Here is a 576716-nt window from a genome sequence, read left to right on the forward strand (position 1 = left end):
GAATCTGGAGACTGCCAGAGATTAGATGGCAGTTGCCTTCTAGATCTAGCCACAGGAAAAAAAATTAAAGAGACCTATGACTGTGAGGCAGCTTCTCATCAGGGAGAAGGCAGTGTCTTTTTAACCACTTTGAAGACCAACAGCAGAGACATCTTGTGCCAGTTGTAGTGGTTAGAGAGTTCCAAACACCTCAGCCTCCAGGAAAAGGCAGTGTCCAGGCAGAGGCTGCAGGCTCAAGGGCAGGGATTCTCCCACCCACTCAAGGAACCTACTGGGCATGCCAACCACAGCTTGCCTTGGAAGGAGGACTTGAATGCTACCAAAGACTGCTTGACAGGCCTGCAAGGCAGGACTACTTTTGTGAGAATTTGAAGACCAAAAAAGCTACTCAACTCATTTTATAATACCATTAAAACCTTGATCTCAAAACTGGACAAGAGAATATAAGTAAAGAATAATATAGACCAATCTCTAAAGCCCACACAAAAAAAGCCCCAGCTTAAAAATATCAATATAAAGTGTTCCTTAATGGAGTTTCACTGCAATCAAATGTGTTTTGGTGACTATACCATGTAATGCCCTTTTTCATTGGGAAGCAGCTGGGATTACAGGCATAAGCCACCATGCCTGGCTAACATCCCTAATATTAAATAACATATATTAGGATTGAAAAGGACAACATAATTACAGATACAGTAGAGACATACATCAAAAGGTCATATCTAAAAAATAGAAAATTATGATCAAATAAATAATTTTCTAGAAAAATATAAACAAAATTGACTTCAGGAGAAATAAAACTAAACAACAACAATAATAATTGTAGTTATTATTATTATTTTTTGAGACAGACTTTCTCTCTTTGTTGCCTGGGCTGGTGTACAATGGTGCAATCTTGTCTCACTGCAACCTCTGTCTCCTGTTCAAGCGATTCTCCTGCTCAGCCTCCTGAGTAGCTGGGATTATAGGCATGCGCCACCATGCCCGGCTAATTTTATATTTTTAGTAGAGATGGGGTTTCACAATGTTGGTAAGGCTGGTCTCAAACTCCTGACCCTCAGGTGATCTGCCTGCCCCGGTCTCCCAAAATGCCGGGATTACAGGCATGAGCCACGGCACCTGGCCCTTTTATTATTTTGAGACAGAGTCTCACTCTGTTGCCCAGGCTGGAGTGCAGTGGCACAGTCTCTGCTTACTTCAATCTCTGCCTTCTGGCTTCAAGTGATTCTCCTTGCCTTAGCCTCCCGAGTAGCTGGGATTACAGGTGCCCACTACCATGACCAGCCAATTTTTTTTTTTTTTTTTTTGAGATGGAGTCTTGCTCTGTCACCCAGGCTGGAGTGAAATGGCACAATCCTGGCTCACTGCAACCTCCGCCTCCTGGGTTCAAGCAATTGTCATGCTTGTAATCCTGAGTAACTGGGATTACAGATACCTGCCACCATGCCTGGCTAGTTTTTGTACTTTTAGCAGAGATGGGGTTTCACCATGTTGGCCAGACTGGTCTTGAACTCCCAACCTCGGGTAATCCACCTGCCTTGGCCTCCTTAAGTGCAGGGATTACAGGTGTGAGCCACTGTGCCCAGCCAAGCAGCTAATTTAAAAAAAAAAATTTTTTTCATAGAGGTAGAGTTTCACCATGTTGGCCAGGCTGGTCTCAAACTCCTGACCTCAAGTAATCTGCTTGCCTCAGCTTCCCGAAGTGCTGGGATTACAGGCATAAACTACTGTGCCTGGCCCTAAATAATAATTATTCTAAAAATTAAAAATGGTAGTCAAAAATACCACGACATCTTCAAGCCTAGTTTCATCAAACCTTCAATGAACAGATAATTTCAGTTTTATACTTACTGTTTTGGAGAACAGAAAAAGCTACTCAACTCATTTTATAATACCTTTCTTGATCTCAAAACTGGACAAGAGTATATAAGGAAAGAATAATATAGACCAATCTCTAAAACCTACACAATAAAAGCCCTAATCATAAAGATCAATATAAAGGGTTCCTTACTGGAGTTTTACTGCAATCAAATGTGTTTTGGTGACTGTACCATGTAATACCCCTTTTCATTGGGAAGCAGCCTCCCTCAATGATATCTAATCCAAATCCATAATCTTACAATTCTTTTAGGTTTTCTTTTCTTTTTTTTTTTTTGAGATGGAGTTTCAGTCTTTTGCCCAGGCTGGAGTGCAATGGTGCAATCTCGGATTACTACAACCTCCACCTTCCAGTTTCAAGCTATTCTCCTGCTTCAGCCTCCTGAGTAGCTAGGATTACAGGCATGCGCCACTATGCCCGGCTAAATTTTGCATTTTTAGTAGAGACGGGGTTTCACCAGGTTGGCCAGGTTGGTCTCGAACTCCTGACCTCATGATCCACCTGCCTCGGCCTCCCAAAGTGCTGGGTATCAGGTGTGAGCCACCGCACCCAGCAGTTCTTTTAGTTTTTAAAGCAGTCTCATTTCAATTATTATTGATGTCTTCATTTTGAAACTTCAAGTAATATTTGGTTCAAAGCGTTCCTCCTCTCACCAGAGCAGGCTGGACTTGTGGCTCTGGTGACCTGGAATTGGGAATGGGGGTGTGGGATGTAGGGCATAGGTCTTCTTGTCACATCCCATTCTGTATTCCCAGTTATTACTTGTGGTACTCAGAATTCCAAGAATGACTCCCAATGACCTTGCCCATGGATGAGCCCTTCCCTTTTAAGTGTGGGAATATGTGAATATGTGAATATTACTCCCATGGTTCTGTTACGTTACATGGCAAAAGGGAGATGATCTGGGTTGGCCTCAACAAATCAATGAGCCCTTAAAGTCAGAGTTTTTTCTGGCTAGTAGCAGGAGAGTAAGTCAGAGGTTCAAAGCACAAGGGTGATTGTACACCCTGTTGCTGGTGCTGGCTTGAAGATGGAGGGGAATATGTGCCAAGGAATTCAGGAAGGCTTTAGGAGCTGAGAGCGGTCCTCACTGCCAGCAAGAAAAAGGGGACTACCATCCTACAACCACAAGGAACTGAATTTGGCCAACAGTTTGAATGACCTAGAAAGCAGGTTCTTCCCTAGATCCTCTAGCTAAGAGCACAAGCTGGCCCACACCTTGATTTAGGCTTTATGAGACCTGGAACAGAGGGTGAGCCTACCTGGATTTCTGATATATGTACTGTGAGCTAATAATTTGTGTTGCTTTAAGCTACTGCATTTGTGGTAATTTGTTACACAGCAATAGAAAACCACCCATGACTTCTGCCATCCCAATACCAGTTAGGGTGGCAAGGAGGAAGAAGAGGAAAATTACATTTCTTTACATAATTGCCCTTCAAAATTTGTTGCCCTTTTATTAGCAGGACATAACCATGGTTCATTATATGAACAACCTCAACTAGATGATGGGAACCATTTCTGTCCCTTTCTGTTGGTTGTCCCAGTTTCTCTGATTATTACCAATTGGCCATCAGTTCCCTCCATCTGGCAGGTGTCCAAATGATATTTCTTCAAAAAGACCTGTGGCATGCTCCTGGTAGGAAGTTGAGTAGGGGTATATGAATGAAGCTCAACTTTTTTCTCCCTAGTCCAGCACGTTCTACCAATAGATATCCTATGTCTTTTGCTTCCAGGGTTCTATTACCCAGGTAGTGGCCATCTTAGGAGTTACCAGCAGAACTGCTTATACTCCTTCCATTTTCTCCAGGAAACACTTAATCTGGGGGAAACTCCAGTAACCTTTCCACCCCAAAGAGTGGGGGATGCTGCTCAACCTCAACTACCTTTCTTCAGCCAGCTGAGCGGCTTTGCAACTTTCAGACACGATATAATCACAGATCTCAGATTTAGGTCAGCTGGGAGCTTGTAAACTCTTCATTCCACTAAAAGATGACTTCTGTTGTTCCTGGTCCTTTCTTAAAACTCTTAATGGTAGCCGACATAGTGGCGCACACCTACAATTCCAGCACTTTAGGAGGCCGAGGTGGGTGGATCACCTGAGGTCAGAAGTTTGAAACCAGCCTGACTAACATGGTGAAACCCCGTCTCTATTAAATACAAACAAATTAGCCAGTCATGGTGGTGCAAGCCTGTAATCCAAGTTACTTAGGAGGCTGAGACAGGAGAATCGCTTGTACCTGGGAGGCAGAGGTTGCAGTGAGCCAAGATCGTGCCATTGCACTCCAGCCTGGGCAACAAGAGCAAAACTTAGTATCAAAAAAAAAAAAAAAAAAAAAAAAAGGCTGGGCGCAGTGGCTCATGCCTGTAATCCCAGCACTTTGGGAGGCTGAGGTGAGCAGATCACGAGGTCAGGAGCTCCAGACCATCCTGGCCAGCATGGTGAAACCCCGTCTCTACTAAAATACAAAAAATTAGGCAGGATTGGTGGCCTGTGCCTGTAGTCCCAGCTACTCAGGAGGCTGAGGCAGGGGAATCGCTTGAACCTGGGAGGTGGAGGTTGCAGTGAGCTGAGATCTTACTACTGCACTCCAGCCTGGAGGCAGAGTAAGACTCCCTCTCAAAACAAACAAACAAAAACTCTCAATGGTGAAAGTTATCAAACCAGTTCAGCCTGTATTGCACCTGTGGGAACCAGAGTCTCAGGCCAAGAATTGGGCCTTATTTGAACTTAGCTTTAGATAACTGAATGTTCTTAACAGGGCAATATTTCTACTAAAATCTCTGAAATATTTGTTATCTTCTAAGAGCAGAAACTCAATTATACCCCCATATTATCATGTAATACTTTTCCTGTTACAAATTCAATTCACAAATGTCCAAAAAAAAAAAAAGAGAGATCCATTGTAACTAAGTAGAATTGTATCTGAGTAAAACAAGGAAGGTCAATATTAGAAAATCTATCAATATAATCTTACCATATAGGCAGATTAAAGGAGAAAAGCCACATGATCATTTCTAGATGCATAAAAAAGAAGTGTATAAAACTGAACACTCATTCATATTTTTTTAAACCTTAAAAAATCAGGAAAAGAAGGAAACTTTTTTTTTTTTTTAAGACAGAGTCTCACTCTGTCACCCAGACTGGAGTGCAATGGTGCGATCTTGGCTCACTGCAACCTCCGCCTCCCAGGTTCAAGCGATTCTCCTGCCTCAGCCTCCTGAGTAGCTGGGATTACAGGTGCGTGCCACCACGCCCAGCTAATTTTTGTATTTTTAGTAGAGACGGGGTTTCAACATCTTGGACGGACTGGTCTCAAACTCCTGACCTTGTGATCCACCCTCCTCGGCCTCCCAAAGTGCTGGGATTACAGGCGTGAGCCACCACGCCCGGCCAGAAGGAAACTTTTATGTAATAAAGAGCTTCTACTTATAATTTACAGCAAACATCACATTTTAAAAGCATTTTTACTAATGTCATGAATAAGATGAGGTTGCCCACTATCACTGCTACTATTTCATAAAGAAAGAATTATTCTAATTGAGAGGGGAGACCCCCTCGCCTGCTTCTATTTCACCTCCTCCCTCCCCACTTCCAGATGGGAAGGAGGGTGAAAAAGGAAAATAAAATACCAAAGAGCTGGGAAAATGACTCCCTTTTTAGTTCCCAGCATCTCTGCTATCTGTTAACCTTGAAAGAGCTGCAAATGAATGCTATCCCTGCTGGCTGGAGCCCAGCACTGGGTCATGCCCACACGTCTCCACGGACCAGGCTCCCTCCTGGAAACACCTCTGCCAACAAACAGCTTGTTGCTTTTGTCTTGTCTCTGTAAGCCGCCCACCCTGCCAGTTCCCGCTCACGCTGCCTATGAATTAGCAAATCAATGAAGCCAAAAGATTTTAAGGTTGGACGTCCAGCAAATGGACAATGATATAGTTCCGCCTCAGTTTCCCCTTTAGCGTTGTAAGCCTAAGACCTCCGGAAGCTTGGTGAATGAGGCTGTAGCCCCCCCACAGCTCCTGGCTGAATAAAAACCACTTCCTTCCTCAGTTCGGTATTCAAGAGGTTTGTTCCTCACCGCTCCTGCTACTTAATGGTTGTAAGAAAATGAAAAAGAAGTATAAGAAAAGAAGAGACAAGTTGGTGATTTTGCAAATAATATTATCTACACAGAAAATCCAAGAGCATCTACTGAAAAAGTAATAGTACTGTATAACAAAACAAAATGCAGCCTGTAATCCCAGCACTTTGGGAGGCTGAAGTGGGTGGACCACTTGAGGTCAGGAGTTTGAGACCAGCTTGACCAACATGGTGAAACCCCGTCTCTACTAAAAATACAAAAATTAGCCAGTCGTGGTGGCGGGCGCCTATAATCCCAGCTACGTGGGAGGCTCTAGGCAGGAGAATCCCTTGAACCGAGGAGGCAGACACTGCAGTGAGCTGAGATTGTGCCACTGCACTCCTGTCTGGATGACAGAGTGAGACTCCGTATCAAAAACAAACAAAAAAGCAGTATTGCTGGCTTTAAGATTAAAACACAAAAATGAGTAATTGTTTCATATATCAGCAATAACTGAATAGAAAATAAAATTTAAAAAGAAAGGCATAATTTAAAAACAGCAATGAAACTTATAAAACACCTCCGAAAAAAGCTAGCCAAACACACAAAGGTTTAAGGAGGAAATGATAAAGCATTATTAAAGAATGTTAAGAGAGACCTAAAAAAATGAAGTGATATATCATGTTCTTATCTGGGAAGAATACATACTGAAAAGAAGTCAAATTAGTCTGTCAATCCAATTCGCAATGCAAAGCAAAATCCCAAGAGGATTCTTTTTGTGACTTAGACAAATTGGTTCTAAAAGTAATATCCAAGAAGGGCCAAAATAATACTGAAAAAGATAAGGAGAGCTTTCCTTGTTACATATTAAAACTTACTATAAGGCTTACTATTCTATTGCCTAGCAAGTTCTTTCAGAGGTGTATGCAGCCTCCTGTCCTGGTTGTTTATGGATTCATATATTTACAGTGAATATATAAAACACAGATGCAGTGGACAGGCATCAAATTGATCATTATTAAGGGAAGGGAGGGGAATGGGATAAAGAATAACAGTGAAATTTCAATTTTCTAAGCAATGTTTCATTTAAAAAATATAGTGGCTCACACCTGTAATCCCAGCATTTTGGGAGGCCAAGGCAGGTGGATTGCTTGAGGTCGGGAGTTCCAGAGCAGCCTGGCCAACTTGGTAAAATCTCGCCTCTACTAAAAATTCTAAAAATTAGCCAGGCAAGGTGGCGCAATCTTGGCTCATTACAGGCGGGTCACCTGAGGTCAGGAGTTCAAGACCAGCCTGGCCAACATGGTGAAACCCTGTCTCTACTAAAAATGAAAAATTAGCCAGGTGTGGTGGTGCATGCCTGTAATCCCAGCTACTCGAGAGGCTGAGGCAGGAGAATCGCTTGATCCCAGGAGGCGGAGGTTGTAAGGTTGCAGTGAGCCGAGATCACATCACTGCACTCCAGCCTGGGTGACGGAGTGAAAATCTGTCTCCAAAAAAATAAAAAAATAAAAAAATTGATACAGAAATGAAAAATGTGAATTCTGGGTAGTGGTTTCTTTTTTTTTTTTCCAGAGCAGAAGAACTTGAGGTGGTTTCTTTTGTTGAATTATTAACTGCTCTGTGAATCTGCATGTTTCAGTCTAATTAAACAAAAGTTGATTAATTTTCAAAATAAAAACAAAAAGTCTTTATATTCACTATTTGCTGCTGGGATTTTGCCTTTTATTTTCCAAGACAGAGTCTTGCTCTGTCGCTCAGGCTCGAGTGCAGTGGCACCATCTCAGCTCACTGCAACATCCACTTCCAGGTTCAAGTGATTCTCCTGTCTTAGCCTTCCAATTAGCTGAGATTACAGGCTTGTGCCACCACACCCGGCTAATTTTTATATTTTTAGCAGGAACAGGGTTTCACATGCTGGTCTCGAACTCCTGACCTTCAGTGATCTGCCCATCTCAGCCTTCCAAAGCACTGGGATTACAGGTGTGAACCACTGCACCCGGCCTGGATTTTGCTTTAACACTATTCAGTTCCAGATGTTTGGAAAGACATATGGAATCTGAACTACTCTGTAATTTTAGATAGTCTCATAAATATTGTGAAACTCAGCATTCTAAACATGGTTTCTGAGCTAAATGTTTAGTTTTCACCATGCTTTAAAGATGAGTTGTGGCCAGGTATGGTGGCTCATGCCTATAATCCCAGCACTTTGGGAGGCTGACGTGGGCGGATCACTTGAGGCCACGAGTTTGAGACCAGCCTGGCCAACATGGAAAAACCCCATCTCTACTAAAAATACAAAAATTAGCCAGGTGTGGTGGCACAAGCCTGTAATCCCAGTTACTCAGGAGGCTGAGGCTGGATAATTGCTTGAACCTGGGAGGTGGAGGCTGCAGTGAGCCAAGATCATGCCACTGCACTGCAACCTGGGTGACAAAGACATGGCAGACGACCAGGAGGCATTGACGAGGCAGTCACACCGTCTCTTCTTGCCAGCATTTATCTTCACTGTTTGAAGCCTTGTGACCCATCAGGACCCAGAGTCTGTCTGGTCACATTACTAGGCTGCCTGCTGTCTTTGGGTTGGGAGATCCCGGTTGGCCTGAAGGGAAGATCAGAGGAATGCCTGTCGAAGATGGGTTTCTCCTGCTCCTCCTCGCCCAACACTGCCCAGGATCCTGGTCTCGGCCTCCTGCCCTGCCAGGGATTTGACTGAAAGGGTGGACCTGCTGGCAGAGTTGGGGCTGCCGACCACAACGTTGCTGGTGGGCTTCTTGAGGATGAGGACCTGTGGAGGGGGTCCCGCAGGAAAACTGCAGTCCTGAATCATAATGGGCACTTTGGGAAGAGATCTGGCTTTCCTGCTGTCTTTCTGTGTGATCTTCAGTTTTTTTTTCAGAGGTCTATTTCCCTGCTGTCTGCTGCCTCTTCCCAGCTCTCAGCGACCTCCTCATATTCCATCTCACTTGCTGCTTTCCAGATCGCTTGCTTTCTTATTCTGCATTTTCTTTGACTTTTGCAGTATTCAATATTATCACTTGATTCTGATTTTTTTAGACATCACTATATGGCCCTTGGCTTTCTGGTCATTCCTCTAATTCTTTTGCTGTTTCAAGCTCTGTTCCAAGCCTAAGCTTTTTACCACTGAATTCTGTTCTGTGACGCATCACCTAAAACTAACTCAACTTTTCATTCCCCCCCAGACTTTTTTGATCAGCAGTATTTTCAACTTCTTGTGGGAAGTAGAAAACTTCCTTTTTAAAGTTTCCTTTCTTGTTAAAGAATAAGTGTGCTAATAACTTTAAGCCCTATCCTATGTAGCTGTTAGACGTGCCATGCTTACAGGCACGTAGTACATTCTATGTCCTTGTACTTTAACCAAGATATCTGTGCTGGACGTGCTCACAGGCATGTCCCAGCTCTCCACTGCTTTTACCTGTTTAAAAAAGTTTTAAGTCGTTAGTCAATCGGGTTTTAGTTTAGAGGTCTGGCTCCAGCCAACGGGGGTCAGACACAGCATTAAGGATGACCCCAAATGCCTAGGGGATAAATTTGTCTTCCTTTGTTCATTGCACTCTTGTGGCACAATGGCTAGCAAGGGTACACTTACTGCCGTCCAGGAAGTAAAACATTTGTTGCTTTAAGATCCTTTGCTAATTTTTCTTTGTGGGACCAAGCATCTATTTCCAACAACACTGAATCATCATGCTGTGGCAGTGCTGGTACACATAGTTTTGAATACCAGGTTCTTGAGTGAATCCTTTTTGCTTCTCTCTCTCCCCCACTCCCGCTTCTTCTCCCTTCTGCCTTCATTTCTGCTCCTTCTTTTCCGGTTACATTAGAAAAGATCTAATCTTATCAGTTCTGCCTTTTGTTTCTGCTCTAATAATTTTGTCAAGGTAATTTTTTCAAAGCACAAGGCCAATGAGAAGGGGGACATTTGGTCCAGAAGGCAGCTGGCCTGACTATTCTGAGTTTGAATCAGTTCTTGGTGGTCCTGTTAAAATACAGTTTGAAGCAAATCACCTGTTTTTATACTCCTAATGTCTACTCTGTTCAAAGCCCAGATTTCCTTGCTTGGCATTTAAGGAGACTCCAAGTTCTTAAAACTTGTTCTTGACTTTAATGCAAGTCAAACTTATTTATTGTATCTCAAACAGTCATCTTATATTTTCTTTTCTGCATTTTGTGATCGTTTTCTTGTGCCTGGAATACTCTCTGCTTTTATTTGTCTCACCATCTTTCAGTGATCTTCTCTGAGGCCTTTGTGAACTGTCCCCAGCATTCACTAAGCAATCCATTCTGTCTCTGAAATTTTATAGCACAAACCCATTCATTCACTTGATATTTAACAAATACCAACTTCTAGCACTTATCTTTTCATGCTTACATTTTTCTCACCGCTTGAGATTTTCCTTCATCCAGTGTCAAGCACTGAGTCTCACAATCAGAAACCCCACTGCATTTGATCTGGTAAAGACAACATCTTTTTAAAAGACACATACTAAATCCTTTAAGTTAATCATATTGGCAATGAACTTAAATCAACTGAGTGACCACTATGTTTAAGGAAGATTCCTTTTTAGTAGGCTGGGGAACGGGAGAAGGGAAGGATGTAACTTTATAAAAAAAGGTCCTTATTCACAAGGAGCTAATCGCTTACTGGGCAGAGAAGAAAGGTGTTCCTTCTTTGCAATGGCTGTGTTTTTGGGTTTAGCTGACTCAATTCTTTATGTCCTCAATTTATGAGACAAAATCAAACATTTTTTGCCACACCTCTGTGGGCAAGTAGGTGAGTCAGAATGAGTGTATAATATATAAATATGTATTTTAATGGCCGGGCACGGTGGCTCACGCCTGTAATCCTAGCACTTTGGGAGGCCGAGGTGGGTGGACCACCTGAGGTCAGGAGTTCAAGACCAGTCTGGCCACCATGGTGAAACCTAATCTTAAAAAAAAAATTTTTTTTTTAAATATGTATTTTAATGGTAATAAAGGTGTAGATTAACAAACCCAAACTTTTTTTTTTTTTTGAGAGTCTCGCTCTGTCACCCAGGCCGGAGTGCAGAGGCACGATCTCGGCTCACTGCAGCCTCCACCTCCCGGGTTCACGCGATTCTCCTGCTTCAGCCTCTTGAGTAGCTGGGACTACAGGCTCGCGCCACCCACGCCCGGCTAATTTTTGTATTTTTAGTAGAGACGGGGTTTCACCATGTTGGCCAGGCTGGTCTCGAACTCCTTACCTCAGGTGATTCCCCCGCCTTGGTTTCCCAAAGTGATGGAATTACAAGCATGAGTCACCAAGCCCGGCCAAACCCAAACAATCTAAAAGCGCAGAGTAACCGCTCCCCTCCCCACCAAGGGTAACCAGCATCTTTGTTCTCCAACCAGAACAGCTGTATGCACTGGTGTATAAGCCTGCCTTAAGTGTTTTTTTTTAATCTTTTTTAAAAAACAGTCCTTAAAATAACTTGTGTACAACTCCAGCGGCTGGCGGAGTGGGCTTAATATATTAAACGGTCGTTAATTTTGGTTTCTTTTTGGTTAACAGCGACGCAGAGATCCACATTTGTCGCAGTTTCCACCGCGGGCGGGATGTGTAAACACAAGAAATACAAAAAGAGCGCAACGGCTAAAGGAGTGTCCCAGCACGGGGCGCCAAACCAGGCGGGAACCGCGTAGGGCCGAGTCCTACCCGCCTGGGTCGCGGCCAAGACCCCCGCCCCGCCTCAAAGACCGCCGCGCCCGGCGCGGTAGAGGGGGCGATTTTCCCCGCTCCACCTTCCCGGAGGCGGTGCGGCCGAGCCCAGGACCCAATTGGAAGAGGCGGGGCCGGGCGCGTGCACGCGCACAAATGCCCGGATGCCCCGCGACGCGCGGCGAGCTTTCCTCGGGCGGTAGGGGGCGCGCATCGAGTCACCCCGGTGAGCTTGGCTGCTTGTGGGGCCTGTGCGGCCCTGTGCGTTGGCAAGATGGAGCAAGAAGCCGAGCCCGAGGGGCGGCCCCGACCCCTCTGACCGAGATCCTGTTGCTTTCATCGCCAGGACACCCGTCCCTCCTAGGACTAAGTGCGTTGGAGCGCCCAGTGCCTGGGCAGCGAGAGTGGAATGGTCCCCGAGGCCCAGGGAGTCGTGCTTCCGCGCGCCCCGTGAAGGAAACTGGGGACCCTCGGGGGACCCTCGAGGAACCCCTGACTCTAACCGCGAAAACCCCGGATGGTGTGAAGCAGGTACCGGCCCGGCAGCGAGCGGTCACTTCTGGGTCTGGGCTGTGACGGTTTTCCCTCCATTGCTGGTTCCCAGCCTCTTCCCTATCTCAGCCTTTGTGCGATTCATGGCGGGGGGCTCGGGGCTCGGGGCTCGGGGCACGTGGCTTTGCGGAGGTTTTGTTGGACCGAGGCGAGGCTGTAGCCGCCGGGGAGGAGGGCGGGGTTTCGGCCAGCTATCGCGGCGGGGGGCGGGTTCGGGGGGGGGGGGGTCTCCACGAGAGTCCGGGGTAAAGGTCACATGGGCGGGGGACTGCAGGGCCACCTCAGCGCGGGGGTCCGGATGATCGCAGGTGCCTGTCCGCTCCCCGGTGTGAACGCGGCGCGGAGTCTGGGCGGGATTGGGCCGGTTCCGTGGGCAGGTTGACTCAGCTTTTCCTCTTGAGCTGGTCAAGTTCAGACACGTTCCGAAACTGCAGTAAAGGGAGCTAAGCCCTGACTTGTCTCCAGCTGGGGCTATTTAAACCATGGATTTTCCCAGCTGTGTTCAGTGGCTATTGGAGGGTGGACCTGTGGGCACGGACGCACACTACTTTTTCTCTACCGATCCAGGTAAGCACCGACTTCCTTGTAGCTTTAGTTTTAACAAAGGCGTTTATGTCCTTTATACATGATGTATTTTTCACAGATGTTTCATGATTTCCAGTTTCCATCGTGTCTTTTTTTTCCTCCTTGTAGGCAAATGTGCAATACCAACATGTCTGTACCTACTGATGGTGCTGTAACCACCTCACAGATTCCAGCTTCGGAACAAGAGACTCTGGTTGGTATTTTTGTCTGGTGTAACTTTAAGAATAATTTATGAGGTGATCAACTAAATTTCATATACCTCAATTGTAGCATGGCTCTGTAAATGAAATTGTATGTGCATAGCTTAAAGTGTGCTACCTCAGACATAACTGCGTGGAGTTAAAAAGTGTTAACAATTGGTCAGTATTTTATTAGCACTTTGCCACATGGGCTTTAAAAATTAGTTCCATTACATTCTTAAGTGTGGTTGCTGAAGTTGTATTTGTTATGTGATCCATTTTTTTCCTTTTTGACTTCCCAGTAAATTTTTAAAAAATGATTTCTAAAAGTCACAAAAATTATTCATGCTTGTTGTAAAGATTTTAGTCATTAGAGAAATTTTAAAGTAAAACCTGAAAATCCAGCCTTTTTGCTTCATTTTCCCTTTTAGATTTTTTCTATGTGCATACCACATATATTTACATTTGAATTTAAATCTGTTTTTGTCATATTTGTTGTACTAACAAGATAAAACTGTAGGTGTTCTATGACTTATATCCTTGTCCATAAATACAGTTTACATAATTCTTTTAAATGGCTGCATAGTATTCCATAGCATGAGTATACTATTTTAAAAATGCCTTTACTGATAGCTTTTTAAAAATTGCCTCCTGTTTTTGGGTATTACAGATAGTGTTGCTTTGTACATGAGTTCTGTGTGACTATTTCTATAAGGAAGATTTTATGGAATTACAGGCTGGGCAAGGTGACTCATGCTGTAATCCCAGCACTTTGGGAGGCCATGGTGGGCTCACCTGAGGTCAGAAGTTGAAGACTAGCCTGGCCAACATGGTGAAACCCCATCTCTACTAAAAATACAAAAATTAGTCGGGCACACTTGCCTGTAATCCCAGCTGCTGGGTAGGCTGAGGCAAAATTGCTTTAACCTGGGAGGTGGATATACCATCTGTATGAAAAGCTGAAAATATTTACAGTCTGGCTCTTTACAGGAAGAAATTGACCCTGATTTAGTTGGCAGGCTCCTTGAATACAGGTCATATGTCTTATTTGTAATTTTTTTTTTTTGGCAGTACCTATCACTGTCCAGTGCATAGTAAATGTTTGTCAAGCTGATATTTGAAATGCAGACCAACTAAGAGGCAGCATGATATAGTAGGAAGAAAATGCTGAGTTGTAGTAGTCTCACTGTCACCCAGACTCTGGAGTACAGTGGTGTGATCTCAGCTCACTGCAACCTCCACCTCCTGGGTTCAAGTGATTCTCCTGCCTCAGCCTCCCAAGTAGCTGGGACTATAGGCGCATGCCACTGCCATGCCCGGCTAATTTTTTTTTTTTTTTTTTTTTTTTTTGAGACAGAGTTTCGCTCTTGTCACCCAGGCTGGAGTGCAATGGCGTGATCTTGGCTCATCGCAACCTCCGCCTCCTGGGTTCAGGCAATTCTCCTGCCTCAGCCTCCTGAGTAGCTGGGATTACAGGCACGCGCCACCATGCCCAGCTAATTTTTTGTATTTTTAGTAGAGACGGGGTTTCATCTTGTTAGCCAGGATGTTCTTGATCTCCTGATCTCGTGATCTGCCCACCTCATCCTCCCAAAGTGCTGGGATTACAGGGGTGAGGCACCGGCCTGATCTCTTCTTAATTACCCTTGTCAGCTTAGGTTGGTTAAGTTCCCTAGCCTTCAGGAACCTAATCTTTAGAAAGAGATGATTGGTAACAGGATCCACTCTAAAGATTTTCTCTTTTCTCTTGGATTCTCTAAGTTAGCTTGCAGTAAGCTCATTGGATCAGTACAGTAAGCTCATTTGATCTCAATAATTATTTATGGTTATTTGTAAGGCAGTAAGCAGGTGATATAAATAGCTGAAGGAAGAAATCTTTGCTGTCTTGATACTTGATGATTCCATGATATTTGCATAATAATTAGATTCTCCCCAGCATTTTTCCAAACCCCCTTTATTGAACTTGATGGATATGTTTGTTGCAGGGCCTATAGTTCTGGAATAATTTTGGAAGTATAATAGCAACTCTTTTGTCTTTATAGGTTAGACCAAAGCCATTGCTTTTGAAGTTACTAAAGTCTGTTGGTGCACAAAAAGACACTTATACTATGAAAGAGGTAAGCTGAATCAAGAGATAACTAGTATCTTTACTAGTTACATATAGCCATACTTAAAGCTTTCAAGACATGGGGAGAAATTTGCCATATAGAAGGATTTTTCATTAAGCAGCAACATTTAATTTTGTGGTCATTTGGACTATATTTTAAAGCTAAAAATTCTAATTATACTTGAGTTTCATTTCTCAGCTGGGAACTCAGAGATAAAAGGAAGCCCTATAAGGATATTTGACCATTTTATACTGTGAACCCTTTGGTAGACTGGTAAAAGTCTTCTCAGACTGGTAACTCCCTCTCAGAATCATGTTTTTAAATATATGAAATAAAACATAGGATTACAAAGGAAACATTAAAATACGGTTACCAAAATAGTAAACTAGTTTGTGATATATGTGCTTTTGTTATTAACACAATAAATACTAAGATTTAGAAGCAGATACAATAAATATAATTATTTTTTTGAGTCAGAGTCTCACTCTGTCACCCAAGCTGGAGTGCAGTGGCACGATTTGGCTCACTGCAACCTCTGCCTCCTAGATTCAAGCAATTCTCCTGCCTCACTCACCCAAGTAGCTGGGATTATAGGTGCCTGCCACCACACCGAGATAATTTTTTGTACTTTTAGTAGAGACGGGGTTTCACCATGTTGCCCAGGCTGGTCTTGAACTTCTAGCCTCAGGTGATCCACCCACCTTGGCTTCCCAAAATGCTAGGATTACAGACGTGAGCCACCATACCTGGCCAGTGAATATAATTTTGATATGGTCAGGAATATAAGTGATATTTTGAAATGTTTGTCATAAGCACAGTATGATATGAAAACACCTGTGATTTTAGTGATGAAATCTCAGGTATTAATACTGTTATGATTTGTTGCCTACATTTGTAATCTAAGGGAAAGCTAAATTTTCGTTAGAAGTTTGTGAAAATAAAGATAGAATTTTTTTTTCCCATCCAAAATAATGGACCCCCTGAATTCTATCCAAGGACTTTTTGGACATCCCTGGATCCCAGGTTAAGAAGTTCTGCACTAGAGATACATGAGTACAGTATACTGATCTTTCTGGGATAGAGATGAGCTGATTCATGACCATATGTTCTCTTGAATGGATACAGTATTTTAATGCATTCTCCAGCTTTAAATTTGTGCACAGAGCATGATTTTCAGTGAGAGATTGAGCCACCTTAGGCAAAATTTCAGTGTGATTGAAATATGCCTGTTCTCCATCTGTCCCACTTAGTTTATGGGACTCAGATTACTTGAAACATTAAAGTTTCTTTCTTACAATAGTATAGTGGGACAGGAAGAGCTTCCATATCCTTTTCCTCTCCAGCTACACTTTTATAAACTTCCTTAAGGGATGTCTGGTAGAAAAAATCTAGGTTCTCTTCCTTTTTCCTTTCCCACTGCCAGACAACAATCTGTCCAATCCACAGTCACATAGAAATATTCCTTAAAAGTTGATGCCTGCTTGGCCAGTTAAATCCAAAGACAGTGCTTGTAGGGAAGTGCCAGGTTAAATGATATTTTTAGGGCTAATTTGGGATTGACCTTATTATCATTGTATAATCAGTTAAGGAAACAAAAACATATGGATTTAGCAGTAGATGGAAATGAGAAAATTGGTCAAGGCCATCATAAAAACTTAGAATGCTATGCTAAACTATGTACTAGTATTGTTTATATTGACTGATGTAGTTCTGTTATAGGATCTTTGTTCTGGGGCACACGGGAAAGTAGTGAAAGCCAGTATGGGTAGTAAAAAGAGCATCGGACTAAGAGTCAGAAGACCTGGGGCCAGTTTCTTCATATCTTTTCTTTTTTTTTCTGGCAACAGTGTCTCACTCTGTTGCCTAGGCTAGAGTGCAGCGTCATGATCACTGCTCACTGCAACCTGGACCTCCTGGGCTCAGGTGATCCTCTCACCTCAGTGTCTAAAGTAGCTAGGAATACAGTCTTGTACCACCATGCCCGGCTAATTTTTGTATATTTATATATTTCATTTTTGTAGAGATGGGGTTTCACTATGTTGCCCAGGCTGGTTTCTAACTCTTGGGCTCAAGGCATCTGCCTACCTTGGTCTCCTAAAGTGCTAGATTTATGGGCGTGAGCCACTGTGCCCAGTCCAGTTTTTCACTTCTAATACAGCGATAACAATTCTATGTAATATCAGAATAAGATAATACTTGTAAAAGTACATTGTAATCTGTAAAATACCATATGTATTTAGGTGGTTGTTAATAGGTTTATATCTGGGATCTCTTAAAGATGTATTAGGTATAGATGTAATAGGCTATCTTAAAGATGTATTGCCAACTTGTCTTAATGTAGCACAGGGAATATAATTTAAATTTATTAATGGTTCAAAATGATTATTTTGATTATTATAATATAGAGTAAATTGATATCTTTAAGGGTTTATTTCTCACTGAATTCTCCTGTACTGCTTTGTAGCTGTCATTGATTGTTTTTTTGTCTTCCTCCTCTGGTGACCTCAGAGGCTACTGAGGTTTTTTTTTTTTTTTGAGATGGAGTTTTGCTCTTGTCCAGACTGGAGTGCAATGGTGTTATCTCAGCTCACTGCAACCTTTGCCTCCTGATTCAAGCCTGCCTCAGCCTCCAAGTAGCTGGGATTACAGGTGCCTGCCACCACATCTGGCTAAGTTTTGTATTTTTAGTAGAGATGGGGTTTTGCCATGTTGGTCAGGCTGGTGTCAAACTCCCGACCTTGTGATCCACCTGCCTCGGCCTCCCAGAGTGCTGAGATTACAGGCATGAGCCACCGCACCCCGCCGCTATTGAGGTTTATGGTGTTTGTGACTATTTACTAAGTGGCTCCAGGCCACTGGTGTATTTTAGTTGATTTTTGTTTCTGCAACTTTTTATAGCTATCAGTTTTTCATTTTGCTGCCCCTTCCCTTCCTAATATGTTAGTATCAATATCTGGGAAGAGTTAGCATCTACAAGGAAAAAGCCTCACATTTTAAGATTTAGTTAAGTAAAGAGAGAAGCAGTTATTTCTGCTTCCACCAAATTAAAAGGAAAAGGCTTAAAAGTAGCTTCCTTTTTTTTTTTTTTGAGACGGAGTCTCTTTCGCCTAGGTTGGAATGCAGTGGCGCAATCTCAGCTCTCTGCAGCCTCTGCCGGGTTCAAGCAATTCTCCTGCCTCAGCCTCCCAAGTAACTGGGACTATAGGCATGCGCTGCCATGCCCAGCTAATTTTTTGGTATTTTCAGTAGAGGTGGGGTTTCACCATGTTGAATAGTCAGGATAGTCTTGATCTCCTGACTTCATGATAACCTGCTTCAGCCACCCAAAGTGCTGAGATTACAGGCATGAGCCACCACGCCCAGCCAAAAGTAGCTTCTTTTAAGTACAGAATGATGGTTGTTCTACATAGTTGTGGATATGGTTGCTGGAAGGCTTAAATTTGAGCCTTAGATACTTTGGACATCATTTTCATTGTCACCTATCATTATGGCACTTAACCAGCAGAATTTAACTTATTCAGATGAATAGGATATTATTGACTGTATTTTAAACTAACATTTAGTTTTCTTTAATGCTCAGAAATCGTATTTCTATTTCAGGTTCTATTTTATCTTGGCCAGTATATTATGAATAAACGATTATATGATGAGAAGCAACAACATATTGTATATTGTTCAAATGATCTTCTAGGAGATTTGTTTGGTGTGCCAAGCTTCTCTGTGAAAGAACACAGGTAATTCTTCAATTTAGTCCATTGTAAAAAGCCAACTGGGCTAACATTTCAGTTCACCTCTACCCTCACTCCCTTTTGTCAGAGAAAAACTGTTAAAACATATAAAAAACATGCTGAAATGTAAATTCTTAGCTCTGTGGCATATTATTTGAGAACCTGAGCTCTGGCATCTTATAAATCTGTTTGAAATCTAGCCCAGTCATTTACTAAATTTGTGACTAGGTAAATTAATCTCTCTAAACCTGTTTCCCCGTTTATAAAATAGGGATAATTAAATACCTCATGTGGAGGTTATAGCTCTTTTTTTTGGAGATGGAGTCCTGCTCTTATTGTCAGGCTGGAGTGCAATGGCACGATCTCGGTTCACTGCAACCTCTGCCTTCTGTGTTCAAGCAATTCTGCTGCCTCAGCCTCCTGAGTAGCTGAGGGTTTCACATGTTAGCCAGGATGGTCTTGATCTCCTGACCTCATGATCTGCCTGCCCCAGCCTCCCAAAGTGTTGGGATTACAGATGTGAGCCACTGTGCCTGGCCAGTTATAGCTCTTAAGGAGAGACGTTGTATAAAAAAGCATAGTGTTTGTCAGATACAAAGCATTCATCTATTAGCTATAGCTATTATATATTATAAATTTTTATTCCAGTCACTTCCAGAAACCGTCTTTATACCACCAAGTGGTAAAGGCTTAAATTTAGCTTTAGTTATTTTGGAAATCATTTTCATTTTCACCTATCATTATGGCACTTAACCAGGAGAATTTAACCCAGGTAATACTTCTAGACTTAGGCCGGGCACGGTGGCTCATGCCTGTATCCCAGCACTTTGGGAGGCTGAGGCGAGTGGATCACCTGAGGTCGTGAGTTTGAGACCAGCCTGACCAACATGGAAAAACCCCATCTCTACTAAAAATACAAAATTAGCCAGGCATGGTGGCACGTGCCTGTATTCCCAGCTACTTGGGAGGCTCAGGCAGGAGAATGCTTGAATCCGGGAGGCGGAGGTTGTGGTGAGATGAGATCGTGCCACTGCACTCCAGCCTGGACAACAAGAGGGGAAACTCTGTCTCAAACGAAAAAATATATATATATATTTCTAGAATTCTTTTTTTTTTTTTTGAGAGGGAGTCTTGCTCTGTCACCCAGGCTGCAGTGCAGTGGCACAATCTCAGCTCACTGCAACCTCCACCTCCTGGGTTCCAGTGATTCTCCTGCCTTAGCCTCCCGAGTAGCTGGGATTACTGGTGCCCACCACCATGCCCAGGTAATTTTGTATTTTGGTAGAGGTGGGGTTTCACCATGTTGGTCAGGCTGGTTTCAAACTCCTGACCTCAAGTGATCCACCCACCTCCACCTGCCAAAATGCTGTGATTATAGGTGTGAGCAACTACGCCCGGCCTCTAGAATTATTCTTTTGGGAACTGAATATTTTTTCAGTCATTCTTACCTTACATTTGGAATTCTTTTTTTTTTTTTCCTTTTTTTGAGACAGAGTTTTGCTTTTGTTGCGCAGGCTGGAGTGCAGTGGCATGATCTCAGCTCACTGCAGCCTCCGCCTCTGGGTTCAAGTGATTCTCTTGCCACAACCTTCTGAGTAGCTGGGATTACAGGTGCCTGCCACCACACTTGGCTAATTTTTGTATTTTTAGTAGAGATGGGGTTTCAACCATGTTGGCCAGGCTGATCTCAAACTCCTGACCTTAGGTGATGTGCCTGCCTCGGCCTCCCAAAGTGCTGGGATTAAACGTGTGAGCCACCATGTCCGGCCTGCATTTGGAATTATCACATTTGGTTTAGCACAGGCAATCCATGTTGAGCCTTAGCATTCATTCCATGAATAAATGGAATGAATACTTCACCTGAAACAATTAACTCGCTTCTGCTAGTATTTAATGCTCAATAGTATAGCTGAAAAAATGACAATTATATGGGATTCTATTTTATTTTTTTATTAAAAAAAAACTTCCTCAGTTGAGCAGGGGATTTTATAGCTTTAAAACAACTTCATTATTATTAACATAGTATATATTTATTATTGAACATTAGGAAATGACAGAAAGCTAAGAAAAGTAGAGGAAAAAAAGGGATTAAAGTTTGTTACCAAAAGGTATTTTTACCAGTCATTTGTATATTACATGCAGTTGTGTGTTTTAACCTCCTTATGAATATGTTTAATTTCACCAGCTTAATTTAATGATATAAGCATTTTTTCATTGATGCATCACTTCTGTTTAATATCCATATATGTTGTCATTTATACTTGACCGTGGGATATATGATTTAATTTTATAAATTTAAAAAAAAATTACTGGTATATTGGTGTTTTTTTAACCTATTGTATATCGAATCTTTTTTTTTCTTTTTTTTTTTGAGACAGGGTCTTGCTCTATTGCCCAGGCTGCAACCTCTGCCTTCTGGGTTCAAGAGATTCTCTTGCCTCAGTTTCCTGAGTAGCTGGGATTACAGGCGCATGCTACCATGCCCAGCTAATTTTTTTTTTTAATCTTAGATTCATGATAAAACCAGCTAATATTTTGTATTTTTAGTAGAGATGGGGTTTCACCATGTTGGCCAGGCTGGTTTTGAACTCCTGACCTCAGGTAATCTGCCCGACATGGCGTCCAAAAGTGCTGGGATTACAAATGTGAGCCACTGTGCCCGGTCTGAATATTGAATCTTCTGATAATGTTTGGAAGTATAATTTCCTTGGACTTGAATTCTAAATGTTGAGAGACAAGAAATTGGCGAAATTACTGACTTGAAAAGGATATGAATGAGAAATATTTTGGGTTTAGTTTGCTGTACCCTTATTTCCAAGGGTGAAAAAAGATAGTTGGGATTCATATTTCTTCTTAACATTGAGTGAGGAACAATTTTTGTGACATTCTCTTAGATTCTTAGTTTAAAAACAAAAGAAAAAGAAAAATCCACTGTGACATCAATGAATACTGGGTAAACGAATTATCTTCCTGTTAGGACATAAACTTCATCAGGGCAGATACATTTTTGTTTCATTCTTTGTTTTCCCAGTGTCTGCTCCATAGTACCGGTGACTGGTACGTCGTAGGTGTTCAGTCTGTATTTATTGAATGAATGAGTACTACTTTATCTGTTAATAAGTTTTAAGATCAAGAAAGGAAGTTGAAGCTTGATGAAAGTCAAGATTATAATCAAATTCCTATTTAATGGATTTTGCATAACTAAAACTTTTTTTGGGCAGTTTTACTACTAAGCACAGAGCTAAAAACATTCCTGTTTGAAAATAAGTACGTTAGACTGGGCGTGGTGGCTTCCGCCTGTAATCCCAGCACTTTGGGAGGCTGAGGCAGGCGGATCACTTGAGGCCAGGAGTTTGAGACCAGCCTAGACAACTTGGTGAAACCCCGTCTCTACTAAAAATAAAAAAAAGGCCGGGCGCGGTGGCTCAAGCCTGTAATCCCAGCACTTTGGGAGGCCGAGGCGGGTGGATCACGAGGTCAAGAGATCGAGACCATCCTGGTCAACATGGTGAAACCCCGTCTCTACTAATACAAAAAATTAGCTGGGCACAGTGGCGCGTGCCTGTAATCCCAGCTACTCAGGAGGCTGAGGCAGGAGAATTGCCTGAACCCAGGAGGCGGAGGTTGCGGTGAGCCGAGATCGCGCCATTGCGCTCCAGCCTGGGTATCAAGAGCGAAACTCCGTCTCAAAAAAAAAAAAAAATTAGCTGGGCATGGTGGCAGGTGCCTGTAATCCCAGCTACTCAGGAGGCTGAGGCAGGAGAATCACTTGAACCTGAGAGGCGGAGGTTGCAGTGAGCGGAGATCGCACCATTGCATTCTAGCCTGGGAGACGAGCAAAACTCTTGTCTCAAAAAAGAACAAAAAGTACGTTAAACTGCTTCCTGCTTGCACACCCATTTTTTGGGGTCTTCTAGTAAAGTCCAAACAAGCACATTTCAGGAATTGGCAGTGTGAAATCTTTCAGCTGGAGAGACCTTAGTAATTATTAAAAGTAGCTGTACGTAATCATTGTGCTACTAATTACTGTGCTTTTAAGTGCCTGCAAGCTTGCCAATGATAAAATTGGTTTTGAATGTGTGCAGTAATTCATACTAAATATGTATGTGAAAGTCTGGTTAAATCCAGCTTAATACATTTTTCTTTTAAAATGTACATCTCCTGATTTTTTTTTTTCTGTCTACAAGGAAAATATATACCATGATCTACAGAAACTTGGTAGTAGTCAATCAGCAGGGTAAGTTAATTTTGAGCATCATGAATAAGTACTATAAAAACATTTTAAAGATATTTTTGTTTATGTGCATATATTTTATAATGGTGATTCTCTTTAAAAGTTGCTTTAAGTATTATAAAAATATGATAAATTTATCGGAAGTACTTATAAACTAAAACAACATTATACTGAGGTTCTAATGTAAAGTTAAATATCCTGTTATATCAATTTAAGCCTTGGGATATCAGAGTTAGGATTTGTATTGAAAGGTCTGTAATTTCAAAAGCTCCTGTTTAGGAGTGATCTACCTTGAAAATGTATTGAGGCCGGGCGCGGTGGCTCAAGCCTGTAATCCCAGCACTTTGGGAGGCCGAGGTGGGTGGATCACGAGGTCAAGAGATCGAGACCATCCTGGTCAACATGGTGAAACCCCGTCTCTACTAATACAAAAAATTAGCTGGGCATGGTGGCGCGTGCCTGTAATCCCAGCTACTCAGGAGGCTGAGGCAGGAGAATTGCCTGAACCCAGGAGGCGGAGGTTGCGGTGAGCCGAGATCGCGCCATTGCGCTCCAGCCTGGGTAATGAGCGAAACTCCGTCTCAAAAAAAAAAAAAAAAAAAAAAAAAAAGAAAATGTATTGAAAGGCTTTGAAAAATAATACAGTTACTTATGTAGGACCATGTGTAAGGATGACGGCTGGGTCTTTGGTTATAGACAAAATTTTGTTTACCAATTTGTGGAAGTAGAATTTTATGTCCCTGCTTCCAGTTCTTAAACTGGTTATTTTTGGGTCACATCTCTCTTTAATAAGCTGATAAATGCATTGGGTTCTTGTTCCAGAAAGATGAACATATATATATACATGGATATGTTAATAAATATTTCACAACCTACTTTCCATGAGAAAAGCCCTGATTTATGTGCTTGCTGATTTCCCTAGTATAATACTCTCGTTTTAAGGCTAAAAATGTAGAGTTGGAAAGAGATGTGCACAGTTTGCTTTTTTTTTTTTTTTCTTTTTTGAGATGGAGTTTCGCTCTTTCACCCAGGCTGGAGTGCAGTGGCATGGTCTCAGCTTACTGCAACCTCCGCCTCCTGAGTTCAAGCGATTTTGCTGCCTCAGCCTCCCGAGTGGCTGGGATTACAGGGGTGCACCACCATGCCCATCTAATTTTTGTATTTTTAATAGAGACAGGGTTTCACCATATTGACCAGGCTGGTCTTGAACTCCTGACCTCGTGATCTACTGCCTCGGCCTCCCAAAGTACTGGGATTACAGGCATGAGCCACCCTGCCCAGCTTCACAGCTGGTGGAGCAGTCTCTAATACACTCCAGCTGGTTGGAGCTGCCTCTAATACACTATACCCCTCCTAAAGCCCATTCTCGAACTACAGTTTAAATGCTTTTAGGCCAGGTGTGGTGGCTCATGTCTATAATTCCAGCACTTTGGGAGACTAAAGCAGGAGGATCGCTTGAGCCCAGGAGTTCAATACCAGCCTTGGGCAACATAGTAAAATCCTGCCTCTGCAAAAACTAGAAAAATCAGCCTGGTGTGGTGGTGCATGCCTGTAGTCCTAGCTACTCAGGAGGCTGAGGCAGAAGGATTGCTTGACCCTGGGAGGTCAGGGCTGCAGTGAGCTGTGATCATGCCACTCCAGTCTGGGTGACAGAGCAAGATCTCATCTCATCTCTTAAAAAAGACAAAAACAGAAAAACACCTGTCAGAAGCTTGTTTAGTTCCTAGAATGAATTGACTTCCTCTATTCCATATTCAGATTTTATTGTAAAATTGCTTTGTTATACTGGTGTGTTGTTTGTTTTTGAGACAGGTTGTCACTCTGTCACCCTGCTTGAAGGGCAGTGGTGTGATCTCGGCTCACTGCATCCTTCACCTCCAGGGCTCAAATGATCCTCTCCCTCAGACGCCCAAGTCGCTGGGACTACAGGTGTGCTCTACCACACCTGGCTAATTTTTCTGTGTGTTTGGTAGAGACGGTGTTTTGCTGTGTTGCCCAGGCTAGTTTCGACCTCCTGAGCTCAAGAGATATTCTTGCCTCGGCCTCCCAAATTGTGAGGACTACAGGCGTGAGCCACCATATCTGGCTGTTATACTCGCTTATACCTTTGTTACCTATGTCTTAATTCAGGTTTGCATTTTGCATCATACAGTATTGTGTTTTATTAATATGGTATTTAATAAATGTGTTGAATTGAATACTTACTCTTCCAAAGTTAGGATTTAAAGCCCAGAAAAGTATCTCCATTTTATCCCAGAACAAAAGTAGTTATTAGGCTGATGATCTGGCATTTTATTGTTTTAAAGCTCTTTATGAAATTGTATGATAGCTAAATATACAATTAATAGTATTTATATTACTATTTTGAGTTTTCTGAAGTATATATCCCTAGTGTATTCATTCCTTTGTTTGTTTAAATAAACTTCGGCACATTACTAGAAAAATTGTATTATTGAGATGGGAACTTATAAATTACTTATTTGCATTCTGAGTTTGATTTAGATATCAGTAGAATTAACTTCAGAACTCCTATTCCATGTTCTCAACTTAGTCACATCTAGTGCTTTTTTTTTTTTTTTTTTTGGCACCCAGGCTAGAGTGCAGTAGCGCAATCTCGGCTCACTGCAACCTCCACTTCCCAGGTTTAAGCGATTCTCGTACCTCAGCCTCCCAAGTAGCTAGGAATACAGGCACCTGCCACCACGCCCAGCTAATTTGTGTATTTTATAGTAGAGATGGGGTTTCACCATGTTGACCAGGCTGCTCTCGAACTCCTGACCTCAGATGATCCTCCCACCTCAGCCTCCCAGAGTGCTGGGATTGCAGGCATGAGCCACTATGCCCGGCTTTAGGTTTTCTTTTTATTACATGTTTTTTGCAGCATCTCTTTATACTAGTCCAACTTTTCTTTTTATTACATGTTTTTTGCAGCATCTCTTTATACTAGTCCAAAATTCCTGGATAATGTAATCTATTTTGTATAACTTAAGAAAATCAGTGTAATGCCTTACCCATAGTATAAAGAGAAAATTTATATATGATAATGCATAATTTCAAAATGTTAATGGCCCAGGCATGAGTTCGCTATTAAGATGAATATATTTCCAAGGGGATAGTAAAGTGTATTTGATGATTATTGTCTGTATATCCCAAATCTAAAACTTTGACTTTTGAGCTCTGAGTCTGTATATCCAACAACAAATGAAACTCGTGTGTCTGAATAACTCAGTTTGTTATCTTCCCATCCAATCTGTTTATCTTTCTAAAGTTTCTCTTTTAGTGAATGGTACCACTCATTTATTCACGCAAGGTAGAATCTTGGAATATATCTTAACTCCTTTCTTCCTTGCATTTTATATCGGATACCAGGTCTTGTTGGATTTTACCTATTTAATTTCTCCGGAATTTATCTTTTCCATGCCTTAGTTTAGGCTTTAATAGTTTTTAGTTTGTATTATTGCAGTTGTCTAATATTGGTTTTCCTGTCTCTGCTCTCTTTTTCTTTTATTTTGCCAGAGGATTTGTTACTCTTCTGCTTAAAATTACCATATAGGGGTTCATTATTGCCCTCTGGACATAATATTTTCTGTGAGCTAGGAATCAGTTTTATTTCTTGGATGAAAACCCTTTTTAATGGTGACTGACTGCAGCAGTTGCCTTAGGGAAGATTCTGAAGTATCTGCTGGAAGAATGCAGTGATGAGGGAATGATGGCATGAGTCCTGCTTTGGCTAGACGCACAGGATCCTTTACAATCTGAACCTGCCTACGTTCCAGTAATAATGAACTGGTTGTGGTTTCCTGCAACAGGAACTGTTAGTTTGCTTTTGGATACTTTTTCTCACTGCGTTTTCTTGGTCTGGAATGGCCTTTCCTAGCGCTATTTTCACATTATTCTACAAAATATTTCTGGATTCTTTGCTCCTCAAACCCTCCCTGTTCCTACGGAGTAATGTCTGTCTGTCTTTCTGCTAATTTATCTTATAATCTTTTAATGTCTTTAATTATATTTTACTCTTCTATATTAAAGTTGAATTATTTTATTTACATCTGCAACATTTAGTGTGAGGGTGACACCTGGGAAATACATGTTTAATGTTTATTGAAAGGTTAAATTGCATAAGGGTTTGTGTTAGACTGATAGCATTATCTACTGAATAGCCTTCCTCCTAGCATTATCTACTGAATAGCCTTCTCTCCTCCCCACCAACCCCAGTTTCTGATTCTTTGTTTTTCTTTTTCTCAGAATCTTCAGACTCAGGTACATCTGTGAGTGAGAGCAGATGTCGCTTTGAAGGTGGGAGTGATCAAAAGGTAATCTTTAAATAAATTTTTCTTTCAAGTATAATATTATTTGAAAATTAGAAAGGTTATTTACAACAAATGAGTTTTAACTTACTGGTTATGTTTAGTTTGATGTATTTTATTTTCTTGAATGCCTAGGACCCTGTGCAAGAGCTACAGGAAGAGAGACCTTCATCTTCACATTTGGTTTCTAGACCATCTACCTCATCTAGAAGGAGAGCAATTAGTGAGACAGGTATACATGAATATTTGTTTGACACATTCACACAGCGTTTGATGTTCTTTCTCTAATGAAATTAGTGCTTTTAGACTTAATTGTTCCTCTTTTTTGGTTGAGATGAATGAACTTCTGAGTTTTTTTCTTTACTTAGCAATATTTTTCTGGCTGACCACGACAGGCACAGTTTACTGTGTCCCACTGGAGTTTATAGTTAGCCAATTCTCTGTTAAGATAATGGGAGGCAGGCATATAAACTCTGTTTTCACCATTATTCTTAGTCAACTTAGCAGTTAAATTTTTAAATTGTTTTTAATAAATGATAATACATACCTATGAGTTTTAAACAAAAAGTAAATAGCATTTTCGAAATGAAGAGATAAATAGTTGAGAACAGGTAGAGGAGAATGTACCTGAGGAAGTCACAGTAAATAAAACTGTATGATTCAGATGAAAGAGAATGTCAGATCAGTGAAATAGAATAAATGAACCTAGACCAGAATCTTGTACATGTGGGCAGAAGACAGGAAGGGCAGAGGGGTCTAGGGCAGAGGTGGGACTAGAACAAATGGGTAGTTATTTGGAGAAAAGGTGGAATTACATCTGTACCTTATGCCAAAATGAATTTCAAATAAGTTTAAAAGATAAATGAAAAATAGAATACAACATATTTGAAAGACAGATAGTCACTTAAAATTTGACTATTAATATCTGAATTACATAAGTCTCTTCCCCAAATCAATAAGGAAAACGGCACGGTGGCTCACACCTGTAATCCCAGCACTTTGGGAGGCCAAGGCGGGTGGATCACGAGGTCAAGAGATCGAGACCATCCTGGTCAACATGGTGAAACCCCGTCTCTACTAAAAATACAAAAATTAGCTGGGCATGGTGGTGCGTACCTGTAATCCCAGCTACTCGGGAGGCTGAGGCAGGAGAATTGCCTGAACCCAGGAGGCGGAGATTGCGGTGAGCCGAGATCGCGCCATTGCACTCCAGCCTGGGTAACGAGCCAAACTCCATCTCAAAAAAAAAAAAAGAAAAAAAAAATTCAAGCTAAAAGGGCAGACATTTCACAAAAATTTCTCACAGTAAATAAAAATGACTAATAAATATGGAGAGAGGGTGAATTTTGGAGATTTTAGCTTTGTAGATAGGAAAAATGCAAAAAGAGTGTCCTTTTTGGTCTATCAAATTAGCAAAGATAAATTTTTACTCATCCTGTGTATTAGCACTGATACACTATTGGTCTGTAAATTGGTATAAGTTGGTATAAATTGATTAAATTTTTTGGATTATAAAATGGCTTAAATGGCCTGGTACAGTGGCTCACATCTGTAATCCCAGCACTTTGGAAGGCTGAGACAGCCGGTGGATCTCTTGAGGTTAGGAGTTTGAGACCAGCCTGGCCGGCGTGGCGAAACCCCGTCTCTACTGAAAACACAAAAATTAGCTGGGTGTGGTGGCCGGTGCCTGTAATCCCAGCTACTCAGGAGGCTGAGGCAGGAGAATCGCTTTAACCTGGGAGGTGGAGGTTTCAGGGAACCAAGATTGTGTCATTGTACTCCAGCCTGGGCGACAGAACAAGACTCCATCTCAAAAAACAAAAAAAGCTTAGAGTTCTTAACATTATCAGAGTAACTCCACTTCTAGGAATCTATCCTAAGGATGTAATACAAAATTCAAAGAGTTATATGTCGAGGTACTAATTACAGCATTGTTTATAATTGCTGCCTGGCCAAGATCACCTTTTTTTAAAATAGGGAATACAAACATGATTAAGAACTCACACACAGAACTTGTGATCTAGTTGGAGATAAAACATAAAAATCCTTATTGGGATGTAAGAGTATTTGGTGAATTCAGAGGAAGAGGAGATGACTTTAATTAGATAGGCTAAGAGAGGGAAATGGAATGAGCAAAGGTGTGAGAGTTTTACCTGTTTCAGGCATATGGATAGTATTTCATTTAATAGCATAACCCTATTAAATACTTACATATAAGGGTGCAGTGAAGACCTTTGCACATACATCCTTAACTTTTATGCTCTAGGATAGAGAAATTGCCTGCAGAATGTTGTGTGATGTAATATTCTTACTGTATAAAAAGTCCTTTCTCAAATCTTTGATACTACCTCATTTAAATTTTTGTCATTCTCATGGGTAAAGAAATGATATCATTTCACTTTGCATTTCCTTGATCCCTAGGAGATAGACTTTTTTTTCCCATTACTTAAGTACATGCATGACTCAAGGTTTTTCATATGTTTATTAGTCATTTGTATTTCCTCTGTGACTTGCTTTTTCCTGTTTCTTACTTAAAAAAACAATCTAGTCCATCTTGATTTGGTATGACTTTGTATAATATGGATGTTTTTTATTATATATGTTGCAGATATTAATCTTCGAATCTGCCCTATGCCTTTTAACTTTTGTTTATGGCATTTTATTTTGCCATGTAAATCTTGACATGTCTAATCTTGATAGTCTTTTTCTTGAGGGCTTTGCAGTTATTATGAAATACTTTCCCACCCAGTATTTTTTGAGATGGAGTCTTGCTATGTTGCCCAGGCTGGAGTGCAGTGGTGTGATCTCAGCTCACAGCAACCTCGACCTCCTGGGTTCAAGCGATTCTTCTGTCTTAGCCTCCCAAGTAGCTGGGACTACAGGAGTGCACCACCACTCCTGGCTAATTTTTGTATTTTTAGTAGAGATCAGGTTTCCAAATACTGGCCAGGTCTCAAACTCCTCACCTTGTGATCCGCCCACCTTGACGTCCCAAAGTGCTGGGATTACAGGCATGAGCCATCGTGCCCAGCAAGAATATTTTTTTATAAGTACTTGAATGGTTTTGTTCTTTATATTTAGTTCTTTAATCAACCTGTAATTCATTTTTATGTCTAGTATAAGTTAGAACTCTCATTTATATCCAACAGATTTGGCTAATATTCTGACCCATTCAGAGATAATTTATTATTTAAAATAAAGTGGACAGTTTTTACTGGTTTTGATTTCTGTTGAAAATACAGAGTACTGAAGAGCCCGTCTCAGTGGCTCACGCCTGTAATCGCAGCACTTTGAGAGGCTGAAGTGGGGAAATCACTTGAGGCCAGGAGTTGAGACCAGCCTGGCCAACAGGGAGAAACCCTGTCTCTACCAAAAATACAAAAATTATCCAGGCATGGTGGCGTGTGCCTGTAATCCCAGCTACTTGGAGGCTGAGTCACAAGAATCACTTGAACCTGGTAGGCGGAGGTTGCAATAAGCCAAGATTATACCACTGCACCCCAGTCTGGGTGGTAGAGAGTGACTATGTCACAAAAGAAAAAAATGTAGGGTACTGAAGAAATTGAAACATTAAGAATGCCTTATAAGTAAATTAAACACTTTGACTCTTTTGGGGAAAAAAAGATTGGCTCTTATATTTTAAAGTTCGGCTTTGACAGAAAAAAAAAAATCCTAGATTGGCTAATAGAAACTTTATTAGATGGATTAAATTGCAATGTATGGAGATAAAGTTCTGAAAGAAGAATAGAAAGTTTAAAAAATAGTGTTGTCAGCCTAGGCAACATGGTGAAACCCTGTCTCTACAAAAAATACAAAAATTAGTGAGGTGTGGTGGTACATTCCTGTGGTCCCAGCTACTTGGGAGGCTTGAGGTTGACGTGGAAGGATCACTTGAGCCTACGAGGCAGAAGTTGCAGTGAGTCAAGATTGTGCCATTGCACTGCAGCCTGGGTGACAGAGTAAGACCCTTTATCATAAAAAGTACGTAAACAAATAAATACATACAGATAGTGTTCTATTATAAGTCTTAGATTGAATAAAACTGTTAACTTTTGAAATTAATTTTATTGCAACTAAATTTCTTTACAAACAGGTACTCAAAACAGCTCAATTTTCTAAATTACAACACAGCAATTTGTTTTTTTTCCTTACATATCCAGAAGAAAATTCAGATGAATTATCTGGTGAACGACAAAGAAAACGCCACAAATCCGATAGTATTTCCCTTTCCTTCGATGAAAGCCTGGCTCTGTGTGTAATAAGGGAGATATGTTGTGAAAGAAGCAGTAGCAGTGAATCTACAGGGACGCCATCGAATCCGGTAATGTTCTCATTTTCGAGGACTCTAACTGTTTACAGTCTAGTCCTGGCAGTCCTAATAAGCATACCGATAGAATGTACATGTGTCTTATGAGACTGATGCAAAACACAGTGCTAAATTTTACTTTAAAATTACTATATTGATCTCTACCTTCAACCCCAGGTATTGTGAGAAATGTGGAAAATAGTGGAGTAACACTGGTATTGGTAAAATTAGTAGTAGTATTAGTCATTATCAGTATCACCCTGTATTAGAGAATATTTGTGAATGACCGGACCAATAGTACATTCAAATAAGTTGGAGTATAGAGGAGTTTGAGAAATTTGACGTTGTACTTTTTAAAAAATAAAGGAGCAAAGCCAAAAATTCAGTTCAGTTAAATATTTTTAGCATTTTTAAGGCAAATTTGACTGTTTAGAGTAAAAATATCTTTAATTACAGCCATTACCAAAAAACAGCATAGTCTGAGCTTAACATTTGCCAAATAGGTCTAGACATCAGGTAAGTTCTATTTACCAACACTGAAATACAGATTTTTTATTGCATGGATGACAGGAGAGTATTGGTACTTTCTGATGACTAATACAGAATTCCAAAATCTTAGTGAGCAGAATTTCTTAAGAGATGTCACTGAAACAAGTTCAGTAAAAAATTTTTTTGTTAACAAGAATGCTTGACAAGTGGAATATTTTCTTTTGTATGTCTTTAAACAAGCTTGTCCAACCCACACCCAGTGGGCCATATGGCAGAATAGCTTTGAATGTGGCCCAACACAAATTCATAAACTTTCTTAAAATGTTATTAGATTTCTTTTTTTACAATTTTTTTTCCTCACTCATGAGCTGTTGCTAGTGTATTTTACGTGTGGCCCAAGGCAATTCTTCTTCCAAGGTTGGATACCTTTTGGAAGCCAAAAGATTGGATACCTTCCTTGGTAATGTGGCAGTGTCTCATGGTCATTATTCTGAATATTGGTAATCATTGTGTAGGTCTCTAGAAGATGTAGGAGATGGAATCAATTGTGATAGTAATCCTAGTCTTTTACCTTGTACCTATTTTTGTTACTTCCTTTATTATCTTTCTATTTTTCTCTTCCAAAGAAGTGACTGTATGAACACACACCTGCCCTCTAGAGTTAGTACTGTATTTAACGGAGCTGTTACTCATGTGGACCGCTAGATGGCAGGATGAGCCCCTGCTCAGTCTGAGAGCAGGTTCTTCATTTGTAGATACTTAAGTTTGTACCAGATTCCATACAGTTGAGATGGTACTGGAGAGACAGTGGTAGTCAGAGTAGATACAGTTCTTGCCTTCAGGGTTAGATAGATCATCAGTGATAAAAATGAAAACATTTAATCAATCCAATGAAGAAAACAGGTTCTTGAGAGCAAGTATGTATGATCTGAAAATTAGATACAATTACAACTTGATGAGTATACAAACTACAAGTTAGGTTAAAAAGATAATTACATACTGTCTATCTGTCTATTTATTGAGTCTGTGTCACTCTATTATTTATTTATTTATTGAGATTGAGTCTCACTTTATTGCCCTGGCTGGAGTGCAGTGGTGCAGTCTTGGCTCACTGCAACTTCTGCCCCCCGGGTTCAAGTGATTTTCGTGTCTCACCCTCCCAAGTAGCTGGGATTACAGGCGCCCATTGCCGTGACCTGCTAATTTTTTATTTTTAGTAGAGACGAGGTTTCACTATGTTGGCCAGGCTGGTCTTGAACTCCTGACCTCAAGTGATCCGCCTGCCTTGGCCACCCAAAGTGTTGGGATTACAGACTTGAGCCACTGAGCCCAGCGCCCCATTTAATGTATAGTCTTTGTTTTTTTTTTGTTTTTTTTTTTTCATTTTATTTTTTGTTTTTGTTTTTATTTTTTTTCTTATTTTTTAATGTATAGTCTTTGTTAAAGTTATATCAGAATTCTAGCTGAATGATATTTAAATAGAGTCTTTGTTCTTGCTTTGTACCTGGACACTGCCTTGTGACTGATACAGCTTTGATGAGCGGAAGAACACCAGGTTTTCTGTTTTGAGTTGAATTAGATAAAACAACATGGACACGTGGAGTGGTTTTAAGGAGCAGAGAGTTTAATAGGCAAGAAGGAGAAGGCAGAAGAAAGAAGCTCCCCCTTACAGAGATGAAAGAGGAGACCTCGTATTCTGAGGATACCAGCCAGTTTTCTTGGGTGGCTGGAGGAGGCGGTGTCTGATTTGCATAGGGCTCAGGGGATTGGTTTAACCAGGCATGATATTTATATTTATGTAGCCCTCGAGAAAACTGGCCCTCCCACCCCAGTCCTTTAAGATGCAAATGTAGGGCGCCAATGCTGTTTTACATTCATAGGGAAATGTGTGTGGGCAAGGGAGCGTGTTGTTAGGCACAGGTCCTAGCAAGGGCAAGAGGCCAGGGCTTTTAGGCTAGTCAAGGTGCATTTTTGGAGCTGCGGAAAAATCTTCTAAGGACGCCTTTTCCTTTATTTCTTAATAAATAAAGGAAACCACATTATCAGAGTGGAGTAGAACAGTATTTCTTTTTTTCTTTTTGTTAGCCCTGTCCTGAATTCTCTTAAAAAAATCCTATCTGTTAAAAATCTCTCATTTTCCAGGCTAAGTCTCTAGTTGTGAAAGCTTTTAGTAGGGCCAGTTTTTTTTTTTTTCCTCTTAATTTTAATTTCCCTCATTTGAGAATGTGGTAGTCATCATCGGGTGTTATTCACCAGTTTGTGAAAGTGCATTCCTCTCCCATGTTTTCTTTCTTTGGGGTTTAAGAAATTGTGGGAAACTAAGACTGTTCTAGACTGTATACCACACAGTTTATATTATGATCTTTTGTCATAGCTAAGACTGGGGGTTTAAAATAACTTGCTTCTACAACTGTCATTATTGAAATTGAAACAATTCTAGGTATTTCTAACTACAAAAATCTAAGATCTGGCCGGGCACAGTGGCTCAAGCCTGTAATCCCAGCACTTTGGGATGCCGAGGCAGGCGGATCACGAGGTCAAGAGATTGAGACCATCCTGGCCAACCTGGTGAAACCCCGTCTCTACTAAAAAAAAAATACAAAAATTAGCTGGGCGTGGTGCCGCGCGCCTATAGTCCCAGCTACTTGGGAGGCTGAGACAGGAGAATTGCTTGAACCGGGGAGGCAGAGTTTGCAGTGAGCCGAGATTTGCGCCACTGCACTCCAGCCTGGTGCCTGGCGACAAAACAAGACTCTGTCTCAAAAAAAAGGGAAACAAAAATCTAAGATCTTTGCAGAGCAAGCCTATCAGATGCTTTTCAATTTTTTTTATTTTTATTTTTGAGACAGTCTCTCACTCTTGTTGCCCAGGCTGGAGTGCAGTGGCATGTTCATGGCTTACTGCAACCTCAACCTCCTGGGTTCAAGCAATCCTTCATCCTTAGCCTTGAGAGCTGGGACTGCAGGTGTGTACCACCACACCTGGCTAGTTTTTTTTTTTTTTACTTTATTATTATTATTTTTTCCAGAGATGAGGTCTCAGCCTGTTTTCCAGGCTGGTCTGAAATTGCTGGGCTTAAGTGATTCCCCTGCACTGGCTCCCAGAGTGTTGGGATGACAGGCATGAGCCGCCACTCCCAGCCTGATGCTTTTGAAACATATAGTATTTAATAGTTTCTGGGGCATTCTTTTGTGAACATTAGCCAAAACTTTTTAAAACCACTCCCAATTGCATTTTTTATAGTACTCTAGGACAGGAGTTGGCAAACATTCTGCAAAGAGCCAGGCAGTTAATTATTTGGGCTCTGCAGGGCCATGTTTTCTGTCACAGCTACTCAGCCCCACTCTTGTAATGCAGGAGCATCCATAGACAACAAGTAAACACGGGCATGGCTGTGCTCAAGCAAACTTTATTAATACAAATAGGTGGGTGATGGGCCATAGGTGCAGACCCCTTCCACGGAGCATGTTTTCTGAGACTTAATGTTTCTTGTGATCTACCCTCTGATTCTAAAATTAGCATACTAAGGACTTGAGTTGAAGTATTTGGTTTGTTGGGTTACTTTGTTGGAGATGTTAATTGTATCCTAACTTGGCTTGTGATTCTAAGGTGATTGTCAGCAGAGCCCTTGTTAGGAATTAGAGCTGAAGCTTGATGAATGTTGTTTTTACTACTCTTTCCTAACATGACTCTACAAAAGTCTTTTAACATCAGAGGCCATAAAATAATATACTTTATTTCTGTTTTTAGAACTGACATAGATATGGAAGTCATTTAATCTAAACTCCTTTTCTAGATGAAGTAGCTATAGCCTTTAGAAGTTAAATGATCTGTACTGGGCACAGTGGCTCATGGCTGTAATCCCAGCACTTTGGGAGGCTGAGGTGGCGATCACTGTGGAGGTCAGAAGTTGAAGACTAGCCCAGCCAACATGGTGAAACCCCATCTCCACTAAAAATATAAAAATTAGCCTGGTGTGGTGGTGGATGCCTGTAATCTCAGCTATTTGGGAGGCTGAGGCAGGAGAATCGCTTGAACCCCGGAGGTGAAGGTTGCAGTGAGCCTGGATTGCACCACTGCATTCCAGCTTGGGCAACAGAGTAAGATTGTCTCAAAAAAAAAAAAAAAAAAAAAAGTTAATTGATGTACCTAAGTGTTAAATTAGCTACATAGTGACAAGTGTAGAATAAGTCATGTCCTGACTGTCAGACTTTTTCCAGTTGTAGCCTTCTATTTAATGTATGCTCCTACTCTTAGCCACTGACAGCAAATATGGGCCTGAATATCTTATTAGATTCTTATGCTATTTGTCAAAGTCCTGAAACAAGGAATCAGATGAGCAGCTACAGATTTTTTTTTTAATTGTCTAAAGGCTCTTTAAAGGAAATTTCAAAGAAAAACATAAGTATCTGTGACTCGAGACATTTTTCTAAGAAAAAAAAACCCATAAATATCTTGTGTTGTGTCTTGTTACTTGCATTCTACCAATGTGGACATAAAGATGAGTAAGACAGGTCTTCGCTCAAAAATATATGTAATTCAGATGAGAAACATGCCTATAAAATTATGTTTTGCATAGTTTATGTGTGAGACTATATAATTCAGTATTCTACAAGTAGTAAGGTTGATTAAAGGTGGAAGAGGGCCGGGCGAGGTGGCTCATGCCTGTAATCCCAGCACTTTGGGAGGCCGAGGTGGGCAGATCAGGAGGTCAAGAGATTGAGACCATCCTGGTCAACATAGTGAAACGCTGTCTCTACTAAAAATACAAAAACTAGCTGGATGTCGTGGCACACGCCTATAGTCCCAGCTACTCGGGAGGCTGAGGCAGGAGAATTGCTTGAACTCGGGAGGCGGAGGTTGTAGTGAGCCGAGATCGTGACATTGCACTCCAGCCTGGGCAACAAGAGCAAAACTCTGTCTCAAAAAAAAAAAAAAAAAAAGAGGTGTAAGAGCCTTTTCAGTTATGATATTGACAAAGGCTTAGTCAAGGAAAGATGAATAGGATTTTGAAAGTGTGAAATTATTCTAGTGAGGGGGAAGGTGCGGAAGTTGAAATGCTGAGATTAGTTGAGGAAGCATCTAGATCTGGTGGGATTGTCCACATTTAGCAAGGGAGGAGAGATGTCTAGTTGAAGACAGATGATGTTAATATAGTCACACTATCTGTACCTTCAGTGCCAAGAGGCTTTGGTTTTTTTCCCTTTATGCAGTGGAGTTTTGCACAGGGAAAGTAATATAGAAATAACCTGGAAACCTTAGTCTAGTGTCAGTGTGCAGGATGGATCTGAGGAGGAAATGGAGGCGTAGGGATGAGTTAGGAAACTGTTACACAGGCCAAGAGGTGATGTTTATTAAGTTATATATTTTTTCTTATTTTAGGATCTGGATGCTGGTGTAAGTGAACATTCAAGTGATTGGTTGGATCAGGATTCAGTTTCAGATCAGTTTAGTGTAGAATTTGAAGTTGAATCTCTCGACTCAGAAGATTATAGCCTTAGTGAAGAAGGACAAGAACTCTCAGATGAAGATGATGAGGTAGTATTCCCCCCGCCCCAATTATGTTGGAAAATTATAAAATATTTTCTATGCTTATTGCCTTTGAGAATGAAATAATAATATATTCAGATTTCACTTGAAATCCTAGCCTCTTGATTTGTTCAGACTAACGTATTAGTTTGTGGACTTGAGGATTTCATAGTTCTTTATCACTTGAGTTATATTCTTATATTACTACTAATGCCAAGAAGTCAATAGGCCTCAATGAACATGCTTATTATAATGATCTGTTCACTTTTAAAAATATTTAATTCAATTACTGTTTTAATATTAGTTTGCTTTTTGTAAAAGTAAAACATGCATACAGTTAAAGTCAAATAGTACCCTCAGAGATCTGTTTCCCGGAAGTGGCTGCCTTCAGCATTTCTAGCCATGTTCCTGTTATTTAATATCTCCATATTATTTATTTATAAAATAAAACCACTGAGCTGAATGTTTTGCTTTATTCATCCTAAACATCCTTTGTATTGACTTTTCCCATTGTGGGTGAGGATTTCTCTCTCCTCCATTTTTTCCCCCTTTACAGTCGCTCACTCTATATTTGATGTCGTCTTGGACTTTCTCACATATTGTAGTATATGATATTTGTTTAGGACTTATTACTAGAAAGTCTTCCAGTAGAAGGAAAAGGGTAATGAATTGATGCTAACGAATTTGTTTTATTAGGTATATCGAGTTACTGTGTATCAGGCAGGGGAGAGTGATACAGATTCATTTGAAGAAGATCCTGAAATTTCCTTAGCTGTAAGTATATATCTACTTTTTTAAGAAATCAAAAAATTACATTAAGGTCTAGATGAGGAAAATATGTCTATCCTACTTTCTGAAATGAGCTGATTTTTATAAAGTTAAAATGTAAAGTCTGAATAAAGCATTTTGCTTTTATTTGTTGTGATGAAACTTGTAGCTATAATTTTTATTTTTAGGTGCTGGAATTTGAACTTTTTTTGTTGTTGTTCTTTTTGTTTTGTTTTGTTTTTTGTTTTTTTTTTTTGAAACAAGGTCTTACTTTGTCTCCCAGGCTGGAGTGTAGTGGTGCAATCTCGGTGTACTGCAGCCTCCACCTCCCAGGTTCAAGCGATTCTTGTGCCTCATCCTCCAGAGTAGCTGGGATTATAGGTGTGCACCATCACGCCCCACTAATTTTTGTATTTTTAGTAGAGACCGGGTTTCACCATGTTGGCCAGGCTGGTCTCATCCTGGCTGAGGCTTGAGAGTGGGCAGATCACTCTGAGAGATCACTTGAGAGCGGGCGGATCACTCTGAGAGATCACTTGAGAGCAGTCCACCCACCTTGGCCTCCTAAAATGTGGGATTATAGGCATGAGCCATTGCACTCAGCTGAATTTGTACTTTTTGATGTTATTTTGGAAAATTTCAATTATCTTCAGTATACTCATCACCCAACTTAACAATTACCAACATATTGCCAATCTGGTCAAATGTAAAGTTTTTTTTTAATTGAGATAGGGTCCCGCTCTGTCATTTAGGCTGGAGTGCAGTGATGTGATCATGGCTTACTGCAGCCTCCACCTTCCAGGCTCAAGTGATCGTCCCACCTCAACCTCCCGAGTAGGTGGGAGTATAGGTGCATGCCACCACACCCAGCTAATTTTTGTATTTTTTGTAGAGATGTCACCATGTTGTCCAGGATAGTCTTGAACTCCTGGGCTCCAGTGATCCACCTGCCTCAGTCTCCCAAAGTGCCAGAATTACAGGCATGAGCCACTACACCCAGCCAAAAGTAAACATTTTTATTATTAACTTTTATTATAGAATGTGGTAGGTTTTGCCATTTTTGTTCTAAATATTGCCTTTATTATAATTGAATAGGAAATATATTTTTTTGAGTTATAAACAGTTACTAATTATCCAAATGCAAAAAAGATGAAAATATGTTTCCAAAATTGTTATTGTATTAGAAAATAATTTAAATAACTAGTTGAATCATTTGATGTCAAGTTGCATAAAATATTTTGGACTTTTTATTTTTTTAAGTCTTTTTATTTATCTTAATCTATTTTAAGACCCATTAAAATTATTTTAGATATCGATCTTGCAATATATTAGACTTTTTGATGCCCTTTTACTCCCATATTGCAAGACCTTTTTCTTTGGTTTTATGAGCTGTGAAAACCCCCTTCTATAACTTGAAAAAACCAATGTTGAAGAATAAATAGTCTCTATCTTTATTGCTCCTCTCTTATGTCATTTGTGAGGCATGACTTATGAGGTTTTCACTTGTAAAATGTCCTCAGGCAAGAACCATGCTTCAGTTAAGGGAAGAAAATAGGTTATGTAAAAAAGCTGGGGATGTGGGAGAGCTTGTTATCCAAAGTGCATGGTGGAAAGGTTTGCGTAATAAAACTTAGAGAAAAGAAAGAAGCATTGAGTGGTTACAGAGATGAGAACACAGGAAAGGATAGACAAGTAAAGGGCATATGTTATGGTTAGTGACCGAGGTTGATAGGTTTTAGCGGCAATACTTGCTGTGAAAATGTTTTAGCATTTCTCTTGTGGATGGAGTTAGGGAATACTCAGTTGAACCATGGTTTTAGAGTACGTCTAAGGTAGTTCTAGTCACTGGTGGATTAGGAAGTCTTTCTCTAGGAGGCAGGTTTCATCCAGATTGATTGGATGGACTCTAGGAATAGCATCAAGCGTTCAGCCTTTAAGGGAGTGAGGATAGGCTGCATTACAAAGTCAAAGATCCCATATACTTGCTTCAACTAAAGGAAACAACTGTAATTGTATCCTGAAACAGATAACTTCATAGGTACATGATTAATATCACAGTGAATTCATTTTTATTTAGAATTTTTCAGTTTGATATGGGTGAAAAAAAATGGGTGTGCATACTCTCTAGGAGAGATTGTTACATATTGACTTTTAAAAATCTGTTTTGTATATAATTGAGACATATAACATGATGTTTTGACACACGTTAATAGTGAAATAGTCACTATGGTCAAGCAAATTAATATAATTTATTATCTTGAATAGTTACCGTTCTTGTGTGTATGGTAAAAATACCAAAAATCTACTCTCTTAGTAAATATCTAGTATACCAATATATTACTAACTATAGTCTTCATGCTGTACATGTTGACTATATTATATGAAACACTGAATATTGAACTGTGTGGTATATTTTACCTTAGACATAGCAAAATTGCTAGCATTCTTGTGACTAGTAGTTAAAGGGTTACAGAAACTGACTGTGTGTCTTATTTCATTGAAGGACTATTGGAAATGCACTTCATGCAATGAAATGAATCCCCCGCTTCCATCACATTGTAACAGATGTTGGGCCCTTCGTGAGAATTGGCTTCCTGAAGATAAAGGGAAAGATAAAGGGGAAATCTCTGAGAAAGCCAAACTGGAAAACTCAACACAAGCTGAAGAGGGCTTTGATGTTCCTGATTGTAAAAAAATTACAGTGAATGATTCCAGAGAGTTGTGTGATGAGGAAAATGATGATAAAATTACACAAGCCTCACAATCACAAGAAAGTGAGGACTATTCTCAGCCGTCAACTTCCAGTAGCGTTATTTATAGCAGCCAAGAAGATGCGAAAGAGTCTGAAAGGGAGGAAACACAAGACAAAGAAGAAAGTATGGAATCTAGTTTGCCCCTTAATGCCATTGAACCTTGTGTGATTTGTCAAGGTCGACCTAAAAATGGTTGCATTGTCCATGGCAAAACAGGACATCTTATGGCCTGCTTTACATGTGCAAAGAAGCTAAAGAAAAGGAATAAGCCCTGCCCAGTATGTAGACAACCAATTCAAATGATTGTGCTAACTTATTTCCCCTAGTTGCCCTGTGTATAAGAGAATCATATTTCTAACTAATTAACCCTAAGGATTCAGACAGCATGAAATTTTTTTACATATATCCAAGTGAGAAAATGCCTCAATGCATGTGGATTTCTTCTTTTTAGTATAATTGACCTACTTTGGTAGTGAAATAGTAAATACTTTGAAGAAAATTTCAATTCTGTGTCTATTTTATATTTGGGTTTTAACATAATTTGAATTGAATAGCTCATTCTTTACCACAAGCCCAAATTTTAAGTAATTTCTACTCTATCTTAAATGAGAATTATCTATTTTTTAAAATATATATGGCATTTAAATGTAACTTATTTAGTACCTTTCATGTAAAGGGAAATTGGTGGAAAGATTGGTTTTTTTTTTTTTTCTTTTTCTTTTTGAGACAGAGTCTCACTCGGTTGCCCAGGCTGGAGTGCAGTGGCACAGTCTTGCAGTCTTCACCTTCTCGGTTCAAGCAGTCTCCTGCCTCAGCCTCCAGAGCAGCTAGGATTACAGGCACAAACCACAACACCGTCTGATTTTTTTGTATTTTTAGTACAGATAGGATTTCACCATGTTGGCAGGGTGATCTTGAACTCCCAAACTCAAGTGGTCCACCCGCCTCAGTCTCCCAAAATGCTGGGATTATAGGTGTAAGGCACCATACCTGGCCTCAAATTTTAGGTATTATTAAACCTTCCGATCTTTAGTTTCTCTCTCCAAAATACTCTTTCTAGGTTAAAAAAAAAATTGGCTCTTATATTTGGTGCTATGTAAATAAAAATGTACTACTCTTTTTCTTTCTTTCTTTCTTTAAGAGTTCTTGTTTTTGCAATAGAGACAGGGTCTCCTTATGTTGTCCAGGCTGTTCTTGAACTCCTGGACTCAAGGGATCCTCCTGTCTTGGCCTCCGAAAGTGCTAGGTAGGATTATAGGCGTGAGCCACCCCACCCGGCTGTAAAAATGTACTTCTTATTCTCCAGCCTCCTGTATAAACTGTAGTAACGGATGCGGGTAATGATGCTACCAGTGAAAACAGCTACCATTTACCCATAAGACAAAACTTTTTAAAGCCTCCTGAGTAAAATGTGGAATTGTCTTGGGAGTCTAACCTAGTATATCAAGCCCTTTTTCACACAAAAAAATCTTTTCGGGATTTAGTGGAACCTGTTGTTTCCCCTAAGTTGAAAAACAGCTGTAGGACACTTCAGGTCTTCCTGGGCTGGGTTACTTGGTGCCCAGCCTAGGCTTCAGACTCTTGCTTAAGGCCAGTTTTGGAAACCCCTGAATTCAGAAAGATTAATTCAGAAATTTGATCAACAGAATTGTTAAACAACTAACTGGAAAGATTGCAAGTTTTTTCTGAATTATCCAGAAATTATGCGTCGTTTTCCTTCAAGAATGACAAGGTCAGAATGTGGAATTCCAAGATACCTCTTGACTTCCTCTCTAGCTCCATGTTTGGTCAGTGGAGGCCCATGCGAGCTCAGCATGCGTACTGAGAAGTGTGTCTTTTAGAGCCAATCTACCCTGGTCACATCACGGTGTTCATCTGCAGCTACTGCACGGTGTTCAGATTGTGTGAATCCAAATGTCATAAAAACTTTAGAAGTGCAATTCTCAAAAGGTTAGGTGAACTAAAGCATTCAGTAAAGCAACTGATAATAATGAGCTTACAGTGGATAATTCATTTGAATTTGAGAAATATAGAAATGAACCTGTCAAATACCAGCAAGAACTGAAGAATAAAATTACTGATGCAGCGAAGACAGATGCAAAGATCAAACAACTGCAGACTAAATTTATAATGAACAAATCGAAGAAAAATAAAGGACTACAGAAAGTTCAGGACATCAAGGAAGTCAGGCAGAACTCATCTTGACCCCTCTTGCAGGCAAAGGAAAGCAGCTGGAAGAAAAGATGATACAACAGTTACGGCAGGATGCAGGCATGGAAGAGGTTCCTAAAAATCTCGTCTGTAACCACCAATATATTTACATTTGAAAATCTCTTTTGGAGACTTAAAACCTCTAAATTATTGATTTTTTTTTTTTTTTTTTGATACTGAGTCTTGTTCTGTTGCCAGGTGCCAGTCTGGAGTGCAGTGGTGCGATCTCGGCTCACTGCAACCTCCGCCTTCTGGGTTCAAACAATTCTCCTGCCTCAGCCTCCCAAGTAGCTGGGACTACAGGCACCGTGTCCAGCTAATTTTCTTTGATTTTAGTAGAGACCATCTTGGCCAGGATGGTCTCGATCTCTTGACCTCGTGATCTGCCCGCCTTGACCTTCCAAATTTCTGAGATTACAGGCATGAGCCACTGCACCCAGCCTGATTTATTTTTTCTATAAGGGCACTGAAATGAAAGGTGATTAAAAAATCACCTACATTGCTATCTATAAAACATCAGATAATAGGCATATTAGATTGCATCTCATTGTTAACTCTTCACTGATAGATACATTTATGTAAATCATGAAAATTCTATTTGTAAATGCAGAATTCAAATGTGGACATAAAATGGTTATGCCGTTTGGTTAGCGATACTAGGCAACATTTATGTAATGACAAAATTCAAAAATTCAAAAATTTGTGGCTAGTGATAGACATAAAATTTTCTTAGCAGTAAAAATGCCCTTTATTGTTATAGAAGGGAGGATATAAGGAACCAACAGTTTGTATGAAAATAGCTCAAATAATATATTTTTGAGTTTAATATTTCTCGTTTTGGTTTATTAGCATTTTAGAACAAAATGGCCTTATATAATGAAGCCTAGTTTGCTGGACTGTTTTGACCTGGTTTAACTGTTCTGACAGATAGTTGGGAAGGAGAGCTGAATAACCTTTGCCTGAAATGACGCGATATAATTTCTGCTTTGGCAAATACTCAGTTCTAACTTGTGATTCCTGGTAGAACAAGCTTTATATTTCAAGTCTAGCAATGATCTAGAAGGAGATGTATCTCAGTGCCTTTTAAAATTTGTTGTGTGGTTTTCTTTTAAAAAGCCACACAATAATTTTGGAAAACAATATATGGGTAGAACATCTGTCTAGTATTTGTACATGAAACCACTTTTTTTTTTCTTTTGAGACACAGTCTTGCTCTGTTGCCAGGCGCCAGGCTAGAGTGCAGTGGCGCGATCTGAGCTTACTGCAACCTCTGCCTCCCGGGTTCAAGCAATTCTCCTGCCTCAGCCTCCCAAGTAGCTGGGACTACAGATGTGTGCCACCACGCCCAGCTAATTTTTATATTTTAGTAGAGATGGGGTTTCACTGTGTTGGCCAGGATGGTCTCGATCTCTTGACTTTGTGATCTGCCCGTCTCGGCCTCCCAAAGTGCTGGGATTACAGGCGTGAGCCACTGCACCCGGCCTACAAAACCACTTTTAATGGGTACAGAGATTAATTAGGAGGAATAAGTTCTGATGTCCTATTGCACAGTAGGGTGACTATAGTTAATTATTGAATGTTCTTGCTATAAATAAATGATAAGTGTTTGAGTTGATGGGTGTGCTAATTGCACAGATTTGATTGATACACATTGTACCTGAAACAGTACATGCGCCATAAATATTTACAATTATGTATCAGTTTAAAATTTTATAAAACATTTATAATGTAAAAATATCAAACTGTGTAGATTAACTTCTTGATTTATATTTAAATATGAATCTTAAGCAAAATAGTGAAAATAACTATCTGGTTTAGTGTTTTTCTCCCATATGTGATTTATAGATACTTATAATAAAATCAACTGAACTGTAAGCTTAGAATAGGCCACAAAGATAATTTTGCACAGCAGTTTTACTAATGGTACATTGTTACATTGTTGCTTAAAAAAAAGATACACCCACACATTGACTTATGAAACCAATGGCCAAAGGGATTAGTACTTTACCTTTGGAGTTCCTCAAAGCCTTATTTGAAGTTGAACCAAGTAGAATCTGTTTTTTTTTCCTGAGGAGTGTAGCATAAATGTGATTATAAACAAAGTACACATAAGATATATGTATGCAATGACTGTTATTTATACAGAATTTAAATCTGCAACAGCACGTTTATGGGTTATTAAAATTATCTAAATTCTTAGGTTCTGTATAGTACACATGTATTGATTTACAAATAAATGATTTATTAAGTGATTAAGAGTTGTTTTAAGAATGCCATTATTTGATCTTAATTTTTTAATGAGTTAAAATGGAAATTGTTTGAATATCATATGTTTGGGTAACAAAAGGCACAAGTCTGAATATGTTTCTGGAATGGCTATGCCTGCCCCCTTTAAAAATACAAATATCACTGCGCAGCTTGAGGCAGTTGGGAGTCTCCAGTGAGAGCAACTTGTCAGAATGATGTTCCAAGTTAGTAAGAGTAAGAAAGGATTTGTTCACCCTGTCTTTGCTTGGGTCACATGGCAACCTGGCCTAAGTGATCGTGAATGGTCTATATAGCATATAGCTGGGACAGGGAGGGGAGTTTGGGCTAGCCACCGTGCCACTTGTCAGCATGAAAAGCCAGGTTGTAATTGTGTTTACCTGTCTGCCTTGCCTTTGAAAGTTCCACCAAACTGGGAACCTCTTGATTGTGATACGCAAATGTAAATGCTCAGTAAGAATTTACTAAATGAAAGCATTGAGACCTGAGTCTTGAAAGCTGGCTTTGGCTGGGTGCGGTGGCTCATAATTCTAGCACTTTGGTTGGCCGAGGCAGGCAAATCACCTGAGGTCTGGAGTTTGAGACCAGCCTGACCAACATGGTGGAACCGCCTCTCTACTTAAAATACAAAAATTACCCGGGCATGGTGGCATGCACCTGTAATCCCAGCTACTCAGCAGGAGGCAGGAGAATCAATTGAACCAGGGAGGTGGAGGTTGCAGTGAGCCAAGATCACGCCACTGCTTGGGCGGCAGAGTGAGACTGTCTCAAAAACAACAAAAACCACACCAAAAACAATAACAAAAGCTGGCTTTGGCTGAGAGTGGTGGCTTACACCTGTAATCCCAGCACTTTGGGAGGCCGAGGCGGATGGATCACAAGGTCAGGAGATTGAGACCATTCTGCCTAACACAGTGAAACCCGTCTCTACTAAAAACACAAAAAATTAGCCGGGTGTGGTGGCAGATGCTTGTAGTCCCTACTATTCAGGAAGCTGAGGCAGGAGAATTGCTTGAACCTGGGAGGTAGAGGTTGCAGTGAACTAAGATTGCACCTCTGCACTCCAGTCTGGATGACAGCGAGACTCCTCCGTCTCAAAAAGAAAGCTAGCTTTGAAGCAGGAGCTTCTGGGCCCCTAAGCCAGAGGCGGGTAGCTTTTGCCATCATTAAGATTTTTTAAAATCCTCAATAAAGGTTTTATTGATTGAGATGGAGTCTTGCTTGGTGGCCCAAGCTGGAGTGCAGTGGCGTGATCTTTGCTCACTACAACCTCTACCTCCTGGGTTCAAGTGATTCTCCTGTCTCAGCCTCCCGAATAGCTGGGATTACAGGACCCCGTCATCACATCCGGCTAATTTTTGTTTTTCTAGAGTAGATGAGGTTTCAGCTGTTGGCCATGCTGGTCTCAAACTCCTGACCTCAAGTGATGTGCCCTCCTTGGCCTTCCAAAGTGCTGGGATTACAGGCATGAGCCACTGTGCCTGGGCTAATTAAGGGTTTTAAAGATAATTGGTGTGTAGGTCTAAGGCTTATGATGGTAACCAGAAGTTGTTAATGGCATTGTGAAAAGTTTGTAGTTGACCTTTATGGTTGGATGTTGCCTTACATTTTGATTTGATATTTACAAAAAAATATTTCTTCAGCTTAAAAATTGTTTAAAAGTTTGTGATCATATTGTCTATCATGTAGCCAGCTTTCAGTTATATATAATAGGGACTGTGACATTTACAAATAATACTTCGAGATAGATATCTGAGTACCAGCACATGAAAGGTGTTCAGAAGTAGCAAATTGTAAAATGAACTAACAAACAAATGAAAGGCAACAAAAAATAAAACCAGAGCCATAAAGCAAGCAGATGGGAGGCATGTTCAGTAACTTGCTCATAATGCATCTGAAATGATTGCTGTACTTAAATATTGTTAGAGTAATAGGATTTTGAATAAAAACCATAATTGATTGTCTTTAGGTGAGGAGTGGTACTGAAACATACTTGAATTCCTATTGCTTTCCTTTAAAGCTCTCATTTAAAGACTTAAAAAAAAAATCCATAGGATTTACCTGTCATCTGTTTCAATCCTACAATTCCACATCTCTGCTGTCTTCAGAACGCTACAACTTAGTTGTCCAGCCAACAGCTTAAAGCCAATTTATCAAAATAGCATCTTTCCTAATTCCAAGATTTTACTTTTGTTTGTTTTGTTTTGAGATGGGGTCTTGCTCTGTCACCCAGGCTGGAGTGCAGTGCTGCAAACACGACTCACTACAGTCTCAACCTCCTAGGCTCAAGCAATCCTCCCGCCTCAGCCTCCCAAGAGGCTGGGGACCACAGGTACAAGCCTCCATGCTCAGCTATTTTTTTTTTTTTTTCCTCTGACAGAGTCCTGCTCTTTGTCACCCAGGCTGGAGTGCAGTGGCGCAATCTCAGCTCACTGCAACCTCCGCCTCCCATGTTCAAGCGATTCTTCTGCCTCAGCCTCCTAAGTAGCTGAAATTACAGGAGCCTGCCACCACACCTGGCTAACTTCTTTTGTATTTTTAGTAGGGACAGGGTTTCACCATGTTGGCCAGGCTGGTCTCGAACTCCTCACCTTGTGATCCACCTGCCGTGGCTTCCCAAAGTACTGGGATTACAGGCATGAGCCACTGTGCCCGACCTAATTTTTGAATTTTTTGTAGAGACAGTTTCATCATGTTGCCCAGGCTGGTCTCAAACTCCTGGGGTCAAGTGGTCTGCCCGTCTTGGCTTCCCAAAGTGCTGAGATTACAGGTGAGAGCCACCACGCCAGGTCCAAAATTTTACCTTTTAAATTTATTCCATTATGTTCTAGGTGAATTTCATTTATTTTTCAGGGTTAAATTTTAGTGTGTCTATTTTTGGTTCACACCTTCCCAGCCCACCGTCCTGTATTGAGTAGGCCTTCCTTCAAGATCACAGTAATGTCTCCCTAAATGGATTTTACTACGTTTTGTTTCCCCATTTTTGATTCAGTTATAGTTTACAGATACCATCATGTTGCTTCCCTGATTTAAATATGGGGGGGAAACTTGCTTTTTGGGTTTTATCTCTGATGTTCTACTGGATTATTTTAGAGTTTTAGAACACTAAAACTCTAAAAAGCAAAATGTGTGTTTGCTTTTCACTTCTCAAACCATTTTGCTTCAACAAAGTTCATAAGCTTATTGCAGGAAGTTCAAAGTCACAGATCTGATATTTACTTGCCTAGTAGCCCTAGAGACATTAAATATACAGAGCCTATGATGGTGTCTGGCAATTAGCAAGCACTTGTAATGAATGGCAGTTTGATATTCTGTTGCATCCATTCTTGACCATAATCACCCCAAATCCATCTTAGGTAGCCTTGATTTAACCCCTACCCCCACCCCCTAGTCTGTTTGTTTGTTTGTTTGTTTGTTTGTTTTGCTGATACCAGGTCTCATTCTGTCCCCCAGGCTGTAGTACAGTGGCACAAACATGGCTCACTGCAGCCCGATTAGGTGGGAACACAGGCCTGTTGCCACCAGAACTGGCTAATACGTGTGTGCATGTATTGTATTGTATGTATGTAGGTATGTATGTATTTTTAGAGACAGGGTCTTGCTATGTTGCCCAGGCTGGCCTTGAACTCCTGGGCTCAAGCTATCCTCCTGCCTTGGTCTCCCAATATGCTGGGATTACAGGTGTGAGCTGCTGCATCTGGTGAATTAAGCCTTTTTTATAAACTCACAACTCAGGTATTCTGTTCATACCAATGTGTTCCTTTGTATCTTCTTCCCATAGCAAGTTGTAACATCATTTTGTATCTTTTTCTTTCAACTGTGAAATAAATGCATTGTTTATACAGTAGGCATTTAGTAAAGGACGTTGATTGGCAATGAAAGCAACTATGAAGTTTTTGTTGATTTAGAAGATGAAAAGACTTTATTTATAATTTTTACTGTACTTTAGGTTCAGGTACATGTGTAGATCATGCAGGATTGTTGCATAGGTACATACCTGGCAAGGTGGTTTTCTGCCTTCATCCCCCCATCACCTATATCTGCTATTTCTCCCCATGTTATCTCTCCCCACCCTGAAAAGACAATTTTAAAATAACATCCTGGGCCAGACTCAGTGACTCATGCCTGTAATCTCAACACTTTGGGAGGCCAAGGAAGGAGATCACTTGAGGCCAGAAGTTTGAGATCAGTCTGGGCAACATAATGACACCCTATATCCAAAAACTGTGGTGGCTTGCACCCACAGTCCTAGCTACTTGGGAGACTGAGGTGGGAGGATCTCTTCAGCCCAGGAATCCGATGTTACAACGAGCTATGATTGCGCCAGTACACTCTGCTTGGCAGAGGGAGACTTGTCTCTAAAAATTAAAATATAAAGAACACTATGTTCATTAAACATTTTTTTTTTGAGACGGAGTCTCGTTCTGTTGCCCAGGCTGGAGTTCAATGGTGTGATCTTGGCCCACTACACCCTCCACCTCCCGGGTTCAAGCGATTCTCCTGCTTCAGTCTCCCAAGTAGCTGTGATTTTTTGGTTAATTTTTGTTTTACCATGTTGTCCAGGCTGGTCTCGAACTCCTGACCTCATGTGATCTGCCGGCCTCGGCCTCCCAAAGTGCTGGGATTACAGGTGTTGAGCCACTGTGCCTGCCCTGATGACAATTTTCTAAAATCCCCCCTCCCAAATTATTGTCTGTGCAATAAATGGCAAAAAAAGAGAAACATTCTAAGAAAACAGTAGTCGTTAAGAGTTGATATGGTGTCAGAATTGTAACAATTCTTTCTTTTTTAAGAGAGAGTATTTCGCTGAAAAGGTTTTAGAAAAATATTGCTCCCTATAAACAAAATTTTCCACCTTTTCTCACATTTATTTATTTATTTATTTATTTAACAGGAGACATATGAGAAGACCAAATCTATTCAAAGTCAAGCATTTTTTGGCCGGGTGTGGTGGCTCATGTCTGTAATCCCAGCACTTTGGGAGGCTGAGGCGGGCAGATCACCTGAGGTAGGGAGTTCCAGACCAGCCTGACCAATATGGAGAAACCCCCTCTCTACTACTAAAAATACAAAACTAGCTGGGTATGATGGCACATGCCTGTAATCCCAGCTACTCGGGAGGCTGAGGCAGGACAATATCTTGAATCCGGGAGGCGAAGGTTGCGGTGAGCCGAGATCGCGCCATTGCACTCCAGCCGGGGCAACAAGAGCCGAAAAAAACAAAGTCAAGCATTTTTTTAACCACAAGGTGGAAGCATCACGTTGGGAAGACTGAAGGTGTCCACTAACAGTAGACTCTTTTGGGAGATGGAGTTTTGCTCTTTTGCCTACGCTACAGTGAAGCGGCGCGATCTCGGCTCACTGCAACCTCTGCCTGCCCCCCAACCCAGGATCAAGCTATTCTCCTGCCCCAGCCTCCCAACAGGTGCATGCCACCGTGCCCGGTTAAGTTTTGTATTTTTAGTAGAGACGGAGTTTCACCATGTTGGCCAAGTTGGTCTTGAACTCCTGACCTCAGGTGATCTGCCTGCTTCAGCCTTTCAAAGTGCTGGGATTACAGGTGTGAGCCACCGCACCTGGTCGATTTTCTTTTGTTGTTTTTTGAGACGGAGTCTCGCTCTGTCTCCAGGCTGGAGTGCAGTGGAGCAATCTTGGCTCAATGCAGCCTCCGCCCCCCGGTTCCGCCTCCCGGTTCCGCCTCCCGAAGTGATTCTTCCGCCTCAGCCTCCCGAGTAGCTGGGACTGCAAGCACGCACCACCAGGCCTGGCTGATTTTTGTATTTTTTAGTAGAGGAGGGGTTTCACTATGTTGGTTAGGCTGGTCTCGATTTCTTGACCTCGTGATCCGCCTGCCTCGGCCTCCCAAAGCGCTGGGATTACAGGCGTGAGCCACCGCTCCCGGCCTTTTTTTTTTTTTTTTGAGACAGTCTCTCACTGTCACCCAGGCTGGAGTGTAGTGGCGCTATCTCGGCTCACTGTAAACTCTGCCTCCCAAGTTCAAGTGATTCTCCTGCCTCAGCCTCCTGAGTAACTGGAATTACAGGTGTGCACACCACCACACTTGACTAATTTTTGTATTTTCAGTAGAGACGGGGTTTTGCCGTGTTGGCCAGGCTGGTCTCGAACTCCTGATCTCAGGTGATCCACTTCCCTCAGCCTCCCAAAGTGCTGGGATTACAGGTGTGAAGCACTACACTTGGCCAACGGTAGACTCTTAACAGCACTGAGAGAGCACTCCGAGAGAGCATGATGTGTATCCGGGTACTATCGATCAGATTTGTGATTTCAGGGTCTTTGCCGTCACTGGTTACAAGGTGGTGAATCAGATGGAGCAGCAGTTCCCGCCCAACAGTCTGTATGTGTAAAGAGAAAAGAGGACAATATTAGGTCAGAGACAATATGGAAAGCAGTCCCTACAGCACAAATTCCCCAACAGGGGTCTGCACGCGTGATATCTCAGACTCAAACCAGTTTGTAAGACCACTGTTTCTCAGGCATGCTTATGCTGTGACAAGTGGCAATCAGGTGGCAGTCAGTCATGGGGCGTGCTGAAAATGTTAGTAAGAGTTAAAGTACCTATTTGTAAATAGCTTACACATTACAAAAATGAATTAGAGTGGAATAAGTCTTCTTCTTTTTCCTTTTTCTTTTTTTGAGACAGTCTCACTCTGTCACCAAGGCTAGAGTTCAGTGGTTCAATCTTGGCTCATTGCAACCTCTGTCTCCTGGGTTCAAGTGATTCTCCTGCCTCAGCTTCCTGAGTAGCTGGGATTACAGGCATGTGCCACCATGCCCAGGTAATTTTTGTATTTTTAGTAGAAATGAGGTTTCACTATGTTGGTCATGCTGGTCTCGAATACTTTGTATTTTTAAAAAACTGGTTCACTTTTCACTTACCTTAAAATGAAACTTCATATCATTACCACTTTTTTAGATTTATATTTCTAATATACATTTAGTAAAAGCGTGACTATTAAAACGTTAAAAACCATCATATCCACCTAAAATTAGCTTACATATCAACAAGGACTGGGAAATTGAATGTCTGTGAGAGATCTTGCTTTCTAATCCCTGCCCAGGAGAGAGATTATTTTTCTTATTTAAAAATGAGTGTAAATTTCAGCCTTTCTGCTTAGACTACACGAGGTTCTTCCTGTCATTCTAGGTTCAAGGCATCTGCTTCAGAAGAGCCGATGTTGTTGAGGGTTAGCAAAGGAGAACTCGGGGCAGCAGGGGAGTAAATCAGGAGAGTGCTGAATCGACATTCACGTGCAGGAAAAGATTTCATGGAGCCTCAGAGGAATTTCCAGTCATGACTTTACTGTAGGACGTCAACACTGTGACAAAGGACAAGTGATCCTTGGATGACAACTCCTTACTTGATTCCCTCACTGGCACATAAGGAGACCACATTAAAAAAATTTGTTATCCTAACAAATACAGAATAATTAAAATTGGGAGTAAGAAAACTTGGGGCTGGGGGCAGTGGTTCACACCTGTAATCCCAGCACTTTGGGAGGCTGAGGCGGATGGATCACGAGATCAGGAGATTGAGACCATCCTGGCCAACATAGTGAAACCCTGTGTTTACTAAAATAGAAAAAAATTAGCCTGGTATGGTGGCGCACCTCTGTAGTCCCAGCTTCTCTGGAGGTTGAGGCAGGGGAATCGCTTGAACCCGGGAGGCGGAGGTTGCAGTGAGCTGAGATTTCGCCACTGCACTCCAGCCTGGGAACAGAGTGAGACTCCGTCTCAAAAATAAATAAATAAATAAATAAATAAATAAATAAACAAACAATCAATAATTATCCAGGCATGGTGATGCACACCTGTGGCCCCAGCTACTCAGGAGGCTGAGGTAGAGGATTGCTTGTGCTGCCCAGGAGATTGAGGCAAAAGTGAGCTGAGATTGCACCACTGCATTCCAGCATAGGTGACAGAGTGAGACCCTGTCTCAAAAAAATAAATAAATAAAAAAGAAAGAAAGCAGGAAAGAAAATTTGGGATATGTGAATTATAGATTCATAGGCAACCATAAAATTTAGAGTCGAATTATATTGAATTCTGACTTTAACTTTTTTTCTATTCATTTTTTTATCTTCCTCTTCCACTACCTTGATTTTTTTTTTTTTTTTTTTGAGACAGAGTCTCAATCTGTCGTCCAGACTGGATTGCAGTGGTACAGTGTCGGCTCACTGGACCCTCTGTCTTCCGGGTTCAGGCAATTCTCCTGCCTCAGCCTCCTGAGTAGCTGGGATTACAGGCACCCACCACCAAGCCCAGCTAATTTTTGTATGTTTAGTATAAATAAACACTCACATACAGATAGTGTTCTGCTGTAACTCTTAGTTGGACAGATTGAAAAAACCAGTGTTAACTTTTGAAACTAATTTTATTAAAACTAAGTTTCTGTACAAATATGTACTCAAAACAGTTCAATTTTCTAAATTACAGCACAGCAATTTGTTTTTTTTCCTTACATATCCAGAAGAAAATCCAGATGAATTATCTGGTGAACGACAAAGAAAACGCCACAAATCCGATAGTATTTCCCTTTCCTTCGATGAAAGCCTGGCTCTGTGTGTAATAAGGGAGATATGTTGTGAAAGAAGCAGTAGCAGTGAATCTACAGGGACGCCATCGAATCCGGTAATGTTCTCATTTTCGAGGACTCTAACTGTTTACAGTCTAGTCCTGGCAGTCCTAATAAGCATACCGATAGAATGTACATGGGTCTTATGAGATTGATGCAAAACACAGTGCTAAATTTTACTTTAAAATAAAACTACTATATTGATCTCTACCTTCAACCCCAGGTATTGTGAGAAATGTGGAAAATAGTGGAGTAACACTGGTATTGGTAAAATTAGTAGTAGTAGTCATTATCAATGTCACTCTATGTATTAGAGAATATTTGTGGACCACTGACCAATAAATTGGAGTATAGAGTTGTTTGAGAATTTTGAAGTTGTACTTTTTAAAAAATAAAGGAACAAAACAAAAAAAATAAGTTAAATATTTTAGCATTTTAAGGCAAATTTGTCTTGACTATTTAGAGTAAAACTATCTTTAATTACAGCCATCAGCAAAAACATCAGCATAGTCTGAGCTTACCATTTGCCAAATAGGTCTAGACATCAGGTAAGTTCTATTTACCAACACTGTGAAATACAGGCTTTTTACTGCATGGATGATGGGAGAGTATTGGTACTTTCTGATGACTAATACAGAATTCCAAAATATTAGGGAGCAGAATTTCTTAAGAGATGTCACTTGAAGAAGTTTGGTAAAAATAAAAAAAATTGTTAACAAGAATGCTTGACAAGTGGAATATTTTCTTTTGTATGTCTTTAAACAAGCTTGTCAACCCATGTCCCGTGGGCCATATGGCAGGATAGCTTTGAATGCGGCCCAACATAAATTCATAAAGTTTCTTAAAATATTATAAGATTTGTTTTTACAATTTTCTTTTTCCACTCTTCAGCTCTTGTTAGTGTTAGTGTATTTTACATGTGGCCCAAGACAATTATTCTTCTTCTAACGTGGCCCAGGGAAGCCAAAAGATTGGATACCTTTTTTTGTAATGTGGCAGTCTCATGGTCATTATTCTGGATATCAGTAATCACTGCATAGTTCTCTAGAAGATGTAGGAGATGGAACAAGTTGTGATAGTAATCCTAGTCTTTTACCTTTTACCTGTTCTTGTTACCTTCTGTATTATCTTTATATTTTTCTCTTCCAAAGGAGTGACTGTATGAAGCATACCTGCCCTCTAGAGTTAGTACTGTGTTTAACGGAGCTGTTACTCGCGTAGACCGCTAGATGGCAGGATGAGCTACTGCTCAGTCTGAGAGCAGGTTCTTCATTTGTGGATATTTAAAGTTTATACCAGATTCCATAGTTGAGATGACACTGGAGAGACAGTGGTAGTCAAAGTAGATACGGTTTTGCCTTCATGGGGAGACAGATCATCAATGATAAAAATGAAAACATTTAATAAATCCAATGAAAAACAGAGGTTCTTGAGAGCAAATATGTGTTATCTGAAAATTAGATCCAATTAAAACTTGATGAGTACACAAACTACAAGTTTGATTAATAAGATAATTACTATCCTCTCTCTCTCTCCATCTATTTATTTATTCATTGAGATTGTGTCTCATTTATTTATTTATTGAGATTGAGTCTTACTCTATCACCCAGGCTGGAGTGCAGTGGTGCAATCTTGGCTCACTGCAACTTCTGCCTCCCGAGTTCAAGCGATTTTTGCGTCTCAGCCTCCCGAGTAGCTGGGATTACAGGCGCCCACCGCCATACCCTGCTAATTTTTAAAAATTTTTAGTAGAGATGAGGTTTCACTATATTGGCCAGGCTGGTCTTGAACTCCTGACCTCAAGTAATCCATCCACCTTGGCCACCGGAAATGTTGGAATTACAGACTTGAGCCACTGAGCCCAGCCCCCCATTTAATGTATAGCCTTTGTTAAAGTTATATCAGAATTCTAGCTGAATGATATTTAGAGTCCTTGTTCCTGCTTTGTATCTGGGACAGTACCTTGTGACTGATACAGCTTTGATGAGAGGAGGAACACCAGGATTTTTGTTTTGGGTTCAATTAGATAAAACAACGTGGACACACGTGGAGTGGTTTTAAGGAGCGGAGAGTATAATAGGTAAGAAGTGAGAAGGCAGAAGGAAGAATCTCCTCCGTACAGAGACAGAGGGAGGGAGGCTCCAAAGCTGAAAGTGGGAGGAGACCTCGCACTCTGAGGATACCAGCCAGTTTTCCGTGGTGGCTGGAGGAGGCGGTGTCTGATTTGCATAGGGCTCAGGGGATTGGTTTGAGCAGGCATGTTATTTATGTAGCCCGCGAGAAAACTGGCCCTTCCACCCCAGTCCTTTAAGATGCAAATACAGGGCGCCAGTGCTGTTTTACACTCGTGGTGATATGTGGGGGAAGGCCATGCTGTTAGGCAGAGGTCGGGGCAAGGGCCAGAGGACAAGGTGGGAATCATCAAGTTGGGTGGACCCAGTTTTTAAGGGCTTGCATTCGCATCTTAAAGGTTGCCTGCACAGGTGTAAGAGCCAGGGCTTTTATGCTAGACAAGAAACATTTTTAGAGCTGCGAAAAATCTTCCGACGACCACTTTTTCTTTCTATTTGACTAAAATAATTTCTTAATAACTCCTACCACATTATCAAAGTGGAGTAGAACAGTATTTCTTTTTTTCTTTTTGTTAGCCCTGTTCTGCATTCTCTTAAAAAATCCTATCTATTAAATTTTCTCATTTTTCAGGCTAAGTCCCTAGTTGTCAAAGCTTTTGGTAGGACCAGGGTTTTTTTTTTCTTCTTAATTTTAATTTCTCTCATTTGAGAATGTTATAGTCATCACTGGGTGGCATCAATCACCGGTTTGTGAAAGCGCATTCCTCTCCCATCTTTTCTGTCTTTGGGGTTTAATAAATTGGGAAACTAAGACTGTTCTAGACTGTACGCCATGCAGTTTATATTATGATCTATTGTCATCTTTGCAACCTCAAATTCCATTTTTAGCTAAGACTGGAGGTTTTAAATAACTTGTTTCTACAATTCATTGTCACAATTGGAATTCAAACAATTTTAGGTATTTTTGACTACAAAAATCTAAGATCTTTGCAGAACAAGCCTATCTGATGCTTTTTAAATTTTTTTTTTTATTTTTGAGACAGTCTCTCAGTCTGTCGCCCAGGCTGCAGTGCAGTGGCATGATCATGGCTTACTGAAACCTCTACCTCCTGGGTTCAAGCAATCCATCCTCCTCAGCCTTGAGAGTTAGCTGGGACTACAGGTGTGCACCACCACACCTGGCTAATTTTTTTTTTTACTTTTTTTTTTTTCAGAGATGAGGTCACAGGCTTTTTCCAATGCTGGACTCAAACTGCCAGGCTTAAGTGATCCTCCTGCACTGGCTCCCAGAGTGTTGGGATGACAGGCATGAGCCACCACTCCCAGCCTGATGCTTTTGAAACATATAGTAAATAGTTTCTGGGGCATTCTTTTGTGAACATTAGCCAAAACTTTTTAAAACCACTCATAATTGCATTTTTTGTAGTACTCTAGGACAGGAGTTAGCAAGCTTTCTGCAAAGAGCCAGGCAGTTAATTATTTGGGCTCTGCAGGGCCATGTTTTCTGTCACAGCTACTCAGCCCCACTCTTGTAATGCAGGAGCATCCATAGACAACAAGTAAACACGGGCATGGCTGTGCTCAAGCAAACTTTATTAATACAAATAGGTGGGTGATGGGCCACAGGTGCAGACCTCTTCCACGGAGCATGTTTTCTGAGACTGAATGTTTCTTGTGATTTACCCCCTTATTCTAAAATTAGCGCACTAAGGACTTGAGTAGAAGTATTTGGTTTGTTGGGTTACTTTGTTGGAGATGTTAATTGTATCCTAACTTGGCTTGTGATTCTAAGGTGATTGTCAGCAGAGCCCTTGTTAGGAATTAGAGCTGAAGCTTGATGAATGTTGCCACTACTCTTTCCTAACATGACTCTACAAAAGTCTTTTGACATCAGAGGCCATAAAAGTATATACTTTGTTTCTGTTTTTAGAACTGAGGTACATATGGAAGTCATTTAATCTAAGCTCCTTTTCTAGATGAAGTAGCTATAGCCTTTAGAAGTTAAATGATCTGGGCTGGGCACAGTGGCTCATGGCTGTAATCCCAGCACTCTGGGAAGCCAAGGCGGATCACTAGAGGTCAGGAGTTCAGGACCAGCCAGGCCAACATGGTGAAACTCCATCTCCAATAAAAATATAAAAATTAGCCTGTAATCCCAGCTTCTTGGGTGGCTGAGGCAGGAGACTAGCTTGAACCCTGAAGGTGGAGGTTGCAGTGAGCCTGGATTGTGCCACTGTGTTCCAGCTTGGGCAATAGAGTAATTCTCTGTCTAAAAAAAAAAAAAAATTTAAATATGTGTGTAAGTGTTAAATTGGCAAGTGTAGAATAAGTCATGTCCTGACTGCCAGACTTTTTCCAGTTGTAGCCTTCTACTTCATATATGCTCCTACCCTTAGCCGCTATGGGCCTGAAGGCCTTATTAGGTTCTTGTACAATTTATTAAAGTCTTGAAATGAGGTATCAGATGAGCAGCTGCAGATGCTAAAAAGAATTGTCTAAAGGCTCTTTAAAAGGAAATCTCAATGTTTATTAAAAAACGTAAGTATCTATGACTTGAGACATTTTTCTAAGAAAAAAACCGTGTAAGTATCGTAAGTGTTGCATCTTGTTACTTGCATTCTACTAATGATCATATAAAGATGAATAAGACAGGTCTTAGCTCAAAAGTATATATAATTCAGATGAGAAACATGCCTGCAAAATTATGTTTTGCGTAATTTATGTGTGAGACTATGTAATTCAGTGTTATACAAGTAGTAAGGATAATTAAAGGTGGAAGAGCCTTTTCAGTTATGATATTGACAAAGGCTTAGTCAAAGAAGGATGAAGGGGATTTTGAAAGTGTGAAATTATTCTAGTGAGGGGAAAGGTGTGGAAGTTGAAATGCCAAGATTAGTTGAGGAAGCATCTAGATCTGGTAGGATTGTCCATATTTAGCAAGGGAGGAGAGATGTCTAGTTGAAGACAGATGAAGATGTTAATATAGTCACACTGTCTGTACCTTCAGTGCCAAGAGGCTTTGGTTTTTTTCCCTTTATGCAGTAGAGTTTTGCACAGGGAAAATATTGTAGAAATAACCTTGAAACCTTAATCTAGTGTCAGTGTGCAGGATGGATCTGAGGAGGAAATGGAGGCGTAGGGATGAGTTAGGAAACTGTTACACAGGCCAAGAGGTAATGTTTATTAAGTTATATATTTTTTCTTATTTTAGGATCTGGATGCTGGTGTAAGTGAACATTCAAGTGATTGGTTGGATCAGGATTCAGTTTCAGATCAGTTTAGTGTAGAATTTGAAGTTGAATCTCTCGACTCAGAAGATTATAGCCTTAGTGAAGAAGGACAAGAACTCTCAGATGATGATGAGGTAGTATTTCTTCCCCTCTCTAATTATGTTGGGAAATTATTAAATATTTTCCATGTTCATTGCCTTTGAGAATGAAATAATAATATATTCAGATTTCTTTTTTTTTTTTTTTTTTTTTTTTTTTTGAGACGGAGTTTCGCTCTTGATACCCAGGCTGGAGCGCAATGGCGCGATCTCGGCTCACCGCAATCTCCGCCTCCTGGGTTCAGGCAATTCTCCTGCCTCAGCCTCCTGAGTAGCTAGGATTACAGGCACGCGCCACCGTGCCCAGCTAATTTTTTGTATTAGTAGAGACGGGGTTTCACCATGTTGACCAGGATGGTCTCGATCTCTTGACCTCGTGATCCACCCGCCTCGGCCTCCCAAAGTGCTGGGATTACAGGCTTGAGCCACCGCGCCCGGCCACATATATTCAGATTTCACTTGAAATCCTAGCCTCTTGATTTGTTCAGACTAATGTATTAGTTTGTGGACTTGAGGATTTCATAGTTCTTTATCACTTGAGTTATATTCTTATGTTACTACTAATAACAAGAAGTCAATAGGCCTCAATGAACGTGCTTATTATAATGGTCTGTTCACTTTTAAAAATATTTAATTCAATTACTGTTTTAATATTAACTTGCTTTTTATAAAAGTAAAACATGCATACAGTTAAAGTCAAATAGTACCCTCAGAGATCTGTTTGCCGGAAGTGGCTGCCTTCAGCATTTCTAGCCATATTCCTGTTATTTAATATCTCCATATTATTTATTTATAAAATAAAACCACTGAGCTGAATGTTTTGCTTTATTCATCCTAAACATCCTTTGTATTGACTTTTCCCATTGTGGGTGAGGATTTCTCTCTCCTCCATTTTTTCCCCCTTTACAGTCACTTACTCTATTTGATGTCCTCTAGGACTTTCTCATATATTGAAGTAGATGATATTTGTTTAGGCTACAATTACTAGAAAGGCTTCTGGTTGAAGGAAAAAGGGTGATGAATTCATGCTAATGAATTTGTTTTGTTAGGTATATCGAGTTACTGTGTATCAGGCAGGGGAGAGTGATACAGATTCATTTGAAGAAGATCCTGAAATTTCCTTAGCTGTAAGTATATATCTACTTTTTTAAGAAATCAAAAAATTACATTAAGGTCAAGATGAGGAAAATATGTCTATCTTACTTTCTGAAATGAGCTGATTTTTATGAAGTTAAAATGTTTTTGTAAAGTCTGAATAATTTAAAGCATTTTTCTTTTCTTTGTTGTGATGAAACCTGTAGCTATAATTTTTATTTTTAGGTGTGGAATTCGAATTTTTTTTTTTCAAACAGGGTCTTGCTCTGTCTCCCAGGCTGGAGTGTAGTGGTGCAATCTTGGTGCACTGCAGCCTCCAGTTCCCAGGTTCAAGTGATTTTTGTGCCTGAGCCTCCCAAGTAGCTGGGATTATAGGTGTGCATCACCATGCCCAACTAATTTTTGTATTTTTAGTAGAGAAGGGGTTTCACCATGTTGGCCAGGCTGGCCTCAAACTCCTGGCTTCCCAGTGATCTGCCCACCTTGGCCTCCCAAAGTGCTGGGATTACAGGCATGAGCCACTGCACCCAGCTGAATTTGTGCTTTTTGATGTTGTTTTGGAAAATTTCAGTGTATCTTCAGTATACTCATTATGCAGCTTTAACTATTACCAACATTTTGCCAGTCTTGTAAAACATAAACTTTATATATATTTTTTAATTGAGATAGGGTCCCACTCTGTCATCTAGTCTGGAGTGCAGTGACGTGATCATGGCTCACTGCAGCCTCCACCTTCCAGGCTAAGTGATTCTCCCACCTCAATGTCCTGAGTAGGTGGGACTACAGGTGCATGCCATCACACCCGGTGAATATTTGTTTTTTTTTTGTAGCAATGTCACCATGTTGCCCAGGATGGTCTTGAACTCCTGGGCTCAAGTGATCCACCTGCCTCAGTCTCCCAAATTGCCAGAATTACAGGGGTGAGCCATCATGCCCTGCCAAATGTAAACATTTTTATTATTATAGAAGGTGGTAGCATTTACCTTTTTTCTTTTTTTTTGCAACAGAGTCTTGCTCTGTTGCCCAGGCTAGAGTGCAGTGGTGCTATCTTGGCTCATTGCAACCTCCGCCTCCCAGGTTCAAGTGATTCTCCTGCCTTAGCCTCCCAAGTAGCTGGGAATATAGGCACACACCACCATGCCCAGCTAATTTTTTTTTTTTTTTTTTTTGTATTTTTAGTAGCAATGGAGTTTCACCATGTTGGCCAGGATGGTCTTGACCTCTTGACCTGGTGATCTGCCCACCTCGGCCTCCCAAAGTGCTGGGATTACAGGCATGAGGCACCATGCCTGGCCCTGGGTTTGCCATTTTTGTTCTTAATATTGCCTTTATTATAATTGAATAGGAAATAAATTTTATTTTTTTCTGAGTTATAAACAGTTACTAATTATCCAAATGCAAAAAAGATGAAAGTATAAGTTTCCAAAATTTTTACTGTATTAGAAAATAAATTAAATAACTAGTTGAATCATTTGATGTCAAGTTGCCTAAAATATTTTGGATACTTTTTATTTTTTAAATCTATTTTAAGACACATTAAAATTATTTTAGATATTGATCTTGCAATGTATTAGACTTTTTGATGCCCTTTTACTCCCATATTGGAAGACCTTTTTCTTTGGTTTTATGAGCTGTGAAAACCCCCTTCTATAACTTGATAAAACCAATGTGGAAGAATCAATGGGCTCTATGATTATTGTTCCTGTCTTACATCATTTGTGAGGTAATCAATTACAGAAAGACCTCTTGCTTATGAGTTTTCACTTGTAACATGTCCTCAGGCAGGAACCACGCTTCCATTAAGGCAAGAAGATAGGTTATGTAAAAAGGCTGGGGATGTGGGAGAATTTGTTAGTGCATGGTGGAAAAGTTTGAAGGAAAAAACTTTGAGAAAAGAAAGAAGCATTGAGCAGTTACAGAGATGAGAACACAGGAAAGGATAGACAAGTAAAGGGCATATGTTATGGTTAGTGACCGAGGTTGATAGGTTTTAGCGGCAATACTTGCTGTGAAAATGTTTTAGCATTTCTTTTGTGGATGGAGTTAGGGAATACTCAGTTGAGCCATGGTTTTAGAGCATGTCTAAGGTAGTTCTAGTCACTGGTGGATTAGGAAGTCTTTCTCTAGGAGGCAGGTTTCATCCAGATTGATTGGATGGACTCTAGGAATAGCGTCAAGGGTTGAGCCTTTAAGGGAGTGAGGATAGGCTGCATTACAAAGTCAAAGATCCCATATACTTGCTTCAACTAAAGGAAACAACTGTAATTGTATCCTGAAACAGATAACTTCATAGGTACATGACTAATATCACAGTGAATACATCTTTATTTATTTATTTTTTGCATTTTAGGTTTTGGGGTACATGTGAAGAACATGCAAGAGTGTTGCATAGGTACACACATGGTAGTGTGATTTGCTACCTTCCTCCCCATCACTTACATCTGGCATTTCTCCCCATGCTATCTCTCCCTAAATCCCCACCCTCTGCTGTCCCTCCCCTATTTCCCCCTGACAGACCCCAGTGTGTGATGCCCCCCTCCCTGTGTCCATGTGTTCTCATTGTTGAACACCCGCCTATGAGTGAGAACATGCAGTGTTTGATTTTCTGTTCTTGTGTCAGTTTGCTGAGAATGATGGTTTCCAGACTCATCCATGTCCCTACAAAGGACACGACCTCATCGTGTTTTATGGCTGCATAATATTCCATGGTGTATATGTGCCACATTTTCCCTGTCCAGTCTATCATTGATGGGCATTTGGGTTGGTTCCAGGTCTTTGCTATTGTAAACTGTGCTGCAATGAACATTTGTGTGCATGTGTCCTTATAATAGAACAATTTATAATCCTTTGGATATATACCCAGTAATGGAATTGCTGGGTCAAATGGAATTTCTATTTCTAGGTCCTTTAGGAATCGCCACACTGTCTTCCACAATGGTTGAACTAATTTACACTCCCACCAACAGTGTAAAAGTGTTCCTATTTCTCCACATCCTCTCCAGCATGTGTTGTCTCCAGATTTTTTAATGATCGCCATTCTAACTGGCGTGAGATGGTATTTCATTGTGGTTTTTATTTGCATTTCTCTAATGACCAGTGATGATGAGCATTTTTTCATATGTTTGTTGGCCTCATGTATGTCTTCTTTTGTAAAGTGTCTGTTCATATCCTTCACCCACTTTTGAACAGGCTTGTTTTTTTCTTGTAAATCTGTTTTAGTTCTTTGTAGATTCTGGATATCAGCCCTTTGTCAGATGGGTAGATTGCAAAAAATTTTTCCCATTCTGTTGGTTGCCGATTCACTCTAATGACTGTTTCTTTTGCTGTGCAGAAGCTGTGGAGTTTGATTAGGTCCCATTTGTCTATTTAGGCTTTTGTTGCCAATGCTTTTGGTGTTTTGGTTGTGAAGTCCTTGCCTATGCCTATGTCCTGAATGGTTTTGCCTAGATTTTCTTCTAGGGTTGTTATGGTGTTAGGTCTTATGTTTAAGTCTTTAATCCATCTAGAGTTAATTTTAGTGTAAGGTGTCAGAAAGGGGTCCAGTTTCTGCTTTCTGCACATGGCTAGCCAGTTTTCCCAACACCATTTATTAAACAGGGAATCCTTTCCCCATTGCTTGTTTTTGTCAGGTTTGTCAAATATCAGATGGTTGTAGATGTGTGGTGTTGCCTCTGAGGCCTCTGTTCTGTTCCATTGGTCTAAATCTCTGTTTTGGTACCAGTACCATGCTGTTTTGATTACTGTAGCCTTGTAGTATAGTTTGAAGTTCGGTAGTGTGATGCCTCCAGCTTTGTTCTTTTTGCTTAGAATTGACTTGGCTATGCAGCCTCTCTTTTGGTTCCATGTGAAGTTTAAGGTAGTTTTTTCCAGTTCTGTGAAGAAGGTCATTGGTAGCTTGATGGGGATAGCGTTGAATTTGTAAATTACTTTGGGCAGTATGACCATTTTCACGATATTGATTCTTCCTAACCATAAGCATGGAATGTTTCTCTATCTGTTTGTGTCCTCTCATTTTGCTGAGCAGTGGTTTGTAGTTTTACTTGAAGAAGTCCTTTATGTTCCTTGTTGTATTCCTAGGTATTTTATTCTCTTTGTAGCAATTGTGAATGGCAGTTCGTTCTTGATTTGGCTCTCTTTAAGTCTGTTATTGGTGTATAGGAATGCTTGTGATTTTTGTACATTGATTTTGTATCCTGAGATTTTGCCGAAGTTGCTTATCAGTTTTAGGAGATTTTGGGCTGAGACGTTTGGGTCTTTTAAATATACAATCATGTCATCTGCAAATAGAGACAATTTGACTTCCTCCTTTCCTATTTGAATACCCTTTATTTCTTTTACTTGCCTGATTGCTCTGGCTAGAACTTCCAATACTATATTGAATAGGAGTGGTGAGAGAGGGCATCCTTGTCTAGTGCCAGATTTCAAAGGGAATGCTTCCATTTTTTGTCCATTCAGTATGATATTGGCTGTTAGTTTGTCATGAATAGCTTTTATTATTTTGAGATACGTTCCGTCAATACCTAGTTTATTGAGGGTTTTTAGCATAAAGGGCTGTTGAATTTTGTCAAAGGCCTTCTCTGCATCAATTTAGATAATCGTGGTTTTTACTTTGGTTCTGTTTATGTAGTGAATTACTTTTACAGACTTATGTATGTTGAACCAGCCTCGCATCCCTGGGATGAAACTTACTTGATCATGGTGGATAAGCTTTTTGATGTGCTGTTGCAATCGGTTTGCCAGTATTTTATTGAAGATTTTTACATCTATGTTCATCATGGATATTGGCCTGAAGTTTTCTTTTCTTGCTGAGTCTCTGCCGGGTTTTGGTATCAGGATGATGTTGGTCTCATAAAATGATTTGGGAAGGATTCCCTCTTTTTGGATTATTTGGAATAGTTTCAGAAGGAATGGTACCAGCTCCTCTTTGTATGTCTGGTAGAATTCGGCTGTGAACCCATCTGGATCTGGGCTTTTTTTGGGTGGTAGGCTCTTAATTGCTGTCTCAACTTCTGCCCTTGTTATTGGTCTATTCAGGGTTTCGACTTCTTCCTGGTTTAGGCTTGGGAGTATGCAAGTGTCCAGCAATTTATCCATTTCTTCCAGGTTTACTAGTTTATGTGCATAGAGTTGTTTGTAATAATCTCTGATGATGGTTTGTATTTCTGTGGAATCTGTGGTGACTTATCCCCGTTGTCATTTTTTATTACATCTATTTGATTCTTCTCCCTTTTCTTTTTTATTAATCTGGTGAGTTGTCTGTCTATTTTGTTGATCTTTTCGAAAAACCAGCTCCTGGATTTGATGTTTTGAAGGGTTTTTTTGTATCTCTATCTCCCTCAGTTGTGCTCTGATCTTAGTCATTTGTTGTCTTCTGCTAGATTTTGAGTTTTTTTGATCTTGCTCCTCTAGCTCCTTCAATTTTTACGATAGGGTGTTGATTTTAGATCTTTCCTTGCTTCTCATGTGGGCATTTATTGCTATATATTTTCCTCTAGACACTGCTTTAAATGTGCCCCAGAGATTCTGTCTTTGTTCTCTTTGGTTTCAAAAAACATCTTTATTTCTGCCATCATTTCATTGTTTATCCAGTCAACATTCAAGAGCCAGTTGTTCAGTTTCCATGAAGCTGTGCGGTTCTGAGTTAGTTTCTGAAATCTGAGTTCTAACTTGATTGCACTGTGGTCTGAGAGACTGTTGTGATTTCCATTCTTTTGCATTTGCTGAGGAGTGATTTACTTCCAATTATGTGGTCAATTTTAGAGTAGGTGTGATGTGGTGCTGAGAAGAATGTATGTTCTGTGGATTTGGTGTGGAGAGTTCTGTAAATGTCTATTAGGTTTGCTTGGTCCAGGCTTGAGTCCAAGTCCTGGATATCCTTGTTAATTTTCTGTCTTGTTGATCTGTCTAATATTGACAATGGGGTGTTAAAGTCTCCCACTATTATTGTATGGGAGTCTAAGTCTCTTTGTAAGTCATTAAGAACTTGCTTTATGTATCTGGGTGCTCCTGTATTGGGTGCGTATATATTTAGGATCGTTAGCTATTCTTGTTGCATTGATCCTTTTACCATTATGTAATGTCCTTCTTTGTCTCTTTTGATCTTTGTTGCTTTAAAGTCTATTTTATCAGAGATAAGAATTGCAACTCCTGCTTTTTTTTTGTTCTCCATTTGCTTGGTAAATCTTCCTCCACCCCTTTATTTTGAGCCTTTGTGTATCCTTGCATGTGAGATGGGTTTCCTGGATACAGCACACCGATGGGTTTGGCTTTTTATCCAATTTGCCAGTCTGTGTCTTTTGATTGGGGTGTTTAGCCCATTTACATTTAGGGTTAATATTGTTATGTGTGAATTTGATCCTGCCATTTTGATGCTAGCTGGCTGTTTTGCCTGTTAGTTGATGCAATTTCTTCATTGTGTCGATGCTCTTTACCATTTTGTATGTGTTTGGAGTGGCTGGTACTGGTTGATCCTTTCTATGTTTAGTGCTTCTTTCAGGAGCTCTTGTAAAGCAGGCCTGGTGGTAATGAAATCTCTGAGTACTTGCTTGTTAGTAAATAATTTTATTCTCCTTTGTTTATGAAGCTTAGTTTGGCTGGATATGAAATACTGGGTTGAAAGTTCTTTTCTTTAAGGATGTTGAATATTGGCCCCCACGCTCTTCTGGCTTGTAGGGTTTCTGCTGAGAGATCTTCTGTGAGTCTGATGGGCTTCCCTTTGTGGGTAACCCGACCTTTCTCTCTGGCTGCCCTTAGCATTTTCTCCTTCATCTCAACCCTGGTGAATGTGAAGATTATGTGCCTGGGGTTGCTCTTCTTCAGGAATATCTTTGTGGTGTTCTCTGTATTTCCTGGACTTGAATATTGGCCTACCTTGCTAGGTTGGGGAAGTTTTCCTGGATAATATCCTCAAGAGTATTTTCCAGCTTGGATTCACTCTCTCCATCACTTTCAGGTACACCTATCAAATGTAGATTAGGTCTTTTCACATAATCTCATATTTCTTGGAGGCTTTGTTCATTCCTTTTTACCCTTTTTTCTCTAATCTTGCCTTCTTGTTTTATTTCATTGAGTTGGTCTTCGACCTCCGATATCCCTTCTTCTGCTTGGTCACTTCGGCTCTTGAAACTTTTCTATGCTTCGCGAAGTTCTCATGTTGTGTTTTTCAGTTCCATCAATTCACTTATATTCCTCTCTAAGCCGTTTATTCTCATTAGCATTTTTGTCAAATCTTTTTTCAAGGATCTTAATTTCTTTGCATTGGGTTAGTACATGTTCTTTTAGCTCACAGAAGTTTCTTATTAACCACCTTCTGATGCCTGTTTCTGTCAATTCATCACACTCATTCTTCATCCAGCCTTGTTCTCTCGCTGGTGAGGAGTTGTGATCCCTTGTAGGAGGTGAGGCGTTCTGGTTTTGGGTGTTTTCATCCTTTTTGTGCTGGTTTCTTCCCATCTTTGTGGATTTATCCACTTGTCATCTTTGTAGTTGTTGACTTTCAGACTGGGTCTCTGAGTGGACATCCAGTTTGTTGATGAAGAAGTTATTTCTTTCTGTTTCTTAGTTTTCCTTCTAAGAGTCAGGCCCCTCTGCTGTAGGACTGCTGAGGTCCACTCCAGGCCCTGCTTGCCTGGGGATCACCTGTAGCAGCTGCAGAACAGTAAGGGTTGCTGCCAGTTTCTTCTTCTGCTGTCTTTGTCCCAGAAGGACACCCGCCAGATGTCAGTCTGAGCTTTCCTTTATGAGGTGACTCTTTGGATATATAGGGGGTCAGGGAGCTGCTTGAGGAGACAGTCTGTTGTTTATAGGTGCTCAAGTGCTGAGCTGTGAGCTCCGTTGTTCATTCAGAGCTGCTGGGTAGGTATGTTTAAGTCTGCTGCAGCAGAACTCATAAATGCCTTCTTTCCCCCCCCAGGTGCTCTGTCCCAGGGAGTTAGGGCTTTATTTATAAGTTTCTGTCATGCTGCTGCCTTTTTTCAGGGCTGCCCTGCCCAGCGAGGAGGCAGGCTAGTCACAGTCTGTCTGCAGAGGCTTTGCTGAGCTGCTGTGGGCTCTGTCCAGCTGCTGTGTGAACTTCCCTGCAGTCCTGTTTGTACGGGTATGGTTAGAACTGCCTCAGCAATGGCAGTCCACCTCTGTAATGGAGGACTCTCTCTGTAATGGTGTGCTGCCTTGGCAATGGCGGACTACCTCCATAGTAGTGTACTGTCTCAGTAATGGCAGAAGCCCCTCCGCCACAGAGCTGGACCATCCCTGGTTCAGCTGTGCTTGCTGTGAAACTCTCAATCCACAGCTATTCAGATTGCTCTTTTTTTATTGGGGTGGGACCAGCTGAGCCTGATCACCTGGCTTCCTGCCTCAGACCCCCCCTTTTTTTTTATTTGCATGGGTGACTCTGTCTCCCAGGTGTCACAGTCACCTCTTGAAAAGGCACCAGGATCTGTGTGATTTCCCATGTGGTGACCCACTGAGCTGGCTGAAACAGCCGTGCTGAGATTCATGGCACTTTTTTGCCCGGGAATCTCCTGGCCTGGCTCCCTGTTTCAGTCCCCTTTTTTATCAGTTGAATGAGCGACTCTGTCTCCCAGGAGCTCCAATCACCAGCTAAAACGGCACCTGGACCCATGTATTTTGTGTGGAGACCCGCTGTGCTGGCCAAAACAGCTGCGCTGGTGACCCATCGGGCTCTTCTGCTTGGGAATCTCCTGGTCTGTGAGCAATAAAAATCCATCTGGAAATGCGGCATCCACTCACCCTCTGCTCTTTTGCTGTGAGCTGAAATCCTGAGCTGCTCCTAATCGGCCATCTTGGATTCATCTCCGAATACATTTTTAGTTTATAATTTTTCAGGTTGGTATGGGTGAAAAAAAGGGTGTGTATACTCTTTACTTTAGGAGAGACTGTTAATCTAGACATATAACATGATGTTTTGACACACATATTAATAATGAAATGACCACTACAGTCAAGCAAATTCATGTAATCCATTATCTTGAATAGTTACCTTTTTTGTGTGTATAGTAAAAATACCAAAAATTTACTCTCTTTGTAAATATCCAGTATACCAATATATTACTAACTATAGTCCTCATGCTGTACATGGTGACTATTTTGTATAAAACATGAAATACTGAATAATGAGCTGTGTGGTATATTTTACCTTAGACATAGCAAAGTCGCTAGCATTCCTGTGACTAGTAGTTAAAGGGTTACAGAAACTGACTGTGTGTCTATTGGAAATGCACTTCATGACATTTAAATGTAACTTATTTAGTACCTTTCATGTAAAGGGAAAATGTTTGAAAGATTTAGGTGTTTTTTTTTTTTTTTTTTTTTTTTTTTGAGATGGAGTCTCACTCTGTTGCCCAGGCTGAAGTGCAGTGGCACAATCTCACAGTCTCTGCCTCTCAGGTTCAAGTCATTCTCCTGCCTCAGCCTCTGGAGCAGCTGGGATTACAGGCATGCACCACCACACCATCTGATTTTTTTTGTATTTTTAGTAGAGACAGGGTTTCACCATGTTGGTCAGGCTGATCTTGAACTCCTAGACTCAAGTGATCCACCCACCTCAGCCTCCCAAAGTGCTGGGGTTACAGGTATGAGGCACGACACCTGGCCCCACATTTTAGGTATTCTTAAACCTTTTGATCCTTAGTTTCTCCCTCCAAAATACTCTTTCTAGGTTAAAGAAAATGGCTCTTATATTTGGTGCTATATAAGTAAAAATGTGCTACTTTAATTTTTCTTTAAGTTTTCATGATGTTACTATAGAGACAGGGTCTCCTTATGTTGTCCAGGCTGTTCTTGAACTCCTGGACTCAAGGGATCCTCCCGTCTTGGCTTCCTGAAGTGCTAGGTAGGATTATAGGTGTAAGCTACCCCACCCAGCTGTAAAAATGTACTTATTCTCCAGCCTCTTTTATACAAACTGTAGTAAGGGATGGGGGTAATGATGCTACCAGTGAAAACAGCTACCATTTACCCATAAGACAAAACTTTTAAAGCCTCCTGAGTAAAATGTGGAATTGTCTTGGGAGTCTAACCTAGTATATCAAGCCCTTTTTCACACAAAAAAATCTTTTCGGGATTTAGTGGAACCTGTTGTTTCCCCTAAGTTGAAAAACAGCTGTAGGACACTTCAGGTCTTCCTGGGCTGGGTTACTTGGTGCCCAGCCTAGGCTTCAGACTTTTGCTTAAGGCCAGTTTTGGAAACCCCTGAATTCAGAAAGATTAATTCAGAAATTTGATCAACAGAATTGTTAAACAACTAACTGGAAAGATTGCAAGTTTTTTCTGAATTAACCAGAAATTATGCGTCGTTTTCCTTGAAGAATGACAAGGTCAGAATGTGGAATTCCAAGATACCTCTTGACTTCCTCTCTAGCTCCATGTTTGGTCAGCGGAGGCCCATGCGAGCTCAGCATGCGTACTGAGAAGTGTTAGTGTCTTTTAGAGCCAATCTACCCTGGTCACATCACGGTGTTCATCTGCAGCTACTGCACGGTGTTCAGATTGTGTGAATCCAAATGTCATAAAAACTTTAGAAGTGCAATTCTCGAAAGGTTAGGTGAACTAAAGCATTCAGTAAAGCAACTGATAATAATGAGCTTACAGTGGATAATTCATTTGAATTTGAGAAATATAGAAATGAACCTGTCAAATACCAGCAAGAACTGAAGAATAAAATTACTGATGCAGCGAAGACAGATGCAAAGATCAAACAACTGCAGACTAAATTTATAATGAACAAATCAAAGAAAAATAAAGGACTACAGAAAGTTCAGGACATCAAGGAAGTCAGGCAGAACTCATCTTGACCCCTCTTGCAGGCAAAGGAAAGCAGCTGGAAGAAAAGATGATACAACAGTTACGGCAGGACGCAGGCATGGAAGAGGTTTCCTAAAAATCTCGTCTGTAACCGCCAATATATTTATATTTGAAAATCTCTTTTGGAGACTTAAGACCTCTAAATTATTGATTTTTTTTTTTTTTTTTTTGAGACAGAGTCTTGTTCTGTTGCCAGGTGCCAGTCTGGAGTGCAGTGGTGAGATCTCGGCTCACTGCAACCTCCGCCTCCTGGGTGCAAGCAATTCTCCTGCCTCAGCCTCCTGAGTAGTTGAAATTACAGGCATGTGCCACCATGCCCAGCTAATCTTTGTATTTTTAGTGAGATGGGTTTTCACCATGTTGGCCAGGTTGGTCTCAAACTCCTGACCTCAGATGATCCGCCCACATTGGCCTCCCAAAGTGTTGGGATTACAGGCATGAGCCACTGCACCCAGCCCAGAACTACCCATTTTCTTAGGGCAGTAGGGGTCTTTGTTTCTGGAAACCAGAAGCATTTTGGCCTGATTGGCCTGGGAACTGGTGAACGGGCAGGTTGAGAGTAACGCCAAGGCCTATAGTTCCTCCCATATTACCTTTTTCCTCACTGGTGCAGGTGGCAGGAAACCCCTTTCCAAGATCTTTGATCTCACTGGGAAGCTGGGACTCTGGGAAGCTGGCACAGGGGGTTGCCTCAGGCCTCAGCATGAGGGTGATGGATTGTGGTGTGGGGGTTGGGGGATAATCCTCCCTGGAAGGGAGGCTCACCCAACATGTGTAAACAGACCCCAGTTGTCTGCTCATGACTGTACTTTAAGATGCCGATTTTGCAACTCCTGGAGCTGGTGAAACACTATAGCCCCTTGGGTATTTTATAGGAGATTTAAGGAGCTGCAAATTAGTGAACATGCAGGCTGCCTTGGTGCCTGAGCAGAGCTCACATTCTAGAGAGAATTTGTAGATGGGCAGCCCACGGGCGAGAGTCATTCCATGGATGACTTTCAGGGGCACATGGCTTCTGGTTGTTCCTTTATTTTAGAATCGAATTCATTGCCAGCATTTTTTTTTTTAAAACATGGAGATTATACATGGAAATGTTTTGAGCCAGGCACGGTGGCTCACACCTGTAATTCCAGCACTTTGGGAGGCTGAGGAGGGGAGATCACCTGAAGTCAGGAGTTCGAGACCATCCTGGCCATCATGGTGGAAACCCCATTTCTACTAAAAATATGAAAAGTTCCCCAGGCATGGTGGCAGGTGCCTGTAGTCCCAGCTGCTTGGAAGCCTGAGGCAGGAGAATCATTTAAACCTGGGAAGCGGAAGTTGCAGTGAGCTGAGATTGTGCCATTGCACTCCAGCCTGAGCGACAGAGTGAGACTCCATTTAAAACAAAAACAAAAAAAGAAAATGTCTTGAAAAATCAGATCTAGCAACAGTGCATGATAACCATTGGCTGAGTGTGATGGATCCCTTTGCTGCAACATCAGAAGGCCAGTTTGTCCCTGCTACACCAGGGTTACCCATCTGTCTGCTGCTGACAACTTAGTTTGAGACCCCAGGCTTTACTGGTAAGATAGACACAGACTCAACTATTTATCAGTGAGTATTGTAGCTTAGGACAGTGGTTCTCCATAGAGGTGATTTAGCACCCTAGGGGACACTGGCAATGTCTGAAGACATATTTTGGTTGTTGCAACTTGAGGAGGGTGCCACAGTGTCTAATGGGTGGAGAGCAGGGATACTGCCCAGCATCCTACAGTGCACAGCACAGCCCCCATGACAAAGATTATCCGGCCCCAAATGTCAGTAGAACTGAGGTTGGGAAACTGAATTAGGGGCACCAGCAAACTGGTCTGGAAGGAAGAGGTTAATTCCAGTGGTGGGGCTCAAGAAAGGCTCCCTGAATAGAAGAGGTCTCGCTGGTGAGCAGCCACTTGATGATGTTCCTGCTCCCTTCTCAGCCCAGGAGCTAGGTTACTCTATAGGTCAGGATTGAGGTGTTGTATTAGTCTGTTCTCACACTGTTATAAAGAACTTCTCAGCTGGGCGTGGTGGCTCACGCCTGTAATCCAAGCACTTTGGAGGCCAAGGAGGGTGGATCACCTGAGGTCGGGAGTTCAAGACCAGCCTGACCAACATGGTGAAATCCCGTCTTTATATTTAAAAAATAATTTTTTTAATTAAAAAAAAAAAAGAACTTCCCAAGACTGGGTAATTTATAAAGGAAAGAGGTTTAATTGACTCATAGTTCCCCAGGGCTGGGGAGGCCTCAGGAAACTTAGAATCATGGCAGAAGGGGAAGCAAACATGTCCTTCTTTACTTGATGACTGTGCCAGGTTTCAACTGAGAGCAATTGAGGGGAAGGCATGTCAGAGAACAGCACAAGCAAAGATCTGGAAGCACCTTTGATGGGTCGAGGTGGGCGAGAGTGTGAACAGTGAGATGGAGCCTATGGTTTGAAATACGTGAAGTTTGGGGTCAGATGGATTTGGGTTTAAGTTCTAACTCTACCACTCAATAGCCATTATCATTGGCCTGATCCTCAGCTTCATCATCTGTAAAATGGGGACAAGAAATGAGGTTGTGTAGGGCCAGACTCATCTATTCCCAGTCCTCCATTTCTACTGTGTGTCCCAGCCATTCTTAACTACTGGCAGTTTGCTACATGCTTCTGGCTTCCTCTCCCCTGTCTGGGCCCTCCATGTGCAGTTCCCTGTGCCGGGAATGCTCACATTCCAGATGTGTGGATTACACCATCAAGGTGTTATAAACCCGGTGCTGATATGCTCAGACTTGTGTTTTGAAAAGATCACTCTGCCAGCAACACAGTGTTGGGCTTGTGGGGGGCAGGGAATCTGGAGGCCAAGGGAATAATGGGGAATTATCAGGCCCACACAAGAAGCCTGGGAGCTTCTGCCTTCACCTTCACTTCCTTCCCCATCACTTCTCTGGCCTTAAGGTGCCTTGGGGGAAGGTCAATGAGGACCCACCAGGCATGAGTGGGTTGGATTCTCTCTTGGTTAATGTTCCTGCTCCCTTCTTAGCCCAGGAGCCTGGTTACTTTGAGGTCAGGGTTGAGGTGTTGTATTAGTCTGTTTTCATGCTGTTATAAAGGACCTTCCTAAGACTGGGTAATTTAGAAAGGAAAGAGGTTTAATTGTCTCACAGTTCTTCAGGGCTGGGGAGGCCTCAGGAAACAGAATCATGGCAGAAGGGGAGGCTAACATGTCCTTCTTTACATGGCAGCAGGAAGGAGAAGTGCTGAGCAAAGGGGGAAAAGCCCCGTATGAAACCATCAAATCAGCCGGGCGCGGTGGCTCACGCCTGTAATCCCAGCACTTTGGGAGGCTGAGGCGGGTGGATCACAAGGTTAAGAGATCGAGACCATCCTGGTCAACATGGTGAAACCCCGTCTCTACTAAAGATACAAAAAATTAGCTGGGCACGGTGGCGCGTGCCTGTAATCCCAGCTACTCAGGAGGCTGAGGCAGGAGAATTGCCTGAACCCTGGAGGCGGAGGTTGCGGTGAGCCGAGATTGCACCATTGCACTCCAGCCTGGGTAACAACTCCGTCTCAAAAAAAAACCCATCAAATCTCGTGAGAACTCACTTACTATCACAGGAACAGCATGCGGGTATGTGACCCCATGATTCAATTACCTCCCATAGGGTCCTTCCCACGATATGTGGGGATTATGGGAAGTACAATTCAAAATGATATTTGGGTGGGGACACAGCCAAATCATATTAGGCGTAGAGGCCAAAGCCTTATAGAGGCTACCGAGAGTTTATATTCAAGCCACCTAGCTTCCTTAAGCCGCAGTTTCTTCACCTGTGTAGAACAGTTTTTTTTTCAGGGTCTGTGGGGTACATGGAATACTTCCTACAAAGTTCTTACAACAGGGCCTGCCTCAATTTTATAAAAATCAAACTCTTGGTTGGGTGCAGTGGCTCACACCTGTAATCCCAGCACTTTGGGAGGCCAAGGTGGGTGGATCATGAGGTCAGGATTTCGAGACCAGCCTGGCCAATATGGTGAAACCCCATCTCTACTAAAAAATACAAGAATTAGCTGGGGGTGTGATGGTGTGTGCCTGTAGTCCCAGCTACTCAGGAGGCTGAGGCAGGAGAATCGCTTGAACCTGGGAGGCAGAGGTTGCAGTGAGCTGAGATCGTGCCACTGCACTCCAGCCTGGGCAACAGAGTGAGACTCCATCTCAAAAACAACAACAAAAAATCAAGTTCTTGCTGAACACTCTCTGAATGGCTGGTACTGCAGGAGGCCTTGGGAATTCAAAGTCTCTCTATCCTTTTTATTTTATTTATTTGTTTATTTAATTTTATTTAGTAGAGATGGGTTTTCTCTATGTTGGTCAGGCTAGTCTCGAACTCCTGACCTCAGGTCATCCGCCCACCTCAGCCTCCCAAAGGCTAGGATTACAGGTGTGAACCATCGTGCCCTGCCCCAAAAGTCTCTCTTAAGAACTGACGTTGACTTTTTTGATTGCCTGATTTAGGATTTGTGGACTTTGCTGACTGGGGACATCCAAATTTTAGGGAGAAATTTCTGGGAATTTTATTTGAAAGATGTGCACAAAGATTTAGCTTTTGTAGGTCCACAGTGGCTGTATTTATAAAGAGAAAAATTGGAAATAGCCTTAATGTCCAACTATGGGATATTGGTTTAATATATGATGAGACAAATCAAGTATTATGCAGTCATTCAAGAGAAAGCAGATGGATATTTGCTGATATGGAAAGATGCTCATTATTAAATGAAAACAATATACAGGCCGGGCGCGGTGGCTCAAGCCTGTAATCCCAGCACTTTGGGAGGCCAAGGCGGGTGGATCACGAGGTCAAGAGATCGAGACCATCCTGGTCAATATGGTGAAACCCCGTCTCTACTAACACACACACACACACAAAAATTAGCTGGGCATGGTGGCGCGTGCCTGTAATCCCAGCTACTCAGGAGGCTGAGGCAGGAGAATTGCCTGAACCCAGGAGGCGGAGGTTGCGGTGAGCCGAGATCGCGCCATTGCACTCCAGCCTGGGTAACGAGCGAAACTCCGTCTCAAAAAAAAAAAAAAAAAAAGACAGAAAACAATATACAAAACAATCTTTGTATATCAGTAATAAGCCAGGCATGGTGGCTCACACCTGTAATCCCAGCACTTTGAGCGGCCAAGGAGGGAGGATTGCTTGATCCCAGGAGTTCAAGATCATCTTGGGCAACATGGCAAAACTTTGTCTCTACAAAAATACAAAAACTAGCTGGGCGTGGTGGTGCACACCTGTAGTCCCAGATACTCAGGAGGCTGAGGTGGCAGAATCACCTAAGCCCGGGAAGTGGATGCTGTAGTGAGCCATTATTGTGCCACTGCACTCCATCCTGGGCAACAGAATGAGACCCTGTCTCAAAAAAATGTGCGCGCGCGCACACACACACACACACACACACACTCTTACACTTTAAAACCTGGAGGCTAATACACCCTGAAATTAACAGTGGGTATCTATAAGCAGTTTTTACAATTATTTTCTTATTCTACATTTTTTCCTTTTCTATTTTTTTTACAATAAATGTGCATTTCTTTTGTGAAAAATAGCAATATATTTTGTTAACCTTAAAATAATTTGATGCTATTAAAATATAAATGAAAATAATAATAAAAGAAAGGGCAAGTTTTCCAGCTGTTCCCATCTCCCTCCCCAGCCTTATCTCCTGACTGGATTCTTTTTTTTTTTTTTTTTTGAGACGGAGTTTCGCTCTTGTTACCCAGGCTGCAGTACAATGGCGCGATCTCGGCTCACTGCAACCTCCGCCTCCTGGGTTCAGGCCATTCTCCTGCCTCAGCCTCCTGAGTAGCTGGGATTACAGGCACGCTGACTGGATTCTTGATCACTCCCAATAAACACGGGCTCTTCATTCGTTTCAGTATTTACTAACCTTAAAACAAGGCAATGTGAAAATGAATAATCACGTTCTTTATTATTATTATTATTGTTAGAAACGGGGTTTCACCATATTGATCAGGCTGGTCTTGAACTCCTGACTTCTGGTGATCCTCCCACCTCAGTCTTCCAAAGTGCTGGGATTACAGGCATGAGCCACTGGGACCGGCCAGAAAGAGGAAGCTCTTTGACTCTCTGTCTTCCCTTATTTATTCTAATTTAATCCATTTCTTCCATTCATTCGTAACTTGCAGACGTTTCTTTAGTATTACTAATCTACGACTTTCTGCATTTATTTATTTTTTCTACGCATGCGCACTCCTGCCCGATAGCGAGGGCTACTCCGCCAGGCGGTCCCGCCTTCTGACGTCGACCATTGGCCGGCTCTGCTAGCGCGCTCCTGATTGGTGGCTGCGGCCGGGGCCCCGCCGCTTCTCAAAGGTGGCGGGAAAGCGGCGGCGCTGCGGAATGGCGGCGGCGGCGGCGGACTCGTTCTCAGGCGGTCCCACGGCGGTGCGACTGCCTAGGTCGCCGCCGCTCAAGGTGCTGGCAGAGCAGCTGCGGCGCGATGCGGAGGGTGGCCCGGGCGCGTGGCGGCTGTCTCGGGCGGCGGCGGGCCGCGGGCCGCTGGAGCTGGCGGTCGTGTGGATGCAGGGCACGGTGGTGATGGCGGACCGCGGCGAGGCGCGGCTGCGGGACCCGAGCGGGGCCTTCTTGGTCCGCGGCCTGGAGCGGGTGCCGCGCGGGCGGCCCTGCCTCGTCCCAGGTAATGCCCGGGCCTCACCGGGTGTCCTCTTCCCTGCTGTCAGCCGAGAAGTTGCCGAGGCCAGATTCTTTAAACCCGGTCTTGACACTCGAAAGGGGGCAGGTCGCGGCGGGGCTGCCCTACCTCCTGGCCTCTGCCCCTGTGGGTTCCTGCCTGGGTATCTTTGCTCCGGTCCCTCCTCGGTCAAGTTGATCTGATGATAAACATCACCTGCAGTCCCTTTAATAAATACAGATTCCCAGGATTCTTCCATCTCCTAGTGGGAATCTTCTGGGGAGGGACCCCGGCATCTGCGTTTGTCACAAGCCCCTTCCCCCAGTTGATTTCCTTGTTTGCCATCAAGTTTTGGGACATACTCTCCTGGGAACTTCTGCTCATCCTTAACGTCTCAACTCAAATGTACCTTTCTCAGGGAAGTTCTCCCTAACCCCTAGGAACGGGAGACCCTCCTGTACTGCTCCTTCATTGAAGTGTCGTGGGCTGGAGCTCACACGTTTGCCTCCTCTTTTTTTTTTTTTGAGACGGAGTCTCACTCTGTCACCCAGGCTGGGGTGCAGTGGCACGACCTCGGCTCACTGCAGCCTCTACCTCCCTGATTTAAGTGATTCTCATGCCTCAACCTCCCGAGTAGCTGGGATTACAGGCATATGCCACCACACCTGGCTAATTTTTGTATTTTTATTTTATTTTATTTTATTTTATTTTTAGCAGAGACTGAGTTTCGATGTTTGCCAGGCTAGTCTCGAACTCCTGGCCTCAAGTGATCTGCCCTCCTCGGACTTCCAAAGTGCTGGGATTATAGGCATGAGCAACCGCGCCCTGCCTGCTTCCTCTCTTAAGCCACTGATGCTCAAACTTGACCTTGTATCTGTCTCTCCTGGAGGGCTTGCTAAAGCTGGGATGGCTGGGGCTCCACCCTCAGAGTTCCTGAGTCACAAGGTCCAGGTGGGGCTGGAAATTGCATTTCTAACCAGCTCCCAGGTGATGCTGATGCTGCTGGTCTACTTTGGACTTTTTAAAATGTTTTATTTATTTGAGATAGGGGACTCACTGTGTTGCCCAGGCTGGCCTTGAGCTCAGGCAATCCTCCTGCTCAGCCGCCTTGGGTAGCTGGGACTAAAGGCCTGTACCACCATGTCTGGTGTTTGGGGGCCATACTTTGAGAACCACTTGGCCAGGCCAAGCTTCTGGAAGGCCAGAGCTGTGTGGTCCTGACAACTGTATCCTCAGCATCTGGCCCAGTGCCTGACACATAATTGCTCCAAGAACCAATTGTCTAGAGTGACAGGCAGTGGACATCCATCTCACTTGTTCACTGAGATGTCAATGGAGCAGATGTTATACATCAGCCCCCTATGTGTAGTGCTGGGCTGCAGCAGAGACCCAGATAAAGCCTGCTGGGAGATAGGCAGTGAGCATCTGTCCCAGAGGATCGCTGATCCCTGGGGGACCCATGAGGATGTACGAGGTGCTGAGTGGCCCTCAGAGGCTTCTAGAGGATGCGATATCTAAGCTGAGGAGGTCTGAGGATATGTGAGCCTTCCCTCCTCTCAGCTCCCTCCCCTGGGAGATCAGGCCAAGATCACTTCAATCCTAAGGGACCCTCCTGTTCAGTCTTGGAGTCTTAACTAGAGGCAGATAGGTCAGTGGTCTGGCCTGAGCTGCTTTGGACTCAGGCTTAGGTGAATTCCTGGCTCTACCCCTTCCCAGCTGTGCTGCCTGGAGCACTTTTGTTAACTCTTCTGGATTTGTGCTCTTGCAAAAAGGAGCTAATCATTCCTGCCTGTTGTGTACATTCAGTAAGTAAACAACTGCTTTAACACTGCGCCTAGCTCATAGTGAGGGTACAGAACATGCTCCTGTTCCCTCCCCCTACCGCCTTGCCCTTCAGCCTTCCCTCTGTCTGCCCTCAGCCCCAGTGCTGGTTTAGTACAGGGTGAGCAAACCACAGGCCTCTTTTCACATGTCCTGTGAACTAAAAATTGCTTTTTAAGCTTTTATTTATTCCTATTATTTTTATTTTTGAGACAGAGTCTCGCTCTGTGTCTCAGGCTGGAGTGCAGTGGCACAGTCAGAGCTCACTGCAACCTCTGCCTTCCAGATTCAAGTGATTCTCGTGCTTCATCCTCCTGAGTAGCTGGGATTACAGGCGTGCACCACCACACCCGGCTAATTTTTGTAGTTCTAGTGGAGACAGGGTTTCATCATGTTGGCCAGACTGGTTGGTCTTGAGCTCCTGGCCTCAAGTGATCTGCCCATCTTCGCCTCCCAAAGTGCTGGGATTACAGGCATGAGCCACTGTGCCTGGTGGGTTTTTACATTTTTAAATCGTTGAAAGTAAAATCATGACATTTGAGAAGTATATGAAATTCAAGCATCAGTGTCCATAAGTAAATTTTTTTTTTTTTTTTTTTTGAGATGGAGTTTCACTCTCGTTGCCCAGGTTGGAATGCAATGGCATGATCTTGGCTCACTGCAACCTCTGCCTCCTGGGTTCAAGCAGTTCTCCTGCCTCAGCCTCCCAAGTAGCTGGGACTACAGGCGTGCGCCACCACGCCTGGCTGATTTTTTGTATTTTTAGTAGAGACAGGGTTTCTCCATGTGGATCAGGCTGATCTTGAACACCTCAGGTGATCCACCTGCCTTAGCCTCCCAAAGTGCTGGGATTACAGGTGTGAGCCACTGTGCCCCACCATAAGTAAAGTTTTATTGGAATACATTGGTAATTTACAGAATGCCTCAGCCAGTGTACCATTACAGCTAGAGTTGAGTATCTGGGACAAAGACCCTATGGTGGGAAAAGCTCAAAATATTTACTGTCTGACCCTTTACAGAAAACGTTTGCCAACCCTTTCCCTTAGCCTTTGCTCAGCACATAACTCATGCTGCTTGGTGTGCTGGCTTGCAGGCAAATCCCCTTGCAGGCAGGCTGAGACAGTCTCCTGTCTGGTATCAGCCCTGGCATAAGCCTGGCATCTAGAATATACTTCATTGTTTGAACGAATGGGCATTGGCGAACTTGTCTGACATACCCACTGGCCTGAATGCCAGCTGGCAGGGGCCATGCCATTTCCTCTTGTTAAGTAATACCAAGTCCAGCTTGACAAATTTGAGTCACTGCCTTCAGGCAGGGAGGCAGGGAGGTAAGCAGACCACTAAAACACAAAGTAACATTGCAGGCAAGAGCCAGGTGGTGCAGACGAGGGACAGCTGATCCAGGCTTGAGTGCTCAGGGAAGGCTTCCTGGAAGAGGCAGTCCTTGAAGGATACACTGGAGTTACCTGTAAGGACCAACCCTCCTGGGTTGCCTGGGACTGAGCGGGTCCTGGGATGTGGGGCTTTCAGTGTTAAAACTGGGACAGTTGGGCACCCTCTGTCTGGGTGCAGTGGCAGGAGATTGTGCAGCTCCATGGAACAGCCTGTGCAAAGGCTTGGAGGGGATAGAGCCCCATGCATTTGGGGAGCCTGGGGCAGTGGTGGAAGGAAGGAGGGCTCTATCCTGATGAGCCTCAGTGGCCGTCTGGAAGGACCTGCCTGCTTCAAGGTGGCCTTGAACTCTGCTCACTGCAGTGCTGCTCTAGTGCTGTTCCTCCACTGTCTCTTCCTCTGGAACATCCAGGAGTTTGTTTCCATAAACCTAAGGTGCTGAAGATACTGAGTTGAATGAGAAGCTCTCCCTGTCCTCAAGCTGCTCTTTGTCTGCAGCAGAAGCAGAGAAACCATGCTTACCTAGATCATGCTGCAGTCAACTGAGTTCTGGAGGCAGGAGGTAGATTCCAGAATGTTGACTGCAGCAGTGGGTGGGGATTGTTTTGAAGTGGAGGAAGCTGGCAGAACATGGGCTGGGAACCATTGGAGTGGTCATGGCAACTGCGGGGTGGGGATGTGGGAAGGAGAGGGAGGGACAGAGTGGAGAGCTGGGAGAAGGTGTGGGTAGAACCTATAGGGCCAGTTTGTGTCATCGCATGCCTTTGAGCTCATCCAGCTGGCTGTGTGTGCCTTCCTAGTAGAGCTCCTGTTCCCTTTCGTGGTCGGAATGTCCTTGGGCTTGTTCTTCTCTTCCTGTGCCTTCAGTTCTACTTCTGTGGGTTCACACTTTAGGCCCATTCAGAGGGGACAGCAAGTGTATTTTCAGAACTAGCCTCTCACGGAGGGACCCAAGTTGAATATGAGGAAGAGTTCTGAGAAACCTGAGCACATCCTACCTGGAGTTGAACAGTGGGATCAGGGGTCAGCTTGCCTGGCTTCCTTCCATCAGAGCCCCAGGTCCCACGTGCAGTGCAATGAAAGCAGCCTCATGGGGCAGGCAACAGGGCTGGCACCAGGCCTGTCCTTCCTGCAGTGTTTGGAGTTTTCTTTAATGCAGTTGGGTTTTGTGTGGTTGAGACTGGCCAAGTTTTGCTTTGAAGGAGAGTCACTTTCCCAAGGGAATGGGAAGCAAGTCACAGTTAATATGTCATTAGATCATCTGGTGGCAGCCTGCCCTTGTGGATTTGCTTGTATGTGCTGAGGTGGCAGGGATAGGTCCCAGCAGTTGTAACAGTGGGGCAGGGGCTGCCTGCCCAGCCTTTTTGGCAACGTGGAGGGAAAACTGGATTTGCTTGGTAACTGTCAGAGGGTGTCTGCAGAAGGAGGATGCATCTTGTGCGCAGAGACTAGTCACATACTCTGTAGCACTGAGCAAGGAACGGGATTAGAGGAAAGCTGAGGTTTTCTGCCCCTGCCTCAGAGCAGCCTGTCTGATTATAACTTACACTCTGATGGAAGCGTCTTCTTCATTCCTTGGGCATGATTACAGTTTATGTGACAGTTTTGTTTTGCCTAGTAAAGTCAGAGACCAAAGAAGATGGTTGGGCACGGTGGCTCATGCCTGTAATCCTAGCACTTCGGGAGACCTAGGTGGGTGGATCGCCTGAGAACAGGAATTCCAGACTAGCCTGGCCAACATGGTGAAATCTTGTCTCAACTAAGAATACAAAAATTAGCCAGGCGTGATGGCGGCACCTGTAATCCCAGCTACTCCGGAGGCTGAGGCACAACAGTCGCTTAAACCCAGGTGGCGGAAGTTGCAAGGAGCCGAGATCATGCCACTGCACTCCAGCCTGGGCAACAGAGTGAGACTGTCAGAAAAGAAAAAAAAAGAAAAGAGAATATTACTATGGGCTTTTCTTCTTTTTTCTAGGAAAGTATGTGATGGTGATGGGAGTGGTGCAGGCCTGCAGCCCCGAGCCATGCCTGCAGGCTGTGAAGATGACAGACCTTTCTGATAATCCCATCCATGAAAGTATGTGGGAACTGGAAGTGGAAGATCTACACAGGAATATTCCTTAGATGATGTTGGAACTGTCATTAAAAACAACCAAAATCCTGGAACGATTTAGAAGCTAATGACGTGGATTTCATGGACATTTTTCAATGTGTATTTTTCAAAAGTTTCTCAGAGAACCTTGCTTTGGTTGACCAAGGAGTCCGGATGTAGGAATGTTTAAATCCTGGGATACTTCAGTGACAGCCTCTGTTGCCCCTTGCTTTGCCTGTGTTTGCTGATGAAAAGCAGATACTTTTTGTTTTCCTGGTGTATGTGTGTTAATTCTCTCTCTTTTTCTCTCAGACACAGAGGTCTCATGTTGCATTTTCCAAATTTTATGCCTGATGATACTTTTTCCATTACTGCTGCGTCCCTGTTTTACGATGCAAAATTTATCTCAGTCATTGCCCATGGTGATTGAAGTGTGGTTATAGGCAGGAAGACAGACTGTGTAAAAAAGGAATGACATGGCTCCTCATCTTCTTCATCAGCAACTACCATAACCAGTTTGCAAGTCAAATGGCATTTCCTAACAGCAGGCACGGTGGCCCCGGAAAGACAACAGCTCCCTTTTCTGCTTTGGACACCACTCAAACATTTAGATACCACTCTATCCATTTCCCTCGGCTAGAGAAGGTGATACCTACTTCCATCACTCAGAGATGTTGAGACGTTTTCAGAATTTCTTGTTGAAATGAAAAACATCAAGATTAAGGATGCCTATCAGGCCTTAGCTAAACTTCCACTTCATAACTTTGGGAGAGACATGGCAAGCTTCCTGGTTTAGAGTTCTTTTGTCTTTTTGTATGGAATGACTTTGCTGTGATTTGAATGTTGGGTTTTTGCTGTCTGCTTAGTACCCATGACTGATTTTTTGAGATTGTACATATCAAGGGAGTTAGGTTATGTTCTGACATGGTTGTAGACTATCACCAGGATTATTGATATTCTAGTTCTAATAAATTGTTTAATGTGCTGTATGGTTTTTTTTTTTTTTTAAATAGACTTTTAAAGAAACAGATCTAGGTTTTCAGAAAAATGGAGCAGAAACTACAGTGTTCCCATATACTCCACACTTACACCCCACTCTCCCAGTTTTTCCAACTGTTAACATCTTTTATTAGGATGATACATTTAATAAACCAACGTTACATTTTTTATTAACCAAAGTCTAGTTTACATTAGGCTTCATTCTTCCTCTTATAGATTCTGTGGATTTTGCCAAATGTATACATAAAACATGTATCCACGTGAAGTATCATCCAGAATAGTTTCACTGCCCTAAAAATCCTCTGGGTTCCCCTTATTCATCCCTCCCTCCAACCCTGATTATCACTCGTCTTTGTTTTTCAGCTTTGCCTTTTCCAGAATATCATATAGTTGGATCATACAGTATGTAATATTTTTGAACTGGCTTCTTTCATTTGTTGTGCATCTAAGATTCCTCCATTTTTTTTTTTTTTTTTTTTTTAAGACAGTCTCACTCTCACTCAGGCTGGAGTGCAAGGGCACAGTCACATCTCACTGCAGCCTCAACTTCTCAGGCTCAGGTGATCCTTCTATCTCAGTCTCTTGTGTAGCTAAGACTACAGGTGTGCATCACCATGCGTGGTTAATTTTTTGTAGAGACAGGTTTTGCCATGTTGCCCAGGCTGGTCTCAAAGTCCAGGACTCAAGAAATTCTCTCACTTTAGCCTCCCAAAGTGCTGGGATTACAGATGTGAGCCACTGTGTCTGAACTCCTCCAGGTCTTTTTGCAGCTTATTAGCTTTCTTTTTCTTTTTCTCTTTTTTTAAAAAAATGCCCATGTTTATTGTAAGATAGAAACATGAAGTATTCCTTAGGGACTTTTTAAATTTTTTCGAGAAGGAATCTCACCCTTTCACCCAGGCTGGAGTACAATGGTGCAATATCTGCTCACTGCAACCTCCGGCTTCTGGGTTCAAGTGATTCTCCTGCCTCACCCTCCTGAGTAGCTGGGATTACAGCTGTGTGCCACCACACCCAGCTTATTTATTTATTTATTGTTTATTTGATTTTTTTTTTTTTTTTTTTTTTTTAAGATGGGGCCTTGCCCAGTCACCCAGGCTGGAGTACAGTGGCACAGTCATGGCTCACTGCAGCTGCAACCTCCCAAGCTCAAGCAGTCTTCCCACTTCAGCCTCCTGAGTAGCTGGGTCTACAGGCAGGAACGCCTGAGCTCGAATTCCTGGGCTCAAGCCATCTTCCTGCCTTGGCCTCCCAAAGTGCTAGGATTATAGGCATGAGCCACCACACCTGTCCAGCTCATTTCTTTTAATCACTGAATAATGTTGCATTGTATGGATGTACCATAGTTTTATCTAATCCACCAACTGAAGGACATTTTACTTGATTCCAATCTTTGGTAACTATGAATAGAGCTGCTGTAAACAAATATTCATGCCTAGATTTTGTGTGGGCATTGTTTCCAGCTCATTGGAGTAAATATCTAGGAGTGCAATTGCTGGGCCATATGGTAAACCTATGGTTAGCTTTGTAGAAACTGCCAGACTGCTTTTACATTCTTTTTTTTTTTTTTTTTTCCGGAGACAGAGTCTTGCTCTGTCGCCAGGCACCAGGCTGGAGTGTAGTGGCCTGATCTCAGCTCACTGCAACCTCTGCCTCCTGGATTCAAGCAATTCTGCCTTAGCCTTCTGAGTAGCTGGGACTGCAGGCGTGTGCCACCATGCCAAGCTAATTTTTGTATTTTTAGTAGAGATGGGGTTTCACCATGTTGGCCTGGATGGTCTTGATCTCTTGACCTTGTGATCCGCCTGCCTTGGCCTCCTAAAGTGTTGGGATTATAGGCGTGAGCCACCACACCCAGGGCAGACTGCTTTTACATTCTAAACAGCAATGAAGGGGAGTTCCCGTTCCACATCCTCTCCAGCATTGAGTGTTGTTAGTGTCTTGGGTGTGCGGTGCTTTTTTTTTTTTTTTTTTTTTAGATGGAGTCTCGCTGTGTTGCCAGGCTGGAGTGCAGTGGTGCGATCTTGACTCACTGCAACCTCCACCTCCTGGGTTCAAGTGATTCTTCTGCCTCAACCTCCCAAGTAGCTAGGACTACAGGTGTGCGCCACCACGCCCAGCTAATTTTTTAAAAAAATATTTTTAGTAGAGGCAGGGTTTCAACATGTTGGCCAGGATGGTCTCAATCTCTTGACCTCATGATCCGACTGCCTTGGCTTCCCAAAGTGCTGGGATTACAGGTTTGAGCCACTGTGCCTGGCCTGTGCTGTGCTTTTAAATTCTTTTCTTTTTAAAGTGGGGCAGATTGGAAAGTGTGCCTTGTTTTCGTTGCCCACATGAAGCTTGTTTTGAACTGTTTTTATGTTCACAGTTTGGGATTTTTGAGGCAATATTGCTGAGCTGTCCTGTCAACCTGAATTTGAGCCCTTTGTCTGCCACTAACCTTGCCATGTGACTATGAGCAAGGTACCTAGCCTCTCTGTTCTTCAGTTTCTTTATCTGTAAAATGCAGGTTATGCCCAGCTCATAGCACTAGTGTGAGGAATAAATGAAGACACGTGTAGATCACTTTTACATGGTATGTGACACTTGGTAGGCACTAAATCATTGTTGGGAGGATCAGTATATTCTTGCTTGTCTACGCACACACACACACACACACACACACACAGAGTCAGAGTGAAATTACAGAGATAGTACAAAGAGTTCCCATGTACCTGTACCCAGCTTTCCCTATTATTAACTTCTTACATTAGTACAGTGCATTTGTTAAAATTAATGAATCATTATTGAGATGCTTTTATTAACCCAAGTCTGTACTTCATTCAGATTTCTTTGGGTTATTCCTAATGTCCTTTCCTTTTCCAGGGTTCCATCCGGGACACCACATTCCATTTGGTCATCTTGTCTCCTTAGGCACTCTCCCTGGCTGGGTCACTTGATGAGTTGCTTTTGACTACATTGAAATTTAATTTTGGTGCAGACAATGAGATCTCTGTTACGGAATTCTTAGGTTAAAACTTTATGCCTGGGTGCAGTGGCTCATGTCTGTAATCTCAACACTTTGGGAGGTCGAGGCGGGCTGATCACTGGAGGCCAGGAGTTTGAGACCAGCTGGGCAACATAGTGACACCCCCGTCTCTACTAAAAATAGAAAAAAATTTGCCAGGCATGGTGGCATGCACTGTAATCCCAGCTACTCTGGAGGCTGAGGCATGAGAATTTCTTGAACCCAGGAGGCGGAGGTTTCGGTAAGCTGAGATTGTGCCACTGTACCCTAGGCTGGATGATGAAGCCAGATTCTGTCTCAAGAAAAAGGCAAACCTTATTCACAAAATTGTTATGGGGCACCCGGTAGTAGCCCCTGAGCTGGATGTGTGGTAGACTCCCGAGATCTTAACCTGAAGTCTGCCCTACTGTGGCAAAACCAGCTTGTATGCCAGAAAGCAAACCCAAGCTGCCAAAAACCACCTGTACCATATCCTGCCCCATTCATCCTCACCCAACTTCTGGTAAATAGTGTCCATTGAAAAATGCTGGTTGGGCTGACATGGTGGCCTGAGCGATAACACATCTCACGAATGTGGGAGAGGGGGTGGGGTAGGAAAAGGAGGCCACTGTGTTTTTTCTGACAGTCCCTTCAACACTGCTGGTGGCTTGGTGCTGGAAGGGTGTCACCCCAGCACGTTAGCTGAGCTGTGTGGTTTTTCTGAGTGTTAGCAACTCACTGTTTCGGCTTGTGTTTCCTCCTTGACATCACCAAATGAAAACATATGTCAGAGGTTTTGGGTTTCTGGTGCCAAATCCAAGCTGGTTTATCAGCAAATGCTCCCTGACAGACAGTGGAGTCTGTGTGCTGGGGCAGAGCCACTTGCCCTTTGAGACTGGCTCTTTTCTAAGAACTGAAAATAAGCTACAGAGGCTGTGACTTCACTTTTCTTGGAACTGCTATGTATAACCCCCCAAAATGCAGAAAACCCTCATTTGGCAGCTTTTGGATTGCTGAGTTCTCTAATTCTTTCTGTTGCATACTCTTGTAATGCTCAAGTTTGACTACAAATTCTTCTGCATCAGGCGAAGCAGGACGGGGAAGGAATGATGGTGTGAAGTAACTGAGTGCTTTGTCGCTTGGCCTGTTGCTGTGTGGTTTAATGGTTGACAAGAAAAAGCACCTGAAAGAGACACTGTGTGTAGAATGCCTTCCAATTCCAAGGGTCACAACTCTGCGATCTGTTGGCCAGCAGTTGGCTAGGGCTGCTGTTGCTGAACATCAGGCTACAGCCCAAACTTACAGAGCAGCTGCAAGGATAAGGGGAAAAATGCATTTTCAGCCATAATGACCTATGTTTAGTAGATATTTTGGAGCTCATGCAAAAAGACATCTTCAAGGGGCCTCTGCCTCCTTGCGATAGGGAGATGGTGATGTCAGCCATACCTGGGGTCCGGTCCTGGTCCTGCCCTTGCCGTCTGACTTTGGCCTTGAAAGTCGGTTTGTGAAGTGGAGACAATTGTTCCTTCAAAGGGTGGTACCTGGTAGGTTCTTGGGAGCTGAATTAGGTTTCCCCTCCTGAGATGGGTCTCTGTAGGCACATACATCATTCTGAAATCATCTGTTGCTATCTCTGTTGGAGGTGCTTCCAGTCATGTGTGATCGTGTCTTACTTATCTCAATATCCTTGCCCAGCATGGGATCTTACGTAACATACATGGGCAGTCAGTCAATGTTAGGACTGGCTGGGTTTTAGGCTGGAAGACAGTGGAAATATACAAGCAAAGACACAGTATCTTGAATTTACACTTGGCCTGCAGCAGTTTTCAAATGAAAGGAGCCCCCTACTTAGGAGGGCCTTTTGAATTGGGTCCCCTGTATAGTTTATAGTGGGCCTGAGGTTGATGGCTAGACTGTTGAGGAATGCTTTTTAAGTACAGAGGGAAGACTTTGTAAAGACATAAAAGCATCGAGGAAAAGGAGCGAGACAGCCGAGTCCAAAAAATGATTTGTGTGGCTTGGGCAGAATCTGAAATGAGAGGCCTTCGAGATTGACTAAATGTCTTTTGGTAAAGAATGCAAGTTCAGCTGGCCTCAGTGGCTCATGCCTGGAACCCCAGCACTTTGGGAGGCCAAGGTGGGCAGATCACCTGGTGTCAGGAGTTCAAGACCAGCCTGGCCAATATGGTGAAACCCTGTCTCTACTAACAATGCAAAAATTAGCCAGATGTGGAGTGGGGGCACCTGTAATCCCAGCTACTCGGGAGGCTGATGCAGGAGAATCACTTGAACCTAGGAGACAGAGTTTGCAATGAGCTGAGACTGCACCACTGCACTCCAGCCTGTGCGACAGAGCAAGACTCTGTCTCAAAAAAACAAAACAAAACAAAAAGAATGGAAGTTCGACTAAGAATTAAGTGCCAGGGACTGTGCTAGAAGCCATCTCATGAGTTGCTTCATTTTCCTGTCCCAGTACCCCTGGGAGATCCGTTTCCCCTGTCCCCTTTGACAGCTATGAAAACTGCAGCCATGGAGATGAGTCCTTTGTCCAGGGCTCTGTCCAGCCGCAGAGCCAGGTTATGAACCAGTAGGTGCCCCTCATCGTTAAGGACACTCTGTTGTTGCGGGTGGCCAGGACCAGCCCCTTCCCTATGGCAGCTCTTCCCCAGGGCAGCTCTGGGAGCTGATGGTCTCTGCATGGGCACTGGCACCCGATGTTGGTCTGTGCTTGGGAAATGGATGACAACCAGTTGCCAGAAAACAAAGGCACAAAATGAAGCAAAGGAAGAAAACGGGGCTATGAGAAGCTTCACCCCTGTCTACCCAGGAGTTCTGCCCATTATGGCCAGGCCGAGGTGGGGGTGGGGGGCTGCTGGATTCGGCAACCAGATGGGTTCTGAGGGGCTTACAGTGGGGCAGCCCCACTGTTCCTTTGTTGGATGACCTTGGGTGGGTTATTTCACTGCCCTTACTTCCGATATCCATAGAAATGGGATGACATGGGGTCAGAGAGCTTAAATAATTCACCCACATGACTGTTAGCTGGAATCCGCTGCTTAAAAGTTCACTTTAGTGGCTCACACCTGTAATCCCAGCACCTTGGGAGGCTGAGGCGGGCAGATCAGCTGAGGTCAGAAGTTCGAGACCAGCCTGGCTAACATGGTGAAACCCTATTTCTACTAAAAATACAAAATCATTATCCGGGCTTGGTGGTGCATGCTACTGGAGAGGCTAAGACAGGAGAATCGCTTGAACCTGGGAGACAGATTGCAGTGAGCCAAGACTGCACCATTGCACTCCAGCTTCGGCAAGAAGAGCAAAACTCTGTCTCAAAAACAAAAAGAAACCACAAAAGTTCACCTTATTGGCCTTTCTGTGGCCAAGCATCTGCTGGGTTCCAGGCTCTGGGGATACATGAGGTGAAAGAGACACATGGTTACTCCCTGTGTGGCATGGTGTCTTCTTGGACCTCCCATTCCTCCTTATCATTCCTGTTTAAGACCGAGAAAGTCCTGTGCTTTTAAGAACTTGTGTGGTTAGATTGGGCTCACCTGGGTTTCCAGGCCAATCTCTCCGTCTCAAACCCCTTGCTGATCCTACCTGCAAAGTCCCTTTTGCTGCATCCAGAGGTTCTCAGGATTAGGGCATGGACATCACTGTGTGGGGAGGGACAGTCTGCCTACCTAGTCAGCCCTCTAGACCCCAAAGATGTGTGTTCATCCCAAATACAAAATACATTCACCCTGCCCCGAGGCCTCATCCCATTTATGACATCAACTCAAGAGTCCAAAATCTGCTCTAAATCTTGTCACCTAAAGCACCTCAATCTGGCATGGGGGAGGCTCTGGGGATGACCTATCCTGAGCAGTTCCTCTCTCTCTGTGAACCTGGAACTCACTAAACCAGTTACCTGGCCCTAAGGTGTAGTCAGCAGCCAGCCAGAGGGGTACAATCTAGTTCTGTCCCTGATCCAAGGGAACTGAGATGTGATATGGGCAAGAAAGATAAGGACGAAACAATGAGGCTGTACACCCAGAAATATCAGACCACTAAGCCTCCTTTCCTCCTGGTCACACAGGACAGGAAAGGAGTTTCTCCAAAGAGTCTGTTGGCACCTAATTCCACATCCTGTGAGCTCAGGAGAAGGCTGAGCTAGACACTTTCCTTCAGCGGGTACTGCTCATTTTTGAAAGTGAGTCAGGCCGGGCTCAGTGGCTCACACCTGTCATCCCAGCACTTTGGGTGGCCGAGGCGGGCAATCTCCTGAAGCCAGGAGTTCATCACCAGCCTGCCCAACCTGGCGAAACCCTGTCTCTACTAAAATTACAAAAATTAGCCAGGCGTGGTGGTACACACCTGTGGTCCCAGCTACTCAGGAGGCTGAAGCAGGAGAATTGCTTGAACTCAGCAGGCGGAGGTTGTAGAGAGCCTAGATCATGACCCTGCACTCCAGTTTTAGCCACACAGTGAGACTCTGTCTCAAAAAAGAAAAAAGAAAGACAGTTGGAGTCAGGGCCTGCCCTGGGGTCTTCCATCGGACAGCTGTGCATTACTTGCTGGTGAAAACTTTCCCAGAGCACAGCTAAGCCTGGTTGTCCTGCGTGTAGGACTCCTGCATGTAGCTAATTATCAACTCCACCTGGGCTGTTTTTAACCTGGTCCCTACCATAGCTTTAATTAGGATCCACGTGCTGGAGGTTCAAGAAAGTCTAAGCTTCTAAAAGCTCTCCGGTGAGTCTCATCATCAACCAGGTTTGGCAGCCACAGATCTACAGCTTTCTGGCCTAGAGATACCTGGGGCACAGGAGGGGTCAGAGCTGGCTGTGACACTGGTTGTGAACTGGTGAAGCTTCCCTCAAGTGGGGATCCTGGAGCCCAGAGGACCAGGACCAAGGGGTCCCCACATGCCCCAGGCTTCTGAGGAGGAGAAGAAAGGAAGGCTGGAAAAAACCCATGTGGAAGAATAGAGCTGCTCTACCTCCTGGACATCCAGGGCCATCCTTGCTGCTGGGCTGTTGCAAGGTAGTGATATCAAGTTCCCTTCTTAAAAAACCCTGTGACTGGGTGCAGTGGCTCACGCCTGTAATCCCAGCACTTTGGGAGGCCAAAGTGGACAGATCACCTGAGGTCAGGTGTTCAAGACCAGCTGGCCAACATGGGGAAACTCCTTCTTTACTAAAAATACAAAAATTAGCTGGGTGTGGTAGTGTGTGCCTATAATCTCAGCTACTAGGAGGCTGAGGCAGGAGAGTCACTTGAACCCAGGAGGAGGAGGTTGCAGTGAGCTTAAATCACTCCATTGCACTCCAGCCTCAGTGATGGAGTGAGATTCCATCTCAAAAAAAAAAAAAAAAAAAGTGAGCCCTTTTACAGAAAACTATTAGGTAAACAGTAGTACAGTGGTACCTGAGTGACTGGTGTGTGGGTACTTGCTTTTCCTTGATGTTCTAGAGTAGAGCTGTGCCATCTAATGTGATTGTCAGCAGCCTCATGGATCTATGGAGTACTTGAAATGTGCTGGTGTGACAGGCAGAGTTGCCAAAGTCAGTAAATAAAAGTTTAGGCTGCCTCCTCCATCAGTGTGGGCTGCGCACAGTGACTTCTTCCAGAATGGAAAGGGGCCTAAAAGAGTAACTTTCCAGTGGTAAAACCTGACAGACTGTCTCAGCCAGCCAGCCAAGGTTAACATCAAGCAATACATCACATTAATAGCACACCTGGGGCCCTGGGCAGGGACAGGACTTAGAAGGTTCAAATTCCACAGCTACTCCTCTTCTCACTGCCCTCATGTGGCTCCTGCAGAGAGTAGTGACAGTGCCCTAAGGGGCCTTTGGGAGCCTGATGGGACCACAGGAGCTCTCTTGGAGGCCTGGAAAGGCATGTGAGGACTTGGCATTTTCCATAGGTATGACAGCCAGGGTTGGTGCTTGAGACCTCTGGTCAGAGCTGGTAATGCTGCGTAATGAATTGCCACAAACTTAGTTGCTTAAAAAAATCAAATATATTGGCTGGGCGCAGTGTCTCGTGCCTGTAATCCCAGCACTTTGGGAGGCCAAGGCAGGTGGATCACCTGAGGTTGGGAGTTCGAGATCAGCCTGACCAACATGGAGAAATCCCATCTCTACTAAAAATACAAAAAATTAGCTGGGCATGGTAGTGCATGCCTGTAATCTCAGCTACTTAGGAGGCTGAGGAAGGAGAATCGCTTGAACCTAAGAGGTGGAGGTTGCAGTGAGCTGAGATTGCACCACTGCCCTTCAGCCTGGGGGACAAAGCAAGACTCCATCACAAAAAAAAGAACAGCCTTGTTAAATTCCTCCCATGTGTCGATGCACTTGCTGTAATATTTATTCCTGCTATGATGAGTCACTGGCTCCCAGGGCTGCCCTGCCCATTGCAAGACCTCTTCTGTCTTCCTAGGTGTGAGATCATGTTTTCCCTGACTTTACCACATTCCCTGCCTCTCTGGCTGGTGTCACAGTCCTTGAAGGAGAGTGAATGCATTGGCTCTGGAATCTTGGTCTCCCCAGTTTGGTGGCAGGCCCTGACTTGGCATGAGAAATAAATGTCAGTGGGAAATTTTTTTTTTTTTTTTTAGTGCTGTGACTTGGATTTGAACTTTTTTTTTTAAGATGAAGTCTCACTCTATTGCCAGACTGGAGTGCAGTGGTACGATCCCAGCTCACTGCAACTTCTGCTTCCCAGGTTCAAGCAATTCTCCTGCCTTAGTTTCCTGAGTAGCTGGGACTATAGGCATGTGTCACCATGCCCAGCAAATTTTTTTATTTTTTAGTAGAGATGGGGTTTCACCATGTTGGCCAGGTTGGTATTGATCTCTTGACCTTGTGATCCACCTGCCTCAGCCTCCCAAAGTGCTGGGATTACAGGCATGAGCCACCGCACCGGGCCAGGAAAAATCTTTTTAAAGATGCACGTATATAGTAAAATGCCTATCCCAATACATAGTTGCATCTGTTGATGTCTGTCTTAAGAAGCCTGAGGTAGGGAAGTTTGGTAGGTGGAAGTTAATTTCCATCTCCTTTCTCATAGCATGGCACATGGAAGAGGAGATTTTGGCTTTAACATTTCACTGTGAGCGTCCTGTTTATTTCATGGTCATGGGCCTTTAGTACCAAATTGACTTGAAAACCTTGTGAAATTATTTATGCAGAAATAAATAATGAGGAATCTTGGGTAATGGGAAAGCAACTGGCCAGTTTTGCAAAAACTCCAACATGGGTGGTTTATAACTAATTGGAAAAACATGTCTTGTCTAAGTTGACTTAATCCTTTTTGCAGTGCTGGGGGCCTTAAGTGTTCCCAGAAGGTTTAAGGAGCATAATCAGCTCCCAAGGTGGTCAGCACAGTGACAAAAAAGGACAAAGGGCTCTGCCTGCCTCTGAGGGTCCTTCAGTCATGACCAGCTCTGTCTAGGGGAGCAAAGACCCTGTCTGTCCTTAGCCTTCCTGGCTATGGCAGGGGCATAGGGTTGGGAGAGCAGAGCGTGGGCACTTGTTCTGGCTGGAAACTTAGCCTTCGAAACAAGGTTCCAGAGGCAGAGTTTGAGACTCAACAGGAAAAGGAGATGGCCCATGTTGATGCTCTCAGAGCGGAGGGTCCCGAACTGTGTGATTATAAGCACAGTGTCGGGTCCTTACATAGTTTTACAAAGTTATTTTCAGAGACACAGAAGTCAGTGGACCCACTTTCTCTTCCTCCTTGGAGTTCTCTGGAAAAGAGTGTTCCCAGGGACAGATGATCTGATGGGGCCATGGCCCCAGCAGTGTCCTTAAGAGGGAAAACTCTGTCAGTAGAGGGAACCTCAGCCCCAGCTGATCACACAGGCTACACTAGGCCAGGATCTGCAGACAGCAACAGCCTGCCCTAAGGCTCCCAAGTCAGAGAAGCCCAGTTGGTCCCGGTTCTCACTTTGCTAGCCAGTCTCAGTCTCTGGCTTCGTCTCTCGTGGGGCTGATGTGATGTTGTTTGTGAGATAGAGCAAATGGCATTGCTCCTACCCCCACCAGAGTGGCTTCAGGATGAAATTCAACATGGGAAGTGCCCTCCCCCCACCCCCATGGACCAAGAGGTGATATCACCTATTAGAGTTATATGGGTTGGGTTTCACCTAACTTTCCACTTCCTTCCTGAAACCCTGCAAGAGGCTTCTTTGGAAAGGAAGGGTCTTTCAGATGCCTGAGTGCAGCTGGGAACAGCTGTCCCCAGTTAGCCAGGCTGGTTGGAGCCCAGGGTGAGTTATCCAGGTTGTGGCTTTGAATTGCCAGAGCCACTGAGGCACACCTGGTCCACTGCCAAGTGCTGCCTGCCATCCTGCAAATGCCACCATTGCTCATGCCTAGAAGACATTCCGGTATTGACAAAAAGTGTTGCCTGGTCTTGCCCTGCTCAGGACAGGCCACTCTAGAGTGATCTATAGTCATACTCTAAGGACAGATCTGGGTCCTGTGCCTCCCAGGGACCCTGAACACAGAATGCCAATGACAGGACCCCAGCCCATGGGCATGGCTCCTCTTGTTAGTATTAATTATGCACTTATGTGAAACACACCCACTCTTGAAAAGGGGGACAGCCAGTGATTAAAATAGTTGAGGGCAGGTCACCAGGCTGTTTCAGACTCCATTAGGAAATGGCTCTGAGAGGTTACTTTAGAGCAAGGGAAAGGTCTCCCTGTTGGAGGGGCTCTGTGCCTGACAAGCCCCTTACTTTAAACCCTGGCCTATTCCTGCCACCCAAGAACCTTCATTAAGTGGCTCTGAATTAGGAATGGCTACTTAATTTGCAGGGATCAGCATAAAATGAAAATAATTAATTTTCAAAAATTAAGATTCAAGTGGGCCAGGCGCAGTGGCTCATGCCTGTAATCCCAGCACGGGAGGCCAAGGCAGGCAGATCATGAGGTCAGGAGCTTGAGACCAGCCTGGCCAACATGGTGAAATCCCATCTCTACTAAAAATAAAAAAAATTAGCTGAGTGTGGTGGTGGGCACCTGTAATCCCAGCTACTCAGGAGGCTGAGGCAGGAGAATCGCTTGAACCCAGGAGGTGGAGGTTGCAGTGAGCCGAGATCACACCATTGCACTCCAGCCTGGGTAACAGTGCGAGACTATGTCTCAAAACAAAGAGAAAAAAAAAGATTCAAGCAGCAGAGCATTCAAGCAAGCATTAGGGACCCTGCTGGGCATGGGGCCCTAGCTGTGTAGTTTGTACACTGGCCCAGGTCTGGAGAGCGTGCAAGGCAGGCAGCTGTCCTGCACCATGTGGGTGAACTGAGTCACCCTGCCCTTTGTGGGGGTTGATAGGGATATTTTCTATGCTGTTGGCCTCGCAGGGCTGATGACATGAGTGGGGTTTGCCCTGATCTGGGTTGAATATGATACACTAGGACAAGTTGAAGGGTGGGGGATTGGAGCGGGGTGCTCCAGGGAGCTTCATCTCTGTACAACAGGAAGTCCCTGATCTTGGACACATGACTTAATCATCTGTCAAAAGGTTCAGAGCAAAACCCAGAAGGCCAGACAGTGATGCATTGGAACTGTCACTACCCAAGTTAGCATTTTCCAGTATCATTAAAAATGTTTTATAGATACAAGGCCTCACTGTGTTGGCCAGGATGGTCTCAAACTCTTGATCTCAAGTGATCCTCCTGCCTTGGCCTGCCAAGGTGTTGGGGTTACACTCATGAGCCACTGCACCTGGCCTCCAACACTGTTTTAAAATGTTTGATTTATCTGTGATTTTGGATTATACCTGTTTTGTACTTCCATTAGAGAAAATTGACCTGGCCAGGTAAGGTGCCTGCAATCCCAGCACTTTGGGAGGTCAAAGTGGGCAGATCACATGGTGTTTCTCCTGTGAGAGTTTGAGACCAGTCTGGACAACATGGTGAAACCCCACCTGTACTAAAAACACAAAAATTAGCCAGGCATGGTGATGGGTGCCTGTAATCCCAGCTACTCAGGAGGCTGAGGCAGGAGACTCTCTTGAACCCATGAGATGGAGATTGCAGTGAGCTGAGATTGTGCCACTGCACTCCTGTCTGGGCCACAGAACAAGACTCTGTCTCAAAAAACAAACAAACAAAAATAAAACTTCAAAAGCAGATTTTTGTCACTGCCAAGTGACCTTACTAATCACTGACCATGGGTGTACAAGGACAAACAAAATCAGGATGAAAGAATTTGTGCCTTGTTTTCCTTGCCTTTGACCTTCAGCTCCATGCATTCCTGCAAATACTTTGCACATGGCAAACCTTTGAAGACCTTAACTTTTCTGTTTTAAGTGAGATTTCCAAGTGAATTTATGTTGTCTGGAAAACGACTATCCTTTACTGGAGAGCAGTTGGTATCTGAAGAGAATGAGATTAGGTTGCTAAGGACACCCTTGTTTGCAATGCTTGGTTTATAAAATTATTGGTGAATAAGAAAAATAAGTTTATTCTTTTTTTCTTTGATTTATTGCATTTTAGCTTTTGAGGTACATGTGAAGAACATGCAAGATTGTTGCCTAGGTACACACATGGCAGTGTGATTTGCTGCCTTCCTCCCCATCACCTACATTTGGCATTTCTCCTCATGCTATCTCTCCCTAAATCCCCACCTCCCACTGTCCCTCCCCTATTTGCCCCTGACAGACCCCAGTGTGTGATGCTTCCCTCTCTGTGTCCATTGTGTTCTCATTGTTCAACACTCACCTATGAGTGAGAAAATGCAGTGCTTGATCCCTTCTGCTCTTGCATCAGTTTGCTGAGAATGATGGTTTCCAGGTTCATCCATGTCCCTACAAAGGACACGAACTCATCGTGTTTTATGGCTGCATAATATTCCATGGTGTATATGTGCCACATTTTCCCTGTCCAGTCTATCATTGATGGGCATTTGGGTTGGTTCCCGGTCTTTGCTATAGTAAACAGTGCTGCAATGAACATTCATGTGCATGTGCCCTTATAGTAGAATGATTTATAATCCTTTGGATGTATACCCAGTAATGGGATTGCTCAGTCAAATGGAATTTCTATTTCTAGGTACTTGAGGAATCACCACACTGTTTTCCACAATGGTTGAACCACTCCCACCAACAGTGTAAAAGTGTTCCTATTTCTCCACATCCTCTCCAGCATGTGTTGTCTCCATATTTTTTTAATGATCACCATTCTAACTGGAATGAGATGGTATCTCAATGTAGTTTTGATTTGCATTTCTCTAATGACCAATGATGATGAGCATTTTTTCATGTTTGTTGGCTTCATGTATGTATTCTTTTGTAAAGTGTCTGTTCATATCCTTCACCTGCTTTTGAACAGGGTTGTTTGTTTTTTTCTTGTAAATCTGTTTTAGTTCTTTGTAGATTCTGGATATCAGCCCTTTGTCAGATGGGTAGATTGCAAAATTTTTTTCCCATTCTGTTGGTTGCCGATTCACTCTAATTACTGTTTCTTTTGCTGTGTAGAAGCTGTGGAGTTTGATTAGGTCTCATTTGTCTATTTAGGCTTTTGTTGCCAATGCTTTTGGTGTTTTGGTTGTGAAGTCCCTGCCTATGCCTATGTCCTGAATGGTTTTGCATAGATTTTCTTCTAGGGTTTTTATGGTGTTAGGTCTTATGTTTAAGTCTTTAATCCATCTAGAGTTAATTTTAGTGTAAGGTGTCAGGAAGGGGTCCAATTTCTGCTTTCTGCACATGGCTAGCCAGTTTTCCCAACACCATTTATTAAACAGGGAATCCTTTCCCCATTGCTTGTTTCTGCAAGGTTTGTCGAAGATCGGATGGTTGTAGATGTGTGGTGTTGCCTCCGAGGCCTCTGTTCTGTTCCATTGATCTAGATCTCTGTTTTGGTACCAGTACCATGCTGTTTTGATTACTGTAGCCTTGTAGTATAGTTTGAAGTTCGGTAGTGTGATGCCTCCAGCTTTGTTCTTTTTGCTTAGAATTGACTTGGCTATGCGGGCTCTCTTTTGGTTCCATATGAAGTTTAAGGTGGTTTTCTCCAGTTCTGTGAAGAAGATCATTGGTAGCTTGATGGGGATAGCGTTGAATCTGTAAATTACTTTGGGCAGTATGGCCATTTTCACGATATTGATTCTTCCTAACCATGAACATGGAATGTTTCTCCATCTGTTTGTGTCCTCTCTTATTTCATTGAGCAGTGGTTTGTAGTTCTCCTTGAAGAGGTCCTTTACGTTCCTTGTTAGTTGTATTCCTAGGTATTTTATTCTCTTTGTAGCAATTATGAATGGCAGTTCATTCTTGATTTGGCTCTCTTTAAGTCTGTTATTGTTGTATAGGAATGCTTGTGATTTTTGCACATTGATTTTGTATCCTGAGACTTTGCTGAAGTTGCTTATCTGTTTCAGGAGATTTTGGGCTGAGACGATGGGGTCTTCTGAATATATAATCATGTCGTCTGCAAATAGAGAAAATTTGGCTTCCTCCTTTCCTATTTGAATACCCTTTATTTCTTTTACTCGCCTGATTGCTCTGGCTAGAACTTGCAATACTATATTGAATAGGAGTGGTGAGAGAGGGCATCCTTGTCTAGTGCCAGATTTCAAAGGGAATGCTTCCAGTTTTTGCCCATTCAGTATGATATTGGCTGTTAGTTTGTTGTAAATAGCTTTTATTATTTTTAGATATGTTCCATCAATATCTAGTTTATTGAGGGTTTTTAGCATAAAGGGCTGTTGAATTTTGTCGAAGGCCTTCCCTTCATCTATTGAGATAATCATGTGGTTTTTGTCTTTGGCTCTGTTTATGTGGTGAATTACTTTTATAGACTTGCATATCTTGAACCAGCCTTGCATCCCCGGGAAGAAGCCTACTTGTTCATGGTGGATAAGGTTTTAGATGTGCTGTTGCAATCAGTTTGCCAGTATTTTATTGAAGATTTTTGCATCTATGTTCATCATGGATATTGGCCTGAAGTTTTCTTTTCTTGCTGAGTCTCTGCTGGGTTTTGGTATCAGGATGATGTTGGTCTCATAAAATGATTTGGGAAGGATTCCCTCTTTTTGGATTATTTGGAATAGTTTCAGAAAGAATGGTACCAGCTCCTCTTTGTATGTCTGGTAGAATTCGACTGTGAACCCATCTGGACCAGGGCTTTTCTTGGGTGGTAGGCTCTCAATTGCTGCCTCAACTTCTGCCCTTGTTATTGGTCTATTCAGGGTTTCAACTTCTTCCTGGTTTAGGCTTGGGAGGATGCAAGTGTCCAGCAATTTATCCATTTCTTCCAGGTTTACTAGTTTGTGTGCATAGAGTTGTTTGTAATAATCTCTGCTGATGGTTTGTATTTCTGTGGAATCTGTGGTGATATCCCCTTTATCATTTTTTATTACATCTATTTGATTATTCTCTCTCTTCTTTTTTATTAATATGGCGAGTTGTCTATTTTGTTGATGTTTTCGAAAAACCAGCTCCTGGATTTCTTGATTTTTTGAAGGGGTTTTTAATTTTTTTTTTTTGAGATGGAGTTTCGCTACTGTTACCCAGGCTGGAGTGCAATGGCGTGATCTCGGCTCACTGCAACCTCCGCCTCCTGGGTTCAGTTCTCCTGCCTCAGCCTCCTGAGTAGCTGGGATTACAGGCACACGCCACCATGCCCAGCTAACTTTTTTTGTATTTTTAGTAGAGATGGGGTTTCACCATGTTGACCAGGATGGTCTCGATCTCTTGACCTCGTGATCCACCCGCCTCGGCCTCCCAAAGTGCTGGGATTACAGGCTTGAGCCACCGTGCCCGGCCCTGAAGGAGTTTTTTTTTTGTGTCTCTATCTCCTTCAGTTCTGCTCTGATCTTAGATATTTCTTGTCTTCTGCTAGGTTTTGGGTTTTTTAGATCTTGCTCCTCTAGTTCTTTCAATTTTGATGATAGGGTATCGATTTTAGATCTTTCCTTCTCATGTGGGCATTTATTGTTATATATTTTCCTCTAGACACTGCTTTAAATGTGTCCCAGAGATTCTGGTATGTTGTGTCTTTGTTCTCATTGGTTTTGAAGAACATCTTTATTTCTGTCTTCATTTCATTGTTTATCCAGTCAACATTCAAGAGCCAGTTGTTCAGTTTCCATGAAGCTGTGTGGTTCTGAGTTAGTTTCTGAATTCTGAGTTCTAACTTGATTGCACTGTGGTCTGAGAGGCTGTTTGTTATGATTTCCATTCTTTTGCATTTGCTGAGGAGTGATTTACTTCCAATTATGTGGTCAATTTTAGAGTAGGTGTGATGTGGTGCTGAGAAGAATGTATGTTCTGTGGATTTGGTGTGGAGAGTTCTGTAAATGTCTATTAGGTTTGCTTGGTCCAGGTCTGAGTTCAAGTCCTGGATATCCTTGTTAATTTTCTGTCTGGTTGATCTGTCTAATATTGACAATGGGGTGTTAAAGTCTCCCACTATTATTGTATGGTAGTCTAAGTCTCTTTGTAAGTCATTAAGAACTTGCTTTATGTATCTGGGTACTCCTGTATTGGGTGTGTATACATTAAGGATCGTTAGCTCTTCTTGTTGCATTGATCCTTTTACCATTATGTAATGTCCGTCTTTGTCTTTTGATCTTTTTTGCTTTAAAGTCTATTTTATCAGAGTTGGGAATTGCAACTCCTGCTTTTTTTTTTTTGCTCTCCATTTGCTTGGTAAATCTTCCTCCATCCCTTTATTTTGAGCCTTTGTGTATCCTTGCATGTGAGATGGGTTTCCTGGATGCAGCACACTGATGAGTTTTGGCTTTTTATCCAATTTGCCAGTCTGTGTCTTTTGATTGGGGTGTTTAGCCCATTTACATTTAGGGTTAATATTATTATGTGTGAATTTGATCCTTCCATTTTGATGCTAGCTGGCTGTTTTGCCCGTTAGTTGATGCAGTTTCTTGATTGTGTTGATACTGTTTACCATTTGGTATGTTTTTGGAGTGGCCGGTACTGGTTGATCCTTTCTATGTTTAGTGCTTCTTTCAGGAGCTCTTGTAAAACAGGCCTGGTGGTGATGAATCTGAGTAATTGCTTGTTCATAAAGGATTTTGTTTCTCCTTCACTTATGAAGCTTAATTTGGCTGGATATGAAATTCTGGGTTGAAAGTTCTTTTCTTTAAGGATGTTGAATATTGGCCCCCACACTCTTCTGGCTTGTAGGGTTTCTGCTGAGAGATCTTCTGTGAATCTGATGGACTTCCCTTTGTGGGTAACCCAACCTTTCTCTCTGGCTGCCCTTAGCATTTTCTCCTTCATTTCAACCCTGGTGAATCTGACGATTATGTGCCTGGGGTTTCTCTTCTTGAGGAATATCTTTGTGGTGTTCTCTGTATTTCTTGGACTTGAATACTGGCATGCCTTGCTAGGTTGGGGAAGTTTTCCTGGATAATATCCTCAAGAGTATTTTCCAGCTTGGATTCACTCTCTCCATCACTTTCAGGTACACCTATCAAATGTAGATTAGGTCTTTTCACATAGTCCCATATTTCTTGTAGACTTTGTTCATTCCTTTTTACCCTTTTTTCTCTAATCTTGTCTTCTCATTTTATTTCATTGAGTTGATCTTCGATCTCTGATATCCTTTCTTCTGCTTGGTCAATTCGGCTCTTGAAATTTGTGTATGCTTCACGAAGTTCTGGTGTTGTGTTTTTCAACTCCATCAGTTCACTTATATTCCTCTCTAAGCTGTTTATTCTCATTAGCATTTCGTCAAATCTTTTTTCAAGGTTCTTAGTTTCTTTGCATCGGGTTAGGACATGTTCTTTTAGCTCTGAGAAGTTTCTTATTACCCACCTTCTGAAGCCTGTTTCTGTCAATTCATCACACTCATTCTCCATCCAGCCTTGTTCCCTTGCTGGTGAGGAGTTGTGATCCCTTGTAGGAGGAGAGGCGTTCTTGTTTTGGGTGTTTTCTTCCTTTTTGTGCTGGTTTCTTCCCATCTTTGTTGATTTATCCATCTGTCATCTTTGTAGTTGTTGACTTTCAGATTGGGTCTCTGAGTGGATATCCAGTTTGTTGATGATGAAGTTATTTCTTTCTGTTTCTTAGTTTTCCTTCTAAGAGGTAGGCCTCTCTGCCGTAGGACTTCTGAGGTCCACTCCAATCCCTGTTTGCCTGGGCATCACCTGCAGTGGCTGCAGAACAGTAAGGGTTGCTGCCAGTTTCTTCTTCTGCTATCTTTGTCCCAGAAGGATACCTGCCAGATGTCAGTCTGATCTCTCCTTTATGAGGTGACTCTTTGGATATACAGGGGTCAGGGAGCTGCTTGAGGAGACAGTCTGTTGTTTATAGGATCTCAAATGTTGAACTGTGAGCTCCATTGTTCATTCAGAGCTTCTGGGCTGGTATGTTTAAGTCTGTTGCAGCAGAACTCATAAACGCCTTTTTTTTTTTTTTTCCCCAAGTGCTCTGTCCCGGAGAGTTAGGGCTTTATTTATAAATTTCTGTCAAGCTGCTGCCTTTTTTTAGGGCTGCCCTGCGCAGCGAGGAGGCAGGCTAGTCACAGTCTGTCTGCAGAGGCTTTGCTGAGCTGCTGTGGGCTCTGTCCAGCTGCTGTGTGAACTTCCCTGCAGTCCTGTTTATACGGGTATGGTTAGAACTGCCTCAGCAATGGCAGTCCACCTCTGTAATGGAGGACTCTCTCTGTAATGGTGTGCTGCCTTGGCAATGGCAGACTACCTCCATAGTAGTGGACTGTCTCAGTAATGGCAGAAGCCCCTGTGCCACAGAGCTTGACCATCCTGGGTTCACCTGTGCTTGCTGTGAACCTCTCAATCCAGAGCGTTTCAGATTGCTGTTTTGTTGTGGGGGTGGGACCAGTCGAGCCTGATCACCTGGCTCCCTGCCTCAGACCCCGCTTTTTTTTTCAGTTGAGCAGGCAACTCTGTCTCTCAGGTGTTACAGTCACCTGTTGAAAAGGCACTGGGATCTGTGTGATTTCCCATGTGGTGACTCACTGCACCAGCTGAAACAGCTATGCTGAGATTCGTTTTGATTTTTTGCCTGGGAATCTCCTGGCCTGGCTCCCTGTTTTAGTCCCCCCCTTTTTTTTATCAGTTGAATGAGCGACTCTGTCTCCCAGGAGCTCCAATCACCAGCTAAAACAGCCCCTGGACCCATGTGTTTTGTGTGGAGACCCGCCGTGCCTGCCAAAACAGCTGCAGTGGTGACACATGGGGTTCCTCTACCTGGGAATCTCCTGGTCTGTGGGAAATAAAAGTCCATCTGGAAATGTGGTGTCCACTCACCCTTCATGCTTTTGCTGGGAGCTGCAATCCTGAGCTGCTCCTAATCAGCCATCTTGGATCCATCCACCAATAAGTTTATTCTTTCTTCCAGATGGTAAATCAGAAGGGAAGCATGTTACTGGGTAAAGTGAGTCATGGGGCATGGGTGACTCAGATAGAACAGGGCTCTGGGACGCCTCTCTTGCTTGACTTGGGACCTCATTCTAATTTACCTACCAGGCCTCAAATTAAAAGACAAACAAGGACTTCTAATCTGTTTGGGTGGGAACAGATAAAAGTTCCTCTGTGTGGATGGATAGGCGAGGGAAGGAGGAAGTTTGCAGAAACTGAAAGAAGACTTTTTTGGGGGAGAGAGGAAGAAATTTCTTGTTTAATTACAAAACCAAAATATCATTTTCAGTGCCGTCCTTCTCCTACCAGTCTTTTAAGAAATTGACATGTAATTCACAGACCACAAAATGCAGCAATTTAAAGTGTACCATTCTCTGGTGTTTTTTTGTTTGTTTTTGAGATGGTGTCTTGTTCTGCCACCCAGGCTGGAGTATATGGCGTGATCTTGGCTCACTGAAACCTGTGCTTCCCAGATTTAAGCCATTCTCCCACCTCAGGCTCTCGAGTAGCTGGAGTTAAAGGCACCCACCATTGTGCCTGGTTAATTTTTGTATTTTTTGTAGAGACAGGGTTTCACCATGTTGGCCAGGCTGGTCTTGAACTCCTGACCTCAGATGATCTGACTGCCTCAGCCTTGCAAAGTACTGGGATTACAGGTGTGAGCCACTACACCAACCCCATATTCTCAGTCTTTAATTGTTCCATCAAAAAAGTAGGAAGCCCACATATTACTTGTCTATTTATCTGATGTTAATAGAGCTTTCTTATAATTAATATTTACATAGATATCTTTTTTCATCTTGTTGTTTTCATCTTATCTGTGTTTTTGTATGTAAAGGGTGCCTCTGCTGCACATTATATAGGTGGGTCATGTTTTTGTTTCTGTTTCTTAAAATTCAGTCTTCAATATTTCAGTCTCACTAAACACTTGGAGTGTTTATTTCACTTACAGTTCAGTGGAATTTCTAATGCATGCCATTTGTGTTCTGTTGCCCAGGCTGGAGCAGTGGTGTGATCTCCACTCACTGCAACCTCCGCTTCCCAGATTCAAGCAGTTCTCCTGCTTCAGCCTCCCAAGTAGCTGGGGTTACATGTATGTACAACTGTGCCTGGCTAATTTTTTTTTTTTGTATTTTTAGTAGTAAGCCAGCATGCCTGGCCTATTTCTCTTTTGTTTTTTGTTCCTCCTTTCCTGCCTTCTTTTGGATGAGTGGAGTGATTCTTCATGTATCCTTTCATCTCTAGTGGCTTTTAGGCTGTATCTTTTCGCTCTATGTTTTTAGTTATATATGCTTCCTTTAACAATTGTTCTAGGGATTACAATGCACACCCTAACTTTTCACAGTTCACCTGCAATTCTTATGACACCACTTGGGCAATAAGACAATGAAAAGGAATGAAGCACAGACATGAGCCACATGTGGGTGAGCCTCACGCTTTATGCAAAATCCAAGGAGCCAGTCACAAAGGGCCACATATTACATGATCCCATTTATATAAAATGTCAAGAATGGGAAAATCCAGAGAGACAGGGAGCAGATTACTGGTCACCTAGTGCTGGGGAAGGGGGAAGGAAGAATTGGGAGGGGTGATGACTAAGGATAACAGGGTTCCTTGTTGGGGAAATGAAAATGTTCTAAAATCAATTGTGGTGATGGATGCACTGTTCTGTGAATATACACAGAGCTGCTGATTTTGACACTTTATTTTTATTTCTTTATTTATTTTGGAGACAGTCTCACTCAGTTGCCCAAGCTGCAGTGCAGTGGCATGATCCTGACTTACTGCAACCTACACCTCCCGGGTTCAAGTGATTCTTCTGCCTCAGCCACCCAAGTAGCTAGGATTATAGGCATGCACCACCACACCCAACTAGTTTTTTTGTTTTTTTGAGACAGAGTCTTGCTCTGTCACCCAGGCTGGAGTGCAGTGGTGTGATCTCAGTTTACTGCAACCTCCACCTTCCAGTTTCAAGCGATTCTTCTGCCTCAGCCTCCCATGTAGCTGGGATTACAGGTGACTGCCACTACATTGGGCTATTTTTTTTTTTTTTTTTTTTTTTGTATTTTTAGTAGAGACGGGGTTTCACCATGTTGGCCAAGTTTGGTCTTGAACTCCTGACTTCAGGTGATCTACCCACCTTGGCTTCCCAAAATGCTATTACAGGCCTGAGCCACTGCATCCGGCTCCATAAGGTAACTTTATATTTACCTTTTAAGAAACTGCCAAACTGTCTTTTGGAGTGGCCATGCTGTCTTATGTTCCCCCAGCATCTGTGAAGGCTCCACTTCCACACACCCCCACTTGATATTGATAGTGACATCTTTTTTTTTTTTTGTTTTTGAGATGGAGTCTCGCTCTGTCACCCAGTCTGGAGTGCAGTGGCACAATCTCAGCTCACTGCAACCTCTGCCTGTGGGTTCAAACAATTCTCCTGCCTCAGCCTCTCGAGTAGCTGGGACTACAGACACAGGCCACCATGCTCGGCTAATTTTTTTTGTATTTTTAGTAGAGACAGGGTTTTTCTATGATGCTCAGGCTGGTCTTGATCTCCTGACCTCATGATCCACCCACCTCGGCCTTCCAAAGTGCTGGATTACAGGTGTGAGCCACCACATCTGGCTGTGACATCTTTTTTAATGTTGAACCTTTCTCAACAACATGTGCAGTGTGGCATTTTTGCATTCAAAGTGTTTTATTGAAAGATTTCTTCATATGGATTGTGTGTGCATATTTTAGCACATTTATTGCTGAGAGTTTTGTTTTTTTGGGGTGTGTTGTTGCAAATGGGATGTTTTCTTCTCTTTTCTAACTGCTCATTTGTACATAGGAAGACTGTCTGAGGCCAGGCTTGGTGGTTCAGGCCTGTAATCCTAGCACTTTGGGTGACTGAGGCAGAAGGATTGCTTGAGCCCAGAAGTTTGAGACCAGCCTGGGCAGCATAGTAAGACCTCATCTCTATTTTTTTTTTTTTTTTTTTTGAGACAGGGTCTTGCTCTGTCACCCAGACTGGAGTGCAGTAGTGCAGTTCCAGCTCACTGCAAACTCCACCACCCAGGTTCAAGCAATTCTCATGCCTCAGCCTCCTGACTACCTGGTATGATACGTATTTGTCACCACACCTGGCTAATTTTTGTATTATTAGTAGAGTCAGGGTTTTGCCATGTTAACCAGGCTGGTATCAAACTCCTGGCCTCAAGCAATCCACCTGCCTTGGTCTCCCAAAATGCTGGGATCACAGGCATGTGCTGTGCCCAGCCCCATCTGTATAGTTTAAAAATTAAGAAAAAGAAGGCTGTTTAGTATGTTACTTTTGTACCTAACTCATTAGCAAAATCTGTCTGCCTCATTTGTCAGAGTAAATATAACTATTTCACCTTCTGCTTTTTTTCTTTAATGTCTTACTTTCCTCCTTGCCCATCAGCTAGCCTCCAAAATAATAGTGGTAACAGAGGGCATTCTTTTGTTCCAAAGGATGATGGAGGCTTCTATTCCATCCCTTACAAATAATGCTGGGCTTTGGCTTGATGGGTATGTGTCTGGGTGTAATTTCCTTTATAGTGTGTAATATAAGGAGGTATCCCTCTTTCTAATTTGATGTTTCTTTTATAAATTTTGTAGTAAATTTTGTCAAATGCCTTTTCAACATCTATGATGATTATGATTTTTAACATATTAATATAAATGAAATGAAAAGATGTTCTAATTTTGAGCCATCCTTTTCACAATGTACAAGTCTCACATGGTTTAGGTAACTTTTTTAAAAAGTTCCAGTGGGGTTTATTTGCTAATATTTTATTTTGGATTTTCATACATTGATTTGCATGTAAACATCTTATCTTGTTTTGTTTTAGAGATAGGGCCTTGCTTTGATGCCCAGGCTGGAGTGCAGTGATGTGATCATGGTTTATTGTAATTTTAAACTCCTGGGCTCAAGTGATCCTCCCGCCTGAGCCTCCTGGGTAGCTGACACTATAGGCACATGCCACCACGCCTGGCTAATTTTTAAATATTTCATAGAGACAGAGCCTTGCTATGTTGTCTAGGCTGCAGTTCAGTGTACATTGTAGATGTGAATATTTATTTGTCTTTCTGCTGGAATCATTCCCTCTCCCATCTGTTTGTCTTTAAATTCTGGGCATGCACACACACTCCACCCATGCCCCCCCAACTGCAAAATATCGATGTTGTCCAACCTGCCTTGAGAAGGGAGAACTGTTTTTCCCTCTTTGTATCTCTGCTGGTATCCAGTGCACTGCTGTGTTTTTGGTAAATACTTGACCCACAGAGTGTGGGAGGCAGGAAGGGAAGGCTTCTGCATTTCCTTTCTGGACCCGAAATCATGGATCCATTAAGCATATTGGGAAACCAGCAGGTCAGGTGGCTGCACACACTAGTTGCCTCTGACTCTGAATTGCTCAGGGCCCCTGCGTGCCAGTGATTTGCTGTTCTTTGTGAGTTGTCTCTTCATTCATATTCCTAGGCTGAGTTCCCCAAAACAAGCCTAGCACAGCACCTGTAACAGTTGTGGATGCATTTCTGATCTTGCATGACCTGAATTACAGGGCATTTTGAACAAGAACTACCTATTATGGCTTGGGATATGGCTAAAGTTTGCTTGACTTTCTTTCATAAAGTAACTGGTAGAATATGTGGTATAAGGTATTATTGCAAAAGCTGAAATGGTGGGGGGTGATTGAGCTTGGGCAGCCTTGGGAGGCAGACAGGCCCGCATCAGCACCATCCTGGCCATTTGTAGATTATATGACCTTGAGGGAATCCCCTCAACTCTCTGAGCCTTTGTTTCTTCTCTCATTAAGGAGATCATCCATTCCTCATTGGACTATTGTAAGGCTTAAGATCAAACATCTTTCAAGGCACTTGGAGCAGTGCCTGGGCTCCAGGGTCTTTAGGCTGTAACCATAGCAAACACTCAAATCCCAGCCACTCTCCCTTCTCTTCCCTCCAGTGTGGGAATGTGGAGGACCAACCTTCTCATTCCCATTTACCCTAAACTTCATCTAGCACCTGCTGTGTACCAGGGATTCATGGGTGGGGAGGCCAGGGACAGCCGAGTGTGACATCTGGCCTTCAGCTTCCCTCAGTCCACATGGCTGACACCTGGCCCTTTGCTCTGGAATCTGGACCCTACAATCTCCTACCAAAGGTTCAGCCCAAAGAGGGCTTGAGGGCACCCCCTACACATGAGAAGATTCTGTAGCTACCCACATATCCCCACCTTTTGAGTGGATGATCAGCCCCAGCAATCCAGAGACATGTTCTTGGATTCTGCCAGCTTTATTTTTCAGTTGAAAACTCCAAGGGAAAGGTTATGTTCCAAAAGAAAGTAAAAAATTTTGAATGCTGTAGCCTGGGGGCCCACGTTCACAGGTACCCCCACCAAAACAGAGGTCCTCCAAAGCATTCAGTCCCAGTGTGTCTACCCCAAAGAGAGCAGCTCTCTACCTGGGCTTCTGAAGGGCTATCAATTCTCCTCAAAGAACTTCCTGCCTCAGGAGACCCCTGGATCAGGCAGGGAAAGCCTGGACCAGGCAGATGAGAACCTGGCTTCGTGTCCCCCTCTAAGCAGTCAGCATTCCAAAGTGGTGGCTTCCCACATGGCTGTTGAATAAGTGAATAAATACCTTGGACATGAACAGGAGCCAGGTAGAGCTCCCTCTGCAGGTCTGGAACTCACTGGCCGCACTGTCTCCTGGTTTACAGTGGAGGTATGGAGGAAGGGGGAGAATTAATCAGACCAGTGTGAGAGTTTCATGTCCTCAGAAGTATTTTAAGCACAATGGCAAGCAGCTCTTCTTCCCTGCATTTGTAGCACATGTGGTTCTGAGTTTCTCAGCATTCCATGCTGGTTATTCTGTCCCAGTCAAGAATCTTGCCCTTGTCAAGGAGCTGGAATTAGAGTAGAAAGTGAAGGAATTTGAAGTCTTTGGAAGCCTAGTGCTCATTTAGATGCAATCTCAAACTGTAAAGAAGAGAGAAGTAAGGCCAGGCTATGGGCCCCAGAGGAGAGGGGTCCCTACTGTTTGCTGAAATAAACTATACTGGGACCCCTATTACAGCTCCTGGCCCTCCCTGTTAAAAGGACAACTCTTCATCCACTCCCACCCATCTCCCTCTCCCCTTTCTGTCTGAGCAGCAGGCATGGGTCACTGAATCCCTACACCTGCCAGGCCTTTGCAGGCAGTGCTGTTAGGCCTAGCCTGCTGAGTTCCTAGGAAATTGAACAAGCATCTATGGAGTGCTCACTCCATGTCAGGCTCTGCTGCCAGCATCCTAGAGACAGAGAAGACCTACACAGTTCCCAGCCAAGGGGAGGGTGGAACCTTAGCACATGATGCTTTGAGAGCTCAGGATTCATCCAACCGAAAGTGCAGGTTAAAGGGAACTCTCACTGTGTGGATGGGATCTTCAGTACAGCATGCAGTGCAGGCTGCTCTACTGTTTCCCCATCAAGTGTCATGGTCAAGGGCATAGACTGAACACTCAGAGCTGCCAGGGTAAGGAAGCGCTCTTCTATCCCTCATCTGCTAAGAGAACCATTTAAAAGATGGGCTTTATTTAATATTTTTGAGATGGAGTCTCACTCTGTGACCCAGGCTGGAGTGCAGTGGCTCACTGTAACCTCTGCATCCCAGGATCAAGTAATTCTCCTGCCTCAGCCTCCTGAGCAGCTGAGATTACAGATGACTGCCACTACACCCAGCTAATTTTTGTATTTTTAGTAGAGATGGGGTATAGCCAGGCTGGTCTCCAACTCTTGGCCTCAAGTGATCTCCCTGCCTTGGCTTCCCAAAGTGCTGGGATTACAGGCATGAGCCACTGCACCCTGCTGTTTGTTTTTTTGAGATGGAGTCTTCCTTTGTTGCCCAGGCTGGAGTGCAGTGGCATGATATCAGCTCACTGGAACCTCTGCCTCCTGGGTTCAAGTGATTCCCCTGCATCAGCATTTTGAGTAGCTGGGATTACAGGCATGAGCCACCATGCCTGGCCAGGAAGTACCCTTCTATCCCTCATCTGCTAAGAGAACTGTCTAAAAGATGGGCTTAGGTAGACTTTTCTGCCATCTCTTTCTACTGCATTCTGGTTCTTTTTCAGTATGTAATTTTCAGTAATTAGTAAATTAGCTGATTGGCTAAATTAATTACTAAACTACAAATTTAGTGATTAGTAATTTTAATAATTTTTAGTTCCCTGCTGAAATCTATAATCTATGTCTAATAAGCCTACTATCTCAGTCCTGTGGTCTGTGTCTATTATTGTCTGTCTGTGCTAGTTTTTACACTTAGAATTTTATCTCCCTAAGAGTGTTTTTTATAACTACAGTGTTCATAATCATATCATGCCTAGCATGGAGGTGCTCAGTAAATATACATTTCCAATGTAAAAAATTTTTAATGTGGTAAAACAAATATAAAATTTACCATAACCATTTTAAAGTAAACACTTCAGTGTAAGTACCTTTGTATTTTTGTGCAAACTCTGAAACTCACCAAATCCTGCCAAACTGAAACTCTATCCCCATTAAATAAGCCATTGCTGTTCTCTCCCAGCTCCTGGCAGCCACCACTCACCTTTCTGTCTCTATGAATCTGATTACTCTAGGTCCTACATGTAAGTGGAATCATACAGTATTTCTCTTTTTGTGACTGGCTTACTTCACTTTGCATAACGTCCTCAAGGTTCATCCATGTGTTAGCATGTGTCAGAATTTCCTTCCTGTTTAAGGCTGAATAATGTTTGACTGTATGGAGAGATCACATTTATCTGTTGGTGTACACTCAGGTTGCTGCTATCCTTTGGCTGCTGTGAATAACACTGTGCCAAGACCAGCTCAGCCATGGAGCAACCCAGGTAGCATTGAAGGAATTAAGAAACAGACACACAGGCCAGGTGCAGTGGCTCACACCAGTAATCCCAGCACTCTGGGAGGCTGAGGCAGAAGGATCATGGGGTCAGGAGATTGAGAACATCCTGGCCAATATGGTGAAACCCCGTCTCTACTATAAGTATAAAAATTAGTTGGGCGTGGTGGTGCATGCCTGTAATCCCAGCTACTCAGGAGCCTGAGGCAGGAGAATCGCTTGAACCAGGGAGTCGGAGGTTGCAGTGAGCTGAGATTGCACCACTGCACTCCAGCCTGGTGACAGACCAAGACTCTCTCTCTAAAAAAGAAACAGACACAGAAATAGATGGCAAAATGTGGGTTCAGAGTGGAGCACCAGGGGTCTCATAGCATTTCCAGCTGAGTCCAGAGCAGGCTCTGACCTATGTATTTATTCTTGACTTTCCAGTGACAAGTTTTACAAGTGGATGCTCTGTGTTCTTTCACTGGTTAAAGGTAAACTAACCAGGCAGCTAGTGTATGTTTACTGTAGGTTAAAGGCAAACTAGAAAGCACTCATTATGAGGGAAGAAAGGAAAGGGTCACATATCCTGTGTTCAAAGAACTAATTCATCTGGCGTGAGACATACTTATATTGCTTACTGTTTTATAATGCTTTGAGCAGTTTTCAGCTGTGGGGGGCTGACTAGGTTTTCCTTGCTGCCGCTCTCAATAGGATTTCTCAGCAAACAATATGATTTCTCACACACCTCAGAGTTTGCTCTCAACAACACTGCTATGAACATCAGTGTATAAATGTGTGAGGCCCTTTCAATTTTAGGGGGTACATACCCAGAAGTGGAAATGCTGGATTATATGGTAATTTTTTGTTTTGAGACAGAGTCTCACTCTGTCACTCAGGCTGGAATGCAGTGGTGCAATCTTGCCTCACTGCAACCTCTGCCTCCTGGGTTCAAGTGATTCTTATCTCTCAGCCTCCCAAGTAGCTGGGATTACAGGCCTGCACCACCACACCCGGCTAATTTTTATATTTTTAGCAGAGATGGGGTTTCACCATGTTAGCCAGGCTGATCTCAAATTCCTTGCCTCAAGTGATTTGACTGCCCCAGCCTCACAAAGTACTGGGATTGCAAGTGTGAGCCACCATGCCTGGCCTATTTTTAACTTTTTGATGAATTACCATACTGTTTTCCATAGCTGCAGCTCCATTTTAAACTCCCAGTAAGAGTACACAAGGGTTCCAACTGCTCAGCATCCTTACTAACACTTGTTATTTTCTGTATTGATTACAGCCATCCTAATGAGTCTGAGGTGGCCTCTCCATGTAGGTTTTCTTCTTTTTCTTTTTTTGAGATAGAGTCTCCCTGTCACCCAGGCTATAGTGCAGTGGTACAATCTTGGCTCACTGCAACCTCTGCCTCCTGGGTTCAAGCAATTATCCTGCCTCAGCCTCTTGAGCATCTGGAACTACAGGCACGTGCCACCACACCTGGCTTATTTTTGTATTTTTAGTAGAGATGTATCACCACGTTGGTGAGGCTGGTTTCGAACTCCTGACCTCAAGTGATCCACCCACCTCGGCCTTACAGAGTGCTGGGATTACAGGCATGAGCCACCATGCCCAGCCTCTCCACGTGGTTTTTGTTTGAGTTTCCCTAATAATTAGTGGTGGTGAGCATCTTTTTATGTGCTTATTGGCCATTTGTATCTCTTATTTGGAGGACTGTCTATTCAAGTCCTGTGCACGTTTTTGAACTGTGTTAGTTGGGTTTTTGTTGTTGCATTGTGAGAGTGCTTTATATATTCTAGATGGGAACTCCTTAACGTAGAATTTGCACATCTGCGCTGTCATTCTGTAGGTTGCCTTTTCACTCTGTTAATAGTATCCTTCTATGCAATCCAATTTGTCTACTTTTCCTTTTGTTGTTTGTGCCTTTGGTATCATATCCAAGAAATCATTGCCAAGGGAAACTCTCCTTCTATGTTTTAAGATTTGTTGGCTGGTCATGGTGGCTTATGCCTGTAATCCCAGCACTTTGGGAGGCCAAAGCAGGTGAATCACGAAGTCAGGATTTCAAGACCAGCCTGACCAAGATGGTAAAATCCCATCTGTATGAAAAATACAAAAATTAGCTGGGTGTGGTGGTGGGTGCCTGTAATCCCAGCTACTTGGCAGGCTGAGGCAGAGAATTGCTTGAACCTGGGAGCTGGAGGTTGCAGTGAGCCAAGATCATTTCACTGCACTCCAGCCTGGGTGACAGAGTGAGACTCTGTCTCAAAAAAACAAGAGTTGTATAGTTTTAGATCCTGCAGTTGGGTCTTTGATTCATTATTGAGGTTTTCTTTTTTAAACATGGTATAAGGTAACGGTTTAACTTCATTCTTTTGCCTGTGGATAGCTAGTTTTCCCACACCATTTGTGAAAGACTGTCCCTTCCCTGATTGAATAGTCTTGGCATCCTTATTGAACTTATTTGACTGTATGTGTAAGGGTTTCCTTCTGCCCTCTGCATTCCATTCCACCGGCCTCTCTGTATGTCTTTACTGCCATACCACTCTTTTGACCACTGTAGCTTTTAATAATACATTTTGAAATTGGGAAGCAAAAGACTTCCAACTTTGTTATTCTTTTTCAAGATTGTTTTGGCCATTTGGGATCTTGAAATTGCATATAAACTTTACACAATTTATAAGGATGGATTTTTTTTCTATAATTGAAGAAAAAATGTCACTGAGATTTTGAGATCAATTACACTAAACCTGTAGATCACTGAGTCATATTGACATCTTAACGAAACTAAGCCTTATAATCTATAAATATGAGATGCCTTTACATTTGTTACATAACTGGTCTCTGGAACTCTAAATCCTGCCAAAGTCTTTGACTCCTGGTTTAGTTTATTCCTATTATATTCTTTTTGATGCTATTGTAAACTGACTTTTTTCTTTTTTTTTTTTCAAGATGGTGTCTCACTATATTGCCCAGGCTGGAGCACAGTGGTTATTCACAGGCATAATCATTATAAAAATGGACAGCATTAACCTCCCAGGCTCAAGCTGTCCTCCTGCCTCAGCCTCCTAAGTAGCTGAGACTATAGGCTTCCACAGCCAAGCCCAGCAGGAACTGTTTTCTTAATTTCCTTCTTGGATGGTATTGTTGACTGTTAGTGTGTAGAAATGCAACTGACTTTTGTATGTTGATTTCATAATCCTGAAACTTGGACAAATTATTAGTTCTAACAGTTTTTTTTGTGCAGTCTTCAAGATTTTCCACAAAGATGATCATGTCATTTGTTAACAGAGAAAATTTTACTTCTTCCAATTTGGATGCCTCTTCTTTTTCCTTTCTTCCTTAATAGCTCTGGCTAGGATTTGCAGTATTATGAAAGCAGGCATCAGTGTTTTATTCCTCATCTTGGAAAATTTTGTGTTTCGTCATTGAGAATGATGTTAGCTGGGGGTTGTTCATATGACCTTTATTACATTTAGATTGTTTCTGTTTCTAGTCAGTATGTTTTTATCATGAAAGGATATAAAACTTTGTTAAATGCTTTTTTGTACTAATTGAAACAAACAGTCACGTGTGTTCTTTCTTTCATTCTGTTAGTGTGATATCTTACATTGATGTTTATATGGTAACCACCTTTGCATTCCAGGAATAAATCTCACTTGATCATGTTGTATAATCCTTCTACGATGCTGTTGAATTCTCCTTATTAGCACTTTCTTGAGCACTTTTGCATGTGTATTGATCAGGGATAGTGGTCTGTTCTGCTGCTGCTTTGTCTGCCTTTGGTATCAGTAATGCTGGCCTTACAGAATGAGTTTGGAGGTATTCTTACCTAGTATTTTGGAAGAAGTTGAGCAGGATTGGTATTGATTCTTTACATGTTTGGTACAAGTCACCCATGAAGCCATCTTTTCTTGTACTTTTCTTTCTTGTCAAGGTTTTGGTCACTGATTCAATCTCCTTGGTAGTTACAGGTCTGCTTTTCAATCTTCTATTTCATTTATTTCTGTTCTAACCTTCATTATTTCCCTCCTTCTCCTAACTTTGGGCTTAAGCTGTTCTTTTCCTAATAATTTAAGGTACAAAGTTAGGATTTTGGTTTGAGAGCTTTTCCTTTTTGACAGAAGGTCTTGCCATGTTGCTTTAGCTAGTCTCAAACTCCTGGGCTCAAGCAATCTCCTGGCCTCAGCCTTCCAAGTAGCTGGGATTATAGAACGGTGTCACTATGCCTGGCTGCTGCTTTTATTTTTTTTTGTGGTGGTTGAGGGAAATGGAGTCTAGCTGTGTTGCCCAGGCTGGAGTGCAGTGGTACAGTCTTGGCCCACTACAACCTCCTCCTCATGGGTTCAAGTGATTCTCCTGCCTCAGCCTCCCAAGTAGCTGTGATTACAGGTGCTTGCCACCATGCCTGGCTAATTTTTATGTTTTTAGTAGAGACAGCGTTTTGCCATGTTAGCCAGGCCAGTCTTGAACTCCTGACATCAGGTTATCTGCCTGCCTCAGCCTCCCAAAGTGCTGGGATTACAGGTGTGAGCCACCGCCCCGGCCAGCTTTCTTTAATGTAAGCGTGTACAGCTATAAATTTCCCTCATAGCACTGCTTTTGCTGCATCCCATAAGATTTGATACGTTGTTTTGTCTCAAAATACTTCTAATTTTCCTTATTATTTTTCTTTGATCCATTAGTTTTGTAGTATGTTGTTTAGTTCCAATAGATGTGTGGATATTCTGGTTTTCCTTCTGCTATTATGATTTCAGTTATTTAAAATATATTAAATCTTTCTTTGAGGCCTAATATATGATCTTTGCCAGAGAACATTCCACATGTACTTTGAAGAATGTGTATTCTGCTTTTGGGTGAAGTCATCTGTGTATGTCTGGTAGAACCAATTCATCTATAGTATTGTTCAAGCTCTATTTCTTCCTTGATCTTCTGTCTGGGTGTTGTATCCATTATTGAAAGTGAGTTATTGGGCCAGGCACAGTGGCTCATGCCTGTAATCCCAGCACTTTGGGAAGCTGAGGGGGTGGATCACTTGAGGTCAGGTGCTCAAGACCAGCCTGGCCAACATGGTGAAACCCTGTCTCTACTAAAAATAGCTGGGCCTGGTGGTGCACACCTGTAATCCCAGCTACTCTGAGGCTGAGGCACGGGAATCATTGAATCCAGGAGGTTGCAGTGACCTGTATCACGCCACTGTACTCCAGCCTGGGCAACAGAGAGAGATTCTGTCTCAAAAAAAAAAAAAAACAAAAAAAAACCACCAAAAAAACAAAGTGAGGTGTTGAAATCTCCTACAATTATCATAGAACTGTCTGTTTCTCCTTTCATTCTGTCAGTGTTTCCTTCATATATTTAGGAGCTCTGAGGTGTGTTGCATGTACATTTATAACTGTTACATCTTTTTGGTGAATTGACTGTTATTATCTCTTATAAAAGCTTTTGACCTTCAGTCTATTTAGTCTGATATTAGTCTAGCTTCTCCTTTTATTTTGGTTACCATTTGCATGGAGTATCTTTTATCATCCCTTTACTTTCAACTTATGTGTAAGTCTCTTACAGTGTTTCGATTGTGGAATTCATTTGCATTTTTAAAGATTATCATCTGACCTAACCCACTAGCCTGGTGAGTGATTGTGCCATGAGGCCCACACCCAAGGACTAAGTGAGCAGTTACTTTGGGAGGACTCTAGCACACCATTTATGGGGCTTTCTAGTGCCACTCTGTGGATTGTTTTCTGCATGGCTTATGGTTTGTGTTCTCTCTCATTTCCTTCCTTCTGCCTTCCTTTGTTTAATTGATTTTTTGTGTGTGACACATTTAGAATCCCTTCTCATTTCCTTTTATGTACATTCTACAGATATTTTCTTTGTAATTACAAATAAGGATTACACAAAACATCCTGAAGTTATAGAAATCGATTTTAAACTAGTAAGTTCAATCACATACAAATACTCTACTCCTTGACAGCTCTGCCCCCTTCTATGTTGTTGATGTCACAAAGTATATCTATATTTTAGAGAGAGGGTCTCACTCTGTCACCCAGACTGGAGTGCAGTGGCACTGTCATAGCTCATTGTAACCTCAAGCCCCTGGACTCAAGCAATCCTCCATAGCTGAGACTACAGGTACACACCACCGTGCCTAATTTTTTTAAAAAATAAATTATATATTTAACATAGACTTATGGTTACACATCTTTTAAATCCAATGAAATAATTAAAATAAGAGATATGAATCAAAATTACAATAATACAGGTCTTTATATGTGACTTCAAATTTCCACATAGCATCCTTTTGTTTTGACTTGAAGGACTCTCTTTAGCATTTCTTGTAGGGCAGGTCCAAATGTAATGAACTCTCTCAGCTTTTGTTTATCTGAGAATGTCTTAATTTCTCTGGTCAGGTGTGAGGTGGGAGGATCACATGAGGTCAGGAGTTTGAGATCAGCCTGGCCAACATGGTTAAACCCCATCTCTTCTAAAAATGCAAAAACATGGTGGCGGATGCCTGTAATCCCAGCTACTTGGGAGGCTGCACCACTCTACTCCAGCCTGGAGGACAGAGCAAGACCCTATCTCAAAAAGAGAGTAAAAAATGTGTTAATTTCTTCCTCTTTTTCTTATGAGAATTCATAAGATACCTTTATTTTGTAACTTATAACCACCTTTTAATTTGTCCTTCAAAAGTTAACTGTAATTGGTGACTGCTTTTCTTAAATACTTCAGTGGCGTCCAAGAGAAGGGAAGCATTTAGCCCTTGATTTAAAAAAAGTAAACCCAGCTGGACACTGTGGCTCACACCTGTACTCCCAGCACTTTGGGAGGCTGAGGCAGGTGGGTCACAAGGTCTGATGTTTGAGACCATCCTGGCTAACATGGTGAAACCCCATCTCCACTAAACACACTAAAAAATTAGCTGGGCATGGTGGCATGTGCCTGTAATCCCAGCTCCTCAGGAGGCTGAGGCAGGAGAATTGCTGGAACCTGGGAGGTGAAGGTTGCAGTGAGCTGAGATTGCACCACTGCACTCTAGCCTGGGCAACAGAGCAAGACTCTGTCTCAAAAAAATAAACAAACCCTAAGAGGAAGGGAGAGGACATTAACTGCAGATAATAGTCCATTGTTACCCTGTGGCAATAAATCTTCTGAGTTGCTTATCCTCCCAGACATTCTGTTGATGGCTGTAGTAGTTAACAGTTTTGTATTTACACGGTCAAAACAATGAGTGCTTCTGCTTGATTCACAGATTCTCCAAGCTTCTGGTGGAGCCACACCACCTCCTGTTTTGGCACTTTGTGAGTCCAAGGCTGCTTCCCAAGAACATCTAGTTGGTAGACCATGACATTAATTCCTGCCTGTAAGCCTAGCTTTGCCAGTGCTTGCCCTCTATTCTCAGCAGCCACCACCTTTTTGGTACTAGAGTGGTACTTTTATTAGTGCACTCAAAATGGATGCTGAAATCACAACCTGGCCATTTGGATGTTCAACTAATGCTTTATGCTGCGGAGTCCTTGGAACTCACCAACCCGTGCCGGAACTTACTGGAGTTCGGGTGTGTAGCACTACCTTGTTTCTCTATGGCTGGGATTGTAAACATTGTTCATGTGTTTATTTCCCATTTTTTACTTTGGAGGTTTTGTTTTGTGAGACAAGGTCTCACTCTGTCACGCAGCCAGGAGTGTGATAATGGCTCACTGCAGCCTTGACCTCCCGGGTTCAAGCCAGCTCACCTCAGCCTCCCGAAGTGCTAGGAGTACAAGTGTGAGCCACTGCACCTGGCCTACTTCTGAGCTTTGAGTTCTTTATACATCCTAGAGATGAGTCTCTGGAGATAAGTCCTTGGTCTGATAGGTAGTTTGTAAACATTTTTCTCAATCTGTAGCTTATCTTTCCATCTTCCTAATAGAGTCTTTCAGAGAGCAAAAGTATGGTCTCTCTTGCAAATACTCTGCTGCTGTAGCAGGAAAGCAGACACAGACAGTTACTCAAGTGGATATATCCCTTGAGTAAGTGTCCATTTGTGGTAAAGATATCTCTAGACAGATCAGTGCTGAGAGGCTATTTCATTAAGTAACAGTTGAGCTGGGTATAAATTCTAACCTCATGCTTATTTTCTCTTATTCCATGTCTTCTGTTGCTGCTGGTGGGACAGCAATTGTGAACATGTTCGTTCTTCTTTCCACCCTCCTCAGTTGCTTTTAGGACCTTGTCTTTTCTGCAATTTTGTTTTGATGGGTCTAGGTATGGATGGATTTATTGTATTGGGGATTATGCGTCCTGGGCCCTGTCTCTGTTTTCATTCTGGAATTTTTTTTTGAGACAGACTCTCACTCTGTTACCAGGCTGGAGTGCAGTGGCAAGATCTCAGCTCACTGCAACTTCCATCTCCTAAGTTCAAGTGTTTCTCCTGCCTCAGCCTCCTGAGTAGCTGGGATTACAGGCGTACATCACCATGCTTGGCAAATTTCTGTATTTTTAGTAGAGATGGCATTTCACTATGTTGGCCAGGCTGGTCTTGAACTTCTGACCTTAGGTGATCTACTCAGCTTGGCCTCCCAAAGTGCTGGGATTACAGGGATGAGCCAGCACATCTGGCCTGGAATTTCTCGGAGCCATGTTGGATATCTCATTTCATCCTCCATTTGTCATATTTTCCAATTGATTAATAGTCTCTTCTGCTGTTCAATTTGTTAAGCTTTAAATATCTGTGAATGGTAGCCACTAATTCTGGCATCTGAAGCTCTTGGAAGTCCACTCCTCTTATTGCCACTGAATTATATGCCCTTTGAGTGGGGTTTTGGCTGTGGCAATCACATGCAGCACCGGCTGAAGAATCTCTCACCATGCGGGCTCTGATGCTATCTATCTATCTCAAGGGAGCTGGTGTTAGAACTGAATTAGAGGGACGCTCTGGTAGTGTCCCTCACAGAAGTCATCTTCTGTGTTGATGATGGTTGTGGTATGAGAGCAGAGGGAAAACAGGAGCTGAGCATTTTCCCTAAACAGTGGTGTACATTCACATCCCTAATGAGGCTGGGTACGGTGGCTCATGCCTGTCATCCCAGCACTTTTGGAGGCCGAGGCAGGCAGATCACCCAAGGTCAGGAATTCATGATCAGCCTATCTCTTCAAAACCCTATCTCTTCAAAAATATGTGCCTGTATTTTTGGGAGGCTGAGGCAGGAGTATTGCTGGAACCTGAGAGGTGGAAGTTGCAGTGAGGTGAGACTGCATCACGACACTCCAGCCTGGGCAGTTCATAAATAAGAGATAGAATTGATTCACAGTTCTACAGGCTGTATAAGCACATCTCCAGCATCTGCTTGGCTTCCTGTGAGGTCTCAGGAAGCTTACAATCATGTCAGAAATGAGAGTGGGTACAAAGAGAGGAGGTGCCAGGTTCTTTATAAACAAACAGTTCTCATGTGAACTAATGGAGCAAGAACTCACACTTCACCAAATAGAGGGTGCTAAGCCACCCATGAGGGATGTACCCCCTCTAACAAATGTGAGATTTGGAGGGGACACACATCCAAGCTGTGTCAGGCCATAAATGTTTTGACTCTTAGCTCCTTGAATGACAATTGAGTATTTGTCCTCCTTGGCAGGAGAGAGAGACATGGGTTTTCCCTCTGGGCAGGAAGGCAGATGTCAGACAGGGGTCAGTGTAAGGCTAGTCACCTCTCCGGGAGCTCAGACATGCCCACCCCCCCTCCCTCAAAGAACCCTGCCAAAATGCAAATGAAGTCTTGTAAATCTACCTAATAGCAGTTGAGTCTTGTAAATCTACCCAATAGCAGTTGAGTCTTGTATCCACCCAATAGCACTGGAGTCTTGTATCTACCCAATAGCAGTCAAGTCTTGTAAAACTACCCAATAGCATTCAAACCCTGCCTACCTGCCAATAGCAAGCTTGCCTTGCCCACACCCTGCTCTCCCACAACCAATCGAATGCCTCCACTCCCTATAAAACCCCACATCTGAGAGGAGTCCATGCGACTTCTCTGGCCCCTCCTGTTGGACTGCAGAACCTCGCCTGGGAGCTGAATAAATTTGCATTGGATCTTCTCGTGCTGACCTCAGTTTCTTCTTTTTAAACTCGGCAAGAACCCAATAACCCATTACAAGTGGTGCCGAAACCCTGGGGGAGTTGTAAGACCCCTTCTGGGGGAAACTGACTCCTGCACTCAAAGCCGGACTGGGGAGCTGCCGTTCCATCACAAGGTAGAGCCATTCCACTACAAGGTAAGACTTCCGTTACTCACAACCCCACCTGCTGTCTGCCCCATAGGGTCCCTGCTCAAAACTGCTGCAGCATCAGGGACTCTTGCCATAGGTCCGGGACCCCGGCCCCATCTCGAGGACCTGAGCATGGAGGAGATGTCCCTACACTCTTGTCTTCTCCCTGTGAGGGGTTTCTCAGGGTCAGGATTTTGAGGGAGATGTCCCCACTCTCCTGAACCCTCTATTCTCTGGTGCTCGGTAGCATGGCCTGGGACACTGAGCCACTCTTCCGACCACCTCCTCAGCAGCGACTGAGGTGTGGGTACTCAGAAGCCCCATTAAACTCAAGCCCTGCCTCACAGCAGAACCAAACCCCCTGGCTTACACCACCAAAATGTTTATTTTGAACCAGCCTGTTGGCATAAAGGCTCCCATTAATTAAGTAACTGTACTTTCAGTTTCTTTCTCTCTCTCTCTCTCCCGCACCTAAGATGGCGGGCACTTCCCACTCTTAACTCTCTCTCTCTCTCGATAATGGCTGTTTCCTGCTTTATTAATTGTACCTTCAGTCTCTCTTCCTGACCCCGATGTGAGTGCATGAGTGAGTGAGTTTATGTGTGGTCCCAAGGCCTAACAGCTACTGGGCATGTGTGGGCCTCAACCCCCAGTTCCATGGGGACATCATAAGGCATAACGGTGATTCACCTCTGGACTGAAAGTTCTGAGGTGACCAGGCCTGGGGGTTATACAGGTACACCTTAGCCAAGATGCCCCTGAAATATCCCTTTGGGGACGTGGCCGGGAAGGCATCAGACTGGTCTCCCATCTGGGGGGCACCCACCCTTTGTCCATCAGTCTTACATGTGGTTCTGTCTTTATTGTAGATTCACCAGTTTTATTAGACTCCTGCTGGCTGATATACAGTGGCTTAGGCTTGCTTCCCCCGAAGTAGAAGATATTCTACGGTGGGTAACAGACTATGGTTGCAGGGAACCTTTGCTGAATTTGCACCCATAGAAATAACTCTGTTCTCCTTTCTTCTCCTACTCCTCTTCTGCCACTGAGGTCTCTCTTCCTCAAACTCTCCCATGTGGCAGATAGCCCTAGCCCTGTCTCTTTTTATTTTCTTCCTTATGATAATCATTACAGCCTGTAAGTTCTCTCAGCCACCTCCTCCAGGAAAGGAACACTTCTGCCCGTGTTGGGTGTAATACCTGTTCCTATCCCTTCCTTGCCTTCGAATGCCCCACGAAAGCCAATATGGGTAATCAGAAGTCCTGCTTAGACTCCAAGTCGCCATTAGGATGTCTAGTCCAACACCTACCCAAACTAGGTCTTTCCATAAAAAAGAAAAAGCTGCTCTTCCTTTCCACCGTAGCCTGGCTACAGTATCCTCTAGACAACCAGTCCAAGTGGCCTCCGGAGGGCACATTCAACATTAATGTCCTGAAAAGAATAGTAAATGGTCAGAAATCCCCTACGTTCAGGCTTTCTGGTATCTTCATTTCCTCCCCACCCTCTGTTCCTCTTGCACCACTGCCCAGGTGTTCCTAGCCAAAGAAACCTCCTCTTCGCCCTTGGCCCCTCCACCCTCCTCCTCTTCCTTTTCTGACCCTGACATGCCTGAAGAACTCTCCTTTCTGCCTGCCCAACTCAATAATCCTCTGCCCTATGACAGACCTCAAGCCCCCTCAGCTCCTCCACCTCCTAATCCCAACCTGGCCTCTCCTGTTAGTGCTCACACCCGCTCGTGCTGGGCTCCTAATGATGAAGACTCCCTCCTTTGCCCCCTTTTGTGAGGTGGCCAGAGTAGAGGGCATTGTCTGAGTGCATGTTCCCTTCTCCCTCTCTGATCTATCAGCCATTGAAAAACACCTAGGGTCTTTCTCCACCAATCCTACTGCTTACACCAAAGAGTTCTGCTATCTTACCCAGGCATATGACCTAACCTGGCATGACACGTATGTAATCCTATCCTCCACCCTCACCCCAGATGAGCATGACCAGATCTTTACAGCAGCCCGAGCTCTTGTAGCAGCCCTGAGGCCAGCAGCCCACTGAACATCTGGTGAAGGAGGTCCATCGAAACCCTTCTGAAATGCTTCAAGGGCCCCACCCAGGCCCTGTTTCAGATGTGGTCAAGAGGGACATTGGGCCCGGCAGTGCCCCTGTCCTCATCTACCTCCTGGACCCTGCCCAAACTGCAAACAGGCTGGACACTGGAAGGTTGATTGCCCATTCCGGACTACAGGCCCACTCCCCACACCTCTATGTGAGGGGCAGGCTGGTCCACAGGAAGAAATCCCTTCGCCTGAATTTCTCGGCCTTCTGGACGACCGATGCAGCCCGGACTTGAGGACCCCCAATCACCCTTGCCAAGTCCAAGGTAATGCTGCAGGTAGCGGGTAAGTCCATTTCCTTCTTAGTGGATATGGAGCTACCTATTCTGTATTGCCTTCCTACTCAGGGCCTAGCATACCTTCCCCGGTCTCAGTCATGGGAATTGATGGAAAGCCTTCCTGCCCTAATCAAACTCCTGTGTCCTCAAAGGACACCCCTTTTCTCACTCTTTTCTAATCATACCCTCATGCCCAGTTCCCTTGTTAGGACGAGATATTTTCCAGGCTGTGGGGGCCACTCTCCAACTCGCTAGCCCCCCATACTCAAGCCCATCACCTGCTTACCTCCTACTGACCCTCCTAACTGACCCTACATCCGGTGTCATCCACTCTTTATTGAAAATTCTTCAGTCAGCCTTCATCCCACTTCTCCACTCAACCCGACTACTTTGTTTCCTCTTCCATCCCATTCCCCCTTCCCAGCCCATTCCTGTCCTGAACTAATGGATACATTTGTTACACCACGGGAGGGCCTGTCTAACCTTCCTCTATCTAGCCCAGACCTTACCTTTTATGTAAATGGGAGTTCAATAGTGACAGCTGAGGGGCAACGAAAAGCAGCCTATGCAGTAGTCACAGATTCAGCCACCCTTGAGGCATGTCGCCTCCCCAGTGGACCTACAGAATGAGGCCACCTTAACTAATCAACTCAGGCCCTCGAGATGAAGGTGATTGTTAATAATGGTGGTGGTAATGAAAGTAGTAATGATGAAGAAGGTATAATGAAGGTAATGATGGAGGTGATGGTGATGATGGTGAAAGTGGTGATGATCATAATGAAGGTTATGGTAATGGTGATGATGGTAAAGGTGATAATGCTGAAGATGGTGATGATAAAGGTTGTAGTAATGACAGTGATGATGATAAGGGTGATAATGAAAGTGCAACAACCCCCAACCTTTCTCTTGGCTAATGCTAGTCAAAGCCATAAACTTCACTAATTGCTTTTATGTGCCTCCCTTAACAAACCTCCCTTAGCCACAGTTCCCCTCCGGACCGGGTTCAACATGTCACGATCATCTACGGGGCCTGATGCCACCCTAACGGGTATCCCGCTGTTCAAGGTACACTCCCAAAAGCTTTCTCTGCTATGGAACAACCAACAGCTCCAGCTGCAACACAACTGCAAAAGTAAGATCCATGCTTTAAGTGCTTCCAAGAGAATACTTTTGGTGTAATGAGACCCTAACCAAAGTTATAAATGCCTCCCTCCCCTCCCCCTGTGTTCCCATTACTCTAGTCCGACAGTTGAAGGTATATGGTCAAGCCGAGTTCCTATCCCTCCTTATGTCTCCCCCTGTTCACCAAAACAAACGAGTAGTCTTCCTCCCAATAGTCGTTGGTCTCTCTCTAGCATCCTCTCTAGCAGCAGCTGGACTTGGGAGCGGTGCCCTAGGGTACAGTGTCACTTCAGCCGCTCAACTGGAAGACAAGCTCTGTGTGGCCATTGAAGTGTCAGCCACCTCCCTGGCCTCCCTCCAGTGACAAATCACATCACTGGCCCAAGTTCCTACAAGCTCGTATGCAAGAAATTGGATGAGTAGCTGTTGACCAAATGCTGCTTCATCCCTATGTCCGATTCTCAGTTGAGGCACCAGCCAACTTAACTGTCCCCCTCACTCTGCCCCTATTCAGCAGGAAGTAGCCAGAAAGAGCGGCGTCCTATATCATCAAAAGGTCAGAATGTAAGGCCGGTCGCCTCGCCGGCAGCTCAGACACCCCCCTCCCTGGGAGCTCGGACACACCCAACCCCCTCACACAGCCTAGCCCTCCCTTAAAGAACCCCGCCAAAATGCAAACGAAGACTTGTAAGTCTACCCAAAAGCAGTCGAGTCTTGTATCCACCCAATAGCAGTTGAGTCTTGTATCCACCCAATAGCAGTCGAGTCTTGTAAATCTACCTAATAGCTGTCAAGTCTTGTAAATCTATCCAATAGCAGTCAAGTCTTCTAAAACTACCCAATAGCATTCAAACCCTGCCTACCTGCCAATAGCAAGCATGCCTTGCCCACACCCTGCTCTCCCACAACCAATCGAATGCCTCCACTCCCTATAAAACCCCACATTTGAGAGGAGTCCGTGCGACTTCTCCGGCCCCTCCTGCCAGACCACAGAACCTCGCCTGGGAGCTGAATAAATTTGCATCGGATCTTCTCATGCTGGCCTCAGTTTCTTCTTCTTTTTAAACTCGGCAAGAACCCAATAACGCTTACAGTCAGAATGCCAGCTGGCTAGGGCAGCTTACCACACTGTGGAGGAGGGGCCAGGGGCACAAAGCTGCAGGCACATAGGTGGATGTAGGTGGCTGCCAGGGTGCAGGCAGGTTGGAGCTCCTGGGTGCCACAGGGGTCCTGCACACACAGGCTGAGAAATGGTGCAGGGTCCACCTGAAATCAGGGCCACCTAGTCACTGTCCTTACCCTGGAGAGTGGCATGGAGGAGGGGCCTAGGTAAATCAGGGAAAGGGCTCTCTGTGCCCCAGGGGCCAGGCTCACACTCACCACCTAGAAGCAGTTTCCCAAGCTGGAGCAGGGGTCCTAGGAGAAGGCCCGGCAGGCGGGGCTCTGTCCTTGGCATGCCTGCTGAGTCTTCTCGGTGGCCCTGCAGTCATCATCCACCTGGTGGAACAGACACAAGACTCAGGCCTCTAGCTGGACCATGTGGCTCCCCCACATACATCAGCCTCAGCAGAAGACTCCCCCAAACCCTGAAGCTGCAAAGTCCTCTGCAGAGCCAGCAGGCTACCTGCCTTTCATGGGACTCTGTGGCAAGCAGCCCTGAAGAGCTTCAGCCGGAGGGTGGGCAGGTACACCTGCTCACCTGCCAGGCCAGGCTGAGCTCCTCCAGGCTGTGGGCCACAAAGCCACCCAGCAACATCAGCTCATTGCCTGCTTCATTGTCGTTGGTGCCCAGAAGGCCGGTGGATATGCCTGTGGGGAGGAGGGAAGCTGAGGAGGTCCTGAGAGCCCGTGATCCTCCCACAGGGGAGCTGTGTGTGAGATGAGCCTGAGGCACACTGAGGAGTGGTAGAATCCCGCCACCTCCACCCCAGACTCCCAGAACCCAGGGCCCTGGCTCCAAACCCTCATCAGAGGAGGGAGAGAAAGCACAGGGATGGAGGACAGCGTGTGTCCCCCAGTCCCCTCCCCACATCCTCAGCTCAAGTGGCTGGAATCCAGGCCCTTCCTTTGTGTTCCTTGGCAGAGGGAGCACAGAAGGCCCAACTCCACCCTGGAGCCACGTATCCTGGGAACGGGGGTGGTAAGCCCTGAGCCTCAGCGATCATCTGGACACAAGGTCAGTAACGTGCTGCAATGCTAGAGACAAGGCCAGCAGAGGCTCTGCATCCACAGTTGCCACCTACAGCCCGGGGACCTGTTGCACTGGAAGCTGAGAATGGTGCATCCCGAAGAGGCTCTTGGCGGTTGGGCCAACCCCGCTGGGGCCCAGACTTACTACGGTGCCAGAGGCCCACAGTCAGGCTGCAGTGGCCGGTGGGCACATCACAGGAGACCCCATCCTCACTGGCCAGCTCAATCCTGGGGATGTCCTTCTTGTCATGGCTGGATGCAGCTGGAGGTCTGGACAGATCTTCCCCGGCAGGGAGGAGTTGTACAGCCTGTGGGCCAGAGGGGGTGGGCAGGAGGGCTGACCCACAGCCAGGGGACAAGCTTGAAAGTGCCATCCCCCCAGGTGAGCTGCCACAGGCACAGGTCTAAGGGGAAGCTCAGACCTCTCCTCCTCACCTGCAGGCTGGGGTAGAAGATGAGGGTCATGCAGTTCAGCTCCACGGTCAGGGCCATGAGCCCCAAGTCTGTCCAACTCAGCATCAGGGAGAACGTGTTGTGAACAAAATCTTGGGCCAGGAGGACGCTGCCACACTGGGCACCGAGGTCCCACATCTAGCTGTCGAAGGTCACCATGTGCTGGGTCCCGGCCACCAGGGCATGTTCTGGGGAGAAGCATCCCCAAAGGCAGGGTGAGTGGGGCCAGCTCCACCCACCGCAGTGGGAGCCCAATGCCTGCTGGGAACCCGGATGCCTAGAGCCCCAGATTAGCCTGCCCGAGGCCAGGAGTACCCCTCCCCTAGTGCAGCAGCCAGAGGCCACCCACTAGCTTCAAGATGACATGAGCAGAAGGTCTACAGTCAATTCAGCCCTAACAAGGAATGGAGTCCTGAGACCCGCTACAAAAATGCTGTGCTAAGTAACAAAGCCTGGCTCAGAGGCCACATATTCTATGCTTCCGTTTACATCAAATGTCCAGAACAGGCACAGCCATGGACACAGCAGGCAGATTGGTAGCTGCAGGGTTTCATTTTAGGATGATAAAAACATTTTAAAATCAATTGTGGTGAGGCATGCACAACTCTGTGAATAAACTAGAAGCCACTGAACCGTGCACTTAAAATTCACAGATCGGCTGGGCACGGTGGCACTAAGCCATCCCAGTGCTTTGTGGGGCTGAGGCAGGAGGATCACTTGAATCCAGGAGGTCAATGTTGCAGTAAGCCGAGATCACACCACTGCACTCCAACCATGACAACAGAGTGAGACCTAGTCTCCAAAAAAAAAAAAAGAAAAATCACAGGTCATACAAGTCATCCATTTAATCTCAAGGAAGCTACTGGGGGGAAAAACATTGACTAGTTAAGTGGCTGGCCAATGGCGCCCTCAAACATGACAGCAGTGTCCTGCAGACCTGCCCTCTTCAGGATAGGGAAGAGACAGCCCGTGATGGAGCAGGCCTGACCTGTCTGGCCAGTGCGGCCCCTGAGCTGTGCCTTGAGGGTGCTTGTGCCTGTGGCAGGGAAGCACCATCTATGGTGCACAGCCAGGCACCTGATGACCAGGGCCAGCATCCCGAGGGAGGCACTACCAGCCCTGTGGTCAGCTGTCAGACCTGAGGGGCACAGAGAAGCCCAGGGTCACACACACACAACTTGAAGACCAGGCTGTTTTCTACAACATCAGCGTGCTGCTTAGACATGACTGTACCCACGCTTCTAGGGAGCCATAGACCTCCATGTGAGTCTCACACAGATAAACCACTCCTTGCCAAGCCTGGGTACTGTGGCTCCCCCATGGACGTGAGGGGCTCCCTTTTGCATTAAGAACCATACATGCCCCTTACCCATGTGAGTGAGCCACGTTGTTACCTGCATTTCACAGGAAGCAGAGTCCACAGAGGTTAGCAGATTCACCTGAGCCACACGCAAGCTCCCCAGGAGCCCAGAGCCAGTCATCCCAGCACCTGCAGGTCGCCCCTGACTGGCAAATCTGAACTCAATTAGTGCCCTTCTAGCTGTAACAGGAGGTCTGCCTTCTGCTCCAGCTGAGCCCACAGGGAGGCAGCTGGCCTGAAACCCTAAACTGCCCGCTATACTCTGCTGGGCCAGGCCTTATATTATGGACAAAAGCAGGATGTGCAGCCTCAGCCCTAGTCCCATAGGACCTTGGGAAGTCCAGTAAGCTCTGGGCCTGGCACTTTGATGCCACAAGCCTCTGCAGGCTTCCCTGTGTCCCCACAGTACCTGGCCCTGCTGCTGTGCCCATGGGGCAGAGGGCAGCACAGCCCAGGGAAGGACTCACAGTCCCAGGGACCCTGCAGCAGGTGGTGTCTGAGCCAGTAGAACTCGGCTGGCACGTTGGACCTGGACACCTCTTGGAGCGGCAGCAGCAGCAGCAGCTTCTCCTCTATCAGGCAGCTGGTCACCTGGGCCACATCCAGGGCGTCATCCCCACCAGGCAGCAGTGGCAGCATCACCACCACCGAGTAGTTCCTAGAGGGAACACACAGGACAAGTCAGTGTGCCTGGCTGAGCCTTGCTTCCTTTGACTGCAGAGGGGGAGCTCACAGGTCTGCAGGAAGAGCTCTGCTGTGGAGAGTATGGGGGTGCCTCTCAGGGAGGGGCTGTCCTTGTTTTAGGAAATCCCGTAATGAGATGGAGGACAGAGGCCAGCATGACAGCAGAGGTGAGGGGCGAGGCCGGGATAGAAACAAGCTGCCCCATTTTGAGGACACAGATGTCTGATGTCATGCCTGTTCTGCCCCCTGGGTCTTGGGCAGCATGGGGCCTGTGTGTGGGGATGCCGAGGACCGGAGCTGGAAGGGCTAGGAAATTGTTTTCTTTTGTTTTTTCAGACAGAATCTCATTCTGTTGCCCAGGCTGGAGTATAGTGGTACAATCTCGACTTACTGCAACCTCTGCCTCCTGGGTTTAAGTGATTCTCCTGTCTCAGCCTCTGGAGTAGCTGGAACTACAGGCACTCACTGCCATACCTGGCTATTTTTTGTATTTTTAGTAGAGTCAGGGTTTCACCATGTTGGTCAGGCTGGTCTCAAACTCCCAACCTCAAGTGATCTGCCCACCTCGGCCTCTCAAGGTGCTGGGATTACAGGTGTGAGCCACTATGCCCGACCAACAGGTCTAGAAAATTTCTACAGTTGAGGGGAGGACTGGAACTTTCTCAATATGTAGAGCAGGGGTCAAGCCTGTGAGATCTGCATGATCAGGGAGATCTCAGCCCACATGGGAGTGTAGTGGGAAGAGGAACATTGCTCACTCTGTTGTTGATGGGCCAGTGGAGGGGGTGCAGGGGCAGGTGGCCTCACTTTCTGGGGAGCCTAGAGGCCCTGCAGCTGAAGGCAGGAAGCATCCTCAATGCCCTCCCTGCCAGTTGAATCCATTTTTTGGCACCCCCACCAGATCCCACTTACCAGGTAGGCAAATAACCAGGCAGGTGATTCTTCAACCAAGTCAAAGCTCTGCCCTGGGAGCTCTTCCCTTCCTCAACCTACATTCTGACCACAAGAAGGCAGGAGCAGGAACTTGTTTTATGTGGAGCCCTTTCCCCATGATGTGGGTTTAGTCCCTATTCTACAGCTGGGGAAACTGAGGCACACAGAGCCAATGCAGAGGAATCCTAGAGGCACAGCCAGAGTCCAGATGCTCTGTGAGGCCAGCAGCATGGAAGGGGGCTGTCTCCCTGCCTGGAGCCTGGTTCCTGGTGGGCCTTGTGCCTGTGAGGGAAAAGGATACAGGGTCCCCAGGCCCCTGCTCTAGACTGGGTTCCCCACTTCCATCCACCACCCCCGTGTTCTCAACACAGGGACCAAAGGGGCCTTTTGAAGTGAAAGGGTGATCACATCCTTCCTAGGTCAGAGCAGAAACCAGAGCCCTCACCCCACCCCCCAGCCTTAGGACCTCCCAGTCCCTCCCAGTTGCATCCACTCTCCCTTGCTCACATTCTGCTTGAGCCCTGCCAGCTTGATATTCAAACAGACCAGGCACGGTGGCTCATGCCCATAATCCCAGCACTTTGGAAGGCTGAGTCTCTGGTGCCCAGGAGTCTGAGACCAACCTGACTAATATGGTGAAACCCCATCTTTACTAAAAATACAAAAATTATCCAGGTATGGTGGTGCGTGCCTGTAATCCCAGCTACTTGGGAGGCTGAGGCAGGAGAATCACTTGAATTTGAGGGGCAGAGGTTGCAGTGAGCTGAGATCATACCACAGCACTCCAGCCTGGGTGACAGAGAACGAGACACCATCTCAGCAACAGGCCAGGCACATCCCTCTCCCAGGCCTCTGTGCAGTGGTGCCCCCACCTGGAGCTCTCTTCCCATGCTGGCCCATGGCTATTGCTCAAACTGTACCTTCTCCTCAAAGCCGGCCATGGCCACACCATAGGATCCCCCGCCCACCATCTCACCAATGTTCCTTCTCTAGCATTTGCCACCTAAGGTATGGCTCAGTGGTGGTAAATGATGGGCAGTGGGCCACACCCAGCCCGCAGCTGGCTTCTGCACAGCCTGCAAGAAAGAAGGGCTTTTGTGTGTTTAAAAGATTACAAAACAGGCCAGGTGCGGTGGCTCATGCCTGTAATCCCAACACTTTGGAAGGCCAAGGGGGGTGCATCACCTAAGGTCAGGAGTTTGAGACCAGCCTGGAGTGGCAAAATCCTGTCTCTACTGAAAATGCAAAAAATTAGCCTAGGTGCATGCGGTAGTGCATGCACCTGTAGTCCCAGCTACTCAGAAGGCTGAGGCAGGAGAACTGCTTGAACTCAGGAGGTGGAGGTTGCAATGTGCTGAGACCACGCCATTGCACTCCAGCCTGGGTGACAGAGTGAGGCTCCATCTCAAAAAAAAAAAAAAAAAAAAAAAAATTACAAAACAAAAGCAAGGAAATGTGACAGAGCAGAATGGCCTGCTTAAGAGGTGACTCAGGCTCTCTGCAGGGAGCTATGCACACCTGCTGTAGATGACTTCTTGTGCTTCATGTCTCTCTGAGTAAAACTGAGCTTCCTGAAGGCAGGGGTCAGCCTCGCCCACTGCGCTCCTCTGCAGCTCCTAAAGTCCTGCCTACACTGGGACCATGCTCATGAGGTCTCTATGGAGCAAGGAAGAAACCCCAGCTTCCTAATCTGTGAAATGTGAAGTGAAGAAGCCTCTGTGCAGGGCGGTCAGAGGAGTCAGTGAGTCAGAGCGTGTCAAAGCATTCAGCATTGCGCCTGATACGTGGCAGGAACGCTGGATGCGCCACTCTCAACCCTGTGTTACCTGGCTGTGAGGATATACAGGTCCAGCAGGGGTTTGCAGAGCCTCTTCAGTGCCCATGAGAACGTGGCTTCAGCCCAGGACAGCATCGGGTGGGCAACCTGGAGAGGAAGGGGACAGTGAGAGCTGTCTTGGTCATCCTCAACTGCCAGCCACGCCCCATCCTTTCTCTCACTCACCAGCTCCAGGGCGCCTTTCACGGCCCCCAGGGCCACCCTGATGGGCCTAGGACACCCATTGCCTGGCATCCCAGGCACCCAGGACTGCAGCTGCCACATGGCTTCTCTGCCCGCTCCTGCCACACCTCCTCCAGGGCCCGCAGCATCACCTCCAGGTAGGCGTCCTTCAGTGTGGCCAGGGGCCCTGCAACGGGCAGCCACCACCCACCACGAGGCCTCTGGGCAGCTCAGAGACCCAGCCCAGGTCTCGAGGAGATAGGGCCTGTTTCTGGGATTAAGATGGTGGGGGGAGTGGGGGAAAAGGAATAGAGCAGCAGGCACTGGAGATTGCAGGTGAGTTGTCACAGCAGGCCTGAGCCGCCTCTGCAAGGCCTGCTCATAGGTTGTCTGGGAACTTGGATTGGGGGAGGGTTCCCACCACTCCTCGAAGTGATACGAGGCTCTCTGCACCTGAACTGTTTGCACAAACGTGGTTTATGCTGGACCACTGCTTGCCTCCTAGGAGTCTGACAGTGTAGTCCGCGCCAAGCAGCACCTGCCAATGTGGCAGGCCCCACTAAACACCCTGGGTGACATAGTGCTGGGACAGCCAAGTGCATCCCATGTGAAGGTGCAGGGACTGGGAGAGGACACTGGGTGCTGGCCCTGGTTCCCGCTGGACTCCGCCCCGGCCCCCTTCCCTGCGCTGACACTCCTGCCTTCTCTCACTGTAGGCAATCACAGCCGCGAACAGCACAGTGTGCCGAGTCCTGGAGCACTCTTTCAAATTCACTGCCCTGTGGGTGGCCATGGGACTCTGGCACAGCAGAGAGAATGCGGAGGTGACATTCAACAGCCAGTCAGAGGAACGCCCACACTGGCGCTGGGCAGGGTCTTGGGGGCTCTGTGCTGGGCCGGGCATTAGCCCTGGATGGTGGAGAGGCCAGAAGTTCCTAGTCCTGACAGGAGGGCGGTTGGGGTAGCAGCTGTGAGCGTTTAACAACCACATGGCCACAGACAGCTCATCGTGGAGCCAAAAAGAGACCCTATGGCAGTGAACTTCACAGAAACAAGGCTGTATACTCAAAGCAGGCGGAAGACTGAAGAAACCTAGGCAGCAGGCATAAGAGATATTAGCTTGGAGACTCTGTAAGAATGAGACAGCAGACCACGAAAAAAACGAAGGTTGGGCCAGGCGCAGTGGCTCACACCTGTAATCCAAGCACTTTGGGAGGCTAAGGTGGGCAGATCACAAGGTCAAGAGATCAAGACCATCCTGGCCAACATGGTGAAACCCCATCTCTACTAAAAATAGAAAAATTAGCTGGGCGTGGTGGCACGTGCCTGTAGTCCCAGCTACTTGGGAGGCTGAGACAGGGGAATTGCTTGGACCCGGGAGGCAGAGGTTGCAGTGAGCCAAATTCATGCCATAGCACTCCAGCCTGGGCAACAGAGTGAGACTCCATCTCAAAAAAAAAAACAAAAAAACAAAAAAACAACCCAAGGCTGTAGGTCTGTAAGAAGTAAGGCGGGGATCTCAGCTGGGCTGTAGGCCTGCGGGAAGCAAAGCCACTGTTCTGATTGAAACGGCCATAGGCCAACGTGAGGGCTGAAGGCCCCGGGCTGGGCCTGGATTTTGGTGCAGGGTTGAGCACTTCCTCCCACACTCACATTCCAGCTCATTCCGCAGCTGCTCCAGCCCCACCTGCAGCCGGTCCAGGTAGAGGCAGGTGCTGGGTCAGTGCCTGCCTGGCCTGGCTCTGGCCCCACAAGGTGGCTATGGCCCGATCGCTCACCTTCATGGCCTCCAGCCCTGCCTGGGACAGCTGTAGGAGGAGGCCTGCCACACCATCCAGGGTGCCTGCTGGCTGTACCTGGTCAGGGAAACCAAGGTAGATTTGGGGTGAGGTCCAAGGCAGAGAGAGCCCCAGACCCTCCAGCCCAGGGTGGGATGCCTGGCGAGTAAGGGCTACAAGCCAGGCCAGAGGGAGAGCTCTTCACCCAACCCTTCTCTCCTGTGCTACCCACCAGGTGCTGGAACCTTCTCACAGAGGCACCCAAGCCTTGAAACTTCTCTTCCAGCCAGGCTTGCACCTGGGAGCCAACTGCTGCAATCCTGGACTGTGAGGACGGAGAAGAGGCTGGGACTCCCTCGGGGCCATGTAGGAATGAAATAGACAAAAGGTCTCAGTGCCAGTGGCAGGTGTCGGCCTCACCCTGGGGCCGTCTGCTCTGGTTTCTGGGCACAGATGGACCCCAAGGGCTTGGAGCTCCTGGCACTGTGGCCTCTGCCCAGGGAGAGAATAGTAACCCCTTCCCTGTGTCCCAGCCCAGGCCCTCTCACCTCCACATGGCCCAGCAGGCACCCCTGGAAGCTGTGCACAGCCAGAAGGAGGCTCTTGTTGGCAGTCTGCAGGGTGAGGCATCCCAGGGGCTGGAAAAGCTGCCTGCCATCCTGGAATGGGACCTCTGCCTCCACTGTCTGCCCATGGGCACACGCCACACTCTTCTCTGTCCCCCTGGAGCCAGAAGGGCACCTGCTGGTGCACCCATGATGTTTCCATCTGCCCACTCCTCCTCCACCACTTTCCATAGCTCCCCACTGCCGCAGGCCAAGCCTCAAAGCCCTAGGGCTTGAGAACCTGGAGCTGTACCACCTCAATCAACCTGCTGAGCCACCTGAAGCCCCCTCTTCTGTACCCTTCCCAGCAGCCTCACCTGACATGGCCATCAGTGAGGGATGCCATGCAGACCTGACAGGGTTTCCTGAGCCTGAGACAGGGTCTCACTGTCACCGAGGCAGGAGTGCAGTGGCACCATCACAGCTTGCTCCCAGCAGCTGGGACACAGGAGTGTACCACCCCACCAGGCTTTTATTTAAGTGGAGATGGGGGTCTCACTATGTTGCCCAGGCTGGTCTCGAACTCCTGAGCTCAAGTGACCCTCCTGTCTTGGCCTCCCAAAGTGCTGGGATTACAGGTGTGAGCTGCATCCAGCCCTGACTTCTGAGATCTTCATGTCCAGACCACTCTCCTTTCTTGAGCCAACGGGGCCCATGGCCCAGCGAGCTGAGCTGGGACCCAGCCGCCACTCACCCTCCTCATGGGACACAGAGGCCTGGAGACAGCCTGGGGCCCGGGACACGGACAGTCTCATTTTCTCCTCCCTGTTGTTCACATTTCCCTCCAACTGGACCAGGCTTTGAGAAGCTGAGGTGGAGACGTGGCCCAGTAGGACAACCTGCTGAGCCTTGGAGCCGTGAAGCTGGGAGGGGGAGGGCAGAGGCCTGAGTGGAGCCTGACCCAGGCCCTGCCCCTGGTCTCTGTCCCCTGCCAACCCCAGGCTCAGGAAGGGGCTGGCTGGGGAGGCTGTGGTCGGACCTGCAGGAAACCAAGGGAAGGCACAATACCCACGCCCGATCTCCAGGGCACCGGGTTCCCCACGCCACATCCCTCCTCAAGGCTCCCAGTGCCCCATCACAGAAAGCGCCTATGAAAATACTCAGGCCGGGCGCAGTGGCTCACTCCTGTAATCCCAGCACTTTAGAAGGCCAAGGTGAGCAGATCACTTGAGCCCAGGAGTTTGAGACCAGCCTGGGCAACATGGCAAAACCCTGTCACTACCACAAATACGAAAATGAACCAGTCTCATAACAAATAGATTTAAATTAAAAAAAATTATCCATCTAGGCTGGGCGCGATGGCTCATGCCTGTAATCCCAGCACTCTGGGAGGCTGAGGTGGATGAATCACAAGGTCAGGAGATCAAGACCATCCTGGCTAACATGGTAAAACACTGTCTCTACTGAAAATATGAAAAATTAGCCTGGTGTGGTGGCATGCACCTGTAGTCCCAGCTACTTGGGAGGCTGAGGCAGGAGAATCGCTTGAACCCAGGAGGCAGAGTTTGCAGTCAGCAGAGATTGCGCCACTGCACTCCAGCCCAGGCAACAGCCAGACTCCGTCTCCAAAACAAACAAACAAACAAACAAAAAACCACCTAGGAGCCCACCAACCCAGCAGCAGCTGCCACAGGGTAACAGAGATGACTGCCTCCCAGGCCCCGCCCAGACACTCTGATTTAACAATTGGTTTGAGGGGGGCCCAGGCACTTGTGTTTCTAACATTCCCAGTGCCCTGGTGTTTTGCCAACAGCCCAGGCTTTCCGAGTTTGCATGGGAACCACTGCAAAGGTTTAAGCAAGTTCAAGGAGACGCGGGTAACACCTGGTGTAACACCCAGGCACGGAGCAGTTTACCTCAATCCCTGCAGGCGCCCAGCCTTGGGAGCGTGGGGGGGACCAGGACCAGGACAGGTGAGTCTAGAATGGGGTGGGGGAGAGGCTCAGAGGCCCCAAGAGAACACGAGCCTGGAGGAGGCCCTGCGGGGAAAGGACCTCAGCTACCCTGTATTTTACCCTGTGTTCTGTCTTGTTAGCTCCAGACGCTGCAGCTAAGAAGCTGTGCACCCTTCAGTAAGGGCGGCGCCCTCTCTGGGCCTCAGCTCCAAGGTCTGTAAAACGATACAGAACAATGGTTCACAAAACTTAGCAGGACTTAAGAGTGCGTGTGTGCATGCATGTGTGTCTGTTATGGGTTGACTTTTGTTCCTCAGATACGTTGAAGTCCTAACCCACATACCCGTGAACATCATAGTGTTATTTGGAAATAAGTTTTTGCAAATGTAATCAAGTTAAGATGAGGCCATAGTGGATGAAGGCAGGCCACACACCCAATGAATGCTGTCTCTAGGAGAAGGCCACCACATGGGACAGAGGCAGAGACTGGCATGATGCCACCACAGCCAGGGGTTGCTGGTAGCCACCAGAAGCTAAAGGTGGTACAGAGGATCTTCCCTAGGGCTTTCAGAGGGAGCGCGGTCCTGCTAACAACTTGATTTTGGACTTCTGGCCTCTAGAACTATGAGACCAGACATGTCTGTTGCATTAAGCCTTCCAGTTGGTAACAATTTAATACAGTAGCCCTAGGAATTGAATGCAGGGTGCTTACTACACATGCAGAAGCATGTCAATCTCTGAGGTGATCCAAGTTGGTAGGAGGGTACAGCCCCAGACTCCTGTGGAATTTCACAGAACACAGTGAGATCCTGCCAGGCAGGTGGGGGCAGGGGACGGTCTGCAGACCACATGGAGTTGGCCCTGGATGGCTCCCCGCATATGAGCTCAGCCCCTCAAAAGTGAGGGCCCCGCCTGCCTCTGTGCAGCCTGGGCAAGTGCCTGACCTCCCTGAATCTGTCCTGGGGCCACTGGGTTGTGGGGAGGAACAAACAAGGCTGGGAAAGCCTCTGACCACTCCACAGACCCCAGAATGGAGCGAGTGAGAAGGAGCCAGAACAGCTGTCCCAAATAAATCAGGGACAGAAAAGCAAGAGGAGCAGCCACTTGCTGAGTGTCCACCACAGGCTCATTTCCAGGCCTCTAGTTCGATCGGGCATGGGGCTTACAGATCCAGGAGCAGCCAGGAGCCTGGCTGGGAAATGGGTAAGTGACCGTCAGTCCCAGAGAACAAGAACCTTGGAAGGAGAAGCTCCTTTGAAATGGTGACAGCTGCTGAATTTTCAATCCACAAATGCCATCCTCATCCAGCTCCCAATGCCAGGAAGGGAGGGAATTCCCTTCTCACAAGCACCTGTTATGTGCAGATGTTGTACAAATGTCTGTTTTCTTCCTAATGATTCTGCAAGGGAGAAGGCAGATGCTCCCATTTGACAGAGGGGAAGACTGAGGCTCAGCAAAGGAAAGTCACAAGGTCAAGTCCACCCGGCCAGGGAGATAGACGAGGCGGATGGAAACACTGAGAGAGCACCTGCTATGTCACGTGCCTTGGCTACGCAGGCAGTGGGAACTCATATCCAGACCCCCAAAAACCACCCTGTGAAATACCTGATCCAAGATGAGGAAACATGTTCAGAGAGGTTCCTCGCTGGGATCACCTGGCCAGGTCAGGGCAGAGTAGGCACTGGAGGCCAACTCTGCCCCTTCCTACTTCCCAGGGCTGCTGGGGGACAGGAGGGGGAGGAGATGGGGCCAATAATGGCTAATGACAGCAAATACTCACATAGTGGCTGTTTTCTATCAAGCACTGGTCTAAGTGATTTATGCCTATGAACATATTTAATCTTTGCTATATTAACCCCAGGGAGATAGGGCCAGTGCAATTATTATACCCATTTTAAAGGGGAGGAAACTCAGGTACCAGGAGGCAGCTGGGCTGGGATTCAAACTTGGGCAGCCCAACTGCTGCCTCTTTGTTATAGGAAGGACTGGGTGTTGGGGTGGTGGAGGAGCTGCTTTGTCTCAGCGCCAGGGCCAGTCCTGGGGTTCAGCAGGTGTTCCCCCACCCAGAGTGACTCTCTGGCCCCATCCAGGGTGCTGGCCTGCAGTTCCACAGGTGGCCACTAGATGGCGGGGCTGCCCAGGTAGTGAGGACCTGCTGGCCAGGGAGGAACGGGAGGGAAGTCGGGGCATCTTTCCCAGGGACTGTCAGCCCCTTCCTGGCCACCCACCTCCAGCTCCCCATAGAAGTCAGGCGAATGAGGCCTGCTGTGGTTTCGGAGGGTCAGGCTGAGGTGCAGGCCGTGGTCTGGGGCTGGGGCAAGGCCCAGCTGGCAGTGGGAATGGAGCAGGAGCCCACCCCGGCCCAGGATGTGCTCTCTGGAGACCAAGAGGGCCTGGGATGAGAGAATCTGGGTGTCAGGCAGGTACAGGGGGTGACAGCTTCCTCTCCTCACCATCCCCTGTGCCAGGAATGCAGCAGCAGCTGTCACCTCCCAGCCTCCACGCCTGCCCCTGCCCCAGCTGACCTCTAAGAAATGCAAATCAGGGTTGGGTGTGGTGGCTCACACCTGTGATCCCAGCACTTTGGGAGGCTAAGGCAGGTGGATCACAAGGTCAGGAGTTCAAGACCAGTCTGACCAACATGGTGAAACCCCGTCTCTACTAAAAATACAAAACTTAGCTGGGCACGGTGGTACACGCCTATAATCCCAGCTACTCAGAAGGCTGAGGCAGGAGAATCACTTGAACCCAGGAGGTGGAGGTTCCAGTGAGCTGAGATGGCACCACTGCTCTCCAGTCTGGGCGACGGAGTGAGACTCTTTGTCTCGGAAAAAAAAAAAAAAGCAGATGTTGTCCCCTGCACTTAGAAGAGAAGCCGGCCTCTGGCATGGCCTGTGGCCTGCTTCGTCTTCCCAACCTCACCTCCCTTGCTCCCTCCATAAGGTCTGCCCCATGTTCCTCAAGGCAAAGTCCTGCCTCGGGCCCCTTCCCTCTGTAGGACTCGCCCTCACAAGTGAGGCCCCTTTTCCAACACCCTGCTCCCTCTTCCCTGCTTCCTTCTTGCACAGCATTTACCACGCCCTGACCACAGACCATGCAGCTCTAATTTGTTGTATCTTCCTGGCCCCGCTGGAATGCACCACCCAGGAGGCCGGCACCGGGGCTGTCTCTTTCACTACCCAGCCCCTGCACCTAGAGCACAGCCTGGCATAGGTGAAACACACACTTGTTTTCTGAATGAACAGAGGAATAGATAAGGGGTGGAAAACTATGGTTCAAGGCCGAATCTGGCTCACTGCCCACTCTTGTAAATACTGGAATACAGCCATGTGCATTCACTTACATATCATCTATAGCTGTTTTCACAAGACAGTGGTAGAGTTGGTAGTTGCAACAGAGACTGGATCATTCATAAAGCCTAAAATATTTACTATCTGTTCCTTTACAGAAGAGTATGGGTCCCTGGGATCAATGGATGGATGGATGGGTGGTGGATGCGTAGATATATAATGGATGGTGGGTGAATGGATGGATGGTGGATGGGTTGATGGATGGATGGTGGATGATGGATGGATGGTGGATGATGGATGGATGGGTGGTTGGATAGTGGATGGATGGATGATGGATGGATGGATGGATGGTGGATGTGCTGATGGATGATGGATGGATGGATAGTGGATAGTAGATGAATAGATGGATGGTGGATGGACTGATGGATGGATGGTGGGTGGATAGTAGATGGATGGTGGATGGTAGATGGATGCAAGTGAGGGTGGGAGGGTGGGAGGGCAGAAATAGGGGGATGGATGGAAGATGGGAAGGAGGATGGAAGGATGGGAGAATGAATGGATAGATGAGTGGGTGGGTGAATAGAAGAACCAATCAACCAGCTACCAACCCCAGGAGGGGATAGGGGTTGAGGAAAAGGGGTCCCAATACCTCTCTTCTGAGGCAATCATGACAACAGCAACTCTAACTTCTGTGCCAGACACGAAGGCTAAGCATTCCCGCATCACATCTCTCTTAACTCTCACCATCACCTACATCCTGGAACCTGATGCTGCTTCCATTCCTCAGATGAAACACTGGAGGCTCAGAGAGGAGAGGCGCCCTGCCCAGTCACCCAGCAGGCAAATGGCAGAGCCACCATGCTGGCATCTGGCTGCCTGGCTCACACCCCTGCATTCTGTGGGCACCACCCTCCCTGCTGCCCCCTCACCATGGGTCCCTGGTCTTCCAGCTTCCCCTTTCCCCAGGGCAGACTCACCCTGGGCAGGTCACAGAGCCCCCAGGTGGAAGGAGTGCCGCAGCCAGTGTGCGTAGTCAGTCTGTACTTCTCCCCGGAAGCTCTGCTGGGCGCAAGAGGCCCTGAGGATGTGCTCCAGCGTAGCCTCCATGATGATCTTGTCTGGCTGAGATGGCCGATGCCTCTGGAATGAGAGGGCCCATGTGTCAGGGGCTCATCACATAAGTGAATGCCCATGGCCAGCTGCAGGTGGAGACCCTCACGTAGCAAGAGCACGTGCCAGGAATCCACCGTCAGAGCCCTCATCAGCCACAGCACCCCCTTACACTCTGGGGCAGGATTTTTTTTTTTTTTGAGACAGAGTCTTGCTCTGTAGCCCAGGCGGAGTGTAGTGGCATGATCTCGGCTCACTGCAACCTCACCTCCCAGGTTCAAATGATTCTTCCACCTCAGCCTCCCAGATAGCTGGGACTACATGTGCACATCACCAAGCTGAGCTATATTTTTTGTATTCTTAGTAGAGACAGGGTTTAGCCATGTTGGCCAGGCTGGTCTCAAACTCCTGACTTCAGGTGATTTACCCTGCCTCAGCCTCCCAAAGTTTTGGGATTACAGGCATGAGACACTGCGCCCTGCCCGTGGCAGGATTTCTGCTGTGAGCACTTAGGGGGCCGGGACTAAGCACCCCAGGAACCCAGGTAGGAGGCCCAGAGGAGGAAGGTGGCTTCCAGGGCCAGCTCTCCCTGGTTCTCCATGGCCTGGTTCCTGCCCCAGGCTCTGCAGAACAGTACTTAACTCCATGAGGAGCCCATCAGACAGTGATGCTGGAAGATACCTGGTCCCTGATCTCCCTCTGCCCACTCCTGAGAAGCCCACAAGCACCCCACCTCATTGCTCATGTTTGCAGCATCTCACACTGGAAACACATGCTTTTCTTGTCTTCCAGAGCCCTCACCACATTCCAAGTAGGAAGGGAATATTGTGCCCATTTCACAGATGAGAAAACCAAGGTACACAGCAGAGAAGTGAGTTGCCCAGGATCCGGCAAGCACTGGAACCCAAGACTACACAGTCCCAGAGTGGGGCACTCCTGCAGCAGTGGAGCTGCCTGGGGCTTCCCTGCCCAGATGCTGCTCCCCAGGCCTCACCTCATATGTCAAGTTCTGCCGCATGCACTGCTGGCCCCAGGACAGGTCAAGCTGTTCAGTGAACATGTCTGGGGTCTGTGTTACAGCTCTGCAGGCCTGGAGGGCATCCAGGCCCCAGGTTTCCTGGAGCTGATAGGGAAGAGAATAGGGTACATGACCTGTGGGGGGGGGCAGCCAAGAAGCCTGGAGCAAAGGGGAGCCCCACACTGGGCACAGTGGCCAGGCCGTGCATACCTGCCCCAGGGAGGCGGCCAGGCAGCTGTCCCAGGTGGTGCTGTGTGCCGAGAACCTGTCAGCCCAGGCAAGCTTCAGGGTCACAGGTTGTCCTCTGTTCCAGGTGAGCTGCACCTGCATTGAGATGGGAGGGCAGGGGTGGGGGTAAGGGGGAAATGTGGGGGAGAGGAGAGGCTAACGGCACCCCCACACCCCACGTCTGTTGGGAAATGAGAAGCTAGGGAGGATGGAGAAGCTGGCACCCCCCCACCCCCAATATCCCTGTAGAGGAATTAGGATGGCGGGGGTGGAGAGACTTCCCTGCCCCTCATATCTGGAAGAGCCCAGAGCCATTCCCAGGCTGGAGACTGAAAGCATCTGGATAAAAAACCTGCCTCATCCCAAACACCCAGACTCAGCATTTCCAAAAATAGAAAGCAATCCTGTGCCTCACTGTGGCCTCCAGGGCCAGCAGGATCTGTCCGTGCCCATCTGACCTCATCTCCCTGTCCCCTGCCCCCACCAATCACACTGCCCCTGTCGTATTCCCCCTCCGGCCCTCCCCGAAGCACCAGGCTCCTTCCTGCCACTAGCTCCCCCACCTATCTGCCCAGTCACTCTCAATCTCATTTCCTCTTTCCTTTTTTTTTCTGAGAGGGAGTCTCATATCCTCTTTACTTTTTTTCCAGTCACCCAGACTGGAGTACAGTGGCATGATTTTGGCTCACTGTAACCTCTGCCTCCCAGGCTCAAGCGATTCTCCTGCCTCAGCCTCCTGAGTAGCTGAGATTGCAGGTGTGTACCACCATGCCTGCCTAATTTTTTGTATTTTTAGTAGAGACAGGGTTTTGCCATGTTGGCTAGGCTGGTCTCAAACTCCTGACCTCAAGTGATCCGCCTGCCTCAACCTCCCAAAGTACTGGGATTACAGGCGTGAGCCACTGTGCCTGGCCCCTCTTTAATGCTTTATGATGCTTATCGTGCCTTCTGATTTTTAAAGTCACTCCTTGGCTTGAATTCTGGAGAGCGTCTTTTCCCTGCACCCAGCTGGCCTATTGTCCTCCCTTTCACAGATGGAAAAACCTAAGGCTCAGAGAGGCAATGGGAGACGCCCGAGACCACCCAGCCAGACGTGGCACCCAGCTGCCTCACTCAGTCCCCAAAGCTACCGCTAAACAAGCAACTATAAGTGATGAATTGGAGACGCCTGGACCTGTTTCCCATGTTAAAATGTGAGCTGTCTTCAAACACTGCCTGGCATACAGTAGGTGCTTAATGAGGTATTGATAAAGGAACAACTGAATGAAGGACCCTGGAGATCCCAGGCTTCAGGGAGCTGTGATTCTGGAGAAGTCCTTGTCACTGATGAACACGGTCTCCTTCTCCCACCTGAGGTGCCCAGCTCCCCAGGCTCAGCCATGGTCTAACTCCCGCCCCCGCCAAGGGTGCCCGGGACATCCTCGCTCACCTGCCGGCTCTGCCTGCCACCGCTGCTCTCAGAAAGGCTGCTGACCTCGGCTTGCTGCCAGGAGACGTTGAATGGGTGAGCCAGGGCCAGGCGGGCAGCCAGCTCACTCTTCACCAGCCATAGAGAGGAGACCAGCACCTGCGGAGTGGGACAGACTCAGCCAGGGGCGTTACCTAGACAGGCCGCACCTCTTTCCCACCTGCCCAGACCACCTTCTCCATCAAGGTCGAGGCTGCAAGGGCAGGTGGCTTTGAGCACAAACCCAGCCCTGTGCAAGGCCCTGGGAGAGCTCAGCCCATTTCTCAGAGGAAGACATCGAGGCTTGGAGAGGAGCGGATGGAGCAAACACATGACAGAGATGAAACTGGAGGTCGCCCTCCTCTTCCACTGTCTTCCCCTAGCTCTCTGGCTCTGGGCAGGTCATGATGCCTCTAAGTCCTTCAATTTTGTCATCTGAACATGGGGCTATTAATAACACTGAGCAGATGGGAGGCTGAGGTGTGGGTTGACACACAGCACCTATCACAGGATAAGCATTCAGGGCCTGTCAGCCACTGCCACTGCCGTGCCTGTCAAGGTGTTATGGGGACCCAGGTCTCCTGCTGCCCTTCTAGAAAGACTGTGGAACATGATACAGCCTTGTCAGCTCCAGGTAAGACTCCTTGAGCAGGGGAGGGCCCCAAGGAACCTGCTCAGCCTGCAGGGTGGAGTTCAGCTCTGCCCCAGGGTCATCTTCCAGCCCTGACACCTACCTGGTCCCTGCCATCCCAGCTGACAACCAGGCCATCCCGGTGGCTGCCTCCCAAATGCTCTGAAGACAGGTGAAGGCTGCAGTGTCATGGCAGGAGGAGGGGCATCGGGTGGGTGAGCTCCACTGGGCAGGTGAGGACACACAAAAAGGGTAGGACATGTGAGCTGAGGTCAGCAGCTCCAGGCCCAGGGGTCGTTCAGGGGACCCTCAGTGGACACCGCTGCCAGCTCAGGCAGGTGGCCACTTGGGGGTCACACACCCAGATAATTTTCCCAAAATTTGGAAGCTACGCACTCACTGTGTCACCATCAGCACTTGACACCCTGCACTGTCCCTGTGGGAGCCTCCGTTACAATGAGATTTCACAGCTCCTCCCCAGCCCTGGTGATATGCTAATGGAATTTAGTGAAGTTGAGAAGTTGACAGAGCGCCAGTTCTAAGCCCAGGCCTTAAGACTCCTCGCCCTGCTTCCTCCCTCGAAGCCCTGCCCAGCCACGGGAGAACAAACCTGCTCGCCTGTGGGCCGGTGCCACCTGGGGTTGGAGGGAGCCTGGTTTCAGCTCGGGATGTCCAACCACAGCTGACAGCCAGCCCCTGAGCAGGTCAGAGAGCCCAGCCAATGCCAGCAGAGCCGCCTGCTCACCCTGCAGCTGACCTTGAACATGCAGAAGACCAGAAAAGCTGCCCAGGTAACCCAAAGCCTCGTGAGCAAGGAGCAACGCTTGCTTTATGCCGCTGAGTTTCAGAGCAGTTTGTTACCATCTTGAATCAGGAGCTGATGGGTGCAGCCCCAAATCCCAGCAACCTGCATCACTCTCGGGGCCTCACATGCACGGGTGACCTGCGCCCTCTCAGAAGCCCCACACCCCCATGCCGCCCTTCCTATGCTCTCCTTCCATCTCAGGGTATGACAGGTGTACCCCATAGCTGAGCCTCACAACAGTCTCCACACCCTGGGTCTTCTTCCTTTGTCCCCCAGGTGAGTCAGGCTGCCCTGACCTCCTGCCTCACTTGACCCCACCTCCTGAGGCCTCTGCACAGGCCTGCTTTCCCAGACCCCCACAGCAGGAGGCTGCCCGGGGGCCTTTTGCACTGTGGTGAGCTCTGAGCTCTGAGCTCTGTACAAAGGGCACCCTGTTCAGATGGGCTGCAGGGAGCCGTACCCAGAGACACTGGCACTGGCTGGTTCTCAGGGCATCGCCCAGTCATTGGTTCTGGGGAAGCTGACCACATGCAGGGCTGGAAGCCTTTTCCCTGCCACCCGCTGACCCACCACCTACAACGCTGTGACCACAGTGTGGGGCTGCAGGCTGTGAGGCTCACCAAGGGTGGCACAAATACACAAACACACACATGCACGCGTGTGTATGTATACACATACCCATGCATACAGGCATGCACACACACATGCGCACACATACATGCACACAAGCATGCTTACATGCAGGCATGCACACACATACACACATGCACACACATGTGTACACACATACATGCACAGGCACATGCTCACAGTCATGCCCACACATACACAGGGACACAGGCATATACACATGCACACACACGTGCACATACAGGCATACACACACAGGCACACATGCACACACAGGCGCAGATACACGCACACATAGAGGCATGCACACACATATACATGTACACAGGCATACACACATGTACACACATACACACAGGTGCACATACATACATGCACACATGTGCACAGACATACATGTACAGACATGCACACACAGGTGTACAGACATGCACACACATACACAGGCATACACACATATGCACACATACATGCATACTGCCTTGGCTCGTGGAGGACCTGCTCATTTCCTCTGCCTTCCAGGGCACACGTGGCAAACATGACGCTGGGATTATTCCATCAGGCCACCTGGCAAGCCATGCCCCCAGGCTGGGGTCTGCACTCTGTCTCTGCACCTGGTGGGTCGGGGGTCAGGCTCTTCTCTGTGCCCAGTGGGTTTCTCACACAGAAACTGACAGTCTGCGTGGCTGCACAGGCTACGAATGACAGCCCCTTCCAGGGATGCCTGTTCCTGGAGGACCCTGGGGCTCATGGCTGCCATCAGGGCGGCATTGGCACTCACTTCTGGCACCGAAATTGCCCAGGGATGCCACCCTTCCCATGCCCTGGCCCCTTCTCCCTGCCTGGTCGCACTCAGGATAAACCCCAGCTCCTGCGTGACCTGGGTCCCCCAGGCCTCCTGCCTCACCTCCTCCCTTCTCCTGACTCCAGCCACACTGGCCTCCCTGATGCTGCTCCACACGCAAAGCTCACTTCCACCTGGGGCCTTCCACCTGAAGTGCCTCTGCTCAGCCTCGGCACCTCAGCCAGCTCCTTCTTATCCCTCAGATCTCAGCTTGGATGTCACCTCCTCCAAGAGGCCTTCCCAGACCACCCTACCTAAAGGAGCCCCACACTCCACACAGACCCTGATTGCTCTCACAGTCTTTCCCACACGTGGAAATGGTCATGTTGAATGTTATTTTGCTTATGTGTGTCTCATTGCTCAATGACTGTCTCCCTGAGGGGGGAAACCTGGGCCATCTTGCTTCCCAATGGGTCCCTCGTGCCTAGAATCATACCTGGGATCAGCAGGTGCTCAGTGATAGCTTTTTTTTTTTTTTTTGAGACAAAGTCTCACTCTGTTGCCCAGGCTGGAGTGCAGTGGCATATTCTTGGCTCACTGCAACTTCTGCCTCCTGGGTTCAAGGGATCCTCCTGCCTCAGCCTCCCAAGTAGCTAGGATTACAGGTGCCCACTACCACACTTGGCTAATTTTTGTATTTTTATTAGAGATGGGATTTTACCATGTTGGTCAGGCTGGCCTCGAACTCCTGACCTCAGATGATCTACCCACCTTGGCCTCCCAAAGTGCTAGGACTACAGGCGTGAGCCACTGTGCCCAGGCAGGGATGATTTCTTGAGTGACTGGGTCACTGCTGCCCGCATCCCCTTACACACTCACCCTGCAGGCTGAGGTTCCTGAAGGGCTTGGGGAGAGGCCCAGAGAGGCTCCCAGTGATGGCCAACACCTGGCCATTCCACAGCACCTCCTGGTGCAGGACACTGGTCCCATGAGCTCGCTCATATGTGGTCTGCAGGAACAGCTCCCGGGAAGTGCGCTGAGCTGAAAGAAAATGATGGCATCACAGGGGAACCTGACACACGCTTCTGCCTGGGATGGGAAAGGAGAGAATTTTGCAGAGGAGGAGAAAGGGAGTATTTGTGGATCATTTCTAGTTTCCTGCATGGCAACGTATGTCAGGGAATCAAAAAGCCAAATGCTTCCTAAGGATAAGCGGATAACATAAAGGAGAGGAGTGGGTGAGGGGACTATGGCCAACTGGAGACAGCGCAGAACAGCCACCTCTAAACTCCGTGGCCAAGCTGTGTGGCTCTGGGCAAGTTTCCAACCTCTCTGAGCCTCACTTTCCTAGACAATGAAGGCAAGAAAGTGTCAACCTCTGCAAGATAATACAAATGGTGCACTCAGCTCAGGGCTAGATCATGGAGAGGAGCTTGTAGGAGCCATGCAGTTGGTATTGAGATTTCTCAATCATGTACTGAGCATGTATTATGCTCCCCAGCCAGTGCTGAGCGCCTGGGTACAAAGATAGCCAAGACCTGGTCTTGGCCCTTATGGGGCTTCCAGGCTGACAGGGACATAGTCACAGGACAGAAAATGATGGGACAAGGATGGTCACAGAGGTATTCAAGGGAGAAAGGAATGCAGAAAAGCAAGTTTGGGGAGGAGGCAGGGAAGAGCATTCCAGGCAGTTGGAATAGCCTGTGCAAAGGCTCAGAGTGAGTCACTGTCCTTGCTGATAGGTACCATAGTCCGAGGGTCACTTGAGGGCACTGTAGGGGGACTGCTGGGGTGGGGTTGGAAGTTTCCTTTTTTTTTTTTTTTTTTTTTTTGAGATGGAGTCTTGCTGTGTTACCCAGGCTGGAGCACAGTGGTGCGATCTCTGCTCACTGCGACCTCCACCTCCCAGGCTCAAGCGATTCTCCTCCCTCAGTCTACTGAGTAACTGGGACTACAGGCATGTGCCACCATGCCTGGCTAATTTTTTGTATTTTAGTAGAGATGGGTTTTCACTATGTTGGCCAGGCTGGTCTCGATCTCCTGACCTTGTGATCTGCCTGCCTTGGCCTCCCAAAATGCTGGGATTATAGGCGTGAACCACCACGCCTGGCCTTCCCTTAGATTTTCAAATGACTGGTGCTTATCATCCATGGCTAGCTCAAGAGCCACCTCCTCAGTAGAGCCTTCCCTGGCCACCTAATCTAAATAAGCTCCTGTTCACTCTCAGTCCCTTCAATGCGTCTTCTCCATATCATGCTACTATCTGGCATATCTGTGTGGTTTTCAGTAGTTAATCTCCCCCAGTAGAGTGCACATTTAATCAAAGGAAGGATTGATCAGTTCCATTTTAGGTCACACCCCAGCACCTAGTAGATGCTCAATAAATAATGCAAAAGGAAGAAGGGATGGATACAGACACCAGCTGATAATCTACTCCAGTAATTTTTGTCCACTTCACAGTCTTGCCTGCCCTTCCCTCCCAGGAACCAGAACATTAGGACAATTTCTCTTCTCTCAAAGATCTGTCCCAGGAGCCCCCCCACCCCCACCCTGCATGCCCTGGGCTTGGGCTGTCCTCCACACACCTGTAGGAAAGTCTGTTCCAGCTTCATGAAGTTGGTGAGACTGGCCTTAGCAGCTACCAGCTGGGTGCTGATGTGAAAGTGATGCTGTTCCACGCTCAAGGCAAACGTGCTCTGAACCTCACCCCTGGAGTAGTGTATCGGGGTGTGGGGGGAACCAGGATAGATCTCTTCCTCAGGGATCTGATGGAACATTTAAGTGGATGCTGGCTCTAAGCCATGAGCTCTGCCTCCCAAAGCCCCAGGCCCGAGACCCACAGCTTCCTGGGCTGGAGGAACTTTGATGAAGCAAGGGTTTGGAGCCTCAGTTTATGCCATCAAATGTGGTCATGGCAACTATCTTCTCAGGCGCTTCCTGCTATAACACTGACTTGAAAATATCTACCAGCCTGGCACCAGCAGGCAAGAATTCTAGTTGCAGTTCTGTTGCAGACAGCAGGGGGCAGTCTAGCAGAGAGGACAATGCTTGGGCTTGTGTAGGCATCAAACACACAGAACTCCAAGTGTGGATCCACCACGGAGAGGTGAGTGATCTCCAGCTAGTTCCTTCACCACCCGAGCCTCAGCCTCCTAATCCAAAGCACAGGGATAAGGACACCTATTTTATTACGGGTTGCTGTGAAAATTATATGAAATAACGTGCTAACTTCTAGGTTGGCTGAACAGCAGAATCACTGGGGGAAACTTACTAAAAATATAGATTCTGGGCTCCCACTTAAAACCTACAAAAACGGAGTCTCTGAGAAGAGGTTCAAGAGCTGGTACTTTTTTTTTTTTTTTGAGATGGAGTCTCGCTCTGTTGCCCAGGCTGGAGTGCAGTGGCACGATCTCAGCTCAATGCAACCACTGCCTCCCGGGTTCAAGTGATTCTCCTGCCTTAGCCTCCCGAGTAGCTAAGATTACAGACATGTGCCACCATGCCCAGCTAATTTTTCTATTTGTATAGAGACGGGGTTTCGCCATGTTGGCCAGGCTGGTCTTGAACTCCTGACCTCAGGTGCTCCACCCACCACAGCCTCCCAAAGTGCTGGGATTGCAGGCTCAAGCCACCACACCTGGCTAAGAGCTGGTACTTTTAATGAGCTTACCAGAGATGCGTCATTACGTTAGCGATACCCCTGTAAAAATGTTCAACCTGAATCTTATCTTCAGCAAACAAGCTGACAAATCCACATTAGGAGAATGTTTTGCAAAATAACCTCCTGGACACTTCAAAATTGTCAATGCAGGATTTTTTTTTTTCTTTTTTGAGACAGGGACTGGGTCTGCTCTGTCATCCAGGCTGAAGCATGCAGTGGTGTGAACACAGCTCACTGCCGCCTCAACTTCCTGGGCTCAAGCAATTCTCCCATACCTCAGCCTCCTGGGTAGCTGAGACTACAGGTACGCACCACCATGCCTGGCTAATTTTTTAATTTTTTGTAAAGATGGGGTTTCCCTAGGTTGCCTAGGCTGGTCTTGAACTTCTGAAGTCAAACAATTCTCAGTCTCCCAAAATATTAGGATTACAAATGTGAGCCACTGTATCTGGTTGGGATTTTTTTTTTAAAGGTGGTTAATGATAATAAAATGTTTAGGGGAAATTAATTTGGTATCTGCAACTTATTTTGAAATGTATCCAAAAATAAGATGGATGGAGAGCTATGTGATTATGTGAAATAAAATGTGAACAGGAAAATCTAGGTATGTGGGTGTTCACTGCAAAATTACTTCTATTTTTAGTGTCTAAAAAAATTGTATAATAAAATCTAAGGGGGGCTGGGTGCAGTGGCTCACACCTGTAATCCCAGCACTGTGGGAAGCCAAGGTGGGTGGATCACTTGAGGTCAGGAGTTTGAGACCAAGACTGGCCAACATGGTGAAAGCCCATCTCTACTAAAAAATGCAAAAATTAGCCAGGTGTGGTAGTGCATACCTGGAATCCCAGCTACTCAGGAGGCTGAGGCAGGAGAATTGCTTGAACCCAGGGGACGGAGGTTGCAGTGAGCCAAGATCACATCACTGCACTCCAAATCTGGGTGACAGAGAGAAACTCTGTCTCAAAAAAAGTAAAAAAACATAAAAAATAAAACACTGGGTAAGGAAAGGTAGAGTGTGGAAGGAGAATGTTCTAGATCAGGAGTTGGCTTTTGGGTCAAATGTGGCCCACAACCTGATAAATAAAGTTTTATTGTAACGAAGCCATGCCTATTCACCTACATATGGTCTGTAGCTGCTTTTGTGTTACAATGACAATTCTGAGTAGATGTAACAGTGATCATGAGGCCTGCAACCCCCGCATTTTAGTTGACAGTAAAAGTTTGTAGACCTCTGTTCTGGCAACTACGCACACTGTGTGATCTTGGCCTGCATTCTGGATTTAAAACAAAACAGTTTTTTGAAAGAATGTTATTGGGAAAGCTGGGAAATTTTATATGGGCTGTACATTAAATGAAGGTATTACTTCAATGTTCAGTTTCCTGAATGTTATAATTATTGTTATTGTTAAATCAGAAAATATCCTTGTTACAGAAAGAGTTGAAGTATTTCAGAGTAAAAAGATGACATCTTCAGAAACATCTCTATATTAATTCTTAATGACACTGAAAAAATGTGTGTATGGTGATACAGATTTATGTAACATAGATAAGAAATACGGAAAGAGGTTAACAATTGGTCAATGTTCACTGTCCCACAGTAACTTTTATATAGGTTCAAATGACTCAAAATAAAACTTGGGGAAAAAAACTAAGCAGCTCCCTGAATGGAGCCAGGTGTGGTGGTGCCACCCGTAGTCCCAGCTACTCCGGAGGCTGAGGTGGGAGGATCACTTGCACCCAGGAGCTTGAGGCTGCAGTGGGCTATGATCACGTCACTACACTCCAGACTGGGTGACAGAGCAAGACCCTGTCCCAAAAAAATTTTGAAAATAAAAACTAAGGTTGGACATGGTGGCTCACGCCTATAATCCCAACACTTTGGGAGGCCAAGGTGGGTGGATCATTTGAGGTCAGGAGTTCACAACCAGCTGGATAAGATGGTGAAACCCCATCTTTATGAAAAAAAAAAAAAAAAAGAAAAAAAAAGAAAAATCAGCCAGGTGTGGTGGTGCATGCCTGTAATCCCAGCTACTCAGGAGGCTGGGGTGGGAGAATCATCTGAACCCAGTAGGCGGAGGTTGCAGTGAGCCAAGATCATGCCACTGCACTCCAGCCTGGGCGACAAAGTTAGACCGACTGTCTCAAGAAACAAATAAATAAATAAATAATAAATAAAGAAAGAAGTTCCCTGAATGATGGTGCAGTTGCAGTGAAGTTTGGGGAACTCCAAAATCATGTGTAAATGCGGCAGAGGACCCCAGCACATAGCACGTGCTCTGTAAAGGAAGTCAGCCTGGGCCAGGGTTAGGAGGGTCCCTAGCAAAACACGGTGAAGTGACCAGTTGGCAGGTGTGATCATTCATGCCTGCATTCACCCATTCATGCCCTGTTTTTTACTGAGCACCTACTATGTGCTAGGCCCTGTGCCAGGCACTAGGCATGCCCTCCAGGAGCACTGGATTTGGACATGGCCAACAACAGCTCAGAAGGACAGAGGAACCTGGCCTAAGTCTAATGGGCCCTCCTGTCCACTCCCAGGACCCCCCCATCCTGCGTGCAGAGCAGAGACAGGGGTGACGCTGGCTCAGCTCAAAGGACTGCGTCATCTGTTCCAGACTCTACAAGTGCACCAGCCTGGGTGAGGCAATGCCAGGCGCCAGGCCCTGGGTGAGGAGGCCTCCCCCGTCTCCTGAAGGGCCGGCAAGGAATGTAAACCTGGGTATGTTTGGGAAAGCTGGAACCAGGAGTTTCCCACGTGGGTGTGCTGCAGGCTGGTGGACAGATGCACATGCGTTAACACGCCCCAGAGGGGCCTGGCCCCCTCCTGCCTTGGGCCAAGCATCTGAAACCAGTTAGGAGCCAGGCGGCTGGGGCACAGTTACCTTAGCTGAGACTGAGGCAGAGCTGGGGCAGTGGCCCAGGAGGAAGGGGAGGCGATGCCGGCCTGAGAGCAGCAGCTCTTTGCTAGAAGGAAGGAAAGAGAGAGCTTGAAGCTGGCAAGACGCTGCCTTGTCCAGTGCCCCCAGGGCCAGGTTGGGACCAAGTCAACTTCCCCAAGAGAGGGTCAGAGAGCCAGGATCACATCAATGGCCTAGTGCAGGGCTATTCACACACCCTGAGGCCCAAGGGCCATAGATGTCCTGGTTAGGGCTGGACTCTGGAGCCAGGTGACCTGGGTTTGAATCCCAGCTTGGCCTCTGCCTCGCTCTGGCACCATGGGCAAGCTTCTTGGCTGCCCCTGAGCCTCAGTTTCCCCATTGGTATCAAGGGGGTATTAAGCATGGCTCTGGGCTGCAAGTCTGCCATGAGCCCATCAATGAGCTTTCTTGGGTTGGTCCCATGGGAGCCCCAGCAGGGTCTGGACAGCAGGATTGTGACCCCCGGCCGCCTCCTCCTCACATAGCTCCCCTCCCCTCACTCCTTCAGGCCAGGGTGGGAATCGTCTCCATGTTTCCTTTCCTTTTTCTTTTTCCTAGAGAGACAGGGTCTTTGTCACCCAGGCTGGAGTTCAGTGGTACGATCTCTCCTCACTGCAGCCTCCACCTCCCAGGTTCAAGTGATCCTCCCGCCTCAGCTTCCAGAGCAGCTGGGACTACAACGTGCATCACCACACCTGGCTAATTTTTAAGACCTTTTGTAGAGATGGGGGGTCTCACTATGTTGCCCAGGCTGGTCTCCCTATGTTGCTGGAGCTCCTGGGCTTACGCAATTCTCCCACCTCAACCTCCCAAAACACTGGGATTCCAGGTGTAAGCCACTGTGCCAGGCCTGTGTAACCCCACGGTGCTGCACCCTCCTGTCGGGTTCCTCTCCACCCCAGGGCCTCAGCCTTGGCATAGCTGATGTCTTGGCTTATGGCCTCACGGTCGTGGGTGTGTCCTGTGCACCGTAAGATGCTTAGCAGCATCCGTGGCCTCTGTACACTGACCCTCATAGCGTCCTCATCCCCAGTGTAGCAGCCAGAAACTCCCCAGACACTGCCAAAGTCCCTGGGGTTGGGGGGGTGGAGTTGCCTCTAAGTGAGAACCACTGGTTTAACCCCTTCAACAAGTGGCTTACTCACCCCCTCCCCTGCTGCTGAGATCTGAGTGCTGGGGACTGGCTGGTGGCCCCTGACGTAGCATACGCGTGAGAACACCGAGCACCTCAGCAGGCCCCCAGCCCCAAGGGCAGTGAGAGTCACTAATAAGTGTTTGGGGCCTGGGATGTACTTAGTTTCTGAGATCAAGAACTCATCAGTGCCCTGCCTGGAGAGGCTGAGTGACCTTTATAGCTGTGTGACCTTGGAAAAGTCGCTTGCCCTCTCTGAGCCTCCCTGCCCACATCTGTTGATGCGAGCTGAGCAGGGCATCGAGAGGTGCTGTGTCCAGTGTTGGTGCACAGTAGGTGCCCAGCCAATGGTTCCTCCCCCCGACTCCTCTCCTCCTGGTGGCCGGCGGGGGGGGGGGGGGGTCTCACCTGACTGCCTGGTTCTGGCCACAGATGTTAAGGACCAAGCTGGCCTGAGATCGCAGGTCGGCTGCAGTGAGGAGCTCACCTCTTCCACCGCCCAGCGTCCTTGGAACACAAGCTGAGGAGGGAGCAGACTGCCAGGTGCACGGGTGTAGACAGCCTGAGGCCAGGTGGGGACTCTGGCCAAGCTCTACAGCCCAGTACGTCCCTCTCCCCAAGCCCTGCAGGCCTGGCTCATCCAACGCTCTTGTGGGTGCTGAAGATGCAGGGCCGGGACAGCCCCTGTTGCAGCTCAGGTTGGCAGTGCCCACCAAGGGACCCCAAAGGACAGCTGCAGCCCAGACATCATCAGAGAAAGCACTCCCTGGGGGGCTCCCCATCACCTGGCCTCAAGTGCAGGAAAGAGTTTAGATGAAGTCAGGGGCACGGGGTATCCAGTCCACTCAGCTGTGGGGTACAGAGCTGAGAGCCTTTGCAGGAGGGAGAGCCTTTGACATCCTGGCCTCCTGAGCCCCAGGGAGCTGCCCCCTCCTCCCACCGCAGAGTGGACTGGGGCAGGGGTTGCTGGGTAATCTGAAACAGGAGGCTGTGAAAGAAGCATTGGCGCTTTCTCTGGAACATGCTCTGTGGTTCTTGGAGAAGGAGGGCCACCCAGGCAGGGCGAGTTCATGCCAAGTGACAGTGGCCAGGGTATGGCCCCATGTGGGTTCCTCCACCGAGGCAGGAGGGCCCCGTGAGGAAGGAACTGGGTGCCAAGTCTGAGGTCCCATTTTGCTGCTTGCTTGCTAGGTGACCTTGGGCAAGTCATCTACACTCTCGCATGTGACCCAGAGATGATGGTGATGATGATGATAATGGTCACTGTCACACCATCAGCATCATCTTTTTCATCTTCATCACAGCAAGTGCTTCTTAAGCATTGACTCAGGCATTCATGAGATTAACTCACTCAGTCCTCACAATCTCCATGTTAGAGGTAATATCATCATCCCCATTTTGCAGATGAGGAGATGAGGGCACAGAGAGGCAAAGGAATTTGCCCAGGGCCACACAGCCGGCAAGCAGCAGAGGTGGGATCCGAACACTGGAGAAAGCGTTGGTAAAGATGGGGCCATCCTGCCTCTCTCTGGGGCACTGGGAGGATGAAACTAACAAATGCCCATGAACCCATCAAAGGAGACTGGGCATGGGGCAGGCACTGGATAAGCAGGAGCTTTGATTCTGACCCAAGACTGCAGGGCAGAAAGACATAGGCCAGAAGCCAGACACTAATCCAGGGTACCCATCCACACCAGCCCTGTGACTGGGAATGCACAGACTGCTCAGCAGACCTGGTTATAGTGATTACAAATGAAGCCTCTGTAAACTGTGAAGTCCTGGGAAAACCCAAGGCCTGGCCCTCTCCATCCACCCTGCACACAGTGGGTCCTCTGCACCCCAGGAATTGGACAGAGGGGACAGAATTTGGAGGGAGATCCTGCCCCATCCACTCCTTACCTGGCTGGGAAAGGCAGGCCCAGTCTCAGAGAGCGAGCACTGTGTGGCTGGCATTGGCCACCAGCTGCAGCAGGCTGTGTAGTGGCCAGGACACCAGGGCTGCCAGGTCTACGCTGACCCCACTGTCCCTGGCACGGAGGGCCATGCTAGCCTGGGTCTGGGTCTCTAGAGGCAGAAAATGGCACAGGCTACTGAAGACAGGTTCACCTCCCTTCCCCGCCCAAGAACACACCGGACTTCGGGAGGGGCCATGCCCTGTGGCCCTCAAACACAGCACCAGTGGGAAAGGGAAAGGCTCCCATGGGGGGCTGGGTGGAGTCAACCCCTTTTGAGCCTCCTTGACATCATCTATCATCATTTGCCCCTGAGGATCTAGGCTTGGGTGGCTCCTCATTTCATTGAAGTTGAAGTTGCTGAAATGACACCTCTTCCAAGAGGCCTCCCCTGACTGACCATCTGAAGTCCCTCCCAGTCCTTTGCTGCCAGGCATCCTCCATCCCATCTCCCTGGAGTGAGGTTCCCAGCACAACCCGAAATGACCTCTATCACTTACTTACAAGGTTCCTGCTCCCCTACTGCCACCCCACAAGAATGACAGCCCCCTGGGAGGGCGGATTTCTCTTAGGATGGCTCCTGACACATGGCAGGGGTTCAGTGAATGCTTTCTGAATGACTGTGGGATGAAGGGCTCTGCAGGGATTCCTGGGGATTCTCTGAGCAGCCTGCAGAGGAAACAGCATGAGGTCTGCTCTTGATAAATGGCCACTTCGGCCACTGGTACCCACCTGCAGCCACCTGGCCCTAGCTGGAGGGTCCCATCCCTCCCATCACCCTCCAAAGAACAGGAGAGTCTGGTTCACAGTTAGGAGTTTCTTCTTTGACTTAAATTCCCTCTGCTACACACAGAACCATCGGGTCCAGGAGCCCCAGAGCAAACAGGTGGCGCCTACTCTAAGAGGCCAGGTTCCCATGGGTTGCAGCTCATGGCTCAGGCCCAAGTGACACTCAGCCAGGCTCCAGCACCTGCCATCTGGCCAGCAGGGTGGATGAGCCCCACAGCTCTGAGCATTGACTTCCTTATCTACAAGGTGGGCACAGCCCACCAGCCTCAAGGGACAGCATCCAGAGTAAATGGGGTAACACATGGGAGAGGACCACCTGTGGGGCATGCAGGAGGCCTGGGAAATGCTTCCTTCCTTCCTCATTCAACATTCAACCACGTGTACCTACTACGTGCAGGGCAAGACGAGGGAAGGGACATAATTCCCATGCCCGGGAGCGCTGGGCTGTCAGAGACACCAAGAATGTTTATGACAGGCAGAAAGTGTCCCTGAGATAGGGGACAGAAGACTGAGGACAGCAATGGGAGGAGGGAGAGGTCACTCCTTGCTGGGGGTGGCCACACCAGGCATCCTGGATCAGGAATTAGAGTGGCATGGAGGTGTTCATCCAGAATGACCTCCCATCACTTGGCCACCCTGTCCCCAACAAATTCTGAGGTCAGCTCAGACTGGGGACAATTTCCTCATGTGATCCAGTCCTTCATTCACCCCTCAGGAGGTTGAGGGCCAAAAATAAAGTAGTTTTTATTTGTTTGTAAATTTTTTTGAGATGCAGTCACACTCTGTCGCCCAGGCTGGAGTGCAGTGGCATGATCTCAGCTCACTGCAACCTCCACTTCCTAGGTTCAAGTGATTCTTGTGCCTCAGCCTCCCGAGTAACTGGGACTACAGGCATGCACCACCATGCCCAGCTAATTTTTTTTGTAGAGACAGGGTTTTACCATGCTGGTCAGGCTAGTGTCAAACTCCTGACCTCAAATGATCCACCCGCTTTGGCCTCCCAAAGTGCTAGGATTACAGGTGTGAGCCATCACACCCAGCCCCCAAAATAAAAAAAAAATTTGAGGCCAACAGAAGATGCCCTAGGGGACTAGGGAGACCCAGGGGTCCTGAATGCTCAGAAGCCAGGTCTCTGTAATCTATATGGGGGTCAGAGGGTGGCTCTGGGTTCAATCCTTGCTCCGTCATTACCAGCTGTGTGACCTGGGCCAGGTGACTCAACCTCTCTGAGCCTCCATTCCTCATCTGCAGAATGGGAATGGCATTCCTAACCCTACCTCATAGGCTCATTCACACACATTCAACACCTTCTATGTACCCTGCGGCAAAGCAAAAATCATCCCTGCCCTCATGGAGCACACATTCTGGTGATTCTAGTGTAGAGAAAATGAGAAACAAAGGTATTTGTGTGCTACACAGTGTGTTCAAATGACAGAACTGGGGAGAGGGTGGAAGGACCTGGGAGCAGACATGGAGGTGGAAAACAGGCATCCCTGAGATGACATTGGAAAAATACCTAAGGGAGGTGAGGGAGCCAGGCAGGTGTGTGGGAGAGAGGCATTCCAGGTGGCAGGATCAGCCCGTGCCAAGGTCCTGGGGCAGCAGCAAGCCTGGTGTGTTAAAGAATAGCAAGGAGTGGAACAGGTGGGGCTGAGGGCCAGGAGACAAGGTCAGATAGGGGAAGGGTGCGGGTTCTGATGGCTCGCAGGCCCCTTTAAGAGCTGTGGTGTTCCCCTGTGTGATTGGGACAGCTGTACTGTACTGAGCTCTCGTGTGTACACGGCTTGCCTGGCGTGTATGCAGTAAGTGCCCAGCAATGCTGGTTCCTCTTATTGCTTTTATCTTCCCCCCAGAATGGGTTGAACTGTGTCCTCCAAAGAGAGATACTGAAGTCCCACTCCCTCACCCTCTGTCCTGTGAATATGACCTCATTTAAAAATAGGGACTTGGCTGGGTGCGGTGGCTCACACCTGTAAACCCAGCACTTTGGGAGGCCCAGGCAGGCAGATCATGAGGTCAGGAGTTTGAGACCAGCCTGACCAACATGGTGAAAACCCATCTCTACTAAAAATACAAAAATTAGCTAGGCGTGGTGGTGCACCTGTAATCCCAGCTACTCAGGAGGCTGTGGCAGGAGAATTGCTTGAAGATGGGAGGCTGAGGTTGCAGTAAGCCAAGATCACACCAATGCACTCCAGTCTAGGCAGCGGAATGAGATTCCACTTGAAAAAAATAAATAAATTTTACAAAATCGGGTCTTTACAGATGGAATTAAGTGAAAAGAATGTCATATTCAAGCCAGACGGGCTCTGAATCCACTGTGGATTGTTTTGTTTTTATTTTGAGACAGGGTCTCATTCTGTCATCCAGGCTGGAGCACAGTGTTGCAATCATAGCTCACTGCAGCCTCAACCTTCTAGCTCAAGCGATTTTCCTGCCTCAGCCTCCTGAGTAGCTGGGACCACACATATGTGCCACCACATTTGGCTAAGATTTCTGTGTTTTAAGCCAGCCGGTGTGTGGAACTTGGTTGCAGAAGTCCTAGGAAACTAATCCACCTGCCTTGGGAGTGAGGCCATCAATGGGCAAGGCTGTCCTGGTTGTCCCAGAGCCCAGGGCCACACTGGGCTTGATGGGGTGCCACCTGGGTCCAGGGCTGCTAGGCTGGCCCAGGCATGGAGGAAGCCAGCCCTCCAGTCCCGGGGCTGTGCGCTGGGTGCCTTACCATGTATCTGCAGTTCTGCGCTCAGGGAGGCCTCACCTGGGAACCCCGCCCACAACAAAGCCTCACTGTTGTGCCAGTTCTGGCCGGAGAGCTCCAGGTGCCTGTCACGGTAACAGCAGCTCACAGAGTAGTTGAGAGATGTGGATCCCATCAGGATGTGTCCAGAATGCTCAGAGCTCAAGCTGTCATTGTGAATGTCCACGAAGACCTGGAATGACACTGAGGAGACGTTGGACCACCCTGTGCAGAGAGCCGGCCCGGGGCAAGCTGGCACTGACTCCCAGACACCATGGGGTTATCAGTGCCATCTGTGTCCCTGTGGTGGGAGGAACTCAGATCCTCTTGAAGGAGCAGGTTTGATGACCAACGCAGTTACTCCAACTAATTACATGTGCACCAAGGAACCCACAGAGGAAACACAGAGAACCAATCAGGAGGTGGGGCAGGCAGGGGGGCGGGGGCCTGCGGGGGATGCCTGGAGAAAAACTTTGGGAAGAGGAAGATGTCCTGGCTGATGTGAAACAGGTTGGCAAACCACAGACTACACCTGTTGTTGTAAATAAAGTTTTATTGGAACACAACCCTGCCTGTTTGTCAGAGGCATTTGAACCAGAGCAGCTCCATCTTGAATAGAGTCTGGGTAAAATGAGGCTGAGACCTACTGGGCTGCATTCCCAGATGGTTAGGCATTCTAAGTCACAGGATGAGATAGGAGGTCACACAAGATATAGGTCATGGCTGGGTGCGGTGGCTCATGCCTGTAATCCCAGTACTTTGGGAGGCTGAGGTGGGCAGATCACTTGAGGTCAGGAGTTCAAGACCAGCCTGGCCAACATGGTGAAACTCCATCTCTTCTAAAAAACACAAGAATTAGCTGCTCATGGTGGTGTATGTCTATAATCCCAGCTACTGGGGAGGCTGAGGCAGGAGAATCACTTGAACCTGGGAGGCAGAGGTTGTGGTGAGCTGAGATTGCGCCACTACACTCCAGCCTGGGCAACAGAGCGAGACTCCGTTGCAAAAAGAAAAAAAAATGATAGAGAGAGATACAGGTCATAAAGACCTTGCTGATGAAACAGATTGCAGTAAAGAAGCTGGCCAAAACATACCAAGATGGTGACAAGAGTGACCTCTGGTTGTCCTCACTGCTACACTCCCACCAGCGCTATGACAGTTTACAAATATGGTGGCAACGTCAGGAAGTTACCCTATATGGTCTAAAAAGGGTGGCATGAATAATCCACCCCCTGTTTAGCATGTCATCAAAAAATAACCATAAAAATGGGCACCAGCAGCCCTAAATCTTTTCTTGCTCAAGATCCAGGAAACCTCTCTTGGGTCTGGATCGAGATCTCTTTCCTGTAACACATTCATGTCCTATTCCTGTGTCTGCTTTCATGACACCACAGCAGCAGAATGGAGTAGCTGCAGCAGAGACTGTGGAGCCACAGAGCCTAAGACGTTTACTATCTGGCCCTTGATGGAACACACTTCTCAAACTCTGCTGCGAGATGTAACTCCCTCCCCTGCCACCCCATGACCATCTCAGTAAAACCTTCAGTGAGGCCAGGTGCAGTGGCTCACGCCTGTGATCCCAGCAGTTTGGGAGGCTGAGGCGGGCAGATCACTTGAGGTCAGGAGTTTGAGACCAGCCTGGACAACATGGCAAAACCCTGCCTCTACTACTAAGATAAAAATTAGCCAGGCATGGTGGGTGTCTATAATCCCAGCTACTCAGGAGACTGAGGTGGGTGGATCATGAGATCAGGAGTTCAAGACCACCCTGGCCAACATGGTGAAACTCCATCCTATTAAAAATACAAAAATTAGCCAGGTGTGCTGGTGGGCGTCTGTAATCTCAGCTACTCAGGAGGCTGAGCCAGGATAATTGCTTGAACCCGGAAGCGGAGTTTGCAGTGAGCCAAGATCACACCACTGCACTCCAGACTGATTGACAGAACAAGACTCCCTCTTGAAAAAGAAAAAAAGGAAGGAAATTCTGACACAAGCTTGTCAAAACCTTGAGGACATGCTAAGTGAAATAAGCCAGTCAAAAAATGGACAGGCTGGCACAGTGGCTCACACCTGTAATTCCAGTACTTCAGGAGGCCGAGGCACGAGGATCACCTGAGGTCAGGAGTTACCAGGCTGGCCAACATGGTGAAACCCTGTCTCTACTAAAAATACAAAAAAAATTAATTGGCTGTGGTGGCACACACCTGTAATCCCAGCTACTTGGAAGGCTGAGGCAGGAGAATGTCTTGAACCCAGGAGGTGCAGGTTGCAGTGAGTCGAGATTGCGCCACTGCACTCCAGTGTGGGCAGGAAGAGTGAAACTCTGTCTCAAGAAAAAACAAGGACAAATAGTGTATGATTCCACTTCTATGTGGTACCTAGAGTAGTCAAAAGCCTAAAACACAAAGTAGAATGGTGGTTGCCAGGGACTGGGGGCAGGAGCGAATGGGGAGTCAGCATTTAATGGGTACAGACTTGCAGTTTTGCAGGTTCTGCAGATGAATAGTGGTGATGGCTGCAGAAGACTGTAAACGCAGGTAACACCACTAAACTTAACAATGGTTACAACAGTACATTCCACACAACGTATATTTAACCACAATTAAAATTAAAAGTTAATATTTAAAAGACCATTTGTGGCCAGGTGCAGTGGCTCACACTTATAATCCCAGCACTTTGGAAGGCCGATGTGGGCGGATCATGAGGTCAAGAGATCGAGACCATCCTGGCCAACATGGTGAAACCCCACCTCTACTAAAAATACAAAAATTAGGCAGGGGTTATGGTGCTCCTGTAGTCCCAGCTACTTGGGAGGGTGAGGCAGGAGAATTGCTTGAACACGGGAGGTGGAGGTTGCTGTGAGCCGAGATCGTGCCACTGCACTCCAGCCTGGTGACAGAGCAAGACTCCATCTCAAAAAAAAGACAAGACCATTTGCAGGACTGGCTGTGAAAAGGGAAAAAAATCTAAACCGGGAGAGAGATCCAAGATGGCTGATGATTAGCAGCTCGGGCACGTACCTCCCAGTGAAAGTGCAAAGAACGAGAGGACGCCACACTTTCAGACGAATATTAGTTGCTCACGAACCAGTAGATTCCCAGTGGAGGAGCCCCACGGGTCGCCAGGGCGACTCTTGTGGCCGGCGTGGTGGTTTTGCTGGTGCCTTAGCACGCCAGTTCTTGGTGCAGAGTCCGGAGATTCCCGGGCAGAAAAGCACCATCAATCTTAACACCACTGTTTTGGCCGGCTCAGTGGATTGCTCAGATCTCGGCGCAGGGAATCAACAAGTTGGACGTCAGAGACCCAGTTAGAAAGCCGGTAATTATAAAGACGACAGACGGACAAATATATAATGAAGGGAAGAAACCAGCGTAAAAAGGTAGAGAATACTCAAAATCAGAATGCCTCTCCCTCTACAGGGGATTACAATTCCTCATCAGTAACGGAACAAGGCTTAATAGATTACACGTGTGTTCCAATAACAGAAGCAGGTTTCAAAACGTGGGTGATAAGAAACTTCTGTGAATTAAAAGAACTTGTTCTAACCCAATGCAAAGAAACTAAGAACCTTGAAAAAAGGTTTGACGAAATGTTAACGAGAATGGACAATTTAGAGAAGAATATAAGTGAATTGATGGAGCTGAAAAACACAACACGAGAACTTCGCGAAGCATGCACAAGCTTAAACAGTCGAATTGATCAAGCAGAAGGAAGGATATCAGAAGTCGAGGACCAGCTCAGTGAAATGAAACGAGAAGACAAGAATGCAGAAAAAAGGATGAAAAGGAATGAGCAAAGTCTCCAGGAAATATGGGACTATGTGAAAAGACCTAATTTACGTTTGATAGGTGTACCTGAATGTGATGAAGAGAATGAATCCAAGTTGGAAAATACTCTTCAGGATATCATTCAGGAAAATTTTCCCAACCTGGCAAGGCAGGGTAATATTCAACTCCAGGTAATACAGAGAACACCACAAAGATATTCTTCAAGAAGACCAACCCCAAGGCACATAATCGCCAGATTTATTAGGGTTGAAATGAAGGAGAAAATACTAAGGGCAGCCAGAGAGAAAGGTCAGGTTACCCATAAAGGGAAACCTATCAGACTTACAGCAGATCTCTCAGCAGAAACCCTACAAGCCAGAAAGGTGTGGGGACCAATATTTAACATCCTTAAAGAAAAGAACTTTCAACCCAGAATTTCCTATCCAGCCAAACTAAGCTTTATGAGTGAAGGAAAAATTAAATCTTTTGCGAACAAACAAGTACTTAGAGAGTTCACCACCACCAGGCCTGCTTTACAAGAGCTTCTGAAAGAAGCACTATACATATAAAGGAACAACCAATATCAGCCTTTCCAAAAATATATCAAAAAGCAAAGAACTTTAACACAATAAAAAATTTACATCAACTAATGGGCAAAACAGCCAGCTAGCATCAAACGCCGGTATTAAACCTATATATATTTTAATTGGATAAAAAGCCAAAACCCATCGGTATGCTGCATCCGGGCCCATCTTACATGCAACAATACACAAAGACTCAGAGAGAAGGAGGAAGATTTACCAATCAAACAGAGAGTAAAAATAAACTAATAAACAAAAAGCAGGAGATGCAATTCTCGCCTCTGATAAACTAGACTTTAAAGCAACAAAGATCAAAAGAGGCGAGGAATGACATTACATAATGGCAAAAGGATCAATGCAACAAGAAGAGCTAACGATTCTATAGATCAACGAGATAGAAAATTAACAAGGATATTCAGAACTTGAACTCAGACCCGGAACAAGTAAACCTAATAAACATTTATAGAACTCTCCACTTCAAATACACAAAACATACATTACCACCTCACACCTATTCCAAAGGTGACTATATAATTGGAAGTAAATCACTCCTCAGTAATCGCATAGCATTTCATAGGTTTAAATTAAATATTGGTTGGCTGTTTGTTTGTTATCTTCTTCCCTTATTCCTTCCTGACTACATCATTAAGTATAATTATCAGTATAAAAGAGCTTTTCAATACCCATTACTAAATTGCATTCTAGCCTGGGCAAGAAAGCAATACTCCCATTCTCTCTCCCTCTTTCTTTTCCTTCTCCCTCCTCCCCATTCTCTCTCTCTCTTTCTCTTCCTTTTTCCTCCTTCCTATTCTCTCTCTCTAAAAATAAAAAATAAAAAAATAAAAAAAATCTAAACCAATTTTTAAATAAATGTACAAGGTTAAATGTGTGCTGTAGGAGATCCGCCACCTGTTCAGCTGCCAAGCTCACCATCATTCCTAACTCAGCAAGAGAACCCACCCTCCGGGAAAAACTAAAAGCAAACCGCTGTTTCCAAAATGCATTTTTGCGGTTGGAAATCTGTTTTTCCCAAGCCCTCCTTCCAGTCCTTGACACTGTGACAAGTGTTTCTTACTCCTGGGGACGTGGGGCTGGAGATGCAAAAGGGAAAGACACCAAGGCTGAGTTTCAGCTGCCTGCATCCTTGCAGCCAGGGCCAGAGGGCCATGCAGGGTTCCCCAGCTCCCGCCGTCCATGCTGGACTCATGGGGCACGGCTCTGCTGCAGTGGCCGGGCTCACCTCCACGAAGTGATTGCTCAGGGTGGGCCGAGTCATTCTTGAAGGTCTGGCTGACACGGAGATGCCTCTTGTTGCTGCTCTCATCCCAGTGCTTCCTGTAGCTCTCCTGCAGCTGTGAATGCAGGTGGCCAGAGTCCTCCTCATGCCAGAGCTGGACCTGGGACACACACGAGCGGTGAACTGTTCATGGAGGCCCCACTCACCCAGTCCCTGGGCCCCCTCACAGCCACCAGGGACATCAGTTTGGTTTTCTGAGGAGACAGTTCTGTAGAAAGCACTATTTTGTTGTTGTTATTATTATTATTATTATTTTTGAGATGGAGTCTCACTCTGTAACCCAGGCTGGAGGGTAGTGGCACAATCTCTGCTCACTGAAACCTCCACCTCCCCAGTTCAAGCGATTCTCCCACCTCAGCCTCCGGAGTTGCTGGGATTACAGGCACCTGCCACTATGCCTGGCTAATTTTTGTACTTTTAGTAGAGACGGGGTTTCACCATGTTGGCCAGGCTGGTCTCGAACTCCTGACCTCATGATCCAGCCACCTCAGCCTCTCAAAATGCTGGAATTACAAGTGTGAGCCACTGTGACTGGCCTTGGTTTTTTTTTTTAAAATTTATTTGTTTATATTAGAGACAATATCTTATTCTGTTGCCCAGGCTGGAGTACAGTGGCACCATCTTGGCTCATCGAAACCTCTGCCTCCTGGGGTCCAGCAACCCTGGATGAATAGACATAAGTCTGAGGCTGAAGTGCCAGCCCTGGATCCATCCTATATGGCTATGCTACTGGGAGCAAGTTCTTCTCTTTGGGAATGAGCTCAGGGTACTCAGATCACCACTTGCCTGACTCTGGTGCTCTCTCTGGATGTCCCACCTGGCCTGGGCACCCACCTTGTGGCTGAAGGCCGGTACCTGTGTGCAGCGGAGCTTGTGGCCCAACTCTAGCCTGTAGGCGCCATCTGAGCTGCTCTCTGTCTGCGGCCTCTGGCTGGTGCTGCACTCGTGCGCTGGCTGCTTTGCCTGAGCTGTGAGGATCGATCCAGAGACCCCTGCCCTCCTCTGCCAGGCAGCCCTCCGCCAGGGCTCCAAGAGGAGGGCCCAGCCAAGCCTAGCCTCAGCCATGTCACCCTCCCGGCCCCGTGCTCTGTTCCACCTGTCACTCCATTAGAACCTGTTGGTAGGGAGGTCTTAAGAGATGGGTGAATGTTCCCTCAACAGACACACCTTTTTTTTTAATGAGCAGGTACTAAGTCCTACTCAGAGCCCACAGAATGACTAATGGAAAACCCCGTGGTGACAGTATATCTTACCTCGCAGAGCTACCGCTGCAGGAAACAGGGCAGGCCCTGCCACCTCCAAATGCCCCGCAGCCAGGCACAAGATGCCTTACCCAGGAGGCTGTACTGCATCCTCAGGGAGTTGGTCCAGAGCTGGCCTCACTGCTGCAGGAGGCCAAGGGCACACAGCCCCGCCAGCCCTGGCATGAAGAGCTCGGCACCCAGGGCGGCCACCCACTGTCCATCCTCCTCCTTCCTCTCCATCAGTGCTGCAGGGACAGAGAGCAGGCAGGTGAAAGGGTCAGTCCCCAGGGACCAACAATCCCAGCCCCAGGCAAAGAGGGGACTTGGGAATCCCCCAAGGGCCTTGGGGTTGGGGGCTCCTTGAAGAGCCAACACCTGTGCCCTGCACAACAGGCCACAGACAGGCCTGATCATGGCTCAATGCAGCCTTGACCTCCCAGGCTCAGTCGATCCTCCCACCTAAGCATCCCAAATAGCTGGCACTACAGACATGTGCCACCACACTTGGCTAATTTTTGTATTTTTTTTTTTGTGTGTAGAAACAGGAGTCTCACTATGTTGCCCAGGCTGGTCTTGAACTCCTGGGCTCAAGCAATTCTCCTGCCTTGACTTCCCAAAGTGCTGGGATTGTAGGCATGGGACACTGTGCTTGGCCCAAAAATAAAGCAGAATGAGGCTGGGCACAGTGGCTCATGCCTGTAATCCCAGCACTTTGGGAGGTCAAGACAGGCAGATTTCTGGAGGTCAGGAGTTCAAGACCAGACTGGCCAACATAGTGAAACCCCATCTCTACTAAAAATACAATAAAAAAAAAAGAAAAATTAACCGGGTGTGGTGGTGGGTACCTATAATCCCAGCTACTCAGGAGGCTGAGGCAGGAGAATTGCTTGAACCCAAGAGGCAGTGGTTACAGTGAGCCAAGATTGCGCCATTGCATCCAGTCCCGGCAACAGTGCAAGACTGTCTCAAAAAAGAAAAAAAAAGTAGAATGAAACAAAATCAAATAGGACAGATGAGAAGAGAATTAACCATACATCATAGACTGTCGGGTAAATTTCACCTTCTGAAGCTTCTGCTTCTGCAACACTGAAGGTCAGCCAGAACACACAGGTGGAACTGGGCCAGCTGTTATGACTCCCAAACACCCACGAGGCGGTCAACAGCCACCACTCCAAGTGCCCCCGGCCCCAGCTCCTGTCCTTACCTTGGAATCTTTCACAACTCGTAAGCGGCACACCCAGGCGCCACCTCCCCAGCTCCGGCACAGGGCCAGCACCTGCTCAGCCTGTGTGTATTTGTTGTAAATGCCCAGTGTATTTTAGGTCAAAATGTTACCTGTGTTTCTTATCGTGGGTCAGAATAAAAACAACCCCAAAGCTCCTATTGTAAGGTTTGTGGGGGCAGTTGGAGGTTGGGGGAGGTTCTGGGGGCTCACACTGAGCCAGGGTCTGTCCTTAGATGGGATGTTGCTATTGAGAGGCTGGGGTGATGAGGACCATCAGGAGGCATTTGGCCCACACCCTAGCCTGGCCACAGAAGAAATGGGGCACAAGGGGTCTCATCTCCTACCTGTCACGTGGTCCTGGTCACTCAGCGGACGGCTCAACAATGTGGAGAAGGCCAGCTTGCTGCCCACCTGCCACGTGAGGTTCCCTATAAAGATGACGGGGCTGCCCCCATCACCAGTTTCGTCTCCAGCTGTGCCTGGAACTGCTCAGCCTCACCACCCATGGGTGGCTGCAGGTCACTCCAGCCCTGAAAAGGCCTCGGTGTCACCTGGGAGGATAGGCTTGGCCAGCAAGCCCAGCCATGACCACACAAGCTGGGACCAGAGAGAGGGCAGGAGACAGCCCAGCTAGTGGCTTTCTATGCCAATCCTTCCCCAGGTTTTGTTTTCTCTTGAGACAGAGTCTCACTCTGTCACCCAGGCTGGAGTGCAGTGGTGGGATCCTGGTTCATTGCAACCTCCGCCTTCCAGGTTCAAATGATTCTCCTGCCTCAGCCTCCCAAGTAGATGGGATTACAGGCACACATGACCGTGCCCAGCTAATTTTTGTATTTTTAGTAGAGATGGGGTTTCACTATGTTGGCCAGGCTGGTCTCAAACTCCTGAGCCCAAGTGATCCACCCACCTTGGCCTCCCAAGTGCTGGGATTACAGGCGTGAGCCACTGTGCCCAGCCCTTCCCCAATTTTTTAAACTCCAGATTTCTAAAAATTAGAAACCTGTGTTATAAACTCGGACATAAATACAAAAGACTCCTCTTCTCTCCTTGACAAGTCCCTCATTGGATCCATCAGGAACTCAGTCGACCATCGCTATGGAATGTGACTAGAATCAACCCCTTCTGCCACCTCCGCTGCGCACCAGCTCCAGCCCTGGTCATTGTGCCTGTCTCACTGCAGCATCCTCCTGGCTCTCTTGGCCCCCATCCTGCCACTGGCAACTGATTTCCATGTGGTGACCAGACACATCAAATGATGGCACACTAGCGTTTCTTCCAGTACAATCCAAAGTCCTTGAGAAGGCCAGTGAAGCCAGAACTTTGTTGGTCACTGGTGCAGACACTGGCAGGTGGGCCACGGGGACAGCTCACTACACTCCAAGGCCCCACGTGGGAGATCCTCTAGAAAAGCCATGAGCAACTGCAGATATCATCTTTGATGGCCCCACCAGCCTGCAGATCCACCCCACACACTCCTCTGATGGCCACTAGCTGGTCAGTTCACCCAAAAGATGTCAAAACAACAGTTGCTATTACCAGACCGTCACTACTTAATGCTGTCTTTCCCTGATTCCCACAGATGTGTATGCAGATATGTGTGTACGAATGTGTGTGCATGAGTGTACAGATTTATCTGTATGTGGATGTGTGTGTGTACAGAAGTGTGTGTGTGTGTATAGATATACATAGGTATGTGTGTACGAATGTGTGGATATGGATCTGTGTCTACATGGATGTGTCTACATGTAGATGTGTATATGAATGTGTGTGTATATGGACATGTGTGTACAGATGTGTGTAAAGATGTATATATATATGGATGTGTGTATATGGATGTATGTGTACAGCTATGTCTACATGTGGATGTAGACGCTCGCAGCTTTTCCTGCTGACAGGCACATCCTAGCGCCAGCTTTCTCCAGTGTGTATCAGAAGCTGCGCGGTGGTGTCAGAGCTTCCTCAGGATGCACGTGAACAGGGTGAGCACAGAATTTCTCACCCAAACCACAACACTTTGCAGTTAAAGAGAACACTAGTTATAAATGCAGGAGGTCAGCAGGTATAAGCTGGGGCTCTCCAGGCAACCCAGGACCCAACCCCCACACACCAGAGGAGGGGTGCCAAACAGAACCCTTCCCACACCAACCTTAAATCCCATAAACTTCGAGACAAGTTGAACTCAAGCTCTGGCACTTAGTATTCATGAGCTCATCAGCCTCAGTTTCCTCATCTCATATGGGGTTACACAGAGGACTTGAAGAAGGGACTTCATATCTGCTGGAACAGGCTCCAGAGTTTCAGAGCGCTGGCTATTACTGTAATTGTGATAAGTCTGGGGCAGATGGAACTAGAATTTCTCCAAAAGCAAATGAACATTTACAGGCTGCAGACAGCTCTATAGGGAGCAGCAGGAAGGTCCGAGGGGAGGTCCAGGCAATCCGTGCTTGCACATTTAGCAAACAATGAGAAGTTCAGGGGCCCCTGAGAGTTCCAGAAAGGAGGCATAAGTCTCAGCCATCAGGCAGGTCGGGATTTAGGAGGAAGATGGCTCTCCCTGACATGGGTCTTCTCCCCACCCAGGCTGATGGCAGAGCTGGAAGTGGAGAGTGCATTTATGCAGCAACACATCCAGCCCTGGCTTCAGATGCTCCACTCCAGGCCTCTCTGAGAAGACACTGGAAACTCAGGCAGAATCGGGAGATCCACTGCTGAATGTGCCCAGGGGTCATGCCTGGCGGGATCAAGTCTAAAGCTGCTATTTGTACGCTGGCTGGAGTGCAGTGGCGCGATCTCGACTCACCGCAACTTCCACTGCCCAGATTCAAGCAATTCACCTGCCTCAGCCTCCCGAGAAGCTGGGCCTACAGGCGTGCACCACCATGCCCATCTAATTTTTGTATTTTTAGTAGAGACAGGGTTTCATCATCTTGACCAGCCTGGTTCCAAATTCCTGACTTCAAGTTATCCTCCCTCCTCGGCCTCCCAACATTTGTATACTTTTTGAAGTCACCGATCTGCTTGAAAAGGTGATAGAAGTTTTAAGTCTTCTCCCCAGGATGAAGGAGACAGACACAAAACTTCCACACAATGACAAGGGCTTCAAGTGACTCACTAAGTTCCATCCAAGTACCCGTGGTTAAGAACCCTTGAAAAGCACCTACTAAGATGAAAATGAGCCTGGACAACATAGTAAGACCCATCTCCACAAAAAAGAAATAAAAAAAAGAAAAGAAAAGAGAAAAAACAGAAAAGCATGGTGGCACAGGCCTTAGTCCCAGCTACTTGGGAGGCTGAGGCAAGAAGATCACTTGAGCCCAGGGGTTCGAGGCTGCAGTGATCTAGGATCATGCCACTGCATAGAAGACCTTGTAAAAGAAAGAGAAAAGTGGGGGAGAGAGAAAAGAGGGTATGGGAAGAAAGGGGGAAAAAAGGGGAAAGGGAGGGAAAGAGATAGGAAGAGGAAAAGAGAGGGAATAGAGGCAGGGAGAGAAAGGAAAGAAAAAACAAAAGGAAGACAAGAGAAAATAAATGAGAAAGAAACATATAAACCTTGTGGCCAGGGACTTCTGCAGAGAGAATGGTGTTCACCACGGAATATTTGTAAGAGAGGAAACCTGGGAAAAACTCAGGAGCCCTTCATTATGAAACTAGCTGAATACATTCCATTTCATGGACTATTACATGGTCATCCACACTACACAGGAGATGTTGGGTTTTTTTAAGTGGATACATTAACTCCATGTGCTGATTGTGTGCATAGATCATCTTGGAAAGGAATCACCAAAAAAACCCTAACAGTGGTTGGCTTTCAGGAGGGGTGGGAGAGAGGCTTTAAGGCCGCACCGGCACCAACCAATAGAACCTTCTGCAATGAGGACCATGTTTCAGGACCACGTGCAGCTGTGGAACACCTGAAATGTGGCCCACGCAGCCAAAGAACCAAATCTTTCATTTTCTTTAACGTTAATTCATTTAGATTTTTTTTTTTTTTTTTTTTTGAGATGGAGTCTTGCTCTGTTGCCCAGGCTGGAGTGAAATTGCATGATCTTGGCTCACTGCAACTTCTGCCCCCCAGGTTCAAGCAATTCTCCTGCCTCAGCTTCCCAATAGATGGGATTACAGGGGCTCACCACCACATCTGGCTACTTTTTGTGTTTTTAGCATAGATGGGGTTTCACCATGTTGGTCAGACTGGTCTCAAACTCCTGACCTCAGGTGAGCCACCTGACTCGGTCTCCCAAAGTGCTGGGATTATAGGCTTGAGCCACCATACCCGGCCTCACTTAGATTTCAATAAACACATATACCACTGGCCGCCATACGGGAGACTCAGTTCTATACCCTTTCATAGCTTTTGAACTTTGAATCGCTTAAATGCATCACCTATTTTTTCAATTGTAGAACTTAATAAAATAGTATTTAGATAGAATTAATCTAAATGAAATCCACAATAGAATTTAAATTGTACCAGTGCATGCTGATATATAAAAAGATTGCCAAGGGGTGTGTGTGTATGTATATTTCCTTTTCCTTTTTTTTGAGTCGGAGTCTCACTCTGCTACCCAGTCTGGAGTGCAGTAGTACAAACTTGGCTCACTGCAACCTCCGCCTCCATGGTTCAAGTGATTCTCCTGCCTCAGCTTCCCAAGTCACTGGGATTACAGGCACTCACCACCATGCCCAGCTCATTTTTGTATTTTTACTAGAGAAGGCATTACACTACATTGGCCAGGCTGGTCTTGAATTCCTGACCTCAAGTGATCCACCTGCCTCGGCCTCCCAAAGTGCTGAGGATTACAGGCGTGAGCCACAATGCCCAGCTGCAAAGGTATATTTTTGAGTACAAAGAGCAAGGTACAAAGCAAAAATAGGGACTAGCTGGGCATGGTGGCTCATGCCTGTAATCCTAGCACTTTGGGAGGCTGAGGTGGGAAGATCGCTGGAGCCCAGGAGGTCGAGGCTGCAGTGAGCCATGTCTGCACCACTGCCCTCCAGCCTGAGTGACAGAGCAAGATCCTGCCTCAAGAAAAATTAAAATTAAAATTAAAATTAAAAAACCAAAACCTAAGCATGATGATTGGGTTTTCATGCTATTGTATGCTTTGTGCCTTCCTCAAAACTTGTTATGACATCATCACATCACCCATCTGATGTGAAAAAGAAAAAATAGAACCCAGAAACCCAAACTAAAAATATTTGCAAATCTATCATGTTATACATTGTACTGTGGCTCCCTGAAAGATGCTGAAGCCCTACGCTGCAGGGTATGTGGATGGGACCTTATTTGGAAATAGGTTCTTCACATATGATCAAGCTAAGCTGAGGTGATGAGGGTGAACCCTAATCCCGTATACCTGGTGTCCTTATAAAAAGGGGATGGGTGGACACAGACACCTGCAAAGGGAAGACAATGTCAAGACAGAGACAGAAGACCACCTACAAGCCAAGGAAGTCTGGAGGCTCCGAGAATCCAGGAGCGAGACCTGGGACAGAGCCTCCCTCACAGCCTTCACAGGAAACACAAACAAACAAAAACCCCTTGACTTCAGACTCCTGGCCTCCAGAACTGTAAGAATAAATCTCTGTGGTTGAAGCCGCACAGTTTAGGGTACTTTGTTAAGGCAGCGCTGGGAAATGAATGCAGATTTCTTGGGGCGTGCATCAACACTTCTGCAGGAAATGTGGGATGTGGCATGCTTGAACTTACAATTCATACCTTTCTCTACTCTGAATTCTTTTTTTGAGAGACAGAATCTCACTCTGTCACCCAGGCTGGAGTGCAGTGGCACAAGCATGGTTCACGGCAGCCTCCACCTCCTGGGCTCCAGCAGTCCTCTTGCCTCAGCCTCCTGAATAGCTGAGTCTACAGGCACATGCCACTGTGCCTGGATAATTTTTTAAAAAATGTTTTGTAGAGATGGGGTCTTGATATGTTGCCCAGGTTTACCTGCAACTCCTAGCCTCAAGTGATCCTCCCATCTTGGCCTCCCAAAATTCTGGGTTTACAGGTACAAGCCATTGTAACTAGCTTGCCTTTGTTTTTTTTTTTTTGAGACAGAATCTTGCTCTATCGCCCAGGCTGGAGTGCAGGGACATGATCTCAGCTCACTGCAACCTCCACCTCCTGAGTTCAAGCAATTCTTCTGCCTCAGCCTCCTGACTAGCTTGGATTATAGTCACCTACCACCACATCCAGATAATTTTTGTATTTTTATTAGACATGGGGTTTCACCATTTGGCCAGGCTGGTCTCGAACTCCTGACTTCAGGTAATCTGCCCACTTTAGCCTCCCAAAATGCTGCGATCTTGGCTTGCTGCAACCTCTGCTCCTGGGTTCAAGCAATTCTCCTGCCTCAGCCTCCCAAGTAGCTGGGATTACAGGCACCTGCCACCATGCCTGGCTAGTTTTAGTACTTTTAGTAGAGACGTGGTTTCACCATTTGGCCAGGCTGGTCTGGAATTCCTGACCTCAGGTGATCCACCTGTCTCAGCCTCCCAAAGTGCTGGGATGACAGGAATGAACCACCACACCTGGACTACTTCAATTATTATTACATTGTATATATAATAAAATACACAACTCACCATAATGTAGAATCAGTGGGAGCCCTGGGCTTGTTTTCCTGAAACCAGATGGTCCCTTCCAGCGGCGAGGGGAGACAGTGATAGATCATCAGGCATTAGATTCTCATGAGGAGGATGCAGCCCAGCTCCCTCACATGTGCTGTTTACAGTGGGGTTTGCACTTCTATGAGACGCTAACCCTGCCTCTGATCTGACAGGAGGTGGAGCTCAAGTGGTGATGCCAACAATAAGGAGTGGCTGTGAACACAAATGAAGCCTCTCTCGCCCGCCGCTGCTCACCTGCTGTGCTGCCTGCCCGGTTCCTAACAGGTGAGCTGGGCGCAGTGGCTCACACCTGTAATCCCAGCACTTTGGGAGACTGAGGGGAGGTGGATCACCTGAGGTCGGGAGTTCAAGACCAACCTGACCAACATGGAGACACCCTGTCTCTACTAGAAATACAAAAATTAGCCTGGTGTGGTGGCTTATACCTGTAATCCCAGCTACTTAAGAGTCTGAGGCAGGAAAGTCACTTGAATCTGGGAGGCGGAGATTGCAGTGAGCCAAGATCATGCCATTGCATTCCAGCCTGGGCAACAAGAGTGAAACTCAATCTCAGAAAAAAGAAAAAAAAAAAAAAAAAAAGGCTGGGCGCGATGGCTCACACTTGTAATCCCAGCATTTTGGGAGGCTGAGGTGGGTGAATCACCTGAATAAAGGAGTTTGAGACCAGCCTGGTCAACATCGTGAAACTCTGTCTCTACTAAAAATACAAAAATTAGCCGAGTGTGGTAGTACATGCCTGTAATCCCAGCTACCCAGGAGGCTGAGACAGAATTGCTTGAACCTTGGAGGTGGAGGTTACATTGACCTGAAATTGCACCACTGCAGAGTGAGACTGTCTCAAAAAAACCAAAAACAACAGACCACAGACTGGTACTGATCCATGGCCAGGGGGGTTGGGGACCCCAGCTGTAGACAATATGTAATGACCAAATCAGGGTAACTGAGACAGTTATCACCTCAAATATTTATCTTTTGTTTTGGGAACACGAAAATCCTTCTCTTCTAGCCATTTTGAAATATACAAATAAATTCTCATTCACTGTAATTTCCCTTGTGCATTATTGATTACCATAACTTATTCCTTCTATCTAGGCCTTCTTGTCTTTCATTCTTTTTTTAAATTATTTTTATTTATTTTTGAGACAGAGTCTCACTCTTTCTGACAGGCTAGAGTGCAGTGGCATGATCTTGACTCACTGCAACCTCCACCTCCTGGGTGCAGGCAATTCTTCTGCCTCAGCCTCCTGAGTAGCTGGGATTACAGGCGTGCGCCACCATTCCTAGCTAATTTTTGTATTTTTAGTAGAGATGGGGATTTCACCATGTTGTCTAGGCAGGTCTTGAACTCCTGAACTCCAGCAATCCACCCACCTCGGCCTCCCAAAGTGCTTGGATTACAGGCACGAGCCATAGTACCTGGTCATTCATTCATTCTTACATTCATTCATTCCACTAATAACTACTGCCTGGTTATCACATACCTGGCAGGGTTCCAGGCTCTGGGGAAATAGCAATGAGCAAAACAAAGTTGCTGCTCTCTTAATGGATCCATCATTCTAATGAGGAGGAAAGAGACAGGCAATCTACAAACAAACCATTAACACAGACAGCACATCGGGTGGAAAGCACTATGAAGAATAAATACTAAAGCAGGTGTAGCCAGGTGCCGTGACTCACGCCTGTAATCCCAGCACTTTGGAAGGCCAAGGTGGATAAATCCCTTGAGGTTAGGAGTTCAAGACCAGCCTGGCCAACATGGTGAAATGTCGTCTCTACTAAAAGTACAAAAAAAAAAAAAAAAAAAAAAAGAGCCAGGCGTGGTGGCACCCGTCTGTAATCCTAGCTACTCAGGAGGCTGAGGTGGGAGGATTGCTTAAACTCGGCAAGTGGAGGTTGCAGTGAGCCGAGATTGCACCACTGCACTCCAGCCTGGGGAACAGAGCAAGACTCTGTCTTCAAAAAAAAAAAAAAAAAAAAAAAGTAAAGAGAAAGGTGCTGGTGTCGGGTGCACTAGCACGAGCAGAGGTGCTGTGGTGGTGGAGAAGGTGGTCAGGAAAGGCCTCTCTGTGACGGTCACAGACATGAGGGCTGAGCCTGGGGACTCCTGGGGAGAGCAGCACGGGAGGGCTCTAGGTGTTCGTGCCATTTGTGGTCCTCTTGTTTCGTTTTGTTTTTGAGATGTAGTCTTGCTCTGTCACCCAGGCTGGAGTGAAGTGGCACAATCTCAGCTCACTGCAATCTCTGCCACCCGGGTTCAACCACCTCAGCCTCCCTAAGAGCTGGGATGGCAGGCGTGAGTCACGGTGCCTGGACTATGTACCAACATTTTAAAATTCTTCCAAAAGCTGTGCTTTAGGAAGTTTGTTCTGACAGCCATCGTAAATAAATTATAGAACGGCAGGACAAGGATCAGTTCAGTTACAGGGTGGCTGCGGACATCTGCTGGCCAGCAGCAGGGAAGCCACTCAGACCCCGGATTCTACCTCTGCAGCCCGCATGCACCTGAACCCTCCTCCCCACATCAGTAGAAGCTTGGAACTCTCAGAACAGCAGACCTCATCAGCCGCTGCCACCTTCACCAGAATGATGTGATTAATTCATTCACGCAGAAGACAGCAGGAACCCCAAGAGCACAGGATCCCGAATGTGTGGGTTTCAATGGACAGGGTGGTAGGATCTGGGAGGCTCCACCTACCTCAACCCCCGACCCCCACATTCCTTCCCCAGTCCTGCTCGGCATAGAGACTAGAGTGACATAACCAGAAATGTAGAGGCTTGGAAGGTCGCCAGCGACATGGAGAACAGGAGGCTGGAGGTCTGCAAAGCGCCCAGCTCCTGGTCCCGGATGCCCAGGACTCTGTCCAGAAAGGCTCCCTCCCAGCCATGGAAGTTGGTGATCCTTGAGTTCCTGAGGATGGAGCTGGTGAGCTGGGCCCGCAAGTCCTTCTGCCTCATTTGCTTTCCTGGGATTGGAGGGAAGAGAAAGATGAAGACAGGGCCGGTCCAGAATTCTCCCCTGCACCCTGACAGCCACCCTGCAGCAAATCCCACTGATCTCGCCAAATGCGTCCCAAAGCTGTCTGCCTCTCAGTGTCTCTGATCCTTAGTTCTGATCCATCCACCGTCATCTTGTGCCTGGACTTCTGTAAGAGCTGACCCCAGGATAATCACCCCAGGGAGGCAGCCTCTGATGCCCAGAGAACAGAGGCAGACCCTGAGCCCACCTGGGTATGGCATCATCAGGAAGGCTGCCTGGAGGTGGGTGATGCCTGAGCTACATCTTTTTTTCTTCCTTTTACATTTTTTGTGGAGCTGGGGTCTCACTATGTTGCGCAGGCTGGCCTCAAGCTCTTGGGCTCAAGTGATCCACTGCCCTTGGCCTCCTAAAGTGCTGAGATGACAGCCTGAGCTGCATCTTAAATGACCAGGAGGTGGGCGCTGAGCAGGCAGAGGATGGGGGGATGGAGCCGGGGAAGAGGGAGGGGAGGGCTTTGAGACAGGGAACAGCATGACTCGGAGGACACTCAGTGTGGCCAGAGGAGCGCATGGGCAGGGTCACTTGGCATTTTAGGGTCAGGCAGGAGTTCGGGGTCTCCCATGCTTCACCGGGGTTGGGGGCATCATCAGAGGGCAGCTGCCTGAAGAAGGTTGTTATTTTTTTGAGATAGAGTCTTGCTCCATTACCAGGCTGGAGTGCAGTGGTGTGATCTCTGCTCACTGTAATCTCTGTCTCCTGGGTTCAAGTGATTCTCCTGGGTTCAAGTGATTCTCCTGCCTGAGCCTCTGGAGTAGTGCGATTATAGGTGCCTGCCACCATGCTCAGCTAATCTTTGTATTTTTTAATAGAGATAGCATTTTGTCATGTTGGCCAGGCTGGTTTTGAACTCCTGACCTCAGGTGATTCACCTGCCTCCGCCTCCCAAAGTGCTGGGATTACAGGCGTGAGCCACTGTGCCTGGAGGAGGCCACGCAGGAGGCTGGAGAAACAGTCCAGGTGACAGATGGACATTGGGACAGCTGGGCCTAAAGAGGAAATAAGTTCCTTCCCTCCAACTCCCTTCCCTCCCTCCCTCTCTCCCACCTTTCTTTCCTTTCTTCCCTATTCCTTTCTTCCCCTCTCCTGCCCTTTCTTTCTTCCCTCTCTTTCTTCCTTCCCTCCCTCATTCCTTCTCTTCATCTCTCAACTCTTTCCTTCCCTCCCTGCTTTTCTCTCCTCGCCTCCCTCCTTCTTTCCCTCCCTTTCTTTTTCCCTTCCTCTCCTTCCCTTCTCCCCTCCCTCCTTTCTTCCATAGTTCTCACTTATCCAGCACCTTCTGCATGCCGAGCACTAACTAGATACTGAGTCTGACACAGTGAGTGGCCTGTGCTGCTGTGGAACCTCCAGTCTAAGGAGAGCGAGGCCATCGGCCCCTGCCAGGTGCTTCCTGCAGGGCCCTTTAGGAAGTGGGAAGTGCTGGGGAAAAGAAAAATGAACCCAGGACAGGCCAAGGAAGGGAGCTGCTGGGAGAAGAGGGATGGGCGGGCTGTGTCCTTGCAGGACGGTGGTGAGGGAGGCTGCCCTGACTGCAGGGGGTGCTGGAGGGGACAAAGGTCTTCTGGAGGGTGGTCCAGGCAGAGGGAACAGCTAAAGCAGACACTTGGAGAGATGTGAGAACATCAGGCCATCAGGCAGGTGTGAGGATGGGGAAAGGGGGTAGGTGGGGAAGGGAGGGAGATGTGCAGAAGGTGAGGCTGGAGGCAATGAGGCAGCTCAGGGCAGGCCTGGTGGGTCACTGTGGGGCCTTTGGCTCAGACTGAGGAAAATGGGGCCACTGTGGGTCTGAGCAGAGGAGGGTGCAACGGATTCGGCTTACACAGGTCTCCTGTGGCTGGGCGTGGAGAGAGGTGGGGGCAGAAGTAGGGAGTGAGCCAGGGCCTTGCTGCTGGATGCATTTTCAAGGTGACACCAAACAAATCTGCTGACCAATTGAGAGAGAAAAAGGCATTGAACTTACCCAGGGCCTGGGGTCTGAACACTGGAGGGAGGAGCTGCCATCCAGTGCGATGTGGGAGGATGGGGTGCAGGTCTGCACAATAGGCAACTCACAGCCAACAAGAACAAAGCCAGACCCGCGGGCTTCCACTCAGCTCTCCCCTCCCCATCACCCACTCCAGGGCCTGTCTTCCTCCCTACTTTCTGCCTGGTCCATCCCTTTCCCAAAAGCCAAACCTGACGGTGATTCCTTTTCTTGGTGATGAAGAAATTCAGAGGGAGGAGGCTCAGGAAGACAGTGATGGCAGTGAGGGTGGAGGGGCCCAGAAGCTGGGGACAGAATATCAGGAGATCCCAAGTTGCCCAGCTGCCAGAGGCGTGTGAACCACAGCAACTCCATCTTGAATAGGAGCAGGGTAAAAGGAGGCGGAGACCTACTGGGCTGCATTCCCAGGTGGTGAAGGCATTCTAAGTCACAGGATGAGATAGGTCAGCACAGGACACAGGTCACAGAGAGCTTGCCAACAAAACAGACTGCAGTAAAGAAGCCTGTCCAAAACCCACCAAAACCAAGATGGCCAGGAGAGTGACCTCTGCTCGTCCCCACTGCTGCATTCCCACCAGTGCCATGACAGTTTACAAATGCCATGGCAACCTCAGAAAGTTGCCTTATATGATCTAAAACAGGGGAGACATGAATAATCCTTGACCTGGGAGGCGTAGGTTGTAGTGAGCCAAGATCACACCACTGCCCTCTAGCCTGGGCAACAGAGTGAGACTCCATCTCAAAAAAGAAAAAAAAAAAAAAAAAACACCAACCAAACAGAAAAAAAAAACGTGCTTTCACTTTACGGACTCACCCTGAGTTGTTTCTTGCATGAAATCCGAGAACCCTCCATTGGGGTCTGGATCGGAACCCCTTTCCTGTAACACAGCTGCAGATCCTGAAGGGGGTCAGACTTGGGTCCTAAGATGAGGAGTTGGGGAATGTGACAAGGGCAGCCACCAGATCCCAAGGATCTGGGCTCATGGGGGTTTGCCGGGTCAGGAGGCGCTGCTGAAGATGAGGTCCTTCAGCATCAGGGAAGGGAATGGCCCACTTACACGATGGGGAGAGGGTTATATTCAAGACAGAACTTGCACACACAGGAGTGGGACTGGGGGGTGTTCCTGGCCACAACAGTGAAGTTGAGACCTCTGGAATCAGGACCAGGTTTAAATCCTGACTCTGATGCTTGTGAGTGTGGCCTTGGGGCAAGTCGCCTCCCTAACGTGCAATTCCCTTGTCTGCAAAATGGGAACAGAGTTGTCCTCATTTTGCATGTTCGCTTATGACATTTAACAATCTTCCTAATCTTCATTTCACCCTCATGAGGGTTGTCAGACTTAGCAAATCATCATACAGATGCCCAGTTACATTTGAAGACAAAGCGTGAATAAGGTTTTCGTCTACGTCTCGTGCATTATTTGGGACATACACTGAGAGTCCGAAACTCTTTCACTGGATGTCCTGTGTTTTCTCTGGCAATCCTGCTCCCCACCAACGTGGTGCTTTTGGGATAGTTATCTCCCCCTTCTCAGCTTTGGTTTCTGTATCTGGAAAATGTGGAAGTGGGAGGTAGAATGAATGATTTTTAAGTTGCTGTGACTTTCTGAGAGTCCTTCACAGGTTACTTGAACCCATTCTCTTGCCAAGCCCCATCCTAACTCCAGTCTGTGTGCCTCAGTTTCCCCTCTCAGTCCTTAGGAATACTATTTTTTTTGAGATGGAGTCTTGCTCTGTTACAGGCTGGAGTGCAGTGTCACGATCTTGGTTCACTGCAACCTCCACTTCCCAGCCAATTCTCCTGTCTCAGCCTCCCCAGTAGCTGGGATTACAGGCATGCATCACTATGCCTGTCTAATTTTTGTATTTTCAGTAGAGACAGTGTTTCACCATGTTGCCAGGGTGGTCTCAAACTCCTGGCCTCAAGTGATCTAACCACCTCAGCCTCCCTAAGTGCTAGGATTACAGGTTTGAGCCACCCTACCCAGCTCAAAGAAAATAGTTTTCTAATCTTGGGTCAGTTTGTTTCATTTATACAGCAATGGCGCCACCTGGTGACTCCATGGAGCAGTGCCCTGAGGGAAAATAGCCCACAGTAGGGGTTGGAAAACACTCAAAGGAATGTGACAGAAGCTAAACATCTCTCTCTGGGGGAAAATGGTTCATTAAACTGTAGCAACCCCAGTGTCCACCCGTCCTTCACCAGGATCTCATGGTGATGTTAGGAGCTGTCTACCAAGAGGCAGGAAAAGTGCACAGGGAAAGTGACACGGTGCATTATCTGCGGATATCTTGGTCTTTATGAGTTTTTTTTTTTTTTGAGGTGGAGTCTTGCTCTGTCCCTCAGGCTGGAGTACAGTGGTGTAATCTCATCTAACTGCAACTTACACCTCCTGGGTTCAAGCGATCCTCCTGCCTCAGCCTTCTTAGTAGCTGGGATTACAGGTGCCTGCCACCACACCTGGCTAATTTTTGTATTTTCAGTAGACATGAGGTTTTGCCATGTTGGCCAGGCTGGTCTTGAACTCCTGACCTCAAGTGATCCATCTGCCTCAGCCTCCTAAAGTGCTGAAATTACAGGCATGAGCCACCGTGCATGGCCTGGTCTCTTCTGATTTTTAGCAACGATGGGGTCAACCTGATCAACTGCCCTGAATTTTCCCGTGTTCTTCCTCTCTCCATCTCTTTCTTCCTAATGATGACATGTATGCACTGCACATCAAGCATTGTCAGTGCATTCTATTGCACTTGCTAAGCACCTATTGTTTGCAAGGCCCTGGAATACAAGGTGAAAGCATTAGAAAAGGTCCTGGCCTCTAGTCCTGGCAAAAACAATCATATGAATGCATATTTGATTTTTTTTGAAGTATTCAATTATAATCAAAATGCCACTAACATTTTTTACAAGGCCGGGCACAGTGGCTCACACTCATAATCTCAGCACTTTGGGAGGTCAAGATGGGTGGATCATCTGAGGTCAGGAGTTTGAGACCAGCCTGGCCAACATGGTGAAACCTGGTCTCTACTAAAAATACAAAAATTAGCCAGACCTGGTGGTGCACACCCATAATCCCAGCTACTCAGGAGGCTGAGGCTGGAGAATTATTTGAACCCAGGAGGTGGAGGTTGCAGTGAGCCGAGATTGCACCACTGCACTCCAACCTGGGCAATGCAGCAAGACTCTGTCTCAAGAAAACAAAACAGGGGAGGTTTTCAAGATGGCCGATTAGGAGGAAGTCGGGATCGCAGCTCCGAAAGAAGGCGCAGAGGGTGAGTGGATGCCGCATTTCCAGACAGATTTTTACTGACCACAGACCAGGGGATTAACAGGAGGAGGAGCCGCACGGGTCATCAGCGCCGCTGGTTTGAGCGGAGCGGCGCGCCGCTCGGCCTACGCCCTGAGGTGGGGGGCGGCGGATCCACGTACAGAGCGAGAGAGACTGAATCACCTCTGAGCCAGCAAGGGGAGCTGAAGCAGGGATTCAAGCCAGGACACTCCCGGGCAAGGGCGCGCCACGAATCTCAGAGCCGCTGCTTTGGCTGATGTAGCGGCTCACAGGGCAGCGGATTTTTACTGCCCACAGACCAGGAGATTCACAGGTGGCGAAGCTCCACGGGTTGCCAGCGCCGCTGGTTGGACTGGCGTGGCTGCTCTGCCTGCACCCGAGGCAGGGAGCAGCGGCCCCTTGTGCAGAGTGAGCGAGACCGGATCCCCTCTGGGCCAGCAAGGGGAGCTGAGGCAGGGACTCAACCCGAGTTTCCTGGGCAAAGAGGACACCTCCGGAAACACGGCTGCACACGGGACGGTCCAGCTCTGTGGAGGAGGGGCGTCACCCACTGGGAAACACCCTGCAGTTCCCAGGACAATTTGCCCACAGCAGCTCAACGAAGCCTCTGCAGGCTGAGTGTGACTAGGCTGCCACCTTGTGGGCAGGGAAAACCATTGCAACAGCGGAAAATCATAACGCCCTAATTCCCTGGGACAGACCACCTAGGGGGAAGAAAAGGGGGTTTATGAGTTCAGCTACTACAGACTTAAAATTACCAAAATCAGAAAGACAGCAACTACAAAGTCGATAGGTGGATAAATCCACAAAGATGGGAAGAAACCAGCGCAAAAAGGATGAAAACACCCAAAACCAGAACACCTCTCCTCCTACAAGGGAGCACAACTCCTCACCAGCAAGGGAACAAGACTGGATGGAGAATGAGCGTGATGAAATGACAGAATCAGCTTTCAGAAAGTGGATAATAAGAAACTTCCTTGAGCTAAAAGAACATGTTCTAACCCAATGCAAAGAAACTAAGAACCTTGAAAAAAGACTTGACAAAATGTTAACGAGAAAGGACTACTTAGAGAGGAATATGAGCGAATTGATGGAGCTGAAAAACACAACACGAGAACTTCGCGAAGCATGAACAAGTTTCAACAGCCGAATTGACCAAGCAGAAGAAAGGATATCAGAGGTCGAAGATCAACTCAATGAAATAAAACGAGAAGGCAAGATTAGAGAAAACAGGGCAAAAAGGAATGAACAGAGTCAACAAGAAATATGGGACTATGTGAAAAGACCTAATCTACGTTTGATAGGTGTACCTGAATGTGACGAAGAGAATGCATCCAAGATGGAAAATACTCTTCAGGATATTATCCAGGAAAACTTCCCCAACCTAGCAAGGCAGGCCAATATTCAAGTCCAGGAAATACAGAGAACACCACAAAGATATTCCTCTAGAAGAGCAACCCCAAGGCACATAATCATCAGATTCGCCAGGGTTGAAATGAAGGAGAAAATACTAAGGGCAGCCAGAGAGAAAGGTCGGGTTACCCACAAAGGGAAGCCCATCAGACTCACAGCAGATCTCTCAGCAGAAACCCTACAGGCCAGAAGGGAGTGGGGGCCGATATTCAACATCCTTAAAGAAAAGAACTTTCAACCCAGAATTTCATATCCAGCCAAACTAAGCTTCATAAGTGAAGGAAAAATAAAATCCTTTGAGAACAAGCAAGCACTCAGAGATTTCATCACCACCAGACCAGCTTTACAAGAGCTCCTGAAGGAGGCACTACACATAGAAAAAAACAACCAGTACCAGCCACTCCAAAAATGCACGAAATGGTAAAGAGCATCAACACAATGAAGAATCTGCATCAACCAATGGGAAAAACAGCCAGCTAGCATCAAAATGACAGGATCAAATTCACACATAACAATATTAACCCTAAATGTAAATGGACTAAATGCCCCAATCAAAAGGCACAGATTGGCAAATTGGATAAAAAGCCAAAACCCATCAGTGTGCTGTATCCAGGAAACCCACCTCACAAGCAAGGATACACAAAGGCTCAAAATAAAGGGATGGAGGAAGATTTACCAAGCAAATGGAGAACAAAAAAAAGCAGGAGTTGCAATTCTCATCTGTGATAAAATAGACTTTAAAGCAACAAAGATCAAAAGAGACAAAGAAGGACATTACATAATGGTAAAAGGATCAATGCAACAAGAAGAGCTAACGATCCTAAATATATATGCACCTAATACAGGAGCACCTAGATACATAAGGCAAGTTCTTAAAGACTTACAAAGAGACCTAGACTCCCACACAATAATAGTGGGAGACTTCAACACCCCATTGTCAATATTAGACAGATCAACGAGACAGAAAATTAACAAGGATATCCAGGACTTGAACTCAGACCTGGACCAAGCAAACCTAATAGACATTTACAGAACTCTCTACCCCAAATCCACAGAATATACATTCTTCTCAGCACCACATCACACCTACTCTAAAATTGACCACATAATTGGAAGTAAATCACTCCTCAGCAAATGCAAAAGAACGGAAACCATAACAAACAGTCTCTCAGACCACAGTGCAATCAAGTTAGAACTCAGAATTCAGAAGCCAACCCAGAACCGCACAGCCTCATGGAAATTGAACAACTTTCTCCTGAATGTTGACTGGATAAACACTGAAATGAAGGCAGAAATAAAGATGTTCTTCGAAACCAACGAGAACGAAGACACCACATACCAGAATCTCTGGGACACATTTAAAGCAGTCTCTAGAGGAAAATATATAGCAATAGGTGCCCACATGAGAAGAAAGGAGAGATCTAAAATTGACACTCTATCGTCAAAATTGAAAGAGCTAGAGGAGCAAGATCAAAAAAACTCAAAACCTAGCAGAAGACAAGAAATAACTAAGATCAAAGCAGAATTGAAGGAGATAGAGACACGAAAAACCCTTCAAAAAATCAATAAATCCAGGAGCTGGTTTTTTGAAAAGATCAACAAAATAGACAGACCACTAGCCAGACTAATAAAAAAGAAAAGAGAGAATAACCAAATAGATGCAGTAAAAAATGATAAAGGGGATATCATCACAGATGCCAGAGAAATTCAAACCATCATCAGAGATTATTACAAACAACTCTATGCACATAAACTAGAAAACCTGGAAGAAATGGATAAATTCCTGGACCCTTGCCTCCTCCCAAGCCTAAACCAGGAAGAAGTCGAAACCCTGAATAGACCAATAACAAGGTCTGAAGTCGAGGCAGCAATTAAGAGCCTACCACCCAAAAAAAGCCCAGGTCCAGATGGGTTCACAGCTGAATTCTACCAGACATACAAAGAGGAACTGGTACCATTCCTACTGAAACTATTTCAAATAATCCAAAAAGAAGGAATCCTTCCCAAATCATTTTATGAGACCAACATCATCCTAATACCAAAACCCGGCAGAGACTCAACAAGAAAAGAAAATTACAGGCCAATATCCATGATGAACATAGATGCAAAAATCTTCAATAAAATACTGGCAAGCCGATTGCAACAGCACATCAAAAAGCTTATCCACCATGATCAAGTAGGATTCATCCCGGGGATGCAAGGCTGGCTCAATATACGCAAGTCTATAAATGTAATTCACCACATAAACAGAACCAAAAACAAAAACCACATGATTATCTCAATTGATGCAGAGAAGGCCTTCAACAAAATTCAACAGCCCTTTATGCTAAAAACTCTCAATAAACTAGGTATCGACGGAACGTACCTCAAAATAATAAAAGCTATTTATGACAAACCAACAGCCAATATCATACTGAATGGGCAAAAACTGGAAGCATTCCCTTTGAAATCTGGCACTAGACAAGGATGCCCTCTCTCACCACTCCTGTTCAATATAGTACTGGAAGTTCTAGCCAGAGCAATCAGACAAGAAAAAGAAATAAAGGGTATTCAATTAGGAAAGGAGGAAGTCAAATTGTCTCTATTTGCAGACGACATGATTGTATATCTAGAAGACCCTATCATCTCAGCCCAAAATCTCCTGAAACTGATAAGCAACTTCAGCAAAGTCTCAGGATACAAAATCAATGTGCAAAAATCACAAGCATTCCTATACACCAATAATAGACTTAAAGAGAGCCAAATCAAGAACAAACTGCCATTCACAATTGCTACAAAGAGAATAAAATACCTAGGAATACAACTAACAAGGAACGTAAAAGACCTCTTCAAGGAGAACTACAAACCACTGCTCAACGAAATAAGAGAGGACACAAACAGATGGAGAAACATTCCATGTTCATGGTTAGGAAGAATTAATATCGTGAAAATGGCCATACTGCCCAAAGTAATTTACAGATTCAACGCTATCCCCATCAAGCTACCAATGACCTTCTTCACAGAACTGGAAAAAACCACCTTAAACTTCATATGGAACCAAAAGAGAGCCCGCATAGCCAAGTCAATTCTAAGCAAAAAGAACAAAGCAGGAGGCATCACACTACAGGACTTCAAACTCTACTACAAGGCTACAGTAATCAAAACAGCATGGTACTGGTACCAAAACAGAGATATAGACCAATGGAACAGAACAGAGGCGTCGGAGGCGACACAACATATCTACAACCACCCGATCTTTGACAAACCTGATAAAAACAAGCAATGGGGAAAGGATTCCCTGTTCAATAAGTGGTGTTGGGAAAACTGGCTAACCATATGCAGAAAGCAGAAACTCGACCCCTTCCTGACACCTTACACTAAAATTGACTCCAGATGGATTAAAGACTTAAACATAAGGCCTAACACCATAAAAACACTAGAAGGAAACCTAGGCAAAACCATTCAGGACATAGGCGTAGGCAAGGACTTTATGACCAAAACACCAAAAGCATTGGCAACAAAAGCCAAAATAGACAAATGGGACCTAATCAAACTCCACAGCTTCTGCACGGCAAAAGAAACAGTCAATAGAGTGAATCGGCAACCAACAGAATGGGAAAAAATTTTTGCAGCCTACCCGTCTGACAAAGGGCTGATATCCAGAATTTACAACGAGCTAAAAAAGATTTACAAGAAAAAAACAAACAAGCCCATTCAAAAATGGGCGAAGGATATGAACAGATACTTTACAAAAGAAGACATACAAGAGGCCAACAAACATATGAAAAAATGCTCATCATCACTGGTCATTAGAGAAATGCAAATCAAAACTGCATTGAGATACCATCTCACGCCAGTTAGAATGGCAATCATTAAAAAATCTGGAGAAAATAGATGCTGGAGAGGATGTGGAGAAATAGGAACACTTTTACACTGTTGGTGGAAGTGTAAATTAGTTCAACCACTGTGGAAGACAGTGTGGCGATTCCTCAAGGACCTAGAAATAGAAATTCCATTTGACCCAGCAATCCCATTACTGGGCATATATCCAAAGGATTATAAATCGTTCTACTATAAGGACACATGCACACGAATGTTCATTGCAGCACAGTTTACAATAGCAAAGACCTGGAACCAACCCAAATGCCCATCGATGATAGACTGGACAGGAAAAATGTGGCACATATACACCATGGAATATTATGCAGCCATTAAAAAGGAGGAGTTCGCATCCTTTGTAGGGACATGGATGAACCTGGAAACCATCATTCTCAGCAAACTGACACAAGAACACAAAATCAAACACCACATGTTCTCACTCATAGGAGGGTGTTGAACAAGGAGAACACATGGACACAGGGAGGGGAGCACTATACACGGGGGTCTGTTGCGGGGGAGTGGGGGGGACAGTGGGGGGGGGGAGTTGGGGAGGGATAGCATGGGGAGAAATGCCAGATATGGGTGAGGGGGAGGGAGGCAGCAAATCACACTGCCATGAATGCACCTATGCAACAACTTTGCATGTTTTTCACATGTACCCCAAAACCTAAAATGCAATTAAAAAAAAAAAAAAAAGATTCCATCTACACAAAACAAAAAACCCTCACTTCTTTTGAAGTCTTTGTTAAATCCAAAAAAAAAAAAAGAAAACAAAACAAAACAAAACATTTTTTACCATTTTTAGAAAGAGGGTCTTGCTGTGTCTCAGAGCTGGAATTTAGTGGCGTGATCACAGCTCACTGTAACCTTGAATTCCTGGGCTCAAGTGATCCTCCTGCCTCAGCTTCCCAAGTAGTAGGACTGTAGGTGTGCACCACCAACATGCCCAGTTAATTAATAAAATTTTTTTTTGTAGTGATAGGATATTTTTGATCACTACAAAAAAATAAAATATCACTACAAAAAAATAAAATATCTCTGATCAGTATGTTGCCCAAGCTACTCTTGATCTGGCCTCATGTGATCCTCCTACCTCAGCCTCCATTTGCCATTATACCTTAAATATACCTAACCAGGGCTCATGTCTGTGATCCCAGCACTTTGGGAAGCTGAGATAGGCAGATCACTGGAGGCCAGGAGCTTGAGAGCACCTGGCCAATGTAGTAAAACCCCATCTCTACTAAAAATACAAAAAATTAGCTGGGTGTGGTAGTGCCTGTAATCCCAGCTACTAGGGAAGCTGAGGCATGAGAATTGCTTGAACCTGGGAGGCGAAGGTTGCAGTGAGCTGAGATCATGCTACTCCACCAGCCTGGCCAACAGAGAGAGACTCTGTCTCAAACAAACAAACAAACATCTAGCCAGGGCTCTGGAAACCATGGCATTTAGTATCTACACTGGAGACACACAGATGCCTCACCTGTTTTTATATAGCCCATGAGCTGCACAAGAATGTTTACTGGTTTTGTATTTCTAAATACTTGAAAAAAAATCAGGCTGGGCACGGTGGCTCATGCCTGCAATCCCAGCATTTTGGGAGGCCAAGGTGGGCAGATCACCTGAGGTCAGGAGTTGGAAACCAGCCTGGCTAACATGGCGAAACCCCATCTCTACTAAAATACAAAAATTAGCCAGGCCTAAGTGGCACGATCTCGGCTCACTGCAATCTCTGCCTCCTGGGTTCAAGCCATTCTCCTGCCTCAGCCTCCCAAGTAGCTGGGACTACAGGCATGCACCACCACACCCACCTAATTTTTTTTGTATTTTTAGTAGAGATGGAGTTTCACCATGTTGACGAGGATGGTCTTGATTTCCTGACCTCATGATCTGCCCACCTCAGCCTCCCAAAGTGCTGGGATTACAGGCATGAGCCCCTAGCCTTTTTTTTTTTTTTTTTTTTTTGAGACAGGGTCTCACTGTGTGGAGGTGCAGGCTGCGCTGAGTCCTGACTGTACTACTGCACCCAGGCTGGAGTGCAGAGGTGACATCATGGCTCACTGCAGCCTCCACCTTCCCGGGATTCAAACAATCCTCTCCCCTCAGCCTCCCAAGTAGCTGGCTACAAGCATGTGCCACCATGCCTGGCTAATTTTTTTGTAGAGACTGGGTCCCCCTATGTTATCCATGCTGGTCTCAAACTCCTGGCTTCAAGCAGTCCTCCTGTCTTAGCCTCCCAAAGTCCGGATATTACAGCTGCAAGTCACTGTACTCAGTCTGTTTTATCCTCACAATGGGATTTTTTTTTTTTTTTTTTTTTTTGAAAACAGGGTCTCACTCTGTCATCCAGGCTGGAGCGCAGTAGTGCAGCTGTGGCTCACTGCAGCCTCCACCTCTCAGGCTCAAGCAGTCCTCCTGCATCAGCCTCCCAGTAGCTGGGACCCCAGGTGCACCACCATGCATGACTAACCTATTTTTTATAGAGATGGGCTTTCACCCTGTTACCCGGGCTGGTCTCAAACAGCTGGACTCAAGTGATCCTCCAGTCTCAGCCTCCCAAAGTGCTGGGATTACAGATGAGAGCCACCAAACCCAACCTGTTTTATTCCTTATAGTGGTCACCTGTATTAGAAGACATTCTGTTGTGTTCAAGCCCCTGGTTGACCAAAAACTCCACGGCCATTCCTTTGAGCCTGCTTATAGAGAAGACCAATGGGGGTCGAGTTGTCTTTTCTTTTCTTTTTTTTTTTTTCCTTGAGATGGAGTCTGACTGTCCCCCAGGCTGAAGTGCAGTGGCGAGATCTAAGCTCACTGCAACCTCCACCTTCCAGGTTCAAGGGATTCTTCTGCCTCCATCTCCCATGTAGCTGGGATTACAGGCACATGCAACCATGCCCAGTTCATTTTTGTATTTTTAATAGAGACAAGGTTTCACCATCTTAGCCAGGCTGATCTTGAACTCCTGACCTCAAGTGATCTGCCCACCTCAGTCTCCCAAAGTGCTGGGATTACAGGCATGCACCCCCATGCCTGGCAGAAGGATCAGGTTTTCTCATTTTATTATTTTTTATTTTTTAGATGGAGTCTCACTCTGTCACCCAGGCTGGAGTACAATGGTATGGTCTTGGCTCACTGCAACCTCTGCTTCTCAGAATTCTCCAGCCTCAGCCTCTCGCGTGCTGGGACTACAGGCATGTGCCACCACACCTGGCTAATTTTTGTATTTTTAGTAGAGATGGGGTTTCACTATGTTGGCGATGATGGCCTCGAACTCCCCACCTCCAGTGATCCTCCCACCTCAGCCTCCTAAAGTGCTGGGATTACAGGCATGAGCCACCATGCCCGGCCATGGGTTTTCTTAAACCAAAGCATATTCCTTTTCATGTTTGACAAAATTGTGTCCCAGCCCTGTAGTTTAATTGATTCATTCTCCTTTGAATAGCAAACCTCTCAAAAGCTATAAGGAACATGGAAGAGCCACTGGCTGGGTGGGCTGGGTGGTGGCGGGGGGGGGGCGGGGGGGCTGGGGTCCCAGCAGTTTTCATCCCCTTTCCCAGGATGTACACGGGGCCTCATGTACCTGTTCTGTTATCTCCTAGGTCAGCTCGTCGACACCATCCGGGTGATAAAAGGAGACCAGACCTGATTTTCTTCCATGTTCAAAGCCAATGTCACCATCCACAACATTGTTGTCAGTGCATGCCCGACCCACTGGTAGCCTAGAAATATTTAGAACTGGCTTATTAACCTTACACCTGCCAGACCCAACCCAGCCAAAACGTGAAACTGACAGGGCGCAGTGACCCACATCTGTAATCCCAGCACTTTGGGATACCGAGGTGGGTGGATCTGAGGTCAGGAGTTTGAGACCAGCCTGGCCAACATGGTGAAACCCCATCTCTACTAAAAATGTAAAAATGAGCCAGATGTGGTGGTTCACACCTGTAATCCCAGCTACTCGGAAGGCTGAGGCAGCAGAATCACTTGAACACGGGGCAGAAGCTGCAGTGAGCTGAGACTGAACCACTGCACTCCAGCCTGGGCAGAGCACGAGACTCCATCTCAAAAAACAACAGTAACAACAACAACAAAAACACAAAATCAACACCCCCCCCCTTTTTTTTTTAGAGATAGGGACTTCCTGTGTTGTCCAGACTACGGTGCAGTGGTATGATTATAGCTCACTGCAGCCTCTTACTCCCAGGCTCAAGCAATCCTCCTACCTCAACCTCCTGGGTAGCTGGGGTTACAGGTGCGTGCTATCATGCCCAACTAATTTGTGTGTGTGGAGACGGGGTCTCACCATGTTGACCAGGCTGGCCTCAAACTCCGGACTGCAAGTGATTCTCCCATCTCAGCCTTCCAAAGTGCTGGGATTACAGGCATGAGCCTCTGCTCCTTGCTAAAACCTAATTACACATTTGGGAATGACCGAGGGCATAAGCTTCTGTGTCCTTTAACAATGAAATAGATTATTCCTTGGGTATCACTTTGCTGGGGATGCTGTAAAAAAGTGCCATAAACTAGTGGCTTAGAAGAAGACAAATTTGTTGTCTCAGGCCAGACGCCATGGCTCATTTCTGTAATCCCCGTACTTTGGGAGGGTGAGTGAGAGAATACTTGAGGTCAGGCATTTGAGGCCAACCAGGCCAACATGGTGAAACCCTGTCTCTACTAAAAAAATTACAAGGCCGGGCGTGGTGGCTCACATCTGTAATCCCAGCACTTTGGGAGGCTGAGGCGAGCGGATCATGAGGTCAGGAGTTCGAGACCAGTGTGGCCAACATGGTGAAACCCTGTCTCTACTAAAAATACAAAAATTAGCTGGGTGCAGAGGCACACGCCTGTAATCCTAGCTACTCAGGAGACTGAGGCAGGATAATTGCTTGAACCCGGAAGGTGGAGGTTGCAGTGAGCTGAGATTGCACCACTGTACTCCAGACTGGGGGACAGAGCAAGAATCCATTTCAGAAAAAAAAAAAAATTAGCCAGGCATGGGTGCATGTGCCTATGTTCCCAAGCTACTCAGGAGGCTGAGGTGGGAGGATTGCTTGAGCCAGGGAGGATAAGGCTGCAGTGAGCTGAGATCATGCCACTGCATACCAGCCTGGGCAACAGAGTGAGACCCTGTCTCAATAAATAAAATAAAATAAAATAAAATAATAAAATATTGTTGTCTCCCAGTTGGGAGACCGGAAGTGTAAAGTCAGGTGTCTGCAGGCCGGGCTCCCTCTGGAGGTTCTGGGGAAGAATCTGTCCCAGCCTCTCTCCTGGCTCGGGCATCCCTTGACTTATAGATGGCCATTGTCCTTTTATGCATGTCTGTCTCTGTGTGCAAATTTCCCTTTGGCCAGGCACAGTGGCTCACGCCTATAATCCCAGCACTTTGGGAGGCCAAGGCAGGAGGATTGCTTGAGCCCAGAAGTTAAAGACCAGCCTGGGGAACATAGTGAGATACCGTCTCTACAAAAAATACAGAGAATTAGCTGGGCATGATGGAACACACCTGTAGTCCCAGCTACTCAGGAGGCTGAGGTGGGAGGATCACTTGAGCCCAGGAGATTAAGGCTGCAGTGAGCTGTGATCACACCACTACACTCCAGCCTGGGTGACAGAACAAGACCCTGTCTCAAGAAAAAATTATTCTTTTTCTTTTACTGGCAACAAGTTTCCCTTTTAGTAAGGACACCAGTTATACGGGATCAGGGCTCCACCTTCATGACCCATTTTAATTTGATGATCTCTGTTAAGACCCGGTCTCCAAATAAGGTCATGCCTGTAATCCCAGCACTTTGGGAGGCCGAGGTGGGTGGATCGCCTGAGGTCAGGAGTTTGAGACCAGCCTGGCCAACATGGTGAAATCCCATCTCTACTAAAAATACAAAAATTAGCCAGACGTGGTGGTGGATGCCTGTAATTCTAGTTACTCAGGAGACTGAGCAGGAGAATCACTTGAGCCTGGGAGGGTGAGTGAGACTCTGTCTCAAAAAAAATAAATAAATAAAAATAAAAAAAGAAAAAGAAAAAGAAAAAGTGGGGTTATGAATCAGTTGGTAAGGAATAATGGTCTTGTTCACAAACTTCTGATCCTTTTTTTTTTTTTGCAGGCTAGAAATTACTCCAGTTAGTAAAATAATAACAGTAACAACAGCCAAAAGGGAAGAGTATTTAAAATACAGGAGGTGCTGGTCTAGGCACATTCATAGGTTACATTACTTAGCCTTGAGCATCATCTTAGGAGTAGCTCCTCATATGGTTCCTATTTGACAGGTGGAAAAATCGAGGCACAGAGACCTACGTCATCTGTCCAGACTCAAAGTTGTACTAAGTGGTGGCACAGGTGTCACCTGACATTATCTTGTGCACTATGCCTATCTAATTATTATTATTATTATTATTGAGATGGAGTTTCCTTCTTGTTGTCCACACTGGAGTGCAATCTCGGCTCACTGCAACCTCCACTTCCCAGGTTCAAGTGATTCTCCTGCCTCAGCCTCCCAAGTAGCTGGGATTACAGGCATGCGCCACCATGCTTGGCTAATTTTGTATTTTTCGTAGAGATGGGGTTTCACTATGTTGGTCAGGCTGGTCTTGAACTCCTGATCTTAGGTGATCCACCCGCCTCAGCCTCCTGAAGTGCTGGGATTACAGGCATTAGCCACCACATCTGGCTTTTTTTTTTTCTTTTTTTGAGATGGAGTCTTGCTCTGTCACCCAGGCTGGAGTGCCGTGGGATGATCTCAGCTCATTGCAACCTCCATCTCCCAGGTTCAAGCAATTCTCAGCTTATCGAGTAGCTGGCATTGTAGGTGAATGCCACCATGCTGGGCTAATTTTTGTAGTTTTAGTGGAGTCAGGGTTTCACCATGTTGGCCAGGCTGGTCTTGAACTCCTGACCTCAGGTGATCCATCTGCCTCAGCTTCCCAAAGTCCCGGGATTATAGGTGTGAGCCACCATGCCTGGCCACTATGCTTATCTAATTTATTTCCAAAAGGAGAGGAAAAAAAAAATAATTGTATTTGCATCCTCACAGTAACTCCGTGAAGGAGATAATATTGTCCACCTTTTACAAATGAGAAAACACAAGCTCCAGCTGTTTTTTTTTTTTTTCTGAGACAGTGTCTCACTTTGAAGCCCAAGCTTGAGTGCAGTGGTATGATCTTGGCTCACTGCAGTCTTGACCTGTGGGACTCAAGTGATCCTTCCACTTTAGCCTCCCGAGTAGCTGGGACTACAGGGGGACACCACCACACTTGGATAATTTTTTGAATTTTTTTGTAGAGATGGGGTCTTGCTACATTGCCCAGGCTGCTCTCAAACTCCTGGGCTCAAGCAATCCTCCCATCTTGACCCCCCAAAGTGCTGGGATTACAGGCATGGTCACTCCAGCTTTTCTTCCCAAGGCCACACTAAGTTGTTAGTGGCTGAGTCAAGAGTTCCAGGGGTCTACTGACTCCTACTTCAGTGTTTTTCCAGCTAGACTACAACCACTGTAATTCCTGGAAGTTGCCTGACAGTGGACTAAGATAGATTATTTGGGTGTGGAGCACAAACAGAGGAACCATCTCTTAGGATCCTTAACTCTGGCATTCTGATGGGGTCAGCATGTATTCTGGGGAGAGGTTCCATAGCTCCCAACCACGACCTGTGAGGGAGCTATGTGAGACCCTGCCTCAAAAAAGAAAGAAAGAAAGAAAGAAACAGAAGAAACAATTACTGTGAATGTCAGGGTTAGGGGATACTTCTGGAGAGAAGACAGGGGCTGGCACTGTGCCCATCTCCAGCGCCTTCTGGGAGTACAGAGTCTAGTGGGGAAGACAGTGGCACAAGTGGAGATTCAGGCTGCAGCACCAGGAGGTTCCCTTCCAACTTCCTGCCTCCTTGCCCTTTCCTTTGGGGAACAGGAGAATGATTTTCTTTCTTCTTTGCCCTTCTAACTAGATAGAGTTTTTGACAGGAGAATTTATATACAGGGTGTATAGCATCAACATGAACAGCCAGCTGGTATTGGCAGCTTCGTGGATACCCCAGCCAGGCAAATCCCTGATTCCTCTGCTAAGTACATCTGGATGTTTCTGCTGTCCAGGATTCTCAGACACATGCTCGGTGCCCACTCCCAGATTCTGGAAATCCCCTGGCATCCCCCGCAAAAGGAGAGATGCTCACTCATGATTCTGCATAGAAATTGTCTCTATGTGTTTTTTTTTTTTTTGAGACAGAGTCACTCTGTCAATCAGGCTGGAGTCCAGTGGTATGATCTCAGCTCACTGCAATCTCTGCCTCCCAGGCTCAAGCCGTTCTCCTGCCTCAGCCTCCCAAATAGCTAGGATTACAGGCATCCACAACCATGCCTGGCTAATTTTGTATTTTTAGTGGAGAGGGGGTTTCAACATATTGGTCAGGCTGGTCTTGAACTCCTGGTCTCACGTAATCTGCTCACCTATGCCTCCTAAAGTGCTGGGATTGCAGGTGTGAGTTACTGTGCCTGGCCATTTCTGTGTCGGGGGAAGCCTCTGCTTGTTTGGGTGTGATGAGGCTGTGGCTGTCCAGCTGGTCGCCTGTCATTTTTAGTGCTATCTCTGTGCCTCCTCCATCCTTCTCAGCTGCTCATAAGTTCATTTTCTTTTCTTTTCTTTCTTTTTTCTGACACGTTGTTTTGCTCTGTCACCCAGGCTGGAGTGCAGTGGCACCATCTTGCCTCATTGCAAGCTCCACCTCCCATGTTCAAGCAATTTTCCTGCCTCAGCCTCCCAAGTAGCTGGGATTACAGTTGCCTGCCACCATGCCTGGCTAATTTCTGTATTTTTAGTAGAGACAGGGTTTCACCATGTTGGTCAGGCTGGTCTCAAACTCCTGACCTCAGGTGATCCACCAACCTCGACCTCCCAAAGTACTGGGATTACAGGTATAAGCCACAGTGCCCAGCCTCAGTTTTTTAACTCACCCTGCTAGTTTTCTTGTTAGCATCTAAAAGCCCTGACCCCTAAAGCCTTCCCCTACCCAGCAGGAAGTGTTTGAATGTTTCTGGATCTAAAATCCAAGTGTCTAAGCCTAGAATTAATTGCAAGTGCAGATGGTCACACAATTTTTTGACTTCATAATGGCATAAAAATGATCACATTCAGTAGAAACTGTGTGTTCAGTACTGATACAATCTTTCTGGTTTTCACTGTAAGTATAGTATTCAATAAATTGCATGAGGGCCAGGTGCAGTGGCTCATGCCCTTACTCCCAGTACTTCAGGAGGCTGAGGTGGGAGGATCGCTCCAACCCAGGAGTTCGAGACCAGCCTGGGGAACATAGTGAGACCCTGTCTCTACAAAAAAGATAAAAATTAGCCACGTGCAGTTGCATGCACCTGTAGTCCCAGCTACTTGGCAGGCTGAGGCTGGAGGGATCACTTGAACCCAGGAGGTTGAGGCTGCAGTGAGCTATAATCATGCCACTGTGCTCCAGCTTGGGTAACAGAGCAGGACCTCATCTCTTAAAAAATAAAAAATTTAGGCTGAGTGTGGTGGTTTATGCCTGTAATCCCAGCACTTTGGGAGGCTGAGGTGGGTGGATCACAAGGTCAGGAGTTTGAGACCAGCCTGACCAACACAGCAAAATCCCATCTTTACTAAAAATACAAAAATTAGCTTGGTATAGTGGCACGTGCCTGTAATCTCAACTCGGGACGCTGAGGCAGGAGAATTGCTTAGAACCTGGGAGACGGAAGTTGCAGTGAGCCGAGATCACGCCATTGTACTCTAGCTTGGGTGACAGAGCAAGACTTGGTCTCAAAATAAATAATAAAAATTTAAAAGTAGGTAAACTATTGCTTCATGAGGACAGAGATTCTGTTTGGGATGATGAGAAAGTTTAGAAACAGATGGTGATGATGGTTACACAATGTTGTGAATCTACCAAATGCCATTGAATTGTACACTTAAAGGTGGGAACATTTATCCAAGTTTATTATCTATTTCTACAAACATTCACGAAAGCTGGACCCCTGAAATGTCCAAGTCATGATCCATGGTGGGGAAGGGTATTGCTTGGTTTGTTCTCAATCTAAAGTCGGCTGGGCTAACCTCCAATGATTGGTAGGTTAGGTGTATTACATGCATTTTCAGGCCAGGTTTGGTGGCTCATCCACATGGAATCCCTGAACTTCTCCCCACCCCTAGGTGATGGTGAGCAACCCCCACTCCCTGGGGTTCTAGACCATCTTCTATGAGAGTGGTTATACATTAGACAGGAACACCAAGTACAATCTGGTGAGCTATGTCCCCATCAAACCTTGCCACGTGTCCCTGGAGGCCCCACTCTTCCTTCCTTCTTCCCTTACCAGCATAAAGAGCTGAGGAATTTCCAGGGGACACAACCCCTAGCCCTGCCCCGTGCTGGGAAGATGATCAGGCAGCCATCACCTACACACCTGACCTCATTAAAGTGTCACCCGGGTCAGGCACGGTGGCTCACTCCTGTAATCCCAACACTTTGGGAGGCCGAGGTGGGTGAATCACGAGGTCAAGAGTTTGAGAACTGCCTGACCAACATGGAGAAACCGTTTCTCCACTAAAAATACAAAAATTAGCCTGGCATGGTGGCACGTGCCTGTAATCCCAGCTACTCAGGAGGCTGAGGCAGGAGAATCACTTGAACCCAGGAGGCAGAGGTTGCAGTGAGCTGAGATCATGCCACTGCCCTCCAGCCTGGGCAACAGAGTGAGATCTCATCTCAAAAAATAAGTAAGTAAGTAAATAAATAAAATAAAATGTCACATGGGAGATTCCCAGATCATGAGAGGGAGGATCCTAACCTGGCCCGGGGCAGGGCTGGAGATCTGAGTTAGCTGAGTAAACTAAAGCAGGAGGATTTAGTGGGGGCAGTTTCCACAGGGCAGGGGCCTGACCAGCTGCAAGTTGGCAGCAGCAAACTTCTTTGACCAGGCTCATCATATCACATCTAGGTGAGTAGCAAGGGAATGGCAGCCATCATACTGGGGCCAGTGTTTCTGTGAGCTTCCAGAAGCCTTTCACGGTTGGTGGGATTAGAATGGAGCAGGGCTTCGCTGAATGCAGTAGCTCATGTCTGGAATTCCAGCACTTTGGGAGGCTGAGGTGGGTGAATCACCTAGGGTCAGGAGTTGGAGACCAGCCTGGCCAACATGGTGAAACCCCAGCTCTATTAAAAATGCAAAAATTAGCCAGGTGTGGTAGCACTCACTTGTAGTCCCAGCTACTCAGGAGGATGAGGCAGAAAATCGCTTGAACCTGGGAGGCGGAGGTTGCAGTGAGCCAAGATCACATCACTGCACTCCAGCCTGGGTGACACAGCAAAACTCCATCTCAAAAAAAAGAAAAAAAGTGGGAGGAACAGAGCAGGGCTAAGTGGCTTCCAGGGTCATGTCCCCTCCAACACCCCACTGTCCTGAGTTGGGGGATGCCCATGGTGTTCCAAAGGTGCACTTGGCATTTTCTCTCTTGACCCCACAGGATATTTACCTAAAACAGCAGCAGCACTGGGGAAAGACTGACCCAGCTTCACTTCCAGGCATGCTGTCTCCTGGACAGAGGTGGGGACTGGGCTGCCTATGGGGAGTCCCTTAGCAGGAGCGAAGAGAAGCAGGGCTGAGATCAGACCTCTAGCTCCAGAACAGTAAAACAAGACGATTAAAATACTTTACAAGAGCCAGGTGAGGTGGTTCATGCCTGTAATCCCAGCACTCTGGGAGGTCAAGGTGGGCAGATCACCTGAGGCCAGGAGTTCGAGACCAGCTTGGCCAACGTGGTGAAACCCCGTCTCTACTAAAAATACAAAAATGAGCCAGGTGTGGTGGCAGGCACCTGTAATCCCAGCTACTCAGGAGGCCGAGGCACAGGCATGGCTTGAACCTGGGAGGTGGAGGTTGCAGTGAGGCCAGATCATGCCACTGCACTCCAGCCTGGGTGAAACAGTGAGACTCCATCACAACAACAATAACAAAACAAAAACAAAAACACTTTACAAATGGTGGTCCCTCAAAACACTTAAACACAGCATTACCATTTGCTCTAACAAACCCACTACCATCCATCCCAAAAGAATAGAAAGCAGAAACTCAGGGAGGTATTTGCACACCTGTGCTCACAGCAGTGTGATTCACAACAGCCAAAAGGCAAAATCAACCGATGGGTCCACCAGCAGATGAAAAGATAAACACATTGTGATCCATTTGCACAGCAGAATATGACTCAGCCTTAAGAAGGAAGGGAGGCTGGGTGTGGTGGCTCACGCCTGTAATCCCAGCACTCTGGAAGGTCAAGGTGGGTGGGTCACTTGAAGTCAGGAGTTCAAGACCAGCCTGGCCAACATGGTGAAACCCCATCTCTACTAAAAATACAAAAAAATTAGCTGGGCACAGTGGTGGGCACCTATAATCACAGCTACTTAGGAGGCTGAGGCAGGAGAAATGCTTGAACCCAGGAGGCAGAGGTTGCGGTGAGCCGAGATCATGCCATTATACTCCAGCCTGGTCAACAACAGCGAAACTTTGTCTCAAAAAAAAAAAAAAAAAAAAAAAAAAACCCAAAAACCAAACCAAAACAAAAAAAAAAACCTTCACAAAACTGACACAAGAAGCAGTGAAAACTCAATAGAAGCTCACTGCAACCTCCGCCTCCTGGGCTCAAGCTATTCTCTTGCCTCAGCCTCCTGAGTAGCTGCGACTACAGGCATGTGTCACCTCACCTGGCTAATTTTTTTATGTAATCCCAGCTACTTGGGAGGGTGAGGCAGAGAACTGCTTGAACCCAGGAAGCAGAGACCGCAGTGAGCTGAGATTGCACCACTGCACTCCAGCCTGGGTGACAGAGCAAGACTCCATCTCAAAAAAGAAAAAAATCGTATTTTCAGTAGAGACGGGTTTCACCACATTGGCCTGGCTGGTCTTAAACTCCCAACCTCAGGTGATCTGTCCACCTCAGCCTTCCAAAGTGCTAGGATGCCAGGTGGCATGAGCCACCTCCCCAGCCAGTATTCAGAAATTAATGGATGGATGGGTGGATGGATGAATAGATGGATGGATGGATGCTATATTAGTCTGTTTTCACACAGCTATATAGAACTACATGAGACTGGGTGATTTATAAACAAAAGAGGTTTGATTGACTCACAGTTCCTCAGGCTTAACAGGAAGCATGACTTGGGGGTCTTAGGAAACTTACAATCGTGGCAGAAGATGAAGGAGAAACAAGGCACGTCTTCTCATGGTGGCAGGAGAGAGAGAGAGAGAGAGAGAGAAAGAAAGAGGGAAACTGCTATACTTAATTTTTTTTGAGATGGAGTTTCACTCTTGTTGCCCAAGCTCGAGTGAAATGGTGCAATCTCGGCTCACTGCACCCTCCCAGGATCAAGCAGTTCTCCTGCCTCAGACTCCCGAGTATTTGGGATTACAGGTGCCCGCCACCATGCTTCGCTAATTTTTTTTTTTTTTTTTTTTTTTGTATTTTTAGTAGAAATGGGGTTTCACTATATTGGCCAGGCTGGTCTCAAACTCCTGACCTCAGGTGATCCACCCACGTCAGCCTCCCAAAGTGCGGGGATTACAGGCATGAGCCACTGCACCTGGCCTGTCATACTTTTTTTTTTTTAAAGACACTGTTCCCATTTGTCACCCAGTCTGGAGTGCAGTGGTATGATCTCCACTCATTGCAACCTCTACTTCCCGAGTTCAATAGATTCTTATGCCTTGGCCTCCCAAGTAGCTGAGATTACAGGCACGTGCCACCATGTCTGGATAAGTTTTGTATTATTAGTAGAGACAGGGTTTTGCCATGTTGGCCAGGCTGGTCTTGAACTCCTGACTGCAGGTGATCCACCTGCCTCAACCTCCCAAAGTGCTGAGATTACAGGCAGGAGCCATCGTGGCTGGCCCCTCATACACTTTTAAACTATCAGCTATTGTAAGAATTCACTCACTATCACAAGACTAGCAAGGGGGAAACTGCCCCCATGATCTAATTACCTCCCACCATGTCCCTCCCCTAACATGGGAGGATTACAATTCGAGATGAGATTTGGGTGGGGACATAAGAATTAAACCATATCAGATGGATGAGTAGATGAGTGAATAGATGGACTGGGAGATGGATGAATGGTTGGGTGGATGGATGGATAAATGGATAGATGGATGAGTGAATGGATGGATGGATGAGAGGATGGAATGCATGGATAAATCAGTAGATGGACGAGTGGATGGATAGAGAGATGGATGAGTGGATGGATGGATGGATGAGTGGGTAGAATGAATGGATGGAAGGATGGATGAGATGGATGGATGAATGGATGGATCAGTGAATGGATGGATGGGTGTGTGGGTGGGTGGAATAGACAGATGGATAAATTGGTAGATGGATGAGTGGATGGATAGAGAGATGGATGGGTGAGTGGATGGATGGATGGATGAATGAGTAGGTGGAAGGAATGGATGGAAGGATGGATGGATGCTTGGATGGATGGTTGGAGGGATGGTTGGAGGGATGGTTGGAGGGATGGAATGCAGCCTTGTTTAAAGGGGTGCCATTCTTTAATAACACAGGTTCCATTGCCTTGCAGCTTAAAGAGAGCCACCATATCTACTTTAACTGTGGACCTAGCAAACAAAGAAATTTCATGTGTGGATGTAAAGCCCCTGGTAGGCCCCAAATCTATGCTATCTCATATTCGGTGTTTTAAGTGTTAAGACTCATAGAAGCTGGTCCTGAGGGGCTGGCTGAGCCCTTGTTCAGAGTCTGGAGATGGAGGTGATCCTATCCCTGTTGCTGGGGTCACTGTCCCCTCCCCTATCATTATCTCCCAGGGCTGCCTCCTCATACCATCCTGAAAGCATATGCCTGTTTCTTGTTGGGTATCCCCAGAACTGTATCAGGACAACTCAGGTAATGCACTTCTAGATGCTCCAAGAGAATGGAAGTCCACACAGAGTCCACCGTTGAGCTTAGCAATGAATGTTCACAGCAGCATATTTCACAATGCCCAAAAAGCAGAGACCGGCCAGGCGCAGTGGCTCGCACCAGAGGTCAGGAGTATGAGACCAACCTGGCCTACATGGTGAAACCCCATCTCTACTTGGAAAAAAATGTAAATAGCTGGGTATGGTGGCATATACCTGTAGTCCCAGCTACTTAGGAGGCTGAGGCAGAAGAATTGCTTGAACTTGGGAGGCGGAGGTTGCAGTGAGCCGAGATTGTGCCACTGCACTCCAGCCTGAATGACAGAGCAAGCCTCTGTTTCTAAATAAATAAATAAAAATGCTCTAGAATTAGACAGAGGTGATGGTCACATTATTCTGTGAATGTCTAAAAACCACAGACCTGGCCAGGCAAGGTGGCTCATGCCTGTAATCCCAACACTTTGAGAGGCAAAGGCAGGTGGATCACCTGAGGTCAGGAGTTCAAGACCAGTCTAGCTAACATGGTGAAACCCTGTCTCTCCTAAAAATACAAAAATTAGCTGGGCGTGGTGTCACATGCCTGTAATCTCAGCTACTTGAGAGGCTGAGGAAGGAGAATTGCTTGAACCCAGGGGGCGGAGGTTGCAGTGAGCCAAGGCTGTGCCACTATACTCTAGCCTGGGCTATAAGCATGAAACTATGTCTCAGGAAAAAAAAAAGCCCAGAGTTTAGAGAGGAGGGGTCTGACCTCATCAGGAGATCAAAGAAGGCCTCCCAGTGGGTGGGGAGTAGGAAGATCAACACCCCAAAAGGAGGCCTTCCTCTTAGGCTCAAGGAAACACGTGGACTCTGGAGACAGGATAGGGCACACCCAGCTCTGGCATGCTTAGGGGGACATGAGCCTGGGATGCAGCACTCTGGCAGGACAGCATGAACAGCTAGCTGCCCTCTCGGCCATCCAGGAGCTGTACCCTCGGTCCCATCCTCCCTCAGGTGACAGCTCAGGTGTCGGAGAATGAGACTTACATGAGATGGGACCTGCCCTGGCTCAGATGCTTCATGTCCCACAGAAGCCAACAGCTCTTGCGGCAGCAGTCTAGGAACATAGCGTCCAGAGTCCCCTGAGGGGACAAGACACTGCACAGAAAGAAGACCAAAGTTATGGCCGCCAACCAGGTATTCAGTCAACGGACACAACTTCTAGCCCAGATGCAATTTGGGGTCATTTATTTTTTGAGATGGGGGTCTCTCTCTGTCACCCAGGCTGTAGTACAGTGGCATGATCTCGTCTCACTGCAACCTCCCCCTCCTGGGTTCAAGCGATTCTCCTGTCTCAGCTTCCTGAGTAGCTGGGATTACAGGCAAGTGCCATCATACCCAGCTAAGTTTTGTATTTTTAGTAGAGACAGGGTTTCACCATGTTGGCCAGGCTGGTCTTGAACTCCTGACCTCAAGTGATCTGCCTGCCTTAGCCTCCCAAAGTCCTGGGATTACAGGCATGAGCCACTGCACCCAGCCCAGGGGTCATTTTTATCATAAGCAGTATTGTCTGGGAACACAGCTGGTGGGCCACCTTATCAGAAGGTTAATCCTTTATCCTGAAAGGGGAATGAGTGGAAGTTAAAATTAGGCTCAAATATTAAAGTTAGATTAGGAGGAATGGAAATGGTATCTAGGCAGTGAAAACAAATGCAAAGACCCCGAGGTGGGTGCGTTCCTGGAGTGTTTGAGGAACAGAAAGGAGGCCTGTGTGGCTGGAGGAGAGCGAGCATAGGAGGAGGCATGTGTGTGAGACGTGATGAGGTCAGAGAAGTCCCAGGAGCAGATCACACAAGACCTTACAGAAATACCTAAGGAGGTGAGGCAGATCACTTGAGGCCAGGAGTTTCCAGACCAGCCTGATCAACATGGCAAAACCTTGTCTCTACTAAAAATACAAAAATTAGCTGGGCATGGTGACATGTGACTGTAGTCCCAGCTACTCAGGAGGCTGAGGCAGGAGAATCACTTGAACTCGGGAGGCGGAGTTTGCAGTGAGCCGAGATTGCATGACTGCACTGCAGCCTGGGCAACAGAGCAAGACTTTGTCTCAAAAAAAAAAAAAAAAAAAAAACATATAAATAAAAAGAAAAAACAAAGGAAGTGAGAATATATCATTAGTGACTCTAATAAGTAAGGACTGAACATGTTCGCAGCTGCTTATAGCATTACTACCAACCAGCTCAGTGACATTGCTTTTCCCAGCCAGGAAGGCCTGCACTTGTCCCCAGGGCTCACCTTTCTGTATACCAGACCAGTGATGGCTGACTGCAGCCTTATCTGCAGCACCTTGAGCCGGCACATGTTCTGCTGCTCAAATAGCATTTGCAGGAAGGCCAAGAGGAACATCAGCATGGCAAGGAGGTAGCCATTCCAGGCTGGAAGCTTGGGATCACCAATAAACTCCAGGAAAAGGCTTACAGGGGAATGAGGGAGAAGGTACAGCTGGTGAGAGGCGGTGCCCATGTGTGTTGCCTTTGCCCAAACAAGGCCAGGTGTGGAGGATCAGTCGGAGTGGCTGACTTTTTTGCAGTCATGATCTCAGTTATTTTCCCCACTGTCCATGCTTCTTTTCAATCTGACCGCAGCTCCTCAAGATCAAGGGATGGTGTTTTTGTCTCCCCTTGTTATGGGCTAAATTGTGTCCTCACAAAATTTGTATGTTGAAGCCCCAACCCCCAGTACCTCTGAATGTGACTGTATTTGGAAATAGGGCCTTTAAAGAGGCAATGAAGTTAAAATGAGGTCATTAGGCTGGGCCCTCATCCAGTCAGACTGGGGTCCTTATAAGAGGAGAAAATGCAGACACACGGGGAGACACCAGGGTGCATACAGAGGAAAGTACATACGAAGACACAGGGAGGAGGTGGCCAACTGCATGCCAAGGGCAGAGGCCTCAGATGGAACCAACTTGCAGATACCTCATCTGGAACTTCTAGCCTCCAGAATCATGAGAAAAATACATTTCTGTTGTTGAAGCTACTCAGTCTGTGATTCTTTGTTATGGCAGCTGAGCAGACACCACTTGAATCTGGGCTGGCCACAAAACCAGCTTTGACCAATAGAGTAGAGTGGAGGTAAAGCTATGCTGGCTCTGAGCCTCAAGAGAAAATGTGGCTTTTGGCCTATTGCTTAGAACGCTCCCAAGCAGCCACATGAACAAGTCTGAGCTAGCTTTTTGGAGGATGGGAACCCGCATGGAACAGAAAGCCATCTCAGCTTCAGCTACACAACTGCAGGCACATGAGAAAACCCAGCCAAGAAAAGAAGCACCCAGCTGAGCCCAGCCCACGTTACTGACCCACATTACCATGAACTAAATAAATGAATGCTTGTAATTTTAAGCCACTCACTTTTGGGGCATTTTACAGCAAAAGCTAATTGATGCAGTCAGGTAAGAGCTTGCTTATTTGCCCTTCTGGGGGACAGTCACTTTCTCATTAATCATTTCCCTTCCTCAGTATCCTTCTCACCCACCCTCCAGTGTCCCGAGGACTAGATCTATAGGCAGAGGCAGGAGAGCTGAAGCCCCCTGACCCTGGAGGGATGCCAATAAGAGACCACCAGCCTTAGCAGAGTACCTGAAGTCTGGACTCACCTAAGCAGCTTGGGGACAGTGAACCTGAAGACATCACTGATGAAGAGGATCTGTGTCCCAGGAGGAAGGCAGAATGGAACACCTGCCAGATGGCCCTCAGCAGTGGGCCTCCTGGCTCCCTTCTTGCCATAGGAAGGGCTCAGTCTCTGGAGCTGCCATGCCACTGCCTCCTTTTCTTTTAAACATTATCGCCTTGGTGTGCCTTAGGGGAGAGGAGAGGTTGGCGCTGGATCCCATTTTATACTCTCAGCCACGAGCAGCAGGACCAGGCATTAAAAGCTTGTTTTCCTAACAATGGGCGTGGGTGGGTGTGGATCCAGCCTGGCTCCCTCACCTGTTTCTCCTTATCACCCTAAGTACCCATTTAAGAGGTAGTCACAGGAGTTGGGGGGAAGGGCAGGAGGGCAGCCCTGAGGCCTCTTAGATGGCCATGGGAAAGCATACATATTGAGCACCTACTACGCACCAGGCACTCGCCAGTCACCCTGAGACCCCAGCAAGCCAAATGTTGTTCCCATTTCACAGATGAGAAAACTGAGGCTCAGAGAAGCGAACTTGTCCAAGGGCACACAGCTGAAAAGTAAAAGCTGGGATTCAATTCCATCTCTGTGCCCCCAGAGCCAATGCACTTTTCTTTTTTTTTTTTGAGATGAAGTCTCACTCTGTCACTCAGGCTGCAGTGCAGTGGTGTGATCTCGGCTCACTACAACCTCTGCTTCCTGGATTCAAGTGATTCTCCTACCTCAACCTCCTGAGTAGCTGGGATTACAGGCAAATGCCACCACACCCAGCTAATTTTTGTATGTTTAGGAGATGGAGTTTCACCATGTTGGCCAGGCTGGTTTTGAACTCCTACCTCAGGTGATCCACCCACCTCAGCCTCCCAAAGTGCTGGGATTACAGGCATGAGCCACTAGACCCAGCCTCCCATGTACTTTTCAATCTATCAAGTTGTCAACCTGGAGGAAGAACAGCACCCCCTCTTCCACATGCACAACCAGCCAGCCCTTCCTGGTGGAGAATCACAGCTGATGTGCATGGGGCCTGGTGCTCTGGCTCTGGGTGAAAGCACAGACAGAGGCTCAGGCTGCCTCAAACTCATAAGATCCCCAGCCTTTGGCCATAAGCAGAGGCCACAGAGAAGAGCTAAAGTGAGGAAGGGAGAGGAGGTGGTAGGGGGAGGCCCAAGGGCCCCTCCAGGGCAGGTCAGAAGCCTGGGGCCATAATGGAGAGGCTGGGGTGATGCAGCTGCTGAAAGCCAGTTGCTGTGTGGTCTTGGGTAGGTAGACTGCTCACCTCTCTGTGAGTGAGAGGATGGGTGTGGTCCCCCCTCTGAGTCCGTTGTGTGCCTCTGACAATCTGTAAGGCTATCAGTAATTGCTTGCTTGCTTGCTTGCTCTTTTGAGACAGAGTTTCACTCTTGTTGCCCAGGCTGGAGTGCAGTGGCATGATCTCAGCTCACTGCAACCTCCATCTCCTGGGTTCCAGCAATTCTCCTGCCTCAGCCCCCCAAGTAGCTGGGACACACCACCATGTCTGACTAATTTTTGTATTTTTAGTAGTGATGGGGTTTCACCCGTTGGCCAGTCTGGTCTTAAACTCATGACCTCAGGTGGTCCACCTGCCTTGGCCTCCCAAAGTGCCGGGATTATGGGTGTGAGCCAACATCCTGGCCACTTATCAGTAATTTCAATCCCCATTACAAATCTGTGACCTGGGGCCATGTGCAGACATCAGCTCTTTACATGAAGGAGCTCACTGACTTCCCTGGACCCCCTTGCCAGGTGGGTATTATTAGATTCTCCATTTTACAGAAGGGGAAGGAAGCTGAGCCTCTGAGAGGTCGTGATAGCAGCCTGAGGTCACACAGCAAGGGCAGAGCAGGGATTGGAGCCTAGATCTGACTTATGGTTCCTAGAGTGTTTCTTGTGCACTAAGGACCCCCAACCCTACCATAATAATAATTAAAAAAAGAAGCATAACAAAAATCTCCTTGTGAGCTCAGGTGGCAAGACCCTTCCAGGCCATGGTCTTTGTCCTTCATTGCTGGCCTGATCTGGTGTTTGGTTTGGCATCTATGGAGGGTTGTGGCTCAGTTCTGTTACTGAGTGGGCATGGGCTGCTGCTCACAGGTATTTTGGCATTTGGGTCTCAAAGCCAAGAAGATGCCCTTTCCATGCAGAGAGCATCCCTGACCACCCTTCCTGTTCCCACCATTTCATTCATTGCCTTCACAGCCTTGCCCATGGTGCCAACCCTCTCTTTGTCTTGTTAGAACCCCAGGTGTGTAAACTTTGCCTGAGTTTTCTACCAAGATGTCCCTAGTATCGAGTCCAGCTCCTGCACACAGTAGGAGCTCAATAAACACTTGTCAAATGAATGGGAAAAGCAGGCTGAGTGATATGTGTAAAAGGGCCTAACAAGAGTGCCCAGCACATACTGTTATAAACATTTATAGAATGAAGGATGGAGCCTGGCTGGGTGGACAGAACTTGGCTTTGGAGGCAGGAGGCTATGATTCCAATGCCTGCTCTGTCTCCTCTCCTCTGAGGCTTAGTGTTTCCATCTGTAAAATGGGGGGACTGGGAAGTTTTCTTTCTGGCTGGAGATTTTCCTCAGTTCTGTTCTAGCTGTTTGCCCAGAGAGTCACTGTGTTCAGCCTGCAGGCTCCATAGCAGGTGTTTTCCTCTCCTGGAGGTCTCACCTCCCATCAAGGAAGAGGTCCAGATTGCTGTCTGATGTCTGGTCTCTGGACTGAAGGCCATTTAATGCAGGACTCAAAAATGACAGTGGGGCAAGGCAGCGGGGATACATGAGTGGCATGGGCAAGGTGTGAGTTGGGGAATACAAAAGGGAGTGGTGAAGGCTGGGTATGGTGGCTCACACCTGTAATCCCAGCACTTTGGGAGGCTGAGGTGGGAAGATAACCTTAGGTCAGGAGTTCAAGACCAGCCTGATAACCTAGGCAACATGGAGAAACTCAGCCTCTAATAAAAAATACAAAAATTAGCTGAATCTGGTGGTGGGTGCTTGTGGTCCCAGCTACTTGGGAGGCTAAGGAAGGAGAATCATTTGAATCTGGGAGGTGGAGCTTGCAATGAGGCAAGATGGTGCCACTGCACTCCAGCCTGGGTGACAGAAGCAGAGAGAAGGAGGGAGGGAGGGAGGGAAGGAGAAAGAAAGAGAAAGGAAGAGAGAAAGGAAGGAAGATAAAGAAAAAGAAAGGAAGGAAGGGAGAGATAAAGAGAAAGAAAAGAGGAAGGAAGGAAGAAAGGGAGGGAGGGAGGGAAGGAAGATAAGAGAGAAAAGAAAAAGACAGATGCACACATATGCTCATTGCAGTGTGATTCCCAATAGCAAAGACATGAAACCCACTTAAATGCCCATCAATGGTAGACTGATAAAGAAAATGTGGTACATATACACCATGGAATATGATGGAGCCATAAAACAGAATGAGGTCATATCCTTTGCAACATTGATGAAGGTAAAAGCCATTATCTTACATGAACTAACAGAGGAACAGCAAACCACATACTACATGTTCTCACAAGCAGAAGTTCAACACTGAGTACACATGGACACAACAGACACTGGGACTTATTTGAGGATGGAGGGAAGGAGGAGGGTCAGGACTGAAAAACTACCTATCAGGTACTGTGCCTACCACATAGGTGACTAAATAATCTGTACACCAATCCCCAGTGACACCCATATAATAAACCTACACAGGTACCTCTGAACCTAAAAGAAAAGTTAAAAAAAATAAAAACTGACAAACTAAATCAAAAGAAAGCATAAGGAAAGGAAAATGTGAGATAAAAACAGAAAAATAGTAGATATAATAAATACTTTGGTACCTTAAAAAAAGGAAATAGACAAATTAGTAAGAAAGGAAATAAGCATAAAAGCAAAAAAAGACAAGAAAAAATGATGTTAACTCTATTATAAGGGACTATTTTGCACAACTCTATGCAAATACATTTGAAATCTGCATTGATTACTATCCAATACAACTTTTAAATCATAAAAATCTCCTACATCTGCACTGTTCAATATGGAGCCACTAGCTACGTGTGTTGAGTGAATACTTGTACACTTAAATGTGGCTCATGTGACTGAGAAACTGAATTTTTTCCTAATTATTAATTTATTTAATTTCTAATTATAATTTCACAATTAGTTTAAATTTGAATAGTCTCAGGCAGCTAGCGTCTATTGTATCAGAAAGCATAGAAGAAGATGAAATTGAAATTTTCTTAAGACAGTGTTATTTACCAAAGTTAAATCCAAAAGAGTATTTATTTTTTTTAAAAAAGCTTAAACAGACCAACTCTATAAAAGAAATAGTTATTAAAGAATCTCATTCTCTCCTTCTGACACACACACACACACACACACACACACACACACACAGGTGTTACAAGGAAAAGGAAAGCTCTTCTTTATGACACAGAACAGAACAGAACTTTGACAAATTACTACTCATGGCCCAAATCCTGCTGCAGACTGTTTTCCTGCAGTCCATGAGCTAATAATTTTTACATATCTAAAGAAGAAATAGAATATGTAAGAGAGACCATATGTGGCCCACAAAGCCTAGAATACTTAGAATGTGGCTCCTTACCGGAAAAATCTACCGACCCCTGATCTAGAAAAATGCCTGACATTTAAAATCACCATTTTGCAAATACTACCAAGGTGATATGAGATTCTGGCATAAAATTACTAACACTATACACTAACAAATTGTTAGGAAAAGGACATTCATATATCTCTATTACTCATCAAATGTTCATTAAGTATGGAATTTAAAATGAAGAGATGAAACTTAGCTTCACAAATATTGAGATAAAGTGACATTATAAACTTCCTGATGTAATGTAATGGGAAATATAATATTTGCCTAAACATTTTATCTAATCCAGAAGAACAGTTCAATGAATCCAGTTTGAGAAACATTCTGTGAGACAATTAGTCTGGACTCTTCAGAAATGTCAAGGTTGTGAAACATGAGGGAAAAGGGTGGAGGGGAAGCAATATTCTAGACTGATGAAAATAAGGGAGAGAGATCCAAGATGGCTGATGATTAGCAGCTCGGGCACGTACCTCCCAGTGAAAGCGCAAAGAACGAGAGGACGCCACACTTTCAGATGAATATTAGTTGCTCACGGACCAGGAGATTCCCGGTGGAGGAGCTCCACGGGTCGCCAGGGCGACTCTTGTGGCCAGCGTGGCGGTTTTGCTGGTGCCTTAGCATGCCAGTTCTTGGTGCAGAGTCCGGAGATTCCTGGGCAGAAAAGCACCATCAATCTTAACACCGCTGTTTTGGCCGGCTCAGTGGATTGCTCAGATTTCGGCGCAGGGAATCAACAAGTTGGACGTCAGAGACCCAGTTAGAAGTCGGTAATTATAAAGACGACAGACGGACAAATATATAATGAAGGGAAGAAACCAGCGTAAAAAGGTAGAGAATACTCAAAAATCAGAATGCCTCTCCCTCTACAGGGGATTGCAATTCCTCATCAGTAACGGAACAAGGCTTAATAGATTACATGTGTGTTCCAATAACAGAAGCAGGTTTCAAAACGTGGGTGATAAGAAACTTCTGTGAATTAAAAGAACTTGTTCTAACCCAATGCAAAGAAACTAAGAACCTTGAGAAAAGGTTTGATGAAATGTTAATGAGAATGGACAATTTAGAGAAGAATATAAGTGAATTGATGGAGCTGAAAAACACAACACGAGAACTTCGCGAAGCATGCACAAGTTTAAACAGTCGAATTGATCAAGCAGAAGGAAGGATATCAGAAGTCGAGGACCAGCTCAATGAAATGAAATGAGAAGACAAGAATGCAGAAAAAATGATGAAAAGGAATGAGCAAAGTCTCTAGGAAATATGGGACTATGTGAAAAGACCTAATTTACGTTTGATAGGTGTACCTGAATGTGATGAAGAGAATGAATCCAAGTTGGAAAATACTCTTCAGGATATCATTCAGGAAAATTTTCCCAACCTGGCAAGGCAGGGTAATATTCAACTCCAGGTAATACAGAGAACACCACAAAGATATTCTTCAAGAAGACCAACCCCAAGGCACATAATCGCCAGATTTATTAGGGTTGAAATGAAGGAGAAAATACTAAGGGCAGCCAGAGAGAAAGGTCAGGTTACCCATAAAGGGAAACCTATCAGACTTACAGCAGATCTCTCAGCAGAAACCCTACAAGCCAGAAAAGAGTGGGGACCAATATTTAACATCCTTAAAGAAAAGAACTTTCAACCCAGAATTTCCTATCCAGCCAAACTAAGCTTTATGAGCGAAGGAAAAATTAAATCTTTTGCGAACAAACAAGTACTTAGAGAGTTCACCACCACCAGGCCTGCTTTACAAGAGCTTCTGAAAGAAGCACTATACATATAAAGGAATAACCAATATCAGCCTTTCCAAAAATATATCAAAAAGCAAAGAACTTTAACACAATAAAAAATTTACATCAACTAGTGGGCAAAACAGCCAGCTAGCATCAAACGCCGGTATTAAACTTATATATATTTCAATTGGATAAAAAGCCAAAACCCATCGGTATGCTGCATCTGGGCCCATCTTACATGCAACAATACACAAAGACTCAGAGAGAAGGAGGAAGATTTACCAATCAAACAGAGAGTAAAAATAAACTAATAAACAAAAAGCAGGAGATGCAATTCTCGCCTCTGATAAACTAGACTTTAAAGCAACAAAGATCAAAAGAGGCCAGGAATGACATTACATAATGGCAAAAGGATCAATGCAACAAGAAGAGCTAACGATTCTATAGATCAACGAGATAGAAAATTAACAAGGATATTCAGAACTTGAACTCAGACCCGAAACAAGTAAACTTAATAAACATTTATAGAACTCTCCACTTCAAATACACAAAACATACATTACCACCTCACACCTATTCCAAAGGTGACTATATAATTGGAAGTAAATCACTCCTCAGTAATCGCATAGCATTTCATAGGTTTAAATTAAATATTGGTTGGCTGTTTGTTTGTTATCTTCTTCCCTTATTCCTTCCTGACTACATCATTAAGTATAATTATCAGTATAAAAGAGGTTTTCAATACCCATTACTAAATTGCATTCTAGCCTGGGCAAGAAAGCAATACTCCCATTCTCTCTCCCTCTTTCTTTTCCTTCTCCCTCCTCCCCATTCTCTCTCTCTCTTTCTCTTCCTTTTTCCTCCTTCCTATTCTCTCTCTCTCTTTCTCTTCAAAAAAAAAAAAAAAAAAAAAGAAGAAAATAAGAAACATGACCCAAAAAATCCAATATATGATCCCTGACTAATATAAAGAATGTTTGAGAGCAGGTGGAATTTAGACTGTATACTACATAATATTAATTATCAGTGGCAAATGTCTTGTCATTGTTATTGTAGTAATATAAAAGAATGTGCAAATTTTGGGAAAAATTCCTTAAGTATTTTTGTATAATCTTGATGTCTGCAATTTGCTTTCAAGCAGTTCAGAGGTTCCCAAAATGTGAGTGTGTGCATGTATATGTATGTGTGTGTAAGAGAGAGAAAATGAGTGTATATGTGAAGAGGAAAAGAGACATAGAGACACACAAACCTAATCCCAGAAAATGTTAATAATTTGTGAATCTAAATAAAGGGCACGTGTGTCTTTACAGTACTTCTTTTTCAACTTTTCTGTGTTTGAAGTTGAAAGTTGGAAGAATTTTTTTTTTAAAGGTACTTGTTTATTTGGGGTGAACATGATCTTCAAATTTCTTTGCCAGATGTTAGTTTCCTGTAGTTTTTAATCCTTTTGTGCCACTTGATTGCCTTATGACAAAATAAACTTAGCTATGAAAGAAAAACTGTGTAGCCATGAAGCCAGACAATTGCTTCACTGAATAGGAAAAGAAAGTATGAAGTTTATTGGCAAGTAATATTGTTATAAATTGTTATTCTCCTAATACAGTATAACCAATTATTACCTTGTAATGTTAGTCAGCATCTACTAATAAGGAGAGAAAAACAGGCAGTATTTATATACAATTATACTGAGACCAATTCCTTATAGCCTGAAAAACAATATATCAAACATTAATAGAAGATACAGAAGGTGTTTTTTCATGATTTATAGGACAAGAAATCACACTATCTTCTTCTATTAGATGATTAACTATTCTGGGAACATATATTCAGGTTTATGGTTATAACAGACAAGAATACAAGGTGTGTAAGCAACCCTGTCATCTTTCATGATTACAGTCTTGCCAATCTGGAATGCAGCAAAAAATGACACAAGTAGACAGGGGCATTGGCCTAAGAGGACGAAGACCAGAGTTATGGCTTCAGCTCTGCTTCTAAATAGCCCCAATATTTTTTGGTAAATCACTTCCCTTCTCTGAGCTTTAGTTTCCTCATCTATCAAATGTGTCAGCTGAACTGAATTAAGATTGTTGGACCTGCAAGATCAAGGGCTATTTATTCTTCAAGGACTGGGAGACAAGATGGCAATTTAGAACAATTTCATAAGAAATAAAAATTTAATGTGATGTGACTATTATTCATTAGAATTCAATGGGACACAGGGAGAGGAGACCAAGACATAGCCAAAAATTATCAGCTTCAGGGAATCGCTCCCTTCTAAGACCTAGGGGCTGCACTCAGTGGGGAGAGACACTTCACCAGAGGCTCAGAACATTTTGGATGAAGAATGGCCACAAGAGGAAGGGTGGAAATTATACTGGGCCAAGAAGATTTCCATTGACTCCTTGTGTGATATAAGTTTTATTTCAAAACTCACAAAAATCTTTATTTTTTTACTGGATTATACTTTTTTAATGAATTCTAGAAAGAAGTAATATTTGGCAACTAGGTAGCAACAGAAATTGAAAAGTCCTCCGGAAATAGGAGAGTAAACTCTGAGGAAGTAAATCCAGAAATACCCCAAAACTATGAAATTGGGGTTTATAGAGCATCCCTTCATTAAACTCCATCTTAGAAAAATACTGCATTTTATATTTCATATGGGACTTTGCCAACCAGGATATTTTGCTTAATGAACAAATAAAAATGTAAAGACTGCATCCAACCAGGTAAGGACATATAAGGACATAACAAGCACACTCTTCCACTACAGGTTCTCACCAGAGGACTCTAGGACTAAAAAAAAAAAATGCAGACCTTCAGCCTCTCCAAACAGCCACCTTAATTAACCCAGTCTTGCAGTCACCCATGATAAGCACTTGGCATCCATCTCTAAAGGCTCTGCCACATCAAAGACTCCTCCTTGGGAGACCAATGGACCAGACCAGGAATCCTTTTGTCTTCTTCACTCCCACTGAGGCTTGCTCATTTACCCTTTCTCCTCCTGATGTTAAGTGCTACCTTGTCTGTTGTGGAATGTTTAACCTGTAATATTTATATATTGGTTAAATATACTATAATGTATGGAATGCAATATAGACTGACTTGTCAAATGGATTGAGCCTGTGTGCCCACGGCTCTGACTATGTGTCATTGGCCGTGAGATTGGCATGTCTGCCAGGGATCTCTTGACCAGCAAGAGGGTCCTAATACCTGGAAGAGAGAGTGCGTGGAAGAAAAGAGAGATAGAGAAATGGGTCTGGAGGTCTGAAATGAGCTGTGCTCAGATCAGTGATTTATTCTTGTGCACAAGAGCTTATATATGGTTTTACATACAGTGACTGATGTCAGTCTTCTTACAGAATCATTATCAGGGGAACAGAAAGTTACGAAGCAACCAAGGGAGGGGGCAACATGCGGGTTTACCTAAAGGTCACAAAAGATTCTTATCCTCTTATCCATTGTTACAGAAAATGATGTCAAGACAGGTAGGGCAAGCAATAAATCAGGAGGGTAGCAATTTTCTAGTGACATGTAAATGATCTCAAGCTTCTGTGACTACGGGTAAACAGAGTCATAGAACTAGCCCAGAACAGGGACTTCAAGAGAGAAACAATAGTCTCATCTAATCACATCTGGCATTACCTCAGTCATGCCTTAGGAGCAGTGAACTTAGAGTGACCCTCTACAAGCTTAACATTTCCCCACATCCTCCTGTAGCCGCCTCACTCGATGGCACCCAGTGGAGGGAGAATGTGTCTGGGCTCATACTCCATCATGGTGGAGACATGGAGAGGTCTCTACACCGGTGGGGGATCCCCACAACTATGGAATGAATGGGAAGTGCTAAGGAGAAGTGTCTCCTTGGGAACTCCATGTAGCTCATGGCTTTTGTGATTAGAAATTCTCTGAAGAACTCAGAGAATTAATTATGAGTTCTTTTTCAACAGAAGTCCGACATGTGGAAAGACACACACATGTGTGAACCAGGACACCTCTAACCTTGCACTGTTGATGACATGGGGCTTTGAGAAAAAATTGCCTAAACTACTGAGGACATAGATGCCACCAAGTGAAGTATGGGTTAAATCAAGCAGAGTAAGACCATAGGTGAGTAGAATGCTTTGGAAATTGATTATTTGATTAACTCTGAGTTAATTTTGAACACTTGTTAGTCTATTCAGTTGTGTGTGTGTGATTTTTTTAAGTATATAGGCAAATTTTCTTTCCTAAATAGGCACAGTCTCCAGAACATTACTGAATCTTCCTTTGATTATTTTACATTTTGCAATATCTCTGAGTCATTACTTTAAACATCATTACCTCTGCATAGTGATTGTAAATGTGGGATGTGAACACTGGATTGAATCTGTATAGGACTTACGCATCCCTGGAAGGTGATTTTTGGAGGGACATAAATATTGAGTGCCAACTAGTTTCTACTCTTTGTCTCTTTCTCATGAAATATGAGTATAACAGCAACAACAACAAAAATTAAGTTAATTGAGGATTCTGGTTAGTTTGGGTTCATAAAATTTATCAAATTCTTACTGTATTTTACTTTAAATCAAAGTGAATGAAATTAAATCTATATCCCCTAGTCTAATTCCCTTTAGTAAGACTGCATTCTTTCAACAGCTATTAGTGGAATATTTTTTTTTGCCCACACATTTTCAAAGAAGTTTCTGGAGCTTACAACACACAGGCCATTAAAGAAATTCTACTCACTATTGAACTTCCCTGAGGTGGCTGACATGGTGTTTTAAATTCTAATTCTACTGTACAGCAACCCAGATTGGAGGACAAATCATATGTATTGTTTGTTCTGGGAAACTGCATCATTAACAGAGTCTTTGATATATAACGGCAAGTTCTGTTTAATATGTTTATGCTCCTGGGAGTTTTTCCTAGCATTCTTCCATTAGACGATATGTACACAGACCAGTGTTCCCAAACTGAGTGGCATTAACATTAATTTCTAATAATGTTTAGAAACATTTGTAAAATTTCTAACATTATTAGAAATTAACAATGGGGCACCTTAACCTGTATACAATGTGCATGTTAAATCAATGACCATTATTTGATGCACTATCCCCCAAAGAAAAAATATATGGGTCTCAGAAATAAGGCATGGAAGCCACAATGGCTCCTGTTACTATCACCCCCAGTAACCCACTTCAGGAATGCGTGCTTCTCATTTCCACAATTCTGGGCACAATGGGTGTAGAGAACTCTTCTACCAACAGATAGAAAATACAGCTGCCACTTCAACATTTTGGGCACCTTGTGTTGAGGGCCAACAACAACAAAAAAATGCATTAGGGATAATTGCCATCCTGGAAAAGGTACATGGCCTAGTCATCAGGAGGAAAGCTGCTATTAGACATTAGAGAAGTGAGCAATCAGCTTAACACCAAGGTGGTTGGCATACGTTAGTATTCCATCTACTTTTAATCATAATCCCAAAATTGCCATAGCCATAGCCTAAGATAAGTAAACATGAACTTGGTCCCCACAGGAAGGAAAGTGTGGGCTACCCACAAAATTAGCATCCTTCTATCATTATAAAAACTAAGGTAAAGGGCTCTAGAATGATTCAGAGAGTTTAGCCTAGAGCTCTGCCTCCCCAGTAGCACCTGGGGTTGCAATTTGTCCTTCTAACCTTTTTCCCTTATAACCTTACAAGTTTCTCCAAAGAGAAAGTCCCACCAGAGTCCTAAAGGAGCCATCCTGAGAACTTATATGAGACAAACGGTCACAGAAATATGGAGGAATTGTCATGAATACTGCAGTGCCCAGATCTCTATGCCCTATTCCTTTCAAGACTCAAGGACATATACCCCAAGCTGGGTATGACCTCACTGAATGAGATTACCTCTTCTCCAGTGAATCCCTACCCAAGTACTGGGGATAAACAACCAGCTCCTCTCCTCAAAGAGGAACAACTCTACGAGGCTACCCAAACCTCAGGGCTCCCTTTGGAGTCAGCTGCATTCCTGTTGTGATGCATCACAGCCCCAATTCTTCCTATGCCCAACCCTAATTCTTTCCTTTCCCCACACCCCAAGTGTTGAGCCCAAGTCCACTCCCTAAGAAACATCCTTCACTCTCATTTCCATCTGAGTCTGTTTTCTGTGGTAGACCATCTACAACAAATTTTAGGTATCCCTGGCATACTAACAGCAAAAAGTTAATATTGCTATTATTTTACTTGGGTCATAATTTTTTCTATACTTTTGCAGTATTTTTTCTCTTAGTGTCTTCTAAGAGCAAAGAAAATTCTTCAATCAAATGTGTTTATACCCTAAAAGAGCTGTACTATACAAAATTATTTTTAAATATAGAAGACATCTTTGATTCCTGCAATATAAATGCATGTTTAACATGGCCAAAAAATGTTAAGACAAACAGAAAAAAAGAAAATTTGATTATGGAATAAAATATTTGGGTATCTGAAGCAAAGAAATGGCTAAAATGTTAATTGTACTTAATTGGCATGTAATCTGAGATTGATCCAATATATTAGAAATCAAGTGACTTCTACACTCTGATCAGATTGTAATACCATTTACTAGCCTTTCTTGTTTTCTTCTCCCTTTATTTGTTCATCTCTTCATCTCTGGAATCTGTTTTTAAGCCTGAAATCCCAGTAGCTGTACTTTCCTACCCACTGTTGTTTATCTCTGAAACCTGTCTACCACCCTGCATGTGCCTGCCTCTTTATTAGTTATCTTTTGACCCAAGGCAGCTACTGCCTAGTCCTGCGGTATCTAGCTGTGTCCAGTATCTGCCTTAGACTTCATGGCCTGGGTAAATTTTATTTCTTCTTCTTCTTTTTTTTTTTTTGAGACGGAGTTTCGCTCGTTACCCAGGCTGGAGTGCAATGGTGCGATCTCGGCTCACCGCAACCTCTGCCTCCCGGATTCAGGCAATTCTCCTGCCTCAGCCTCCTGAGTAGCTGGGATTACAGGCACGCGCCACCATGCCCAGCTAATTTTTTGTATTTTTAGTAGAGACGGGGTTTCACCATGTTGACCAGGATGGTCTTGATCTCTTGACCTCGTGATCCACCCGCCTCGGCCTCCCAAAGTGCTGGGATTACAGGCTTGAGCCACCGCGCCCGGCCAATTTTATTTCTTCTTAATGGAGAATGCAATGGAATCGCAGCTTACTCCTGTGTTAGGTTCTAATATTAGTCTATTAGGTGAAGAAAAAAATACAGATCACTGATAATACTCTTGCAAATCTTATCAGATCAGGAAAAAATATGTATCTAAAAAAATGCCTCATTGCTGTTTTTTTTCCCCAGCATTTGAATGAATCACTATGAAGTATTTGGCTTTCATTTAAGGTAATACATTATTCAAATCAGTGCTGTGTTTAAATACAAAAGTTCCACTTAGCTTAGCAAGATGCTGACACATTAAAAGGCATGAGGGAAAGGCCATTCCTGTTCATTGAAGGAACTCACTGGAAGACTCCCTTGCATGATTTAAAGGATTACTTTTCATTGATCTTTTATTTTTGTTGGTCATTATACATAATTCTTTGTAATTTTTTTACCAATATTATTTGTATATTTTTATGGCATATATGTGATACTTTGATACCTTCATGGAATAATGTATAATGATCAAATCAGGTTATTGATCAGGTATTTAGGATATTCATCACCTCAAATGTTTATCATTTATTTGTGTTGGGAACATTTCAAATCTTCTAGTTATTTTGAAATACCTATTGTTAATTGTAGTCACCCACTGTGCTATTGAACACAGGTATTTATTTCTTCTAACTAATGTCTGCAACCATTAACTAACCTCTCTTTATACCCTCCCACACACATAAACCCATCCCAGTCTCTAGTAACCATCATTCTACACTCTACCTTCATGAGGCCAGCATTTTTAGCTCCAACATATGAGTGAGAACATGTGGTACTTGTCAGGGTCTGCCTTATTTCTCTTACTTTAATGGCCTCCAGTTTCATCCACCTTGCTGCAAATGAAAGGATTTTTATTCTCTCTTATGGCTGAATATAATTCCCTTATGCATGTATACCACATTTTCTTTACCCATTCATCTGTTGATGGACACGTAGGTTGACTCGATATTCTAGCTATTGTGAACAGTGCAAAAAACGGGGTTGCAGGTCTCCCTTTGATAGAGTGATTCTCTTTTCTTTGGACAAATACCCAGGAGTGGGATTTCTGGATCATATGGTAGTTCCATTTTTAGTTCTTTGAGAAATCTTTATACTGTTTACCTTCATAGCTGTACGAAATTACACTCCATCAACAGTATGTAAGAGTTCCCTTTTCTCTGCATCTTTGCATGCATTTATTGTCCTTTTAATAATAGCTCTCCTAACTGGGAAAGATGACAACCCTGATGATTAGTGATGCTGATCATTTTTTTCATAGATGTGTTGGCCATTTATACTTTAATTCTTATGAATTAAAAGCATACATACAATATAACTCAGTCAGTTAGGCATGGATATGATAACTATGAGATCGACTAACCCTGGGAAGTGGCAGGACCTGACCTACTCAAATGCTGTATCTTCCTGAAACCTTCCAGAACTACTTTCACGTGACTACCTCTGTTTCCACTCTTTCATACTCTTTCTGGTTACATATTCCCCCACTTTCACGTTCCTAAGCACTCCATTTTAATCTCAGTGCATGACTGATTTTCAGCTTTGCTATTCTATGTGAGCATTGATCCCAAAGGGGACTTCCAATCTGTTTAGCTACTAGATGATGATACAGAATAGAGAAATAAACATAACATTGAATTCATATAACTGTATTAGCCTTTTACAAATCAGATCAACCATGGCAATGAATTCTCACCATCCATCTTTTTGTTCATAAATATTATAAGCAAATCTAATCCTGTGGGCAAGACATTAAATAAGAGAAATTAACAAAGTTGCGCTAATACAATCATAATGTCAATAATTTATAATCTGAGAAAAGGAACTGGTAAACCACATTTTAATTATACAGATTCATCATGACACATTACTTATGTGACATTTTAAAATTTGTTCACACAATAATTAATCCAGACAAGAAGATTGTAATAAATTATAAACAGATACATTATACCAGCATACTTCTGTGTTAGTGTATTTCTTCCTAGCCTACTGGACATTTGTAAGAATATCCCTGGGGTCAGATATATTCATACTCCTTCATTTACCAAGCTGTACAAGTATTTTTAAATATATTACTTTAATATCTTACCAATGAGAGAACAAGTTAGTCAGTAAACAAATCAATAGCTGAAAATATTACTGTGTATTCATGGATTTCATATTTGCTTCCAGGTTGTGATACATGGAAAGGTAGAGAGTAACTTAGAAATTAAAACCTGTTAAATCCAGGAACATGCTGGATAATTTTAAAAGTTGGATGGTTATAAAGATGTAAAACCATGTTTCATTTGTGAAAAATAAAAGTTCCTAATAAGAACATTAAAAATTTGAAGATGAACTTTTTATCACTTGTGTTTTGACATAACTTAAATTCAGTATTGTCACTGTGCTTTCTTTTGGCAACAGTGCTAGTGATGAATCTAGTTTTAAAACACATAAGACATGTTCAACCCTTTGACATTCTGGTCAACATGGTTCTCTACCAAGTTGGACACTTGAGAAGAAATGCTATTTAACCAGTTGTCTATGTTTGAAAAAAAAAGCAAATTAAAAAAATGCCCATTAAAAAGTAATCCCACATGCATTAGCATATCCGATCATCTAAAGACAATTTATTTGGGACAGATATTATCCCCATTTATAGTTGAGGATACTAATATCAGAGAGCTTTGGACTTGCCCAAGGTCACACAGTTTCAATTCTGAAAAGCTTCCAATATCATGTTTAGTTTTATACCACCATATGACTGCTACAATTGGAGCAAATGTGCTTTGTTTACACTGGTATCACTAAGCCATGGAGCAGTGTCTCATACCCAATAGTTTATTGAATCTTTTGTAAATGAACAACCAGAGAAATGATTGAATGTCTGAGTCACTGTTGGGTTCTATAAGAGAGATGATTTAGCTACCCTTTGGCAGGAAACAAATCATAAATCCTTTCAGCTCATTACAGTGGCACCTACAGCTCTAGAGATCTCATAAATTGTGAAGATTCCTAAAACATAAATACCTGAAGTCCCAGCTGTAAGTTTCATTTAGAAATTCCCACCTCTTCTATGTAAGTCAAGTTAAGTTGGATAGAACTATGAGATGTTTCACATAAGCCTCATGGTAACCCCAAGGCAAACATCTATAGTAGATACACAATAGAGAAAAAGAAAATAATCAAAGCATACTACTATAGAAAATTACATAATTACAAAGAAAGACTGCAAGAAGGAAAGAAAGGAATAATCTACAAAATATCCAGAAAATAAATAAAATATCTATAGTAAATCTTTACCTATCAATAATTACTTTAAATGTAAATGGTCTAAAATTAGTAAAATATACAGAGCAGCTAAATATTTTTTAAAACAGGACCCAACTACATGCTGCCTAAAAGAGACTCATTTAACTTGTAAAAAAACATTTAGACTGAAAATGAAATGATGAAAATGGAAATCCCATACAAATGGAAATCAAAATAGAGAAGGAGTAGGTATTTATCAGATAAAATAGCCTTTATATTCAAAACACTAAAAAAATAATAATAACAATTCCCATACAAATGGAAATCAAGATAGAGCAGGAGTAGCTATCAGATAAAATAGCCTTTATATTCAAAACTGTAAAAAAAGAAAATATAACAATTATAAATACATATGCACCACCCAACATCACATCACCTAAATGTATAAAGCAAATATTAACAGATCTGAAGAGAGAGATAGACAGCAATACGATAATTGTAGGAGATTTCAATATCACTCTTTCAGCAAGAGGAAGATGATCCAGGAGAAAATTAATAAGAAAATATTGGACTTCACCTATACTTTTTCGTTCACCTAGACTTTCAATCAAATGGACCTAAGAGATATATGTAGAACATTCACAGGATACATATTCTCCTCAAGACCAGGTGAAACATTCTCCAGGATAGATCATATGTTAGATCACAAAACAAGTTCAACAAATTTAAGATTAAAATATATCAAAATCTTTTCTGACTACAATGGTATAAAAGTAGAAAATAATAACAGGATAAAAAGACCTGGAGAATTCTCAAATGTAAGAAATCAAAAACCATGCTTCTGAACAGCCAATGTGCCAAAAAAAAAAAAAAAAAAAAAAAAAAAATCATAAGGAAAATTTTTTAATATATAGAGAAAAATATGGAAACAAAACATACCAAAACTTATGGGACACAGCAGAAGCAGTTGTAAAAGCAAAGTTTATAGCAATAAGCATGTATATCTAAAAGAAGAACAAAGATCACAAACACCTCAGCATTACACCTAAAGGAACTAGAAAAAGGAGAACAAACTAAGCCCAAAATAAGCAGAAGGAAAGAAACAATAAGGATCAGAATAGAAATATATCAAATGAGAATAGAAAAACTGTAGGAAAAATATCAATAAAACAAAGAGGTTTTTTTTTTTTTTTTTGCAAAAATAAAAATGAAAAATCCTTAGCTAGACAACTAAGACAGACAGAAGATTCAAATATATGAAATCACAGGCCAGGCGCTGTGGCTCATGCCTGTAATCCCAGCATTTTGGGAGGCTGAGGTGGGCGATAATGAGGTCAGGAGATCAAGACCATCCTGGCTAACGTGGCAATACCCCAACTCTACTAAAAATAAAAAAAAATTAGCCAGGTGTAGCGGCACACCCCTGTAGTCCCAGTTACTCAGGATGGTGAGGCAGGAGAATTGCTTGAACCTGGGAGGCAGAGGTTGCAATGAGCCGAGTTGGCACCACTGCACTCCAAGTTGGGCAACAAAGTGGGACTCTGTCTCAAAAAAAAAAAAAAAAGAAATTAAAAAAAAATCACAAATTAGAGAGGAGACCTTACAACAGATGCCTCAGAAATGAAAAGGATCATAAGGGACTATTACAAACAGTCATATGCCAACATTAAATAACCTAGAGAAAATGCATAAATTTCTAGCAACACACAACCTAGTAAGATCGAATCAAGAAGAAACAAGAGGTTCAACAAACCATTAACAAACAATGTTGAGGCAGCAACCATTTACTGATTAGGAGATCCTTTCCCCATTGCTTTTTTTTCTCAGGTTTGTCAAAGATCGGATGGTTGTAGATGTGTGGTGTTATTTCTAAGGCCTCTCTTCTCAGTCTGTGGGTCTATTTTGGCAAGAGTACCATGCTGTTTTGGTTACTGTAGCCTTGCAGTACAGTTTGAAGTCAGGTATCATGATGCCTCCAGCTTTGTTCTTTTTGCTAGGATTATCTTGGCTATACAGGATCTTCTTTGATTTCATATGAAATTTAAAATAGTTTTTTTTTTTTTTTTCTAATTCTGTGAAAAATGTCTATGGTAGTTTGATGGGAATAGCATTGCATCTAAAAATTACTTTGGGCAGTATGGCATTTTCATGATATTGGTTTCTCCTATCCATGAGGATGGAATGTTTATCTATTTGTTGATGTCCTCTCTTATTTCCTTGAGTAGCCATTTATAGTTCTCCTTGAAGAGGTCCTTCACATCCCTAGTGAACTGTATTCCTAGGTATTCTCTTTGTAGCAATTGTGAATGGGCGTTCATTCAAGTTTTGGCTCTCTGCTTGTCTATCATTGGTATAAAGGAAAGCTTGTGATTAAGGTACATTGATTTTGTATCCTGAGACTTTGCTGAAGTTGTTTATCAGATCAAGAAGTTTTGGGGCTGAGACAATGGGGTTTTCTAAACATAAAATCATGTCATTTGCAAACAGAGACAACTTGACTTCCTCTCTTCCTATTTAAATACTACTTATTTCTTTCTCTTCCCTGATTGCCCTGGCCAGAATTTCTAATACTATGTTGAATAGGAGTGGTAAGAGAGGGCATCTTATCTTGTACCACTATTCAAAGGAAATGCTTCCAGCTTTTGCCCATTCAATACGATGTTGGCTGTGGGTTTGTCATAAATAGCTCTTATTATTTTGAGATATATTCTGTGCAAAGAAACACACAGGCTCAAAATGAAGGGATGGAGGAAAATTTATGAAGCAAATAGAAAGCCAAAAAAAAAAAAAGTAGGGGTTGCAATCCTAGTCTCTGACAAAACAGTCTTTTAACACAGATCAAAAAGACAAAGAAGGGCATTACATAATGCTAAAGGAAACAATTCAACAAGAATAGCTAAGTATTCTGAATATGTATGCACCCAAAACAGAAGCACCCAGATTCATAAAACAAGTTCTTGAGCCTAAGACATACACAGACACTTAGGCTCCCATACAATGACAATGGGAGACTTCAACGCCCCACTGTCAAGATTAGACAGATCAATGAGACAGAAAATTAACAAGATATTCAGGACTAAACTCAGCTCTGGATCAAGTGGACCTAGTAGATGTCTACAGAACTCTCACCTCAAATCAACAGAATATACATTCTTCTCAGTGCCACATGACACTTATTCTAAGATTAACCACATAATTGAATTAAACCACTCCTCAGCAAATGCAAAAGAACTGAAATCATAACAAACAGTCTCTCAGACCACAGTGCTATCAAATTAGAACTTAGGATTAAGAAACTCACTCAAAACCAAAAATTTCATGGAAATTGAATGACTTGTTCCAGAATGACTCCTAGGTAAATGATGAAATCAAGCCAGAAATAAAGAAGTTCTTTGAAACCAACAAGAACAAAGAGACAACATACCAGAATCTCTGGGATACAGCTAAGGTAGTGTTAAGAGGGAAATTTATAGCACTAAATGCCCACATAAGAAAGTTAGAAAGATCTCAAATTGACAACCTAACATCACAACTAAAAGAACTAGAGAGGCAAGAGCAAACTAACAGGAGACAAGAAATAACTAAGATCAGACAAGAATTGAAGGAGATAGAGACATAAAAAACCCTCCAAAAAATATCAATGAATCCAGGAGCTGTTTTTTTTGAAAAAATTAACAAAATAGATAAACCCTAGCTAGACTAATAAAGAAGAAAAGAGAGAAGAGTCAAATAGACACAGTAAAAAAATTATTAAAGGAGATATCTTCACTGACCCCATAGAAATACAAACTTAGAGAATACTATATTACCTCTATGCCAATAAACTAGAAAATCTAGAAGAAATGGATAAATTCCTGGACACATGCACCCTCCCAAGAATAAACCAGGAAAAAGTCAAATCTCTGAATAGACCAATAACAAGTTCTGAAATTGAGACAGTAATTAATAGCCTACCAACCAAAAAACCCGGGACCAGACAGATTCACAGACCAATTCTACCACAAGTACAAAGAGGAGCCTGTACCATTCCTTCTGAAACTATTCCAAACAACTGAAAAGGAGAGACTTCTTTCTAACTCATTCTATGAGGCCAACATCATCCTGATACCAAAACATGGCAGACACCCAACAAAAAATACAAAACTTCAGGCTAATATCCCTGATGATCACATCAATGTGAAAATCCTCAATGAAATATTGGCAAACTGAATCCAGCAGCACATCAAAAAGCTTATCCACCATGATCAAGTTGGCTTCATCCTTGGGATAAAAGGCTGGTTCAACATATGCAAATCAATAAACACACCACATAAACAGAACCAAGGAGAAAAACCACATGATTATCTCAATACAGAAAAACCACATGATTATCTCAAAACAGAACTAAGGAGAAAAACCACAGTTATCTCAATACAGAAAAAAACACATGATTATCTCAATGCAGAAAAAGACTTTGATAAAATTTAACATCCCTTCATGTTAAAAACGTGCAATAAACTGATATTGATGGAATATATCTCAAATTCTTCTTAAACTTTTCTAAAGTTTAGAACTCTAGAGAATACTTTCAAGCCCATTTTTGGGGCCAGCATCATTCCTATGTCAAAGCCAGCCACAATAAGAAAACTACAGGCCACTATCTAAGATGAACATAGATGGAAAAATCATCAATAGAACACCAGCAAAATGAACTCAAGAACACATCAAAAAAATTACACATAATAACCAAGTTGGATTTATCCCTGTCTCAACACTGTTTCTATCATGAAACAATGGTAAAGAGGCTGAAGAGACAACTTAAATACTGAGAGAATATATTTACCAACCATAGTCTCTCTTAAAAGGTTAATACCTAAAGTATGTAAGGAATTCAAACAACCCAATAGCAAAACAAAATAATAACCTGATTAAAGAATAGGTAAAGGACCTGAACAGACTTATCTCTAGAGAAGACATAAAAATGGCCAACAAGTATATGAAAGGGTGCTCAACATCACTAGTCATCAGGGAAATACAAATCTAAACCACAATGATTTATCCCCTAACATCTGTTGGGATGCTTATTATGAAAAAGACAAGAGATAAGTGGTGGTGAGGGTGTAGAGAAAATGAAACATTTGTAAACTGTTGTTAGGAATGTAGATTTATGTAGCCACTTAGGAAAAGTTCACAGAGCTTCCTAAAATAAATTCAACATAGAACTACCATATGACCTAGTAATCCCTCTTCTGGATATATCCCCAAAGGAAATGAAATCACCATCTTATAAGGATATCTGCGTGTCCATGCTTATTGTAGAATTATTCTCAATGGCCAAGGTAGGGAAACAACCTAAGCATCTACTGATAGAGGAATGGATAAAGAAACATGGTATACATATACAACAGAATACTACCTGGCCTTAAAAAAGGAGATCCTGCCAGTTTCAGCAATATGGATGAATCTAGATGACATTATGTTCAGTAAAATAAGCCAGATAAAGGACAAATACTACATGAACTCACTTATACATGGAATCTTAAAAACACAATAATAAACACAAAGCAGCAGAGTAGAATGGTAGTTGGGAAAGGTACAGGAGAAATGGGAGATGTAGGCCAAAGGGTACAAATTTTTTATTTACACGGGATGAACATGTATAGAGAACTAGCATAGAGCATAAGCACCATAGTTGATGATATTGCATTGCATATACCGGAAATTTGTTAAAACAATAAATTTTAGATACTCTTACCACACACACACACATACATGCAAAAAGGAAAGGTAACTATGGAAGATAATATAGTAATTTATTAATGTATTTGACTGTTATAAGCACTTCGCCATGCAGATGTACATGAAAACATGTTGTACACCTTACATTTATACAATAAAAATATTACTCATCATATTACTGAAAAAAACTTTTTCATAGAACCTGTTAAAATATAAATTATTTTAAGATAATTGTATACATATTTTAAACATTTCCTGTATTAATTTTTAACATGGTGAATATTAATAGTACACACATAAATAATTACCAAAAATAAAAATGTCTGCCCCATTCTACTGAGAGATCTTCAGGGAAAATATTCTAGTAGTCCAGGTTAATTTTTTTAACTCTATAAATACTTTTTGTGGATACAATTACTGAGTCAAAAAAGAATTTGCCTATGAATCATTGATTATTTCAGTGTCCTAGGCATCTCTAAAAATAAGCTGCCAGACAACCTGAACCTGGAAAAGAATTGAAATTTTCCCCATTCAGATGTATTCTTTTTGTTCACTGATAATTGCAGGAATTTTTAGAAATCAAGTTGCATTCCAGATGTTCATTGCATTCAATAGTATGGATGTCATGAAAATATTTGTATTGAGAAATGGTAGGAAGCAAGCTAGAATAGAAGACTGGGGGCATATCAGTCAAACAGATTTAAATGCCAGTCTAAAATCCAGGGCAATTGGAAGCCATTGCACATTTTTTATCAGAGTCCAATACTTGAATAATCCTGTGCTTCTTTTAGGAAATCACACAAGCTTATCAGAATTTACAGCTAAAATTAATTTTATTGACAATCTGGTGAAATACTTTTAATTTAGAGATTAGACACTGAGACTTATGTTAAGGATCTCAACTCTCTGCCACTTAAAAGTTAAATAAGTGAACATTATATTTAGCTGAGAAAAGAAATATCCAGTAACTGCCTTTTGAATATGAACCTTTTAATCACTGTTACATTATTTTGTCCCTTGAGAATTTGTGATCTTCTAAAGAAAACAGATTCCTATTTTTATGGTAGGAACTTTATGAATGTAAACACTTAGTGAAGAAGTAATATAAGTGGTACCAACCACAGAAAATGGATTTAGGAGAACTGACATGAATTGGGGGAAGGTCATAGGCCCATTACAGCCATGTTCCCCAAGACCCCCATAATGCCCTTCACCATAACTACTCACTGACATGGTGGCTTTCAGGTGAATGCCATGGAGCTTCCTGGGCAAGAAGCATGGAGAAGACCAATCAGAAAACGCCTCGAGTCACTTGCCTATGTAAAATATCTCCCCTTTCAGGCTCTTTGCATTCTGCACTTTCTCAATAATCAGTTACATCAGATCCTCTTCTTGTTTCATTTCATTCATTTTTTTTTAAGAGATAGGGTCTCACTGTATTGTCCAGGATTGCCTCAAATTCTCAGGTTTGCCTCAAACTTCCAGAGCTAAAGCCATTCTCCCACCTCAAGCCTCCTGAGTAGATGGGACTACAGGCTCATGACACTGTATCTGGCTCTTTCTCTTAATTCTAACAACTGACTTCTAGAATTTCCTGCTATGTGACACTGTAATGTGAGTTTATATGTATTTATAGAGGCTGCCAAGAAATAGTCCCGGAAGTGCTGTGTTCCAAATCTGAGAACAGAACTTTGGTTTACTTCACGTATTGTTTGATTTTTAGGCTAGGGAAGCAAATGCATCCTTAAAACCAACTTCGTCCTTCCTGCCTCTGGGAAGTCTTCTCCAACAGGAGACTTCTTCAAACACAGAAATTATATTTCTAAAAAAAGGTGTGGAAAAGCCAGGTCTGATAAATTTCATTCTCATAACACAGGAGTTAAGAAAAAGTAAGCCATAAAAATGTCATTGAATATATGCATTCATGTGTGAGACAAACATAGATAATGCAATTAAAAGTTGTGAAGGCTACCCACTTTCAAAACAAAACATTGATGAACTTTAATGTTTTTGCTATATTCTCTCTTCTGAACCAGCTTCTTCAGATCTTTAAGAAATACTGCAATAGTATTGAGATCTAAGGAAAACATAGATCTATAATAACGTTGGTCTAAGATCTAGAACATAGATATAAGATCTATGTTCTCCTCCATATTTTAGGTCTTGCTTCTTAGAAAGGACTTGAAGCAATGTTTACTGGTTTTTAAATTATTGTCTTTTGTATTAGCATTTTCTCGTTTCACACACATCTTCGCCAAAAAAAAATAAAGGTTTTGTTACTCTTTGTTTGACTTCCTTTCCAATTAACTTGGTGTATTAGGGTAAGTTTTAGCTGTATTTTCTCCATAAACGGAAAGGGTAGACATATTTACCCTGTGGACAACCCTACAGAGCCACCATCATTTGCTAAAGAACAGTTCCTGTATGTTTTTGTGTTCACATGTACTCAACTAAATGTTGCTTATATTAAAAATAGCACAGATGTTTTGTTACAAAACCAAGATTAGAAAAAGATTACTACAGCCAACTCCACATCATCTCTCTTGCCATTTAGTTTTCACCATTCTTTGAGTCAAACTATCAGCATTGAATATCTGTTTGCTTCCCATTATTCAGCATTTCTCTTTGGTGCTTCACATCGTTTCTTTTTCTTTTTTTTTTTTTTTTTAATTTCTATCACAGTACCACTCTTCCCCCACAACTACAATTGCTGAAATAATTAAATGAGGACTACCCTGGTTTAGATAGTGCCCTTTCACATGTTTTCTCATTCAACTTTTATAAAAACTAGTTTTACAAGACCTTAAAGTTATGTGATTCAAATTGGCAATACGTAGCAATATGTTAATCTTTGATCCACCAATCCCACTCTTGGGAATTTATTCCAAGGACCAAAATGTATATACCAACTCCACATATTAAAATAAGTATTAATAATACCAAGTTTTTAAATGACCACAATGTCCAGTAATAGGAAACTGGTTAAATAAGTTATGATACATTTGTATGATATAATAATGAATCCAATGTCCATAATCATGTTAAGCATCAAAGGAAGCATCTAAAACTATTTATATTATGACAGAAACTTGGATGTATTTATTGATATGTACACCAACGAGCCAAAACTGTATTTCACAAAATGGTAGGCTTATCAGTACTTTTTATCTCTATCCTTTTCTCTCTTTTCTCTTTAACTATAAATAGTATATATCTCACGTGAGATACATATGCATGTATATATCCATATGTATGAAATTTGTACCAAAGTACTTATCATAATTTTATTTTTAAGAAAAATGAAACTTATGTTACCACTTACATATGATCCAGAAATTTCACTCCTACGTATGTACCCAAAAGAATAAAAATCTTTGATCACACAAATATTTGTACATACATTTATATAGCAACATTGCTAACAATAGTCAAAAGGTGGAAACAATCCACACGTCCACTTGATGAATTTTAAAATGTGGTCACCATACAATGGTTATCAGTCATAAAAAAGTAGTGATACACACCACAAAATTATTTAACCTTGAAAACATAATGCCAAGTGAAAGACGTTACTCAAGTAGACCTTCCATTGTGATATGTTTTGGCTGTGTCCCCACCCAAATCTCATTTTAAATTGTAGTTCTTATCATCCCTATCTGTGGTGGGAGGGATCTGGTGGGAGGTAATTTAATCATGGGGGTTGTTACCCTCATGCTGCTCTAGTGATAGTGAGTAAATTCTCATCAGATCTGAAGGTTTTACAAGGAGTTTTTCCACCTTTTGCTTGACACTTCATGTGAAGAAGCACGTGTTTGCTTCCCCTTCAACCATGATTTTAAGTTTCCTGAGGCCTCCCCAGCCATGTAGAGCTGTGAGTCAATTAAATCTCTTTCCTTCATAAATTACCCAGTCTTGGGCAGTTCTTTATAGCAATGTGAGAATGAACTAATATATATCACTATATAATATTTTTACTGAAATGTTTAGAATAGGCAAATCTACAGAGACAGAGAATATATCGGGGATTGCTTAGGGATGGGGGATTGGGCAATGGGAGTGTACAAATAAAGGGCATGGAATTTTTTTGAGATGATTGCATGATATATGAATTATAACTCAATAAAGTTTTTTTTTTAAAGGAAAAAATAACGCATTACTAGCAGTGTTCTTTTCCTTGGAAACAATTTTAATTTACATTTGTAACAGACTGTTTTAGAAAAATAAATCACAGGACTAAATTAGTTACACAAATATAAAGCAAGTATACACCTTCTGACTTTGAAAAACTTTGGAATCTCAACAATTTTCACTGCAGAAGCTGCAGGTTGAAATATTATATATCCTGTATGTGAGTATAAACTGAGTATATTTACTTTTAGGATCACTTGCCTTTGGAAAGTTAGATCTTCTTCCCCCCATCCCCACATAAACATATTTAGTCCAAACTAAACATAGTATGAACTCTGTTTAGTCCTATGTTGTTATTACATATGAAATTAAGACTAAATAGCTTTATCTTTTAGAAATGTATGGCAACTATCATGAATGTGTTTCTTGGGTCAGGAAAGCCTAACTACATCACTGTGGGTGGGGCATGGGGTTTTTATGAAGGAATGGCTATCATCACTGTCAAACATACAAGGTCATTAAATAAGCAAGACTTCCTTGAGCAACAGGGGAGGGGACCTGCTATTCTTTCTGGCATCCAGGAAGGTTGTCTCCTGGTATATGTGGTACTAGATGGCAGAGGTTACTTGCTGATGGAGCTGAAATGTCCCTGACTGAGCAGCAACCTACCAGGAGGAAGGCATGAACTCTCTTGTTTAGTGTCTACACACTAAGAGAAACTATTTCTAATAGCAGTGTAATATACTTCCTCTATTGTGCTCTATGTATCTACATTTACTCAAGTTCTATGACACAGCATAGCCTCACCTGAAATATAATTTGGGGAAATTAAATGAGGGGTTTATATTCATCCTGTAAGTAAACTGATGGAAGAAGAGTATGACCCAGAGAAGGCATTGGATTTAGTGAAGTACTCTAAGAATTCCACAGATTTAAAACAAAAGCAGAATACAATCCAATAAAACAATTCCCAAATACAGCCAATGGGTCAATTTGCAGTACATGTTATGTGTATTGTATACATACATTTTAGGGATTTCCAGAATTTTCTTGGATAAATGAATGGACTGCCTCCTGTGATCTAAAGGATGGGATCTGAAATCATTACAATGTAGGTATTTTAAATAAGGGCTCAAATGTCAAATACATAAGATAGGAAAACCTTAAAGGATGAATTTATTTATTTTACTTAGAAAAATAATCACATGGAAATAATATATCATCATCATTTCTGGGCTGTAAAATGACAGAGTTTTCTGTTTTCTTATTCCTACTTTTCTTTTCTTTTTTTTTTTTTTTTTTTTTTTGTTGTTGTTTGAGAGACAGTCTCACTCTGTCACCCAGGCTGGAGTGTAGTGGCATGACCTCAGCTGACTGCAACCTCTACCACCCAGGCTCAAGCAATTCTTGTGCCTCAGCCTCCTGAGTAGCTCGGATTACAGGCACAGGCTGCCACACCTGGCTAATTATTATGATTATTATGATTATTATTTTTGTATTTTAGTAGAGATGGGGATTCACCATGTTTCCCTCTCGAACTCATGGGCTAAAGTAATCTACCCACCTCAGCCTCCCAAAGTGCTGGGATTACAGGCATAAGCCACCATGCCCAGCTTCTTATTCAGACTTTCCTATGCTAAGTTTTCCAGCACGTGTTGCTGTAAAAGGCTGCATTGCTTTTATAGTCTAAACATAGAATATATGTTATATTTTAAAATCATGTATGTATGTTGTATATAACATATTAGAGATAGATATAATCATAGCTACATCATTCTTCCCAAGGTTAGGGAAAAAATAAAACTGCTCATTTGAACTTTGATAAGGTTTAACCTTTAGAAGGTTCATGTCTATATTGAAATTAATTCTGCCCTAGATCTAAATCTATGGTTTATTTTGAACATGTCAATAAGTCCTACTGTGTTTGAAAATAATTAAAACATCCTTTCTAACTCTGCTCTCTTAACCTCATACTTCATTTCATTCAATTCCTCCTCAGATGATATGAGTTAGAGTCCCTTTATTCAAGAGTGATATCAAAATTATTTAGCAGAGTATATTATGGACAGGATCAATCAGAACCAGATGCCAACTACTCAAGAAACTTACAGATCAATCAGAACACATGCCACTCAATCAAAATAAACAGAGGTAAGTGCTAGAGCAGGGGCCTAGAAGCCCCCCTATTACACAAGACATTACCTCATTAGTTGCTAAGTCATGGGAGACATTCAGAGATCTTAGAAGGGGCAGGAGACTTGGAGTAGCTAGTAATAACCAATATGCATGAAAGGGTTTTGCTGTTTTACTTTGCATAGCTGTAACAATACAGTTGTTTACATCTGCTCCCTCTCCAAACATTGCTGAAGTGTCAGGTAAGCAATAAGAGAAATATAGTACCATATTAAGTGACAGAGCAGGAGATGTTAACCAACTTTCGGAAGATGAAAAATTGCTAGGTGATAGCTGACTTTACAGAAAGGAGAAAGGTGTTGGCTAAGTGGAAACTAAGCAAGATTCCAATGAGAAATAAGCTAACTCATCTTATAAAATCCTGGAAAATTTCAGACATTGGAGATGCCAGGTATTTCTGAAGCTATAGGGGGTTAGGGATTATGACACTTAAAATGAAGCATTGTCTAGAAGTCTGTAAAAGCACAACTGGACTCTGTGTCTCTTTCTCTGACTTCACACAACCAAGTAATTTCCTCTTCCTCTTTTTTATGCCTCAGGAGATAATTAATTTATTCTCTGTAGGAACTGAGTCAAAGAGTGTCAGAATCCAGGTTATGGAGGCACAGTAAAAGCTGAAGTGAGGTGCCATGCTAGAAACAGGATTTACTGAGGGTACTAGTTCCAGTCTCCCTCCCTCACATGAACTCTGACATATTTACAGACAGGTTTATCCATCCAGGCCTTTGGAGGATTTGTCTGTGGAGAAAACATTGGTGGGAATGTACAATGATACAGCTACTTCATGAAATATTTTGGCATTTTCTTAAATAGTCAAACATATACTTACCATTTGATTCAGCTATTCTACTCTAAAGTTCTGAAACAAAATATTCTTTCTGAAACTGCTGTCCTTTAACCTCATAATGTTGTATATGGATGTTCATAGCAGTTTTATTTGTAATAGCCAAAAACCAGGAATGCCTTGAATATCCATCAAGAAATATAGAAAATCTGAGGTGATTACATGTAATAGACAACTATTTAGCAATAACAAGAAATGAACTATTAGTATAAGCAACAATATGGATGAATCTCAAAATATTTTTTCTGGATGAAACAAATAACAAGACAAAAAAGGAGTATATTCTATATGTATGAAGAATGGGGAATGAGGAAATGTGGGAGCAAAGGATTGCAGATACATGGTGAAGGATATGTTCATTATTTTTGTTGCAAGGGGTTCACAAGTTCATAAATATGTCAAAACATTACATTCTATGATTTAAATATATATTTATTTTAACTTTTAAATATTCAGTTTTTGAGGATTGAGTATAACTTGATTGTTTGACAGATGGATGATAGCTAGATTGATTGACTGATAGAAATGTAAAGCCAGGAATCCCTCTAGAGACCTTGGCATTTCTGAAGCTTGGATCGGTATTTCACATCAGTCACCTAAGTTGTTCTCTTTATATCACCTGTGAATGAGAACAACCTCAGGTCTCCGGCATTGTAATTTTTTAACTTAATTATTATAGAAGTCATTTTTGTAGTTATATTCTAATTTATGTTTTGCTTTAAATGCAAAGCTTTCTCAACAATGGAATAAGTATCCAATAACAAACAAAAGTATTAATGTCTTTTAATATAAAATTTACTGAGAAGTAAAAATACAAAATTTATGAGTACAGAAATGATAGTTCTGCCTGGTTTATTTTATAAATAACCTCAGATCATGCTAAATGTCCAAAGTTACTTTACCTTCATTTGAATACTTTGATTCATTTCATGAAGAGGTTCTCTCAATTTAATACATTTGCTTTATGTCCAATTTAGAGAAGTATATCAAGTACTATATACACTATTTAATAATTCCTGCTGGAAGATGAAAGAATCATTTTGTATAGTCATTTGGAAAAGGTTGAAAATATCCCAGTGGATACAGCATAATTCAGTACCTTTGCTACTTTATTGATTTCATTTTTAGTAATTTGTCCATGTTGTGCTTTAAAAATCATTTTTACCATATGCCTGGCATGCTTCTATCTTTATATTATCCCAGTTTTTTTTCCCACATGCCTTCTAGAATTATAATTTAACTCAGAGGTTCATACTGGCTGCATATTCCAATCACCTGTTAAAACACCAACGTCCGGGCTCAACTCACAGACTCTGATTTAATTGTTTCAGGTAGGGCCCTGGCATACATATTTTTAAAAGCATCCCTGGCAATTCTAATGTGTAGCCAATATTGAGAATCACTGACTATCTTACACACTGTCTATATCAGCATTTTCCAAATATGTTTGAATGTAAGAATGGTCAAACAAGACACCTCAAAAAACTAAAACAAGACAAATGTCTCTGAATTTCCAAACTTCGGAGCCTCAAGCAAAACCTCCTGAGTCAGGAGCTCCATAGAAATAAGTAGGATCAAGAGCTTCAGATTAAGAAGCACTATTTTACAAGACTCCAAAGACATTATAATCAATCCCAGAGGTTGGAGAAGATAAAGAACATATAGACACATTGGGGCCTTTGAATCTCCTACCTTCTCATACCAACATTCAATGCAGCATCGTTTAAAACTTTTACCTCCTAAATACATGTGAAATATCTCTACTTACCTCCATTACCCCTCATCACCCCTGTAGCCTAAGAGCTTAACAACAAACCTCAGTCTACTCTGATATCTCATTCTCCCACCAGGTCAGGTCACTGGCTTCTACTCTTGCCTTACTCCAACTTGTTTTCTCCATTAGAGCCAGACTTAACATTTGGAAAATCAATCTTATCAAGTCACCCAGGGGTTAACATATTGCCCAGAGCTCTCATGTAAATACAGTACAAAACTTTCACACCTTGGTTGGCTCCCACCTTTTCCTGCCTCATTTAGGACTCAGCTCCCCTTTACTTCCTGTCATCTGGCCATGATAGCCTTCTTTCCCTCTGTTCATACTGGCTAAGCAACCAGACTGCCATAGGCCATTTGTAGAAGCTCAATCCTCTGCTTGGAAAGCTCTTTCATGCCCCCACCCTACAACTTTATCTAGTTAAAAATGCCTATGCATTCTTTGCAAGTCAGGCATCAGCCAAGCCTTCATCTTCCTCTAGACAAGTCAAATCTTGCAACTTCAGTTTTTAGTAGCATACATCACTCCTTCCTAAAATTTTCCAGAATTACACATGCATTCATCTGTGTGACTTCATTTTTGTTTTCCACCTCTCTCCAACACCTATTTGAGTATGAACTCACCGAACAGGACATTTTTTTCTCTCCAAGATCAAACTGCCTAGGTTCAAATCCTAGCTTATTCATGTGGTGACTTTGGTCAAGTTATTTTTCCATTTATGCCTCAGTTTTCCCACCTGTAAAATAAGAGCCATACTATTACGTACCTCGTTGAGTTGGTTTAATGATTAATTTCACTTGTAGAAAGCTTAGCATAGGGCTTGCTACCACTATTACTATTATTACTACTACTATTATTTTGCACAGTGCTTAGCACAATACCTGCTTGTGGTTAACAGAATAGGCCCTAATTGTAGAAAACTGTGATGTTACTTTACATGGTAGAAAAAATTTTGCAGATGTGATTCAGGTTATGGACCCTCAGATGTGGAAATTATTTGGGATTATTATTAGACGGGTTCAATCTAATCACATGAGTCCTTAAAAGCAAAACAGTAAATCAGAGAGATGAGGTGGAAGAAAGAGGAGACATTGAAATTGTGAGAAGAACTCAAAATGCCAATCCTAGCTTTGAAAATGGAGGAAGGTGACCATGAGCCAACAAAAGCAGGTGGCTGCTAGCAGATGAGAAGTCAGCAAGGAGATATGTTGTCAGCCTTATAAACACAAAGAAATAAATTCTCCCAACAATGCAAGTAAAGAGAAAGCAGATTTTCTCCAAAGATTTTTATTTTAACCCAACTCTTGTCCTGACCTGAACCCAGGGATAAAATTTCCCTCTACTATACTATAGCGTCTCTAACCTCCAAAAGTAAAAATTTGATATATATATATATATATATATATATTCCACTTGAGAGTCTGCAAATCATTTAATCTATATTATCTCCTCAGTTCTTCTCCTTATAAATCTAAAACATTCAAGGTTTGCAGTTTCAAGGAAAATTTTATTCTATAAAAGGAAGATATTGCTGGGCACAGTGGCTCATGCCTGTAATACCAGCACTTTGGGAGGCTGAGGTGGGTGGATCACTTCAGGTCAGGAGTCTGAGATTAGCCTGGCCAAAACAGTAAAACCCCATCTCTACTAAAAATACAAAAACTAGCCAGGTGTGGTGATGGGCACCTGTAATCCCAGCTACTCAGGAGGCTGAGGCAAAAGAATCACTTGAACCTGGGAGGTGGAGATTGCAGTGAGCCTAGATCATGCCACTGCACTCCAGCCTGGGTGACAGAGCAAGATTCTGTCTCCAAAAAAAAAAGGAAAAAAGAAAAGAAAAAAATAGAGGAAGATGCTAAAGATAATTTATATAATAACAAGTAAAAATAATTAAACTCTTACTTCATGCCTGGTACTATTCTAAACATTTTGTGTGCAGATATTAACATGATGGCAATTATTCTAATAATTTTCTCATTGTCATTGTTAGCTTTAGAGCAATTGTTTTTTCAGATCTGTGTAACTGCATTAAACTGAAGCTTCCATATTAATTATGGCAGCAGAATTAGTCAAATGTTTATGTTGTTACACATTTAAGCCCAGAAATTTAAAATACATTTAAAAAAATCAACAGATTTTCATATGCTATATTTCTAACTTTAATAGCATTACAGGTGTTTTTTTTTTGAATCTTGCATTTAAATAATGAAATTTGTTTAGATAGCAACAAGCAACAGATGTATACAGAAGAGATGTGCCCCAGAGGTAAGGTTCTCCAGGGAGACAGTTAATTTGTAAATGTTTAATCATAATTTAATGTGTTAATCGGCCCAGCAAATAATTCTATTAGGCAAAATTATTTTTATGACTTGACTTAGATATTAGAATGAAAATTAGATAGAAGAACAGAAATTCAGTACATTATTTGGTTCATAGGCATTCAAGGCTATATCAAATTGTAAAAGTTCTTTTAATGTTTTCATACTACTATTATTAGACTTTGTTATTTGTTTACATTTACGATCGACACACAAAGGTTGTACATATTTCAGGTATAACATGATGTTTTAATACATGTGTAAAGACATACTTCATTTTCTTGTACTTCACCTTCCTGTGCTTCACAGATAATTGCATTTTTGGTGAGTTTTTTTCCCCCAGAAATTGCAGATTTGTGGCAAGGCAACCCTGTGTCAAACAAGTATACTGGCACCATTTTTCTCACAGCATGGCACTCACCTTATGTCTCTGGTTTACATTTTAATAATTATTGAAACATTTTAAACTTTATTATATCTGTTATGGTGGTCAGTGATCTTTGATGTACTATTGTCATTATTTTGGGGCACCATGAACTGTGCCAATATAAGACAGCAAACTTAATAAATAAATGCTGTGGTGTATTCTAACTGTTCCATCAATGGCTGTTCCTCATCTTTTTTTTTCTCCTTGAGCCTCCCTATTCCCTGAGACACAACAATATTGTAATTAGGCCAGTTACTAACCCTACAAAGGCCTCTAACTGTTTAAGTGAAAGGAAAAGTGGCATGCCTCCCACTTTGAACCAAAGGCTAAAAATGATTGGGCTTACTCAAGAAGGCATATTAAAAGCTGAGACTGGCCAAAAGTTGGGCCTCTTGCAATCAACAGTCAAATTGTGAACAAAAAGAAAAAGTTCTTGAAGGAAATTAAAAGTGCCGCTCCAGTGAACACACAAATGATAAGAAACTGAAACAACCTTATAGCTGATATGGAGAAAGTTCTACTGCCCTGGATAGAACAAACCACCCACAACATTTCTTCAAGCCAAAGCCTTGTCCAGAGCAAAGCCCTAACTCTCTTCAATTCTATGAAGGCTAGGAGAGGTGATAAAGCTGCAGAAGAAAACATGGTATTAGCAGAGGTTGGTTCTTTTTGTGTCTGTGTGCATATATAGTAGGTGTATATATTTATGGGGTACATGAAATGTTTTGATACAGGCATGCAATATGAAATAAGCACATCCCGGAGAATGGGATATCCATTCCCTCAAAATAACTTGAAAAGTGTAATTGGATTGTTTATAACTCAGTGCTTGGGGCCTTCACATCCTCCTGTTCGCCTCGGCCCTCTGGGAGCCAACCTTTATACACCCCTACTCGTCTCTTAATTTGTCTCCACTGACCCTGTTACTTCCTAGGTTGTGTCTGGGCTGGTACCCCGACATTTTGGCACCCAAACGTGGGGTACAAAGAAGCCTCAGTGAAGGAACACTCCAGCATATAAACAGGAGGACTACGGACAAAGAAAAGCCGAGAACTACATTAAGATGCTTTGTGGCTATGCTAAAGAGCTTGGAAGTGCCAGAGATACACGGGCTGAGTGAGCAGGCATAATCTTACACTGAGTCTGCTAAGACAGCTCTTAAGGAAAGGGGTAAAGTTAGTACTAGCCGCCTGCTCTGTCAGTTGTTTTCAATGAATCTGTGCTTTCTTATTCCGTTCTTCTGTTGCTTTCTTTGTCTTTCATTGCATTATAAAGAAGGAGCTGGGGAAGATGAAAATTGCAACTGGAATGAGGGAATCAAAGATGACTCAGAAAAAAAAGAAAAGAAAAAGAAAAAATCTCCAGTGGGAAGCTCCACCCAGGCCAGCAAGATGCACACCATGCAGAGGGAGGGAGCAGAGCAAGCACAAGGTATCGCCCACAGCCAAGTGGGTGGGGGGAAAAGAAAAAGAAAAAAAAAAAAATGGAAAAAGCTCAGCAGCAAAGAAAGGTCAAAGCGGCATTCAAGTGAACAGACTCAGCGGGAGTGGGCAGCACGAGGGGAACAGAAGCGGAACGCAGCAAGCAGCAGCTGAACAGACTCAGCGCGAGTGGGCAGCACGAGGGGAACAGAAGCGGAACGCAGCAAGCAGCAGCTGTGTGGGGCCAGGTCCAAATACCTGCGCGCGGCTCTCCGCAGGTGTTCCACAGCAAAATTTTGTGTGTTCTTTGTAAACAAGTAACATCCAAAATTGTGATTCTCTGCTAAGGTTTAAGTAAAATTTAAATTCTAATAATAATGACTTTGTTATCTCTGAGAAGACTCTTTTAAAATCCGAGTTAAGTAAAGCAGTAGCCTCTACAGGGAAAGAAATTACAGCTAGCCCATAAATTAGTTAAAAAACAAGTAGAAGCTAAGCATGTAAAACCACACCATTTAAAGAAAAACTTTAAACCAAATTAAATAATATTAGTTAAGTTAAAAAGTAAAAATGTTAAGCCCATTCTCAAAAAGTAAAACGGCCAAACCTGCCTGATATTCCCCCATCGGAAAACTTAAAAGTTGTTTAAAAAGCAAACCTTGCTGCTCCGTGGCTGTATACACACCTTCCACAGCAGTAATCCGGTCTATTTAGGCTAGGATTCAGCAGGCTGGTAAAGATGGAAATTTAGAGGGATAGTAGTTTCCTGTTATAATGCATCCTCAAAATGAGCAGGGACAGTTTCAGATAACATTTAAGCCTTTTTCTTTTAAATTTCATTTAAATTTCTAAAGAAATTTAAACAAGCAATCAGTAATGCTAATGCAAAATGTCAGGCTGCTAAACAGCCTTTTAAAGGGATAGCTCATTTAATGGACTATATTAAGGCTTGTGATGGCAATGGAGGAAATTCACATAATGCTACATTATTAGTGCAAACTATGGCAGGATCGAGGGTAAACAAAGGGACTGCTGCATTTCCCAGAGCTTGTTTTAATTGTGGAAAAAGGGAACACACCCAAAGGATTGCAGACAAAATCTAAGAACAGGACCTCAGCTGAGGGTAACAATAAAAAATACTAAACCACGCATTTGCCCTAAATATAAATAAATAAATAAATAAAAATAATTGCGCTAATCAATGTCAATTAAAATTTAATAAGGAAGGGAACCCAACTCCAACCGGGGCCTATCCTGCCCAAGTTACTGTCTCATCTCTGTACAATGCTTGTCCCCTGCCACCACTAAAAGTGCAGCAGTAAATTTGTGTAGCACTCAGAAAGTAAGTATTTTACCTGGGGAGCCTCCACAAAAAAATACCAACAGGAGTTTGTAAGCCATTACCTACAGAAACAGTGGTTTTGCTTTTAGGAAAATCTAGCCTTAATACTCAAGGGATAAAATTTCATACAGAAGTTATTAATAGTAATTTTACAGGGGAAATACAAATTGTAATGTCGTCTTCCATTCCTTGCAGTGCTAAACCTAAACAAAGCATAGCACAACTCTTAATTTTACCTTACATCAAATTAGGTCAAAACAAATATAAAAGGATTGGAGGATTTGGAAGTACAAATAAGCAGGGTGAAGCTGCATATTGGGTATATCAAATTACAAATAAACACCCAACATGTAAAGTCACTATTAATAGAAAATAATTTAAAGGTTTAGTTAATACTAGCACAAATGTTTCAATTATTTCTATTCAGCACTGACCCTCTTCTTGGCCTGTATAAAATGCTCACTCTAATATAGTCAGAGTGGGGCAGGCCTCAGAAGTTTATCAAAACAGTCTTATCTTACCATATAAAGGGCCTGAAGGACAGCCTGGACCTATTCAGTCTATTGTGACTCAGATTCCTATTAACTTGTGGGGAAGAAACTTATTACGGCAGTGGGGAACCAAAGTCTTAATACCTGAACAATCGTATAGATCCCAAAATCAACAAATAATGCAGGACATGGGCTATGTGCCTGGAATGGTAATAGAAAAATATTTATAGGGTTTAAAAGAATCTTTAGAAGTTAAGGGACAAAGTTCTCAACATGGTTTAGAATATCATTTTTAATGACAGCCATTGTTAAACCTCCAAAACTAATAGCTTGAAAATGGTTAAATAATAAACCAATTTTGATAGAACAATGGCCACTTAAAAAGGAAAAACAAACATAGTTGCTAGACAATTAGAAAAAGGACATATAGTTCCCACATTTTCACCTTAAAACTCTCCTATTTTTGTAATAAAAAAGAAATCCAAAAAATAAAAAATGTCAACAGATCTTAGAGCAATTAATGCAGCTATACTACTTTCACCCAGTATGGTTCAAAAAAATTGTCTACTATTATTGATTTGAAGGACTGTTTTTTTTTTTTTTTTTTTTTTTTTTTTTTTACGATTCCTTTGGCAGAAAAGAACCGTAAGCAATTTGTGTTCACTATTCCTTTTACAACTAAAACCTGACAAAACATATTATTGAAAAGTGCTTCCCCAAGGGATGTTAAACATTCCCACAATTTGTCAAACTTACATGGACAAAGCTATTAAACCCACCAGAAAAAAATTTCCTCAGTGTTACATTATTCATTATATAATATTCTTTGTACTGCACCAAATAAAGAATTACATATACAGTGCTGTAACCATTTTAAAAAAGAAATCCATTCAATGTACTGGGTTAATAATAGCTCCAGATAAAATTCAAACTACAACTCCTTATTTGTATTTGGGCACATTGGTAAAAAGTACTACTATACCACCTCAAAAGGTGTCCATCAGAAGGGATAATTTAAAAACTCTAAATAATTTCCAGAAGTTACTTGGAAATATCAATTAGATAAGACCTACTTTAGCCTTTCCAACTTATGCTATGAGTAATTTGTTTTCTATTCTTTGAGAAGATTCCAGTCTACATAGTCCTCAAGAGTTAACTTAGAAAGCTAAAATGGAATTGCAAGCCTTAAGAAAAAAATTCATAAGGCTCAAGTAAATAAAATTAATCATAACAAGCCTTTAACATTATTAATTTTCCCTATTCAACACTCTCTTACACTCTCTTAATAATAATCTCTTAGGAGTTATTATTCAAAATCAGGACTTAGTGGAGTGGCTGTTTTTACTTCATAATAGTACTCACACTCTTGCTCTGTATTTGGACCAAATTGCAACTTTGATTGGAATGGGGAGGTCTCAAGTTGTAAAAGTGCATGGATTTAATTCCGTAAGAACAATAGTGCCTCTTACAAAAATTCAAATTCAGCAAGCCTATATTAATAGTGTAACATGGCAAACCTATTTTCCAAATTTTGTGGGCACTTTAAATAAACATTATCCAAAAAAAAAATTTTTCAATTTTTAAAATTAACCAATTGGATTTTACCCCAAATTACTAAGTCAAATCTCATTGACAACGCAGAAAATGTTTCTACAGATAAAATCTAGTAACAGTAAAGCTTCTTATTCAGGATCTAAAAGCAAAATTATTCAAACTCCTTATACACAATTGGGCCTGGAAGAGGAGCCAGGGAATGGTGTGGCCAGAATGGACAACTGGATCTTTGAATCCAGGCCATACATAGGCAGACTAACAAATCTGAGATAAGACTTTTTAAGGCTGAGCCCAGCCATGGTTCTATCCCCTCAAATAACTATGAGTTGCATAAATTTCTCTTTTGAGGTCACAGGATAACTTGGGTCTCATGAGCCTGTCAGGAAGTGACATTATTTACTTACCACAGTTAGGAACCCTGTACAGGGAATGTGTAGACAAGGTATGAAGCCAGGGGCTTTTATTAACTCTATGTCAAGTTTGATTCCTTAGGGGAAAGCATGCCATTCCAGTCAAAGCCTTGCCAAAATAACTAATTTCTCCAATTGTGTCCTGTTGCAGAAGGAAACATTCTTTTGGACTTATGCAAATTATATTGTCGTAACTTAAGAATACTCACAAATAGATTCCAAATTCTGAAGAAAACAGGTAGAAACAAATATGCTCCTAATTTTGTTTACTCAATTGGAGTATTTTTTACTCAATTGCTAAAAGCTGTAAATGCCTTAAAATAAGTTTCCTGAACTCTGAAAAACAAAGGATCTGTGATATTTTAAGCAGTCAAAAAGATGACTTCAGTTTTGTATTAGTTCAATCCATGCAGTTATCTCCTGTTCTGCTTGAAATTCATGAACATGTCAGCTCTCCATGAGAGTCCTGAAGTTTTTTCTTTATGCTAATGACAAAATTTCCAAAGTTATCAGAAACCTGCATTTAGGAGCACCTGTCAATGTCCTATAGTTGATTATAAATCACCTTTCAAAGAGGATTAAAACAAGACAACAAATGTCTGTGGATGACAAAGATGTCTTAGGACAGCCACTATGACAGCCACAATTGACAGGGATATTTTGGTTACTTCTGTTGCATACAACAATTTGATATAACAATTATTACTATTAATAACATACACTAAGTCATATCAGAATGATAGGAGTTTTCCATTATTTTGAAACACACACCAATAACATACTTATGCAAATACAGCCCAAGGAAAATGAAACACCATTTCACATTTGTCAATGCTTTCCTTTTTTTCCTGAGATAGAGTTTTGTTCTTGTTGCCCAGACTGGAGTGCAATGCTGCAATCTCTGCTCACTGAAATCTTCAACTCCTGGGTTCAAGTGATTCTCTGGCCTCAGCCTCCTGAGTAACTGGGAATACAGGTGGTTGCCACGACAACCAGCTAATTTTTTTTTGTATTTTTAGTAGAGACGGCATTTCACCATGTTGGCCAAACTGATCTCTAACTCCTGACATCAAGTGATCGACCCTCCCTGGCCTCCCAAAGTGGTGAGATTATAGATGGGAGCCAAAGCATCTGGCCTAACAATGCTTTCTGACAATTCTTCCTGTATGGTTTTTATATCAAATAAGCCAAATGTCATTTTTGTATTTTAGGGGATGTAATATCTAAAAGATACGTATGTAAGAAAAACACATGATTTAAAATTTAATTTTTAAGAGTTTGTCAGATATCAAATCTCAGGTTATCATAAGTCACTCATTAACTAAAGTCATAACTCAAAAATTGTAAAAAGGCAAAAACATTTACTCATTAATAGAGGGATGACTTCACTTTCCAAATAATATTTTTTTCTTCCTGTTGCTTCAGTTTATTCAAAAGGGCAGACAAAAATCTTTCATTTTTAAAATAATATGAGAAAATCTTGTTCACAGGGAAAAGCTAAATCTCACCCTTGTGTTAGTGCACTATTCCTATCAATCCTAATTCTTAATAAAACCTTATAGATAAATCTATCTAGTCTTAATCAGTTTGACAATAATTTAAGATTACTATAATCCTTTCATAATACTCTATAATTTTTGTGAAAGAGCAGATTAGTGTTCTAAGGAAAACCAGTTGTGTTTTTATTCCAGTGTTCAATTTATTAAAAAAACTGAATATCCCTTTAGCTTTAGCCAATATGTTAACACACAGAATTTCTTTTACAAGATTTAATTTTTTACAAACTTTTCACAACTTGCTTAAACCTTCAACTCTATTTTATCTAACTTAAAACAATCCTTTAACCCTTTAATTTAGGCCAAAACTAATCCACATTCCCATGACTTCTTGTAATCTTTTATCAAAAACCATTTTACTTTTTTTAAATACCTAGCATGTAAAACTGTTTTTATTTTCCAAATATTGCTAAAGTCATATAAACTAAAACATACCATGGTTTCTATTTTTCTGATAAAATATTTGATTTATGCTCTTATTATTTTTAAACCAATTAATCAAAGCTCTTTCATATTGCACACACAACACATATAAATATGCAGATGGAAGAAGATCAAGTACCTGTAAGATTTTTCATTTGTCAGTTTCTTAATTGGATTACCACCCTGGCTTCAAAGTGGTTCCCTAGGAAGAACAGGGGCCCAGGAAAACAAAAACCAAGCAGTTTCTACATCAGAGTAAGCAGGCACAGCTGGAAGCAAAACAGACCCCCCCAGATTACGACTCCATTTTTATACTAGAACCTGAATCCCAAAAACAAGGATTCAGCCCATCTCCCATTAGCGTCTTACCTCTCAGTGAGAGGAGGGAACATTTCCATACCTTCTAAATGGCCAAGAACATGCTTCTCTGACTCAAGTGTGCAAAAATCTGAGTATCGCCTGATAGCTGCCATTAGCCATCCCTAAATGTATATTTCCTACCTAGTTATTACATATCTAAGTTCTCTCATAATGCAAAGCAATTTCTGATACCCCGGAAAGTAAAAACCATCAGATAATGCAATGCAAAATGGAACAGAACCTTAGACTTTGAGAGGGATCTATCCACTTCCAATTCCTGGGGTTTCATGAGGAAAACAGACATTTTTCCCAAAATGCCTATTGTAGCACCTCCTCTGTTGTTTTTCCAAGAAACTCCAGGCTGTTAGAGCTTGAATATCTGCAATTAATTAAGCTGACTTTTTGGCTAGGTGTGGTGGCTCACACCTGTAATCCCAGCACTTTGGGAAGCCAAGGTGGGTGTATCACTTGAGGTCAGGAGTTCAAGACCAGCCTGGCCAACATGGTGAAACTCCATCTCTACTAAAAATACAAAAATTAGCTAGGTGTGGTAGTGGACGCCTGTAATACCAGCTACTCAGGAGGCTCAGGCAGAAGAACTGCTTGATCTCGGGAGGCAGAGGTTGCAGTCAGCCAAGATTGTGCCACTGCACTCCAGTCTGAATGACAGAGTGAGACTCTGTTTCAAAATAAATAAATAAATGATAAGCTGACTTTTAACCATGATATTCTTTTTTTTAAAAAAATATTTAATCCTCTTATTACTTGATTTTAGCCATGCAAAACTGCCAATATTTCTGACTTTTGAACTTTGCTAACATAACCTCCCAGGTGAAATCAATAAGCATTTTTTTTTTTAAGATGGAATCTTCCTCTTTCACCCAGGATAGAGTGCAGTTGCCAAACTTGGCTTGCTGCGACCTCCACCTCCTGAAACCAATAAGCTTCAACTAAGGTTATGAACCTAAGCACAAGTGAACAAGGTATTTTCAAAAAGGTGCGAGCAGTTTTTATAAAATCTAGAATCTTCAAAGGTACCTCAGAGAAAGAAAAATTCAAGATGATTGATTCTCTAATCAACAAATGTTCATGCAGACATCAAATCAGAAAGGACTCATTTCCTAAGCCAGAAATTGAACCCTGAACATGGGCTGCCACTGGAAGAGAGTAACGCCCAGCTACTGAGCTACAGCATTGAGCAGTCTCCACTGGAGTCTCCCAGAAGAAGCTGAAAGTAGCCAATTTTGAGCTTGCAAAGGTTTTTAACTGCTCAAGATCATTCTTAGGGTTAACTATAACATATATTTCAAAATTTCTGTATGCTGAATGGTAGAAACCAAGAGAAAATACTGCCACATGTCTACAAGATCTAGCTCCTAAGAACATAAAACAAGAGGGAAACTTCATCCGTTTTGTTGTTGTTGCTGTTGTCATTTGTTTCAGGGACTTCTTTTTTGTTTCTTTTTTTTTTGTCTTTTTGAGACAGAGTCTCACTCTGTCGCCCAAGCTGGAGTGCAGTGGCATGATCTCAGCTCGCTGCAACCTCTGCCTCCCAGGTTCAAGCAATTCTCCCTGCCTTAGCCTCCTGAGTAGCTGGGACTACAGGTCCCTACCACCAGCCTGGCTAATTTTTGTATTTTTAGTAGATATTAGGTTTCACCATGTTGGCCAGGCTGGTCTTGAATATCTGACCTCAGGTGATGTGCCCACCTCAGCCTCTCAAAGTTCTGGGATTACAGGTGTGAGTCACCATGCCTGGCCTGTTTCAGGGACTTCCAACCAGAAGTTTCAACATGTGGACTCTGGGCAAGATAGTGGCCCAGAGTAACAGAAAAGATAGGAAAGGGAAAGGGAAAGGGGGTGAGAGGGAGAGAGAGAGAGAGAGAGAGAGAGAGAGAGAGAGAGAGACATTGCCTATGGCAGGGTGGGAAAGGTGAGGAACTCAGGAAAGCCAGAGAAAGACCCACACATTGCATTGAATCAGAAGTTTAGGTGGCTGCTCATTGGTTGTGAAATAATCTTTTTTGGAAGTCCCATCAGCTCTCAAGTTTCCCACTTTAGGGAGGAATAAGCTCCCGATGTTCCATGATCCTGTACCGGCATAATTCTATCAACCACAGACATCAGCAAAAAGTGCAAGGCAGATTAATCCAAAGACAGGGCCGGGCATGGTGGCTCATACCTGTCATCCCAGCACTTTGCGAGGCCAAGGCAGGTGAGTCAGCTGAGGTCAGGAGTTTGAGACCAGCCTGGCCAACATGGTAAAACCCTGTCTCTACTAAGAATACAAAGAATAGCTGGGCCTGGTGGCATTCACCTATACTTGGGAGGCTGAGGCAGGAGAATCACTTGAACTTGGGAGGCAGAGGTTGCAGTGAGCCAAGATCTAACCATTGCACTCCAGCCTGAATGACAAGAGTGAGACTGTCTCAAAACAAACAAATACAGACAACAGTGTTTAACATTCTATAATGCCAAATCTGATCTTAGCTGACACTTTACTGAGAGGGGCCTTTAACCCCCTAAATCTTAGGAAAGACTCTAACCTTTCTATGTTGTGCCTCAAACACAATTTTTGCAAGTGTTCTTGCCTTTTATTAGAAGGGACCTTTTATCTTATTTATCTTAGGAGACACTCTAACTCCCCTAAATCGGGCTACCAACCCAATCCCATTCTTTACCCGGGTATGTCACCACTTATAAAAAGTTATCCAATTGGTGATTCAGTCTATTTCCTTTGGGTTGGGAATTTCCTTAGTATCATTCCTTTGTGATTTACTCGAAAGAAGCTTCCAGAAATGGTCCCAATCTAGAACTGGAGAGTGGGTTCTTGGATCTCATATGAAAAAGAATTTAGGGCCGGGGTGGTGGCTCATGCCTATAACCCCAGCACTTTGAGAGGCAAAGGTAAAGAGGGAAAATAATAATTAAAAAGAAATAATTTGCAACTGCTGTACAATAAAGCAAAATTTACTGTGTTGGGTTCAATAGAAAACCAAACCTCCTGCTCTGCTTAAAGTTAACTAACTCACTGTAAATCATTTGAACTTATCTAACCTCCCTGCATTCTTAGCAAAGTTCTCAGGCATCTAAAAGTCCCTATTTTTCTTGCTAACCAGCTGCAAGCTCACAGGGCAGATAACGCTCGAAGAATGTACAATTTGTTTCTAAAAATTTTTCTTTTTAAATGTAATATACATCACAAAACATGTCACAAGTTAATCAACTGTTCTTTGTTCTTGGTTTTGTAAAATCGCTTCCTGATTTATCATCCTATATTACAAAGGTGCTTAAAAAGCTCTCAGTTGCTTTGTACCTCGCTCAGTCTTAGGAAGTGATTCCACTGAGCCCATAATCATGCTAAATAAATTCCTCCTGCTACCCCATCGGTCTCTCCAAGTCCCTAATTTCCCACTTCAACTGAGACTAGAGCTGGGGAGAAATGCTAACAAATTGGCTGTCCCAGGCTGGCTCCATTTCACCACTACCTCCACCACACCTAATTGGTTCTCTATAACAAATGAAGAGAAAGTTTTCAAAAGGCAAATCTGACCATGTTTCTTGGCCCTGGTGACATGTTTTGGCTTTCTTTTCCTCTGACAAGCCTTCCTTCAATTTCTCCACACTCCCACCCATCACAGAACACTTTAAGAAGCTGGTAAGTTATTTTGTCTCTTCAGTTAGCTAACTAATATTCCATAAATGTTAGCTCAAGAGTCACTTCCTCAGGGGTGTTTTACCTGACCTCCTTGGCTACGTTAAAACCTCTTACTACAAGCCCTTATAATGAGATACACCTCTATATTATAGCCATAGTTGCAGCTACAGTTTTGCATTTCTTGTTCATATTAAATAACTCATGTTTTCTTCCTGGACTACACTCTATGTTTCACAAAGGACAACACCTGCTTTTCAACACAAAATCCCTAGCTCTATGCACAGTGCCAACAGCAAAGCAGGAACTCAGGAATTACCTATTTTTGATGAATTAACAAATCAATATCTGCCTAAAAGCATAAATAAATATGCTCCCCTAAAACTGTTAAGGAAAACTGGAGATTCACTCATATTATTCTTTGATGTGTCTCCAGTATAAATACAGAGTTTCTGTAACAACTTTAGAGAGACTAAAAAGACCATAGAGAGAGTACTTAACTGTTCCAAATCTAACTGACACTATATATTCAGATAAATAAACAAAAAAAGAGCTGATAGAACTTTCAACCTGTGTGTTAAGTACCCTCTAAGAATAAAATAGGTTAATTTTAGCCATTCTTTAAAAATAAGACTTCTGTACTAAATGATAGGATCTGTGACCTTTCAGAAGGAGCTTATTGAACTTTCTTCATGACAAGAAACTGAAGCACTACAAAGAGGTTTTGCAACTTGGAGTGAATGACAGTATGTTTCAGTAATGCTTCCTCTATGCAAGGGTAAACAATCAAATCTCTTCCCAAGGCTAGATTTATTTCTATAAAATAATATAAAATGTGGAAATGGACAAAGAAGTAATAGAATAATTTTTCTTTTACCTCTGCATTTCTACTTTACAATGGTCATAAAAATCCCTTCATATCAGACACTGCGCTATGGTATGGACACAATATTTGCACTTCAACAAGTGTATTTCTAGCAAAGTATTAATGTAAAATATAATCCAAAGCCAATTAGGGTTATTCTTTCATTCTCTTCAGAGTTTGATTTTTATCTACATTTCATGAAATGCTTTTTTTTCTTTTTTTTTGAGATGGAGTCTCACTTTTTCCACCTTCAGGGTTCAAGTGATTCTCCTGCCTCATCTTCACGAGTAGCTGGGGTTACAAGTGCCTGCCACCACTCCCAACTAATTTTTGTATTTTTAGTAGAGATGGGGTTTCATCATGTTAGCCAGACTAATCTCAAACTCCTGACGTCAGGTGATCTGCTTGCCTCTGCCTCCCAAAGTTCTGGGATTACAAGGGAAAGCCTCTGCGACCTGCCAAAATACTCATTTACATGGAACTGACTTCAGAAATGTAGAGTTGTGAGTAACATGTGTTGGGGGAAGCAACAAAGGAGAAAGAACTTACAGAGTGCCTATGAAAATTGGTTATGAGTAACATATAAACTGGGAACACCCAGATACATAAGGCAAGTTCTTAAAGACTTACAAAGAGACTTAGACTTCCACACAATAATAGTGGGAGACTTCAACACACCATTGTCAATATTAGACAGATCAACGAGACAGAAAATTAACAAGGACATCCAGGACTTGAACTCAGACCTGGACCAAGCAAACCTAATAGACATTTATAGAACTCTCCACCCCAAATCCATAGAACATACATTCTTCTCAGCACCACATCACACCTACTCTAAAATTGACCACATAAGTGGAAGTAAATCACTCCTCAGCAAATGCAAAAGAACGGAAACCATAACAAACAGTCTCTCAGACCACACTGCAATCAAGTTAGAACTCAGAATTCAGAAATCAACCCAGAATCGCACAGCTTCATGGAAATTGAACAACTGGCTCCTGAATGTTGACTGGATAAACAACAAAATGAAGGCAGAAATAAAGATGTTCTTTGAAACCAACGAGAACGAAGACACCACACACCAGAATATCTGGGACACATTTAAGGCAGTCTCTGGAGGAAAATATATAGCAATACGTGCCCACATGAGAAGAAAGGAGAGATCTAAAATCGACACCCTATCATCAAAATTGAAAGAGCTAGAGGAGCAAGATCAAAAAAACTCAAAACCTAGCAGAAGACAAGAAATAACTAAGATCAAAGCAGAATTGAAGGAGATAGAGACACGAAAAACCCTTCAAAAAAGCAATAAATCCAGGAGCTGGTTTTTTGAAAAGATCAACAAAATAGACCACTAGCCAGATTAATAAAAAAGAAAAGAGAGAATAACCAAATAGATGAAATAAAAAATGATAAAGGGGATATCACCACAGATTCCACAGAAATTCAAACCATCATCAGAGATTATTACAAACAACTCTATGCACATAAACTAGAAAACCTGGAAGAAATGGATAAATTCCTGGACCCTTGCCTCCTCCCAAGCCTAAACCAGGAAGAAGTCGAAACCCTGAATAGACCAATAAAAAGGTCTGAAGTTGAGGCAGCAATTAAGAGCCTACCACCCAAAAAAAGCCCAGGTCCAGATGGGTTCACAGCCGAATTGTACTAGACATACAAAGAGGAGCTGGTACCATTCCTTCTGAAACTATTCCAAATAATCCCAAAAGAGGGAATCCTTCCCAAATCATTTCATGAGATCAACATCATCCTGATACCAAAACCCATCAGAGACTCAACAAGAAAAGAAAACTACAGGCCAATATCCATGATGAACATAGATGCAAAAATCTTCAATAAAATACTGGCAAGCTGATTACAACAGCACATCAAAAAGCTTATCCACCATGATCAAGTAGGATTCATCCCGGGGATGCAAGGCTGGTTCAATATACACAAATCTATAAATGTAATTCACCACATAAACAGAACCAAAGACAAAAACCACATGATTATCTCAATTGATGCAGAGAAGTCATTAGACAAAATTCGACAGCCCTTTATGCTAAAAACCCTCAATAAACTAGGTATCGACGGAACGTATCTCAAAATAATAAAAGCTATTTATGACAAACCAACAGCCAATATCATACTGAATGGGCAAAAACTGGAAGCATTCCCTTTGAAATCTGGCACTAGACAAGGATGCCCTCTCTCACCACTCCTAGTCAATATAGTACTGGAAGTTCCAGCCAGAGCAATCAGGCAAGAAAAAGAAATAAAGTGTATTCAATTAGGAAAGGAGGAAGTCAAATTGTCTCTATTTGCAGACGACATGATTGTATATCTAGAAGATCCCATCATCTCAGCCCAAAACCTCCTGAAACTGATAAGCAACTTCAGCAAAGTCTCAGGATACAAAATCAATGTGCAAAAATCACAAGCATTCCTATACACCAATAACAGACTTAAAGAGAGCCAAATCAAGAACGAACTGCCATTCACAATTGCTACAAAGAGAATAAAATACCTAGGAAAACAACTAACAAGGAACGTAAAGGACCTCTTCAAGGAGAACTACAAACCACTGCTCAACGAAATAAGAGAGGACACAAACAGATGGAGAAACATTCCATGTTCATGGTTAAGAAGAATCAATATCGTGAAAATGGCCATACTGCCCAAAGTAATTTACAGATTCAACGCTATCCCCATCAAGCTACCAATGACCTTCTTCACAGAACTGGAAAAAACCACCTTAAACTTCATATGGAACCAAAAGAGAGCCTGCATAGCCAAGTCAATTCTAAGCAAAAAGAACAAAGCGAGAGGCATCACGCTACCGGACATCAAACTATACTACAAGGCTACAGTAATCAAAACAGCGTGGTACTGGTACCAAAACAGAGATATAGACCAATGAAACAGAACAGAGGCATCGGAGGCAACACAACATATGCACAACCATCCGATCTTTGACAAACCTGATAAAAACAAGCAATGGGGAAAGGATTCCCTGTTTAATAAGTGGTGTTGGGAAAACTGGCTAGCCATATGCAGAAAGCAGAAACTGGACCCCTTCCTGACACATTACACTAAAATTAACTCCAGGTGGATTGAAGACTTAAACATAAGACCTAACACCATAAAAACCATAGAAGAAAACCTAGGCAAAACCATTCAGGACATAGGCGTAGGCAAGGACTTCATGACCAAAACACCAAAAGCATTGGCAACAAAAGCCAAAATAGACAAATGGGACCTAATCAAACTCCACAGCTTCTGCACGGCAAAAGAAACAGTCAATAGAGTGAATCAGCAACCAACAGAATGGGAAAAAATTTTTGCAGCCTACTCATCTGACAAAAGGCTGATATCCAGAATTTACAAAGAACTAAAACAGACTTAAAAGAAAAAAACAAACAAGCCCATTCAAAAATGGGCGAAGGATATGAACAGATACTTTACAAAAGAAGACATATGAGGCCAACAAACATATGAAAAAATGCTCATCATCACTGATCATTAGAGAAATGCAAATCAAAACCACATTGAGATACCATCTCACGCCAGTTAGAACGGCGATCATTAAAAAATCTGGAGACAACGGATGCTGGAGAGGATGTGGAGAAATAGGAACACTTTTACACTGTTGGTGGGAGTGTAAATTAGTTCAACCATTGTGGAAGACAGTGTGGCGATTCCTCAAGGACCTAGAAATAGAAATTCCATTTGACCCAGCAATCCCATTACTGGGTATATATCCAAAGGATTATAAATCGTTCTACTATAAGGACACATGCACACGAATGTTCATTGCAGCACAGTTTACAATAGCAAAGACCTGGAACCAACCAAATGCCCATCGATGATAGACTGGACAGGGAAAATGTGGCACATATACACCATGGAATATTATGCAGCCATCAAAAACGATGAGTTGGCGTGCTTTGTAGGGACATGGATGAACCTGGAAACCATCATTCTCAGCAAACTGACACAAGAACACAAAATCAAACATCGCATGTTCTCACTCATTGACGGGTGTTGAACAATGGGAACACATGGACACAGAGGGGGAGCACTATACACTGGGGTCAGTCGGGGGGAGTGGGAGGGGACAGCAGGGGGTGGGAAGTTGGGGAGAGAGAGCATGGGGAGAAATGCCAGATATAGGTGAAGGGGAGGAAGGCAGCAAATCACACTGCCACGTATGCACCTATGCAACAATCTTGCATGTTCTTCACATGTACCCCAAAACCTAAAATGCAATACAAAAAAATAACACTGATGATTACCTGGGTGTGGGTGTATTCGAAACAACAAAGTAAAGTATTATCTAACTTAAAAAACAGAGGAAACCAGGTTAAAGCACTCTAACACCTTTCCAAACCAGTAATAATAAAAACATAATGAAAACCCATTCAATCCAGCAGCAGATGGACAAGCACCAAAGACAAGACATAATAAATAGAAAACATAAAAAATAAGGGGGCTAAGACAACTTCAAGTTTTGTAATAATATAAATGAGTTAAATTCACTTATTAACAGGCAGAAATTATCAGACTGGTCATAAAAAGAATGCTCTTATTGATAAATGACATGCCAAGTTTGAAAATAAAGGATGAAGAAAGTTATAGCGACACCACATAAGAATGAAAGGAATCAAGAAGATTTACATAAGTCAAATAAGATACTCCCAAACAAAAATGGCCACAATTACAAGGAACTTTTTTTTATATAATTATAATTGATGATTTTTAATACACTTCTAACAGAAACCAATAAAGCCAGAACCAAAAAAAAAAAAAAAAAAAAAGTTGAGGAAGCCACTTTTATACAATTATATTATATTTTAGACAAATATAATAACAATTATATTTGTTATCATGGATAACAAATATAATTGGCTTAATCTAATAGATTAGCCAAAAAATAATAAATATACTTTCTATCAAAGAATACATAGAACTTCTATAAAAAGTGAACATGCACTTGGCCACAAACAAGTCTCAATGCATTTAAAAAACTAAGTATCTTGTCAATTCTCTAATCATAATGAAATTTAAAATAAACTAGGCTGGGCATGGGGGCTCATGCCTGTAAACTAAATCAGAATAATAATACTTTGGGAGGCTGAGGCAGGCAGATTGTTTGAGTCCAGGAGTTAAAGACCAGCCTGGGCAACATGGCAAAATACCCTCTCTACAAAAAAATGTAATACAAAAATTAGCTGTGCGTGCTAGCCCATGCCTGTAGTCCCAGCTACTCAGCAGCCTGGGAGGTGAAGGTTGCAGTGAGCTGAGATCATACCATTGCACTCCAGTCTGTGCAACAGAGTGAGACCCTGCCTCAAAGACAAACAAACAAACAAAGTTAGCCTGGCATGGTGGCATGTGCCTGTAGTCCCAACTCCTTGGGAGGCTGAGGTGGGAGAACTTCTTGAGTCCAGGAGGTCAAAGCTGCAGTGAGCCATAATTGCACCACTGCACTCCAGCCTGGGCAACAGAGCAGGACCCTGTCACATACATACTTAGAGCAGTAAAAAGCAGACAACAGTAAACAACTCTATGTGCTTGCAAAATAAAAAAACACACTTCTAAATAATCACTATGAAAACCGCATAATATTTAGAACTTAATAACCATAAGAGAAATACACGTCAAAAGACATCCTGCAACGTAGTTAAGCTATAGTTGGAGAGAAATTTAAAGACTTAAATATATCTATTAAAAAATAAGAAAACAATAAATGAGGTCAAGAAATTAAAAAAAAAAAAATTAATCCATCCCAGTTAGATCATCTGTCTTTCTTTATTTCTATAAAGATTAATGAAATTTTACAATAGCACAGATTACCAAGAAAACTAAAACTGGTTCTCTGAAAAGACCAATAACACAGATAAATCTCCCAGGAACCTTGATAGAAAAAGACAAAAATAAACAATATTGGAAAGCTACCAAAAGAAGTGGTGTACATGGTTATAGATACAGTCAAGATTTCAAACATACAAACATAGAGTCAGTTTATGCTAATATATTTTAAAACACACATGCACACCTTTCTAGAACCAAAAATTATTCTAGAAATAGAACATCTAAATAGATGAGTAATCATTAAAGAATCTAAATTCAGGAAGATCCAAGATGGCCGATTAGGAGCAGCTCAGGATTGCAGCTCCCAGTGAAAGCACAGAGGGTGAGTGGATGCCGCATTTCCAGACAGATTTTTATTGCCCGCAGACCAGGAGATTCCCAGGTGGAGGAGCCCCATGGGTCACCAGCGTGGCTGTTTTGGCCAGCACGGCTGTTTTGCTGGTGCCCCGGTGCAGCAGTTCTCCGTACAAAATACACTGGTCTGGGTGTCCTTTTAAGCTGGCCAATTGGAGCTCCAGGAAGGCAGAGTCGCCCATTCATCAGATTAAAAAGCGGACTGAAACAGGGAGCCAGGCCAGGAGATTCCTCAGCAAAAAAGTGCCACAAATCTCAGCGCTGCCGTTCAGCCTGGGCAGTGGGTCGCTGCACAGGAAATCACACAGCTCCCGGTGCCTTTTCAACAGGCGACTGGAACACCTGGGAGAGAGTCGACCATTCAACTAAAAAAAAAGGCTCTGAGGCAGGGAGCCAGGTGATCAGGCTCAGCTGGTCCCACCCCACAAAAAAAACCCAGCAATTGGAAATGCTCTGGGTTGAGAGATTCACAGCAAGCACAGCTGAACCCAGGACAGTCTAGCTCTGTGGGGGAGGCGCGTCTGCCATTACCAAGGCACTCCATCACTACAGAGGTAGTCCACGCCATTGCTGAGGCAGCCTGCCATTGCCAAGGCAACCCACCATTACAGAGAGAGTTCGCCATTACAGAGGTGGGCCACCACTGCTGAGGCAGTTCTAACCACACCCATATAAACAGGACTGCAGGGAAGTTCACAGGGCAGCTGGGCAGAGCCCACAGCAGCTCAGCAAAGCCTCTGCAGGCAGACAGTGACTAGGCTGCCTCCTTGCTGGGCAGGGCAGCCCTGAAAAAAAGGCAGCAGCACAATGGAAACTCATAAATAAAGCCCTCACTCCCTGGGACAGAGCACCTGGGAAAGAAAAGGGGTTTATGAGTTCTGCTGCAACAGACTTAAACGTACCTGCCCAGCAGCTCTGAATGAACAACGGAGCTCACAGCTCAGCACTTGAGCTCCTAAAAAGGATAGACTGTCTCCTCAAGCAGCTCCCTGACCCCTGTATATCCAAAGAGTCACCTCATAAAGGAGAGATCAGACTGACATTTGGCGGGCATCCTCCTGAAACAAAGATAGCAGAAGAAGAAACTGGTAGCAACCCTTACTGCTCTGCAGCTGCTGCAGTTGATCCCCAGGCAGTCAGGGCCTGGAGTGGACCTCAGCAGTCCCACAGCAGAGAGGCCAGACTGTTAGAAGGAAAACTAAGAAACAGAAATAACTTCATCATCAACAAACTGGATGACCACTCAGAGACCCAATCTGAAAGTCAGCAACTACAAAGACGACAGGTGGATAAATCCACAAAGATGGGAAGAAACCAGCACAAAAAGGATGAAAACACCAGAAACCAGAACACTTCTCCTCCTACAAGGGATCACAACTCCTCACCAGCAAGGGAACAGGCTGGATGGAGAATGAGTGTGATGAAATGACAGAATCAGGCTTCAGAAGGTGGGTAGTAAGAAACTTCTGAGAGCTAAAAGAACATGTTCTAACACAGTGCAAAGAAACTAAGAACGTAGAAAAGAGATTTGACAAAATGCTAATGAGAATGGACAACTTAGAGATGAATATAAGCGAATTGATGGAGCTGAAAAATACAACACAAGAACTTCGCGAAGCATACACAAGATTCAACAGCCATATTGACCAATCAGAAGAAAGGATATCAGAGGTCGAAGATCAGCTCAATGAAATAAATAAAATGAGAAGGCAAGATTAGAGAAAAAAGGGTAAAAAGGAATGAACAAAGTCTACAAGAAATATGGGACTATGTGAAAAGAACTAATCTACTTTTGATAGATGTACCTGAATGTAACCAAGAGAATGAATCCAAGCTGGAAAATACTCTTCAGGATATTATCCAGGAAAACTTCCCCAACCTAGCAGGGCAGGCCAATATTCAAGTCCAGGAAATACAGAGAACACCACAAAGATATTCCTCAAGAAGAACAACCCCAAGGCACATAATCGTCAGATTCACCAGGGTTGAAATGAAGGAGAAAATGCTAAGGGCAGCCAGAGAGAAAAGTCAGGTTACCCACAGAGGGAAGCCCATCAGACTCACAGCAGATCTCTCAGCAGAAACCCTACAGGCCAGAAGACAGTGGGGGCCGATATTCAACATCCTTAAAGAAAAGAACTTTCAACCCAGAATTTCATATCCAGCCAAACTAAGCTTCATAAGCAAAGGAGAATAAAATGCTTTACGAACAAGCAAGTACTCAGAGATTTCATCACCACCAGACCTGCTTTACAAGAGCTCCTGAAAGAGGCACTACACATAGAAAGGAACAACCAGTTCCAGCCACTCTGAAAACATACCAAATGGTAAAGAGCATCAACACAATCAAGAAACTACATCAAATAATGGGCAAAACAGCCAGCTAGCATCAAAATAGCAGTATCAAATTCACACGTAACAATATTAACCCTAAATGTAAATGGATTAAATGCCTCAATCAAAAGACACAGACTGGCAAATTGGATAAAAAGCCAAAACCCATCAGTGTGCAGTATCCAGGAAACCCATCTCACATGCAAGGATATACAAAGGCTCAAAATAAAGGGATGGAGGAAGATTTACCAAGCAAATGGAGAGCAAAAAAAAAAGCAGGAGTTGCAATTCTCATCTCTGATAAAATAGACTTTAAAGCAACAAAGATCAAAAGAGACAAAGAAGGACATTACATAATGGTAAAAGGATCAGTGCAACAAGAAGAGCTAACGATCCTAAATATATATGCACCCAATACAGGAGCACCCAGATACATAAGGCGAGTTCTTAATGACTTACCGAGACTTAGACTCCCACACAATAATGGTGGGAGACTTTAACACCCCATTGTCAATATTAGACAGATCAACGAGACAGAAAATTAACAAGGATATCCAGGACTTGAACTCAGACCTGGACCAAGCAAACCTAATACATATTTACAGAACTCTCTACCCCAAATCCACAGAATATACATTCTTCTCAGCACCACATCACACTTACTCTAAAATTGACCACATCATTGGAAGTAAATCACTCCTCAGCAAATGCAAAAGAATGGAAATCATAACAAACAGTCTTTCAGACCACACTGCAATCAAGTTAGAGTTCAGAATTCAGAAACTAACTCAGAATCACACAGCTTCATGGAAACTGAACAACTGGCTCCTGAATGTTGACTGGATAAACAATAAAATGAAGGCAGAAATAAAGATGTTCTTTGAAACCAACGAGAACGAAGACACAACATACAAGAATCTCTGGGACACATTTAAAGCAGTGTCTAGAGGAAAATATATAGCAATACGTGCCCACATAAGAAGCAAGGAGAGATCTAAAATTAATACCCTATCATCAAAATTGAAAGAGCTAGAGGAGCAAGATCAAAAAAACTCAAAACCTAGCAGAAGACAAGAAATAACTAAGATCAGAGCAGAACTGAAGGAGATAGAGACACAAAAAACCCTTCAAAAAAGCAATAAATCCAGAAGCCGGTTTTTCAAAAAGATCAACAAAATAGACAGACCACTAGCCAGATTAATAAAAAAGAAAAGAGAGAACAACCAAATAGATGCAATAAAAAACGATAAAGGGGATATCACCACAGATTCCACAGAAAATCAAACCATCATCAGAGATTATTACAAACAACTCTATGCACATAAACTAGTAAACCTGGAAGAAACGGATAAATTCCTGGACCCTTGCCTCCTCCCAAGCCTAAACCAGGAAGAAGTCGAAACCCTGAATAGACCAATAAAAAGGTCTGAAGTTGAGGCAGCAATTAAGAACCTACCACCCAAAAAAAGCCCAGGTCCAGATGGGTTCACAGCCGAATTGTACTAGACATACAAAGAGGAGCTGGTACCATTCCTTCTGAAACTATTCCAAATAATCCAAAAAGAGGGAATCCTTCCCAAATCATTTTATGAGACCAACATCATCCTGATACCAAAACCCAGTAGAGACTCAGCAAGAAAAGAAACTTCAGGCCAATATCCATGATGAACATAGATGCAAAAATCTTCAATAAAATACTGGCAAGCTGATTGCAACAGCACATCAAAAAGCTTATCCACCATGATCAAGTAGGATTCATCCCAGGGATGCAAGGCTGGTTCAACATATGCAAGTCTATAAACGTTATTCACCACATAAACAGAACCAAAGGCAAAAACCACATGATTATCTCAATTGATGCAGAGAAGGCCTTTGACAAAATTCAACAACCCTTTATCCTAAAAACCCTCAATAAACTACCTATTGATGGAATGTATCTCAAAATAATAAAGGCTATTTATGACAAACCAACAGCCAATATCATACTGAATGGGCAAAAACTGGAAGTATTCCCTTTGAAATCTGGCACTAGACAAGGATGCCCTCTCTCAGCACCACTATTCAATATAGTACTGGAAGATCTAGCCAGAGCAATCAGGCAAGAAAAAGAAATAAACGGTATTCAAATAGGAAAGGAGGAAGCCAAATTGTCTCTATTTGCAGACGACATGATTGTATATCTAGAAGATCCCATAGTCTCAGCCCAAAATCTCTTGAATCTGATAAGCAACTTCAGCAGTCTCAGAATACAAAATCAATGTGCAAAAATCACAAGCATTCCTATACATCAATAACAGACTTAAAGAGAGCCAAATCAAGAACGAACTGCCATTCACAATTGCTACAAAGAGAATAAAATACCTAGGAAAACAACTAACAAGGAACGTAAAGGACCTCTTCAAGGAGAACTACAAACCACTGCTCAACGAAATAAGAGAGGACACAAACAGATGGAGAAACATTCCATGTTCATGGTTAAGAAGAATCAATATCGTGAAAATGGCCATACTGCCCAAAGTAATTTACAGATTCAACGCTATCCCCATCAAGCTACCAATGACCTTCTTCACAGAACTGGAAAAAACCACCTTAAACTTCATATGGAACCAAAAGAGAGCCTGCATAGCCAAGTCAATTCTAAGCAAAAAGAACAAAGCGGGAGGCATCACACTACCGGACATCAAACTATACTACAAGGCTACAGTAATCAAAACAGCGTGGTACTGGTAGCAAAACAGAGATATAGGCCAATGAAACAGAACAGAGGCATCGGAGGCAATACAACATATGTACAACCATCGGATCTTTGACAAACCTGACAAAAACAAGCAATGGGGAAAGGATTCCCTGCTTAATAAATGGTGTTGGGAAAATTGGCTAGCCATGTGCAGAAAGCAGAAACTGGACCCCTTCCTGACACCTTACACTTAAATTAACTCCAGATGGATCAAAGACTTAAACATAAGACCTAACACCATAAAAACCCTAGAAGAAAATCTAGGCAAAACCATTCAGGACATAGGCGTAGGCAAGGACTTCATGACCAAAACACCAAAAGCATTGGCAACAAATGGGACCTAACCAAACTCCACAGCTTCTGCACAGCAAAAGAAACAGTCATTAGAGTGAATTGGCAACCAACAGAATGCAAAAAAATTTTTGCAGTTTACTCATCTGACAAAGGGCTGATATCCAGAATTTACAAAGAACTAAAACAGATTTACAAGAAAAAAACAAACAAGCCCATTCAAAAATAGGCAAAGGATATGAACAGACACTTTACAAAAGAAGACATACATGAGGCCAACAAACATATGAAAAAATGCTCATCATCACTGATCATTAGAGAAATATAAATCAAAACCACATTGAGATACCATCTCATGCCAGTTAGAACGGCGATCATTAAAAAATTTGGAGACAACAGATGCTGGAGAGGATGTGGAGAAATAGGAACACTTTTACACTGTTGGTGGGAGTGTAAATTAGTTTGATCATTGTGGAAGACAGTGTGGCGATTCCTCAAGGATCTAGAAATAGAAATTCCATTTGACCCAGCAATCCCATTACTGGGTATATATCCAAACGATTATAAATCTTTCTACTATAAGGACACATGCACATGAATGTTCACTGCAGCACAGTTTACAATAGCAAAGACCTGGAACCAACCCAAATGCCCATCGATGATAGACTGGACAGGAAAAATGTGGCACATATACACTATGGAATATTATGCAGCCATAAAACACGATGAGTTGGTGTGCTTTGTAGGGACATGGATGAACCTGGAAACCATCATTCTCAGCAAACTGACACAAGAACACAAAATCAAACACCACATGTTCTCACTCATAGGTGGGTGTTGAACAATGAGAACATATGGACACAAGGAGGGGAGTACTACACACTGGGGTCTGTTGTGGGGAAATAGGGGAGGGACAGTGGTGGGTGGGGTGTCGGGGAGAGATAGCATGGGGAGAAATGCCAGATATAGATGAAGAAGAGGAAGACAGCAAATCACACTGCCACGTATGTACCTATGCAACAATATTGCATGTTCTTCACATGTACCCCAAAACCTAACATGCAATAATAAATAAATAATTCATTATGTATACTGGCTTATTATGATATATGCATTATACTAACATAATGTCTTAATAATAGGTCAAACTAAGCCAAGGCTATGGAGAACTCACTGTACTGTCTTTGCAACATTTATGTAAACCTAAAATTTCTTAAACAAAGAGTGTATTTAAAAAAAAAGAAAAAAAAAGGAGCTAAATTCATAGACAAAAAGAGTCTCCTTGACAAAAGAACACTGGACTGACACAGTTTCACAATTTTAATCAAAGGGCAAAAAATCTCTAAGATAAAAAGTTTCGAAGAGAAGATACAAAACAAGAAAACTATTCAGTTTATTTCATCCAGCCAGAATAATAATGATATCAAAAACAGAAAGAACAAGAATTAGAAAAAAGTATAATACCCATTTCACTTTTATTCATAGATGCAAAAACCCAGATAAAAAATTATACCAATCAAATCTAGCAATCTTTAAAGGAAAACAAGAAAGCTGCCCTTGCAGTTCAGTATGTTAAAACATTAAAGGAGGGAAAAAGAACATACCACCACCTGAATTAATTGGGGAAAAAAGAAGTTTTGATACATTTAACACTCACTCAAATAAGGAAGTAAGGGGAAGAATTTTAAATGGAAAAAAATAATCTACCAAAACCCTAGAGCAAACTTCAAATGTAGTGATTATTAAAAGTGGGCTTCTCAAAATCATAAACAAGGTAAGGAAGCTCACCATCACTTTTTCTATTCCATATTACATAGGAAGTCCTAAATAGAGAAAAAGTGAGAATGCAGGAGAATTATCAAGGGAGAAAATGATCATAATTTGCATATAACTGCCTTCATCAAAAATCCAAGGGACTTCATGGAATGAATAAGAGAGTCCCGTAGGACTGAAGATCTGTGTGTGTATGTAAATACAGATGTAGCACCAACATCTAAAAATCCTACATTTATAACCAATTAGAAAATATAATAGAAAAAATTCCACTTATTATATAGCAACAAAAACTATTCAGCCTCTTGAAGCAAATTATATATGTAAGAATTTTATGTAGTAAAACAAAACACTATTAAAGGTTAAAAAAAAACCTGTAAATGGAGAAGTATCATATTCATGGAAGGTTCAATAGCATAAATAAGTCCGTTACCTGCAAATTAATCTGTAAATCCAATGTAACTGGGATTTATGAGGGGGCTTGCCCTACCAGTTATCATGTAATCTTATTGTTTAGCTATTCGTGTTATAATATAGGAATGAAGATTGAAAAATCTATCCACTTGAGTGATTGGCATCTTCCTTAGTCTGTCCTCTCAAATAGTGATTATTTCCTCCAACAGGAGCAGAATTGCAAAAGGTTTTGGATTCAGGTCCCTGGGAAGTAGTGTTCTAATGACTAATACCAAGACAACAGGTGGCAAAATAGATACTATATTGTTATAATCTCATATTCTTCCTTATAGGGATGGCCAGACATTTTTTTTTTTTTTTTTTTTTTTTTTTGAGGCGGAGTTTCGCTCTTGTTACCCAGGCAGGAGTGCAATGGCGTGATCTCGGCTCACTGCAACCTCCGCCTCCTGGGTTCAGGCAATTCTCCTGCCTCAGCCTCCTGAGTAGCTGGGATTACAGGCACGCGCCACCATGCCCAGCTAATTTTTTGTATTAGTAGAGACGGGGTTTCACCATGTTGACCAGGATGGTCTCGATCTCTTGACCTTGTGATCCACCCGCCTCGGCCTCCCAAAGTGCTGGGATTACAGGCTTGAGCCACCGTGCCCGGCCGACATTTTACTCTTCTACCTGACACAGAAGTACTCTAGAAGATTCAGGTAGTGTAGAGAGTTACTCCGTTCATGTGCTTCACATGCGCACAACTCAGAGTACAGACAACAGAACAAGTAACAACTGGACACCATGTAATACTGTTTAGCTATCTCGCTTTATAAAACAACCCATGCTAGAATAATAGCCCCTGTATATTTCTTATTTTAAGCAGGACTATATCCCTAACGATGCACCAGAGCCAGGTGCAAAATATACTCTCAAATAACCGACAAACCTAATCCAGGTATTTAATACTATATGTATAATAACATGAAAATAACCGTTTTGATTCACACACAGCTGATAAGTATATATAGACAACAGATGAAGTTGCTTAAGTACACTTGTGAACTAGGATAATAGGCCCATTTGATCAGAGAGAAGAAGATATGATTATCTTCCTACTTGCTGTGGTAAATTGGTGTATAGTTCATCTAAACATAGTACTCTTCAGTTTTCATTTCAAATATGCTTTAATTTTAAATATACATCATATATAGATCATACAGTAACTCTAGTTTAACTCTCTGATACAAACTGCCAACTATTTCCAAATTTTAAACTACTTATTTTATATTAAATTAAAAAGAAAGGGAGTTGTTAAAAGACACTTTTTTATAAGGGTATGCACAAAGGCAAATAAAAGACATGGTCTCTGCCCTTGGAACTTACAGTCCAGTGGAAAAGACAGACAAAAAAGAAATTAACAAATGAGTTTATTGTAACAAATTATGCTAACTAGAAAGAAAAATCAGTAAGATGATGAAAAAGACCAACAAGAGAGCCTACTTAGCATGGTCAAAGAAGGCCACTCACAATACAGGTTGAAGGCCTGTGTGAATTGTCTTTTTCCTGAGACAGAAAAAAATCTGAGAGTTTTTAGACTAAAAGGCCAGTTAAGCTGGAGAGTTTTAGCAGGGGAAATGGGAGCGGGAATAACATCAAGCAAAAAGCGGGCAGGAGGAGCTTTTAAAGTGCAACAGGAAACCACTGCAGAGTTTCAAGCAAAGGAATTACATGATCAAATTAAAAGATTACATTGGCTGCTGTGTGAAAACTTAGGGATGATGAGTGGAATGGGCCAAGAATGAAAGTTTGTCAAGATACTTGTAATTACACTGAGACCAGATAAGGAAAATTTGAAGGAGAATGGTAACTCTGATTGCACTGGGAAGCATTAGGTCAATTTAGAAACCAATGTAAAGGAAATTTACATAAGGTAAACTCTATGAACTTGCTACTAAGCGAAATAACCTAAGCTAGAAACTGAACTATTCGTGGTAATTCCTGCTACTCAAATAACTTCCAAAAGCATATTGCTGTTTACTTGGGCTAAATTTTCGCCTACTTCAAATATCTTCTAAGACACAGGTGAATTACTCAGGTGAAAAAGAAAGGATAAACCAGCCAGTGAACTAGATGATAAGGGAATGCTGCAGAGTGAGTGGTCCTGAAGATGCAGCCAGTCTTCAGAAAAAGTACCTGTAAGCAGCCTCATTTAGATGAAAGAAAGAAAGAAAGCTCAACTGCTGGATTTCTTACTTATATTCTTCCTCCAAAGCGAGGAGGTCGGGTCCAGGTGTAGACTGGACAGGTTGCTGAACGGGTGGCGGGAGCCGAGTCCCTGGAACACTGCTTCTCTGTAAAAGAGGCAGAGAGTTTCAGACTCGAAGATAAAGGAGGTTAGGTGTCCTACTCGCCGGATCCCAGACACTCCCCAGGAGCCTGGAGTTAAACTCACCGTGAGACCAAGACCTCGCCCTGCTACCTTTGGCAACTGGAACGCGGTTACCGAGGTAACGACGCATCTTCCCGCGCGCGAGTTTCCACATCCCGGGCAACCTCCCGTCCGGCGCCTACACCTTCCCACTCCCAGGTTCTGTGCGAATAGCAGTGGGAGGCTCTAGCAGTGGGCCCGACTCTCGCTTGCACCACTCAGCACTGCCCCAGGAACTATGCAAATTCGACTTACAGCCAGTGCAAATTATCAATTTGGGGTAGGGGTTGTAGGAGTTTCAACCAAAAAAGGTAGGTCCATTGCCGCTACTCCACAGAAAGCAAGCTGGTGAGGAAGTCCCTCCCTGTTTTGCTTTTCAAACCCTTAGTGGCTAATCTGACCTTCACTCCGTTTGCTTAAAGTGAACTCTTCAGTGGAATTCTAAAGTTTTGATTTCTAACTTTTATTTACAGCATGCACGGCTAAGATATCAGGCTCTCAAGTTAGTCAACCTAAATTCTTACACTTGCACTGCCACTTAGTAGTTACTTATGTGGCCTTAGGCAAAACACTCTGTATCTTGGCCACTCCATCTGTCAAAAGGGAATGAGTATAGTGCCCACTTCACAGTTATTGTGAGAAGCAAATGAATTCATGTTTAGGATCAGGCCTGAAACACGTAAGCAGTTAATAATTCCAATTGTTTTGGAATAAAATGGACGTCCAGAAATAATCCTTCATGTGTGTATGGTCAACTGATCTTTAACAAGGTTGCAAGACCATTCAATGGGAAAAGAATCATCTTCAACAGATGGGGAGACAACTGGATATCCTAGTGTAAAACAGTGCAGTTAGAGCCTTACCTCACATCATATACAAAAATTAAAATGGATCAAAGACCTAAACTTAGGAGCTAAAACTCTAAAACTCTTCAAAGAAACCGTTGGTTTAAATCCTTATGACCTTGAATTACAATTCTAGAATCTTTGATGGATTCTTAGCTATGACAACCAAAAGCATTATTCCCCCCCAAAAAGAGAAAAATAGATAAACTAGACATTATCAAACTAAAAACCCTTTGTTTCAAAAAATACCATAAATAAAGTAAGAAGACAAACTACAGGAAGAGGAGAAATTCTTGCAAATTATATATCTGATAAAAAACTTGTGTCTAGACTATATAAAGAACTCTTAAAATCCAAAAACAGGTGGGTGCAGTGGCTGATGCCTGTAATTTCAGCACTTTGGAGGCGAAGGCAGGAGGATCACTTGAGCACAGAAGTTGCAGACCAGCCAAGGTAACAGAGCGAGACCCTATCTCTACCAAAAAAAAAAAAAAAAAAAAAAAGGAAATAGATAAATAAAAATTAGCTGTGTCCAGTGGTTCATGCCTGTAGTCCCAACTACTCAGGAGACTGAGATGGGAGGATCATTTGAGCCTGGGAGATCAAGGCTGTAGAAAGCCATGGTCACACCACTGCACACAAGCCTGGGTGACAGAGTAAGACCTTGTCTCAGAAAAATGAATAAATAAAATAAAAAAGACAACCCATTAAAAATGGACAAAGAATCTTGAATAGGGATTTCTCCAAAGAACATACACAAATAGCCAAAAAGAACATGAAAAGATGCTCAATATTGTTAGTCTTCAAAGAAATGAAAATTAAAACCAAAATTAAATGCCACTTGACACCCACTAAAATGGCCATCCAAAAGGATGGACAGCCAGGTGCAGTGGCACACCTTTAATCCCAGCACTTTGGGAGGCCAAGGCAGGTGGATCACCCGAAGTCAGGAGTTTGAGACCAGCCTGGCCAACATGGTGAAACCCAGTCTCTACTAAAAATACAAAAAATTAGCCGGGCATGGTGGCACATGCCTGTAATCCCAGCTACTCAGGAGCCTGAGGCAGGAGAATCACTTGAACCCAGAAGGCAGAGGTTGCAGTGAGCAGAGATCACACCACTGAACTCCAGCCTGGGCAACAGAGGGAGACTCTGTCTCAAATCAATCAATCAATCAATAAAAGATGGCCAATAACAAGTGTAGACAAGGATGTAGAGAAACTCGAACCCTCGTAAACTGTTACCAGGAATGTGAAAATTGCGCAGCCACTGTGAATAATGGTCTAGCCATTCTTCGATAGTTTAAACACAGAGTTACCACATAATCCAGCAACCACTACTAAGTATACACCCAAGCAAAATGAAACACAATGCACATGAAAAGTATATATACAAATGTTTATAGTAGGATTATTCATAATAGCCAAAATACAAAATAAACCCATAATGGTCATAAACTGATTAGTGGCTGAATAAAAACTGGTATATTCATACAATCGAATATTATTCAGAAACAAAAAAGAATGAAGCATATATATACAGCAATATGGATGAACCTTGAATCTATTATGCCAAGTGAAAGAAGCCATTTACAAAAGACCAACTATTATCTAATATCATTCACAAAAGATCATATACTATAGGATTCTATTTCAATATAACTGCATATTATAGGAAATGTCTAGAAAAGGCAAATCTATAGAGACACAAGTAGATTAGTTGTTGCCTAGGTGTGGCAAATGATGGAGAATTGGCTAAGGAGTTGGAGGGTCTGGGGGGTGCTAGTGAAAAAAAATTAAAATTGATTGTGTTGATGGTGTACAACTCTGTGAACACACTGAAAGCCAATGAATAGTACACTGTATAAGTGTAAATAAATCACTCAAGCTTTAAAACATCTTAAAAATAACAAATTATTTATAACATCAATGGATAAAGAAAGGAAGACTATGCTAGTGCTAATCAAAAGGAAGCTGGAGTAGCTATATTAATTTCAAACAAAGATGACATTAGAACAAGGAAAATTATCAGGGACAAAGAGCAGCATTAATGACAGAGTCAATTCTCCAAGGGGACAGAACAATCCTGGTGTATATGTTGCTAACAACAGTATCAAAATGCATAAGGCCAAAACTGATTGGACTTGCAAAGGGAAATAGACAAATTCATTATTATATTTGGAGACTTCAACACTACTCCTTCAGTAATTAATAGGTTAGGCGGGCAGAAAATCAGCAAGAGTTTCTCTAGACAGCACCATCAATCAACTTGATGTAATTGACATTTATAGCATACTTATTTCAATAACAGCAGAATACACACTTTTCTCATGGTCTCACGGAATGTTCACCAAGCCAGAATACATTCTGGGCCATAACACACATTAATAAATTTAAAAGAATACAAATTATATAGTTTAGGGTAGTTGTAACAAAGTACCACCAAGTGAGTTAAAGACATTGTAGGAAAACTACAGACTGGAATCCCTTATGAATACAGATTTTTAAATCCTTAACAAAATTTCAGGCAATATAATCCAACAATGTCTAAACAAAATTATGCAACACAAGCAAGTGGGATTTATTCTCAGTATACAATATTCTAAAATCAATCAATGAAAACAGCACATTAAGAGGTTAAAGAAGAAAAATTATAGGATCCATATAAATTCATGCGGCAAAAGCATTTGACAAAATCCAACACCCTTGAAGGTACCAACTCTCAGAAAACTAGGACTAGTGGGAAGTATCTTCAACTTGATAAAGAACATCCACAAAAAATCTACAGCTTAATGCTCCCTAAGATCAGGAACAACACAAACATGTCCTTTATCATCATTGTTATTTAACATTACATCTGAAGTTCTAGCTAGTGAAATAAGACAACAAAAGGAAACAGAGTATACAGATGAAGAAGGAAGAAATAAACAACCTTTGTGTATAGATGACATGAATGTCTATAAAGAAAATTTAAAAACAGAAAATCCAAAAGAAGAAATAAAACTCTCCTGTAACTAATAAAATGATAAAAAACAAAATTTGTGTATACATAGAATGGACAATACAATAGTATTCAGCCTTAACAACACCAACAACAAAAGGAATGAAATTCTGAGACATGCTACTACATGAGTGAACCTTGAAAACATTTTGCTAAGGGAAATAAGCCAGACACAAAAGGACAAATATTGTATAATTCCACTTGTATAAGGTGCCTACAAATGGTTATAGAGACAGAAAACAGAGTTTACCAGGGACTAAGGAGAGAGGGAAATAGGGAGTTATTTTTTCATGAGTACAGAGTTTGTTTGAGATGATGAAAAAGTTCTGAAAATGCGTAATGATAATAAAATCATTGCACAACCTTGTGAATATATTACACTTAAGGCTATCAAATTGTGTATTAAAACATGGTTGACATGGTAAATTTTATGTATATTTTACAATAAAAATTTCCAGTAGAGAGGTATCCTACAAAATATCCAACCAGCACTCCTCAAAATTGTCAAGGCAATCCAAAACAAGGCTGTGAAACTGTCACAGCCAACATGGGTTTAAGGATACATGATAACTTTGTAAAGTGATTATATTAGTCTGTTCTCACACTGCTATAAAAAAATACCCAAGACTGGGTAATTTATAAGGGTAAGAGGTTTAATTGACTCAAAGTTCTACATGGCTGGGGAGTCCCCAGGAAATTTACAATCATTGCAGAAGGGAAAGCAGGCATGTCTTACATGGCAGCAGGAGAGAGAGTGAGCATGTGAAAGAGGAAATGTCAGACACTTATAGAACTAACAGATCTCATTTGAGCTCATTCACTATCACAAGAACAGCATGGAGGACACCACTCCCATGATCCAATTGCCTCCCACCAGGTCTCTCCCTCAGCACATAGGGATTATGGGGATTACAATTCAAGATGAGGTTTGGGTGGGAACACAAAGCCTAACCACATCAGTGATACACTGGACCAAACCCTAGAATGGAAAAAGACATTAGGTAAAAAACAAGGAAATCTAAATAAACTACAGACTTCAGTTAATAATAATGTATTAGTAATGGCCTACTAATTGTAACAATTTAACCATATTAATGTAAGATCTTAATAATAGGGAAAACTACATGCAGGGTATATGGGAACTCTCTCTACAATATTCACAGTTTTTGTGCAAATGTAAAACTTAATTGAATCTTTTTTTTTAAAGTAGTTAAAAGAAATTTTCTCCAACAAAATTCTGAGCGAGATGCTCTGCAACACCCTTCTACTGTACAACAATCAGATTCTGAAAAACAAAACAAAACAAAACAAAAACTTATTTATGCATTACTGAACTTGAAGGAAGTAGGAGAAATTTCCACATGTCCTGCTGACATCTCACACTCCGAATCTCTGCCCCACAAATAAATGAAGCCTTGTGATAGTAAGCAATTAAGAATAAAAAGAGACCAGGCATGGGGGCTCACACCTGTAATCCCAGCACTTTGGGAGGCTGAGGCAGGCAGATCACAAGGTCAGGAGTTCAAGAACAGCCTAGTCAATATAGTGAAACCCCATCTCTTCTAAAAATACAAAAATTAGCTGGGTGTGGTGGTGGGTGCCTGTAGTCCCAACTACTTGGGTGGCTGAGGCAGGAGAATTGCTTGAATCCGGGAGGTGGAGGTAGCAGTAAGCTGAGATCGTGCCACTGCACTCCAGCCTGGGTGACAGAGTGAGATTCTGTCTCAAAAAAATAAAATAAAATAAAAATAAAAAGTTTAAGATGAGAAAATGTCCAGGGAATTGCATTCAGAAAACAAGGCTTACATCAACAGCAATATGGAAGAGCTAAATTTGAGACCTCTGTGCTAAGCTAAAAACTGAAAGAGGCTAAAGGGACTCAGTTTCCTTATCTGTGAAATGGAAATGATTCTAGTAACAGCCTCACAGTGGCGTTAAGTTGATTCATTGAGCTAATATATGTGATGTGCTATGAGTTGCTACTTTTCAGTCATTGTGGGTGAGCTTGACTTGGCAACTTTACTTCTAGAACCTTGTCATGTACCCAGTGTACTTTGTGTTCTTTGGATTATTAGAAACTCTAGCTGGCATGTGGTAGCTTTCTAGGCACTAAAACCTTCTTGTGCTCTCTCCATAGCAACTGCAAGCATAGACTCTGGAGTTGGACACATTCAAGTTCTAATCTGGTGACGTTGGGCAACTGATTTAACTCTCTTTGCTCATCTGTAGAATGACATCAGTAACTTCACATGCCTCTGAGGGTACAGTGAGAATCAAATGAAATAGTGTATTTTTTACAGAAGCACTTAGCACAGCCCCTGGTTTGTAGATGGTGTTATTGGCTCTTCTTGGAGAGAGGTGACCTATTGGAGAGCCGTCTGCTTCTGGGCATAAGCCTGCAGGGAGGGTGTGATCAGAGCCATTCACTCTTGCCAGTAGGACCCTTTGAGCCTTTTTCCCCAAGGGTTGCAAGAGCCAGGCACAGAGAATCAGCAAAGCCCACCTAGTACCTCCTTCTCCTCTATCTCCTAGCTGTCTGGCTTGATCCAGAAGACTCATGAGGGCCCCCTTCTTGTGCGGAAGTTCCTGGTTGGAACCCATCTCTACAATGGCCCCATCTGCCAGCACCACTACCCAATCAGCCTGGGGCAGGATGTAGAGTACATGGGTCACAAGAATCTGTGTCTGGGCAGGGAAGGGTTAGAAGTTAACACATACATGGCCATGTTCCATGACTCGTGCCTGTAATCCCAACACTTTGGGAGGCCAAGGCAGGTGGATCACTTGAGGTCAGGAGTTCAAGACCAGCCAGGTCACCATGGTGAAGCCCTGTCTACTAAAAATACTAAAATGAGCTTGGTATGGTGGCACACACCTGTAGTCACAGCTACTTGGGAAACTGAGGCATGAGAATACTTGAAACTGGGAGGCGGAGGTTGCAGTGAGCTGAAATTGCACCATTGCATTTCATCCTAGGTGATGGAGCAAGACTCCATCAAAAAGAGGAAAGAAAGGAAGGGAGGGAGGAGAGAGGGAGAGAGAGAAAGAGGGAGGGAGGGGAAGGGAAAGAGGAACAAAGGGAAGGGAAAGGAAAGTAAGAAAAGAAAAGTTATACACATGTGCTTGGCCAGCCTCCTGGAGCAGTGGGTAGGGGTGCGAGTATTGTCCCTGGACTCAGAGTGGGGAGAGCTCCCCTTCTTGTGTTCCTGCCATCTTTCTTGGAAATAGCATTTCCAAATAGACAAACAGAGGGGACTCCTTCAGCCTATCTCAAGAAGACAAAGAGTCCATTTGACCCAGGCCAATCATCCAAGGCAGAGTTGTAGTAGTTAAACCACAGCCACATAAGCAAGAAACAGCTGCTGCTGTAAGCTGTTCAAATCTGAGGAGTTGTTTGTTATGTAGCATCATCACAGCAAAAGCTGACCAATACAAAGAGGAAAATTGGACTCAAGTGGAAGGGGGTGGTGAGAGAAACTTGGGTTAGGACTGGATGCTAAGGGCATCCTCTGCCTTTGCCCTGTGCCTTCTGACATATGTTCCCAAACTTACTGTTCCCTGGAGTAGCCACCAGGCACGATGACTGGGTTGAAGATGTGCTGGCTGATGTGGGTATCCAAAGCCACCAGGGGGTCATCCAGCAGGTACACAACTGCCTTTCTGTACACAGCCTGGGCAAGGCGCAGCTGCTGCTTCTGGCCCCTGAGAGATTCATGCCCTGTGGCCACAAAAAGAACAGTGTCCTGAGTCTGCATCTACAGGGTGAAACAGGGGAGCTCAGTCAGGAGCAGGTTGGGGCACATCTGCCCATCAGGGTGAGGTGTAGCTCCCCATGTGTGCTCCTGGGGACATGCTCAGCTTCAAAGGCACTCAATCCCAAGCCAGCATCCCTTCCATTCTTACCAGCCTCACTTCTCCCCTTCCCAGCATACTTCCTGGAGGAGTTACCAGCACTTCCCAAGCTACTCTGTCTCCCACTCACTCTCTGTATCCATTTGAGTCCAACTTCTGTTCTCTTTCTCCACTGAGACCACCCTTAATGAGGACACCATTCATTTTCCTATTCCATGATCCAGTGGTAACTTTTCAGTCCTACATTTTTTTAATTTTAAATTTTAATAGATTTATTTTAGTTTTTATTGACATGTAATAGTTGTACCTATTTGAGGGGCACAGGCTATATTTTGAGACCTGTAGGTCAGTGGTCCCCAACCTTTTTGGCACCAGAGATCAGTTTTGTAGAAGACAACTTTTCCATGGACCTGGGGGCAGGGGGTTGGTTTCAGGATGATTCAAGCACATTACATTTATTATGCACTTCACTTTTATTATTATTATTACTTATTGAGATGGAGTTTTGATCTTGTCATCCAGGCTGGAGTGGAATGGCATGATCTTGGCTCACTGCAACCTCTGCCTGCTGGGTTCAAGCAATTCTCCTGCCTCAGCTTCCCAAGTAGCTGGGATTACAGACACATACCACCACGCATGGCTAATTTTTGTATTTTTTTTTTAGTGGAGATGGGTTTTCACCATGTTGGCCAGGCTGGTATCAAACTCCTGACCTCGGGATCCACCTGCTTTGGCCTCCCAAAGTGCTGGGATTACAGGTATGAGCCACCATGCCCTGCAGCTGTATGCTTCTTATGAAAATCTGATGCCTGATGATCTATCACAGTCTCCCATTGCCCCCAGAGGGACCATCTAGTTTCAGCAAAACTAGTTGAGGCTCTCACCGATTCTACATTATGGTGAGTTGTGTAAGTATTTCATTATATTTTACAATGTGATAATAATAGAAGCAGGCCAGGCACAATGGCTCATGCCTATCATCCCAGCACTTTGGGAGGGTGAGGCAGGCAGATAACCTGAGGTCAGGAGTTCAAGACCAGCCTGGCCAACATGATGAAACGCCATCTCTACTAAAAATACAAAAAAATTTTAGTAGATTATACTCTCAATATTGCAGGAAGTGTACACCATCACTGTAATATTGTTTCTGACATCCAAAAATGGAGAGGATATTACTCAAATATTTCACAGAGGTAGAACTACAACTAGTGTTATTGTGCCTAATACCACAGTGACTGGAATAAAACTTGGTCTTCTTAGTGCTGCTGGCAATCCAAGGTAGAATTATCTATTTTTTTATAATGTTAAAACACACTTAATTTTACATAAACTCTGGTTAGTGCAAACTAACTTTGCATATCTTTATAATGTTTCATTTCCATAAAGTCTACAACAGCTAATACATTGATCTTGTTTAAGCTTCTTTGCTCAACTTTCTTATTCCAATGTTTGTTTAAAATGTGTTTAGGTTTATAAAAAATTTTCCATTGAGAAAAATCTAAATTTATTTTTATCTTTTCTAACATTTTGTTATTGTTTTTATTATTTTCTGCACAGAATATTACCTTTATCTTAAATTTAATACTGACACTAATAGCAGTTATATTCTAGTACTTAATAAGACTGCTTTCAATAAATCACTTAATTATACATACTTTTCTGCAGTTTTGATAACCTTAATAGGTTGAAGAAGATATTATTTTTACTTTGAATTTTCTTAAAGTATATATCAGAAATTTGCATAATATCACCAAATAACTTTAATGCGTGTAGTTGAAAGAATATCCAATATTTTTCCACCTTTATTGTGTTAATGCAACATAATATACCAGTAGATTTTTCTGATGTTGGAACATCCTTGCATGCTTAAAATAAACACTGTTGGCCATTTTTACACATTGTTAGATTCAATTAATTGATTTTTATTTAGAAATTTTTCATGTATATTTTTAAGAGTAGCCTATAATTTTTATAATATGTGAATTTGTCCAGTGTGATCATTAACACTGTATTATCATTGTAAAATAAATTAGATTATTTTATTTTATTTCTTGGAAGAACTTGTAAAATGTAGGAATCATCAGTTCATTGTAGATTTGATAGAACTTGCCTTAAAAACATATGGACTTGAGCTGGGTGCGGTGGCTCACGCCTATAATCCCAGCAATTTGGGAGGCTGAGGCAGGTGGATCACGAGGTCAAGAGATCGAGACCATCCTGGTCAACATGGTGAAACCCCATCTCTACTAAAAATACAAAAATTAGCTTAGCATGGTGGCACGCACCTGTAGTCCCAGTTACTCGGGAGGCTGAGGCAGGAGAATTGCTTGAACCCAGGATGCAGAGGTTGCAGTGATCTGAGATTGCACCACTCCACTCCAGCCTGGCACCTGGTGATGGAGCAAGACTCTGTCTCCAAAAAAAAAAAAAAAAGAAAGGAGAAAAGAAAAAAAACTATATGGACTTGGTGCCCTTGGAAGATGGACTTTTTTGAGATGGAGTCTCACCCTGTCACCCAGGCTGGAGTGCAATGGTATGATTTCAGCTCATGCAACCTCTGCCTCCCAGGTTCAAATGACTCTCCTGCCTCAGGCTCTAGAGTAGCTGAATACAGGCACCCACCATTACACCTGGCTAATTTTTGTATTTTTAGTAGAGACAGGATTTCACCATGTTAGTCAGGCTGGTCTTGAACTCCTGACCTCAAGTGATCTGCCCACCTTGGCCTCCCAATCATACGTTTGTTGGCTGCATAAATGTTCTTTTGAGAAGTGTCCATTCATATTTTTTGCCTACTTTTTGAGTTTTTTTTTCTTGTGAATTTGTTTATGTTTCTTTAAATTCTGGATATTAGACCTTTGTCAGATGGGTAGATTGCAAAATTTTTCTCCCATTCTGTAGGTTGCCTGCATAGAAGATTTTTAGTTTAATTAGATTCCATTTGTCAGCTTTGGCTTTTGTTGCAATTGTTTCTGTTTTCATAATGAAGTCTTTGCCCATACCTGTGTCCTGAATGGTATGGCCTAGGTTTTTTTTCCAGAGTCTTTATGGTTTTTGGTTTTACATTTAAGTTTTTAATCCATCTTGAGTTAATTTTTGTATAAGGCGTAAGGAAGGAGTCCCATTTCAGTTTTCTGTATATGGCCAGCCAGTTTTCCTGGCACTATTAATTAAATAGAGAATCCTTTCCCCATTGCTTGTTTTTGTCAGGTTTGTCAAAGATCAGATGGTTGTAAATGTGTGGTGTTATTTCTGAGGTCTCTATTCTGTTCCATTGGTCTATATATCTGTTTTGGTACCAGTATCATTCTGTTTTGGTTACTGTAGCCTTGCAGTATAAAATTGGATAGCATGATGCCTCCAGCTTTGTTCATTTTGTTTAGAATTGTCTCATCTATATGGGCTCTTTTTTTGTTCCATGTGAAATTTAAAGCAGCTTTTTCCTAATTCTGTGAAGAAAGTCAATGGTAGCTGGATAGGAATAGCATTGAATCTATAAGCTACAGTATTACCATTTTCACAATATTGATTCTTCTTATCCATGAGCATGGAATATTTTTCCATTTGTTTGTGTCCTCTCTTATATCCTTGAACACCGATTTGTAGCTCTCCTTGAAGAGGTCCTTCAAGTTCCGTGTTAGCTGTATTCCTAGATATTTTATTCTCTTTGTAGCAATTGTGAATGGAATTTCATTCATGATTTGTCTTCCTGCTTGTCTATTGTTGGTGTATAGGAATGCTTGTGACTTTTGCACATTGATTTTGTATTCTGAGACTGCTAAAGTGGCTTATCAGTTTAAGGAGTTTTTGGGCTGAGACAACGGGATTTTCTAAATATAGAGTCATGTCATCTGCAGAGACAATTTGACTTTCTCTCTTCCTATTTGAATACACTTTTTTTCCCCTTTCTCTTGCCTGATTGCCCTGGCCAGAACTTCTGAAACTATGTTGAATAAGAGAAGTGAGAGAGGGAATCCTTGTCATATTCTGGTTTCCAAAGGGTGTGCTTCCAGCTCTTGCCCATTAAGTGTGATATTGGCTATGGGTTTGTCATAAGTAGCTCTTATTATTTTGAGATATATCCCATCAATACCTAGTTTATTGAGAGTTTTTAACATGAAGGGATGTTGAATTTTATCAAAAGCCTTTTCTGCATTTATTGAGATAATCATGTGGTTTTTGTCATTGGTTCTGTTTATATGATGGAATACACTTATTGATTTTCATATGTTGAACAATCCTTGCATCCCAGGAATGACTCTGGCTTGATCATGGTGGATAACCTTTTTGATGTGCTGCTGGATTCAGTTTGCCAGTATTTTATTAAGGATTTTTGCATTGATGTTCATCAGGGATATTGGCCATTTTGCTGTTTTGTTGTTGCTGTTGTATCTCTGCCAGGTTTTGGTAGCAGGATGGTAAAGGCCTCATAAAATGAGTTAAGAAAGAATCCCTCCTTTTCCATTGTTTGGAATCATTTCAGAAAAAAATGGGTCCAGCTTCTCTTTGTACCTCTGGTAGAATTCAGCTGTGAATCTATCTGGTCTTGGGCTTTTTTTGGTTGGTAGGCTATTAATTACTGCCTCAGTTTCAGAAGTTGTTATTGGTCTGTTCAGGGATTCAACTTCTTCCTGACATAGTGTTGGGAGAGTGTATGTGTTCAGGAATTCATCCATTTCTTCTAGATTTTTCTAGTCTATTTGCATAGAGATGTTTACAGTATTCTCTGATGGTAGTTCGTATTTCTGTGGGGTCATTGGTGATATCCCCTTTATCATTTTTTATTGTGTCCATTTGGTTTCTCTCTCTTATCTTCTTTGTTAGACTAGCTAGAGGTCTATTTTGTTATTTTTTTTAAAAGAACCAGCTCCTGTATTCATTGACTTTCTTGAAGAGATTTTTGTGCCTCTATTTACTTCAGTTCTGCTCTGATCTTAGTTATTTCTTGTCTTCTGCTAGCTTTTGAATTTGTTTTTCTTGCTTCTCTGGTTCTTTTAATTGTGATGTTAGGGTGTTGATTTGAGATTTTTCTAGCTTTCTGATGTCAGCATTTAGTGCTATAAATTTTCCTCTTAACATTGCTTTAGCTGTGTTTCAGAGATTCTGGTATGTTGTGTCTTTGTTCTCATTGACTTCAAAGAATTTTTTGATTTCTGCCTTAATTATGTCATATACTCAGGAATCATTTAGGAGCAGCTTGTCAATTTCCATGTAGTTGTGCAGTTTTGAGGAAGTTTCTTAATCCTGAGTTCTAATTTGATTGCACTGTGGTCTGAGAGACTGTTATGATTTCAGTTCTCTTTTATTTGCTGAGGAGTGTTTTACTTCCAATTATGTGGTCAGTTTTAGCATAAGTGCCACATGGCTCTGAGAAGAATGTATATTCTGTTGATTTTAGTTGGAGAGTTCTGTAGATGTCTGTTAGATCCAGTTGATCCAGAGCTGAGTTCAAGTCCTGAATATTTTTGTTAATTTTCTGTTTTGTTGATCTGTCTAATGACAGTGGGATGTTAAAGTCTGTCACTATTAATGTGTGAGAGTCTAAGTCTCTTTGTAGGTCTCTAAGAACTTGCTTTATGAATGCGGATGCTGCTTTATTGGGTGCATATATATTTAGAATAGTTATCTCTTCTTGTTGATTGATCCCTTTATTACTATGTAATGCCCTTCTTTGTCTTTTTTTTTTTTTTTTTTTTTAATCTTTGTTGGTTTAAAGTTTACCAGAGACTGGGATTGCAACCCCTGCTTTTTTTTTTCTTTCCATTTGCTTGGTAAATATTTCTGTATCCCTTTATATTGAGCCTATGTGTGTCTTCGAATGTGAGATGGGCCTTCTGAATACAGCACACCTATTGGTCTTGACTCTTTATTCAACTAGCCAGTCTGTGTCTTTTAGTTGGGACATTTAGCCCATTTTCATTTAAGATTAATGTTGTTATGTTTGAATTTGATACTGTCATCATGATGGTAGCTGATTATATTGCACACTAGTTGATGCAGTTTGTTCAGTGTCATTGGTCTTGATATATGGTGCGTTTTTGCAGTCACTGATATCAGTTTCTTTTCTATATTTAGTGCTTCTTTCAGGAGTTATTGCAAGGCAGGCCTGGTGGGGACAAATTTTCTTAGCATTTGCTTGTCTTGAAAGAATTTTATTTCTCCTTTTATTTTGAAACTTAGTTTGGCTTTATATGAAATTCTAGGTCAAAAATTTTCTTTAAGAATGTTGAATATTGGTCCCCACTCTCTTCTGATTTGTAGGCTTTCTGCTGAAAGATCCACTGTTAATCTGATGAGCTTCCGTCTGCAGGTGACCTGACCATTCTCTCTGGCTGCCCTTAACATTTTTTCCTTCATTTTCTTCTTGGAGAATCTGATGATTATGTGTCTTGGGGTTGATCTCGTGGAGTGTCTTAGTGGTGTTCTCTTTCTTTCCTGAATTTGAATGTTGGCCTGTCTTGCTAAGTTGGGAAAGTTCTCCTTGATAATATCCTGAAGTGTTTTCCAACTTGGCTCCATTCTCCCTGTCACTTTAAGGTACACCAGTAAATCAAAGGTTTGTTCTTTTCATATAGTCTCATATTTCTTGGAGGCTTTGTTCATTCATTTTTATTCTTTCTTTTCTAATCTTGCCTGCATACCTTATTTCTGCAAGGTGGTCTTTAATCTCAGATATCCTTTGTCTGCTTGATCAATTCAGCTATTGATACTTGTGTATGCTTCACAAAGCTCTCTTGCTCTGCTTTTCAGCTAGATCAGGTCATTTATATTCCTCTCTGAACTGGTTATTCTAGTTAGAATTTTTTGTAACCTTTTATTAACGTTCTTAACTTTCTGACATTGGATTAGAACATGCTCCTTTAGCTCATAGGAGTTTTTTGTTACCCATCTTCTGAAGCCTACCTCTGTCAATTCATCAATTTTATTCTCCATCCAGATTTGTGTCCTCACTAGAGGTGTTGTGATTATTTTGAGGAGAAGAAATATTCTGGCTTTTGTAATTTTCACTGTTTTTTTCTAACTTTTGTGGATTTATCTACCTTTGATCTTTGAGGCTGTTGACCTTTGGATAGGGTTTTTGTGGGCGGGCCTTTTTTTGTAGATGTTGTCATTGTTTTTTAGTTTTTCTTCTAACAGGTTTTTTTTTTCAACAGGTCAGCTAAAGTTTGCTGGAGATCCACTGCAGACCCTGTTGGCCTGGGTATCACCAGTGGAGGCTGCTGAACAGAAAAGATTGCAGCCTGCTCCTTCCTCCAGAAGCTTTGTCCTTCAGGGGCACTGGCCTAATGCCAGCCAGAACTCTCCTTTATGCAGTGTCTGGTGATCCCTGTTGGTAGGTCTCTCCCAGTCAGAGGGCATGAATGTTAGAGACCCAGTTGAGGAGGCTGTCTGTTAGCAGACACTATGCTGGGAGAATCCCCCTTGTCAGGATAAGAGCCAGCAGGCAGCAGAGTAAGTCTGCTGAAGTTTCACCCACAGTTGTCCATTTCCCCAGATGCTCCCAGGGAGATGAGAGTTTTATCTATAAGCCCCCGGCTGGAGCTGCTGCATTTCTTGCAGAGATGCCCTGACCAGTGAGGAAGAAGCTAGAGAAGCAGTCTGCCCACAGCTGCTTTGACACACTATGGTAAATTCTGCCCAGTCCAAATCTCCAAGTTTGCTTAGCACTGTCAGAAAAAAAACTGCCTGCTAAAGCCACAGTAATGATGGTTGCCCCAACCCCAACCAGGCTTGATCATTCCAGGTTGTCTTTGGACTGCTGGGCTGGCAGTGAGAATTTCAAGCAAGTGGTTCTTAGCTTGCTGGTGGTTCTTGCTTAGTTTGCTTACAATTTCAAGCCTGTGGTTCTTAGAGGCTCCATGGGAGTGAGACCCTCTGAGTGAGACCACTTGGCTCCCGGCTTCAGCCCTCTTTTCAGGACAGTAAATGATTCTCCTGTCTTACTGGAGTTCCAGGTGCTGCTGGAGTACAAAAAAACTCCTGCAGCTCAGTGCCTGCCCAAACAGCCACCTAGTTTTGTGCTTGAATCCCAGGGCCCTGGTGGTGTAGGAATCACTGATCTGTGGATTGCAAAAATCCATGGGAAAAGTGTAGTATCAAGGGTGGGTAGCACAGTTCCTAACTGCTTCCTTGGTTGGGGGAGAGAGGTCCCCCAGCTCTGTAAACTTCCCAGTGAAGCAACACCCCACCCTGCTTCTGCTCACTCTCTGTAAGTTGCATCCACTGCCCAACCAGTCCCAATGAGATGAACTGTGTATCTCAGTGGGAAATGCAGAAATCACCTGCCTTCTGCATTGGTCTCACTGGGAGCTGCAGAGGAAGCTTTTTCTATGTGGCCATTTTGACCCCTCCACACTTTCATTCTTAATAATGTTTATTTGTGCTCCCTCTCTTTCTTTACTTGCCTTTCTAGATGATTTTTATTGTTATTATGTTTTACCTTTTCAAAAACATAGTGTTTTATTTTTTGTTACCACTATAGTACATAGTCTATTTATTAAATTTGGCTATTTATTATTTATTTTTTCTGAGACAGAGTCTCACTGTGTTTCCCAGGCTGGAGTGCAATGGTGTGATCTCAGCTCACTGCAACTTCTGCCTTCCAGGTTCAAGCAATTCTCTCTTCCTTAGTCTCCCAAGTAGCTGGGATTACAGGCATCCACCACCACACCTGGCTAATTTTTGTATTTTTTAGTACAGTTTCTTTATGTTGGCCAGGCTGGTCTTGAACTCCTGGCCTCAGGTGACTCACCCACCTTGGGTGCTGGGATTTCAGGTATGAGCCACCATGCCTGGCCTCTGCTTTTTATTTTTAAGATTTTATTTTATTATGAATCATTTCTGTAATATAGAAAAGACATTGGTTATTAGAGTTAAGTCATACTATAATCCAACATAACCTCATTTTAACTTAACTAATTTTATTTGCAAAGATCTTGTTTTCGAATAAGGTAATATGAAGTTTTGAATGAATAGGGATATTTTGAGAAACAGGACTCAACACAGTACAGGGTGTTTTATCTCATTAATTAGGTTAAACCAATGAACCTGGATTAGTCTCTTCACTCTGTATACACACGTTATTTTCTCTTTGGAAACAGATATCCCAGAAACCATTGCCCATTTATAGACTTAGAGCCTGTGCATTCAGCTTGTGAATTCAGCTCTGTTTACTCCTTTATGTTTCTGTTTAATTTCTGGAAAACCAGATGTCAAGGACAATGTCTATATTGTCTTTGAACTTAGATATGTCCCTGTGGAATTTTAAAAACATATTGTATCAATTATTCTTATTTGAGATAAAAAAAATCAATATGTAAATTATTGAATTATTTATCAGGTTGTTCTACTTTATTTGTACTTACTTTCTGCCCTTTATCTAATTATGAGTTCATTAATTAGACTAGCCAATGAAGTATTATTATCTCCATTTTAAAGGAAACCGAGCTCCTCCTTTTCCTTCAAATAAACATTATTTAAGAATTTCAATGCCCAGGTCATACATACACACTCATTAAATGAGACTTTCTGGGAATACTAAGAACTTTTCAAAGTCATTCATTTAAAAAAATTTCCTAGTCGATTCTAATTCACAGCTAACTTTAAGAATGAGTGCTGTTGAATACTAAATACTTACACAATGGTAGCTTAGTTTCCCATAGAAAAACCTGGATATTATGTTCTGAGCTTTTATTGAGGATCTTTTTTTGGGGGAAAGGGAGACAAAGTCTCTCTCTGTCACTCAGGCTGGAGTGCAGTGTCGAGATCTCCACTCACTGCAACCTCCACCTCCCAGGTTCAAGCAATTATCTGCCTTGGCCTCAAGTAGATGGGATTACTGGTGTCTGCTACCACACCAAGCTAATTATTGTATTTTTAGTAGAGATGAGGTTTCACCATCTTGGCCAGGCTGGTCTCAAACTTCTGAACTTGTGATCTGCCTGCCTTAGCCTCTCAAAGTTTTGGGATTACAGGCATGAGCCACCATGCCTGGCCAAGATTCTATTTTATTTATTAAGTGACATGAAATATATATGCCCCTGGATTTTCTCGAAAACCACTATGTGGATAAATGCTGCCTGCATCAGACATCATATGGTAATTTTTTAATTTTTTATAATTTGTTGCTTGGGAAACTAAAATTTTTAAAATTATTATTCTTCTCTCTATGAAATGTAGCATATTGTATTACCTAATGTGTTTTACTTTTTGCCTTAACTTCCAGCAAGCTCACAGATAAGCTAACTTTTGGTTATAGAACTGAGGGAAGGGCCAGGCGTGATGGTTCATGCCTGTAATCCCAACACTTTGGGAGGCTGAGGCAGGTGGATCACAAGGTCAAGAGATCGAGACCATCCTGGCCAACATGGTGAAATCCCATCTCTACTAAAAATACAAAAAAAAAAAAAAAAAAGAACTGAGGGAATGTGTTCTCTTACCAGGTCCACAGTGGGGCATAGTTTTAAGGGAAAGAACTTCCCAGCACCATGCCCCCTCCCATGCCTCTCCATCTGGGAGATTTAATGATTTCTGTTTAATTTTCACACATGTGGGAAGAATAAAAAAGTCAATCACTCCAGAGGAAGTTTAAGGGAACTCTTTTCATTGGCCAGGGGGCTTGGAGAAGGTGGGAATTCCTTCCAGGTTAAAAGTCCCCTTCTTCCACACCTCTTTGGATTCCATCCTTGAGTTCCCTTCCACACCCTTTGTGGAATACTTTTTCTCTCTCATCTTTCTCTTTCTCTGCCTAAATAAATCACTTTCTGCAAACACGTTTTGGGATCTACTATTTACTAGCATACCACGCCTGCGTGGTCCCCTATCCCATTCTTGGGAGAGCGAGAGACCAAAAGCCTAGAGCCAACCGGGAAGCCAGTTGAGCCCTCCCCTGCACCCCAAAAACCCGGCAACATTACTGGTGAGCCAGCCAGGAGTGGGGTACAGCCAGGAGAAGAAGACTTCAAACTGTAAGTAAATCCGGCCCCACTCTATACTGTCTCTTTAAGAACACTGGAACAGCAGTGCTGACAAGCCACAGGGGCTCAGCCTGTCTTTAAGCAGCACTGGCCAGCCAGAATTAAAGGCACAGTCTTTTCCTCCAAGCTCTCTCTCTCTCTCTGCTTTCCCTCTGTCTCTAGGCTGCTTCTCTGGGCAAAAACCTGCCGGAGGTGGGGCAGGCAGATGCTATCTGCAGTTGCTGGGTGTGCACTGGTGTGCTGTGGCTGTTGGGCTCACACAGGGGGGCGGTGGGTGAGCACTCCCCCCACCCCAGACCTTTCACTCCTTGCCGGCCAGGAACTGGGACCGGGGAGCAAAGAGGCCTGGCATAGCCCAGCAGGCCTCTCTGTCGTTCCCTAGTCAGAGACAGCAGCGAAGAAAAGGGGGCCCAAGTGCTTACATGGTTCCGGCATCATGGCAGAATGGAATGCTGCAAAGGATGGGGCAAGCCTTCCCCTCCCAGCACAAAGCAGTGTTTAAAAAGTCTCCTGAATGGGGGTAGTGGCGCAGTGGCCTGGCTTTTAAAATCACAGCAGCAAGCAGTTTTTTTTGTCTTGGCACGCCAGCTGAAATAAAGAAAACAGCTGCTGGCTATCAGCTCTGCCCGCTTTCCAGAGGCCATACTGCCTCAGGGTGCAGCATTCTCATTTAGATCAGGTTTAAGAAAGCTTTCCACCTGGCTTTAATGCAAGTGGCCTGTTAGCATGGTTGGTTAAGGCATAGGGCTGGCAGCTGTGAGGTTACTGGTTCAAATCCTCAGTGGAATCAGCCTTGAATTGGGGAAACTGGGGAAATTCAGAACCTGAAGGCTATGGGACTTTGTGTTTAGTGTATAATTTGTCTTGCTTAGTATTGGCTCTCTATGGCAGAGCTTTTCCATCTAGAAGATCATAGTTAAACTGATTCCACGACCCAAATAGTTAATGGCAGGACTCACAACCCTAAGGGCATTTTCCTACAATGGAAAATGGGTCAGGGAAGGACTGGGTCCTGTGGATAGTGTTCTGGCCTCGTCCTGTGGATATTGTTCTGGCCTCACTCATGTGGCCTGCCTTCTTTACACTGAGTGCTCTAATGGCTCCTCCCTAGAAGTTTACCCTTCTGGGGCAGTTTTATAATTTGGCCTGTGTAAAAGAATTGGGACCAATTTGACAAATCTTTGAAGAAGGAGCAGCTCATCTTCCTCTGCCAAACAGCATGGCCAAATTAACCCCTGCTAAGTGGAAAAACCTGGTCTATGGTATTATAGATTATACTATTCTTTAATTAGAACTGTATTATAAAAGCGAGAGTAAATGGTTTGAGGTCCCCTGTGTGCAACTTTTCTTTTCTCTAAGATACAAGCTTCAGTTCTGTCAGGACTGTACCCCATACCCTATTCAGCCCTCCTCAGAACTACTTCCATATGTGGGACTCCTTGTGGCAACTACCTCCACCAATGACAACCAGGTCTCCTCAGCTCCTGTACCCCAGCAGGAGCCAGGGAAGGACAAAACAGCCAGCGCATCTCAGGCTACCCAGATGACCCAACTCTGCCCCCTACAGGTAGTAAGAAAGAGAAGTTGGCCTGACCAAAATAACTCTCAAACTCTGATTATCCTTTTCATAGTGGGAAGAAAACCTGTCTTTTTCTAGGAAAATGTTGCTATTTTGTAAACCAGTGTTGTTTTGAACATAGAACTCAGGAATCAATCAAACACAGGACTAAAAATCTTCTAGAAACAATATTGTAAAGCTTGTTTAACAACTGACTGTCCTGGCTCTATTCTTTTCTGGCCTCCTTTATAACCATTCTGTAATTGTTGGCCTCTGGGCCTCTCATCTCTAACCACATTGTCACATTCATTTCTTCTAAAACCATAAGGTCACAAATAATCCTGCCACTGAAACCCAAATGTCCTTGGCTCATGAGTTCTATTGTGGACCTCAGGATCAACCTGCACCCCTAAAAGTCTCCCCTTTGGAGGAATCCTTAACTGTAGGGCCCCTTCTATGCTCCATTTCAGCGGGAAGTAAAGAGCAATCATGCCCATGTTCCAACAGAAGTTGAATTTTCCTGTTAAGAAGGGGGAATGAGGGAATGGGTTCTCTTTTGGGTCCACAAGGGGGCATAGTTTTAAGGGCAAGAAATCCCCAGCACCATGCCCCTCTCCCATGCCTCTTCATCCTGGAGAGTTAACAGTTTCTGTTTAATTTTCATGCATGTAGGAAGAATCAAAAAGATAGTCACTCCAGCAGAAGTTTAAGTGAACTCTTAATTGGTTAGGGGACTTGGAGAAGGTGGGAATTCCTCCCAGGTTAAAAGTCCCCTTCTTCCACACCCCTTTGGATTCCATACTTGGGTCCCCTTCCATACCCTTTGTGGAATCCTTTCTCTCTCTCATCTTTTTCTCTCTCCTTTTTCTCTTTCTCTGCCTAAATAAATCACTTTCTGCAAACACTTTTGGGGTCTGCTATTTACAAGTGTACCACACCTGTGTGGTCCCCTTTCCCATTCATGGGAGAGTGAGAAACCAAAAGCCTGGAGGCCACTGGGGAGCAAGCTGAGTTCTCCCCTGCACCACAAAATCTTGGCAACATTGCTATTTGGATTAGCATTTTTTTTAATGCTTTTGTTCATAGTTTGAATTTGCTGTTTGTTTCTTAATTATACCTATCTTCTTGAAATAATAAGTTTTCTAAAACAAACAGTACCAAATAAATCTGTATATTTATTGAGTCCCCAGACTAACATAAATATCTATGTATATGCTTATCTAAGATAATTCACTTCCCAAATTATATTATGTATTTTCAAGTAGTAGCATAGGAAGAATCAGACTAGTTACGTACAATTGGTGACAATGACAAATTGTCTCAACAGAGTATATCATATAATATTAGACTAAAATGCAGATACATCTATATAAAAGTAAAAGTAGTTTATATAGTATTTGAAATTTGTATATTTGCCTTTAGAGATTCCAGTCTTTTCTTTCTTGACCTCTTCATTTGTTTCTCTCTGTTGTCATTTTTAATGATGTCAGCATTATCCTTTATTCCTTTCTTTGGAAGTGTTTTTGGGAGTAAAAAAAAAAAAAAGGGAATGAAAGGAATCATATTAATTGCTGCAGAAATCAGAAAGCCAAACCACAATGAATCAACCCAAAGAATTTTTCCAGATCAAAAGGATTTAAGAGTCTGCTCATTTCAAAATGGTTACCTTTATGTTATGTCAATTCACCTAAGCTAAAAATATATGTAAGAGCAGAGGTTGAGGGATAGTCTACTACAGTTACTGACAAAAAAATAGTCATACTGAACACTTAATTATGTAGTCATGTATTTACTAACTGAATAAGGACCATATCTTATTTATCTTAGTACATATAAAGATTATCACAGTTACTTTCATGTATTATATACCCAAGTATTTATTGAGTAAAGAATACATATTATAACGATGTGTTTATTTATTGTAGGAGAGTACTTCCATAATTTTAAATATGACAAGGTATTTGAAAGGACAAAAAAAAAAACTGAAAAAGATTATTTCAAAATTAGTGTGTAAACCACAAATAAATTCTAAGAGCCCAACCAACTAAATAGATCTCTGCTATTAGCCAAGGGGATTTCAAATAAATGTAAAAAAATAATAATAATTATAAAAATAATAATTCAGGCCACGGTGGGGAGGGGATCAGACATGTCTCATAATATTCTCCTCCCTTTTGGAATTCAGGCATAACTGACCAGCATTAACTTTAAGAATCTTAAGACTAATCAGACTGAACCTTATAGCAATTAGATATCAAATTCTAAGCTGATTCTAGTATAGCATCACATGGCAGATAGACCCTGAAAGAAAAAATTAAAGTATTTTATTAAAAATATGTTTTTTGACAAATTTTTAAATGATCCTGCAAAGCTGTCTCTTGTAGGGAAAAATTTACATTCTCTATGGAATCCCCCTTATTTTCCAGGTGTTTTTCTTATTGTAAAGAGATTAGCTGAGAGACTTACCACTTTTTAAGGGGCTGAATAGAAAAGACATGCCATCTATTGCCTTAAGGGTGTCCACCTATGGGACTTCATCTACATAAGAAGAACCTTGGTCTCTATTAAAAGGAGTGTCTGGGCTAAGATAAGGGGTTGTAGAGACCCAGGTCTTTCAATGATAATTTAACTCTTTCAACAAATTGCCCATTAAAAACTGTTTGAATCTACTTGTGACCCATAAACTCCTCTGGTTCAAGTTGTCTTGCCTCTCCAAACTGACCCAATAGATACCTTGCATGTACAGATTGATGTCTTACATTTCCCTAAAATGTATAAAGGCTAAGTTGTAATACAACCATTTGGGTCATTATATAGTTTCCTTAGCATAGAAGGGTCAGAAGCCAGTAGATTGGTTCCTCAGGCTGCAGGACACTGGAAGAAGCATCACTATTGTGTGGGATTTTAAGGCACTATCTCTAGGTAAGAGTAAAGGGAGCAGAAAGACAAAGTACTATGTCAATAGAAAGGGAATAGAGTAATTCCAAATTTTAGCATATTTGCCTGCTTTCTCTACTCTAGAATATCATTTACAGAACACGAATCTCTTGAACTTTGTTTCTATCTCAATTTCCTATTTATATTCTCACATATACCAAATCATCAGCATAAATTCAGCTTCTGAAGATGTTTTCCTCTTTGGGATTAATTCTACAGTGGTTCTTGGATAGATGTCTTTGACTCATTTTTAAATAAGCATTTTAAGCAATAGAGAAGAAACTCTTAATAAATAGAATCAAATATAAGAGAAAAGACATTCTTTACTATTAGCCATTTCTATTCTTCTTATTCCCTTTTTTGACTTCTTCCAAAGTTCCTGAAGAGAGAACATATCTTTTAAAATTTATTTTACACATTTAACCAAACCAATATTTTATTCAAATCCCCTCAGCAGAAATTATTCAATTACAAGTTCACTGAACAGATGTCAATAAAATGAAGTAGACAATCTGATGAATCTTGTGTTCATCTTAAAATTCATGTTCTATCTTTCATAAATGAAAAACTGAGAACAAGTTGCATGAAACTGAAACTATAGATTCATATTCATGTCTGTATCAACAGAGGGGAAACATGTTTGGTAATGAGGACAATGTGGGCAATGTACAGATCATCACCTTCTGCTTCGCATACACAACATCCAAATCCAGTAACAATGTCTTTTGATCCTTTTCATTCTCATTCTCATTAATATCAAAATGTTGCTCCATGTAAGTGTACAATCTTTTTATAGTTAGTTTTCAATTATCCTCATGTGGATGGTTTACATTTAGATAATCAAATGTCAACCTTCTCTGATTTTTAAGTGATAATTTCCTGTAAATTATTGTGGGATAAGGAATAAAAAGTAAGAAAAATGAGACTTAATAAACTGTAATGAATAACATAAAGACTATGTTGTTTTATATAAAATAATAATACAACAAAACAAGTCTCCAACATTAGATTCTCTAAAGTTTTCTTATAACAGTATGACTCTGACTTTCTGAGAATCCCTAAAACAATTCCTCCATGAGTTTCACAAATGCCTACAAAAAGCATTTTCCCATTGTGATGAGAGGCCTTGAAAGAATCTCAGTCACATGACAGCATAATGTAATGACTTTTTCTCTTCTCATAAGAAGAAAAGAATTAATGGACTGTGACCATTTAACTTGGGCAAATTACTACAAGATCCACATATACTTTCTCAGAAAATAAATTACATCCTGCAAGAATGCAGAAAATATATCCAGCTATGTCTTTCTTTGTTAGAAATTCTGCTGGGTTGCTATGTTTCTATTAGATAAGAAAAAGCCAAAGAAAACATGCCCTTCTGAGTTCTGAAAGAGCTAAAGAGTGTTATACTCAGATGCCACCAGTAGTCCTAATTTCTGTGCTATGGGACATAATACTTAAGATCAAAACACCATCCCCTTAGAACAATTGCCCAGTGATGACCACAGAGCTTGGTTGTGAAATGTGGACAAAGGCTTCTGTTTCTGTACTCATGATCCCATGAGACATGACAGCCTCAAATAAACAGCACCTTTGGCAGATGGCAGAAAAATATATAACTTATAACTTAATATTACTTCAGATTGTTTTGAATAAAACAAAAAATAAAAGGACAGTAAAAACAGCCTAGAAACTTCTGATCTCTTCAAAAATGCTTCAAAAAAGATAAAATATCTTTTGTTCATTTAACTTATCCATTTAAAATACAGTAACCTTTGCAAAGTACATTCATTTCCAAAACCACCAACAAAATAGCAGTACATAAATTTTAAACAGAAAAGGATAAGCATAATTCCATGAAGATAAAGAGAATAACAAGAGATTTGACAAGAAAAAAATGACAGAGTTCAACAAGATTTTGAAAATGGAAAAGTAGATAAGTGAGTGGTCCCTGAATCAGAAGATAAAAGAAACTGTAAGTGCCTGCAAGAGAACAACCAAATACATGCCACAGATGCTGGAAAATTCAGGCAAAATAATTACAAATGCAAAAGTGTTCATGGTTCAAAAAACAGAAGAGTTTAAATATATTAGTTTAATGTGTATTTGAGGAATAACTAGACTCCCAGAGATATCCTCTGCCACTATAAATGAAACTGTTCTTTGAATATAGAGTCCAGACAAGCACACTGGGGATAGAGAGACCGTAATAAAAATTGGGGGTATTAAATAAAAAAAAACAATTACATAGTAAAAAGGAAGATGTCCACTTTCACCTGGCTGGTAGCCAAGCTTCTACCTCGCAAGGAACAGTTGGGAGAATTCTTGTGTAGGATAACTAACAGGTTATGTGCAAATCTGAGCCATCTGTAAAACAACTGGTCCATGTGCAATAAGTCTGCAAAGAAGTCCTCCCTTTGCCAAGTCCTACACATGTATACAGAACTTTCAGTTCACTTGTTGTTTTTGTTCCTTCTGAAATATGAATAGGAAGCAAAGGACCACCAATTATATGAGAGAATTCTGTAACAGTAAAGACAGTCATGAACAAATAAAAAGTGATACATGTGAAAGAGCCAACGACCAAGAATCCAGATGCATAAAAACTTACATGGGAAAATCATTGAATTATTGAAAGAATAAAAGATGTTTCTTAAAAGGAGGCATTCAAAAAACAAGAGTCCTTGAAAAGTAAAAATGTGATATCATAAACAAGAAAGCCATTCAAAATTTGGAAGATAAAATTCAATCTTCCAGAATGTAACAAGAAGGCAAGAAGATATAAAATTAGAACAAAAGATGAGAAAACCAAAAGCTTAATCCAAGATGTTAGATATTCAAGTAGTAGAAGTTCTAAAATAGTCAGAAAATAGTGACATGAGTGGAGGTTTGAAGGAGATATCATCAAAGAAAAAGATGCAAGTATCTTTTCCAAATAATCAGATTGAAGGCACCAAGCACAATGGAGAAGAAGGATTTATACTGACAATTATCACGAATTTTGAACTCTGCAGCTTATAAGAACATTGTAATAGTTTCCAGATAAAGGAAACTGCTCACGGGAATTAGAATGGCATAGGATTCTCAATAATAAAAATGGATTCAAGAAAACATTTGAAAAATGTCTTCAAAATCTCTGGGGAAAATATTTCAACCTAGAATTTTATTCTGCCCAAATTATCAATCAACTGTAAGAGTAGAATGTAAATATTATCAGATGTACAAAGTTGTACAGTTTTTACTGCCGTGGTAAACTTTCTCAGAGAGCTATTATCGTCCCATGAAAAGAAGTGACAGTAAAAAGGAAAGCAGATGTGACACCCAGGAAATGAGTAACTGGATGTTAGAAAGAGGTAAAAAGCAAATGCCCAAAGATGATAATGAGGAAAAATTCCAAGGAAATAGCCATGCAGCAGGCATAGAGAGATCCCACTTAGTATTGCAGATGAATAATTCAAGGTAATATGAAAGGAATCTCCAACACGAAATGATATGCTCTGATATAGATAAGTATATTATCAGGTAACTTGCCCTAATAGTGGAGAATTTGGTGATAAATTAGTGAGTGATACAAAGAAAGCAAATTAAATGAAAAATGGGTAATTATTAAATGCAGGGAAAGTAAAAGTTATATAAGAATGTAAGGAAAGAATGATAAGAGCATGGTTCAGTGGTGAAAAATATTTACATAGTCATCCCAATGTAAATGATGAATATGATTTCATACTAGGAATTCAATGTCTATTATATAACAGTAAAGTATAGTGATACTTGACTGATGTTGTGGGTTCAGCCCCAGAGCACCAAAATGAAGCTAATATCATACTAAAGTGACTTATATAATTTTTTTGGGTTTTGTAGTCCATATAAAAGTTATTTGCACTATATAGTAATCTATTAAGTGTGCAATAGCATTATGTCTAAATCTCTACAGCTCTACATTAGCACTTGCACCAGGAACTTCTATGTTATGGAGGCAGCTTATTTCCTTAAGCCTCATGAATCAACCTTTACTAATTTTATACTTTTCTTCTGCAGCTTTCTCACCTCTCTTAGCTCTCATAGTATCAAAAAGAGTTAGGGTCTTGTCATGGATTATGGTTTGGCTTAAGGGAATGTTGTGGCTAATTTGATCTATCTACTAATGTGGCTACTCAGATTTTCTCCAATTAGCAATAAGGCTGTTTCACTTTTTTACTATTCTTGTGTTCACTGAAATAGTACTTTAAATTTTCTTCATGTACTTTTTCTTTGCATTCACAATTTTACTACTGTTTGGTGCAAGTGGCCTAGCTTTTGGCTTATCTTAGCTTTTGATGTACCTTCCTTACTAAACTTAATCATTTCTAGCTTTTGGCTTAAAGTGAGAGACATGCCACTCATTTCTTCACTCGAACACTTAGAGACCATTGTAAGGTTATTAACTGGCTTGATTTCAATACTGTTGTGTCTTAGGCAATAGGGAGAGAGATGGGTCAATGCCTGGTCAATGAAGCACTCAGAACACACAAAACTTTATTAGATTATCCATTTTATATGGGCATGGCTAGTGGCACCTCAAAACAATAACAATAGTAACATAAAAGATCACTAATCAGATCACCATAACAGATATAATAATTATTTAAAAATTGAAATATTATGAGAATTACCAAAATGTGACACAGACATAGAGTGCACACATGCTATTGAAATGCAAAAATGATGCTCATGGACTAGCTTGATGCAGGATTGCAAGAAATACTCAATTTTTTTTTTTAAAAAGCAATATCTGCAAAACACAATAAGGCAATAATATGCAATAAAGCAAGGCATGCCAGGATTAAAAGAATAAACTTTACTTAGAAATATGAGGCAATTAGAAGAAAAAGTCAAAAGACTTGTAAGTCATTGCCTCTGGAAAGCAGTAATAAGGAACAAGTGAGAGCTCTTTTTCAATATGATCCTTTTAAAATGATTTAGTTTTTACAACTTTGTACATGAATTGCTTTGGTAAAAATTAAAATAAAAATCAACTTTCAGTCTGGTTTGTCTGTATGTGTCCTACAATTAAGCAGAATCTCATTGTCATTAGAAACATCTAAATAGTACCAAGAGGAGAATAATCCCAAATTTTGGCTAGTCCATAATACCATGAAAAACTTGTCCTAAATCCCTGTTGCATAAGTTGACAAAATGTTACTATATAAGGACATGAGTAAGCCAAAAGCACTAAACATGCTAATGAAATACAATTTGCATTTTCTTATTCCTATTACAGTAGAAATTAGGCATTGAATGAACATACCTCAACATAGCAAAGTCCATATATGAAAACCCATAACTAAAAATATACAATATAGGGAAAATAAGAATGCCTTTCCTCTAAGAACTGGAACAAGATTAGAATTCCCAATTTTAACTCTCTTCTTTAACATGGTACTGAAGTCCTAGTTAGAGCAGTCAGACAGAAGAAATAAATAAAAGACATCCCAATAATAAAAAAAGAGAAGTTAAATTCTCCATTTTTGCAGATAACATGATTATATATATATATATGTATGTTACTTTAAAGATGCCATCAAAAACTTTTAAAATTGCTCAATGAATTTAGTAAATATGCAAAGTACAGAATAACTGTAAGAAATCAGTGGCATTTGAATACATCAGTAAAAAACTACCTGGGAGATAAATTAGTAAAGCTACTTCATTTACAATAAGTCCAAAAAATCTACGATTAAATTTAAACAGGGAGGTGAAAGACATTTACAAGGGAAAATACAAAAATCAATTGAAGAAGACACAATAAAATAGATGTCTCATAGTCATGTATTGGCAGGATTTATATTATTAAAATGAACATACTATCCAAAGCTATCTACAGAGAAATGCAATCCCTAAAAATACCAATACTATTTCTCATAAAAATAGGAAAAATTTCTAAAATTCCTATGGAACTATGAAAGACCTGGAATAGGCAAAGCAATCCTGAACAAAAAGAACAAAGCTGGAGGCATCACACTACTTGACTTCAAAATATACTGCAAAGCCATCATAACTAAAACAGCATTATAGTGGCATAAAATGGACACACAGGTGAAACAAAATAGAGAACCCAGAAATAAATCCACATATTTACAGTCAAGTGATTTTTGAAAAAGATGTCAGAAACATACATTGTGGAAAGTACACTCTTTTTAATAAGTGGTACTTGGAAAACTGAATATCCATATGCTGAAGAGTAAAACTATATCCTTATCTCTCACTATATTACAAAACTATTCAAAATTTGTTAAAGACTTAAGGCTGAAAACTATAAAACAACTAGAAGAAAAGAGAGGAAATCCATCAGAACATTTGTATAATCAATGATCTTATAGCTAGGACTTTAAAAGCACAGCAAAAATTATAAAACCGACAAATTTACTACATTAAACTGAAAAGATTCTCTACAGAAAGGAAATAACCAACATTAAATAGGGACAAATGGCATGAATAGACATTTCTCAAAAGTAGTCATACAAATGGCCAACAGGTAAATAAAAAAATGCCCACAATAATCAAGAAAATACAAATCAAAAGCACAATGTAATATCATCTAACTTCAACTAGAATAGCTATTATCAAAAGATACTTAAAAAATGTTGGTGTGGACAAAGGGAAAAGGTAACTTTTATGTACTGTTTGATGGGAATGTAAATTAGTACAACCATTATAGAAGAAAATAAATCAAGAACTACCATAAGATTCTGCAATGTCACTAATCAGTATTTATAATAAGGAAAGGTATTATCAAAGGTATACCTGCACTACTGTGTTTATTGCAGCACTAGTCACAATAGCAAAGGTATGGAATAAATGTGTCCACCAATAGATGAGTGGATTAAAATACACACACACAGACACACACACACAGACACACACTAGAATGTTATTCAGCCATAGGAAAGGTAAAGTTTTATCATTTGCAACAACATGGTTGGAACTGGAAGTCATTATGGTCAGTGAAATAAGCCAGGTGCAGAAAGACAAGTTTCATTTGTTCTCACTCATATATGGGGGCTAGAAGAGTTGATCTCATGGAGGTAGAGAGTAGACTAATGGTTAATAAAAGCTTGGAAAATTTCAGGGCAGGGGATAAAGAGAGGTTGGTTGAAGGGTTCACACAGTTCTAACACAGTAAGTGACTATGGTTGATGATAATTTATTTTATTTATATTTCAAATTAGCTAGTAATGAAGATTTGAAATATTCCAATAGAAAAAAATGCTAAATGATTCAGGTGATAAATATCCTAAATACCCTGATTTAAGCATTATATATTGTATATATGGATTAAAATATCACTTGTACCCCATGAAAATGTATAATTATTACATATCAATAAAAACATATACACCACAGTAAAAAAAATACTTAGTTTGCCTCTACAAATTGTATAATGGAAGGTAATAAATTTTTGTAAAACCTGTAAGTTTTACAAAAGTGGCTCTTTATAGAAAGGTTTTATTAAAGTGTGATTTTTCTATTAATTAAATTTTACAACTGAGGTTACTTAGGTGGATCTCCACACAAGACCCTTTAATAGATTGCATTTTCTAGCATTCAGCCTCTGATATGACTTAATCTTGCATTACACAATGCTTTAGACCAGGGCTGGCTTGGATTAGATTCATATTTTAAAATTCGGCCATTGATTATTTTGTACCTAAGAAAAACGCAATTGAAACACACACCATGCCTCATAAACAAAACCCAAAGAAGTGAAAGATACAAATTCCAAGACAGAAGGGTGTTCAGGAGACTAATAAGCACCTGTGTTCTTCCTTATTCAGAAACATATATTTAAAACACAAGCTCACATCTTACCAGAATCCTGGCTCTTTTGAAGGTGTATAGTTTACAGCAATTCTGCTTGTGATGAGTGTTTATTATTTTGCATTTTGAAATATGTGTTTTCAAGTAAATTCTTTGACATTCTAAATCAGGGCCTGGCTTGCCTGGGAATTGACAAGTTGCCATATCTATACTTGGACATCACATACCTTCCCGCCCATTTCATCATACTCAAAGAATTCGGTTGCTTTCATGACAGGCTCCTTGATTCTTTGTGAAGAAAAGTCAGAAACCTCATCTGTCAGCTTAAGGGTAAAAATTTTTTACCGGAATGGTTTCCAGCCTCGCTCTCTGTGCACTCCGGTTGAGCAGACAGTAAAAATGGTTGTCTCCTTTTTCCTTTCCAAATTCAAGATTAGTAAAAGGAAAAGTTTTGTGTGTGACTAGGATTAACATAATGACTCTGGTGTATTTTTGGTACTTTGTGGTATGAATATTTATATTGTTTGATCCTTTTTTTCTGAGAAACAAACTTTCTGGTTGTTGTTTTTCTTTGTCTTTGTTTTTTTGTGTCATTCTGTCATAAAAAGGGCTACCGTATAGTAGAACATGGATCTAGAACCATTATAAGCCCACTGTTTAAGCCAGCCCTGTGGACCAGTCAGTTTTGCAGTTCTGACTAGACCAGCATCTGTTAAGACAACATTTGCTATGAGTTTATGAAATTAACACTGGATGAAGTTCCCTTCTCATCTTGTTTTATGTCTTTGAAAACTTGACATGTGACAAAGTAGGAGTACCCTAAGTCTTAGCCAGCTGGAGGGCATGCATTTTTGGGGTCACATAAAGTAACTATCCTAAAAAGATTGGGATTCTGAGACATGTATGATTTTAAGAAGTACACTTTTCATTCTGAACATGTCAACCTGTTAGGAGAGCTTTGTCTTAAAAATTTCAGTCCCAAAGGAGATTTTGCTATCTTAAGTCTATTTCTGAAAGTGAATTTTTAGGGATTACAAGGATGGCTTCTTCGATATGCTTTTTGAGAGAGAAGGAAGAAAGAAACTAGCTAAGCAAATAGAGCAAAGTCCTCCACAGAACTTCTTTTCTAACAAAAGAGCAGCCTGGGCTGGGCACAGTGGCTCATGTCTATAATCCCAGCACTTTGGGAGGCTGAGGTGGGTGGATCACCTGAGGTCAGGAGTTCGAGACCAGCCCGGATAACATGGTGAAATGCTGTTTCCACTAAAAATACCAAAAATTAGCTGGGCATGATTGTGCCTGCCTATAATCTCAGTTACTATCAAGGCTGAGGCAGGAGAATCACTTGAATCTGGGAGGCGGAAGTTGCAGTGAGCTGAGATCACACCATTGAACTCCAGCTTGGGCAACAAGAGCAAAACTCTGTCTCAAAAAAAAAAAAAGAAGAAGAAGAAGAAAAGATAAAACAGCCTGAGAGATCAAGCTGTAAGCCAGCACAAAACAGTGCTTTCTGTGTAATCAGCAATTTTCACATACATACAGTGGGCCCCAGTAAATACATTCATTTTCTTTTTTGGATATATTCAGATAAGGAAGCTTGCACATGGGGTCTTGCTTGGAACATGCCTTTAGCAGAACAGAGGAGTTACAGTGGGCCCAGCACACACACAATGGAGATCGCACCCTCTAACACACGCGCAGTAGGAGAAATCAAACAACATGGAGTAACTTAGGCTAAGAGCCTACACGTGCACTGGAAGGATGAGATGGGGGCTGTCAGGAATTCTTGCCTTATGCAAATAACACACCTTGTTCTAACCGGTTATTTCTGTCTTATTAGATGAAGCACCGCCTCCACTACCTCCACCACCTCATTTATAAAAGCCTTTGTATTCAACTGTAAAGTGACAACACTTTTTGGGCACTCCTCACTGCTGCAGAGAGCTTTTTCTCTTTCTCTTGCTTATTAAACTTTTGCTCAAATCTGACCCTTGGTGTGTCCACATTCTTTGATTTCCTTGGTCATGAGAAAAAACCTCTGAGTGATATCTCAGGCAAATGAGGCAATTTCATTTTTAGGAAAGCCTCTTGATTGAATGGCAAAAACATATTGAAACCCTGTAAAAGTATCATCTAGATTTGTAATGAAAAAACTTATTGGATTGAGTTTCTATTGCAGTTGAGAACACTGTTGAAAATTCTACTTATCAATGGGTAAGAGACAGATCCTATAAATTAGACTAAAATTCTTAATTATGAAAAGGAAGCATTTTAGAGATTTCCTATCCCAAAAACTTTATATGAAGATCAAATTATTTTAAAAAGAGATATCATACTACTATGGCTAGCCTTAAAAATTACCTTGACTAAAGTGAAGAGCAGACATCTTTATAAAACAAAATTAAAATTCTTTATATATTCAAAGTGTTTACTTTGGATTTCATGCAGGATTAACAATAGAGCCCGCTCCATTTTTAGTCTGGTAGTTAAAATTCATGCTGAAACTTGGGATTACTTCTGGATCAGGGGATGAATCTCTTTTGGTTTGCTATGTGATTGTGAATGCTGTCATTTATTGATTATTTTTCCTTCAATGGAAAACTGTTGACTTTCTGCCTTCATTTCTCTTTGGAGGATATGGGACTTCTGGGCCTCTGTGTACATGACTGAGAATCTGAGACCCTAGAGAATATGGCTGACCAGGAATGTGAGTTGTACTCCATTTCTGGCATACAGAACTTTCCTTTCTTTGAGCTGTCTTTGGTGTGGTTCTTGATTTTGTGCAAAAGCCAGAAGTATCAGCTGTTTATACCAGCTAAATTCTGATAATAAGAGATTTATAACAATTTTTTTGAAAGAGATTTAGGATTAAAAGTTAGCTTAATTAAAAGCTGACATTCAAGCTAAATTTATATTTTAAAAGACCTTTCAGCTTTTTCTCTTTGGATCTCATTTTTCAAAAATTTTTCAGTGGACTAAAACCTTTTAAAAAACTACTTTGCACATCTGTTATCTTCCTTTCTTAAAAATTGTTCTCCTATATACTTTTACTTCACCCTACTCCTCCTTCCTCTTTGCCATCTTCCATACCACATGAAAAGATCTAGAAAAGGCTTCTAATTACTCAGACCCATTAAGGAACACAGAAAAAGCTGCCATTCACTCCTTATTTGGGGTTTTCTGCTTTCCTAGTGGAGTTTCAAGAGTCCTCGGCAAGAGGGGAACATCACACACTAGGATCCGTTGGGAGGTGGGGGGCTAGTGAAGGAATAGCAGGGGGTGGGGAGATTGGGGAGGGGTAACATTAGGAGAGACACCTAATGTAGGTGAAGGGGGGATGGGGGCAGCAAACCACCATGGCATGTGTATACCTATGTAACAATCCTGTAAGATCTGCACATGTACCCCAGAACTTAAAGTAACATTTAAAAAATTAAAAAAAAAAAGAGTCCTGGGCAGACTCTTTTTATTTGTAAAGCTCTGATTTTTTTTTTTCTTTTACATTGTGTTACCTCATCTCTGACTATTGAGGGTACCAGAAATCACTTTTTATTGTGAGAAAACTGGACCTTGTTGTGTAATGACTGAGTATGTGACACAGTTTTAGAGGTGGCCCAGGGTATTTGCTTACAGTAAATTGTTATTACTACAGAAAGTTACTCATTTCTTTGCATGTTTAGACAAGAATACCATGGTTTTAGGCATCTAAAGATGATGGAAACTCTCACCACTGAGGGATAAGACTTTCATGAGACACAGGCTAGTCACTGAGCAAACTGATTGGCATTATGTGCTCACCAGACTTTTAAAAATGTCTCTGTGATGAGAGATCCAAGATGGCCGCTTAGGAGGAACTCGGGAATGCAGCTCCGAGAGAAAGCACAGAGGGTGAGTGGACGCCGTATTTCCAGACTGATTTTTACTGCCCACAGACCAGGAGATTCACACGCAGAGAAGCCACACGGGTCGCCAGCGCCGCTGGTGCCGCTGGCTTGAACGGCACAGCCGCTGGGCCGGCACCCTGAGGCAACGACTCACTGTACAAAGTGAGAGAGTCTGAGTCCCCTATAAGCCAGCAAGGGGAGCTGAAACGGGGAGCCAGGCCAGCGCCACGAATCTCAGAGCCGCGGCTTTAGCCAACGCAGCGGCTCCGGAGGCAGATCAGATGAGACGGTGTCCCCTCTTACCCAGCAAGAAGACCTGAAACACAACTGAAACCGGGACGGTCCAGCTCTGTGGAGGAGGGGCGTTCTCCATAGGCACCCTGCTGTTCCCAGGGCAATCTACTAAGGCAATCCGCCACTACAGAGACTCCGTCACTACAGGGGCGGGCCAACATAGCGGAAGCAGTTCTAACTACACCCAGAAGTTCACACGGAAGCTGGGTGGAGCCCACAGCAGCTAAGTGAAGCCTCTGTAACCTGAGTGTGACTGGGCTGCCACCTTGTGGGCAGGGAAAACAGCAACCGCACAGGGGAACATCATAAAACCGTAACTCCCTGGGACAGAACACCTGGGGGGAAGAGCAGGGGGTTTATGAGTTCTGCCACAGCAGACTTAAAATTACCAAAATCAGAAAGACAACAACTACAAAGTCAACAGGTGGATAAATCCACAAAGATGGGAAGAAACCAGCGCAAAAAGGATGAAAACACCCAAAACCAGAACACTTCTCCTCCTACAAGGGATCACAACTCCTTACCAGCAAGGGAACAAGACTGGATGGAGAATGAGTGTGATGAAATGACAGAATCAGCTTTCAGAAAGTGGATAATAAGAAACTTCCGTGAGCTAAAAGAACATGTTCTAACCCAATGCAAAGAAACTAAGAACCTTGAAAAAAGACTTGACGAAATGCTAACAAGAATGGACAACTTAGAGAGGAATATGAGCGAATTGATGGAGCTGAAAAACACAACACGAGAACTTCGTGAAGCATGCACAAGTTTCAACAGCCGAATTGACCAAGCAGAAGAAAGGATATCAGAGGTCGAAGATCAACTCAATGAAATAAAACGAGAAGGCAAGATTAGAGAAAACAGGGTAAAAAGGAATGAACAAAGTCAACAAGAAATATGGGACTATGTGAAAAGACCTAATCTACGTTTGATAGGTGTACCTGAAAGTGATGAAGAGAATGCATCCAAGCTGGAAAATACTCTTCAGGATATTATCCAGGAAAACTTCCCCAACCTAACAAGGCAGGCCAAGATTCAAGTCCAGGAAATACAGAGAACACCACAAAGATACTCCTCTAGAAGAGCAACCCCAAGACACATAATCATCAGATTCACCAGGGTTGAAATGAAGGAGAAAATACTAAGGGCAGCCAGAGAGAAAGGTCAGGTTACCCACAAAGGGAAGCCCATCAGACTCACTGCAGATCTCTCAGCAGAAACCCTACAGGCCAGAAGAGAGTGGGGGCCGATATTCAACATCCTTAAGGAAAAGAACTTCCAACCCAGAATTTTGTATCCAGCCAAACTAAGCTTCATAAGTGAAGGAAAAATAATATCCTTTGTGAACAAGCAAGAACTCAGAGAGTTCATCACCACCAGACCAGCTCTACAAGAGCTCCTGAAGGAGGCACTACACATAGAAAAGAACAACCAGTACCAGCCACTCCAAAAACACACGAAAAGGTAAAGAGCATCAACACAATGAAGAATCTGCATCAACCAAAGGGCAAAACAGCCACCTAGCACCAAAATGACAGGATCGAATTCGCACATAACAATATTAACCCTAAATGTAAACGGACTAAATGCCCCAATCAAAAGACACAGACTGGCAAATTGGATAAAAAGCCAAAACCCATCAGTGTGCTGTATCCAGGAAACCCATCTCACATGCAAGGATACACAAAGGCTCAAAATAAAGGGATGGAGGAAGATTTACCAAGCAAATGGAGAACAAAAAAAAGCAGGAGTTGCAATTCTCATCTCTGATAAAATAGACTTTAAAGCAACAAAGATCAAAAGAGACAAAGAAGGACATTACATAATGGTAAAAGGATCAATGCAGCAAGAAGAGCTAACGATCCTAAATATATATGCACCTAATACAGGAGCACCCAGATACATAAGGCAAGTTCTTAAAGACTTACAAAGAGACTTAGACTCCCACACAATAATAGTGGGAGACTTCAACACACCATTGTCAATATTAGACAGAACAATGAGACAGAAAATTAACAAGGATATCCAGGACTTGAACTCAGACCTGGAACAAGCAAACCTAATAGACATTTACAGAACTCTCCACCCCAAATCCACAGAATATACATTCTTCTCAGCACCACATCACACCTACTCTAAAATTGACCACATAATTGGAAGTAAATCACTCCTCAGCAAATGCAAAAGAACGGAAACCATAACAAACAGTCTCTCAGACCACAGTGCAATCAAGTTAGAACTCAGAATTCAGAAACCAACCCAGAACCGCACAGCCTCGTGGAAAATGAACAACTTTCTCCTGAATGTTGACTGGATAAACAATGAAATGAAGGCAGAAATAAAGACGTTCTTCGAAACCAACGAGAATGAAGACACCACATACCAGAATCTCTGGGACACATTTAAAGCAGTCTCTAGAGGAAAATATATAGCAATAAGTGCCCACATGAGAAGAAAGGAGAGATCTAAAATTGACACCCTATCGTCAAAATTGAAAGAGCTAGAGGAGCAAGATCAAAAAAACTCAAAACCTAGCAGAAGACAAGAAATAACTAAGATCAAAGCAGAATTGAAGGAGATAGAGACACAAAAAACCCTTCAAAAAATCAATAAATCCAGGAGCTGGTTTTTTGAAAAGATCAACAAAATAGACAGACCACTAGCCAGACTAATAAAAAAGAAAAGAGAGAATAATCAAATAGATGCAATAAAAAATGACAAAGGGGATATCACCACAGATTCCACAGAAATTCAAACCATCATCAGAGATTATTACAAACAACTCTATGCACATAAATTAGAAAACCTGGAGGAAATGGATAGATTCCTGGACAGTAGCCTCCTCCCATGCCTAAACCAGGAAGAAGTCAAAACCCTGAATAGACCAATAACAAGGTCTGAAGTCGAGGCAGCAATTAAGAGCCTACCACCCAAAAAAAGCCCAGGTCCAGATGGGTTCACAGCAGAATTCTACCAGACATACAAAGAGGAACTGATACCATTCCTACTGAAACTATTCCAAATAATCCAAAAAGAGGGAATCCTTCCCAAATCATTTTATGAGACCAACATCATCCTAATACCAAAACCTGGCAGAGACTCAACAAGAAAAGAAAACTACAGGCCAATATCCATGATGAACATAGATGCAAAAATCTTCAATAAAATAATGGCAAGCCGATTACAACAGCACATCAAAAAGCTTATCCACCATGATCAAGTAGGATTCATCCCGGGGATGCAAGGCTGGTTCAATATACGCAAGTCTATAAATGTAATTCACCACATAAACAGAACCAAAGACAAAAACCACATGATTATCTCAATCGATGCAGAGAAGGCCTTCGACAAAATTCAACAGCCCTTTATGCTAAAAACCCTCAATAAACTAGGTATCGATGGAACGTATCTCAAAATAATAAAAGCTATTTACGACAAACCGACAGCCAATATCATACTGAACGGGCAAAAACTGGAAGCATTCCCTTTGAAATCGGGCACTAGACAAGGATGCCCTCTCTCACCACTCCTATTCAATATAGTACTGGAAGTTCTAGCCAGAGCAATCAGGCAAGAAAAAGAAATAAAGGGTATTCAATTAGGAAAGGAGGAAGTCAAATTGTCTCTATTTGCAGACGACATGATTGTATATCTAGAAGACCCCATCATCTCAGCCCAAAAGCTCCTGAAACTGATAAGCAACTTCAGCAAAGTCTCAGGATACAAAATCAATGTGCAAAAATCACAAGCATTCCTATACACCAATAATAGACTTAAAGAGAGCCAAATCAAGAACGAACTGCCATTCACAATTGCTACAAAGAGAATAAAATACCTAGGAATACAACTAACAAGGAATGTAAAGGACCTCTTCAAGGAGAACTACAAATCACTGCTCAACGAAATAAGAGAGGACACAAACAGATGGAGAAACATTCCATGTTCATGGTTAGGAAGAATTAATATCGTGAAAATGGCCATACTGCCCAAAGTAATATACAGATTCAATGCTATCCCCATCAAGCTACCAATGACCTTCTTCACAGAACTGGAAAAAACCACCTTAAACTTCATATGGAACCAAAAGAGAGCCCGCATAGCCAAGTCAATTCTAAGCAAAAAGAACAAAGCGGGAGGCATCACACTACCAGACTTCAAACTCTACTACAAGGCTACAGTAATCAAAACAGCATGGTACTGGTACCAAAACAGAGATATAGACCAATGGAACAGAACAGAGGCGTCGGAGGCAAGACAACATATCTACAACCACCCGATCTTTGACAAACCTGATAAAAACAAGCAATGGGGAAAGGATTCCCTGTTCAATAAGTGGTGTTGGGAAAACTGGCTAGCCATATGCAGAAAGCAGAAACTCGACCCCTTCCTGACACCTTACACTAAAATTGACTCCAGATGGATTAAAGACTTAAACATAAGACGTAACACCATAAAATCACTAGAAGGAAACCTAGGCAAAACCATTCAGGACATAGGCGTAGGCAAGGACTTCATGACCAAAACACCAAAAGCATTGGCAACAAAAGCCAAAATAGACAAATGGGACCTAATCAAACTCCACAGCTTCTGCACAGCAAAAGAAACAGTCAATAGAGTGAATCGGCAACCAACAGAATGGGAAAAAATTTTTGCAGCCTACCCATCTGACAAAGGGCTGATATCCAGAATTTACAACGAGCTAAAAAAGATTTACAAGAAAAAAACAAACAAGCCCATTCAAAAGTGGGCGAAGGATATGAACAGATACTTTACAAAAGAAGACATACATGAGGCCAACAAGCATATGAAAAAATGCTCATCATCACTGGCCATTAGAGAAATGCAAATCAAAACTACATTGAGATACCATCTCACACCAGTCAGAATGGCAATCATTAAAAAATCTGGAGACAACAGATGCTGGAGAGGATGTGGAGAAATAGGAACACTTTTACACTGTTGGTGGGAGTGTAAACTAGTTCAACCATTGTGGAAAACAGTGTGGCGATTCCTCAAGGACCTAGAAATAGAAATTCCATTTGACCCAGCAATCCCATTACTGGGCATATATCCAAAGGATTATAAATCGTTCTACTGTAAGGACACATGCACACGAATGTTCATAGCAGCACAGTTTACAATAGCAAAGACCTGGAACCAACCCAAATGCCCATCGATGATAGACTGGACAGGAAAAATGTGGCACATATACACCATGGAATATTATGCAGCCATTAAAAACGAGGAGTTCGCGTCCTTTGTAGGGACATGGATGAACCTGGAAACCATCATTCTCAGCAAACTGACACAAGAACACAAAATCAAACACCACATGTTCTCACTCATAGGCGGGTGTTGAACAAGGAGAACACATGGACACAGGGAAGGGAGCACTATACATGGGGGTCTGTTGTGGGGGAGTGGGGGGGACAGCGGGGGGGTGGGGAATTGGGGAGGGATAGCACGGGGAGAAATGCCAGATATGGGTGAAGGGGAGGAAGGCAGCAAATCACACTGCCACGTATGCACCTATGCAACAACCTTGCATGTTTTTCACATGTACCCCAAAACCTAAAATGCAATTTAAAAAAAAAAAAAAAATGTCTCTGCAGTGAGGTGGACTGTGAAGGCATTGCACTTTCTCATTCCACGGCATTTCTCTCTGCTTGAGGACCAACAATTCTGTGTAAAAATGGGATACTTGACTTTGGGTAGTCTGTATTTCACCTTCCAGCTATGCCTGCCTCTCACATATTTAAATATTATGCCCTAAACCTGCATGCTTTCTCTGTTCTATTCATTAAAGGGTTCCGCCCTGAAGCCTATAATTTAAGTAAGAAGTAAGCTGTGTTTAAAAGCCAAAATACAAGTTTCTGACATTTATCTGGCTTTGTTGATACTCACTGTAAAAAAATCACATGTATAAGGGAAATCTTCATTTGTAGGACCATATCCCTCTTTTCACCTGAACCACTAGGAACTTTTAGAATGGAGAAGGCAATGACTTAAAATTTTCTTAAGAACCTGGCCTTTGTTTAGGTCTAAGTTTTGTGCCTTTGAGATGTAAATTTTCTACATTGTTTCACTTAAGAATCGCATCATTGGGGGTGCAAATTTAGTTTCCTAGTTAACAATTGTTTGGGCCCCTAATTAGTTTTGAGCAGAGATTAGTGGCGCATAAATATTTCTCCAAGAAAAAGCTGATTCTTGGTTGCTTAACAGTGAAAGATTTTTGTTTTTTGTTTTATTTTATTTTGTTTTTTGCCGCAAGTGTTAAATGACTTAGCATACTCAGATGTGTGAACTGATTAAAATATCCATTTTCACAAACAGAATTCTGCTTCATTCACTGTGGGGGATGAGGCAGTGGTTTTCAGGCCAATAGAGTTATATTACAAAGGGGAATATGGCTGCCTCTGCTGCTTTGTATAAGTTTCCATGAAACTGGGGGCAAGTCAGCAGTGACAGGCTCCACTCAGCTCCCATGCAGCCAGCAAGGACAGTCTCACTTTTGTGCTCCTCCAACAGCCAAAAGAGCCAAATTTATGTCTAAGCCTCCAGGGTGCAGGTCTGAGTTCTTGCCCCAGGTCACAATCCTTCCCACTGAGAAAGTAAGCAGGGATTTCAGAACTTGCTCTTGCCTGCCTGCCATGGCTTCTGTGCTCATACCTGCATTTTCCATTTATCCCCCCATCCCCAGATTCTGCCCAGGAAAATTCACAGTTCACCAAAATTGTTACAAAGTTTAGCTGGAAGTCTCATTCTCCCTGTTGCCCTTTCCTAATTCCACTGGTTGCTCTCCCCAAGGACTCCTGTGAGATAAAGTCAGAAATGACTTCCCTTGGCTTTCCTGAGGACCAGGGGTGCCTACAGGGCTCTCCCCACTACTTCTTCCACTTTAATATTTCACTCAGCACTCTAAATTTATGTCAGCTCTAGCTAGGTAAGGTCAAACCCTTCTCCTATGATCTAGATTATCAGGTTCCTCATTGAGGATATGTGTTTAGAGGCAGACTTTCCCCCCTCACACTGTGGGCACTTACAGTTTTTAACCTGTCTCATGGAGTTTGCAGCAGCAAGCTACTTCTTTCAAAGGATTTGTGAATTCTTTTGCTTTTCCTAATATGTTCCTACAGTGGTTGCTGGGGCAGAATTTCACAATGTCAGTCTCTACATGCTGTTCTGTCTGAGTAGGAGCTGAAAGTTAATCTTGCCTCCTATTTTCCATTTTTTCTATTCTTTCATCACTATTAAGACAGAACCTTGTGAAAATATCAATGAAATATAAATGTTCAGATTTACTTTTATATTCTCTATTTTGTTTAATTGATTAATGTTTATTTTTATGTCAATATTATTCTCTCTTGGTTATTGTGTCTTCATAATAGCACTATACTAGAATCTGATGACTGATCAAAAAAGATGAAGTTTCTTATCTTTTGCTGATCATATTTACTGGAGAAAAGACAATATACAAACATATTTCACTAAATCATGTAATTTTAAGAGATATGGGGAGGTAGGGCAAGAAAGTAGAAATTTACAAATGTTACATTTTTAAGTAGGTCAGGGCAAGCATCTGCAAAGCAGCAATAATTGAGCAGAAAACAACTGAAGCAAAAAGTGGACATCTGTACATAAAACATTTCAAGTAGAAGGAAGGATCATGTAGCATCAATCATGGTCAAGTTTGACTCTTTAAACAAAATAAATTGTTGACTGCTTCCAATTTTTGTCACATGCATTGATGATTGAATAATTGCTTCACATACAATTACAGTCATCTTTCTTACTATTTAAAAATATTGCAGATTAATTCTTTGTTTTTAATATCAGTTCATTCTTACACATTTTTGAAATATATACTACATTTATTTTAAAATATTTATTGAGTATCTTCTAGGTATGAGACACTATTCTTGGAACTGAGAATACAGCAGTGAACAAAAATGACAAAAACCTATCTTTGTTCTTCTGGAGATTCCTCTGTAGTGTGATTTTATGGTTTGTGAGGCAAAGGAAGGCTGGCGGTAAACAAAATATGTGAGTGAAATTCATAGTATGATGATGAGAGAATAATAATTGAGTGTCAGAGGGAGTAATATTATAAAATTGTTAGAGAAGACCTCACTAGGAAAGTGTCATTTGTACGGATAATAGAATATGGTGAGGGAGTGAGCTATGCAGCTATAGGGAAAGAACATACCAGACAGAAAGAAAAATAGGAACAAAGATTCTCAGTGGAGGATCTATAACTTAGAGGGCCTTAAAGCTGTTCTTTGGATTTTATCCTGAGTGATATGTGAAGCTAATGGAGTATCTAGCAGAGCAGTGACATGATATGACCCTCATTGATGTGTTAAGATTTACACAGGGGAGTGAGTTTGGGGAAAAGGGGTTGTGAGTGGTTAGGAGAAAAGCTCAGATGCAAGTATGAGAGTATTGTAATAATTCAGGACCAGTCTGAGAGTTGTGGAGGAGGTGAGAAATCATCAGATTCTGGGTATATTTTGAAATTAGAGTCTAATATGAGTGTGAGAAATACAGGAATAAATGATTCTAATATTGTGTGTATGCATGTACACACACATGTGCAACTGGAAAGATAGAATTACAGTGTATGGGGATTCTTGTCTTCCCTGGACAATAATCCCTGGAAATGGGGATATTACAGGAGGAGAGGTTTAAGAAGGGAAGACTAAGATACCATGTTAGAAAATATTAAGTACAAGATGCCTATTAGAGATATATAAGAAGATAGTGAGAAGCTAATAGATAAATCTAGAGTTTATAATTAACTTGGCCAGAGAAAAAAATTTTGAAATGATCCACATATGGATAGGATTTAAAGACATGAGAGTAGATGAGGTCACAAACGGACACAGTAAGGTTTTTTTCTCAGATGCTTCAATTTAGAAGCCCAAGATAAAGAATTTAGAGTAAATGAGGTGTAAATAGGTAAGTCAGTGAGTTAGAAGGCAAACCACAAAGAGTAGTGTCCTGCAAAGTTTTTTTAGGGAGGGAATTCTCAGTTCTGAAAAGTGCTGCTAATAGTTCAAGTCAGATGAGGACTATTACATGTAGCATTTAGGTAATTTATGACTTAGGAAGAGTAGTTTCAGTGGAAATTTTGGGGCAAAAACCTGGTAAGAGTGTGCTCAAGAGCGAATATAAAGAGAGAGTTTGAAAGCAATAATTAGACAAGCGTTTTCTCTGTAAGAATAGCCCTGAAATAGGGCAATATCAGAAAAAAATGGGATCAAAAGAGAGATTTTTGAAAGACGAAAAAGTGACAGAATGCTCACATGCTGATAGAAACTTTTCTTTAGAAATAGGATAGTGATATCCTTAAAAACATAAGAGGAGGAGGCAATATGATATGAAAGTGGAGATTAGCCTTAGCTTAAACTTGGGTAGTTCACTAAGGTAGACAATGTTGTACTGGTGCTTTACATAGGTAAGTGTGGTCAAGGGAGCTTTTGGAAAGTTTCTGCCTTATTATTTGTTTTTCAGTAAAATAGATCATCAGCTGAAGGTGAAGGGATGTATTAGAATTATAAAAAAAAAGATGAATGCACAAAATAGTCAGAATACAAAATGACGTGAATGATTTCTTAGCAAAATGTATGGTCCATGTGGGCTTCCTAATCATACATTTAAAGTCAGCATGGTTGAGAGATTTTCTTCAGCTACACTTAGCTCCATGAAAGAAATGCGCAGAGTTATTTAAGAGTTAAATTTAATTGGCCAGTCGCGTTGGCTCACACCTGTAATCCCAGGACTTTGGGAGGCTGAGGTGGGTGGATCACAAAGTCAGTAGTTCAAGACCAGCCTGGCCAAGATGGTGAAACTCTGTCTCTACTAAAAATAACAAAATTAACTGGGCATGGTGATGGATGTCTGTAATCCAAGCTACTCAGGAAGCTGAGGCATAAGAACTGCTTGAACCCAGGAGGAGGCAGAGGTTGTAGTGAGCCTAGATCGTGCCACTGAACTCTAGCCTGGGTGATAGAGCAAGACTGTGTCTCAAAAAAAAAAAAAAAAGTTAATCAAGATTGTGGCTTTCACATGTATTAAAATAGTGCAAAAGAGTCAAAACGATATGAAGTTATATGGAAGAGAGTGATTATTATGACAATGAAAGTAACCCAGATGTATAGATAAGGAATAGTGAAATCTCTAGCAAAATTAAATTGTACATTACACATCAGGGTCAGTGGAAGCATGTGGATTTAGGAGGTTACTGAGTATAAGCCAGAATGATAAAGAGTGGTGCTCCAATCTTTGAAAAATATCAGCTGATCATTTTAAGCAATTTTTGTTATATAATTGACACATGGCTGTTAGCATAATATTGATCTTGAAAGATGTTTTGTAACATCTTTCCTTTGATGTACTCTTGTTTTTCCATGACTCCTACAAAATGAGCAGTCTAATTATTTACACAATTAGGAAGAGAAAAGGGGCACAGAGAATGCTCTTTGACCTCTGAAAATACTACTGAATTTTACAACTGGCTGCTTTAGCTTATGGATTAAAAAGGTTGTTAGATAATTTGTACTGTTTTATCTTCATTGTATATATGTGTGTATATATATATATATGTATATCTCCAAACATGCTGATGTGTTTTCAATGAAATAGATGCCTGAAGAGAAAACCATTAGCCTGAGAACACCCAAACTATATTCCCATTGTGAATAAAGGAAGTCCATAAAAATGATGAAAAATGTTCTGTATTCCTGCTATGACCTCAAAATCTGGCAGTACATGAAAAATTTTCAAAGTGCTTATTTAAAAGGCATAATCTTTTGTCTCCTGAGTCAGAATCTGCTAGGTATAGGACTGGATTGCTATTTTGACAACTCACTGGTAGATTCTTACTCAGCAGAATATTTGGAAGCCTTACTCTAATTTTCTTGGCCTCGGATCTCCATTTCTCAGTTCTGCACAATTGTTCTTCCCTTCTACATTCTTTAGTTTGTCCCATGATTCCAATATTTCTCAAAATTAACCAAGAATAGAACTAATCTATCAGATAACCATGACACAGACATCAAATCCATTTTGCTGCAACCATATCAACAAATGTCCCATGAATGATAAGGGGTAACCATATTCTCATATATGCATCCTCACATTATCACACACACACATATATATGAGTATACATGTAAATATGTGTATATATGTATACATGTATGTGCATATACATGTATGTACATATATACACTTATATCTTCACACTTTTCTGAAATATGTATATTCATGTGAGAGAAGGGTTTGTACTTTATTTCAAGAGAGCTTAATGTCTAAAATGTTTGAGTTATTGAATTAATTATACTTTATTTCTACTCAAGAAAATTTTTAACTGAGACAAGCTCTCCTTTTCTCTAAAAGTCAAGTCAATAAAAGGAAACTATAGTATTAATAATTCTTTCAGGTTTTGATGTAAAGAATCTATCATACAAACCAGCCTTAAATTTTGTCATTCAGAAAAATGGTTTTGCAGTTAATTGGGACTTTCCTATTCCAGATGGTATATCCAGTCTCCATATATATCATATCAGAACCATAGCTAGCAAAGAGGGTATATTTTAATTTTTCAATGCCAATGTAACCTATAGGCATATTTTCAATTTGTCTTAAATTATTTCCCATTTGGAAGTTTTAAATACCTTGAATAATTTATTGTATTTATATTTTTAAAGAAAAAATCTTATGCAGCCAACTTAATTGAATAAACAAGTAAAAGCCATTTCCAAAAGTAAGGTTTACTTGTTAACATTAACATAAAATAATGTGGGAATGCTGAGAAATTATTAATATAATTTTTAAATATTGGCATCTGGAGTGAACTCTTAAAATTAACTAGTTTTTTTTTTTTTTTTTTTTCTTTTTCTGTTTGACTAGAGCAATGACATAATAAGATGGTTAATCATCATTGGACTTATCTTCAAAAAGGCAACTACTTTTTCAGAGAAATAAAGGATGGACTTGTTGCTGTTGCTGTAGGATTTTAAGTCCAGGTAAGAACCATTGAGATTCTTGATTTTTAACTTATATTTTATGTAAGAAATTTTCACTAATTTCATGGGAAAAGATTTTGATGGTCTTGATAAATATTACAAATTTTATGCCCTGTGTCTTCCACACGCTTACATTCTGAGTCCTCAAAACTTTGTAAATATTCCTTCTGGAAGTACAAGAGCCTCAGATTTATATACTGTTAACAATACCTTTATATATTTAAATATAAAGTTTCAAATCTTGATCTTATTAATTTCTAAACAAATAATTAAGTCTCAAAAAAATGAAGCTCTGGTTACCTTCTTAAAATATGCTACAGGATAAATATTTTTATCAACTACATTGACTGGTCACAGTAGACTCCTTATTTCTTTTATTTCTTCTTAACTGGATGAAGGTGGCCAAAGGTAGGGGTAAAGGGAGGAATTAATTGGCAAACATAAAAAAATAGGTGTCTCAAAGTCACATAACCACCTCAATTTCCTTGTTTCAACCCAAGTTTGATACAGGGTGAAGGGAAATATATTTTCTAGATAATTTATCTCCCATTAGATAAGCAAAAAGTCTTCTCAGCACAGTTTTTGGCATAAACTAAGACTTCAATAAATTAGTTTCCTTCTCCAATTCAGAAGGAGAAGGAAAGATAAGACGATTGTTTTTATTGTGAAAGTAAGGTAGAGATGGGGGATGTCTCCCTATAAGAAGTTAGCAAAGGCTGTTTTTCCTTTTTGCTCCTCAGCTGCATAAGTACATGTAGAAATTGGGTGACTTTGCCTAAACTGGTTTTCTGTGATCCATTAAATATTAAAAGCTTGACAGATAAGTAGAGGCTGATATGACTCTGTCCTATACCCACTCCTATCAAATTTGGAAGAACTGACCTATCCTATTCAGGGAAGAGTTGTAATGCTACATCCAAATGCCTATGGTTCTATCTATCTTATAAACATACTATGTCCCCAGAATTCATTTATGTAAATCATTTGAAACTTAGAAAAAAAATGTTCTGAGAAAAATATGTTAAATGTCAAGTGAATTAGAAGGTGCAGCATGTAGTCAGGCCTAAATTAATATTCCAACTTTCTAATTACTTTGGAGTTACTTATTTAACCTTTTGGTGATATGAGGAACAATGTGTCCACCTATTTTTTTCTGAATATTTTATCTGAAGATCTAGGAGAGAAATGTGGAATAGTTGTCTCGGGAAATAGGGGAAATACAAAGAAAAGTAGTGACTTCAGATATATTCTCCACTGGTACAGCAGAGTGGGAGATATCAATAGGTGGTAAATATGAAAACATTGAAGAGGTACAGTTTGGATCAGCATTACAACCAAGAGATGGAGAAGGACATTCAGGATTGGAAGAAACAGAGGAAGGCAGAGAGCTTTCTTCTTGGGACTGTGATTCCATGTGTCTGCAGGTGCTTATGGGTATATTGAAAGTGGGACTAAAAACACGGGCTTAATTTAGGTGTGAAGACCCTCAAACAGAAGCTAAGAATTTTATTTTGCGTAGTAAGAGGGATTTTTGAAAGATTCTTAGGATAAATATATGTATAGGCTAGAAAGAAAGGTGGGAGACAGGAGAAACGAGTTAATCAATTGAAATATACCAGGTTTGGAGTGGTGAGAAAATAGCCTTCAAGACTTTAAGAATATTTGCTAGTATATAAAAAAAAAAAGCCTAAAATTAAGGGAGGACTATCCACCTTGCAAGTCATACAAAGAGATTTGCTATTATAGAATTACTTTTTAAATATTTCCTAATATTCAAATTATGAATAAATAGAAACAAATATTCATGGAAAAAGTGGTGTAAAATTTATCAAAGTGCAGCTTATTACCTTGAGACTACTCAGCCATTGATTTTTTTCCTTTACCTCACTGAACCCAGAAACCTGACATATCCAGGTACCGGCATACATAAAACACACACATACAGCAATGGAGTCACTTAGAGGTACACAGGTATGAGTTTCTGCATTCAAGCATCTGTTTCTATATACTCACATATACGTAAGTGATAATATCCTAAACTATTTATTATTTCCATATTTATGCACTATCCTTTAAATATGTATTATATTTATTATTCAGAATCAATAACCCTTGTTTAATAAATTAATAAAATATAGAGTCAAGCCTCATTATTCACAGATTTTATATAAGCAAATTTATCTATTCGTTAAAATTTATTTGTAACACCAAAATCAATACCGCTGGACTTTCATGGGCATTCACATACATGTGCAGAGTGGTGAAAAATTTGAGCTGTCATGTTCCCTAATGAGGTGAGCAAAGTGAAGCTCTGCCTTCCTGATTCAGCTCACATATGATAAACAAGTATCCTATTCATAGTGTACTTATTGCCACATTTTTGGCATTTTTGTGTTTTGTATTTCTGAGTTAATGTTTTGAATGGGCCCAAAAGATAGTGCTGAAGTACTTACCAGTGCACTAGAGTATCTGAGGGAAAAGATACACATGCTATTTAAGCTTCCTTCAAGTTAGAACTACAGTGTTATTGACAACTAATTCAATGTTAATGAATCAAGAGTATGTATTAAATAAATTGTCTTTAAACAAAACATACATAAAACAATGTTCTATATTGAACAATTTACAAAGATATTGTGACCAGAGGCACACAGGCACATAACTAACCCTGCATCTTTCCAAGGAACAATGGTTCAATATTTGCTAATTCAGTTTCCCAGCAATTTTATAAAACATAACTACTGCAAAAAGTGAGAATCAACTTGTATATCGTGTAATTAGTGCCCTACTATACTGTGTCTACTTATATAGATATTTTAGATACATAAATATGTATTGTTTACAAATATATGAACAAGAATATATTTCTAAAACCCCATGAAGAACACATTATATTCTATATAAAAGAGTCAATTGAAGTAAAAATTAACTCATTTTACTAGTCTTTAAAATAGGACCTTAATGACTCTCAAAATAACAATTTTTGTTATTCTTTGACTCCAAAACTCTAGTTGTTGAATTCTTTCTGCAGATATGACCACATAAAAACAAAATGGCATATGATATACTAAGAATATTTTAAATATGAAATGATTAGATACAACCTAAATGCTGACTAATATAGAATGATTTACCCTGCTACCATAAGAAAAAGAGATCCACTTTTATTAATACAAAGTTAAGTATATAGAGAAGATAAAAAGGTAGGGAATGATGTTAGAGTTATGCTGCCATTTGTGTTGAAAAAATATTATGTACTTAATAAAAATGCATATCATATTTCTGGATAAGACAACAAGTTAAAGGAAGCATCTTTGTTTTTTTTAATTTGCATTTTCAACTATTTGTATTTTCTGAACAAGTTGAACAAAATCAAAATGAATAAAAGGAAAAGAAATGAGCAAAATTAAAGTCACATCATGACTGTGGTAAGGTCAAGCATTACCAGAGTTGCTCTGAGAGGTACTCAGAGTACACTTTGCTCATTTTAACAAATCCAAATTCTGTCTGCTTTTTGAGCCTGATTCCAGAGATATCCTTTTCATAAAACTGTCTAAGGCCATTCTAATTTAATTCTTTATATTATTTTTGTATCCATTTTGAATACTATGTGCAAGGGGTTAATTGGCATATTTTAAAACTATAAGGATGAAGAAAACATATTTTAGCTTTTATAAATTTTACAATATAGATGTGCAGAAAATATATAATTTCAATTTCTATAATTTAAAATGTTTGTTCATGTAATCTGGTATGTGATTCTATATTATTCATTTGTTTCAAATTTCTCTCCACAAATTTATTTTTCCATTAAGTTACAATCTCCTTGGGCTAGAATTTGTGTCTGTCTTTACTGCTTTTGTGTCCAGCATTGACCTAGCTCAGTGATCAAGACATAGTAGATCCTGAATGCATATTAGTGAATGGTTGATTAATAGATGGTGACATTGTGGCTTTTCTTATTTCTTAGTTATATATTGTAAAAATAAAATAAACTATATTTTTTCTTCCTTAATAGGTGATTGTTTCAAACTAAGCATCAACCACAATTAAAAATATTCATATGATATCTGTATTTCAATCATGGACAAAAATCAACATTTGATTAAAACGGCAGAGGCACAATCTTCAGAGAATGAGAAAACAAGATACTGCAATGGATTTAAGGTAGAATACATTTTATGTTTTTGGGCTAAAATAAATAAGAAACTTTTAATGTATAGGAAGGCAAGTTGCTAAAAAGAACATTGTATTTCAAATTATAATTTTTGATTGAAACATATATTCAAATACTAACATAATGGTTCATAATTTGATTTAAACCAGTCTTTTAATTTGATTAAGTATTTCTTTCATGAAATTTTTGATGCTTAATAGTTTATCAATGTGGAAAATTTTACAAGTATTTTGACAGCTTCTCTGGTTTTTGGGTACATCACAAGACACTTATGAATGTGATTAAAGTAAAAAGTGCATAATGAATAATATGTTTAAAATTCTTAGAATTAATTTATAAACCTAGAATATTAATGTCTTGGAACTCATTTTGTGATACCTATGTAAATATTCCTTTTTCAAAAAAACCAGCATTTTAAAAAATTCTGATAAGTAATTTAGGCTCATGGAAGATAGGTCTATAATAGTGAAAAACCTGGCCCAGAGACCTGTTTGATGATTTAGAAAAGCCATTTAATTTTTTCATTTGCAAGCTGGTAAAGGTAATAATTCTGCCTTTTGCTTTTGACACAAACAGTATTAAACAATACAGTTGAGGTATTAAATGATGCTGGCATTTTTATAAACAGGAATGAGTACTTCTAAGCACAGTGCTAAATGGGAAGCTAAGATTCAGAAGTTAAGAAATTTACCTGAAGTCACCTACATTGTGAATTGAAAACCCTGGAACCCAAGTCAAAGTCTTTAAATCTCCATAGGGAAGCCTTGAGAACATAAAGAAATAAATCAGGATCACCTTTTAGCAATATTTTAAATTTTTTATTTACTCAAATTTGTAGTCTTATACAGCTAAATAAAGACCATCAAGATTGGAATCAATTGCAAAAATGTTATAAAAGATTCCTTTTAGTTTTGTCCAGGGAACAAAATTTGTTTGTTTTCTGAGATTACTGGTTAAGTCTGCTCTGATTAAGTATTTGTGTAATATTTAGGCAGAATGGCAGTCATAAGGAAAAAGTATTGGTTAATACAAGTGAATTACCCTCTATATTCTAAGAGTAATAAAATGCACTGAATTGTTTTTACTTTTAAATACTGAGCGTTACAGTGATTTCACTGACATGTGCATAGCAAAATAGAAGGAAACTGCCTGAAACAATAAAATTTCCAGAGTAATCTCTTATAGCATATTTGGAGAAGCTGGGAGTCAGGGAATTAGCAGTGTATGGAAAGGACATTCTCTGCAGCCCAATAAAATTCAGAGCTAGAGGAAGATACTGGGATAAGACTGACATCACTAATGTAGGCATTTTAGAAACATCGCTAAATTGGTTAATCCTGTCCACAAGTGATATTTAAAATAATATTTCACTAACTTAAATTGTTAACATTGGTATGTTTTTGAGAAAGAATATTAAGCTCAACAATCATTTTACAATAATTCTGTAAAGACTTATGTGCCTGTAGTTGAAGTTTGTTGCATTTCTGAACTTACATTTTTTATTTATGAGGAATGAAGACATAATGGGAGAAAATTTCTAAAATAAATGATATTTTAATTTTTTATGAAGTTTGAGATTTCAAAGTATTAACTGAAGTTACTGAAAATATATTGACTTTTACTTTCATTAAATTACATTTTATCTGATTGCTTAATTTTTTGTATTTGAAATATGAATTAGAGATATCTCTATAGGGAGAAAGATAATAAAAACATAATGATGAAATAAATATAATTCGGGAGCATAAAAAGGTAAGAGAAACCTTAATAATAGTAGCTAACAGTTATTGAACATTTTCTATATGTCAGACATTGGTCTAGTGTTTTACTTTTGCTAACAGATTTCTTTCTTACCACAATTCTATCAACTGGATGCTATTATCGCCCCTTTTCAGATGAACATACCTAGGTATAGACAGGGCAAATGTCTTCTCCTAGGTCTCAAAATTGGTAATTGGTACACAAAAAATCTGAACTCAGGCAATCTGATTCCAAATTCTATGCTCTCAATTCTATTCCATACTGCTGAAGTAAGTGTGGATTTTTGTAATATTAGTACCCTCAAGAGGTTATGGCAAGCAGAGTTTTATAAGTGGTCTCTTTAATAACTTTCCTCATTCCATGCTTCTAAAAATTTATCTTAATATTAAATCATTGAGTGTCAATCAACCATGGATTCTAACACTTGCTAATATGCATGCACACACCCAAATATTCATGTTGTTACTGACTTGCATATACAGACTCATCAGGTAGCAGCATATGAGTGCAAATAGATAATGTACCCAAGTAAATAAAAATGATATTTTGATAAATCAAATACTTTGATTCTTTTCTACCCCTTTTCCTCAATTTTTGTACTGAACTAACTAGATTACATAGAACTTGCTAGTATATTCTTCATCATTACATTTGTCATTTCTTCTCTTCAAATTTAATCTCAACAAGACACAGGAGAAGGTTTAAACACAATCCTAAAAACAGTAAAACAACTTAAGAGTTTAAACATTAAGTAGTAATTTTAAGAAAGAACCAAACTTCTGGAATTGAATATTTTACTACAGGAATATCATAATACAAACATAGTATTTAACAACAAAATAGACCAAGCTTAAGAAAGACTCTCAGAGGCCAGGCACAGTGGCTCAACCCTGTAATCCCAGCACTTTGGGAAGCTGAGTTCGAAACCAGTCTGGCCAACACGCTGAAATCCCGTCTCAACTAAAAATACAAAAACTAGTGGGGCATGGTAGTGTGCACCTGTAATCCCAGCTACATGGAAGGCTGAGGCAGGAGAACTGCCTGAACCCGAGAGGCGGAGGTTCTAGTAAGCCGAGATCAAGAAGGATCTTCTTGACAGGGCAAGAAGTTGTCTCAAAAAAAAAAAAAAAAAGAAAGAAAGAAAGAAAAAGAAATAATTTCAGAGTTTGAAGATTACCTCTTTGAATCAACACAAGCAGACAAAATTAAAGAAAAAAATATTAATAATGAAACCTCTGAGAAATATGAGATTATATAAAGAGACCAAACCTGTGACTCATTGGCATTCTTGAAAGAGGAGAAAGAATAAGCAAGTCGGAAAACGTATTTGAAGATACAGTCTATGAAAAATTTCCCAATCTTGCTAGAGAGGTTGATATGCAACTGCAAGAAATTCAAAGAATCCCTTCAAGACACTGTATAAGATGGCCATCCACAAAACACACAGTTATCAGATTCTCCAAGGTAAACATGAAAGAAAACCTTAAAGGCAACTAGGGAAAAGAAGCAGGTCACTTACAAAAGGAGCCCCATCAGTCTAACAACAGGTCATGCAGCAGAAAGCTTACAAGCTAGAAGAGATTGGGGACTTATCTTCACCATACTTAAAAGAAATTTCAACTAAGAATTTTATATTCTGCCAAACTATGATTCATAAGTAAAGAAAAAATATTATTTTCAGTCAAGCAAATGCTAACAGAATATGTTATTCTGCTATATAATTTGTTATTCTGTTAAGAATTATGCAATCAAGTCAACATAATAACAAGCTGACAACACTATGACAGAATCAAATCCTTACGTATCAATATTAACCTTGAATGTAAATGGGTTAAATGCCCACACTTAAAAGGCATAGAATAGCAAGTTAGATAAAGAAGAAAGACTGAACTATTTTGTTGTCTTCAAGAGACCCAACTCACATGTCATGACATCCATAGCTAGAACATGGATAAATTGAAGTAATATTTATCTCAGAGTTGTCAAGATATTTATGAGGTGCTTAGCACAGTGTTACATAGAAACTCAATAAATTGGAGAGTTCCAACATAGTAGCATTATAGTTGCTGCAACTTTTTCTGAGGCAGGGTCTCTGTCACCTAGGCTGGAGTGCAGTGGCATGGTCTCAGCTCACTGCAATTTGCACTTCCCAGGCTCAAGTGATCCTCCCACCTCAGCCTCCTGAGTAGTTGGAACTACAGGCACTTGCCACCACACCTAGCTTTGTGTGTGTGTGTGTGTATTTTTAGTAAAGATGAGGTTTTACCTTGTTGCCCAGGCTGGTTTAAAACTCCTAGGCTCAAGCAATCTACCCGTTTTGGCCTCTTAAATCTCAAGCAATCTGCCTGCCTTGGCCTCCCAAAGTGCTGGGATTACAGATGTGAGCTATCATATCTGGAAGCTGTTTCTTTTTAAAGTGACTACATTAATTTACTTGATCACCAGTAATATGTAAGTGAAAATTTGAATACACGTTCTCTCCAACATTTGGAGTTATGTGACTTTTTTATTTTTGCAATTTAGGCATAAAGTGGTATTTTATTTTGGTATTTGTTTGTACTCTTTGATTCTTATAAATATTATATTATTGTGAAATCCAATGTTGAATGCAAGTGGTGCTGGTTACATTTCCCTACTTCCAAGTTTTAGTATGTTCATTTTATCAGTTTTAAGATTTATTTGTAATATCTTTGTCTAGTCTTGGTATTTGGGTAATTCTGGCCTCTCAATAAATGAGATAAGAAGTATTTTTTCTGCTTCTAACCTCTGAAAGAAATTGTAAAGAATTGATATAAATTAATTCCTAAGAATTTCATAGAATTCACCGGGGAAACCATGTAGGCCTGTTTCTTTCTGTTTTGGAAGGTTATTAAAATAAATTTAATTTCTTAAACAGAAATAGTCCTTTTAATATTGCCTATTTATTCTTGTACATATGTGGGTGTGAGGGAATGCGTTCTCTTTCTGGGTACACAAGGGGGCATAGGTTTAAGGGCAAGAACTTCCCAGCACCATGCCCCCCTCCCATCTCTCTCTATTTGGGAGATTTAACAGTCTCTGTTTTAATTTTCCCACTTGTGGGAAAGGGTCAAAAGTCAATCACTCCAGCGGAAGTTCTAAGGAACTCCTATCATTGGCCAGGGGTCTTGGAGAAGGTGGGAGTTCCTCCCAGGTTAAAAGTCCCCTTCTTCCTCATCCCTTTAAACTCCATGTTTGGATCACCTTCCATACCCTTTGTGAGTTTTCTCTTTTCTTCTTTTTCTCTTTCTCTATCTAAATAAATCACTTTCTGCAAAAACTCTTTTTTGAGTTCAGTATTTACTTTACAAGCATACCGTGCTCACGGTGGTCCCCTCTCTCATTCTTAAAAAAGCAAAAAAAACCCAAAACCTACAACATTCTCTCAAAAAAGCTGGACCTCCCTGGCACCCCAAAAACCCAGTCACAAAATTGGCAACACAGATGGTACCAAGGAATGCAACGTAAAAAAAAAACAAACAAAAAACTTGCTTCGGAGGGGTGAGAATATCTAACTTTTCTCACTTGCTTTCTGTCCTGTCACTTTAAGAAAACACCTAAAGCGGCCAGAACCAGGCAGCGATGGGGTGAACTAAAAGTGGCATGGCCAGCCAGGTTTAAATAAAGGTGCAGTTTTTTTCCTTCGAACTCTCTTGGCTTTCTTTCTCTGTCTCTCTCTCTTTCCCTCTCTCACTCAGCTGCTTCTCTGGAACAAAAACCTGTGGGAGGTGAAACAGGCAAAAGCTATCTGCAGTTACAGGGGTAAAACCAGGTGTTGGGCTTGCACTTGGGGCAAAGTGGGCAAGCACTTTCTCCAGGCCTTTCACTCCTTGCCAGCGAAAACCGCGACCCAGCCCCGCGAGTGGGCCCAGGTCTGTGCAGCAAGCACATAGCCAAAAAGCAACAGGGGCAAGGTGTTTCCCAGCCAGGCATAAAGGCTCTAAATGCTGTAACTTCCCCAAATACTTCTGTGGCCCAAGCTAAGCAGAGTGGCAGCAGCGCTTAAAAAGAAGCAAAGCTTAAAAAGAAGCAAAGCGGGGAAGCGCTTTTGCCGGCTGCCCTGGGTCCCAAAGGCAGGGCCAGCACAAAACCAGGCTGTTAAACACCGCAGTCAAAAACAAAACAAAAAACTTCCCCCAGGGTGTTTCTGCAGGCCACGGGTCCCTGTGTGGGCAGCGGCTCAAAAAGTAACTCAAACGCATACATAGTACTGGCAGAGTCAACATAGCAACCAAAAGCTGCGGGGGCAGGGCATGGTTCTCAAAACTCACAGCAGCAAGTGGCTTTTTTTTTCCCTCAGCACACCGGCAAGGAAAAAAAAAAAAAAAAAGCAGCTGCTGGCTGTCAGCCCTGTCTGGCTTTCGGTCATCCACACCGCCTCAAAGAGCAGCATTCTTATTCAAAATATGGCTTAAAAAAGCTTTCTACCACCGGGCCTGGTGGCTCAAGCCTGTAATCCCAGCACTTTGGGAGGCCGAGCTGGGCAGATCACAAGGTCAAGAGACCATCCTGGCCAACATGGTGAAACCTTGTCTCCATTAAAAATACAAAAATTAGCTGGGCATGGTGGTGGGCGCCTGTAGTCCCAGCTACTTGGGAGGCTGAGGCAGGAGAATTGCTTGAACCTGGGAGGCAGAGGTTGCAGTGAGCCGAGATCGCACCACTGCACTCCAGCCGGGTGCCTTGAGACAAAACGAGACTCTGTCTCAAAAAAAAAAAAAAAAAAAAAAGCCTTCTACTTTGCCTTATTGCAAGTAGCGTGTTAACACAGTTGATTATAGTGTAGGGCCTGCAACTACAAGGTTGCTGGTTCAAATTTCCAGTAAAGTCAGTCTTAAATTTAAAAAACCTATTAAATTCAAAAGTTAAAAGCTATAAAATTTTGTGTTTAGTGAATAATTTTTCTTGCTTAAAACTGGCTCTCTCTACGGAAAACTTTTTCATCTAAAAAATCATAAACAAAGCCTAGGGCACCAATAGTTAATGGCAGGTCTTGCATCTCTAAAGACATTTTCCTACAATGAACAATGAGTTAAAAAAGGCCCAGGTCCTAAGGGTATTGTTTCTGCCTCAGCCATGGCAGACCTGCCTTATTTAAATTATATGCTCTAATGGCCCCTCACTAAAAATGTACCCTTCTAGGGCAGTTTTATAATCTGGCTTGTGTAAATTTAAATTTTGCTGGGAAATATTGGTACCCATTTCCTAAGCCTTACTGGCCTCATCAAGGGCTCGTTAGTACATAAACTACCCAACCCAATAGCCCTTCATGCCTCTATAGTAGTCACTAAAGGTCATGCAAACAGTAAGTAAGCAGGTCCCTTAATGCTGGTAGGGTGTAATTCAAATCCAGTACACAAAAGGCACCCCCCAAAAAATCACACATATTGGGCACCAAAATTTCAAAATACTAACTAAAAAATGCTCCATTATCAGTATCTTACCTGTAAAATGCCTCAGGTCAAGTGGCTGTAATTATTAACCGGAAATGCTGGCATTCTTTGTGTTCAATTTCAAATGGGTACCAATCTTCCCAAAATCAAGTCCCCATTAAAGTGTATATCTAAAAAATTAAAACCAATTTAACACACAATCTTTTAAAAAAAATCAGCTCATTTTTCTCTACCAAACAGTGTGGCCAAATTACCCCCTGCCAAGTAAAAAACCTAGCACGCGCCCCCCCAAAAAACCCAACAGCTTTCCTTAAGCAATTACAAAAGGCTTTAAAAAAGTGCATTCCCCTGTCACCAAACTCCATTAAAAGTCAGTTAATACTAAAAAACAAGTTTATTACTCAGTCAGCAGCAAATATCAAAAAAAAGCTTCAAAAACTGGTCTTGGGGTCAAAACAAAGTCTAAAATCATTACTAAATCAGGCAACCTTGGTATTTTATAATAAAAACCAAACAGGCTAAAAAAAAAAAATCAGGAAAAGGCTGCATCATTGTTTTCAGGCAAGCAAACCCCGGGAGCTCAAATAAAAAAAGGCTCACATTAACTGCCAGTCTGGCAAAGCTTGTTACCAGTGTGGTCTAAAGGCACATTTTATAAGAAAATTGTCCCCCAAAAACCATCTCATCCATGCCTGCTGTGACAGGGAAATCACTAAAAAGCACACTGTCCCAAAAAACAAAGGTTCTATGGTGTCTAACCAAATAATCCAATAGCAAAACTAAGGGTGATTAGGGCAAATGCCAGCACAACCCATCACCCCCACAAAACCCCAGGTAAAGCTAACCATAAAGGTCCAAAAGGTTAATCTCCTCCTAAACACTGGCACGGCCTTCTCAATATTTCTCTCCTGCCCTAAAAACTTAGTGCTTGTTAAATCTCTCCCTTCAAACTCTCCGTCTCTAGGCCCATCTTAAAAAAAAAAAAAAAAAAAAAATCAGTCATTCTGTCTACCCCAATGGCAGTTAAGGCAGTAAAAATTAATTCATAAATTCACCACACTTGGCTAAAGCCTTAAATATCTCCTAAAAAAAAAATAATAAACCCTCCACTCCACAGAAGAAAGTTCCAAAAAACAATGCTTCATATCCCCGCAAGCTATTAAAAAATCTACATCTGCTTTTCCAACAAAATCCCCAGGAAAGTAACCATGAATAAGTCTAATTTATATCCTGGCATTAGCAAAACTATAACCTTCAACTTTGCTATCTCTCAAACTCCAATTATCCTTTTCATAGTAAAAAAACAAAAAAAAAAAAACAAAAAAATCCAAAAAACTTGTCTTTTTCTAAAAAAAAAGTGCTATTTTGTAAACCAATTAAGTCTTGTTTTAAACATAAAACTAAAATATCAATCAAACACAGGGCTAAAAACCTTCAAAAACCTGGCTCTATTCTCTCCTAGGCTCATTTATAACTATCTGTATTTGTGGTCTCTGGGCTTCTCATCTTTAACCATCTTATCACATTTGTTTCATATAAAACCATAAGGTCACAAATAATCCTGCCACTAAAACCCCAAATGTCCTTGGCTTGTGGGCTCTATCGTAAACCTCTAGATCAACCTGCACCCCTAAATGGCTCCACTCTAAAAAAAAACCTCAAGTGCAGGCCCCTTCTATGACCTATTTCAGCAAAAAATACCTATAAAGCAATCAACACCCATGTTCCAAAGAAAGTTAAACTTTCCTGTTCAAAAGAAGGAAGGAGGGAATGTGTTCTCTTTCTGGGGACACAAGGGGCTGTAGGTTTAAGGGCAAGAATTTCCCAGCACCATGCCCCTCTTCCCAACTCTCTCCATCCAGGAGATTTAATGGTCTCTGTTTCAATTTTCATGTGTGCGGGAAAGGGCCAAAAGTCGATCATTCCAGCGGAAGTTCTAAGGAACTCCTTTGATTGTCCAGGGGTCTTGAAGGAGGTGGGGATTCCTCCCAGGTTATAAGTCCCTGTTTTCCTCACCATTTTAAACCCCATGTTTGGATCCCCTTCCATACTATTCATGGAAGTTTTCTCTCTTCTTCTCCTTTTTCTCTTTCTCTACCTAAATAAATCACTTTCTGCAAAAACTCTTTTTTGGGTATGGTATTTACTTTACAAGCCTACTGCATCCACCGTGGTCCAGTCTCTCATTCTTAAAAAAGTGAAAAACCAAAAACTTACAACAATCTGTCAAAAAAGCTATGCCTCCCTGGCACCCCAAAAACCCAGTCACAGGTGGTTTGCATCTTTCAATATATTGGTCCATTTTGTTTTGGTTATTATAGTTGTAGGCAGAGTGTAGCTTATAGTATTTCTTTATTATCCTTTTCATGTATATTGGATCTGTAGTTATGTCCCCTCCTTTATTTCTTTTATTAATAATTTGTGTTCACCCTCTTTAAATAAATTTTATTAATCTTTCTAAAGAATTAACATGTGATTTGTCAATCTTCTCTATTGATTTCCTGTTTTTAATTTAATTGATTTCAGGTCTAATATTTATTCTATCTTTTCTTGTCCTTCCTTGAAATTCAATTTGCTCTTTTCTTTTTAGTTTCCCAAGGTCAAAACTTAGATATTGATTTAGATTTTTCTTATTTTCTAATATATGGATTCAGTGCAATAAATCTTTAAGCATTGATTTTGCTACCTTTCACAAATTTTGATAATTTGTGTGTTTAATTTTATTTTGTTTAAAATGTTTTAAAATTGTTCTTCAGATTTCCTTTGACTCATATGTTACTTAAGTGTGGTAGTTAACGTCCACATATTTTGATATTTTTCCAGTTATCTTTTTGTTATAGTTTAAATTCATTGTTGTCTAAGAGAAGACACTATAACTTCTTTATTTTAAATGTATTAAGCTGGGGTTTATGGCTTTTAGGATGTGATATATCTTTGTGCATGTTCCATGTAGGCTTAAGAAGAAATGTGTATTCTGCTGTTGTTGGATGAAATAATATATAGATGTTTATCATATCCAGTTGATTGGTGGTGTTTTTAAGGTCAGTTATGTTCTTCCTGTTTTTAGCTGCTGGATCTTTTCATTTCTCATAGAGAGGGGTAGAAGTCTCCAAGTACCATAGTATATTCATTTTTTACTTCTTGTAGTTTTACTAGTTTTTACTTCTGATAGTTTGCGGCTCTGTTATTTGGTGCATTGATGTTAACTTTGTAATGCCCTTTTTTATGAATAATTTCTTTTCTTTAGAGTCTACTGGGTCCAAAATTAATTTAGATAGTCTTGCTTTGCTTTGGTTATTGTTAACATGGAATGTTTTTCTCCATTTGTTTATTCTTTATGTTTTAAATTGTACTTTAAGTTCTGGGATACATATGCAGAATGTACAGGGTTGTTACATAGGGACACACCTGCCATGGTGGTTTGCTGCACCCATCAACCCATCATGAACATTAGGTATTTCTCCTAATTCGATCCCTCCCCTATACCCCCACCCTCTGACAGGCCCCAGTATGTGATGTTCCTCTCTGTGTGCCCATGGGTTCTCATTGTTCAACTCCCATTTATGAATGAGAACATGTAGTGTTTGGTTTTCTGTTCCTGTTAGTTTGCTGAGAATAATGGTTTCCAGCTTCATCCATGTCCCTGCAAAGAACATGAACTCATTTTTTATGGCTGCATATTATTCCATGGTATATATGTGCCACATTTTCTTTATCCAGTCCATCATTGATGGGCATTTAGGTTGGTTTCAAGTCTTTACTGTTGTGAATAGTGCTACAATAAACATACATGTGCATGTGTCTTTATAGTAGAATGATTTAGAATCCTATGTGTATATACCCAGTAATGGGATTGCTGAATCAAATGGTATTTCTAGTTCTAGATCCTTAAGGAATCGCCAAGCTGTCTTCCACAAACAGTTGAACTAATTTACACTCCCACCAGCATTGTAAAAACATTCCTATTTCTTTACAATCTCTCCAGTATCTGTTGTTTCCTGAACTTTTTAATAACCATCATTCTAACTGGTGTGAGATGGTATCTCATTGTGGTCTTGATTTCTCTAAAGATCAATGATGATGAGCTTTATTTCATGTTTGTTGGCTGCATAAATGTCTTCTTTTGAGAAGTGTCTGTTCATAATGTTTGTCCACTTTTTTTTTTTTTTTTTTTTGAGACGGAGTTTCGCTCTTGTTACCCAGGCTGGAGTGCAATGGCGCGATCTCGGCTCACTGCAACCTCCGCCTCCTGGGTTCAGGCAATTCTCCTGCCTCAGCCTCCTGAGTAGCTGGGATTACAGGCACACGCCACCATGCCCAGCTAATTTTTCGTATTTTTAGTAGAGACGGGGTTTCACCATGTTGACCAGGATGGTCTCCATCTCTTGACCTTGTGATCCACCCGCTTCGACCTCCCAATGTGCTGGGATTACAGGCATGAGCCACCGCGCCCAGCCTTGTCCACTTTTTGATGGGTTTGTTTGTTTTTTTTGCTTGTAAATTTGCTTAAGTTTCTTGTAGATTCTGGATATTAGCCCTTTGTCATATTGATAGATTGTAAAAATTTTCTCCCATTCTGTAGGTTGCCTGTTCACTCTGATGATAGTTTCTTTTGACATGCAGAAGTTCTTTAGTTTAATTAGATCCTATTTGTCAATTTTGGCTTTTGTTGTCATTACTTTTGGTGTTTTAGTCATGAAATCTTTGCCCATCCCTATGTCCTGAATGGCATTTCCTAGGTTTTCTTCTAGGGTTTTTATAGTTTTACATTTCACATTTAAGCCTTTAATCTATGTTGAGTTAATTTTTGTGTAAAGTATAAGGAAGGGGTCCAGTTTCAGTTTTCTGCATATGGCTAGCCAGTTTTCTCAACACCATTTATTAAATAAGGAATCCTTTCTCCATTACTTGTTTTTGTCAGGTCTTTCAAAGATCAGATGGTTGTAGATGTGTGACATTATGTCTGATGCTTCTGTTCTGTTCCATTAGTCTACATACCTGTTTTGATACGAGTACCATGCTGTTTTGGTTACTGTAGCCTTGTACTATAGTTAGAGGTCAAGTAGTGTGATGCCTCCAGCTTTGTTCTTTTTACTTAGGATTCTCTGGGCTAGAGGGGCTCTTTTTTGGTTCCATATGAAATTTAAAGTAATTTTAATTCTGTTAAGAAAGTCAATGGTAGCTTGATGGGGATAGTATTGAATCTATAAATTACTTTGGGCAGTATGGCAATTTTCATGATATTGATTCTATCCATGAGCATGAAATGTTTTTCCATTTGTTTGTGTCTTCTCTTATTTCCTTGAGCAGTGGTTTATAATTCTCCTTGAAGAGGTCCTTCACATCCCTTTTAAGTTGTATTCCTAGGTATTTTATTCTCTTTGTAGTAATTGTGAACGGGAGTTCACTCATGATTTGGCTGTCTGTCTGTTATTGCTGTAAATAAATGCTTGTAACTTTTGCACAATGATTTTGTATCCTGAGACTTTGCTCAAGTTGCTTATCAGCTTAAGGATATTTGGGGCTAAGACTATGGAGTTTTCTAAATATACCATCATGTCATCTGCAAAAAAAGACAATTTGACTTCTCTTCCTATTTGAATACACTTTATTTCTTTCTCTTGCCTGATTGCCCTGGCCAGAACTTCTAATACTATGTTGCATAGGAGAAGTAAAAGAGGGCATTCTTCTCTTGTGCTGGTTTTCAAAGGGAATGCTTTCAGCTTTTGCCCATTCAGTATGATATTGGCTGTGGGTCTGTCATAAATATCTCTTATTATTTTGAGATATGTTCCATCGATACCTTTTTTATTGAGAGTTTTTAGCACATCCCAGTCTACAGCTCCCAGCGAGATCAACACAAAAGGCAGGTGATTTCTGCATTTCCAACTGAGGTACCCAGCTCATTTCATTGGGACTGGTTAGACAGTGGGTATAGCCCATGGAGTACACTTGGAATGCCAGTGAGACAGAATTTTTCACTCCTCTGAAAAAGGGGCTGAAGCCAGGGAGCCAAGTAGTCTAGCTCAACAGATCCCACACTTACGGAGCCCAGCAAGCTAAGATTCACTGGCTTGAAATTCTCACTGCCAGCACAGCAGTCTGAAGTCAATTTGGGATGCTTGAGTTTGGTGGGGGGAGGGGCTTCTGCAATTACTGAGGCTTGAGTAGGCACTTTTCTCCTCACAGTGTGAACAAAACCACTGGGAAGTTCAAACTGGGTGGAACCCACCACAGCTTGGCAAAGCCCCTGTAGCCAGACTGCCTCTCTAGATTCCTCCTCTCTGGGCAGGGCATCTCTGAAAGAAAGGCAACAGCCCCAGTCAGGGGCTTATAGATCAAACTCCCATCTTCCTGGGACAGAGCACCTCGGGGAAGGGACAGGTGTGGGAGCAGCTTCAGCTGACTTAAATGTTCCTGCCTGGCAGCTCTGAAGAGAGCAGCAGATCTCTCAGTGCAGCACTCAAGCTCTGCTAAGGAACAGAATACTTCCTCAAGTGGGTCCATGATCCCTGTGCCTCCTGACTGGGAGACACCTCCCAGCAGGGGTTGACAGACACCTCATGCAGGAGGGCTCCAGCTGGCATCTGGTGGGTGCCCCTCTGGGACAAAGCTTCCAGAGGAAGGAATGGGCAGCAATCTTTGCTGTTCTTCAGCCTCTGCTTGTGCTACCCAGGCAAAGAGGGTCTGGTGTGGATCGCCAGCAAACTCCAGCAGACCTGCAGCAGACAGGCCTGACTGTTAGAAGGGAAACTAACAAACAGGAGTAGCATCAACATCAACAGAAAGGACGTCCACACACAAACTTCAGCTGAAGGTCACAAACATCAAAGCCCAAAGGTAGTTAAATCCAAGAAGGTGAGGTAAAACCAGTGCAAAAAGGCTGAAAATTCCAAAAACCAGAATGGCTGTTCTCCAGAGGATCATATTTACTTTTAATCTATATGTTTTTATATATTTAAAGTGGGTTTCATGTAGACAACACATAGTTGATTCTTGTTTCTTGATCTTTATCAATTTCAGTCTTTTAATTGATGGATTTAGATCATTTGTGTTAAAAGTGATTACTTATGTAAAGTCATGTGTCACATAACAGAAATATATTCTGAGAAATGCATTGTTAGATAATTTTGTCATTGTGTGAACATCTTAGAGTGTACACACACAAACCTAGATATTATAGCCTACTACACATCTAAGTTTATGGTATAGACTATTACTTTGAGACTACAAAAACCTGTACATTATTGTGGTTTACTAAATACTGAAGGAATTGTAACACAGTGGTATTGGTGTATCTAAACATATCTGAGCATAGAAAAGATAAAGTAAAAATATGGTATTATAATCTATGGGACCATTGTACATGCTATCCAACATTGACTTAAATGTCATTATGGGATGTGTGAGTGTAGTTACATTAATATCTACCATAATAGGTCACCTGGGTGTGGCAAGATATATTTACAAATAATTTAAGTCCACTGTCACATGACATGAGTACCTGATAATAACAAATTATTTCTAATACTCTTCTTCTATTTCTTGTATCATTATTGTCATTCATTTCAATTTTGCATTGGTATACATAATCAAATACATTATAGATATTATTTTTAAAACTTTTATATCTTGGATTAAGAATAAGAAAAACAGTAACTTTTATGCTCACTTATTTCTTCTTCAATGTTTTTCTCTCTTTAAGTAGAACTGAGTTTCTGATATATATTATTTTTCTGGAAAGACTTCTTTTAACATCTTGCAAGTCTGGTCAAGAAATGTGGCAACACATTTTTTTTTTCTTGGATTCTCTTTTTTTTTTTTTGCATTTTAGGTTTTGGGGTACATGTGAAGAACATGCAAGATTGTTGCATAGGTACACACATGGCAGTGTGATTTGCTGCCTTCCTCTCCATCACCTATATCTGGCATTTCTCCCCATGCTATCTCTCCCCAGCTCCCCACTCCCTGCTGTCCCTCCCTTATTTCCCCCCAACAGACCCCAGTGTGTGATGCTCCCCTCCCTGTGCCCATGTGTTCTCATTGTTCATCATCCACCTATGAGTGAGAACGTGTGGTGTTTGATTTTCTGTTCTTGTGTCAATTTGCTGAGAATGATGGTTTCCAGGTTCATCCATATCCCTACAAAGGACACAAACTCATCATTGTTGATGGCTGCATAATATTCCATGATGTATATGTGCCACATTTTCCCTGTCCAGTCTATCATCGATGGGCATTTGGGTTGGTTCCAGGCCTTTGCTATTGTAAACTGTGCTGCAATGAACATTCGTGTGCATGTGTCCTTATAGTAGAAAATTTATAATCCTTTGTATATATACCCAGTAATGGGATTACTGGGTCAAATGGAATTTCTATTTCTAGGTCCTTGAGGAATCGCCACACTGTCTTCCACAATGGTTGAACTAATTGAAACTCCCACCAACAGTGTAAAAGTGTTCCTATTCCTCCACACCCTCTCCAGCATCTGTTATCTCCAGATTTTTTAATGATCGCCATTCTAACCGGTGTGAGATGGTATCTCAATGTAGTTTTGATTTGCATTTCTCTAATGACCAGTGATGATGAGCATTTTTTCATATGTTTGTTGGCTTCATGTATGTCTTCTTTTGTAAAGTGTCTGTTCATATCCTTCACCCACTTTTGAATGGGCTTGTTTGTTTTTTTCTTGTAAATCTGTTTTAGTTCTTTGTAGATTCTGGATACTAGCCCTTTGTCAGTTGGGTAGACTACAGAAAATTTTTGCCATTCTGTTGGTTGCCGATTTACTCTATTGACTGTTTCTTTTGCTGTGCAGAAGCTGTGGAGTTTGATTAGGTCCCACTTGTCTATTTTGACTTTTGTTACCAATGCTTTTGGTCATGAAGTCCTTGCCTACACCTGTGTCCTGAATGGGCTTTGCCTAGATTTTCTTCTATGGTTTTTATGGTGTTAGGTCTTATGTTTAAGTCTTTAATCCATCTGGAGTTAATTTTAGTGTAAGGTGTCAGGAAGAGGTCCAGTTTCTGCTTTCTGCACATGGCTAGCCAATTTTCCCAACACCATTTATTAAGCAGGGAATCCTTTCCCCATTGCTTGTTTTTGTGAGGTTTGTCAAAGATCAGATGGTAGATGTGTGGTGTTGCTTCTGAGGCCTCTGTTCTGTTCCATTGGTCTATATCTCTGTTTTGGTACCAGTACCATGCTGTTTTGATTACTGTAGCCTTGTAGTAGAGTTTGAAGTCCAACAGTGTGATGCCTCCAGCTTTGTTTTTTTTGCTTAGAATTGACTTGGTTATGTGGGATCTCTTTTGGTTCCATATGAAGTTTAAGGTGGTTTTTTCCAGTTCTGTGAAGAAGGTCATTGGTGGCTTGATGGGGATAACATTGAATCTGTAAATTATTTTGGGCAGTATGGCCTTTTTCATGATAATGATTCTTTCTAACCATGAACATGGAATGTTTCTCCATCTGTTTGTGTCCTCTCTTATTTCGTTGAGCAGTGGTTTGTAGTTCTCCTTGAAGAGGTCCTTGAATGTTCCTTGTTAGTTGTATTCCTAGGTATTTTATTCTCTTTGTAGCAATTGTGAATGGCAGTTCATTCTTGATTTGGCTCTCTTTAAGTCTGTTATTGGTGTATAGGAATGCTTGTGATTTTTACACATTGATTTTGTATCCTGAGACTTGGTTGAAGTTGCTTATCAGTTTCAGGAGGTTTTGGGCTGAGATGATGGGATCTGCAAATAGAGACAATTTGACTTCCTCCTTTCCTATTTAAATACACTTTATTTCTTTTTCTTGCCTGATTGCTCTGGCTAGAACTTCCAATACTATATTGAATAGGAGTGGTGAGAGAAGGCACCCTTGTCTAGTGCCAGATTTCAAAGGGAATACTTCCAGTTTTTGCCCATTTGGTATGATATTGGCTGTTGGTTTGCCGTAAATAGCTTTTATTATTTTGAGATACATTCTGCCAATACCTAGTTTATTTAAGGTTTTTAGCATAAAGCATTGTTGAATTTTGTCGAAGGCCTTCTCTGCATCAATTGAGATAATCATGTGGTTTTTGTCTTTGGTTCTGTTTATGTGGTTAATTATGTTTATAGCCTTATGTATGTTGAACCAGCCTTGCATCCCTGGGATGAATCCTACTTGATCATGGTGGATAAGCTTTTTGATGTGCTGTTGCAATCAGTTTGCCAGTATTTTATTGAAGATTTTTGCATTTATATTCATCATGGATATTGGTCTGAAGTTTTCTTTTCTTGCTAAGTCTCTACCAGGTTTTGGTATCAGGATGATGTTGGTCTCATAAGGATTCACTCTTTTTGGATTGTTCGGAATAGTTTCAGAAGGAATGGTACCAGCTCCTCTTTGTATGTCAGGTAGAATTCGGCTGTGAATCCAACTGGACCTGGGCATTTTTTGGGTGGTAGGCTCTAAATTGCTGCCTCAACTTCAGACCTTGTTATTGGTCTATTCAGGGTTTTGACTTCTTCCTGGTTTAGGCTTGGGAGGATGCAAGTGTCCAGCAATTTATCCATTTCTTCCAGGTTTACTAGTTTATGTGCATAGAGTTGTTTGTAATAATCTCTGATGATGGTTTTTATTTCTGTGGGATCTGTGGTGATATCCCCTTTATCGTTTTTTATTGCATCTATTTGATTATTCTCTCTTTTCTTTTTTATTAATCTGGCTAGTGGTCTATTTTGTTGATCTTTTCAAAAAACCAGCTCCTGGATTTATTGATTTTTTGAAAGGTTTTTTGTGTCTCTATCTCCTTCAGTTCTGCTCTGATCTTAGTTATTTCTTGTCTTCTGCTAGGTTTTGAGTTTTTTTGATCTTGCTCCTCTAGCTCTTTCAATTTTGATGATCAGGTGTCAATTTTAGATCTCTCCTTGCTTCTCATATGAGCATTTATTGCTATATATTTTTCTCTAGATACTGCTTTAAATGTGTCCCAGAGATTCTGGTATGTTGTGTCTTTGTTCTCGTTGGTTTCAAAGAACATCTTTATTTCTACCTTCATTTTGTAGTTTATCCAGTCAACATTCAAGAGCCAGTTGTTCAGTTTCCATGAAGCTGTGTGGTTCTGAGTTAGTTTCTGAATTCTGAGTTCTAACTTGATTGCACTGTGGTCTGAGAGACTGTTTGTTATGGTTTCCGTTCTTTTGCATTTGCTGAGGAGTGATTTACTTCCAATTATGTGGTCAATTTTAGAGTAGGTATGATGTGGTGCTGAGAAGAATGTATATTCTGTGGATTTGGGGTGGAGAGTTCTGTAAATGTCTATTAGGTTTGCTTGTTCCAGGTTTGAGTTCAAGTCCTGGATATCATTGTTAATTTTCTGACCAGTTGTTCTGTCTAATATTGACAATTGGGTGTTAAAATCTCCCGCTATTGTTCTGTGGGAGTCTAAGTCTCTTCGTAAGTTATTAAGAGCTTGCCTCATGTGTCTGGGTGCTCCTGTATTGGGTGCATACATATTTAGGATTGTTAGCTCTTCTTGTTGCATTGATCCTTTTACCATTATGTAATGTCCTTCTTTGTCTCTTTTGATCTTTGTTGGTTTAAAGCCTATTTTATCAGAGATGAGAATTGCAGCTCCTGCTTTTTTTTGCTCTTCATTTGCTTGCAAATCTTCCTTCATCCCTTTATTTTGAGCCTTTGTATATCCTTGCATGTGAGATGAGTTTCCTGGATACAGCACACCAATGGATTTTGGCTTCTTATCCAATTTACCAGTCTGTGTCTTTTGATTGGGGTATTTAGCCCATTTACATTTAGGGTTAATATTGTTATGTGTGAATTTGATCCTGCCATTTTGATGCTAGCTGGCTGTTTTGCCTGTTAGTTGATGCAGTTTCTTCATTGTGTTGATGCTCTTTACCATTTGGTATGTTTTTGGAATGGCTGGTACTGGTTGTTCCTTTCTTTTTTTTTTTTTTTTGAGACGGAGTTTCGCTCTTATTACCCAGGCTGGAGTGCAATGGCGCGATCTCAGCTCACCGCAACCTCTGCCTCCTGGGTTCAGGCAATTCTCCTGCCTCAGCCTCCTGAGTAGCTGGGATTACAGATACGTGCCACCATGCCCAGCTAATTTTTTCGTATTTTTAGTAGAGATCAGGTTTCACCATGTTGACCAGGATGGTCTCGATCTCTTGACCTCGTGATCCACCCATCTCGGTCTCCGAAAGTGCTGGGATTACACGCATGAGCCACCACGCTCGGCCGGTTGTTCCTTTCTATGTTTAGTGCCTCCTTCAGGAGCTCTTGTAAAGCAGGCCTGGTGGTGATGAAATCTCTGAGTACTTGCTTGTTTGCAAAAGATTTATTTTCCCTTCACTTATGAAGCTTAGTTTGGCTGTATATGAAATTCTGGTTTGAAAGTTCTTTTCTTTAAGGATGTTGAATATTGGCCCCCACTGTCTTCTGGCTTGTAGGGTTTCTGCTGAGAGATCTACTGTGAGTCTGATGGGCTTCCCTTTGTGGTTAACCCAACCTTTCTCTCTGGCTGCCCTTAGCATTTTCTCCTTCATTTCAACCCTGGTGAATCTGACGATTATATGCCTTGGGGTTGCTCTTCTTGAGGAATATCTTTGTGGTGTTCTCTGTATTTCCTGGACTTGAATATTGGCCTGCCTTGCTAGGTTGGGGAAGTTTTCCTCAATAATATCCTGAAGAGTATTTCCCAACTTGGATTCATTCTCTTCGTCACATTCAGGCACACTTATCAAATGTAGATTAGGTCTTTTCACATAGTCCCATATTTCTTGTTGACTTTGTTCATTCCTTTTTACCCTATTTTCTCTAATCTTGCCTTGTCGTTTTATTTCATTGAGTTGATCTTGGACCTCTGATATCCTTTCTTCTGCTTGGTCCATTTGGCTGTTGAAACTTGTATATGCTTCATGAAGTTCTCATGTTGTGTTTTTCAGCTCCATCAGTTCGCTTATATTCCTCTCTAAGTTGTCTGTTCTCATTATCATTTCATCAAATCTTTTTTCAAAGTTCTTACTTTCTTTGCATTGGGTTAGAACATGTTCTTTTAGCTCACAGAAGTTTCTTATTACCCACCTTCTGAAGCCTGATTCTGTCAATTCATCACACTCATTCTTCATCCAGCCTTGTTTCCTTTCTGGTGAGGAGTTGTGATCCCTTATAGGAGGAGAGGCATTCTGGTTCAGGTGTTTTCATCCTTTTTGCACTGATTTCTTCCCATCTTTATGGATTTATCCACCTGTCATCTTTGTAGTTGTTTTCAGATTGGGTCTCTGAGTGGACATCCAGTTTGTTGATGATGAAGTTATTTCTTTCTGTTTCTTAGTCTTCCTTTTAGCTGTCTGGCCCCTCTGCTGTAGGACTGCTTAGGTCCACTCCAGGCCCTGCTTGCCTGGGGATCACCTGCAGCGGCCTCCATGCTTTCACTGGGAGCTGCAATCCTGAGCTGCTCCTAATCAGCCATCTTGGATCCCTCCTTGATTCTCTTTTTTTGAGATGGAGTCTCACTCTGTCATCAGGCTAGGGTGCAGTGGCATGATCTTGGCTCACTGCAACTCCACCTCCCGTATTCAAGTGATTCTCCTGCTTCAGCCTCCCGAGTAGCTGGGACGACAGGCATGCACCACTATGCCCAGCTAATTTTTGTCTTTTTAGTAGAGACAGGTTTCACCATGTTGGCCCAAGGCAACATATTTCTTTCATTTTCAATTCTCAATGGAAATGTTATTTCTCCTTCATGTTAGATGGATAAATATACAGGGTAAGGGTAAGGTATTTCTTCCTCTGTATTCTTTATGGATTTTTTTTTGTGTATGATTTTCTGTAGTTTTAAAATGACATGACTAGGTATAACTTTTTGGGTATTTATACAGCTTATTGCTCTATGGACTTCTAGGATCTGTGGTTTGCGGTCTGATATTAATTTGGGGAAACTCTCAGTTCTTATTGTTTCAAATATTTCTCCTGTCTTTTTCTATTGTCTCCTTCTAGTGATTCCATTATGTGTATGTTACACTTTTTTAAGTTGGCCCACAGTTTTTAGATACTTTCTTCTAATTTTTTGTTATTTTTATTTGCATTTTAGTTTTGCAGATTTTAATTCACACATCCTGAACCACAGATGTCCTTTTTTTAGTAATGTGCAGCATACTTACATGTTTACCAAAGGCATACTTCATTTCTGCTACAGTGTTTTGACATATAATATTGGGTTTTTAAATGGAATTTGTATCTGTCTATTTTCATTGCTCTGTTCTTGCATGCTTCATTTTACCACAGAACGCTTAGCATATTAATCACGGTTTTCATAAATTCTCAGTCCAATAAGTCCAGTGTCCTTTCTATCTGAGTTTGGTTCTGATTCTTGCTCTGTCTCTTCAAAGTTGTATTTTTTTTTCTTTTGTGTAACTTGTAATATATTCTGGATATCCAGACATAATGTATTGAGTTTTGTAAAACCTGCTATACATTAGCCTTTAATAATTGTTGCTAAGTATGGGAAAGGAGAGGCTGTTTTTTCCTGTGAACTGTAACCTTCGCAAGTTTTTTTTAGCATTTTTTTTTCCTTCTTAGAATGGGTTCAGTACAGTGAGATGGATTTGGGTATTTTCCTTTTATCACATGAAAGACTGGAATTGGCTGGAGTTGAGCATTTCCTTTCCCTTGGGCCTGTTAGGCTCTAATAACACACCATCTTATGAGGCCCTGATAAACTAGTTCTGCCTAAGGGCAAGCACTACAAGTTCTATTAAAAACAGAGTACTCTGGTCTATTTCAAAATGAGTTTTGTCCCCTCATGCTGTGGAAAGAAACGGATAAATTTTCTTCAACATTTATTAGAAGAACCTGGTCAAGCTCCTGGAGGGAATAACTCACAAAATGTGCAGGTCACTGACTGGGTTCCCTTGGAGTTTTTAGTGCTCAGACTCAATCACACTGACTGAGACTCTAGCAGTTTATCAACTATAGTGGAGGTATTTCTACCTTGGCCCTGGTTCCTGTGTGGTTTCTGTTCCTGAGTCTCTACTGCTGTTAGCTGTGAGTCCTTGTAATCATCTATTTGTCTCTCCAATCTTGAGGGCAGTGGTTTGCCTCCCTCTTTTACAGATCCAGGAAGAGTTGTTACATTTTAAATTGGTTCAGTGTTTTCCTTGTTGTTACTATAAAATGGCAACCTCCAAGCTCCTTGAAGGTTTCCAGAGCTGGAAACCAGAAGTACCAGCGTATATTTTTTATTGTATTCTATATCAGTTCTACATTTACTTAAGATTTCATTGTGGTTTCTTGATTACTACACAAGTCATTTAAAAATAACATTTTCCTCAAATATTTAGCAATTTTTCTAAATAAATTTTTGCCATTAATATCTGTCATAATTACATTGTGAAAGCTATCACAGCTAATTTGTGAAATTTGTTGAGACTTCTCTGTGGTCCTAGTATATCAATGTTTGTAAGCCTCCCTGATGTACTTAATAAAAATGCATATTCTTTGAATTGTTGGATGTATAATTTTATGTGTCTGAGAGGTTGAGAGGTCAGTCTTATTAATTGTGTTATTCAGATCTACGTCCTTGCTAATATTTTAACTGCTTCACTTATGATTGAAAGATGTTGAAATTTTCTCTTACAACAGCAGTTTTATTGATTTTTGCTTACATATTTTGCAACAACTAAGTGCAGTATTATATAACCATTTTATCTTTTAGGATGATATATTTCAATATGTAGAGGACTTCTCTATCCCTAATGATGTTTTTATGTCTATTTGGCCTATTATCTATACAGCTATAATTTTTTCTTTTAGTGGTTATGTTTTCTTATCATTTTACTATCATCAGAATTTCTTCATGATTTAGGAATATCTCATAAAAGCACAGAGGTAAATTTTGAAGAGCTATCCAAACTAAAAATTACCTATTTTTAAAGTAGCAATTTTGTCCACTTATGTTTATTGTATCTATTGATATAGTTAGACTTGTTTTTACTATATAGTTAGACTTGTTTTTACTACCTTAGATCATTATGCCAATTTTCCCTTTTTTTATGTTCCATTAAAATTCTTTCTTACGCTTTTTCAATTTATATGCCTATCTCATAACAAGGAAAACACTCTAGCATGATTCTATGGTCTGAATGTTTGTTTCCCCCCAAACTTATATGTTGAGTCATAATCACCAAGGTGATTCTATTAGAAGGTGGGGACTTTGCAAATGATTAGTTCATGAAGGTAGAGTTTTCATGAACAAAATTAGTATACTTATGAAAGAGACTCAATCGAGCTTCCTTGCTCTTTCTAACACATGAGGTTACAGTGAGAAGATGGTTCTCACCAAATACCAAATCTGCTGGTGTCTTGATCTCAGATTTCCCAGGCTCTAGAACTGCAAAAAAAAAAAAAAAAAAAAAAAATTATATTGTTTATAAAGTATACAGTTTTCTTACATGCTATATTTTACTATATTTTATTATAACACCCCAAATAGACTGAGACACATGTTCACGGACTCTTTGATATGCCTCCTTACCCTCTACACAATCTGATGCTATCTGGATTTTCAATCCAAAATTTTAAATTTTAGATACTATGACTATTTTACCTCCTTTCCTGTTTTTGTTTTTGTTCGTTAAAGACATTGGGAAAATATATGAAGTATTTTATTCACCTTGCTTTACAAATATCATGCAACATCTTCAGAATTGGATTCTTCTTTTATTTAAGCAATTCTTCCAAAATTGTTACCTGTGTGAGTGTTTGCTTGCAGTATTTTTAAGGCCTTATATACTTGATCATATATATCTTTATAGTAGAATGGCTGTTTAGCTAAATGTAAAATTATGGGTTCAATCCTCTTTTACTTCAATACTTTAAAAAATATATATTTCTTTGTCTTTTATATACCCACTTTTGTGGTTAGAAAGTGATATATTTTCTTTCCTGAAGGGCCTCAAATTTTTTTCTTGTCTTTGATATTCATAAATTTTAATATAGTTCTTCCAAATATGTCTGTGTTCTTACTTATCTCTTGTGTTGGGCATTTAATGGGCCCCCTCAACCTGAGGTTTTTTGTTGTTGTTTTTAACTTAGTAAAGTATTGGAAAATTTGCATTTATTATTTCTTTAAATACTTCTCCTCTTCAGCTTACTTTTTTATGATTTTAAGGCATTAATTCAACTTATTTTTTTCTGATTTTAAGGCATTTAAGTTAAAAATTTTGTATCTCTTAACCTTTTACTTATATATGTTGTCAATATTTTAAATAACCAATTTTATTTTCCAATTCTTTCTTGTTTTAAGCCCATATGTTATTTTAAACTATTATACATCTTGTACTCCATATTTTCTACTTGTTCTTTTTTATTATCTTATTTTGTCTTTATTTCATTTTGCTAATTTTTTCTTATATATTTTGTATATTTGTAATGCTTACTTTAAACTCCTGGTAAATATTTTCTAAAACAATTTGTTTTTAAGTGTCTTTCAACCAGGTTGTCTTTTTCTTTTTGAAGGGTTTTCTCAAAGACATTGCTATTTGCCCTGAGTTCACATTCACCTCATTGTGATGGTTTATTTTTTATAATAGTGCAACAGGGGAAGAGCTAAAGGATAGAACTTTGTCACTGTGAACCCCAAGAGCTCAGAAAAAGGGGAGAGAGATGAGCCTGAAGGTGAAGACCAGTTACCAATAAACCACATGCCACTCTGCACTTTGACAAACATTTCTTTAGCCATGACTCCCTCAGAGCCCTGAATGAGAAATTGCTTTGAGGAGACTGTTAACTAGTACTACAGAAATACTGAGGGGATTACCTGTAGAAGCAAATGTTCAAGGCTAGTCAACCTCACTTCCTTTGATCAGCTGCTCTGTTGAGCAGGACTTCAGAGCTACTCTGATTTTACTCTGGAGGACACATGTAACCAATGTCTGACAGTCATACTCAATCCCTGCATTGAGGTAGAAAGCAGTGATTACAAGAGCTGGTCTGAATCATGCAACTGTATTGAAAGCAACAAAAAAAATAATAAAACACCTGTGTATTTTAATAGGAAAAGTATATAGTAATTGAAGAGGGAAAATAAAATCAATACCAGAAGTATTGTGAACAAGAAACAAAGGTAAATTTGAAGACAGGTGTATGATTTCATAACAGAGGCTTCGGAATGCGAGGAGCTACCCCCTCCCCTTTTAAAGTACAACATTAGGTAAATGATTAAAAAATCATGTCAGAGAGATCCAAGATGGCTGATCACTAGCAGCTCGAGCTCGTAGTTCCCAGTGAAAGCGCAGAGAACGAGAGGATGCCACACTTTCAGATGAATATTTGTTGCTCACGGATCAGGAGATTCCCAGCAGAGGAGCCCCAAATGTTGCCAGGGCAACTTTTATGGCCGGTGCAGCGGTTTTGCTGGTGCCTTAGCGCGCCAGTTTTTGGTGCAGAGTCTGGAGACTCCCGGGCAGAAAAGCACCATCAATCTTAACACCGCTATTTTGGCCGGCGCAGTGGATTGCTCAGATTTCGGCACTGGGAATCAACAAGTTGGACGTCTGCTCAGAGACCTAGTTAGAAAGTTGGCAATTACAAAGATAGCAGATGGATAAATATATAATGAAGGGAAGAAATCAGCGTAAAAAGGCAGAGAATACTCAAAATCAGAATGCCTCTCCCTCTACAGGGGATTGCAATTCCTCATCAGTAACAGCACAAGGCTTAATGGAGAACGAGTGTATTCCAATAACAGAAGCAGGTTTCAAAATGTGGGTGATAAGAAACTTCTGTGAATTAAAAGAACTTGTTCTAACCCAATGCAAAGAATCTAAGAACCTTGAAAAAAGGTTTGACGAAATGTTAACGAGAATGGACAATCTAGAGAGGAATATAAGTGAATTGATGGAGCTGAAAAACACAACACGAGAACTTCGCGAAGCATGCACAAGTTTAAACAGTCAAATTGATCAAGTAGAAGAAAGGATATCAGATGTCGAGGACCACCTCAGTGAAATGAAACGAGAAGACATGATTGGAGAAAAAAGGATGAAAAGGAATGAGCAAAGTCTCCAGGAAATATGGGACTATGTGAAAAGACCTAATTTATGTTTGATAGGTGTACCTGAATGTGATGAAGAGAATGAATCCAAGTTGGAAAATACTCTTCAGGATATCATTCAGGAAAACTTTCCCAACCTGGCAAGGCAGGGTAATATTCAACTCCAGGTAATACAGAGAACACCACAAAGATATTCTTCAAGAAGACCAACCCCAAGGCATATAATTGCCAGATTTATTAGGGTTGAAATGAAGGAGAAAATACTAAGGGCAGCCAGAGAGAAAGGTCAGGTTACTCATAAAGGGAAACCTATCAGACTTACAGCAGATCTCTCAGCAGAAACCCTACAAACCAGAAAAGAGTGGGGACCAATATTTAACATCCTTAAAGAAAAGAACTTTCAACCCAGAATTTCCTATCCAGCCAAACTAAGCTTTATAATCGAAGGAAAAATTAAACCTTTTGCAAACAAACAAGTACTTAGAGAGTTCACCACCACCAGGCCTGCTTTACAAGAGCTTCTGAAAGAAGCACTATACATATAAAGGAATAACCAATATCAGCCTTTCCAAAAATATATCAAAAAGAAAAGAACATTAACACAATGAAAAATTTACACTAACTAATGGGCAAAACAGCCAGCTAGCATCAAATGCCAGTATTAAAGTTATATATATTCTAATCGGATAAAAAGCCAAAACCCATCGGTATGCTGCATCCAGACCCATCTCACATGCAATGATACACAAAGACTCAAAACAAAGAGAAGGAGGAAGATTTATCAACCAATCAGAGAGTAAAAATAAACAAATAAATAAAAAGCAGAAGATGCAATTCTCGCCTCTGATAAAGTAGATTTTAAGGCAACAAAGAGCAAAAGAGGCAAAGAAGGACATTACGTTATGGCAAAAGGATCAATGTAACAAGAAGAGCTAACGATTTTATAGATCAATGAGACAGAAGATTAACAAGGACATCCAGGACTTGAACTCAGACCCGGAACAAGTAAACTCAATAAACATTTATAGAACTCTCCACTTCAAATACATAAAACATACATTACCACCTCACACCTATTCCATAAGTGACTTCATAATTGGAAATCACTCCTCAGTAATCGCATAGCATTTCATAGGTTTAAATGAAATATTGGTTGGCTGCTCGTTTGTTATTTTCTTCCCTTATTCCTTCCTGTTTACATCAAATATAATTATTGGTATAAAAGAGGTTTTCAATACCCATTACTAAACTGCATTCTAGTCTGGGCAAGAAGGCAATTCTCCCATTCTCTCTCTCTCTTTCTCTTCCTTTTTCTTCCTCTTCTTTATTCTTTTTCTTTCTTTCTTTCTTCCAAAAAAAAAAAAAAAATCATGTCAAAGTCTATGATTTTGAAACTGTAGCATATTTAAAAATATTACATTAAAATAACAATATTAAGCAATTCATGACAAATGTTCATCTTTTAAGTAAAAGAACTTTAAAATTTGTAAGCAACTAAATCTAATGACATAGGCAACTGTTAGGATATCACAAAAAAATGGGATTATAACAGTGAATTTATAAAATTTGCCTAAAATTAAATCAGCACAGAAATGCACAAACATACAGATGACAGTGTAAAAATGTAAGAGGGGCTGGGTGCAGTGGCTCATGCCTATAATCACAGCAATTTGGGAGGCTGAGGCAGGTGGATCACGTGGGCAAGAGATGGAGACCATCCTGGTCAACATGGTGAAACCTCGTCTCTACTAAAAATACAAAAATTAGCTGGGCATGATGATGCGTGCCTGTAGTCCCAGCTACTTGGGAAGCTGAGGCAGGAGAATTGCTTGAACTCAGGAGGTGGAGGTTGCAGTGAGCCGAGATCACGTCATTGCACTCTAGCCTGGGTAACAAGAGCGAAACTCCATCTCAAAAAAAAAAAAGAGGAATTAATCATAAGAGTTTATTTGGCTAAAATGACTATTGTTAAAGATAGAATTGCCTAACATTAGTTAATAACAGAAAAAAATCAGAAATTTTAAAAAGCGCTGTCTTAATCTATTAAAATTACATATAAAGCAAAATTAAAGCAAAACAATGTAGGTTTATAAACAAGAACATTTAAAAAAATAATACTGGTGCTTAATACATATTTATACCTTCAGCTGGAGAACATTATCCAACTTATGCATGAGAAAAATGTTTTATAATTTTTTACTTTGTAATTCATATTTTAATCTCATTTGCAATGTATTTTACAGAGGTAATAATAAGCACCTTGGTGCTCAACTCTCTTCCTGCTCTTCTCCTACTGCTAAAATAATGTGTGTAAATGAAATGTGAAGGTATTTAGGTTTCAGAAAGAAAATTTATATTAATAAAAATAGAGAAAAAAGGATAAATCAATAGTCTTCTGAATAGGATACATGTACAATGCATTGATATTCACAAACATGTTCATCAACTCATGAACATAATTTCTTTTGGATCTTACAATGACTTTTTCAAATAAGTAAATTAAATATTTTATATTATACTACTATTGATGAGGAAACTACATTTCTGTGAATTGTGTAACTTTTTCATCTTTGTAAGATCATCAAGCAAAAAATACAACAGAGTAAACAAAAAACAAAAACTTGGTCCAGATCTCACCTCAAAATACAGTCTCCTTTATTGTATCACATATGATCTAAGTCCACAGACAGGTTCCTGATTTAGCCAAAAAAATAGGAAAGTGGGTGTAAAGTAGAAGAAAAAAGAAGGAAAATATTAGGTATTTATATGAATTATATGAATTATAATGAAATAAAGAGAGCCTATTACATGAATTATAATGAAATAAAGAGAGCCTATTCTTTCTGAAATTCAGCAGTAAAGTGTAATCTTATATTAAATTTAAAATTTAATACAAATTTTAAATTTAAAGCGCATACCCATCCTATGTTCCAGTTTTATGCAACTTCTTCTTATTCCCAAGTACACTAAGTGAAGTAATAGCTATTAATATGTTGATGTCATTAGCAGCAAAATAACTTTGCAAATGATTAAGTGATGGCAGTTGTATATCCATGTTATTAGATATTTAAAATTCAAAATATAATACATTTTTGAAACTAAATTCATAGAATAAAAATGCAGCTGGTTGAGAGAGATCCAAGATGGCTGATTACTAGCAGCTCAAGATTGTAGCTCCCAGTGAAAGTGCAGAGAACGAGAGGATGCCACACTTTCAGATGAATATTTGTTGTTCATGGACCAGGAGATTCCCAGCGGAGGAGCCCCACAGGTCACCAGTGTGATGCTTGTGGCCAGTGCAGCAGTTTTGCCAGTGCCCTGGTGCAGCAGTTCTTGGTGCAGAGTAAATGGGACTGGGTCCCCTTTTGGTTGATGTTTGGAGCTCCAGGAATGCAGAGTCACCTATTTAGCTGATTGAAAAAGGGACTCAAGAAGGAAGCCAGACCGGAGATTCCGGGCAGAAAAGCACCATCAATCTTAACGCCGTTGTTTTAGCTGACGCAGTGGTTGCTCAGATTCCGGCGCTGGGAATCAACAAGTTGGACGTCCACTCAGAGACCTAATTTGAAAGTTGGTAATTATAAAGGTGGCAGGCGGATAAATTCACAATGATGGGAAGAAACCAGCATAAAAAGGCTGAGAATACCCAAAATCAGAATGCCTCTCCCTCTACAGGGGATCACAGTTCCTCATCAACAAGGGAATCAAGGCCTGATGAAGAACAAGTGCATTCCAATAACAGAATTAGGCTTCAGAAGGTGGATAATAAGAATCTTCGGTGAGTTAAAAGAACATGTCCTAGCCCAATGTAAAGAAACTAAGAACCTTGAAAAAAGGTTTGACGAAATCCTAATGAGAATAGACAATTTAGAGAGGAATATAAGTGAATTAATGGAACTGAAGAATACAATACGAGAACTCCATGAAGTATGCACAAGTTTTAACAGTCGAATTGATCAAGCAGAAGAAAGGATATCAGAGGTCGAAGACCAACTTAATGAAAAGAAATGAGAAGACAAGATTAGAGAAGAAAGAGTAAAAGGAATGAGCAAATTCTCCAAGAATATGGGACTATGTGAAAAGACCTAATTTACATTTGATAGGTGTACCTGAATGTCATGAAGAGAATGAATCCAATCTGGAAAATATTCTTCAGGATATGATTCAGAAAAACTTTCCTAACCTAGTAAGGCAGGACAATACTCAACTCCAGGTAGTACAGAGACCGCCACAAAGATATTCCTCAAGTAGAGCAACCCCAAGACACATAATCTTTAGATTCACCAGGGTTGAAATAAAGGAGAAAATTCTAAGGGCAGCTAGAGAATAAGATCAGGTTACCCATAAAGGGAAGCCTATCAGACTCACAGCAGATCTCTCAGCAGAAACCTTACAAACTAGAAGAGAGTGGGGGTCAATATTCAATATCCTCAAAGAAAAGAATTTTCAACCCAGAATCTCATATCCAGTCAAACTAAGCTTCATAAATGAAGGAAAAATAAAATTTTTCACGAACAAGCAAGCACTCAGAGATTTCATCACCACCAGGTCTGCTTTACAAGAGCTTCTGAAAGAAGCACTATACACAGAAAAGAGCAACCAGTATCGGTCATCCCAAAAACTTACCAAAAGGTAAAGAGTATCTCCATAATGAAGAATCTACATCAACTAATGGGCAAAATAGCCAGCTAGCATTAAATGACAATATTAAACTCACAAATATCAAGATTAATCCTAAATTTAAATGGATTAAATGCCCCAATCAAAGACACAGACAGGCAAAATGAATAAAAAGTCAAAACCCATTGGTACGCTGTATCCAGATCCATCTCATAAGCAAGGACACGCAAAAGACTCATCTCATAAACAAGGATCTGTATCCAGATCCATCTCATAAGCAAGGACACACACAAATAAACAAAGGGTTGGTGGAAGACTTACCAATCAAATGGAGAGGAAAAACAACAACAACAACAAAAAAAAACCAGGAGTTGTAACTTTCGTCTCTGACAAAATAGACTTTAACAGTAACAAAGACTAAAAGAAACAAAGAAGGACATTACATAATGGTAAAAGGATCAATGCAACAACAGGAGTCAATGATCATAAATATATATGCACCTAATATAGGAACACCCAGCTACATAAGACAAGTTCTTAATGACTTATAAAGAGACTTAGACTCCTGCACAAAATAGCGGGAGACTTTGACACCATATTGTTAATATTCAACGGATTGACGAGATAGAAAATTAACAGGGACGTCTATGATTTGAACTCAGACCTGGAACAAGTAAACTCAGTGAATATTTATAGAATTCTTCTCCCCAGGTCCATAGAATATACATTTTTCTCAGTATCACATTACACCTATTTTGAAAGTGACCACATAATTGGAAGTAAATCACTCTTCAGCATTTGCATAGCATTTCACAGACTTAATGAAATATTGGTTGGCTGTTTGTTGGTTATTTTCTTCTCTTATTCCTTCCTGTCTCCACTGTTAAGCACAATTATCGGCAAAAAAGAGATTTTTAACATCTGTTTTTAGATTGCATTCAGGCCTGGGCAATAGAGCAAGACTCCTGTTCTCTCTTCCTCTTTCTTTCTTTCTTTCTTTCAAAAAAAAAAAAAAAGAAGTCAGTGTCAGGAAGAGTGCTAATGTATGCAATATCATAATAGGTAGCACTCAGTAATTGTGCCATAGGAAGCAAGAAAGCAGAATAGGCTGCAAAATAAAAAAACAAACAAACAAAAAAACAAAAAACCTACAGCTTTTTGGAATGTATTTTTTGAAGGTAAAATTCCTTACATTAGTCCAGGCACAGTGGCTCACACTTGTAATCCCAGCACTTTGGGAGGCCAAGGCAGGTGAATCACAAGGTCAGGAGTTCAAGACCATCCTGACCAACACAGTGAAACCCTGTCTCTACTAAAATTACCAAAATTAGCCAGGTGTGGTGGCACATGCCTGTAGTCCCAGCTACTTGGGAGGCTGAGGCAGGAGAATTTCCTGAACCCCGGAGGCAGAGGTTACAGTGAGCTGAGATCACTCCATTGCACTCCAGCCTGGGTGAGAGTGAGACTCTGTCTCAAAACAACAACAACAACAACAACAAAAACCCTCACATTATTGCATTATTGTAAATACTATGGCATAGTTAACATAAAAATTCAAGATTTACAATAATTTTTCGTGTTGCTCATATAAATACAAATTTTACTTGATCTTGGGTGTTGTAGTAAAAAACAATATACTAAAACAAATAATCTAATAGAATATACACCTTAAATATATAGAATTATAATTGTTAATCATACCTTAATATGAGAAAATAATGTTCTTCTTTTTCAAAGTAAAAACAAAATCAATAGAGCAAAGTATTTTTGTATTTTACAACAATGTACATATAATCCATAATTCTGTCTAATATTTGATATTCTACTAATTGAATTGAAGCAGTATTTGCCAACATTTACATATATATGAATAATTAAACTATAAAAGTTATGAGAAGATGCTGATCTGAATTACAAAAGACCCTCTTTGATATTAAATATATGCATAAATTAATTATATAAAGTTTTATTGCATTTTCTCCAAATACATTGAGGTTCTGTAGTCAAAATAATCAATAGACAAAACTGTTTTTGAACCTATTTAGCATATTTTCATTATTAAAAACAAATCTCACCAATAGATGTAAGAAAAAGAGCTGAACAAATTAGTTTATTGGAGTTTAAATAGGATAAAATAATAATTTTGAAATTTTAAAATTGTATTTTAGAAAATCTTGAAAGGTAGAAAAATTATTTTAATCTAGGTCTCATTTAAATTAGATAAACTCATAGTCTACACCTGAATAAAAAGTCATTGAAAATACCTATGACTTTGCAGCAATAAAAAAATGGCAAATGGTAAAAAATAAATACGATTTATTCAAATTTTTCTTATATAAGTATTTGTGAAATGGGGAAATTGAAGAGAAAAAACATGATAGTTTATTTAAAGTGAAACATTTACGTATGATCCAAGATGGCCGCTTAGGAGGAAGTCGTGATTGCAGCTCCGAGAGAAGGCGCAGAGGGTGAGTGGACGCTGCATTTCCAGATGGATTTTTACTGCCCACAGACCAGGAGATTCACAGGAGGAGAAGCCCTACGGGTCGCCAGTGCCGCTGGTTTGAGCGCTGTGGCCGCTCAGCCTACGCCCTGGAGCAGGGGGCAGCGGCTTCTTATGCAGAGCGAGAGAGAGACAGAGTTCCCTCTGAGCCAGCAAGGGGAGCTGAAGCAGGGAGCCAAGCCAAGAGACCCCCGGGCAAGGGCGCACCATGAATCTCAGAGCCGCTGCTTCAGCTGATGCAGCGGCACACAGGGCAGTGGATTTTAACTGCCCACAGACCAGGAGAATCACAGGCGGAGAAGCTCCACGGGTTCCCAGCACCACTGGTTGGACAGGAGCAGCTGCTCGTCCTGCACTGGGGGCAGGGAGCAGCGGCTCCTTGAGCAAAGTGAACGAGACTGTGTCCCCTCTGGGCCAGCAAGGGGAGCTGAGGCAAGGAGGCAAGCCAAGAGATTCCTGGGCAAAGAGGGCGCCATTGGAAACACGGCTGAACCAGGACGGTCCAGCTCTGTGGGGGAGGGGCGTCCTCTATCGGGAAACACCCTGCAGTTCCCGGGGCAATTTGCTGTAACCAAGACAACCCGCCACTACAGAGACTCCGTCACTACAGGGGCGGGCCAGCATAGCGGAAGCAGTTCTAACTACACCCATATAAACAGGACGGCAGGGAAGCTCACACGGAAGCTGGGCGGAGCCCACAGCAGCTCAGCGAAGCCTCTGCAGGCTGAGTGTGACTAGACTGCCACCTTGTGGGCAGGGAAAATGGTAGCAACACAGCTGAAAAGCATAAAGCCCTAACTCCCTGGGCCAGAACACCTGGGGGGAGGAAAAGGGGGTTTATGAGTTCAGCTGCTGCAGACTTAAAATTACCAAAATCAGAAAGACAGCAACTACAAAGTCAATAGGCAGATAAATCCACAAAGATGGGAAGAAACCAGTGCAAAAAGGATGAAAACACCCAAAACCAGAACACCTCTCCTCCTACAAGGGAGCATAACTCCTCACCAGCACGGGAACAAGACTGGACGGAGAATGAATGTGATGAAATGACAGAATCGGCTCTCTGCTCCTCCGGTTCCACAGATAGCCGTCGCTTGCCTCTCATCGCCAGCCACATCCCTGAGACACCATGGGGAAGGTGAAGGTCGGAGTCAACGGATTTGGTCGTATTGGCCGCCTGGTCACCAGGGCTGCTTTTAACTCTGGTAAAGTGGATATTGTCGCCATCAATGATCCCTTCATTGACCTCAACTACATGGTCTACATGTTCCAGTATGATTCCACCCATGGCAAATTCCATGGCACTGTCAAGGCTGAGAACGGGAAGCTTGTCATCAATGGAAATCCCATCACCATCTTCCAGGAACGAGATCCCTCCAAAATCAAGTGGGGCGATGCTGGCGCTGAGTACGTGGTGGAGTCCACTGGCGTCTTCACCACCATGGAGAAGGCTGGGGCTCACTTGCAGGGGGGAGCCAAAAGGGTCATCATCTCTGCCCCCTCTGCTGATGCCCCCATGTTCGTGATGGGCGTGAACCATGAGAAGTATGACAACAGCCTCAAGATCGTCAGCAATGCCTCCTGCACCACCAACTGCTTAGCGCCCCTGGCCAAGGTCATCCATGACAACTTTGGTATCGTGGAAGGACTCATGACCACTGTCCACGCCATCACTGCCACCCAGAAGACCGTGGATGGCCCCTCCGGGAAACTGTGGCGTGATGGCCGTGGGGCTCTCCAGAACATCATCCCTGCCTCTACTGGCGCTGCCAAGGCTGTGGGCAAGGTCATCCCTGAGCTGAACGGGAAGCTCACTGGCATGGCCTTCCGTGTCCCCACTGCCAACGTGTCAGTGGTGGACCTGACCTGCCGTCTGGAAAAACCTGCCAAATATGATGACATCAAGAAGGTGGTGAAGCAGGCGTCAGAGGGCCCCCTCAAGGGCATCCTGGGCTACACTGAACACCAGGTGGTGTCCTCTGACTTCAACAGTGACACCCATTCTTCCACCTTCGATGCTGGGGCTGGCATTGCCCTCAACGACCACTTCGTCAAGCTCATTTCCTGGTATGACAATGAATTTGGCTACAGCAACAGGGTGGTGGACCTCATGTCCCACATGGCTTCCAAGGAGTAAGACCCCTGGACCACCAGCCCCAGCAAGAGCACGAGAGGAAGAGAGGCCCTCACTGCTGGGGAGTCCCTACCACACTGAGTCCCCCACCACACTGAATTGTTCCTCCTCACAGTTTCCATGCAGACCCCTTGAAGAGGGAGGGGCCTAGGGAGCCCCATCTTGTCGTGTACCATCAATAAAGTCCCCTGTGCTCAGCCAAAAAAAAAAAAAAAAAAAAAAAAAAAAAAAAAAAAAAAAAAAAAAAAGAAATGACAGAATCAGCTTTCAGAAAATGGATAATAAGAAACTTCCGTGAGCTAAAAGAACATGTTCTAACCCAATGCAAAGAAACTAAGAATCTTGAAAAAAGACTTGATGAAATGCTAACGAGAATGGACAACTTAGAGAGGAATATGAGTGAATTGATGGAGCTGAAAAACACAATACGAGAACTTCGTGAAGCATGCACCAGTTTCAACAGTCGAATTGACCAAGCAGAAGAAAGGATATCAGAAGTTGAAGATCAACTCAATGAAATAAAACGAGAAGGGAAGATTAGAGAAAACAAGGTAAAAAGGAATGAACAGAGTCAACAAGAAATATGGGACTACGTGAAAAGACCTAATCTACGTTTGATAGGTGTACCTGAATGTGACAAAGAGAATGCATCCAAGCTGAAAAATACTCTTCAGGATATTATCCAGGAAAACTTCCCCAACCTAGCAAGGCAGGCCAATATTCAAGTCCAGGAAATACAGAGAACACCACAAAGATATTCCTCTAGAAGAGCAACCCCAAGGCACATAATCATCAGATTCACCAGGGTTGAAATGAAGGAGAAAATACTAAGGGCAGCCAGAGAGAAAGGTCGGGTTACCCACAAAGGGAAACCCATCACAGTCACAGCAGATCTCTCAGCAGAAACCCTACAGGCCAGAAGAGAGTGGGGGCCGATATTCAACATCCTTAAAGAAAAGAACTTTCAACCCAGAATTTCATATCCAGCCAAACTAAGCTTCATAAGTGAAGGAAAAATAAAATCCTTTGTGAACAAGCAAGTACTCACAGATTTCATCACCACCAGACCAGCTTTACAAGAGCTCCTGAAGGAGACACTACACATAGAAAAAAACAACCAGCACCAGCCACTCCAAAAATGCACGAAATGGTAAAGAGCTGCAACACAATGAAGAATCTGCATCAACCAATGGGAAAAACAGCCAGCTAGCATCAAAATGACAGGATCAAATTCACACATAACAATATTAACCCTAAATGTAAATGGACTAAATGCCCCAATCAAAAGACACAGACTGGCAAATTGGATAAAAAGCCAAAACCCATCAGTGTGCTGTATCCAGGAAACCCACCTCACATGCAAGGATACACAAAGGCTCAAAATAAAGGGATGGAGGAAGATTTACCAAGCAAATGGAGAACAAAAAAAAGCAGGAGTTGCAATTCTCATCTGTGATAAAATAGACTTTAAAGCAACAAAGATCAAAAGAGACAAAGAAGGGCATTACATAATGGTAAAAGGATCAATACAACAAGAAGAGCTAACGATCCTAAATATATATGCACCTAATACAGGAGCACCCAGATACATAAGGCAAGTTCTTAAAGACTTGGAAAGAGACTTACACTCCCACACGATAATAGTGGGAGACTTCAACACACCATTGTCAATATTAGACAGATCAACAAGACAGAAAATTAATAAGGATATCCAGGACTTGAACTCAGACCTGGATCAAGCAAACCTAATAGACATTTGCAGAACTCTCTACCCCAAATCCACAGAATATACATTCTTCTCAGCACCACATCACACCTACTCTAAAATTGACCACATAATTGGAAATAAATCACTCCTCAGCAAATGCAAAAGAAAGGAAACCATAACAAACAGTCTCTCAGACCACAGTGCAATCAAGTTAGAACTCAGAATTCAGAAGCCAACCCAGAACCGCACAGCCTCATGGAAAATGACCTTTCTCCTGAATGTTGACTGGATAAACAATGAAATGAAGGCAGAAATAAAGATGTTCTTCGAAACCAATGAGAACGAAGACACCACATACCAGAATCTCTGGGACACATTTAAAGCAGTCTCTAGAGGAAAATATATAGCAATAAGTGCTCACATGAGAAGAAAGGAGAGAACTAAAATTGACACCCTATCATCAAAATTGAAAGAGCTAGAGGAGCAAGATAAAAAAAACTCAAAACCTAGCAGAAGACAAGAAATAACTAAGACAAAGCAGAATTGAAGGATAGAGACACGAAAAACCCTACAAAAAATCAATAAATCCAGGAGCTGGTTTTTTGAAAAGATCAACAAAATAGACAGACCACTAGCCAGACTAATAAAAAAGAGAAGAGAGAATAACCAAATAGATGCAATAAAAAATGATAAAGGGGATATCACCACAGATGCCACAGAAATTCAAACCATCATTAGAGAATATTACAAACAACTCTATGCACATAAATTAGAAAACCTGGAGGAAATGGATAAATTCCTGGACAGTAGCCTCCTCCCATGCCTAAACCAGGAAGAAGTCGAAACCCTGAATAGACCAATAACAAGGTCTGAAGTCGAGGCAGAAATTAAGAGCCTACCACCCAAAAAAAGCCCAGGCCCAGATGGGTTCACAGCCAAATTCTACCAGACATACAAGGAGGAACTGGTACCATTCCTACTGAAACTATTCCAAATAATCCAAAAAGAGGGAATCCTTCCCAAATCATTTTATGAGACCAACATCATCCTAATACCAAAACCCTGCAGGGACTCAACAAAAAAAGAAAACTACAGGCCAATATCCATGATGAACATAGATGCAAAAATCTTCAATAAAATACTGGCAAGCCGATTACAACAGCACGTCAAAAAGCTTATCCACCATGATCAAGTAGGATTCATTCCGGGGATGCAAGGCTGGTTCAACATATGCAAGTCTATAAATGTAATTCACCACATAAACAGAACCAAAGACAAAAAACACATGATTATCTCAATTGATGCAGAGAAGGCCTTCGACAAAATTCAACAGCCCTTTATGCTAAAAACTCTCAAGAAACTAGGTATCGATGGAACGTATCTCAAAATAATAACAAGGATGCCCTCTCTCACCACTCCTATTCAATATAGTACTGGAATTTCTAGCCAGAGCCATCAGGCAAGAAAAAGAAATAAAGGGTATTCAACTAGGAAAGGAGGAAGTCAAATGGTCTCTATTTGCAGACGACATAATCATATATTTAGAAGACTCTATCACCTCAGCCCAAAATCTCCTGAAACAGATAAGCAGCTTCAGCAAAGTCTCAGGATACAAAATCAATGTGCAAAAATCACAAGCATTCCTATACAACAATAACAGACTTAAAGAGAGCCAAATCAAGAATGAACTGCCATTCACAATTGCTACAAAGAGAATAAAATATCTAGGAATACAACTAACAAGGAACGTAAAGGACCTCTTCAAGGAGAACTACAAATCACTGCTCAATGAAATAAGAGAGGACACAAACAGATGGAGAAACATTCCATTTTCATGGTTAGGAAGAATTAATATCGTGAAAATGGCCATACTGCCCAAAGTAATTTACAGATTCAACGCTATCCCCATCAAGCTACCAATGACCTTCCTCACAGAACTGGAAAAAACCACCTTAAACTTCATATGGAACCAAAAGAGAGCCCGCATAGCCAAGTCAATTCTAAGCAAAAAGAACAAAAGCAGGAGATATCACGCTACCGGACATCAAACTCTAGTACAAGGCTACAGTAATCAAAACAGCATGGTACTGGTACCAAAACAGAGATTTAGACCAATGGAACAGAACAGAGGCGTCGGAGGCGACACAACATATCTACAACCACCCGATCTTTGACAAACCTGATAAAAACAAGCAATGGGGAAAGGATTCCCTGTTCAATAAGTGGTGTTGGGAAAACTGGCTAGCCATATGCAGAAAGCAGAAACTCGACCCCTTACTGACACCTTACACTAAAATTGACTCCAGATGGATTAAAGACTTAAACATAAGACCTAACACCATAAAAACACTAGAAGGAAACCTAGGCAAAACCATTCAGGACATAGGCATAGGCAAGGACTTTATGACCAAAACACCAAAAGCATTGGCAACAAAAGCCAAAATAGACAAATGGGACCTAATCAAACTCCACAGCTTCTACACGGCAAAAGAAACAGTCAATAGAGTGAATCGGCAACCAACAGAATGGGAAAAAATTTTTGCAGCCCACCCATCTGACAAAGGGCTGATATCCAGAATTTACAATGAGCTAAAAAAGATTTACAAGAAAAAAACAAACAAGCCCATTCAAAAATGGGCGAAGGATATGAACAGATACTTTACAAAAGAAGACATACATGAGGCCAACAAACATATGAAAAAATGCTCATCATCACTGGTCATTAGAGAAATGCAAATCAAAACTACATTGAGATACCATCTCACGCCAGTTAGAATGGCGATCATTAAAAAATCTGGAGAAAACAGATGCTGGAGAGGATGTGGAGAAATAGGAACAGTTTTACACTGTTGGTGGGAGTGTAAATTAGTTCAACCACTGTGGAAAACAGTGTGGCGATTCCTCAAGGACCTAGAAATAGAAATTCCATTTGACCCAGCAATCCCATTACTGGGCATATATCCAAAGGATTATAAATTGTTCTACTATAAGGACACATGCACACGAATGTTCATTGCAGCACAGTTTACAATAGCAAAGACCTGGAACCAACCCAAATGCCCATCGATGATAGACTGGACAGGAAAAATGTGGCACATACACACCATGGAATATTATGCAGCCATTAAAAATGAGGAGTTCACGTCCTTTGTAGGGACATGGATGAACCTGGAAACTATCTTTCTCAGCAAACTGACACAAGAACAGAAAATCAAACACCACATGTTCTCACTCATAGGCGGGTGTTGAATAAGGAGAACACATGGACACAGGGAGGGGAGCACTATACACGGGGGTCTGTTGGGGGGAGGGGGGACAGCAGGGGGTTGGGGAGTTGGGGAGGGATAGCATGGGGAGAAATGCCAGATATAGGTGAAGGGGAGGAAGGCAGCAAATCACACTGCCACGTATGCACCTATGCAACAACCTTGCATGTTTTTCACATGTACCCCAAAACCTAAAATGCAATAAAAAAAAAAAAATAAAGTGAAACATTTACATAGTTTAACATTGATAAAAGTAAATTGAGTTAATTCCTATTTAGCATTATTTGCTGTGAGTTTACCAAGATAATGTTGTCTCCATTATGAAAATAATGATCTACAGTCCAAAAGTAAGTCAAACTATCCCTGTTTGCAGATGATGTGATTCTATATCTAGAAAACCTCAAAAGTACCTTCAGATGATAAACAACTTGAGCAAAGTTAAAAGATACAAAATCAATGTACAAAAATCACTAGCATTCCTATATACCAACAACAGCCAAACCAATAGCCAAATCTGGAAGGCAATCCCATTCATAATTGCCACATACACAAAAAATCAAATACTTAGAAATATAGCTTACTAGGGAGGTGAATAATCTCTACTATGAGAATTATGAAACCAGAAATTAGAGATGACACAAAGAGAAAAATATCTCATACTCATGGATAGGAAGAATCAAGGATTCACAGAACCAAAAAAAAAAAAACCAAAAAACAAAAAACAAAACAATTTTGAAATTCATACAGAACCAAAATAGCCCAAACAGCAAAGACAATCTTAAGCAAAAGGAACAGAGCTGGAGACATCATGCTATCCAATTTTAAACTATACTACAGGACTCTAGTAACCAAAACAGCATGGTACTAGTACAAAAACAGGCACATAGACCAATGGAACAGAATAGAGAACCCAGAAATTAGGCTCATACTTATGGCTATTTAGAAGAGTTGTTTTAAAATACTTCATCAAGTGACTACAACATATGTGCCATCTATGAATTAATATTGGTTGATTTTCATTTTTCATGATAATATGTCACATTTTCTTGGATCTTCGTAAGTGGATACTTTGAACACTGTTGTATTATTTCAAAGTGTGTTATTTGTTTGTGCATATGTTTTACATGGTAATTAACTTTGTTGGCTTGAAATTCCAAACTCTGTCTTTTAGTGTCTTAATCAATTTAGTGACTGCTATGACAAAAATACCACAGACTGGGTAGCTTAAACAGCAAACATTTACTTCTCATGGTTTAGCAGGCTGGAAAACCAAGATCAGGGTGCCAACATGGTTAGCTTCTGGTGACAGTTCTCTTCCTGCTTTCCTGACATGGCTAAAAAAGAAAGAGAATGAAAGAAAGATCTCTTCTTAAAAGGGCACAAATCTCATTCATGAGGGTTCCCCAGTCATTACCTAATCACCTCCCAAAAGCTTCACCTCCTAATGCCATCATATTGAGATTAGGATTTGACATGCACTTTTGAGGGGTACACAAATGTTCATTTCATGACAGATGGTTATCAAAGCAAAGATGATCTAAGGATACTTGGGAGGAATTGTGTAAAAATAGGATTTGAGTAATGCAAGCAAACTCTTTAAGTTTTTACTTGAAAATATACAAGAGAGTTATGGAAAGGAGAGCATTGCATTCAGTGGGGGCAGATCAGTTTTTTCTAATAAAATAAACTAATATGGATTAATTGTACAATCATTCCTTAGTAAATTTTAAAACTGCATCCAGGCAAATCTTATGCAACAGAACTACCTTAGTTGTGTCTACTGGGTACTTGTTTATTTTTAGGCATGTCAAATTCAACTAGTGAAAAGATTATTTTATTGTCTTTAATGCTATCTTCTTTTTCCCCATAGTTTTCCACACCAAATAACAGTCGAACTAGAAACCTAGAAAATAAACATACAGTTATCCAAAGTAGAAACCTAGAAAACAAAATCAGAATTTACATTTTCAGAATATTTTCCCCACATCCTCTTGGTTCTCCTCTCAAACTTCTCCTTGTATGTCTGTAAGCTTATTATCTACTTTTCATTGCTACTCATTTTTTTTGAAGTCAGTTTTCTAACATATTTCTTTATTGTAAGTTCATCTTCCTCATGGTTGCCAGAATTAACCATCTAAAATTTAATTTTGTTATCTAACATTCTAAAATGCACATTAACCTCTCAATGTTGAGCATATTTCCATTCTTACACTTCACCTAGACAAATATTATTTATGTTTCTCAAATAATCCATGTTCTCTCACTTCTTAGGGGCTTTTCATGTACTTCCTATTTTGTTTTAAATATTCTGTGTCTTAGGTATCTAAGCTTTTATTATCAACTGGAGACTTAGCCCCAACGTCAACACATCTTTAAGAACTTTAACCTATAACATCAGAATAGTCCCTTTTTCCTGTCTGCTCATAATATTTTAAACTTATGGCAATTATAGAACTCCATACATAGTATGCTGTCATTATTGGTTTATTACCACTGAAGATTATAATTTTTAGTCCATTGATTATGTTTTATTTGTTTTTTACTGCCCTTATTCCTGTTCCTCTATACCTGTCTCAACTACAAAGCTTAGCAGAGTAACTGCTATATTACAGTTACTTATTCATTGCAAGAAACAATGAATGTTTCTTGAGTGAATCAGTTGAGTTCCAAAGCTAATCAAAGATGTTCACTTGACAAAGTGAAATCTTGGAACAGTCCTTCTGACTGTAAGCCCAGAACTATTACCATAGTAAATTCATGATTGATCTGCCATGATTGCACATAAGTCCAGACTTTATTTCTTATCTCAATGTCAATTGTCTGTTCTTCCAATGCACTTTTTATTTGATAATTGTGCATATTTATATTTCTGTTTGGTTTTTATTTAAACAAATTTAGAACATATAGCTGGAGATAATAGCTCACACTGATAATGAAAATAGACATTTATCAATGTAGCTACCATTGCATGTACACAGAGGTATTTAGGGAGCCACACATATGTTCAAGGCAAGACATATGCTCATAAAACATCTAAGAAGATTGTATGCTTTTATCTAATGCTAATTCCCAGACTTAGCACAAGGCAAGTGAAAGGTCAAAGGAGATTAAAAAAAACACTAAATGAAATAAAAATTTACAATAAGGTGTTATGGACTAAATGTTTGTTCCCCTCTCCCTAGAATTGTATGTTGAATTTCAAAATCCAATGTGATGGTATTTGGAGGCCTTTGGGAGCTAAAGAGATCATGAGCAATTTGTCCTTGTATTGCAAGTAGTGCCTTCCAAGAAAATGCCAGAGAGCTAACTAGATTGTTTTCCTCCACATGAGAATACAAAGAGAAGTTAGCTGTCTGCAACCTAGAAGAGGGCCCTTACTTGAAGCTGACTATGCAGGCACCCTTATCTCAGACTTTTCAGCCTTCAGAACTGTGGGAAATAAATGTTTGTTGTTTAAGCCATCCAATCCATCATAATTTGTGATACCAGTCTGAACTGACTTAGACAAAGGTTCAACAGCAAATTTGAGCAGTTAGAACACAGAATCAGCACACTTAAAGATAAGACAATTGAAATGATTAGACTGAGAAGCAGAAATAAAAAAAAAAGAGGAAAAATAACAAAACCTAAGGAACCGTAGGACACTAACAGGTGAACCAGCATAAAAATTATGGTAGTTCCAGAAGGAAAACAGAGAGAAAAGGGAAGAAAGAATATTTAAAATAAAATGGCTGAGAACATCCCAAATTTGATAAAATATGTGATTTCAACATTGTAGAAGCATAAGGAAATTCAGATAAACTCAGAGATCCACTTTGAGGTGCATTACAATCAAACAATCAAAGTCCAAAAGATAAAAATAAATACAGAATCTTGACAGCAACAAGAGTAAGAAATACCATGGGCAAGAGCCCCTTATTAAGATTAACAACTGATTCCTCATCAGAAACCATGAAGACCAGAAGACATTGGAATGATAAATAAAGAACTGATATTCAAAATTATGCAAAGAACACCTAAAACTCAATAATTAGAAAAATAACCCAATGATAAAATAAGGATAAGATCTGAACAGACACCTCACTGAAGAAAATATAGAGATGACAAATAAGCATGTGGAAAAATGCTCCACATCACATGTCATTGGGGAATTGTAAATTAAACAATGTGCTATATCACTATATACTTGTTAAAAGGACTAAAATTCCAAACCCCAAAAATACCAAATACTGGCAAAAATGTGGAGCCACAAGAACTCTTAATTATTGCCAGTGAGAATGCAAAATAGTACATCCACTTTGGAAAATATTCTGATAGTTTCTTAAAAATATAAAGATAGGCTTACCATACAATTCAGCATTTGTAGTCTTTGATATTTACTGAAATAAATACCAAGTGGAAAACATGCCTATACAACAGCCTGCACACAGGTGTTTATAGTAGCTTTATTGACAATTGCCATAAGTTAGAAGCAACCAAAGTGTCCTTCAATATGTGAATGGGTAAACTAACTGTGATACATTCATGCAATAGAATAAGAATATTTGTAATGATTAACAAGAAAGGAGACATAACCAATGAAAAGACATAAAATTTTAAAAGTATATTTATAATAAAAGAAGCCAATACTAATATGCTACATACTATGTGATTCCAACTATATGACAAATTTTATTTTATAGATGCTTTACAACAAAAATTATTTCCAAAAATGTTTGAATGCCACCAAGAAACAAACAAAAACATGGTGATCATTTTTATAGTTTTTTATAATAATCTTGATAAAGATTACATCATAAGAGATCTTGACAGTTTACATACAAGGATAAAGACATTTTAATTATAAATTGATGAAATCTAATAAAAATGTGACAATGATATAGCTCAGTATCAAAGAACCTAAATTAGTAGAGGGTGAGTGAGAAATGAAGGAGGGGATGTTTATCTTTCAACATTGAAATTTTATACTTACTAAACTAATTAACTTCTCAGTTCTTAGTAAATAACTTTCTACTTTCTGTTTCTATTTTTTTGACTATTTAAAATGTTTCATATGGGTAGACTTACATAGTATCTCTCCTTTTGTGACTGGCTTATTTAGCTTAGCATCATATCCTTGAGATTCATCCATATTGTAGCATGTGATAGAATTTACTTATTTTTTAAGTCTGCATAATATTCCATTGTGTATATAAACCACATTTTCTTCATTCATCAATAGATATTAGGGTTGTAGAAGCAGCTGTTAATAATGCTGCAATGCATATGGATGTGCAAATATCTCTTTAAGATCCTGTTTTGAATTATTTTTACTATATACTCAGAAGTAGAATTAACGACTCATGGTGATTCTGTTAATTTTTGTGGAAACTCTAAACTATTTTTCATAAGGGCTGAAACATTTTACATTTTCAACAAACATGAAGTTCCCAATTGCTCCATATCCTCATCAACACTCAGTATTTTCTATTCAACAGTGGCTTTTCTGGTGATTGTGGGGTGATACCTCATTGTGGTTTTAATTTGCATTTCTCTGATACTTAGTAAAGTTGAGCATCTTTTAATATGCTTATTGGCCCCTTGTATATCTTCTTTGCAGAAATGTCTGTGTAAGTCATGGGCCCATTTTTATATTGGGTTGTTTTTTGTTGTTGTTTCCTGTTAAAGTCCCTATATTCTAGATATTAACTCCTTATCACATATATGGTTTGCATTTATTCTGTGCCATTCCATAGGTTATCTTTTCACCCTGCTGTTTTCCTTTATGATCAGAAGATTTAAGTTTGATATAGTCTGATTTGTGTATTTTTAATTTTGTTGCCTGTGCTTTTCATGTCATATTAAATATATATATATATATATATATATATGTATATAGCCAAATTCAATGTCCTGAAGCTTTTCTTCTATTTTCTTTTCTTTTCTTTTTTTTTTTTTTTTTTTTGAAGTTTAAGGTCTTACACTTAGGTATTTAATTCATTTTGAGTTAATTTTTGCATATAGTATAGGGTAAGGACCCAACTTCATTTCTTTGCATGTGGGTATCCAGTTTTCCAAACACCATTTGAAGAGGCTATCCTATTCCTATTATGTAATCCTGACACCCTGTTGAAAAACATTTGTTTATATATGCCAGGGATTTTTTCTGTGCTCTCTATTCTGTTCCATTGATCTACATTTCTATCTTTATTCCAGTGAAATGCCATCTTAATTACTCTTGCTTTGCTGTACATTTTTAGGTTAGGAAATGTGAAACATCCAACTGTGTGCTGCTGCTTCAAGATTCTTTCAGCTATCCAGAATGCCTTTAGGTTTTACATGAATTTTCATTTCTTTTTCTCTTTCTACATAAAATGTCACTGAAATTTTATTAGAGATTGCACTGAATATGTAGATGGCTTTGGATAGTATGGATATTTAAATATATTAAGCCTTCCGACTAAGCATGAAATTTTTATTTATTTGTATTTTATTTCATTCATCAATATTTCATAGTTTTCAGTGTATAAATCTTTCATTTCCTTGGTTAAGTTTATTCTTAAGTATTTTATTTTCTATGCTGTAGTAAGTGTGGTTAGCTTTTATTTTTGGACTGTTCATTGTTAGTGCATGAAAATTCAACTTTTTAAAAATTTGTTTCCTTGTTGTTTTTGTTTTTGTTTTTGAGATGTAGTCTCATTTTGTTACCCAGGCTGGAGTGCAGTGGCATGATCATTGCTCACTGCTCACTGTAGCCTAAAACTTGTGACCTCAAGCACCTGGGCTCAAGCAATCATCCTACCTAAGCCTCCTGAGTAGCTGGGACTACAGGTACATCTCACCACATCCAGCTTATTTAAAATATATATATATATTGCCACCTTACTCAGGCTTGCCTTGAATTCCTGGGCTCAAGTGAGTCTCCTGCCATGGCTGCCCACAATGCTGGGATTATAGGGATGAGCCACCATTCCTGGCCTGATTTATGAATGTTGATTTGTATCTTGCAACTTTCCTGAAGTTGTTTATTAGTTCTAAATGTTTTTGGTGGAATCTTCACATATAAGATTATGTCATCTCTGAACAGAGATAATTTTTCTTCTTTTCCAATTTGAATGACTTTTCTTTTTCTTGTTCAATTCGTCTGGCTAGAACTTCCAGCCCTATGTTGAATATTGATCTTTATTTTGTTAATGCAGTGTATTACATTGATTTACTTTTGTGTATTGCACCATCCTTGTATTCCAGGTATAAATTTCACTTAGTAATGGCATGATATCCTTTTAATATGCTGTTGAATTTAGTCTGCTAGTATTTTGTTTAGGATATTCATCAAGAATGCTTGTAGTTTTCTTGTTTGTACCTTTATCTCCTTTTAGTATCAGGGTAATGCTGGTCACATAGATGAGTTTGGGAATTTCAACTTCTTTGGAAGTGTTTGAAAAGAATTTCTGCTAAATTTTGTTAAGAGTTTTGTAATTTTCTCTAGGAAGCTGTCTGATTCTGGACTTTTCTTTGTTGGAAGGTTTTTAATTACTTCTTTAACATTTTCACTAATTACAGATCACTTTACATTTTTTATTAACTCATTACTCAGTTTTGGTAGGTTGTATGTTTCTAAGAATTTATTCATTTCTTATAGATTTTCCAGTTTTGTTGGCTTATAAGTTTTCATACTAGTCTCTCATAATTCTATTTCTGAGGCAGCCATTGTAGTGTCTCCTCTTTCTATTTATAGCTATTTAAATGCATTCTCTTTGTGTCTCTCTTTTGCCCCCCACCCCCACTTATGTTTAGCTAAAGGTTTGTCAATTTTGTTGACCTATTTAAGAGACCAACTTGGGTTCACTTATTTTTTAAATGTTTTTCTATTTTCTATTTCCTTTATTTCTACTCTAACCTTTACATTTTCCTTCTTTGTCTTTTAATTTTGGTTTTAGCTTTTTGGGTTTTTTTTCCCTAGTTCTCTAAGGATAAAATTATGTTGTTGGTTTGAGATCCTCCTTTTTGTAAATATAAAGGTACAAATTTCCTCTTTAGTATTATTTTCACTGCATCCCATAAATTTTGGTTTGTTGTATTTTTGTTTCCATTGGTCCTCAGATATTTGCTAAATTTTCTTATTTCTTTTAATATGAGTCCATATTGGTTGTTTAAAAATGCATTAATTTGCCGGGCACAGTGGCTCACGCCTGTAATCCCAGCACTTTGAGAGGCCGAGGCGGGTGGATCACGAGATCAAGAGATCGAGACCATCCTGGTCAACATGGTGAAACCCCGTCTCTACTAAAAATACAAAAAATTAGCTGGGCATGGTGGCGCGTGCCTGTAATCCCAGCTACTCAGGAGGCTGAGGCAGGAGAATTGCCTGAACCCAGGAGGTGGAGGTTGCGGTGAGCCGAGATCGCGCCATTGCACTCCAGCCTGGGTAACAAGAGCGAAACTCCGTCTCAAAAAAAAAAAAAAAAGTATTAATTTTACATATTGGATTTTCCTGTTTCCTTCTGTTTTTAATTGCTAGTTTCATTCCATTATAGACAGAAAAGATACGTGGTATGATTCTAAGATTTGTTTTGTGGATTAATGTGGTCTATCATAGAGAATGCTCTAATTCTACTTGAGAAAATATGTATTGTGCTATTATTTGATACAGTGTTCTCCATTTGTCTGTTAGTCTCAATTCGTCTATAGTTTTGTTAAAGTGATTTATTTCCTTACTGATATTCTCTCTGATTATTCTGTATAAAAATGAAAGTAAGTCATTGAAGTCTTCTATTACTATTATTATTATGTTACTGCCTATTTCACCCCTCAGTTCTATAAATATTTGTTTCCTGTATTTGAATGCTCTAACATTAAGGGCATATTCTTTATATCTTTCTGGCATATTGACCCTTTTAACTTTGTATAATATTCTTTGTCTCTCAGTATAGCTTTTGTCTTAAAAACTGTTTTGTCTGATATAAGCATGGACATCCTTTGTTATTGTAGGCTCCTATTTGCATGAAATACCTTTTTCCTCCTTTTATTTCTAGACTATATGTGCTTTTCAACAAAAATAATTTAGTCTCTTGTAGTTTCACCTTTTTGTAAAAACCACTCAACCACTCTATGTCATTATGTGTTCACTCCATTTACATTTAATTACTGATAGAAAAAGACTTACTATTGCTATTTTGCTGATTATCTTCTTCCTCTTCTATAATTTTCTTTTTATCTTTTGATGTCTTCCTTTGTGTTTTTAATAATTTTGCAATGACATATTTTTATTTCCTGCTCATTTCCATTTGTTTTTATTCTATATTGTCATGAGTATTATCATTGTGAGTACATGAAAATCTTAAAGTTATAATAATCTATTTTAAATAGATGTGAAATAAATATTAGAACTTAACTTCAATTGCATATAAAAACTTTTTTATATCTCTGCCTGTTCTCATTTTATGTTACTAAGTACACTAAGTACATCTTTTGTATATAGATTAACAGATAATTCTAATTACTTTTTATGCTATTTTAAAAATTCTGTACTATATCATTTACTCACATATATTTCAATACCCCCAGTTTCTATATTGTCTACATAGTTACCTTTGTCAGAAAATTTAATATTTTGTAGTGGTTCTCTGTTGCTGCTTATCATTCTTTTGCTTCAACTCATAGGATTCCCTTCAGAATTTCTTGTTGGATAGGTCTAGTATTGACAAACTCCCGTGGTTTTTTGTTGCTGGTTTTAAGATTCTCTGTTTGTGTGTGACTTTTTACAGTTTGATTATACTGTATAGAGTTTTTTAGATTTACCTTATTTGGAATTATTTGGGTTTCTAAAATGTTTAAGTTCCTTTATCTCCTCAGATTTAAAAACTTGGGGGCCATAATTTATGTTATCAGGCCTTTCTCATTTACTTTTCTTCTGGTATTCTCATAATGCATATGTTGCCCTGCTGGATGTTGTTCCATAATTTCTTTTAGGCTCTTCGTTTTTCTTCTTTTCTTTTTGCTCCTGTAGCTCTAATTTTAGAATTAGATTTTGATTTCATTATTTTCTTCTGCTTAGCCATGTTACCTGTTGAGTCTTTCTAATGAATTTTTCAATTAAGTTATTTTATACTTCAACTCAAGAATTTCTATTTGATTCTTCATAGTTTCCACTTTGTTAATATTTCTATTTTGTTTATTTGTTATGTTTCTAATTTCATTTAGTTATCTGTTCATGTTGTCTTTTAATTCACTACATACTTGACTAATTTTAAGTTTCTATATCCTCATTTCTTTTGGGTCAGTTTCTGGAGATGTAATTTTTTTTTTTAATTTTAGTGTGTGAGAATCCTTTTTTTTTTTACGTTGTATTCTTTTGTTGTGAGATTTTAACATTTAAGAAATCAGCCAACTCTCCCAGATTTTGTGACATGATTTTCTATAGGAACTCTCTTCATGAATTCTGGATAGAGACTCTGTGGCTTATTCATGCTTTTGTTCGAGTACGTATTCCTTTCTTTCTCCTTTAGGCTTGTGTGTGCAATATGTTTGAAAAGGTTTGCTGGTTGCTGTATAAGACCCTCCCCTGGTGCTTGAGGTACCATGGACTCTCTGGGGCTGCATTATATTGTCATACTGGTGCTCCACCTCGTGTCTCTATAAGGAACTGCACTTTCTGCTGCACATTTGGTTGTCATTGCTCTGGAAAACCTGCTCCATTTCTATTAGTACAGGAACATAGCTAAGTCAGAAGCAAGTCCTTGGGCAGCTTTCCTAAAAGTCAAAATATTGAACATAGGGGATTTATATGTTTCCTTTTAATTGCATTGCACAGTGTGGAGTGAGAAGGACTCTAGTGAGAAAGAATGGAAACAATCATGATTTTTCTTGCCAGGTTGTTTTCATGATAGCCTGGAGGTACAGAAGCTTTGTAATTGGGTTCTGAAGTTCTCACAGAGACATTTAGTACATACGTTGTTAAATTTGTGTCTTGTTGAGGTTCTAGAGCTGTTCTACTGTGTTGCTGATGTCACTATCTTCCACATTTTTTAGTTCTTTTAGTAAAGTGATTTTTTTTTTTAATGATTAGGGCCTGACCAATTTTCATCACTATTCGATGGCACGAATACTGTATACATTTTTTACAAGATGTTAGAGCTGACTCTCTTTGAAGAAAATCTTCATAATTTTTGTCTAACTCCATTGCCCCTTTTCTCCTGTCTTATTCTTCCCACCATCAACTGTTTTTGATACTCTTCTATCTTTTATGCTGTTTCTTAGATAACTTTTTATATTTTATTTTAATACTTTCTGTTATCTCTATAAGTTGTATCAGTTAACAAATCTTTTCAATTCCTTTTATCTTCATTGATAACATCTTATGCAGAAAGGAACACATCCACATTTTGTCAGCTATCAGAGAGTTTTGTTGGGCCTTTTATCTCTATCCCCCAAACATGGCCTAGGGCAAGACACAGAGTAGGTTTTGGTTCTATGTATGTGTGTGTGTGTACATATATGTATGTGTGTATATATATGTATGTATTTATGTAAATATATGCATACATACATATATATGTGTATATATATGTATATATGTGTGTATATATAGATATATATAAAACTCCCTTTCTCCGTATATATAACTCAATATGTATATATATTCACTCAATGTTTCTTAAGCATTTATGTGACAGGTACTGTCCTAATTACTGGGGACAGAGCAATGAACAAAACAGACAAAAATCTATGACTTGATGAGGCTAATATTCTGCTGTGGCAATATAAAATAGACACATAAAGGAATAAATGTATTGTGAGCAGAAAGGCGTGCAATTTTAAAGAGCATGGTTGAGGAAGGCCTCGCTGTGAAAGTTCCATTGAGCAAAACTTTTAAGGGTATGCAGGAATGAGTAATAGAAATACGACTATGGGGAAGAGCCTTTTATGTCAAGTGAAAAGCAAGAACAAAATCCTGGAGCAATGTAATGTATCTGGAATGCTCAATATACAGCAAGAAGGTCTAATGTAGCTGGAGAGGAATGACCAAGGACAAGAGTAACAAAATACAAGATTAGAAATATGAAGAGGAATATTTGTGGGGAGGTGTAAATAAGAGGATAGGTTGTTCATGGTCTCGTAGGTCATTGGAAAAACTTGATATTACTATAAGTCACAAGGGACAGAGGGGCAGCATAGTCTATTTCTGATTTATAAAGGACTTCTTTAGCTACTTTGTTGAGAAAAGACTGTTAGGCAAACGTGCACAGAGGCAGAAAAATGCCTCAGAAGGCTATTGTAATAATTGAAGCTGGGTGTGGTGGTGTCATTCAGTCAGTTCAGGCTGACAGAATAGCATAGACTTGGTGACTTAGACAACAGATACTTATTGCTCACATTTCTGGAGGCTGATAATTTTTATATCAGTGTGCTGGCATGATTGAGTTCTAATGAGGGCCGTATCCTTGTTGTGTCCTGTCTTGGGAGAGAGGGAGGGTGGCAGGGAGAAAGAGAGAGAGAGAGAGAGAGAGAGAGAGAGAGAGAGAGGAGAGAGAGAGAGAAGAGATAGATAGAGAGAGAGAGGAAATCTCTAATTTCTCATCTTATAAGGGCACTAATCCTATCAAGGGGGCTCCATTCTCATGACCTAATTACCCCCAAAAGACCCTATCACCAAATATCAACACATTGGAAATTAGAGTTTCTACATATAAATTTGAGGCAGGAGATATAAACATGTAATATCTAACAGGGTAAATATGAATAGTAGAGAGCCCAAATAAATTTGTTTTTGGATGTAAATGTGAGCTGTAAGAGAAATGATGAATCAATACATTTTATTAACATGAAATTGTCAAAACATCTATAACCACTGCATCTTACACTGAATATCAGTCACTTTTGTTGGTCATAGAATTTGTTTGTTTGTTTGTTTTTGCCTCAGCAAAGTTCTATTTTTCAGCTGGCTTCCTGGAAATGCTACCTTTGGGAATATCCTGCCACTCCCCTCCCAGTTAGCCAATGCTATTCATGTGAAAATAAAGAATAGCTCATCATCGTGGTCATCTGAGAACATTATCTGGCTTTCTATAAATCAGTTAATAAGACTGATTTAAAAATAACAACCTTAAGTGTACATAACAAAATTAACTGTAATGCTCTAATGTTTTGATATTATAACCAAATTAGAAATGATGCTTTATCCATGTAGTGATAATAACATTAAAATGGCTGAATAGTATTACCTGGTAAAAGGGAAAACTGAGTATGGTTTTTAAGATACAAATAGTGTTTTTAAATAAAGAAGAAAAGCTGTTCTAATTTCATGTGCCTATTGACATTATATTGTTTTTTTATTAACCATTTTCCCCCTCTTTTTCTGCTTTTTCTTAGATGTTCTTGGCAGCTCTGTCACTCAGCTTTATTGCTAGGACACTAGGTGCAGTTGTTATGAAAAGTTCCATCATTCATATAGAAAGGAGATTTGACATATCCTCTTCTTTCGTTGGTTTAATTGATGGAAGCTTTGAAATTGGTAACTTATTTTTTCTATTTTAATAACCAGACTTGCAAAGTTAAAAAAATATATATATATGCTTTACATCAGTGGTTATCAACTGGGATAAATTTATCTCTCACAAGCAATTTGTCAATAACTAAGGACATTTTTTGTTGTTATAACTGGACAGGGGTTGGGGAACGAGGGCGATGCTACTCATATCTAAGGGATACTGCTAAATACTCTATAACGCACAAAGAATGATGTAGCCAAAAATGTTGATAGTGAGGATGTTCAGAAATTCTGATTCTACACAAATTCACTGTTTGCAAACTAACATCATGTCATACTTTACCTCCCCTCTCTCAAGATGAACAAAGTTTGGGCGAAGATGTTATTTTTAAAGAGAAAGAAATCTTTTCGGAGGAACCTACATTAGAACTCCATTGTTTGAGCACACAAAAGTCTTTTCTTTGAAATATTAAAGATATTTTGTTGTCTTCATTTTAATTTGGATTCTCCAATAATAGCTCAGGGAAATAATTTTCTGGTTCATATTTTTGTCATTCCTTGTTTTCTTATTTTCTTCTAGACCATTTATGAGTTGAATATTAAATTTTCTGAGACTTTTTTCTTAAAATTTTTTTCTTCTAAATTTCTATTTTTCTTTATGTTTCATTAATCTTTGTTGATGACACCATACAGCTTATCCTATCAAGTTCTAATTTGTATATTTATCTGTATTTTACATTTACAACAGTACTTTATAATTCCCTTATTACTTTTAGGCTGCCAGTTCTGATTTTATGGATGCAATGTGCCCTTGTATTTCTAAAGATAATAAATTTTTTTGTTTTTTTTTGAGACGGAGTTTTGCTCTTGTTGCCCAGGCTGAAGTGCAATGGCGCGATCTTGGCTCACTACAACCTCCGCCTCCTGGATTCAAGCAATTCTCCTGCCTCAGCCTCCCTAGTAGCTGGGATTACAGGCATGCGCCACCACGTCTGGCTAATTTTTGTAGTTTTTTTTAGTAGAGACGGGGTTTCACCATGTTGGCCAGGCTGGTCTCGATCTCCTGACCTCATGATCTGCCCGCCTCAGCCTTCCAAAGTGCTGGGATTACAGGCTTAATTAGGCCGAGCCACCGCACCCCGCCTAAGTTTTTTATAAAGTAAAAAATGTACTCATTCATTTTGGTGCTTTTCTTCCACACTATTTTTATGCTATTTTTTTCATAAATGCTCATTAATCCTTAACTGCTATTTGTTCGTCGTTATGCATGAGGCTCCAGATGGATTAGAAGTGGTCATCACTCTTTCCACTTGATATGCTCTATGTATATTTTTTAATATAAATGATTTATACATGACATTACATATCAAGTGGTTTCTCCTCCAGGAACCTTTCTGCAAGCTCTTAAGTTCCCCCTTTCTGTGGTTTAATAGCACCTCTGTCCCTCTATGTATTTTTACCATTACTATGAAACTTCTTGAAGACAGGTAGCATTGTTTCTTATTTTTCATATAACTTTCTTATTTTTGGCTCTAAGCTTCACATCAGGTACATGTTAGAAATTTAAATAATATTAAGAATAAATAAAGAAATGCATGAAGGAACACCTTACCCTCAGATCAGGAAGATTCATCTCCATTTTTCTTCATTCCAATCTAATCGAGTCAACTCCAAATTTTTCAGTAAAATGTTACTAATATTGCCAAGTAATTCAAGTGCTTTTTTTTTGTATTTAAAACAACTTTTCAATGATTGGTTTAACGTAGGTGAATTTACCTTCCCAATTAAATTACATCATCTTTGAGGGAAGGTACTATGTCTTCAACTCTGTTTGCATTCATTCTGGGACTTTCAATTCTAGGTACAAAATTGAACTAACTTATATCAACATAATTTTTTTCTCTTTCTAGGAAATTTGCTTGTGATTGTATTTGTGAGTTACTTTGGATCCAAACTACACAGACCAAAGTTAATTGGAATCGGTTGTTTCATTATGGGACTTGGAAGTGTTTTCACTGCTTTACCACATTTCTTCATGGGATAGTAAGTGTTAAAAAAAAAAACCTCTCTGCCACTAATTATCAGTAACTTGTAAATTAGAAGTAGAATTTTATTTATCCCTTTAAATAGGCAGTTACCTTTTGAGAATACCCACTAAGTATGTATAGAAATAGTGTATATTTGTCTACAAAATCACTTTATTTATCATAGCTTTAGACTTTGAAATAACAAAAAGACTAAAGTGTAGAGTTTCAAATGAAATAAATAGGCTTTTTACGAGTGTTTAGTATTAACATATATACTTCATGTCTTTGCCTATCCAGCAATCATGCCATTTACTCATCATATTAATTCCATCCTCCTCCCCCATATTTGGCCCATATAAGAAGTTTCTTCTCAGTGGTACTGCTCCGGCTTATTTTCATCATACTGTACTCTGTTGATTCATTTTCTTTCTTTGTGTCTTCATCATCATGTCCATTTTTTCCTCTGCTTTTGGCACCATACTGTCAGTTGCCCCTACTTCCCTTTTTAATCTTTATTTCTTATTCTTCATGATTTGTATGGAAAATAAAACTTAAAAGCAACTATCACAGCTTCATCTTCCATTCCACCCTAAAATTAAGGACCACAGTCTAGAGCAGCATTTCTCTATCTATGTCATAATATGTGACACCTTTGCACCTGTTATTTCTACAGTCTTGAATACCTTTGTTTGTCTACTCTTCTATTCATCTTCAAGATTCATTTTAGCTGTCTTCTCTGATCTATCCCTGCAACTTCCAAGCAAAGCTGATCATATCCTTTGTCTTTGTTACAACTCAGGACCTTGTATATTAAACTTATTATATCTTTTATCATGTACATTTATATTACTGTAAAATTCCCTAAGTACAAAAACTGTGTGTTTTATTTCTAGTTCTTTGAAGCTGAGCATAATGCCTGGCATATAGTAGGCTGCCATTAGAGCTCACATGATACCTAAGTATTTATGGACAGTAACATCTCTGTTATTCCTATCATGTTTTCTCTCATCAAGTTGAAATGGTTTAGATTTTATTTTTACCACATTTTGAAGAGTCAGGCCTTAGAGCATGTGTGTATGTGTCCATGAAAGAAAATCTGACTGCTTGATCATATTTGAAGATGACTTAAAAGGATGAATAGTTATATGCAATTAATAATTATTTTTTAAAAAGGTGAAACCAGGATACTTCATAACTTGATCAAGATATAACCACTCCTAGGATAATATCAAGATGATAACTCACCTTGCCTGGGGTGTACTGAGTTACCTTTCTTACTGGACACTCCCATTTCACTTTTACCCATCACATCTCCTATAGCACATATTGGGAAATTGACAGAAAGGATTCTGGTAATTTGGAGAAGATAATGGTGTAAATAAAGGGAAATTTTTATCTGTATTTCTGAGAAAGGTGAAAATATTCAGTAGATAAGCAAAATGTTTAATTCAGTGATGTTCTTACAGTTACAGGTATTCTAAAGAAACTAATATCAATTCATCAAAAAATTTAACATCAACCTTATCCACCTGTTTAATTAATCCAATTTTATCACTCAATAGAACATCACCTGAAATAGTCGGAAAAGGTAAGGATTAATATTGACAGTAAAAGTCTTCTAAAATGTATAGATTTAATTACATTTCTAAAAATTATTGTGATATTTATTAGCAAAATTTAAGAATGAATAGGAAAAACATTTGACTCTTACATACAGACATAATTATAGTGTTAATGCATACAGTTGATGCTTTAACAACACAGGTTTAAACTATGCGTTTTCATGTCTATGAAAATTTTGTCCATTCAAACTGGCTAATAAACCTGTCTATAGGAATGTCTGACATTTTCTAAATTTGGGTTGCACAGGGCCAACTACAGAACTCAAGTGTGCATGAATTTGAGAACACATAGGCAGTTCTGTAACAAATTCCTTAATATACCAAGGGATAACTGTATTATATATAAAAGCATTTAGAAGTATATCATAAAAGAGAATGTTTTCAGTAGGAAATTGACAAAGAACATATGCATTTAAAGTAAAACAGAAGGCAATGGTATAAATATGTAAATAATGTAACTTTGCTTTCAATGCAAAAGGCAAATGATTACATCATTTGCAGATTTTTGGCCTATCATAACACAAATTATAAATTGTAATTACAAATTGTACCACTAAATATTTTTTTAAACTATTAAATAGAGAAAGACTAAAAATATATGAAAATGAGGTAGAGGCAAAAAACATTTCACATTTTATATTTTGCTGGGAGTGTATACATTTGTAGATCTTTCTGGAGATTCATTATCAATATTTATTAAGTAAGTAATATATACTTACTTAGTCTGAAATTCTACTATTACTGATTAATCTTAAGGAAATAACCAGGAATCTACAAAAGGACTTATTTGCAGTTATAGCCATGCTATATCTTACAGAATAAAAACAATAAAAAATTGAAATTAAAAAATAAGAGATAGAATAAATACATTTCGAAAATTATTTAACACACTACTGTCCAGTCATTAAAAATTTCACATTAAAGAAATCTTAACAACATGGAACAATTATTTTACTATAGCATTAACTGCATATACCATTTAATAATATGAACTGGATTTTTAAATATATAATGGACATAATGAGTATAATGCACATATTTTGTGCAAATCTGGAAGGTATATAAAAACACTTGAGGTGATCTTCTGTGTGTAATGTGATTACAGATAAGTTTTACTTGTTTGTGCTTTTCTATATGATATGGTTTGACTGTGTCCCCACTCAAATATCACCTTGATGGTAATAATCCCCGCGTGTCAAAGGTGGGGCCAGGTGGAGATAATTGAATCATGGGGTGGTTCCCCTATACTGTTCTCATAGTAATGAATAAGTCTTACAGGATCTGTGGTTTTATAAATGAGAGTTCCCCTGCAAAAGCTCTCTTGCCTGCAGTCACGTAAGACACGTCTCTGCTCTTTTTTCACCTTTTGCCATTATTGGGAGGCCCTCCTAGCCATAAGGAACTGTGAGTCCTTTTTTCTTTATAAATTACCCAGTCTCGGGTATGTCTTTATTAGCAGCATCTGAATGGACTAATGTACTATATTTTCAAAGTTTGCAAAGTGAATATAAATTACTTATACTTGAAAATAAAAAACATTGAGTAGAATAATTAAGAGTTTACATGTAGTTAAATTTGCAATAGGAATGCTAAAATTATTTAAAATGAAACCCTCTCTTGTCTACATAGGTTGTTTAAAGGAATCTGGGTCATACATGTGGATAGTTGTGCTCCTGGGTAATATGCTTCGTGGAATAGGGGAGGCTCCCATAGCACCATTGGGAATTTCTTACATTGATGATTTTGCTAAAGAAGGGCATTCTTCTTTGTATTTAGGTAATGTACACAAAATATTAAATTGTATTATCACTTTTCCTTTACCTCTGAAATAGTACAGTTACTAAACTTATTATTTTACCTATTAGAACATATATTTGGGTGTATATATTGTATTTCTTCTAAAAACATGGTGAATAAGAACCATACATTCTTGGCATCTGCTAAAATTGCTTTGTAATATTTTCAGGTATGTTGAATGCAATAGCAATGATTGGTCCAGTCATTGGCTTTACAATGGGATCTCTTTTTTCTAAAATGTACGTGGATATTGGATATGTAGATCTAAGTAAGTACAACCAGAACAAGGTACCATGATAATGTCTTTCTAAGTGCATGTGCGCACACACACACACACGCACACACACAAACATTTTTCTAAATAATTGGATTTACTTTTTCAATAGTTCTACCTTCTCTTTTCTTCAGCACACACACTCAAGTATTTCCCATCTTTATACATATCTACATTTTTTAATACACCCACACCACTTTCTAGCTGACTCTTTTTTTTTTATTCTTCTTTGGATCCACCCACCTAGGAAAATATCAACTAAATTTGATAAGATATCTCACTTTCTCACCTCCCATCTACTTCTCAATCTGGCATAATCTTCTTCTGTTATTAATGAGACCCAATCAACTTCTACATAATATACTATGGATAGTTAATGAGTATACTTCTATCATTTGTGTTAATTGATATTTCTGGTTCTTCTTCATGTTTTCCCTTCTTAGATGTCTTATTAGCACCTAAAGCACAATGTGTCAAAATCTAATATCCTCATCTTACCTCCAAACCTACTTGTTTCACTATATTCCTTCTCTTGATGAATATCTATACCTTATTCAATTACTGACCAAGTTACCGTGTCCTGTAATCTCACACTTCCCTGCATTTACACTTTGTAAAATTTTTCTCTCTTTTTCATTTGCATAGTTCTTGAAGTTTCTTCCAAAATGTGGCTCTTGTTAGAGAAGTCTTACTTCACCACTTTCCATTGGTCCCAAATTAAACACCAAGAACATGCCTTTATTGTAACTCTTCTCACAATGAGCTATTAATATTTGTGTGCTTACCTGCCATCTCTTTACCACATGACAGAATGTCATGTATCTTAGCAAATAATAATTAGTTACGTTTGTGAATAAATAAATATGATTTTCTATCTCACCAGGACTTCAATAGATCATTCCAAAGAGATCAAAGGATTCATTTCCAAGATGGGGTAGACATCACAGTGGGCCAACAGCAGCCAGAAACTTGAAAGTATTTGCTAATCTAAAACTATAAAGAAAACACTTGATATAATGTTTTATGTGTTCAACTTTAGACATATCCCTTAGAGTAGCTACACGTTATGTAAATTATTTCTACTCATTCAACTCCAGTTTCATCATTGCTTTATCACAAAGAGTACAGAAATAAATGATAAATAGTTTTAGGTTAATGATTTTATAACCTCTCTATTCAGAAATGCTTACATTATTTTAGAATTTATCACAATTTCTAACATTGAATGTTCAGATATTATTATATCTTCTCTTATTCAGGGATGATTATAAGCTTCACTTATTAGAAATTATACTTTGGCAAACTCCAATGCCTAAAATAGCTAAAGAGATAAAATAAATGAGTAAAGAGTGTCAGGAACAGGAATTTAGGGTGTGATGGTTAGAATAGGAAGAATTTTCTGGTTGTGAACTGCTCTCCCCACACATCCAAAATCACATGTGTTCCTCAGCTCTGGTCTATTCTTTTAATGCACAAATTTAGGCCCTGCGTTGACAGGGACTTCTGATTAATTTCCAAGAAAATCCAAAAATGAAAACTTTTACATAGAATTTTTCAACTTTTAAGACTGTGAGTGAGCCAAGAAAAACTTTTTCTCAGGTGTCATCTAGTGAGATTATGACCCTTAGTTGTTATGTGTAGAACAGTGAAAGAACAGGAAAAAAAAAGTCATCAAAATCACATTTGTGACAGGTGATGAATAAATATTTTGCATGTAGATGGAGTCACTGATTTAACCAATCATTTCCTGAAGTCTGTCTGAGTTGCTGATTATGATACAATATGATCATATTAATCAAATTTAAACCCAAATATGTGCAACTTGAAAATAAATTATTTCTAGATAGTTTTTCAAGTCAATATTATCTTAGATTAATGAGTTTTCTTATAGATCAGAGTAATGCCACCATATAATTGTGCCACAGACTTCTATGGTGTGTGTGTTTCTGTATGCATATGCTTTTTTTTTGGTTACTATTTTTCTTTTATTGTAGTAAGAACAATTAAAATAAAATCTACCTTCTTAACAGATTTTGAAACATATGGCAGACCCAGGAACAATAGGTTTAAATTACCCTGGTCCACTTCTGCATAGATTTTTTTTTTTCAATAAATATGTTGAAAAAATTTGGGGGGATTTGTGACAATTTGAAAAAAATTATAGATGAATTGCATAGTGCAGAAATATAGAAAACCCTAAAAAAAGAGATATGTCATGAATGCATAAAATATGTTTAGATACAAAACCATTTTTTCATTTACTACCATAAAATATACACAAATCTATTATAAGAAATAAAACTTGTTAGATGGTACAAGATGGCCAACTAGAATCACTTCCACTGAAGAAGCCCAAAATATTGAGTAAACTAATGTACTTAGAACATCTCTTTTGAGAGAAAGCACTGGAAGTCAATAGAGAGGTGACAGAGACACTGAGGCTAAAGAGAGAGAAAGTTGGAAACCCTGTGCAGGGTTGTTGAACACCAGAGATAGTTTCCAGCCCTGAATGGCTTCTAGCTAAGGGGTGAGTAAAGTGGCAGTGGGGCAGCCTATTCTCACTGCTGACATCTGGGATCCTAGCTACAAGAGAACCCACGACCCCCGAAGACTTTGGAACATGCAGGGGCATCTGCCCAGAGAGTAGGCAGAAACAGAAGTACAACCAGCATTGAACCCAGGGTGGTTTGCATGTTGAGTAGCTGCAGCAGAATGCAACCATAGGCACCCAATATTCCAAGGCTTGTTTTCTTCCACCAGGTAGCTCTCAACTCACCTGACCACTGAGCCAAAATTGCTCAAGGCCAACTTTCCTGTGAGCTGGGACACATCTGTACTGTAGACCTTTCTGCCTGCCAGTATCTCCCAGTACTCTTGCCTGGCCACACCTGCAAGAACATGTGCACAGCACAGCCTCCACTGCTCAGCCTGAGGTTTTTTCCAGTACCCTCACCTGAGTACTTCCTTAGTACTTCCTCAGTGTCCTTGGAGCACTTCAGATCCCCCAGTGTAGGAACCAGAGGGACCAGACAATGGAGCCAAAGGATAGACCCAAAACCTCAAGGTTGCAGTGGATAGCTAGGGAGTGTGAGCTAAGATTGGTGACCAGCACTCAAGCAGAGGAAGAGCCCCCAATCTGAGAACACTGAGATGGATGAGATGCATGGGTTCATGGGCCAGTGCAGAATGAGACATGCCTCTTTTCATAAGCCCAGTCCAGGAAGACTGTGTCCTGTCTGCCTGCTGCTGCCTCTGCCTGAGGGAGCTCCATGGCCCAGAACACCTAACAAAGGAAACATGAATGTGGTACTAGTGGCCAGAGGGGGTTCCCCCAAGGCCCAGGAGTGGGCCTGTTAAGGGGGTCATTTCTCTCTTCTGCTACGACAAGACTTGTAAACACACTGAAAAACAAGAGCTATGCCCCTGAGTAACAGCTTATCTGTCAGCCACTACTCTTAAGCACCATTTACTGAATCATAGCTCAATTTAAAACGTATATATGCGTGTGTGTGTGTGTGTGTGTGTGTGTGTGTGTGTATATATATATAAAACGTATATTTGAGACTGTATCTCGCTCTGTTATTTAGGTTACAGTGCAGAGAAGCAACTGTAGCTCACTGCAGCCTCAAACTCCTTGGCTCAAGATATTCTCCCATCTCAGCCTCCAAAGTAGCTGGGACTACAGGCACTCACCACTACACTTGGCCAATATTTGTTATTTTCTGTAGAGACAGGATTTTTTTATGTTTCTTTCTGTAGAGACAGGATTTTTTTATGTTTCTTTCTGTAGAGACAGGATTTTTTTATGTTTCCCAGGCTGATCTCAAACTTCTGGCCTCAAGTGAACCTCTCATTTTGGCCTCACAAAGTGCTGGGATTACAGGCTTGAGTCACTGTGCCTGGCTTCACAAATAGTTTGCCAGTATACATTGCCTGTGAAACTGAGAACAAGAATCTAGCTACAAATAAAAATCTTGTACAGAGTCTTATCCCTGTGAAGATACACAGAAATTAACCCAACTGACCATACTCAATTTAAACCACTGTTAGAGGAACACCAGCCCTTCAAGATGAAAAAGAATCATTAAGAAATCTGGTAATTCAAAAAATAAGAATGTACCCTAACCTCCAAATGGAGTGCGCTAGCTCCCCAGGAATTGTGGTTTCTTTCTGTAAAGAAATCAGACCTATGATCCATTGGAATTCCTGAGAGAGAAAAAGAGAGAGTAAGAAACTTGTAAAACATATTTGCAGATCTAGTCATCATTTGATGCTAGTTCACAGGTACTCATCTTCATCAAGTCATCTTCTGTTAGTTTCCCTGATGAGGTATGTATTAGCTCTTGAATTTCTCCAATACCTATATCTTGAAATTCTTTACTCCTCACCTTTTTTTTTCAATATCCATAATCTCTTTCATAACTTTCTTGATTGGCCATGTTGTGAATTCTATCAATTCATGCACAACATCTGAACAAAATTTTCTCAGGTAGAAATGTATTGTTTTGTACTTGATGACTTTCAGGTTTATATATATATATATATAACAACAATAGCATCTTAAATGGTGTAATTCTTCTAGTCTTTTATGATGTTCTCTCTATCATGATTTTCTTTGATAGCATTGAAAATCCTTTCTATACAGTGTCATTTGTAATGATCCTTAAAGTTTCTTATGACTCCGTGATCTAGAGACTGAAAGAAACCACATTCCTAGATGTTTTGGTCATTTTTAAGGATTTTTTTTTTTTTTTGCTATATTTTTGTCTGATGGAGTTGATTATAAAAACTGGTTTTCAAGCTCTGAGATTCTTTCCTCTCTTTGGTATGTTCTGCTGCTAAAGGTCTAAATGTACTATGAAATTCATGTTGTATTTTTTAAAATTCCAGAAATAGTATTTTTTAATGGCACAGAAGAAGCAGTTATGTTGTCTCCAGGAATTTGTTATTTCTTTTGCATCTAATTTTTGATGTATAATTTCCCATAGTAGTCTCTTATGATTGTTTTATTTTTCTAGCATCAATTCAATGTCTCCACATTCAGTTCTTATTTGTTTGAGTCTTTTTTTCTTAGTGTAAAGTTTGTCAATTTTGCTTATCTTTCAAAAAGACCAACACTTAGTTGTGTTGATATTTTTTGTTTCTTTCTCTATTCTTTATTTTATTTATTTCTTCTCCAATCTTTGTTTTCTTCTGCTAACTTTGGCCTCAGTTTGTTTTTCTTTTTATAATTTTGTGAGGTGTAAAATAGTTATTTATTTGAGATAATTATTTACTTTTCTAGCATAATTATGTGAATTTTATCAGTATGTACTGAGAGCAAATCATGCCAGATGCTGCTAGTGACCATAAATTAGAGAAATAACCTCTGTTTGTTGGATTTGAGAATAAAATTTACCCTACAAATGTAGAAATTTATTATTAAACACTTCTCTCTTACTACTGTTCTTCTTGTATCTCATGTTTTAGAATGTTTTGTTTTTGATTTGCTTTGCATCTAAATATTTTCTAATTTCCCTTTTGATTTCTTGACAATTTAATTATTGAAGAGCTTGTTAATAGCCATATTTTTGAAATCATCTACTATTCTTTTTACTACTAATTTCTGGTTTTATTCCATTGTAGTTAGAAAAGATAATTGGTATGATTTTAATCTTAAATTTGTCAAGACCTGTTGTGTGATGTAACATGTGGTCTGTCTTACAAAATGTTCCATTTCCATTTGAAAAGAATATACATTCTGTTTTTATTGAGTGAAGTATTCTCTATGTGTCTATTACATTAACTTGGTCTATAATGTTTTTCAAGTCCTCTGTTTCGTCATCGATATTCTGTCTGATCATTCTATTTACAATTGAAAATGAGATATTAAGGCCTCCTAGTATTATAAAGTCAGCCTATTATGGAGGGCTAACTGTACTACACTGTTTTATATAAGAGACTTGAGCATCCTTGAATTTTGGTATTCATAGGGAATCCTACATCCATTGCTCACAGATACTAAGAGATGATTGTATTGTATTTCTCTATATTTCTCTTTTCAGTTCTGTCCATGTTGGCTTTACAGCTTTTGGCTCTTTGAGATTGGATGAATATACATTTATAATTGTTGTATATTCCTGGTGAATAAACTTAAAAATCATTTTATAATGTCCTTTTTGCAACTTGAGACAGTTTTTGACTTAGAGTCTTTTTCTTTCTTTGACAAAGAGTTAGGTTGCAAATTTTCCAAACTTTTATTTTCTGCTTCCCCTTTAAATATAACTTTCAAATTTAGGTCATTCCTTTGCTCTCATATCTGAGCATAACATGTTGGAAGCAGCCAAGCTATATCCTGAATGCTTTACTGCTTAGAAATTTCTTCCATCAGATGTCCTAAGTCATCACTCAAGTTCAAACTTCCACAGATCCCCTAGGGTATGAACACAATGAGGCCAATTACTTTGCTAAGGCATAACAAGAGTGACCTTCGCTCCAGCTCTCAATAACTGTTATTTCCATTTGAGACCTTGCCAGCATGAACTTCATTGTCTATGTCATGATCTGCATTTCGGTCACAATTCAAACTTTCCCTCATCTTACCTTCTTCTGAGTCCTCCAAACTCTTGTAAACTCTACAAGTTACCTAGTTCCAAAGTCAATTCCACATTTTCAGGTATCCTTACAGCAATATCCCACTTCTTGGTACCAATTTTCTGTGTTAGGCCATTCTGGCATTCTTATAAAATAGTACATGAGACTGGGTAGTTTATCAAGTAAAGAGGTTTAATTGGCTCATGATTCTGCAAGCTGTACAAGCATGGCACTGGCATCCTCTCAGCTTCTTAGGAGACCTCAAGGAGCTTTTACTCCTGGCAGAAGTTAAAGCAGGAGCAGGCACATCATGTGTTGAGAGAAAGAACAAGAGGGAGGTGAGGTGCCACACACTTTTTAAGCAACCGTATCTTCTCATGAGGACTCATTCACTATTGCAAGGACAGCCCCAAGCAATGAAGGATCTACCCCATGACCCAAACAACTCCCACCAGGCCCTGCCTCCAACATTGGTTATTACATTTCAACCTGAGATTTGAGCAGGACAAATACTCAAACCATATCAGCCTCCGAGTCTTCGTGGACTGAAATTATATAGGAGAAAACTTTCATCAATCAACCCAGGCAGAGCTTCTGTGGCCTCTCAAACTTTGATTCTTGTTTAAACTGCTCTCTTTTTCTTAGGAACTTCCAGAATCTAGGGTATGCAGTCTCATGAGCACTTTTAGACAGTGGACAGAGAAGCTTGTCACTTGGTTAACTCCCAGAAAATTTTGAATATTTCTTTCTTTTTTTTTTTAACTGCCTCACTCTGCATAGATCTGGAAGCAAGGAGGAGCTTTGGTAAGTGCTCACGTGGTGATTTAAGCTACCATTTTTCTGTTCTTTGTCCCTTCTTGGAGGCAAGCATATGCCTAGCCCCAAGATAGGCAAGACAATGACCAGCTGCTGGAGTTAGACACAGAAAAGATGAAATGTTAAGTGTGTGGTTGAAATATTTCCTTCCCCATGGAGAAGAAGTTTTTAATTTTTTTTTAACCTGGTCACTCTGCACTAAGCTATGGGCCAGGAGCTGTGGGAACGCTTATATACTAGTTCAAGCTACCATCTTTGTTTTCTGTAGCCTCCAGAGGTCTAGTATGTGCTGGGTCCTGTCAACTCTTCAAGATAGGTAATATAGAAGACAGTTGCAAGGGTAGTACCTGAAAAGTTAAAATTTTGGATGTGCAGTCCCACTCTTTCTCTCCATAGGGATAAGCTGGAGATGAGGTTTTCTTGGATTCAGTCTGTGTTGAGCCAGGGAGACGAGCTATTGCAAGTGTTCACATACCCTTTCAAACTTTCAGTTCTTGAATACATTGTATTATAATGAAAGGAACAGCAAAGAGGTGTCTCCAATTTTCTTACAAGTCAATATAGCCGATACTGTACTTTCCTGGGGTACAATGGCCTGTGAACTAGTTTCTGGACTTTTCACAAATGGAATTGATTTGTGTATCACTGTTGAATCAGTGTGTTCATAAAGGAAAAAAGAGTCCAGTTCTTCCTATTCTGCTATCTCGCTGGTAATTCATATAGGCTTTCTTATTACTTAGATTGTTTACTTTATACCTGCTAAAACAGTGCACTTACACTTGAGATATAGCATTTACATAGTACTCTTGTTCATGATTAAAAAAAAAATGTGGTTGAAATAAAATGATTAAATTATTCCTAATATCTAGAGTCTAAATCTTCTGGGTTACTTTTAAAGTCATATTTTCACTGGATTTTCTTATCCTCTGTGTTGTCAAGAGAGTTGAAAATGCTGATTTTGAGCATGGTGGGAAGCCCTGTATCAGATTTCTTGCAAACTGCTTAAATTTCATTGCTGACCCCTTCTTGACTTTATTAGATTGTGGCAATAGACATTTTCAGAAAACATTGAGAAGTCATGTTTCTTCCACAGGTAGTTATTAAATGGTCTGCAAGCTTAAATGTCCAGTGATAGAAATTGTCAAGTCTTGTAATGAGAAAAGACATCAAATGCACACAAGCTCAGGCAATGACAACAGTATCACGACTGATTCCTAGGCAATGTCAGTTGCATTATGTCATCAAGTATTAGACTAATCCTTAGTCTCAGAAATGACAAAAAAAAAAAGTGTCTCGGAATTAAGACAGTTTAATTTACTTTCTTCATGTCATTATTTCCTCAACCTATTGTATTTCAAAATAATTTTGACTGGCTTCTTCTAATTATTTCTTCTAGGCACGATCAGGATAACTCCTAACGACTCTCGCTGGGTTGGAGCTTGGTGGCTTGGTTTCCTTATGTCTGGACTGTTATCCATTATCTCTTCCATACCATTTTTTTTCTTGCCCCAAACTCCAAATAAACCACAAAAAGAAAGGAAAGCTTCACTATCTTTGCAAGTGCTGAAAACAAATGATGAAAAGAATCAAACAGCTAATTTGACCAATCAAGGAAAAAATATCACCAAAAATGTAACTGGCAAGTATTTTACGTTCATTGTCAACTTGGAGTTGTTAATCTCAATGACAAGGAGGAATGAATATTCCAAAATAATAAAGCATACCCAACTCATCTGGAGTTGGATTTCTTTTGCACTAAATTTAGATAAATTATTTTTCTAAAACACCTATTAAAGTTAACATATATGCCTTGAACACATAATAAATGGAAGAGAATTAGCTTTGTGCTTTTTAGCAGGGAGAAACCAACCAAAAGCTACAAATATCCATTTTTTTATAATCTAAATAATATATATTAATTTTAATATAATATGGTTTAAACTGAGCGTTCAAAGAATTATAATATTTCATTCCTTTATTTATTCAACAGGTAGTACCAGGAACCATAATATGCCCTGGTAATAAAACATTACCTCTATTTTTCAAGAGCCTAGTGGGTGATACTGAGAAATATATAGACAATAGCAATATAGTACCTTAAGTATTATGGTGAAGTTAAACATAACTATTCTCAGGTGTAGAGATAGATTAAGGAGAAGGAAGTCAGAAGTTTCTCCCTAGGTAATTAGAGTGTATTTCTTTTGGTAATCTCTCTCTCTCTCTCTATCTATCTATCTATCTATCCATCCATCCTAATCTAATCTAAATATTAAAAATAAAGTGGATGCAATGGTGGTATTTAAGATAATCAGAGTAAGTAATGTAAATTAGGATGCCTCAGCATTTGATAGTGCCTCTTCTTTTGAATATAAGCCCTGGGGACTAATGGAGAACCACTGAGAGTCAATAAACAAAGAGAATGACTTGGCAGCAACCAGAGCAAGATATGTGAAACAGTGAGGTGTTGACAGAATTTTGCAGATTAGGGAGAAATGGTGAAATAGTAAAAGTCGAAGCAATGCAACACCTAAACCCGTGGCATCTTTTTCAAGTTTTCTTTAAGATGACAAATTCTCCAGTGTAGCCTACATTCTTCCTTTTATCAGCTCTTTTACTTATTACTTTATTGTTGTTTTCTTCTTTCTATCACACTAACCTAAAAGCAATGATGTTCCGGCACTCTGTATATTGGCTCATAGCAGAGGACTGTTAACTTTCAGCTACATTGGTATCTCAAAATTGTTCATGGCAAGAGAATTACCATGATTTATTACGATTGAAATTGGGATATACAACAAATAGAAGTTTTTTTCCTAAGAATCAGGCGTTAAACAATTATGTTTTTAAAATTTGACATTTACAATAAAAGTACTATACCAATAATTTTCTTTGTATATGTTATATTTCTACTCTACCAAATCAAATCTTTTAAAAAATTAGATTGTCTAAACCTATAAGGAGCATGGTTTACTGTGATCGAAAAAGAACAGAGAGGGTAATGAAGTTAGAAAAATAGGACAGTTGTAGACATAATCTATATCATGACCAGTTTTTGTAGGGTAGTGACCCTAATAAAGAGGATCTCAAGTATTTATCTATTAGGAATGGATAAAATAAGAATATATAGTCAGAAAAAAATATTGAATTTATTCCATATGCTCTTTAATAGAATTAAAGCTGATTAGAATGAAAGGATGATTGCTGTTCATTACAAAAACAGTGTGTAAACAATGAGAAATGTTCCAAAGTAGAGCAAATTTCTTCCTGAGGTACTCAGTTTAATGCTGCTTGTTTATTGAGCCACTTATTAATGATATATATCTATCCATCTATAGTAGATCATGATTGTATGGAAGTTCACACTTGATGACATTGAATTTCTCATCCTCAAAAATGCAATGATTTTGTGAATGTATATACTCCGTTTCTGTTGAGGAAAGGCCACAACTCACTTATAATACTTACAAATCAGGGATGGTTCTTCATGACTGGAGGCCTGTAGAGAGAAGTGTGGCACTTTGGTCTAAAAATTTTAAATGTTGTTTGTTCCCGCTATACATTTTCTTACCTCTTCTCTTTTTTTCTCTTCTGTGTCTTTTCTATAACTTTCTTTTCTCCTTATTTTAAGCAGATCCAACTCTTTCATAGCTGACATTAGATGGATATCTTAGTTCTGACTATATATGATGAAAATATTTAGAGGTCTAAAGAGAGAAAAATATTTCAAAGCCTGTATCATCCATCTCTCAGTAACCATATCTGGTTCTATCTTGCTGAACTCTGATACTTCCTACTGTTTTTCTAAGTAGTTCCTTCTACTTTTAACTCCGATTACAGCTAGTTGACCTGGTGATCACAGATCCAGATGACATAATTTCTGCCATGAACAGAAACTAGAAGTTTGTTACCACATCTGTTTATAGGCATAGGTGGTTGTATTATTATTATTATTATTATTATTATAATACATGGGACATAACATCACCTGGCTGCTTTTCTTGTATCTTAAGACAGAGGGTTTATAATACTGCCAAATGTACTGAGAAAGTATGTTATGGTAGAAAAGCTGTATACTAGAGAAACAAGAGGTCTGAGTCCTCATACTAGATTGATCTTTAAGAATTTTGAACCTCAATGCTCATATTTCTGTGGGTTTCAGATTATGCTGTCTTTAATTTACATTTTCATTTAATAGTTGTATTTTTAAGATAATACTTATTAAGTACTAATAAATAAGAAACATTGTATGTCTTATTCACTTTGGGTTTTTTTTTTTTTTTTTTTTTTGAGGTGGAGTCTTGCTCTGTTGCCCAGGCTGGAGTGCAGTGGCACGATCTCAGCTCACTGCAACCTTCTCCTCCCAGGTTCAAGTGATTCTCCTGCTTCAGCCTCCCAAGTAGCTGGGATTACAGATGTTACAGATGTGTGCCACCATGCTTGGCTTATTGTTGTATTTTTAATAGAGATGGGGTTTCACCATATTGGCCAGGCTGGTCTCAAACTCCTGACCTCAGATGATCCACCCACCTTGGCCTCCCAAAGTGCTGGGATTACAGGTGTGAGCCACTGTGACTGGCCTTCACTTTTGTTTCTTGAACAATTAGCATATTGTCTGGTACCTAGTTGAAAACCTAACATTTGTTGAATGAATGAATAAGTGAATTAATACATTTGCAGTAGTATTGTAACGTACCCAGGATAATCAAATATTAAGTGAAGAAAGCAAGTTACGAAACAACACTTATGCATGACCCTATTTGAGGGTAAAATAAACAAATAAATATTAATATACATATGGAAAATATTGAAAGGATATATTTTAAAACTGTGAATATCCTGTAGTATTGCCAGCTATCCTCACTCTTTGTGTTATGTAGCTATAGAATTTTAAATCTTACATGACCTATGTTCACAAGTTTCAGATGTAAATGTATATTTAAGTTGCATTCTAATATTTTATTTATTTTTGCAATTTATAGGTTTTCTCCAGTCTTTTAAAAGCATCCTTACTAATCCCTTCTATGTTATATTTGTGCTTTTGATGTTGTTACAAGTAAGCAGCTATATTGGTAGTTTTACTTTTATCTTCAAATATGTAGAGCAACAGTATGGTCAGCCTGCATCTAAGGCTAACATTTTGTTGGGTAAGACATATTTTTTACTTGTGTGCTTGATAAGCGAAATACTACTAAATAGTTGTATTCCAAGTGACATTTTATTGTGAAGGTGATTTCATATTTTAGCAATACAAAATAAGTATAATTTTCTTGTATTATCTCTCAAATGTTATCAAACATATACAACTTGTGATGTCATTATTGCTCTGCATTTGAAGTTACATCTTATTTTAGATGAGTTCCTAAAGAAAATGATGCAAGTAAATGAAAAATTGAGAGGTAGTATCTGCATAATTGGGTCTTAATATTTAGCGCTGAGATCCTGAGGCAAACCCTTTTGTGATTATAATCATTGTAATTCTATAATTTATGGACTTTGAAATCAAGACTCAGTTACTTACAAAAATATGATACTAAGAGTTCCAAAAAGGGTATCAATTTAAATACATCAAAATATGCATAATTCAAAATAAATATCATATTTTCCAGAATATTTTTTACTGCAATATCTATTTTCAATGACATATTTAGATGTGCTTATAAAGGAAAGTTTCCTTGTATTATTCTTGCCATAACTGTAGTATTGAAGACACATTATAGGAATTCAATAAATATATGATGAATTAAACAACTTATCATGTGGTATATAACTAGGTCATAAGTAAAAAAGAAAACGAATGTACTGAAGCACTAGACCAAGCTTCCAGACTACCTCTCTGTTGATTTTAAGATAAAAGTTTAAAATCTAAAGATACTGTTTTGACTTCCAATAACCTAGCCTGAGATTTTTCCTAGAGAAGATTTCATCTGTAATAACTTTTACTAGACAATAACATGGAAAAGTTATAGGAGGTATTAAACATTATTAATCCTGTATGTAGACCTATTTGTCAATTCAGAGTCGATGTGTTTTTAAATAATTGATAAAGATATATTAATCTATTGTCAGGCTCTGGGCAGATTTAGAGTGAGTTATTGAGGGTTGGAACTTGGAACTCTATTTGAGAGACATAAAAGGCTTTCAATGATAGGACTGAAGTTCCATAGGCAGAAAGATGGTGTTTTGTTGTTGATTTCCAGAAAAACAAAATTGCCTTACGGAAATGATCTGCCCCAACAAAGAAATATCCTTAGCCACTGCCTTTTGCTATTGAGGAAACCAAACTGTCATCATTGGCAGGAACAAATTATATGGACCCCCTACCACCATCCTGCTTTGTCATTCTTCTTTTTAAAAAGTAATAAGATTGACATTCTATTATAAAGACACATACACACATATTTATTGAAGCACTATTTACAATAGCAAAGACTTGGAATCAACCCAAATGCCCATCAGTGATAGACTGGATAAAGAAAATTTGGCACATAATTCCATGGAATACTACGCAGCCATAAAAATAAATGAGTTCATGTCCTTGGCAGGGACATGGATGAAACTGGAAACCATAATTCTCAGCAAACTAACACAGGAACAGAAAACCCAACATAGCTCATTCTCACTCATAAATGGGAGTCATACAATGAGAATACATAGACACAGAGAGGGAAACATCGCACACCGGGGCCTGTTGGGGGCTGGGGGAGAAAAGGGAGGGAGAGCATTAGGATAAATACCTAATGCATGCAGGGGTTAAAACCTAGATGACAGGTTGATAGCTGCAGTAAACCACCACAGGACATGTATATCTATGAAACAAACCTGCATGTTCTGCACATGTATTACAGAACTTAAAGTAAAATTTAAAAACAAGTAATAATATCAAATAAATTTGATTGACATATACTGTGTTTCATCTATAAAGACATATCAGAAAAACTGTGATTACAACTTTTTTTCTTTTATTTCTAGGAATCATAACCTTACCTGTTTTTGCAACTGGAATGTTTTTAGGAGGATATATCATCAAAAAATTCAAATTGAACCCAGTTGGAATTGCCAAATTCTCATTTTTTACTGCTGTAATGTCATTGTTCTTTCACCTATTATATTTTTCCATGCTCTGTGAAAATAAATCAGTTGCCGGCCTAACCGTGACCTACGATGGGTTTGTATAGATCACTATATCAATTGCATAATATGTTAACTATCTAATTAAGAGTCTCTGTATAAGTAATATAAGACAGAAAACATTTTTAACTAAACTCTCTTTTAGTTAAGCCAACTTTAAAATTCTCAAAATATCTATTTAAGATTTCAAACACTTATTCTTTTATTCCTCCCTTAAAGAAAAGCAATATCGGTTGTAATAATAATAACTATTATTTATGTGGTACTCACAATTAGAGGTGGGTACTTTTTTCCTTACTTTATGAGTGGGAAAAGTAAGGTTTAGGGAAATACATGGATTACACAGCTAGCAATGTTGAGATTCTAACTCAAATTTGGGGTTTTTAAGTCCAAAACTCTTAGTCTTAACCACCAACCTTGGATGGATCGTAAGAGTCACATAAATGACATTACGCAAAAGTGACTAAACAACTTTTACCTACAGTTCATTTTGATGTTTAACAACTATCTTTATAAAATAACACTTAATGTTGTGCTGAATTTTCTTTTTTGCAAGCTAATATTGTTTTTTTCTGATATTGTCTACATTGGAAGTAGCATTAAGAAATATTCTATAGATAATTGCATATTAGACATTGAAGAATCTTTACTTTTCCATGATTTCTAGGTATAGCAAAGTATTTTTAGTACAACAGTCTCCACCTCAAATCAAGGACAAGAATCCTGTGCAGATTTCTAATAATCTCCTGAATATAGCCAACAATTTAAGCTTAGAAAGGTTCACATTCAAGCAACAAACAGAGATGCTCAAATCACAATTCAGTAGCCATGTTCTTTAGTGCTGCTTACTATTGGTTCTGAGCTTTCAGTCTGGATCCCATGAGGTGTTAATTTTAACTTGTCAAATCTTCACACATTTTCTTCTCTAAACATGCCATTCTTGGAGGCTTGCCTACCTAATCTGAAACTCTTTCCCTGCACACTCCTAATTTTGAACTGTTATTGATCTTTCCTATCCAACATCACCTACTGCAGTAAATTAAAATACATTGTCCTAGAAAACTGAATTTTAGAGGCAAAAAATCCTTAGAGATGATGCAATCCAACCCTTGTATTATACACTCCTTTATTATTTAAGACTGAGAAAAAATGTACCACGTTGAAGTCACACAATGACTCTAGATTCTAGACTGATCCTATGTCACACCCTTAGTTCAAAAGGATTCCTGGTTTTAAGGGCAGGCCAGTTTCTTGACAACAAGGTTAGTCACTGTACCAAGTACACAAAAGATGGCAGCAAGAATTAAAGAGGATTTGTTTCATTTAATAAAATTTTATCAAACCCTTCCTTAAAGGTAAGTATTAAGGATATTTGTAGGATACATCATTCTCTCATGGGAATAATTTAATGACAAATAATATAATTAATAGATTCAACATTTATAAACTCCTGTGATTGGGACAAGTTTTTAAAGTATGAATTATTGCAGAGTTATCAGAATGTGTTCTGAATATCTCTGAGGACCTCCAGACTTTATCAAGGGGTGCACAAGTTCGAAACTATTTTTATAATAATACTAAGACACTACTGGCCTTTTTATTCTCATACTCTCTTGACAGTATAGTGATATTTTTTAAGGCTCCAAGATATGTTATTAATTCATCAATCTGACTTTAAGACATGTTTTAAGCATGTCTAATTTTTTCTTAAATATTAAAATATAGATTTTTAAATTCAACCTAGTTAAATAACATTTGTAGATTCACAAGACTTTGCAATGAGCTAAAAGTAATGTCATCACCTTACTGAAGAGAAACTGAGTCTCAGAAAAGGCATAATTTATCTAATGTGAAAATTCATGACAGAATTATAAAGACTTTTTGTCTAAGTCTTACTTAACATCTTTGGTTTATTTTTACATTTTGCATTTTCTAGGTCACAAGTCATGTCTTGGCAAAGATGGAGAGCATAAAATAAATAAGTATTTTTTTTAAAACTTTGCCATTTCATCATCATCAAATCAAATTTCTTCATATAAAGAAAAGTTATTTATCATCTGTTTGTCTTTTCTTTTCCCTTTTGTCTACTTCCACTTTACTTCTTTCTCTTCCTCCTTCTCCTCCCCTTCTTTCTCTTTTCCTTCTCTCTGTCTCTTTTTGATATATGTATATTGTATATTTCCAGAAATAGTTCAGTGACATCTCATATAGATGGACCAGTTTCTTATTGCAACTCAGACTGCAATTGTGATGAAAGGCAATGGGAACCAGTCTGTGGAAACAATGGAATAACTTATATCTCACCTTGTCTAGCAGGTTGCAAATCTTCAAGTGGTAATAAAAAGCCTGTAGTGAGTATTAGTTTTTATTTTCCTTTCCTTATTCAAAAGCACAAATTAGATTGAACAATTTCTTATCAAATCATTCTGTAACTAAGGACTCCATTAAAAACATAAAAAAGAAAGTTTCCAATATTATCTGTTATTTTGATAGCTGTGATGTTGTATAGACAAAGTTTTATATAAAAGTCTGCTTAGGGCACAATCAGGTTTTTCTGTTCCTTGAATTCTAATTGGATATCACCCCACTTTTTTCCTTTGAGATTATAAGACTATGACCTTTTAGAATTTGAATGCATTTAAGATATCTAAGAAGCACTTTATTTGATTGAAGCCTATAATTTTCATTAAGTTGGAATTACTTTATCCTTCAGAATTCAGGAAAATGTCCTGAGTTAACCCATTGTCAGCACTTTCTGTCTTACTATGACAGCAATCAATATGCAATGTTATATACATAATCTGATCTCTTTAGCTCTTGGCTCACTACACTCTTTACTTTCTAAGAAATTAATCAAGGCTTCATGCTCACTTAATTGCCCTAGTCTTGATTTTCTATGTTGATTTCCCCAAAGCTGGCGCTTCTACCCAAGATAATGTAAGTATCCTGCTCACCTATTGTCAATATATCTCGTAGAAATGTCATTTCTTTCTTCTTGCAAAACCTTTCTTTCCATGTGAACTATAGTTTTTCTCTAATCTCTCGTGTAGCTCCCTATCATTGGAAATGGATTATGGTGTTTCCCATACCTACAATCCACTCAACATCTCACAAAGTTGTGTAATGTTTTCCTAGGAACTTTTCCTATTACCAACATTAGTGAAACAGCTAGGATTATTGCTCTCTGCCACACGCTTCTGTGTTCTATTTTTAAACATTTTCTATCTAGTCTTGCCCATGGACCTACCAATTGTAATATGGAAGGGCATGTAGAACTTCAAAGAATAAATCATCCTGGACTTTTTGAAGATAGGCCACAACTTTTAAAAAATTGCACAAATAGGGCCCAAAAATCTCTACTTACAAGCCCACATCTCTGTCATGGCAATAATGACTCTCTCGTGCAGTTATTTCCTTTTCCTTTGCTATTTATTTTTATTTTCAAAAAATAATTCAACTCTTATTTTAGGTAAAGGTGGTTACAAATGAAGGTGTGTTACATATGTATATTGTGACAAGCTGAGTTGAAGTTTAAGATACAATCCTTCCCATCCCCCAGATAGTAAGCATAATACCCAATAATTAGTTTTTTAGTACTTGCTCCTCTTTTTCTCTCTCCACTCTAGTAGTCTGTAGTATGTATTTTTCCTGTCTTTATATTTGTGTGTACCTAGTGATTAACTTCCACTTATAAGTGAGAAAACATGTGGTATTTGATTTTCTGTTCCTATGTCAATTCACTTAAGATAATAACCTCCAGCTGCATTTAGGTTGCTGCGTTTAATGTCCCTTGGGACATTATTTCATTCATTGTTATGGTCATGTAGTATTCCATTGTTTATAGCAATGACAATAAAAGCCAAAATTGACAAGTTGGATCTTATTAAACTAAAGAGCTTCTCAGCAAAAGAAACTGTCACCAGAGTGAACAGGCAACCTACAGAATGGGAGAAAAATTTTGCAATCTAGTTATCTGACAAAGGGCTAATATCCAGAATCTACAAAGAACTTAAAAAAATTTACAAGCAAAAAAACAAACAACCCTATCAAAAAGCGGGCAAATGATATGAACAGACACTTCTCAAAAGAAGACATTTATGCAGCCAACAAATATATTTTAAAAAGCTCATTATCACTGGTCATTAGAGAAATAAAAACCACAATGAGATACCATCTCACACCAGTTAGAATGGCAATTATTAAAAAGTCAGGAAACAACAGATGCTGAAGAGGATGTAAAGAAATAGGAACATTTTTACACTGTTGGTGGAAAATTAGTTCAACCATTGTGGAAGACAGTGTGGCAATTCCTCAAGGATCTAGAACTAGAAATACCATTTGACCCAGCAACTGCATTACTGAGTATATACCCAAAGGATTATAAATCATTCTATTATAAAGACATATGCACATGTATGTTTATTGCAGCACTGTTCACAATAGCAAAGACTAGAAACCAACCCAAATGCCCATCAAAGATAGACTGGATAAAGAAAATGTGGCACATATACACCTAGAATACTATTTAGACATAAATAAGGATGAGTTCATGTCCTTTGCAGGGACATGGATGAAACTGGAAGCCATTATTCTCAGCAAGCTAACACAGGAACAGAAAGCCAAACACTACATGTTCTCACTCATAAGTGGAAGTTGAGCAATGAGAACATATGGACATAGGGAGGAGAACATCACACACTGGGACCTGTTGGGGAGTGGGGGGCTAGGGGAGGGATAGCATTAGGAGAAATACCTAATGTAGATGACGGGTTGATGGGTGCAGCAAACCACTATGGCACGTGTACACCTATGTAAAAAGCCTGCATGTTCTGCACATGTATCCCAGAACTTAAAGTATAATTTGAAAAATTAAATTAAAAAGAAAGTCCCACTTTTTTTTATCCAACTCACTGTTGATGGTCACCCAGGTTGAGTCCATGTCTTTGCTATTGTGAATAATGCTGTGATGATCATATAAGTAGATGTGTTTTTGGTAGAAGAATTTATTTTTCTTTGGGTATATACACAGTAATGGGATTGCTGAGTTGAATGGTAGTTCTGTTAAGTTCTTTGAGAAATCTCAAAACTACTTTCCACAGTGACTGAACTAATTTACATTTCTACCAACATAAGATAAGCATTCTCTTTTCTCTGTAGCCTGGCCAGCATCTTTTTTTTTTTAACCTTTTAATAACAGCCATTCTGACTGGTGTCATTATGACCAGTGTGAGATGGTATCTCCTTGAGATTTTACATTTTTCTGGCAATTAATGATGTTAAACATTTTATGTATTTGTTAGCTGCTTATATGTCTTCTTTTGAGAAGTGTCAGTTCATGGCCTTTGTCTACTTTTTATTATTGCTTTTTGTTTGTTGAATTGTCCAAGTTTCTTATAGATTCTAGATATTAGTCCTGTGTTAGAAGTATGGTTTGCAAAGGTTTTCTCCATTCCATAGGTTGTCTGTTCACTCTGTTGATTATTTCTTTTGTTGTGCAGAAGCTCATTAGTTTAATTATGTCTCACTTGTCAATTTTTTGTTGTTGCAATTGCTTTTGAGAACTTAGTCACAAATTATTTGCCAAGGCCAATATCCAGAATATTTTCTAAGTTTTTTTCAATGGTGTTTATAGTTTTAGGTTTTACATATTGTCTGTAATACAGTTTGAGTAAATTTTTTATATGAAAAGAAGGGGTCTAGTTTAATTTCTCTATATACAGTTAGCCAGTTATTCCAGCACCATTTATTGAATAATAAGTACTTTCTCCATTGCCATTTATTTATTTATTTATTTATTTTTGCTAACTTCTTTGAAGATCAGATGGTTTTAGTTGTATGGCTTTATTTGTGAATTCTCTATTCTGTTCTTTTCATCTATATGTCTGTTTTTGAACCAGTCCTATGCTGTTTGGTTACTGTGGCCTTGTAATATAGTTTATAGTTTGGTGTCAGGTAATTTGATGCCTCCCACTTTGTTCTTTATGCTTAGCATTGCTTTGACTATTCAGTCTCTTTTTTCATACTGAATTTTACAATAGTTTTATTCTAAATCAATGAAAAATGATGCTGGTTGTTTGATAAGAATACCATTGAACCTGTAGATTGCTTTGGGCAGTATAAACATTTTAATGATTTTTTTTTTCTACCAATCTATGAGAATAGAATGTTTTCCTGCTTGTTTATGTCACCTATAATTTCTTTCATCAGGGTTTTGTATTAATCCTTGTAGAGATCTTTCACTTCCTTGGTTTAAATGTATTCCCAGGTATTCAATTTATTGTAGTTATCCTAAATGGAACTGCATTCTTGATTTGGGTTTAAATGTTATTGGTATATAGAAATGCTACTATTTTTTTCCATTGATTTGTATTCCAAAACTTTATTAAAGTCTGTTATCAGTTCTAGGAGCCTTTTGGCAGAGTCTTTAGGGTTTTTCAGATATAGAATTAAAAGTGCAGAGAGATAATATAACTTCATTTCTTATTTGTCTGTGTTTTATTTCTTTCTATTTCCTGATTGATCTGTCCAGGATTTCCAGTACTATGTTAAATAAGAGTGGTGAGAGTGAACATCCATGCCTTGTTTCTGTTCTTAAGGGGAATGCTTCCAGCTTTTGCCCATTATATATGATGTTGGCTGTAGTTTTATCATAGATGGCTCTTATTATTTTGAGCTATGTTCCTTCAATGCACAGTCTGTTGATGAATTTTATCATAAAGGGATGTTGGATTTTATTGAAAGCTTTTTCTGCATCTATTGAAATGCTCATATAGTTTTATTCTAAATTCCATTTATGTAGTGAATAACATTTATTGATTTGTATATGCTAAACCATCCTTACGTTTCAAAAATAAAGCCTATTTAGTTATGATGAATTAACTTTTTGATGTGCTGCTGGATTCTGTTGGCTAGTGTTTTGTTGAAAATTTTTGCATCTATGTTCATCAGGGATTTTGGCCTGTTGGTCTGTTGCTGTTGTGTCTTTGATAGATTTTGGTATCAGGATGATTCTGGCTTCAACAAAAATTAGTTAAGAAAGAGCTCTTCTTCCTTAATTTTTCAGAATAATTTCAGTACAGTAGGTACTTGTTCTTCTTTGTATTTCCAGTAGAATTTGGCTATGAATGCTTTTGTTCCAGGGCTTTTATTGATAGGTATTTCTTTTAGTATTGATTCAAATTTGGAAATTCATATTGGTGTTCAGGGTTTCAATTACTTCTTTGTTCAATCTTGGATGGTTGTGTGTTTCCAGGAAAGTAAGAATGACCCAATTAACACATGACCCCTTTTTGCACACTAGTGAATGCCTGAAAGTGACATAATATTAGAGCCCTAAATAGAACTCTGTCTACCACGAAGACATAATCTTCATAACACTGACAATGACTATGTCATTTGCAGGACACTGAAAAGGTTTTATTATTTATTTATTTTTTACTAAATCCTTGATAATGAACTATCACTTCTTAAAATAGTGTTCTTTGTGCCAAAGCTCAGTTTTATTAACCAATACACTTATTCCATAAAAGATTCTTCTATATTATTCCTAGTGAAAAAGACAGAACTATAAGTTTGGCAGAACCATAAGCATATAGATTTAAATTCTTCTATAATTCTTCCTTAAGTAATTGGTCTTTAGTATTAATAAGTTCAAGATGAACTTCCTTTAAACTTTAGTTTAGCCTATATTTAGAACAGAATTTACTAAAGCCACCTATCTATATAAACTGTCCAACTGATTAAAAATCTAAAATCTCTTGTTCCTACATTTTCCACTTCTGTGCTCTAAACACTAGTGGGGCATTAATACTATTGTGTTTAACCTCTCTAGTAATAATATCATCTGTCATTATGTTCTTGGATTTTGTTTATGCCTGCTAAATTAAACTTTTGGCATCTCTATCTGCCTCTATTTTTCCTGGACTCAGTGCCATTCTCATGGGTGACTCCAGCTAAATTTTGATTCCTCCCAAACTGCTATATTATCTGAATTCTTTGGATAATTCATCTTCAGGGCATGTCTCTGAAACTAAGAGAGTGTCCAAAAGAGTATGTCTTCTGCAGAGACTAAGAGTAAATGGAAAAGAATTATTAAACAGGATCTATAGTGATGAGAAAATTATATACAGAGTTCTAGACACTAACTTCTTTGTTTCTTAATTTTAAAATTAAGAATAAACTAAATGTTCATTGTGAATTACATTTTCTTATGTAGAAAGAAGCTATTTTACCTTTCATCTGTTAAGCAACTGTATTTTTAGAATCTTCTTAAACTGTAAATATATTAGAACAAGTGAGACTTCTTTAAATATAATGCAAGGTATTGGCAGCACTGTTCTGTGTTGAAATTTCTTATGTCATATTTTATACACAACATTTCAGGTGTTTTATAACTGTAGTTGTTTGGAAGTAACTGGTATCCAGAACAGAAATTACTCAGCCCATTTGGGTGAATGCCCAAGAGAAGATGATTGTACAAGAAAATTTTACCCTTTTGTTGCAATACAAGTCTTTAATTTATTTTTTTCTGCACTTGGAGGCACCTCATTTATCATGCTGATTGTTAAGTAAGTATGACTTTTAAAAATATTTTCATATGCATGAGACTATGAACACACCTAACGATATACATATTTTTACATAATATGCTGGGAACAAATTCATATTTTGTCAAATTTTAATTTTCTGAGAATTCATCTTATTAAAATTATTATGAACTCTCAATGCCATAATTAATAATTTTACCTCTAATTCTTCTATTAAGAAGTCCAGATTTCATACTTTCTTCTCTTACTAAGAATCTGAATACACAGACTGACAATTGCCTCAGTTATAAAAGAATCTCCCTAGGATTCTAAAAGAACCTTCTTGAATTTTGAGTTGCCTTCGATCCTGATGGATCTGTCAGGGGAAATCTATTGATTTCACTAAAATAGAGCATTTGAAAATTAGATATAAAAATACGCTTCATTTGATAACATTCCAAAGCTTTTAATTCACTCATAGCATGACTTTTAATCTAGTTTAAAAGCATGAGAAGAATTAAATCCAGCATGAGAAGAATTAATTCCTTTCTTGAGTCAATAGACAAGATACAATGCTTGATGAATATTACATGGTAAATGAAACCAATAAGATACTTGTTGTCATACAGCTTTCAAAATTACAGGAAAGACTGGTGTGAGATAAATAATCTTAAAATCAAAACACATATTTATAAATTGTTCTAAGTTCTAATCAGGAAAAAGACTGCCCTAAAAAGATTTAAAAGGGAAAGTTAATTTAGGATTGAGATGGTGGACTGTGAAGAAAAGGATTCAGAATATATCCAAAATAAGTAACAGTTATTCTAAATGTCTAAAGAAAAAGCTAAATGAAAGAGTTTCCAGGACAGCGTCTGCATGCTGATGCCTTAACACAGGAAAGAGCTGGTGTGTTTGAGGAATGAAAAGAAGCTGGTATATTTAAGCATACTGAATGAGAGGTTGCGACACATAAGACTGGAGAGTTAGGAAGGGTACAGATAATGCATGCCCTACTGGCCAAGTTGATTCAATCACCTAAAACTAATAACGTGTAAATAATTGCTCTTAGATCTTAAAAATATACATGTGTAAGTATAATGACCTGGGTTAACATCTAATTGTACTTTTAAAACCTATGTTCAAAATACTTTTAAAATCACAAGTTCACTGTCTGCCAACAGTATGACATGGTAGAGAAGAAAAAAACAAAAGTGTTTTTAACATTTCTTAACATTAATATAAATCTGTAAATTGAATTTACAGTTGTTTAATTTTGATAATGACTGAAAATCTTATCAGATTATTTATACTAAATATTCCACAGATATAGCTCCATCTTAATATAAAATGTTGTCTACTCAAAAGGAGACGCCTTCCATATTTGCCAAATTAGATTCATTAACATATTAAAAATAACCTTAAAATTAAAATTTGCATATCAATATGTTTTAGCTTTTTATTTTAAACTCATAAGAAAGTTTTTAAAAACACTATTTCATCATTGATAACAATATCGTATCTATTTCAGAAATTGATTAAATCAGCATTACAACTTGTCAAAAATATTTAACTCTCGATAGCCTTTGATTTTATTGAAAGAAGCATTTTGTGAACCTGACTATGGAATAAAAATATAAACCAGCTTGTTAATGATTTTCTAATGCTTACACTATGAAGCTATTTTTTAAACTAGATTAAATAGGCACAAGGACATTCATTTATTTAACACATATTATGTGTGTCAAGCACAGTTGTATGTATTGAGGATGCAACTGTGAACAAAAGTGATAAAACTTTTATTAGCTTTTAGTGGGGATGGGGAATGAAGTAATGAATATGTGTAGCAGAAAAAACAGTAAGCAAATAAATGAGTAAATATATAAAATAGAGTAAGTGTGAAGCACTAGAAAGATAAATAAATCAAAGTTAAGAAAATAGAGAGAAATGAGAAAATAGGTAAGAGATACTAGTTCAGATTTTCTATCTCTTCATTCAAGTCTTTTCTCAAAGGACTTCCAATGCACAGTATCTGTACAGTACAGATACAGTACAGATACTGTACAGATACTGTGCATTGGAAGTCCTTTGAGAAAAGACTGAATGAAGAGATAGAAAATAAAGGTATAAGCCATGCTAAACGGAGATGGAGGAGGAACAATTCAGGCAAGGTAGGACAAAGGTAAAGGTCCTGGTGTGGAGCATAGTTAACATGTACAAGGTCTGAAAACGTGTGTGAGGAAGAAAGAGCTAACAAGTGCAGCAAGAGAGCTAGCCTAGTTCAGATCCAATGGGTCATAGGAAAGACAGGAGTTTATTCTAAATGTGTTGAGAAGCCCAAGGGGGTATAAGCATAAGCGTTAGCATTGCACAGATGACTTACATAACTAGAAGATCACGCTGGCTGTGCATGGAAAGTGAGTTTTGTGAAAACAACAATGAAATCAGGGAAAACAGAAGGCTTGAATTGTTCTTTACAAGATGAAGCTTGATTGAAGATGGTGATGGTAGGAAAATATGAAGTAAATAAAGTGAGGCAGGAGAATTGCTTGAACCCGGGAGATGGAGGTTGAAGTGACTCTAGCCTGGGTAACAGAGTGAGGCTCTGTCTCAAAACAAACCATAAAAAAAAAATCAAAATCATATTTGATACCTTTGTGAGCCACTGTGAAATGAATTCAGAAATCAATACTAAGAGGAACCCTCAGAAAGGTATGAATAATGAAAGTTATATAATCTCCTCTTGAATGATTGCTGAGTCTATGATAAAATTAAGGCAGAAGTTATTTTAAACATTTCAAGTGAATGAAAAGATAAACAAAACACCAAAAACCTCTGAGATACAGCAAAAGCACAGCTAAGCAGAAAATTTATAGTGTTAAATGCCTACATCAAAAACATAGAAAGATCTCAAATTGATAACCTAATGTTACACCTAAAGTAGAAAAACAAGGACAAACTATACTGAAAATTACTAGAAAGAAAGAAAGAAAGAAAGTACAAAGATCAGAGCAAAAATAAATGAATTTCAGACCAGAAAAAAACTCAAAAGCTCAATGAAACAAAATTGCTTATTTGAAAACCTAGACAAAAATTGATAAACTGCTACCTAGGGTAACCAAGAAGAAGAGAGAAGATTCAAATAAGCAGAATCAGAAATAATAAAGGTGTCATTACAACTGATACAACAGAAATGAAAGAAATGAAGAAGATCAACAGAGACTATTATGAGCATCTCTACATTCACAAAATGAAAATACTAGAGGAAATAGATAAAATACTGGAAACATGCAACTTTCTAATTTTGAACATGGTAGAACAAAAATCCTGAATACACAAATAATGAATAGCAAAATTGAATTAGTAATAAAAATTCCCCAACAAGAAAAAGCCCAGGAACAGATGGATTCACAGCTGAAATATACCAGACATACAAGGAAGGATCAATACCAATCCTACTAAAACTGTTCCAAAAAATTGAGGAGGAAATAATCTTTCCTAACTCATTATGTAAAGCAAGCATCGCCCTGATACAATGACGTGAAAGGACACACACAAAATAGAAAACTACAAACCAATATCCCTGATGAATATATTAAAAAATTATCAATAAAATACTAGCAAATCAAATCCAATAGCACATAAGAAAAATTTTATAACATGATCAAGTTGCTTTTATTCTGGGGATGAAAATTTCATTCAACATACATGAATCAATAAATGTGATTTGCCACATAGACAAAATTAAAAAACATATGATCAGATAAAATTTAAACAAAAACCATGTGATCATCTCAATAGATGCAGAAAAAGTTATTTGATAAAATTTAACATCCCTTGAATTCATGTCCTTTGCAGAGACACAGATAAAGCTGGAAATCCTTATTCTCAGCAAACTGACACAAGAACAGAAAATCAAACACCACATGTTCTCACTCATAGGTGGGTGTTGAACAATGAGAACATATGGACACAGGGAGGGAAACATCACACACCAGGGCCTGTCACAGGGTGGGGGCCAGGGGAGGGATAGCATTAGGAAAAATACCTAATGTAGATGATAGGGTGATGGATGCAGCAAACCACTATGGCATATGTGTACCTACGTAACAAACCTGTACATTCTGCATATGTACCCCAGAACTTAAAATATAATACTTAAGAAAAAGAAAAAAAATTAACATCCTTTCATGACAAAAATCCTCAACAATCTAGGTATCAAAGGAACATACCTCAAAATAATAAAAGCTATATATGACAAACCCACTGCCAACATCATACTGAAAGGGAAAAAGTTGAAAGCATTCTCCCGGGACCTGAAACAAGACAACTATATCTATTTTGACCACTCCTACTGCACATAGTATGGGAAGTTCTAGCTAAAGCAATCAGGCAATAGAAAGAAAGAAGAGGTATCCAAATTAGAAAAGAAGAAGTCAAATAAACTCTGTTCACTGATGATATGCAATAAAAGCAACACAAATAGACTAATGGGACTTAAACTGAAAAGTTCCTGCATAGTAATAGAAATAATCTAACAGAGTAAATAGACAACTTCCAGGATGGGAAAAAATATTTACAAACAATACATCTGACAAAGGGCTAATATTCTTAATCTATAAGAAATACAAAAAACTCAACAAGAAAAAAATATTTAAGATAGGGTAAATAATATGACCAGTATTTTTCAAAAGACAGACAAGCAGTCAACAAGCAAACATATGACAAAATGCTCAATATTACTAATCATCAGAGAAATGAAAATTAAAGCTACAATGAGATTGTATTTTACACCAATCACAATGGCCATTACTAAGAAGTTGAAAAGCTAGATACTGGTAAGAATGCTGAGAAAAAGGAATGCTTATATACTGTTGAGAATACAAATTAGTATAACCTTTATGAAAAACAATGTGGAGATTTTTCAAATAACTGAAAATAGAACTATCATTTGGCCCGGCAATCCCACTACTGGGTAGCTACTAAAAGGAAAGTAAATCATTTTATGAAAAAGACTCATGCTTATGCACACTAATATAACACTGACTAGAACACAAAAAATCAGTATCTTCAGAGACATAATAAAGTCTGTTCTAATCACTTTCTCATATGATTTTCATATGTACCCATTAAGCCATCTTGAAATCATGATGCATTGAATAAACACGAAATAATTATTATCTCTAATGTTTGCCTTTTAAAACAATTAAAATATAACTTTATATAATGGAGCCATTCAACTGAGAGCTTAATTCTATCATAAAGAAAAACAACACAAGAAAAGCTTTAATGTTGTTTCAGTTTGATACTTTAATGACATCTAATGTTTCTTTGCCTTTATTTTGTTTCAGAATTGTTCAACCTGAATTGAAATCACTTGCACTGGGTTTCCAGTCAATGGTTATACGAGCACTAGGTATGATGAAAAAATATATATTTACATATATATGAAATTTAAGTTATAAATATTCATGTCAAGGCTTAAAGACCAAATGTAATGAATCTTTAATTATGATAGTATATAAAATTAGTATCATTTATATTTATGTGATAAATAATAAGAGACAGAGTAAAATTGAGTGACCTAAAAAAGGTATTTGATTGTTAATTATAGGTTAAGTCAATCTGTTAAGACTAAGGAATTACTGTATTTGTATTGCACTCTTTCAAACACTAAGATAGATGCTTCCCTAAATTTTTCTTTTTTTCAAAAAATATGAATATTTCCTCCCAGTAGGCAGAGTGAAGGGCCTAACTTCTTAACTGAGGCATGATTTAGACAAGGCCTAAAGTAGCTTTGGAAGAGTGGGAATCTGCCCGGGGAGTCTGGTCAGGCAATGGTCAAATTGCAATGGAGAAATTGTCTAGGAAGTATATTTGATGAGAAGGTCACAAATCCTCAAAGTTAAAAAGAAGAAATATAGAAAGAACAGAAGAGAGAAGATGAGATGCTGTAGTATTCCAGTGTTTTTTTTTCTTACAATTACCTTTTGTGTGTCTTTAATCTCCCAGCCTCTGTACAACCTGGCAGTTTTCTAACTTCAGATTCAATAGAGATACATCACTGCTAGAACCTGGGTCGCAGAAGCTGAAAGTAATATCTGGGTTGGTAGTACTCCTTCTAATATATAGAAATGAGCCTATGAGAATGGAGTAAATTTTTTTAGCAATAGAAAATAGAAAAAAAATGAATTTCACCATTCTAATTCTGAGTATCTTATTTTGATGGGTCCAATGTGTGGCACAATGGAACCTCAATGCACCTATGGAAAAAATACACAATTAGTACAAAACTTCCAATTCACAAGCAGTTGTCTTGAATACAATAAATGTGTGAATTGTGGAAGGCTTATATGGTGTATTTACCTGAAAAAGTCATTTAGAAAACAGGTTATGAGTTTTTTAAATTATAGTAATTAGGATCAAGTTTGTTACTTAAAACAATTCATTACATTTGTTCAAATCAGTGGCATTATGTGGGGAAAATAAATCGTTGGCATATATTTTTCATTTTTCAAAGGGTGGCCATGATTTTTGAAACCTGAAAATTTCTCACGCATTTCCTCAGTACCGGTTTTTTTCAGATACATTAGCCTCAATCCCTTGTCATTCTAAGATTTCTTACTCTGAAAAAATGAGACTGATGAAAAGTAAATGGAATAAGAAAATTGTGATGTATAAATCACTATCATTTTTTACATGACAAAATAAATTCCAAAAATTATTCACTACAATACAAAAAAAGAACAAAGTAGGCCGGGCGCGGTGGCTCACGCCTGTAATCCCAGCACTTTGGGAGGCCGAGGCGGGTGGATCACGAGGTCAAGAGATAGAGACCATCCTGGTCAACATGGTGAAACCCTGTCTCTACTAAAAATACAAAAAATTAGCTGGGCAAGGTGGTGCGTGCCTGTAATCCCAGCTACTCAGGAGGCTGAGGCAGGAGAATTGCCTGAACCCAGGAGGCGGAGGTTGCGGTGAGCCGAGATCGCGCCATTGCACTCCAGCCTGGGTAACAAGAGCGAAACTCCGTCTCAAAAAAAAAAAAAAAGAACAAAGTAAAGTTATGAATACTTTAGTTCTACCATCTGAAGAATAGTTCTCTACTGGCATGTCCCTAAAGTTCTTTATCAAACTACTTTTGCCTAGAACCAGGAGTCAATCTCAGAATTCATTACAACAGCAGTAGAAGCAGATGGACACTTATTATATAAACAACATATATGTCTGTGAAAAGCCTCTCATTCTGCAAAATCATCAGCTACAAATAAAAATTAACTAAGGAAAAGACCACTGAAAACTTACGCATCATTGTGATCAGAACACTAACACAAACAAAATTTAGTGCCACATGCCCTAACTTAGACAGCCTAAGCTGCTTCAGGAGGTATTTACAAATGTACAAAATCAATTGTAGAAAATCGCTGGACTATCAGCTCTAATGACATCAAGAAGTGGGAAGTAGAAGTCTGAGCCCAGAAAAAAGTACAACCTGCCAAGAGCTAAGCACTCTCTGAAGCTCAGCCTATACTTATCTGGGGAGGGAGTTCTGATGAAGCACTAACTTTTAAATTCTCTTAAAATAGTGTTAAAAAAAAAGTTTGCCTTTACAGCAGTTGAGCCAAGATCCCTTTCCTTTCCCCACAAAATTGTAATTCTACTCCATTTCAGCTTTCTTTGCCTAAAAAAACAAAAAAAAATCCCATATTAACCAACATAACTTCCAAGTTTTACTAAAAACATTATCTCTTTTACCATTCAGGCTTAAGTTAATTGGTACCATAAGAAGAACAGAGTGTAGATGCATGTATGTTGGGAGGGTAAAATACAGTAGGTAAAAGACGTCAATGACATTACTACATGATTTGGGTCTTAGAGATTTCTAACAATCTTTATTATTGGGTAGATGCAGGATAAAATAATAAAAGAATCCTCCAAATTTTTAAACTTTTAATGTATCAAAATGTATCAATGTGAAATATCACAAAGCTACATTTAAAATATGTTCCCTGGACTGACAACTTCTCTTCTATTACAGGAGGAATTCTAGCTCCAATATATTTCGGAGCTCTAATTGATAGAACATGTATGAAGTGGTCTACCGACAGCTGTGGCACACGTGGGTCTTGTAGGATATATAATTCCACATTATTTTCGTAAGTTGTCATAAATATATTTCATTGATTTATTTTTTCTTTGACTATATTAATTCCTAAATAATATCATTTTATTATATAATATTAATAATGATAGCTGCCATTTAATGAAAACTTACTTTGAATGCAGTATGGTATCGAGCAACCTGGTATCTTATTTTAGTACTTATAGAAAGTACAGGAAATGAATATTTTCTTCTATTCCATTAAATATGAAGGAACTATGATTCAAGTATAATAACCAACTTGTCAAAAATCACAGGTAATAAAAAATGACTAGGATTTGTATGTGAATCTTTTTTGTTTCTAAAACTCTTCTCATAATATATATGGATAAATATACACATGTAAATATAATCATATTTATATATATTCAATTGCCTCTGACTTCTCTGGGAAAACATAAAATCACTATCTGGGGCTCTGATCATATGTCAATTAAGAAAAAAAGGGAAAATTTGTTTCTATGTTACTCTATTCATGGGGAGAGATACTCTATAAGTGACATGAAGATAACTGCATGGACATCTGAAAAAACAAAAAGGTACAATTATATCTTACCTCTTTAAAAAACTAATGTCAAATTCATATATTGACAAATTACACATTTTTAAATGTGAAACTATATGTATTAAAACTCGTAGTATAAATTCTTTCAGTTATCTAGGAGGAAGCAGAAATGTGTTTCTAAGTATGACCCAAATACCCAAAACATAATAGAAAAAAAGATAAAATATTTGTAAAACTCTGCATCATTAAACTTTTAAAAAAGCAAATTTCAAAATGGAAGTATAAATTAAGAGAAGAATTTGCAACTTGTAACACAGACACAGGCAAATATCCTAAATGTAAAAGGAGCTCTTAGAAATCAGCAAAAACAACATCCAGTGCTGGCAAGGATGCAAAACAACAGGAATTTCCTTTCATTTTTCTTTCATTGCTGGTGGAAATGTAAAAATAGTAGAGCCATGGTAGAAGACAGTCTGGAAGTTTCTTACAAAGCAAAACCTGGGCTTATTATATGGTTAAGCAATCATGCACCTAGGTATTTACCTAAGTTAGATGAATACAAGTCCCCACAAAAACCTGCACTTGAATATCAAGAAATGGAAGCAAGCAAGATGTCTTTCAATAGGTGAATGGATAACCAAACTGGGGTACATTCATACAATAGCAAATTATTCATCGATAGAAAGAAGTGAACTGTCAACTTACAAAAAAAAAAAAAACAAGAAAGAAACTAAATGTATGTAGCTAAGTAAAAGATGGCAGTCTAAAGCTTCTGGGGCCAGATGCGGTGGCTCACGCCTGTAATGACAGCACTTTGGGAGGCCAAGGCGGGCAGATCACGAGGTCAGGAGTTTGAGACCAGACTGACCAACATGGTGAAACCTTTTCTCTACTAAAAATAGAGTGTGCACCTGTAATCTCACCTACTCAGGAGGCTGAGGAGAATCGCTTGGACCCAGGAGGTGGAGGTTGCAGCAGTGAGCAAGATCACCCCACTGCACTCCAGTCTGGCTGACAGAGGGAGACTACATCTCTGGGCCTGGTGCGGTGGCCCGGGCCGATAATCCAGGCACTTTGGGAGTCCAAGGTGGGAGGATCAATGAGGCCAGGAGTTTGAGATCAGCCTGGACAACATGGGAAAACCGTGTCTCTACTAAAAATACAAAAACTAGCCAGGCACTTTGGTGCACATCTGTAATCTCAGCTATTTGGGAGGATGAGGCACAAGAATCCATTGAACCCAGGAGGCAGAGGTTTCAGTGAACTGAGATGATGCCACTGAACTTCAACCTGGCCGACAGAGCAAGACTCTGTTGCAAAAAAAAGAAAAAAAAATTAAAAACAATTAAAGAAGCTTCTGACTCTATTTTTCTAACTGTATGACCTTTTATAAAAGGCCAAACTATGAAGACAATGAAACAGCAGTGGTTGCTAGGAGCTCAGTGAGGAAGAGACAGGGATGAGTAGCTGGAGCACAGGGCATTTTTAGGGTGGTGAAATGATTCTATATGATATTATGTTTGATACGCATTATATATTTGTCTAACCTATGGACCCATACCCATACAACTACAAACTACATAAAAAGTGAACTCTAATCTAAAATATGAACTTAATAATAATGCATTAATATTGTTCATCAATTGCAACAAAGATACCACAGTAATACAAACTGTTAATGATAGGTGAAACTGCATGTGTGGGGCGGGGAGTATACACAACTTCTCATACTTTCTGTATAGTTTTCTGTAAATCTAAAATTTCTGTGAAAAGTATGTTCTATTAAAAAAAAATCAAATTTCTCCCAGAGAAAATAATCACTAATGGCTACTTACTCAGTTGATTGGTTCTTTTGTTGCATAGAAGCTCTTTAGTATAATTAAGTCTTTTGTTTATTTTTGTTTTAGTTGTATTTGATTTTAGGCCTAGGCCAATGTACAGAAGAGTGTATTTTAGTTTTTCTTCTAGGATTTTCATAGCTTCATGTCTTGGATTTATACCTTTTATTCATGTTTAGTTAGTTTTTGTATATGGTGAAAGGGAAGTGTTTACTTTTATTCTTCTGCGTGTCGCTAGCCAAGTTTCTTAGCACCAGTTATGGAATAGGTTGTCATTTTCCCATTTTTTTTTTTTCAACTTTGTCACGCATAAGTTGGTTGTAGGTTTGTGGCTTTGTTTTGGGTTTCTATTCTGTTCCATTGATCTATGTGTGTATATTTGTATCAGTACCATGCTCTTTTAGTTATGATAGTCTTGTAATATAACTTGAAGTTAGGTAATGTGATGCCTCTGCTTTATTCTTTTGGTTTTAGGATGGCTTTGGTTATTCAGGCTCTTTTTGTGTGTGTCCATATGAATTTTAGAATTTTTTTAATTCTGTAAAAAAGATAACATTAGCAATTTAGTAGAAATTGCACTGAACCTGGTAGATTGCTTTGGGCAATATGGTCATTTTAATGTTATTGATTGTTTCAAGCCATGAGCTTGAAATGGTTTTTCCTCTGTGTCATATGTGATTAATTTCATCAGTTTTTTGTGCTTCTTCTTTGAGATACCTTTTACCTCTTAGGTTAAATGTATTCCTAGATATTTAATTTTTTGCAGATGGGATTAAGTTATTGATTTGGTTCTCAGGTTAAACATTATTGGTGTATAGAAATGTTACTAAATTTCACACATCTATTTTATATTCTTAAACTTTACTGAAGTCATTTATCAGAGCTGAGAGTTTTTAGGTAGAATCTTTAGGGTTTTCTAGGCATGAGATTGTCTTCAGTGAATAGACATAATTTGGTATCCTCATTTCCTCTTTGGATGCCTTTTATTTCTTTTTCTTGCAGCATTGCCCTGGGTAGGATGTAAGAGTGGTAAGAGTGGACATCCTTGACTTTTTCCAGTTCCTAGGGGAAATACTTTCAACATTTCTGTATCAGTCTATCCTTGAATGGCTATAAAGAACTACCTGAGACTCACTAATTGACAAGAAAAGAGATTTAATAGACTCACAGTTCTGCAAGCTGTACAGTAAGCATAACTGTTGAGGCCCCAGCAAACTTAAAGTCATGGAGGAAAGTGGAAGGGGAAGCAGGCATATCTTCACAGGGCTGGCAGTAGAACATGAGAGAGAGCGAGCGAAGGAGGAGATGTTACACACTTTCAAACAACCATATCTTGTCAGAACTCTACCACGAGATAGCATTAGGGGGATGGTGCTAAACCATTAGAAACTACCCCCAGAATCACCCTCTAATGATTCAATCACCTCCAACCACACCCCACCCCTAACATTGGGAATTACAATTCAGTGTGAGATTAGGGTGGGGACACAGAGCCACACCGTTTCAATTTCCCTTTTCAATATGACTTTGGCTGTAGTTTTCTCATAGATGGTTCATTATTTTAAGGTATGTTTCTTCAGTGTCTAGTTTGTTGAGGCTTTTTATCATGAAGCAATGTAAAATTTTATCAAATACATTTTATCTGTCTGTAAAGGTATTCACATGGTTTTTGTATTTAATTCTGTTTATATGGCATAAAATATCTATTGATTTGCATATGTTGAAATATTCTGGCATCCAAAGAATAAAATACACTTTATTGTGATGGTATCTTTTTTTATTTACTGCTGCATTTGGCTTGATAGTATTTTGTTAAAGACTTTAGTGTCTATGTTCATAAGGGATATTGGTCTTTAGTTTTCTTTTGTGTGTATGTTCTTGCCAAATTTTGGTATCAGAATGATACTGGTTTTGTAGAATGAGTTTGAAAATAATCTGTCCTCCTTAATTGGAATAGTTTTAGTGAGATTAATACCAGCTTTCTTTTGTACATCTGATAAAATTTAGCTGTGAATTTGTGTGGTCCTGGGCTTTTTGGTTTGTTACATATTTTATTACTGAATTAATTTTGTAGCTTGTCTTTGGTCTGTTCAGTATAACAATTTCTTTGTGGTTCAATCTTGGAACACTGTGTTTCCAGGAATCTAGTAATTTCCTCTAGGCTTTCTAATTTGTGTGTGTAGAGATGTTTATGGTATTCTTTAAGAATATTTTATTTCTATGATGTCAACTATAATGTCATTTTGTCATTCTGATTCTGCTTATTTAAAACTTATTTTTCTTGATTAATCTGGCTACTGGTCTATCAATCTTATTTTTTCAAAGAACCAAGTTTCTGTTTTATTGACCCTTTGTATGTGTTTATTTTTCTCAATTTCATTTTATTCTTCTTTGATATTTATTATTTCTTGTTTTCTGGATTGATTTGTTCTTGTTTTTTGAATTCCTTTAGGTGTGTTGTTAGGTGGTTATATGAGATCAGTATATTCTTTGATTTAAGTGAAACTACCCAGTGATTTCACCTTGCCCATTGCCTAGACAGAACTGATATATTAAGACAGAGGAATTGCAATAAAGAAAGAGTGATTTATTCAGAGCTGGCTACACAGAAGACCAGTTTTATTATTATTCAAATTGGTCTCTCTGAAAATTTGAAGACTGGAGTTTTTAAAGATAATTTGGTGGATAGGGGCCCAGTGAGTCAGGAGTTCTGATTGGTCAGGTCAAAGGTGAAATCATAGAAAGTCTATGCTTTATTCTTGTGCTAAGCCATTTCCTCAGTGGGGACCATGGAACCAGATAAGCTAGTTTGTCTATCTGGGTAGTGCAAACTGATCTGTCAAGTTAAGTGTCTGCAAAATGTCTCAACTTCTGATCTTAGGTTTTACAACAGTGATGTTATTCTCAGGAGCAATTTGGATAGGGTCAGAATCTTGTAGCTTTTAGCTACATGGCTCCTAAACCATAATTTCTAATCTTCTGGCTTATTTGTTAGTTCTGCAAAGGCAGTCTAGTCCCCAGGCAAGAAGGAGGTTTGTTTTAGAAAAGGGATTTTATTGTTTCCGTTTTTCAATCTCTAAAGTATCAACTAAGTTATTCCCAGCATTAGTAGCAAAAGGAATAATTATTTGCCATATACATTCTTTTTTAAAATTGACTTTGTTGAAACTTTGTTCTATAAGAAATATTATATTGTCTTTTTAAAGTCTTGAAGTTCCACCATGGGTTTGTGCTATCAAATACCTGTAGGAGTTGGGTAAATTTTTCTCCTCTCAAGGTCCCAAGATAAATTGTGCCAAGAAGAAAGGGACATTCTTACCACAGGTCAGGAACACTGTACAGGGAATGCGTAGACAAGGTGTAAGGCCAGCTTTTCCTAGGGGCTCCTATTGGCTCTATAAGTCAACTTTTTTTTAAAGAATGCATTCCATTCCAGGTAAAGCCTTGGTAAAATAACCAGTTATTCCATTTAGGTCCTGTTATAAGAAAAAAACATATTCTTGTTGCACTTATGCAAATAAGTATACTGTCGTAAGTTGAGAATACTCACAAATGTTTTTTTAAATTCTGGAGAAATTAGTTAGAGGAAAAGGAATTTGCTCCAAAATTTACTTCCAGGAGTATAATTTATTCAGTTGCTAAAAGTTGTAAACACTCAAAAGAAAAAATTTTATTGACTCTGAGAAACAAATGAATTAGCAATGTTTAACATATCAGCTCTCTATGATAGTCCCAGAAGTCTGTGTTTTTTTCCTCTATTCCAATAGCACAATTTCTAAAGTTATTAGAGACCTGCATTCACGAGTATCTGTCAGAGTCCTCTATCTGATCCTAAACTGCCTATCAGAACTTTAGGAGTTTCCCATTATTTTGAAACATATACCAATAACTTATTTATACAAATACAGTCTAAAGAAAGCTAAACACCATTTAATATTTGGCAATGCTTCCTGTATGATTTTTGTACTCAATAAAACAAATATGGTATTTTTTGACTTTAGTAAATCTAGTATCTAAAAGATTAATTAGGTCAGAAAAAAGACATACTCATAACTTAGAATTTGATTTTGGAAAGTTATCAAATATCAAAGATTCAAAACACTGGATATCACAAAATTGGATCACAGGTTATTTATTTAGTCAAAGTGGTAACTCAAGACTCCTAAAGAAGCCAAATCATGATCCTCAAAGAAGCTAAACCAGCTGGGAGAAGGAAGAGGGTGTTGGCAGTGCCTAGAATACTTACAAAATCAGTTTAGAGACAGACAATTGCAATTAAATACATGCACATTGGGTCAGCAACACCCGACAGTAGAGACAATGCCAGAGTTAGCCCACAGTCCAAGAGAACCAGGTGACCACTCGGGCTGGCTGGATCCATCACCAGAGCAGCACTACTGATCCATTGGCAGGTAGGCACAAGAGCAGTCGCAGATGAGATCCCCAGTTTGTAACCACCTAATGGGTTCACCTTGCCCACTGCCTAGACAGAGCATATTTGTCAAGAAAGAGCTTATTTATCAAGACAGAGGATTTGCAATAAGAGTAATTCATGCAGAGCCAGCTGTTCAGGACACCAGAATTTTATTATTACTCAAATAAGTCTCTCTGAGAATTTGAGGATTGGAGTTTTTAAAGATAATTTGGTGGAGGGGTCTAGTGAGTCAAGAGTTCTGATTGGTTCAGAGATGAAATCATAGGGAGTTGATACTGTCCTCTTGTACTGAGTCAGTTCCTGGGAGGGGGCCACAGGATGAGATAAGCCAGTTTATCAATCTGGGTGGTGCAAGCTAATCTGTGAAGTTCAGGGTCTGCAAAAATATAGTAAGTACTGATTTAAGGTTTTACAATAGTGATGTTATCCTCACAAGCAATTTGGGTAGAGTAAGAATCTTGTAGCCTCCAGATGCATTAGCCCTAACCCAATTTCTAATCTTTTGACTAATTTGTTTATCCTACAAAGGTAGCCTATTTCTCAGAATAGAAGGTGATTTGTTTTGGGAAATAACTGTTATTGTCTTGGTTTTAAATTCTAAGCTGTAAACCGAGTGTCTCCCAGAGTTAGTTTAGCCTACACCCAGAAATGAACAAGAACAGCTTGGAGGATAGAAGCAAGATGGAGTTGGTTATGCTAGATCTCTTTCACTAAGTTATAATTTTGCAGTGACAATTTCATAGGCATTTAGTGCAATAAACTTTCCACTTTCCACTGTTTATACCCTAGAGGTTTTTGAATACTTTGTCTTGATTTTCATTTGTTTAAAACAAAAAATTGTGTTCTATCCTAATTTTGTTATTTACCCAAAAGTAATTCAGGACCAAGTTATATATGTTTTTGTAATTGTGTAGTTTTGAGAGTTTCTCTTGACATTGATTTCTATCTTTATTCCACTGTGGTCCATGAAGATGTTTGTTATAACTTTGATTTAAAAAAAAATTTATTGTGACTTGACTTATGACTTAGAAGGTGGTTAGTTTTAGAGAATGTTTCATGAACAGATGAAAAAAAGTATTTTCTCTGATTTTGGGGTGAAGTATTCTGTGGATATCTATTAGTTTCAATTGGTAAAGTCTAGTTCAAGTCCAATGTTTCTTTGTTAGCTTTCAGCCTTGATGATGTGCCTAGTGCTGTCAGTCTGGTGTAGAAGCTTATTACTTATTGTATTACTTTGTATCTCTTTGCTTAGGTCTGATAGTATTTATTTCATAAATATGGTTGCTTCAGTATTGAGTGTGTATATATTTAAATTAGTTAAATCTTATTGAATTGAATGCTTTATTATTATATAATGCACTTCTTTGTTTTTTTAAAAACCTATTGTTTGTTTAATTTCTGTTTTATTTGATACAAAGATAGGAATTCCTGCTTATTTTTGCTTTCCATTTGAAAGATAGATCTTTCTTCATCCTTTTACTTTGGGTCTATGGGTGTCCTTACATACAAGGGCAGCAGAAGGTTGTCTTTTTTTTTTTTTTTAAATCCACTTTGCTACTCTATATCCCTTATTTGGAGCATTTAGGCAATTTACATTCAAAGTTAATATTGATATGTGAGATGTTGTACCTCTCATACTGTTGTTAGCTACTTGCTTTGTTGTTAGCTAGTTGCAATTGCGTAGTTACTGAATAGGATCTGCAGGCTTTGTAATTATGTGTGCTTTTATGGTAGCAAGTATTGGTCTGTTGTTTCCCTGTTTCCAACTCCTTTGAGCCTTTTTTCTTGGACTTATCTGGTGGTGACATACTCCCCTAGCATTTACTAGTCTGGGAAAGATTTCTACTTTATTTACAAATCTTCATTTGAGAGGTTATGAAGTTCTTCGCTCTCATTATTATTATTATTTTTTTGTAAGTCTAACAATAGGTCCCCAATCTCTTCTAGCTTGTAATGTGTCTGCTGGGAAGTTCACTTTTAGTCTGATGGTATTTCCTTCATAAATAATTTGCCCTTTCATCTAGCTGCCTTTAAGATTTGTTCTTTCGTGTTGAACTTAGGCAATCTGTTGACTGTATTCCCCTAGCATGGTTGTTTTGTATAGTATCTCATAAGTGTTCTCTGAATTTCTTGTATATGGATGTAAAGCTCTCTAGCAGTATTATTTTTTTATTTCTGAATTATTCCCAAAACTGTGTTTTCTAAGTTGCTTACTTTTTCTTTTTTCTCATTAATGCAAAATTCATAAGTCTTGTTGCTTTAAATTATTCCATATTTCTCAAAGGCATTACTCATTTTTTTTTACCTTCTGTTTTCTTTAATGTTTTCTTTTATAACTGTGTTAATTTGAAAGACCAGTTTCAAGATTGTATTAGTCAAGGTTATCTAGAGTGTATAAAATTTGGTGGAAATAGGCAGGGGAGGTTCACTAGTTTCTCATTCTCAGCTGGCAGAACTAATAGAATATATATATCACATAGTTACAATAACTACACAATCGTATTGTAACTACATATATATCACATAGTTACAATAAGTACACTATTGTAACGAAATGTATATATCACACATAGTTACAATAACTACACAATTGTATTGTAACTATATATGTATATACATCACAAATAGTTACATTAACTACACAATTGTATTGTAACTATATATATATATATCACAAATAGTTACAATAACTACACAATTGCAACTACAAAGCAACTATCTAACATATATATGGGAGTGTGTGTGTGTGTATATATATATATATATACACACATATGGGAATATATATATGGGAGTATATACATGGGAGTATTGTATATAATATATATGGGAGTATATTCTGCAGGCTAGCCACCCAGTTGTCTCTCTCTATATATATGTGTATATATGTGTGTGTGTATATATATACACATCCTTGGGGAGTTCCCAAATTGCCAAAAGTATAGATGGATATATATATATATGGGAGTATAGTATATATATATGGGAATGCGTGTATGTATATATATATATGGGAGTGTATATATACATACATATATATATGTGTGTGTGTATATATATATATATATATATACACACACACATATATATATATATGGGAGTTTATAAAGGAGTATTAACTCACACGATCACAAGGTCTCACAACAGGCCATCTGCAAGCTGAGGAGCAAGGAAGCCAGTACAAGTCCTAAAGCTGAAGAACTTGGAGTTTGATGTTTAAGGGCAGAAAGCATCCAGCACGGGAGAAAGATATAGGCTGGAAGACTAAGCCCCTCGATTAACTATCACAAAGATCTTTAATTATTTTTTATGCTTGGTCTAATTTATTGCCAAAGCTTCCAACTGTATTTTGGAATTATTTTGATAATTTTTTTTTAATTCTGGAAGTTCTATTGGTGTTTTCTTAATATATCCATCTCAACTTTCATATTTTAAATTGTTTTTCTGGTTTCATTCATTGGTTTTCAACTTTCTCTTAGCTCTTATGATGTTTTCTTGCAATTTATATTTTGAATTCTTTATCTGTTATTTAAAACTTTTCAATCTGGTTAATATCCATTGCTAGAGAGCTAGTGTGATCCTCTGGAGTTGCCAAGGTATTCTATTTGTTCTGCCAAAGTTCTTGTGCTGATTTCTTCTCATTTGTGGAAGCTGACACTTCTTACTTTGAATTTTCCATTGTTTGAATAGGACATTTTAATTTTTAAATTATTTCTTCTCTTGAAGATATGACTGTTGCATATGATGGTTTAGCCTCATTTCTGGGTTTGATAAGGTTAAGTCTTAGTAGGGGTCCCTTGGTTGTGGATAGATTCTGTGCAGTTGCTTTCTTAGATGTTACTTGTTGTTATGATATATTAGACATAAGATCTGACACACTATCTCCTATGGGGCTGAGGGCATGAAAGTCTCAGGAATCTTATCTTGGGGTCTAGCTCTAAGTTCTTCTGATGGCACGTTTTTAGACGAGATCGGGTGCATTCAGGGTAGTATGGCCGTGATGGCACGTTTTTAATTTGGTGCACAGTTCAGGCTGCAATCCAGTATATGGTGCTTAAGAGTAACAGCCAATTTGTTCTCAGTTAGACTGAAGTTGAGTTAAAGAACTTGCCCTGGCCCTGATAGGGTGTGGCATAAAGAAATCATGTATGGGTGTGTAAAATTTGGTGGAAATGGGCAGGGGAGGTTCACTAGTTTCTCATTCTCGGCTGGCAGAAACATAATCTGCCTGACTCTTTTGCCCCAATACAGGGCTCATGACCTTCATTCCGCAAAGACCTTGTCCTCTGTTTCCTGGCCATAGTGCAGCTGCAGGCTGGAGACATGCCCTTACAGTGACTATCATAAAAATGGGTCCAGTGTGGACCCTCTTTCCCAAGTCCAGAGCAGGCAACTCCATGACCTGTCTGTCCTCCATCGCCAGATTACTACTCTTATGTGTAGGGAGTGGTAGCTGGATCCTGTCCTTCATGTAAGCCCAAGTAATGAAGGTTCACTTTTATCTGGACTGCAACTGCTGCAAGAAACAAAGAAGAGGCTTTATCTGGGCGCACACATACCAGTCCCCAGCAGGAGGAACCACTGTTGCATCCATAACAGTGTACAGTGGAGAGGGTAGGAGATTACCCTCTATCCAGATTCATTCCTGAGTGTTGGTACTGCCTTCTTCAGTAATTCGTGTTGTGCCCACATTCCCTTTGTCCCAAGGGAAGATATAGTGGGCTACACTCCCTACTCTCTCAGGGGAAGAACACATTGAGGGTTAGATCTCCAGAGGTCCTGCTGTTTCCCCAAAATCCTCTGGCCCCTGGGCCTGCCAAAGTCAGAGCAGTTTGTTGGATATGTTTGCCAGGGATTTGGTGTTGTGGTGACTCCAAGATGGAGAATCCTCAGGCAGGGCAGTGGAATACCATAGATGCACAAACAATATGGCACCTGCTTCCTTTAGATGGGAAGTTGGTGCAACGATATTCTGCAGGCTAGCCACCCAGTTGTCTATCCTTGGGAAGTTCCCAAATTGCCAAAAATAGCATTACCCCAGGGTCAAGAAGGCAGAGGAAATCCCCAACAATTTGGTGGTCAGCAGATTGTCAGAGGTGTGAGGGGAGCAGAGAAGCACATTTACCTACCTTTTCACAGGTTCTCTGTGGGTTGACTGCTCCCAGGCTTTTGCTGCTTTTCTTTACTGCATCACAGCTGCTTCTTATGGGTGCTTTACCAGTTCCTGGCTCTCTTTCCTCACTTTTTATTTGGAACTTCCTTATTCACCAGTAACTTTGATCTTTCTGAGGAGAACTGGAATTTGATATCCCCAGTCAGCCGTCTAGAAAAGAACTTGATGTTGTTGGTTTTTTGTCAGTAGAAGCATGATACGTCTTCCTCCATCTAATTACTTTTAATCTATTCATCTTTAAAGTAGATTTCTTGGAGACTGCATATAGTTTGTTTCTTCTTTTTAATCCTTTAACAAATTCAGTCTTTTAATTGGTCCATTTAGATTACTGACATTAAAAGGAATTACTGATGTTGTTAGACTAATGTTGATCATAATTTTACTATTTTCTATTTGTTATACTTGTTCTCTGATCCTATTTTTGTCTTCTACTCTTTTTTCTTTCTGTTGTAGTTTTAACTGAATAGTCTATATGACTCTGATTTTATATGACTATATAATTATAAATTTTTATTTTACCTTTTTTATGTATATCAAGTTTCTGACCTATATGAGTCTCTCTAAAAAGTTTCTTTTAACATTTCTTGCAAGGAAGATGTACAGGAAAAACATTCCTTCAATTGTTGTTTGTCTGAGAATATATTTATTTCTACTTCACTTTTAAAAGAATTTCACAGAGTACAGGATTTTAAGTTGGGATTTCTTTCTCTTAAGACTTTAAATACTTCACTCCACTCTCTTCTTGCTTGCATGGTTTCTGAAGAGAAGTCTGATATAATATTTTCTCTTCTATAGATAAAATTTACTTTTCCTTCTGGTTACTTTTAGGATAAAGTTTTCTTTATCTTTGCCTTTCTGTAATTTGGAAATAACACACCTACATGTAGTTTTTCTGGTCAATGATAACTTATTTGGATATTTTAAAATAACTTAGGGAATGTAATTGAATTATTTGTAACTCAAAGGATAAATCATTCTTAGCATTTTCTGAGGTTCTTGGATCTGTGATGTAGTGTATGACATTAAGAGAAATTTTTAGTTTTTTTTTTGAGATGGATTCTCACTCTGTCACCAAGGCTGGAGCTCACTGCAACCCCCGCATCCTATCTCAGTGATTCTCCTGCCTCACCCTCCTGAGTAGCTAGGATTATGGGCATGCACCACCATGCCTGGCTAATTTTTGTATTTTTAGTAAAGATGGGGTTTGTCAGTCTGGTCTCATACGCCTGATCTAGTGATCCACCTGCCTTGGCTTCCTAAATTACTGGGATTACAGGAGTGAGCCACTGCACCTGGCCGGTAATTACTTTTTAAATATTTCTTTTGCTCCTTTTTTCTTTGTTTTTATTCTAACATTTCCATTACACATACTTATATAATTGTCCCAAAATTGTTACATAATTTAAATTGGTTTACTTTTTAACCTTGTTTCTTTTTGCTTTTCAGTTTTGTAGGCTTTCATTGATATATCTTCAAATTAGAGAGTCTTCCTCAGCTGTGTTTCTATCTACTAATAAGCCCATCAAAGACATTCTTTATTTCTGTTACAGAATTTTTTATTTTTAGCATTTTTCTTAAGTTCTTAAAATTTTTATCTTTCTACTTACATTACCCATCTGTTCTTGCATGCTGTCTACTTTATTGATTAGAACACTTAACATATTAAACATAGTTGTCTTAAATTCCATTTTGAAAATTCCCATGGCCCTGACATATCTAAGTCTAGTTTTAAGCTTATTTAATTTATTCAATTTATGTTTTTTCACTTTTGGTATTACCAGCATTTTTTTTCATTACAGTTAAACATAATGCATTCAGTAAAAGGAACTGCTTTGATAAGCCTTTATTAATATGTTTGAAGGTGCTGGAGAAGGGGTAGCATTCTATAGTCCTATATTTAGGTTTTATTATTTTAGTTATAATCCAATTACCTCTAGATTATAAATTTCAAACATACTTCTCAATTTCTCCCCGTAACTGTAGTTGTGACAGGATGGCTTAAGAGGGTTTGAGTTGTATATAGTTTTTTCCTTCCATGAAGAAAGCTAGAGGCAAATGGAGCTTAGTTTCTGTGGCTTCATAACACTATTACAATAATAAAATATCATTATTCCCCAATAAAAAGAATCATTAGAATTATTGTCTTAATATTTTTATTCATAATTTTATTATTTTTCTTTAGGATCTGCACACTGGAGCAAACGTAAGTTATGAAACACAATTTTAAATGATTTATTGTTTTATTTTGGCTGTTTCCACAGAATTGTCTTCTTGGGCTTGTCTTCAATATTAAGAGTCTCATCATTTGTTTTATATGTTGTATTAATTTATGCCATGAAGAAAAAATATGAAGAGAAAGATATCAATGCATCAGAAAATGGAAGTGTCATGGATGAAGCAAACTTAGAATCCTTAAATAACAATCAACATCTTGTCCCTTCTGCTGAGGCAGATAGTAAAACACATTATTAAGGGGAGAAAAAAAAGAAAAAACACACTTCTGCTTTCATGTTTCCAAACAGTATCACATGTCATTTTTGAGGAGTTCCTGGTCCTTTCACTAACCATTTCCACATCTCTTATAGTGGAAGTATAAATAAGCCTATGAATTTTAATAAAACAAGCTATATGTAGAAAGGAATAATAGTATACATTATTAGGTTATAGTTAGGTATTTGTGGTTAAGATTAGACTATATGATCCATACAAATTTAAAGTGAGAGTCATGGTTATTGTGTAATAGAAGAAAAAATACTTGTTCAGGTAATTGTAACTCTTAATAAAACAAATGAGTAGAATATGGGTAGAGGTAAAAAGAGAGGAGGTAGATTAATAGCCTAAGTAAAGAGAAATGCCTAATGTCTGTTTTCTTAAACAAACACACAGTTTGAACTATAATACTGAGGCCTGAAGTCTAACCTGGATGTATGCTGTAATAATATCTGTTACTCACATAAAATCATATATTTCACAGACTTTATTAATGTATAATTCAAAAAATTTTTGTTTATATTTAGAATATATTTAAATATTGTTGAAGAAGTAAAGACATTCAAATATTTGCAAGCCATGATTGTCATATAACATATTACTTATTATGTGTTAAGTTTTTATTAGACCCATGGTAATGAATTAGGAAAAACTGACTTTGACTAATGTAGCAACTCTCATACTTCTCCTAGCTAGATTTCCTGGATCATTTGCTGCAGTTTCTACATCAGCACTTGCTTCTTCACTTTGTACTTAGGTAATGAAACCAGCCCCTTTTGTTAAACCCCATGAACCAAATTCTACAGCTTTTTTTCTTTTTCAGCTTTTCCCATAGAATGACAGAGAGGTAGGGCCTTGCTCTACATTATATTTGGCCTAAGGGAACGTTATGGCTGCTTTGATCTTCTATCCAGGCTACTGAAGTTTTCTCCATATTAACAATAAATCTGTTTCATTTTGTTGTTATTTGTGTGTTCACTGAGGTAGGAATCTTAATTATCTTCAAGAACTTTCTCTTTGCATTCACAACTTGGCTAACTGTTTAATGCTTTGTTTTGACTTATCTTGGCTCTTGATATGCCTTCCTTACTAAACTTAATCATTTCTAATGTTGGATTTAAAATGAGAGATGTGGGGGGAAGATCCAAGATGGCCGGTTAGGAGCAACTCAGGATTGCAGCTCCCAGTGAAAGCACAGAGGGTGAGTGGACCCCACATTTCCAGATGGATTTTTATTGCCCACAGACCAGGAGATTCCCAGGTGGAGGAGCCCCATGGGTCACCAGCACAGCTGTTTTGGCTGGCGTGGCTGTTTTGCTGGCGCCCTGGTGCAGCAGTTCCCGGTGCAAAGTAAACAGGACTGGGTCTCCTGTTAGCCAACAAGGGGAGCCCTGGAAAGCCCCAGGAAGGCAGAGTCACTCATTCATCTGATTAAAAAAGAAAAAAGGTGGGGACTGAAACAGGGAGCAAGGCCAGGAGATTCCCAGGCAAAAAAGAGCCACTAATCTCAGCGCCGCTGCGTCAGCCAGCGCAGTTGGTCGCTGCACAGGAAATCACACAGATCCTGGCACCTTTTCAACAGGCGACCAGAACACCTGGGAGAGAGCTGACCGTTCAACTAAAAAAAAAAGGCTCTAAAGCAGGGAGCCAGGTGATCAGGCCCAGCTGGTCCCACACCCACAAAAAAAAACCCAGCAATTGGAAACGCTCTGGGTTGACAGTTTCACAGCAAGCACAGCTGAACCCGGGATGGTCCAGCTCTACGGGGGAGGGGCGTCCACCATTACCGAGGCACTCCATCACTACGAGGCAGTCCACCATTGCTGAGGCAGCCTGCCATTGCCGAGGCAACCCGCCATTACAGAAAGAGTCTGTCATTACAGAGGTGGGCCACCATTGCTGAGGCAGTTCTAACTACACCCATAGAAACAGGACTGCAGGGAAGTTCACACAGCAACTGGGCAGAGCCCACAGCAGCTCAGTGAAGCCTCTGCAGGCAGACAGTGACTAGGCTGCCTCCTTGCTGGGCAGGGCAGCCCTCAAAAAAGACAGCAGCATGTGAGCTGGGTTTCCTGGATACAGCACACCAATGTAGTCGTAGTTCTGAAGGCCACAGTGGTGCTTATCCCACTCCAAACCCAGATTTAGGTGGCTCAGAACATAGAGAGAGACTATATGTTTGGGAGAAATTAAGCAAGAGAACAAGCATCTCTGCCTGGATATCCAGAGAATTCTCCTGGATGTTGTTCAAGACCATCAAGGTGGTACCTCTACAACTCTGCAAAAACCACAGCATTACCAGGCTTGGGGTGCTCCCTAAAGCAGACATAGCTTATATTACAACAATCAAGTTCTTTCAAATGCCCAGAAACCCTTTCAAAGAAGGATGGCGCAAATAAGTCCAAACAGTGAAGGTTATGATAAATACTTTGCTCTTCAATGCTGAGACAGAAAAATGTCTACTAGCATCAACACCATCCAGGAAAACATGACTTCACCCAATGAAGTAAATAAGGCACCAGGAGCCATTCCTGGAGAAACAGAGTTATGTGACCTTTCAGGAAGAGAATTCAAAATAGCTGTTCTGAGCAAACTCATAGAAATTCAGGATAACAAAAAGAAGGAATTCAGAATTTTATCAGATAAATTTAACAAGACATTGAAATAACTAAAAAGAATGAGGCATAAATTCTGGAACTGAGAAATACCATTGGTATACTGAAGAATGAATAAGAATCCTTTAATAGCAAAAATTATCAAGCAAAACAAAGAATTAGTGAGTTTGAAGACAGTTTATTTGAAAATACACAGAGAAGACAAAAAAAATGATTTTAAAGCAATAAAGCATGCCTATATAACATGGAAAATAGCCTCAAAAGAGCACATCTGTTATGGGCCCTAAAGAGGAGGTAGAGAAAGAGGTGAGGTAGAAAGTTTATTCAAATGAATAATACCAGAGAACTTCTCAAACTTAGAGAAAGATATATCCAAGTCCAAGAAAGCTGTATAACACCAAGCAGATTTAACCCAAAGAAGACTACTTCAAAATATTTAATAATAATAAAACTCTCAATTGTCAAAGACAAAAAAGGAACCCTACAAGCAGCAAGATAATAGAAACAAATAAGATACACTGGAGCTTCAAAATACTGGAAACCTTACAGGCAGGAGTGACATAACATATTTAAAATGCTGAAGGAAAAACAACAACAACAACAACAACAACAAAACCCCTTTTACCCTAGAATAATATATCCAGGAAGAATATATTTCAAATATGAAGAAGAAATGAAGGCTTTGCCAAACAAAAGCTAAGGAATTTCATTAACAGAACCATCCTACAAGATATGCTAAAGGAAGTGCTTCAATTGGAAAGAAAAGAACATTACTGAACAATAAATAATCACCTGATGGTACAAAAATCACTGGTCATAGTAAGTATGCAGAATAACAGAATGTCATAACACCATAACTGGGATATGTGAACTATTATTCTACGTAGAACACTAAATGATAAACTAATCAAAAATAATAACTTCAACAACTTTTCAAGACATGGTACAGTAAGTTAGAAACAACAAAAAGTGAAAAACATGGAGATAAAGTTAAGTCATAGAGCTTTTATTAATTTGATTTTTGCTTGTTTGTTTATGTAAGTAGTGTTAAATTGTTATTAGGTTAAAAACGATGAGTTATAAGATAGTATTTGCAAGCCTCATGGTAACCTCAAACCAACAAACATACAATAGATACATAAAAAATAAAAAGCAAAAAATAATTGTATCACTTATTTATATGAAGAGAAAATCACCTTCACTTGAGAAAGACAGGAAGAAAGAAAGAAGGAAGAGAAGACCACAGAACAACCAGAAAACAAATAACAAAATGGTGGGAATAAGACTCTACTAACCAACAATAACATTAAATTTAAATGGAGTAAATTGCTTTTATTACTCAGTTCTCACATTGCTATAAAGAAGAACTAAAGACTGGGTAATTTATAAAGAAAAGAGGTTTAATTGGTTCATGGTTTCACAGGTGGTACAGGATGATTTATTGTCCATAAGAAACATACTTCACCTATACACATAGACTAAAAATAAAGGGATGGAAAAATATATTCCATGCCAATGGAAACTAAAAAGGAACAGGAGTCACTATAATTATATCAGACAAAATAGATTGTAAGACAAACACTGTATGGTGACAAAAACAAGGTCATTCTATAATGATAAAGGGGTCAACTCAGCAAGAAGATATAAGAATTTTGAATACATATACACCCAACACTGGAGCACTCCAATATCTAAAGGAAATATTATTAGAGCTAACAGGATAGAGGGTCCAATACAGTAGTAGCTGGAGACTTCAACACCTTAGTCTTATTATGGACAAATCCTCCAGATAGAAAATCAACATCAGACTTAATCTCTACTATAGTCCAAATGGATCTAATAGATATTCACAAAAAATTTCATGTCAGCTGCAGAATACATTTTTTTCTCAACACATGAATTATTCTCAAGGGTAGACCATATGTTAAATCATAAAACAAGTTTTAAAATGTTGAAAGAACATGAAATAATGTCAAACAACTTCTCTGGACAAAATGGAATAACTAGAAATCAATAACAATAGAAATTTTGGAAACAATACAAATTACATGGATATTAAACAATGTGCTCCTATATGAACAGTATGCCAATGAAGAAATTAAGAATAAACTTGAAAACAAATGATAATGGAAACACAACATACCAAAACCAATGCGATACAGCAAAAGCAGTACTAACAGGGAAGTTTATAGTTTTAAGTGCCTACACCATGCAAGAGAAAAAAATTCAAGGAAACTATCTAACAATACATTTAAACAACTAGAAAAACAAGAGTAAATTACACCCAAAGTTAGTAAAAGAAAAAAATAATAAAGGTCAAAGCAGAAATAAATGAAATTTAAATTAAAAAAAAAACCTATAAAAAAGATAAATAAAAAAATGATTTTTTGAAAAATTAAAATGACAGACATTCTGATAAACAGAAAAAAGAGAATATCTAAATAAATATAATCAGAAATGAAAAAGAAAATATTAAATTTGATATTGCAGAAATTCAAAGGATCATTATTCACTACTATGAGCCACTATAGGCCAAAAAATTGGAAAATTTAGAAGAAATGGACAAATTCCTAGATATATACAACCTACCAAGACTGAAGCAAGAAGAAATAGAAAAACTGAATGGGCAATAACAAGTAACAAGGTCAAAGCCATAACAAAAAATCTCCCAATAAAGAAAAGTGCAGGACCCAATGGTGTAACTGCTAAATTCTACCAAATGTTTAAAGACGAATTAATAGCAATCCTATTCAAATTATTTCAGATAATAGAGGAGAAGAGAATACTTCCAAACTCACTTTACAAGACCAGTATTACCCTGATGTCAAAAATGAGACACATCAAAAACAAGAACCACAGGCCAATATCTCCGATGAATATTAACACAGAAATTCTCAATTAAATACAACAAATTTTAACAATAGATTTGAAAGATCCATTTATTATTATCAAATAGGATTTATCCCAAGGGATGTAAGGATGCTTAAACATATACAAATCAATCAATGTATTACATTGTATCAACATAATAAAGGATAAAATATATGATTGTTTTACTTGATAATTAAGCATTAGGTGATATTAAACATCCCTTTTATGATTAAAATTTCTTTAAAAATCTTATTATAGAAGGAACATACTTTAATATAATAAAAGGCATATACAGTAGATCCACAGCTAGTATAATACTGAATGTGGAAAAATCTGAAAGTCTTTTTATATGAGATCTGGAACACAGCAAGAACACCCACTTTCCTCACTGTTGTTCAACATAATAATGGAAGTCCTAGCTAGAGCAATTAAACAAAAGAAACATATAAATAACATTCAAATTGAAAAGAAAAAAAGTCAAATTTTACTTGTTTGCAGATGACAAAATCTTCTTTTAAAAAAACTTAAAGACTCCACAAGAAAATTGTTAAAACTGATAAACAAATTCAGTAAAGTTATAGGGTACAAAATCAACATACAAAAAATTACACTTCCATGTTAACAGTAAACAATGTGAAAAAAAGTAATGACACTTAGAATAGCCACAAATATATTTAAATACTTAGAAATAACTTAATCATAAAAGTAAAAGATCTATATAATGAAAAAGAAAAAATACTGATGAAAGAAATTGAACTAGATACCAAATAAAGAAAGATATTCCGTGTTAATGGATTAAAAGAATCAATATTGTTAAATGTTTATACTACTCAAAGCAATACACACATCCAGTGCAATCTCTGTCAAAATCTCAACAATGTTCTTCAATGAAATAGAAAAAACAATCCTATGATTTAACTGAAACCACAATAGACAGAATAGCCAAAGCCATCTTAAGCAAATAGAACTGGAGGAATTGCATTACCTGACTTCAAATTATATTACAAACTACAGTAAGCAAAACAGCAGGGCACTGGCATAACAACAGACACATATACAAATGAAACATAAAAGAGAACGTAAATCTGTGACATCAAACTATGAAACTTTTTATTTCATGACATGTCATCCAACTTTTTGTAGTTTTATAGTTTGAGGTTCATAGTTTAATAGTTTTGTAGATTCATAAATTCAAAAGTTCCAGGACATATGTTTGGGCAAAAATTTCTTGAGAAACACCACACAAGCACAGGCCATCAAAGTAATAGGGGACAAATGAGATCACATCCAGTTAAAAAGCTTCTCCACAGCAAAGGAATAATCAACAAAGCAGAGACAAGCCACAGAACGGCAGAAAAATACTTGTAAACAATTCAGTGACAAAAGATTAATAACCAGAATATATAAAGAGCTCAAACAACTATAGGAAAATGTCTACTAAACCAATCCAAAAATTTCTGAATAGACATTTCTCAAAATAAGACATAAAAATGGAAAAGAGAGATATGAAAAGGTGTTCAACATCATGATCACTGGAGAAATGAAAATCAGAATTACAATGAGATACTATCTTACCTCAGTTAAAATGGCTTGAATACAAAAGACAGGCAATTAAAAAAAAGCAGGTGAGGATATGGAGGAAAGGTAACACTTGTACAGTATTGGTGAGAAGGTAAATTAGTACCACCACTATGGAGAACAGTTTTGAGTTTCCTCAAAAAATTAAAAATTGAGCTACCATATGATCCAGCAATCCCACTGCTAGGTGTATACCCAAAAGAATGGAAATCAGTCTACCTAAGAGATATCTGTGCTTTTATGTTTGTGGTGGCACTGTTTACAATAGCTAGTATTTGGAAGCAAACTAAGTGTCCATCAAGAAACGGATGAATAAAGAAAATGTGATACATGTACACAATGGATTACTATTCAGCCAAAAACAAATGAGATTGAGTAATTTGCAACAACATAGATGGAACTGGAGATTATTATGTTATGTGAAATTAGCCAAGCACAGAAATGGATATATCACATGTTCTTATTTATTTGTTGTATCTAAAAAATCAAAACAATGGAACTCATGGACACAGACAGTAGAAGAATGTTTATCAGGGGCTGGAAAAGGTAGTGGTAGTAAGGGGTGGGTGGGGACAGTTAATGAGCACAAACAAAAACAGAAATAATGAATAAGATAATATTTTATAGCACAACAGGATGATTATAGTAAATAATAACTTATTTTTATATTTTAAGACAACTGAAAGAGTGTAATTGGATTGTTTATAAATCAAAGGAACAATGTTTGAGGGAATGAATATGAGATTCTCATGATGTGCTTATTTTACATTGCATGCCTGTATCAAAATATCTCATATACTCCATTAATATAGATATCTACTATGTACCCACAAATAAAATAAAATAATTTAAAAAACACAATCTCATTGTGACTAGAAGTGTCTAAATAATCCTATGACGGTAATAATCTCAAATTTTGGCTGGTCCTGAGATTATCTTCACCAGACTCAATTCCTTGAAAAGAATGTCCCAAATACCTATTGAAAAAAATTAACAAAAATAACTCTGTAAGTTGAGGTGAGAGAGCCATAAGCATGAAACAGACTGATGGAATAGAGCATGCATCTTCCCATACCATTACAATTGTAATTATTAATTGAAATAACACACTTCATATATTAGTCCATTTGCTTTTCTGTAAATAAATATCTGACACTGAGTAATTTATAAAAAAGAGGTTTAATTGGGTCATGGTTTTGCAGACTTTACAGAAAGCCTGATAGTGGCATCTGCTCCTAGTGAGGCCTCAGGAAGCTTACAATCATGGTGGAAGGTGATAGAAGAAGCCTGCATGTCACATCATGAGAGCAGGTGCAAAGGGAGAGAGAAGGAGGAAAATCCCAGACTTTTAAGCAACCAGATCTGATGTAAACTAACTGTATGAGAATTAACTGATTACTAAGTGATGGTGCTAATCTATTTATGAGGGATCAAATTCCATGATCTAATCACCCCCAACCAGTCACCATCTGCAAACATTGAAAATCACACTGTTACAGTCTCACCAATGCACCACAATGTAGCAGTCTCTTGTTTCCTAAGGTAGTAGGTATTTTGTTTCATAACCAGGAAAGTTAAGGAGTGCAGACACCAAGGGTGAAGTTGAAGTGAAAGCTTAAGAAGCTAAAGTAGAAAGCTCTCTTCTGTGGAGAGGCGACCTGGAAGAGTGTTGCCATTTTTACAGTTAAATAAAAAGGCTTTTATAAAAAAAAAAAAAAAAAAAGGGCTGGGCAACTTAATTTGCATAAGGTATAACTTTCTGGTAGCTCCACCCCCATCCTTCTAGTGTGCATGTGGGCCCTTAGCTTGAGTTGCTCCGTATTCCTTTGTTTCTTTTACTGCACATGTGTTAGGGGATGCAATTTTCCATTGCAGACATGTCTCGGTAAGTCACCTGTGTAGCCTTTCTTATTTGTGTGGTGGTGGGCATGTCTTAGGCAAGCCCTTCTGTGCAAGTTCCCTTATTTGCAGCTGTTCTTTCATTTGAAAGGAATTCAATCAAGGACCCAGCCTAACTCCCTGCCTGACTGGGTTTTTTCCTTTCTCCTCTCTTAACTTTTTAACATGAGGTTTGGAGGGGACAAACATCCAAACTATATCATTCTGTACTTTCCCCCCCCAAAAAATCATGTTCTTTTTACATCACAAAATACAATCTCCCTTTCTTAATAGTTGCTCTAAGTATTAATTCATTCCAGCATCAACTAAATCAAAATCTAATCCCAAATCAAAAGTCTCATCTGGAGATGAGTTCCTTCAAGTATGAGCTTGTGAAATCAATACTAACTTATTTACTCCCAAGATACAATAGTGGTACAGGTATTGGGTTATTCATTTTAATTCCCAAAAGGAGAAATAAGGCAAAAGAAAGGAGCAATAGGTCTCACAGATCTCTGGAACTCAACAGGTCAGTCATTAAATCTTAACGCTCTAAAATAATCTCCTTTGACTTGATGTTCTGCATATAGGGCACACTTGTGAAAGGGCTGACTCCCAAGGCCTCAGACAGTTTCACTTCTGTGGCTTTGCAGGGTGTGCATCTCCTGTGGCTGCTCTGATGGGTTGGAGTTGTGTGCACACTAAGGCTACAAACTTCTGTTGTCTGGACTGCTCTTGGGTATGGAGAGCAGCAACCCATTTTCCACAGCTCCTTGAGGAAGTGCACAGGTGGACTCTGTGTGGACACTTTAACACCACTAGCATTCCCTGGTCGAGTTTGTTTGCAGGGGTTTAGCCCCTGTGGCAGGCTTTACCATACATCCTCTGAAATTTAGATAGAAATTACCCAGTCCTTCTTCAAGCTTACATTCTGAGCATCTGCACATTTAATACCATATGGAAACTGACAAAGCTATAGCTTGCACCATCAAGACCTGTGTGACTCAAGCTGCACCTGGGCCCCTTCGAGCTGAGGCTGGAACCAGAGCAGCCAGGACACAGAAGCAGTCCCCCAAGGTGGCTCATGAAAATAAGGCCATGACCTGGTTCAGGAAACCACTTTCTTTTCTCTTAGGTCTCTAGGGAGAGGCTGCCTAGAAGATCTCAGAAATGACTTCAGGGTCTTTATTCTATTGTCTTGCCTATTAGCACTTGACTCTCTTTTAGTCATGCTAATATCTCTAATAAGTGGTTGCAATCTGCTTGCATTTCTCTCCCCTGACAAAAAGCTTTCTTTTTTCTTTACCACAGGGTTAGGCTGCTAGCTTTTCACGTTCTCCAAACTTTTACACTCTGCTTCCCTTTTAAATATAAATTCCAACTTTAAATCATTTATTTGCTCCCATATCTAATTATAGGCTATTAGAAGTATCCAGGCCACATCTTGAATGCTTTGCTTCTTAGAAATTTCATTCAACAGACACCCTAGGTCATGAATCTTAATTCAGAATTCCACAGATCTCTTGGACATGAACACAATGTAGCCAAGTTCTTTGCTAAGGCATAACACGTGTAACCTTTGCTCTAGCTCTCAATAAAATTCTCACAACTTGGACTTCACTGTCAACATTTCTATTGGCATTTTGATCACAGCCGTTTAACCGGTCTCTAAGAAGTTTCAAACTTTCCCTCACCTTCCTATCTTCTTCTGACCTCTTCAGAAGTTTCTAACTTCTGATTGATACCCAGTTAAAAAGCTGCTGTCACATTTTAAGGTATTTTATAGCAATGCCGACTCCTCAGTAGGAATTGTCTGTATTAGTCCATTTGGATCACTGTAAAAAAAATACCTGAGATGTGGAAGTTTATAAAGAAAAATGGTTAATGATTGGCTCTTTGTTCTGCAAGCTTTACAGGAAGCATGATGGTGGCATCTGCTTCTAGTGAGTTCTCAGGAAACTTCCAATCATGGTTGAAGGTAATGGGAGCCAGCATGTCAAATGGCAAGAGTGGGATCAACAGAGAGAGAAGGAGGGAAGTCCCAGACTTTTAAACAACCAAGTCTCATATGAAATGACTGACCAGTAACTTAATTATTACTATGGAAATGATGCTAAACAATTCATGAAGGACCTACCCCACCTCCCCATGATTCAGTTATCTCCCAGCAGGTCTTTCCTACAACACTGAAAATCACATTTCAACATAAGATATGCAACGGACAAACTGAAACTGCCTTTGCAAAATTATGACTGAGACAGTAAAAGAGATCTAACTTAACTGACAACATTTTGCTTCTAACCTCCAAGTGGTCCTTGTTCATTACTGGACGTAGAGTAAACTAACTTTGGGTGAAACTTAGTTGATAGTTTAAACCAAGGTAGTAACAGCCCTTTCCCAAAGCAGACCTCCTTCTTGCCTGGGGACTAGATTGCCTTTGTAGGACTAACTTTAGCCACAGGATTAGAAATTATGGTTTAGGAGTCATGCAGGTAGAGGCTACAAGATTCTGACTCTCCCTAAACTGCTCCTAAGATCAGTGCTTGAGATATTTTGTAGACCCTTCACTTGATGGATCAACTGGCACCACTCACATCAATAAACTGACTCATCTGATCCTGTGGCTGTCACCCAGGAACTGACTCATTGCAAGAAGACAGCTCTGATTCCCTATGATTTCATCTCTGACCAATCAGCACTCCTGGCTCATTGGTTTACTGCACCCCACCCTCCCCCAGCCCCTGCAACCCCTAACAAAGCTATCTTTAAAAATTCTGCTCCCTGAATGCTTGGGGAGACTGATTTGAGTAATAATAAAACTCCAGTCTCCTGCACAGACACCTCTGGGTTAATTACTCTTTGTCTATTGCAATACCCCTGTCTTGAATCAGCTCTGTCTAGGCAGTGGGCAAGATGAAAATTTGGAGGCTTGTTTGGGATTGCCTTTGTGGCTACCTGCCCATGATTCAGTGGCCCATGATTCAGTGATGAATCCAGAAGCCAGACCAAGTGGCTGCCTAGTTCTCTTGGTCTGGGGGCTGATTCTGGTACTCTCTACTGGTGGGGTGGTGTCAACCTAATATGCATGGATGTAAATGAGATGGAGAAATAGTCCTGGGGAGATATCCCTTAACTGTAGCCCTATCACAAGATGTCTGTCTGTAGCCCCATGGGGAGAGGGGTGTCTGTCAGTAGCCCCATTGCAGGGTGTCTGGATTGGTGAGTACCCTAGGCACTGCCAATGCCTCCTTCCTTCTCCTGACTGGTTCTATAGCCCTACAGTGGGGTGTCTTCAGCCCCATTGTGGGGTGTCTGTAGCTCCACTATGGAGGTACACATTTCAGGATGTCTGTTCAGCTCCTCACGGGGTCTCAGTTGGCTCTTTCTAACTAGTAGGAAGAGTCCTGGTTTGGGAGACTTCTCTTCTGGTCTCCAAATGTTCAGGCTGATTTGAGTAATACTAAAACTCTGGTCTCCCACACAGCTGGCTCTGCGTGAATTACTGTTTATTGCAATTCCTCTGATTTGATAAATCATCTCTGTCTAGGCAATGAGCAAGGTGAACCCCTTGGGCAGTTACAAATTATACATACTGGTTGGGTGTGGTGACTCACGCCTGTAATACCAGCGCTTTGGGAGGCCAAGGCGGGCAGATCACAAGGTCAGGAGATCAAGACCATCCTGGCTAACACAGTGAAACCCCATCTCTACTAAAAATACAAAAAAAAAAAAAAAAAAAAAAAAAAAAAAATAGCCAGGCGTGGTGGCATGCATCTGTAGTCCCAGATACTCAGGGGGCTCAGGCAGGAAAATTGCCTGAACCTGGGAGGCAGAAGTTGCAGTGAGCCAAAATCATACCACTGTGCTCCAACCTGGCTCCATCTCAAAAAAGAAACAAAAAAATTTTCAAACTATATTACCTCAATATAATAAAAGTCATGTATGGCAAACTCATAACTAACATCATATGAAATGAGAAAAAGCAGAAAATCTTTTCTGTCAGAACTGGAACCAGATTGGGTTGCCTAATTTTACCACTCTTATTCAGTTTGTACTGGAAGTATTAGTTAGAGAAGTCAGGGAAAGGAAAAAATAAAAGGAGGCATCAACATTGGAAAAAAGGAAATCAAATGGTCCATCTTTGAAAATAACGTAATTTTATATATAAACAACCCTGAAGACTCCACCAAAAACTCTTATAACTGATAGGCAAATTTAATAAAGTTGCAAAGTATAAAATAAATTAGTTGCATTTTTATATACCAGCAACAAAGTAGCTGAGAAAAGAAAGTGATTTCATTCACAATATCTACAAAAAAAAATCTAGATATGTTTAATCAAGGAAGTGAAAGACCTCTACAAAGAAAACAATTAAAATAAACTAAAGAAAATACAAACAAATTGAAAGACACCTCATGTGTCATGGATTGGAAGAAAATAACCTTAAAATGACCATTGTATCCAAAGCAATCTACAAATTCAATGAAGTCCCTAAAAAGAAACAATAATATTCTTTGCAGAAATATTTTTTAAAAATCCTAAAATTCCTGTGGAACCATTAAAGACTCTAAATAGGCAAAGCAATTCTGTGCAAAATTAACAATGCTGAAGGCATTACACTCATTGACTTTAAATTATACTACAAAGCTATAGTAACCAAAACAGCATGCTATTGGTGTGAAAAGACACATAGACCAATGAAACAGAATAGAAGGCCCAGATATGAATCCACATAATTACAATCCACTGTTCTTGGCAAGGGTGCCAAGGACATACATTGGAAAAAGGCCACCCTATTCAATAAATAGTGTTAAGAAATCTGGACAACTGTATGCAAAATAGTTAAACTAGACCCCTACCTCTAACAATGTACAAAAATCAAGTCAAAAAGTATTAAAGGCTTAAATGTGAGACCCAAATAATCAGAAGAAGACACAGAGGATGTGCTTCAGAACATTGGTCTAGGCAACAATTTTATGGCTAAGATTTCAAAAACACAGCAACAGAAACAAAATTGATAAATGAGACTAATTTAACTAAAAATTTCTCTACAGCAAAGGAAATATTCAATAGAGTGAAGAGACAATCTATAGAATAGAAGAAAATACTTGCAAAGAATTCATCTGGTAAGACATTAATATCCAGAATATACTAGGCTCTCAGACATCTCAACAGTAATAATAATAATAATAATGATAATAATAAATGAGTAAAGGATATAAATAGGCATTTCTCAAAAGAAGATATACAAATGACTATCAAGGCATATAAAAAAAGTGTTCAACATCACTAATTGTCAAAGAAATACAAATCAAAACCACAATGAAATTTCATCTTATCCCAGTTAGAATAAAATAACAAATGATGGCAAGGATGCATGGAAAACAAAACCCATGCACTGATGGTGAGAATGTAAATCAGTATAGCCACAATGGAAAACTGCATGGAGGTTACTTAAAAAACTAAAACTAGAACTATTATATGATGTTGAATCCCACTACTGGATATTTTATCTAAAAGAAAAAAAATAATTATATAAAAGTTATACCTGCATTCCTATGTTTATTGTAGCACCATTCATGGTAGCAAAGATATGGAATCAACTTAAGTGTCCATCAGTGGATGAGTGAATAAAGAAAATATGCTGTATATACACAATGGAATATTATTCAGCCACAAGAAAGGATAAAATTTTGTTATTTTCAGTACCACGGATGGAACAGGAAGTTATTATGGTCAGTGTAATAAGCCATGTGCAGAAAGACAAATATTGCATGTTCTAATTCAAATGTGGGAGTTGGTCTCATCGAGGTAGAGAGAAGAGTCATTACAAATGGCTGGGAAAGGTTCAGAGCATGAGATGAAGAAAGGTTGGTTAATGGGTACACAAATAAAGTTATATGTAGCACAGTAGGCTGACTATGGTTAACAACAATTTATTTTATATTTCAAAATAGCTAGTAATAAAAATTTGAAATGTTTCCAAAACAAAAATGATAAATATTTCAGGTGATGAATGCCCTAGATATCCTCATTTAATAATTTAAATATTCTATGCCTGAATTTAGATATCATGTGTACCACATAAATATGTACAATCATTATTTATCAATAAAAAAAATTTTTAAAGCCACCATACTGAAAAATATTAAATCAATCTGCTCCTAAAAATTCCAACTAGATGAGCCACAATTCATCAGGTGATTCCACATTCTTTTCACTATGTTTTCTTTGCTACCATGTGAAAAGATCTAGAAAAGACCTCTAGTAATTTAGACCTCTTAAGGAACACAGAAAAAGGTAGCAATCACTTTTTCTGTGGTCCTCTTTGTTCCTTGAGAGTTTCAAAAGTCATGGGAAAATTATTCTCACTTCTAAACCTCTGCTCTCTTCTGTATTTTGTTATTTGATTGCTTTGGCTTTTGTTGGGGGCGGGGGAGCGGTAGCAAGAAGTACTTTGCTCTGTGAGAAAACTTTTCTCACAGAGTGTGTGTGATGGCTAGGTAAAAGATTCAGTTTTAGAGGTGGCTAATGGTAGTTGCTTACAATAAGTGGTTATTACTGTAAGAAGCTACTTACTTATTTAATTGCATGTTTGTGTAAGAAAAGAGAAGTGTCATGCATCTAGAGATTATGGAAAACTTACCACTGAGGGATAAGACTCTCATGAAACGTGGGCCGATCACAGAGTAGGCTGATTGGTGTGGAGTTGCCTGCCAGCCTCAGGGAAATGTCCTTGCAGCAATGTGCACTGTGAAACCACTGCACTGTTTCATTCTACAGTGTTTTCCTCTTTTGGGAGATCCAGGATTTGGTTTGGAAATGGGATCTTTAATTTGCAGTGATCTGTGGTCTGTCTTCCAGATATGTCTATTTCTCACATATTTCAATATTAGGCCCTGAAAATTGCATGGCTTCTTTCCCTGATTCATTAAAGGGCTCCATCCTGAAGCTAGTAATCTAATTAAGAAACAAGTAAAGTTACAAAGCCAAAATACAATTTTCTGACATTCAGCTGGCTTTATTGATACTCCTTACAAAAAAACATTTACATCTATAAAGGAACTCTCCAGTTATGAGGCCATGTCCCTCTCTGCACCTAAACAGGAACTTTTAGAGTAGGGAAGAATTCAGATAAGACACCTGATCTTGTTTAGATCAAAGGTCTGTGCCTTTGAGATGTAAAATTTCTACCTTATTTCACCTAATAATCATCATGGCTTTGGAAATGTAAATTTATAATTTCCTAGCTAACAATGATTTAGGGCATGGGACAGGGTAATCGAGAAATGAATAGTCTAAAGCTAGGAAGAGAAACTTTAAAACTGACAAGTGAAAAATCTTAGAACTTTGTAATATCTGCTTCTGTCTGTGTGTCGACATGTCTGACGTGTGTTTATGTTTTTTTTTTTTTAAGGAGGTGATGTTTCACTACCAAAACATGTGAAAGATACCTACTTAATTGATTTTAAATAATAAGTGCTTAAATTAAATTTTTTTTTCTTTCTTTTTTGAGACAGAATCTCACTCTGTCACCCAGGCTGGATCGCAGTGGCACGATCTTGACTCACTGCAACCTTTGCCTCCCGGGCTCACATGTTAAATCAAATATTTTATCAAAAAACAAAAAATTACTCAAACTCCTTTTAGTTCATGTGACTGTAGTAATTTTTGGTATACAAAGATAAGATCATTCATAAAAATAAAATAAAAATATCATCAGAATTTGATCTAGATACTTTTATCTAAGTCTATTATTTATACACTGTCTCTGATAGATGTTTTCAGACCAGAAAACTTGCTTTTTTAGTAGCTTTGATACTTGCTTAACTTGTCTGTGAATTTGTCTTTGGATTTGAATCTTTAGGCCATGGTGCAGCCTAACTTCAGGCATTATTTCTTTTCTTCAGCACTAAATATGATACATAATTAAAATTTCTTACTTCCTAGGATTTTCACTATAATCAGGGCTACTAAGAGTTAACATTATAATTAATGTATGTAGTTATAACTAATAGATGTAAAAAAACAATTCCCTACACAAAGTATATAAGAAATGTAAAATGTGAGCTTTTTTGATAAAAACATTATAAAAAGTCATGGGGATAGAATTTTTGTTAAAGCTAAAGTAATTTTGCCTGGTTTAGAGGATTTTAAGTATTGTTTTATATTGAAGAAATAAAAACAATGATGGGTAAAACTCAATGGTGTTTGAACCAGAGCAACCTCATCTTGAATAGGGGCTGGGCAAAATAAGGCTGAGACCTACTGGGCATTTTCAGAAAGTGAGGCCTTCTAAGTCACAGGACAAGATAGGAGGTTGGCACAAGATATGGGTCATAAAGACCTTGCTGATAAAACAGGTTGCAGAAAAGAAGCTGGCCAACACCTACTAAAACCAAGATGGCGATGAGAGTGACCTCTCTTTGCCCTCACTGCTACACTACACCAGCACCATGACAGTTTACAAATGCCATGACAACATCAGGAAGTTACCCTATGTGGTCTAAAAAGGGGACACATAAATAATCTACCCCTTGTTTGGTATATACTCCATAAATAACTAAAAATGGGCAACCAGCAGCCCTAGGGGCTACTCTGCCTATCAAGTAGCTATTTTTTATTCCTTTACTTTCTTTAATAAACTTACTTTTGCTTTTCACTGTGGACTCACCCTGAATTCTTCCTTGCCTGAGATCCAAGAACCCTCTCTTGGGGTCTGGATTGGGACCACTTTCCAGTAAAGAAACTAAAATGATACAGAAAATTGGGAAAAGAAAGAATGGAAAAAGTTATAAAAGTTTATAAAAAATTTATTAAAATCTTGTGGTCGAAGATGCTTGAGATTGGATAGATTTGTTTATAGGCTTTAGCATTACTAATACACTAATGCAAATGTAAAATTTACTTTTCTAAACAAAACTTTCATGTAGTATTAATAAGATAGTAAAATATATCTGTTTACCTCTCTAGTAACAGCAATAAAAGAGAAGAGAGAAAAACAGATTCATTTTGCCTCAGGTTGTCTTTATTAAGTTGTATGATTGTTTGAGAAACCTAATTTTCTTTCTATCAAAAAGTAAAAGTTTTTGCTTTCTGAAATCTTTAACTTATTATTTTGGTTAAATGAATGACTATTTTACTGTGACCTGTGATGCCTTGTTGTGATATCAAGTATTTTAAACCTTTGATATTTGACATATATTGCAAAATGAATATTTCAAGTTCAAAACTCAGTCTTTTGACTATGGAAGAAAAACTTTTTTGATATTGAGGACTGTGAAGTAAAAGAGAGACATATTTGAATTATTTGATATGTTAAAATGATAAAGCATTATTAAATATAAAATGCTGTATGACATTCTTTAGGTTATAGTTATATAAATGTGTAAACATATGATTTAAAATTGTATGAGATTCCTATAATTCAGATATGTCTTTATATATTCTACTAGTAGTGATTATTATCAATATTATATTGAGTTGTTGTGTGCCACAGAAACAATCAAATTTTCTTCCAATTTTCTTTAACCATGGCTGTTCTGAGACTTTTGTCATCCATAGACAATTATTGCTTTTCTTTAATTTTTTTTAAGACTGGTTTATAATCACCTACAGTCCAAAATTTGCTTCCTTAATGAAATGCATTAAAGGAATGCTGACAAGTATTCCTGAATTCACCTGAATTCTGGTAACTTTGGAAGCCATACCATAGAACTTAAAAAAAAAAAAACCTTTTTGGACTGATCGAAATGCTTATGATTTCCTGAGGGTTGCTAACCCAATATCAAGCAGAACCAGAATTAATTACATAGGACTAAACTAATGACAGATGAAATAATTTTTCTATGACTTTTTGTTTGAAACAATACTGATTTTGTTTTTTGTTTTCCAGAGTCAAGATAACTTTTTTTCTTTTGAAATAGTTACAGCTTTACAGAATTGGGCAAAGTATATTCTTGTGAGCAAAATCTGAAGCATATTTTTTTCTCTCTACCTAATTTATCCAGAATTTGAAAATAATTTGAGTATGATAAATTTATGGTGATATAGTAATTCAGATAAATTCAATATGACTCTATATTCTTTCATAAGAGAACATAATCATAAACTCTGATTATTTTGCCAAAACTGACAGGAATGGTTTATTTTCAAATGTGACTGTTTTAAGGAATTGAGGTTGACTTATTAAAAACAATAAAATCTCCTTAGAAAAACTGACCTGAAACAATGTCTATGCAACTTCTTTACAAAGTACCTGACCTGTAGTAAGTAAAGAATGTCACTTTCTGACAGGTCCAGGAACCTCATGTTATTTTGGGACCTCAAAAAGAGAGGAATTTACTCACTCGATTTATTCAAGCATCTGCAAACACAGGTAAATCCTTGCCTAGAATAACCTCAAGAGGCTTTTGAAATGTCTAACCTGATTTTTTTTTTATAAAAAAGTATTAGCAAAGCCAACTTACAAGAGACTATATGTCCAATTACTATTCTTGCCATACTTGATGCAAATAATCAGGCCAAGTATAATAAGATTGAAACTTATTTTACAAATAAATTGATCCTACTATACTGTGCAACTGGAAGGATAGAACTGCACTTTACTAAAATGGGGATTTTTCTAGGAGGTAAGGTTTGGGAAGGGAAGATGAGGAGATCAGTTTGGAAAATATTAAGTATGAGATGCCTATTGCATATATCTAGGGAGATGGTGAGGCGGCAAACTATTAATCTAGAGTTCAGGAATAAGGTCTTGGCCAGACATAACCATTTTGGAATTATCAACATACAGATGATATTTAAAGACAGAATAGATGAGATTGTAAATACACACAAGGTTGAATCCTGAGATACTTCAATCAGGAAGCCAAAGATACATAAAGAATTTAGTAAATGAGGTGCAAATGGAGTAGTCAGTGAGTTCAAAGGCAAACCTCAAAGGGTTAGAGGACAAACGACAAAGGGAGAAGTTAATGAATTAGAAGACAAACCACAAAGGGTAGTGGAAATTATTGCTGGGAGAGAGAATTCTCAGCTCTGAAAAATGCTGATAGTAATTCAAGCCCGGTGAAGACTGATGTAGTATTTAGGTTATTTATGACTTAGGGGGAGTAGTTTAGTTGGAGAAAAAAACCTGGTAAGAGTGTACTGAAGAGAGAATGTGAAAAACGAACTAGAAAACAATATTGATAAACCTTCTTTGTAAAAATAGCACAGAAATAGGGCAATATTAGGAAAAAATAGGATCAAAAGAAACATTTTGGAAGATGGGAAAGTAGTAGCATCATTACATAATGGGGACATTTCTATTGAAAGGGAAAAGTGATACCCTTGTTAACACAAGAAGAGGAGGCAATCTGATACACAAGTGGAGGTGGGTCTTAACTTAAACATGGACTTTCATCAGGATAGAACATGTGTTACCAGTGCTTTACTTAGATAGATATGGTCAAAAGAACCTTTGAAAGATTTCTTCTTTATTTTTGTCAGTGAAATAGGTTGAAGGTAGAGATAGAAATTTATATTTTAGAATTTCGGGAAAATAAATGAAGATACAACATACTCAGAATGAGAAATGACAGATTAAGAATGATGTATGATGTCTATGCAAAATAAAAGGTCTATTTAGGTTTTATGATTGTAAATGTAAAATCAGCATGTTTAAGTTCCCTACAGATGCTGGATGTTAGACCTTTGTCAGATGAATACCTTAAAAAATTTTCTCCCATTCTGTAGGTTGTCTGTTCACTCTGTTGATAGTTTCCTTTGCTGTGTAGAAACTCTTCAGTTTAATTACATCCCTCTTGTCAATTTTTACTTTTGATGCAATTGTTTTTAGCAACTTCATCACTAAATGTTTTCCTTTTCCTATGTCCAGAATGGTATTGCATAGGTTGTCTTCCAGGGTTTTTATAGTTTTGGGTTTTACATTTAAGTCTTTAATCCATCTTAAGTTAATTTTTATATGGCTTTAGAAAGGGGTCCAGTTTTGATCTTCTGCATATGGCTAGCCAATTATCCCAGGACAATTTATTGACTAGGGAGTCCTCCCCCATTGCTTTTCTTTGTTAGGTTTGTCGAACATCAGTTAGTTATAGGTGTGAAGCCTTATTTCTGGACTCTATTTTGTCTCACTGGTCTATAGGTCTGTTTTTGTAACAGTACCATGCTATTTTAGTTACTTTAGCCCTGTAATATAGTTTGAAATTAGGTAGCATGATGCGTCCAGCTTTGTTCTTTTTGCTTACAATTGCCGTGGCTATTCAGGCTCTTTTTTGATTCCATATAAATTTTAAAATAGTTTTTTTTTTCTAAATCTGTGAAGAATGTCACCAGTAGTTTAATAGAAATAGCATTGAATATATGAATTGCTCAGGTTGCTCAGGGCAGTATGGCCATTTTAATAATATTAATTCTTCCTATCCCTGAGCATGGAAGGTTTTTCCATTTGTGTGTGTTGTCTCTGATTTCTTTGAGCAATATTTTGTAGTTCTTATTGAAGAGATTTTCCCCTTTCTTGTTAGTTCTATTCCTAGATATTTTATTTATTTTTGTGGCAATTATGAATGGGATTGTGTTCCTGATCTGTCTCTCTGCTTAACTGTTGTTGCTGTATAGGAATGCCAGTGATTTTTCTTATTGATTTTTTTAAGAAAACAAATGATCCCATTAAAAAGCAGGTCAAGGACATGAACATATACTTTTCAGAAGACAGTATGGTAATATCTCAAATACCAAAAAACAGAAATATCATTTGACCCAGCTATTCCATTAGGGGATATATACCCAAAGAAATATATATACTATTATAAAGATACATGAATGAATATGTGCATTGCAGTACTATTCACAATAGTAAATACATAAAATCAACCTAAAGGCCTATCAATGGTAGACAGGACTTTTAAAAAAAAATGTGCAAGGACACAGGGAGGGGAGGACTACACACTGGGGTCTGTTGGGGGGAAATAGGGGAGGAACAGCGGGGGGTGGGGAGTTGGGGAGAAATGCCAGATATAGGTGAAGGGGAGGAAGGCAGCAAATCACACTGCCACGTATGCACCTATGCAACAATCTTGCATGTTCTTCACATGTACCCCAAAACCTAAAATGCAATAAAAAAAATGTGGCACACATATACCATGGAGTATTATGTAGCCATCAAAAAAATTAATGTCCTTTGCAGGAACATGAATGGAGCTGGAGGCCATTATCCTTAGCAAACTAATGCAGGAACAGAAAACCAAAGACTGCATGTTTTCACTTATAAGTGGGAGCTAATTGATGAAAACATATGGACACATAGAGGTGAACAACAGACACTGGAGCCTATCAGAGGGTGGGGCTTAGGAGGAGGGGGAGGATCAGGAAAATTAATTAATGTGTACTAGCTTAATACCTGGCTGACAAAATAATCTGTACAACAAGCCCTCATGACACAAATTTACCTATGTAACAAACCTTCACTTGTACCCCTAACTTAAAAGTTAAAATAAAATAAAATTTAAAAGTCAGTATGATTGCAGGATTTTCTTCAGCTACATTCTGCTCTATGAGTGAATGGGCAAAGTAGTCTGATGATTGAATTTAATCAAAGTTATGGCTTTGTCATGCAATTAAAATAATGCAAGAGAGTAAAAACGATGTGAAGTTATATAGAAGAGAATGACTACCAGGACTACAAAATTTAACTCAGATGTGAAGGAAAATGAAGACGTGAGGGAGATAAGGAACAATAAAATATCTGGCAAAATCAATCTATGGATTATAGATACTAGTCAGTGGAAGCATTGGTAGATCCAGGTTGCTACTTAGAGTGAGCTCAAAATATAAACAGTGTTACTCCGATTATTCAAATTGATATTATGGAGGGTTTGCGTTGTTGACCTGGCAATGCCTATGATATGTTCACAGGTGTGGCTAGAAACCAAGATCATTGTTTCACTAAATGTATTTTTCACTAAATGCTGAAGAAGCCAGATAATTAAAATGATTCTCTTTAAAATCGTTGAAATCATCAACAATTAAAAGAACAGAAGTATTTTTGTGAGACTAGCCTTGAATCAAAGCTAAAATTGTCATAGAGTAAAAGGGAGTAACTTAGGGTTGGTAGATGATTTCAACAGGAATAAGTAATCGATTTATATATATATATGATTCAAAACTATGGATTATGAAGGAAAAGGATAGGAAAATGGAAAGGATGTGGCAAAATGTGACAAATTGACAAAAAGTCCATCTGGTTTTAAGCAATATTAGGGATAAATCAACCCCTATTTATCACAGCTACAAAAGCGACTGTGTGTCATGCAAGGGCCAAGTTTTAGTTTAAGCAAGAAGTGAATCAAAACAATGATTCTCCAAGAAAAAAAAAATAGCAGGTATATTTAAACAAATTTTGGGATCCTACTGATTCATGGCTGTTAGCATAATATGGATCTTGGAAGAAGTGTTGTAATGTCATTTTTCTGACCATCCTTATTTTTCCACAAGTAACACAAGGACAGCAGTTTAATTTCTTACAGAGTTAAGAAGAATAAAGGGCACAGAAAATGCTCTTTGACCTCTGAAATTATTTCACTGACAGGTTTAGTTTAGGATTAGAAAGGTTTCCAGTTAATTTGTACTATTTTATTTCATTCTATGCATATATTTAACTCAAAACAAGTTGAACTGTCTTTGATGGAATGGATGTTTGAAGAGAAAACCATTAGTCTGAGAACACTCAGACTGTATTCCCACTCTGAATAAAAGCAAATCCATAACAATGATGGAAAATATTCTGTATTTCTGCTATGATGGTTCTCAAAATTTGGATGTATGTGAAAATTATTCAAAGTGCTTATTTAAAAAGCACAATTTTTGTTGTCAGAATCTCCTTGGTGTGCAACTTGATTGCTGTTTTGACCAAGACTCTCATGTAGATTCTGACTCAGCAGAGGAGTGTTTGGGAGCCTAGTTCTAATGCTCCTCATCCCAGGTCTACATTTGTCAGCTCCCCTTGTTTTCTAATGTTACAGGATATTTGGGGTGTTTCTTTTCTCTCCAGAAACTACTATGGCAAGTGGCACCTTTGCCTGAGTTTTTGTCTTGCATCCAAGAAGAATGAGGTACACATGCAAGTGGAAGGTGAGAAAGATGAAGAGGAGGTTTATTGAGTGTTAGAACAGCTGAGAGGAAACCTATAGTGGGTAAGCTCCTCTATGTAAGCTGGTCATGAGGTCGAGTGTTCAGCTCTCAGCAGAGAGGAGGCCTTGGAGTGAGTGGCTCCTCTCTGAAGGCAGGTCATCCTGTCATCTTGGCAGCTCTCAGCAGACAGAAGGCCTGCAGTGGGTGACTTCTCTCTGCAGGCAGGTCATCATGACAAGTGTTCAGCTCTCAGCGGAGAGAGTAGCTCCTCTCTGCAGTTGGTTATCTTGCTAGCTGCAGTTCTTAGCAGACAGGAGGACCTGGAGAGGGTAGACCACCTGCAGCTGGTCGTCCTGATGTTGGCTCAGCTCTGGCTGAGCCTGGGACTTTGTGGGCCTTTGAGAGGAGAAAGTGTGTGCTGATTGGTCTATGGGTGTTCATGGGCAGGTCTGGAAAAGGCATCACAAGTTCCCACTCCAGTCTGTGGGACTGGCAGCCCAGCCCTTAGCCTTCAGGCCTTCCCTGGCCTGAAGATGGGGCCTCACTGAAGACCCAACCCCTTCTGCCTAGGAACCTGTCTGCCTCCTGCTCTGTTCATGATACCCAGGCTGTAGGTGCCAAGGGGTGCCTGCAGGCCAATGCTGAGCTATCTTCAGACACCCCTTCAGCCTCCTTCCTATGTTCATCGGTGTCCAAAATCTGAAGGCCAGTGTGGCAGGGACTGGTGAGTCAGCACTGACCTGAGCATGTACAATCCCGGCTGGGCTGTGACAGTGCTCAGGTGTGGCCCTGACTTTGCTCTGAGATCAGAGCAGGTGCTGACAGCAGGGAGAAGCCAGGCAGTGGGGGCAGTCATTTCCAAGCTTGCAGAAGCAGGGGAGGTGGTATCTTTCTGGGCCCCTAAGAGTACAGGGATTCCTGAATCTGTAGCCATAGTTGGGATGGCTGCAGCTGCACCCAGGGGGAGGGTATGGGGCTCCTGTTCCATGGAATGGGAGGTCTGGGTCACACCATAGTTTGGGTGCTCCCACCCCAATTTAGTAGGAACAGGGCTCCTACTTGTCTCCAGCTCCTGCTGGCTCCAAGGAACATGTGGCTCCAAGGAGCATGCAGCTCCAGCTGCACCTCCATCCTGCAGCCAGCATGATGGCAACAGCTACTCTAGATGGCCTGCCACTGCCATCAATCCCCTCTGAAGAGGTACATCTACTGCCCTTAGGATAGGAAAAATGTCCTTTCTTAACTGCCTCATGCTTACAGGGGACATTGTTTTAGGGAAATCCCCTGCTGTCCCTCCCCTAGTCCCTCCACCCCCAAACAGGCCCTGGTGTATGAGGCCTCCCTCCCTGTGTCCATGTGTTCTAATTGTTCAATACCCACTTATCAGTGAGAACGTGCAGTGAATCAGCAATATTCCAAGCAAAAAGTCAAAAAAGATTATTTTGATCTTCCATTAGTTCAGTTCACCCAGTCAATTCCTGTTCACAGTCTCAAAAGTTATCAGAAATCTGCACTCAAGGACGATAATGCATTCTTTGAAGAGGATCAAAACAAGACATCAATTGTCTATGAATGTCAAAATGTCCTAGGGTAGTCACAGTCAAAAACACAATTGAAAAAGAAATTTGGTCACCTCTGTGGTCTACAATAACCTAACACAATAATGCTAATTATGATTGATAACACATATTCAGACATCAGAATTTTAGAAATCCTATACCATTTTGGGACACATATTAACATTATTCACTAAAATATAATCTGAAGATCAAACACCACCATATTTCAACAATCTTACATAACTAAACATGTCAAATAATTCTATTTACCTTTTCCTTGGATGCTTCAGGGGGCCCTCTGTAGCATCCAAAAGTTGGGGGTTAGAAAAGACCATTTTGAAGCTGAAATTTGATATGTTAAAGTCTTAAAACACTTAATAGAATTTTAGATTACAATTAAGTCATCTATTTAGCCAAAATGATGACTCAAATTTTTAAAAATAAAAACCTGTACTCATGTGTGCAGTAAAAATAGCCAGTACTCATTAAGAGGGAAGACCTAGTTTTCTAGTTTTCCAAACAAGTAGTTCCAATTAACTACTTTGGTAGTTTATTCACAAGGAAAACAAAAATCTTTCAATACGTGAAAATATTCAAGAGAGAAAAAGCCAAATCTTACCCTTGCAGTAGTGTCCTATTTTTAAAATGAAACCTTGCAGACAAATCCATTCAGTCTTAAACCAGTTTGACTATGAGGTAAGATTCTTATAAACTTTGTACAACCCTTTTCAAATTTTCATTAAAAACTAGGTCAGTACCTCAAGAAAACTTTGTCGTGCTTTTATTCCAATGGTCAATTTATGGAAAAACCAAATTATACCCTTTTGAATTTGGTCAATATGAATTTCTTTTACAAAATAATTTGTATACATCTTCCACAATTTGTTCAAACTTTTAGCTTTTAAGCAATTCTTTAACCCTCTAAACTAATAAGAAATTTAGATTTCCCAAACTTCTTATAATCTTTTACTAAAAGCACATTTTGCTCTCCTTATACACCTTGCATATAAATCTGTTTTCAGTAGTCTCAATTACATGTTATAATGGTAACTCTTGGCAATTTTAAATTTTGTTGTAAAACCCGGTAAATTGTTTTAGTTGTGCATTAGGCATGGATAAGGTCTGGTCCTTTCCAGCATAGTTAGTGCATGATTAATTCCAGATGTCCCCCAGGCCTTACCAAACTGTAAAGCAGGCAAATCAAACAGTTTCCAAAAGCCAAAGAAGCAGTTTATGACCTTAAAGCATTCAGCAAACCCAATATCTGACCTGAATAATTTGGACTACATGTCTACACTTTTAAGACGTTTTTATTTTACCAATAATTTTTAAAACTTTTTTATTTCTCAAATATTAAAGTCAAGTGAACTAAAAGACATTCTTCTATTCTTCTTTAAGAATGTTTGATCTAAGTGCTTATTTTTCCTTAAAGCAATCAATTGGAGCTCTTTTAAATAGAAACATCACAGACATAACACATGTATAACTACACAGACAGATAGAAGGATATCCAGTAGTTGTAAGATTTTTCATGTGCCAATCTCTTAACTGGATTACTGGAAAACATACATTTTCTAAGGCCTAATAAGTAAGCCTAGACAGAAGACAAACAGATTTTGAAAGGGATCCATTCACCTCTAATTCTTGCAGTTCCATGAGGAAAACAGGATTTTCTGAAAACAGGGTTAGTGACATCTCCTCCATTTTCCCAAGGAGTTCCAGGCCAGTAGAGGTTATCTTGGAGCCTCTCATGTGTACATTAAGAATAACTAGACAAAAATGGAGCAAAATAATTCAATCAACTGAGAAGAAAAAACCTTTTCCCAGAAATACAAGACACACGAAGAGAGAAAACTTAAAAGCCTTTTGAATATAGCTATACCTTAAATATCCATGGATATTCACTTTTAATTAAGCTAACTTTTAATCATTGTACTCCTTTTTAAAGAAGTCCTTTTAAATCTCTTATTACCTGACCTTAGCCTTGCCAAATGGCCAATAATTCTAGCTTTTGAACTCATGGAGGGGCAGAGAACACAGTGATTTTAACCATTTCTACAATTAGTTTGCACAAAGTGAGAGAAGCCAGAAGTCCAGCTGGAAAGAACTGTTGCCCTTTCGCCAGCATGTCAGGCTTCTGGGTTCCTTAGAGCCGTATCAACCTGAGAGTCCTGTGAAGGGGAACTGACAAAGAAGCTGTCCATCCTCAAGAGACTACCAAGCAGTTTAAGGTGTGGGGAAATTAAACTTTTCCCAGTTTGGGGGATGCATCTGAGGGGAGTGTCCTGTAGTACAAAAATGTAATTACCCATCTGTGAAGAGAGAACAGGGACAGGGAAGGAAAAAGCTGTTTTTTTTCTTCCAGAGTCTGAGGGTCAAACGAGTTTTAGTTATTTAGGATGCACTTGAGAGGAGTGCAGGCTAAAAATGACTGGTTGGTTATCCATTTGGAAAGAATGGTTACCCAAATGGGTAACCAACCAGTTCCTTTGTTCTTCTCTCTCTTCCCAGCAAATATGCAAGGTATGTGACAGAAGAAAAAAAGACATCGGCTCCTGCCTGCTCCATGGAGCAGGAGGATTGGGTCTGCAGCTGTAGTTTGGAAGCTACAGCAGCACCCGGAGAGCTCCCACCCCAACTTGGAAGGGGTGGAGATCCTGCTTGTCTCCAGCTCCCACCAGCTTCATGGAATGTGCAGCCCCAGCTATGCCTCTCTGCTACAGCTGGCTTGATGGCAGCGGCCACTCCAGATAGGCCATCACTGCCATAACTAATCCTTCTCCTCCTCCACACTCTGGTTCTTCCCAAGATTCCACTTCTTTCAAAAATTAACCAGGAATAGAACTAATCTGTGAAATAAATTAATATGACATAAAAATTAAATACATAGCACTGCCACTGTATCAACAATTGTCCTGTGAGTGATAAAATATATCAATGTTTTCATATATGCACCCTCACTTTGCCAGATATATATATATATATATATATGAGAGAAGAGTCTTTACATTATTTATATTAGTACATTTCCAGAACAGAGCCCAGTGCCTGATGTACTGAAAAAAGCAAGATGTTTCAGTTATTGAATTCATTAATTAAACTTCCTTATTACTCAAGAAAACTTTCAGTTGAGTCAAGCTCCTCCCTTCTCTAAAAACTGAAGTCAATAGAAGGACACTATGTTGTCATTCTTTCCTCAGATTTTGTTGTCATTCTTTCCTCAGATTCTTTCCTCATATTGTATGCACCTAAAGTTAAATAAATAAATTTAAAAATTTATTTATTTAACTTTAGGTGCATACTATATCTGGCATTCCTCTGCATGTTATCCCTCCCCACCCTCCCCTCCCTCCTCACCCCCCAGATATCTCTCCCCTACCCCCCTGCAACTGCCCCTAGTGTGTGATGCTCCTCTCCCTGAGTCCACGTGTTCTTATTGTTCGACACCCACCTATGAGTGAGAACATGCAGTGTTTGACTTTCTGTTCTTGTGTCAGTTTGCTGAGAATGATGGTTTCCAGATTCATCCAAGTCCCTACAAAGGACACGAACTCATCGCTTTTTATGGCTGCATAGATTTTGATTTTGTTACACAAAGCAGTCTTAACTTTTGTCATTTGGAAGACAAGTAACACTTGTGGCACTTTACTCTTCCACGTGCAACATCCAGTATCCATTCACATATTAGAACCATGCCCATGTACCAAGCAAAGAGGGTATATATTATTATTTGAATGCTAATGTAACATGTAGGCACATTTCAAAAATTGACTTGAATTCTTTTTTACTTGAAAGAGTTTTAAATGCCTTTGACAATCTATTGTATTTGTATTTCTAAAGAAAAAAAAATTGTATGCAACCAACTTAATTGAGTAAACAAATTCAAGTCATTCCCAAAAATAAACATTATTTTAATATTAAAATTTATGTATCATAAAGTGATACATAAATTCTGAGAAATTACTATTATTAACTTTAAAAGATAGGAGTCTGGAGTGGACTCCTAAAATTAACCAATTTTTTTTTCTGTTTCTGTAGGACAATAACTGAATAAGATGGTTAATCATCATTGAACTGATATTTTTTAAGCAAACTATTTAAAGAGGCACTGCAACCTTGGTAGCTGCAGGTAAAGGGTCGACTTGTTACAGTTGTGGGATTCTAAGTCCAGGTAAGAACTGTTGAGTTTCTCTCATTTTAACATTTCTTTTGTGTAAAAAATGTTCACAAATTTCAGGGAAAAATTTTTTGATGGTCACAACAAATATTAAACATTTTATGTTCTGTTTCGTCATAGACATAAGTCTTCAAGAGGCAGTAAATATCTCTTCTGGAAATAGATGAACCTCAGGTTTATATATACTTGAATAAAAATTAGAGAAATTCATATCTTTTATAAATAAAAACTAAAGTTTGAAATCTTGTTCCTATTACTTTATAGACAAATGAAATTTCAAGTGTGAAATAGTGAACCTCTAGTTAACCTCTTAAAATATGCTACAATTATTTTCATCAAGTGCATAGAATTATGAGACTAGGTTTGCTATTTCTTTTACTTCATTTTAACTGGATAACTTGATAACTGGAGGTGGAGGAAAGCATGGGGTGAGAAAGAATTGGCAAACAAAGAAGTAGAATGCGTCTCAAGTTTACTTACCCACCTCACTTTCCTAGTTTCAACTCAAATTTGATTTAGGGTGAAAATAGATTTTCTAGATTTTTTTTCTCTGATTAAATGAGAAAAAAAAATTTTAGCATAGCTCTTGACACACTCAGTGCTCAATAAGTATCAGCTCTCTTCTCTCATTCAGGCAGTTGTCTTCCCTAATAAGACAATTGTTTTTTATTGTGAAAGTAAGATGGGGATGCAGGAAGTCTCCCCTATAAAAGGTCTACAAAGTTACAAAATGCTGTGTTTGTTCTTTTATCATCCTCAATGACAGAGGCACATGCAAGAAACTGAGTCATTTGGTCCACATTTCTTTTTTGACCCCTTAAATAGAAAAAGCTTGAGAGAGATAAGGAGGAGCTGGTAAGATTCTGCCCTCTGCTGCTTCCCAATCAAAGAACTGACCTGTCCCGATCAAAGAAGAATTGCAATGTGGCATCCAAATGCCTATGACTCTGTCTTATAAACATATTGTGTCTCCAAAATTCAAATATGTAAAATATTTGGAGCTCAGAAAAAAATGTTAACTGCCTACAACTAAGAATTTAAAATTCCACAGTGAAGTAGAAAGTGTGATATTTATTCAAGACTAAAGTAATATTTCAACTTTACAGGAACTTTTCATTTACTTGTTATAACTTAACCTTTCTGAGAAATGAAGAACAAAGTGCCCACATTTCTAATTATTTTTTCTAGATATTTTATTTGTAAGAGATGTGTGGAATTTGTCTGGGAGAGTAGGAGAAATCCAGAGAAAAGTAATGATTATACAGATATATTCTCCAGTGACACAGCAGAGTGGGAGAGTTTATTTCAACTGGGAAAATATCAATGATGTATGATTTGGATTGGCATTACAAACAAGAGATGAGGAAGGACATTTAAAGTTGGGAAGAAACACATAAGAGGGCAGAGAGCTTTCTTCTTGGGACAATGGTTCCATAAGGGCTTATGAGTATATTGGGAAGTGGGAATAAAAACAAGAACCAGGCTTACGTCATGAAGACCCTCAATTACGACATATTACTTTTAATTCATATGGTATGAGGAATCTTCGAAAGAGTCTGGGAGTGACTATAATATGCATAGAATAGAAGGAAGACTGGGAGACAGGACAACTAGAAGTTAAGCAACTGAAATAAACAAGGCTCGGAGCAGTGAGGCTACAGCCCTCAAGTCTTCAAGAATATTTGTATAATAGAAAGAAAAAAGAAGTGTAAAGGTGAAGACCTTACGAATCATTGAAAGACAATTGTGATTGTAAAATTAATACTTTAAAGAAAAAAATTCCTAACATTTAAATTACGAGGAAACAGAAAGACATATTTATGAAAAAAGTAGTGTGAAATTGAGAGTTGCCATAAACTTGAAAACATCAAACTATTGATTTTTTCTAACCTCACTCCTCTCAAGAACTGGACATACCAGGTACAGGCATACAAAAAACACATGAGAAAATGAAATAATTGGAGTAGACTTAAATGTACATAGGCATGAGTTTCTGCATTTATGTATATGTTTATATATATTCACATATACATAAGTGATAATATACTCAGATATTTTTTATTTTTATATTTATGCACTATCATTAATATACATTATGCATATTTAAAATATTTACATGGTTGTACTATATAGATCAATAATTATTCACTAATGAAAACATTTTATTCATTGCTTGATTTATTTGTTGAGTAAATTAATAAAAAAATATTGATTTTTTATTATTCACAGATTAACAAATTTGTCTACTCACTAATTTGTAACACTAATATTAATAGAGCTAGGCTTTTGTGGTCATTCACTTGCAAGAGCAGAGTGGTGAAAAATTTGAGTTGCCATTTTTCTCAGCTGAGGTTGTGAATCGCAAAAATCTTCGACAGATCTCAGTTAATTTAAAAAGTTAATTTTGCCAAGGTTGTGGACGTGCACCGGTGACACAGCCTCAGGAAGTCCTGATGACATGTGCCCAAAGTAGTCAGAACAGTTTGGTTTTATACATTTTAGGGAGACATGAGACATCTGTTAACATATGCAAGATGAGCACTGGTTTGGTCCAAAAAGGCAGGACAACTTGAAGCAAAAACAGGACAACTCAAAGTGGGAAGGGGGCTACAAGGTCATAGGCAGATAAGAGAAAAATGGTTGCATTCGAGTTTCTGATTAATCTCTCCAAAGGAGGCAATAAGATATGCATTTACCTCTGTGAGCAGAGGGGTAATGTCGAATAGAATGGGAGGCAGGTTTGTCCTAAGCAGTTCCCAGTTTGCCTTTTCCCTTTAGCTTAGTGATTTTCGGTTCCCAAGATTTATTTTCCATTCATATGATCAAACAAGGTAACGATCTGCCTTGTCTCAGTTCACATTCTGTAAACAAGTGTACTTTTCATGGTCTATTTATTGCCACCTTTTTTGCATTTTTGTGCTTTGTGTTGCTGAGTTTACTATTTTAAATGGGCCCCAAGTATGGTGCTGATGTGCTGTTCAGTGTTGCTACCTGCAAGAGGACCTGACAGAAAAGATTTGTGTGCTACATAAGCTTCCTTCAGTGCTATTGGTTGCTAACTCAATGTTAGTGGATTAACAGTGTATATTAAATAAAGTGTCTTTAAAGAGAAACATACATGAAACAAGGTTGTGTATTGACAGGCTGACAAAAATGTGACAAGAGGTATGCAGGCACCTAACCTTGTATTGCTCCTAGGAACAATGACTCAGTATTTGCTGATTCAGGGTTCTCAGCAACTTTATAGACCATAACTACAGCAAACAGTGAGAAGCAAGTGTACATATAACATGTACTAGACATATGGTATAATTGGTACCCTATTAAGAATCATATATCTGTGCTATGTGTGTCAATTTATATAGATACATCCATATGCATTATACACATATGTATGAACAAGAATACATTTCTAAATCTCAGTGAAGCACCCACTTAAAAGACTGAATCAAATTGACTCATTTTACTAGCCTTTAAAATAGTGGGTTAGGTCTGAACTCAAGCTGGGAAAAGAGCCTCTACTGTTAGAACATAGAATAGAATGTGGCTTGGGTTCATGTCCTGGCCTGAGAACTGGACACCCCTCCTTTCACAAGACTGGACTGGGAAGGATATGACCTGGTAACCAGCCACAGCTTTCCCTGTGTGGAGTCTCGTGGCCTAGAATGTCTGGAATGGCTCAGTGATCTGAATGTAGATGAATGTAGATGGGAGAAGCCTTACAGATTGGGCTTGCTCCTACGGCAGACATCAGAGGGTCACCCACTAGGTCAGGGGAGAACATGCTGGCAGACCCAAAAGTCATCTGTGGGGCTGAAAATCCTGGGCCATGGGTGCCACACTGGTTGCACACCTGCAGCGTCACTGCCCTGTCAGGGGATCCTCTGCCCTCGAGCCACTGTACTTTCAGACCACCCACAGACATATTGAACAACTTGTTCTGACTTTGACAAGCACAGGGGACTGGCAGGACCTTGCAAAGTCGTGGGGCTTCTGGTGACCTAATTTTGTTGTAGACTTCCAATGCCCAAACTTGGGTCAAAGAAAACATGGCAGGACAACAGCATTTAAAGGGGACACCACCAAGGCCCGGGAAAAAACTTGGAGAAGGCATCCTCTCTTGCTCCCTACACCTTCTCCTCAGATTACTGTATTATCCACACTGATATATAAAAAGGGCAGGCAGGGTGGGGCACGGTGGCTCATGCCTATAATCCCAGCCAGGAGATCGAGACCATCCTGGCTAACGTGGTGAAACCCTGTCTCTACTAAAAAATACAAAAAAATTAGCCAGGCATGGTGACATGTACCAGTATTTCCAGCTACCTGGGAGGCTGAGGTAGAAGAATCACTTGAACCCAGGAGGCGGAGATCGCAGTTTGCCGAGATCAAGCCATTGCACTCTAGCCTGGGCGACAGAGCAAGACTCTGCCTGAAAAAAAAAAAATGCAGCCATACCTGAGAAAAAGCCTAACTGCCAGCCTTTAATTTCAAGTGCCATCTACTGGACTGCAGCCCAAATAACACCACCTTCAGCATATAATGCCTGTGAAATCCACCACAGGAACTCATACACAATCAAGGGACCTATGAAGAAGCTTGGTCCACTGAAAACACTTGAAACAAAGGCAATGAATTGTACACAACGTACACAACAGTCAAACCCTCAAGGGGAAAGAAAAACACAGCCCCATTCAAATGACATCAAATTCAAAAAGAAAAAGAAACTTCAGTTTCTTCAGATGATAAGAAATCAATGCAAGAACTCTGGCAATACAGAAAGCCAGATTGTTTTATTACCTCTAAGTGATTACACTAGTCTCTAGCAATAGATCTTAACCAGATTGTTATGTCTGAAATGACATATAAAATTCAGAATCTGGAGGGCAAGGACACTCAACCAGATCCAAGAAAAATTTGAAACCCAGTAAGAAGAACCATAAAAATAACCCATGATTTGAAAAATAATATGGCTATATTAAGAAACAGCCAAACTGGACTTCTAGAATTAAAAAATAGAATGCTACAGCAATTTTAAAAAACAACTTGAAGCCTTTACAACATAATAGACCAAACAGAGAAAATAATTTTGGAGCTCAAAATACTGTGGATCAACCCACTCAGACAAAAAGAAAAAAAATATTTTTAAGTGAACAAAGCCTTTGAGAAAAATGAGATTATGTAAATAATCCAAATTTATGACTCATTATTATTCCTGAGAAACAAGGAATGAAAGCAACTTGGAAAACATATTTGAGAATATAATCCACAAAAATTACCCCAATCTTGTCAGAGAGGTTGGCATGGAAATACAAGAAATTAAGAGAACTACTGCAAGAAACTATACAGAAAGACCATCCCCAAGGCATATAATCATCAGACTTTCCAAGGTCAAAATGAAAGAAAAAAACAGGCGCCTATAAAAAAAATTCCATCAGATTAACATCAGACTTCTCAGCAGAAACCTTATAAGCCAGGAAAGATTGGGGGCCTACTTTCAGCATTCTTAAAGAAAAGAAATTCCAGCTAGTAATTTCCTATGCCACCAAATTAAGCTTCATATGTGAAAGAGAAATAAAATATTTTCCAGACAAGCAATTGCTTAGTGATTGTGATACCACTAGATGAGCCTTATGCTTAAGGGAGTTCTGAACATTGAAACAAAAGAATACCTTCTATCACAAAAACACATGTAATTACATATTTGCAAGACCCTGTAAAGAAACCACATAATCAGGACTACAAAACAATCAGCTAACAACATCATGGTAGAAACAAAACCTTACATATAAATATTAACCTTAAATGTAAATAGTCTAAACACTCCACCTAAAAGACACAGATTGGCAAACTGAAATAATAATAATAATAAAAGACCCAAGTATCTGCTGTCTTTAAGAGACCCATCTCACATGAAATGACAGCTATAGACTCAAAGTAAAGGCTTAAATAAAGAGTATTCATGCAAATGGAAAAAAAAAAAAAGCAGAAGATCACTATTTTTGTATTAGATAAAACAGACTTTCAACCAAAAAAAGTTAAAAAAGATAAAGAAGATCATTACATCATAATAAAGGGTTCGACTCAACAAGAAGTTTTAACTATTCTAAATATGTACACATTAAAAATTGGAACACGTGGATTTATAAAACAATTACTACTAGACCTACGGAAAACTTGGATAAACATTAATAGGGGAGAACCTTGGTAACCCATTGACAGCATTAGACAGATCCTCAAGATAAAAAAGTGACAAAGAAATTTTGGATTTAAACTTGATACCTCACCAATTAGACCTAGTAGACGTATGTCTATGTATCACCCAATAACCACAGAATGCACATTTTTCTCATCTGCACAAAAACATACCCTAAGATTGACCACTTGCTCAGTCATTGAGCAAATCTCAAAAACTTCAGTACCACTGAAATCATACCAAGCATCTTGGATTACAGTGAAATAAAAATAGTAATCTATACCAAAAAGAAGTCTCAAAAGCACACAAATATGTAGAAACTTTAAAAAATGGTCCTGAATAACTTTTGGATAAAAAATAAAATTAAGTCAAAGATCAAAGAATTATTGGAACAAATGAAAATTGTGACACAACATACTAAAACCTCCGGAATAGACCCAAAACACTAAGAAAACAGTTTTTACCACTAAACACCTGCATTAGCAAGATAGAAAGATCTCAGGTTAACAACCTAATGTCACACCTAAAGGAATTAGAAAAATGAGAACTAAACCTAAACCTAGAAGAAGAAAAGAAATAATTAAAGTCAGAGCAAAACATTTAGATTTCATTTAGAAATTGAGACCACGAAAACTATTCAAAGGATCAACAAAACAAAAATTTGGTTATTTGGAAGGATAAACAAGATCAATCCACCACTAGCTGGATGAACAAAGAAATAAAGAAGATCCAAATAAGCACAATCAGAAATGACAAAAGTGACATTACAACCATTCGTAAAAGAGCCTTCTATACTGCTATGAACATCTTTATGGCCATAAACTAAAAAATATAGAGAACATAGGTACATTCCTGGAAACATACAACCTCCCAAAATTGAACGAGGAAGAAATAGAAACTCTGAACAGACCAATAATAAATTATAAAACTGAATCAGTAGTAAAAAGCCTACTAACCAGAAAAGTCCTGAAGCAAATAGATTCAGAGCTGAATCCTACCAGATGTATAAAGAAGAGCTGATACCAATTCTACTATAACCATTCCAAAAAAATTGAGGAGGAGGGATTTCTCCCTATCTCGGTCTATGAAACCAGAATCATCCTGATGCCAAAATCTGGCAAAGACAAAAACACAAAAAGAAACTTGCAGGCCAATATTTCTGATGAATGTAGATGCAAAAGACTTTAACAGAGTACTAACCAAGAAAATCTAGCAACACATTATAAAGTTAGTACAATCAAATGGGCTTTATTCCTGCAATAGAGAATAGTTAAACATATGCAAATCAATAAATGTGATTCACAACATAAATATAATTAAAAACCGAAACTATATAATTATTTTAGAGAAAAAATATGTAATAAAATGCAATATTCCTTTATAATTAAAAACTCTTAACAAATTAGGCATTGAAGAAACATACCTCAAAATAATAAGAGCCATCTATGACAAACCCACAACCAATGTCATACCAAATAGGCTAAAGTTGGAAGCATTCTTTCTAAGCACTGGAACAAGACAAATGTGTCCACTGTCACCACTGCTATTCAACATAGTACTGGAGGTTCTAGCTAGAGCAATCACACAAGAAAAAGAAATAAAAGGCATCCAAATAGAAAAAGGAAAAGTCAAATTATTTGTTCTTGTTAAATATATGATTCTATACATAGAAAACACTAACAATTCCTCAAAAATATCTGATTTAAAAACTGCAGTAGCCCTTCCCCCAGCCCCAGGCAGGGCATGGGGCCACCAAAGCCATGGAACTGGGCTCGCGTGCCCGCCTTTGTCTCCCGGGTGCTAGCCGCCGCAGCTCTGTGCCCACCGCTCGCTGCGGACCCATTTTGTGCCACAGCGCGGGGCCACCGGGACACGGGTTGGGGGTTACAGAGCCGGCAGGCGCAGCCTCAGCATGGACGTGATGGTCTCGGAGCTCCTGGAGCTCTTCCTGCAGAGCCCGCTGGTGACCTGGGTGAAAACTTTTGGCCAGTTCGGAAGTGGCAGCCAAGACAACCTGACTATGTACATGGATTTAGGGGACTGCATCTTTTTAAACCAAATCATGCTGCAAATAGATCCCAGGCCCACAAATCAACGCATCAATAAGCACGTCAACAATGATGTGAACCTTTGCATTCAGAATTTGACCATCTTGGTGAGAAACATTAAGACCTACTACCAGGAAGTTCTCCAGCAGCTGATTGTAATGAATTTGCCCAATGTTTTGATGATTGTCAGAGAACCACTATCTGGGAAGAGCATGGAGGAAATCAGGAAGGTGCTGCTGCTGGTGATGGGCTGTGCTGTCTAGTGTGAGAGGAAAGAGGAGTTTGTTGAAAGGATCAAACAGCTGGACATTGAGACCCAGGTTGGCATCGTGGCCCATATCCAGGAGGTGACTCACAACTAGGAGAACGCGTTTGACCTATAGTGGCTGGAGCTGCCCGACGTGGCCCCGGAGGAGCTCGAGGCCCTCTCCAGGAGCATGGTGCTCCACCTGAGGAGGCTCACTGAGCAGCAGGACAAGTGCACCGAGCTAGTCGTCGACCTCACTCAGGAGCGGGATTATCTGCAGGCACAGTGCCCACCCAGCCCTGTCAAGTCCTCCATCACTGACTCCACTCCCAGCCCCACCAGCAGCCTCTCCAGCGAAGACAAGCAACACCTGGCTGTGGAGCTGGCCGACACCAAGGCCAGGCTGCGGTGCGTCAAGCAGGAGCTGGAGGAGAAGACAGAGCAGCTTGTGGACACCAGACATGAGGTGGACCAGCTGGTGCTGGAGCTGCAGAAAGTCAAGCAGGAGAACATCCAGCTAGCAGCAGATGCTGGGTCTGCTCAAGCCTATCAAGATGAGCTGGACTCCCTGCGGGAGAAGGTGAACCGCATAGAGAGGCTGGAGCTGGAGCTGACCCGCTGTAAGGAAAAGCTGCATGATGTGGACTTCTATAAGGCCCACATAGAGGAGCTGAGAGAAGATAATATCATTTTAATTGAAACCAAGGCCATGCTGGAGGAACAGCTGGCTGCTGCTTGGGCCCGGGTCGATAAAGTCCATGAGCTGGAGAAGGAGAACCTGCAGCTGAAATCTAAGCTTTGCAACCTGGAATTAGACCAGGACACAGATAAGAAACGAATTGAGGAGCTGCTGGAAGAAAACATAGCCCTTGGGATTGCACAGAAGCAGAGCATGAACGAATCTGCCCACCTTGGCTGGGAGCTGGAGCAGCTGTCCAAGAACGCAGACTTGTTAGACGTCTCCAGGAAGTCATTTGTGTTTGAGCTGAACGAGTGTGGGTCCAGCCGCATCCTGAAGCTGGAGAAGGAGAACCAGAGCCTCCAGAGTACCATCCAGGGGCTGCGGGACATGTCCCTTGTGCTGGAGGAGAGCGGCCTCAATTGCTGCAAGCTGGAGAAGGAGAACCAACAGCTCAGCAAGAAGATTGAATAGTTACAAACCCAGCTGGAGAGAGAGAAGCAGAACCAAGATCTGGAGACCCTCAGTGAGGAGCTGATCAGAGAGAAGGAGCAGCTGCAGAGTGACATGGAGACCATAAAGGCTGACAAAGCCACGCAGATCAAAGACCTTGAGCAGGAAAAGGACCACCTCAACTGAGCTGTGTGGATGCTGCGGGAGAGGTCACAGGTCAGCAGCAAGGCACACATGAAGGACATGGAGAAGGAGAACAAAGCCCTCCACCAGATGGTGATGGAGACCAGTGGCAAGCTCATCCAGTTGGAGTTTGAGAAGTGGCAGCTGCACAGGGACCTGGAGCAGGCCAGGGACAAGGGGGAGTGGGCAGAGAAGCTGGAGAGGGAGCTGCGGAGAACAAACAGCCGGCCAGGAAGCTGACCTCCCTGCAGATGGCCACTGAGAAAGTCGAGGCCCTGGAACACGAGAGCTGGGGCCTGCAGCTGGAGAACCGGACACTGAGAAAGTCTTTGGACACCCTGCAGAATGTGTCCCTGCAGCTTGAGGGCCTGGAGCACAACAACAAGCAGCTGGACACGGAGAACCTGGAGCTGCGCAGGATGGTGGAGCCTCTGCGCTTCACCAGCACCAAACTGGCACAGATGGAGAGGGAGAACCAGCAGCTGGAGCATGTGAAGGAGGAGCTGAGGAGGAATGTGGAGCTGCTCAAGGTCCTAGGCAAGAAGTCAGAGGCCTGGAGCTCAGCTACCAGAGCATGAGTGCCAAGAACCTCTGGCTGCAGCAGAGCCTGGAAAGCAGCGGCCGCAAGACGCAGGCCCTGGAGAGTGAGCTGGGTGAGCTGGAGGCAGAGCACCAGATGCTGCAGCCCTGCAGCTGGCCCATGCACAGCTGGAGGAGGCCGAGAAGGACAGGAAGGCCCTGGAGCAGGAGGTGGCCCAGCTCGAGAAGGACAAGAAGCTGCTGGAGAAGGAGGCCAAGCGGCTGTGGTAGCAGGTGGAGCTCAAGGACACGGTCTTGGATGACAGCACTGCTAAGCTCTCCTCTCTGCTGTTGAAAAGGAGAGCCACACGCTGGACAAGGAGCTGGCCTGCTGCAGGGATGTGGTTGACAAGCTGAAGGAGCTGGAGAAGGACAACCGGGACCTCACCAAGCAGGTCACTGTGCATGCCAGGACACTGATGACCCTGAGGGAGGACCTGGTGCTGGAGAAGCTGAAGAGCCAGCAGCTGAACAGTGAGCTGGACAAGCTGAGGCAGGAACTGGAGAAAGTCAGCCTCAATAGGGAGCTGCTGCTGCAGGAGGATGACAGCGGCAGTGACACAAAATACAAGATTTTGGAGGGCAGAAATGAATCAGCATTAAAAACAACACTAGCCATGAAAGAAGAAAAGACTGTGCTCCTGGAAGAACAGATGGAAGAGAAAGCAAGCCTCAACCGCCAGTTAGAGAGCGAGCTGTAGATGCTGAAGAAGGAATGTGAGATCCTCAGGCAGAACCAGGGAGAGGGGCGGCACTTGCAGAACTCTTTCAGACACCCTGCGGGGAAGACAGCTGCCAGTCACCAGAGGAAAGAGGCCTGGGGACCCAGCCACAAGGAAGCCACCCTGGAGCTGCTCCAAGTGAAGGACCGGGCCACCGAGCTGGAGCGGCTCTGCAAGCTGAGAAGCAGCTGCTCAAGGAACAGATGCAGCACCTGGAGACCCAGAACGTGGCCTTCAGCAGCCAACAGAGCGCCTTCCTGCAGTAGCACACCACGCTGCAGACCCAGACTGCCAAGCTGCAGGTAGGGAACCCCACACTGAGCTCCCAGAGCACTGCACTCAACGCTCAGTACGCACTGCTGCAGAACCACCACATGGCCAAGGAGACGGAGAACAAGAGCCTATAGAGGCAGCAGGAGCAGCTGACAGCGGCCCATGAGGCCCTGCTTCAGGACCACGAGCACCTGGGCATGCTGCACAAGCGGCAGTCGGCCAGTACGAGGCCCTCATCCGCCAGCACAGCTGCCTGAAGTCATTGCATCGGAACCTGGAGCTGGAGCACAAGGAGCTCGGGGAGAGGCATGGGGACATGCTGATGCTCAAGGCAGAGCTGGAGGAATGGGAGAAAGTCTTGACCACGGAGCGGGAGGCGCTGCAGCAGGAGCAGAGGACAAATGCCCTCGCCGTGGGTGAGAACCAGAGGCTGCAGGGTGAGCTGGACACGGTCAATTTCCTGTACCACCAGCTGAAGGGGGAGTACGAGGAGCTACATGCGCACACCAAGGAGCTGAAAACCTCACTGAACAACGTGCAGCTGGAGCTCAACCACTGGCAGGCCTGCTTCAACGAGTGACGAGCTAAAGGAGCAGCACCAGGCCATGGACATCTCGCTGACCAAGCTGGACAACCACTGTGAGCTGCTTTGTCTCAAGGGAAACTTGAAGGAAGAAAATTATCACCTCTTGTGCCAGATCCAGCTGTTGAGCCAGCAGAACCAGATGCTTCTGAAGCAGAACATGGAGAACAAGGAGCAGTACCACGAGGAGCAGAAGTAGTACATAAACAAATTAAATGCCTTAGGAAGACAAAAGGAAAAACTGGAAGAAAAAAGTCATGGATCAATACAAGTTCTATGATCCTGCTCCTGCTCCAAAGAAGAAGAACCACTGGATTGGAGCCAAAGCCTTAGTCAAACTCATCAAACCAGAGAAGGAGGGTTCAAGGGAACGTTTGAAGTTCACTGCGGACAGTCCTCCCTGGCAGCTGGAGTCCTCAGACCCCGCCTTGCTGGCAGCCTCTCAGCCTCTCAGAGCACAGCCCGAGAACCGGGACGCACCCCCACACTGGGCTCCAACTGTGCCGAAGAGCGTGATGCCCACAACGAGTCCGCGGGGAAAGGCCCTGGGGATATATAACCAAAGTGAGGCTCCCCACACAGAGGCAGCCTTGACCGCACAGATGCCTCCACTGATCTGGCCATGAGGTCCTGGCCTTTGGAGCTGGGCTCCTGGACCTGCTCGACCTCAGTCACCACTCCAACCCCTTCCAGCTCCACCCCCACCGCCCGGCACCCAGGCTACACCAAAGATGACAACCTCTGCGAGCCATCTCTGGAGTTTGAGGTCCTCAACCACAGGCAGTACGTGTCGTGGTCGAGTAGCTTAGACAGCAGTAGAAACACATTCAGCAACAGCTCTCCTCTTAACCTAAAAGGCCTCTCCGAACAGCTCCACGGCCGGTCTGAGAGCTTCAGTAGTGAAGACCTGATCCCCAGCAGAAGCCCGGCCACTCTGCCCCCGGGAAGCCGGCGCCCCGGGGCGCAATGCCCTAGGCCGCCACGAGTACCCCTTGCCTCGGAACAGCCCTGTCCCACAGGAGGGTGCCCAGAAGAGGGGCACAGCCCCTCGGCACGCTCGGCCTCCCCCAGCAGCGAGATGGTTACCTTGGAGGAGTTCCTGGAGGAGAGCAACCGCAGCTCCCCGACCCAAGACACACCCAGTTGCCGGGATGACTTGCTGAGTGACTACTTCCGGAAGGCCAGCGATCCCCCAGCCGTGGGAGGCCAGCCAGGACCACCCGCCAGGAAAGAAGGGGCCAAAATGCCTACCAGCTTTGTGGCCCCCACCGTCAAGATGGCCGCCCCCGCCTCAGAGAGGAAGCCGCTGGAGCCCGGGCAGTATGTGAAGCCAAACTCCAGACTGACTGAGGCCGAGGCCCCACCCAGCGTGGCCCCCTGACAGGCCCAGCCCCCGCCAGAGCCTGTCTCTGGGCAGACCCTGGCAGGCCCCGGTGCCCGCAGCTTCCCACGCACCTGCCGGCCGCGGCGCCTCCCTGAGCCGAGCCTTCAGCCTGGCCTCAGCTGACCTTCTCCTGGCCAGCGGGCCCGAGGCCTGCAAACAGGAGTCCCCCCAGAAGCTGGGGGCTCCCGAGGCCTCAGGGGGCAGAGAGACAGGCAGCCATACCCTGCCAAGCCCCGCACCCCCCAGCTCCCACAGCCTGGCCTGGGAGCGGACCCCACTTGTGGGAAAGTCTGGCGGCTCCTGTCAGGGCCCGGGTCCCCGCAGCCGGCCGCTGGACACGAGGTGCTTCTCCCTGGCTCCCCAAAAGGAGGAGAGGCTGGCCCCCATGCATCAGTCCGCCACAGACCCCGCCATTGCCGCTGCAGGTGCTGGTGCTGGCGGTGGTGGCAGCAACTCCCAGCTCCCCCACTTCTCGCCTGCTACAGCCCAAGGCGCCCCCACACTCAGGGGAGGTGGCCACCATCGCTCGCTTCCGGGCGGGGCTCAACCTCTCAGAGGGAGATGGGGTTCCAAGGCAGGGCTGCGGCGAGGGGCTCCCGGCCAAGAGCCCAGGTCTGTCTTCTGACTGGGCTCTCCACCTCCGCCGGAGCCTCGAGGACTTCAGTCGAGGGAGCAGCTCAAAGAGCACCCCGGCCTCCCCGGAGCCGGGCGGGGACCAGCACACGGTGTGGTACGAGTACGGCTGCGTGTGACTGGCTCGCGGCTGAGCTCGCAAACCTGAAAACTACTGACGCGCCTTCCGACGCTCATGGCCTTTTCTCCTGCTTGCCTGAGGCGCCAGGAAAGGGTTTGGAATGAGGAGCGGGGTTCCCATACCTTTCTGCTGTTTGTTCTGTGAATGGAAACACTGTGCCAAGCCCCAAGAGGATGACGCTTTCAGGTGTGTAATGAGTCTTCTGTATCTGCCGCTTCCAGCAGCTGGTATCTTTGGAACAAATCTACGTCAGCATGGGGACCAATTAGGATGCGATGACAAGCTGACTTCCCCCAAAGCAGACACTACTCCAGTACGTCCCGGTACAGCACTCGTTTGCAATGTGTGGAGCTCCATTGGGCACATACATACACAGCAGGCTCACGGGGCTCCGGCCTGGCGGGCCTAAGAGCCCCACTCCCTCTCCCAAAGGCCATCGGATCCGAGGAGAAGCCCAGACTGGCCACACTACAAAGGTCTCGAGGGCCTTGGGCAGACCCCAGAGTCAGGCCTGCTGTTAAAAAACGGGAGTGCTGCTGTTCCATTCCTGGGGTCCCAAGCACTTCCCTTTACCCTAGGACCCAGGGTGCCTGAAAGGCAGCTGGCGGTGGCCTTGGCCATTTGTCCCCAGCCTCCAGCTGGCTCCTGAGCTCTGCACCAGGGGGATTGGGGACCACACAGGCATCTGCCTTCCTAGATTTCTCTGGCTCAGTTTTCTGCCAACACTGGATCTGCCAGGCCTGGGGATGGGGAGGGCAGGATAGAGGCCCTCACCGAGTCCCCTCCAGGCTAGGGTGTATAGTGGACCGAGGGGTCACCCGGGCAAAGCGAGGTACAGGCTCGATGTGTAAACTGGCCGCGGCCCCCAACTTCCCCGGTCTCAGATGGGGTGTTTTCTGAGTAACTTTTTGGATATAGAAACCATTTAAAAAAAAAATATAACATATATATGCACACACTCATGTGAAATATGTATACTTTGGGGGATCTATTTATGTTCCAGAGGGAGTCATTCTCTTCTGTCAGGAATCTTATCTGCTACTTTGTGTCTTTGGTCAGATTCCTGACAGTTTAGTTTCCTGTTGTAAAGGTGCTTTTCCTGGGGTGAACTAAACCTATTGATTTTTTCTTAAGATTTTGTTTTCCTTTTGATTTAATATACTGAGAAAGAAATGGGAGACTTTTGAATGTTAACAAGGTCCTTTTAGGAGCGTTTGGGATTCTATATTAAATAGCTATCTGTTCTGGAATGCAAGGACAGGATTGTAAAAAATGGAATGGAACAAAAAAAAAAAACTGCAGTAAAGTTTCAGGATACAAAATAAATGCAAACATCAGTAGCATTTCTTTACACCAATAGTATTCAAGATTAGAACCAAATCAAGAAAGTAATTCCATTTCCAATAACTAGGAAAGAATAAGTTACCTAGGAATATGTCTAATCAAGGAAGTGAAAGAGCTCTACAAGGAGAACTCTAAACATTGCTGAGGGCTGGGTGTGATGGCTTACACCTGTAATCCCAGTACTTTGGGAGGCCAAGACAGGAAGGAAGATTGCTTGAGCCAAGGAGTTCAAGAAGAGCCTGGGCAACATCAGGAGACCCTACGTCTACAACTTTTTTAAAAAATCAGCTAAATGTGGTGGAATGTACCTATAATTCCAGATACTAGGGAGGCTGAAGTGGGCTAATGGCGTGAGGCTGGAAGCTCGAGGCTGCAGTGAGCCATGATCAGGCTACTGTACTCTAGCCTGGGTGACAGAGTGAGAACCTGTCCCCCCAAAAAAAATTTGCTGAAAGAAATCATAGATTATACAAACAAATGAAAAAAAATTTCCATGTTCATGAATTAGAGGAATCAATATTGTAAAAATCTCTATACTGCCAAAGAAATCTACAGATTCAATGTAATTTCTATCAAATTACCAACATTGTGTTTTACAGTATTAAGAAAAATTTATTTTAAATTTCATGTGGAACAACAACAATGAAAAAAACAGCCCAAATAGCCAAGGCAATTCTAAGCAAAAAGAATAAAGCCAGAGGCATCATATTACCCAACTTCAAACTATACTGTAAGCCTGTAGCAACCAAAACAACATGTCACTGGTACGTAACAGACACAGAGATCAATGGAACAAAACAGAGAACCCAGAAAGAAAGCCAAACATCTGCAATCACTGATCTTCGACAAAGCTGACAAAAATAAGCAACGGGGAAAGGACAATAAATGGTATTGGGAAAACTGGCTAACCATATACAGAAGAGAAAACTGGACCCCTATCTTCAAACATATGCAAAAGTTAACTCTAGGTGGATTAAAGACTTAAATGAAGGATCTCAAACTATAAAAATCTTAGAAGATTATGTAAAAGATAACTATTCTGGACATTGGGCTAGGCAAAGAATTTATGGCTCAGTTCTCAAAAGAAATTGCAACACAAAAATTGACAAGTGGGACCTAATTAAAATAAATAGCTTATGCACAGAAAAGGAAGCTATCAATGGAGTAGGCAGATGACCTTTAGAATGGAGAAAATATTTGCAATCTATGCATCTGACAATGGACTAATATCCAGAATGTGTAAGAACCTTAAATCAACAAGAAAAAAAATGCATTAACAATTGAGCAAAGAACACGAATAGACACTTTTCAAAAGAAGACATACAAATATGCAACCCACATAGAAACAATGCTCACATCAATAATCATCAGAGAATTGCAAACTGAAACCACAATAAGATATAAGCTCACACGAGTCAGAATGGCTCTTATGAAAGAGTTGAAAAACGATAGATGCTAGTGAGATTGTGGAGAATAAGAAACACTTATACACTGTTGGTGTAAATGTAAATTCAGCAACTATAGAAAGCAGTTTGGAGATTTCTTGAAGAACTTAAAACAGAGCTACCATTCAACCCAGCAATCAATTCCTGGGTATATACCTAAAGGAAAAGAGATTATATCAAAAAGACACATGTATTCATGTTCATTGCCACACTATTCATAAAAGCAAAGACATGGAATTAACCTAGGTACCTATCACTGGTGGATTAGATAAAGAAAATGTGTTGCATATACACCATGGAAAACTACATAGCCATAAAAATGAGAGGAAATCACGTCCTTTGCAGCATCATGGATGGAGCTGGAGACCATATCTAGGTGAATTCATTCTGAAACAGATAATCAAATACCGCATGTTATCACTTATAAGTAGGAACTAAATATTGGGTCCAGATGTACATACAGACAAAATCAATAGACACTGAGGACTCCAAAGAAGGGAGAAAGGTAGAAGGGAAAGTGCTGGAAAACCACCTATTAGGTGTTATGTTCACTATCTGAGTGACATATTCAGTTGAAGCTCAAATCTTAGTGTCCTGCAATCCGTTTATGTAAAAATCCTGCCCATGTACCCATTGAATCTAAAAAATAATATAAAATAAAGAATAAAATATGGGCTTAGATACTCTCAAAAGAATAATTTCTCTTATACTTTGACTCCAAAACTCTACTTGTAGAAATTTATTCTTCAGATACAATCTTACATAAAGAAAATAATATATGGCATATTAAGAACGTTTTCTAATATCAAATAATTATGTACGGTCTAAATGCTTATCAACATAGAACTAGTTAGACATATTATAGGCAACAGAATACTCTACCACCATAAGAAAAATGAGGACTTTTATTAACATGATATTAAAGATACACAATAGGATAAAAAGGTAGATAGTTTTAATGGTGTGCTGCCATTTGTGTTAAAAAATATTACGTGTTTATTTAAAACTGTATATTGTGTTTTTGGATAATGAGACAAGAGTTAGAGGAAGAATCTTGTCTTTTTTATTTGCATTTTTAACTACATGCATGGATTTCTCTTGAAAATATATGAACATTAAAAATAAAGTAAGATTATGACAATGGTAAGGTCAAGCATGGCCAAAGTCTCCTTGAGAGGTACATGGAGTACACTATGTTCTTTTTAGCAAATTCAAACTCTACCTGCTTTTCTAGCCTGGCTCCAGAATTATCTCCTGTATGAGTCTGTCTTAGTTCATTCTAATTATGATTCATTCTATTATTTTATTACCCATATTGAGTACCTACTATGGGTCAGGTACTATTTGACAATTAGGTTAACATATATTTTCATCCATGGAAATCTTGTAATATTTATATGTAGAAAAAATAAAAATTTTAATTTCCATAATTTAAAACTTTTGTTCATAAAATCTAGTGTGTGATTCTATATTATTTACTTATCATTTCAAATTTCTCTCCATAAATTTATTTCTCTAATTAAGTTATAATCTCCTTAGGCTAGAACTTTGTTTGTGACTTGATTTCTTTTCTGTCCAGCATTGATTTAGTGCCACAGTCAGGACACAGCAGGCACTGAATGAATATTAGTGAATGATTGATTGATTGTTGCTGACCTGTGGCTTTTCTTATTTTGAAATTGTTTGCTGTTAAAGAAAAATAATTTATACTATTTATTCCTGAATAGGTGATCATTTCAAACCAAGAAACAACAAAAATTAAAGACATTCACATTGTGTCTGTAATTCAACTATGGACCAAAATCAGCATTTGAATAAGACAGCAAAAGCACAATCTTCAGAGAAAAAGAAAACTGGACACTGCAATGCATTCAAGGTGGAGTGAATTTCATTCTTTCAAACTAATATAAATGAAAAATTTTAATTTATAGAAAGGCAACCAGTTATTATAGATCGCACCACTGCACTTCAGCCTGGGTGACAAGAGCGAGATTCACTCTCAAAAAAAAAAAAAAAAGAAAAAATATGATATTTTAAATCATCATTTTCAATTGAAGTATAGTTTAAAATATTAACAAAATAATTCATATCTTGATTTAAAACAGTCTTTGAATCTGATTAAGGAATTTCATTGGTAAAACTTTCAATCCTTCAGTGTTTATTAACGTGGAAAGTTTAGATATATTTTCCTATATTTTCTTTGGTTCTTGATAGGTCAAAATGTACTTATAAATGTGATTAAAAGAATGGATGTTTAATGAATAATATATAAAATATGCTCTTTGAAATAACCTATAAATCTAGAACACTAATGTCTTATGAATCACTTTGTGATCTTGTCCTATTTAAATATTCTTTTTTTTAAAGAACAGCATTTTAAAAATTCTTTTAGATAATATACTCTGACAGAAAAAAGATCAGCAATAATCAAAAGACCTCAACAAAAGACCTAATTGATGACTTAGAAAAGCCATTGAATATTTCCACTTCCAACTTGGTAAAAGTAATAATTCTGACCTTGCTTTTGTCACAAACTGTGGGAGCAATATCAACATTTTCATAAACAGGAAAAAGGACTCCTCAGTACGGTGTGATATATGATGAAACCAAGACTCAGCAAAGTTGAGAAATTTGCCTGAGGTCACCTATATTGTATATGGAAAACGCTGGTACCCAAGTCAAAACCTTAAACCCACACAGGGAAGTCTTGAGGAAATCAAGAAATCAATCACAGCTGTATTTTACCAATATCTTAAGTTTTTTATTTAGTCAAAGTTGTAGTCTTATCCAGCTGAATAAAGACCACTGAGATCATCTGAATTGCAATAATGTTATATCAGGTTCCTTTTAACTTTGTCCAGGAAACATGATGTGTTTTCAGAGATTACTGGTAAAATGTTGTTCTGATGAAATATTTGAATAATATCTAAGCAGAATGAAAGTCACAAAGAAAAACTATTGGTGATACAATTGAATTACATTCTATTGTCTAGGATTCACATGGTATGCTGAATTATTTTTGCTTTCCATTGTAGGGTATTACAGTGATTTCACTCACAAAGCACATTACCTGAAGCCAAATAAGACCAGAAAAATGACAATAATAGTAGCTAACATTTATTGTCTGCTTACTGTATGCCAGATATTGGTCTGGTGACTTTACATCTGCTAATAGATTTTTTTTCCTTATCACAATTCTATCAACCAGATGCTATTATTTCCCCTCTCAGATGAAAACATCTATGCATAGAAAGGGCAAATAATTTCCTGTCGGTCACAAAGCTGGTAAGTGGTGGAACTCAGGTCTGAACTCAGGCAGTCTGATTCTAAGTCCCATGTTCTCAACTCTACTTCATATTGTTAAAGTAAGTGGGAATTTTTGTAATATTAGTACCCTCAAGATGTTGTGGTAAGCAGGAATTTATAAGTGGCCTATTTAATGACCTTCTGCATTCCAAACTTCTAAAAATTCACCTTCAGACCAAATAATTTAGTATCACCTAACTATGGGAGTCTTACACTTGTTTATGTGCATGTGCAGACACTAATACAGATGTTGTTACTGGCTTACATAGACAGACTCAGCAGATGGAAATGTATATAAATGCAAATGCATAACAAACACCTTCCAGTAAAAACAATGTATATTTTGAGTCTTATCTATCCCTTTCCCTCAATTTTTGAACTGAACTAAGTTACGTAAAACCTACCAGTATATCCATCATCTTTAATACTTGTCACTTCTGCTGTTTGAATTTCTTATACCTCTAAATTGTAATGAAAAGTATGCAACAACACAAAAGTAATGCATTAATAACAAAAGCCTTAAATAATGGAGCAAAAGAAAAACTTTCCCATTTCTGGTTCCATTCTCATTCCCCTTAGTGGCTTAAAACAATGCAATTATTGTCTTAACTTTCTGAGACTCAGAAGTCTGAAACAAGTTTCAGTTAACTAAACTCAAAACTGGCAAGTCTGTGTTTCTTTCTAAAGATTCTGGGGATAATTTCCTTGGTTTCTGAACTTCATGAGGCTGTCTGAATTCCTTGGCTCATGGCTTCCTCTATTCAAAGCTAGTGATGTCAAAGCTAGAGAATTCTTGTATACCTCCTATCTCCACAGATACGTAACTTCCTCCATTATGAACATTCCCCACCAGAGTAGTATATTTGTTAAAATTTGTCAATCTACATTCACACATTATAATTATCCTTAGCCCATATTTTACATTAGGGTACACTTTTGTTGGTATTATGTCTTCTGTGGGTTTAGGCAAATACAAAGGCATGTATTCATTATTATAATATCAAACAGAGTAGTTTTATTGCCTTGGGTTTCTTTTCTGCTCTTCATCATTTTTCACTCACTCAACCTTTGTCAAACACTAATTTTTTTATACTGCTTCCATAGTTTTGTTTTTTCCAGAAAGGTATATAATTGAATTCTTATGCTGTAGTCTTTTCAGAGTGGCTTCTTTCATTTAGTGACATGTATTTATGGCTCCTTCATGGTTTTGTATGGTTTGGTAGCTGATTTTTTAGCATTGAATAATATTTCATTATTTAGATATATCAGTTTGTTTATCCATATACATACTGAAGTACATCTGGATTACATTCAAGTTTTGGCAATTATACATAAAACTACTATAAACTTCTGTGTGCGGATTTTTATGTGAACATACGTTTTCAACTCTTTTGGGTAAATACCAAGTAGTGTGATTGCTAGATTATATGGTAAAGTATGTTTAATTTTGTTAGCAATTGTCAAACTGGCTTCCAAAGTGGCTGAACCATTTTTTTATTCTCAACAGCATGAATACAATTTCTATTGCTCCATATGCTTGCCAACATTTGCTGTTGTCAGTGTTTTAAATATTGGCAATTCTAATAGGTGTTTAGTGGTATCTTATTGTCATTTTAGTTTGCATTTTCCTGATAACATAGAATGTGAGGCATAAAATCGATGTGCTTACTTGTCATCTGTATATCTTCCCTGGTGAGGTGTCTGTTAAGTCTTTCATCTATTTTTCATTTAGTTTTTTTTTCCTTATTTTGGAGTTTTAAGAGTCCTTTATCATTTGGAAAAGTCCTTTATCAGAAATGTCCTTAGCAAATATTTTCCCTCAGTCTGTGACTTCTCTTTTTATTCTCTTAAATTTTATCTCACAAAGCAGAAGTTTTAAATTTTAACAATGTCTAGTCTACCAGCTTTCTTTTTTTTTTTTTTTTTTTTTTTGAGATGAAGTCTTGCTCTGTTTCCCAGGCTGGAGTCCAATGGTGCAATCTCTGCTCACCACAACCTCTGCCTCCTGGGTTCAAGCGATTCTCCTGCCTCTGCCTCCCTAGTAGATGGGATTACAGTCACATGCCACCATGCTCAGCTAACTTTTTTGTATTTTTAGTAGAGACAGGGTTTCACCATGTTTGCCAGGATGGTCTTGAACTCCTGACCATGTGATCTGACTGCCTCGGGCTCCCAAAATGCTGGGATTACAGGTGTGAGTTACCACATCCTTCCCTATCTGTATACATTTTATTCCTTTTTCTTGTTTTATTGCATTAACTAGGATTTCCAGTACCGTGTTCAAAAGCAGTGGGGAAAGGGGACATCTTTGCCTTCTTACCGATCTTAATAGGAAAGTTTTGAGTTTCTTACTACGAAATATAATGTTATCTGTAGTGTATTAGTAGATGACTTTTATAAAGTTGAAGACATTTTCCTCTATTCATAATGTGTTGAGAGTTTTTGTCATAAACAAGTGTGGGTTTTTGTGAAATGATTCTTTTGAACTGATTAATATGATTATGTGATTTTCTTTTCTTTTATAGCCTACTGATGTGATGAATCAATTATATAAATTGATTTTGAAATGGCAAACCAGCTTTTCATGCCTGGGAAAAGTCCCATTCAGTCATGCTGTTCAATTCTTTTCATGGATTCTTAGGAGTTTTTTTGCTAATATTTGTGGAGAATATTTAAATCTATGTTTATGAGATAAATTAGTCTGTAGTTTTCTTTTGTTGTAATATTTAATATCATTCTATGGTTTTGGTGTTAGGGCAAGCCTGGCCTTATAAAATGAGATAAAATGTATTTCTAATGCTCTGTTCTCTGAAAAAAATTATAGAGCATTAGTATAGTTTCTTTATTAAATGTTTGATAGAAATCACCATTGTAACCATCTAGGCCTGGTTCTTACTATTTTGAAATGTTATTAATTATGAATTCATCTTTATTAAACTAAGTCTATTCAGATGGTATATATCTTCTTGGATGAGGTTGGATTGATAATGTCTTTCAAGAAATTGGGCCATTTTATATGTTACTAAAATTATAGACAAAGTGTTGTTTATAGTATTTCTTTTTTTTTTTTTTTTTTTTTTAATTGCATTTTAGGTTTTGGGGTACATGTGAAAAACATGCAAGGTTGTTGCATAGGTACATATGTGGCAGTGTGATTTGCTGCCTTCCTCCCCTTCACCTATATCTGGCATTTCTCCCCATGCTATCCCTCCCCAACTCCCCATCCCCCTCTAGCCCCCCCTCTCCCCCCCAACAGACCCCACTGTATAGTGCTCCCCTCCCTGTGTCCATGTGTTCTCATTGTTCAACACCCACCTATGAGTGAGAACATGTGGTGTTTGCTTTTCTGTTCTTGTGTCAGTTTGCTGAGAATGATGGTTTCCAGGTTCATCCATGTCCCTACAAAGGACGCGAACTCATCGTTTTTGATGGCTGCATAATATTCCATGGTGTATATGTGCCACATTTTTCCTGTCCAGTCTATCATCGATGGGCATTTGGGTTGGGTCCAGGTCTTTGCTATTGTAAACTGTGCTGCAATGAACATTCGTGTGCATGTGTCCTTATGGTAGAACGATTTATAATCCTTTGGATATATACCCAGTAATGGGATTGCTGGGTCAAATGGAATTTCTATTTCTAGGTCCTTGAGGAATCGCCACACTGTTTTCCACAATGGTTGAACTAATTTACACTCCCACCAACAGTGTAAAAGTGTTCCTATTTCTCCACATCCTCTCCAGCATCTGTTGTCTCCAGATTTTTTAATGATCGCCATTCTAACTGGCGTGAGATGGTATCTCAACGTAGTTTTGATTTGCATTTCCCTAATGACCAGTGATGATGAGCATTTTTTCATATGTTTGTTGGCCTCATGTATGTCTTCTTTTGTAAAGTACCTGTTCATATCCTTTGCCCATTTTTGAATGGGCTTGTTTGTTTTTTTCTTGTAAATCTTTTTTAGCTCATTGTAAATTCTGGATATCAGCCCTTTGTCTGACGGGTAGGCTGCAAAAATTTTTTCCCATTCTGTTGGTTGCCGATTCACTCTATTGACTGTTTCTTTCGCCGTGCAGAAGCTGTGGAGTTTGATCAGGTCCCATTTGTCTATTTTGGCTTTTGTTGCCAATGCTTTTGGTGTTTTGGTCATAAAGTCCTTGCCTACGCCTATGTCCCGAATGGTTTTGCCTAGGTTTTCTTCTAGGGTTTTTATGGTGTTAGGTCTTATGTTTAAGTCTTTAATCCATCTGGAGTCAATTTTAGTGTAAGGCGTCAGGAAGGGGTCGAGTTTCTGCTTTCTGTATATGGCTAGCCAGTTTTCCCAACACCACTTATTGAACAGGGATTCCTTTCCCCATTGCTTTTGTCAGGTTTGTCAAAGATAGGGTGGTTGTAGATATGTTGTGTCACCTCCGACGCCTCTGTTCTGTTCCATTGATCTATATCTCTGTTTTGGTACCAGTACCATGCTGTTTTGATTACTGTAGCCTTGTAGTATAGTTTGATGTCGGGTAGTGTGATGCCTCCTGCTTTGTTCTTTTTGCTTAGAATTGACTTGGCTATGCGGGCTCTCTTTTGGTTCCATATGAAGTTTAAGGTGGTTTTTTCCAGTTCTGTGAAGAAGGTCATTGGTAGCTTTATGGGGATAGCGTTGAATCTGTAAATTACTTTGGGCAGTATGGCCATTTTCACAATATTGATTCTTCCTAACCATGAACATGGAATGTTTCTCCATCTGTTTGTGTCCTCTCTTATTTCGTTGAGCAGTGGTTTGTAGTTCTCCTTGAACAGGTCCTTTACATTCCTTGTTAGTTGTATTCCTAGGTATTTTATTCTCTTTGTAGCAATTGTGAATGGCAGTTCGTTCTTGATTTGGCTCTCTTTAAGTCTGTTATTAGTGTATAGGAATGCTTGTGATTTTTGCACATTGATTTTGTATCCTGAGACTTTGCTGAAGTTGCTTATCAGTTTCAGGAGATTTTGGGCTGAGACGATGGGGTCTTCTAGATATACAATCATGTCGTCTTCAAATAGAGACAATTTGACTTCCTCCTTTCCTAATTGAATACCCTTTATTTCCTTTTCTTGCCTGATTGCTCTGGCTAGAACTTCCAGTACTATATTGAATAGGAGTGGTGAGAGAGGGCATCCTTGTCTAGTGCCTGATTTCAAAGGGAATGCTTCCAGTTTTTGCCCATTCAGTATGATATTGGCTGTCGGTTTGTCGTAAATAGCTTTTATTATTTTGAGATACGTTCCATCGATACCTAGTTTATTGAGGGTTTTTAGCATAAAGGGCTGTTGAATTTTGTCGAAGGCCTTCTCTGCATCAATTGAGATAATCATGTGGTTTTTGTCTTTGGTTCTGTTTATGTGGTGAATTACATTTATAGACTTGCGTATATTGAACCAGCCTTGCATCCCCGGGATGAATCCTACTTGATCATGGTGGATAAGCTTTTTGATGTGCTGTTGCAATCGGCTTGCCAGTATTTTATTGAAGATTTTTGCATCTATGTTCATCATGGATATTGGCCTGTAGTTTTCTTTTCTTGTTGAGTCTCTGCCGGGTTTTGGTATTAGGATGATGTTGGTCTCATAAAATGATTTGGAAAGGATTCCGTCTTTTTGGATTATTTGGAATAGTTTCAGTAGGAATGGTACCAGTTCCTCTTTGTATGTCTGGTAGAATTCGGCTGTGAACCCATCGGGACCTGGGCTTTTTTTGGCTGGTAGGCTCTTAATTGCTGCCTCGACTTCAGCCCTTGTTATTGGTCTATTCAGGGTTTCAACTTCTTCCTGGTTTAGGCTTGGGAGGAGGCAACTGTCCAGGAATTTATCCATTTCTTCCAGGTTTTCTAATTTATGTGCATAGAGTTGCTTGTAATAATCTGTGATGATGGTTTGAATTTCTGTGGCATCTGTGGTGATATCCCCTTTATCATTTTTTATTGCATCTATTTGGTTATTCTCTCTTTTCTTTTTTATTAGTCTGGCTAGTGGTCTGTCTATTTTGTTGATCTTTTCAAAAAACCAGCTCCTGGATTTATTGATTTTTTGTAGGGTTTTTTGTGTCTCTATCTCCTTCAATTCTGCTTTGATCTTAGTTATTTCTTGTCTTCTGCTAGGTTTTGAGTTTTTTTGATCTTGCTCCTCTAGCTCTTTCAATTTCGATGATAGGGTATCAATTTTAGATCTCTCCTTTCTTCTCATGTGGGCACTTATTGCTATATATTTTCCTCTAGAGACTGCTTTAAATGTGTCCCAGAGATTCTGGTATGTGGTGTCTTCGTTCTCGTTGGTTTCGAAGAACATCTTTATTTCTGCCTTCATTTCAGTGTTTATCCAGTCTACATTCAGGAGAAAGTTGTTCATTTTCCATGAAGCTGTGCGGTTCTGGGTTGGTTTCTGAATTCTGAGTTCTAACTTGATTGCACTGTGGTCTGAGAGACTGTTTGTTATGGTTTCCGTTCTTTTGCATTTGCTGAGGAGTGATTTACTTCCAATTATGTGGTCAATTTTAGAGTAGGTGTGATGTGGTGCTGAGAAGAATGTATATTCTGTGGATTTGGGGTGGAGAGTTCTGTAAATGTCTATTAGGTTTTCTTGTTCCAGGTCCGAGTTCAAGTCCTGGATATCCTTGTTAATTTTCTGTCTCATTGATCTGTCTAATATTGACAATGGGGTGTTGAAGTCTCCCACTATTATTGTGTGGGAGTCTAGGTCTCTGTAATTTTTTAAGAACTTTCCTTATATATTTGGGTGCTCCTGTATTAGGTGCATATATATTTAGGATCGTTAGCTTTTCTTGTTGCATTGATCCCTTTACCATTATGTAATGTCCTTCTTTGTCTCTTTTGATCTTTGTTGCTTTAAAGTCTATTTTGTCAGAGATGAGAATTGCAACTCCTGCTTTTTTTTGCTCTCCGTTTGCTTGGTAAATCTTCCTCCATCCCTTTATTGTGAGTCTTTGTGTATCCTTGCATGTGAGGTGGGTTTCCTGGATACAGCACACTGATGGGTTTTGGCTTTTTATCCAGTTTGCCAGTCTGTGTCTTTTGATTGGGGCATTTAGTCCATTTACATTTAGGGTTAATATTGTTATGTGTGAATTTGATCCTGTCATTTTGGTGCTAGCTGGCTGTTTTGCCCATTGGTTGATGCAGATTCTTCATTGTGTTGCGGCTCTTTACCGTTTCATGTGTTTTTGGAGTGGCTGGTTCTGGTTGTCCTTTTCTATGTGTAGTGCCTCCTTTAGGAGCTCTTGTAAAGCTGGTCTGGTGATGGTGAAATCTCTGAGTTCTTGCTTGTTCACAAAGGATTTTATTTTTCCTTCACTTATGAAGCTTAGTTTGGCTGGATATGAAATTCTGGGTTGAAAGTTCTTTTCTTTAAGGATGTTAAATATCGGCCCCCACTCTCTTCTGGCCTGTAGGGTTTCTGCTGAGAGATCTGCAGTGAGTCTGATGGGCTTCCCTTTGTGGGTAACCCGACCTTTCTCTCTGGCTGCCCTTAGTATTTTCTCCTTCATTTCAACCCTGGTGAATCTGATGATTATGTGCCTCGGTGTTGCTCTTTTAGGGGAATATCTTTGTGGTGTTCTCTGTATTTCCTGGGCTTGAATATTGGCCTGCCTTGCTAGGTTGGGGAAGTTTTCCTGGATAATATCCTGGAGAGTATTTTCCAGCTTGGATGCATTCTCTTCGTCACATTCAGGTACCCCTATCAAACGTAGATTAGGTCTTTTCACATAGTCCCATATTTCTTGTTGGCTTTGTTCATTCCTTTTTACCCTGTTTTCTCTAATCTTGCCTTCTCGTTTTATTTCATTGAGTTGATCTTCTACCTCTGATATCCTTTCTTCTGCTTGGTCAATTCGGCTGTTGAAACTTGTGCATGCTTCACGAAGTTCTCGTGTTGTGTTTTTCAGCTCCATCAATTCACTCATATTCCTCTCTAAGTTGTCCATTCTCGTTAGCATTTCGTCAAGTCTTTTTTCAAGGTTCTTAGTTTCTTTGCATTGGGTTAGAACATGTTCTTTTAGCTCACGAAAGTTTCTTATTATCCACTTTCTGAAAGCTGATTCTGTCATTTCCTCACACTCATTCTCCATCCAGTCTTGTTCCCTTGCTGGTGGGGAGTTGTGCTCCCTTGTAGGAGGAGAAGTGTTCTGATTTTGGGTGTTTTCATCCTTTTTGCGCTGGTTTCTTCCCATCTTTGTGGATTTATCCACCTATCGACTTTGTAGTTGCTGTCTTTCTGATTTTGGTAATTTTAAGTCTGCAGCAGCAGAACTCATAAACCCCCTTTTTCTTCCCTCCCGGTGTTCTGTCCTGGGGATTTAGGGAGTTACGATTTTCCGCTGTCTTGTTGTTGCTTTCCCTGCCCACTAGGTGGCAGCCTAGTCGCACTCAGCCTGTAGAGGCTTCACTGAGCTGCTGTGGGCTCCGCCCAGCCTCCTTGTGAACTTTCCTGCAGTCTTGTTTATATGGGCGTAGTTAGAACTGTTTCCGCTATGATGGCCCACCCCTGTAGTGACGGAGTCTCTGTAGTGACGGGTTACCTTCGTTGTGGCAAATTGCCCTAGGAACTGCAGGGTGTGTCCCAATGGAGGGCGCCCCTCCCCCACAGAGCTGGACCGACCCGGGTTCAGTTGTGTTTCCTGAGGCGCTTTCTTTGCCCAGGAGTCTCCTGTCTTGTCTCCCTGTTTCAGCTCCCCTTGCTGGCTTACCGGGGACTCGGTTTCACTCACTCTGCAGGAGGAGCCACTTCCCTTGCCTCAGGGCACAGGCCGAGCGGTTGCGCCAGTCAAACCAGCCACGCTGGCGACCCGTGGGGCTCTTTCCCCTGTGAATCTCCTGGTCTGTGGGCAGTAAAAATCCGCTGCCCAGTGAGCCGTTGCTGAAGCGGCGGCTCTGAGATTCGTGGCGCGTTTTTGCCCGGGGAATTTCCTGGCTTGACTCCCTGTTTCAGCTCCCCTTGCTGGCTTACAGAGGACTCAGTCGCACTCACTCTGCAGAAGGAGCCGCTGCTCCCTGCCTCAGGAAGCCAGCAGCGCTGGCGACCTGTGGTGCTCTTCCCCCTGTGAATCTCCTGGTCTGTGGGCAGTAAATATCCGTCTGGAAATGCGGCGTCCACTCACCCTCTGCGCTTTCTCTCGGAGCTGCATTCGCGAGTTCCTCCTAATCGGCCATCTTGGATCTCCCAAATGTATCCAATCTTAATCAGTTTGACCATAGGCAAGATTGTTACAAACCTTTTATAACCCTTTACAAATTTTGCTAAAGAGTAGATCAGAAGCATGTATTTGCTCTAAGAAAAAACCTGTTTTGCTTTTATTCCAATGTTTGATTTACAGAGAAACTGAATAACACCCCATTAACTTTAGCCAATATCCATATACAGAGTCTCTTACAATTGTTTCAACCTTCCACAACTTGTTCCAACCCTTAGATTTTTCCTATCTAATTTAAAACAATCCTTTAACCTTTTAATCTAGACAAGAAAAAATTCACATTCCCATGACTTCTTATAATTTTTGTTACCAAAAACATTTCACCTTGTGTATTAAACTGTTTATTCAATAGTCTCAATTACATGTTATAATGTTAACTCTTAGTAACTTTTATTTTTGGTTAAAACCTTGGTAAATTCTGGATTTTAATTATGGACTAGGTATGGAGCCTAGCCTAGGACACACCAGGCAGAAGTGCAAATAAGGGTTGACTCTCCAGCATAGCTCGGGCACGTGGCTAACTCCACATGTCCCCAGGCCTTATCTAGAATCTAATGTCTCCAAGGTAGGTAAATTGAACAATTTTCAAAAGTCAAAGAAGCAGTTTTTGACCTTAAAGAATTTAGCAAACTTAATATCTGACCTTCATAATTTAGACCAAATGTCTTTATTTTACCAATAATCTTTAAAACTGTTTTTATTTCCCAAAGATTAAATTACATAAACTAAAAGGCATTACACTTTTTCCTTTTCTGACAAAATATTTCATGTAAGCTCTTATTATTTTAAACCAATTAATTAAAGCTCTTTTACATTACACACACATAATACATATAAATACCTTGACAGAGGTAAAAGATTATCCCCTAAGCCTGGAATTGAACTCTGAACCCAGGCCACCATTATGATAGCAGAGACCAAGAGAAAGTACTGCAATGTTGTTACACGGTCAAGCTCCCAAGGACATGACTGATCAGTTTGATGGCCTGTCTTGAAAAACAGGCTTACAGGTGTCCTAAGCCCATGTTCTATCATAAGGTACCCCTTGTTATGATAGAACAATATAGAAATAAACACAAAGCATACCAAATTCTGTAGAGCTCAAGATTAGCCTCATAAATCCTTTTTCCCATTAATTAAAACTTTACAGGAGATAAACAGTGATTTTTTTTACCATTGATTCAACTGGTTTGCACAGAGAGAAAGATAAATTGAGAGAAAGAGAGAAAAGGAATGGTCAGAAGTCTGACAGGTAAAAAGTTCTTACATTTTTGCCAGCATGCCAGGCTTCTGGTTTCCCTTTCCCTTAGCAGCCCTAGTGACCCAGCTGGCTGCACCACAGCCCTGGGGGCCAAGCCACATCACAAAGGAAAACTATCTTTTTCTTATCTGGTCAGAGCAAAATACGTGTGACAAAACAGACATTAGCCACTCTGCTTAGTACCCAATATTAAATCCAGTAAGGCTAAAACTTGCCCCTAGTTGGGCCACGTTATTATTAATCCAACCTCTGACCAGGAGTTTCGATGTGTGGTCTCTGGGCAAGATGTTCATCCTGAGTAATGGGCAAGATAAGAAAGGCAAAGGAGCAAAAGGAAAGCATTGCCTGTGGTAGGGTGGGGAAGGTGAGTCACTCCCCACCCTACCAGAAAAAGACCCACTCATTGCAGTGATACTGAAAAGTTCAGGCAGCTGCTGTTGGGAAGGGACTTTTTCTAGCAGTCTTAACAGCTCTCAAGTTTCCCCTTTTAGGGAGGAAAAAGCTCCCTATGTCCTACAATCCTGCACATGCCTAACCCTGTCACCCGCAGCCATCATCAAAGAGTGAAAGGCAGATTATTCCACAAAGAATATTATGAAGAGACCCCCAAACAGGCTTCATTTGAGCAACATGGCTGTATATTCACTTGGCTGCGGGTGGGCTGAGTCCAAAAAGAGAGTCAGCAAAGGGCGGAGGAATAGGAGTTGTTTTTTTAGGTTTAGGCATTACACTTTTTCCTTTTCTGACAAAATATTTCATGTAAGCTCTTATTATTTTAAACCAATTAATTAAAGCTCTTAAGCAGTGAAAAGTTACAGAATTTACAGTTTAGGTCAGTCTTTGCAAGGTGGGAGGGGTTCATAGGGTCTGGAGTCACAAGGTTGACCAAGGTTGGTTACAAGGTCGAATTGCCTTATTAATTGAGGCGGGAACAAGAAACAAAAGAAGAGTCTCAAGTTAATTGGGCACCTCAGGGGTTGATCATTCTTCCTCTTTTCATGGTCTTCCAGGTACTTCAGATTTCTAATTCCAAGAAGCCATCCAGAGGTATACGTGCGGGTCATGGGTGTTGCCATGGTGTCCATGGCACCATCTGTCAGCCTAAAAGACCTTACATTCCTGTCTTTTTATATTGGTAATATAAAGAAAAAAGAAATAAAGAGTGAAGGGCAGTGGAATATTAGGAAGGCCGGCACAGAGGGGTGATGGGGCAATGTTTCTCAGGGCTTCTTTGAGTGGGATAGGAGGCAGAGTGGAAACCTAAAATGGAAAAGAATTTAGACTACCAGGAGATCTTGGGGCAAGGGATGATATTGTGGGATTGTTAGAAGGAGGATTTGTTGTATCAACTGATTGGTTATTGGTCATATATGATTTTGTAGGAATTGAGAGATTAATCAGAAAACACAGGGTCCAAATAAGAGAAGGAGAAAGATAGGTATCAGAGGACTAAGGACTGGAAGAAGCCATGACACTCAGAGAGTGTCCAGCCAGTCCAGCCAGGTCCAGAATAACCATTTGCCTGATTAGTGAGCTTTCGGCTTGATCTTTTAATTTATTGATGACATCATATACAAGGCCAGACTGGTTTACATAAAAACAACAATCCTCATTTAGGAATAGGCAAAGACCTCCTTTTTCAGCAGCCAGTAAATCAAGACCACTACAGTTTTGAAGGATAAATGCAGCTAGGGAATTTACTTGAGCTTGAAGAAGGGAATCACATTTAAACATGAGATTTGGAAGGAACAAGCATCCAAACCATATCACATGGTTTCTAAAGATCAGTCTGGTGTAACTCTTTGCTCTTCTATGAGTAAGATTTGTTCTTCTTTCTGGTTTTCTTTTCTTTTATTTTCTGTTGTTTGAAAATAATATACCTATACATAATTCTTCTAGAATATATTATTTTTGGTGTTTACTGAGCACCTAGATCTGTGGTTTAGTGTCAGATACTAATTTTTTTTTAAATCTCAGTAATTTTTGTTTCAAATATTTCTTTTCTATTCTCTCTTCCTCTTCTAGTCTTTTCATTACACGTTTATGTAGTTATTCCAAAGTTCTTGGATATTCTGGTTTGTTTGGGGTTTTTTTAGTCTTATTTCTCTGCTTTTCAATTTGGGAGGTTTCTATTGAGATATCCTCAAACTTTGAGATTCTTTCTTTTCTTGTGTTCTATGTACTAAGATGCCAATTAAAGGCATTTTTTATTCATGTTATAGGGTATTGATACTTAGCATGTGTCTTTGGTTCATATAATTTTTTTACCTTTCTGTTTACCTTGATCATCCTTTCTTGCATACTTCTATTTATCCATTATAGCCCTTAACATATTAATCATAGTCGTTTTAAATTCCTGTTTTAAGAATTCCATCATCCCTGATACATCTCGGTCTCTTTGTAAGGAATGCTCATCCTACTCAAACTGTATTTCTTTCACCTTTTAGTATGACTTGTAACGTTTTCTTGACAGCTAGGCATAATGTATTTGGTAAAAGGAATGGCTAAAAATAACCCATTATTAATGTTGTGTAGAATGGGGAAGAAGAGACATTGTTCTATATGATCAGGTCTGAGTGTTTTAGTTAGATTGTACCACTGGACTGTGAACTTTAAATGTTTCTCACTGTCACTCCCACTCTCCCCATTTGGAGGGACGGGATGACTTGATGGGACTGGAATTGCTTATTTTTCTCCTTCCACTTGGAAGAGTAGACACAGCTGGAGTTTAGTTTCTATGGCATAATAATATTTTTAAGTAATTAAAAACTTATGCACATGGAGAATAATCACTAGAATTGGCATCTTAAAATTTGTATGTATAATTTCAAGTTTTTCTCCTTTAAGTTCAGCATAATGGAGATAAACATTATAGGTGATTCTACACAATTTAAAATTATAATCTTTTTTTTCTCTTTTCACAGATGGTTCTACTATGGTTTGACTGCAGGCTTAATATTCCCAGTACTTGTCCTACAGATTATATTAATTTACGCCATAAAGAAAAAATATCAAGAAAAAGAGACCAGCTTTTCTGAAAATGGAAGAAAAGTAATACATGAAGCAAACCTCTAATTCATGAATAACAATGCACATTTTGTCCTTTCAGCTGAAGCAGTGAAATATGTAATTAAGTGGAGAAAAAAACCATTTCTGCTGTTGTTTCCAACCAGCATTGTGTTGATTCAGTAATAAGATGTTAGTTTTGAGCGGTTCCTGGTCCTTTTACTGACAATTCTTTCTCATTCTTTACTTATGATGGACCAATAAATCAGCCTTTGAATTTATAATAAAACAAACAATCAATGCGAACACAGAAGTACCTCATTGTTAGTGTATAGCTCTGCATTTGTTGTTAAGATTAAAATATATGATTCATACAACTTTAAAGTGAGAGGCATAGTTATTATGTAATAGAATAAAAAGTATTTGTTCAGGTAATTGTAACTCTTAATAAAACCAGTAACTAGAATATGAATTAAAGTACAAAAGGAGGAGATAGATTAATAGGCTAAATAAGGAGAAAAGTCTAATGTCTTTTTTTAAAAACTAGTTTGGACCATGTTACTTAGGTCTGAAATCTAGCCTTGATGTATACTATAATTATAGTATGTAAATATGTGCCCATCAAAGGCATTCTTTATTCATGTTACAGTGTATTGATATTCAGCATGTCTCTTTTGTTTGTATAATTTTTTACCTTTCTGTTTACATTCTCCATCCTTTCTACTATATTACTGTACATATAGTATACAAACATATGTACTACAATTATATATATTCATGTTAATCAATGATTTCACAGGCTTTATTAATTTATAAATTGAAATTATATTAAGGTTAAGTAAATTTAAAATATATTAAATACTGCTGAAGAAATATAGATATTCAAATATTTGCAACCTATGATTTTCAGACATGTTATGGTATTTTTTTTTTTTTTTGAGATGGAGTCTCACTCTGTCACCCAGGCTGGAGTGCAGTGGTGTGATCTTGGCTCACTGCAACCTCCACCTCTGAGGTTCAAGTGATTCTTCTGCCTCAGCCTCCCAAGTAGCTGGGACTACAGGCACGCACCACCACACCCAGCTAATTTTTGTATTTTCAGTAGAGATGGGGTTTCACCATGCTGGCCAGGCTGGTCTCAAACTACTGACCTCATGATCTGCCTTCCTTGGCCTCTCAAAGTGCTGAGATTACAGATGTGAGCCACCAAGTTTCTGTTAGACCCCTGGAAATTGAACAAAACCCATTCAAAAGATGTGTCTTAATGCCATCTGTCTGTTTCCTGGGAGAAATGAAATTTGTGCCAGATAATATATCAGCTGTCACTCTATTGCATGGTTTTTGTTTGTTTAGGGTCCACAAAAGGATATGTTCCACATCTCTACAAGCAGGACAATAAATAGAATGAGAAAAAATAATTAAGTATTGCATTTTCTACTAGCAGCAACTCTACTATAATGAATGCTGGAGCTTGCAATATTTTATTCTCCATTGGTTTTTTTTTGCACCAGAATCAACTATAAAAATATTTTGAAAAGAAATATAATCATAGACCTCATCCAGAAATTCTGAAACAAAACATTTGTAATCCAACTTGGACATCTTTAAAAAATTCCACATATGATCCTAGGATTCCTCAATAGACAGAAAGCCACTGGATAGGAGAAATTACTCCAGTGTGTAGCAAAGTCACACAACATAAAATCTGGTAATTGGCCTGGTAGTTATATTTATGTTAACCTGTCCTCAGGCTGCAGACCTGAGAAAAGATTTATTAATCGCACAAGCAGAAATTTGAGGAAAATCATTCTCATGCTATGTTAAGGATGTCATATAACAAATATGATGGGATGATACATAAATATACATATTTACGTATATGTCATAATTCTACACATTTATGGTGTTCAATGTGATGCTTTAATATATGTATACATTGTGTAATGATAAATCCTAGTAATTAGCATATCAATCTGTATTAGTCCATTATCACACTGCTATAAAGAATCACCCAAGACTGGGTAATACATTAAGGAAAGAAGTTTAATTGACTCACAGTTCTGCATTGCTGGGGTGATCAGGAAACTTATAGTGGAAAGCAAAGAAGAGGCAGACACCTTTTTCACAGGAATAGCAGGGTAGAATGAGTGCAAGTAAGTGAAATGCTAGATCTTATAAAACCATCGGATCTTGTGAGACTCACTATCACAAATACAGCAAGAGGAAAACCACCCCCATGGTCCAATTACCTCCAATTGGTCTCACCCTTGACACATGAGGATTATTGGGATTACAATTCCAGATGAGATTTTGGATGAGGACACAGCCAAACCATATCAACATCATTTTAGACATTTATCACGTCATTATTGTGAGAATATTCAAACTCCTCTCTTCTAGCTTTTTTTAAATATACAATGCATTATTGTTAGCTATAGTTACTGTAATGTGCAATAGTACAAGAACTTATTCCTTCTATCTAACTGTAACACTGGATTGGTTGACCAGCCTGTCCCCATCTCTCACTCCTGCTGTTTTTCCCAGTCTTTAGTAACCACTATTGCCAAGACCAGCTTGATCGTGGAGACCCCAACCAAGGCAGTGCTGAAGAAATTAAGAAACAGACACAGGATAGAGTGCAAAAAAGGTGAGACAACAGGGGGCCACAGCATTCCCAGCTGAGCACCTCAAACAGAGTTTGACCCACACATTTATTGACAGCAAACAAGTGATAATCATCATTTAACTAAAAGCATTCTTCACAGGGAACAAAGCATTCTTTCTAGTGGCAAGAAATAGGCTCTGGCGCATTTATCTATTGCAGCTGGAACATGTCTTTAAGGCACAGGTCACTCGTGCTATTGTCTGTGGTTCAGAAGCAACTTAAGTGGTCTTCCACCATAGGGCAGGCCAGATATTTCTTTCCCTCGCTCCAGGAAACCACCAACCTCCAGCAATGTGTGTCATTGCCATCACCAGTATGTCACAGTTCTATAGATATTTTGTTTATGACCAGTTTCTTTAAGGCCAGTTTATGCCAGGCATAGAGCCTGTTCCCAGCACACTATTTTACTCTCAACTTCTGAGTGTTTTTTAGATTTCACATATGAGTAACATTATGTAGTATTTGTGTTTCTGTACCTGGCTTCTTTCACTTAACTATGCCTTCCAGGCTCATCTAAGCAAAGGGCTCATCTCCAGGTAAATGACATGATTTCATCTTATTTAGTGGCTGAATAGTATTCCATTGTTTATGTATATCAAAGTTTCTGTATCTGTTTCTTCATTATCATTTGTTTCAAGAAATTTTTCATTTTCCATCCTAATGTTTTTATTGACTGTCATCCTATTCTTGGGGGCTTGGCAAGCTAATCTTGAATTAATTCCCTGCATGCTCCTAATCCTGAACTATTGTTGCAATTTTCTATAACCTATCAGCTTCTCTAGTAAATCAAAACACAGTGTACTTAGAACACTGAATTTTAGAGGTAAGAAGACTTTAGAGACTATAAATCCCTTCCTTTATTATATTTGTCCCAGATAAAGTATAAATTGCTTAAAGGCACACAATAACTCTGGACTGATCCTACATCAACCATTAGTTCCAAAGGCTTCCTGGATGTTGGGGCAGGCTTTAGCCTAAAGCTGGTTTCCTGAAAACAAGTATAGTAACTGTACTACCAATTCAGAAGATGACAGCAAGACTTGTCTGAAATTTGTTTCATTTAATAAAATTTTCTTGAGTCCCTCTTAAAGAAAGTGAATATTTGTAGGATACACAAAGTCTGTCATGGAACTCATAATTTAATGAGAGCAAAAAATTCAATGTATTCAACATTCATGAAACCCTAGTCACCGGGATAAGTTTTTGATGTATGAATTACTGCAAAGGTCTCAGAATGTCTCCTTATAATTTCCAGGGGTTCCTGAGACTTTATCAAGGGGTCCACAAATTTTACTCTATTTTTATGGTAATATTAAGACATTACTTACCTTTTAATTTCATTCTCTCAGAATATAGTGATATCAACTAAGGTTACACAATGTCATTATAGATGGCTTGTAATATTTGTGCTTATATATTTCTGTTTATTAAATATTTCTTAGTATTAGTACAGTCAACATCAATGTCTACAATTCACTTAAACAATAAACCTCTGGGGACCTCAATACTTGTTAAGAGTCTGAAGCACTCCTGAGAACAAGGTTTGAGAACTGCCCTAATTTTTCTTCCAAAAAAATCCCTGTGCAATCAACCTTATCATCTATGACTTACAAATGGCAAAAGTGATTTTAGAAAGAATAGTCATGTTGCTAGGCAATAGCAGATCTACTGTGAACAGAGGTGTGACTGATTGCAATGTCTGGACTGGCCCTTTTTTTAGTCCATTTGCGCTGCTATCACAAAGTGCTGGATAGTTTATAAATATACAGAAACTTATTTATCACGCTTCTGGAGGCCAGAACATCGAAGACCAAACTGCTGGCAGATTGGTGTCTGGGAAGGGCCCATTTCCTAGTTCATTGATAGTCTCTATTCACTGTGTCCAAATATCATGGACAGGACAAGGAGTGAGTAATTCCCTCCATGAGGACCCACCCTCATTAATCACTTTCTGAAGGCCTCATTAATACTTGATTGTATTAATCAAGTAGGAGATTAGATTACAATATATGAATTTGGGAGTACACAAACACTCAGACCATAGCAATCATTAGCCATTTTGTTTGACCATTTTCAGTGTTATGGTCTTAAGCAGAATAAGGTGTTAGATGTTTTTTAATAAAATTATTGATAATGTCTTTTCTGAATATCAAATATACTTCTTTTATGCTTCACTTAAATTACTTGCCTATTCAAACATAAAACATTAATCTTCAGTTATTATCAAACATTTACAAAGACGAAAGGATAAATCTTCAAGCAGAAAATTAATCTTACAAATAATATATTTTATAATTTTAGCCATTATAAAATTTTGTTTTGTAATTTATAACAATATTATGAAGTAAATCAGTATAAAGTACATTGTAATCTTGCTTTCAAAGTGTACAGGGCTTTTAGAGCCTTTTTCAGGTAATTGAACGTTTTTTGAGTTTTTATTCCACAGAGGTTCTGCTTTTAACTGCAATGAATTCTTTTCTAACGTAGTATATTAGTCCATTCTTGTCCTGTTATAAAGAAATACCTGAGCCTGGGTAATTTATAAAGGAAAGGGGTTTAATTGACTCATAATTTCACATGGCTGGGAAGGCCTCAGGAAACTTAAACTCATGGCAGAAGGTGAAGGAGAAGCAGGCACCTTCTTCACAACGTTGCAGGAGTGTGTGAGTTCGAGAATAAGGAAGTGCCACACTTTGATACCTTCAGATCTCATGAAAACTCTCCATTTTTAGGAGAACAGCATGAGGAAAACCACTCCTATGATCCAGTCACCTCCACGTGGCTCCTCCCTTGAGACATGGGGATTACAATTGAAGATGAGATTTGGGTGGGGACACAGGATCAAACTATATCATGTGGTTAAAATACACATTTTTAATTTCCTAGTTGAAGAACATTCATGGATTCATAGAACTTTATAATGAGCTTGGAGAAACCTCAGTCCAATACCATTAACTTACTGAAGAGAAACTAAGTCTCAGAAAAATGAAGTGACTTACGTAATGTGAATGTTCTTCATAGAATTATAAAGACCTCATGTCAAGGTCTTACCTAACCTCTTTGCTTTCTTAAGTTTTACTTTTTCTAGCTTATAAGTTATGTCTTGGTAACGATGGAGAATAAAATGCGAGCAAATAACTTAAAAATTGCCAGTTTGGTATCAATAGTTGAGGATAAGACATGGTGTTCTCCATACCTCTATTCCCCTCTATATCTCACAAAGTAGGGTAACCATTTCCCAGGATCTTTTACTATTATCAATATTAGTGGTATAGTTAGCTATGATTATTACTCTCCACCACGGCAATCTATGTTTGATTTTCAAGCTTTTACCATCTTTCCCTTGTCCATTGTTCTACCAATTGTATTATGAAAAGGCATGGAAATCTTTGAAGAATAAAGCATCTTAAGCTCTTTGAAGATAGGACACAACTTCCATAAACTTACACAAATATGGCCCAAAGGCTACAGTGTCCATTAGGAAAGGTGCCCATTTAATCTATGGTCCCACGTTGCCTGCTAGTGAAGGCCTGAAAGAGACATGATATTAGAAACCTAAATAGAGCTCTGTGTACTATGGAGACATCATCCTCCTCATACCAGCAATGATTATACCATCCTAGGGCTACTGCAATGTTCCTTTAATAAATCCTCAGTAATAAAACATCTTTTCTTAAAATAATGTTCTCTGTATCAAAGTATGGTTTTATTGGCCAATGTGCTTGCTTCAGAAATATTTCTCCAAATTATTCCAAGTTAAAAATAAGTTTAAAAAAACTTTAAAAAGTAAGCTTTCTAGCACCATACAAATATGGATTTATTTATTTATTATTTATTTATTTATTTTTACAATTTCTACCTTAGTAATTAGTCTTTAACACTCATAGGTTTGAGATGAACTTCTCTTTAACTCTAGTTTAGCTAGAATCTGAACAGAATTTATTGAAGCCACCTACCTACATGCACTGGCTGACTGATTAAATCTCTCAAATCACTTGGTCTTTGTCTTCTGTGTTCTAACCATTAGTCAGGGCATTCTGTTGGATTGAGTCTGTGGTAATAATATCTATTTTATTATCTGTAATTATTGTACTGGGTATTAAAATAGCACTCCTGTTTGGCTCTATTTTGTTCTGGACTTATTGCCATTCTCAAGGGTGGCTTTAGTTCCAGAATTTGATCCCTTCTAAACTACTATATTTTCTGGATTCTTTGGATGAAGAAACCATTCTGTTGGCTGCTGGTTCACTCTAATGATTGTTCCTTTTGCTGTACAGAAGCTCTGGAGTTTAATTAGGTCCCAGTTGTCTATTTTGGCTTTTGTTGTCAATGATTTTTGTGTTTTAATCATGAAGTCCTTTCCTATGCCTATGTCCTGAATGGTTTTGCCTAGGTTTTCTTCTAGGGTTTTTATGGTGTTAGGTCTTATGTTTAAGTCTTTAACCCATCTGGAGTCAATTTTAGTGTATATAAACAGGTTGTCTGTTTACTCTATTGATAGTTTCTTTTGCTGTGCAGAAGCTCTTTAGTTTAGTTAGATCCCATTTCTCAATTTTTGCTTATGTTGCAATTGCTTTTGACATCTTTGTTGTGAAATTATTCCCTGTGCCTATGTCTTGAATGGTATTTCCCAGGTTTTCTTTGAGGATTTTCATAGTTTTGGGTTTTACATTTAAATATTTATTCCATCTTCAGTTAATTTTTGTATAACGTATAAGGAAAGATCCAGTTTGTTTTATGCATATGGCTAGCCAGTTCTCCCAGCATCATTTATTAAATAGGGAAGTCTTTCCCCATTGCTTGTTTTTGTCAGGTTTATCAAAGATCAGATGGGTTTAGATGTACAGTCTTATTTATAGGTTCTCTATTTTGTTCTATGGTTCTATGTGTCTATTTTTGTACCAGTATTATTCTGTTTTGGTTATTGTAGCTTTGTAGTATAGTTTGAAGTTGGGAAATTTGATGCCTCTAGCTATGTTCTTTTTTGCTTAGGATTTCCTTGGCTATTTGGGCTTCTTTTGGTTTCATATAAATTTTACAATATTTTTTTCTAATTTTGTAAAGAATGTCAATGGTAGTTTAATGTGAATAACATTGAATCTATAAATTGCTTTGGGAAGTATGGCCATATTGACAATATTGATGCTTTCTATCTATGAGCATGGAATGACTTTCCATGTGTTGGTGTCCTCTCTGATTTCTTTGAGTAGTGGTTTGTAGTTCTCCTTGGAAAGGTCCTTCACTTCCCTTGTTAGCTATATTCTTAGGTATTTTATTGTTTATGTGGCAATTGTGAATGGCAGTTCATTTGTGATTTGACTTTCAGCTTGCTTGCTTGTCGATGTATAGGAATGCTAGTGATTTTTGCACATTGATTTTGTATCCTGACCCTTTGCTGAAGTTGCTTATCAGTTTAATAAGTTTTGGGGCTGAGATAATGGAATTTTCTAGATAAAGAACCATGTCATCTGCAAGCAAAAATTATTTGACTTCCTCTCTACCTATTTGAATATCCTTTATTTATTTTTCTTGCTTGATTTCCCTGGCCAGAACTTCTAATACTATGTTCAATAGGATTGGTGAGAGAAGGCATCCTTATCTTGTGCTGGCTTTCAAGGAGAAAGCTTCCAGATTCTTCCCATTCAGTATGATATCAGCTCTATGTTTGTCATAGATGGCTCTTATTATTTTGAGGTACGTTCCTTCAACATCTAGTTTATTGAGATATTAACAAGAAGAGACGTTGAGTCTTATCAATGGCCTTTTCTGCATCCATTGAGATAATCATGTGGTTTTTGTCTTTAGTTCTGTTTATATGATGAATCACCTTTGTTGATTTGCATATGTTGAACCAGCCTTGCCACCCATGGATGAAACCAACTTGATTGTGGTGGATACACTTTTTGATGTGCTGTTGGATTCAGTTTGCAAGTATTTTGTTGAAGATTTTTGCATCCAGAATTCTTAGGGTTTTCAACATAAAAAATAATATCATCTATGAACAGATAATTTCACTTCTTACTTTCTGACTTGGATGCTCTTTATTTCTTTTTCTTGTTGCATTGCTCTTGTTAAAACTTTCCACTATGTTTAATAAATGTAGCAAAAGCAGGCATCCTTGCCATTTTCCTGATCTTAGAGAAAAAAAATTCAGTCTTTCATTATTGAGTATGATGATTGCTAGGGGCTTTTCATATATGGCTTTTATTATGTTGAAGTAGTTTCCATTTTCTCTAGGGTGTTGAATATCTTTATCATGAAAGTGTGCTGAATTTTGTCAAATATTTTATTCTGCATCAGTTAAGATGTCCATGTGTTTTTTTCCTTTATTCTGTTAATGTGGGGTGTGTGTGTGTGTGTGTGTGTGTGTGTGTGTGTGTGTGAGATCAGTTTCCCTATGTTGAACTATCTTTGCATTCCCAGAATAAATCCCACTTAGTTATGGTTTATAATCATTTTAATATTAAATGCTGATAAATTTTGTTTGCTAGTATTTTGTTAAGGATTTTTGACTTAATGTTCATAAAGGTCATTGGTCTTTAGTTTTCTTTGCTTGTAGTGTTTTTGTCTGGCTTTGGTAGCATAGAATGAGTTAGAACATGTTTTCTCTCAATTTTTTGGAAAAGTTTTGGAAGTAGTAATGTTAGTTTTTTAAATGTTTGGTAAAATTCACCAGTCAGTCCATCACGTCCAAGGCTTTTCTTCGCTTAAAGATTTTTGATTACTGATTTATTTGTCTTACTAGTTATAGATCAATTCACATTTTCTATTTCCTCATAAGTTGCTCTTGATAAGTTTTGTTTGTCTAGAAATTTGTTCATTTCATCTAGAATATCCAATTTGTTACTGTGCAACTGTTCATGGTACTTTCTTATAATCTTTTTTATTTCTGTAGAATTAGTATTAATACTAATGTCTTCACCTTCATTTCTGATTTTAGCAATCTAAGTCTGCTCTCTGTTTTTCCATGTCCATCTGGATAAAGCATTATCATTTTTGTTGATATTCTCAAAGAATCAACTTTTGGTTTAATTGATTTCTTCTCACTTTATGTATTGTTGGTCTAATTTTTATTTTTTTTCATCTAGCTATGGGTTTAGTTTTTTTTCTTTTTCTTGTTTTTTAAGTTGTAAAGTTAGATTGTTAGTTTAAAATGTTTTTAAATATAAAATTTTACAGCTATAAATTTTCCCCTTATCATTGCTTTCACAGCACTTCATACATTTTTACATATTGTGTTTTTGTTTTCATTTTTCTCTAAGTATTTTCTAATTGTTGTTAAACCATTTAATTGATCTATTTGTTGTTTACGAGTATGTTGCTTAATTTCTACAAATTTATAAATTTTCCAACCTTTCCTCTGTTACTGATTTTGACTTCATCTTGTTGTCATTGGAGAAGATACTTTGTATGATGTCAATCATTTAAATCTGCTGAGACTTAATTTGTGGTATAACATATGTTCTGTCCTGGAATATGTCTCATGTGCACTTAAGAAGAATATGTATGTTGTTCACTAGAAGAAAATGTAGGCAAAACTATCCAGGACATAGGCATAGGCAATGACTTCATGACTAAAACACTAAAAGAAATGGCAACAAAAGCCAAGATAGACAAATAGGATCTAATTAAAATTCAGAGCTTCTGTAAAGCAAAAGAAACCATCATTAGAGCGAACCAGCAATCAACAGAATGGGAAAAAATTTTGCAGTCTACCCATCTGACAAATGGCTAATATCCAGAATCTACAAAGAACTAAAACAGATATACAAGAAAAACAAACAAACAACCATATTCAAAAGTGGGAGAAGGATATGAACAGACACTTTTCAAAAGAAGACATATATGAGATACCACCTCATGCCAGTTAGAATGGCAATCGTTAAAAAATCTGGAGACAACAGATGCTGGAGAGGATGTGGAGAAATAGGAACACTCTTACATAGTTGGTGGGAGTGTAAATTAGTTCAACCATTGTGAAAGACAGTGTGGCGATTTCTCAAGAATCTAGAAATAGAAATTCCATTTGACCCAGCAATCCCATTACCTGGTATATACCCAAAGAACTATAAATCATTCTACTATAAAGACACATGCACACATATGTTCATTGCAGCCCTGTTTACAATAGCAAAGACCTGGAACCAACCAAACTGCCCATCAGTGATAGACTGGACAAAGAAAATGTGGCACATATACACCATAAAATACTATGCAGCCATAAAAAACAATGAGTTCGTGTTCTTTATAGGGACTTGGATGAATCTGGAAACCATCATTCTCAGCAAACTGACACAAGAACAGAAAACCAAACACCGCATGTTCTCACTCATAGGTGGGTGTTGAACAATGAGCACATGTGGACTCAGGGAGAGGAGCATCACACACTGGGGGCAGTTTGGGAGGAGGTAGGGGAGGGACAGTGGAGGGTGGGAAGGGTGGAGAAGGTGTGGAGGGATAACATGGGGAGAAATGTGAGATATAGTATGCACCTATGCAACAACCCTGCATGACCTGTACATGTACCCCAGAACCTAAAGTAAAATAAAAAAAAGATTATGTATATTGTTATTAGAGTATTCTGTATATGTGTTAGATGTAGTTGATTTATTACATTGTTTAAGTTCCCTGTTTCCTTCTATATCCTCTGTCTGATCATTCTAACCATTATCAAGAGTGGGGTATTGAGGTCTCCAACTATTATTGTAGAATAGTCTATTTCTCCATTCAATTTTATCCCAAGTTTTTGTTTCATATATATTGATGATCTTCTATTAGGTGTGTAACAATTTATAATTGTTAATCTTGCTATATTAAACCTTTTAGTAATAAAAAATGTCTTTCATATTTTTAAATCTTTTTAAAAAAATTAACAGTCTATTTTTTCTCATTAGTATAGCCATTCCTGCTCTCTTGGTTATTGTTTACCTATCACTCACTTTCAGTCTATTTGTGTCTTTGCATCTTAAGTGAGTTTTTTGTAGACAACATGCAGTTGGTTCAATTTCTTAAATCCATTCTGCCAATCTCTGTCTTTTGATTGGAGAATTTAATCTACTTAAATTTAAAGTAATTACTAATCAGGAGAGACTTACTTCTGTCATTTTGCTATTTGTTTAATATGGTTTTCTACCTTGCTTGTTTTGTCCCTCCTTTTCTGAATTACTGTCTTCTTTTGTGTTTATTTAACTTTTTAGTAATGAAATATTTATATTTCTTTCTCATTTCTTTTTGTGTATAGTGTATAGATTTTTGGTGTGGTTACTATGGGGATTACATTTAAAATCTTAAAATTGTAACAGTTTAATTTGATTTTATGCCTTAACTTCAATAACATACACATCTCTGTTCTTTCACAGCTTCATCCCCAACTCTTTTTGTTATTGACATCACAAAATTACATCCTTATTCATTGTGTACACTTTGTGCCCAAAACATAAACTAACAATTATTTCTTTTTTTTTTTCTTTGAGACAAGGTCTGGCTCTATCACCCAGACTGGAATGCAGTGGCACAATCTCAGCTCACTGAAACCTATGCCTCCTGGACTCAAGCTATCCTCCACTTCAGCCTTCTGAGTAGCTGGAAACCCAGGTGTGCACTGACATACCCAGCTAATTTCTGTATTTTTTGTAGAGACAGGGTTTTGCCATGCTTCCCAGGTTGATTTCAAACTCATAAGCTCAAGTGATCCACCCACCTCAGCCTCTCAAAGTGCTAGGATTACAGGTGTGAGCCACCGCATTCTGGCCAATAATTCTTTTGAATACATTAATCCTTTAAATTTCATATAAAACAAAATGTGGAGTTACAATCAAAATGTAAATATAATTTTTATATAGTATTGGTCTCTTAAATAATGTAGAAAATTAAAAATGGAGTTACAAACCATTGTTATAATAATGCTAACTTTTATGATTGCCCACATGTTTACCTTTATTGAGATCTTTATTTCTTCATACGGCTTTAATTTAGTGTCCAGTATCTTTTCATTTCACCCTATAAGACTCCTGTGAGCATTTCTTTCAGGGAAGGTCTAGTGTTAATGAACTTGCTCAGCTTTTGTTTATTTAGGAATGTCTTAATTTCTCCTTCACTTCTAAAGGATGATTTTACCAGAAGTAAAATTATCAGTTGACAGGTTGATTTTTTTCTCTCTCTCTCTCAGCATTTTGAATATACTGGCCCACTGCCTTCTTGCCTCCAAAGTTTCTGGTGAGAAATCTGCTGTTAATCTCACTGAGGGTCCCTGATATCTGATGAGTCACTTCTGTCTTGCTGCTCTTAAATTTTCTCTTTGTCTTTCAAAAGACAAAGTATGGATCTCTTTTAGTTCATCTTACTTGGAGCTTTTTAAGCTTGGATGTTTATATTCATATCATTAATCAAATTTGGGGAATTTTCACCTACTTTTTCTTTGAATATTCTCTCTTCCCCTTCCTCTCACTCTTCTCCTTCTTGGACTACCACAATGCGTATGGTCTATTGAATGGTTTCCTACAAGACCATTAGGATCTCTTTACTTTTTCTCAATCTTCTACTCTTCTGTTTCTCAGACTCAATAATTTCCATTTTCCTGTCTTTAAGTGTACTGATTCTTCAGCCTGCTTGAACCTGTCTTTGAATCCCTCTAGTAAATTTTTCATTCCAGAGTTTGTATTTTCAGCTTCAGAAATGTTTCAAGTGTTCTGTTTCTTTGTTGATATTTCCATTTTGTTTGTACATCATTTTCTTGACTTTCTCCACCTCTTTCTTTAGCATATTTAAGAGAATTGTTTTAAGATCTTCCATCAGGTCTTTCCCAGGAACACTCCTGTTGATTTATTTTCTCCCTTTGAATAGGCCATGCTTTTCTGTTTCTTTATATGCCTTGTGACTGTTTGTTGGAAGCTGGATATTTGAATCTAAAAGATATGATAACTCTAGAAATCAGATATTTCCTTTTCCTTAGGGTTTGCTGTTGTTATTTTTAATACTTATATGCTACCTCTGTGCCCGGGATCAGCATAAAGTGTAAACTTGACATCACTGGTCTTTTCTTAGCGTATGTCTTTCCCCGGCCATGTACAGTCCCTTTCTGATTTTTCCTGTATATACAGTTGCTCTTGAATATCTTAGTCTTTAATGTCTGGCTCTCAAAAGGGAAAAAATAAAGAAATTAAAGGAGGAAAAGTGGTGCTGGCTTTTTAAATCCTCTGGAAATTACTTCAATTGATAAGGGAGGGGATCGCAACAATGAGACGAGGTAGAAAAACAATGGCTGCCCATTTCTGTGCTTGCATCTTTGTGGTTAGAAGCAGCAATCAGCATTCTGAGAACAGCTATCTATAAACTGTGAAGAACAGGATGATTTTGCCCACCCTGGCCTTCACACACTGCATGCAAGCTGCTCCTGGAACAAGTGCTCAGCTGCTTATCATGGAACTGGCAGTGGGAGATGGCTAGTTGCTGCTCTGCTAAGGGCTGAAATTGACCAAAATTAATGTCTAAGCCTTCCCCTGGAAGTTGTAGGCCTTTAATAGGCTCCAGAGTTTCAAAATAGTTACATAAGATATAATCTTCCAATGAATTTGTTGTCTAAGTGGGGAGACAGATTTCTGGTGCTCCCTACTCTGCTATCCTTCCAGAATCCTCTAGGACAAATTATTTTTACATAGAAAATTATTTTTGGAAGCTTTGTCTGAGTCTAAGTTGCAATACAAAAAGAAACAAAACCTTGCATTTTTATTGTCTTCAAAGTACTTTATACATTATTTTATTTTTCTCCCCTCCTTTCTTTCTTCCTGTATTCTCTCCCTCCTCCCTTCTGTTCTTCCTTCAAAACTAATTTAGTGCTTTTTCAGTTTGGGGAACTTTTACATTTGGTGAATTAACCATTTAATTCCTCCGATTCTGTCTTCTTGTCAACCTTTGACCATTTTCCTGTTAACCCTTCCATTTCAAGAAAGTAGATGATGAGATTAATTGCTGAATGAGGTTAGCTATTGTCATTGCATTCAGGTTTCCCATGTTCTCTCCAGCCTTTCTCCCTTTGAAGGAGGGGAGACAACTGAGATAGATGAAAGTGGAGAATATTTTTGTGACCTCTAGGGAAGAGAAGAAAAGAAGGGATATGGAAGAGAGAAGATATGATTAAGCCAATGTAAATTGTTAAGAAATTTATTTGCAATTCTTTTTTTGTGTGTGTTCATTTGTTAAACAACATCATTCCTTAGATAAAAAAGCAATCTTACAGGAATATGCAATGGTGTCTCACACAGAAATGACTTCAAAGCTCTCCTTGAAAGGTTGTACTTTTGGATTTCATTGCCTTTCTTAAGGGTAAGAAGACATCACCAAAGAGGCCTCTGAAAACAGGATCATTTGATCATTACCAACTCTACAAGAGTATTTACAACAGTAAGACTGTGAAGTTGTGGAGTCTAGAGGGGAAGGGGCGGAGATGTGCAGGGGTGTGGGGGATGGTGACAATGGAGGCACTGCCCATCTTTTCATGCCTCTCTGAAAAAGGAATGATGCAGATTCGTTTGGGGGCATGGAGGTGGGTCTGAGCAGGAGGATATGAGAGGAGGGATGGCAGAATTTTATCTGGAGACTTTCACATGGAGGGAAGTTTTGTATGGTAGCTCTGTTGTATTAAGATAAAACACCAACTGTATAAGCATAATAGGCATTCTAGTGCTTCACCAACTGGGGATCTGTCACATTATTTCCTAATGAACTCATGTGTATTTCCACAGGTTGTTTTCACCTGCTACCATTACAGACTGGTCCAGACCTGCTCATCCTTTTGTTTCCCACAGCCTATTTCAGTGCAAGGCCTCATTTCCATGAGACTCTGGGAGAACAGCATGCATTCTGGGCAGGGCGGGACGTAGTGATGAGGTGGAGTGTGGTCTGGCTGGGAAGTCAAGATATGGATTCCAGGTCTGAGGATGGACTGCAGCTGGATGCATTGATGGCGTAAGGCCAGAAAATAGAAGGTGCTCACTGTGTTTGAGTCACAGGGGATGCCCTCTGAAGGAGCCCTCTGCACAGGACAGCGTTTACCAATCATCTGCCCTTGATGCTCAAGTTTGTTCCCCCAACCTAGACACTTTTAAACACTGGTGTAGTTTCTCCGTGTCATTGGGAAGTCTTTTCCATATTGGGAAGTCTTCTCCTGGCTAAGGGCTCAGGAGAATTTCCTCAAGGGGGCCTGAAACCTGTACTTTCCAGTTCCTTGGCAAACAAACAAGAGCTTAGCCTAGTGCCTGGTTGCCTCTTTTTTCTTTCCCCCTTGGTAATAAATTTGAGGGATCTAAGAATGCCAGAACAGGAATTCTCCAGGCCCAGTAAATAAGGACCGTTCTGTCAATTTCTGCATTTTCCCATATAGAAATTATACTCTCTTAACATCTACAACCTCTTCCACTCAGAGCTTTCTCTGGTAATGACCTTGGTTCAAGGAGCACGAGTGATTTTTAGATGATGAATGTTTACTCAATGTATGATTTATGCCAGAAGTGGCATAGTACCCTTTCTGGAAGGGCTACAGAGTCAAATTATATACATTCTGAAAATTGGGGTGTATGAGAGAACCCACAAAGAGGGGTTCACCTATGAATTAGCCATTATCTGATCTAAAAGCTCTGGTTACATAACATTCCAGTTACACAACATTTCGAACTTTTGTTTAACTACTTTGTCTTGTCTTCTTTATTGTTAGTAGAGACATAAGAGGATTTTCACGGAAAATCTCAACTCTGACTCTACTCAGTGTTAAACTGATTTGTTATTCTTAGTATATTTATTCAGCCGCAATCCCTAGTGTCCTTCCAAAAACTGATTAAAAGGCTTTTCTAATATACCAGAAAGACCAAGGGTCTTTACCACTTCATGTGCTGTGACTCAAACTTCCTAAAATCATCTCGGAAGTTAATAATTTTAGGAGGAGTATCTTCTCAGTATTTATTTAATAATAATAATAGGTTCTGATGGCACTACTTCCACACAAGGAAGTCATTCTGGTTCTGTCTCCATGTCTGCCTACATAATGATCGCCCTTGGGAGGAGGAAAAGTCTCTTATGTAGAGCTCAACCCCAGCCCTTGAATCTTAAGGGTGTGTATGTTCTGGGGTGTTCCAGCATCTCCCCAACAATGTGGAGATCTAGCAGAAACCCATTTACCTGGTATAATGCTAACTGACTCCATAAAGCAACATTTCATTGCTTTGAAATAAAAAATTAATTAATTAAGATAAAACCATAAGTGGCTTAACACAAAGAAACTGTGTAAGCATCTATAAATATAGGTTAATTTTTGAATTATACATAATATATTAAACCACTATTTTTAGTTTCATTAACTTTATACTCCCCACAATATTAAGTAAAAAATTACTGACTCTCGACTTCTCACTTCCTGTTCTCTTTTTTCGCTTCTTCATATCTGTCTGCTATGCCATTATCTCTACCCTCATGAGGGTAGTACAAGTGCTCAGAATAAGAACTGAACTCCCAGGCTTCATGTGTGCCAACAACAGAGATCACGAGGGATCCCAAAGCACTCCTAATACCCACTTTCTCTGACTTGCTTTCTCCCACTAAGAAGTGTCAAAGGAGAACCCTAGGCTTTCAGAGTAAAATGCCATTTCCTCCATGAGGGCATAAAAGTGAGGCCAAGGTACTAAGTCCATATCCATGTCTCTCTGAGCCTATGATGCTCCATTGAGGGAGTTCAAGTGGGTAAATTGTGCACAAAGTAAGACTCAGCTTCCTCAGATCACCTCAAATCTATCAAAGGGGATGATGAATGGGCCTCAGGAGCTTGAGTAAGTTTTTGCTTATTCAGTTTTCTTGTTCTGCTTATGTCAAGATTTAACTATTTTATTCAAGTTTATCACTTCCAAACAAGGGGTCACCAGGGAGCCCAGTCACCGCCTCCCCTAATTTTGACACTCACGGTCTCACCAACACTATCTGCCTTGAATCCATAAGAACTGACCTCATTATGTCCTCTGCTCCCATTTATGTCAGTCACCTAAATAACCACAGAATTCCAAGCTATCTCTCATTCCCCTTCTTCTAATTTCCATAAGTCTAACCTCTGTATACCTCCTATTCTCTACTTTTTATCTCAGATTCCAGTTCATAAATGAGCATTCTCTTCACTGTTACACACTCAGCAAAATCTGATTCCCCTGAAACCTGCTCATGCAATGGCTGTTAACTTTTTCTTGCTGCTCTATGAATATAGGTAAGTCCTTTCTCCTCATTTTAGTTTCCAGACCATTCTCCTCACTTCCTCCCAGCACAAAGAAAATGGCTCCAAATTTCATGTCATCAGATCTTAATACAATACCTCACTGCTGCAGTCATACCTACATCAAAGTTAAACTCCCCCTTTCCAATGATTTTAGTTCCTCTGTCTTGTTTCAAGGTCAGTCTTAGCTTGAACCATGGTTATTTTTAATATGCCCAGAGATGAAGTCTCAAACTTCATGAAACTGAAACTGAAATTTTCATTCTTCCCGCTATACCTGTTCCATACAGTCTTTCTCATCTCAGTTAAACACATAGGTTCGGTCCTAGCCTTTCTATTAGCTCCCAGTGAGATTACACATGCAAGTATCCACAGCCCTGTGAAAATGCCCTCTAGATTATCAGAACATGAGGAGCAAGTAGCAAGCACGCATATGCAGCCCAAAACACTTCTTAGCCACGCCGGCTTTCTTGTTTCATATGATGCATCCAATCATTTGGGAAATCATATTAACCTGTAAAGCATCTATACAAAGTCCTTCAATTAACTGGCCTGCTTTCTGTCCAGCTACCAACACACACTCCGAACTGGCAACTCAGTTTCACACCTCCATTCCAGTTTCCTTCTAGGCGCATTCTGTATTCCAACTTCCTCCATTCTGTTCTATCCCTGCAGACACTCTATTCCATTTATAGTACACATAAATAACCATAGCGTATTAACACCCACGTCTCCCACCCTTCCTTACTCCAGTCTCTTCATCCATTAGGGATTTATGTCATTCTCATATATTGACTGTCATTTCAACAGGAGGGAGAATAAAGAGCAGCCAAACAGAAATTTGTCTGTTCATTCTACTCTCTTTTACCAGAAGCCCTATATTAATCAGCAAGTCGTCTTCTACGTCTAAAATCCTTCAATTTTTAATTTTATCCATAATTTACAAAATAATAATATGAGTAGGTTTAGCTTTCAATATTTATCTTAGCCTTTATTAACCTCAGTTTCAAAACAGAAGCTACTTTTTCAAAGTTTTATTGTCTAAGATTATTTTTGGAAAATTAGTGTTTGTGTTCTACCTTAGGACACAATGGGTGGAAGAAACATTGGTCTAAAGAGTCCTGAATCTGAGAAAGTGGTTCTTTGACAATATCTGACATTACAAATGGCCTTTAAGAGCTGGAGTTTTTATAATACTGGCCTTTCATCCTTTGATTCAGACACTTGTTTTTAAGAAAGATTTTAGTCCCCAGGTTTGAATTGCTGAAAAAAATCCAACAATCTTTGCCTCATGATTTTTAATAACCTGATTAAGTTTGTCAGTACTCTGTACAAGTGGAGCAAATGTATAACATGAGTAATAAAGAAGAGAAACAAATTGAAAGCAGGAGGGTATATTTATGAGTAATCTATTATATGAGTCACGTCTAGAATGACTGAGAAGGGTTAAAGAACAATTTCTAAATAGAATAAGAAGATGTAGGCTTCTCTCAAATGGAAGTGATAAACTTGAATAAAATAGTTAAATCTTGACATAAGCAGAACAAGAATTTAAGCATCTGAATAATTCCAATATCAAAGCACAGATTCAATGGAATTAAACAGGTTTTCATAACAGAAAATTTTTATAACTATTTGGAAAAGATGTAGGAAGTACACCCTTACTTTGCATGAATTAAGAGAAATTGCTGTTTCAACATAAAAATAAAGCTGGGTCTAAGAATCTTCTTTAGGGGGTTGTTACAGATGTTCCTCCTAAGAAAACTCAAGTGTCATGATACCTTAGAAATATCATTAGTGAATATGTTATTATTTTGAGTTAAGAAATTTTTTTGAGGTTCTTAAAGACAAGAAAAAGTTATCTATAGTACCTCTACTGATTTTTAAAACAATTAAGTTGTACAGCATGTTCTCCAATTCTGAAAAAAATAATATAATAGGGCAATTACAATTTAGTTTTCAATTCATCATCATTCAAAATCGTGGATTTTTGGTATATATCTTTGCACTCATTTTCCTTCCCTTTGACTTTTGTCTCTATAAGCTCAGTTCCCGAAGAGGCATTTTCACCAGGTAGATGACACTTCCTCAAAAGAATTAGGATGATTAATGCTGGAATAAAGCTTGATCCTCTTAGTGCTGCCGGCAATCCAAGGTAGATGAATCTATTTTTTAAAAGTTAAAACATATTAAATATTACATAGGCAGTGTGGTTAGTGCAAACTAACTTTGTATATATTTGTATTTTACTCTGAAAATAAAAGCAACTGATTGTTTTGTATGTTGATCTTATATAAGCAGCTTTGCTAAATTCTCTTAATTTCAATATTTATTAAAATGTTTTGTTTTTTTTCTAAATTTCCCATTGAGAAAATCCAAATTTATTTTCATCTTTCCTAATTTTTTTATTGTTGTTATTATTATTTTTTCATTGAATAGGATCTTCACCTTAAAATTAATACTGATAATGATAGCAGTTTTATTCTAGTATTTAATAAGAATGCTTCCAAAGAATCATCATGAATTATAATAGATACTTTTATGAGAGTTTCTTTAGATGATCTTGATCAGGTTAAAGAAGTTCTCTGCCATTATGAGCATGCTCAAAGTTTAGGTCATGAATGTGCATAATGTCACCAAATAACTTTTCTGCTTGTAGTTGGAAGAGTATCCAAGGTTTTTCTACATTTATTGTGTTAATAGCATCTATTGCTCCAATAGACTTTCTGATGTTGAACTATCCTTGCATGCTTAAAATAAACACTATTTGTAATTTTTATACAATATTAGATTCAATTTGTCAATTTTTATGTAGAATTTTTTTCATGTGTAAGATTAGCCTACAAATTTTTGTTTTGTACTGAACTTGTCCAGTATGATTATTAAGATTGTACTAGCTTTGTGAAATGAATTACCAAGTATTCCCTTTTTCTAATTCTCACAATAACTTGTATAATTTAGGAATCATCAGTTCATTGCAGGTTTTATCAGACTTTCCTAAAAAACATCTGAACTTGGTGCCTTTGGAGGCTGAGCATTTTTGACAGATTTACGTTTTTAAGTAACTATAAAAATATTTATGTTTCTACAAATTTATAATAAAATCTGGTAATATATAATTGTCTAGAAAATTATCTATCTAATATGTTTCTAAATTGTTGTATCTAAAATCCCTATGTAAGTATTATAATATCTGTACTTCTGTTACCTTTTTCATCCTTAATGATGTTTTATTTGTGCCTTTTCTCTTTATTTGCCTTTCCACAATGTTGTTATTAGTAATATCTTTTCACCTTTACAAAAACATAGCTCTTTACTTTCTGATTGCCTCTATGATGTGTAGTCTATTTATTAATTTCTGCTTATTTTTATCTTTCTACTTCTAAAATTTTCTTTTATGAACCATTACTAGAATTCAGAAAAAAAATGAACACCAATGACTGAATTTAAGGTGTACTGTAGTCCATTATAACCTTATTTTAACTTAACTGATTCCATTTGTAAATGCTCTATTTCCAAATAAGGTCACATTGTGAAGTTCTGAGTGAATATTACATTTTGAGAAACACTAAACCCTGTAAAAGGTGTTTTACCTCATCAATTGGATTAAAGCATTGAATCTGGATTTAGTCTCTTGACTTAGAAGTACCTTATTCTCCCTTTGGAAGGTGATATCAGAAACCACTGCCTATTTCTTCTTAGAATTTTATAAATTTTTGTTTTGTATATTTGAAGTTATGTTGATAGATTTACATAGGTTCATAATTTTTCTATATTCTTTGAAGTGTTTTCCTTTTATTATTTAGTAATATCCCTGTTTAACTCCATTAGTTTTTTTTCCCTTTAACTTATAGCTTGTTTAAATCATTAATATAACTGCAGAAGTTGATTTAGTACGTGTCTGGTAGATCTTTTTAAAACTTTATCTCCAATCATTTTATTATATCTTTGATCTGTCTCATAAACAACATGTAGTTCAAATTTTGAAAAGTCCAATGTAAAAATTACTATCTTTTAACAAACAAGTTTAACCAATTTGCAAAACCACTTAGGCTTATTTTTTAACTTATGTGGAGTTTTTTTCTTATGAATTACCACTACTGCGTCTTCTTCCCTTCTATTGGTTGGAATAAATCTAATTAATCATCCTCAGATTTTTGGCAAAATTTAAAGGTAATCAGTAGTTTGTTCTCAAATATTATAAAACAATCTGAGATTTTACTTCCTTTGTAAGCTAACAGGCTAGACTGCCACGGTTTCATGGATGCTAACAGAAGATACAGGACCCATAGTTCAGGGACAAAGGACTTTTTTTAGTCACAGCACAACACTCAGCACAAGCTTCTTGTTCAAGTTGGTTTTCCTTACCCTCCAAGTCCTAAAGACAGAGCAAGAACCAGGTAAACGTTGTACACACAGTGGATTTGGACAGCAGTTAGGAAGTCCTGAGTTTAGAAAATTCCAATCCTTTAAATGGGCTTCAAAAAAGTCTGCCCAAACTTTGCCCCAGAGGGAAACATTTTCTTATCATCATGAAAAACAAACGACTTGCCCTCTGTCCTTCTGAGAGACACTATATCTTCCAAGGTCATTTACTGTTCCAACATTCTTGAAAATATAGTCCAGAAAAAAAAAGCTCTCAATACCCCTGCTAACAAGAAAAGCAGAGATGTGGGTGTCCATAGAGAATTGTCTACCAACAATATTTACCCTTTATTTATAGAATATTTACCTTCTGGTAGATTTTCTCATGAATACACCACCTCATTGACCAGTCTAATTGGTCTAACTGACAGAGAATGGAACCAAGTCTGTTTAGTGTCTCAAGCACCATTTAATTCAAAATCCAAGCAGCAGAACCAGGCCACCCCTCAATAGTGACCCTTAGGGCTCCTCAACTGTTGTAGAAATCCACTGCATACACAGCATGTAGCTGAGCTTGCCTCCACATCACTCCTGGGAGCTCCGAGGGAAAGGGGGATAGATGCAAGGATGAATCTCCTGCTATCTGCTCTTCCCATACCTCCTGACACATGTCCTTTTGCTCATCAAGACAAAGATCTTAGAATGCTTTAAACAATGCTAAATTGTTTTATACTGAATAAAGTAGCTTTATTATTGCCCCATCAAGAGAAGCTAATTCATATTTAAACAAAACTCAAATTTCCTAATGAAAGAGTACATGAAAATGGAAATAACCAAAAGTTTTATTCAAAATTAGATTTGTATTTACCAAAAAAAAAAAAAAAAAAGGCATTAGGAGACATGAAGACGATTGCTTCAGCAAAATTTAAAGAGGGAGAAAAAATATGATTTTGGAGACAAGAGACTGGTGGTGAGAGGAAGTGAGGCTTCAGACCCGTGAAATCATGCAGGATAAAATAAAGAGGCTTTAGAGAGTAATATAATTTGGATAGGTATCGGCGTACAACCATTACCTTCAATATTGTGTTGATTGTTCAGAAATTAACAAACAACTTTTGAGAGCCACGGTTAGGGAAGATGTGTGCTTATATTGACCAAGCACGTGAGAAATAATGGGAAAACAGAATTCTAGTATGCACATAAGGAATGGAGATATAACATCAGTATCTCTTCTGGAAATAAACATAAAAATGTTCTTTTCACTTGACAAAGAAAAAGTTAGATATGCATGGTTCTGCATTATGCACAGCCTATGCTTATAAAACAATTTTAAACAAATTATTATCTTTACCTGAAGGTGGCAGAATCATATATTCTGCATGCCCCTGGCTCACCACATTTCAAAGTTCCCCAATGTAAACATGTGGAGTCCATTAAAACACCAAAATATATAGGTGCAGGAATGCCAGCTACAATTAACAGAGAAAGAAAAATCTATCAACAGGAATTAAGCTACTTGATTTATTTGGAAATATTTCAATTTTCTTTATTTGCACTGCAACGTTTAATAAAACATAAATCTAATGGTCTAATGAGTTACTTTTACTGTAAAGTTTCTAAATTACTAAAAGATAAGCTATACTATGGTTAAAATACGACATAATCATTAGTAGAGTAAAACATTGAATTAAAGATTCTGAGCTTCATATATTTTCTTAAGTGTTTTGGGCCAATTATATGTACATTTTATTTTGGCAGAGCATTTTCTTTCATTTTATTTTCAAATCTTCAAACAGAAAAATAGTGTAATTAATGTCAGATAGGGCCTTTTTAAGTAAAAGAAATTCTCTCTCTTTGTGTACTTCATTCTCATAATATTTATAACATGCTTTTTGCAAACAGAAGGGACATTTGCTAGACTGTTTTTCTGAAATAATTATCTCATTTACTTAGTATTTAATATTGGTCTGATAGAACATTGCAAAAAAAAAAAAACAAACTATTTTTACCAAATACTCTTGTGCAAAATGTATGCAATCCCACACCGAGGGACTTCTCTTCAGACTTGATACACCTGAAAAGTAAATAAGTTTGTAAAGAAAATAAAAATAAAGGTTTAAAATTACCATAGTGTCTTAAATGGGCCGGTTGTAAGCTAGTCACACATAATAAACATTCAAAATTTTACTTTCATGCTCACTTATTGGTTATGCAGGGTTTTATTATCTAGCTGGTAGCCTACACAGAAGCCCATTTCTGGTCACTAGCACTTCATCCATCACTTTTTCTTATTAATACCTGTTTTAGTGGCCTGGCGCGGTGGCTCACGCCTGTAATCCCAGCACTTTGGGAAGCCAAAGCGGATGGATCACCTGAGGTCAGGAGTTCCAGACCAGCCTGGTCAGCATGGTGAAACCCCGTCTCTACTAAAAATACAAAAAATTAGTCAGGTGCAGCGGTGGGCGCCTGTAATCCTAGCTACCTGGGAGGCTGAGGCAGGAGAATCACTTGAACCTGGGAGGCAGAGGATGCAGTAAGCAGAGTGTGCCACTGTACTCCAGCCTGGGTGACAGAGCTAGATTCCATCTCAAAAAAATCATTTTATTTGTAATAACACAGAAACTAGATGACAACTATACACTAAAAATCTGCACTAAGAATAGTACTTAATAAATAAATTTTATACAGTTCTTATTAAGATTAAAAAAGAACAAGAATACTCGCTATCACAACCATAGTTAAAAAATTACTTGGAGGTTGTAATTTATGCTAAAAGGAAATTTTAGAAGTCTAAGATGTGTAAGATTTGGAAGTGAAAAGACAAAACTTGTCATATTTGCACATTGAAAAACCTACATAGAAAACCTAACAAAATCAACAAATAAGAAAGGAACTGGATAAAAGGTAAATTTAAAAAGACAGCAGGATTCCTCTAAACAGCAATAACCAACTAGAAAATGTAAGAGAAAATGGTACCACAGATATACATATATGCCTGTCTATACTTATGTGTAAAGATGATGGGGTAGAGATAGGGATACACACACACACACATACACACACCTATCTGTCCAAAATAGTGTAAGAATTTATATTTATAAGGAAGGGGTGGAGCAAGAAGTCTAAACAGAAGGCTCCACCAATCATCCCTCCTGAAGGAACACCGAATTTAAGAACCATCTACACACACACACACACACACACACACACACACACACACACCAAACACAGATGTGAGAATGAAAAATCAGGTAAGCACTCACAATACCTGGTTTTAACTTCATATCACAGAATGAGGCACTAAAGAGAATAGGAAAAACAGTCTTGAATCGCCAGCGCCAGCCCTCCCATTCTCCAGCAGTAACCACATGGCATGGAGAGAGAATCTGTGCACTTGGGAGAGGGAGAATGCAGTGATTCAGAGACTGCATTGAACCCCATGCTGCCCTATCACAGCGGAAAGCAAAACTAAGCTAAACTCAGCTGATTCTTGCCCACGAGAGCATTTAGACTAGTCATAACCAGAAAGTAATCACACAGCCCCACAGTTAGAACTTGAGCTCCAGCAAGTCTCGCCAGCATGGACAAATGTGTTCTCCATAAATAAACTTGAAAGGCAGTCTAGGCTGCAGGGACTACAACTCCCAGGCAAGTCCTAGTGCTGAGCTGGGCTCAGAGCCAGTGGACTTGGGGTCACATCACCTACTGAGACACCAGCCAGGGCAGCTAAGGAAGTGCTTGTGCCACGCTTCATACAACCGCAGGCAACACAGCTTGTGGCTCCAAAAGAGAACCCTTCCTTTCACTTGAGGAGAGGAGAGGAACGAGTAAAGAAGACTTTGCATCTGTGATACCAGCTCACCCTCAGTAGGATAGGGCACTGGTAAGGGTCATGAGGTGCCCATTCCAGCCCCTAGCTCCTGGGTGGCATTTCTAGGCATACCCTGGACCAGAAGGGAACCTGATGTCTTGAAGAGAAGGACTCAGTACTGGCAGGATACATCACCTGCTGGCTAAAGAGCCTTTGGGTCCTGAATAACCAACAGCGATACTCATGTAGTATGTCATGGGCCCTGGGTGAGACTCAGGTGTGCTGGCTTTAGATGAGACTCAGCACATTCACAGCTGTGGTGGCTGTGGGGAGAGATTCTTTCTGTTTGAGAAAAGCACAGGCACAGGGAGCAAAAGCAATTTTGTTGTGCATCTTAGATATCAGCTCAGCCACAGTGGGATAGAGCAGCAGTTCCCAAACTTTTTGCACAAGGGACTGGTTTTGTGGAACACAATTTTTCCACTTACCAGGCATGAGTCGGGGATGATTTTGAATGAAACTGTTTCACCTCAGATCATCAGGCATTAGTTAGATTCTCATAAGGAGTGTGCAACCTATATCTCTCACATGTGCAGTTCACAATAGGGTTCACACTTGGATGAGAATCTAACGCTACAGCTGATCTGATAGGAGGTAGAGCTTGGGGGTAATGCTCATTGCTCCCTCCGGCTGTGAGGCCAGATTTCTACCAGGCCACGGTCTAGTAATAGTCTTTGGCCCAATAAGTAGGGACCCTTGGGGTAGAGCACCAAGCACATTTTTGGAGTCCCAGATTCTGGGCCTTGGGTCTTGGATGACATTTCTGTACATGCCCTTCTGGGTCAGAAGAGAGCCAACTGCATGAAGGGTGAGTCCTAGGCCTGGCAGCATTCACATAGGCTGGTTGAAGAACTCTTGTGCCTTAAGTAAACATCAGTGGTAGCCTGATAGTACTCCCTATGGGCCTGTGGTCTTGGTGTCCATAGGGTGAGGTTCCTCTGCCTTTGGAAAGGGAAAGGAAGAGTAAAAAGGTGTTTCTCATAGTCTGAGTGTCAGCTCAGTCACAGTAGAATAGAACACAAGGTAGATTTATGTGGTTTTCTTTTTCACCCATCACAGGCTCCTGGTTGGCATCTCTGGACCTTCCTGGGGACTGGGAAAACTCACAGCTCTGAAAGGAAGGACAAAAACATGGCTGGATCACCACTGGCTGATTGTAAAGTAGGGCCTTGAGCAAACATAGGTAGTAGCCAGGTGGAGGTGGGCCTTGGGTGAGACTAGCGCTGTGCTGGATTCCAGTCTAACCCAGCACAGTCCCAGTGGTGGTGACCACAGGGGTGCTTGCATCACCCTACCCCCAGTTCCAGGCAGCTCAGCACAGAGAGACTCCATTTGTTTGGGAGAAATTATGGCAAAAGAATAAGAATCTCTGCCTAGTAATCCAGAGAATTCTTTTGGCTCTTATCCAAGACCTCCAAAGTGGTAACTCTATGAGTCTGTATGAACCACAGCATTATTGGGCTTGGGGGCCCAAGTCCTTTTGAATACCTGGAAAGCCTGCTTAAGAAGGATGGGCATGAACAAACCCAGACTATGAAGACTACAATCAATGCCTAACTCTTCAATGTTCAGACATCAACAAATATTGACAAACATAAAGATCATACAGGAAAACATGACCTCACCAAAGGAACTAAACAAGGCAGCAGGGACCAATCCTGGGGAAACAGAGACATGTGACCTTTCAGATGGAGAATTCAAAATGACTATTTTGAGGAAACTCAAAGAAATTCAAGATAATACAGAGAAAACATTCAGAACACTATCAGATGAATTTTACAAGGAAGTTGACATAAATAAAAATAAGCAGAAATTCTACAGTTAAAAAATGCAGTGACATACTAAAGAATGCCTCAGAATCCCTTAATGGCAGAAGTTATCAAGCAGAAGAAAGATTTAGTGAGTTTGAAGATAGGCTATTTGAAAATATATGGTAAGGGATACAAAAGAAAAACAGAGTAAAAAGGAGTGAATGTACCTACAAGATCTACAAAATAGTCTCTAAAGGGCAAATCTAAGAGTTATTTGCCTTGAAGAAAAGGTAGAGAAAGAGGTTGGAGCAGAAAGATTATTCAAAGGGATAATAGCAGAGAGCTCCCCAAACCTGGAGAAAGGTATCAATATCCAAGTGCAAGAAGGTTATTGAACACCAAGCAGATTTAACCCAAAGAAGATTACCTCAAGGCATTCAATAAACCCACCAAGGTCATGTATAAAGAAATAATTCTAAAAGCAGCAAGAGAAAAGAAATGACTAACATAAAATGTAGCTTCAATACAACTGGAGACTTTTCAGTAGAAACCTTAACAGACCAGGAGAGAGTGGCGTGGCATATTTAAAGTGCTGAAGGAAAAAACTTTTACCTTCATATCTGGTGAAAATATCCTCCGAACATAAAGAAGAAATAAAGATTTTCCCAAACCAGCAAAAGCTGAGGGATTTCATCAACACCAGCCCATCCTACGAGAAATGCTAAAGGGAGTACCTCAGTCAGAAAGAAAAGGGTGTTGCTGAGCAATGAGAATTCATCTGAAGGTACAAAGATCACAGGTAATAGTAAGTAAGCAGGAAAATGCAAAATATTGTAACACTGTAACTGTGTTGTATACTCTTAACTAGAAAGACTAAAAGATGAACCAATCAAATATTATAATAACTTTTCAAGACATAGGCAGTACAATAATATAGAAATAGAAATAACACAATCTTAAAAATCGGGGGGAAAGAGTTTAAATGTAGAGGTTTTTTTTTAGTTTTCTTTTTGCTTCTTAGTTTCTTTATGCAAGCAGTGTTAAATTATTATCACCTAAAAATAATGGGTTATAAGATAGTATTTGCAAGCCTCATGGTAACCTCAAATCAAAAATACACACAACGAATACACAAAAAATTAAAAAGCAAGAAATTAAAGCATACCACTACAGATAATCACCTTCACTGAAAGGAAAACGGGAATTTAAAAAGAAGGAAGAGAAAACTAGAAAACAAATAACAAAATGGCAGGAGTAAGTCATTTTTTTATGAATAAGAATATTTAATGTAAATAGACTAAACTAATAAAATGACATAAAGTAGCTGAATGGATTAAAAAAAAAAACAAGATCCAATTATCTGTTGTCTACAAGAAACACATGTCACTCATAAAGACAGAGACACAGAAAATAAAGGGATGAAAAAGATATTCCATGCCAACAGAAACCAAAATGAGCAGGGGTAGCTATACTTATATCAGACAAAATAGATTTTAAGACAAAAACTATAAGAAAAGACAAAGAAGATAATTATATCTTATTAATTATATAAAGGATAAATTAAACAAGTGGATATAAAACTTATAAATATGTATTTACCCAATATTGAAGCACCCAGATATCTAAAGCAAATATTATTATACCTAAAGAGAGAGAGAGCGCCTAATACAGTAATACCTGAAGAATTCAACACTTCACTTTCAGCATTGCACAAATCTCCCAGACCAAAAAAAACAAAAAACAAAAAACAAAGAAACATTGGATTTAATTCAAATCAAATTACAGATCAAACGAACCTAATACATATTTACAGAACATTTTATCCAATGGCTACAGAGTACACATTCATTTCCTCAACAGGTGGATCATTCTCAGGAATAGACCACATGTTAGCTCACAAAACAAGTCTTAAAACATTCAAAAAAATGTAAATAATATCAAATATCTTCTCTGACCACAATGAAATAAAACTACAAATCAATAACAAAAGGAATTTTGAAAATTATACAAACATATGGAAATTAACCAATATGCTCCTGAATGACCAGTGGGTCAATGAAAAAATTAAGAAGGAAATTAAAAAATTTCTTAAAACAAATGATAATTAAAACATAACATACCAAAACTCATGGGATACAGTAAAAGCAGTACTAAGAAACAACTCAATGATGCATATTAAAGAATTAGAAAAGCAAGAGCAAACCAAACACAAAATTAGTAGAAGAAAAGAAATGATAAAGATCAGAATAGAAATAAATGAAATTGAAATGAAAAAACAATACAAAAGATCAACAAAACAAAAAAAATATTTTATTGAAAAGGAAAACAAAATTGATGACCCTTTAACCAAAATAACTAGGAAAAGAAGAGGGAAGACTCAAATAAATAAAATTACAGATGAAAAAGGAGACATTACAATTGATACCACAGAAATCCAAAGGATTTTAAGACATAATTGTTAAACTATGTTAAACTAAAGGCTATTGTGAACAACTATATGCCAATAAATTGAAAAACCTAGAAGAAATGGATGAAATCCTAGACATATGCAACCTACCAAGATTGAACTATGAGGAAATTCAAAATCTGAACAGATCAATAATAAGTAATGAGATTGAAACTGTAATAAAAAGTCTCCAGCAAAGAAAAGACCTAATGGCCTCACTGCCAAATTTACCAAACGAAAAATAATGCCCATTTATTCAAACTATTCTGAAAAACAGAAGAGGAGAGAAATTCACTCTATGAGGCCAGTATTATCCTGGTGCCATAACCAGAAAAAGACACATCAAAAAAAAAAAAAAAAGAAAGAAAGAAAGAAAAGTAAAGAAAAAAACTAAAGGCTATTATCACTGATGAATACTGATGCAAAAATCCTCAACAAAATGCTAGCAAACCAAATTCGACAGTACATTAAGAAGGTCATTCATCATGACCAAGTGGGATTTTGAATAGTTCAACATAAGCAAATCAATCAATATGATACATCATACCAACAGAACAAAGGACTAAAACCATATGATAATTTAAACTGATGTGGAAAAAACATTTTACAAAATTTAGTATCTCTTTACAGTAAAAACTCTCATAAAACTGGGTATAAAAGGAACATGCATCAACATAATAAAGCCATATAAGACAGACCTATAGTAAGTATCATACTGAGTGGGGAAAAACTGAAAGTCCTTCTTCTGTGATCTGGAACATGACAAGGATGTCCACTTTAATCACTGTTAAAGCCAGAAATCTGAGCTAGAGCAATCAGACAATAAATATTAATAGAGTATCCAAATTGGAAATGAAGAAGTCAAATTATCGTTGTTCATAGATGATATAATCTTCTATTTGGAAAAACCTAAAGACTCCACCAAAAAGCTATTCAAAACAATAAACAAATTCAGTAAAGTTGAAGGATACAAAATCAAGAGAAGAAATGAGTAGTGTTTGCATATGCCAACAGCAAACAATTTGAAAAAGAAATTAAGAAAGTAATTCCATTTCCAATAGGTACAAGTGAAATAAAACAACTAGAAATTAGCTTAAAGAAGTGAAAGATCTCTACAGTAAAAACTGAACATTGGTGCAAGAAATTGAAGAAGACACAAATAAATGAAAATATATTCTAAGCTCATAAATTGAAAGAAATCGTATTGCTAAAACTACGCAAAGCAATCTGCAATCTACAGATTTGATGCAATTTCTATCAAAATACCAACAACATTCCCCATAGAAATAGAAAAGGTAATCTTACTATGGAACCACAAAAGACCCAGGATAGCCAAAGCTATCCAAAGCAAAAAGAACAAAACTCGAGGAATCACATTACCTGACTTCAGCTTATATCACAGAGGTATAGTAACCAAAATAGCATCGTACTGGCATAAAAACAGACACATAGAATAGAGAACTCAGAAAAAAAAATCCATACATCTACAATGAACTCATTTTTGACAAAGATGCCAAGAATGTACATTGGGGAAAAGATAGTCTCTTCAATAAATGGTGCTGGGAAAATGGAATATTCATAAGCAGAAGGGTGAAACTAGACCCATATTTCTTTCCATATTCAAAAATCAAACCAAAATTATTAAAGACTTAAATCTAAGACCTCAAACTATGAAACCACTACAAGAAAACATTCAGGAAAATCTCCAGGACATTGAACTGAACAAAGATTTCCTGAGTAATACTCTGCAAGAACAGACAACTAACAACAACAACAAAAATGGATAAACGGGATCACATCAAGTTAAAAGGCTTCTGCACAGCAAAGGAAACAATCAACAAGATGAAAAGACAACTCACAGAATGAGAGAAATTATTTGCAAACTACCCATCTGACAAGAGATTAACAACCGGAATATGTAAGGAGCTCAAACAACTCTACAGAAAAAAATCGAATAATTTAATTAGCAAATGAGCAAAATTTGAGACATTTCTCAAAAGAAGAAATACACATGGCAGTTATATTAAAAAATGCTCAGCATCATTGATCATCAGAGGAATACAAATCAAAGCAACAATGAGATATCTTCTCACCCCAGTTAACATGAGTTTTATAAAAAAGACAGGCAATAACAAATACTGGTGAGGATGTGGAGTCAAGTGAGCCCTCCTACACTGTGGGTGGGAATGTAAATTAGTACAGCCACTATGGAGAACAGTTTGGAGGTTCCTCAAAAAACTCAAAACAGAGCTACCATATGATCCAGCAATCCCACCTGTAGGTATTAATATATACCCAAAAGAAAGGAAGTCAGTGTGTCAAAGAGCTGTCTGCACTCCCATGTTTATTGCAGCACTATTCACAATAGTCAAGGTTTGGAAGCCACCTAAGTGTCCAGCAGTAGATGAATAGATAAAGAAAATGTGGTACATATACGTGATGGAGTAATATTTAGCCATAAAAAAGAATGAGACCCTTTCATTTGCAACAACATGAATGAAACTGGAGGTCATTATGTTAAGTAAAATAAGCCAGGCACAGAAAGACAAACTGCATGTCCTCACTTATTCTGTGGCAGCTAAAAATGAAAACAGGCTGGGCATGGTGGCTCACATATGTAATCCCAGCACTTTGGAAGGTTGAAGTAAGTGGATTTTCTGAGGTCAGAAGTTCAAGACCAACCAGGCCAAAATAATGAAACCCCATTTCTACTAAAATTACAAAACTTAGCAGGTGTTGTGGTGCACACCTGTAGTCCCAGCTACTCGGGAGGCTGAGGCAGGAGGATCACTTGAGCCAAGGAGGCAGAGGTTGCAGTGAGCTGAGATTGTGCTACTGCACTCCAGCCTAGACAACAGAGTGAGACTCCATCTCAGAAAAAAAAAAAAAAAAAGGAAACAATTGAAGTCATGGAGATAGAGAGCAAAAGGATTGTTACCAGAGGATGGAAAGGGTAACCTCGGTGTGGTAGGGAAGTAGAGATAGTTAATGGGCACCAAAAAAATGGAAAGAATGAATTAGAATTAGACCTACTATTTGATAGTGTATCAGAGTGACTGTAGTGGAAAATAATTTAATTGTACATTTTAAAATAACTAAAAGAGTATACTTGAATTGCTTGTAAACAAATGGTAAACGCTTGTGGGAATGGATACCCCATTTACACTAATGTGGTTATTACACACTATATGCCTGTATTAGACTATCTAATGCAACCTGTAAATGTATGCATGTACTATGTACCCATAAAATTAAAAATTAAAAAGAATGTATATTTATATGATTATATAATTATTTTAAATCTAATTTTTACTTTTAATTTATTTTATGCATAATTTTAATTATGTTATATAATTATAATCTAAATATAAAATTTAGATTTGTATGTGAGGAAACGATACACATTTATACATATATATAAAATATGTACAATCACGTTAATAATCACAAATTATTTATAAGCAATACAAATATAAATTTAAACACATTTACAATCAATACAGATACAAATCAATTTAAAATCCCGAATATACATATTCATATCTAATATATTTGCAATCACAAATATTTACATGTGTATGCATATATATGTATATTGTATGTTTGTGATGGTAATGGTACCATTCTGTGTGTGTGTGTGTGTGTGTGTGTGTGTGTGGTATAAGAAATATATTTGGTCTTTGTCTCTAGCTCCTGGCACAGATCCTTGGGGTTCTTAGAATTCCCTTGGAACATCCTGAGTGATAGGACTATATTTTGACTTAAGGAGATTAAGATTTATCTTAAGGAGATGGTTTTGATCACACCAAAGACTATACTAATGAGACAACAGGGTGGGGCCCCAGATTGAGGTTGGGACTGGTCACCAGGAAAACCCAAGTTATTAGAAGATTGGAATTCTCAGCCCCACACTCAGACCTCCAGGAGGATGGAGTGGGATGTTTGTGCTAAAGATCAAGCTTCCTAAAAGCTCTTGAACAGGGAGATTTGATGAGCTTCTGAGTTGGTAAACATATACACATGCCAAGAGAGTGGCACCCCCCAACGCCATCCTGGTTTCCATTTGTGTCTTTTATAATAACCTTCATAATCAACCAGTAAATATAAGTAAAGTGTTTCTTCCCTGAGTTCTGTGAGCCATTCTAGAAAATTATGTGGAGGAGTCAACCCTAATGCATAGCTTGTCAGTCAGAAGCCTAGGGTAAAAAAAAAAAAAAGAAGCAGCCCAGGGTATCTGGACATCTGGACTTGTGATTGACATCTAAAGTGGGGGCAGTCTTGCAGGACTGAGCCCTTTAACTTGTGCAATCTGATGCAAAGACTATGTAGATAGTACCAGAATTGAATGAAACTGTAGAGCACCCAGCTGGTGTTGCAGAATTGGTCAGTGTAGAAAAATAATCCACACATCTGGCTGTCAGAAGTGTTCTGTATGAACAGAGAAACCATTTGTTTTTTTCACTGTGTGTTTATGTGTAAGCATGTATGTATGTGTGTGGCTGTATGTATATATGTGTGTGTGCATGTATATATGTATATGTATACATATGTGCATATGTAATTTATATATTTATGTGTAGTTCTTAAGAAGCAATCTAATGGCACATCACCTTTATGAAAAATTTTTAAGAACTTTAAGGACACAAAGGAATATTTAAGGAAATGTGAGGATATTGCAAGTTCAAAAATGTTTGATGTCAGATTTTCTTCAAGTAATCTATGGAATCTACACAAACTCAACTGAAATTCTTATGAAGGTATAAAGATCCACAGACAGCTAAATTAGTTTGATAATAAAAGAATAAAGGAAAAGTAAAGGTGACAGGTGGCTGAGAAAAAGTTACCATATGAGAGATTAACATTTGCAAGCCCAAAGTAATTAAATCAAGGTAACACTGGTATGAAAACAGGCAAATAAATCTGTGGAACAGAATAAGGATGGAAAAATTGAGATGGTGGCACCACAAATTAAAGGAAAAAGGATCTATTATATAGGCTATGATTTTGGAAAACAACTTTATTATTTGGAGAAAAGTAACGCTGGATATCTATGTCCCTTAAACTACACATAAAAATAGTTTTGAGATGGCTTAAAAAACTATGTGCAAAAGGTAAAGCTGGAAATCTAGGAGGGAATAAAATTTAAGGGAATATTTTTGTAAGTTAGAAATGTGGAAGCAATTTTAAAATGTAATTTCTCTTCCAAATACACAAACACTAAGAAGACAAGAAAATCGTTAGATTTTAATACAACAAAATTTAGGATTTCATTCCATAAATGGCATTGTAAGTTAAAAAAAAGCAGACAAGAAAGTGAAGATAATTGTATCATATAAACAATATTACATTAGTATCTGTAATTTACATAGTAATTGTCAAAATCGTCAAGAAAAACATAGGAGATAGGAAATATAATGGGTAAAATTGGCAAAACAAATTGAATAAGAATCATGAATCAGAAGTTCAAATAGCTAAAAAGTTGTTTGAAGAGATGTTTAAGCTCAGTATATCAGGAAATCACATATTAACACATCAATGAGCTATCATGAGCATTTTACACACATTGAATTAGTCAACATCACAAAGTTAGATAATTCCGACTTTCATGAAGTGATGATATGAAAATTACTCTAAATACTAGTAGGACTGGCAAATTGATCTCTGCATCTACCTTATGAACAAAACAAGACTTAGTAGCACACTGCCATTGGTGTAAATATAAAAACACATAACACCAAAAAATTCTAATTTTTTACAAATAAAATGCATATTTAATGACTTTTTTGTCATATTTAAAGCATAAGTGAGCACCTATGGTGACTGGGAGTAGGGAATTGAATATAAATAAAGTAAAATAAGAGAGAATCCTTGCTCTGGCCTATGATAATGTTAAGACTTGAGCATTGTGATTAACTCAACTCTACTTTTGAGTTCCAAAAGAAGAGAAAAAAATCCAAACTATGTTCAGGATTGTTTACTAGGTGTGAAGAGTGGTGTAGTTGAAAGAAGGTTTATTTAATATACCTAAATTTGAAAACTGGCTCTGCAATTTCCTAGTTTTAGAAAGTCCTTCAGCATTGATGTCTCACAGTAGCCTTGTAAGAGAGTTTTTATTATTATGCCCATTATTATTTTAAAAAAATGGAGCTCAGAAAGATCAAGGGATCTTGGTGAGAGACAGCTTTGCACTGCTGTCCTATAGGTTGAACCCTAGGAAATGGCTGCCAGGCACCCACTCTTTACCTATCAAAATGGCCATTTTATGTGTCCTACCCAAAGATAAAAATATGTCTCTCTTGTCACAAAATGAGAAGTCCACTCATTTAACTCTAAGAAATAAGGGAGAAAAATAGGGAGGAATGGGGTGTGAAATGCCAGCAGATGAACATGTGCATTGCTAACTTTAAAATTTTGTGAAATTCAGCAATCTGTAATACAAAACCCTTAATAAATGGCATGTTAGAGCACTGAGTTCTTAAATACTATAAGTCCCGAGTGACTTTCTTAGAACAAGCTACCTTGCTAAATGACCCCAAAAAAGAAATCTAAATATAGAAAATAATTATTGTACCTCAAGAGAACCATGTACCCAGGTATGGCAGCCAAAGAGTAAATGAAACTGCTTGTTGCTGACAAGATTAGGAAGTACTGGAGCATCATGTAACAGTCAGGTCCTTTGTCACACAACCCAAGAACTGCAGATGAATTTCCTGATGTTTGAATACAGCTGCAATTTTGGAACACCTGTCAAAAAATAATATATTATATTACCTGAGAAAGAAAAATCTTGAACACAAATTTTAAACATTTTCTACACAACCAGGGATCAAGATGGAGACTGCCTGTTCCCTTTACTCCATCTCCATTATGATGTCTCTCAAGATTACAGCAAGTAACAAAACGTGGAAGGGTGATTTCAGAAAATGGTATATTTTTCTAAATATATATTGTAAATTTGTAATAACTAATAAGCTACCCTAAAGACACACTTTTTTAAAACACCGTTTTAACACAACACTACATTCAAAAAAATCTGTTCCAGAGTGCTCAATTGAAATATTTAGATGCTTATAAATTAACAAAGCTTTGCTTCAAAAGAAATAGTTTACTTCAAAAACAGTTGTCAATTTTTTTTGATGTTTCCAGGTCTTAATAAAAATTAAATTTATTAGTCACTGACCAACATTTTATGAGTATTAATATTGTGGTTATATTGTGATATCTTAGAGGCAAGAGAACATTCTTAATTCTAAGTTTTTAAATAACTGTAAGAATGTGAAAAGCACAGAAAGCACATCCATACAAATACACAGGAAAAAAAAATATATATATATAGCAAGGCAATTAGCTGGATAATTGAGATCAAAACTGCCAACTTTATCTCAATTATAAAAATGTTTTAGCCCAGAGTATTTATAACCCAAGTTATTTGAGTAATATTATAAACTGCTTGGAAATTTCAGATCACTGTTCAGATGCTACGAAGGTTTTAACATAAGATCTGGGAATAAAAGGTAATCAAGTGACTATTACGGAGTTATTTTTCCACAAACAAAAAAACTAATTTGGTTTTAAGGAAATACTAATTTTACTTTTATTAAATGCAGGCCCAGTTCATAGTTGGGAAGTACCAAGGCAACTCAAAAAAGTTCTGTCAAATAGGATGTCTTACCATGTTTATTCCCACTCCAATGGATGTCTCACAACCAGCAAGACAAGCCGACAGATAAGACAAACCATTGTTTCCACACACAGGATCCCATATTTTAGTTGGACAGTTGCAACCCGCATTGCAATTAGCAAAAATGTTATTTCCCACATATAAATCTTGCTGAATTCTGAAACGATTTAAAATAATGTCATGGATACTAAAAGATGATTCAATCATTTTTTTCTTCTTTTCATCTCAATCCCCAACTAGATTTCCTCTCCTCCCATGAATAGAAAAAGAAATCTTCCAGTCATCAATATGTGGCCTGTGTACTATAGCTCTGGTATAAAAGAGACCTGCTTTGATGACCACATAACCACTCTTTCAATGATTTATCTCGGAAGAACATACAGACAATAAACAAGCATTAACTGAGTGCCTACCATATGGGAGTCATTTCTTCACATGTTGTTAGATCTCAAAAGATGAAGATAAACTAATCTCTGTGATTGATACATTAGGTAGCAAATAACAAGACAGGACTAACATGAGAAAATAAAATCTGCAAATTCCATTTATAATGTAGATAACACATTTAGCTCAAGAAACATAGATATTTGAATTAAAGAAATACATTCTACTAATATCAAAAGTGACAAGTGGTTATAATATGATTGAAAGAGCATTTGCATGGTAGTTTAGAAACTGAATTCAGACTAGATCACAGTGTGACTTTCTACACATTCTGTCTGTGAATTAGCATCATTGGAGATGGAAACAATCTTTAAAATTTATTCCAATTTTAAAATCCATTTCTATACTGATGTGGTTGAAGAGATTTGAAATGAACTCCTTTTATCATTAAATCTTTTTGAATCTTAATTTCATTTGTAAAGTAGAAATAACAATGCTTATCTTAAATGAAGTTTATGAGTCTCAAATCAACTAGCATATATAAAATTATGTTATGATTTTACATTTGAAATTATTTCAATCTAATAAACCTTGATAATTTTGAAAAAACATTTTAGGATGTCCTTTATTTCATTTTAACTGACGGCTTGATTATCAAAATATGCCCTACAGATGATTGAATGTTGGAAAACCTTTCAATAAAACACAGATAACCTTCAAAATACAAAATATGAAACTATTCAATATTTTAGACATAGCAATACAAATGAAATATATGAATGTATATATTAATTAATTTATCATGTATTAGGATTCAGTTATACCAAACTGAAGCCTATTGTGAAAACATATAAAGGTTATTTTGACTGTGTAGTCAACTCTTAATTTTACTCAGTTATGAGAATATAAGTTATATAGATAACATATTTTAATACAACCTAAAACTCTAGGTAGTTTCTTTGATAGGATAATGTCTGCTCTGATATCACAAAGACAGTCATACACATACAGCCACATGTACATACAATTATAAATTCACTCACCCTGTGATATGTCCCCAACCTCTTTACTAAGCCTAGAGCTTGGATAGATTGGCTTTTGACTGGCAGATGAAGAAGACCAAAGATTACTACCGTTAACTCCAATAAGCAAATGATGTGATTATGCATTGCCATTGTAAAAAATATAATATTAACTGTTTGTTGAAATATTCTGACATTCATTGGAAAACAACATACCCTTCATAAGAGGTATTTATTCCAACAACTGAAGAATTTTCACAAGTCATGAGAAAAGATAAAAAATAGAGAAGATAATCAAGTAAGGATAACCAACATCCTATGTGGGCAGCTTGTTTGACAGTAATCTTGAACTTCTTCATAATTAAACCACCAACTATATATCCAATGCATATTGGAGGTAAGTTATAAACACCTATAAATGCAAATAAAATATTATTTACAAGATGACTTACCAAAGGAACAAATACGTTGTCACTTTTATGTAATACGTCTTACATAAGATACTATTTAGGTCCAACTCATAGTGAAGAAGAATGATTTAATTTTATCCCCACTTAGTTACACATTACTCACAGGGAGATTTTGAAATGCCCCATAATGGGGAAGTGTATTTTGGGAGACTGTTGTTATCATATTATCATTCATTTAACTCATTGCAGTAGCTTGCAAATTTCTTTTAGGCAGAGATCATGACAAAAAAAAATCTCTCTTCTTAGGATCCAGGTAGGAGTGGCAAGTCAATGTTGACCAGTAATTTCATATATTACCCTCCATCCTGTGTGATGAGAATATATATATATAATTTTTCAGTTACTTATCCCTGCTTTGGTTAAGAATTAGACTCCTCTCAAGGTGCTTTTTCTTTTCTTTTTTTAGAGACAGAATTTGGCTCTATTGCCCAAGCTGGAGAGCAGTGACATGATCATAGCTTGCAGCCTCAACTCCTGGGCTTAAGGGGTGCTCCCACCTCAGCCTTCCAAGTAGCTGGGACTACAGGCTCACAACACCACACCTGGCTAATTTTTAAAAAAATGTAGAGATGACATCTTGCTATGTTGTCCCAGCTGATCTTGAACTCCTGGTCTCAAATGACTCTTCAGCATCCCAAAGTGCTGGGATTACAGGCATGAGCCACCACACCCAGTTCAAGATACTTTAGAAAGTCACTTTGTTGAGCCTGTTGCTGTCAGGTGTATTTACATTTCATCTCTTGCTGCTACCAGCCAGCACTCTTCCTCTATCAAACCTCCCCAAGAAGATTAAAAAAAAAAATAGAAAAATGAGAAGATAGTGCTAGGTTCCATCCATACAATGTGAACATCTGGCTCCCTGGATCATATTACTGAGAGAGCTTGTTAAAAATCTATTCCAGAGCCCCACACCAGGGAGCCTGATTCAGTGTGTCTGAGAGGGAACCCCAGATATTTGAAGCTTTCACAAGCACTTTAGATAGTGTGGATACAAGTAGCCTGGGATATTGACTTTTCAAAACAGTGAAAAGATCCCAGGAAAAACCCAAGTTAGGGTAAAACCACTAAGGTTAGTGTGATTTCATGAAAAGCTGAATGTGTATGACTGCAGAGACACCTAAAACCAGTAGAGGGACCAAAAAATTAAATTAGGAGGAACATAGAATCTTTGGGAATTGGAATCAAAACAGTAAAATTTGGTAGTAAATGCAGAATCCTAATGAGCTAACTCTGTCTGATTTTTTAAATTACTGGATTTCCTATCTGAAAATATCTAATTTTTGCACTCCTCAAGGTTTTCATAAATATTATGAGTTTACATTCTGAACTGCAGAGAGCAGAAGAGAAGAAAGTCAAGATACTTCTGACCTCTTCCCTTCTCCACCCTTTCTTGATTTTTTTTGTTTTTTTTTTTTGAGAGTAGAAGGAAGAAATGTGACAGAGACAAAAGATATTCTAAAAGACTTCAACTTAGGCGTTTGCTACACCCACCATCGCACTGTTCACTACTTCATGGGGGAATAAAAGTGTTACTCAGCCAAGTGCAGTGGCTCACGCCTGTAATCCCAGGACTTTGGGAGGCCAAGGCAGGCAGAACACCTGAGGTAGGGTGTTTGAAACCAGCCTGACCAACATGAAGAAACCCTGTCTCTGCTAAGGATACAAAATTAACCGGGCGTGGTGGCACATGCCTGTAATCCCAGCTACTTGGGAAGCTAAGGCAGGAGAATCAGTTGAACCCAGGAGGTGGAGGTTGTGGTAAGCTGAGATCATGCCATTGCACTCCAGCCTGGGCAATAAGAACAAAAGTCCACCTCAAAAAAGAAAAAGTGTACCACTAATGCAGAGAAAAACAAACATACCCATTAGAAAGATCGCATCCGAAGATGATTTTCCATATTGCTGTTCCAGGTATTTAGGCATGAAGGAGATCATGTTAACAAATGCATTAAACTGTATCACACTTACAAGTATGAAAAGCATATAAATTGGATTGCAGGAAAGACTTTTCATGAATGGTAAAAAATCTGAAATGAAAGAATGACAACTGTATCAAACGAACTTGGCTTTGCATTTTGATTGGCTTTTCCTGAAACATCCACCTCCTCAACAAATTATGTTTTTTACTATTTGTTATGTGTATGTGTTTGTTAATTCTTTTTTCCCCTTGAAAGCTGAAGTCATAGCAAAGTTTTGGTGACTTCTGGAGGTCAGTGATGCAGCTGACTGGGTAGGGATCAGAACACAATAGTTTTTCCCTCAATAAGTCACTATTGACTCTTAAAGATCAATTAGCAAAACTGCAAAGTGACCAAAATATTGTCTGTGTCCACAGCATTTTATTTCTAATCTTTTGTTCTTCTATTAATATATTCTCTTTTCTACCATTCATTAGAATAAAAGGTGCTTGTTCTGTTCTGTAAAATCTGGAGGGAAATCAATTTGATAAAGAAGATTTCACATAAATATTTATGTTATCACTCCTTGAACATTTGAAATGAAGATATATGTGGGAATTATTGAAATATAAATGTTCTCAAGTGTCTGGAAATTTTTTACATCTTCAGAACTACAGTTTCAGTAGTTCTGCCAATGATTCACAGAAGGACCTACCTGGAGATATTTTTTAAAATACCGACATCTAGTTCCCACCCCCAGAGATGCTGATTCATTTGGTACATTCTAAGGACTATGTAAATGATTTAACCAAAAATTATTCCTGTTTGAAAAATCCACAGAGCCAAGCATGTGGCCTGCCTCTAGTAAATGTTCTTGGTCACACAGCTGCCATGTAGACTCAAGTTCTCACTTTAATTTCCTTTCACTTTTCCTGTCTACATGTTCTCTGTCTTGACTTTCTTATTTTGTACTATCCTGGTTTGCTTAATAAACTGCTCACAATTCATTCTGGAACAAAATTTCAATAAATAAACAATCTGGAAGAGGAAGAAGCACAGATTAATGCAAATAAATAAATTATAACTGTAGAATTTGTATTTGTGAATAGGGGACCTGACAGGAGAGCAAAATGTTGTCCGAACTCTGAAGATTTTTAAGTCACCCATGTTTGTTGACATCCCTGTCCTAATAGATGAATCTCAGTAACACAACTTTGTTTTCTGTTTCTTACAACAAGCTAAGCTCTTTTGTAATTTTGAAAACAAAACTGATTTTGCAGATTGCAAGAGGTCTATCAGTCCATAACTATCCTTTAGGGAAGAGTTTTTAATCTCATCAGAATGATCCTGAGAATTTGCAAGATTCTGAGTTGGCTCCTAATGACCCAAGATGTATTAAATTACGCTCAATTATGATTTAAGAGAATTTATAATTGTTAAGAAAAATTCTATGCAAAATAACATTGTAATTTATGGGTGATGATAGAAACAGCAGCGACAACAATCAAAGTACTAACATTAGTATCAGTATTAATAATAGTGTGTGCTAGAATGTTTTTTTACCTTCACACAACAATTCTATAACAAGTACTATTATTATCCCCATTTTACAGAAAACTGAGCCCCTCCTCATCCATCAAATAAACATTTTTAAGTTCCAATACCCATGCCACACATCCACACTAATTAAATCAGACCTTCTGGGAATACTACAGAACTTTCAGCCATCAATTGTTTTTTGAAGTTTCTAGGTGATTCCAATGTGCCACCAAGTTTAAGAATCCGTGCTCTTGAGTACTAAATACTTAGACTATCTTAGTTTAGCTTCCCACAGAAAAACCTTCTGTAAATTATGCTTTGAGCTTTTATTGAAGTTCTGTACCAAAAAAAAAAAAAAGTTACATGAAATATACCCTTGCAGTTGCTGGAAAATCACTATGTCGCTCAATATTACCTGTATCATACATCATATGATCATTAAATAATTTTTTTTTTTAACAATTCCTTCCTGAGAAACTGCTTCTTTTTGTAAATTATTATTCTTCCCACTACCAAGTATAGAGAGTTGGGTCACCTACCATGGTTTTCTGTTGTTGTTGTTTGTTTTTTGTTGTTGTTTGTTTGTTTTTTCTGCCTTAATTTCTAGGAAGCTCATAATTAAACTAACATGTTAGTTACAAAACTATGCTATCCATTAGGATTAGAGTATATTTTTTCCTACTTTTGTTCTTAATTTAAATTTGCTTGTTCATTTTGTTTTAATTCAACCTATGATCTTTGTAAAATGGGTGTTTTAGAGCAAATGGGACCATATATGTATATATATATAAATATGAGAGAGAGAGAGTGCCAAGACTGACATAAAAGTTTACATAAATGCAGATCTGAAATAATTCAACTTACAAATTATACTATTTCTTTTCAAGTAGCAGCACAGGAAGAATCAGACTAGTTAGGTATTATTGACTGGTGACTGTTGATGACAAATTGTCTCAACACAGCATAGCATATCATAATGTTAGACTAAAATACAGACATATCTACATGAAATAAAAGGTCAATTTCATAGTATTTGAAATATGTGTATTTGCCTTTAGTGATTCCATTTTTTTCCTTCTTGAACTCTTCTCTTTGTTTCTCATTTTCATTTTTAACGATGTCAGCATTATCCTCCTGTCCTTCCTTTGGAAGTGTTTTGGGCAAAAAGAAAAAAGGAATGGCAGTGAGCACATTAACTCCTGCACAAATCAGAAAGCCAAACCACCATGCACCAACCCAACGAGTATCAGTAGGAGTTATGGTCAGATCATCTGTAAAAAAATATAAACACTTTTGTTAGCTTAATCAGTATTTTCCATATGGACTAGAGAAAATTTTTAAAATTATAATAATCAGGTCCTAACCAAGTATAAAATTTGCTTATAGTTCAGACACTGATAAAATTTTTCTAATAATATGAGGTATTATAATATTATCTAGTAATAAATTAGTCTGGTTATCTATCATGTAAGGGATTTAAAAGCAGATATTAACTAGACAATTACAGGTTCTATTTTGTCATCAACAAATGATTGCTTAATTGAGATAAATTCAAACCAACATGCTTAAATATTTTAAAACCAAGAAATACAGTTGAAGTGCAGTAGATGGGATTCTGTGTCAGATCAGCATTTTATCTTGCTCTACTGCTTTCTGGTTTGGAATATTTGAAAAGTTATTTAAACTCCTCCACTACAGTTTGCTCACTTGTAAAGTGGCGATCATTTATCAAATTGAGGGCTAAGTTAGGCCATGATTATATATCATAACATACCTGAGATGCTTCATGTACTCTAGACACTGTAAAAATAGATTTTATTGAATTACCTGTGTTCACAGATCCAGTGTCAACATAAACATTTGCACAGAATGATGCCAGCAAAAGTCCAATCAAAGGACCAATAATAGCTCCTGTTTCTACAAACCCTAAAAATAAATAAAAATATAAGGTTATAGTACAGTTATATGCCCACATAAAAAGTTCTAGGTCCATGAAAAGCCTGAAGAGTGAATGTTTTTGCTTTAGATACTTTTGACTAATATACAATTTATACAAAAGTTAAGCTTGATGTACATATAAGTAATGCTTTTTTCTATAAATATTGAAAAAGAACCTCATAATTTAAGGCCACTTTCTCCGGCCTCCAAATTCTCTTTCATGCTGCATCACGGGTAAAGATTTGCTGTAGCAGCACAGGTAGTCCCAGCTGGGATCATGCCATTGACTAAGTTGTGATATAATCAAGGTCCTGTTAATTCATCCCACAGCCATGTTTTGGGAGGAATTCTAAAGCAATACCATGTTATAATAAATTTCTTATGGCACATTCCTCAGAAAAGTTTCATTCTCAGATCTGCAACTTGAAACTTCCTTCTGGCTATGTCCTCATTATTATTATATGATACAACTCTTTGATTTTATCATATTCTCCTTCCTTTTCTTCCACATTTTTATTTTCCGTGTCCATCAGTCCTATCTGTCTTTGTTTAAATTCTTATTCATTAAAATTACATCACCAGCCGTCTCATCATTTGCCCACAATTCAGAGCCTATGCTGAACCCTCCATGATCTCTGAAAATCCAGACACGAGCTTCTTCGGCTTTCTTCCCATTCACTTCAAAATTTGGTTTTGCCTATTGTCTCTGCCTTCTCCATGGTTCTGTGGAGAACCCACCCTATACACATCTGACTTTTTGGTTCCAATCCCTTTTATCTTGTCTAAGGTCTTGCTCTACCAAACACTCCCTCTCTTGTGCTTGTTCAATTTCCTTGTAGCCAACGATTCTACAAAATCTCAAATCCACCCTACTTTCTTTCCTTTCACTACATTCTCTGCCTCTACTTCCTCTGACTCACTTTACTCAAATCCTTTTACATTCTCTTTCAAATACTCTCAGGTAGCACCAGTGAACATTTTGTCACTAGTGTCCTCTTTTGGTCTTCATCTTCCTAGCTTTCTAGGTTATTTGATATTACTGACCAACTCCTCTTTTCACATTTTTTTTTTTTTTTTGAGATGTACTCTTGCTCTGTTGCCCAGGCTAGAGTGCAGAGGCACAATCTTGTCTCACTGCAACCTTGGCCTCCCAGGTTCAAGTTATTCTCCTGCCTCAGCTTCCCGAGTAACGGATTACAGACACGCACCACCACGCCTGGCTAGTTTTTGTATTTTTAGTAGAGACGGGGTTTCACCATGTCAGCCAGGCTGGTCTCAAACTCCTGACCTTGTGATCCACTAGCCTCAGCCTCCCAAAGTGCTGGGATTACAGGCTTGAGCCACTGTGGCCAGCCACATTTCTTCCTAAGACTTTCATTAAACTATACATGCATTGTTTCATTGTGTTCTCATGACTATTCCTTTTTTCATTTTCCTTTCTCCTAGTCTATTTACTAAGTAGAACAGTAGAACTATATACACATATATGTACACACACACTATATATATAGTACTAATAATTATGTAGTTCTCCATTTACTAACCTTATATGAACCATATCATGTTCATTTTAATATGTATAGAGATTATCACAGCTACGTTTATATATAATACACCCTAGTATTTGTTGAATAAAGAAATAGACATCATAGCAAGGTGTTTGTTAATTTCTTGTAGGAAAGTGTTTGCATTCTTTTAATATAAGTGTGTGAAGGAATTTGAAAGGACTCAATAGAAAATCACTGAGAAAGATTATTGCAAAATTACTGAGTTGCCAAAAAGTTTCAAAAGTTACTTTGGTTAATGATTCCTCAATATTTTCATCCATCTTAATTATGTATAAATCATTTCTGTCTTTGATTTTCTAGTTTTTAAAAGCTATGCCACCATACATTAATAGCAAAATGTTCCTATACTAAATGTTGCCGGTTTATGACCAACTATTGATAAAATAACAAAAAATATAAGCAAGTCATGCATAATAAATTAAGAATATTTCAGAGATTGAAAGACAGCACAAGAAGGTGGGTCTTAAGTTGGCTATTGTGCCAGGTGACCTACGTGGATTTTTAAAAAGGCAGTTTCAAGAAACATAACCAAAAAGATGAAAACATGTTTGTGAAAAATATGATGAAGCCTGACTATATGGAGAGATCATGATGAAGAGAAACTATATAGAAACTAACTAAGTGAATGTCATGCAGAGCCATGAGTAATAAGTGGAGAGATCAGATTTAATAAATAAGGAGCCTATATATGTCATAAATATAGTAGAGAATACATGATTAAAACAATGCTTGAGAAATATTATACTGCAAAATTTTTTTAAAGTGAGAGAAGAAAACACTGAAGAGAAAATAATCAATACAGAGAAACTATAAAGTATGAGAACCTGAACAAAAACAGAGGTAGTGAAAATAGTGAGAAAGGTTATTAATATACGGAACATTTTAGAGAAAACATTGGTAAATCTCTTAACAGATTGAATATAGTGTGGTGCCAAGCAAACGAAGGGGTCACCTCCAGGGGCACTAGATTTGTGGTATTTCCAATAGCAGAAAGCAGATTTATTTTTTAAATGGCTTATTGTCATTTAGCGTATCATATCTCCATTCAACAAACTTTTATGGAAGGCCAGCTGTGCCAAGACACTCTATTCACCTTTGTAGATATCACTAAGACTACAGAAATATGACTAATTTCTACCCTCAAGGAACTTATTGCCCTGAAAAGAAGCTAAGGTAGATTTTCAAACTTACCAATATATAAAGGAGAATTTTCAGATTTGGCAAAATCTTCGATATAGGAAATACCCAAAGGCATGATGGGAGTTTCGCCCATTCCACGTACAATATTTCCTATCAGGACATACACCCACATTAATGATTTAACTTCCTTTGTACATTCTGCATTTAAAAAAAAAGGCACGACATTAGCGCTTTGATAATAAAGTATCAATAATAGTAATTCCATGTGTAGGCATTTCACAGTTATGTGACCATGGCACCTTGTCAGTGATTTATATTACTACTCCAGCAATGACTTCTTGGGGCCTTCCTAGTGCATTTTCTGACAGAGGACTTGGGTATGGACAAGTGTAAGTGATATGCTGAGCCAGTCCCTACTGAGTTGGGAGAGATGAATATACACACCTCCTCCCAACTCAGTGTTCAGTAACACCTCATTGGTAGTTTCATAGCAGTGTTACACCATAGAGATTGGCAAACACTAAAAATCAAGGTTTTTATTCTCTGAAGAGATTCAGTTCTTCAGAAACTCCTGGACCTATTCAGCTGCTACAAGTGCTTCCCCCTTCCTGTCCAACTTTGGGGAAACAAAAATACAAAAATATTTTTCTCTAGAATTGGTACTATATAAGATTTAAACAAGAGTCTCGCTAAAGTGTGAATTCTCTACAACTGTAATTATTTTATAGAAACTAAAAATATTTAGTTTCTATAAAAATATTTAACTGGGTAATCATCATAGATTCTCTATAGAGCATGTTCCCATGTTGTAACCACCAAATAACTTTCAATACAGAAATCTACCTCAATCCTTGGAGGTGCAGCTGCTTAGTAGAATAACAAAGACGGGACCAAAGGGAATAGAAAGTGAGAATCATAGGGAGATCTCTGAAGAATTCTATCAATCTCTTTGCCATTTATGTTCTAAGCCAAAATAGTTGGTAAGCTGTGAGGAAGCTCTGTGGAGTCCCGTTTTCAGAAAAGTGAAGGACAGTGCACTCTCACACTTCATAAACTGGCCAGGTGAGATCTGTGGGGTCCTGACAATGGCTGGGTCCAGGAATTTCTTGTGAGGGCTATCTCTCCATCATTTCCAGTCAGAAAATAATAGTCTCTATTTCTGGGTATTCAGATTTTTTGTGTGATGTGCAAAGCGATTTGTGTCTAGAGAACACAGGCTAACTCTAGGCCTATTCTAGGGCAAAATCAAAAGCATCAATGCACTTTCCTGGAGATGTGCCAGAATGGGAAGGTTTTCCTGTATCCACAATGAAGCATCTGGGTCAGTCTATGGCAATAGCTAGCTCAGGAAGAGAACACAGGCCACTGTTAATGTCACTGTTTTCCTTTGGTTCCCCCATGGGGGTTCTTTGGCTTCTTCTGAGACAGATATTTTTCAACTTTTTGAAATGATTTTGGTTTCCCAATTCAATGGTGGTCATGAAATTCCCACCCTTGTGGATTACCACAACTTCCACCAACATGAATCCAGAATAAAAATGTCCACATAAAAAGAAGGAAAGTTCTGGATTGAGTCATTAGAGTCATCTCCACACCAATTATAACCAGAAGATTATACGGATCCCTTAGCAGAAGCCAGTACGTTGGTGCCTAGGGCTACAGGAAGCTGAAAGAAGCACTAGTATTGTGTAGAATTTTCAAGCACCAACTCAAGCAGAGAAAAGAAGGGAGCAGAAAGACAAGTTCCTAAGTCAATAGAAAGGGAATAGAGTAATTCAGAACTGTAGCCTATTTCCCTGTTTTCCCTGCTATAAAAGATCAGTAATAGAACACAAATCTCTTGAACTTGATTCTATTGTAGGTTCCTATTTACCTAATCATATACATCAAATCATCAACATAAATCTATCCTTCTAAAACATTTTTCTCTGTGGGATAAACTCAACAGTGGTTCTTGAATAGATGTCTTAGACTCTCTCCTTTTTTTTTTTTTTTTTTTTTTTTTTTGAGACAGAGTCTCACTCTGTTGCCCAGTTTGGAGTGCAGCAATCTAGGCTCACTGCAACCTCTGCTTCCTGGGTTCAAGTGATTCTCCTGCCTCAGTCTCCTGAGTAGCTGGGATTACAGGCACCCGCCACCACACCTGGCTAATTTTTGTATTTTTTAGTAGAGATAGGGTTTCACCATGTTGGCCAAGCTGGTCTCAAACTCCTGACTTCTGGTGATCTGCCTGCCTTGGCCTCCCAAAGTGTAGATATTACAGGCATGGGCCACCACACCTGGTCCTTTAACTCTTTTTTAAATAACCATGTTAAAAAATAAACAAGGAACTCTTAATAAATACATTCAAATGTAAGAAAAATAACATTCTTTATTATTAGCTATCTTATTCCCCATTGTGACCACTCTGGAAGTTTCTGGAGAGAGAATGTATCTTTGTTTATTTACCTAACTCAACCAAACCCAATAACTCATTTAGAGCTTTTCAGCAGAAAGTGTTCAGTTGTAAATTCACAGGACAGAAATCAACACAATGAAGTAGACAACCTGATGGATCTTGTGTTGGTCTTAAAATCTGGGTTCCATTTTCCATACACAAGAAACTGCCTGAGGACAAGTTGCCTGAAACTGAAACTGTAGATTCATATTCATATCTGTATAAACACAGGGAAAACATGTTTATGTTAAGGAGGTAATGAGAACAATGTGGTCAATGTACAGATTATTACCTTCTGTTTCCTGTACACCACAACATTCAAATCTAGTAAAAATGTCTTTTCATCTTTGCCATCCAAGTTATCATAAGTTAATATCATCAAAAAACTTGTCACTTACCGTAAGTGTACAGTATTTTTATACTTAGCTTTCAATGATTTGCCTGTGGATGATTTACCTTTAGATTATCAAATATCAGCCTTCTTTGATTTTTAGGTTATCATTTCCTGGAAGTAATTATTATGGGAAAAGGAACACAAACTTTAAAAAAATGAGAAATTTAATAATGCATAATTAAGAAGATAAAAGCTTTGAAGGGAATAACAACAAAACAAGTCTTCAGTTTTGCGTTTTCTAAAGTTTGCTCAGAAGAAGCAAAAATTCCACTTTCTGAGACACCCTACAATAATTCCTCCATGTATTTCATAAACCCCTAAGAAAAACGAAATATTTGCCCATCATAATGAGAGGCGTTAGAGAGTCTCAATCACCGTGACACATAATGTAATGACTTTTACTCTTCTCATAAGAACAAATGGAATAATAAACTGTGACCATTTGGTTTAAGCAAATTACCACAAGATCCACATGCTTTTCCTCAGTAAGTAAATTACATGCTGCAAGTCTGTTAGAAATTATGCTTGATTGCTTTCTATGTTTCTCTTAGAGAAGCTAACGAGAAGAAAACTTGCCCTTCTAAGTTTCACAAAAGCTAGTGTTATGCCACTGATAGTCTTAATTTCTGTGCTATAGTATATAATAAAAAGGCTCAAAACACCGTCCTCTGAGAACAATTGCTCAGTGATGCCCAAAGAGTTTGGCTGTGAACCACAGACAAGGCTTCTGTCTCCATACTCGTAATCCCATGAACGTGACAACCTCAGGGAAATAACAGCTTTGGCAGGTGGTAAAAAGAAATGTAAGTAGTAGCTGAATATTACTTGACATTATTTTGGATAGGATAAGAAACAAAAGAAAAGGAAAGGCTCTTTGCTTAGGTACTCTGATCCCTTCAAAAATCCTTTAAAAGAGAACATATGTTTTGTTAATTTATTCACTAAAAATCCAATAACTCAAAGTCCATTCATTCCCAAAGCACCAGAAAATGACAGTAAATAGATTTTCAAACAGAATAGAAAAAGGCATAATTCCATAAGGATAGAAAGAATGGAGAATTTGACAATAAAACCGAGCTCAACAAGATTTTGAAAATGGAAAAGCAGGTGACTGAGTGGTCACTGAAACAGAAGATACGAGAAGTGCGTAAGTGCCTGCAAGGAAGCAATGCCACAAAGCCCGGGAACGTTCAGTCAAAATACTTATAAATTCAAAAGTGAGTATTGTCCAAAACACTTAAGAGTGCAAACATTTTGGTTTAAAGTGTGTTTAGGAAACATTAAACTCCCAGAGACATCCCCTGCCACTCCAGCTGAAAATGTCCATTGACTCCAGAGTCTGGAGAGGCACACTGAGCATAGCAAGGCAATACAAAAAAATTGGAAGTATTAGATTTTTTTAAAAATCTACATATTAAACAGTGAGATTCCCACTCGCATTTGGCTGGTAGCTAAGCTTCTACTTCCCAAGGAATAGATTGAAGAATCCCTGCCTAGGAAAACAGGTTATGTGCAATTCTGAGCCGTCTGTAAAACAGCCAGCCCCTATGCAATGACTCAAGAAAGAAGTCCTCCATTAACCAAATCCTACACATGTATACAGAACTTCTAGTTAGCTTCTTGTTATTGTTATTCCTCCCTCTTAAGTGTAAATAGATAACAAAGGACCACCAGTTATATGAGAGAAGTCTATAATAATAAAGACAGCTACAAACAAATTTTAAAAAGTACACTTGGAGGAACTAGATCAAAAAGAAAGATGAACAGAATTTAGATGGAAAGAGACAATGTATCCTTGAAAGAATAATAAGATGTTCCTTAAAAAGAGACATTCAAAGAACAAGAGCCCTTGAAAATTAAAAATGTGGTAGCATAAGCTAGAAAGCCATTCAAAGGCATGGAAGATAAAGTTAAATCCCCCAGAAAGTAACAAGGAGAAAAGAGAACAAAAAATTAGGGATAAAAGATGAGAAAAACATAAGGTTAACATGGGATGTCCAATATTCAAGTAATAGAAGGTCTAGAAAGAGAAAACAGTTGTATGAGAGAAGGTACAGGGGCAATATAAGCAAAGAAATAATAAAAGTAACTTTTCCAAATGTCCAGATTGAAGGCTCCTGGCACAACGGAGGAGACAGATTTAAACCAAGATTTATACAATTAGTACAAACATTGGACTTGGAGCTTAAAAGAAAATTTCAATAGTTTTCACTGAAAGAAAACTGATCACAGAGATTAGAATGGTATAGGATTCTGAATAATAACACTTAATACAAATGTTAGATAGAGCCAGAAAACATTAAGAAAACATCTTCAAAATCCCTAGGGAAAATATTTTCAATCTAGAATTTTATCCCAGACAAAGTAACAGTTAATGTGGGAGTAAAATAGAAATATTTTCAGATGTACAAAGTCTTACATTTTATATTTCCCTTATACACTTTCTTGGAAAGCTGTTAGATTATTTTCTTCACAAAAACAAGTGAAGAGTGAAGAGGAAAGCAGGAGACATACCATCCAGAAAATGAATAACTGAATGTACGAAACAGGTAAAAAGCAAATTCTCAAGGATAATAATGAGGGAAAATTCCAAACAGCAATGTAGCAGGCCTAGAGAATTCCAAGTTCAGATTGCAGATGAAGAACTGAAAGTGATATGTGAGGAATCTCCAAGGCAAAAATCATACAGTGACATGGATAAGAATATTGAGAGGACATTTGCCCTGCCAGTGGAGAATTTGGTGATGAATTAGTGAGCAACACACAGAAAGCTAACCATATGATAAAATTAGGTAATTATTAAAATCTAGGAAAAATAAAAAGTTATATAAGAAAAGAATAATAAACTCTTGGTTCAGTGGTAAAAAAAATTTCCATAATTATAAAAATGTAGCATAACAATAGTGTATAGGCATACCTCAGAGACATTGTATGTTTGGTTCCAGACTGCCACAATAAAGTGAATATCACAATAAAGTCACATGAATTTTTTAAATTTTCTAATGCATATAAAAGCTATGTTTGCACTATATTGTAGCCTATTAAGTGTGCAATAGCATATGTCTAAAACACAGTGTACACACATTAATTTAAAAGGCTTTATTGCTAAAAGATGCTAACAATCATCTGAGCCTTCAGCAAGTCATAACCTTTTTGCTGGTAGAGGCTTTAGCCTCCATGGTGATATCTGCTGGCTGATCAGTATAGTGGCTGCTGAAGGTTGTGGGCGATGTGGCAATTTCTTAAAATAAGACAATGATAAAGTTTCCTGTGTCAATGGACTCTTCCTTTCACAAAAGCTTTTTCTGTAGCACACAACGCTGTTTGATAGCATTTTACCCACAGTAGAACTTCCTCCAGAACTGGAGTCGATTCTTATAAGGCCTACTGCTGCTTTATCACCTAACTTTGTGGCATGTTCTAAATCATTAGCTGTCATTTCAACAGTGTTCACAGTATCTTCATCAGTAGTAGATTCCATCACAGAAAACCACATTATTTGCTTGTCCGTAAACAGAAAATCTTCGTTTATTCAAATTTTATCATGATATTGGAGCAATTAAGTCACATCTTCAGGTTCCATCTTAAATTCTAATTCCCTTGCTCTTTCCAGCACATCTGCAGTGACTTTCTCCACTAAAGTCTTGAACCCTTCAGGGTGATCCAAGAGGGTTTGAGCCAACTTTTCAAAACTCCTGTTAATGTTGAGGTTTTGCCCTCCTCTCATGTTCCTAGTGGAATATAGAATAATGAATTCTTTCGAGAAGATTTTCAATTTATGTCACTTAGATCCATCAGAGGAATCACTATTTATGGCAGCAATATTCTTACAAAGTGTGTGTTTTAAATAGTAAGACTTGAAGGTCAAAATTACTCCTGATTCATGGGCCGCAGAATGGATGTTGTTTTAGCAGGCATGAAAATAACATTCAACTCCATGTATGTCTCCATCAGAGCTCCTGGGTAACTAGTTGTATTGTCAATTAGCAGTAATATTTTGAAAAGACTTCTCCTCCCTATTTCTGAAAGCCCTAGATGCCATCTTCTTTCAAAATAAGGTTGTTGCCACTTTAAGGCTGAGGCAGGCGGATCACCTGAGGTCAGGAGTTTGATACCAGCCTGACCAACATCGTGCAATCCTGTCTTTACTAAAAATACAAAAATTACCTGGGCATAGTGGCAGACACCTATAATCCCAGCTACTTGGGAGCCTGAGGTAGCAGAATTGCTTGAAACCAGGAGGCAAAAGTTGTGGTGAGCTGAGATCATGCCACTGCACTCCAGCCTGAGCAACAGAGTGAGACTCCATCTCAAAAAAAAAAAAAATGAAGGCTGTTTCATCCACACTGAAAATCTATTATTTAGTGTAGCCACCCTCAACAATTATCCTGGCTAGATCTTCTGGATAACTTGCTGTAACTGTGCTTCATCTTCCACTTTTATGTTACGAAGACAGCTTCTTTCCTTAAACCTCATCAACCTAACTCTGTTGACTTAAACTTTTCCTTCTGCAGCTTCCTAATCCCTCTTAACTTTCATAGAATAGAAAAGAGAGCCTTGCTCTTCTGGCTTAAGGGAATGTTGTCTTCTATTCAGACTACTCAACCTTTCCCCATCTCGGCAATAAGACTGTTTCACTTTCTAATCATTTGTGTCTTTCTTGAAATAGTACTTTTAATTTTCTTCAAAAACTTTTTCTTTGTATTCACAGCTCGGCTGTTTGGTGCAAGTGGCTTAGCTTTTGGGCCTATCTTGGATTTCAACTTGTCCTCCTCCTGAGCTTAATCATTTCTAGTTTTTGATTTAAAGTGACAGATGTACAACTCTTTCTTTCACTTGAAAACCTGGAGACCAAGATAGGACTATTATAATAATTGGCCGAATTTCAACATTTTTGTATCTAAAGGAATAAGAGGGCCCAAGGAGAGGACGAGAAATGGGGCAATGGCCAGTCAGTGGAGCAGCCAGAATGCACGCCACGTGGTCATCTTAAGACCACCACGGTGGCTCACGCCTGTAATCTCAACATTTTGAGTCTGAGGCAGGCAGATTGCTTGAACCCAGGAGTTTGAGATGATGCAGGGCAATAGGCCAAAACCCTGTCTTTACAAAAAAAAAAAATACAAAAATTGGCCAGGCATGATGGCAAGCGCCTGTAGTTTCAGCCACTTGGGAGACTGAGGTGAGAGGATCATCTGAGCCTGCGGAGGTCAAAGCTACAGTGAGTGAGATCACACCACTACACTCCAACTTGGGTGACACTCTGTCTCTAATAAATAAATAAATAAATAATCATCATCTTAAATGGGCATAAGTTAGTGGCATGCCAAAACAATTGCATTAGTAATAACAATGATCACTAATCACAGATCACCATGACAGATACAATAATAATGCCAAAGCTTAAAATATTGCAAGAATTATTAAATGCAACCCAGACACAAAGTGAGCATATGCTGTTGGAAAATGATTCTAATTGAATGAGTCTGATATTCAACAGAGGGTTGCCATAAAACTTCAATTTATGAAAAATGCAATATCTGCAAAGTGCAACAAAGTGAGATGCAATAAAGCAGAGTACACCAGGATTCAAAACTAATAGAATAGCATTTACTTAGAAATAACAAAGGCAAGGCAGGGCACTGTGGCTCACGCCTGTAATCCTAGCACTTGGGGAGGCCGAGGTGGGTGGATTGCTTGAACCCAGGAATTCCAGAACAGCCTGGCCAACTTGGGGAAGCCCCATCTTTACTAAAAATATAAAAATTAACTGGGCTTGGTGACACGCACCTATAATCCCAGCTACTCAGGAGGCTGAGGCAGGAGAATCGCTTCAACTTAGGAGGTGAAGGTTGCAGTGAGCCAGGAGATGGCACCACTGCACTCCAGCCTGGAAGACAGAGTGAGTGAGACTCTGCCTCAATAAAAATAGAAACATAGGCGTAGGCAAGGACTTCATGACCAAAACACCAAAAGCATTGGCAACAAAAGCCAAAATAGACAAATGGGACCTAATCAAACTCCACAGCTTCTGCACAGCAAAAGAAACAGTCAATAGAGTGAATCGGCAACCAACAGAATGGGAAAAAATTTTTGCAGCCTACCCATCTGACAAAGGGCTGATATCCAGAATTTACAACGAGCTAAAAAAGATTTACAAGAAAAAAACAAACAAGTCCATTCAAAAGTGGGCGAAGGACATGAACAGATACTTTACAAAAGAAGACATACATGAGGCCAACAAGCATATGAAAAAATGCTCATCATCACTGGCCATTAGAGAAATACAAATCAAAACTACATTGAGATACCATCTCACACCAGTTAGAATGGCAATCATTAAAAAATCTGGAGACAACAGATGCTGGAGAGGATGTGGAGAAATAGGAACACTTTTACACTGTTGGTGGGAGTGTAAATTAGTTCAACCATTGTGGAAAACAGTGTGGCGATTCCTCAAGGACCTAGAAATAGAAATTCCATTTGACCCAGCAATCCCATTACTGGGTATATATCCAAAGGATTATAAATCGTTCTACTATAAGGACACATGCACACGAATGTTCATTGCAGCACAGTTTACAATAGCAAAGACCTGGAACCAACCCAAATGCCCATCGATGATAGACTGGACAGGAAAAATGTGGCACATATACACCATGGAATATTATGCAGCCATTAAAAACGAGGAGTTCGCGTCCTTTGTAGGGACATGGATGAACCTGGAAACCATCATTCTCAGCAAACTGACACAAGAACACAAAATCAAACACCACATGTTCTCACTCATAGGTGGGTGTTGAACAAGGAGAACACATGGACACAGGGAGGGGAGCACTATACATGGGGGTCTGTTGTGGGGGAGTGGGGGGGACAGCGGGGGGGTGGGGAATTGGGGAGGGATAGCATGGGGAGAAATGCCAGATATGGGTGAAGGGGAGGAAGGCAGCAAATCACACTGCCACGTATGCACCTAAGCAACAACCTTGCATGTTTTTCACATATACCCCAAAACCTAAAATGCAATTAAAAAAATAAATAAATAAATAAATTTAAAAAAAAAAAAAAAAATAGAAACAGAGGCTGAGGCAGGTGTATTATGAGGTTAGAAGATCAAGACCCTCCTGGCTAACATGATGAAACCCTGTCTCTATTAAAAATACAAAAACTTAGCCAGGTGTGGTGGACGCAACTGTAGTCCCAGCTACTCAGGAGGCTGAGGCAGGAGAATCAGTTGAACCCGGGAAGTGGGTTGCAGTGAGCCGAGATCATATCATTGCACTCCAGCCTGGGTGACAAAGCGAGACTTCTTCTCAAAATAAATAAACAAATAATAAAAACAGGAAAAAAAAGAAAGAAATTGGAGGCAAATAGAAGAAAAAGCTAAAAGTTATACATGCTTGCCTCTGGAAAGCAGTAATAAGCAGCAAGGGAGAACTTTTTATTAATATAAGCCTTTTTGTATAGTATCTCTTTTTATGACTTTTGTACATAATTACTTTGGCAAAAATTAAAAGAAAAATCAACCTTCAGGGTGACCTACAATTAAACAGAATCTCATTATAATTAGAAGTATTTACATGGTCCTGAGAAGGGAATAATCCCAAGTTTTGGCTGATCCTGAGAATCTTTTCACCAGACTCAACTCCATGAGAAAAGTGTCCCAAATGCCCATTGCGTAAATTGACAAAAGTGACTACGTAAGTGGAGTGACGCAGCCAAGAGCACAAAACAGACAGAGGAAACAGAACGTGCTTTTCCCCCTTCTCATTACAATGCTCTATGCTGTTGGAAAGCATTTCTCCTAGAGAGGAAAGTGCAAGCTTCATTTCCTGCAAGTGAAATTTGACCACCCAAAATTATCAGACTGGAATACTTACCGGTTCATGAGGAAATGAGGTAGTGATTTTAAGAAACAGCCTAAGCCCATAACCACACATCCAGTGCCAATCATTATAGGTCTATGCAGTTTGTTTCCAAAATAACTCACAAATATAATCAACAAAAGATTTCCTAGAAAAATATTGAGAATAATCATTTTTAAAAATATGAACAAAGTCTTAACAGCCTCACCCAATCATTTACATTCTAGCATTTACTGCATAACAACTATCTTAAATAATGGGATTTGTGCTAGGATTGCATTTAATAATAAATGAATAAAACACAATCCCTGCCCTCAAGAAGGGTTTTATTTTGCAATGTAGACAGATACAGAAACAGATATCTGTGGAACACTAACATTTATAGAGAAGAAAAGAAGAGAAGCCAGTGAAAGGAACTAAAGAATGGTTCTGGGAAATGTTAAAGGCTCTATTTGTGACTGTCTAGACTAGGAAATGAGGTGCAAAAGGTGTCAGCCTGCATGTGACCTCTGGCCTCTCTCTCAATGCCTGCTCCATAGAACACTCTCATGTTTTCCTATGCCCAGAAAGAGAAGCAAAAGTCAAATTTAGGTAACTTCTTGTTTTGTAACTCATTTAAAAATACCTTCATTTTGGCCAACATGACCAAGACAGGGATCTATATTTTTTTTCTACTTTTTTCCCTAGATCAGACAATGCAGTTAAGTAAAAATTAGTAGACCCTCACTTCTACTGGGTCTTAAGTGAGTCTGGATTTGAGGAATAAAAATGGCAATGAAAAATGTATCCCCATGTCATAGGATGAAGCATTAGAATAAAGAAATTAATGGTGGAAGGCTCATCTGATGGACAGATCCTCAAAGAGTGTGGAGTAAAGAGTTGAAAAAACCAAATATATGAGAAAGGCTTTTGTAAACCATACAATTTTTAATTCAGTAAATAATATCTCCCTTGCTTTTGCTATATATAAGGAACACCTCTGCAATGACTCAAGATTATAAAAAGTTCAAAAATCTTTTTCCTCAAGGAGTTAATGGTTTTCTCAGTGGTGTATATTTTTAAAACTTTTCTTCCTATCTATATTTTTCTCTAGTCTGCCTTGTGTGTAGAAGACATGTCCATGTATGGAGAGTGCCCCACCTCTATAACTATATCGGCCACACTGACCTCTCTAGGTTTCTAACATCTCATCACTAAAGCCAACCATGTTGAAGGTAGTGTCTATAGAGGCCACTGTTTGAAATCCATATCTATTTTTTGAAAGGAGAAGACAGGAAGAACTTTCCTTCTTCACGTAACAGTGAGTTCATCTTTTAAACTGCCTTGCTCTGTCAGGAAATAATTATTATGAGAAAGCATGGAAAAAGAGAAGTAAGTTTTTGTCAAAGGTATGGAGAATGCTGCCTGTAAAACTGACCCGTGAAATGTAAGGTAAGTGATATATCTGTTGGCATTTGTAAATTACCTCTCTTTTGTCCCTCAACACTATTTCTGATCTTCATCACTCTCCTCAAGCTACCTATCACCATCCACTAGTGGTAGAAATTGTTAATATTTTCTGTTTTATCAAGAAATTTGGGGCAAACAAACATGAAGGCATCTGAGTTTTCCACCTGATGGCTTTACCACCTTCCTTCAGTTTCAGAGGTTGTGGTGCCCATCTGACCACCCAACACTAAACACACCATCAGGGTACTGCCATTTTCTTCAGCAACTTACTCTAGTAATTAAAATCTCTCATATATATTTTAAGCCTCTCTTGCTCAACTGGACTTTAGTCTAATCTCTCTAGTTTCCCTCTAAACTTCCCAGAATGTTCATCCATATTCATAAATTCCACTTTTTCCCCTCTCTAATCTCCTAAAGTTGTTCCTACCTCTACTGCTTTCTAGCTTCTAAGTTTGCTAAAACAAAAAGTGCCCTGGCAAAGATCATCAGTTATCTCCATATTATGAAACCCAGGGGATAGTTCTCCATCCTTATCTAACTGGATATTTCTGATGCTTTTGACACTGCTGATACATGTGTTTTTGTTTTCAAATTTCTACTCCTTTGTCTTTCACAATACTATCTGCTCCTGGTTCCCCCTCTAGTTTCTCCGACCATTCCTTCTATTAACATTGTCATAGACTCCTTTTCTTCCATTTGTGCCTTAAATGCTTGGGCAGCTCAGGATCTATTCTTTGTCCACTGTAATTATCACTCTATGTCCTCTCCCTGAATAACCTCATAAATTTTTTCTCTAGTTTTAGCAAATGCCTACTTACTTGCTAATCAATAGTTCCCCAGTGCTTCAGTCTCATATAACTGCAATGTGAACATACGACTTTGTCACCAATTGTCACCAATAGAAGTTAAAGATATGTTCAGATGACAATATGGCTGTTGCAAATAATTCAAAATATTGACACAATAATTACTTTTAAATTAGTAAATAATTACTTTTAATTTAATGAGTTGATTAAAAGTACAAATATTACTATGTAAAAATTTGTTTTAATATCTTGATAATTCTACTTCAATATAATTGGTTTCCTTTGCACCCATGTAGTTCTTTTCTATGCAATTGAAATTATTATTCCAGGGTCATATGGTGTTAGATTGCTAAAAGGGTCCTTGACACAGAAAGGTTAACAACCTCTTTCAATCCTCAGTGACACTCCCTCACCTAGAGGATTAGAAAATAAATGACATAGCAGGCACACAAAGCTCTTCATAACCCATTGTCCACCCTTGCCCATTTCTCCAGGCTCGTATTGTAATACTTCACAACTTTATCTTGGCTAGCCAATGTTATCAGGCTGAATGTTGCTCCTCACTGTGGGTAACACCCCCCATGGGCACCAAGGAAGGAGAACTGTCCAGATCCCAGGCACAATTAGTGCCTGAAGAATATCTTAGTCTATAGTGCTATTACTCAGCTATTTCCTTTATATAATCCTTTATATATAAGCATATCTTAGTTTATAGAATTAGTGCCTGAAGTATAACTTACTGCTTACATATATCTAGCTTATATAATCATACTTAATAGTTCTATCTAGCATACTTAGTTCTATATAATCTTTCTATATAATCATATAGGTATTGTAGTCGGAGCTGTACTGACACATTTAGTGCTGATTTATAGAATCCTTCTATATAACCATAGTAGTTTGTAGTTGGAGGAATGTCTAGAGCAGTCACAGAACAGAAACAGTACATGGGAAAATAGCCAGACCGGGACAAGAACCAAAGACCCAGGCGGTGGCATCCCTGCCTGAAAGGGCATACGCTGTATGGCAGACTTGGAGCAAGAGCCTCTCCTCCTGATAAAGGAGTTGTAGTACCTTGCATCCAGTTCCTGTGGAAAGTAGACCTCAGGCCTGAGAATGACCTGGAAATAACCGAGGGAGAAGAACCCCTCTGGTGTGACCAGTCACGGCGGCTGTACACCCTGTCAGTCTTTTCTCACTTCTCTGCTAGCTCAAATCATCCTCCCATAAATATCTTAAGAGAAGAGCACAACAAGTCTGTCAGCTCCCACTGCATTGGCTTACAGTATCCTTCTATTAGAAATCCTTTGAAGTCTCCAGCTCCCAGATAAGAAGTGTTGTGCATGGCACCTGTTGTACACAGCCCACCTCCTTGCCTCGGTGACCTAATGGGGGTGGACCCCTTTTCTGTACACGACCCTCTACTACTGCACACGGCACGGCCCCATACTGCACACAGCCCACCTCTCTGCCCAAGTGACATAATGGAGTGGCCCCCTCACTTGTGACTCACATGATTATGTATGCCCAATTACTAAGCCTATAGATGATGACCTCACTCACGACCCTGCCCCCTGCTTGTACCTAATAAATACAGATGATCCTGGGCATTTGGGGCCCTCGCTGATCTCTACTCACAGCTGGCATGGCCCCCCGAGTCCAGATGCTCATCACCAGTTCTTCAGTGTCCTGTCTCTTTACTTCTCGAATCCTGAACCTCAGCACAGCGTAAAGGACACCCCATGACCCTGTGGGGCCCTAAAACCCTACACTCACATAGGCTATTACGCTGCATCATTCTTAGGATGCTTCTTCTTCTATTGGAATTTTATTCACACTTACTTAACCTCATTTCTTCTCCTAGAGAACTTTTAGTTATCCTTCAAGAGTCTGCCTTTCCTAAATGATTCAGTGTTCCTTTTGTTCCTGTAAGACCTTGTACATATCTATGCCTCCAAACTTACTTCATTCAATTAATGTTATTATTATTTGCATCTCTACCTTCTATTAGATCATAAGCTCAGTCTATTCGTGGGCTATACAGGAAGTTAGTTCTAACTCTCTCACTGGGATCAGCACACAGGTGATACAGGGTAAGACGTAAGGAAGTTGAACACTAGTAGACAAGATCAAGAATCACCTGTTTCAGTTTTGCTTCTCCTCAATCCTGATTTTTTTTGAATATGAGTTAAGTATATTAAAGGCAATTATCACCTTGAAGAAAGTGGAAGCTATTATAAAACTAGAAGGGAGTGACACTGGTATTTCTATATAACTTTTTCATGGGGAAATCTTTCTTTCCTTCATTCTCGCTCTCTGTGTTCACGTATTCTCAATCATCCACAAAAATCAGAGTCTACGAGTAGACTTTATTCTTCCCTAGAGGCTGCTTCTGAAATAAATTCAGAGAGATACGAAAGCAATTTTTTCTTCTCTGTACTTGGAAAAAGAATTGTCAACCTCCCAAACCAAATAGCAGAAAAATATTTGCATTTTCATTTGTAAGACAATTTCTTCGGTCTCCAACAATATCTTGTACATCTTCTAGGTGTTCTATCTGTATCTTCTAAATACAAAGATGGTGCCCTTAGTTTCCCTTAGGGTTGTGAAATGATAGATTTAAATATAAGTACTCTAAATACTCTGCCATTCATGCTACATAACTAAGAAACTATTAGAATAAAAAGAACAATGGTGGAATATGTGGCAATATTTAGGTGCTATTATGGGGTAATATTTAAATAAATTATTTTCAAGCACATTCTGAGCTTAGCTAATCAATCAGTTTTAGGAAACATATAACCCGATCAGGTTAAATGACCTATAACAGCAAATAAGGAGAATAAAATTCAGAGTAGTTCCATAGATAAGACAAAATACAAAAAGAAGAAATGCAAAAATAATTCATTACCAATCTCAAAGCTTCCATTAATGAATCCAACTAGAGATGTTGGGATGTTGAATTGTCTCTCTATTTGTGTGAGCATGGAATTCATATAAGATCCAGATAGTGTTTTGGATACATATGCACACGTTATTGCCAATAGAAACATCTAGGAAAAAAAATAAGTAAGAAAACATACCAAAAAATTGTTTTTAAATTGTATACTTGTGGTCTGTTGATAAATGTCTTCCATCATAAGACTGATTGTCTCCAACTTAAGTGACCTTTGAATTTGCAAGAAACTTAAAAACGTAGTCTGTTCCTCTTGTCTGTCATACTGTGATTTCTCTCTTAAAACTCAAAGTGAGACTAATTTTGTAGGCAGTTGTAGCCTCAATATTGTATAAGCATACTTGTACCTACATAGAAACAAACAGTCATTCTAAGTAATACATAGCTGATGATTTAAACAGGTTTTCAGAACTACAATGCTATCTAAAGTACAAAAGAGTTCATACATATACTGTAATGAAAAGAAAGAATGCAGCCGGGCGCGGTGGCTCACGCCTGTAATCCCAGCACTTTGGGAGGCCGAGGCGGGTGGATCACGAGGTCAAGAGATCGAGATCATCCTGGTCAACATGGTGAAACCCCGTCTCTACTAATACAAAAAATTAGCTGGGCATGGTGGCACGTGCCTGTAATCCCAGCTACTCAGGAGGCTGAGGCAGGAGAATTGCCTGAACCCAGGAGGCGGAGGTTGCGGTGAGCCGAGATCGCGCCATTGCACTCCAGCCTGGGTAACAAGAGCGACACTCCGTCTCAAAAAAAAAAAAAAAAGAATGCAGAATTATACGAAGACATTATTTCGGTAGCAAATATGCTTAAGTTCTCTCTGCAGGACAACAGGTCCCCAGATAACCTTGGCTGACCCACTTTTTTCTGTTCTTGCTTGTAATTCTTGGTCAGAAACATTCTGCATTCTCAGAAATGAAGGAAATATCAAGAACAATCTGAGTTATGGCTTCATTCTTCCTAGAGTGGATGCTCTGCAACCCTTGAGCTCAGCAATCCCAGCTGTTTCTAGGGGATATAAGCCTGGGGCAGAGTGTTTTCAGGGTTTCTCAGCTGCAGTGTAACTGGAGGACCACACAAAAAGGAGACTCAATTTATTTTGGGAAGCTTTCCTGAATCTTGGAGAATCAGCTCACATGGACCCTGGCCTTCCATTTATTCTTACTGCCTACCTAATATGTATACCATAAATTTCCATATGTTTAATTAATCATACTTTCTATGAATTGATACAGTTCCAGAAAACAGTAAGATTGATGCAATCCATAACAACATCAGGGATGAGTTCACAGATAGAACCACTGTAATCACCCAGGAGTTAGTATGGTTTTACTAAAAATATGAAAAGTTAAAATTCTGATAGGTTTATTAAATTTAAAAAGATAGCTTTTAGTAAGAGATTTTAAAGCAGGAGCATTGCATACTTGTAATAGCATAGTTAGGTAGATTAATTACTACTTCAAAATGAACAAATTATAGATAGATTTACATCAACTTAAATAGTGGTCTTGTGTCACATGCCATAGGGATTTTTGCTTCATCCTATTAAAGATACTTTCTGGTGACACTTGCATCCTGGGATACCATTTGACCTACTAACTATCTAGCACACTCAAATTCTTAAAATTCTCACACTTTCCACCTTTCACACCTCCAGTCTTGAGCCAATCACACAACTTGTTCTCTATTTCACATATTCCCTTCAAGTGAATTCACAACTTTTTCTGTTTCTCAGTCTCCAACCCAGCCACATGTTCTTTCTTCATGACCAGCAAATGATATCAGCAACTTCGCCTGCAAACTTACCTCTATCCCTACCTTCTCTAATTTTTCTACGTCTTTAGAAAGATCAGTGTCCCTCTCCTATACAATAAAATACCTCCAGTCCTGCTCTCGAATCCATTCTTTCCATTTCTGAGATTCTAATTCATCCATTATTGCTCTTTTTTCTCTTTCTCTCTCTTTTCTAATAGTTCAGTGCTTTTATATAATATTCCTCCAGTTATAATGCCTTTCTTCCCTTCATTCATCTGGTAAATATATAATTAATTTTCAAGACTCAGGTATTTTATGACTTCTATTGTGAAGCCTCCCTTGCCTCTTTGCTCCCCAGGTAAGCCTTAACCATTCACTCTTTATCTCCCCACCCTACTCTGTGACTAACTTGATTACAGCCTCTATTACAGTGCACTTTATTTATGGGTTTGGATGTCTATAGGTTCCTCTCTCATTATTATGTGAACAAGTCAGAGACAGGAGCCATATACTATTTACCCTTGTGTCTCTGGTGCCTACTAAGTGCCTGACAAATAGTAGGCACCCAATACAAGTTTACTGAATTAATGACAGAGTAAGTATCAAAACATCTTTAACAAATTAGAGCTGAAAGAAATATGAAATTTAATAAGATTAAATATAGTGTTTCATCCATCTGGACTGCTACAACAAAATACCCTAAGCTGAGTGGCTTATAAACAGCAGAAAATTAATTCTCACAGTTTCAAAGACTGGAAAGTCCCAGATCAAGGCACTAGCAAATTTAGGCTAGGTGAGGCCTGTGAACTCAAAATTGTATTCAAGACAGCTCTCAATCAATTTAGAAAGCTTATTTTGCCAAGATTAAGGTCATGTCCAAACACAGCCTCAGGATGTTCTGACAATATGTCTGCAAGGTGGTCAGGGTACAGCTTGATTTATACATTTTAGGGAGACATAATGCATCAATCAATGCACGTGGGGGTTTTAGGTCATAGGTAGATTTTTAAATGTGCTGATTGGCAATTGGTTGGAAGAGTTATTATCAATAGAAAATAATATCCAGGTTACCATAAGGGCTTGTGGGGACCAAGATTCTATCATGCAGATGAAGCCTCCAGGTAGCAGGCTTCAGAACGAATAGACGTAAATATTTCTTGTCAGACTTAAAGTCTGTGCTGATGTTAGTTCTGGCTAGTTTTTCCTGAATTCCAAAAGGGAAGAGGGTACAATGAGGTGTGTCTGACCCACGCTGCTTTCCATTATGGCCTAAACTTGTTTTTCAGGCTAATTTTGGAATGCCTTTGGCTGAGAGGAAGGGTCCATTCAGATGGTTGAGGTCCTTAGAATCTTATTTTTGCTTTACATTCTTCCTCTTCCAGCTAAGATTTGCCAGAGGCAACAACATCTACCAAATTTTTATTTTGTCCCATACCATTGTCAGGGTGGCATGGCTACCTGACTGAGATCTACCCTGTCCCTCAGTGGGACCTCCTATGGCCAAGGGATATAGAGTCAAAAGACTTATAGTGAATTAAATGTTCTAGGCCAGATAGGAATGGACATGGACAAGTATTCATTACTCCTTAATTTTTTTCAGTAAAAAGCCAGCAAACAAAAAGCCAAGGCCAGGTTACAAAACAGACTTATCTTTAACGTCTATGCATTAAGCTACTATAATCTTGCTTTTAGTTACAGACTTATAGCAATTAGATACATAAAACATAAGCATTGCTCTGAAAAAAAAAATTAATATATACTGGCTGGGTGCAGTGACTCACATCTATATTCCCAGGATTTTGAAAGGCCAAGGTCTGTGGATGACTTGAGCCCAGGAGTTTGAGACCAACCTGGGCAACATGGCAAAACTCTGACTCTAAAAAAATACAATAAGGCATTGTGGTACATGCCTATAGTGCCAGCCACCAGGGAGGCTGAGGTATGAGGATCACCTGAGCCCAGAAGGTCAAGGCTGCAGTAAGCCATGATGATACCACTACACTCCAGGCTGGGTAACAGTGAGACCTTGAGTGAGTCTCAAAAAAGAAATAAAAAAACAAAAATAAAATTTAAAAATGCATGTATATCTATCTGCACAACTCATAACTGAGAGTTTTATACCCAGAAGGCTTTGTCACCAGGTATCTTTATCATCTCAGTAATTATTTTCTTTTAATTCTACAAAATCATAAAATTCTTTGCGATTGGGGTGGATGAAAATGTGCCACATAATAGTTCAGAAGGCAAAATCCTTTGTTTCACCAGCTGTTTAAGCATCTGTGTATTTATCCTTGATTTGGATGATCTGAACTAACTCACTTCCTCAAACCTAGCCCTCACAATCTCACACACCCACCTCTTCTGCAATAGTCCATAGACCTAGAGGAAGGGTACCTGTATAGTCTTAACAGCAGGGCATTTGTAGTCAAAAATAGATCAGGCCCAGTGGGATCCCAAATAAGAGATTTGCACCTCTACTCTTGAGAATACCATGATTCAGGTTTCCTTGGAAGTAAAACAAGGAGAGATAAATAACATTAATATTTTGTCAATCAAAAGAGTATTTGTGTGTCAGAATGAAAAAAGGAAGCTATTCCATTAGAGATTCAACTAAAAATGTGAAGGAAAAGTATAATCTGCTATTCTTTAGAGGATTATTATAGCCAAGAAACAATTCTTGATTCAATCTGCATTCAAAAATAAAAGTTGGGGCTGAAATCTAGTAACAAGTGTAAAACTTTTCCTTTGAAACAATTTTTTTTCTCTCTCTCTCTCTCATCCTCCTTTTCTATTAAAGAAAAATTATAGTAAGACCAGTCTGTGTGTAAAAATAAGTGTTAGGCATATTATATTTGGCCTGATTGTTTACATAAAGTGCAGCAAGAACTTGACTTATCATATAGGCTCTTTTTAAGTTGACTTTGCTGGAAATTTACCTGAAAATACGTTATTCTAGTCAAAGGCTCAGTAAAATGACCAGTGTCTCCAATTGTTCTGTTCTAAAACAAAAGACTCTTACTAAACTTATGCCAATAACTCTATTGTCATAAAACCAAAATACTCACGGTTTCCAAATTTTGGAGAACTTGGAGAGAAAGATAAATTTCATCATAAAATCATACTTCACTCAATTGCTCTAAAGAGTAAATAATTTAAAAGAAAAAGATTTCCTTGACTCTTTAACCAGAGCATCAGCCTTCCAAACAACATGTCCTTTGTTCACCTTGAATTGCCATTGATGGCAATTGGTTGGAAGAGTTATTATCAACAGAAAATAATATCTGGGTTACAACAAAGCAGTTCTTGTCATATGAGAGTTGTTTATCAGGCACTGTAGAATCTAGCAGCTCCTCACAGAGTTAGAATCAGGGGAAAAGAACACTCTCTTCTCATAAGTATCTCCTCTTTGCATCCTCAGGTAGCAAGATCCTATGTAAACAATTTTTAATTTATTATAGAACTCTTTGGGGCACGATTATTTCCACTAGCAAAGGGGTAGCTTCAGTTAACATTCCATAACAAAAAAAAAAAAAAAAAAAAAAAACAAAAACATTCCATAACAAGGCAGTAAATTTCCTCTACTAGAAATTCTCTAGTCCAGTGTTTTTCATTAGGAAGTGCTCACAGTATTTTACCATAAGCCCTAATAAACACTCCACAAAGGGATATGAAGTGAATTGGTTCCTACTTGCCCTTCAGCTTCTACCCTACATTCTGTAGGCTCAGGCAATCTTACTAGTTTCCATTTAGTTTGTCCAATTAACATTCCTTAAAGGGCAGATTTACCTGACTTCGGTTTCGTAGTACTAGACAGGAGAAATATCCCCTAATCAGATACAATACCCATTTTCACAAGACATTCAGGTAAAGGAGTTAAAATTACCTTACATAAGGGCTGTTTAGACATCTTAAATTTCATAGTCCTATCAACCTGTATAATTTTATGTTCTGGTCCCAGGAACTTTTCTTTTCTACGCCTAGATCATTTTACCTTTTCTGGTGAAAAAGGATTTGGGGTCCCAGCAAAGGATTGAGCCAAGGGTCTTGGGCTCTTTTTTTAATCTCTGTCTTAATTTACCTCAGCATTGCCCCAGGCAATGTCAGCTTCCTCATTATAACCTTTGCCTTTTGATGTTTCTTCAATTTCCCCAATCTGGGGCAAATGCGGAAAACTGGTATGGGGCCATTTAATGTGGGAGGAACTGTAGGGGTTCACTTTGGTTCACCCAATCTTTGATAGTGTTGTAAAAACCTTTGTTTATCCCATCAATTTTCATTTTATTTATTTCATTTCTTATGAACCATCCAAATATTTTCATCACCCTTCTGGGATGAGTACTCTGACTCCCTTTTGCCTTTCTCATTTTTCTTTGTTAATTACCCCAATGTTTTATTAAGCATATGTAAGATCCATGAGGACAGCAAATTTGATAAGCCTGTGATTATGTGGTAGTAATAACACCTGGAGTGCCCATGTAGAAGGGACCCCTCCCCCCGGCTTAACCTCCAAATTTACCATGTGATATGTTTTGGCTGTGTCCCCACCAAAATCTCATCTTGAATTGTAGCTCCCATAATCCTCATATGCTGTGAGAGGGATCTAGTGGGAAGTAATTGAGTTATGGGGGTGGATTTTCCCATGCTATTCTGTGATAGTAAATAAGTCTTACAAGATCTGATGGTTTTATAAAGGGCAGTTCCCTGGGACACCCTCTCTTGCCTGCTTCCATGTAAGACATACCTTTGCTCCTCCTTTGCCTTCCACTATGATTGTGAGGACTCCTCAGCCATGTGGAACCATTAAATCTCTTTTTCTTTATAAATTACCCAGTCTCACGTATTTCTTCATAGCAGTATGAAAATGGACTAATGCAGTAAATTGGTACAGAGAGTGTAGTGCTGCTGTAAAGATATCTAAAAATGTGGAAGTGACTTTGGAACTGAGTAACAGGCAGAGGTTGTAACAGTGTGGAGGGTTCAGAAGAAAATAGGAAAATGTGGGAAAACTTGGAACTTCCTAGAGACTTGGAGGGCTCAGAAGACAGGAAGATGTGGGAAAGTTTGAAACTTCCTAAAGACTTGTTGAATGGCTTTGACCAAAATGCTGATAGTTATATGGACAGTAAAGTCCAGGTTGAAGTGTTCTCAGATGGAGATGAGGAACTTACTGGAAACTGGAGAAAAGGTGATTCTTGCTATACTTTAGCAAAAAGACTGGTGGCATTTTGCCCTTGCCCTAGAGATCAGTGGAAATTTGAACTTGAGAAAAATAATTTAAGGTATCTGGTGGAAGAAATTTCAAAATAAAGCTTTCAAGAGGTGACTTGGGTACTCTTAAAAGAATTCAGTTTTATTAATTCACAAAGATATGGTTTGAAATTGGAACTTATATTTAAAAGGGAAGCAGAACATAAAAATTAGGAAAATTTGGAGCCACATGATGTGATAAAAAAGAAAAGCCCATTTTCTGAGGAGAAATTCAAGGTGGCTGCAGAAACTTGCATAAGTAATGAGAAGCCAAATATTTATCACCCAGACAATAGGCAAAATGTCTCCAGGACATGTCAGAGGCCTTCACAGTAGCCCCTCCCATCACAGGCCCAGAAGCCTAGGATAAAATGGTTTTCTTATGCAGTCTTTGGACTTGGTCCTCGGGGTCCCAGCCACGGTTCCCAGAAGGATCCAACATCCACTCAGGCCATTGCTTCAGAGGGTATAAGCCTCAAGATTTGGCAGCTAACACAATGGTGTTTGAACTGCAGGTGCACAAAAGTAAAGAACTGAGGTTTGGGAACCTCTGCCTAGATTTCAGAGGATGTATGAAAACACCTGGATGTCCAGGCTGAGGTATGCTGCATGGGTAGGACCCTCATAAAGAACCTCTGCTAGGGCAGTGCAGAAGAGAAATGTGGGCTTGAACCACCCACACAGTCTCCACTGGGGAACTGCCTGGTGGACCTGCGAGAAGAGGACAACCATCCTCCAGATCCCAGAATGGTAGATCCATTGACAGCTTGAACTGTACACCTAAAAAAGCCACAGACACTCAACACCAGCCCGTGAAAGCAGCCAGGAGAAGGGTACTGTACCCTTCAAAGTCTCTGGAGTGGATCTTCCCAAGACCATGGGAATCCACTTCTTGCAGCATTGTGACTTGGATGTGACACATGCAGTCAAAGGGGATCATTTTGGAGCTTTAAGATTTGACTACCCCACTGGGTTTCAAACTTGAATGGGGCCTCTATTTTTTTCATTTTGGCCAATTTCTCTCATTTGAAATGGGTGTATTTACTCAATGCCTGTACCCCCATTGTGTCTAGGAAGTAACTAACTTGCTTTTGATTTTACTGGCTCCTTAGCAGAAGGGACTTGCTTTTTAAACTACCAGAGGTAATACTGAGATTAAATTTACCAAATTAGTCTTACCAAAACTATTAAGATCATGTGAATTAAAAAGCATCTGAGGTAGCTTCTATCAGTCTTTAAAAGCACTTTTCTTTTAGCCAAGTGATTAGAGATCTTTCATATAATTTCATAATGAAATATCACTTCTACATGACACATATAAATATATAGCTATAACAGATATACAGACTAAAGCAGATCCAAAATACTTTTCATTTGCTTGTTTTCAAAAATTCTGTTACTTAGTGTCAACTATTAATTTAAAAAGTTAGGCCAGATGCCATGGCTCATGCCTGTAATTCGAGCACTTTGGGAGGCTGAGGCAGGTAGATCACTTGAGTCTACATGTTTGGAAACCAGCCTGGGCAACATGATGAAACACCATCTCTATTAACTAATAAAGTACAAAAACATGCTTGGCTTGGTGGTGCACACCTGTAGTCCCAGCTACAGGAAGATTTCTTGAGCCTGGGAGGTTGAGGGTACAGTGAACTGAGATAGTGCCAATGCACTCCAGCCTGGGTGACAGAGTGAGACCCTGCCTCAAAAAAACAAAAATAAAAATAAAAAGTTAAAGGAGCCAAAAAAAAGTTGAAGGAGGGAGTTACCATTCCAGGCCTTCTCAAAAGAGAGAACAAACTGAAGCAGAAGGGCATAGGTTTTGAGATATCAATCCATATAATTTCAAAAAGAAACAGGTGCTAGAATTCAAAAATTTTAGAGTTCTTTCATTAAGAGTAAATCAATATTTTTGATAAAATCTTGATCTAACCAATTCTAGCCTATCTTTTAGTGTTGCATGAGTGTAGTTGTAGTATCAAATTTCAATTTTTAGAAAAACTATTTATTATAATTCCCTTTAATTATAGCTGATTTAATCACATAACATTTTTATAAATTCCTGTTTTACTAACCTTATTACAACTTACACAGACCATTAACAACATGCTTGGACTTTCTGGTTTATTCTAAATATTTCTCTTTCTTGAACAACGAGTGATTTTATTTTAGGACAAAAACTCACCATGCAAAATTATTTCTCATATGATATTACTTTTCTTTTAGGCTTTCTTACCAAAATACCTCTTTATATCTATAAATTTCTTTACATCTCTTCTTTCCTGGTCCCTTTTATCTCATTTTATATATAATCCTTAAATAACTCTGAATTAGACAAAATTATTTACCTTTGAATAAAAACACTTTAAACCTTAAGAAGAATCTGCCCATGACTCTTGAAACTCCACAAAGAAACAAAGAGTGAGAAGTGCCTTTGTTCTGGGTGCTTTAAGGGGTTCAAGTCATTTGATATCTTCTCTAGATTTTTTTTGGTACCACAGATAGTGGAAGGGGAAGAAGGATTAGGGTGGAAGGAAAGTAAATGAAAGAACAATTGTCTTTTTAAGACAGGAAACTACAACAGAAACCGAGGGCATAATTTCTTTGTTTCCTTTTTTTCAGCTATGAGGAATTTTAGCAAATTCAGAGGCCTAGATCCTCATAATTTGGAATTCTCATTTGAATTTGACCAATTTGGGTAGAGTTGGTCAAATCTGATGAGATAACTACCAGAACAACAAAAAAACCCAACAATACAATTACTGAGCACTCTAATACTAAGGAGAAATTAAGTCTAGCTGGCTATCAATTTTAATTTTCAGTTATTAAGGAAAATCTCCAAGATAAAAAAAAAAAAAAGCCAATTCAGGTACTTATCTAGAAACGAGGCCCTGGCTCAAGACTGCTGTCTACTAGAAGCAGGAGAAAAAAAAAAAAAAGCTCAAACTTGCCTTCCTGTTGGAAATTAGCTGCAACTCCAGAAAGGAGTTGAATATTCTCTACTGTTCATAGAAGCAGGAAAACTTGCCTTATTTGTTGGAAGCAAGTAAAACTCAAAAAGAGGTGTTGTAGAGAAAAATAAACTTCAGATCTTGACCAAATTTTGGGAGATCGGGGATTCTCTGGAGTGGCTGGGGGCTCCCAAACCTCAGCAAATTGTCCTATAAGTTTGAGCCATAAGGATAGCTCAAGCTGGTACAAAGCAAAAGTCAGGGGCACCTCCACTCAGAATCCCTCCATGGTTGCCAATTTTGTGAACCCAAAAGTATCTGAGACAGGTCTCAATTTAGAAAGTTTATTTTGCCAAGGTTAAGGTGCACCTACAATACAGCTTCAGAGAGGTCCTAAAAACATATGTCCAAGGTGGGGTACAGCTTGCTCTTATACATTTTAAAGAGACATAATACATCAATCAATACGTGTAAGATTTACATTGGTTCAATTGGGAAGGGTGAGATAACTCAAAACAGAAGCTTGGAGGTCACAGATAGATTTTAAAATGTTCTGATTGGCAATTGTTTGGAAGAGTTATCAATAATATAAAAAATAATTTCTGGATTATAATAAGGGCTTGCAGAGACCAAGACTTTATCATGCAAACGAAGCCTCCAGGTAGCAGGCTTCATAGAGAATAGATGTAAATGTTTCTTATCAGACTTAAGGTCTGTGTTGTTGTTAATGCTGGTTGGTTATTCCTGAATTCCAAAAGAGTGATGATATAATGAGGCATTTCCAACACCCTCTTCCCATCACGGCCCAAACTTGTTTTTTAGGTTAACTTTGGAATCATCTTGACCAAGAGGAGGAGTCCATTCAGCAGGGTGGGGGTTCAAATTTTATTTTTGGCTTACAGAACCCACATACTGATTCATAAACTGCCATCTTCTCACTGTGTCTTCACATGGCAGAAAAGAGAAGAAATCTCTCTTTGGCCTCTTTTTAATGCCACTGAACTCATTCACGAAGCCTTCACCCCTGTGATGTAATCATCTCTCAGAGGCCCCACCTCCTACTACCCTCACCTCAGAAGTTAGGATTTCAACATGGGAATTTGGATGGAACACATTCAGATCACACAATACCCCTAAGCCAAAATTTATCAATTATTTTGGGGAAACCTAAATAGAAATTTATGTGAAAAGGACCTAGGAATTTGAATAGCAATCTTAATATGAATCAAAACTGTGATTGGCTACGAGATAGTTTGGCTATATCTCTAGCTATGTTTATTTTATATTAAATACCATTTGTGGAAATTCTCTCTTCCCATTATAAACATTCTCAGAGCATATTCTTGAGAGTACACAATTTTCACGCAGTTTTATAAATCAAGTAGTACAAATCAAATTTGGGAAAATAATTTATTCTATTTAACATTTTAAGAAAGGAAATTAGATGGATTGCGATACTATTGCTTTTTCCCTAAAACACATGAGTTGCTTAACTTGTTTGGTTTTATTCACAGAGTGAAAGAAATCAGTGGCTATTCTGACTCATGTCTAGGGCTAAATAATTTCTGTATTTATAAAGCTAGTCCTACTAGCTTTTAGCAATAATGCTCTTTAAATTTATTTCAACAACAAAGTTTAAAGCAGATTTGTTGAAAATAGTTCTTTCATGCTTCATAAAGAATTTTGCTTAATGAGCATATTTCTAAGTTCAGAGAAACAGAGAAACCTAACTTGCTATTAAGCAATTGTCTCTCACTTTTACTTGACACACTTGTGCTTACAGTATGTTGTCACAACATCCACATCAATATCTAACTTTGCTGAACTCCAAAGTAATCAAAACTTAAAGACCTCTAGTTTGTAAATAACACTTGACTTTTCTCCCCAAGTGCCATTAATATTAATATCTAATATTCATTGAAAGCTTACAATATTCCAGTCATTGTCTCAAACATAAAAGAATCCTTTAAGTTGGGAATGTTGCTATTACCCTTTTCATGAGAGAAAAATGAAGCACAAGGAGTTTTTTATAATGAACATAACATTTCAGGCAAGTCTTTTTTTTAGATTTCTATCATTATTCTCCAATTTTGTATACACATTAAAATTTCCCCAATGCATATATAAATAGATAATAAACTTCTGATAGGGAGAAAATGAGTGACAGTATCTTAGTTTGGAAACCACTTGCAGGCACTAGTTATAGAATCAAGACAAATGTCCAGATCCCTTGGTTTAAAATAAATTCAAATTTTGTTTGAATATAAAATGAGCTAGAAAAAAGAATTTTCTCTGAAATAGACAAAAACATCAGAAGAGCTGACAAAATGATGAGTTTTCTTATAGGAAATTATTGTTATGTTGCCAAAGCTTGAAGAAAACATTTGTTTTGCTGGATAATTGCATACAAATCTTTGCATCCAAAACAACAAAGCATTTCTATGTAATGAGCCATTTTCCAAAAGTGACTCCCACAACTATCTGGGTTCGAAGACTTGTAAGAGTGAGCATCGCCTTTGATTCAGAAAAATAAATCCTGCCACAGTATGTGTGCCTGAAAATTTTTAAGATTATATCTTCCATTTACGTCCCTCAAAGCCATTTAGGACTAACTTGCCTGAATCAATAATCCTGTTTAGACACTTCCTCAGTTATAAAACCAACTTCTTTAAAGCAAGAAATTATCAATAGATCAGGTAGTGTGTCATTAATATTAGACCACTTCACTGCAGATAGGAACAATTTTACCAGGACTGTCTTACTTTAAAAACTAGTGTACATGCACATACATCCACATACAAAAATTCCATACCTTCATCTTGGAAAGACATCTTATTCCATGGGTTTCAATTCTTTTCTCAGTTTCTCCCATGTTGCTCTTCAGAGTGTTCCAAGCTATTTATGTTTTAAATCTTGATATATCTTACTTCTACCCTTTTAAGCAAACAAAAAAACCTGTCAAATTAACTACAGAATTGTAAAGCATCACTCTTTTGAAGTAAGTGCTGCAAATGAACAACATAATTGAAATCCACGCTATTACAAAAATACCTGGAACGCTTTTAATACAGATTAGAAAACTGTGGTGTTAGAGAAGATTTAGTTGTTGGTTTTCTATTTCAAAAGGTACATCAAATAACTTTAGTTACTCTTTAGTGAAATTAAAGACATTAGAATTGTTTGTTATGATCTCCTTGCAAAATAATGGCCACGTGGTTAAAACAAGGCTTTTTACTTCTTTAGCCAAAATAAATAGTACCAGAGGACTTACATGAAAATTGCTGCTTTTAACAACACATGTACTTTGATTTGTGTTTGTGCTAAAAATTTGCTTCAGTAAGCTTACCAAGGCTCAAAAATCTTTTCTGGCCAGGCTTTCTTTTCAAGTTCTTTGCATTCCAAGACTTCCCTAGAGTCTCAGGAAGGGAAACACTTTCTGGGGCACTGCTGATAAATGGAAACCTGGGGAGACATGGAATTTTAATCATGAAAATAGCCTAGTAAAAATAACAAACAATTCTTTGATCTGAAAAATAATCCTACAATTGCAAATTAAGATCTAAGGCTTAGGAGATTAAACATATAAATAGATATCTATATGTAGCTATAGGTAACAGGTATAGATATATGTGGAAATATATGTAAATAAATAATATACAGGCACACATTTTTATATGTAAAACAAAAAGTTGACTTAAACTCAAATAAATTTTACTAATCCCATCAAAGATTTTGTTTGTTTTACATCTTGAAACTAAGGCAATATTTTGAATCAAAACAAAAGTATTTCATTTTGGCAAGGTTTATTCTAGCTTCCAGAATGACTTTTTAAAAGTATCCCCAGCATTAATTAAGTAGTCCTATAAACAATATCCATTTAACAAGTGATCCTGAATGGCACTAATTTTTTAAAAAACTAACTGCTTTACCTCTATAAAATGTGCTGAATCTCAAACACACACTTTAAGGCAATAGTCACTGCACTATTATGTTTGAATTTTGTTATGTTTACAAATTCTCTCACAGATACAACAAGTATTTATTGAACATCTACTCTGTGCCAGTCATGGTACCATGCACCAGCATTCAGCAGTGAACAAGACAGTCAAGTATGTGGCTATGGAGAATATAAACCAGTGAGAGAAGTATGTTTCTGTGGAAGATACTTGGACCCAGATTCCAAGGAACTTAAACTTTTATTGGGAAAGATAAAATTTTTAAATAAAACACATTGGAATAGAACCCGACATTGTAGGAGGAAATGAAATTTGTTTGACACGTAAGTGGTGAAAAAAATTCACAGGTTATTGTTCTCAACTGCCCTCATTTCTTTCTTCTCATGCAGTTAGAACCCAATCTCTCTTCCCTTTTTCTTTCTCTTTCTCCTAACCATTATCTTAGCCCAATATATCACCCTATCAAACACTAAGGGAGAGAACTTACTCTTCTTCCATGTCAAAACTGTCTTCATTCTTCTCTGTGGCTCAAAATATTACTATATTAAATGTCTATGTTTCATATGTAGCCAGAAGGCATAGAAGCTGGAGTTAGTGCCACAGAAAATCACTACATAGGGGAATTCTATATAGTTCTTCCCATGAATTGTGACATTAAGTAACCATCTAGAGCAGGTTGTCTCACCATGTCTGGACGATTTGTTTCAAAATGTTTTAACATATTGAAAAACGTGTTTAAAAACATCTTGTCTTGACTGAGGTAAGAGGTAATATTTAAGGCTAAGCACTTGAAAAGAATTAAATGAGATTAAATTAACCCTAAACTTTCCCTAGTTTTCCAATCTATATGGTGAAAATATCTTATATTTTCAGATACATTTCAAACATTTTCATGGAGGAAAATAAACAAATTAACAAAATCTATTCCATCTATTCAACAAAATCCATGAAACCCAGCAGTTAATATCAGTCATTGTTGTCCACCTTGGCCCCAAATCAGGAAATTGTGTGTGTTGTCTTTCCATGTTCTTGAGGTCGTGCCAGTGCCAGCGATGTGAACAGTCCTCTTTTGTTAGCACAGCACTGTTTACACAGTGACTTGTGCTCCCAGGACCACAGAGCGTCACCAACAAATCCCCGTCAATCATCACTTCTAATGAAAACGACGTGTTGAAGTTTTAAGTGGGGAATCATTTTATTTCTCTAACTCCTTCTCAGCATTCAAATGGGAACAGGTAATGCTTTAGTATGCTTTCTCACACAAATGTTGAGTTTCTCCCATGCCTACTGGTCACAGCTCTGTATAGTGTTGTTTTTCGTTTGAGATTTTTAAAAACACTCAAACAAGAGGAAAGCTACCCTCTTAAACTTTTAAGTGCACAGTACAGAATTGTTAGCTATATACACATTGTTAAGTAGCAGATCTCTGGAACTTTTTCATCTTGCATGACTGTAATTCTGGATCCATTGAACAGCAACACTGGGGTTTTTGACACCTGTTGGTTTCCAGCCCCTAATGACGTGTCTCAATCACAAGATAATACAACATTTTAGAAAACAAATAAACATTCGTGTTTGTGCTCTTGCCCAGTGTTAAGTAGACTAACATAGTTTGTGATTGTTAGAAATCAACTGGGAAAAAAATGCATGCATTTAATTTTACGTTATTCTCAACTCTTGAATTAATGAAATAAAGGCCTTACTTTACAGCAAAGTTAGTAGTACATACATGAAGAAGACTTAGGAGATCATCCTTTCCCTGAGAAAAGAAGTTATACCAGCAAAATTTTTATGAAAATCACTTATTTCCAGGATCTTCAAATGGCTCCTAGCTCTGTGAGAAGAGAACAGCCTCTTGGGTGGTATCCAGCTGAAACAATTTCAACCAATATTAATCCAAGCAAGTACATGCCAGAATCAACAATGGCTTTTTGTATTTTGTCTACCATGTTATTTTACTTCTATTGGTTCATTTTCACCAGAAATCAAAGAATAAAATAATGGATTCTGCAAATCAGTCTTATAAATATAAGTATTATTTTACTTTCTACATTCACAGGCGGTACTGTAGTAAGAATGTATTTCTTGGAGAAACTATGGAAGAAACCCAACTGAGCCATAAAATGTTACCCATACATGTGATTTCACCATCAAAGCAAAGATTGGAACTCACAAAAACACAAGTAAATCCTTTCATCAACAATCCAACAATAAAAATACCTTCTCTGTCACTTTAGATAATGTGCTAACTCTAGAAAACAGACCAAGAAACAGAAACGTAAAGTGGAAACCTGAATTCTGTGTTTAGGGAAATTGGTTGTAAATATCATCAGTGTCACACATCACATTAAGTAATTCTAGAGAATGAATAGATAATCACGGGGATAACCAGGATTTTCCACACTTGATAACAAGATGCCCTCCTTTACCTAAGTCGAGTTCTGACTCCTCTACGCTCTCTAGTCATCAGTCTTGGTGTCCAACCCTCTACTGCCCAATTGTAATGAGAACCTTGCTAAGTTCGTTTAGAGAAAATCTCTGATTCTTGATATCTGATCATCTTGACATTTGATCAAATTCCATATCCCCCAGAATCCCCCAGGTAATATGCAATCATCCTGGCCTTTGGTCAGCAAAAATCCTGTCACGTTGGTTTATCCACATCCCTCCTCACTCCGGATGTTTCTTCTTAGTCATTTTCCACCCCCTGACCCTCACCCTGCTCCTTGGCTAAAAATCTCCACCTGTCCAACCTAAATTCAGAATTGAGCCCAGTTCTACACTGAGGTCTCTTTTCTCCTATTGCAATAGTTCCTGAATAAAATATTTTACCACTTTACTGTCCAGCTCTGATTTTAGTTTGGCAGCAATATTAACTATTTCATTTCTTCAGATTATTATCCCAATTCTTATTTTCCTTTTGTCTGCATAGACTTGGTAAGTATAAACGTTTGTATTTCCATTCAATGTATGATGTGTAAATGCTGAGCTGCTCCTTTTTCTCACAGAGACAAGACTTTATCTGTTTATAAAGCTCAAAAAATAACTGAAAATTCAATAAAATGCTTTGAGTTTTTTCCAACCCATTTATGTATTTTTTTCACATAAATTGCTGTAGGGAGGCAGCTAGACATAGTGAAAATAGCAGACCTTGTAATCCACTTACCCTAGGATTAATCCTAGATTAATTGTGAGCCATTTAAACTCTTTGAGCCTATTCCTCATCTCTGATGTTGAAATATTTATGCCTACTTTGCAAGATTGTTATGAAGATTGAGTTATGACATTTATATAAGACTCCTTGCAGGGCTGCTGAAATAAAATAGTCACTCTGTCAATGACAGTGACTACTATTCATTTATTCCACAAATATTTATTAAGACTCTACTACATTCCAAGCACAGTAGTAGGTACTAGGGATACAAAGATGAATAAAACGTGCCTGCTCCCAAGTGACCTTATAAACAATTGGGACAGACAGATAATTAAGTTATGATGATAGCTTGTTAGCAACGTAATGCAGATAATTTGAGCTAAGTAATAGAAAGAGGTGATTAATGAAAAGTATTCATTTGGATATTCATTTGAACTATCATTTGAATGCAGCATAATAGTTCAAGTACTTAGGCTTTGAAATGAGGTACAACTGGTTTAAAAACCTGTTTTTAAAGTAGCTATGTGCTTTTGCACAAGTTACTTAACGTTTCTACAAAACAAAGATAGTATCTATCTTTGTCAAGGTCCTGATAGGAAAACAGAACTCACAAGAGATAATTTAATAGAAGAATATTATATGGAAAACTAGTTATAATGATATAAAAAGAGCTAAAAAGAAAAAAAACTATGGGATCTTGGGCAAGTTAGAAATTTACAACAGTGGAAAGTCACTCCCACTCCAAAGGCTATTATCAGAAAAGGAAAGGGCTGACGTGCAGGGAGCTGGAAGAGGCAGAAATACTTTGCTTTTCTCTTCTCCACAACCCCAGTCTCACACCAGTACTTCCCACTGATATACATAAAAGGAAGTCAGATGGCATGGGAGTAGGAAACTTAGTTTGCAGGAGTCATCCTCTTGGGATACAGAGAGGATCAGAGGATAGGAGAGTGGATGTGAAGCCAGATAAACAAATGATCAATTCAACTGCAATCATTGCAATAGAATTAGATAAGAGAGGTGTAGTATTTAAAAGTATAATATAAAACCAGCATGCAATCAACATTCAATGAAGGGTTGCTATTCATTTTTAATAATATAATTTCAGTCCTCCATAGTCCTTTTATTCTCAGTAATAAAAAATTCAAGAAACTTACAATCTGCATAATTAGTCAGCTCCCCACTATACATATGTAGGCATTACAATTTCTGTCATACCAAATAACACAAAATGTCAAATCACTGATTTGTAATCAACCTGTATGTATTAAGTAATCACTGTTGCATCATGTAAACACAGCCATAGTCACCAGATCTGCACATATCAAAATAGATGCAGTTTGCCTATTTAGGTTATGTACGTGGGGAAAATTTCCAGGAAGGATTGACTTGGTACATACACAGTATTCGTTACCATTACCTGCTTTGTTGGAATGCTTCAGCAGTCAGATTACAAACAGTACATAATTTTTTTAAAGGCCCATAAAAATCAATAGTAGGGAGATCGATCCAAGATGGCCACTTAAGAGGAAGTCGGGATTGCAGCTCCGAGAGAAGGCGCAGAGGGTGAGTGGACGCCGCATTTCCAGACGGACTTTTACTGCCCACAGACCAGGAGATTCACAGAAGGAAAAGCCCCACGGGTCTCCAGCGCCGCTGGTTTGAGCGGAGTGGCCGCTCAGCCTACGCCCTGGAGCAGGGGGCAGTGGCTTCTTGCGCAGAGCGAGAGAGACAGAGTTCCCTCTGAGCCAGAAAGGGGAGCTGAAGCAGGGAGCCAAGCCAGGAGACCCCCGGGCAAGGGAGTGCCACGAATCTCAGAGCCGCTGCTTCAGCTGACACAGCGGCACACAGGGCAGCGGATTTTAATTGCGCGGAGAAGCTCCCCGCATTCCCAGCGCCGCTGGTTGGACCGGAGCAGCCGCTCGGCCTGCACAGGGGGCGGGGAGCAGCGGCTCCTTGAACAAAGTGAACGAGACTGTGTCCCCTCTGGGCCAGCAAGGGGAACTGTGGCAAGGAGGCAAGCCAAGAGATTACAGGACAAAGAGGGCCCCTCTAGAAACACGGCTGAACCCGGGACGGTTCAGCTCTGTGGGGGAGGTGCGTCCTCCATCGGGAAACACCCTGCAGTTCCCGGGGCAATTTTCCGTAACCAAGACAACCTGCCACTACAGAGACTCCGTCACTACAGGGGCGGGCCAGCATAGCGGAAGCAGTTCTAACTACACCCACAGGACTGCTGGGAAGCTCACACGGAAGCTGGGCGGAGCCCACAGCAGCTCAGCGAAGCCTCTGCAGGCTGAGTGTGACTAGACTGCCACCTTGTGGGCAGGGAAAACGGTAGCAACACAGCTGAAAAACATAAAGTGCTAAACCCCTGGGCCAGAACACCTGGGGAGAAGAAAAGGGGGTTTATGAGTTCAGCTGCTGCAGACTTAAAATTACCAAAATCAGAAAGACAGCAACTACAAAGTCAATAGGCGGATAAATCCACAAAGATGGGAAGAAACCAGCGCAAAAAGGATGAAAACACCCAAAACCAGAACACCTCTCCCCCTACAAGGCAGCATAACTCCTCACCAGCACGGGAACAAGACTGGACGGAGAATGAGTGTGATGAAATGACAGAATCAGCTTTCAGAAAATGGATAATAAGAAACTTCTGTGAGCTAAAAGAACATGTTCTAACCCAATGCAAAGAAACTAAGAACCTTGAAAAAAGACTTGACGAAATGCTAACGAGAATGGACAACTTAGAGAGGAATATGAATGAATTGATGGAGCTGAAAAACACAACACGAGAACTTCACGAAGCATGTACAAGTTTCAACAGCAGAATTGACCAAGCAGAAGAAAGGATATCAGAAGTTGAAGATCAACTCAATGAAATAAAACTAGAAGGCAAGATTAGAGAAAACAGGGTAAAAAGGAATGAACAGAGTCAACAAGAAATATGGGACTACGTGAAAAGACCTAATCTACGTTTGATAGGTGTACCTGAATGTGATGAAGAGAATGCATCCAAGCTGGAAAATACTCTTCAGGATATTATCCAGGAAAACTTCCCCAACCTAGCAAGGCAGGCCAAGATTCAAGTCCAAGAAATACAGAGAACACCACAAAGATATTCCTCTAGAAGAGCAACCCCAAGGCACATAATCATCAGATTCACCAGGGTTGAAATGAAGGAGAAAATACTAAGGGCAGCCAGAGAGAAAGGTCAGGTTACCCACAAAGGGAAACCCATCAGACTCACAGCAGATCTCTCAGCAGAAACCCTACAGGCCAGAAGAGAGTGGGGTCCGATATTCAACATCCTTAAAGAAAAGAACTTTCAACCCAGAATTTCATATCCAGCCAAACTAAGCTTCATAAGTGAAGGAAAAATAAAATCCTTTGTGAACAAGCAAGTACTCACAGATTTCATCACCACCAGACCAGCTTTACAAGAGCTCCTGAAGGAGACACTACACATAGAAAAAAACAACCAGCACCAGCCACTCCAAAAACGCACGAAATGGTAAAGAGCAGCAACACAATGAAGAATCTCCATCAACCAATGGGCAAAACAGCCAGCTAGCATCAAAATGACAGGAGCAAACTCACACATAACAATATTAACCCTAAATGTAAATGGACTAAATGCCCCAATCAAAAGACACAGACTGGCAAATTGGATAAAAAGCCAAAACCCATCTGTGTGCTGTATCCAGGAAACCCACCTCACATGCAAGGATACACAAAGGCTCAAAATAAAGGGATGGAGGAAGATTTACCAAGCAAATGGAGAGCAAAAAAAAGCAGGAGTTGCAATTCTCATCTGTGATAAAATAGACTTTAAAGCAACAAAGATCAAAAGAGACAAAGAAGGACATTACATAATGGTAAAAGGATCAATGCAACAAGAAGAGCTAACGATCCTAAATATATATGCACCTAATACAGGAGCACCCAGATACATAAGCCAAGTTCTTAAAGACTTACAAAGAGACATAGACTCCCACACATTAATACTGGGAGACTTCAACACACCGTTGTCAATATTAGACAGATCAACGAGACAGAAAATTAATAAGGATATCCAGGACTTGAACTCAGACCTGGAACAAGCAAACCTAATAGATATTTACAGAACTCTCCAGCCCAAATCCAGAGAATATACATTCTTCTCAGCACCACATCACACCTACTCTAAAATTGACCACATAATGGGAAGTAAATCACTCCTCAGCAAATGCAAAAGAACAGAAACCATAACAAACAGTCTCTCAGACCACAGTGCAATCAAGTTAGAACTCAGAATTCAGAAGCCAACCCAGAACCGCACATCCTCATGGAAATTGAACAACTTTCTCCTGAATGTTGACTGGATAAACACTGAAATGAAGGCAGAAATAAAGATGTTCTTCGAAACCAACGAGAATGAAGACACCACATACCAGAATCTCTGGGACACATTTAAAGCAGTCTCTAGAGGAAAATATATAGCAATAAGTGCCCACATGAGAAGAAAGGAGAGAACTAAAATTGACACCCTATCATCAAAATTGAAAGAGCTAGAGGAGCAAGATCAAAAAAACTCAAAACCTAGCAGAAGACAAGAAATAACTAAGATCAAAGCAGAAATGAAGGAGATAGAGACACGAAAAACCATACAAAAAATCAATAAATCCAGGAGCTGGTTTTTTGAAAAGATCAACAAAATAGACAGACCACTAGCCAAACTAATAAAAAAGAAAAGAGAGAATAACCAA

General features: G+C 40.2%; 5 protein-coding genes, 3 long non-coding RNA genes and 6 pseudogenes across 18 annotated transcripts; 10 read left to right on the forward strand and 4 right to left on the reverse strand.

Moving 5' to 3' along the window:
- Positions 1–8445: 8445 nt before the first annotated feature.
- LOC135275279 (SUZ domain-containing protein 1-like) lies at positions 8446–8901 on the reverse strand (annotated as a pseudogene).
- Positions 8902–11851: 2950 nt separating this feature from the next.
- MDM2 (MDM2 proto-oncogene) lies at positions 11852–45643 on the forward strand. 3 transcript variants are annotated; one of them, XM_064377318.1, is made up of 11 exons: positions 11852–12169; positions 12884–12968; positions 14997–15071; positions 18663–18796; positions 22978–23027; positions 27270–27337; positions 27467–27563; positions 31492–31652; positions 37509–37664; positions 38352–38429; positions 40927–45643. In XM_064377318.1, the coding sequence occupies exons 2-11, from the start codon at positions 12888–12890 to the stop codon at positions 41500–41502; spliced, it is 1476 nt and encodes a 491-aa protein (XP_064233388.1). In that variant the 5' UTR covers positions 11852–12169; positions 12884–12887; the 3' UTR covers positions 41503–45643. The 3 variants fall into 3 exon arrangements, with proteins under 3 accessions (XP_064233388.1, XP_064233390.1, XP_064233389.1); XM_064377320.1 differs by having other exon boundaries at positions 37509–37523; XM_064377319.1 differs by lacking the exon at positions 11852–12169 and adding an exon at positions 12563–12757.
- Positions 42957–45643, forward strand: LOC135275325 (probable ribosome biogenesis protein RLP24; annotated as a pseudogene).
- An 8503-nt stretch (positions 45644–54146) lies between these two features.
- Positions 54147–60758, forward strand: LOC105711961 (uncharacterized). The gene is made up of 3 exons (XR_010342922.1): positions 54147–54301; positions 59529–59681; positions 60695–60758. It is a non-coding gene; the product is annotated as an uncharacterized LOC105711961 (long non-coding RNA).
- Positions 60759–70691: 9933 nt separating this feature from the next.
- LOC135275280 (probable ribosome biogenesis protein RLP24) lies at positions 70692–71806 on the forward strand (annotated as a pseudogene).
- A 6169-nt stretch (positions 71807–77975) lies between these two features.
- On the forward strand, positions 77976–84574 carry LOC105711982 (recQ-mediated genome instability protein 2). Its single transcript, XM_012444900.3, has 2 exons — positions 77976–78286; positions 83469–84574. The coding sequence occupies exons 1-2, from the start codon at positions 77989–77991 to the stop codon at positions 83615–83617; spliced, it is 447 nt and encodes a 148-aa protein (XP_012300323.2). The 5' UTR covers positions 77976–77988; the 3' UTR covers positions 83618–84574.
- Positions 84575–127636: 43062 nt separating this feature from the next.
- LOC105711999 (uncharacterized) lies at positions 127637–312701 on the reverse strand (annotated as a pseudogene).
- On the forward strand, positions 174728–174825 carry LOC135275556 (small nucleolar RNA U13; annotated as a pseudogene).
- A 5231-nt stretch (positions 312702–317932) lies between the features above and the next one.
- Positions 317933–428471, forward strand: LOC105705767 (solute carrier organic anion transporter family member 1B1). Its single transcript, XM_064377323.1, has 15 exons — positions 317933–318048; positions 322067–322215; positions 376027–376168; positions 378055–378187; positions 379638–379759; positions 381423–381569; positions 381760–381858; positions 390650–390892; positions 394233–394397; positions 396223–396418; positions 398567–398732; positions 404764–404948; positions 410255–410319; positions 412942–413059; positions 427277–428471. Exons 2-15 carry the CDS (start codon positions 322132–322134, stop codon positions 427485–427487), a joined length of 2076 nt encoding a protein of 691 aa, XP_064233393.1. The 5' UTR covers positions 317933–318048; positions 322067–322131; the 3' UTR covers positions 427488–428471.
- On the forward strand, positions 356632–357720 carry LOC105721817 (glyceraldehyde-3-phosphate dehydrogenase). The gene has a single exon (XM_064377321.1). It carries the CDS (start codon positions 356698–356700, stop codon positions 357703–357705), a length of 1008 nt encoding a protein of 335 aa, XP_064233391.1. The 5' UTR covers positions 356632–356697; the 3' UTR covers positions 357706–357720.
- Positions 428472–446688: 18217 nt separating the features above from the next.
- Positions 446689–502050, forward strand: LOC105705768 (uncharacterized). Of its 2 annotated transcripts, XR_010343010.1 has the most exons (6): positions 446689–446825; positions 457177–457309; positions 475933–476081; positions 490932–491058; positions 493558–493660; positions 501930–502050. It is a non-coding gene; the product is annotated as an uncharacterized LOC105705768 (long non-coding RNA). The 2 variants fall into 2 exon arrangements; XR_001104743.3 differs by lacking the exons at positions 493558–493660; positions 501930–502050 and having other exon boundaries at positions 446703–446825; positions 490932–491681.
- On the reverse strand, positions 453429–455105 carry LOC105705769 (uncharacterized). The gene is made up of 3 exons (XR_001104744.2): positions 455021–455105; positions 454774–454907; positions 453429–453480 (listed from the first exon to the last, which is right to left on the reverse strand). It is a non-coding gene; the product is annotated as an uncharacterized LOC105705769 (long non-coding RNA).
- On the forward strand, positions 465424–471414 carry LOC105705766 (protein Daple-like; annotated as a pseudogene).
- An 8155-nt stretch (positions 502051–510205) lies between the features above and the next one.
- Positions 510206–570619, reverse strand: SLCO1A2 (solute carrier organic anion transporter family member 1A2). Of its 8 annotated transcripts, XM_012435696.2 has the most exons (16): positions 570541–570619; positions 568202–568317; positions 567668–567789; positions 554858–554999; positions 549707–549839; positions 541543–541649; positions 539047–539193; positions 536177–536275; positions 535402–535620; positions 532775–532939; positions 530659–530854; positions 529028–529193; positions 527927–528099; positions 515297–515361; positions 514639–514756; positions 510206–511087 (listed from the first exon to the last, which is right to left on the reverse strand). In XM_012435696.2, the coding sequence occupies exons 3-16, from the start codon at positions 567725–567727 to the stop codon at positions 510868–510870; spliced, it is 2010 nt and encodes a 669-aa protein (XP_012291119.2). In that variant the 5' UTR covers positions 567728–567789; positions 568202–568317; positions 570541–570619; the 3' UTR covers positions 510206–510867. The 8 variants fall into 8 exon arrangements, with proteins under 8 accessions (XP_012291119.2, XP_012291117.2, XP_012291120.2 ...); XM_012435694.3 differs by lacking the exons at positions 568202–568317; positions 570541–570619 and adding an exon at positions 567907–568013; XM_012435697.2 differs by lacking the exons at positions 568202–568317; positions 570541–570619 and adding an exon at positions 567907–567968 and having other exon boundaries at positions 567668–567784.
- Positions 570620–576716: the final 6097 nt, after the last annotated feature.

The sequence above is a fragment of the Aotus nancymaae genome, unplaced genomic scaffold (genome assembly GCF_030222135.1).
Source record: "Aotus nancymaae isolate 86718 unplaced genomic scaffold, 86718_ANA_hifiasm-v0.15.2.pri h1tg000016l, whole genome shotgun sequence".
Taxonomy (NCBI): domain Eukaryota; kingdom Metazoa; phylum Chordata; class Mammalia; order Primates; family Aotidae; genus Aotus; species Aotus nancymaae.

Bases quoted from the DNA above. Each gene is read 5' to 3' on its own strand.
- MDM2 (XM_064377318.1), top strand. From the start codon at position 12,888: ATGTGCAATACCAACATGTCTGTACCTACTGATGGTGCTGTAACCACC. The intron at 15,072-18,662 runs GTAAGCTGAATC...TTTCTATTTCAG, and splicing joins ACACTTATACTATGAAAGAG to GTTCTATTTTATCTTGGCCA. The intron at 31,653-37,508 runs GTAATGTTCTCA...TTCTTATTTTAG, and splicing joins CAGGGACGCCATCGAATCCG to GATCTGGATGCTGGTGTAAG.
- LOC105711982 (XM_012444900.3), top strand. From the start codon at position 77,989: ATGGCGGCGGCGGCGGCGGACTCGTTCTCAGGCGGTCCCACGGCGGTG. The intron at 78,287-83,468 runs GTAATGCCCGGG...TCTTTTTTCTAG, and splicing joins GCGGCCCTGCCTCGTCCCAG to GAAAGTATGTGATGGTGATG.
- LOC105705767 (XM_064377323.1), top strand. From the start codon at position 322,132: ATGGACAAAAATCAACATTTGATTAAAACGGCAGAGGCACAATCTTCA. The intron at 376,169-378,054 runs GTAACTTATTTT...TTCTCTTTCTAG, and splicing joins TGATGGAAGCTTTGAAATTG to GAAATTTGCTTGTGATTGTA. The intron at 379,760-381,422 runs GTAAGGATTAAT...TTGTCTACATAG, and splicing joins ACCTGAAATAGTCGGAAAAG to GTTGTTTAAAGGAATCTGGG.
- LOC105721817 (XM_064377321.1), top strand. From the start codon at position 356,698: ATGGGGAAGGTGAAGGTCGGAGTCAACGGATTTGGTCGTATTGGCCGC.
- SLCO1A2 (XM_012435696.2), bottom strand. From the start codon at position 567,727: ATGGGAGAAACTGAGAAAAGAATTGAAACCCATGGAATAAGATGTCTT. The intron at 535,621-536,176 runs GTAATTCAATAA...ATTTTTTTACAG, and splicing joins CACTGGATCTGTGAACACAG to ATGATCTGACCATAACTCCT. The intron at 514,757-515,296 runs GTAAAAATAGTT...TGTTAATTGTAG, and splicing joins ATTTTGCACAAGAGTATTTG to CTGGCATTCCTGCACCTATA.